We start from the raw sequence: 535,435 nt of genomic DNA on the forward strand, positions 1-535,435 counted from the left end.
CTCTGGATTGGAAAATTGTATATGTCACTCCATGTTTTAAGAACAGCAAGACAAGTAAACTAAGAAATTACAGACCATTAAGCCTAATATTTGTGGTGGGGAAATTGTTGGAGCCTGTAATCAAGGATAGGGTAACTTAACACTTCCCAAAATTTCAGTTCATCAGGATAAACTAACATAGATTCATGCATCATTGAATTTTTGAAGAGGAGATGTCGATGGATATTGTTTATATGGACTTCCAGAAGACATTTAATAAAAGTCTCATATAAGAGGTTATTAACTGAAGTAAAAGCCTATGGAATTGAAAACAGATGAGGGGAGTTGGTTGAATGGCAGCCACCAGAAAGTAGGGATAATGGGTAGTATGCAAATTGGAGAAAATAACTAATGGTATCCTACAGGAATCTATGGTAAGGCCTTAATTATTCACATTATCTATCTAATCTATCAACACCTTGGAGAGTGGCATAGAAAGTCGTAGGTTCAAATTTACTGATGACACAAAGTTATGATGTGGAGGTCCTGGTGTTGAACTGGGATGAACAAAGTTAAAAATCACACAACACCAGGTTATAGTCCAACAGGTTTATTTGGAAGCACTAGCTTTTGAAGTGCGGCTACCTGATGATAGAGTAGCACTCTGAAAGCTAGTACTTCCAAATAAACCTGTTGGACTAAACCTGGTGTTGTGTAATTTTTGACTTTGACACAAAGTTAGGCAGCATTGTCGATTTGTAATTTTTATGTACTAAGTGATATCGATAGATTAGGTGAATGACCAGAACTATGGCAGATAGATTTCGATGTAAGTGTGAGGTTATCTATTTTGGATGAAAAAAAGGATAGATCAGTCCTTTCTAGATTGTATGAACTTAAATACAGTGGATGTCCAAAGAGACTTGGGAGTTCAGGTGTATAGACCTTTAAAGTGTCATAAAGAAGTGCAGAAAATAATCAAGAAAATTAGTGGAATGCTGGCCTTTGTCTCAAGGAGTGGAACACAAGAACGTATAAATTATGCTGCAGTTATACAAAACATGTTGGAATTCACTTGGAGCATTGTGAGTAGATCTGAGCACTGCTTAGGAAGGATATATTGGCCTTACAGGGAGTACAATGTAGGTTTACTAGGATGACTTTAAAAAATCCAAAGAACTACAGTTGCTGGAAATCAGAAACAAAAAGAGAACTTGTTTGAAAACTCAGCAGCTCTGTCGGCATTCTTCAGAACTGAAGAAGGGTCATTGGACCCAAACGGATAACCTGCTTTCTCTCCACAGATGTTGCTAGACATGCTGAGTCTTTCCAGCATTTTTTTGATTTGTTACAATAACAATAGTCTAATGCCTGAAGTTCAATTATGAAGCGATATTATAGGCATGCTCTCTCCAGAATTTAAAAGGTTAAGGTGTGATCTGATCAAATTCTTCAAGGAAATGATGGAGTAGCTAAAGACAACTATTTCTGTTGGTTGGAGATTTTAGATCTACGGGGCATAGTCTAAACGTTAAGGCCACACCATTTTAGGAGCAACGCTAGGAAGAACTTCTATGCTCACAGAGTAATAAAGGTTTGGAACTCTTCCACAAATAACAGTGGATGTGGGATCAGTTGTTAATATTAAATCAGAAAATGATAAAATTTTGTTTAGCAAAGTTATTCAGGGATTTGGGCTAATAGCAGATGTATAGAGTTAGCCCACAGATCAGCCATGATCTTATTAAATGGTGGAACAGGTTTGAGTACCTGAGTGGCCTGCTCCTGTTCTCATGTTCCAGATGTTATCTTGCTGAGAGACTTTGAATTGAAACACAAAATGCGGGTGAATTTGGGACTCGTTACCTTTAGATATCCCATTCACTCCTGAGAAAAAACTGAGATATGTCAATTTTTACTATAAATACATTATAACAGCATGTTGAGTCTTAATTACCTCTAAGCAAACTCTCTGGCACTGAAAAAAGGAACTTTAATATGCTAGATTTTTTAGAGATTATTTAGAGATACTTTTACAAAGTCTTTTTTGCTGTTTAACACCTTTGTTTTGGAATCTCATCATTGTCCTCCTCTCTTTAAATGCAAATTAATTTACAATCTTTCAGCAGGCATTCTTGTTGACTGATATAATAAAGCCAATTAATGTAAACTATTACAAAGGGTAATTTTGAGACCACATCCTGGACTTACTCAGTTCTCCTCTTTACACAATTACCCACACATTTCTCTACATTAAACAGCACTGTACTTGCATTAAAATAGAACCTGACAAAATGTCACCCACTCTAGCACCCTGGATGTGATCATTTTAAAAAAAGCTATAAAGTTAATTTACTCCTTCACGCTGGAGGGACTTTTTGTGATTTTTCTGTGAAATGAAATAGACTTACATTTTTTGTTGCGGTTGACACCCTCTGCCAAAATAACAGCTGAACCTGGGGATGTGTTAATGAAACTTCTATGTGATTTGGATGGGCGATCTTTTTAAACTTTACAAGGGGAAGCTGAGTTAACATGATGCCATTTGGTTCAATTCAGAAGTCACTTTGTGCCACAGTAAATAAAAGATATGAGTAAAGAATTATGAAACTAGGCAAATTCTATTTCCAAAAAATTGATGAACATTAAGCACTAGCTCCTTTCAGTCGTCGTGGTAATTTGTGTTGTGAGTAATAGTGAGGTTATCATAGTAATTTATCAAACAGAAACCTTCGGTTCCCACATCAGGAGTTACTCTCTGATTATGCTCTGCTCTTGCACTTTTCTCTTTAATGAGAATTAACCAAAATATATAACATTAAAACATGACGGACATATTGAGATATTTACCCACTGGCTACCTGGATATACTATGCCTAATAATCTGTAGCATGTTTCCACCTCACTCGGGGCCTCTGTCCTTAGCGACTTGCAGAGGCTGTTCTTCAGTTTGAACAGTTGAAGCAACTATATGCTACTCCTAATTGATATTTTATATACGAGTATATCCATCATCTTCCATCTGACACGTGCTACAGATCTTTTATCAGATCTCTGAAGAAGGGTCACTGGACACGGAACCTTGATTCTAATTTCGCTCCATAGATTCTGCTAGATCTGCTGAGATTTTTTGACAATTTCAGTTTTTGTTTGTTTTATCAGATTTGCTTTTTATTTGCTATAAATCTTCAAAAACACTGACCTGCTTATTTACGCAAGAACTCAATTTAAAATAAATGAACATTTTGAGGTTTTCATTGTTGTAAATATTAATATTATATGTTTTCACATAATTAAGGCGCAAATCTTGATATCTACATATTGTTTTTGCTCTGAGTGGCAGTTATGTAAGGTTTGGCGAAAATGCATTAACTTTAAATCGCACAGTTGGACGTGAATGCTATTCTCAGTACCCGAGTCAACATTCATTCTTCACAGAATCCACTGAATTTTTACAGTGACAAAGGAAACCATTCAGGTTATCATTCCTGTACTACTCTTCACATTTGTCTAATTACCCTAATTCATCTATCTTCAATCAAAATTATAGACAAAAAGCATTACCTAGTTATTAGGACACTGCTGTTTGTGAAATCTTGCTGTGTACACAACACACCTGCCACATTTCCGACTTAACAACATTTCAAACACTTTAACAATTCAAAAACTACTCTATTTGTGATAAGTAGAGGCATCCAGCAGTTGCAGAGGATGATAAATAAATAGTCTTTTTTTTTCCTCTCTAGATGGAGGATAAATAAAACTGATAAATGTTCATCATTTTACTTTATTCAATTACAGTTGATTAGTTTTTTATCACACTTATTAGATAGCCTATTTCAATAACATTTAATGTATACAATCTTATGTTTCTATCTCCTGAAACATATGTTGAAAGATCTGGGAAACATGAGACTTTCCATTAGAAAGAAAATCTCTGAATAATTGTCGTTGCCTACCCCGCCAAATCTGAAATCCCTGAAGAATGCTATCTATTTCAATGCCTACATCTTTTGATAATGATCTTGATGCCTGCTGTCATGTTGGTTTCTTCTATCACAGGTGGCAAGGTGGCTCAGTGGTTAGCACTGCTGCATCTCAGCACCAGGGTCCCAGTTTCGATTCCAGCCTTGTGTAGAGTTTGCACATTCTCCCTGTGTCTGTGTGGGTTTCCTCTGGGTGCTCCGGTTTCCTCCCACAGTCCAAAGATATGCAGGTCAGGTGAATTTGGCCATGTTAAATTGCCTTAGTGCTAGGTGCATTAATCAATCCGAGGGAAATGGGTCTGTGTGGGTTACTCTTCGGAGGGTCGGTGTGGACTGGTTGGGCCGAAGCACCTGTTTCCACACTGTAGGGAATCTAATCTACTTGACTCCACTCCTGTAGATAAAGTGATTGTACGATGTACATGAATGTTAAGGAGATCAGAAAGTTAACCTGAAATAATACTTTAAATTACACTACAAAAGAAGAATAAAAGAATACAGATTAAAATGTAATTTTATGATGATTTCACAAACTTCTGTACCCAGGTTACTGAAAGTAGAGTTTAATCCTTTCAGAAACAATTGGATACTCTAGTGAAAGATGTCTAGAATCTCTCTAGATTGGCTGAGTGAAGTCTCTCATTGATTATTATCTTCTGACTCAGATTAAATTGCTACCAACTGGGCTGAGTTGATTATTTTTACACAAATTTGAAACCACTGTAGTACAATGACAAAACTGTATTTGATGTTATACGAAATCTCTGTTTTGTAGAAGCTCATTATTATCTGAAGTCAATGTTCTATCCATTTAGCTTTATCTTCTTTAGTGGTGCTGTATGCCGTGCTGAGAGTGTGCACTAATTTTTTTCTCTTGTCTTCTTCCCTGGGGACAGTTTATTTTAAATTGCTACTGCTTATTCTAAATGCCCAACCTCATTGCACTTGCCTCAATTACATGCTTGTCACCTGTGATTTAAACTTCATCTATTAAAAATCCCTTTGTATTTAGTATTTTTTTCATATTATATATAACATCCCCACCTACTATTACATATTTTCATCAAGCTGTATTGCCTTTTCCATTTCTAAATGATTCCATACAGTTTAAATTTCTGAACAGTGACCAGAGTTTGCCTGTTTATCCCTCCCAAGATCACCACCCCATCTCCAAACCATAATTCCTTCTAGCCTGAGGCATCCATTGTGAACCTTTCCACCCCCTAATCACTAATGCTGCAATTGTCCCCTCTTCTGAAATGTCTGAAAAATTCAAACTTCCAGTCTCCAACCTTCCTGCCATTTTTAGCAAAAGCCTCACTTGATGTATCAATTTTTCCAAATGAACCTCTTACTCCCCTCTTCATTTAGTCCACCTCCTTCCTACTCAACAGATTGCCCTCTAATCAACTCTGTCTGATAACTGAACCTTAATTACCACCCACTCCCCCAATCGGTCGTTTGTACTCCCACGCTCTGATTGAACACCCTCTTCTCCTTCCCAATTAAACTATTCCCATCAATCTCTCACCTGATCGATCACCCCTGCCCTCATTCTCTGTTTGGCAGGGATTTCAACCAATCCTCCTGCACGGATTTACCTCCTGCTGTGACTGACTTGTTGAAATGATTGGAAGCCAGCTATCAATCGGGATGGCTTCAGAAAGAGGATCCAATCAATAACATCCATGACACACTACTGAGATAAACCTCTATATTTTGTGAAAAAAATCCAAAATTGTGAGTTTGCCAAGATTTTTTTGACCAGCTCAATCCCTGGTAATCAGATGAATAAAGACTCTCTCCTCCTTGTTCTGTATTGCTACTAGTTCCCATTCCTTTATCTTTTAGGACGCTCTGTAACAACTTTCCAAGACTGTTTCTAAACACAATTTTAACAGGTAGTACATTAAAACAAGGTCAAAGTCCTTCACAGCAACATTCACTGCAGCACTATGATGCAGAAAATATTTTATTTTAAATTTGATTTTTGGATAAATTTTGGTTCAGTTATCAGAGTTGATTAGAGGGCAATCTGTTGAGTAGGAAGGAGGTGGGCTAAATAGAGAGGGGAGTAAGAGGTTCATTTGGAAAAATTGATACATCAAGTGAGGCTATTGCCAAAAATGGCAGGAAGGTTGGAGACTGGAAGTTAGAATTTTTCAGACATTTCAGAAGAGGGGACAATTGCAGCATTAGTGATTTAGGGGGTGGGAAGATTCACAATGGGATGCCTCAGGCTAGAAGGAATTATGGTTTGGAGATGGGGTGGTGATCTTGGGAGGGATAAGTGGAGATCTGAAATAAAAACAAAGTGCTGGACAAACTCAGCAGGTCTGGTAGCATTTGTATAGAGGAAAAGATAGTTAATGTTCCCAGCCCAAAATGATTTTTCTTTAGCACCTTTTTATTAACTATTTACATAACGTACAGGAGGTAGAAGACAGCATTCTTAGAACTGACAGGTTTGGTTCTGTGTCTCAATGTAAACAGACATAATTGATGACGTGTAATATTATAGAACATAACAGCACAGTACAGGCCTTTCGGCCCTTGATAATGTGCTGACCTGTGAAACCAATCTGAAGCTCTACACTATTCCATTTTTATCCATATGTTTATCCAATCACCATTTAAATGCCTTTAAATTTGGTGAGTCAACTACTGTTGCAGACAGAACATTCCACGTCCCTACTATTTTCTGAGTAAAGAAACTACCTCTGACATCTGTCCTTTATCTATAACCCCTCAATTTAAAGTTATGTCCCCTCATGCTAGCCATCACTATCCAAGGAAAAAGGCTCTCACTATCCACCCTATCTAATCCTCTGATTATCTTGTGTCTCAATTAAGTCAATTCTCAATCTTCTCTCCAACGAAAACAACCTCAAGTCCCTCAGCCTTTCCTCGTAAGACCTTCCCTCCATACCAGGCAATATCCTAGTAAATCTTCTCTGAACCTTTCCCGTGCTTCCACATCCTTCCTATAATGCGGTGACCAGAACTGTATGCTATTCTCCAAGTGCGGCTACAACTAGAGTTTTGTACAGCTGCAACACAACCTCATGGCCCCAAAACTCAGTCCCTCTACCAATGAAAGCTAACCCATTGTATGCCTTCTTAACAACCCTATCAAACTGGGTGGCAACTTTTGGGGAGCTAGGTATATGGATACTGAGGTGTCCCTGCTCACCTACACTATTAAGAATCTTACCATTAGCTCAGTACTCTCTATACCTGTTGCTCCTTCCAAAGTGAATCACCTCACACTTTTCTGCATTAAACTCCATTTGCCGCCTCTCAGCCCAGCTCTGCAGCTTATATATGTCCCTCTGAACACTGCAACATCCTTTGGCACTATCCACAACTCCATGACCTTAGTGACATCTGTAAATTTACTAACCCATCCTTCTACATCCTCATCTAGGTCATTTATAAAAATGACAAACAGCAGTGGCCCCAAAACAGACCCTTGCAGTTATACTAGTAACTGAACTCCAGGATGAATATTTCCCATCAACCACCTCCCTCTGTCTTCTTTCAGCTAGCCAATTTCTGATCCAAACTGCTAAATCACCCTCGATCCCAAGCCTCCATATTTTGTGCAATAGCCCATCATGGGGAACCTTATCAAACAGCTTACTGAAATCCTTATACACCACTTCAACCACTTTACCCTCATCTACCTGTTTGGTCACATACTCAAAGAACTCAATAAGGTTTGTGAGGCATGACCTACCCTTCACAAAGCCATGTTGACTATCCCTAATCACTTTATTCCTTTCTAGATGATTATAAATCCTATCTCTTGTAACCGTTTCCACCACTTTACCCACAACTTAAATAAGGCTCACTGGCCTATAATTACCAAGGTTGTCTCTACTCCTCCTCTTGGTTGAGGAATGAATAGCAACCTGAACACTGATAGAATACTCACTTTCCAATAGTGCCCATGAGATCTTTTCTATCTGCAAAATTCCAGCTTGACATTCCAGCACAGATGGGATTTTAAACGGAGACCCTATTTGCCCACTCAACTTAATATAAAAGATGCTAAAGCATTAATTTGAAGAAAGCAAGGAAATCATCTCCAATGTCTTATACAATCTTTATCCTTCAGTCAATATCACTTAATGAAATAATTATTTGGTCAGTACTGTACTATAGCTTATAGGAGGATGCTGTGCGCAAATTGGTCTTCTAAATTTTCTCTCTTAAAAAATGACTTTCCATGATGATCCTCTTCTGTGAGGATTCAGCTGGATTGAGTGTACGCTGAACATTTGTAGAGTTTACTGCATCAGAACTCCAAGGCCTTGTATGTCATGGCATCACAAATGCACATACAAATATCTCTTCAATGTTGTGAAGCTGTCTGCCTCTATCACCCTTACAGACAGTGAGCTCCAGAATCCCAACACCCTCTGGATGAAAACATTTGTCCTCATATCTCCTCTAAACTTTCTTCCACTTACCCAGGGGTTCTAATGGTGTGTGATAGTGTTCCTACTCTGAACCAGGAGACCTGTGTTTGATTCTCCTTTTCTAGAGGTATGTAATAACATCTCTGAACAGGGTAGATAAGAGATTATGTCCCATGAAGAAAAGCAACATGTAAAGCTAGCATTTTAAGATATGAGCATGTGAAAAGGAATATTTGCACAGTAGACTTTAGTCTTGACTGTGTTAGCGTGGATGAAATGATATCAGTCAGAGTGCGGTTCAAAAATCGGTAACGTTTATTGATACAGTAACACTGGCGGAGACCAACCGAGGTCCGAATCTTGGCTGTTCTGCTGTTCCCGTGCGCTGCTACACATTATATACCTTTCTTTGTCAGGATGTGAGGATTTTGAGTATGAATGGGATGATAGTTCCCCATCATCGCTGGAGTAGGTGCAAATGGTGGGTTTCCTGCCGTCCCAGAAGAGTTGCAGTGTACACACAGTAGGGTGCTCATTGGATTATGGAAACGGGTCCAGGTACTATCTGCTTGTCTCTCTCTGTGGGGGCTGGAGGCTAGCACCCCCCTTTGTTCCCTTGGGGTGCTGGTGTGTATTAGTCTGTTCGTTCCTGTCTGGTGGAAGCCTGTCCTTTGTGTCAGGATGGTTCTGTATTGATGAATATGGGTGTGTTTCAGTCAGTCTCTTGCTTTGATTAGGAGATGGGTCTCCATATTAATTAGCTTCGGAGTTTCGGTCTATGAGTCATGGTTAGTGTCTGAGGTAAAAACAATGACTGCAAATGCTGGAAAGTGGATTAGTGGTGCTGGAAGAGCACAGCAGTTCAGGCAGCATCTAACGAGCAGCGAAATCGACGTTTCAGGCAAAAGCCCTTCATCAGGAATAAAGGCAGTGAGCCTGAAGCATGGAGAGATAAACTAGAGGAGGGTGGGGGTGGGGAGAGAGTAGCATAGAGTACAATGGGTGAGTGGGGGAGGAGATGAAGGTGATAGGTCAAGGAGGAGAGGGTGGAGTGGATAGGTGGAAAAGAAGATCGGCAGGTTCAACAAGTCCGGACAAGTCAAGGAGTCAGTGCTGAGCTGGAAGTTTGAATCTAGGATGAGGTGGGGGAAGGGGAAATGAGGAAGCTGTTGAAGTCCACATTGATGCCCTGGGGTTGAAGTGTTCCGAGGCGGAAGATGAGGCGTTCTTCCTCCAGGCGTCTGGTGGTGAGGGAGCGGCGGTGAAGGAGGCCCAGGACCTCCATGTCCTCGGCAGAGCGGGAGGGGGAGTTGAAATGTTGGGCCTCGGGGCGGTTTGGTTGATTGGTGCGGGTGTCCCGGAGATGTTCCCTAAAGTGCTCTGCTAGGAGGCGCCCAGTCTCCCCAATGTAGAGGAGACCACATCGGGAGCAACGGATACAATAAATGATATTAGTGGATGTGCAGGTTAGTGTCTGGCCTAGTGTGGATTTGATCTGTCCTCTGGCTCCCATCTCCCAGTCACGTGGGCGGACTGGCAGCTGCTGGGTTTAAGCTGCGGCTGCTTTTTATAACACAAAATTAATTCCTTTGGTTTTACCGATGTAGGCATAGTCCCGTGGCAAATGCGGGGCGGCTCTGATGCCTGCTTGCAGTCCCCCTTTTCGGCAAGGGGTTGGACACGTCCACACCCCCGATGCCGATACCTTGAAAGTCAGTTCCCCACCTGGTACATTCCGCCGGCCGTCATGCTGCAGTTATGGGGCCTTTGGATAGTCCCGGGAGATGGTTACATTAACTCGAGCCCTGTGAGCTCGTGGTGCCTGATCGCCCGCCAGGAGTCTATGGCATGGAGCATGGTCTTTCTGGCCTTTCGTTTCTTGTGCTGACGGCATGAGTGACATGCCACCAGAAGCCAGGCCAGAGCCAGCAGTAACTGTATGCCTGCAATGGTGTGCGAGATGATACGGATCCATGGATGTATGTTTACATTTAGGCCCCAATCCCACACCCTCTGTGCCTACCCCTGGGACTGCAGAGCTGTGCTGTGCAATAGTCTGGTACCCGGATGCCCGATATATTGACCAGCACAGGTACGACCTCGTGTTGGACGTTGTCATAAAGGGCCTCTCCCTCATCCCACAATACCAGTCCCCCCACAGGCCCCGGTCCCAGAGAGGGGTATGGCAATATCTCGGGAGTCGTGGTCGGGGGTGGTGTGGTTGGGGCGGGTGGAAAGCATAAATACAAGGAGATTACCGCGGCATTGGTGGGCTCATAATACCCGTAAACAGACAGATCCCGTAAAGTAAAAGCATCAAAGGCCGGGGCAGAGACGAGGTCCTCCGGCATGGCACACATTGTCCCGAACATGCAACCCCCCAAGTCCATCGCCTCAGCACGCCGGAGGCAGGTCGGCCGCGGGTCGCACTCCGACGTGCAGAATAAACAGAGTGTTTGTACGCCCGGGAGGACCTCCAGCCAGGCATTGTAGAACGCGTCGATCTCGTCGGGCTTGTCCCTTGCAGGAATACAGATGGCGTCGGACGAGTTGAAGGCAACCCCGTGGCGGTAGAAGTTGTCATGTATCTCGGGGAAAGAAGGCATCAGTTGTAGGGCGAAGAGGAGAGAAGGGAGGAGAGCGGTGCACTGGTGAAGCATGATCTGTGGGAAGAGAGGGAGAGAGAGAGAGGCACCCTTACCAAGGATGTAGGGTTAGTGTGTGTAGGAGCAGGTCTCCCCGGACCAGTCCGCCCGTCGCGCTGTAAGGAGAAAAAGGAGGCGGTTAGAGTCAAGTCAAAAGGGGGGGGTGTCTGTCCGATCGGGCCTTAAGGGAAGGCTTTAAGCTGGGACTAGTGTTTCCATCTGCCCTTTCCTTTCATGTCGACACAGGTGCAAGTGTCGCTGGTGAGGATGATTTTGTGTGGTCCCAGCCACCGGAGGGGGGCGAAGCCGGGCCGGTCGGGGGCAGCCCTGACCAGGACTTTGTCCCCAACGCCGGGAAGGGCTCGGGCAGGCAGATGCGGTTGCAGTTTTGTCTGGTCCCTAATGTCCTGCTGGTCGCGCGCAGTTTGTCTAAGGGACCGCAGCTGCGCGTCCAGCTGCCCGATATAACGCGTCATCCTGTCCCTCAGGGGGGCCATGTCTTTCCCCCCCCCACCCAACCATGACGTCTCTGGTAGTCGCATGGCCCTCCCCGTCATGAGCTCGAAGGGGGTGAGGCCAGTGGAGCGGCCTGGGGTGGCCCTTAAGCGCATCAGTATGCAGGGCAGAACGTCCACCCAGCCCTGCCCTGTTTCGGCGATCGCCGCCTTGAGGGTCCGATTCATGCGCTCAACCATCCCGAAGCTCTGGGGACGGAACGGGACGTGGAAGCGCTGTCTGATGCCTAGGAGGCGGCAGGCCAGTTTCATTGCGCGCCCGGTGAAGTGCGTGCCCTGGTCCGAGTCAATCTGGAGGGGGACCCCCCAGCGCGGGAAGACGTCGAAGGCCAGCACCCTGGCCACGGTGGCGGATGTACAGTCCCGTGTAGGGAAGGCTTCTACCCAGCACGTGAAGTGGTCAACGATCACCAGGCAATACTTCTTGCCATGGCTGGAGGGTAGGGGGCCTGTGAAATCGACCTGGAGGTTCTCCCAGGGCCCCTTGGGCCGTGGCTGGTGCGCCAGGGGAATGCGCAGGGGCCGCCCCGGGTTGTGCTGGGCGCAGACAACGCATTGGATAAGGTCGGTAAAATCGTACAGGCAGCAAGTGCCTGGGCTTCTAGGTGCTCTGTGGCCTGCTTTATCTTGTCTTGGACATAAAGCTGAACCTTGCCAACAAGCCTAACGTGTGCCTGTAGCACTAGGATGCAAGCTTTCTCGTACCTATCTTTCTTCTGGCGGGCCCACCACTCGCGCTGTACATCCAGTGGGTCAGCGGGCCGCCAGCCTGAGCGAAGCATAGCCTTAATAACTTTTTTATTCTCGTCGGCTATAAAATGGGTAAGGGAACCCTCCGGCCCCCAATCTATGTCTTCAGCCACGCTTCCACCCATGGTAGGGGCGCAGCGGGTGTAACTTGCCAGAAGCTAAACCACAGTAAAGCTAGCAGGCTTGCTACGGGATGTCGCTGGCACTAGCTTATTAATCTCCCAGTCGGGGAGCCCACTCCGTTAGTCAAACCCTAGCCCCGCGGGTCAACCTGGGCAGGGGTGGGGATAGTTACAGACGGGGCGCGTGCCGATTCCTGAGCGCGCGACCCTGGGTTTCCGTGAGTCTTTCTCTCACCGCCTGATGTTCACCGGCCGTGTGTACCCCGCGAACACTGGGCGTGAATCAGGGGCCCGAGTGCAAGGGGGGGGGGCGTGAACGCAGACCTAACCGCGCCTGATCCTGCAGAGACCAACACCTCGGGACCGTGAAGTCAATGGGCAGAGTGCGTAACCATCGCTTGGCCCAGAGGCTCCGCGTCTCGGACTGGTTTGGAGGACTTCCCTTCTTGTAGTGCGCGTAGACCTCCCAGCCTCTACCGCGTACACAAGGAAGGCGCTAAAACCGGGCTCAACATACAATGGGGTCCCCTATCTCCCACTGCAGAGGTCAACCAGGAAGGCTTGTTTGGTTGGTTTTTAAACGGGGGGGGGGTCAATCTGTTGGGGTCTCGTACCTAAAGTCGTTGGTCCAAGGATAGTCCGTCAGTCACAGTAGCACATGAGCAATAAACGACAATAATAATAATCACGCACACATTTACTAGTGTTCTGCGACCCCAATCGCCCACCCGCAAAGAATCACTCACACACACTTTTAAAGAGTACTCTTCAGTTTCACGACTGCCGGACTCACTCTGTTCACAGATTCAGATAACGGCCGGCAGTGAAGTCCCTCGCGGGGCACTGGGAGACTTTTACATGAGAAGTATAAGAGTAAAGATACTCAGCCAGTGCCGTCGCAGGGATCCAGCAGCCGTCGTTAACTAGGACGAAGCCCCCAATTGTTAGCGCGGATGAAATGATATCACTCTGAGCCCAGAGTGCGGTTCAACAATCGGTAACGTTTATTGATACAGTAACACTGGCGGAGACCAACCGAGGTCCGAATCTCGGCTGTTCTGCTGTTCCCGTGCGCTGCTACACATTATATACCTTTCTTTGTCAGGATGTGAGGATTTTGAGTATGAATGGGATGATAGTTCCCCATCATCGCTGGAGTAGGTGCAAATGGTGGGTTTCCTGCCGTCCCAGGTGAGTTGCAGTGTACACACAGTAGGGTGCTCATTGGATTATGTAAACGGGTCCGGGTACTCTCTGCTTGTCTCTCTGTGAAGGCTGGGGGCTAGCACCCCCTTTTGTTCCCTTGGGGTGCTGGTGTGTATGAGTCTGTTCGTTCCTGTCTGGTGGAAGCCTGTCCTTTGTGTCAGGATGGTTCTGTATTGATGAATATGGGTGTGTTTCAGTCAGTCTCTTGATTTGATTAGGAGATGGGTCTCCATATTAATAAGCTCCGGAGTTTCGGTCTATGAGTCATGGTTAGTGTCTGGCCTAGTGTGGATTTGATCTGTCCTCTGGCTCCCATCTCCTGGTCACGTGGGCGGACCGGCAGCTGCTGAGTTCTGTGGGTTTAAGCTGCGGCTGCCGTTTAAAACACAAAATGAATTCCTATAGTTTTACCGATGTAGAGATAGTCCTGTGGCAAATGTGGGACGGCTCTGATGCCCACTTGCAACTGCTTCTGTGCTAGGGCTTGTAGGACATTGAATAGTGTGAAAGGAAGGTGTGGTGTACTGTTGTGTGTGAGATCTCCTGTGAAGATCCATTCACTGACCCTGGCCATCACTGAGGCCATCTTGGGGCACTGCTTTAGGTCCTTAGGTCCAGATTCTGAGAGTTGGTGTCCATGGCACTCCTTCTGACTAGTGCTTGTAGATCCATAGCATCTCTCCTTTGGATCATCTGCAGTGCAAAGCATCTGGCACCACATCATCCTCCAGGAACACCAGTTGTCACCCTCCTCCTGTGTTCATACTGCCATCATTTAAATTACAGCAATCCAGCTTGTGCTCTCTTGAGGAGGATAGTCTGCCATTAACAAGGTAACCACCCTGACCTTAAATTTACCTGGACTATCTCTGACACCTTGCTCCCCTTCCTGGACCTCTCCATCTCCATTAGTGACGACCGACTTGACACTGACATTTTTTACAAACCCACTGACTCCCATAGCTACCTGGATTACACCTCTTCCCACCCTATCTCTTGCAAAAATGCCACCCCGTATTCCCAATTTCTCCGCCTCCGCCGTATCTGCTCCCAGGAGGACAAGTTCCACCATAGGACACACCAGATGGCCTCCTTTAGAGACCGCAATTTCCCTTCCCACGTGGTTAAAGATGCCCTCCAACGCATCTCGTCCACATCCCGCACCTCCGCCCTCAGACCCCACCCCTCCAACCGTAACAAGGACAGAACGCCCCTGGTGCTCACCTTCCACCCTACAAACCTTCGCATCAACCAAATCATCCGCCGACATTTCCGCCACCTCCAAAAAGACCCCACCACCAGGGATATATTTCCCTCCCCACCCCTTTCCGCCTTCCGCAAAGACCGTTCCCTCCGTGACTACCTGGTCAGGTCCACACCCCCCTACGACCCACCCTCCCATTCTGGCACTTTCCCCTGCCACCACAGGAACTGTAAAACCTGTGCCCACACCTCCTCCCTCACCTCTATCCAAGGCCCTAAAGGAGCCTTCCACATCCATCAAAGTTTCACCTGCACATCCACCAATATCATTTTATTGTATCCGTTGCTCCCGATGTGGTCTCCTCTACATTGGGGAGACTGGGCGCCTCCTAGCAGAGCGCTTTAGGGAACATCTCCGAGACACCCGCACCAATCAACCAAACCGCCCCGTGGCCCAACATTTCAACTCCCCCTCCCACTCTGCCGAGGACATGGAGGTCCTGGGCCTCCTTCACCGCCGCTCCCTCACCACCCGACGCCTGGAGGAAGAACGCCTCATCTTCCGCCTCGGAACACTTCAACCCCAGGGCATCAATGTGGACTTCAACAGCTTCCTCATTTCCCCTTCCCCCACCTCATCCTAGTTTCAAACTTGCAGCTCAGTTACTGTCTCCTTGACTTGTCCGACCTGCCTATCTTCTTTTCCACCTATTCACTCCACCCTCTCCTCCTTGACCTATCACCTTCATCTCCTCCCCCACTCACCCATTGTACTCTATGCTACTCTCTCCCCACCCCCACCCTCCTCTAGCTTATCTCTCCATGCTTCAGGCTCACTGCCTTTATTCCTGATGAAGGGCTTTTGCCCGAAACGTTGATTTCGCTGCTCGTTGGATGCTGCCTGAACTGCTGTGCTCTTCCAGCACCACTAATCCAGTATGCCATTAACAAGGCCATGTGCTTCTGAACAGCAAACCCCCTGTACGCATATGCAGCAGGATGGTACAATCAGGATGAGGTGGGTGCATTGCACGGTGCCACTTTAATTGAAGATGTGAAGGGAGCTCACCAGTCGTAACTACGCTCCCAGCCTAAAGGTTGGAGTATGCCAACTACTATCCTAAAGTATATATTTTTGACCTTGTACATGCATTCTCAAGTCTCTTTAAAACTGTATCCTTTGATTTATGTTGCTTCTCCTTATACTTTTTAATAAGTTGAATCTTTCTGACTTGTTGAATCTGAAACATTTAAGGTATTTCTCTGTGCAGAGATCCTGCCAGACCTGAAGAATATTTCCAGAATTTTCTGTTTTGTTTCATCGTCTAGCTGACTGCCCATTCCAGCTGTCTATGTCCTCTTGAAGTCTGTTTTTATACTCCCCATTTCCAATTTTTTGCCAGCTGCATTCTCAGAGATTATGCGTGGTATCTGCAAGTTGGATCATTAAAATACAGTCAAAAATAGCAGCCATCCTACTTCTGATTCATGGGAAGATAACTCCATATTTCTGTCTTGTTTGAAAAAAAAACAACCGTTCAGAACTTCTCTCTGAATCCTGTCCTTTTAGATATTCTGCCACTGTCTTTTTAATCCCATATGCTTTAATTTGTTTCCTCCAAATTTCCCTGTCTCCCTAGCCAGACTTTCTGAAATCTATTCTCAGGATATAGGTGTCTCTAACAAAGCCTCACTTACTGATCATGCCTAATTGCTCTTGAGAAGCTGACAGTGAACTGCCTTTGTAAGCTCCTTCAGTCACTGTGGAAGACAACTCGACAACATGGATGGAGTTCCACGATTTTGATATTATGTGAAAATAGTGATATATGTCCAAGTTGGGCTTGTTTGCGACTGTTAGTATTAATCTTCAGGCTGGTGGAAGTTTCATCAGCATGGGATATACTTTTGCTAAAGGTACGATTGCATTTTAATGTATTTTAAATCATCGCCATGTCCTCAGTCCCTTATATAACACCATTAAACATGCTTCCATTAAAAAGCAAGCTCTCAATGACTGCAATTATGACTCAGATTTGGCATAAACTCAGTACAAGAATCTAATGATAGTTTCCAACTACAAGTATATTCACAAAATGCTGTTGCTTAAATAGATTACAAGTAAATAATCTTTTGAGATAAAGTTGAACTCTGTACTCGTTTTGAATAGCAATCAACACAGGCTCCTTGTCCTTAGAGTTATGTGTCTGAACTGACCTTCTAAAGATTAAATATCTGATGAATATTAATATTTCTTAGCAACATTGTGACTACCACAGTTGTATATACCTTAAATCATCTTTGATATGCTTTGGGTCCAACTTTAACAGTTTAAAGTTCGGTCAATTTAATTTGTGTAAAATAGATTGCTGTACACGAGGAGTTAGTATTACCATACTGACAATTACAATGACATAAAATGTCATCTGCAGTTACTGACTATTGCAGAGAGGAGCAGACAGTGAGTGAGTAATTCAACCTGAGCAGGGATGTAAAACCAGTAGTAGCACATCTGCCCACCAATTATATGTTCTCCCCAGGGTTCAATTCCATTAAAGTCCAAAATAAATATTGGGCAGGATGATTCATATATTTGGGCTATAACACTGGAGGCTGTGATTCCACAAGTGAACATCTAAATACAGCTTAAAGATGGCTTAAGGCGACAGTTCACTATCAGCTTCTGAGGGACAATTAGACATGATCAATAAGTGTTTTTGACACAAACACCCTTTGAGACAGGGAGGTCCAGACTCCCACCACAATCTGGGTGAAAAATATTCTCCTCAACTCTCCTCTTAGTGCTCCACCTCAAATCTATGCCCCTTGTTATTGACCCTGATACTACTGAGAAAAGTGCCTTCCTATCCACCCTGTCTATGCCCTTTGTAATCTTTAACAGCCCTTTTAAGTCCTCTCTCAAACTTTGTAACTCCAAGGAAAGCAAACCCCGTGTATCCAAAACAGAAATTGATGGAAAACCTCAGCTATTCTGGCAGCATCTGAAGAGAGAAAGAAGAGTTAACTTTTCAGGTCCAGTGACCCTTCTTCAGAGTTCCTCTTGAGCTGCTCCCACCATCTCAGTCTGTTTCTGGGACCTCTCCACACTCCTTTTATCCTCACCCAGCCACCCCCAAGTTCCACTCAGTTCCACGACTGGCCCATCTATGTCTGGGGGCCCTCTGCAATCGTTGCTTCTTTAAATATCACTGTCACCAATCCTGAGTCCCTCACAGAGCTGCTGCAGCTCTATTTACTTCTGGGTTGTAATCTTACTGATTCCTCTTTTTTTTTCTCTGGGATCATTTTAATGCAATTATATCATATCACATTATTTAGATTAAATGTTTAATATTACTGAAGGAATATGGTACACTATCCTTTTAAATTATATGCATTAAAAAACCTTTGCAGAACTTGTACTAACTTTCTGTTCTGAGCATCTTGTTGGAAGCCTGGTAGCTACCAGGTAATAATTAAAACAAATAGAGGATTTACTCATGCTGTTTATCTATCAACAAAAATGTAGCTTCTACAGCAAAAAAAATTCATGTCATCTATTCAGAATACAGCACTCCTCTATATCTAGAATTTAACTTACATCTTTTGGCAATCATCAGTTCTTCCCTATATGTTAGTTATTACAGCATAAAAGGTATACGCTAGTATTTCATTCAAAAATTCAAGACATGATTGGGGTGGTACCGAGAAAAAAAAAAGAAAACTCAAGACAATTTATACGTGTGAAGAGAAAGCTTAACTCTTACCTTAATTTGCAGAAATTGCTGACTTTCAGTAAAATTGGTAAAGACACAAAGTTTAGAACCTTAGTAAGTTTCCTGGTCAGTTTAAACTGTGTAATGTAGATTATTGTATATGAGGAGTTGGTGCACTACTTTGTATTACCATACTGTCACAGAAATCTGTACAGTGGCTTAAACTATATTTCCATCCTACAGGTCAAAAGAAACGTTGGCATAGACTTCTGCTTATAACAACCGAGGAATATCATTTAGAAAATCTGAACTGGATCGATAGCAGCTTCCAGTTTTTTAGCCAAACAGAACACTCTTACGTATTATTCATTGAAAGGTTGATGGATTAATTGATGTTTTCCATCTGAAAGCATCCATTCTATAACTGAATAGATGACAACATTCTGAAATGTGAAAAAGCAATTTTGTGGACCACCATCTGTTGTGATCATCATGTTAATTATGAGTCAAATAATACAAAGGTGGTGTAAATAATTTTCCTGGTTGCTTTGAGCCCTGGTCAGATAGAATACTTTTGAAGATTGCTATAGTTATCCAACATGAGCTGCGGCCAATTTAGATTACCAGCTTTTTCAGGGTTCATTATAAGTCCAGCTGTGCCTGCACTGGGGATGTCTGAGTTTTGCTGCCTGACAAATTGTGGTCTAGTCGATCTCTATCCTTTATTTTTTGGAGTGTTCACAACCATGCATTGAAAATAAAAGTCAGGAATGTCAATTCTATGAATAACAACTCAGAAAGCTGGCCACGTCAGGGCATAGAACATGTTTGGGCACAAAACATGCGACTGAATTGCAGGCTCGGAAGTGTATTGGGTAAGTGAATCTAGGCAAGTGGTGCAGTATTGATGAGGAGACAGAATGGACAGCTAGATGGAGGATTGGGTTCTAGAAGTGGAGACATGGGCTATGTTTAGACAAACTTCCTTTGAAGCAAAGACCACAAAAATAAAGGGCCTAATGCCTGCTTGAGGCATGAGAAAACTGCAGGACCTTTTTTGTTGTTGTTTTGTAATATTCATATACCCATCCAGATGCCTTTTAAATACACCTTAGCTCTTTACTCCATCTAGGCCCCTCATGATTTTATAAATCTCGATAAGGTCACCCCTCAGCCTCCAACACTTCAGGGAAAATAGCCCCAGTTTACTCAGCACTCTCCCTCTACTCAATCCCTCCAACCCCAGCAACATCCTTGTAAATATTTGCTGAACTCTTTCATGTTTAACAACATCTCTCCTATAGCAGGGAGACCAGAACTAAACACAGTATTCCAGCCATGATATTGGAACCTTCACATATAGCTTTGTGCTCAAAAGAGTTACTACATGGCCAGATTTACACACAGGAGAAAGTGAGAACTGCAGATGCTGGAGATCAGAGTTGAAAATGTGTTGCTGGAAAAACACAGCAGGTCAGACAGCATCCAAGGAGCAGGAGAATCGACGTTTCGGGCATGAGCCCTTCTTCAGGAATGAGGAGAGTGTGCCAAGCAGGCTAAGATAAAAGGTAGGGAAGAGAGACTTGGGGGAGGGGCATTGGAAATGCGTTAGGTGGAAGGAGGTTAAGGTGAGGGTGATGGGCCGGAGTGGGGGTGGGGGGAGGAGAGGTCAGGAAGAAGATTGCAGGTTAGGAAGGTGGTGCTGAGTTCGAGGGTTCCACCACCTTCCTAACCTGCAATCATCTTCCTGACCTCTCCGCCCCCACCCCCACTCCGGCCTATCACCCTCACTTTAATCTCCTTCCACCTATCGCATTTCCAACGCCCCTCCCCCAAGTCCCTCCTCCCTACCTTTTATCTTAGCCAGCTTGGCACACATTCCTCATTCCTGAAGAAGGGCTCATGCCCGAAACGTCGATTCTCCTGCTCCTTGGATGCTGCCTGACCTGCTGCGCTTTTCCAGATTTATACACAGGATAGTGAAGAAGGTGTTTTACTGGTCAGAGTATTGAGTACAGGAGTTGGGAGGTCATGTTGCGGCTGTACAGGACACTGGTTAGGCCACTGTTGGAATATTGCACGCAATTCTGGTCTCCTTCCTATGGGAAAGATGTTGTGAAACTTGAAAGGGTTCAGAAAAGATTTACAAGGATGTTGCCAGGGTTGGAGGATCTGAGCTACAGGGAGAGGCTGAACAGGCTGGGGCTGTTTTCCCTGGAGCGTTGGAGGCTGAGGGGTGACCTTATAGGTTTACAAAATTATGAGAGACATGGATAGGATAACTAGACAAACTCTTTTCCCTGGGGTTGAGGAGTCCAGAGCTAGAGGGCATAGGTTTAGGGTGAGAGGGGCAAGATATAAAAGAGACCTAAGGGGCAACTTTTTCACGCAGAGGGTGGTACGTGTATGGAATGAGCTGCCAGAGGATGTGGTGGAGGCGAGTACAATTGCAACATTTAAGAGGCATTTGGATGGGTATATGAATAGGAAGGGTTTGGAGGGATATGGGCTGGGCGCTGGCAGGTGGGACTAGATTGGGGTGTCTGGTCGGCATGTTTGGGTTGGACTGAAGGGTCTGTTTCCATGCTGTACATCTCTATGACTCTATGACTCTTTGGTATTAACTGTTAAATTGCATCTTGACTAATATTTTGAACATGTTTTTTGTAAATACTGAGCAGGAAAGTCCAATTCATTTGTTACACTTCTGAATTTTAATTGGAATAGTTATCAGGCATTAACTCAGAATTATACACATCTCCATCTTTAAATCTTGCTTATGCAACTCACGAAACTATTCAGTTCATGCAACTGGAGAATTTTTTTCAGCAGAAATAAACTCTTGTGCAATTTAGTTGCACAATCTTAGTTACAAAATCATAGGGTTCAATTGAAGTCACAAAGTTTATACAGATTTTCAGCATGGAAACAGACCCTTCAGTCCAACTTATCCATGCTGACCAGATATCCCAAATTAATCAAGTCCCATTTGCCAACATTTGGCCCATACCCTTCTCAAACCTTTCTATTCACATATTTAAATGTGATAATTGTATCAGCCTCCATTTCCTCCTCTGGCAGGTCATTCCATACACAGACCACTCTGTGTGGAAAAAGTTGTCCCTTAGGTCCCTTTTACATTTTTCCCCTCTCACCTTAAACCTATACCCTCTAGTTTTGGACTTGTCCATCCTAAGAAAGATACCTTAACTATTCACTGGATTAGTGGTGCTGGAAGAGCACAGCAGTTCAGGCAGCATCCAACGAGCAGCGAAATCAACGTTTCGGGCAAAAGCCCTTCATCAGGCTTTCCTGATGAAGGGCTTTTGCCCGAAACGTTGATTTCGCTGCTCGTTGGATGCTGCCTGAACTGCTGTGCTCTTCCAGCACCACTAATCCAGTATTTGGTTTTCAGCATCTGCAGTCATTGTTTTTACCTTAACTATTCACCCTATCCATGTCCCCCATGATTTTATGAACCTCTAAAAGCCTCCAACACTCCAGGGAAAAACACCCAGCATATTCAGCCTCTCCCTCTACTCAAACCCTCCAACCCCAGCAATATCATTATAAATATTTTCTGAACCTTTTCAAGTTTAACAACACCTTTCCTATGAGAGGGAGATCAGAACTAAACACTGGCTAGACCACTTTTGGAATACAATGTCCTGTACAGCAGTAACATGACATCCCAATGCACTGACCAATAAAGCAAAGCATACCAAATGCCTTTTTCACTACACCGTCTATCTGTGACTCTACTTTCAAGGAACTATGAACCTGCACCCCAAGGTCTCTTTGTTCAGCAACACTACCCAGGACTCTACCATTAAGTGTATAAGTCCTGCCCTGATTCACCTTTCCAAAATAGAACACCGTGCATTTACCTAAATTAAACTCCATCTGCCACTCCTTGGCTCATTGGCCATCTGTTCAAGGACCCGTTGTGCTCTGAGGTAACCTTTTGTTGTTTACTAAACCTCCAATTTTGGTGTCATCTGCACACTTATGAACCATACCTCCTATATTCACATCCAACTTATTTTAGAATGATGGAATACAACGGACCCAGATCCAATCCTTGCAGCACACAGCTGGGCACAGGCCTCCACCACTACCTTCTGTCTCCTACCTTCAAGCCAATTTTGTATCGAAATGTTCTTCCTTTATTTCATGTGATCTAACTTTGCTAACCAGTCTGCCATATGGAACCTTTTCCAATGCCCTGCTGAAGTTCATATAGACAACGTCCACTGTTCTGCCTTCATCAATCGTCTTTGTCACTTCTTCAAAATACTCAACCAAGTTCATGAGATACAATTTCCCATGCTAAAACCATGTTGACTATCCCTAATCAGTCTTTGCCTTTCCAAATACATGTAAATCCTGTCCCTCAGAATCCAAGATGATAAAGTTGTTCTAATAACTTTTGAACGAAGCACTGAGAATGGTCAGTAGCAGCAGTGTGTACTATCTATATGACAAACAGCAGAAATTCATCAAAGATCCTCAGATAGAAACTTCCAAACCCTCAACAACTTCCACCAAGAAGAAAGGCAGCAGTTACATGGGAACGTCAACTGGATTTCCCTCCCTAAAGGCATCATGAGTTGACCTCCAGCAGATGGACTGCAGCGGTTCAAGAAGGCAGCTCACCATCATCTTCTCAAGGGTGACTCGGGACAGGCAATAAATGCCGGCCAGCCAGCAAGGTCCACATCTCCCAAATGAATTTAACATTAAACTACCTTCCTGTCAGCACTGTCGGTTTTCCTATACCTGAAGAACAACATTGGTTCAAAAAGGCAGTTCACTACCGCGTTTCCAAGAGAAACTAGGGATGAGCGATAAAAGCTGGTCAGTTATGCCCATGTCCCATGAATGTTACAAAGTAAAAAAAAGCCTACTTTGTGCTCAGACCATGATATTAGTGCATTTACCAACAGCTTATCATAGGATCCAAAGAATCACGTTTAGTGTGGAAACTGAAAAGGAGATTGTACTATTTCACTCATTTGTCATGTAGACAAGCAATGGCAAGACAAAAGATGAGATAGATGCCACAGAATTCCTTACCTCTGACCTGCTGTGACTTTCAACTCAGGAATTGGTGCCATTTAGTTTCTCACTGGTACATGGGTGAATCGTGAACCGTATACAAAAGAGGCAAGACTGAGTTATCATTGATGTTAATGGATGCAAATAGGACTCTCACTAAGAAATTCTCACCTGGCTGCTGAAATTTCAAAGAGAAAATCTAATATTTTTCTCCTTCATGACAGGAGTCTAGTTTCTCATTCTTGCCTTATTCTCCTAATTTTCTCATGATTTCCTGCATCTTTCAGATACTGGGAAAACTCTACCCACCCATAATCTATGGAAAAGAAAGGATGACTTGGTAGGTTAGTTTTCAAAAGCTCATGCTGGATATTGATTGATGTGACAAACAACATTTAAAAACATGCTCGTAACTCTTCCTTAGCAAGTAAATATGCTACTAGATCTGGCTCACACCTGGACAGGCTAGACCATTCTTGATTCAATGTATGTTGGCATGAAGAGCACTAAGATTGACCTCCATGCTTGTGGGACAAAGAGAGACAAAAGCAGCTAAGCTTCCTTTTCTGCATCACTGCTCAGAAGGTTCTGCTATAAAATATGGTGATGCCAAATGAGGTATGTTTGGGATGAACTGTGATATGTTTATATGTGAGCAGCTAATGCCTGTTATCGTCCAGACCTATCAATGGTTATTTTGATGAACTTCAGAAAGAGTCTGTTGGATCCAACTTTAGAGTGAGTGTCTGAGTCATTGACTGGAGAAATGCATAAAATTAGAGGAGGAAAGGTGGTGACAAAAACAAAGTTTGGACTTTTTTTTTAAGAACGCCATTTTGAAACATGAACTTTTGTATACCATCGGTTTAAGTTAATGTTTGTAACCTATGAGTATTCTATTAGTACAGATTCTGAAAGTCAACTTACTACTTGATATTTAGAGAAGTAACCAGCCATATCACTAATATTTCCCTGGAGTCCAAACAGTGAGTTGAGACTGATTGATCATTTTTTATTTATAGCCAGGAGTCAAAGGTTGTCAGAATAAGTTGTAATTTGCATATTTTTTCATTAATATTGCATGCTTGGACTTGCTTGACAGAACAGAATTAATAAACCATTTAATAGCAGTATTTTGAATAGTTTACTATTGAAAATACCAAGCAGCATAACATATTTTCAGATGCAAAACAATCAGTTAGTGGGTGATAAAGACAGTAAATCTTCATCACTTGAAGTAATAAAATTATCTTAATTAACTTATATAATCAGGCCATGTTATGCAAAGACAAGTTTTATGCATAAGATGAAGATAAATATATTGTGTTTTAAATCTTAGAACATTCAGGTCACCTGCTCCGATTGGAAACTATAACTGTTCTGTCAAAGGCAGCGAGCCCTGGAAGAGTTCTTTGATATTTCAAAAAGAATTAGATTCAATAAGATGGTGTACTTAGTGCATTGCATATCCATATGGGTACATTTTGAAAGAGAGTGCCTGCCACTTCAACAACCACCGTATTCCCATGCCAACGGAGGCCTGCTGCAGTGTTCCAGTGAGTCTCCACACAAGCTGGAAGAATAGCATCTCATTCTCCACTTGGCAACCCTGCAGTCTCTAGGACTCAATGTTAGTTCAACAACTTCACAGCATGATTCCATCTTTTTTTTTACCCACCCCTACACCCAGTTTTGTTATGACATGCTGCTTTAAGCCAATTATCATACTACATGCTTTGCTTTCAGCACATTCTACTCATGCTAGAAAAAACTGAAAGGCCTGAAGGTGGATAAATCACCTGGACCAGATAGATTACACCCCAGAGCTCTAAGGGAGATCGCTGAAGAGATAGTGGGGCATAAGTGGTAAATTTTCAGGAATTGCTAGAATCAGGGAGGGTCCCATAGGATGGAAAATTGCTATTGTGACATCCCTATTTAAAAAGGGAGTAAGGTAAAAGACAGGAAATTACAGACTGATTAGCCTAACCTCAGTTGTGGGTAAGATTGTGGAATCCTGGCTGAGATTTCTGAATACTTGGAAGTGTATGGTAAAATAGGGTAAAGTCAGCATGGTTTCATCAAGGGGAGGTCATACCTGATAAATCTGCTAGAATTCTTTGAGGATGTAATGAGCAGGTTAGATCAAGGAGAGCCAATGGATGTTATCTGCCTGGACTTCCAGAAGACCTTTGACAAGGTACTCCACAGGAGGCCACTGAGTAAGATAAGGGCCCATGGTCTTGGAGGCAAGGTGCAAGCATGGATAGAAGCTTGGCTGTCTTGCAAAAAGCAGAGAGTGGGGATAAAAGAGTCCTTCTCAGGATGGTAGTCAATGACAAGTGGTGCTCCATAAAGGTTAGTGTTGGGACCACAACTTTCCACTTTATAAATTAACGATCTGGATGAAGGAACTTAGGGTATTCTGGCTAAGTTTGCAGGCAATACAAAAAGAGGGAGAGGGATAGGTAGCATTGAGGTGGTGGGGAGACTGCAGACTGATTTGGACAGGCTAAGAAAGTGGGCAAAGAAGTTGTAGATGGAGTACAATGTGGGAAAGTATGAGGTCATGCACTTTGGTAGGAAGAATAGAAGCATGGACTGTTTTCTAAATGGGGAGAAAATTCAGAAGTCTGAAGTGCAGAGAGACTTGGGAATTCTAGTCCAGGATTTTCTCAAGGCAAGCTTGCAGGTTGAGTCAGTAGTTAGGAAGGCAAACACAATGATGGCATTTATTTCCGAGGTACTTCTGAGGCTCTAGAAGGCTCTGGTCAGACCACATTTGGAGTATTGTGTGTGGTGTTGGGTCCATATCTCAGGAAGGATGTACTGGCCCTGTAGCGGGTTCAGAGGAAGTTGATGACGATGGTCACAGGAATGAAAAACTTATGAGGAACTCTGGGTTTATACTCAATGGAGTTTAGAAGAATGAAGGGGTATCTAATTGAAACATACAGAGTACTGAATGGTCTGGACAGAGTAGATGTTGGGAAGATGTTTCCATTGGTAGGAGAGACTAGGACCTGAGGGCACACCTTAGAGTAAAGGGAAGATCTTTTAGATCAGAGATAAAGAGAAACTTCTTCAGCCAGAGAGTGGTGAATCTATGGAATTTATTGCCACAGAAGGTCGTTGAATATATTTAAGACAGAGATAGATAGGTTCTTGCATATCAAGGGTTATGGGGAGAAAGCGGGAGAATGAGGATGAGAAACATATCAATCATGATTGAATGGTGGAGTAGACTTGATGGGCTTAATGGCCTAATTTCTGCTCCTATGTCTTATACCTTCACTACTACCCCCAGCTTTCACGATCACTTATTCAACTTTTCTTCTGTCCTGGATTACCATCCATAATACCCTTGTTTACCGAGGCCTTTCACATCTCTCTCTGGTCCTCCATCACCCTGAGCTCCATCTCCAATATCCATCACCTCTTCTTCCACAAACTCCCCTCCTCCAACATCATCTTTAACATAAATACCAATCGTTCCTAGCTGTTATCAATTCTGATGAAAAGTCACTAGACTTGAAATGTTAACTCTGCTTTCTTCCCACAGATGCTGCCAGACCTGCTGAGTTTCACCAGCAATTTCTGTTTTTGTTTCACACTGACACTCACCAGATCTTGAAATACAAACAGAAAGTGCTGGAGAGTTTTTTGCTTGTTCAATGCCCCTGCTCCTCCTTTGGGAACTGAAGAGAGCAGGAAAATGATGTCTGTTCTCCTATTGACAAAAAGGGACTAGTGAGTGGAACAGATGCTAACCGTACCCAGAGCAAAAGACAAAGAGAGCAATAAAAGAAAAAAAAAAGGTGATAATAATAGGTGGGAATAGAGTTAAAAAAATTAGCTTCCACAAATAAGATATGGATTGGGGTGGATATTCAATCAAAATAAAGAACTTGCTCTGAAGTTGTGGAACTCAATGTTGAGTCCTAGACACTATAAAGTCTCTAAGTAGAAAAGGAAGTGTTTTTCCAGCTTGAATTTGACATCATTGGAAAATTACAGCAGGCCTAGGAATAAAATGTTAGCATCAGAGGAAGATGATGTGTTGAAATGGTGAGCAACTATCTGGGACATTCTTATAGGCAGGATAAAGGTTTTCTGCACAACAGTCACCCAGTCTGCATTTGGTCCTGCCAATGTGTAGGACACCATATTGTGAAAAATGACCACAGTAGACTCAATTTGAAAGAAGTACAAGTGAAACTCTGCATCTGCTGAAAGATGTGTTTGGGGCCTCGGACAATGAGGAAGGAAGAATAGAAGAGCATGCATTACACTTTCTTCAATTTTACTGACATCGGGGGAATTAAAAGTCTTATCCAGTTAAATCATAATTGTGATAGAGGCAAGCTCAGTAAGTTGCTCTGTTCGAGGTCGTCACAGCCTGCAAGATGTTACTTCTCAACACCTCCCACATACCAAATTAGTTTCTCTCCCAGCACCCCCAACCCCCTCTGGATACCCTCTCTAATCCATCCCTCTACTATCTGACACATCCTCATGTCTGTCAAACACCAGCTTCATACCCACTTGGTGGGGCGTGTCACCTTGACACCTGGCAACACTACCAAACATGTATAAAATTCTAATCCAGCGCAGTTTGCCTCAGTCTCGATTGCAGTACTGGCAGCAGCTATCATTGCTGGTGGTGCTGCCGGTACTGGAATGCTGTTGGTCTCTGATAAAATGGCAGCTCTCTGAGGCAGTACCTCCTGCCTCTGGAGTGGCAGAAGTATCATCTCAGTCTATTAAAACCCAATCTGCCTATAAATGGCTGGAATGCAGGCACTCTGTACCTTGTCAAGCTCCACTCTGACTCTAAATCTGAGCTTGGGGGCATAGGTACAGCTCAAAATCTAGCCCAATGTTTCTATTGCTCTACGATGGTCATCACATTAATTAGTGAATAGCAGGATGAAAGGTCTACTCACTTGTAACTGGCTATTAGCTTTCTAAGAGACTGGGAATTATTGATTGCCCTACTGCTCTATAGTAACTGAACAAGATTTTATTCTGAGCAATGGTTTGCCTGTAACCCAGGAGTATCAATGATACTTTTGCTTAACTGCAATTATTTTTATCAACCTCATATAAAATCTAAAATGTTTCCTAGAAAATTAGAATGACTTCAGCAACAATGGCCAAGGACCTACATTAACATTCAGAAGTGCTGGATAGAAAAAAATCTAGCCAGTCCAGATGTCCTGTCCCACACAATTTTAATCACATCAAGAAATTCCAACATGCTACATAATCTGGTGGAAAAGGCCCAAGGTCGATTGGAACAGCAAACCATGATTATACTCTAGATTATAATCTAGAAGATGAATGATGTCTTGAAAGGATAGTTTTCAATGTCTTAAAGTCACTTGAGATCTCAAGAATCAGTTGATGTAAATGTTACAAAACTTCAATGTGACATAGAAAGCATAGAATCTCAGGATAATGACAGGAGGCCACTCGTGATAATGAGTCCCAAAGGATCAGTGCAGTAGGATACAAGATATATCACATTCATCTTATAACAATCCTGAACAGCAACCTTCTTCAGATTGGTTAGATTCAGCCCAGGCACAGAATGCCATTAGTAATATCCATGTGAATGAGAAACACCTTTATAGAATGATCTTTGTAGCTTAAATTGTCATAAAACTAGTGTATGATACCTAACACACAGTCTACGCAAATGCGTGAAAATACAATGATTCGTTTAACTATCCATAATATCTAATTGACTAAAAGAGAGAAAACAGGGGTTAGGTATAGATGGGCATTTCTCAAATTTGTGTCCATTTGTAAGTGGTGTTCCCCAGGACTTGGTGTTGGGACCGTTGCTGTTTATGATTTACAGAAACAATTTGAAAATGGGTGCTGAGGGCAACGTCTCTAAATTTGCAGATGATACTGAGCTAGGGAGAATAGTGAATTGTGAAGATGGTGCTGAGCAACTACAGAACAGCATTGATACATTGACCAAATGGGCAGACACCTGCCAGACAAAATTCAGTGCAGAGAAATGTGAGGTAATGTGTTTTGGTAGAAGAAACACAGGCAATACAGGGTCATAGTACAATTTGAAGGGAGTACAGGAGCAGAGGGACCTCAAGGTTCACATGCATGATTCTCTGAAGGTGGCCAGACAAGTTGAAACAGTTGTTAAGTAGGCTGATAGGATCCTTGAGTTTATAAATAGAGGCATAAAGTGTAAAGAAAATCCTTGGTCAGACCACATTTGGAGTGTTCTGTTCAATTCTGGGCAATTTATTTAGGAAAGAATGTTAAATCCCTAGAAAGAGTTCAAAGGAGATTTACAGGAATGAGGGATTTTAGATACAAGGAGAGAGGAGAGAAATTGGACTTATTCTCTCTGGAACAGAGAAGATTAACAGATGATCTTACTGAGATGCTTAAAATTATGAATAATTTGAAAGAGTAAAGAAGGATATTCTGTTTCCAGTGGTTGGTATGTTAGTAACTAGGGGTCACAATTTCAAGGTTGTCAGCAAGAGAGCTAGGAATGAGATGAAGAGAAATGTCTTTGCTCAAAGAGTTGTTAGGATTTGGAATGCACAGCCTTGGAGAATGATGGAGGTGCTTTCCATGGGAAGTTTCAAAAGAGAGCTGTACATATATTTATAAGAGGGCTACAGAGACTGGTCTGGAGAATGGGACTAGCTGAGAGCCAGTACAGACACAATGGGTTGAATGGCTTCCTATTGTACCGTACAATTCTATGATTCAATCTACATTGTGGAATATTCATTGGAATGTTTGATATACTGTCTATAAACTTGGCAATGATGGTATCTTAGCATCTAAGCCGATCTACACTGGAATTCATCTTCCAAATCAGAGAGATTTTAAACTAGACTTCGCCCATAACAGCCTCAGCAAGCAGAGACAAATGTTCTCGGATGATTTCCAGTGGAGTACTCACATCCAAATGATTACCTCCCTCCATTCTCACTGTGCTATCGATGAGGTGACTGGTAAGTGGACATCCAGTGGCATATTCACACCTGATGATATCATTCTATGACAATACTACGGCTTTAAGAGGTGTATTTTGTCTGACTTTTTTTCAAATGAAGAGAGGTTACGACAGAGGTACCAGTGGTAGCAAGCCAATAAAGTAAACAGCTTTTGAGGCTTTGGGTTTTTTTAAAGTTGGAACAATGGAAGCAGCATCAACGATTTTAATTCATCTTTCAGTAGATGCTGGGGTTTTGTAGCTACGATAGAAGCTACCTTTCTCTCTATTACAGCTAAAAGCTGGAGTTCTCTCTGCCAGAATTTTCTCAATGTTATTTCCTCCTGCACTGGAGATGCATTGCACACGAGACAATCTATTTTATTGAATTTACCTTTGGATGTTACTATGTTGGAACAGTTGCTGTTTAGTAATGAAACAATCTATTATTATGTTAAGTTTTCCAATAGAGGTAAGTCCATTCCCATTCTTCTTTCTTTTATTTGTATTTTAACCATAGGGTAAGGATAGAGTGTGTTTTGCTTAAAGCCAAGTTGTTTAACCAATTTAATTACATCTGGACCACGGCACTTGCCTTTAAATAAGTTAGGGTCTAGGCCATCTCTTTACTATATTTGAAGGGGCTTGGGTTGGTCCATAACACTCCAAAACCCTCCTTCTCCAATCAACCACACAGTTCCAGTGACCATGAGAGCAATGATCTGATGTTTGAATACTGAATTAATACCCACTTCACTCCTCTGAGAGATGAGTAGTTGCTTCCAGTCTATTTCCCTAATCAGGCGAGGGGGTTGACCCAATGGGAGACAAACCAAAGAATATCTGCTTGATTTAAATGTAATGGAAGAATTAAATTACATCTTGTGCCTGTAACTTTGAAAGGGATGGGAAAGAGGTCTTGCAAGCTTAGTCCTCTCTTATTTCTCAACTACATACTGCTCCACACCAACATCATCTAGGAACATATCACATTTCATGTAAAATCTGATTATGAAACCCAGTTCTACATTTTGATTCCTTTACCATCTTGAAATGATCAGATTGCTTGTCTGATATTCAATATTGGAAAAGCAGAGACTTCTTATGACTAAACATTGAGAAGTTAGAAATCATTGCCTTTTGGTTCATGTCACAAGTTCTATTTCCCATTTCTTGAACCCTTCTACCTTGCTGAAAACTGAGGCCAAACCAAACCATATGCAACTTTGTCAAAGTGTTGAACAACTAACCACATATCTGTTCCACTACCAAGAGCCCCTATACTTCAGCTCATTAAATTGCTCAATTCTATTTCTGCCTAATCACATGCACTGCTGAAGCTCTGAACCTTGCATTTGTTACCTCCTAAGTTTCACAAATCCCTAGTCTACAGGTTATTTTGCCATCTTCCGCACTGAATAAACTTGAGGTAATCTAAAGTCCTACTGTTCCACATTCTCTAATTCACATCAAGGCCTATTCATCTAAACTAAGGGTACTGTCCAGCAATGTCTCAATTCTAAAAATCTTATTCTTGTTTTCAAATCCTTCATAAACCTAAGCCCTTCCTATATCTGTAACCTCTTCCAATCTCAAAACCTTCACCTGGAGGGAGATCTCTGTTGAAAAGTGTGTGCTGGAAAAGCACAACCGATCAGGCAGTATCCAAAGAGTAGGAGAGTCGACATTTCGAGCGTAAACTCTTCATCAGGAATGAGGGGGTGGCCCAAGGGGGCTGAGAGATAAATGGGAGGGGTGGTTGGGGCTGGGGGTAAGGTATCTGGGAATAGGATAGGTAGATGGAGGTCGGGGATGATGGTGATAGGTCAGAAAGGAGGGTGGAGCAGGTGGCTGTGAAGGAAGATGGACACTTAGGACACTTCAAGAGGGCAGTGTCAATTTGGAAGGTTGGATCTGGAATAAGATCTCTGTTCTCTCTAAATCTGGCTTCATGGGCAACCACCATTATAATAGCATCACCACTTGCTCTTGTTGCTGCCAAGGCTCCAAACTGTCAATTTCCCTCCCTAAACCACTCTGTACCTCCACCCCTCTTCCTTCAAGATGCTCCTGAGAACCTGCCTCTTTGATTAACTTTTAGTCACCCATTCTAACAAGTAGTTCAATGCCAATTTTTGGTTCATGGTGTTCCTGTATAGTCTCTTTGGGTCATTTTATTACTGTGCTGTGATCTATGTTATATAAAAGCACGTTGCTGATGTGATTTAAGGAGCTAATCGATGAGTAAACACACAGCAAGGATTTGATGATAACATTTACTCTGTGAAGATTCAATAGTGACTGAGTATACTTAGTAAAAACTTAATGGTGATCAAAACTTTGTGAATACCTCAGCATCTATTTTCACTACGGTCATGCACAGTATGGAGGATGAGAAGCTATTGCACATTTTAAAGCTGTATTTTTAAAATATGGGCATGAAAGAAGTCTGGCAATTTATTGTATAACTGGCACTATCAGCTTCAAACAGTGCTGAATCAGAAACAAATACAACAATTAAGGTATGCACAATCACAGCCTTGACCATAGATACAAACTCGCACAGGCCTCTCAGCCTGTCAAGCCTGCTCCACCTCTCAATTAGACCATGGATTATCTGATCACTCTACATTCTCATCTATCCTGACGATCTTTCACCCTCTTGTTTATGAATGGTTGATCTATTTATGCATTCCAAATATTCACTACCTTTTGAGAAAGAGAATTATAAAGACTCAAAACAAAAATTATGTTCTTTTCTCTCTTAAGTGACCCTTACTTGCAGATTCTCTCAAGAGGAAACATCTGTACCACATTCACCTTATCAAGACCTCCCATGATCTTATGTTTCAATAATGTCTTCTAAACTCCAGTTGGTATAGGCCTAGCCTATCCAACAATTTCTCATAAGCAACTCATTCCACATGTTAATCCGGTAATCCTTCTCTGAGCTGCTTCCAATGTATTTACATCCTTTTTTAAATGTAGAGACCAATGTTATACATAGCACTCCAGAGTTGGTCTCACCAGTGAACTGTATTACTGAAGCATCAGCTCCTTACTTTTGTAGTAAATCTTCTCCGCAATAACTGATGACATTCAATTAGCTTTCCTAATTTCTTGCTTAATAACCGTTGTATTATGCCTCATGACATGTATGTCATTATATGTCACTATAAAAATGAAAAAAATCAAGAGGAGAACAGCAAATGCATTAAAAAAGTAAACTCTGCAGCCTATTTAAAACACAAGTAAAGACAAGAAAAGGGAACGCAAGGTGACGCACTGACTAAACTGGAACTGTTCAAACAATGAATGCATTTCATTTCACAGATTAAGTCACAGGTGATCGTAAGAAAAGGGCTCCAGCCATTTGCTTGCCATTGGCAAGGAGAGACTTTGTACAATTAACACAACCAACCAGTCTTTCCATGGACCAGCAGAAACATCTGGAACATTCTCAAAGACCAACTCAAAGTAAGAATTAACTTCAAGAATTAACAAACTTTAAACTCAATCATGCAGACAAAAGCCCCAACTGAACAGTTTAACAGAGGATGCCACAACAAAGGCACGAGTGTGATGATGAGGAGTCAGCAAAGAGGCTCATTGAATTAATCATCACCTCAACACAAATTAAGACCTTTCAGAAAGGATCTTCTGGGCAGGGGAAAAGAAACAAATCATTCGTAAGTCATGCAAAATATGAAAACTATCATGGCAGGCCAACAACAGTTAATATGCTGTAAGTCAGCAAGTCACACCACAGCAATAAAATCTATACCAGAAATAAAATCAAACTGTTGGAGAAACTCAGGATGTTTGACAGCATTTGTGGAGAGAGAAACAGAGTTAATGTCTTCTGGCCAAAGCCTCTTCGGAACTGAAGAAGAGTCATCTCAGAATTGAAATATTAACTGTTTCTTGCTCCACAGATGGTTCAAGGCTCCACAGATGGTGCCAGGCCCCCTGCGTTTCACCAAAACTTTGTGTTTACTTCAAATTTTGCAGTATTTTGCTATTACAAATCGATAACGGATGCAATTTATTGCACTTTTCCAAAAGCTGTCCAGCTTTTCTTGATATCAATAAAGCACATGGCAATAAGGAACATTAAGCACGCATGCGGGAAATATGGTTCCAAAGGCCAAGCCAGTCCTAGAACAAAACACGGATAATCAAAAAGAGAGTACAACACTATAACACTGACAAGAAGGAAAGTGTAACGATGGTGCGCAAATGTAAGTATAATGAAGTTCAGAGTCAATCAAGCAAAAGACAAACTTCAGCAGATACCAAGGTTTCCCTGTTGTTAACCACTCCCACTTTGTCAACAATGTAAGGCAATCATTAACTTTAACAACTATCCATATGTGCTGAGTCAGGGCATCTGCATGCTTTTGATGTTAACTTGTTCTCTAAAGTCAGCACATATGATCTGGTTGTTAACTCATATGTGCTGAGTTCAGACAGGAAGTGAACTTCAAAAGCATTATATCAAGATATCACGCCCATGTTATATGTAGAGACATGGGTATTGAAAGTTCAAGGCAGTTAGCATGTGAATCTCAAGGTTTCAATATCATGGTCAACATCAAGATATTCAACAACTCATGTTTAGTATACCTCACACACTCACATAAACCCCACAGCGAGTGTAACCTCTCTGTCCACACAATGTGGCATCCACTCCTTGGGGGGGAAAAAAAGGAGCAACAAACCTATTTGTGTGCAGGGGAGAGATTATATCCTTGTGATGGATTGCTTATGTAAATTCATCATTGTTCGATAACATAGCAACACAATGACTGTGATTTGACAGACATGATGACTGGTATCTTCAGGTTATTCGAATTTCTAAAACAGATAGAGTGGAAGAAAGGACTGCAGTTTACTGCTAAGCACTTTTAAAGTATATGTAACAAGGGCACAGTGAGCCATACCATCACCCCACTATCCATGTTCAAACAGTCTAGCCAATGAGCATTAAATATTGAGCAGCCATTTAAATTTTCACATTGCACTGCTACATTTTCATGGAACACCAATGGAGAAGGAATGAGCATCTCCAACACATGATGACTGAACAAGTAGAGAACTGCTAAACTGGTCAGAGAGTGAGTTAGAAATTCAAATACCAATACTTGGATGTCAGCAAAATATTTCTAGAATATGCAACCAGCCCAGTACAAATTTTATGTAATGTTACATTGCAAAAGATCAGAAGCCCGCTCAAGCCAATGTAGAGCACACCAATCATGCTCAAAGAATGTGAGAAAGAAACCTTCAATGATGCTGACTGTTGATATTGAATGAGAAAAACCAATAATAAGACAACCAGGTTTTCAAACATCTGCAGCAGAGAACAAAGTGAACCTGTCCAGGTCATGGTAAGGTGTCAAACATCCAAAGCATTGCATTGACATGTGAATTCTTAATCTTCTAAATCTAGAATAGCTGTTTGTATAATCAAAGAATTGACAACATATGCCTATTAGAACTATTTTTAATTTTATCTGTTTGGGATATGTTCAGAAACATGCTTACCACTGTATCATATGCCATCTCACCACAGAATCACTTGAAGCAAGACATACTACAGGAATCATGCTAATGTGGGTAATTTAGAAATTTACTATAAGCACAGACACTTAGGTGTTTAAGAAAGTAATGTTTGTATAAAACACTGTACTTAATACAAGTCTTGTATTCTCCAATACTGCAGTACCTACACCTTAATTTCTTATGTTATGAGCACTAACACAATCATTGCCACATTATGTAAAAGACCCTGCTGGAAACAAAACACACACAACAAAGCTTTCAAGCATTAGGACTGCATGATCCTTCTGCAGCTCTGAATTCTGCAATCTTCTCATCATTTAGATACTTATTTCATTCTTCCTATCAAAATGGGCAATTTCATTTTCCCACATTGCTCTCCATTTGCCAGATTTTTGCCCATTCACTCTATCTATATCCCTTTGTAGCCTCCTTGTGTCCTCTTCACAGCTTAATTTTATTTTTAAGCTGTTGTGTCATCAGCAAATTTAACAGCCATATCGTCAGTCATTTATGTATGTATTGTAAAAAAAGGTTGAAGCCTCAGCACTGGTCCCTGTGGCACACCACTTGTTACATCTTGCTGGCCAGAAAATGATCCAATGTGAGGAGTGTTAAGAGAGCCAGCAAACAATCCCGAGTTACAGATTATTTAAGAGAAGGGTGCCTGTCCCTGTGTGTAAAGTATCCTTGCAATAGCACTCCAATGATTGGTATGCTCAAAAGTGCAGCATTGAAGTATACAGTAATTGGATTGGAGATGTGCCAGTATCAGATAAAAAGGCTGATATCTGTCAGATACACGTGTCTGTGGAACTCGGGTGCACGTAGCCACTGCTTATGGAGTGTGCCATGAGACATTGGTGTCCAAGGTGGAAATATGGAGGAGCAAGCACTGAGCTGGAGTCACCAGCTCTCTGCTCTACCTTTCATGTTGGGAATTCTCAATACAGAGAAACCTCAGTTATCTAGCATTTGATTAACTGAATTTCGGAATATCTAAACAAGATCATAAGGTTCTGATGCTTGGCTAACTATGTTATCCAGCATTCGATTAACTGAACGAAATTCACCCGCCTGTGTCCTTCAGGTAATCTAAGTTCCTCTGTCTTTCATTTCCATCTGACAGGGGCCACCTAATGGAATAAGTGGAAGTGAAATATGATCCAGCATATTAATGAGCTGAGATTAGTTCATAGTGAGAGAGATAAAGAACAATAATTCTCCTCAACATAGGCCTCTCACTACTCATTAGCAAAAAAATTCAACTCACTGCCCAGAACTTAGTTGTGAAACACAACTTATTTCTCCCGCTGCTGAGACAGTCTCCACTCAACTTCCTATGTGATTTTCCCAAAATTCTCACATAGTCCACATCATTCATGGCGTGGGAAGATCCCATTCAATGTCTTTTTCAAAAAGGCAGTCAAAAGAGTAATTTCAATTGAATGGATCTGCATGGGTCCAATGTACCTCCTTGTTTCTAAAAGAATTGTAACAGATATGGTGGTTGAGTCAGCAGTAGATTGTCACCTGATTAGAATATCTGCTGCTATCATTTTTTAAAATCAGAAACACCATCTGAAAAGCTATTAAACCAGCTGCAAGACATCTACACAGTCAAGAAGTCTTGGAGCTTACTGAGAATTCTTGGCTTTAAACAACTTCAAGGAGAAAATGAGGACTGCAGAAGTTTAAACTACTTCCACTCTATCTAAAATATCAATTCTTCCAAGAATCTACAGTCCTACTACAAAACAGACTGAAATAATTGCTAAGTGTTATTATGTTGCTTTTTTCATCACTTGCATCTAGTCTTTGTGTATGATTTCACATTAAAACTTTTGGGATAAGTGCTTGATAAAAAATAATCTTTTTCTTTAAATTCACAAATTTTATTGTTGGAATCACTTAAATTAGGAAATCACCCTGAAGGCCAGAAATACACACGCCTCACACATATGAAACACATTGATCTTAGATAATAATAAAACACACACATTCTATTTAGATGTAGCCTGATTAGTGAAGATCTAATTGTTACTGAATGTACTGCTAGGATTAAACTCAAGATTAAAGTGGTGCTGGAAAAGCACAGCAGGTCAGGCAGCAAGCAGAGAGCAGGAAAATCGACATTTCATATGAAGGGCTTTTGCCTAAAACGTCAATTTTCCTGCTCCTCGGATGCTGCCTGACCTGCTGTGCTTTTCCAGCACCACTCTAATCTTGACTCTAAACTCCAGCATCTGTAGTACCCACTGCAGATGAAACATTGTGAATAAATAATGGCACTAATTACATGGTGAGGATTTAATCCACTGAATGTAGTTAAGACCTTATGTTGCCTGGATACACTACAAATATCTAATAATGACAAGCATAGCATGAAGATCTAATTTTCTTACATCTCAAAAAGGACTGTAAAGAAGCAGCCAGAATTATACATGTCTGACTTTAATATATTCTGGATGGCTCATTCTGGTTAACTTTGAATTTTTGACAATTGAAGGTTCAATAACAATGTTATGTTCCAGAGCTGTGACCGCTTCATGGAATATACTTAATGCAGTAAATTAATCCTCATCAAATTAAAGTGCTGAAATGGAGAAACGTGCTGTATGAACTCTAGGTTAGATTGGTTTAAACATGTTTAATGCTCGTTGATGATAAAATATCAGCTTGCAGGAAAATGAATTAGTCCTTCACGTTTGATATTAAATGCGATCTTTTAAATAGAAAATAATAGTAAAATATCAGCAGAATAAACAGGAAAAGCATTCTCATTTGTTACAATTTATATTTATAATGTTACCACCTCTCTAATTCTCTCAAGCACCTTCAATATTGTATGTAAGCTGCTGTTTACCCTTGGTCTTTACCTTGGATTTTCTAGTCTGATGGACACCATCTGTTGGGTTTTGGAGTGATTCTTTCCCTTGTTGCTTATATCTTGAAGCTCAACTTTGCAACTTGGGTGAATTATTTATTATTGCTTTGAAATGTTGAAAACATTTGTTGGGAATTGGTTCAACATATTTGTAGACTTGAAAAGATAGAGCATTGCACAAATTGTTAGGCAATTATTTTCAGCAAAATATCATAAAAAAACCATTCAGTTGAAGAACAGCCTTGGAAAATGTTGGACTAATCAACCCTGTCAAATGCTGCAGACAGGTTGAGGAAGACAAGGATTGAAAGTTTATCTTTGTCATGGATACAAATTACATTATTTTTGACTTAGAAAAGAGCAGTTCATTATTGCAACATGGCTGGAAGTCTGATTGGAGGGATTTCATCATGGAGATCCCGGAAATATGGGGACGGATTTGGAATAGACAACAAAGTCAAGGGGTTTGATCAGAGATGAAAGGTTGGAGATGAAATGATGATTTGCATGGATTGATCTGTGCAACTGTTTACAACATTGTCCAAAATTGATAACTAGATCAAATCAGTTCTATTTCATCGACTAGCAGAACAAGCTTCTACTCTTACTATTATTTCTCATGTCCTTGTTTTCTGATGTTTACCAACATTATTTTATAGTCTGGGATGAGGTAAGATAGGTCTTGGAGCAGAAACAAACTATTCTGTGAAACACTGGCACAAACCTTTAGGGCTGAATGGCCAGTTAGTGTACTTTAAGCACCATATAATGCAATGTTTAATCTCACAAAATATACCAGTTATTGTGGCTTCCTTTGATGACATTACTTTTTAAAAGTATTTTTATTGAAAAGTTCTTCTTTCCAAAACTAGCAAGTTTAAAAAATATGAAAATATAGCATCATAACATCAAAAACAACAATAAACAATAAACCAGCTACTATACTACTCTACCAAAGAAATCAAAACTACACTCACTACAAGTCAATAAATAAATAAGTAACACTGCTCAGTGCAACAAGACCATAGTTCTCAGCCTTAGGGAGCATCAAATATTAAACCCACATTTGTTCGAAATTCTTCCTCTCGTGGCCTTCGGCTTATCAGACCAAACCATCATGGCTGGACAAAAGCCCTAGTTAAAGTGGTGGACAGATCTGCTTCCAAATCATTCAAAAAGGGCTGCCATGTCTTATTAAGGTTGTCCACTTTTTGGTGCACCATATTTGGAAGAAAGTCTCAATGAATGTGTTCTATAATTATCCTATGCTACCCAACAATCCTGGAGGGTTCTCAGACCTAGCACATCAGAATGTTCTTCCTCGCACAAAAAGAGAGAATATTGAAAAGCATTTTCCCATGTACAGCTAAGCGAGGTAAAGTCGGCAAACCCAGGGGAAAAGAGACCGGGTCCACCTTGACTTTGGTCCCCAAGACTCTCTCTGTTACTCCAGTCACAGCGCTCCAATATGCACGGAGCTTGTGGCAGGACCACAGACAATGAGTGAGGGTACTGTATTTACTTTACATTTAGGGCACATTGAAAATGCTCCCTACTTAAATTTTGCAAGATGAGAGCCAGATGAGCACTATGAAGAATCTTTAACTGCATAGTATGGATCCTATTACATGTCAAAATCTCCCTCGCATTTTCACAAATGTCCTCCCGAAGTGATCTCGACTCCTGACTCTCTCTCCCAGATCTCACCTAGACACTCGGTGTCACCCAAAGAACCTCCTCCACAACAAATCATACAGAGTACTCACTAAATGTCTGAGATGTCTACAAGTCAATAAATAAGTAACACTGCTCAGTGCAACAAGACCATTGTTCTCAGCCTTAGGGAGCATCAAATATTAAACCCGACAATGTCCGAGACGTCCACTCTCCCCAATCGCTGGGGCAATTGTGGTTTCGCAAGCTTAATAAGGGGCCGCTTATAGCTCCAAATAAAAGAACTAAACAAGCCATTCAATTTCTGAAATTTTTGCCTAAGAAAGAACAAAGGGAGCATCTGCAAAGTGTACAAAAGCGAAGAAGAACATTCATTTTGACAAGAGCGACTTGACCCAACTATGATATTGGAAGGGACCTCTTCTTTGAAGATCTTGTTTAACCTTGTCAAACAAATGAACAAAATTAGCCTTGAATAACTGATCACAAGCTAGGGGTAACAGGGAGCCCAGGTAAAGAAAACCTCCCTGTGCTCACTTAAAGGGGAACCCACCTTTAGCATCAGATACTCCCCTAAGACCTTCCATTGGCATAGACTCTGACTTTGAAAAATTCATCGTGTAACCTGAGAAAGAACCAAATGAATGAATACACCGTATCAAACACGACACTGAGACTGCCAGACTTGAAAGAAAAATAAGAACATCTTGCGCATAGAGTGTAATCTTATGCACCTTCAACCCCACTTTTGGGGCAGCTATATTAGGGTCCCCATGAATGGCCTACACCAACGGCTCAATCACCAACTTAAAAAGCAAAGATGAAAGGGGACAGCCTTGCCAACTGCCCCTATCAATGTTAAAATTAGCAGACCTTATGCATTGGTGAGAACCCCCGCCAAAGAAATACTGTAAAGAACCCTTACCCATCTAGTAGACACTTCACCCAGGCCAAACCAGTTCAGGGTATAAAAAAGATACGGCCATTATAAGGTGATCAAATGCCTTCTCTGCATCCCAAGAGACCACCAGCCCTTGAATCGATCGCTGCTGGCACACTTGAATCATGTTAATCAACCTCCTAACATTATAAGAGGATCTACAACCCTTTATTAAGCCTGTCTGATCTTCTTTAACAATAGGGGGCAACACCCCTTCCAACCTCAATGCCAAAGTCTCAGACAAAATTTTATTATCAGAATTTAAGAGTGAGATAAGTCTATAAGAAGCACAGTCCTCCAGGGCATTCCCTTTTGTGGAGGATAAGAGAGATATTAGCCTCTCTCAAGGATAGTGGGAGGCAATCAGGACTATATGAATAGTTATACATGTCTTGTATTGGCCCTGACAGTATGTTTACAAATTCTTTATAAAGCTCACTGGGAAGACCATCAGGGCTGAGCGCCTTTCCACTTTGAAGTTGCCTCACCACCTCTTGTATCTCTTGTGCTGTTAATAGAACACTAAGGAGAGTTGCCCTGCTCAGCAGACACTCCCAGAAGATCCAAATTCCTAAGAAAAGACTCCATTTTATCCGGTCTATCCTCACAACATTCAGACTGATACAGTTCAGAATAGAACCTCTAAAACGCTGCATTGATCTTTTGAGCTTTACGAGTAAGAGTCCCATTTCCTCCCCTAATAGAAGGAATAATTTGGGAAGATTTCTTCTTCTTAACCAGATATGCTAAATATTTACCTGCTTATCACCATACTCAAACAACCTTTGCTTTGCAAATGGAAGTTCCTTCCTGGCTGTATGCATATGCATGGAATTTAAGGTGGATTGAAGGGCTTTGATCTGCTGCAGCTTAATCACTGACAGCCTATTGTAATGTGCAATCTCAACTGCCCTCAATCATGCCTTGATCAGACGCTGCTGCTCTCCTTTCTGTCACTCTGACTGGCCGAGTATGAGATACTTATCTCTCTAGCATAGGCCTTCGCAGCCTCCCAATGAATGGAGATTACTGGCTGTACCCGGGTTGGTGGCCAAAAATGCTTCAAATTCCCCAAAAAAGTACTCAACAAACTTCCTGTCCTTGAGGATGAAGGGATCCACTCAGCAGTACCATGAGCTCATTGCATTACCTTTAATCGTGACCACTAAATATACTGCTGCATGATCAGAGATGGCAATATTCTCAATTAAACAAGATGCCATTGAATCTTGAAGAGCCGTGAGAGTTAGAAAAAAAATCAATTCTCGTATGACACTTATGAGGATTATGTTAAGTCCCTGCCCATTGGGTGAAGACATCTCCAAACGTCTACCAACACGAGTTCCACACATAGATCACCTCACTGTTAAGATTGTGGAGAAAGCCTTGAAGGGCCTTTGGGCATTCTATCCAGCACAGGATCCATAAGGCAATTAAAGTCCCTTCCTATAATAATATGCCATGACACAAAGGCCATCAGCTTAGATGGTGCGTCAGTCAAAAATTTAACGGGTTGGGCCGGAGGACAATAGACATTCAAAATATCATATTCCTTACCATGTATTGGGGCCTTAAGGATATCAAACCAACCATAGTCATCATTCACACAATCTATTAAATTAAATAGAAGATTATTTCGGATAAGTATGGCCTACCCTCTGCTCTTAGTGTTAAAGGATGAGAAAAACACCCAATCAAACCCGCCCTGCTGTAACTTCAAGTGTTCCTTGTCATTAAGGTGAGTCTCCTGCATTAGGGCAACATCCATCCTCTCCTTTTTAAGGCTCGACAACACCTTTTTCCTTTTAACTGGTGAATTGATCCCTCTGATATCCCAGGTGTACCATTTAAGAACACTGCTAGCCATGATCTTTTACAACCACCTTTGACCTGCCAAGAGGAAGAATTTGACTTACAGCACGCTGGGCATATTCAAAAGAAGACTTGTACAGTCTATTTACGAAAAACCGAAACACTAAACTGACTACAAAACATTAAAGGCACTTGATGGCAGATTCTACCCCTTGCCCAGAGAGGTTGCTTACACCTCCCACACATATCTCCATTCCCCCTTCCAGCTCGAGCTGCACCCCAGACCCAAACAATAGAAAGAAACAGACAAAATAATGAGCACTCTGCCCACCCCCAACTATATACCAACACCAATTCTAATCAGAGAAAGAAAACACACACCAACAGCAGTTTCTTTAAGAAAAGGGGAACATTACAAGAAACATAGCAAAAGAAAAAAAATAAACATTATTGTCCAGGATATAAATCCATCCGAATTATTTTAAAGGATCCAAGAAATTTTTCACTTGTTCCGAGGAGTAAAATGACCGCACCATCTTCTCATGAGTAATATGAAGCACTGCTGGGTATCTCATCGATTATTGAATACCAAGGTCCCTTCATTTTCTGTTCTCCTCAAATGATTTCCTTTTATGGATCACCACCGCAGAAAAGTCCTGGAAAAACATTATCTTAGCTCCCTGATAAGTCAAGGCCTATGGATCTTTCCCCATCCTTCTAGAAGATTCCAGGACTACCTGTCGCTTTGAGATTGTACCAGGACCAGGTGGGGGTACCGATTTGAACCGGGTGGGGGCACCGATCCAGACCGGATCTGCACACTGCAACCTGGTGAGTTCTGTCAACCTCCATTCCGTTCACCTCAGCATCCCAGCCAAGAAACTGTGGCAGCCAGTCTTCAAAGTAGCTTGCTAGCTGTCCCCCTTCCAGTACCTCTGGTAGCCCAACGACCAGGATATTTTCCCTCCTACCTCGAATTTCCAGATAATTGACCTGTTCAGTCAAGGATCTGCCCACCGAGGAATCCCCCTCGGTCTCCGATGCTGCGGTTGCAGCTCGACCTCTTCAACTAGTTTCCTGAGCCCTTCCAAATCCTTCTCACGCTTTTGTAGCATGACCAAAATCAGCTCCAGCCGAGTACAATTGTCTTCCATCAACTCCTTGATCATCCCTCAGATCGCCACGAGTTCTTCAGCAACGTTCTGCTGCGCAGGTACCTCTTTCTCGCATCCACAGTCACGGTTGCGGGCATACCCGATGCCTTCGGTGAATGTTCATTTGTGTTGGGGCTTGGCTCTATGCTTTCCTTTCATCATCCTCGCTCACTCAAAAAGGATTTACAGTAGAACCTCTACTCTCTTAACATCAACCAATCCAAATCCAACACAAGGTTTCAAAGCCCTGCAAAACCTCACCAGGCAACCCAGCGTTCAGATATTAGTTCAATGACATTATGGCTTGTATTGCCAGATAACTGAAAGATGTTCGATAACCGGCACTCAATCAGCTGTTGGCTAACTGGCACCAGAGATGTGAATTGTTGGATAATCAAGACACACTCGGACAACTGGCACTCATGGATTACTGCGTGTTTCTGAACACCCTGCCCATCTTGCTCAAACAATCGAGGCTCCACTGAAAATGGATTTAAAAGGTTTCACAACCATTTAATATCAACTTTCTGCGAAGAAAGGTAAGGTAGGGGAGGGTAAAAATATCACTACTGCTGGGCAGGGGTGCAGAGCTTAGCAAGGCAGATCTACTCATCACCACCATCCTGGATCGCCCCCCCCTCCCAATCCGATGACATTATTTGAAGGATATTCATCTGGATACTGGGGTCTCTTTCGCCATTCTCCACATCCCACTGAACAACCTTGGAACAGGCAAAAGAGATTGGAGTTCAATGATTTTCCCAAAGTAATAAAGGGGTAAGTTAGTACTTAATTGGATCATCCAGTTCTGAAAACCTGCTCAAATTTTCTACAACTTCCTATTTCAGACAGCAGGCTTACTAACAAGTGAGCCAAGCTGACACTTAGTCTACAGGCGGTATTTTCTGACTTAGCTCTCCCAGTGGATGTCTTGTCTGGTTGGAATACACACCATCCATTTGGGCGGAAGAATGGCATATCTGAAATCTGTACTTCTAGTGACTAGGAGTTTTAAGTTAAATAAATAATTCCTAAACCTATAATATTTATACAGTTCACAAATTGGCTATCTGCATTGGAGAAGCGTTTCATTAAGATACTACTTTGAGAAAGAAATTACAACTTCTGATAGACTTCAAGTTTATAAAGAATGCACACTGAAGCTTGCAATGTGTGAAATTAAATCACCTTGTTCTTTTCCAATCTCTGTTGGAGGTATATCCTTGTACCGTGATCATTCTTCCCTTCAGTAAATTTATGCAGTTTCGTAATTTATTGCTTTAACAATAAGATAAAAGAATTTTACCTAAGATCAGTGGAAGATATTTCATTTCAATAAGATCCTTCTACACTCTTAACTCTCATGTAAACTCACTGTAGATTTTACTTACCCATTTATCATGACTGTAGAACACTGCTGATGTGTAATAATTGTCTCACTAACTAATGTTTCTCAGATGCCCTTTCTGGAATTTGCTGATATCAGCAGTTTTCTTGGAAAACAGTGCTTGCTACCAGTAAACCGCCAATTTCTGGATCGAACTCCACAGGGTTCCTCTATTCCATCACCCTGATTTTCATTAATTTGTTAATAAAAGAAAAGTAGATGTTATTATGCTGAGTGGCTTTATTTCTAAAGATTTATGGCTCTGTAAAAAGTGATTGCTTTCTGTTGGCGTCGTCACATTTACAAAGACTTAAGTTGAATTACTCTGCATGAGCCTTTTTCACTGCACTGCAACAGACCTGAGTTGAAGAACTAAATCAGACAAAAAGTCCCCAAAGTGATGACAGCATTCTTAAGTCCCATTGTAATCCTCAAAGTCAAATCCTAGAGTAGTATAATGCCAATGTTCGTTCAGGATTGCAGAATTCTATATTGTTCAAATAATGTTCTGCAAATTTAACTCCATTGCCTGGCATTTTCCAAAGGTGTTTCCCAATCTACATAAATTGCTAGAAAACAATTCATTTATAACCCACTTATGAACACACCAATGAATTACACTAACGCTATAGAACAGAATGAGCAGAAAAACTGGAGTTTTGGGGCCTTGATTAGTCATTCGTAGGTGCTCTGCCGAAGACGGGCACTTGGTTCTTTGTCTGTGGATATTTCACCCTAAGCTGTTTACTTGGCAGTTTGGTGGTTTACTGCTGCCTGGCAACCTCAGGGGTAGGATGAGGAAATAGGCCCTAAGACTATATGAGATGGACTGGGATTTGAACACACACTTTGGCTTCATTCTAAACCTCATGTTAGCCATCTAGTCAACAGGGTTGTCCAGCCCCTCTGTAATTATTAATAAAGTGACAAGCATAAGGTGAGAAGCAATATGGTATATCCGCTATAATGTTGAACCACACCCCCATTAGACTATCATTGTGAACAGGAGATATTGGAATGGCTACAAATTTCCCTCTGTGTCATGCACCTTGTCATGCCCTCTTTGACTTCTTCAATTCTAAACTTGATAGTTTCCATAATCTTCCTGTCTACATAATATCTGCAGGTTTACCCTTCATACAATATTGGTGATTCTCCTCTAAATGCAATTTTCTGCTATTTGCTCTGCAATAACAATCTATTCTCTCTCACTCCTCAGTGGTGACCCAATGAGGAATTGTGATCCATGATCCTAAATCACCCCAAACACATCATGTAGCTGCTGGGGAGAAAACTTTGGCAATTTGGTGACAGTGAGTCATGTGCGGAGGTAGACATGTTACTCTGTTGCTGACTTCCCAAAAGGTGAATCCAGTTCCCTTTGCCTCTCACTTTGCCAGCATGGGAGTTACCCATATTGGACTTAGAGGTATACAAAAGGATGAGTTAGCAATTAGATATAGCAATAAAGGTTCATCTTGCAAAGTATGATTATAATTAAGTTTGATATTAGATTTGTGAAAGAAAGAAGAGCCACAAACTAAATTTTCAAATTTATGTAAGACAAACATCCAAGCAATGAGAAATAAGTTTATTGGGAAATGAAAACTCCTAATAAGTAGTGTCACAAGCAAACAAGGAGGATATTGAAAGTAGTACCTTGGGCAATAGAATACTAGTGTGAATCTTGAAAGGCAAAGTCATCACTTGCCTAAATAAGAAATCATTGTCGACAAGTTATTTCAAGACAGTATCATGTAGATAATTGAATAAGGAAAGTGTAAATCTCATGAACAGGAGAGTTTAACAAACAACAAAATGCAAAAAGGGAAGGCATAAAAGAGATGCCAAGTTGATGCCCATGGCCTAGAGCTGTCTAAACTCTGTGGTTTCCTCATGCTGCCAGGTCAAAAGCCCTGGAGAGCTTTCTCAATGTGCATTGGAAAGCAATGCCACTCCCCCAAATTCCCTGCCTCCCACACACTGTTCATACCTTTGCCATAAGTGCTGGAATCTTTTTCATGTTGAGAGAATTTATGCTGTACATTCAATTAATATTTTTAAGCCTTCAAAGTGCAATTACTTTGGTATAGATTTGCATGTCTTCTTGATGGAGAATGAAGTTACTACATATGTAGTGGCCTAAATGATTAAGGCTATTTTATAGTCACCTGTTGCCATATCTTTCATATTGTTGTCAGCATTTGTTGCTCATCTCCAACTGTCATTGAAAAGGCAATGTTAAGTCATCTTCTTGAATCGCTGCAGTCCCCCGGTCATTGCAACAGTTTTCATTCGACTATGGCTCACTAGGCCATTTCAGAGAGAAATGAACCCAGGAGCCACATTTAGGCAGGCCAGAAGGACAACAGATTTCCTTCCTTGAAGGACATTGGTGAACCTCATGAGTTTTTTGACAATGATACTTTCATGACCACCACTAAAATCAGCTTTCAAATCCAGATTTACTAATTAATTGAATTTATTAATTAAACTTACATTCCATCAACAGTCATGATAGAATTTGAACCCAGGTTCACAGACCGATAGCCTGGGCTTCAGGATTGCAAGTCAGAAACATCAAGAGTGTACCATCATTTTCCCCATTCTCATCTGCTAACTTCTTAGGAACAAAGAAAGGAAAAATACACACCGAATATCAGGGTTTTCCAAATGGTGGATTACGATACACAGTGTTATCACCGGTCAATCCCTTGGGGGTCACAAAGCCCAAGGCAGCAATGATGACTGTTGAGTGAAGATTGCCTGGGAGGTGAAGATTTCTCCTACAAGAATACCGGGTGCAATTCTGGTCTTCGTGCTATAGGAAGGATGTTGTGAAAAGATTTACAAGGATATTGCCAGGGTTGGAGGTTTGAGTTATAGGGAGAGGCTGAATAAAATGGGGCTGTTTCCCCTGGAGTGAGGAAGGCTGAGGGGTGATATCATAGAGATTTATAACATTATGAGGATAGGGTAGATAGATGAGGCTTTTTTTTTCCCTCAGATGGGGGGGTGGGGGAGTTGAAAACTAGAGGGCATAGGTTTAAGGTGAGAGGGGAAAGACTTAAAAGGGGCCTAAGAGGTAATTTTTTAATGCAAAGGGTAGTGCATGTATGGAATGAATTGCCCCAGAAAATGGTGGAGGCTGGTACAATTACAACATTTAAAAGGTATCTGGATATATTTGAATAGGAAGAATTTAGAAGAATATGGGCCAAATGCTAGCAAATGGGATTGAATTAATTCAGGATATCTGGTCTGCTTCTGAACTGCACGTGTCTACAACTCTAAATGGTTTGTCAATGGGACATTTCTCAACAGTGATTGGTCATTCCTGGAGTGCCTGATTAGCTGACTGGATCCTTAAACTAAATAGCCAAACAGGGACTTCTTTGGATGAAGGAAGAGGTATATTGAATGGGAGCTGAGGCAAGTATCAGGAGAATGCTTGGATTGGCACTGAGAGTCTGTTACATGAGTGCACATGAATCCTGAAAGAATCAGACTATTGTCGACAATAACATTTTGCCATGCTCAACAACTGTTCTGTCACATCTCCCAACAACTCCATACCCACTCAAAGAAAACCTCCTACAAGCATTGAAATAGGGTCACATTGAGAACAATTTGGAAAACACTCATCTAATATTGTCCTGTTCTTCCCAGGTAACCTCAACATGTCTCATTCTTACATAACCCATCAAGATCAGAAAATTTTCATATAGGTCATGTTGGGCACAAAGCCCACATCCGGGCTCAATAACAACCACATATCCTGACTCAGCAAAATAAATCTTGATTACATTTTTTAGAAACTATTTTAGACAGTAGATTCACTGAGTATAGCAGAGGGTTGCCAAGAAACACTACACTCAGAAAACCTTAACGATTGACACATGACTAATGTTTTGCTTACAGTATTCTATTTAACTGGATTTGTTTTCCTAAAGTTCGATCACAAGATTGAGTATCAGTGGTTTATAGTAATTCAAGTCTACTGGTTGCTGTTTGTACTATGAGCAACATTCAATATGTTCCATAACATAAACCAAACAATTCATCAGAAACATATTAACTAAGAGGTTGAATTGAAGGCAAGCAAGGCATGCCCACTAATGGTGAAATGAAGAAAATTGGTGATAAGCAAGAGGCTAAAATTACATGAGTATAGGTATCTCAGAGGAGTGACAGAGACAGTGAAGAGTGGGGCTATGAAAGGACCTGAACACTAGGATAAGAATTTTACTTTAATTACTTTCAGCACAGCCAACCCCTTTCAATTACTCATAGTTCCCATTATCACCGATCTAGGGGCTCTTCTTCCTTGGTTTATCATCAGCAACCCTTTGCCTGCTTCCTTTGTTTTTCTCTCTCTCTTCACCTCCCCTCCCTCTCCCCCACCCCCACCACTACTCCCGGGCTTCATCTCCACATATCTGCACACTCCTCTTCTCTACAATCCACCGTCCGTCATCAGCATAGATATTGCCTTTTCCAAGCTCTTCTACTTCTGAAGAAGGGTCGCTGGACTCAAAATGTTAACTGTTTTGTCTCCACAGATGCTATCGGACTTGCTAAATTTTTCCAGCAATTGCTGATTTTGTTTTTAAAGAATAAGACAGTGTTATTTTCTGGGTCTGTAGATTGTGAAGGAGCAAAAGTGGCCTTTGTAGTGATATGTACTTCTTGTCAGATGTGGGAGATTAAAGAGAGTTTAAGGGTTACTGCGGATTATATCAGCCATAAATGCTGTTGGATGCGAATCTTATCAGATCGAGTTGATCGGTTGGAAAGACAGATAGAAGCGATGAGGAATTTGCAACAGCAACAGTATGTGATGGATGGCAGTTATAGGAAGGGGGAAAGATCTCAGATACAGTCACATAGATGGGTTAACTCCAGGAAGGGTGAAAGAGGTCGGCACCTAGGGCAGGAGACTTTTGTGGATATACCCATTTCAAACAGGTATGCTGTTTTGGAAAATGTAGGGGGTGATGGATTCTCAGGGGAACGTAGCACGAACAGCTAAGTTTCTGGTATTGAGACTGGCTCTAATGCAACGAGGGGTACGTCAGCTTCCAAGAGATCAATTGTGTTAGGGGATTCTCTAGTCAGAGGTAAAGACAGACGTTTCTGTGGCCACCAGAGAAAAAGCAGAATGGTGTGTTGTTTCCCTGGTGCCAGGATCAAGGATGTCTCAGAGAGGGTGCAGAATGTTCTCACGGGGGAGAGGGGCCAGCAGGAGGTCATTGTCCACATTGGAACCAACGACATTGGAAGGGAAAAGGTTGAGACTCTGAAGGGAGATTACAGAGAGTTAGGCAAAAATTTAAAAAGGAGGTCCTCAAGGGTAGTAATATCTGGATTACTCCCAGTGCTACGAGCTAGTGAGGGTATGAATAGGAGGATAGAGCAGATGAATGCACGGCTGAGGAGCTGGTGTATGGGAGAAGGATTCACATTTTTGGATCATTGGAAGCTGTTTTGGGGTAGAAGGGACCTGTACAAGAAGGACTGATTGCACCTAAATTGGAAGGGGACTAATATACTGGCAGGGACATTTGCTAGAACTGCTTGGGAGGATTTAAACTAGTAAGGTGGGGAGGTGGGACCCAGGGAGATTGTGAGGACAGAGATCAATCTGAGAGGGGTACAGCTGAGAACAGAAGTGAGTCAAACAGTCAGGGCAGGCAGGAACAAGGTAGGACTAATAAATTAAACTGCATTTATTTCAATGCAAGGGGCCTAACAGGGAAGGCAGATGAACTCAGGGCACAATTAGGAACATGGGACTGGGATATCATAGCAATTATGGAAACATAGCTCAGGGATGGGCAGGACTGGCAGCTGAATGTTCCAGGATACAAATGCTACAGGAAGGATAGAAAGAGAGGCCAGAGAGGAGGGGGAGTGGCATTTTTGATAAGGGAGAGCATTACAGCTGTGCTGAGGGAGGATATCCCTTGAAATATATCCAGGGAAGTTATTTGGGTGGAGCTGAGAAATAAGAAAGGCATGATCGCCTTATTGCGGTTGTATTATAGACCCCCGAATAGTCAGAGGGAAATTGAGAAACAAATTTGTAAGGAGATCTCAGCTATCTGTAAGAATAATAGGGTAGTTATGGTAGGGGATTTTAACTTTCCAAACATCGACTGGGACTGCCATAGTGTTAAAGGTTTAGATGGAGAGGAATTTCTTAAGTGTGTGCAAGACAATTTTCTGATTCAGTGTGGATGTACCTACTAGAGAAGGTGCAAAACTTGATCTACTCTTGGGAAATAAGGCAGGGCAGGTAACTGAGGTGTCAGTGGGGGAGCACTTTGGGGCCAGCGACCATAATTCTATTTGTTTTAAAATAGTGATGGAAAAGGATAGACCAGATCTAAAAGTTGAAGTTCGAAATTGGAGAAAGGCTAATTTTGACGGTATTAGGCAAAAAACTTTCGAAAGCTGATTGAGGCAGATGTTCGCAGGTAAAGGGACGGCTGGAAAATGGGAAACCTTCAGAAATGAGATAACAAGAATCCAGAGAAAGTATATTCCTGTCAGGGTGAAAGGGAAGGCTGATGGGTGTAGGGAATGCTGGATAACTAAAGAAATCGAGGATTTGGTTAAGAAAAAGATGGAAGATTATGTCAGGTATACACAGCAGAGATCAAGTGAATGCTTAGAAGAGTATAAAGAAAGTATTGAGTATACTTAAGAGGGAAATCAGGAGGGCAAAACAGGGACATGAGATAGCTTTGGCAAATAGAATTAAGGAGAATCCAAAGGGTTTTTACAAATATATTAAGGACAAAAGGGTAACTAGGGAGAGACTAGGGCCCCTCAAAGATCAGCAAGGCGGCCTTTATGTGGAGCCACAGAAAATGGGGGAGATACTAAATGAATATTTTGCATCAGTATTTACTGTGGAAAAGAATATGGAAGATATAGACTGTAGGGAAATAGATGGTGACATCTTGCAAAATGTCCAGATTACTGAGGAGGAAGTGCTGGATGTCTTGAAACAGTTAAAAGTGGATAAATCCCCAGGACCTGATCAGGTGTACCCGAGAATTCTGTGGGAAGCTAGAGAAGTGATTGCTGGGCCTCTTGCTAAGATATTTGTATCATCGATAGTCACAGGTGAGGTGCCAGAAGACTGGAGGTTGGCTAACATGGTGCCACTGTTTAAGAAGGGTGGTAAGGACAAGCCAGGGAACTATAGACCAGTGAGCCTGACCTCAGTGGTGTGCAAGTTGTTGGAGGGAATCCTGAGGGACAGGATGTACATGTATTTGAAAAGGCAAGGACTGATTCAGGATAGTCAACATGGCTTTGTGCGTGGGAAATCATGTCTCACAAACTTGATTGAGATTTTTGAGGAAGTAACAAAGAAGATTGATGAGGGCAGAGCAGTAGACGTGATCCATATGGACTTCAATAAGGTGTTCGACAAGGTTCCCTATGGGAGACTGATTAGCAAGGTTAGATCTCATGGAATACAGGCAGAACTAGCCATTTGGATTCAGAACTGGCTCAAAAGGTAGAAGACAGAGGGTGGTAGTGGAGGGTTGTTTTTCAGACTGGAGGCCTGTGACCAGTGGAGTGCCACAAGGATCAGTGCTGTGTCCACTACTTTTTGTCATTTACATAAATGATTTGGATGTGAGCATAAGAGGTATAGTTAGTAAGTTTGCAGATGACACCAAAATTGGAGGTGTAGTGGACAGCGAAGAGGGTTACCTCAGATTACAACAGGATCTGGACCAGATGGGCCAATGGGCTGAGAAGTGGCAGATGTAGTTTAATTCAAATAAATGCGAGGTGCTGCATTTTGGGAAAGCAAATCTTAGCAGGACTTATACACTTAATGGTAAGGTCCTAGGGAGTGTTGCTGAACAAAGAGACCTTGGAGTGCAGGTTCATAACTCCTTGAAAGTGGAGTCACAGGTAGATAGGATAGTGAAGAAGGTGTTTGATATGCTTTCCTTTATTGGCCAGAGTATTGAGTACAGAAGTTGGGAGGTCATGTTGCAGCTGTACAAGACATTGGTTAGGCCATTGTTGGAATATTGCATGCAATTCTGGTCTCCTTCCTATCGGAAAGTTGTTGTGAAACTTGAAACGGTTCAGAAAAGATTTATAAGGATGTTGCCAGGGTTGGAGGATCTGAGCTATAGGGAGAGGCTGAACAAGCTGAGGCTGTTTTCTCTGGAGCGTCGGAGACTGAGGGGGTGACCTTATAGAGGTTTACAAAATTATGAGGAGCATGGATAGGATAAATAGTCAAAGTCTTTTCCCTCGGGTCAGGGAGTCCAGAACTAGAGGGCATAGGTTTAGGGTGAGAGGGGAAAAATATAAAAGAGACCTAAGGGGCAACTTTTTCACGCAGAGGGTGGTATGTGTATGGAATGAGCTGCCAGAGGATTTGGTGGAGGCTGATACAATTGCAATGTTTGAGAGGCATTTGGATGAGTATATGAATTGGAAGGGTTTGGAGGGATATGGGCTGGGTGCTGGCATGTGGGACTAGATTGGGTTGGGATATCTGGTCAGCATGGACAGGTTGGACCGAAGGGTCTGTTTCCATGCTGTACATCTCTATGACTCTATAATTGAGGAATTGGCAAACCAAGATTTCTGGCAGGTCTTCGATAATCGCACAGAAAGCCATAGACTCAAATTTGCTGATGATGCAAAGTTTGGCAGCAATGTAGATGTAGACATACACTGTAGATGATAGCATAAAATTATGAAGGGATAATGATAGGCTATGTAAATGGGCAAACTGTGGCATATGGACTCAATTGTAAGCAAGAAGGGGCTATCCAGTTTGGAGTGAAAATGGATAGATCAGAGTATTTTCTAGGTGCTGTGAAATTAAATATAATGGATATCTAAAGAGACTTGGGGGTTTAGATCCACAGATCTTTAAAATACCACAAAATCAATTAATGGAATGCTATCTTTTATATCTAAACAGTCAGAGTATAAGGATATTGAAGTCATGCTTCAGTTGTCCAAAATCTCATTGGAATACTGTGAGCAGATCTGGGCAGCACACCTTAGGAAGGATATACTGCTCTTAGAGGTTTGTACAATGTCGATTTACAAGAATAATAATTTAACCCCTGAAAGTATATGGAGAGATTATATGAATTAGACCTGTCTTCTCAAGAATTTAGAGGGTTGAGTGGTGATATGGTAAAGTTTTCAAGATATTAACAGGAAAAGACAGGGTAGACAAAGACAACTATTTCCACTGGTTGGATATTCAAGAACTAGGGGGTATAGTTCAAAATTTTGAGCCAAACCATTCAGGAGAGATGTTAGGAAGCATTGCTACACATAAAGGGTGTAAAAACACCAGCTGATGGTTCTTAGGAAGGGTCACTCAACCCGAAACGTTAACTCTTATTTCTTTTCACAGATGCTGCCAGAGCTGAAAGTGAAGTCACAGGTAGATAGGACCGCAGGGTCTGTTTCCATGCTGTACATCTCTATGACTCTAAACCCTGCTGAGCTTTTCCATCAGTTTCTGTTTTTGTTCCTGATTTACAGCATCTGCAATTCTTTCGGTTTTTACCAAAATAGATTGTTAGGCTTTTATGAGGTGTCTCATATCTCAAGTGAATGGAAGCAAGGTGATGAGAGCAGGGTGGGAGATGCAGCTTTTCTCAGCTGGGGAAAGAAAACTTGAGTGTTGGGAGCAATTAGAGAAGCAGATACTTTGGAGCAGCAGCTCAGTGGGAAATGTACTCAGCCCCACCAGCTATGTCATGCATAAATGGAGAGGGATACAAGGAGTCCAGCTCAAACATGAGTGTCAAAGCTGTCTCCGGCCTTCATGCTAATGTCAAAATTGAGGGAAGGAGGGTTCACCTGCATGGACCATCAGCTGCAGCAATTCACTGAGTCCACGCTGGTCCTGACCCATGATCTGCATACTTGGTCTCAGCATGCCACAGATGGAGAGAGATAGCTCCAATGATTATTCAGAGCCTCACCGTAGTGTGGCACACTGCTCTCCAGCTTTTAGGTTGGTTCAGAAGCATAGGTGTAATAAAGCTAAAGGATATGAGATGGATACAAGAAATTAAGTTGTAATTTAGTAAAAAACATGTCAAAGCTTTTTATCTTGCTTTCATGAGGGTAGAATTGCAAGACCCAAATTACAAAGAAAATAAATTATACTGCATAGGGAGAAGATGTGGATTAATTGGCAATTCTGATTGATACTGGTGTTGCTATGGAGAATATACCAGGAAATAGTTAAGCTTTGATTAAACTCAAACCAGCTAAGCTGAGTCGATTGGTGAAAGTATTGCCACAGGAACCTATTGGGAAAAGCTGCCCACAAGTTTTTGTTCAGATATAAAAGGTGCAATACATGGACGTTTTTTTGAGTCATAGAGTCATACAGCATGGAAACAGATCCTTCAGTCCAGCCAGTCTATGCTGAAAAAAATTCCCAAACTAAACTAGTCCCACCTGCCTGCTCCTGGTTCATATCCCTCTGAACCTTTCCTATTCATGTACTTACATAAGTGTCTTTTAAAAGTTATAACTGTGCCCACATCTACCACTTCTCAGGAAGTTCATTCCACACGTGAACGACCCTCTGTGTAAAAAGAATTGCCCCATGTAGTTTTCTATCTCTTTCCTCTCACCTTAAAAATAAAGTTCAGGGCTGTACTTTATGGAGAGGCATTCTGCACTGGAAGATAGCCAACATGTCTGAGGGAGGTCATAACTCGCACACTGTGGGTGGGTTGGAGTAGGAGTGGGAGTGAGACAAGATGCATTGCTCCAAACATAGAAACAACCAGGCACAATGGTCAATTCCCTTCACAACAATGTGTAATTGCTGGTTAATATTACACATGTCTGAAAGCTACTACTGAGTTTTGAGATGATTTGTAGCTCAGTTGAGGTTCTGGATATGGGTTTGCTCGCTGAGTTGGAACCGAAACCGAAACCTATCCTTCCAGCTCAGTGAGCAAACCTACATCCTGAAAGCTACCACCCTGGGGCTACTTGCGATGACAATTAAGAGAAGGGTACAAATCTAGTTCTGATAAGTGAAAACCACAAGGTGATAAGGAACTCTAGGCCCCAAGTTTTATTATCTTATTCGACACAGTACCATGACAAACAGATTTACCACCAGGAGAAAGAGCTAGAGGATGTGGCCATTCAGCCCTTCAGACCTGCCCTCATACCTGCCCCACCATTCTTGAAGGTGATGGCTGATCTGCCCTAGACCTCAACTCCCCTTTCATGCCAGCTCCTCATAGCACCCAACTCTGATATTTTAAAAATCTACCTCCACTTTCAATATTTTTCGTGATCTAGCCTCCATGACTCAGTGGGGTAGAGAAGAAATTCTTTCATATCTCAATTTTTAATGAGGATCCCTGATTCTGTAATAACATCCTCTATTTTGAAACTCTGTCACATGTGGAAACATCTTCTAACATCTACCTTGACTGTTGCCCAGATCTAGCTTTCCAGAATAAATTCAGAAATATTTTTGTTTGGAAATTGAAAGGGTGACCTACAATGGAAAGACCTTCTCACATAACATGCTGACTGCTCTTGTAGACTCGACTGTGGAGTGAGCCAGATCCAGCCAGTTCAAAGCAGTGGGAGAATGGGGTTCTGCAGACCCAAAGCCCACAGCTTGAAATATATTGTCAGGAACTGAAACAAAAAATGGTGTCAGCACAGGGAAAGGATCTGATTGAGCATTTCTAAAGCATTCAATCCACTGTGGCAGGATTTGCTGATCTTACAGGGGCTGACTGATATGGAACACCCTCTTCATTTTGTCATGGATCCACAAGCAAGCAGGACTGTGGGCCTATACGATGGAGGGTTGGGGATGGGGAAGGTACGGGTAATAACTAGTGTGTGCAATGTCCTTGCAATGCTGGCTGCCAATTGTCTTCGCAAACTCTTGCAGTTGGTTGAAGACCTTGCTCTGGCAGCACTGTGTGGTAGTTGTAAGAAGAAGGAACAACAGTAGGTCATTCAAACCTTTGAGCCTGATCCACCATAAGATTACGGCTGATCTGATTTTAACATCAATCTAGCATAGCTCCCATGCTTTCATCCCATAAGCTTGTTAACTTGCTCACGAAGCTGGTACGTTTGTTCACAAATGTTTCATCAGCATTCTAGGAAAGATCATCAGTGCAGCTCCAATGAAGCATTGGTGTTCTGTCCCACTTGCTATTTGTGTGTGTCTGGATCTGCTGGGGTTGCTGGTGTCATTACCAATTTTGTTGCTGGTTCTGTTTCTTCGTGTTTAGTGTATGGGATCCAACTTTACAGGTTTATTACTGGAGTTCCGGGTTGAATGCCAGGCTTCGAAGGATTCCTGTGCATGTCTCTGTTTGGCTTGTCCTAGGATGGATACATTATCCCAGTCAAATTGGTATCCTTCGTTATATACAAAATACCATATAAAGACTGCCAGAAGAATTACATAGGACAAACAGGAAGGAAATTAGCCACCATAGTACACAAACACCAACTAGCCACCGAGAGACATGACCAGTTATCACTTGTCCCCATACACACGGACAATGAAGGACACCAATTTGAAGCAGTACAGAACAAGTGTCAATGCATATACCTCAAACTAGAAGCAACAGATGAGGCCAAAAAGAAATTCTACTCCAGCTTTGATGACTTGTTGTCCTGTGTCTCAGAGAGAGACGAATTGATTCACCTTGGTGATTTCAGTGCCAGATTTGGGAGTGACTCAAACCTCTGGAAAGGCGTGATGGGAAGGAACGTGTAGGGCAAGAAAACCAATGAGTCCTTCTCCTGATGAAATGGTCTGGTCATGACAAATGCTTATTTCATCAGAGAGACAAATATAAAAGTTCTTGTGAACACCTTCACTCCAAACACTAGCACCTGCTGACTATGTCATTGTCTGAGTGAAGGAGTGTAAGGATGTTCATGTCACCCCAAGCCATGACAGGAGTTGACAACTGCTTGACTCGATCCAGTCTACTATCTCTATCAGATTGGTCCAAAACTAGCAGTTACAGCAGAAGTGCTGCCACGGCAAAATCAATATTGTCAGATTGTGGACTCTGTGATAAAGGAACTACTCAGTCATAGAGTCATACAGCATGAAAGCAAACCCTTCAGTCCAACTTGTCCATGCCGTCTAGGATTACCAAACTAAACTAGTCCCATCTGCCAAAGTTTGGCCTTTATCTCTTTAAATCCTTCCTATTAATGTATCTGTCCAAATGTCTTTTAAATGTTGTAACCATACCTGGATCTACCACTTCCTCTGGCAGTTCATTCCACATGAAAACCACCCTCTGTGTGAAAAAGTTGCCGTTCAGGTCTCTCATAAATCTTTCTCCTCTCACCGAAAAAATATGCCCCTTAGATTTGGACTCTCATACCTTAGGGAAAAAAAAACTTTTGCTATTCACCTTATTTATGCCCCTCATGATTTTTAAAATTCTATAGGTTCACCCCTCAACCTTCTATGCTCCAGGGGAAAAACATGCCAGGCTATCCAGTCTCTCATTATAACTCCAACACTCCAGTCTCGGTAACATCCTTGTAAATTTTTTCTGCACCCTTTCCAATTTAACAATATCCTTCCTACAGCAACGTGACCAGAGCTGTACACAATACTCCAAAAGTGGCCATAACAACAACCTGTACAGCTGCAAAATGATGTCCCAACTCCTATCTGCAATGCTCTGACCAATAAAGGCAAGCATACCAAACACCTTCTTCACCACTGACTACTTCTGACACCACTTTCAAAGAACTACGTACCTGAACCCTTAGGTCTCTCTGTTTGACAACACTCCCCAAGGCCTTACCATTAACTGTGTATGTCCTGCCCTAGTTTGCCTTCTAAAATGCAACACCTGGCATTTATCTAAATAAAATTCCATCTGCCACTCCTTGGCCCTTTGCCCAGTTGATCAAGATCCCATTGTACTCTTATATAACCTTCTTCACTGTCTACTATACCATCAATTTTGGTGTCATCCACAAACTTACTCACAGTGCTTCCTATATTCTTATCCAAATCATTTATGTAGATCACAAGCAACAGTGGACCCAGCACTGATTCCTTCAGGACCTCACTGGTCACAGGCCTCCAGTCCGAAGAACAACCTTCTACTACCACCCTCTGTCTCCTACTGTCAAGGCAATTCTCTATCCAATTGGCAAGCTCTCCCTGGATCCCATGTGATCTATCTTTGCTAAGCAGTCTACGATGTGGAGCCTTGCTAAAGTCCATGTAGACAACATCTACCCACTCTACCCTCATCTATCTTTTTGGTCACATTGTTAAAAAACTCAATCAAGTTTTGCAAGTCATGATTTCCCCATTCAAAGCTATGCTGACTATCGTTAATCAGTCCTTGCCTCTCTAAATGCACGTAAGTCCTGTCTCTTAGAATTCCCTCCAACAACTTACCCAGCACTGACATCAAATTTACCAGTCTATAGTACTTAGGCTTCTCCTTGCAGTCTTTCTTAAGTAAAGACACAACATTAACCACATTCCAGTTCTCTGGTCCCTTACCTGTGACTAGCGACGAGACAAATATCTCTGCTAGGTACCTCGCAATTTCTTCCCTAGCTTTTCACAATGTCTTGGTAGGTGCTGGAGATTTATTTACCTTTAGGTGTTTATGATCTCTAGCACCTCATCTTCTGCAAAGTAGACTGTTTGCAAGAACATCAATATTTATTTCCCTGAGTGCCCTATCTTCCATGTCTTTCTCCACAGTAAATACTGACGTGAAATATTTATTTAGTATCTCTCTCCTCTCCTGTGGTTCTACATGTAGACTCACAACCAATCTGGTGAGACTCAACAAATAGGATCCCAGAATATCCACAAGCAGCTGGTCTGCTCTTAATATTAATCAGAAATAAGACTTGTGAGGACAGTCTAGATCTCTTTATCAAGCAACATCAAGACTGATTTGATGAGAATGACCAGGAGATCCAGGAGCTACTAACTCAAGTCCAATGCATTCCTGATTTGGAAACACTGCTAACACTCAAGGGGAAGAAAGCAGGTCAACAGAAGATCAAGGTTGAGAGTGTAGTGCTGGAAAAGCACAGCAGGTCAGGCAGCATCTGAGGAGCAGGAGAACCAACGTTTCGGGTATAAGCCTTTCATTCTCCTGCTCCTCGGATGCTACCTGACTTGCTGTGCTTTTCCAGCACCACATTCTTGACTCTGAGCTCCAGCATCTGCAGTCCTCACTTTCCCTACAGAAGGCCAAGGCCCAAAAAGAAAAAAAAATGTAACCTAAAGAACATGTGGTGGGTGGAATGATTGCAGGAAATTCAGCAACTCACTGGCAACCACAATGTCAGTGGATTCTTCAGCACAATCCAGACCATCAACAGCTCGAGTACCTACGCCAAGGACCTACACCACTGGTGATAAGAACTGAGGGGCACTCCTCAAGGACAGAGAGGAGGTACGTGCTCATCGGAAGAAGCCTCTCAAGGGTCTTTTCAACCAAGACTCAGTGTTGCCCCTGGGTGCTCTTGACCAGAAGAGCTTGTTTCCATGCTGTGTCACTCAATGATCCCAATCTTGATCATTGAGCTGCAATACTAACCTGTTTCATCAGCTGTGCAACATTTCCCCTAACTATCAAGACCCACATGACAATACTGATCAATTCTCCCATATTTGGGAGCCTTCTTTCAATGTGGGCAGTCACCAATAAAGAAACTTAATGTCACTACCAACATGCCAGCACAGTCTTTGGCCAAATAAGGAATACAGGGTTTGATGGCAAAGAACTCAAACCAGACATTAAGCTCATGGTTTACAGGGCATCAATGTTACCATACTCTCTCTATATGTCAGCAACACAGAGAATGTACAATACCTCAAATCCCTTGAGAAATATTGCCAACAATGCCCCCATAAACTCCTGTAAATCCAGTGGTAGGATAGGTGGTCCAGTATCAATGTCCTCTCTCATGGCAACATGGTCTGAATTAAGACACTGGTTATAGCTGCATTGGACAGGCCAGGTCACCCCATGTCTGACACAAGACATGTGAAACAAGCACTCTGCTCTGAGATTCTTCATCACAACTGGTTATCAGAAGGATACAGAAAATGTTTCAAGGACATCCTGAAAGACTCCCTGAAATAAAAGAGCAATATCGTCATCGACACATGGGAATCTTGGGCATGGGATTCCCCAAAGTGGAAAAGAACATCCTGAATGTCTGTGACAAGCCCTGCTGGAAGCCAAGCACAAATATAGCATTTGGCTGTTTAGTTACCTCAGCACCCAGAACTCTGGAGGAGAAATAAGTCATTCTTTGAACGGACAGAATGGCTGAGAAGTAAATGACTCAGACTTGCTAAGCATCTGATCATTCTGACTGAGTTGAGAAATGCAGATAAGCATGACCCTAGCAAACATAACAACCAATGTTAGGATAGGCGTTCCAATATCAGTGTCCTCACTCTTGGCAAATTATTAATACATTTGTGTATCAGTAGATTTTAAAATGCTACAAATATTACTTGCAAGTCTCTGTGAAGAGACAGAGGCAAATAAATTAAACATAGTGACAGCCACTGCCACTATGTGCTCATCCAGACCACTTGGCAGATCTCTTTTGAGAGAATCTGCAAATAGTGGCCATTCCTAAGCTCAATGTTTTATAACAGAAAGATTTGAGCACATGGTTGTCCCAAAGATCATGCAGCAGTGTCCTTACTTCATTGGTATCAGGTCTTTACAAACATGGAGGGAAATTAAACCTGGACTAGCAAACATGGAAATAAGCCAATATTTCACATCATTTTGAGGTTTGACTGTCTCTCCATGTACACACTATGTCTCCTTCTGGCAGAGGAGGATGGTCCACTAAACCCTTTGAGCTTCCTGTTCCATGCCCTCCTTCACTATTACCACCTGCTGGCAGAGGCCCTATTGTTTTTTTCCACCAACTTGTCCCATTACCACCTCCTTTCACACTAACATCCTTCTTTGTCATTTCATTTCTGCATGAGAGTTGCTTAAAACCTATAACTTAGATATATCTGCAATTTTTTCCTCCTGGGTTACGGGTGCTCAGCCACAGATAAATAAGTATCCTCCACCCGTGTACCCTGTGCAAAGTTACCAACTCCTCCAAGCTGGAGATTTGAGAAGGTGTTCTTTGAAAGTGGAAACCCAGGTAGACAGGAAGTGAAGAAGGGGTTTGGTATGCTTGCCTTTATTGGTCAGTGCATTGAGTATAGGAATTGGGAGGTCACGTTGAGACTGTATAGGATGTTGATTCTGGAAAGAAAATTGCTAATACAGCTCCTTCAATGCCTCAGGGGAGAAGAACCAAGCTAAAGGAGCAGAACAGAAGCTCCTGTTCTGATCTGATACCTGTATCTCAGTTAATATAAACCTTGAGCAGAAACAATCTCCAAGTCACCGTTAACACAACTAAAGAACACTCTCAGCATTAGTCATGTAGACAAAAGTCTTTTGAGAAAGATAAGGGAAAGGCGTGCACTCTCAATATTTAAAACATTGCTTTCTTTCCCAATGCTGCTGTCTTCCTACTTCCTCTCCCTGGCAAGCTTTATGTAGCCCAGAAACCTGTGCACACATGCTGAGGAATCAGAATTCAGGTTAGAGAAACAGACAATTAGCACTTTACATCTTTAACCTGGCCCCTAGAGTTTTCTTGCGCATTAAAGAACGTGGTCAGGTCAAAGGCGGAGATTTGGTGGTTTCTTGCCGGTTTCCTTATTTCAGCACTTTCAATCTGTTTTCTCACAAACCCACGCACCTTGTCAGGTGTGAATTCCCCTCAATGTTTCAGACCAGCGACCTTTCTTTGGAACTGGAAAATGTTGCAAATATAACAGGTAGGAGGCAGGAGAAACTAAACGACAAGAAGTGATGATGATGCAAAAGTGGGTGGTAGTGGGATAAGCTGAGAAACTAAAGATAGGTCCAACCAAGATGTAAAATCAGCAGCGACTTCTGATGTCTGAGAGAATATTTGAGACTGAGTGTGAGACTGAGTCATAGAGATGTACAGCATGGAAACAAACCCTTCGGTCCAACTCATCCATGCTGACCAGATATCCTAAATTAACCTAGTCCCATTTGCCAGCATTTGTCCCATATCCCTCTAAACCTTTTCTATTCACACACCCATCCAGATGCATGTTAAATGTTGTAATTGTACCAGCCTCCACCACTTCATCTGGCAGCTCATTCCATACACGCACCACCCTCAGCATAAAAATGTTGTCTCTTAGGATCTTTTAGATCTTATCACTCTCACCTTAAATCTATGCTCTCTAGTTTTGCACTGTGCTACCTGGGGGAAAGGTCCTTGTCTATTTACCCTATCCGTGCCCGTCATGATTTTATAAACCTCTGTAAGGTCACCCTTTAGCTTCTGATGCTACAGGAAAATAGCTTCAGCCTATTCAACCTCTCCATATAGCTCAAACCCTCCAACCCTGGCAACATCCTTGTAAATCTTTTCTGAACCCTTTCAAGTTCCACAACATCCTTCCTATATAGTGAGACCAGAATTGAATATGGTATTCCAAAAGTAGCCTAACCAATGTCCCATGTCCAATGTCCTCTACAGTCTCAATATGACCTCTCAATTCCTATACTCAATGCACTGACAAATAAAGGCAAGCATACTAAACACCTTCTTCACTGTCCTGTCTACCTGGGACTCTACTTTCAATGAACCTGCATTCCAAGGTCTCTTTGTTCAACAAAACTCCCCAAGACCTTACCATTAAGTGTATAAGTACTGATTTGCTTTTTCAAAATGCAGCACCTCACATGTAACTAAATTAAACTCCATCACCAATCCTTGGCTCATTGGCCCATCTGATCAAGGTCCTGTGATGCTCTGAGGTAATCTTCTTCACTATCTACTACACCACCAATTTTGGTGTCATCTGCAAACTTACCAACCATACTTCTTTTGTTCACATCTAAATCATTTATTTGAATGATAGTGATACTTGAATTAAAGACTCCACAAATGCAAAAGGCAAAATATCAGGAAATCTTCATCAAGTATTCAGAACTTGATAATTCATATTTTTGTTTGAAACTTTACTTGACACATTATTGAAATGTGTTTGTTTAAAAGTATGTCATCCCAAAAGGGATTTGCGAAGATACCACGCAAGATAAGAATACACTTGGTAAATGTGGGGTGAAATTACCATGGCTAGAGATTTGGTTAACAGACAAGAACCAGAGGATAAGATATTTCTGGGGAGAGGTGGGTTAATGCTATTACTGCAAGAATATTAATCCAGAGACCCAGTTAATGTTCTGGGGAGCTGAAATTCTGGCAAATGGTGGAAAATTCTGGCAAATTCAGTAAAAATCTGTAATTCTGAAGAAGGGTGACTGGACTCGAAATATTAAGTCTGTTTTTCTCTCCACTGATGCTGCCAGAGCTGCTGAGTTTCTCCAGCAATTTTCATGTTTGTCTCAGATTTCCTGCATCTTCAGTTCTTTGTTTTATATTGAGAGTAAAGCACTTATGATCTTTGGCGTAATAAAAGTATTGAGAAAAACAGCAGGGAGGTTAAGCTGAAACTTTCTAAAGCTATGCTTAGGTCCCACTTGGAATATTGTGTGCAATTCTTCTTGTTATACTTCAAAAGATATAAAGGTGCTCAAGAGGGTGTTCAGGAGATTTTTCAGAACATTTCCAAGAATGAGAGGATTTAGTTACAACATTAAAGAAATTGGGGTGGAGGATCTTTTTTGGATCAAAGTAGGAGAGTGAGGAGAGATTTGATCGATGTATATAAGATTATGACAAGCTTAGATAAGGTAGACAAAGAAAGGTGCTTTCCTTTGCTGATGGTACAAGGACGAGGAGTTGCAAATTTAAGGTTTTGCACAAGTAATAGCAGGGAAAATATGAGAAACAACTTTACACAGCAAGGTCCTGGATCCTGCTGTCTATGAGGGTGGAAATGGAAACAATCACTGATTTCAAAAGGAACTTGGATGAACACTTGAAGAGAATAAACATAAAGAACTTTAGGGATCAAGAATTGAATGGACTGCTCCTCAGGGAGCCAGTGTTGTCTCAATGGACCAAATGCATCCTTCTACGTTGTAAAGACTTTATAAATGACAGGCGGCACGGTGGCACAGTGGTTAGCACTGTTGCCTCACAGCGCCAGAGATCTGGGTTCAATTCCCGCCTCAGGTGACTAACTGTGTGGAGTTTGCACGTTCTCCCCGTGTCTGCGTGGGTTTCCTCCAGGTGCTCCGGTTTCCTCCCACAGTCCAAAGATGTGCAGGTTAGGTGAATTGGCCATGCTAAATTGCCCGTAGTGTTAGGTAAGGGGTAAATGTAGGGGTATGCATGGGTTGTGCTTCGGCGGGGCGGTGTGGACTTGTTGGGCTGAAGGGCCTGTTTCCACACTGTAAGTAATCTAATCTAATCTAATGACTCAACTTTATAGTTTATTCAGAGTTATCCCCAATTTTGAAAGAAAAGCAGAGTGCCAAATTTGCAAAGGAATCACTCTTTGTAAACCAATAACATTCAAAATGGAAACTGTTACTTAGTATGAGGGGAATACTGTACTGTTAACACATGCAAATATACAGTGCAGTACTCTGTCCACTTCTCTGGTTAAGCTTTTTTCTGTGCAGCAATATTTCATTCTTGTCCAGTAACCCTCTGACAGAACATATCTTTTTACCATCTCACATGTTTTCTTTGCATTTTCATTTTGTCAGGAAATATCTAAAAGAGCAGGTCTAAGTTATTGTTGTTGCACATCACTGGAGCAAGTGGGACTTGAATGCGGGTCTCCTGGGCCAGAGGTAGGGATACCACCATAGCACCACAAGAGCCCTTAGACCACCACTTTTTTTTTATTGTCCAGAAGTGCTAATACATACAACTAAACAGCATTTTCCACCACCAAATCACCTATGGTACTTCTACCATCAATAATCACTACCATCAATAATCACTATGTTTTCAATTAATCAATTTTGCAAAGCCCAGTTGGCAATGCAAACCATCAAAGGGGAGAGAAAAAATAGGGATAAAGGGAGCGAATTAAATCAAAATTGAGTTGGAGGGGGCAACAAGGTCTCCACCCACTGCAGTGCTCACCTTTCTCGAAAAGCATCAAGAGTGCTCCCTCTCCATTGACGTCTGGGCACAAAGGTAGCTGTGACCCCCTCCACTGCCTGGACTCATAAATGGTTCATCCAGCCAGGCTCAGGAACAGATCCATGAGGAGGTGCCCACACTTCTCCACAACAGATGCCCAAAGGTCAGGAGGGTGGGGCCAATGTACAGCCAGAATATAACAAAAGGTTTTTCAAATAACAAAGGGGGTGTAATCGCCAACAGCCAATATATATATGGACCATGGACTTCACATCATCACAGAATAAACCATTGGGCTGGGAGTCCATGAACCATTGCAATTTGCAGTCACATGAGATTGCAGTGTACAACATCTTCCTCCCTGATCAAAAGAGGGAGGCTTCCTGCATGGAGACCCCTCCATTGGGGATCTTCACCACCCAATGGTAAAAACAGTATGCGCAAATGAGTAGAAGTGAATGGTGTGCAATAGCAGACCAAACAGGGTACCCCTCCACATCAAACAAAAAAACACATAGGACCTTCCCTCAAGTGAATTTTCAGGTTCCTGAGGGAAGTGTTTGAACCTGGGGCCAGTGCAGAATTCTGTCTGAAGAGGGGTATGTGAGGGAGGGAATCTCACCACAGATCTTCAATTGGTGAGCACCACTGTCTTCAGGCGATAGTTGCAAGCTGGACGTACAGTGCTACCCTGCTGGTCAGTTCCTGCAGCAATATTCAGTCCAGGAAATTCAGAGAATCTGAGCCTTTAGGAACACCACTAGTGCATTACAATATCCTTTCTACTGGTAATGTGGTTGACACTATTTTGAAATACCAGACATTTTCTCATCAACTTGTTTAGAGATATTATGGTACACCTCTGGAGCAAGTGTAAACCAGAGATAGGGACATTACCACTGCACCCCAGAGCTCTTAGACTGTGGCTGTTTATTCAGCTTAGTTACCCTAATATATTTCTCCTTATTACGTGGAGGTGCCAGTGTTGGACTGGAGTGGACTGAGTTAAAAATCACACAACATCAGGTGAGAGCCCAACAGGTTTATTCAGAAGTATTAGCATCAGGTATCTGTGGAGGGGGATCATAAGACAGAATTTATAGCTATAAACATTCTGTGTCTTTTGCTCCTACTCCACAGCTACCTGATGAAGGTACAGCACTCCAAAAGCTGGTACTTCCAAATTAACCTGTTGGACTGTAACCTGGTGTTGTGTGATTTTTTTTAACTTAGTTCTTATTAGATTCAGGTCTCCATTACTGACCAATATCGCCACCTGGAGGCCTCAAGTATATCACATTCTATTGCAAATATTTTAACATTGGATAAAATAATCATCTGTCAGAAAACGAGTGGTGCCCCAAAAAACAGAAAAATCATATTGTTTGAACTGGTTTGAACCTAATTGTGAATATGTGAAAATGTGTGTTGGTATGAGGAGGGGAAATGAAGTTCTCTGCTCTCATGTTCACACAGAGGGTGGTACGTGTATGGAATGAGCTGCCAGAGGAAGTGGTGGAGGCTGGTACAATTGCAACATTTAAAAGGCATTTGGACGGGTATATGAATAGGAAGGATTTAGAGGGATATGGGCCGGGTGCTGGCAGGTGGGACTAGATTGGGTTGGGATATCTAGTTGGCACGGACGGGTTGGACCGAAGGGTCTGTTTCCATGCTGTATATCTCTATGATTCTATGAACCCCTTTCAGCTCCCATCATTCCCAACAATGTAGATTTCATACAATTTCAGATTTTTCCCTTGTTGGCAAACTGAAGAAAACTGGATTCAGAACACAAGATTATTTTGTCAAAATGACTGCAAGACTATTTAAACTTTCTGTTACTTACGTGCAAACTTCAGGAGGGGAAAAGATATTCAGTTAAACTCTGAAATGGAAAGTTGCTCTCCAAGTTGCACTATTCCATCGTGAGAATGGCAATACAGTGTTTACCTTAGCATTGATAGACAGTAAATAGCTATTTTGTGAAGTAGGTAGAAAGTCCAAATGCTGTCTATTCAGCCATTTTAATGCCATGATACATAACTCACCTTTGTCATTCTGGCAACTACTTCAATGACCTATTACAAGCATAGTCTCATCCATTCAGGTTCTCGTTGCTGTTGCATATTTTAACCGTACCAACATTGCAAATAAAACATTTATCTTCTTTTTTTCTCTCTTTGAACATATTTTGGCATTGAATTCTCCACCGTAATTTGTACTTCCTAATTCTCAGTCCTTATGCTGTTATTTTCACAATTAGTGTCATAGAGGTCTACACCATGGATACAGGCCATTTGGCCCATCTTTCCCATGCCACCCAGTTTTCACAATTAAAGTAGTCCCATTTTCCTGTATTTGATACACATCCTTCCATACCTAGCCCATCCATGCAGCCTTCTAAATGTTTCTTAAATGACATCACTGGACTCACTTCCACCACTACCTCTGGCAGCAAGGTCCAGACACTCACCACCCTCTGTGTTAAATAAATTGCCCTTTTGGACTCTTGTATCACTTGCCTCTCATCTTAAATCTATGCCCTCAAGTTTTAGACTCCCCTATCATGGCGAAAAGCTGTTGGCTATCTATCTTAGCTATGCCTCTCATGATTTTATGGACCTCTATAAGATCACCTTTCAGTCTCTTACACTTCAGGAAAAAAAAAGTCACAGCCTAACCAACCTCTTTATAACTTAAACCTTCCAGTCCAGGTAGCATCTTAGTAAATCTTTTCTGCATTCTTTCTAGTCTAATCATATCCTCTCTGTGGTAGGGTGACCAGAACTGCATGCAGTAATCCACACGTGGCCTTACCAACATCTTGTACAACTGCAACAAGATGTCCCAACTCCTATACTTAATGCTCTGATTGATGAAAGCAAGCTTGTTGAAAACCTTTTTCGTCATCCTGTAACTCCTCTTTCAAGGAGCTACAACACTGTACCCCTCGATCTCTTTCTCCTATAAAACTCCCCAGGGCCCTACCATCAACTAAGTAAGTTCTCCCCTGATTTAACCCATCAAATACAATACCTTGCATTTATCTAAATTAAACTCTATCTGCCATTCCTCAGCCCACTGGCCCAGTTGATCAAAATCTCACTTCATTCCCAGATAACCTTGTTCACTGTCCACTGAACCGCCAATCTTGGTGTCATACACAAACTTACCAATCATACCTCCTAAATTCTCATCCAAATCATTTATATAAATGACAAATATCCAGCACTGATCCCTGTGGCATACCACTGGTTACAGGCCTCCAGTTTGAATAACAATGCTAACTCACCACCCTCTTTCTTTTACCTTCAAGCCAATTTTGAATCCAGTTGGCTAGCTCTCCCTGGATCCTGTGAGATTTAACCTTACTCACAACCTACCATGCGGTTCCTTGCCAAAAGTTTTGCTAGAGTCCATGTAGATGACATCTACCACACTGCCTTCATTCACTTTCTTGGTCCCCCCTCAAAAAACTCAATCAAATTCGTGAGACCTGATATCCCACGCACAAAGTCATACTGACTATCCCAGACGAGTCTCTGCCTCTTCAAATGCTGGTAAATCCTATCACTCAGAATCCTGTCTAACAATGTATCTACTACAGACATTAGGCTCACCAGTCTGTAGTTCCCAGGCATTTCCCTGCAGCCTTTCTCAAACAATATTAGCCACCTCCAATCTTCAGGCACTTCACCCGGGGATGTCAATGATACAAATATCTCTGCTAGCGGCCCTGCAATTTTCTCCCACAAAGTCTTGGGTTATATTGCATCTGGTCCCAGGGATTTACCTAACTTAATGTGTTTTAAGACTTGCAGCATCTCCTTTTCTGTATCATGGACTCTTTTTAAGACATTACTATTTATTTCCCCAAATTCCCTTAGCATCCATGTCTTTCTCAATGGTAAATACTTCTTTAATTTGATTGGGTAAGGTTTACTGATCATATAGTTCCCAGATTCACTATTTGATTTTCAGCTCACATTCAGTAATTTGCTGCATAAATTTTAAACAAATCTATATTTGCGAGGGCCTATCTAAATAAAGGCAGATGCTTTGAATCAACTGGAGGACCTTTCTGTATATTCATACTGAAGCAGATTACTACAGATAAAAGAAATTGGAAATTAAAAAAAAACACTAGAAACATTCAGCAGGCCCAGCAGCATTTTTTAATATGTTTTAATTCTTGTCTCCAGTTTTCTCAAGAACAGAAAATATGATAAAGTATCTGTGCGTTTCTTTTGAGCCTAACCAAAGGAGGGATATTTAGAAATTGAAGGGCACGTGAAAAAGTTTTTGTACGAAAATGTAATTTCCAAGCACATTGGCACCTCTACTGTTTGTAATATTGGTTAGGATCAATAGTAGGGTGTCAATGTACACCACTGTAAAAAAAGCTGTTTATTTTCCATATCTTGGCCCTCTTCTCGCAGAATGGCAAGGGGCACTAGAAGATTTGCATGATGCTTAACAGCTTGTTGAACAGCATCATGAGCGCCCCTCCCATGAATAATAAGCCCTGGAATGCAACTTGAAACCAAGCTTTTAACTTCAGAGACAGGAACTCAAAGTCAACATTGAAATTTACATTTTTAGTGATTATGTTCTATTTTTAAAAATTCAAAAACATGGTTGTTATAAATGTATATTCTTATGTTTCTAAAATAGTTATAGAAAGGATACAAGAAAGGTTTCTTGCTGTAAAGGTTTCTGTTGTTAATCTATAAAATGTGGCTAATTCAATATTTTACTATTATTTAGATCAGATGAAATGAAAAATAACGTATCTGCCTTTCAATCAACTCATGCAGTTAATCACAGTCCAGTCTGATAGTGTCCTTTCCAAATTGCTAAACACAAGTTCAGAGGCAGGAGCATTGATGATAAATGTACCCATGCACCCCAAATGTGGAAGGCCTCAGAGGCTTAAACTCTATAAGATGCTAAATGCAACCCTACCACAACATTTTCATGGCAAGCCAGTAAGGCATGAAGATTTTTATTTGACAAGTGCTGTTGGTGACACTTCATTAGGATACAGGCTCACATAGTGCAACTGGCACCCTGTCAATGGAGGCTGTCAAGGCTTTGGAAACCACGCAGTGCAAGAAAGGCAGATGACTCTAGAAATGAAGTGCATTTACAGCTCTCCTTGTAAGCCTGATGGAACTGTAATACTCTCTCCAGTCCATCAAGTAAACCTTAAGGCTTCATTCTGCCAATTACCAAATTTCTCTCTTCCTCCCCTGCAATCAGTAGCCAATGCTCCACTCTCCAATCTGTATTCGCTCCTGTCCTTGACCCCACTGAGATCACAGCCAGTTCATATCTTGACCACCTTCTGATTGCCAGGGACTATTCCAAAGGAATACCAGCTGCAGATTTCTCACCCAGCTGCCAGGCAGCTCATCTATTGGACTGGTTACAAAGTTGGAAATGGAGGAATAATTATAATGTTTAATTACAATATAATAATTAGTTTCAAATCCAGCTAACACCCTGTGTCCCCTTCCATGTTAGCTATTTCATTATTTGCTGTCTCCTCCACTCCCTCCTGACTCCCTGCAAACATCTATGCAATATTCCCAGGCAAAGACTTTTTTTTCATTTTTACTTGGTCTTTTAGAGCTGTAGAACAAACACAGCAGTTTGTTTACAGAAGCCAAGTACTGAAAGGACTGGAAATCTGAAATAGAACCAGAAGTTACTGGAAATATCTAGCAAGACCGGCAGCAACTGTGGAGAGAGCAACAGAAAGGTTGGCATTGACGCTAGAGCCTGTAGATTCGTGGGGAGCTCTGGAGGATCAGATAGATCCTCTGGCTGGAGAATCTTACTGGCAATGGAATCAGAAAACTTACACGCACCAAGGAGGTTGGTGGCAAAATCAAACATGTAAAGGCCATATTAAAGACTATTTTACCAAACTGTTGCCTTTTTCCCATGAAGCTCCCTGACACTAGCTTCCTGGCTAGGGTGGATAGCTTTCGAAAGCCATAGAAAGGGCTGCAGGCAAGGAATGCAGCATGTGTGGTCCCATCGATTTCCTTGAGAGGTTACCCTTTCATCAGTGGCTTTTCAGAATTTTTATTTTAATTCTTCTGCAAACGCCTGAGATCATAGCTGGGACTCAGCAGCCTCCACAACATCCCAGTGGCAATGCTGAGGCTTCTGGCTCCGTGATGGATCTCAACATTTTGGGTACCATAAAAGGTGGTAGGTGTAAGGAAATCGTAGATATTCCTGAAATTCTAGGATATGCTCGGTTTCCCATTGTAGTGCAAGGAACCACCCTCTGAAATGCAGCATGAACTGCTTTCACTGCTACTGGCATCCTTTTCTGCTTGAAAATGTGTTGCTGGAAAAGCGCAGCAGGTCAGGCAGCAACCAAGGAACAGGAGAATCGACGTTTCGGGCATCAGCCCTTGCTGATGCCCGAAACATCGATTCTCCTGTTCCTTGGATGCTGCCTGACCTGCTGCGCTTTTCCAGCAACACATTTTCAACTCTGATCTCCAGCATCTTCAGTCCTCACTTTCTCCTCCATCTGCTGCTTCTATGGATTTCCTGGTGAAGTTGTGGCCAAAGACCATGGAAAATGTTTGCAGAATTTCAAGAATACATTTTCTGTTGTGGGGTAGACCCTAGTATTCAAAGGCGACAAAACTTCAGTGGGTTCATCCTCTTGATTCCGCTCCCTAGGATTCTTTTCCTCCTCTGCCGGTCTCCCTGAATCCAATATAAACCTAAGCCATTTCCCCGAGGAATGAGTATCAGTCATATGGTGAGATCACAGCAAGATTCCCACTTCCAAGAGGAAGTTGCTCAGTCGCAGTGTATAAAATCTCAGACGTGCTACAGTGAGGATATTTCAGTAGCAAAGTGTTTGATGGCAGACTAGACAGAGGAAGCTACCTCAATTTTCATTGTCCCCCTAAAAAAACACAAGTCCTTTAGCATGGTTTATTGAGGCTTCATTTTATATGGCGATCCTGGGAAGTGGTGTTAAATAGGGATGGGAGGGAAATCTCACATATTTCTATTTCTATGTAACAGCATTCCTGATTGAGCAATGTTAAAAATCACACAACACCAGGTTATAGTCCAACAGGCTTATTTGGAAGTACTAGCTTTCAGAGCTCTGCTCCATCGTGAGCGATGGCTGTAGATTTGATCTTGATAAGGGAAGCGGGTGAAGTGTAGTCAAGTACCTGCCTTTTCTCTTTTTCACTTGCAAGTTTCAGGCAAGAGTATGGAAAAAAAAATCATCAATTTTTAATATTAAGAAATAGCCTGGTTTTGTATTGAAACTTTGTTAAGAAGAATCTAGTTACTTTGGAGTAATGAGATATATTTTTTGAAAAACCGCTTATGACTATATCTTTTTCACTGTATCATGAAAAACAAATGCAACAAAAAAAACGAACACTTTTAATATTGTAAAGTATGGGGGAATTTTGCTAAGGGACTGCCACACATTCATTCTCTCCACCAATGATAAACAGGAACAGTATCAATTACAAAACATATTGCAGTAACTCACCAAGGTTCCTTCGACAGTCTAAACCCATGACTTCTGCCACCTAGAAGGGCAAGGGTAATGGATGTGTGGAGACACAGTCACTTCCAAGCCACAGCCCATCCTGAATTGGAATTTATCACTGTTCCTTCATCAGTCAAAAACCTGGAACACCCTCCCCCTAACAACACGAGTCTCTCTGCAACTCAAATCCAGGGTTTCAAAGTAGACATTAGCAAAGCCTTTCACAAAGTTCTGTATGGTAGATTCAGGATGAGATTGCCAATTGGATACAAAGTTGGCTTGACAGTAGGAGACAGAGGGTGATGATGGAGGGTTGTTTTTTAGACTGGAGCCCTATGAATAGCAGGGTTTCATAGGGAACATGCTGAGTCCACTCTTGTTTGTCATTTACATAAATGATTTGTGTGAGAATATGGGAGGCATGGTTAGTAAGTTGGTGGATGACACCAAAGTTGGTGATATAGTGGATAATGAAGAAGGTTATCTACGATTACAAAGAGATTTTCATCAATTGGTTTAATGGGCTGAGGAGTGGCAGATTTAATTTGGATAAATGTGAGGTATTGCATTTTGGTAAAATAAACAAGGGCAGAACTTATACAATTAATGGTGGGGCCCTGTGTAGAATTGTAGAACAGAGAGTCCTAGAGGTTCAGTTACATAGTTCTTTGAAACTTGTGTCACAGGTAGATCGGGTGATTAAGAAGGTGTTTAGCTTTCATTGCTCATACCTTTGAATATAGGGGTTGGGACATAATGCTGAGGTTGTACAGGACATTGTTGAGGTTTTTCTGGAGTGTTGTGTTGAGTTCTGGTTGGCTCTTTTGTAGGAAGGATATTATTAAATTGGAGAGGATTCAGAAAAGATTTCATGGAATATTGCCATGTTTGGAAGGTTTGAGTTATAAAAATAGGCTGGATACGCTGGGACTTGATTCACTAGAGTATAGGAGGCTGAGCAGTGACCTTATAGAGGTTTATAAAATCATGGAGGACATAAATAAGATGAATAGCTAAAGTCTTTTCCCTATGTTGGGGGAGTTCAAAACTAGTGGGCATATTTTTAAGGTGAGTGAAGAAATAATTAAAAAGGATGTGAGAGACAACCTTTTTATATAGAGTGGTTCTTGCGTGGAATGAACTGCCAGAGAAAGTGATAGGTGCAGGTACAGTTACAATGTTTAAAAGACATTTGGACAGGTACATCAGTAGGAAATGTTTGGCATGAATTGGGCCAAACAGGTGGGACTAGTTCAGTTTGGGAATGTGATTCGCATAGACTTAGTTGGACTGAAAGGTCTGTTTCCATGCTGTATGACTCTGAGGCAGCTTCACACCACCATCTCAAAGACAGTTAGGAATGGGCAATAAATCAAAGTTTTGCTAGCAACCCCCACATAAATGATTAAAAGTAAATAAAAAACTCAAAGGAAAAATAGGCAGTAAGTCAGTTGATGAGACATTACTCAAAGAGATTCAATTTAAGTAGAGAGGGAGTCCACAGGTTCTAGGAGACAACGCAAGACAGCGCAAGCAGACTGGCATTGGAGTGCTCCAGCTAGTGACATTACATCTATGGAGAAGGTGGCATTGGTATAGCCAGGCTGGCAACTCATTAGGAAGTTGGTGATGGTGGGCTGGGAAACAGGCTATCTCCTTCCATCCAACCACCATAATAGAAATGGAGCACCCTTCTCTTCAGTTTATTCCATTCCCATATGTAAGCCCTCAGGACCTACAGTTGCTCTGCAGAAATGCTGTCAACAGAGGAGAACATTCTTTAACAAATTCTCAGTCCTCTCGCAGAATCAGTCAAGAATGAGCAACTTCAGAACACCAGTATAATATTGACAGCCTCAGAACGCCAATATAATGTTGGCATCCCCTTTGAGAAGGAAGATATATTTCAAGGCACCACCATCACATGAGACAAACAAATTCTTCACCAATGCAGGAGTACACATCGTGTCTGGAGTTTCACGTCAGTTTACGATGGGTGGCACAGGGTAAGTAACACCTCACATCTACAAGGCAGACCAACACAGATGAGTGCAGTGCTCTTCAGCAGATGGAGGACAGACACAGATATGTTCAACTTGGAGCTGAATCAAAATCTCAGGCTTAACCCAGACGGCATGTCTTTCTGAAGCAGTAGTGGGAGATGTGTGCTCAAATGTAGGAGTTCTCTGAACTGTAGGAAGCCATTGGCAGAGAATGGAGGAGTCCAACTATAAGATTTCTTTCACTATGATACACATACATGAGCTTATTTACTGAGAGTGAGGCAACCTCACGGAGAGCTGTAGGAGCGGCTAGAGCTGAGTGTGTTGAGATACACTGATGTAAGCCAAATTCTCATTGAGTATTGACTGTTCAATGGCACTGATGGCACAAAGTCCCATGGAGTACCTGCTAATTTTACATGAGTTGGTGACTCTCTCAGCTGTTTACATGCTTCACTAAAGGATTTGGGCAGACAAGAATGAAGTTAGGGCACCATGAGCTGCCCCTTGGCTTCTTTAACTGAGAAACCATTTGCATAGCAAGCCCGAAGCTGCCTTGCATCAACTTGGATGGGGCATTCTACAGAGATACCGGCACCACAAAACCAGGGACAGCATCACAAACATTACAGCCACACATAGATTCACATATGAACAACTTACCTCTACTTTAGTCACAATCTCAAGAAGAGCAATCTCAAAGGGGTAGCTAGCAGAACGTGTCATGTTGATAGTCCCACTCGTGTCACACTTGAGTGACTTGTGCTATGTTGTTTTTATTACTTATTACTGAATGTAGTTAAATGGATCTTGAATGAACCCAAACTCCCATGATTCTGATGTTTTAATGGAATTAAAGCACTAGAATGAAATGGATGTTTGGGACCACTGTGTGACTAGATGTGACTTGACTTTCAGGCACTGTTGCAGAAAAGGGAATATCTCATCATCTCCACCATGGAAATGCTGGATCGTTGTGGGAAAGATGAGGTTGTGATCCATATGGAGTTAAGAAGGGAGGTGTCCTCATGAGGAGTCTGCCACTATTACTGCAGCTTGGGATGTCCTGTCATCCCAGTCAAGGAATTAACCCATTGGAAGGTGATGCAGGAACATCTTGTTCCATCATTTTGTCCTTTGCCTCCAGAGTGTTTCATTGACTACATCGCGCCCCCTCCAAAGTAACATTGTTGTGGAGGGCTATGCTGTGATGAATGCACACCATCCTGTGAATAACCCTTGGGGTTTCTTCACAACTGCTTCAAACACTAGAACTACATTTTCAGGAGTCTGATGGCTTGCTCTCTAGTATTCACTATGCTGAGATAACAGCTAATTAATGTATCTGTTATAGGTTTGTGCATTGGTGTTAACATCCATTTCTTCAACAGTTCATCTTCATCCTTTAGCAATGATCCATATATTCCCAATAGCCTCAAGATGGAAGTCATGAAACCAGATAGGAAATTGTGTATACCTCCATAAAATATTTGTGGTAGTCACACACCACTACTGGACAATGAGGGAACAGAAGCTCTGGTTGCTCCATTCAGATTGATGGCCACATGGGTGCAGTTGCTAAACCCCTGCACCTGTGAAAATGCCGCCATGGAGGTAAAGTCCACAGTCTGTGCAGTCCCTGCAGTTTGGAACTCTTTATACTCAGTACCATCTCATTAGACACCCATCACTTTACTGTTGCCATGGTCAGTGGCTACTTGTGAGTTGCCACATGGAACCACCTCCACTCCTTCAAACAACATAGGACAAAGAAGTTCAAGACTACATAATTGCTGGCAATGTGTGAACACGCAACTGGTGAGACTTAAGCTCCACTTTCATAATGGTACATGAATCATCAATAACCTTGCCTGGCCCAGCATCTGATGCTACTACACTTCCAATATGTTCAGCAGAGTCTAAAGCTGGTAGACTTTATTGGGAGTATATTCTCTCCCTTCTCCTTGTGCATCACCTCAGTGTCCTTAAGTACAAGCTCTGTGTTACTGAGCCCATAACTAGAGATGGGCACCTTGTCATCAGTTGCATTGCCTGGGTACACCTCCTATGAACCACTATTCCCTCTCAGTAAATTCCCTCACAATTTATCCAGTGTTTGCCATTAAAATGCTCAGTGACCCCTGTTCATGGATTTGCCACCATGTCTCAACAAATGAGCTGCTCTGTTCTTCATTCTCTTTCTAATCAACATTAGGAAAAGCTCCAGTGTCCATGACTGACTCCTTGCTGCGGTGTTCCTTCCTCTTCAGAGACGTCCTCGTGACCCTGAATATTTCTTGTGCTTCCTTTTCAAAATCTTCATCTGAACTTCAACAAGCTCTGCAATTGGCCTGATTGCATGTTCCATTAATCATCTGCCATTTTTGGGCAGGTTGCCACTATCTGCCCCTCCACCAGAAATGCTGAGAAGCAGAAACTGCAGATGGAAGCTATCACACTGCTTTGTAATCCAATTTTGCCAACACGCCCGCCTCCGATCCTGCCACCAACTGTTACAAAAATTCAGTCCATTAATCACAGGAGACGATATTTTATTCCCTGTTTGACTTAAAATTCTTTGGTTAGTTATTGCCATTTTCTGATTACCTTTCCTCATCTTTCAGTTCAAAATAGGTAAATGATGTGATTTATACTAAACCTCCTGTTGCAAACTACTACAGTTGTTTTGAAAGAAACATTCTCACACCGACCTGCACAAATTTTCAGAGATCACACATTGCTTCATTGTGTGTTCTTCAGTCCCAACAAATTCCAATACTGGAATGCTAAATAAATGGCAGTAACATTGCCATCACTGTAACACTGAAAAGGAACATTCACAAACAGTTATAGCTCTGAGACAAATGAGCAAAATGCCACAAATGTTCCAAGTTTAATAAATATTAAAAATAAAGGTTCTAACTCTTATATACAAATAATGTACAAAAGAGACTCTTTAGTGGAACTGCTGTAGAAATTGTAAGTGTAATTGGGGCAGGTGATGTTATTCATACATACAGGAATTAGCCCAGTAGAGCTGCTACTTAATGAAGAAAAATACACATGCCATGAAGCAAGATTAAAGCATTGGAACAAAACTTATAAACCAACTTTACATTTTAAAGTAGAATGTCTGCATTCAATATGTAATAAAACAAATGTCATAAAATAAAGTGAAGCACACATTTTGTCACACATGTTCTTAATTGGGAATAACAAACCCAGTCTAGGGTTATGAAAAATATTACAAAGTATGTAATTTGTAAAGTAGTCAGAATGAGAACTTTGTGAAATTGGAAGCACCACTTGATTGGACTAATGGATTTCAGGGGCTGAATATTTTCAATGTTAGGTGATATCTGTAACTTGGAACTGAAATGTTCTGTTTTTCCAGAGGATTCTGAAATTCTTGTTGTTTTAAGACAACAGAAAACCATTAAGTCCATACCTGACCATCATGCTGTAACTGCACATATCAACCAGTATCTGAAGGAAAAAATAGGCTTACATTTCAAAGGGGTGTAGTGATTTAGAATCTGAATTTAGAATCCCACCTGAATCACTGGACCACATATTTTGAGAAATCAGGACATCATCACCTAATCATAAAATCACTGCCTGGGTGTGTCTGATTGATCAATAGAAGCAGACAAGATTTCTGGTGATTTTGTGATATTAGCTTAGCTTTAGCTTTTCAGAATTTGATGGACCGATGTTCACCACTTCTATATTGTTAAAACATTTACCTTGAGAGAATAATGTAGGACCAAGTAATCATAATTTCTGTTGAACGATACATAACATTAGTTTCACTGATATATGTGTTGAACGCAGGAACAAGGAACCTATGATTGCATGATTTGCTATTTCTTTATTACTATCATTATTATTTTATTGTTCTGAACTTAGAGGAGGGATTAAACAGAATTAAGATGACCAGGACAGATATCATATGACAATAATGGAAGGTATGGCAAATTAGATCACCCAAATGGTTGACTTAAACAGGCGAGAAAGTGTTCTGGAGTACAGCTGTTAGAAACATTCACTATAATATATGAAAGGTACAAAACAAATACTGTGATAGGTCTAACACATTAAGCACTGAAGATTAATTTCCTTTCAAAGTTAAAATAACTTAAGTGGTTATCTCTATGAAGCCAAATCCAATGGCAGAAGAAATAAATCTGACAAATGAAGATGTTTCTGGGTCAATTCAAATTTGAAGTTTAGCATTATATAGAAACATATTAACTATGCAAATCACAATGGGTGTGTCCTCCAGCCGCCATACTTCATTCTAGATGTTTTAGGTTGCGACAGGAATTCCTTTACTTTCTTAACGATTGTAGAATTAGGCTTTGGTAACAAGAAGAACAGGTTTGTAAAAGTGTTATTTTGTAAAAGTAAATAGTGCAAATTAATTATTCTGTGGTTCTATCCTTGTGTAAACGTAAAAGATATTTTTGCAGATTTTACTTGACCTGCAATTTCTTCAGATTGAGGATTATCTACAGGAACTTCAGCACCATATTTTCCCAAATCTTAAAGATTCTAAGAACACAGCTTCAAAAGCAAAACCTGCATAACATGCTGGCAATGTTTGACTGTTTACAACATTGCAAGTAATCTTTATTTTCAACACAATCTCTCAGTCAGGAGCTGAACTAGAACCTGAGGAGATTATGTCCCTGTTAGGTACAATAAGGCCCTAAGAGGAATAAATCATATGTGCCATTAATACAGTACATTGGTATTTTGGGAATGTTCAGCACCAATCTTTCAGGAAATTTACTGCAATTTACAAAGAAATTATTTTGGTGCAAATGCTACATTAAGTGCAATTATAGTGCAGCAACGAGCTATATGGAGGAAGTCAAAGGGAATCCTTGGTTGGTAACACCAAACCACTCACAATGAAGGTGTATGTGTGTATCTATATGCGTCTGAGAGAAGCCTGGCAAAGCTGAGAGACATAAGCTCCATGCTGACTTTTTATAAGGTAGATTACTAAAGTTAAAGTGTTTGCATTATAACTGTGTTAACACTGCTAAAATAAATCATGCCATTCATTTCTAGTCCAGTTTCTGTCATATGGCGAGTGAAGCATTTTATAACATTCTTCTTTGGCTTTCTGTTGACAGATGTTCCACACTCATATCTTTCGGTGAGGTAAACGGTTATTCTTTACAGAAGAAACTGTTTTTTCTGAGGAATTGTTCAGCATCTCTTTTATCTTCTGATCAAGCAGGAACTGGAGTCTGTGGTTGCTGACTATATTTGGCCGTGTTGGAATTATAAATTTATGTTGTTTTTTTTTACTATTACCTTTTTCTCTCTTGTGTGCCTGTCCAACTGCATTTTTCTGAACACTCTCTTTTGTTCCATTTACTTTGTGAGAGGTAACAACCCTTGGCTTCTTTGTGGTCTCAGGTAGTATGGTTGGTTTAATCTGCTTCTGGGATTCAGTGTCATTGGTCTTGTTTGAAAGCTGTTGAGATAGTGAATTGCAGTACTTGCAACAGAGCTTGTGGTAGCCAGGAATAGAGCAATATCTGGAAAGTACTTCCATACGGCAGAAGATTGACTTGTCCCCATGACAAATTGCTTCTGCGAAGATATTAAGGTGAAAAGAAAATTAGAACTGGAAAGAATATATTGCCATCAATTAACAGGTTAAAGCTTTTTTTTTGTAGCTGATTTGGACAACGTATGCTCACTGATACAGTTTCTTGATATTTAATAAAGAGATAGGTGTTTTAATAGTGAGATAATGAGTCCAATTAATCAAGAAAGTAAATGAAAATGTTCTAGTTAGCCATGTTATAACTGTTAAAACGAATCTTCAAGTTCTGCAGTCATAGATCTGAACCATTCCGAAGATCTTGCTTGCATTTTTATCAGATAAACTGGTTTAAAATTTATAAATTGCAAAATACACTTGTTTTGAAGTTTATTCACTGAATTCACATGAGGCTTGATCTTCTCTCAAGAAGAACTGAAACTGACTGCATCCTTTGGTTACTGATTGGTGAGCTGCTTCAGTCAGACAATAGCATAATATTTTCTTTTAAGATTGATGCTTTTCTTTTGGCTCTTTCTACCCAGATTTCCAAGTTTGTACAAAGTGAAAACTACAGGCTTTATTCGCAAATATTTTGTTTCCTCAGAGGCCAAACTAAATACAACAGTCCCCATTTGCTTAGAAAAATGCCTTTTTAATCCAGAATATTTGTACTAGAATCTTTTCTGTAATGCCTGGAACTGAGCTCAGATGATAAATGCTGTTGGGGACTTATAATGAATAAGTCCAATTGAATGTCTGTAGTCAAGGTTGGAATAATTACTAAGTTACTAAGCACAAGGGAAAGGTTGTTCAACATTGAATGCAAAAAAAAGGGAAAAGAGTAAAAATACTGGAATTTTCCAATGATTACCTGATACCTCTCTTTTGTTTAAAAAAAATCAAAATATAGACAATGTTTTATTTCTTGACATAAGTTATTGTTTATTTGCAGAAACTAATGACAAACTGGAGGAACACAAGTCCCCAGATCTCCATCGGTAAGAAAATGCATCTGAATGTACAAGATCACAGTTAACTTGGTAAACACTGTCACCAATCTTACAAAAAAATCTAGAAGTGAACGCTGAAAACTGAAATGGTACATCCTCACAGTTTTGTTAAATGTTTACTAAATATCAATAAATTATCCCTGAAAAAACAAAGTGCATACAGATGTAGTACACATTACTGAGTACCATATTGCACTGTCTGGAGCCATTGAACATGGTTAATTTAATCGTTCTGACTTTAAAAGAATTAACAGTCGAGTGCATTTGTACAAACACCAATTATGTAACATATAACACTTTTCAGTGCAATAGCTGTAGCTCATCAGTTCTCCTTGTTCATAAGATTTAGCACACATCCTAAAAATTCCACAAAAATACTTACAACAAAAGCTGATTATGTGATCACATAACAATGACATGGTCAAAGTGTTTTCACTTTTTCCTCTCAAACTAACATTTTCATTGGTTAAAGGTTCTTTTTTGTACTTACATGTTAACATTCATTTTCCAAACTATAATAAGTAAAATGTTGCACTTTTAAATTTAATCTTGCAGAATATTTTCTATATCCCTAGCATTGGTTCTTGTTTGCATCTGCGGCCAGACATGGCAGTGATTATTGTTATCGTGTAGTGTATTGGTAAAGAAGGGCTTAGGCTTAGTATACATGATGTCTCCTGTTTTATTTCCTGTTGCTTGCAGTAACAAAAGCTATTACATTCATCCTTAAATAAGGCATTTTTCTAAACAAAATAAAATTTATGAGGTACTGTTTGTAATTACACACACACACACACACACACACACACAATGAAAATGGAACCATGCACCTGCTACCAATAGAGCATAAGCCCTTAATCCTCACTCCACATAGTGAAATGCAACAGCACAATGGCAAGCAGTAGAAATTTATCTCGGAAAGCAACAAATGAGACAAAGAAAGGAAGTTATTTCAGGCTGCTATTCATCCAGGTCATAGCATAAACTACTCTAAGAAATTCTAACAAAGTATAGGAGATTTACAGAGAAGGAAATATTAGCACAAGAAGATGTTATTGTGATGTGATCACATTCACAATAAATTTCTCAGTTTCCGTCAAACTGAGGCTACGTTTTATTAGAGCCTGTTATCAAGCAAATCAAACAGTAAGCAAGCTGGAGACAGCTCCCGTTCAGAGGCCTGCATCATACTGTGGAATTCCTCCAGTGAAGTATGAAGTCACCCCTTTGGACCTCCATCTCTAGTACTGCACAAGCTCTAGAGAAGATACAGGCTGTGCACCCAGGGCCCAGTAGAAGTATTAGAACCATAATGCAGTTGCTAATCAGAGAAATGCACCATGAAGAGAAAAGGACAAAAGAAAGGGTAAAATCCACATGAGAAACTGCATGCATTTAAAGCCAGGACCAGAGTTATAATATGATTTACTTTTCGAAATTTTCTGAATGGGATATGCTGGATCTGGACGTGACAGCCATTGGATTAAAGACTTTCCTTTGGAGGAAGTGAGTGATGTTTGCTGAGAAGAGTTTTCTGGAAAAAAATGGAACATATCACATCAGAATCAATCAATCAATCAATCAATCAATCTCCTAAACAGAACTAATGAAATCAAACACTGTGTATGCACATTTCAGTATTTAAGTAGTGTTAATCACAATATTATAACTTATTTCTTCTTAAATCAAAACCATTTGTTTTTTCAATTTACATTGCATCTACAGAAATATTCATGAAAAAAACTCTGCAATTGGGCGGCACGGTGGCACAGTGGTTAGCATTGCTGCCTCACAGCGCCAGAGACCCGGGTTCAATTCCTGCCTCAGGCGACTGACTGTGTGGAGTTTGCACGTTCTCCCCGTGTCTGCGTGGGTTTCCTCCGGGTGCTCCGGTTTCCTCCCACAGTCCAAAGATGTGCAGGCCAGGTGAATTGGCCATGCTAAATTGCCCGTAGTGTTAGGTAAGGGGTAGGGGTATGGGTGGGTTGCGCTTCGGCGGGTCGGTGTGGACTTGTTGGGCCGAAGGGCCTGTTTCCACACTGTAAGTAATCTAATCTAATCTAATGGTATATTTTCAACAATATTTTTAATAGTATTGTTCTTATCACATTCTAAACATTCATAAACTTCTGCAAACACATAAACTTTTGTGTATTTGATGGAACAAGGTAAAGACTAATGTCCTTGATCAACTTTTGTGTATTTGATGGAACAAGGTAAAGACTAATGTCCTTGATCACCTGTTCCCAAATGGAAGGAAGCATTGATCCAAAATAGAGCCAGAACACTGTAGCCTCAATTCTCTGATTGATGCTCTCCCTCTGAGTATGAACCTGATTGAAACCGTGGAGTTTGCCCTCATTATTAGTGCAAAATAATTCAACAATAACTTTCAAAGGAATGTAAAATATTGAAAGCTCACTGTAACTTGAATCCAGGATATTATAGAGTCACTTACTGGGGGGACATGCAGGCATTCTGCATATGCGGATGTGGTCTGGCTTTTCCTCTTCACAGTGACCAACCATATTGTCCCTTGTTCGGCACACAACCTGTCTCTCCTGTGTTCCATTTCTACAGGTTACAGAACACTAACAAAACAACAAATTATATTTTTGAGAAAGAAAGTAGTAATGTAGTAACATGTATATATGACTACTGCTATATGAGGAGATAGTACCAAGACATGAACAGTTGCATGTTGAAACATTGGATTGTCAGAAAGAGAATATGAAGTTTGGTCAATGTGATAATGCAATGGCTTTAAGATGTTATTTTGTTTTTTTTTCAAAAGAGGATAGATTGAACGAGAGGTACCAAGCTATCTGTAAAAGGTGTAAACAGCTTGTGTGGCCTTAGGGTTTTTTAAAAGTTGGAACAATGGAAGCAGCTAGGCCGGGGTGGCCAGCTCTCACAGACCTGGCTTTCTAGTATTTCTTAGATTTTCGGCTAGATTTGTGCACTTGAATACATAGAAGCTATTTCTCCCTCTCTCGATTACAGCTAGAAATTGGGGTTTTTCTCTGTTACTGGGTTACCCGTGAGACAAATCTATTTTTCTGGAGCTGCCTTTTTACCAAGGGGTGTATTTATGGGATGTTACTACATTGGGATAGTTGATTAGCAATCGTTACTGTATCTATTATTCTGTTAAGTCTTCCATTAGAGTCAGGATATTCTAAATTCTTCTTTCTTTGGTTGTATTTTAACTATAGTGTTTAAATAAATTCTGTTTTACTTAACATTGAGTAGTTTGACCAGTTGCATTGCATCTGGATCACAACACTTTACATTTGCCTTTAAAATAAGAAAATGCCAGGCTCAAGGCTACTTTCTTAAAATATTTTGAGGGGGTCTGGTCTGGTCCATAACATCAGACATTTCTAATAAAGAGTGATGTTTATGATGGTGGGGCATTGACAGAAGCAAAATGGGAATGAGCTCAGTTATCAGACTGGAAGTTTATGGTGATTCTGGAACAAGTAAGTCCATAAAATTGTTGTGACTTCTTGTCAGTTGACAGATTTTTCGAAGCAGTATGTATGCACTCTGCTGAAACGGAGCAAAACCTAGGCTAGCAATATTGCCTTTAGGGCTACAGCTGGCCTAATAGCCAATTTAATTCGGTGTACTCAGCTGTGAAGTATTGATCCAAAAGTGCAGGATTGCTGGCTATTCACTTCTAAGTTAAAAAAAACATTGAAATCAAATAATTCCAGGAAGCAACCAGTAGGCCCAGCTGGCGACGTCTAGATCCAAAGAAATAATTTCAAATAATAGTCTGCAGATCGATACCCATTTCAGTGGGTATTAACTTATCCAAATGTCTTTTAAATGTTGTAACTGTTCCTGTATCCACTTCCTCTGGAAATTCATTCCACACAAGAACTACTCTGTGTAAAAAATGCTGCCCCTCATGTTCTTTTTAAAGAGCGCACGTTGAAAATGATGGTTAAAATCAGGATCATGAATGACATCTCTCAAACATATGGGTGGCACGGTGGCTCAGTGGTTAGCACTGCTGCCTCACAGCACCAGGGTCCCAGGTTTGATTCCAGTCTCGGGCGACTGTCTGTGTGGAGTTTGCACATTCTCCCAGTGTCTGCGTGGGTTTCCTCCGGGTGCTCCGATTTCCTCCCACAGTCCAAAGACGTGCAGGTCAGGCGAATTGGCCATTCTAAATTGCCCATAGTGTTTGGTGCATTAAGTTAGAGAGAGATGGGTCTGGGTGGGTTACTCTTTGGAGGGTTGGCATGGACTGGTTGGGCCGAAGGGCCTGTTTCCAAGCGGTAGGGAATCTAATCTAATATGGCCAAGAAATACAATAATCCTTGATTTACCTGTGACCAAGGTCCTGTCCTCCACTCTGCAGGGCAGAGTTCTCGATTACATGGTTTTCTGGTCTCAGGCCGATCCTCGTTGCAGTATTTGCTGTGTGCTGAACGGTTGGTGCCATCGTGGAGTGGCTGAATGCATCGGACACTTCGGATTTGATATCCAGATTTGCCACAAGTTCTGGTGCATGGCTCCCATTCCCCAGTAACCCATCTGCAAAGTACGTAGCCAAAAAGTATAAGACTTTAGAGTACTTGTGTGGTGGAATTCTAAATTGTTATTGTGTTATGCTCGGTACTATTTTTAAGACTTTAGGGAAGTAGGAATTTTAAGCAAATACATCAAACGATAAGCTAAAACAACATTCAAAGAATGCCATATAGTCATACAAAGTTTGGGAGAAGATTTGTAGCTCGGGTGCTCGTTGTTGTGGTTCTGTTCGCCGAGCTGGGAATTTGTCTTGCAAACGTTTTGTCCTCTGTCTAGGTGACATCCTCAGTGCTTGGGAGCCTCCTGTGAAACGCTTCTGAGATGTTTCCTCCAGCAGTTATAGTGGCCTGTCTCTGCCGCTTCCGGTTGTCAGTTTGAGCTGTCCGCTGTAGTGGCCGGTATATTGGGTCCAGGTCGATGTGTTTGTTGATAGAGTCTGTGGATGAGTGCCATGCCTCATGTTTTTAATTATTACAACATGTTTTTAATTATTACAAAGGTGTCATCCACGTATCTGACCCAGAGTTTGGGTTGAATTTGTGGTAATTACACCTTTGTAATAATTAAAAACACAGAAATAGAGAACACACACCAGATCATCAACGCCACACTCACAGGAATCCGATTCACTAGAGAGGAAGAAAAGGACAACCAACTCCCATTCCTAGACGTGATGGTACAGAGAACACCGAACGGAGAATTCACCACAAAGGTTTACAGGAAAGCCACACACACAGACCAAGTCCTAAACTATGAAAGCAACCACCCCAACACACACAAACGAAGTTGCATCAGGACACTATTCAAAAGGGCCACAACACACTGCAGCACACCAGAACTACAAAAAGAGGAAGAGGAACACCTATACAAGGTATTCGCCAAAAACGGATACCCTCGCAATTTCATCAACAGATGCCTAAGGGAGAGACAACGGAACGAGGACATGCCGCAACCCAAAGGACTAGCCACACTACCATACATCAGGAGCATTTCTGAACTGACAGCCAGACTACTGCGACCACTAGGACTCATAACAGCACACAAACCAACAGCCACTCTCAGACAACAACTCACCAGAACGAAGGACCCGATACCCAACATGAGCAAAACTAATGTAGTGTACAAAATCCCATGCAAGGACTGTACAAAACACTACATAGGACAAACAGGAAGACAGTTAACGATCCGTATACACGAACACCAACTAGCCACAAACCGACATGACCGGCTATCCTTAGTAGCCACACACACAGACGACAAGCAACGTGAATTCGACTGGGACAACACTACCATTATAGGGCAAGCCAAACAGAGAACAGCCAGGGAATTCCTAGAGGCATGGCACTCATCCACAGACTCTATCAACAAACACATCGACCTGGACTCAATATACCGGCCACTACAGCGGACAGCTCGAACTGACAACCGGAAGTGGCAGAGACAGGCCACTAAAAATCCGGAGGAAACAGCACAGAAGCGCTTCACAGGAGGCTCCCAAGCACTGAGGATGTCACCTAGACAGGGGACGAAATGTTTGCAAGACAGATTCCCAGCTTGGCGAACAGAACCACAACATACAGCAAGGAAAGAGACCCTTTGGTCCAACTAGTCCATGTCAACCAAAATCCCAAACTAAACTAGTCCAACTATCCCTCCAACGTTTCTTATTCATGCACAGTACTTATCCAAATGTCTTTTAAATGTTGTAACTGTTCCTGCATCCACCACTTCCTCTGGAAATTCATTCGACACATGAACCACCCTGTATAAAAAAAAAGTTGCCCCCATGTTCTTTTTAAATCTTTCTCCTCTCATCTTAAAAATATGCTCCCTAGTATTAAAATCCTGACTCATAGGGCAAAATTGTTACATTCACCTTATCCATACACATCTTTAATTTAAAAACATCAACAAGGTCGCCTCTCAATCTCCTATGATCCAGTGAAAAAAATCCCAGCTTATCCAGCATCTCCCCATAACTCAAACCCTCTGTTCCTGGAACATCCTGATAAATCTTTTCTGAATCTTCTCCAGTTTTATAATATCCTTCCTATAACAGGGCAACCAGAAATGGACACAGTACCCCAGAAGAAGTCTCACCAATGTCCTGTCCCCGAACATTAGGGAGGCACAGTGGCTCAGTGGTTAGCACTGCTGCCTCAATGTGCCAGGGACCTGGGTTCAATTCCAGTCTTGGGTGACCGTCTGTGTGGAGTTTGCACATTTGCCCTGTGTCTGCGTGGGTTTCCTACGGGTGCTCTGGTTCCCCCCCCCACAGTCCAAAGATGTGCAGGTTAGGTGAATTGGCCATGCTAAATTGTCCATAGTGTTCAGGGATGAGTAGGTTAGGCACATTAGTCAGGGGAAATGGAGGGGAATGGGTCTGCATGGGATGCTCTTCGGAAGGTCAGTGTGGGACAAATGGCCTGTTTCCACACTGTAGGGATTCTATGATTATTCACACAAAGTTAGAGTCATAGAGTCATAGAGATGTACATGGAAACAGACCCTTCAATCCAACTCATCCATGCTGACCAGATATCCCAACCCAATCTCGTTCCATCTGCCAGCACCTGACCCATATCCCTCCAAACCGTTCCTATTCATATACCCATCAGATGCCTTTTAAATGTTGCAATTGTACTCGCCTCCACCACTTCCTCTGGTAGCTCATTCCATACACGTACCACCCTCTGTGTGAAAAGGTTGCTCCTTAGGTCTCTTTTATATCTTTCCCCTCTCACCCTAAACCTATGCCCTCTAGTTCTGGACTCACCCACCCCAGGGAAAGGACTTTGTCTATTTATCCTCTCCATGCCCCTCATGATTTTATAAACCACTATAAGGTCACCCCTCAGCCTCCGACATTCCATGGAAAACAGTCCTAGCCTATTCAACCTCTCCCTAAAGCTCAAATCCTCCAACCCTGGCAACATCCTTGTAAATCTTTTCTAAATTCTTTCAAGTTTCACAACATCTTTCCGATAGGAAGGAGACCAGAACTGCACGCAATATTCCAACAGTGGTCTAACTAATGTCCTGTACAGCCGCAACATGACCTCCCTACTGCTATACTCAATGCTCTGACCAATAAAGGAAACCTTCTTCACTATCCTATCTACCTGCGACTCCACTTTCAAGGAACCTGCACTTCAAGATCTCTTTGTTCAGCAACACTCCCTAGGACCTTACCATTAAGTGTATAAGTCCTGCTAAGGTTTGCTTTCCCAAAATGCAGCACCTCAATTATCTAAATTAACCTCCATGCGTCACTTCTCAGCCCATTGGCCCATCTGATCAAGATTCCGTTGTGATCTGAGGTAACCTTCTTCGCTGTCCACTACACCTCCAATTTTGGTGTCAGCTTTCAAGTTACAGGTTTCAAAACTGTAAAACAACACTAATTTTAACTAATGCAAACACACCAGAATATTTTACAGGATCTAAATTATGCTTTTGAGTGTTAACTATTCATGAGGTGATCCTGAAAGTAAATGACTTAAAAATGATTTTTTTTTCTTATTTCTAATAGCATTACATAATTCTCGCATTCCTGAATTGACAAGTGGTCACCAACATTACCTTACAGAATAAAATCAAAATACTTCATTTGAACAAAGAAGATTTTTCATATATACAGTGTATATCATAAGCACAGCACAGTATTTCACAACTAACAAACTAATTAAGTAATTTTGAAATGTAGTCCTGTTGTAATGTAGGAAAAAACAGCAGCCAACAGCAAGATCCCACGAACAGCAATGAGATACTGACCAGATAATCTACATGATAGGCAGAAATAAACAATTTTTGGAGCATTATCTTCTTCTTAAAGCCTGCCTCATTTGCAGTATCAGGAGTCCAACAAAATGGAGCACTGGCTTCATCAAAAGGATTTTTGACAGATTTTTTCCATTAAGTGCTCAGAATGAATAGCTATTTTAACGAATTAACCTTGCCTCAGCAATGGCATTTAGATCAGCAATTTGAGAGTGTAAAGTCCATTCCAGAAGCACAAATAATCCAGGTTGACACTTCAGTACAACAAAGGCTGTACTCTGAAAGTTCCTTTCCTTTGTACTACACATTCATTCGAGACAGGCCCACGCTGGTGGATGTAAAAGATCCCACGACATTATTGGAAGGAAGTTAGTGGACCTTCCTAGTCAGTGTTTGAAATACAAGTTCATCAAACAGATTGGTTCCAGAGTTGATTGACAGTAAGTAATGCTGAATACACTTTGTGTTAGAGCTGGGTTCTGACCACGATTGATGTGGCAGTGGGAATTAAAGCCATTTTTGTTCTGAGTGATAACACTTTTGGATATAAGATAAGAAAAGCTGGCTTCTTTAAGATAGCCATCAACTGGAAGCAGGTGTGGGATTTGGAACAGGTCGTAATTCTCGACTACCTACGTCACTTTCATAGCTACATTTGTACACTAGGAGAGCTCTTGGAGAGGAGCACAGTGTCCAACCACAACCTGAGAAGCTTTTAGACAGAAGTGGGCACTGTGGGCCTGGAGTTGTTATCTTCTTCTCAGAGTACAACGGGATCTTGATCGGATGGGCCAATGGGCGAAGAAGTGGTAGATGGAGTTTAATTTAGATAAATGTGAGGTGCTGCATTTTGGGATAGCAAATCTTAGCAGGACTCATACACTTAACAGTAAGGTCCTCAGGAGTGTTGCTGAACAAAGAGACCTTGGAGTGCAGGTTCATAGCTCCTTGAAAGTGGAGTCGCAGGTAGATAGGATAGTGAAGAAGGCAATTAGTATGCTTTCCTTTATTGGTCAGAGTATTGAGTACAGGGGTTGGGAGGTCATGTTGCGGCTGTACAGGACATTGGTTAGGCCACTGTTGGGATATTGCATGCAATTCTGGTCTCCTACCTATTGGAAAGATATTGTGAAACCTGATAGGGTTCAGAAAAGATTTACAAAGATGTTGCCAGGGTTAGGGAATTTGAGCTATAGGGAGAGGTTGAATAGGCTAGGGCTGTTTTCCATGGAGCATCAGAGGCTGAGGGGTGACTTTATAGAGGTTTATAAAATCATGACGGGCATGGCTAGGATAAGTAGACAAAGTCCTTTCCCTGGGGTGGGTGAGTCCAGAACTAGAGGGCATAGGTTTAGGGTGAGAGGGGAAGGATATAAAAGAGACCTAAGGGGCAACCTTTTCACGCAGAGGGTGGTACGTGTATGGAATGAGCTGCCAGAGGAAGTGGTGGAGGCGAGTACAATTGCAACATTTAAAAGGCATCTGATGGATATATGAATAGGAACTGTTTGGAGGGATATGGGTCAGGTGCTGGCAGGTGGAATTAGATTGGGTTGGGATATCTGGTCAACATGGAATGAAGTGTCTGTTTCTGTACTGTACATCTCTATGACTCTATGAAACTACTTTGCCTTGGATTCCTCCCTTGTTTTGCCCACTGTTTAGTCTTTTGTTGTTGTGACACGGGCCTTGATGGTTTGTGCTTGTTAATTGTTGATTTAATCAATGAGTTAATTTGATAATCTGATTGTTAGTCTTTCAGGAAACAAGAGGGTCCTTTAAGGTAGCCACCAACAGGTCCGGGCCTGATTGCCTGTCTCTCTTCTGCAACCACATTCACACCTTGGTGTCCTTGGAAAGGAAGCATGCAGTGTCTACAAACACTTTTGACACTTTGAGACAGAGGTAGGCACACTGGGTGTGGGTAGAGTGCATTTTTTCCTCCTACTGTACTAGTTGGATTTAGTTCTCTTCTTGGGTAGTGCATTTAATTGGGTTAAATTGATTATGGGTTTCAAAAATAAAGAAAACTGCATTCTTAAGAGTCTTGTGGTTTAATGGGAGTGTCCCTCCACTGGACCAGATTTAAATTCCACCTGCCACGGAACTGTATCATAACATATTGGAACAGTTTGCTTAAGACAACAAGAGCTGAGTTCTGAGGTGATTGATTTATTTGATGGTTGGGTATTAAAAAAAACTTGGTTCTTCTCCAGTGGAGAATTGGTTTCTGGACAGGGAAAGGGTTCAGAAGGGAAAGATGGAAACTGTTATTGGAGTTAAAACATTTGAAAATCTCTGAAAGTTTTGTTGCTTCCTAATTCAACATGTGGATATTAGTTTGTGAAACAATTCTGACCTCCATCACCAAAACGAATTACCTGGCCTTTTGTAAATTGCTGTTTGGGAGACCATCTACTCACAAAGTGGTGTCTGTGTTTTCCCTCCAGGGATACAGTAGCCACAGATCCATTAGTTGGCTGTGAAACACGGTGGATTCTCCTGAGCTAGTCAAACAAGTCTCTTTCTGTGCTGTTAGTCAGTGTGAATAAGAGCATGTTGTGGTATTGGTATGATTGATGGAGGACAGTATTCCTAATCGCTGCTATAGGATCAGAGCAAGAATTTCACCAATCCCATTATAACCTGGTTTACATTTCCTGGATCATGGGTCATTACATATTGACTGAATGCTTTTGCAAGGTCATTTCTAAAGAAGCAGGAGTTCACCAGTGGCTTCTAGGAAAGTTAAGACACTGGACAGTGAAATAGCTACTGAATCCAAGCAAACAAACATTAAAAACTTCTCAGTAAAGTTAAAAAAAACCATACAATCCAGTTCACTGAAGACAGGAGGGAATTATCCCATGAATAGGGAATGATTTTACGGAGTCAACATTCCCCAGAACTTTGGAGAATGAAACACAACTGATTGAAACATAACATTCTTGAAGAGTTTGTAATTGTAGATGTTGGAAGGATGTTTCCTGTCACTGGGATCTAGAACTGGAGGTTGTGGATGCAAAATATGGAATTGGCAATTTTGAGCTGAACTGGGGAGAAATATATTCAATCAAAAGACTATGAACCTTTCTGAATTATCTACCCAAGTGCACACCCTAATCAAAGTAAGACAGATATTTGGATACTTAAGAGAATAAATGTATATGGAGATAAAGTAGGAAGATAGGGTTGAGATAGAGAGGGGAATCTTGTTGAGGTGGTAGGGGTCTCGGCTGTCAACCAGAAATCTAGTGAGAGAGCAACATTGCTTCTGGCAGACAAGGCTGCCAAACCATACGCCAATCAGACAGTGACAAGGCCAACCTTGGGCCTTTGCCCAGAATTAAGAACTGGGGTGGATGGCCAGCCCAACAAGAGCTGCTGGTCCTGAGCTCAGCTGTGCCCCTGAAGAGGTTGTGGCTGCTGTCATATAACGGATAAGGTGAGTGGGTGGTTGGTGGGGAGGGGATATGTGACAAGCGGGGATTCTAAGGTTGGAGGTCGCATGGGGAGGGAATAGGGAGGTCAGAAGCAAAGGCTTCAACAGCTCTAAAATCCTACATCCAATCTCTTGGTTGCCTTTATTACAGGCCAAGTGGACCCTCCCCCAGGACACACCCACCCACACAGTGCTTGTAAAAGTACTACTCACAGATGGGTCAATTCCAGCAATGGTGGGGCGAGACACTTGTGGTGCATGTTTAAGGGCTTCAGTTAGCACTGGCAAGAAGCTTGACCATGGCACCTTCTCCAGGATGTCATGCAGGCAGTGGTTAGAGGACAGCAGGCTTTCTGGCGTTTCATCACCCAGTCTAATTAAACAATCTTTCTGTATCCAAGCTTTCTACCATCACAAACAGAAGAGATTACCCACAGAATCAACCATGACAGAGGGGCAATGAAGAGCTGAACGGCCTACTCCTCTGCTTTCTCATGTTGTTGGCTTCCTATGTAAGTTATCAGTTGAAACAAAGAGGAGTCAAGAGAGGACTGGAATAGTCAACATCAGCCTGTATTTGCACAGTAACAAAAACTTGTACTTCCATAGTGATTTTGACACAATAAAATGTCCCAAAACATTTCACAGGAGTGTTATGAGTTTAGGCCCAGGCAGCTAAATAGAAGAGGCAGCCACCAACTGAGGAGTCACAAAAATTGGAAATGCCCAACAGGGTGGAATTAGAGGAGCACAGATATTTCAGAGGGTTAGGAGCTGAAGGAAATCATGGAAATAGGAAGGTTCAAGTGGTTCGCTGACCTAGAGATGGAAAAACCCATAAGAAATTTGAAACCAAAGATGAGAATTTAAAGTTTGGGGCACTGCTTAACTTGGACACAATATTAGTTAGCAAACACAGAGGGTTAAGTGATTGGACCTGAAACAAGTTAGGAAATGGGGAACAGAGTATTGAATGATCTCATGTTTACTCATGATAGAATATGGGAAATTGGTGGGAAGTTCACTAACCTAGTTAACTCGAGAGCTAATAAGCCTATGGATATGGGTTTCAGGAGAAGATAAACAATGGGAATGGGGTTCGGTGATAATATGAAACTGGAAATAGACAAAGTTAGCAATGAGCTCAGGGTCAATGATGAAAAGCATAGGATGCTAATGGTTATCAGACCCATCTTGTCATCATCGGCCCTCCAAATGAGTTTGCAAATGGCTTGATTTGCGAGGGAGGTGAAAGGAATCAATGGGAGTGGAGCTGATTTTGTGGCATGATATGAAGAAAATGGTTTCCAAATGTATACCTTGGAGGAAAGTTCACATTTAATACAAAACTTTGAGAAAGGGACATGACAATGACAATTTAGAAACATCAAAGGAGTCAAGAGAGGCTAGAGAGCACAATGAGCTAGAGCTAGGTGTCATCAATGTACATGTGGAAAATGGCTGTGTTTTCCAATTCTGCTGCCATACGGCAACAAGAAGAATTAAGAATAAGAAAGGATCAAGAATAAATTCCTTGTAGGAACACTAGAAGCAATGATCTGAGGCTGAAAGAGAAGCTATTGCAGGTGATTCTGTGGCTGCAGTGAAGTAGATAAGGAGGGTTGCAATATAAGAAAAAAAAAGGCCAAACGAGTGCAGTTCCATCTGAGTGGAGAATGGTTAGAAATGGAACCAATCAATTCTGAGGGAAACGAAAGCAAGAAAAGGTCCCAGTTTCAGATAGGCTGAAGTGGATTGGAGAAAGGCAAAACATGGAGTAGATGGTCATTGTGATGGAGAGGAACTGGGATCAGAAAGTTAATTTAGGATGAAAATAAATTCCAAATTTGCAAGCAGCTTGCTTCAGCCCAAGTGAGTGACAAGAAAAAAGTACAGGTAGTTCTCCTATAATGTGCATTTCGTCAACGCGATTAGGCTGTAACGCAATTGGTGAATTAGGGAACAATGTTTTTTAAAATGCAAACTCTCCTGGGCTATGACATGATTCCATCCCCGCTTTCCTTAAGCCCACTCTAGGTGTTTACTTTAGGTCAAGCAAATGAGATCGGATGATGGGGCAAATTTTTACTGATCGTATTGTTTCATGTTTTTGAGGGTGTTTTCAGAAATTACTGCAGAAGAAAAGATCTGGATTTCAAGATTCGCCTCATTCTGGACAATGCAGCAAGCCATCCTCCCACCATTGGTGAGCTTTCCGAAAGCATCAAAGTGCTATTTGCACCTCTGAACACAACCTCTCTCATTCAACCCATGGACCAGGGTGCAATAGCAGCTTTTAAACCTTATTATTTAAGGCACACATTCAGGAAGTTGAGACAGATAATGAGGACAGTGTTCTTCAATTTTGGAAGAGCTTTAACATAAAGAATGCTATAGAAATCATTGTGGAGGCCTATCCTGAGGGAAGCTGAGAAGTGGTTGCAGCTCTTTGAAGACTGACTACAGAATACAGCAGGATAGCAGTTTGTGGCATAAAGTCTTATCTGATACCCTGTGAACAGCTTCCTCATGAAAGAAGAAATACGACAAAGCAGCAAATACTAAATGCCTTTTTTAAGCCAACTCCCAAGAAACAATCTGAGGACGATGAACCAAAGCCATCCACTTCTGGATTAAATATTTTCTTTTGTCATAACCCTGTACCCAGCACTGCACCTGAAAGTAATGATAATACTGATGATGACCCTCAGCCCCTATCTTAATAGTACTGTAACTCAGCAAACTCAGAAACCCCTTAAAGTGTTAACATTATTGTATTATTTCATTGAAATATATGATTTTAACATTTACTTAGATTGTGCTATCTTTTGTGTTATGCTAACACTATTTTTGTTTTGATTTTTACTGAAATTGTTAGTGGTCTGCCCCAAACCCTGTTTTTCCCATAGGCCCCACTACTTCTATTGCGCAATTTTCTACATCACGAGGTTACACAAGAACACAACTTCTGCGCAATAGCAGAACAGACTGTACGAACCAAAGGAATTAATAAACAAATGTTAATAAAGACCATCTGAACAAATGCAAATACTATGGATACTGGAAACCTGAAACAAAAATAGCAAGTGCTGGGTAACATCTGTGGAGAGACTAACAGATTTAATGTTTCAAGTCCAATATAACCCTTCTTCAGAATCATCTTCCTGGACTCTGGATTCTCTACCTGGATGGGCTGAAGAACAGTCATTTGGGACATGGAACATTAACTCTGCTGTCTCTCCACAGATGCTGCCAGGTCTGCTGAGTTTCTCCAGAACTTTTTTTCTTATTATTAAAGTTTTAAAGATCAGCCAGTTCGATACAATTATAATGGAGTTTGAATCACAGCAATCTATAATGGATCAATTAATCCACAATTATTTAGAAATGGCTCAAGAAATACCCCAACCTGGTTAAAATATTTAAGTTATTCACATAGTAACATAGGTGCAGGAGTACACTCTCCAGCCCTTTGAGCCAGTTCTGACATTCCAGCCCCTGGCTGATCATACACCTCAATGCCATACTTCCATGTGGTTCCATATCCTTTAACGTCATTAGTGACTAGACATCTACCAATTTGTGTCTTGAACTGCCTAATGACTGAGCTTTCAACCAGTCTCTGGGATACAGATCAAGCATTCATCACCCTCTGAATGAAGAGGGTTCTCCTCATCCTCGTCATAAATCACCTACCTTTCATTCTGAGGCTGCCTCTGAGTTCTGAGACCCACCAGCAGGGAAAACAGCCTTTCTGCATATACTCAGAATGTTCTTAAGGATACAGACAATGTTTCTAAGATATTCTAAGATCACCTAACCCAAACATTTTTTGTAGAGTTAATGTTCATTTCACTAATGTTTTCACATAACGTTGCTGCTGGAAAGCGTGTAGTTAATAAACAGAATAACCTACTGCACTTTCTTGTTCACTTACATAGGCTGAGAGCACGCGTGTAAGTTGCACATTCGACGGATGGGTTTCGGTTTTTTACTTGCATCACAGTAGCTGCGAGGAATCATCTTGGCATCAGCCTTCCTACGACAACCATATCTTGTAAACTGATTACCTTAACAAAATCAATCATCCCTGTCAGAGTAGGTCTTAAATACTTTATTTACATAGAATGTTCCTAGAATTTTCTTGTTGTTTACATCAAATATTGAAACAACTTAAGTGACATTACAAATATAATTTTAGGATCTGTGAAATTAGCTATTGTTAAGATTGAATAATTATTGATCAAATATTAGAATATTATTTTGTCTTGACATAGGAGGATTATGACAATAAGTGAATATTACTATGATCAAATGTATTCAAGTTCACGGACATTTCATAAGCTTATGGTCCACATAATAATGAAAAGTCATATTCATTTGAATATCAGATCCGGATTTGAAGGGGCTATAGTTTATGTTTTTTGCTGCTAAGCTATTATGCAATTCAAATTATTAAAGTTCTCCCCGCATAAAATAAGCCACTGTTTATAAGGTTATGCAACAATTCTTTTCTATTTGCAGCACTTTAAATTATTTATGTATTCAATGACCCTGTATACTAAACAGCATGGTCCCTTTCAAAAGGTCAAAAAATCACTAATAAATAAAAATTAATCCAATGTTAGTTTTGATATTGTAGCAAAACCACATCTCCTTTCCAACTAATAAATTTTTGTTAATTATGAACAATTGTCTGTTTGTGACACCAGAGACATTGAATAATCATCCACTATTCATTGCTGAAACATCAATGAGTGAAGTCATGGGAATCTTATGGTGCCTAAATGATGTGAGTTACGGCAAGATTTATGGCAGAATCAGATGAGAAGTCCAGTGAAGCCATATGTTCTGCACAGTTGGAGAAGGCAATGAGGCAATATGGTTGACTTTAAGGAAATGAGGAACAGCATCAGTCTTCTGAGGAGGATGAGGACACTGAGGTCACTTGTCCAAGGGCTCAGTGGCCTTTCAGAGATGGCATGGGCACAATAGATGCCAGTCTTACAACAGACATCAACCGAGTGGCTTGTTGTTCTGGGTACAGCGTGTTGAATGATGTGGTCAGATCGGACATGACAGAGGCTATCGGGATGATGTTGTTAGTTAGCGTTCAATATAGTACAATATGGTGAGAGAACTCATTAGGCCTCAGGGTGAAATACCTCTACAAAGCTCAACACAACTTGGACTTAGCCCCCAGAAATATTGTTTAGCCCGTAGTGTCTTGAGGTAGAATCTAGTGTAGCCCCTGGGCAAACAGCAGAAGTACATCATTATGTGGGAGGGCTCCAGACAATGGCATGAAAGTTGGGAATTAAGTTGGCAATAGATTAAGGCAGATCCTAGTTCCCAACAGCAAATGGCAGGAACTTATTCTAAATGCATTATCAGGTTATGTACACTTATTAAAACCATTGTATAAACAATAAGTTAGTTACCTATGAAAGAATAAATTATCCCCTCATAATGAAGTCAGCAACCAATAACAAAAACACACACCTTCAGATTCACAACTGATGAAAGATGACATTCACCAGGTAAGATAACTTTCCAGATGGATATTGGGTAACTAGGAGCTGCTTTTCTTGTATAGGAACTTGCTCTGGAGATGGGAAAAAGGTCTTGGTTGGTGACTATGCACTGATACTGGGGCATGGCTATTGAGAGAGTGAGGTTTGGTGGTGTCAGACCTCATAGAAGACAAAGAGAAGGTTAATATCTATCAAGAACAGGTCAAGATTGATTGAAGGGAGATCAAGAGTGATTGAAAACAGACCAATGGTGAGGCTGGGTGGTCCTTCAATTTTATACCATTAGAAACTACTTTTCTCTAACTAAACCTGTCATATAATCTTGTACATTTCCAAATCTTTCTTAAATGTCCATGAACCAACTTAACCTTGTAGTTAAAAGCCCCATTCCCTGGGATTGTTCTGTTCTATCCCCTCTGCGCCCTCTCATGGACCCTCAAATTCTTCTGAATGTTTGATGACTAGAACTCTACTTGTAGCCTAACCAGAATTTTAACTTTCTTGCATTGGTAATAAAAATGCAAATCAGATTCTTCCATTAAACCCATTCTTCCCAAGCTTCATGATTGTTAAGTTGTCCCCACTATATATTTTGGTCACATGCATTTTTAGATGAAACATATACATTGAGTTTTTAAACTACATTCAAATGAAATGATGGAATTTGAAATCATTTTCTGTCTATTACTAGCCTAGTATCATAACCATTGGGAAAAAAGGGACATTTTGACTCAGTGCATGTTTTTAAAATTCACTCATAGGACATGGGTGTCGCTGGCTGGCTAGCACTTTTTGCACATTTCTAGTTGCCCTTAAGAAAATGGTGGTCTGCTACCTACTTGAGCCACTGCAGTTCATGTGCTGTAGTGGATGCAGTGTCAACCAAGTGGATTGCTTTGGCCTGGATGATGTTAACCTTCTTGAGTGTTGTTGGAGCTGTACCCATTCAGGCAAGTGGGAAGTATTCCAACACACTCCTGACTTGTGACTTGTAGATGGCGGACAGGCTTTGGGTAGTCAGGAGGAGAGTTACTATAAAGTTGAGTTTCTGGTCAGTGGTAATCCCAGGACATTGATAGTGGGGGATTCAGTGGTGGAAATGGCATTGAATGTCAGTGACAGTGGTTAGGTTCTCTCTTATTGGGAATGAGTCATTGCCTGGCTAAAGACTGACATCTGAGATGCTGGGGAGCGCTGGAGGAGGCCAAGATGGTCTCTGACTGAAGATTGTTGTGAATGCTTCAACCTAATCTTTTGCACTTATGTACTGGGTTCATCCATCATGAAGGATGGGGTTAACCATGGAGCCTCCTCCTCCAGTGAGTTGTTTAATTGTCTATCACTATTCACTGGAAGTGGCTGCAGGACTGCAGAGTTTAGATCTGATCTGTTGGTTGTGGGATCGTGTAACTGTGCCTATTGCTGCTTTTCCTGTCTGGCATGCAAGTAGCCCTGTCTGGTAGCTTCACCAGGATGATACCCTCATTTTTAGGTATGTCTAGTGGTGCTCTTGGCACACTGTCCTGCACAGTCTTATAAACCTGGACTAATCCCCTGGCTTGATGGTAATGGTTAAGTGGGGGATATACCAGGCTATGAGATTGCAGATTGTGCTGGAGTACAATGCTACTACTGTTGATGGTCCACAATGATTCAGATGGCCAAACCTGATTTGCTGGATCGGTTTCAATTTTGTCCCATTTAGCACGGTGATAATGCCACACAACATGATAGAGGTTATTCTCAAAGTGAAGACCGAACATTGTCTCTCCAAGAACTGTGTGATGTCATGGACAGATACATTTGCAGCCAGCTGATTGATAAGGGTAAGGATGACATCAAGTACATTTTTCCCTCTTGTTGGTTCTCGCACTACCTGCTGCAGACCCAATCTAGGAGCTATGTGTTTTTGAACCAGACCAGCTCGACCAGTAGTACTGCTGCCAAGCCACTGTTGGTGGTGGACATTGAAATCTCTCACCCAGAGTACATTTTGTTCCTTTTCAGTGCTCCTTCCAAGTGTTGGTCAACATGGAGAAGTACTGATTCATCAGCCAAGGGAGAACAGTATCAGGTAAGCAACAGTATTGGGTTTCTTTGCCCATGTTTAACCTAGTGCCATGAGACTTCTGCTAGGTCTATCCTGCCGGTAGGACAGGACATATCTAGGGATGGCCAAGGTGACGTCTGGGACATTGACACTCTCCCAATTTTTGCACTAGGCCACATATGTTAATAAGGAAGACTTTTCAGCATTGCCACAGCTGGTTTTGCCATTGTTGTTTCTTAGGTTGGTGCCACTTCTTTGTTGAGATTTCAGTAAATTAGTATGTTTTCTAAAATAGGTTGGTGCCACTTCTTTGTTGAGATTTCAGTAAATTAGTATGTTTTCTAAAATAGGGACAGGTTTGTGTGAAAAGGGAATTAACCATGAAGGACTCTGTCCTCAACTCCTCCTGTCACCTGTGGCATGGTGACCCTCAGGTTAAACCACCACCAGTTCTCTCTCTCTCTCTCTAATGAAAGAGATGCCCCATAGTCTGGTAGGGTTATGGCTACTTCACCTTTTTAAACTATGTGCTCACTGATGGCAACCAAAATTAATTGGGATTAGGCACTGAGCTGCAGCTCTCTTCTAATATTTATGTAAGTAAGCATTTTTATGACTTATTAATCTTCACCAATTTTCAAATCACAGAAGCTAAGCACTGATTAGAGCTCTATTTAAAAATTACCTCCTCCACATTGTTTGGAGCACTGAGACCACCTCTTCAAAGCCCACTCAAACGTAGCCATATCTTCCTGTAAAACTTCATTCGTCATAGTGGCCAAGTGGTCTTCATGAATTGTGTACTTATAACTCAGGGAGCATTTTGTATCATCATTTGGCATCATCTGTTGTTTAACAAAAGGCACAAATAAATATTATGATCAAATATTCATTAAGTCTATTGCTTCAATATCCACACTTACAATGTAACAGGCAGTAGACAAACACAAGAAAAAATACATGAGAAAATGAATTGACAAAGGCATGGAGGAATTATGCATTGGAACGCCAACACACAACATAAACTCCGCTTGGTTCCTGGTCGGAACATGGAACAGGCTGATTGTAGTTGAGATCTCTCTAAGGAAGGACAGACTCTCATGACGTTTCTGAAAGTTTAGTACTGATGGGCAATCATTAATAATGAAATATCACTGCAACTGTACATAAAGGAACAAGAACTTCATAAACAGCATAAGAATGGTTCAGCCAAAGAAGACATTTTAGTCCATTTGAATTATTCCCTCCAGAAAGGATGATCAAATAATTTCACCTTTGCAAACTTTAACTGCTTTAAAATGACTCAGTCACTTGACCAAAAATAGCCTTCCTGGCAATCAGTTTCATCAATTAATTCTCTCTGTATAATCACAAAAGCACAAGGCCTAAAACCTCTGATACAGGAGAATGAATCCATGAAGAAATCAGCCAAAAATTTAATCAGAACCAAAGCAATATTAGGACAAGAAGACAGGATCATACTTCTTCATGAATCATCAGTTGGCAAAGGTGGTGGTGGGATAATGATTTGAAAGGAATATGCACAAATCGAAACTATTTGAATTCTGTCATGTCCCACTTTCTTTTTTTATAGCCGTCCACAGAATGTGATAATTCTGTTTGCAGCAAACTAAGCAATAGCAGCATTAGCTTCAAAAACTTGCTCAAAAGCTCGCACTTCAATCTTGACGTTTATCATCTTTCCTTGATTTTCTTTCAATTCCTGTTCAAAATCCACATAAGCACTCTCTAATCAAATGCCATGAGAAACTTCATAGTGTTGATGCATACAAGTTTAATTTGTGTTCATACTGGTAGTAACTAGAGTGTAATCTTACCAACACTACTATTCCTTCACGGAGGGGTCCAATGGTTTGTAGAGATTCCTTGTCATCATTATTGGTATATTCCCACAATAATCCCATATCAATGAAAGTTTTAGTATCAGGCAGGTCATCTTCTCCATTCAAAATGAAATTCCCTGTAGCTTGGTTCTTGATTACTTGGTAAATAAAAGAAATCTCACAGTCCATGTTCAGTAAACATTACAGTTAAGTTTGTTTCAAACTACAAAGCTGTAACTTTTGAACAACAGTTAAATTTTAAAGTCAACTTTCACTAAAAACACATTTGAAACATTAAACACAAGACACACTGTAAATATCTCCCTCGTACACTTTGCACCCTAAAGAAAAGTATGTCTTGATGTTGTGAATAGCTAAACGTTTGAATTTAAGTTCATATATTTTACGAAGACCCATTACATATATAGCTTGTGAGAATTATGTTTAAATGATGAGGTCAATTCAAATCATCACTTCAAGATTCATTTCAGGGGAGACTTACCAATGAAATGAGGAGATGCACTTAATTCTTGTACAGAGAGATGTCTAGCTCCAGCCGGAATTTCAAACATCTTCAGGTAGCCTTTCAGAACAGAGAAAATTGGTGACAAAATTATGATGTTATTAAGTATGGAACACATTTTAACTGAAGTGGATACTAAATCAAAGCAAAATACCTTAAATACTGAAAATCTGAAACTAAAGAAAAGGCTGCTAGGAGAAACTTGGCAAAAGTGAGGACCGCAGATGCTGGAGATCAGAGTCTAGATTAGAGTGGTACTGGAAAAGCACAGCATCCAAGGAGCAGGAAAATCAAGGTTTCAGGCAAAAGCCGTTCATCAGAAACGAAGGCAGGGAGCCTCCTGGGTGGAGAGATTTTCCTGCTCCTTGGATGCTACCTGACCTGCTGTGCTTTTCCAGCACCACTCTAATCTAGACTCTGCTAGAGAAACTTAGCAGGTCAGAAGAAGGTCACACTGGACTCCAAACATTAACTCGGTTTCTCTTTCCACTACTGCCAACAGACATGGTGAATTTCTCAAGTAGTTTCTGTTTTATTAATTAAACTGGCTTTGTGTTGACATGAGGTGGTAAATTAATTGCCAATAACTTGGATTAACTTTCTTCCAAGATATGGATGAAAAATTATCCTTAAAACTTCCCTTCGGCTTCAGTAAGGTTGTTGTTTAAAATGATGGATCTGAAAGAGTTCACGTTAAAGTTGCCTTAGCTCCACCCAAACTGATGATTTCACATAATCTTTAGGTGAAGAATCAATTAGTCTTGCATGAGATCCTAATTGAGACAATTATAATCTCTGAGAGTTGTAATTGTGTCTTGCTGTTGTGCAATAATAAATTAAGACCTTTGCCTGTTCTTGTGAAGACTCTCCAGTGGTTTATTCTCTACCAGTGATAATTAGACTGGCCCTCAGATGCAGCATGAAAAAAGAAAAGCTGATGACAATGAAATAGCCCAGCCACAAGCCACTAGTGGTTGATGCTCACAGTCCAATATGGCATGGTGATCAGCAGTGTACCTCACTGCTGAAATACCTGAAGGTAACAATGGTGGACGGAAACAATTCAACTAAAAAGAAACATTTTCAGAGGATAAATGAGTTTCCCATTTTAAAAACATGACATCTTTAGGAAGCCAGTCGGTCAGAAACTGAAATGCGAAACCTAACAAAAAGTCAGGAGCAATCATGAGAATAGAGTGAAAGTAGCACTCTTCAGGGCTGGTAAGAGGTGCAGGGGTATCAGTATGAGGAATGAAAACAGTCAAAGTTAGCTTTTTTTTTTAAATGACAGATCTTCGAGCAAGAAGGTTCTATGGATGCAACTAGGAACTCTGGCAGCAAAGTTCAAGATCCCAGAGGACAAAGAGAAAGCAAATATTTACAATAATGGCACAAAGACCATGAGATGAAAGAAAGAAGCTAAGTGGACCATTTGGATTCTAGCATCCGCAATTTTTTTTGTTATATCATAGAATCTCTACAGTGTGGAAACAGGCCCTTCAGCCCAAAAAGTCCACACAGAGACTCTCTTCTTTCAACAGCAAATTCAGTGGGTGAAGGCTCTGAATGGAAATCAGGAATGGGAAGTTTGGCTGTTCCCATCCTGAGCTGAGGCAGCTTTGTACTCAATCAAATAACCTATCACTAATTACCCAATTTGCTCTGAAATTAATGCAGTGAATGCTGTCTTTATTCGCTAAGTGATAGAGACACTATGTTCCATTATTATGATTGCAATTTTTGATGGTGTAAATAATAAACAAACATTCAAACCTGCTTTTTTTGGTGCTCTGGAAAATGTCCCTTTGATCACTTTGCAGTGGGAATTGTCACCACCGCACACCCCACATTTGTCCTCCTTTTTAACAGAGCCCAGTACTTTGTCACAGCCCACTTTCTGAAAAATGAAAAGAAAAGTAAATTTCACATTTTAGGAAATTTATGAGTATCATTAATAGGATCTTGTTGAAGACAAGCATTATTATTTAAGAAAACCATTAATGTCAAAGACATACCCCACTGAGATATTGTTACACAGTGTTAGTCCAACAATAGAAGATGCTAAAACTAGGTAATCACTTCCTAATGAACTCCATATTCATGGACTCCTATGTCACTCACAGGATTCTCCTATTTTACACAATGTAGCCTTAAACATAGGGTAGATGAATATCCTCAGATATATCCTGTTATCCAGTATAAGTGAATATTTTCCAGATATATTCAAACATATCCGTAAAGCATGACATGTGTACTATTACCTTTATAAACAGTTATATAATTTTAAAATTTGTCAGGGACAAGTCAAAAGTAATCACATGTCCAAATTCTCTGCCAGTTAGTGGATACAGTCTACACAGATTCCCCAACTTTAACGATAAAATCACTGTCTCCGAAAATTGGACAATTTGCCAATCAAATATGTGCAGACGGTTCCAGGGAGCAAACTGAAGGCACACAAAAAAATGTGTTGAAGCTTCAAGCATCAATATTTTAGCAGTATTACTATTAGTATTCCTATTATTCAATCATCTTTCAGTTGTTAGTCACTATGAAACCTTGAGAGTTTAATTTACCAAAGGAAATATCAGCAATTCCTTATTTTGTGCTTTGTTTAATTGTGAAATCAAGACTCAATTGAGATTAGTTCATCTCTACATTTCCAAATCCTTAAGAAAAAATGTAAAAGTATTTCACAGGCATACTGCAACAAGAACTTAACTAGTCCATTTTATAGCCTTATTGATAAAAAGAGTAAGCGATTGTAATTGTACACCAGCCATTTTGCATTTATATGTGATAGCATTAAGCCAGTATTTCCATTATAAAAATAAAACAAGAACATTTCAATGGAGTTGAATGAACACAATCTATCAGAAAATAAGGAGATTTGGAAAAAATATTCTTTGAATATATTTTGAAATGCAAGCTTGTTCTCAGACCTTTTCTGGAATTGACAAAGTGACCTATTGTGGCTTTGTCTAGTCTTAACATGCTATCACCTCTTTGCAATGTGGTTCAAGTTGTTAAAATAAGTAAAAAACTACACAAAAAAATCAAAATGAAATGGCTATCATTGTGTGCTTTTCCTCCTTATATCCTCTAGCTACCTCCCCTTTAGAAGTAAGCGTGCACAAATCATGAACCATCAACCTAAAGTGGGGCATCATGAGGTAGGCAAAGGTTTGTGTTATGCTTCTATCTAGTGTGTAATACTGTGTAAAGTATACCAGGTTAGTTAGATGTCCAATCTGTGTAAACAATGCAGGTATATGCCTAAAACAGAAATCAAAACTGTATTAAAAGGCAACAGTCCCTTTAACTATGTTAATTAGTGCTAGATATAGTTATATATAAAAATAAGCCTAATGCATGTGTAAGACCCCTTCATAAAATTAATTATTGACACCAAGGTGTGAAGGTGATGGTGTTGGACTGGGGTGGACAAAGTTTAAAATCACACAACACCAGGCTATAGTTCAACAGGTTTATTTGGAAGTACAAGCTTTCAGAGTGGTGCTCCTTCGCCAGCTAGCTAGTGGAGTAGGATGACAGGACACAGAATTTAAAGCAAAAAGATGCTCACACACACTCACGCTCACGCTCCCCCACCCCCACATGCATGAGCGCACACACACACACACATATAAGTCTATGGGATGAATTTGCATTTGTGGCATTATATTTGCAGATACATTCTATTTTGTTCATAAATCACACAATCTGTAGGCAGTTTTTTTTTATAATCCATGTGACATTTTATAAGTTCTTGCTTTGGAAATAGAACTAGTCTGATTCAAGATTGGAATACATACAGACTCTAACCTCATACCTTTAATGCATTGTCTGAGCTGAAATATCACTTTTTTAAATAAAACAATAAGTTATCTCATAAACGTAACTTGAAAGAAGTTCTGGGATTTACATACGAATGAAACAAAAATTTTAACCCATTCTAAAAGATGAAAAATGTAACAAATCTAGGTTTGTTCAATATATCGCATCAGTGTAAGACACTATGATCTTTTGCTATAAGTTCTGTGTCCTATGATTCTCGTCCATTAGCTATCTGACAAAGGAGTATCACTCCAAAAGCTTGTACTCCCAAATAAACCTGTTGGACTATAACCTGGTGTCTTGTGATTTTTAACATTGACAACAAGGGCATTGGATTCTGGGTAATCCAAGATGGATCACGGGAAAAATTTCTGGCTGTAACAGCTGCTCCTTTTTTGAGTTATTTTAGGTGCTGGAAGTGATTTCCTTGAATTCCAGGAGCAGCAATTACTATTTTATATGCTGTTGCATTGTTTTGGAACTTTGGAATAAAAAATCAAAACAACAGCAGTTTTAAAAGGGAGAAGAATAAAGGAAGCACATGGTGAGGTCAGTGCAGGAGAGAGAGAAAAAAAGAAACCGACACTGCCTTTGCTCTTTGAATTCATGTATTGCTGGACATTGGGGTGCATCTGGGTAAATTAATAAACAGTGACATTCACAACTGATCTTGGAGGAACTGTTGGGCGAAGTTCACAGCACAGAAGCAGATAAGTGTATTGTTGTTTTAAGTGTGACTTACAGAAAGTCTGCAGTAGTGAGTAGAGTGGGTTCTTCTTGATTATGTGTTTTTGGAAATTTGTGTCTTGATTAAATTTAAAATATAAGCCATAACTATTAATTTAACCTGGGACAATGTTTGTAGAGGAATAAGACAGTGTTATTTTCTGGGTCTGTAGATTGTGAAGGAGCAAAAATGGCCTATAGTAGAGTGATATGCACTTCTTCTCAGATGTGGGAGTTTAAAGAGAGTTTAAGGGTTACAGCAAATTATATCTGCCATAAATGCAGTTGGTCGCGAATCTTATCAGATCGAATGGATCGGTTAGAAAGACAGCTAGAGGCAATGAGGAATTTGCAACAGCAACAGTATGCAATGGATGGCAGTTATAGGAAGGGAGGAAAGTCTCATATACAGTCACATAGACGAGTTAACTCCAGGGAAGGTAAGAGAGGTAGGCAGCTAGTGCAGGAATCTTTTGTGGATATATCCATTTGAAACAAGTATGCTGTTTTGGAAAATGTAAGGCGGGGGGATGGATTCTCAGGGGAACATAGCATGAACAGCCAAGTTTCTGGTGTTGAGAGTGGCTCTAATGCAACGAAGGGTACATTGGGTTCCAAGAGATCAATTGTGTTAGGGGATTCTGTAGTCCAAGGAATAGACTGATGTTTCTGTGGCCAGCAGTGAAAAATCAGAATGGTGTGTTGCTTTCCTGGTGCCAGGATCAAGGATGTCTCAGAGAGAGTGCAGAATGTTCTCACGGGGGAGAGGGGCCAGCAGGAGGTCATTGTCCACATTGGAACCAACGACATTGGAAAGGAAAAGGTTGAGAGTCTGAAGGGAGATTACAGAGAGTTAGGCAGGAATTTAAAAAGGAAGTCCTCGAGTGTAGTAATATCTGGATTACTCCTGGTGCTACGTGCTAGTGAGGGCAGGGATAGGAGGATAGAGCAGATGAATGCATGACTGAGGAGCTGGTGTATGGGAGAAGGATTCACATTTTTGGATCATTGGAATCTCTTTTGGGGTAGAAGTGACTTGTACAAGAAGGACAGTTTGCACCTAAATTGGAAGGGGACTAGTATACTGGCAGGGAAATTTGCTCGAACTGCTCGGGAGGATTTAAACTAATAAGGTGGGGGGTTGGGACCCAGGGAGATAGTGAGGAAAGAGATCAATCTGAAACTGATACAGTTGAGAATAGAAGCGACTCAGACAGTCAGGGCAGGCAGGGACAAGGTAGAACTTATAAATTAAACTGCAGTTATTTCAATGCAAGGGGCCTAACAGGGAAGGCAGATTAATTCAGGGCATGGTTAGGAACATGGGATTGGGATATCATAGCATTTACAGAAACATGACTCAGGGATGGGCAGGACTGGCAGCTTAATGTTCCAGGATACAAATGCTACAGGAAGGATAGAAAGGGAGGCAAGAGAGGAGGGGGAGTGGCATTTTTGATAAGGGATAGCATTACAGCTGTGCTGAGGGAGGATGTTCCTGGAAATACTTCCAGGGAAGTTATTTGGGTGGAGCTGAGAAATAAGAATGGGATGATCACCTTATTTTGATTGTATTATAGACCCCCTAATAGTCAGAGGGAAATTGAGAAACAAACTTGTAAGGAGATCTCAGCTATCTGTAAGAATAATAGGGTGGTTATGGTAGGGGATTTTAACTTTCCAAACATAGACTGCAACTGTCATAGTGAAATAGAGGTTTAGATAGAGAGGAATTTCTTCAGTGTGTACAAGACAATTTTCTGATTCAGTATGTGGATGTACCTACTAGAGAAGGTGCAAAACTTGATCTACCCTTGGAAAATGAGGCAGGGCAGGTGACTGAGGTGTCAATGGGGGAGCACTTTGGGGCCAGCTATCATAATTCTATTAGATTTAAAATAGTGATGGAAAAGGATAACCAGATCTAAAAGTTGAAGTTCTAAATTGGAGAAAGGCCAATTTTGACGATATGAGGCAAGAACATTCGAAAGCTGATTGGGGGCAGATGTTCGCAGGTAAAGTGACGGCTGAAAAATAGGAAGTCTTTAGAAATGAGGTAACGAGAATCCAGAGACAATATATTCCTGTCAGGGTGAAAGGAAAGGCTGGTAGGTATAGGGAATGCTGGATGACTAAAGAAATTGAGGGTTTGATTAAGAAAAAGAAGGAAGCATATGTCAGGTATAGACAGGATAGATCAAGTGAATCCTTAGAAGAGTATAAAGGCAGTAGGAGTATACTTAAGAGGGAAAGCAGGCAGGCAAAAAGGGGACATGAGAGAGCTTTGGCAAATAGAATTAAGGAGAATCCAAAGGGTTTTTACAAATACGTTAAGGACAAAAGGGTAACAAGGGAGAAAATAGGGCCCCTCAAAGATCAACAAGGTGGCCTTTGTGTGGAGCCGCAGAAAATGGGGGACATACTGAACAAGTATTTTGCATCAGTATTTACTGTGGAAAAGGATGTGAAAGATGTAGACTGTAGGGAAATAGATGGTGAGACCTTGCAAAATGTCCATATTTGAGAGGAGGAAGAGCTGGATGTCTTGAAATGCATGAAGGTGGATAAATCCCCAGGACCTGATCAGGTGTACCGTAGAATTCTGTGGGAAGCTAGAGAAGTGATTGCTGGGCCACTTGCTGAGATATTTGTATCATTGATAGTCACACATGAGGTGCCGGAAGACCGGAGGTTGGCTAACATGGTGCCACTCTTTAAGAAGGTGGTAAGGACAAGCCAGGGAACTATAGACCATTGAGCTTGACATCCATGGTAGGCCAGTTGTTGGAGGGAATCCTGAGGGACAGGATGTACATGTATTTGGAAAGGCAAGAACTGATTAGGGATAGTCAACATGGCTTTGTCCGTGGGAAATCATGTCTCACAAACTTGATTGAGTTTTTTGAGGAAGCATCAAAGAGGATTGATGAGGGCAAAGTGGTAGATGTGATCTATATGGACTTCAGTAAGGTTTTCGACAAGATTCCCTATGGGAGACTGATTAGCAAGGTTAGATCTCATGGAATACAGGAAGAACTATCCATTTGGATACAGAACTGGCTCAAAAGGTAGAAGACAGAGGGTGGTGATGGAGGGTTGTTTTTCAGATTGGAGGCCTGTGACCAGTGGAGTGCCACAAGGATCGGTGCTGGATCCTCTACTTTTTGTCATTTACATAAATGATTTGGATGTGAGCATAACAGGTACAGTTAGTAAGTTTGCAGATGACACCAAAATTGGAGGTGTAGTGGACAGCGAAGAGGGTTACCTCAGATTACAACAGGATTTTGACCCATGGGCTGAGAAGTGGCAGATGGGCCATTGGGCTGAAAAATGGTAGATGGAGTTTAATTCAGATAAATGCAAGGTGCTGCATTTTGGGAAAGCAAATCTTAGCAGGACTTATAGACTTAATGGTAAGGTCCTAGGGAGTGTTGCTGAACAAAGAGACCTTGGAGTGCAGGTTCGTAGCTCCTTGAAAGTGGAGTCACAGGTAGATAGGATAGTGAAGAAGGCGTTTGGTATGCTTTCTTTTATTGGTCAGAGTATTGAATACAGGCGTTCGGAGGTCATGTTGCGGCTGTACAGGACATTGGTTAGGCCACTGTTGGAATATTGCATGCAATTCTGGTCTCCTTCCTATCGGAAAGATGTTGTGAAACTTGAAAGGGTTCAGAAAAGATTTACAAGGATGTTGTCAGGGTTGGAGGATCTGAGCTATAGGGAGAGGCTGATTAGGCTGGGGCTGTTTTCCCTGGAGCATCGGAGGCTGAGGGGTGATCTTATGGAGGTTTACAAAATTATGAGGGGCATGGATAGGGTAAATAGGCAAAGTCTTTTCCCTGGGTTCAAGGAGTCCAGAACTAGAGGGCCTAGGTTTAGGGTGAGAGTGGAAAGATATAAAAGAGACCTAAGGAGCAACTTTTTCACAGAGAGGGTGGTATGTGTATGGAATGAGTTGCCAGAGGAAGTGGTGGAGGCGAGTACAATTGCAACACTTAACACGCATTTGGATGGGTATGTGAATGGGAAGGGTTTGGAGGGATATGGGCCGGGTGCTGGCAGGTGGGACTACATTGGGTTGGGATATCTGGTCGGCATGGACAGGTTAGACTGAAGGATCTGTTTCCATGCTGTACATCTCTATGACTCTCTGACTGATGTTAGGAATATTTCACTTAGAATTGTTCAATAATTACCTCAGATGCCACAAAGAGTTGTATGTTAAGTGCATTTAAAAAATAATTTCTGCGGATGACAAGCGCTGACTGGAAATCAGCCTCTCCTGCTATTACCTCAATCCTACCCTCCTCCTGGATCATACCTGAGAGCTGTTGCCAAACAGTCAGATTCATAGTTGGTATATTCTTATGGGACCAGCTTTATGTGGAGTCAGGACAGGCACAACTCTACCAGAGATATATGTGAGGACTGAATATCCCCTGACATTATCTCTGTTTAGGCTGTGAGTGGCCAAGGTAATAACCCTGAGAAATTTTGAAAAAGCAATATTTTTAGATGAAAATCTATTTTAAACTCTACCTGGATTTTATTCGATTAAATCTAATGTTCAAAAGGAAACAGAATTTTTGCTGGAGTTAATGGAATTATTTTGCTCCAATATTTGTTAACTAAAGATGATGTGGTTTTTCTCTTTTACTAAAATACCTCTTCTTAGATCCTGTTCTTTAGTTATTTTAGTTTAAAACTAGCAATGTCTAACAAGCAGACTGCTTACAATATGGTGTGCATATATTATAGAGCTATATATAGAGGTTACACTTTATTTTAGTTAATTACATTTTATCACTATGACTAAACAATACATATTGGCTGCTTTGCAATGCTCAAAAATGCTAACTTTAGTTGAGTGAAGTTCTGCCGATTTCTATAAAAATGGAATTATTTAAATAACTACATGTATTTTGTCCATAGGAATTGGTTAAACAGGAATTATTTTAAAGCAGGAGAAAAACAGATATAATCCAAGAAAGCTGGTATTTCTGATTAATCTAGAAATTTAAATTCTACGGTCGAGACAGCCTGGGGCTCTAGCAAAGCCTCCCCAGCATAAGCTGAACAGATGTGAGGACCCTCCTCATGTCTGCCACACTACAGAGGTTTAAAATTCTACACTTAATGATTTTCTGTCAATCTAGTGACCATCTTGAAAAATTCAATCAGTTTGATAGGAAATGCCCATCTACTCAAGAGTCTGTCAGAACCCTTTCTTTTGTAGTGGTGAGAAGTGAGTCCTGTTAACAATTTCCATTTAATTGAGAGCAGGGCAATGGTTCTATTATTGAGCCAAAGAGGCAAGTACTTTCAATGTTGTTTACTCAAGTTCTTTATATTTCATCATTATATGAACAGCCAAGCCAGTGAGACAGTAGCCACTGAAGTAGTATACTAGGGTTTTTAAAATGGAAAAGTTCTTGTTTGTGCAAAAGACACATATAATTAATTAAATGGAATGCCTTAAAAAATTCATCTTCCGTAAAGTCTTATTTGTGAAATACAATTTTAAAAGATCGTTCTATTAATTACAGTGGAACCCATTCTAGTTATTAAGCTTATCTTGGGCTAAATAAAATGCACACTTGACAGAATTCAAAACAAAATTGTCACTTCTATCATCTACGTTAAGCAAAACATTACATTACTCACCACACAATCACCTCGAACGCAAATGTCATGTCGGTCACTATATGAACATCGTGTTCCATCATGGACTATCCGCTTCATGTAAACAATTTCCCTGGTTTCTTTTGATTCACAGGTCAGGAAGCACCTTTGTTCAGCTGTTGAGAGATGTTGAGAGATATTAATTACATTACAGACAAATTAACTTTGTCATTTGATAAAGTAACTCAACTTTTTATGTCTATGAAAATTCCTTTCTTATTATAAGTGCAACTTAAATGATGATCACTTTAGTATCTTAGCAATCTATCATTGCTGCACCTACTTCAGATCAGCTTGAGTGGTCCCTTGACAAAGAAGGCAATCATCTCTGATCCCAAGGTTAAGTAGTGTGCCCCTTGTTTGCTTTTACATTTTGTTCTATGCAAAGTTGCACAAATGAAATTGTTACTGTCACATGTAGGAAAAGCAATTTTAAAAAAATCTGTAAGCACACTGGAGATGCCAACAGTGAAGCACATTGCTCCACAAGTGAAAAATCATGCGACTCTGTACACACCCTTGCACCTCTCGTGACACCAACAGCATGGATCAGTTAGAAAATCATTCCACTAATTGCTTCAATTAAAGGGCTGAAGATCTTAAGCTGGAATGAGGAATGATCTGTCAGCCAAACCATGACTTGTTTATGTCCATTATATGACCCAGTATGAACATTTCCATCTTCCACTTCAGAATATTTATCCTTATTCATAAACGGCAATATGAAAATTGTTGGTTTTGTCATCTTGTTATTGGATGATGCACCAGGGATTGAGTTGCTGAGTAGTCATGGCAATCAATTTCTAGCAAACAACATACCCAGAAAAGAGAGGAGCAGAAGCTGCCATTGTTCATTCCATACATGCTACAGTAACCATGTACCATGTCTTAAATGATTCTAACATTTTTCTGAGTATTGATATATTGTACAATGTCAAATGCAAAGGCATTGCCTACTTTTATTTCAATATGATTCAGTTGTGAATGGGATTTATTTCACACATGATGCAGAATTACAAAGTTTGTAATTTACAGTATTTGATACCTACCACTTTTATTTATTTCCAATGATGGAGTTCATTAAGGTAACTGTCTCAATAGTGATTTAAAGAACTTAAAAATAATTCTGCAATGTGCCAGCATAGTTCACATGTTGCAGACACATCTAGAATTAGAAACACACATTACAAGCTGAAGTACCCATGGCATTTTGGTTCTTCTGGGCCCCCTGCCATTTCTTGGATTTTTTTTACTGACTTCCTGAGATGCAGGGCATTCATTTACTCCTTAACAAGGGCCCTACAATAGGATATCCTGTTTCCCTGGGGACAGTGTAGCATTGGAGATGATTGTATAGAGATGGTTAAGTAGGCCTTACTTGGTTTGGGTGGTGGCAGCAGGGGTGTGCCATCTAACACCTTCAAAATCTGAGGTCAGCTTTACTGAATTGCAGAATCATACAATTAGCAACATTCTCCATCATGTTTACTGTTTTTGTTTGATGACATAAGCTAAGTGGGCATGTAAAATGCAGAAATGCTGACATCTAACAATCCCTTGCAAATTATGTCCCTGACTATTTATGTGATTGTTGCTGACCAGCATTATTGGATACGATTGAAATTGCAGGTTTTTCAGTTCTACTTAACATCCAATTTTATACAATTATTTTAATACATGTAATGCTATACTTAGTTCTGTTTATTATAAGCTGCAAAAGCTTTTTTTCTCCTTAACTTTGTGCACCTGCTAACTCACAACTTTTCAGGAACATTGAAAAAATGAAAATGCCACAGACAAGAACAATTAAAACATTCTTACGATCGCGATGTTCATATGGCAACCACTGATGCATGCTGTTGTTATATTCAAAGTTGTTATTCCACTGCCTGCATTGCTGTTCTCTAAAGTCTTCAAAATGCTCTGGACAGTCTTCTGTGTTACAAAGCTCATACTCATAGCTCTGTCCAGAGCACTCTCGCCCACCATTGGAAGGTCTAGGGGAGGAAAATGAGCAATTTGACAGTCAAGACATTTAAGGCTAGCTTACTGAGCTCTATCTGTAAAATATTACCTGCATCTTCAAACTTTTAAGATAAATGATCACAGAATTATTTTTATAAATCACATTTTTATACATGCTACCTAAAGTGCACTGACGCACAAGTCATCAACTTGTGGAAATTCAAAAGGCAAACATACTTTAAAGTTCCTGCAGTGTGATATACAATGGGATGTTCTACTTTGGTTAAATAGTCAATCACTTACTGGGTATGAGAGGCCATTATTGATTGGGAATATATTTTTAACCCAATCATAAAATCCAACTGATTTTTAAAAGTTTTTAAATTGCAAGGTCTGAATGAAAGCCTTTCAGTCCTTTCAAAACTAGGCAGTGCAATTGTTCCAAGCTTCAAGCTCTATTGACAAGTAATTGCCAGCTTAGTGTTTGAAAGTTCGTTTTCGAGTTCAGAAGCAATGGGAATGCGAGTTTCAGGAAATCAACAAAGTGAAAGGATATGGTAGATGAATGGTATGATCAAGGAGGCAGGGAGGAGATAGCAATGACGTTTCGATGTGAAAGTCAAGTAAGAGAAATGATATTAGGGATGACTTTTTGTTGTATTTTATTGCTCTTTAACTAATCACCCCAAAGACTACTTGTGCCGAAGACCGGATGCCAGCTCATGGCCAAAACAGATCCATACATGTATCCCACCTGCCTGCCCCAGCTCATACAGCCAACCGAACAATAACTTCACATCCCACTGAGAAATGAGAATGCAGAAAATGTCTGACTAAAAAGAAACCCAGAAGAGATGGCAAAGAAAAGAAACTAATTCTGACGAAGGGTCATTTGACTCAAAATCTTAATTCTGTTTCTTTCTCCACAGATGCTGCTGAGTTTCTCCAGCACTTGCTCTTTCTGTTTATTCCAGATCTTCACCAATTATAGTTATTTGTTTTGTTTAAATAATTAAGGTTCTATGATCAGGAAAAATAAATTCTTAAAGACATAAAGAGGACCAGAAGAGTAAAGGGTCACAATCAGATTCTACACTAATAATGCAATTTTGTTCTGTCTGCATTATTCCGATTGGTTGGAGAGCTGAGCTGGTGTATAAGACTGGTGTGTGAAGGCACAAGATGCATGTGTGCCTGCCATAGGATGGTTTTGGCAGTGGCAGTGTGGGTTGATAGAGGCAAAAGAAGGTAGCAAAGGTCCCTGTTAGGGATTGAAGATAGGAATGGGTGCAGCAGGGAAGACAGTATGGGAGTGGGACAGGAATGCATGGGAATAGGTATGGAAGGAATTGAGCGAGGAAGTTGGATGACACAGCAAAAAAGGCTGGTTGTGAGCTGGGATGGAGTTGATAAGACTTGCACAAAATGAATGGGATGGGCATGTCTTGAAAGGGGTGGCATGGGAAGGATTGTATGAATAAAAATAGAATGGAGAGGAGAGAATGGCATGGAAGAAATGAGATAGTGGGGATGGTGGAGAGGTGCCCTGGGAAGAATGAAATGATATAGGACGGTCAGTATGACATTGAAGGGACAACGTAGGAAGGAAGACTGACTTCGGAGGAACGACTTGGGAGGAAGGGTGACAATGTGGAATTTGTGAAGTACATTAATTTCACCACAAATATTTTGCAGGTCTCTACTGGTGCAAAGATCATACAAAGATGTCAGATTGATACCATATACATTTAATGACTCTGAATAATGCCACACATGATCCAATGGTCTGTTCTGGATCTGCATTAAATTTCTTAAAAAAAAATCACTTCCTCCTAAACCCTTCCCTTCACTTCCAAATCTTGAAATACTTCTATTACAATGCTAAACTCCAGTGTAAACCATCTCACAGTTGTTAAAATATATTAAAAGTATATATTCAGCATACAATCTCAATAAGACTCAATGCTGATATTCAGCCACGCCTGCACATTATGACTCAATTTTCATTTCCAGGTTGTTTGTGAGAGATGAGAGAAATCATAACTCCACAAATCTAATATTTAAATGTATCTGCCTGCACTTTTCGATTTTGGTGTGCGGTAGGAGATTTGAAGAGACTGCTAGTTCAGTGGAGTGGTTAGTGGGTGGGGAGATTGGGTAAAAAGCCTGTCTTGGGTCTTCAGCACTGTAGCCAAGACTAAAATAAAATTGTCAAATATTCCTTCATTCCTCATCCCTCACATTTCCCTTAATCCCCCTCAACCCCACAGAGTCCCCATGCACTATCAATTCCACTGGCGCCACCTAAAGGCCTCTATCCATCCCCATAGCTCTCACCAGCCAATCTCAATTCATCTAAAAAAAATAACTCACTGATCTGGTCTGGTCTTGGCACACCTAGACAGTGCTCTCAGGTCATAATATTCCTCAAAGCCGAATAGGTCCTGACAGCTCTTGATAAGGTGGACAGTTCCAAGAGCTTTGTGCAACTTTTCGACACACTCTTCTCCAGAGTTAACAATCCTGAAGGGCAGATGAGCCCTACCCCAGCCCCCAAAGATCTGTGATCCCCATCCCCAGAGAATTACCTGACCTCTGTTAAAGAAAGCCTGACCCACAACCCAAAGTGTTCTGGGATTATATCCACAGAGATAACTGAGCTCTCGAAAACGGTAGCCTGGCATTACAAAAGAATCGACTGAGGACAGACTAGCTTTGACTTGGCGTAGTCTCCACACTCTGGGTTCCAGACATTAGGGAGTGCAAAGTCCATTTTAAGTGAAAGCAACTCCTATTTAATTGTCCAGGTGCCTTATGAAGTGAGCATGTGTAAACTATGAACCATCTGAAATCCTACCCCTGTGCAAACTGGATAAGCTGGATTTGAGTGAAATTTAGGATTCTCTATATGGTTATAATCTGAGCCTGTATCTGTGCACTCAGTCTTAATGTGATTTTCCTGAGGGAACTCTTCAAGCTCTGACTGGCATTTTTAAGATAACTAGAGTTCTTACCAATACACTTCATAACAGCACACCCTTACAGTTCTTTTTGACACAATCTTTTCCAATGTTTATGCCATCTTGCACCACTCAACAAATCCCATATCCTTCCAATAATTTCTAAATCTGCACTTACAAAAAGCAGTCTGTGCCTCCAATCTTGGGAAAAGACCTAGGTGATAACCTTGGGTTGTCAGTAATACACTGGTATTACAGCCTTGAATGGGTTCCTCTCCCTGACCAAAGTGCCATACATCAAGAAAATGTAGTCTTTATAGGATTCATTGCAGATACCACACCAAGGTATGGCTACAGCCTGTGACTGGTCTCCTGTCTGTTGCATTCCAACCAAAAGAACAATTGATGGAAGGATGAGCCAGGCAGAAATCAGAGAAGATGTAAAAAGGAGACCACCCAAATAAAATCGTGGGCGGCACGGTGGCACAGTGGTTAGCACTGCTGCCTCACAGCACCAGAGATCCGGGTTCAATTCCCGCCTCAGGCGACTGACTGTGTGGAGTTTGCACGTTCTCCCCGTGTCTGCGTGGGTTTCCTCCGGGTGCTCCGGTTTCCTCTCACAGTCCAAAGATGTGCAGGTCAGGTGAATTGGCCATGCTAAATTGCCGGTAGTGTTAGGTAAGGCGTAGATGTAGATGTAGGGGGTATGGGTGGGTTATGCTTCGGCGGGGCAGTGTGGACTTGTTGGGCCGAAGGGCCTGTTACCACACTGTAAGTAATCTAAAACAGCAACAGAGAAGCTGAAGAAAAGGTGAATGAAAGAGCAGTAAAACAAGATCAACTGAGATAAGTGTAGGGAGGGACTAGAGGAGTGATTACAATTTCGGCATATTCAATGAGCTAAGTTTATAAATTGAATCTTTTGCTCAAGTTTCTGCACAACTTATCTATACATTGCTACATTAAGTCTTGCTAAGAGGAGGGCAATCGAGTAGCATTTTAGAATATATTTAAAGAAAGAAAATTATATATATATTTATATATTTCAGAGCAGGAACACAGCTTCATTAACACAGCTGGAAATGCTTTCACCACAAACAAAGCATAAACATTTTCACTCAAAACATTCACATGTGAGTAACCTGATTTTAAAAGATCTTAAATAAACAAAACATTTTTAAAAGCCTTATTGTCAGTTACTCATTTTTTCAAAAGTTAAGAGCTCTTAAAAGATGCAATGTCCATGTACCTAAAGAACAGCAGCTTAACTGATTAAAGACCTGCAAGTGAACACATTTAGCTGAAATTCGAAGTGTAAGTTAATTGGATCGAGGGCCTGCGCTATTTTCTGGATAGGATGGGGAGGGATGAAGGCGCCCTTTACAACATGGTATTATTTAAATTAGCACAAAAATTGCACCAACTCAATTTGTGCTGAATCTATTATGAATTAGAATTTGCACTGATTTGGAAGTCTTTGTGTGAATTTAGCGAGATAAGCTACATGGAAACTCCAAGCACTATATTCTTGATTTATCGTGACCCAAACAAAGAAGATAATTAAATTATTTTGTAATAAGGACAGGCTCAGTTCATAGTCCATTCTCCTGCTCCTTGGATGCTGCCTGACCTGCTGCACTTTTCCAGCAACACATTTTTCAGCTTTGGGCTCAGTTCACAGCTAATTTTATTCTGTTTTCAGATTCTGCCTTTTGCATTGTGCTCTTTTCTTACTGAAGGACATCAAAATTCTATGATTAAATCAAATGATTTTAACAGTAAAGAAACACATTCTTTTATTTTATTCACTGCAGCATAATCTAAAGTTTATGCAAGACCAGATTATTTTACATTATAGCAAGATTTTGATTTTACAGTAACAATATAACTGTCAGTGCTCACCATTTTTACTCCTTTGTACCTCACTGCGATTTTTAGATTCTGTATGTTCTCAATTAAATATGGAATTCAGAACCTGCTGTCAGCCTCACAATGCCAGGGACCCGGGTTCGATTCCAGCCTCAGGTGACTGTCTGTGTAGAGTTTACACATTCTCCCAGTGTCTGCGTGGGTTTCCTCCATGTGATCCGGTTTCCTCCCAGTCCAAAGATGTGCAGTTTAGGTGAATTGGCCATGCTAAATTGTCCATAGTGTTCAGGGATATGTAGGTTAGGTGCATTAGTCTGTGGTAAATGTAGAGTAGTAGGGGAATGGATCTGGTTGGGTTACTCTTTGTTGGACTGAAGTGCCTGTTTCCACACTGTAGGGATTCTATGATTCACTTCGATGCGGCATTGTGTATGCCGTTGAAACCTCCACAGTATGCAAGTAATTATAAATCTAATGACAGAACTTGCCCTTTTATTCTAAGAAAGCAGTGTTAAAAAACATGTAATGTTATAAATTCTAGCTTGGTTTTGTCAATGGTGAATAATTTTGTAACTACCATTGAAGACTCTCTCCGACCCTGCAAAACTAATTTTAAATTGATTAATTTCCTGATGAAAAATCCAAGCTAATTTTCTGTAGTCTTATGCTGGACTCCTTATTTATTTCTTTTGTTTCCTTCCGATGAGAATTTGTATTGAAGAATATGTACCAAGGTATCTTGGTATTTAAAGTGGTGCCAGAAGTGGCAATTGTAGACCTTTTACACTACTTATGGTATGCTGGACTTTATTGCTCAGTGCATTGAGTACAGGAGTTGGGAAGTCATGTTGCGGCTGTAAAGGAAATTGGTTAGGCCACTATTGGAATACTCTGTGCAATTTTGGTCTCCCTGCTGTAGGAAGGATGTTGTGAAGCTTGCAAGGGTTCAGAAAAGATTTACAAGGATGTTTCCAGGGTTGGAAGGTTTAATCTCTAGGGAGAGGCTGAATAGCCTGGAGTATCAGAGGCTGAGGGGTGACCTTATAGAGGTTTATAAAATCATGAGGGGAATGTATGCAGTAACAGTTCCCTGGAGTGGAGGAATCTGGAACGAGAGGGCTTGGTACAAAGTGAGAGGGGAAAGATTTAGAAGAGACCTAAGGGGCAACGTTTTCACGCAGCAGGTGACGTACCTATGGAATGAGCTGCCAGAGGAAGTTGTGGAGGCTGGCACAACTACAACATTTAAAAGGCATCTGGATGGTATATGAATAGGACGGGTTTAGAGAGATATGGGCCAAGTGCTGGCGAATGGGACTAGATTTATTTAGGATTTCTGGTCGACATGTATGAATTGGACCACATATACATCTCTATGATTCTATGTGAGTACATGTGACAATAAAACTAATTCTAATTTCAATACAACTTTTTTGGCTTAATCAATTATTTCACTCCTTATAAAATTATAAAATGTAAAGGAAAATATGTGCTTTTGCTTTCTAGCCTGTTTGCTGTGTGTGTGTATTATACTGTGATTGGCTGTTTACCCTTCTTGATGATGCTAAAGTTAGGAAAGATGAAATCAGTGCCACAGAAATAGCTGGGTTTTTATGGGCAGCTTCCTTCATGGTCAAAGGCAAGTGTTATCACTTTGTTGCCAACTGCAAAAATCAGGGAAAATTAATGAATCATTGAGTAGTTTTTCTCTGTAGAATGGAAATAGTATCACAAATCATGTAAGATAACTAAAAAAAAATTCAGTTATCTATTTCATGTAACAATTTCTATTGCAAGTAGTTTTTGAGCTGGATCAAAAAATGGCATTGGTGACTTCTACACAGAGGAGAAGTAGGTTTTATTGTAAATCAATAATTTCAATTTTGCATCAATCACACTCAATGATAAAATGTAACTAATTGTTTATATCAAAACCTACTTACAATGGGTTATCACACTGGCGTGTCCGGAAACGTACACCAGTTCCACAAGTTCGAGAGCAAGATCCAAACTTGCTCCATGTCCCCCAGTTTCCATCATGTCTTAATATGTCAGGAGTCAGCCAGATGCAGTGCCCTTTAAAGCAATGCTAGAAAGCAAAATGAAGTTACACAATTTAGCCATAACTTTTAATTTCCTCCCTTCAGAATATCACATTTTTAAATGAACTCGACACCCTGGATGTGAATAACAACAATATCTGCTGCTAGCAAAATAAAGAGGTCAATAGTAATAATAAAGTGAAACTATAACATACTACATAAACTCAAAGTACTTCATAAAAAAAAATTAACAGTAAACAGCAGTCATTTTAAGTAATTTCACCTCAGGGTATTAGCTACAAACTTGAAGGCTTGCTATCACTCACAGAACTCGAGCATGTTCGTGTCATGAAATTACTTTCCTACTCTCAGCATAATCTCACTGAATTATGTTAGCGATGAAGATCATAGAAATCTGTTCTGACATTGCATTCTTGAGTTAAGATGCGTCATTCTTACTGCATTACACAGCAATGAAATTGCCCATATCTACTGTAAAAACTGAAAGAAATAGTGCGAATGTGTTGTTTGAACATTGGCCACAGCTATTCCCTGTTTCTTGTTATCTTGTCACTTGTTATGATCATGTATTCATCACACTCAGTTTGAATTCAAAGTTACATTTTCCAAACAGAATATCTGAAATAACTCCTTAGAAATTGCAAAATGTCTGCTGCTGTCTCAGAAAACTAAATAGGACCATATATAAAAGAAAAAAGTAGAGCTAGGTTAATACGACTGGATATATGACTTTACCTTGCCAGGAGTACACATTGTCCCATCCAATGGAGGACCTTTTTTGGTTTTGCAGAAGTATGGATTGTCAGGATGACTACACCACAGCTGCTTGCAGGGATCAAAGGTACGAAACTGAAACCACAAATGGAAGAGTGCTTAGGATGCTAATACATTTCTGTTAAATGTTGCTACATAATATAAAATTGCACATTAAAAAAAATTGAAGATGGTTTCATGACTTTTATAATGTACTTAACTATGAGTGATAATTTTTCTTTGGTAATCTAAGGATGCAAACTTCCATGCGCATTTTTTCTGAAAGTAAAAGACGGTATAATATTGCAAAAGACATTGACTGAAGGACTTTCATGTAACAGAAATAAAAATCTGCACAATTTTTAGATATTTAACATATACATTCAGGATAATGTCATGGTGGATTTACTCAGCAGGTCATTCAAAACTTGCTAAATTATAGTCCTTAATTTATATTCTATCTATCATCAAATACGCTGTAACAATGGTCACTAATTGCAAGTTCATAGAGGAATTTAAATACTGCTTCAACAGGAGTAAAAAATGGACAATCAAATCTTAACTTTCTTCATCTAATTGTTATACCTGTTTTGTGGACCGATAGGTTTTTTAAAAAGGATTACACAGGGATCTAAAAAGGCTGCAACGGTCACCTGATCAGACACTGAGGCAAGATTCATAAGGCTCATGTTGAAAACTATCTACAAAAATTACAATTTTGATCCAAAGCCATCAATACCAAAGTGACTGAGTTAATGTCAAATAGGCAGCACAGTGACTAGCACTGCTGCCTCACAGCACCAGGGACCCAGGTTCAATTCCTGAAGAAGGGCTCCTGCCCGAAACGTCAATTTTCCTGCTCTTCGGATGCTGCCTGACCTGCTGATCTTTTCCAGCACCACTGTAATCTTAGCCCGGGTTCAATGCCAACCTCTGGCAACTGTCTGTGTGGCGTTTGCATATTTTCCCCATGTCTGCATGGGTTTCCTCCGGTGCTCTGGTTTCCTCCCACAATCCAAAGATGTGCAGGTTCGGTGACTTGGCCATGCTAACTTGCCCATAGACTTCAGGGATGTGTAGGTTAGGTGCATTAGTCAGGGGTAAATATAGGATAATAGAGTAGAGGAATGGGTCTGGGTAGGTTACTCGTCGGAGGGATGGTGTGGATTTGGTGGGCCAAAAGGCCTGTTTCCACACTGTGAGGATTCTATGATTCAAATGTATATTCCCTGTTTTATTCACACTCATATCATAATTTAATATATTGGGAAAGGAAATGCTGGGCAGTTGGTTGGCTGCTTGGAAGTATAATGAAGTTAGACTCATAAATACACCCTGAATTATATCTGAACAGCTACCTTTGAGAAATAGAATAGAGTAAAGAAACCATGGATTTGTAAGCAAGAACTGAGAATTACGTTCTCTTTCTCTTTCAGGAATCACTAGAGTCTGGGAGGGTCCCACAGACTGAAAAATGACTGAAGTAACACTTCTATTTAAGGAGGGAGGGAGGCAGAAGACAAGGACACTACCGGCCAGTTAGCCTGCCCTTGGTCATTGATGAGATTTGAGTCCATTATTCAGGATGAAATTGCAGAATACTTGGAAAGGCATGGTTAAAAATAGGGCTGAGTAACTGCGGCAAGGTACTGACATGGATAGGGGATTGGCTGACTGACAGAAGGCAGAGAATAGGGATAAAAGGATCTTTTTTCAAATGACAGCTGGTGACTACTGGAATGGACTGAGTGGAGAAGCATGGCTAAGAGAAGGAGATCGAGTCCCTGTAGGAAGTCCAGTCCCAGTGTGGCTAAGCACTTCTGAAAACCTGTGATGTTTGACCTTTACCTTTATTTCTTTACTTTTCTACTTACTGTTAAGAATTACTGTAATGTTACAGCGCAGTACAGGCCCTGCGAAACCTGTGAAATTAATCTGATGGCCATCTAACCCACACCATTCCATTATTATACATATGTATGTCCAATGCTCATTTAAATGCCCTTAACTTTGGCGAGTCTACTAGTGTTGCAGACAGGCCATTCCATACCCTTACTACTCTGAGTAAAGAAACTAACCCTGATATCTGTCCTAAATCTATCACCCCTCAATTTAAAGCTATGTCCCCTCGTATTAACCTTCATCATCAGAGGATAAAAGGCTCTCACTGTCCATCCTATCTAACCCTCTGATTATTTCCTACGTCTCGATTAAGTCACTTCCCAAACTTCTTCTCTCCAATGAAACTAGTCTCAGTTCCATCAGCTTTTCCTCATAAGACCTTCCTTCCATATCAGGCGCATCCTAGTAAATCTCCTCTGAACCCTGTACAAAGTTTCTACAGCCTTCCTACAATGCAGTGACCAGAACTATAAGCAATACTCCAGGAGTGGCCTTACCAGTGTCTTGTACAGCTGCAGCATGACCTCGTGGCTCCGAAATTCAATCGCCCTACCAATAAACGTCAACACACCATATGCCTTCTTAACAACCATATCAACCTGGGTGGTAACTTTCAGGGATTTATGCACCTGAACACAGAGATCTCTCTATTTATCTACTCTGCCAAGAATTTGAACATTAGCCCAGTACTCTGCATTCCTGTTACTTCTTCTGAAGTGAACTACCTTTCACTTTTCCACATTAAACTCCATTTGCCATTTCTCAGCCCAGCTCTGCATGTTATCTATGTCCCTCTGTAACCCACAACATCCTTTGGCACTATTTACAACTCTGCCTACCTTAGTGTCATCAGAAAATTTATTAACCCATCCTTCCAAACCCAACATCCAGATCATTTATAAAAATGACAAACAGCACCAGCCCCAAAACAGATCTTTGCAGCATACCACAGGTAATGGAGCTCCAGGATGAACATTTCCCATCAACCATTACCCTCTATCTTCTTTCAGCTAGCCAATTTCTGATCTAAACCGCTAAATCACCTTCAATCCCGAAACTCTGTATTTTGTACAATAGCTTACCGTGTCGAACCTTATCAAACGCCTTATTAAAGTCCACGTAAACCACATCAACCACTTTACCTTCATCCACCTGTTTTGTCACCTTCTCAAAGAACTCAATAAGGTTAGTTAGGCACAACCTACCCTTCACAAAACCATGTTGACTATCCCTAATCAAATTGTTACTTTCCAGGTGATTATAAATCCTATCTCTTATCACCTTTTCCAACACCTTACCCACAAACAAAGTAAGGGTCCTAACTCTCCATCTTAAACAAGGGAATAACATTTGCTATCCTCCAATCTTCTGGCACTAATCCTGTTAACAATGATGACATAAATATCAAAGTTAAAGGCTCTTTAACTTTGTTCTTTCTTTCTCCCTTGCTCTTATGATTCTGTACCTAAGATGGTGCCATTATGGTGACATTATTCACTTTCCACTGTACTTTTGCATGAGTACATGTGACAATAAAAAAAATCTAAATCTAAATCTAGTGGAGTTACACAGGCATCTGCTTTGGTATTCTATTCATGTTATACATTAACATGAATAAACAAAGGTTTTTAAACATTAAAATTTCTAGACAAAGGAACTGAGGGATTGTTGCTAGGTTTGCAGATGACACAAAGATAGGTGTAAGGGCAGATAGTGCTTAGAAAGTGGGGAGGCTGCTGAATGATTTGGACAGGCTTGGAGACTGGGCAGGGAAGGGGCAGATGAAATACAATGTAGGAAAGTGTGAGGTAATGCATTTTGATACAAAGAATAGAGGTAGAGACTATATTCTAAATGGGGAAAGGCTTCAGAAATCTCAAGCACAAAGGGACTTGGGAGCCCTAGTTCAAGATTCTCTTTAGGATAACATGCAGGTTCAGTTGGCAGTTAGGAAGGCAAATGCAATGTTAGCATCCAGTTCAACAGTGCTAAAATGCAAGAGTATGGATATACTGTTGAGACTTATTAAGACACTGGTCAAAGTGCATTTAGAATATTATCATAGAATCCCACCAGTGCAGAAAACGGCCATTCAGCCCATCAAGTCTGCACCAACCCTCTGAAGAGCATCCCACCCTAATCCACCCTATTGGTGTAACCCCTAATTTACCAAGGTTAATCCACCTGACTTGCATATCCCTGAATACTATGGGCAGTTCAGCATGGCCAATCCACCTAACCTGCACATCTTTGGACTGTAGGAGGAAACCGGAGCACCCAAAGGAAACCCATGTAGACACTGGGAGAATGTGCAAACTCAACATAGACGGTCATCTGAGGCTGGAATCAAACCTGGGCTCCTGGTGATGTGAGGCAGTGGTGCTTCCCCTGAGCAGACATGAACAGTTTTGGGCACTGTATAAGAACATAGGAATTAGAAACAGGACTAAACAATTCAGCCCTTTGAGTCCTCTCCGCCATTTAACATGATCATGGCTGATCTTATCATGGTCTCAAATCCACTTTCCTGCCTGCAGCACATAGCCCTTTCACTTGCTTTTCATCAGAAACATATCTATTTCTTTATTGAACCTGTTGATTCATTCTACCTCCACTTTACTATGGGACACTGAATTCCACAGATTCCTCTGAGGGAGTAGATTCTCCTCATCTCAGTGTTGAACCGATCTTCTCTCACTCTATGTCTATGATCTGTGGTTTGAGACTGTTCCACAAGGGGGAACAGCTGTTCAACATCCATCTTATCGAACCTCTTTAGCATTTTATATACATCAATCAGATACCCCCTCATTCTTCTCAACTCTAGTGAGTACGAGCCCAAACTATTCAACCGCTCCTCGTAAGACAGCCCTTTCATTCCTTGAATCAACCTGGTGAACCTCCTAAGGATGGACATTCTGGCCTTTTGAGGGGCTCACGAGAAGGTTTACAAAAATGATCCTGTGAATGAGGGGCTTGTCATATGATGAATGGTTGAGGACTCTGGGTATATACTCAAGGGGGAATGAAGGAGAATTACAGATTATTCAGAGGTCTGGATAGATGGACAGAGAGAAGATGTTTCCACTAGTCACTAGTAAGAAAGACTAAGACCAGAGGGGACAGCCTCAGAGTGAAGGGACAACCTTTTAGAACTGAGACGAGGATAATTTCTTTCAGTCAGAGCGTGGTTAATCTATGGAACTCATTGCCACAGATGGCTATGTAGGCCAAGTCATTGAGTGTAAATAAGGCAGAGATAAAAAGGTTCTGGATTGGTAAGGGAATCATAGGTTGGGGGTGGGGGGTGGGGGGGTGGGGGAAGGCAAGGGAGTGGGGTTGAGAAACATATCAGCCATAATTGAAAGGTGGAGCAGTGCCAATGGGCTGAATGGCCTAATTCTAATTCTGTTCCTCTATCTTACAGTCTTATGGTTCACTTATTATCACGGAAAACAACACTCAGGTAAAATGTATATTGGGGAAACAATTATTCATCGAGAACTCGAATTTATTTACAATATTTGCCACTGCTAAGAATATCAGTCATCAATTAAACAGCAGTGCACTCAGATTCTAATGCTTTAAGGGTTTCAAAGATTTTTAAACTGCATAACTTTTATTCTTTCTGTCCATAATCTTCTTTTAAAACTTTTTAAAAATTGTTGAGGGGAAATGACATTCACAAGGTTGTGGGCGGCACGGTGGCACAGTGGTTAGCACTGCTGCCTCACAGCGCCAGAGATCTGGGTTCAATTCCCGCCTCAGGCGACTAACTGTGTGGAGTTTGCACGTTCTCCTCGTGTCTGCGTGGTTTTCCTCCGGGTGCTCCGGTTTCCTCCCACAGTCCAAAGATGTGCAGGTCAGGTGAATTGGCCATGCTAAATTGCCTGTAGTGTTAGGTAAGGGGTAAATGTAGGGGCATGGGTGGGTTGCGCTTCGGCGTGGCGGTGTGGACTTGTTGGGCCGAAGGGCCTGTTTCCACACTGTAAGTAATCTAAAGTAATCTAATCTAATGCACTGGCAAAGGCAACACTTATTATCCATCCTTGAAAGCCCTAGAGAGAGCAGTTAAGAATCAATCACACTGTGGTGGGTATGGAGTTACCTGTAGGCCAGACCAGGTAAGGATTGCAGATTTCCTTCCCTAAAGGACATGAGCGATTCAGGTGAGATTTCTCAACCGTACTTGCCATGGTCACCATTACTGAGAGTATTTGTTTATACGTTTGACATCATGATTTTATTATTTTTCAAAGGGGTTTGGGAATTTGCTGTTTCATTTTCTAGCCACTCATTTATGTGTGATAGCTGTTTCTCAAAAAATTTAAAATATTTGTTGCAAATGATCATGTTGACTTCCTCTCTTCATCTGGTCATAACAATATCAAATACTTTTAATGTTAGCATTTTATAAAATTGACAGGCATAATTTGAACTTTCTCCCAAAATGAGCCACAGCAGTATCCTCACATCAAAACAACGCAAGGTTTTGAAGAATTGGATAATTATATAATAATGGCTTTTAATTATAGTCAGTTCATTAAGCTTATGCACAGAATCATTTATGCTCATTTAAAATGTGTGCAGATAGAAAATTGCTGGAGGATATTGATGTCAAAAAATAACCCAGCTCACAATTATACAGACTACACTTTGCTGAATTTTGTTCAAAATGAATTTTATATTGTATACAAGTTTGTAATGAAGAGTCATCACAGTTATAGTCTTGTCAGAAATGCATACTTATAACAGTATAACTTGACAGTTTTGAAGTGAAATGAATTTGTTCCTTGTGACTTGTGTAGATTCATTGCAGTTTTGTACTTTCTTGGTGCTGTTCCATTAAAGGCTTCTATCCAGAAAGGCAATAGTGACTGGCTCACAATGTATACTCTTCAGGAAAGTATGCACAAGTTAGGAACAATCTAGAGCACACTTGGTATTCTGGCCCCATTGTAGTTCTACTTCTTAATGGGACATAGCGTAATGCAGGTGCAATTTGAGTTCTTCTTATAGTTAATCTATCTTCACAAATAATTGAATGATAAAGTACTGACATCTCAAAGTCAGGCTCTTTGGTTTTCTTCAAAATGTACTGCACTGATACAAAAGCACTGTGCATGCTTAGCAGTTCTGTTATGTTTTTCAGAAAGCAGGATGTAACCTTAGAAAAAGAATCAGCACTCGAATCTTGAGACAAGGCTGCCAACTGGACCAGAACCGTATTATTTGTTTAGATTTGCTAAACTATGAAGGAAATTTGATTATTTTCAACTCTATACTGAAAAAATTAATGCAATGATCTTTTTTATGAAATGTGCTGCAAAACATTTATGTTCTCATAATTAGAAACTGGAGTGCCATTGCCTAAAATTTATTAGTCTAGGAACCTCTCCAATTAATCACTCAACCAACTGCATGCTATTATCCAAGACTATCCACTGCCCTAATAGATTTAGCCACAAAATATTCTAACGTGAATTTCACTGTCAATATGGTTTCAAATCTTGTATCTTTTCAGACAGACCTTGACTGAGAAAGGAAACTGAAGTTTTCAGTTTCTAAGAAAACTAATTGAAACGGATATGGAAGCAGGATTTCTGGGGAGACCGAAGCTTGTTGAAACCATACTTAAGAACATAAAACGATCAGAGCTCACGTGATGATCCCAGTTTGTGGGACAGGGAGGCTGAAGAAGACGAACCTAGATCTGGCAGCTATGAAGTGGCAAGTATTGTGTTGCTGAAGTTGTCTCCAGTATATGAAAATAATATTCACTATCTAGACAATCATGAACAGAGTTGAGGAGATTTAGCAGACATGTGCTTCTTTTTTGGTTAAAACTCTATCCATGTTTTGATTGGTTGTGGGCTGCTGTCGACGAAGGATCAGACAAAAATTTACAAGGAACTGAAATTCTTTATGAGTAAGATATGTTTGAAGGACTTTGTGGCTGAGATTAATAATACATGTGTTGAATGGGCTTCCTCGGCAATTTGTAAGATCTGTCTTAGTTGTACCTACCATTTAATGTGGGATTTAACGTTTATAATTGACTATAATTTGCTTGTAAATTCAGGCTTGTTGTTAATTCTGGGTTTTATAGAATAGGTGGTTACCCAAGTTAATATATATGGTTTGTTTTGTTTGACTCTCATACAGTAAACTATATTTTGTGTCAACCCATGATACCTTGTGACTTCATTCTTGAAGTAAATAACTAGGATTTCAGATGCTTTTACGTTACTGATCTCAACTGAGATCACAACATTATAAATAAATTTTAGGCAAGGTTTTGAATGTGAGCAACAACTTGCCAATAAAATCAAACCATACTACAGTTTTTAACATTGTATATTCAGAAAATACTATCCACCAATTTGCGTGATGCCTCATATTTCAAACATTTTATTCTGTTTGGTGCAAGAAATTTCAAAGTTTTTGCAAATCTTAAGTGGAGAACTATGATAGATTGAAATGCTCCCTAGGTTCTCCATATATTGCCAATTTTATCGGGCCTGTCAATGGAGGAAAATTTCAAGAAACTGGGTCAAATAGTATTTGGATACAACTACAATTTTACTGATTTAAACACACTGACTAGAACAAGATAACATAAATAACAGTAAGAACTGGCAAGATTTTCAAAATGCTTTAGTTTGTTTATCCTAATTTGAAGCCTTGGATTATTTTACAATTTCATGCAGGTGTGTTTATAAATGGTATATACAGACATTGATAAGTTTATAGAACTTTCAGAGTGGTTTCCTTCAATCTTTTGTTAGCAATAGATCATTGAGGGTTCTGTATAAGTTGCAGAAAGAAAGTAGTGTCCACAGAAACTCTACCCTAAATATGGAATGTATCTGATGCATGCGGTGTAGGTCTGAAAGAGCTTTGATCACACTTACTGCTGTGCACATCATATAGCCCTGTCCAAAGTCAAAGCGACATTGTTCATTCATAGAGTAGTTAATGCCTGGAAGTTGTGGCAACAATGGCCAGTCATGTTCAAATGGATCATCACGTAGACAGTCATATGAACTGCAAAGAAAAAATATTTTCAAACAATTTATTTTCAAAGTCATTCTCAGCCAAAAGATATGAACTATCCATTTTATGATTTATACCCTGAGCAGTAATGATAGTATGGCCAGGATTCTCCACATCCTGCCCTTCCCCACTGTTAGCCTGGGTTATCACATGTACAATGCCAGCTCCCAGGACGATCTTACTTGCCCGTACAAGTCAGTGATTGCAATTAAGGCAGATTTCAGTGGAGCTACAGAGGTTTACAGGCTTTGAGAACCTGAACTGCATATTTCTTTTATGCCTTAGTAGGGATATGTGATTTAATGAGAAAGGTATTCCAACTGTCCTGGCCCTACCTTAGTGGTTCCTGTCACTCCTCTTCACTGAGCAGGCCAAAACAATAGCTCAACATCCCACATTCGAGGCAGGAGAATTGAGGATGCTGCCTGACCTGCTGTGCTTTTCCAGTGTCACACTTTTCGACTCTGATCTCCAACATCTGCAGTCCTCACTTCCTTCTAATAAACAAGGTAAGGCTTGCACTTTCCGTGATAGCATTAAGAAATGTAACAGGCTGCAATGTCTACGATGTCAATAGTATAATGTAATTTCTTCAAAAGGTGTACACTTACAATGGTTTTATATTAAAGTGGAGTCTTTTTGTCTTGATAGTCAAATTTGGGACTAAGTGGAAGAACCCAATGTTGGCTAAGGATCTTGATCAACAGATATTAACCCAATGATCAGGCTGTCCAAAGGTTTACATTGTTCATCTCAATTTTAAATTCTCATTCTTGTTTTCAAATTGTACTATGGCCTCAGATTGCCAGAAATTTGTAACCATCACCTCCAATATCTCAGCACTGCACCAAGCCTGGCCTGTTATGCCTCTGAACATTGGTTTCACCACTATCAGTGGTCACACTTTCACCATTAGCCTCTAACATCCAGAATTCTGTCCTTGAACCTCTTGGCCTCTCTATCTTCTCCTCACTTAAGTCATTCCTTGAAACTGGTCTCTGACCAAAGTTCGGATCATGTGCCTTTTATGCTATTGTATGGCTTTTGAGCTCCCCATAAACCATCACTGTTCTTCAGCCTATACTGCTCCACAAAACATTAAATAGGCAATTACAGGGTATGGTCCAACCAGTCAGGAAGGAACAGTAGCTGAATGCTTGTGAAAGCTTCTTTTTTTGTATTATTTTCCTTTCTCTCTATGATATCTTTCTGGGAACACAATTAAAAAGACAAAACATAAAATCAGATGCTTGCACTTGTTTCTCTGCCAGAAGGTAACATTGTTACGAAGGTAATGATAAAGAACAGGAAAGCAATACTAACTGTAAAGAAAATCTCTCTGAAATATTTTTGATCAGGAAAATGCATAACATTTGTTTCAAAAAGAACATTATAAGTAATGCTGGGCTAGATTTCCTGAACTCTCTGTATTCGACTGGAGAAAGGTCATACATATGCTACTTTATCCATTTTGAGACCACAACAATCTCCCACTTACTGCAAATATCGGCTCAGCTCCTGTTGACTACAACGAGACCAATGGAAACGATGGAATGCAGCTTGAACCAATGGTGCCATGATACTTCCCATTTTGATCTCATCACCACAGTGATTGCCTTGGCCATCATGTTCCATGCCTAACCTAGTAGTTTGAAAACACAGATAATTAAGTGATTGCTACAATAGAATAGAAGTTGAGCTTGTACCATTGTTTTTAATTCTCCCAGTAGAAGAGCTCTTCACAGTGGCAAAAATGGCCAAAAAAATCCAAAATCACAAGTCCCTCCCCGAAACACACCAATTCCTAATTTTGCAGGCGTGGGAAAGCAGTCAGGATGAGTTATACACCTGTACATTTCACGGACATGGCAAGCATTAAAAAGGATCATCTGTCATCTTTTAAATTCCATTTTAGTAACCCAGTTGTAAGGAACTCAAAGTACACAGGACAGACCAATTAAGAACAAGGTATATCTTTTGGAGAGCTAGAGTACTGCTTTGGAGAGGTATGCTACCCAACCCCCATGGACATGGTCCCAGGACACCTTCGGGGGTGGGGACAGGCATCCTTTGGAGAGGACCCAGGTCCTCTTTTGTGTATTGGGAACACTGGAAAAAAGTATCCTTTGTTGGGAGAGGGTTGTGAGGGGAGGCAGTGGAGGCAGACCTGACAAACGTGTTAAAACAGAAGTGACAATATTTTTACAAACCTATCAAGAGCTGTCAAACCTGTCAAGGCCCATCAAGATCCTGTTATGATCTGTAAGTGTCCAGTAGCCTCAAGATCTGTCAAAATCTGATTGAATGTGCTTATCCCAACTAAGTGCAGTCTATGATAATGAACTTTATTTTTTCTCATGTATGAATGGGAATTTTTGGCTACCAGATGAGTTGGCACAGTAGGTGCACAGGATGGGTGCCTGGGCTGGAGTAGGCATGAAGCTGATGTAGGAATCTAAGGGCCATGAGATATGGGAAGATGGGCATAGGAGGACTATGGGGCCATAGAGGATAAGTAGAGGACATTAAATGGCATGGATGGAGCATGGGAAGTGTTTGGGGTTTGGGATTGAGGAATGATTTATAGTGTATTCTTTTATTCTAATTACTGGATTGTGCTGGCCTGAAGCTGGTTTTGCAGCCAGCCTGCCATGGTAAATGGCAGCCTCTGCAGTTCTTCCTGGGCAGCTCTGGCCTAGTTCTGAATGCAGTCTGCATCCCCGCAACCACCCACCAGCCCAACTGAAAGGGGGGGGGGGTGGTGCAAGCAACCCCTTTTAAACGTCAGGTTTGTGCAGCTGGAAATTCTTTAATCTTGGTGCTCCCAATCTAGGATTTAAAAATGGGGCTTATGTGTTTAATCATGAGGCAAAGCTAAGTACCCATCATTAAAACAGTCACTGCAAAATTGAAATGATAAAAATGATCGCCTGCATCTTGTTTTTTTTTGACTAAGTGTGAGTCGCATTCAACTTTCTGGAGGGATTCTAACAGTGAGACCTAATGGGATTTCTCACCCTATCACAGGAAACGCACATCATTAACTACCTAACCATCCCTTAAGGCACTTCTCATGCCTGACTCCATTCCCATCCTACTATTCCCAGAGCAACAGGTATCTGTCCTTTACATGTGCAAAGAGAAAGCCTAATGCTTGTCTGAAACACCTTCTTGAAAGTGGGATACTTGCCTATGTTGGTTCTGACTAGCTGTTATCAAATGGCCACTGGAATCACCAAATGAAAGAAAATACTTAATATGAGGGCCTAGAAGATCTTTTCACAGCAATCCTGAATATCATTGCTGACCGTTCATCCATGCACAATCTTCTCCTAATTAACCCCTTCCTCAAGATTGCCTCCCCGATTCCCAAGATCTACTAGGGTGTGCTGCCAGGCAGACAGGTAGCTCACCTTTTTCCTCATGGAGACAACAAGAGTCTCTGGATTCTCCTTTGTATTAGCCCAGCTTAATGATACCATTCTCACCTCCGAGGCAGGAATCCATGGATTAAAACCCTACCCGAGACACTTAAATATATAAACCAGAGTGATACTTCAGTGTTGTACTGAGGGAACGCTGTTGGACACGCCAAATTACAGGCCAGTTGTTAAAGCAAAACCCTGCCTGTCCTCACAGGGGAATGAGAACAATCTCATGGCGTGATTCAAAGACAGGAGTTTTCCAATGTCTAAGTCAACTAAAATTATTAAACTGACAGGTCATCATCTGATTGCTGTTTGTAGGACTTTGCTATGTGCAAGTTGAAGGTTACATTTTCCCTAAACATCAGAAATATTCTGATGTACTCGGAGTTTGGCCTGAAGTAATAATTCTGCTTTCTCTCTTTATAGATGCTGCTTTCCTGTGCCTGTTCACTTAATTCGCTGTCAAGTGTTTTAGGACATCCTGAGTGATACTATATAAAAGTTAGTCATTTCCTTCAAGCAACTGTAACGTGGGAGATGAGATAGAGTGCGAAATTTACTGATCCAAGCAACAGTTTGATCTATATGTGAGGTCCATGTTAACTGATACTTTAACCTCAGCCAGAATCAGCAACAAGTGTAACAGTTGGTATGTTGTAATTTGGCTGCAAGTGTACTAGCTGCAGATGGCAAAACTCTACTACCAGCATCCTGCTGACCCACAGGAAGCCGAACCAGTTGAACTTGGTACTGCAAAGGGGTACTGCAAACACTGAAAAATACATAGCTTCCATCACATCATGTACTTGCATTTCAATACAGCTTACTGACTTACTTAAATGAAATTGTTGGAGACAAAGAAACCTATACAAATACTAACATACTGGGCTTTCAAATATTTCTGCATGCAACCTAATGGGGTCTTGCCAGTGAGTTTCAACAAGTCTTGGAACCGGACATCAAAGGCTGATGGGTTCTGGATCACGGGCACTGGCACCAGTATTGGGGAAAGTGGGATCTGTACTGATGGGGCAAACTCCACCTGAACTGATAACTAGGGAAGTAGACAGGATTTTCAACGAAATAATGGGACAAGTGATCAAATCTGAGAGATGAAATAAATGAAATAGTGGAGTCAAGGCCAAAGAAACAGGTAGTAAAAGTGTAAACAGCCTCCTGTCAATGCAGGCAGACATCAAAAATAATATTTATCATCACTTCTACTGTGTCAGCACAACCTTTGGTTGCCTTTAAAACTGCAAATTTGATGACAAAGACTTTAAACCTGGAACTAAGTGTATGGTCTATTGGGGGGTAGATCTATCTGCCCTTCTTGTGTGGGAGATATGGAAAATGTACTGTAGTCACCTCAAATCCCTAAATAAATATCACCAGGATGTTTCTGCAAAATCCTTGAAAATCCAATGTCAGATTAGTTACATCAATATCAATGTCCTTTCTCAGGCCACTATCTTCAAATAGTAAGGCAATGATTAGTGTCGTCAGTTGCGTAGGACAGGTCACATCACCCACGGGCCTGAAACTTCCTAAAGAAGCTTTCTACACCAAGCCTCATCAGGGCAAATAGTTTCCAGGAAGGCAGTGCAAAAATGTCAAGGATATCCTCAAAGCCTCCTAAAAAATGTAATATCTTCATTAACTCAGGGAATCTCTTGCCCCAAAACCCTCAAACTAGAGTAGAAGCATCCATAAAGGAGCTAACAATCTCATGCCCCTGGTGGAGGTCTAGCACAAACAGCAGAAGGAGTGTGCAGAAACCAAGCTTCTCGTCAAACACCATCTACCCCATCTGTGTGGATCCAACCTTGGATTACTGTAATTAGTCATCTTATGACCTATAACACCAGAGTGGAGGAAAATCCCCCTCTCTTCTGAGGGGCTGCCTAAAATGAATACGACAACAATAGATTAGAATTTTGCATCCACCTTAGCAGTGTTATGCACCTTCTCCATCAACCCTACCCTCCACCACTGCTGCTGAAATCTTTATCTATTGCCCTGACATCTCTGCACTCACATTTTCAATAATGTCCTACAAGCTGTCCATGCTTCCAAACTTCTTATAATCCCACTGCTTATATCCTGACTAGCATCCAGTCCTACTTGCTCATCACTCCCTGCCTGGCTTTCTGTTCATGATAAAGTTAATGATTTACATTTTAATGTATTTCCAAATCAAGTTTTGCAACGTCTTTCAGCCTTGCTTCTTCCTTCACCTTGGGTAGTCCCCTGGTTCTTGCCTTTTATACGATCCCAACCCTTGATTGTGACAACTGATGAAAGAATCTGTAGCTCAGTCCCAATTTTTGCACCTACACACAAACCCTCTCTGATTCTCTAAACATTCCCATCCATCTTTAAGATTTATCAAAATTTTGTTTATTCAGTCAGTTATTCATCCTTTCTTTCTTTTTGTCTTTCATTCTTTCTTTCTTTCTTCTTTCCCAACTCTCCCTTCATGACTCAAGATCAGTTCCTTTACATTTCTTTCCATGATAAAGTACCATTCAATGTCTGTCTGCATAGAAGTTGCTGCGTGATGCCTAATATTCTAATATTTAACACAATGTTCTTCTTGATGGTATCATATGTTTGTTTTTGAACCATTAGATTTGACACTTACACATGACCAGTTTCATGAGCAACTACAAATGCAGATGAAAAGCCATCTTCATGGTTCAGGGTGCAACTTCGGACTGGATGGCACATACCTGTAACTGGGGCATAACCTGCAAAAGACAGAAAATAATCAGAGAAGAATGCATTTAAACAACATATAATCAATATTGAAAAACATCAATTGTTTTTTTTCTTACTTCAGCATTGATAAATAAGACATTACTCCTAAACTTATACACAGAAATGTGTGCATTAACATAGTTATCACCACTAGATGTGCAAGTTATATTGTCTAAAGACCAAAGATACATGATTCTATTTTAATCTGTAAAATGATACATCTAACCTAAGAAGATTTTTGCCAAAGCAAAACTAAAAACTAACACAAGCAAAACCCATTATTTTAAATCCCATTGGTAAACCAGGTGTTCTGGACAGCTTAAAATTTATAAGACAACAATAATGTATATTTTGCTTATAAGTTGAGAAAACACTAAATATTAAAATCTAGCATCTTAATTCTAAAGTTAGAAAATTACTATGAATAAAAAAATGCTAAAATTTCATGAACTAATTCCATTTTTATCATTTATATCCATTGTGTTGCATTTTTAAGAAACATAAATGGCCTTATGTATTATACCAACTACTGTTCTGCACTACTAGACAGTGATTTAGTATCTGGAATGGTTAAGCACTTAGCCAATAGTAATGTATAGCGATAAAGTGGACATCAAAGTGTCCAACATGATGGTTGACTTGCAAGCACATATTTAGAGATGGAAATCACCATCTTCGAATAATCTAGAATAAGATCATGAAATTTATGTTACAATCTGGTTAGGGACCAATAACGTTTTGCTTAAATTTGGTGAAGTTTGAGGTGTCATGCACATCTGAACAGAATAAGGTTGTATGACCTCAGTTTTGAACAAACAAAATAAAACTGACTGTACAAGTTGGCATAATAAGATAATCTATGAATTAATACAATTTATACTCTAACATCCAGAATGAATGTGAGGCAGACAAACCAAAGCTGAATATCGCAGAGAACACATCAAATTGCAGATGTGGTCAAGAGTTCTCAGCAACACTCCAAGACTTTATGGAAACTGTCACCAAATCTCATTCAAACTTTCACAAGAGTGCCAACATTTCATTTAAGATCTAGCGTTGGAACTCATTCAACAACAACTGCTCACTTCCCGATAGATTTATGTTTCTTCCAAGACTTCATTCCCAAAATTCCTGAGACTGCTTGCCAGTGCATAATTACTGGTACCATTTCAGCTTTTTATGAGCTTTCATCAAGCTGGTGCTCACCTGATATTTCCTGAGCTCCCAGCACCCGCAGTCCTCTTTTCCAGCTGAACGGACTTCAAGGATGTATCGCAATAGACTTCACAAGACTATGCTTCAGCATCTAACCACTGGTATAATTCCAGTGCTCTTAGCTGTCCTGAGTGACATTACTGCCTATTGGCTATCATTTGCTCCATCAACAGGCTATCATCAGCAGTTAGCTCCATGGAACCAACTTCTCGGACTTCCTTTCACTGACTGACAGACTGAGCCAACTGCTGATCACTGACCTTTGAACTGATTTGAGTGACCTATTGAAACACACTCAGCGATTTCTGCCCTTAGTACTGGGCAAAATCAAATGTGGCAACTGGTGGAACATCCTTTGTTTGTGTTAGAATTTATGCAGACTGCTGGCTGTTGCCATATCGATACAGCCACTAAAAGACACATCTGTCCCTTTGCATTTTTAATGCCTGCTTTACAAATCGGTTTGCCCTGAATACATCTGGCTGCAATTAGGAAGATAAGATCCATATGTGGCCTAACCAGTGGATGCCATCGAAAAAAGCAAGTTTAAAGAAAACTTAGTGAAGTGTTGAGTCAAGAAACGCATGACAACATTATTACAATTGACTGCTGACCACTGCTAACCAATGCCCTCTTAATCATTGTCCTGCCCTCACCCTTCCCTCAATCTCCCTCCAAGCACAATCTCAATTCCACTTTTCCTGATTGCCTCTACTCCTGACTGCCTTCCTCTCCTAGTTGCCCATTGCACCCTCCCAAATCGGCCTCTCCTCTTGTACAGTGCACCGTCAATAGCCCAAATGCATAATAGTTTTTGTGGGCAAGTCGTTGTGGATACTCAGCATGTAACTACAGCTCACCATTCTGAAATAAGTGAGATGTGGGGCCCAATGTTCATTGGATCCACCTGGGGAAGCATTTCCCCATACCACCCTGTACTTTTAAAACATCAGACTTGAAAATAGCATGCCATAGACTATGAAATATGTTCCCTCAATCATTTATCAATAAGTATGCTTAAGAACAGGATAAAACTATGCACCCAATCTGAATGGAATACAGTACCTTGCATTCCTGATGGTCCAAAGTCCTGCCTTGTCAGAAAGATGGCATGATCATGATATTCTGCATGGCTTGTATCAGACTTCTGCTGGGAGTAAGCCCATCGGCACACATTCTCCAAACTTTGTGAGGGGTTCCCAATTTCAATTAAGGTAACGGACTAAGAAAGAAAACAATTCTCTTTAAATTTATGTGCAATTTCAACTGACTACAATGTAAAGGTTAGAACATGCTTCAAGGTAGAGATTGTTGAATATGTGGCAATATTTCGCACTACTTTCTGAACTAATAGCAATTTGGCTTCCATTTTTACTGAGTATTTTTTGATTGAATTTAAAAACGCTTTGTATATTTATTATTTCCCATGGTAACATTCACACACAAAATTTTTCTTTAATTGTGTGCCTTCCTTTGTGTGATTGCAAATCTGTTTGCCTCCCACTTTCCATCACTTGCTGTCTTCTGTCTGGCACTGATTAGTGTTCCAGTCTGCCTGTCGCTTTCTCACTCTCGGTATGGCTCTCATACATTTTGGCACTGAAATGACTCAGTGGAATAGTTGAATTAGATTACTGAAGTATTTTTCTGAATTTTGTTCCCGTTTCCCTGGAGGCTTTAAACCACTTTAAAAAAGTGGGGTTAATTTTTGTCTTCACTTGCTTGGGCATTCATTTGGAGAGGCAGATGCCTGCCCATGTAGAGTTGATCCAATTTTCAGTTCATTAAAATTACACTCCTGATTTGGAATCTCACATGCCAGATGTGATTTTTTTTTAAAAACTATCCAATTATTTAACTGTAACATTCACACACATTGCATGCCTGAATCTCTCATATGCAATTCTCAGCAAAACTTCCACTTCTAGATTAGAGTTAGAAAATTTCGTTTGAATCTTTAACGTTTTAAGAACTGCTTTAAATTTGGAGTTGAAAGAAGCTCTGTGACTTTTTTGTAAAAAGCAGCCTCTGCAGCACAAGTGGTTTTTACACTGGGGCCACCCAGAGTGTTGTGGTGGGATAGGGGCGGAGTGTTTTGGTGGCAGGATGGAAGGAAGCCACAAACAGAGAGCCCACGTAAACAGTTGGGCTGTGAGCATATTTGGATGCTTGTACCTGGCAGAGGAGGCTGGCAAAATGTCAAAAACCTGTAAGTTTGTAGAAAGGGCATTTCCTTGGCTTTTTTATTGAGCCATGGCATTAGAATGCCACTTTTCTGACCAATTGGAGCAGTAGCCCTGCTCAAAGCCAAACCTGGATTCTTGGAGCTTTGGTGTTTAAAGGGATCCCGATGAGAGACAAAACATAACCTTTCTACTATTAGGAAGTGAGAGACAGCAACTTGAACAATGGAATCTCAATGCAGGAAGGACACTTGCTCCTCCTCTACACATCCCATACTGCAGGCTGTAAGAGTCCACAGGGGAAATTTATTTCTGGTGAGCTGGTTAAGTAGTATGCCTCAGAGGCATAGCTGCAGGTGAGCAGTAGCTTCTTACTCTAGCGTTAGAGTCTTATGACTATACCACAGAGTTTCAATAACCTCACCAAGGAATGCTCTGACATCACCAGCTTTCTCCTCAGCATTCCTCAGACCAACACAGCTTGCAACTCAGCTTTGACAAAGGGTCAGTTAGATTCGAAACATCAGCTCTTTTCTCTCCTTACAGATGCTGCCAGACCTGCTGAGATTTTCCAGCATTTTCTCTCTTGGTTACACCTTGCAACTCCATCCATTCGTCTTTCTCAAGGCACCTCCTCACATGCCCATCTGATCCATTACCATTAGACACTCATCTTCTTCTCATTGCCCTTTCACACCCATCCCTCAAAGTGAGTGACACCCCACAACTGTCAGTCTATTCATTCAAAGCATTTCATTTCTTACACCCTCGCCTCTCCTTTCTTGCCATGCAGAATCTCTACCTCGCAAAACACCAGGGAAAGACAAAGAATCTGGAGTGTTGCTCTAATCAGAGTTAACCTGATCATTTTGGATGGAGATGTACTGAAAATGAGCAGAGCTTTTGTGTCTATGAGATGAAGGGGTGGGGAACATGGAGTTCTTATGGTTGACAGGATTATACTTCATGGCCACTTGACAACACTCATTCATGCTGGCTTGAAACTAACAGCCATTGAAATATGATGATATTCAAAATGTTGTTTTCAAACCCTTTGTCTGTCCTAATTCATGTCATGGAGTCATCAAGTTGTACAGCACGGAAATAGATCTTTCAATCCAACTCATCCATACTGACCAAGTGTCCCAAACTAAAGTAATCCCACTTGCCTGTGTTTGGCCCATATCCTTATCAACCTTTCCTCTTCATGTATCTGACCAATACAGTTAAATATTATAACTGTACCTGTATCCACACTTCCTCTGGTGGTTCATTCCACATACAAACCACATTCTGTGTGAAAAAAATTGCCCCTCAAGTCCCTATTAAACCTTTCCCTCTCACCCCCTTGTTTTGAACTCCACCACCCGAGGGAAAAGATCTTAGCTATTCACCTTTATCAATACCCCTCATGATTTTCTAAATCTCTATAAGGTCACCTCTCAACCTCCTATGCCTCGTGAAAAAAGTCCCAACCTATCCAGCCTATTTTTATAACTCAAACTCTCCATTCCCGGCAACATCCTGGTAAATATTTTCTGAATCTTTGCCAATTTAATAATATCCTTCTTATAGCAGAGGGACCAGAACTGTACAATGTAACTATACAATGTACTCCAAAAGTAGCATATCCCTGTCTACCTGCAATGCAACTTTCAAAGAACTATGTACCTGAATCCTTAGGTTTCTCTGTTCAAAAACATAACCCAGGACTGTATAAGGTCTGCTCTTGTTCATTTTACCAAAATGCAATACCTCACATTTGTCCAAATTAAACTCTATCTGCCATTTCTCAGTCCACTGGCCCAACTGATGAAGATCCCTTTATAATCTTAGATGACCTTCTTCATACTATGCCATCAATTTTTGTGTCATCTGCAGACTTACTAACCATGCATCCTAACTTTTCATTCAAATCATTTCTATAAATTACAAACAATAGTAGACCCAGCACTGATTCCTGCAGAACACCACTGGTCTCAGGCCTCCAGTCTAAAAACAATTCTCCACGACTACCCTCTGTCTCCTATGTAAATCCAGTTTTGTATCCAATTGGCTAGATCTCCCTGAATCCCAAGTGACCTAACCTTACTCATCAGTCTACCATGTGGAACCTTATCGAAGTCTATATAAACAATTCCCTCATCAATCTCTTTGATTACATTCTGAAAAAAACTCAATCAAATTTGTGAGATGGGACTTTCCAGTGTGCAAAGCTATGTTGACTGTTCCTAATCAGTTCTTGTCTCTCCAAATGCATGTAAATTTTAGATGCCAGAATCCTCTCCAACAAATTACCCACCACTGATGTCAGATTCACTGCAGATACTTCAGGAATTACTCAAGAGCTGACATTGGAGCAACATTTTACAGATGAGGCACTGTCACGTGACTCACCAAGAATTTCCATCAACTTAAATCAATACACATTGTTGAAGCCTTGAAGATAAGTAGCTGTGTCACAAATGGGCCATAGCAGATAGTGGAGATAGGGGCAATAGTGGAGAGCCCCCATCATATACAATGCTCTGCTCAGCTGGCCAAAGGTCCTCAGCCAAAAAGAGGACAAATCTGCTGCAGCAGCAGAAAATACAGACAGTTCCATCCAATGGCACTGCACATGACTGGAGAGAAACTGGAGAGATCTGAATCTAACACGAGTACTATTTCACCTTAGGTCTTCGCATTGATGTCCACCTCTTGGATAATCCATCTTGGGTTATCAGCAGGTAACTTGGGAGATGCACTTGTGTGCAGCAGATATACAAATCTAAAGATATCACTGGCAGATCCCTGGGTGGAGGTGGAGGTGAAGAACTCAGAGCTGTGGTGTTATTGATGGCCATTGGGAATTAATTCCCATTGCATTAACTTGGCATGAAGGCATCTTCCTAGAAGCTGCAGATATTAGCAACAACCTGACATGAGAATCTCCTGACGTGCCCTGTCCAGAACAATGATGGTCTCACTTGAACCCCTATGCTCCTGTTAGCCAGAATCCTGTGTGCATCTGCTCTGTCCACTGGAGCAGTAACCAACCAAGGAGAAGGCTCCTGTTGCTGTCAATGTTGTTCCTCCAGTTCTAATCATTAGAGATCTAAGGCAGAGCCGCATGAGCTGTTCCCAGGATGATCTGATGGCTAAGAGCATAGGTGTCTACATCAAAGGCAGAACACTCCAAGGTAATAGAAATGACCTTCCAATCAGTGAAAGAACACTGTCAGAACAAATCTTGTGAACAAAAACCTCTCATCTAGGCAAATTGGCAAGTAACTATATTATCAGCCTGTTACTTAGATCATCCTGGAGAGGTTATGATGCCTGGGAACCTCTTGTCATGACAGTTAAATCCAGAATCCATGATTAAACATACAGTGATCTGATTCTTAGCATAGGTTAATCAACTGATTTTTTTTTTGGTGGTTTTAAATTCAGAAGACTGTAATATCCATCTACTCTGGCAGGGTTATGCATCCCCTCTCTATCTAGTTCAGACAGGGATGCTGATAAAGTATGTATATTTTATAACAGGTTACATATTTCTCATTAAATCCCAGCTCTTTATATATAATCTTAAACTGATGAGGTATTGACAATGTAGAAAAAAACTAAAACTAAAATGTCCATTATCAATGTACACTCTTAATAGAATCTCTACCCATATTCTGTGCTCAGTACCATACCACTCTTTACCATCAGTACTTGATTTCAGATAAGCAACAGCTTAGCCTTGATCTGGCGTTCTGCTTTTACTCATTGATCTTGGTTTCCAGCTTGAAGCTACAAATAACCCGTGGCTTGCATCAGCAGTCTCCCACATCCCCATGTCAGGATCTGCCTCAGGCTTCAGATCCTGCTTTGGCTGACCTTCACAGCAAATAACTCACTCTGAGAAGCATGTTGGATTGTTAAGGTGGATCTTGGCTGGAGGTTGAATAGGAACATCACTGAGGGAGCAAGTGCCAAGTCTGAGAATTCCTGTGATGGGAGTGAGCAGTGCTGTCTGATTGTTTATTTCTCAGACATTTCTGCCAGTAGATGTTTGTTTATGTGGTGATTATTTATGTTTCGCCAAAACGCCTTGGATATTGGCTGTGTAAGCAACAGCCACACCTATTTGAATTTTGGGATTGAGCTGACATTGTTGCTGTATTTAAGAAACATGTTAAGAAAGTGATTTGACAAGTTTGTGATGTCTGAGAGTTGTTCATGTTCAGATGTATACAGTGAGCTGGATGAAGAACAATCATGTCTGCTGCATGTCAGACAGTTTATACTTTAATTAGTTTGTTGGTCTTTGCTTTGCGCTGGTGGAAAAGACATTTCTTTTGCTGCAATATGTTCAGAGGGGAAAATAAACATTTGGAAGACAGTTTTCTGCAATATTGTTAATAAAACAATAAAATTTGAAAAGAACCAACTGGGAACAGAAACACCACTTCAAGAACAACAGGTACCTGATAAGCACAGTCCGCCGATTCCGGCACAACAGACCTAAACAAGATGACACAATATTCCCAGAGACTCTAGCCACCCTGCCATAAAGACAGTTCGGAGATGATGACCAGACTACTCCTGCCCCTAGGCATCATGGTAGCCCACAAACATACCACCACACTGAAACAGTTCCTGATGAATTTAAAGACCCCATACCAACAACTAGCAGAACGAATGTCAGCAAGTTTGTAGCTCAGGTTAAGGTTCTGGATGTAAGCTTGCTCACTGAGCTGGAACACCATACTAGGCAACATCAGTGAGCCTCCAGGTGAAACTTCACCGGAAGCTCACTGATGATGTTACCTAGTAGGGTGACAAAATGTCTGAAAATAAACCTTCCAGCTCAGCAAACAAACTTACGTCCAGAATGAATGTCATATACAAAATACCCTGCAAGGACTGCAACAAACCTTACATTGGGCAGGGAACTGGCCACCAGGATACAGGAGCGCCAACAAGCCACCAAAAGACATGACCAACTATCACTGGTATACATACACACAGACAAAGAGGGACACCAGTTCGACTGGGACAATATATCCATCCTGGGGCAGGCTAAACAAAGACACACACGGGAATTCTAGAGGCCTGGCATTCAAACCGGAACTCCATTAACAAACATATCGATTTGGGTCCCATTTACCAACCTCTCAGAAACAGAACTGGAAGTGATATCACCCACCACAACAACCGAGACAGATAAATTGCAAGCAGGACAGAACACCCGCGATTCATCAGAGGCTCACTAATGATGTTACCACATGGTGACAAAATGTGTGAGAACAAATCTACCAGCTCAGTGAGCAAATTTACAACCTGAGCTACAAATCTTCTCCAAAATCGCAAATACCACTTCACTGATGACAAGGAAGAACATGGGAAAAAGTGAAGAAGAAAATAAGATGTGTTTTACAGGCATAAATAGTTTTTATTACTCAATCTGATCAATATTATAATCCAACCTGAATTAAGTATGACCATCCGAAAATCTGTGAGCAGTAATTCTGCTGGTTAAATTGGAGTCTTGTCTCCAATGTTGACCCCAGCAGAGTCCAGACCCAGGGTTAGTGGGAAATGGGACACAGTCACTATGGCAGATCTCATGCCTGACTACTCCATCACCTCCCACCAAGCTGTCACCGGAAGTCTAGCAGACCTCTGTCATTTCACCTTCAAGCTTTGGGTGATGGAGGCAAGTCAGGTTTTACTTGGGGCAAGTATATCAAGGGCTATAGAAGCAAGGCACGTAAGGTGGATAGCTAAAGCTGATCCAGATCAGTCATGTTCGTCTTTAAATGATGAAACAGTTTCAAATGATTGAATGAATTATTCTAACATGTTCAATTTTTTTTCTTTTAACTTCGGTTGGATTTCCCAATGGAGTCAAATATATCCAACTTCATTCGACATCACAACCTGTAGTCCTGTACTGGACTCTGACTGAGCAGGAGAGGGAACTCTCAATGCAAGGTGACGGTACTCGAGAAATATCCGTTGCATAGCACTGGGATTGTAAGGGGTGGCTTCCACTCCTCTTACAAGGACCACCAGAAAATACCAGAAACACTGAGAATCCCAGGGCATCTTGTTCTTGCACAGGATTTCCAATGGCACCCTGCCAGTGTTTTGTTGGAGTCTGGCAGAGCTCTGTAGGAAACTTGGGAGACACGTCTTCTGGAGCCACTGACAAATAACTTTTACGCTACAGCCAACACTGTGGGCTGAAGGCTTTTATAAATTTATCTCTCCAAATATTTATTGCTTAATTACTGCCAAGCCATCTATATTCCTCATAAAGCCAAACCAACTGTGTTTTATCCACGTGTAAGACCCATAAATAACAAAAAAAACACTTAAAAGTCAATGTTCAAATGTGCACTTCTGCTACACATCATTGTCCAAAGCAGGGCTTTACTAAAGGAGTAATTCTGAATTTACTTTGGAGATGCAATATAACAGGAAGGCTATTGAAGTAACTGGCTAAGACTTCTGTAATTATGGTGTATAGAAGCTACAATTTGGCATTGGCAAAATAGCAACAGGGCCAGGGCTAGGTGAACCACCCGAAACCTCCACCATCACAGTGTAAAATGAAAAACAAGTCAGAATGGTCTCAGAGATGACAGGCTGCACTTTGTCCCCTGTTCAAATATTCCAGTAGAAATGCGTAATATTGAGCCCAAAAGGTCACATCCCACCATGCGCTGACCTTCGTCCTTGCAGAATGGATGTTGCTCAATAGCGAGTATCAGGAAAATCTGGATGGACAAGAGGGTTAGAATGAGTGGGAGGGGGAAGCAGTAAAGGGAGTGGGTGAAGAGTGGGAAGCAGCACAGGGAGTGGGTGAAGGGGGGAAGCAGTAAAGGGAATGAGTGAAGAGGGGTAGCAGTGAAGGGAGTGAGTGAAGAGGAGGAAGCAGTTAAGGGAGTGTGTGAGGATGAAGCAGTGAAGGGAGTGAGTGAAATGGGGGAAGTAGTAAAGGGAGACGGTGAAGAGGGGGAAGTAGTGAAGGGAGTGGGTGAAGAGGGGGAAGCAGTAAAGGAAGTGGGTGAAGAGGGGGAAGCTGTGAAGGGAGTGAGTGAAGCAGGGGAAGCAGTTAAGGAGTGGGTGAAGAGGGGAAGTAGTGAAGGCAGTGGGTGAAGCATGGAAGCAGTAAAAGGTATGGTAAAGGGGGGAAGCAATGAAGGGATTACAGGAAGACTGTGAAGCAATGAAGGGATTGGGGGAAAGGAATGGGTGAAGAGGGGGAAACAATGAAGAGAATGAGTGAAGAGGGGGAAGCAATGAAGGGAATGGGTGAAGAGGTGGAAGCAATGAAGGGAATGGGTAAAGAGGGGGAAGCAATGAAGGGAATGGGTGAAGAGGGAGTAGCAATGAAGGGAGTTGGTGAAGAGGGAAATCCTTTTTGCCCAAGCTGGCAATCTAATAAATAGCATGATTGGTCGATGGCAGAATGTCAGTGAGTTACCCCACTGGCACGTTCCCACTTCCAAATTGCATGAAGTTTTTGTGCCATCAAGAGACTTATATGTGGCATCTGCCATGATTAACAATCCTGGCCACCATATTTCCTGTCAAATATGCGAAAGTTCCTCAGTATTGCACCACATAGTTGTATCCCTACTTCTATATAGGCATAAAAATTTGAAAAGCTTTGGAAGTTAAATAAGAGATGTCTTTAGTTTATTTATTTTCAATGTTTGTTACCGTCACTTAATTCAGTGGGTGGCATTCTTGATTCTGATTCTTTTGGTTTATTTTGCTTTTGATTATTCACTCATGGGACATAGGAGTTGCTGACTTGCCAGCATTTATTGCCCATTCCCAGTTGTCCTTGAGAAGGAGCTGCCTTCTTGAACTGCTACAGACCCTGTGTTGTAGGTTGACCCATAATGCCTTTAGAGAGGGAATTCTTGGATTTTTGTCACAATGACAGAAAAGGAATGATGATATATTCCCAAATTAGGATGGTGAGTGGTTTGGAGGAGAACTTGCAAATTGTGGTGTCCCCATGTATCTGCTGCCTTGTCCTTCTATATGGAAGTGGTTGTGCATCTGAAAGGTTCTGTCTGAGGATCTTTGGTGAATTTCTGCATTGCATCTTGTAGATAGTTCACACTGCTGCTATTAAGGCGAAGGGAGTGAATGATTGTGATGTGACGCCAATCAAGCAGCTGCTTTGTCCTGGATGAGCTGCAACCATCCAGGCAACCAGGGAGTATTCCATCATACTGCTGACTTTGTGCCAATGGCACTGTTTTGTGAAAAAGGGATTCATCAAATGACTTTTTTTTTAAAATTACCTGGTCATTACCACAATGTTAATTGTGAAAACCTGTTCTGTGCAAATCGTCTGCCATACATTTCCCATGTTACCATAGTGACTTCACTACAAACGTACTTAATTGACTGTAAAGCACATTGGGATATCCTGTGCCCTAAAACACACTATATATAACTTTTTTTAAATCATTAGCAGTTTACCATGTTGTATTTTATGCATTTTGTTCACATTCTTCAAATTTTCAATAGAAATCTTTCAGTTGGAGATAAACAGACACTTTGTACACTTACCAACAGTTGGAATACTTTGAAATCATTTCTAACTTCTTTTGTTACCATCCGTACACTCAAGTACAAAGGCAGACCTAGCAGTTTCGATTGACAGCTCATACAGAACAAGTGATGAAAAATTCAGCAAGTTCTTGTAACTCTTTTTCAACAGTATCAGAACCTTTGTCAACATCAGCCTAAAAAAAATGTGTGTGTGTGAATGGAAATAATATATTTCTCTTTTGCTCTCATCTTTCCAATGTGGATGCTTAAGATGGGTTCCCAACTTAAAAAAGCAAGAACTGAGGGGGCAAAACTTTGTTGTGCTTCTCTGGAGAAATGTTTGTTCTCAATTCATAACCAGATTGATGTCGGGGCCTCAAACTGCACAACACTTAATTCATTTCTCAAAACTTGATTTATTCCTGAAATGTAGCTCATTTTGTGGTGAAATGTAGTGAAGAACAATAGGCTCCCTAATTTATACAACAGTAAAACGGATCGGACAATAGAAATCTGAAAAGAAAGCATAAGACCATAAGACCATAAGACATAGGAGTGGAAGTAAGGCCATTCGGCCCATCGAGTCCACTCCGCCATTCAATCATGGCTGATGCGCATTTCAGCTCCACTTGCCAGCGTTCTCCCCGTAGCCCTTAATTCCTCTAGACAACAAGAACCTATCAATCTCGGCCTTGAAGACACTTAGCGTCCCGGCTTCCACTGCACTCCGTGGCAATGAATTCCACAGGCCCACCACTCTCTGGCTGAAGAAATGTCTCCGCATTTCTGTTCTGAAATGACCCCCTCTAATTCTAAGGCTGTGTCCACGGGTCCTAGTCTCCTCGCCTAACAGAAACAATTTTCTAGCATCCACCTTTTCAAAGCCATGTATTATTTTGTACGTCTCTATTAGATCTCCCCTTAATCTTCTAAACTCCAACGAATACAATCCCAGTATCCTCAGCCGTTCCTCATATGCTAGACCTGTCATTCCAGGGATCATCCGTGTGAATCTCCGCTGGACACGTTCCAGTGCCAGTATGTCCTTCCTGAGGTGTGGGGACCAAAACTGGACACAGTACTCCAAATGGGGCCTAACCAGAGCTTTATAAAGTCTTAGTAGTACATCTCTGCTTTTATATTCCAACCCTCTTGAGATAAGAGACAACATTGCATTCGCTTTCTTAATCACAGACTCAACCTGCATGTTTACCTTTAGAGAATCCTCGACTAGCACTCCCAGATCCCTTTGTGCTTTGGCTTTATTAAGTTTCTCACCATTTAGAAAGTAGTCCATGCTTTTATTCTTTTTGCCAAAGTGCAAGACCTCGCACTTGCTCACGTTAAATTCCATCAGCCATTTCCTGGACCACTCTCCCAACCTGTCTAGATCCTTCTGTAGTCTCCCCACTTCCTCAGTACTACCTGCCTGTCCACCTAACTTCGTATCATCGGCAAACTTCGCTAGAATGCCCCCGGTTCCCTCATCCAAATCATTAATATATAATGCGAACAGCTGTGGCCCCAGCACCGAACCCTGCGGGACACCGCTCGTCACCGGCTGCCATTCTGAAAAAGAACCTTTTATCCCAACTCTCTGCAAAACGGCTGGAGAAACTCAGCAGTCCTGGCAACATCTGTGGAGAGAGAAACAGAGTTAATGTTTTGAGTCCATTATGACTCTTCCCCAGAACTGAATGCAGAAGTGGATAAGTAACAGGTGTAATACTGTAAAGGAAGGTGGGGAGGAACAAGTGGAGTAGAAAACAAGGTCAGGGGATGGTTAGAGAGCAAGTGAGATTAGGGATCACAGTTGGCACAGAAGGCAAACAGTGTGGTGATGGTATTTGAGATAGGTCCAGAGGAAGCATTAATAGCAGAACATAAAATAATAATAGCTGATTAACAAAATCCAATACTGGACAGAGAGGGGCAAGGAAAACAGTGGGAACAAAATGGATGACCATGTTCATGGTCTGAGATTATTAAATTCAATGTTGAGCCCAGAATGCTGCAAAGTGCCAAAACGGAAAATAAAGTGCCGCCAAGTTTCTCTATCACTTCATGTTTTTTTAATTCAGATTTTCCAGACAAATTGGTACAAATCTGAAATCTGCCTGGCCTACCTCAGTTGTAAAACAATTTGGTAAAATATGCCTACGTTTGGTCAGCATTCAGCCAGCACTGTTTGTAATTCACAGGATCGTATTCACAATTACTGAAATGATGATGGGATATGATGGAAAAGTCCCTGCTGCAAGATTTGGTAAACTTCTTTTACAGAAATAAAATGAATGGAACCTGCACTTGTAACAGGTACACGATTCAAGGCAACAGATTTTGAAGTTGCAGATATAGATATTATTGGCTTAACAAGAGAAACATTGGGCTGAATTTTATTGAGATGGTACTACCACAGAGTGAAAGCGAGAAGCAACCATGCAACCACCTGAGTGCATACTGTTGATGGGCACACTCCTGGCAGAGCTGCATTCCAGTTAAGGAGGGTGATTTGAGGGCAGTTAAGAATCAGCCATATTGTTTTGGATTCTGAATTACACTTAGACCAGACAGAATAGTGATTCAGATGGATTGTTTTCTGATAGTCTAGTAGTTGTGTGAATGCTAATACTAGCTTTCATTTCATGTTTATTTAATATTTTCAGTTATTGTGATAGAAGTTGAACTCATTCCTTTTTATTTCCAATTTGACCTATTTTTCTATCCAACTTGTCCAGAGATCTTTTTACACACTTTTGGTTGAGGGCGACTTGAACTCAGGTCTCTCAGTCCACACTGCCACTGCACCACAAGAGCCCCAGAATATTCATCCAAGATTGCTAAAATGTTTGACTAGAAACACAATTATGAAGCAATCATTACTTTTTAATCAACTTTTTAAGCTTGCTTTGCAATTTGCCACATACCTCACAAAGACAAAGCTGCTGGTGCAAAGTCAAAGTTGTGCAAGGAGTCAGCTTAATTACTCATATGATTTAACTTCACAAAGCTTTACCCAAGCAGCCAATAATGCTCAGCAGAGATTTTGTCAAATTCTACTTTCCAAAATTTGGCAAGTGCCACGCAGCATCCTTAGGTACATGTACAAAATGAGAATACAGGATTTTACAAGAACAGATACCTTTGCTTAAGTATGTTTGATTAATTTGAACCAGTCTTAATATGTAGATATTAAAAGGTTTTATTTAGAAGTGGCACAAAACTGATCTTGGAATACCAATTCCAATTTTATTACTTGCAATAGAGTTAAAAAGCACACTGTGATGGTATCATTACATTTTGTATTCCTTTAGAAATTTCAACTAAAAAGAAATAGATGTTAGAAAAATAAATTAACATTTGATCAGTATGTGCCAAAAAAAAAGGCATATAGCACCTGAGTTTAATAGCCTGTGTAAACTCAAATTCTGGCAAGGGTTGGAAATGTCAGATCTTTATCAAATCCTAATTAGCCTGGAACAGACCGAAACTTCTTCTTCCTCAAAATTGACCAATTATACTAGAGGCATGGCACCAGGAGATTGGTTTCTAGAATTTCTTTAAACTTGGCCATAATACTACCCAGCTAACTGGAGATCAAGTATGTGTATAGTTCTGTTCAGTAACCTGAAAGGGTTGGTGGTTCAGAAAATTCTGGCCTCAATGTGCGTAAACAACTCTTTGACTTGTTGAAATGTTAACAGTTGTGCATACTTTGTTAGGGTCTCTGCACACACCCAGACAACAAATACATTTTCCATTACCTTTTCATAACCCAACATGATAATTCGTACCAACACAACGTTGACATGGGCTCCCAGAGACTCATCATGGTAAATCTCATTAACCTGCAGAAAAATAGAAATAAATTTTGACAGGATGTATTAGATAGTAGTAACATCCTTATAAGAAAACATAACAAAACTAACTTGGCTCCAACATTATAAATTACCAACAAACAGATATTTTTGTACAATTATTCCTTTTGGACCCATAAACAGGATACAATTTAAAGCAGAGGGCTACGGAGTCAGCTTGGAATTCTCAAGGGAAATTATAAAATATAAATTATGTGGTTCAATGGCAATAATACACCCATTGTGATCAACAGGCAGTATCTGCAAATTCATTAAATGGAACTTTGGTAAATAATGTGCTTACAAGCAAATAAATTAATCCAAAAGAAATCTCATTAACAGTTATCCTCATTGTAATGAGGATTTATCTAAGTATCCTGAGATCCACCAGTACTGACAACAATCACAGCCGAACAATACTATTATTATTTAGTGTTGCTTTCCATAAAGTAGAAACAAATGAAGCTCAAAATGCATTATTGTTGCGAACCATAAGTAGCCTTAAGATCCTAGCATTAAAGAACTGACAAAATATGTAAAAGTAACTGTCACCTTTCTGATAAGCCTAAGATTCATAGTGCAATCGTGACAACAGTGATGAGGTGCTTGTAATAATGCAAAAAGCCATGTGTAGTTCAAAATGTTCTAGCATCTCTTAATTCTAATTAAGAGGATTTTTGCAAAGTAAGACAAAGCAGGATTTTACCCTTTATGTGCTTATCATTTTTAATTTTTTTTAAATGTCAGGAATTTGAAGGGACATTTTAAATTAATATACGCCATAGTGGAGTCTAGCATGCTGAACTGATTTATTATGCGATCCACAACTACATTGCACTGGATTATCTAAGGACTTAAAACAACAGCCAATTTTGATTAAATAGCAATACCAGTTGGAAAAAAGAATTATGCAACGTTATGATCAAAACATCAAACTAAGATTTCTTTTATCCTTGTGCTTAAATAACAGCCCTATCTATTATCAAAATCATGGCATAAACAAACTCAGACCAAACTCTCAGTTTAATGAGAAAATAGCTATGATCTTTGCAAACACTCTTTAACTCAATTATTTCCCATGCAAAAAGTTCTTAAATAATATATTTTTAAAAGATTGTTGTCGGTTCATGGTTGATTCTCTAGTCAAACGAACCAAATTTGAACCAGAATGGATTAATTCATGGATATGTGAGGTTGATTTGCTCTTTGCAAAAGAATCTCTTGGGTTAGAATTGAAGAGATGGTTTATTGGACGTTTGAATCATACTGAGTGATAGTCACTCTCTGCTAAATTCTTCAGAATGTGAGAACTAACGATATCACCATCAGATCAAGAAAGATGTGGTTTCAGACAGAGGCAAGATCTTTTGTGGGATATGGGAAGTGCTGTCAATCACTGTATTTATTGCCCTTGAATTTAGAGCTCAGCCAGTCAATTTAAGGGATAAATCATTCATGGATCTGGTCACACGTACAGCAGAATAGGTAAGGATGGCAGACAGACTTCTCTAAAGGATATTAATGAACTCAATGGGTTTTTACAACAGTTGAGTTCACCATTACAGAGACTCCAGTTTTTTTTAAACTGAACTTAAATTCCACCATCTGGCATGGAGAAATTTAAACCCATGTCTTTTGTAAATTAGTAGTCCAGTCACATTATTACTGCACTGTCTCCAATGCAGCATGAACATGCATTAAAAGAAAAATCAGACTTTAATCAATCCCAGTCACATTTAACAAACATTGCTATATCATACAGGAGTCGGATTAAAATGCAAAACCTTTGAGAATTTTGCTTCACAAAGACCAACAACAAAACAAATACCAACATAGTGCTAGAATTTATTTTTCAAATCCTTACAATCTGATTACACTCTTCTGTTTAATGTAAATGCACCAATCATAACAAGGATTGCTGAAAGAATAATGTAGATTCTTTATTTGAAGGTAGGATTTAATATAAATAACATTGCCTGACTCGTGTCATCTGCTACTTTAGATAAAGTACAAGTCTTGGGGTTACTGTCAGGGTGAGAGGGACTGACAGCAGTTTATGGTATGTTCTTCTGAGAAGAATGTTAACAGGATATCATTACAAACCTTACCCAGATCAAGAAAGGAAAAGGTCTCACAGTGCTAAAAGTCAACGTGGCAACATTGGAAATAATCACAATTTTTATGAAGCCTCATTTCAAAACTATGTTGCACTCTCATGTAACCATGCCAACAACCTACTTCATCACATACTTCAATTATCAAAATGTTTATTGCTGCCATGACCAAACAACAGTAAAGCAATGCAATAAATCATAGAAACCTTACAGTGTGGAAGCAGGCCATTCAGCTCATCGAATCCACACTGAAGAGCATCCTACCCAGACCCAACCCCCTACCCTATCCCTGTCACTCCACATCAGGCAGCTCCCTGATAACTGCTTGCTGTGACAGAGCTCAGAGTAGGGAGCTTGTTTTGGAAGTCTTGTGGCAGACAATGTGACCCACCCAACACAGCTGCTTTATTGTAACTATTGCTTCAGTATTGGAATATGATGGCCTGAGGGAGGACCCGAATATTACAGTCTAGATTACAGTGGTACTGGAAAAGCACAGCTGGTCAGGCAGCATCTGAGGTGCAGGAAAATTGATGTTTTGGGCAAAAGCCCTTCATCAGCTTCAGTTAGGATTGTATTCACTGGAGTTTAGAAGAATTTACAGGTGTTTCATACCAACCTGAAAGATTCTAGCAGGGACAGAGAGGGTAGGAGCAGGAAGGACGTTCTCATTGGTGGAGGAGTGCAGAACCAAAGTCATAGTGGAAGGAATAAGGTTAAAGCATTTAGGACTGAGGTAAAGAGAATTTTTTTCACCCAGAGATTGGTGAGCCAGTGGAATTCACTGCTACAGAAAGCAGTCAAAATCAAAACATTATGTGATTTCAAGAAGGAATTGGATATAGAACTTGAAGCTTAAAGGGATCAAAGGATATGGAGGAAAAGCAGGAAACAACTACTGATTTGGTTGATTAGCCGTGATCATAAAAAATGGTGCAGCAGGCTGAAAGGGCTAAATAATTTACTCCTGCTCTCATTTTCCAGTTTCCACATTTTTCTAGACAGAGGGGCAAGGTGACACTACTGCTTTGTAGGTCATGAGCTTTGTATTAGGTTTGAGATTTTTGTCATCCAATACTCTGTTCTTCAGATTGCCAAAAGCTGCAATGTCACACTGGAGGCAATGCTCAATTACATCATTGGTAACAGAAGGCTCTCATGGTGTTCAAATTGATCCACCTTATCCAGTGGCTCATTGTGGATCTTAATCATTAAGGGACAGTGTTGTGTGATGGGAGCAGACAGTAGGGGCCGATGGATATTTAGTTTAGGGTACATGACTTCGTGAACTATGTGCCAATGCCTGGAGTGAGTGTTAGCATAAAATCCTGTATTTGTGTTTCTGACAAAATATTTGTTAAGACTAGACAATGTTCTGTGCATTTTATCAGGAGTAGGGCTGTATTAGTATTCCTTATGTTTTCCTTATCAATCACATCTTTCCAGAGGTTTGTATCCCTCTCAACCCTGGCATTGAAATCATTGAGGAAAACCAGCTTTTCTCCCGATTGAACATGGGACAACAAGTGATTGAGGCTGGAGTAGAATCTCTGTTTGGCCTCATGTCGTTTCTAGGATTGGGGCGCATGCACTAAATTACTGTGATGTACTACTTCTGGATTAGGATGAACAGAAGGGTCATGAAGCTTTTGTTCATCTCCAGAGGGACTTGCTGAAGCAGTCAACTCTTTATTGTTTTACAGTGAAATAAATCCCATGCTTCTCCCTCAGAAGTACCTTTCCAGAAGGCAGTGTATTTTGAAGTGAATTACTCCCACCTATGGTGTTTCACTTGGGGCGGTGATGTCAGTGTGATAGCACTGACATTCCTGAGCTATAGTAGCGCTGTGACATTCAGGTCTGGTCTCTGCTGGAGGGTCCTGATGTTGCAAGCTCCAAACTTCATCACAATGGGCAAGAAGCCACCTGGGCATGGGTTTTTTTTAATGTGGAGAGGCTAACAGACACTAACTACCACATTGTCCTTTTGCAGTAAGGTCTTCAGTTGGTAACAAAGGTATTCTGAGTGTGCACTTTTAATTCCTGACACCATGTTTCAACTCTGAACTTTAAGCCTCCTGTCTCCTGTTGCTTTAACTAAATGGGTTCCCCTCTCCTCACACTTTCATTGAAACAAATACTCATCTGCTTCCCTGTAATGTCCCACCATGATTTCATTCCTCATGGTGATGGAAATTTTTATTGCTGGTCTTGCCCTTACCCACTATCCCCCTGTCTACCGTGCTAATTACACCCTGAAACAACTCTGACTGATTTTTCAATAATAATTTCCTTTTCATAAATCTGCTTTGCCTTGGTCTGTATTGTGACCTTCTAAGTACTAAGTTCTAATTATCACATCCTGACCAACAGATTATAGCGTTTTCCCTATTACTGATAGAGGCTTAATTGGCCTACAGTCTTCCAGTTTATTTATCTCTCTTTTCTCAGAGCAGCCTCACCAGGGCCAAGCAGAGAGACACTTGAGAAAGGGAGAGCTAATCTGGAACCTGGTATTGGATGGGGATTAGAGGTAGAGTTCAAACAAGTGGGATCAAATGTGGAGTGGGGGAAGGGCAGTGTCCCAGGGCATAGAGTGTCCCAACATGAGGGACACCTCAAGCCCACAGCCAAATCGCCACAGGTAGAGGAAAGATGCCCTTAATTGGCCATTAATCGGCCATGTAAGACATTAGTTGGCCCAAGATCCTGACATCGACACTGCAATTCGTATAATTTTAACTGAGATGAGTGAGCAGAGGCACAGGACCCCTTGCTATCCCAAACAAGGTTACATATTTACTCACCCCACCAACTTACTCTGGGCCTATCAACCTTCTGATAACTTGCACATTTAGTTCACTATCCTACTGCAAATATTTAACGTATTCTGATTTGTCACCTTCACTTTTGACATTTTACTATTTTCCATAATATGGCTATTGTAACTATTGTTCTGTTTCCATCATTCAACTTCTGGTCCTGTCCTGATACAGTTGATTGCTCCTCTGCCTTAATCATTCTCTTGCTGCTCATAATACTAACTTTACCTGAATCTTCCCTCTCCCCTATTAGTTTAAAGCCTTTCCCTCTAGACTTTGGTACTTTATAAATACAATTCCTATTAACTAATCAGAGACTCATGAAAATGCCATCATCCATTGTCAAATTATCATCAATTCCACTGTGCAGTTTTTGCAAAAAGACCTTCATTCAATAATCTTTTAACTTAAGACCAACCTTCAATGTAAATTTATATTCAAGCCCACTGTGAATTCTTCTGACCTTTCTGTGTCCTTTCACTGTTATTCTCCTGAGGTTTTCAGTCCCAATCTAGGTCAATGCCAATTTTACTTTTTTTTTGCTATTGAACATTCACCTAAAGACAAAGGGTGGTGAAGGTTACACCTCTTGTTTATTCCTCTTTCTTACTCTTTTTTCCTATCCAAACTCAAAAACTGTACAAACACTTTTTTTACACTAGTTTTTAATCTGCACTTTAATGTCAGTACAACAATAATAATATTCAGTTGACTGGTTGATTGAAGAGTCGAGAGTGTGGTGCTGGAAAAGCACAGCAGGTCAGGCAGCATCCGAGCAGGAGAATGATGTTTCAAGTATAAGCTCTTCATCAGGATGCAGAGCTTATGCTCGAAACATTGATTCTCCTGCTCCTCGGATGCTTCCTGACCTGCTGTGCTTTTCTAGCACCACACTCTCAACTCTGATCTCCAACATCTACAGTCCTCACTCTCTCCCTGGATGATTGAAGAGGTGTGCCTGATGCTGGTTTTGTTTTGTGGGCAATGCCTGGGGCACAAGGAAGAATGCAGCATACAACATATGCATGGCTGGTGACATTACCAGAGTGGGGTTTTGGTGGGGAACAGAACTGGCAGAAGTCAATGGAAGACAAATAACTAATTTACCCAGACCAGAGAGAGACTGTTTCTGCAAGGAACATAGACCAACTGATGGGAGGTATGAGAATGGTAAAAGTCAGGGTGGCAATGGCAGGGAGGATGGAAGAAAAGGCATGGGCTTGGCATGAGAGGGGATAACATGGGAAAGATGGAATGACATAGGAGGAAAAATAACAGGACCAATTATTTGATACAACATACTTTTCCACAGCTATTCTTTTGCTAAAATGAGATTGAAACATAAACGTTTTAGAAAAGCATCACATGAACTAAAAGAACATATCAGTATGGACTCCACAGATGATGATCAAATCGGTTCACATTCATTGAAGTTTGTTTATGTAGCTACAATGAACATGCTATTGGACAAATGTAACTCCAGGGAGCAGCAGTTATAACATTTTGCATGTAAGTTTGCTTGCTGGGCTGGAAGGTTCGTTTTCAGACATTTCATCACCATACTAGGTATCATCAGTGAGCGTCCAGTGAAGCACTGGTGGTATGGCTTGCTTTTTATTTATGTAGTTAGGTGTCTTTGGGTTGGTGATGTCATTTCCTGTGGTGATGCCATTTCCTATTCTTTTTCTAGGGGGTGGTAAATGAGATCCAAATCAAGTGTTTGTTGATAGAGTTCCAGTTGGAGTGCCGTTCTTCTAGGAATTCTCACATGTGTCTCTGTTTGGCTTGTCCCAAGATGGATGTGTTGTCCCAGTCAAAGTGGTGTCCTTCCTCATCCGTATGTAAAGATACTAGTGAGAGTGAGTCATATCTTTTTGTGGCTAGTTGATGTTCATGTATCCTGGTGGATAGTTTTCTGCTTGTCTGTCCAATGTAATGTTTGTTACAGTTCTTGCAAGGTATTTTGTAAATTACATTAGTTTTGCTTGTTGTCTGTATAGGGTCTTTCAAGTTCGTTACCTGCTGTTTTAGTGTGTTGGTGGGTTTGTGGGCTACCACGAAGCCAAGAGATCCGATTAGGCTGGCAGTCATTTCCAAGATGTCTTTGATGCAGGGGAGAGTGGCTCGGATTTCTGGTTGCGTTTTGTCTACTTGTTTGGGTTTGTTGCTGAGAAATCAGTGGCCTGTAATACAGCCACACATGCAGACCAAATACTGAACTACAGAAGCAATCATCCCAACACCCATAAATGGAGCTGCATTAGAACATTATTTCAATGAGCCACCACACACTGCAGCACAGAGGAACTACGAAGAGCAGAGGAAAATCACCTATACAGTGTATTAAAAAAGAATAGCCTTCCACTCCATCAACCCCCTGAGAAAAAGAACAGGAAATGACATCACCAACCCAAGGAAACCTAAACACATGAATAAAAAGTGGGCTGTGCCACCAGCGTTTCACCAGAGGCTAAATGATGACGTTACCTAGTATGGTGACGAAACGTCTGAAAATGAACATTCCAGCTCAGCGAGCAAACTTACACCCAGAACCTCAACCTGAGCTACAAACCTTCTCAAAACTCACTAATTATAACATTTGCCACAGAAGTCAAAACCTAAGCAGGGAATTTATCGTGGAACAAAATTGGTGCTTAGGATGCTGATTGATATTGAAATTACAGGCAGATTTCATGAAAAATTGGCCAGAAATTTAATGACATAAACATGGGTCCTGACAGCATAGAAAGGGTGGCTCAGTGGTTAGCACTGCTGCATCACAGTGCCAGGGACCTGGATTTGATTCCACCCTTGTGGCAACTGTCTGTGTGGAGTTTGCACATTCTCCGTGTCTGCATGGGTTTCCTTTCGGTGCTCTGATTTCCTTCCACAGTCCAAAGATATATAGGTGAGAGGAATTGGCCATGTTAAATGGCCCATAATGTCCAGCAATGTGCAGGCTATGTGGATTAATCATGGGAAATGCAGGGATGGGATAGGATTGGGTGGAATGCTCCTTGGAGAAGTGGTGAGATCTTGATAATGATGGCCTGCTACCATATTGTAGGGATTATATGATTCTAAAAGTAGGCCATTTGGCCCCACAGGCCTGCTATGCCACTCAATGAGATCATAGCTGATATGCTTGAGTTTTGAATTCCACATTCCCATCCACCCTTTCTGAACTGTTATGAGACAATTCGTCAAACACAGTAATTGAGTGAGATGAAAGTGGTTGGAAAAGCCATAAGTGGTGCAGGAGCAGGAAATGCTGTGAGGTTCCCCAGTGACAGAGTAGGAAGCGCAGGTTTGGGAGGATGACGTGGCTGTCAGCTAGTGAATGAGGATGCTTCACGTAGCAATGAGAGTGGGAGGTCATCATTCCTTGGTGAGAGGCGTGGACAATGGCAGAGTTGGAATGAGTGTGAAATTCCAGGGTGAAAATGGTGGAACGAACCCTTGTGAACCACAGAAGGTCATTAGTCTTCCTATGGCACCGCTGCACTTCCCTCCAAACCACTGATACCAATACAAACCCAGGTGGTTACCTCCAACTAGACTGGCATAATCAGGTGTCATGGACTCCACTGGCAACCCTGCCAGAAAAGAATAGTCTTCCACTTCATCCAGAACCTTCAAGTCCCTGTCACCAAAGCAGTGTGCCAATTTTTCTGGCTCTCTTTCTCATAATGCAGTGTAGCAACAGATTTGAAACTGTAATTCCTGGCCGGCAGCATTTGAAGTGGTGTGCAGCTGGGGTATAAATAGGGCACTCACGGCATCTATGTCGGAAGGTCCCGGCAGCAGCAAGCAAGACTGCCTTTGCAAGCACATGGTTTGACAAGATGTGTGCTGTGGGGGCTGATTGCATAGCTAATGTGATGAGCAGAGAGGATAGCATGAGAAAAGTGGCCAGAACTCAGGGAGGGAAATGTTGCAGGAAACTCCACAGAATTAACACTTGGCCAAAATATGGGAAGATTCAGGCCATAATCTCAGTTTTCTGACTGCCAAGCATCTTTTAGGTCTGTCCGTTACCCTGGCCCCAACAGCACATTATTTTCTTCTACGCAATTATCTTGTCAAATACCTTCAGTAATTCAACAATAGTTTGCAGTAAGGCTTTCCCTGATCGAAGCATATGTTACTCCTTCAAAACACTCCAATAAATTGGTTAAATGTGAATTCTCTTTTATAAAACCAGACTAACTCTTCCCAATTACCTTGAACTTTTTTCCAACATGCCGATTACGTTGAATTTTTTTCTGTAAGCTTCTTTTTTTATATAGATATTTTTATTAGAAAGTTAACATTTTTACAAGTTTACAAAAATAAACAACTCTCATATACAAACATTGATATACAATTAAATCAAATATACAATAGCCAAAATTTAACAAAGGAAAAAACAACCGAAAAAGAAAGAAAAAAAAACAAAACTCAACTTTCTACTAATCTAACCTACAACTAACCAGAGTGTATATTTAAGTCTCTTACATGCTCAGAATGTGTTAACATCAAATGTAATAAAACCCGTATTCGTGCGGGATACCTCTCCTAAGGGGCCCCGGACCAGCCAGGTTTGTAATCTCAATTAAATAAAAGCCCTCGTTAGGATAGCCGAATTTTCTATATTTATGTAATTCAAGAAGTGCTGCCATATTTTATAAAATAATTCGGTCTTTCGGTGCACCATATTTGTAAGGAAGTCAAGGGGAATACATTCCATAATTAATCTGTACCAATTTGAAAGTCCAGGGGGGGCCGTCAGCCACCCAGTTCACCAAAATATTATTCCTTGCACAGAAAGAGAGAATAGAAAATAGTCTCTTCCTGTACATGTCCAGGGAGGGAAAGTTCGAAAAGCCCAAAAGGAGAGATACAGGGTCCACTTTAATTTCCGTTCCTAAAATTTCTGTCAGGGTACTTGCTACTTTAGTCCAATATCTACGGATCTTATGACAGGTCCATAGGCAATGTACAAGAGTGCCCACCTCTATTTTGCATTTGGGACACATTGGAGATGCTCCTGCCTTAAATTTTGCCAATTGAACTAGTGCTATATGGGCCCTATGAAGTATCTTCAGCTGGATAGCCTGGGTTCGGTTACAGATAGTAATTCTTCTAGCATTTTCCCAAATATCATTCCACGTTTCTATAGAGATTTCTAGTCCCAAATCCTGATCCCATGTTTTAAGCAGATTGTCCATATCTCCCGATACTTCATCATGTAGTAGATGATAAATAGTGCTGACGGAAGATGCCCTCACTGGTCGTAGAACATTACATTCTCTATCTGATTTATAAAAACTATCTAATAACGTAGTCTTCTTCTGTATATAATCTCGAATTTGGAAGTATCGAAAGAGGTCTCCATTAGGTAATCCGAATTTCTGACGCAGCTGTTCAAAAGACATCAAGACCCCATCTTTAAATAGGTCCCCTAGACATGAGATACCCCTGGATCTCCAGAGTTTAAAAGTGGCATCTGTAAGCCCCAGTTGGAATCCCCATGCTCCCACTATCGGTGCATAGGGGGATGTTTTATGTGAATTACCCTCATTTTGCCGCATTATATTCCAAGCCTTAATTGTGTTTATTATTATAGGGTTTTTACAGTGATCTGTAATGATTTTCCTCTTGTCTGAAAATAAGAGGTTAATAAGTGGGTATTTCACTTGAGAAGCCTCGATGTCCAACCAGATTGATTGTGGATCAGACAAGACCCAATCAGCTGTGTAACTTAATAGGGAACTTAACTGATATTTCCTAAAATCTGGGAAGTCCAGTCCTCCCCTTGTCTGTGGAAGCTGTAGCTTCTTCAGCTTAATGAAGGGCCGTCTATGATTTCAGATAAAGGAACCTAGCCAGTCATATAACTTACGTAGAGCCATCCTCGGCAGCATCACCGGAAGTATTCTCATAGGATATAGGAGACAGGGCAGAACATTCATTTTAATTAGGGCTATTCTACCCAACCAGGAAATTGTAAGGTCTCCCCATCCCTGGAGGTCCTGCATTATCCTTTCCAGTAAATGCACAAAATTAGCCTTATACAACTGACCAAATACTGGAGTAATAAAAATACCTAAATATAAGAAGCCCTCCAGGGACCAACGAAAGGGAGAAAGGGATCCGTCCACTAAGTGGGGTGTCATAGCAAGGCCACCCATTGGCATAGCCTCCGATTTTGAAAAATTAATTTTATAACCTGAGAATGCACTAAATGTATTAATAACTTGGATTAGGCGAGGTACGGACATCAGAGGATTACTGAGGAATAGAAGAACATCATCTGCATACAGGGTAATTTTATGTTTACCTGTACCAATCCTCGGGGCCGCTATATTAGGATCAGCTCATAAAGCTTCTGCTAGTGGTTCAATTATTAGCATAAATAACAAATGCGAGAGAGGACATCCCTGACGGCAGCCCCTACCCACACTGAAGCTATCCGAACCTAATCCATTGGTAACCACAACTGCTTTGGGATCACTATACAATGTTGAGATCCATTTGGTAAACACCTGTCCAACGCCAAACCTTTCCAATGTGTAAAATAAATATGACCATTTCTGTAACTTTCTTAATGATTTGCTATGACCTTCCTCATGAAAGAATTTGTGCTAACTGGCTCCAATTTCCTGCTTTCTGCCGCTCTCCCTTTTTGAATAGACAAGTAGTTCCCAACTGGCAGAACCTGCCCAGAATCAAGCATATTTTTAAAAATTGACATAGCTCCTACCCCATTAGCCACCTGTTTTAAGACCTGAGGATGGAGTGCATCAGGACTTGGGGACTTACTAGCCCTCTGCTCCAGCAGTTTGGTCAGTACCATTTCCCTTGTTATTGTAATTTTAACAAGTTCCTCTTTTCCTTTCAGCTCTTCATTTATAGCTATTATTGGAATGTATCTTGTATCAACTAGGAGAAAGTGAGGACTGCAGATGCTGGAGATCAGAGCTTAAAAATATGTTGCTGGAAAAGCGCAGCAGGTCAGGCAGCATCAAAGGTGCAGGAGAATCGACATTTCAGGCATAAGCCCTTCTTCAGGAACGAGGAGGGTGTGCCAAGCAGGCTAAGATAAAAGGTAGGGAGGAGGGATTTGGGGGAGGGGCGTTGGGAATATGATAGGTGGAAGGAGGTCAAGGTGAGGGTGATAGGCCGGAGAGGTCGGGAAGAAGATTGCGGGTCAAGAAGACAGTGCTGAGTCTGAAGATTGGGACTGAGAAAAGATGGGGGGAGGGGAAATGAGAAAGCTGGAGGAATCTGGAGGATTCCTAGATGGAAGATGAGGCGCTCTTCCTCCAGGCGTCGTGTTGCTATGGTCTGGTGATGGAGGAGTCCAAGGACCTGCATGTCCTTGGCGGAGTGAGAGGGGGAGTTAAAGTGTTCAGCCATGGGGCAGTTGGGTTGGTTGGTGCGGGTGTCCCAGAGGTGTTCTCTGAAATGTTCCGCAAGTAGGTGGATTGGTCCTCACCTACCACCCCACCAACCTTCAGATACATCATATCATCCTTCGTCATTTCTGCCATCTCCAAACTGACCCCACCACCAAGGATATATTTCTCTCCCCACACCTATCAGCATTCCGGAAAGACCACTCCCTCCGCGACTCCCTCCTCCCTCGTCAAATCCACCCCCCCCCCCCCCCACCAACCCAACCTCCGCTCCCAGCACCCTCCCCTGCAACCGCAAGAAATGCAAAACTTGCGCCCACACCTCCCCCCTCACTTCCCTCCAAGGCCCCAAGGGATCCTTCCATATCCGTCAGAAATTCACCTGAACCTCCACACACACCATTTACTGCATCCGCTGCACCTGATGTAGCCTCCTATACATTGGGGAGACAGGCCACCTACTTGCGGAAAGTTTCAGAGAACACCTCTGGGACACCCGCACCAACCAACCCAACCGCCCCGTGGCTGAACACTTTAACTCCCCCTCCCCCCACTCCGCCAAGGACATGCAGGTCCTTGGACTCCTCCATCGCCAGACCATAGCAACACGACGCCTGGAGGAAGAGCGCCTCATCTTCCGCCTAGGAACCCTCCAACCACAAGGGATGAATGCAGATTTCTCCAGCTTTCTCATTTCCCCTCCCCCCATCTTTTTTCAGTCCCAACCCTCAGACTCAGCACTGCCTTCTTGACCTGCAACCTTCTTCCTGACCTCTCCGGCCTATCACCCTCACCTTAACCTCCTTCCACCTATCGTATTCCAATGCCCCTCCCCCAAGTTCCTCCTCCCTACCTTTTATCTTAGCCTGCTTGGCACACCCTCCTCATTCCTGAAGAAGGGCTTATGCCCGAAATGTCAATTCTCCTGCTCCTTTGATGCTGCCTGACCTGCTGCGCTTTTCCAGCAACACATTTTTAAGCATGTATCTTGTATCCCCTACATGAATGAGGACAGAACAGAAGAAAGAGATTTGTGAATTTCATCCGCCATTCACTATTAACTCCATATTTTCACTTTCCAGAGGAAAAGTACCCACTTTATTTTGTCTTTTTTTGACATACCTGTAGAAACTCCTGCTGTCTATTTTGTAATCCTCTAGCTAGCTTTCTCTCATTTTCTAAAGGTTTCCTCCAGATTAACCTTTTAGTCATTCTCCACTGTTATATGTATTCTGATGAATCATCTGACCTGCAACTTTGTATATTTGTCTGCTTTTTCATTAAGTTTCATACTTTTCTTAATTTTTTAATAAATGTTTTTTCATTAACCATGGATGATGGGTCCTCCCCTTGAAAAGTTTCTTTGTGAATTGAATTGAATTAGGTTTATTGTCACATGTACTCACATAAGTGCAATGAAAAGTTTGCAAAGTCACCATTTATGGTACCATTTTAGATACAGTGGTACCTAGGTCCAGGATCTTAGGAATAGTAGGAATATACTTGCTCTAAGATTTCTGAAATATTCTTTTAAGTGTCTGCCACTGTTTCTCTGTTGATTTACTTGCTTGCCAAGAATCCTAATTCACTTCTGTTAGCCCAGCTTCATGTCCACATAATTCTCATTATTTAAATTAAAACTTTGGACCTGCTCTTCTCTCTTTCAAATTGGGTGTAATATTCAATCATATTGCAGTCTCTGCTGTCCAGAAGTACCTTTACTATGAGGACATTAATGCAAATTGAATACACATTAATACATTTTCAATGAGAAGTCCAATATAATCTGCTCTCTGTTTGGATTACTCCAAAAAAAAATCAAAAGCATTCTATGAACTCCTTATTTAGGCACCCATTGCCTGACTTTTCTAATTTATCTGTAGATTGAACTCACTCATGATATTGTCACCCCCTTATCACAAAAATCCAGTATCTCTTCTTGGACACTTCATCATAAATTGTGGTTATTGTTCGAGGGCTGTAAATTATTTCCACTTGTCACTTCCTTCCTGTTCTATTCCCCATTTCCACCCAAACCAATGTTACATCCTGATTTTCTGAAGCAAGATCCTTTCTAACTATTGCACCAATGACATCTTTAACTAAAAGATTCACCCCTTCAAGGTTTCTCTAGCTTCCTATTCCTCTTGAATGTCTAAACAAAAAAAAAAGTCAGCATGGCTTCATGAAAAGGAAATTGTATCTAACTTATGAAATGCTTTTTCAAGGAAATCTCAACCAGTGTAGAGAGTGGGGAACCAGTAGATTTGTTGTATTTGGACTTCTAGAAGGCATTTGATAAAGTACTTCACAAAAGGTTAAGTTGCAAGAGTCCACGGCAGTATATTGGCATAGATAGAGAGTTGCATCATGGACAGGAAATAACGAATGGGGATAAGGGGGAATTTTTCAGGTTGGTGATTCGTGACCAGTGAAGCCTGACAGGGATTAGTGCTGGGATCACTCCATTTACAACATATGTTACTGATTTAGGTGAAGGAAGTGAATGTAACTGCAGCCAAATTTGCAGACGACACTAAACTAGGTGGACAGGCAGGTTGCAAGAGGGATGCAAACAATTTACAGAGAGATATTAATAGGTTACATAAGTTGCAAAAGGTTGGCAAATGGGGTATCATTTGGGAAAATGTGAAGTTGTGCATTTTGGAAGGGACAACAAAGAACAGCATTATTTAAATCGAGAGAAACTGCAGAAAGCTGCAACGCAAAGGAACTTGGGGATACTTGTGCACAAAACACAGGAAGCTAGTATACAGGTGCAGCAGGTAATTGGGCAGGCTAATGGACTGTAGGCTGTTATTTTGAGAGGATTGGAGTATAAAAGTAGGGAAGTCTTACTGAAACTGTATAAGGTGCTGTTGGGATCACATCTGGAGTACCGTGAGCGGTTTTGGTCCCCTTATTTAAGGAAATACATCATTTCATTGCAGGCAGTTCAGAGAGGGCTCATTGGAATGATCCCTGAGATGGAAGGATTGCCTTATGAGCAAAGGCTAAGCAAGCTGGGAGTCCACTCACTTCAGTTTAGAAACATGAGAGGTTATCTCATTGAAACATATAGGATTCTTAAGGGGCTTGATTGGGTAAATGCTGAGAGGATGCTTCCACTGATGGAAGAGTTGAGGACCAGAGGGAATAGTCTCAGAATGTAGGGGTGCCAAAAAAAGAGTAAGATGAAGAGGAATTTCCTCTCTCAGAGAGTTGGGAGTTTTTGGATCTCCTTGCCACAGAGAGCTGTGGGGACAGAGACCTTTTGTATAATTAAGGCTATGATACACTGATTCTTGATCAGGAGGGAAATTAACGGTTAAGGAGAAAAGGCAGGAAAGTGGACATGAGGAATGTCATATCAGCCATGATCCTATTGAATGGTGAAGCAGGCTCAGTGTAGGGTGGGTGCAAACAGCCTACTCCTGTTGCTATTTCTTATGGTCTGATGGTCATATATCACAAAATATGTAGGACCCAACTGTGTAATTCTGCAACTTCTGCATTGGCTATCAGATCATATTTATTTACTTCAACTAATGTGCATTCAGATAGAGATGCACAGACACAGTGCCTTTAGCTTTATGTTTTTATTATCATTGTAACACCTTGTATTGACCGTTGAAGTATTCTCAGATCTACGTTACCGACTTGGAGGTGGTTAATAACTTTAGGCCAGTTACCCCAGATTAATGAATGTTCTGCGACATGGGTTTGAATCCCAACATGGCAAATGGCAGAATTAGAGCTCAATAAAAATCTGGAATAAAAAGTGAGCTGATAGAAACTATTGTTAACTGTTGTAAAATCCATCTGGATCAGTGGTGCTGGAAGAGCACAGCAGTTCAGGCAGCATCCAAGTAGCTTCGAAATCGACGTTTCAGGCAAAAGCATCTGCAATCATTGTTTTTACCTCGTTGATTAAAATCCATCTGGTCCACTGATGTCCTTTAGAGAAGAAAATCTGCCATGTTTATCTGGTCTGGCCTACATGTGACTCCAGATCTACAGCAATGTGGTCAACTCTTAAGTGGCTAATTAGGGGTGGACAATAAATGCTGGCCTAGTCAGTGACACAGATATCTCAAGAACAAATAAAAAAGCACACACTTCCTAACAGCAGTCAGTCAGAACCCAATCAGCCCACTACTTTCCTGTGATTTCACTAATTTCTTATTTCCCAATCAGTTGTTGTCTGGAAACTGCAGATGGTAAACCTTGCCTTCTCTCTTGCTGCTGGGCCCGAGCCTGGGCTGCAATTAATCTGCTGATGCCTCCTGTCTTGAAGCTAACACTTGGTACTAAAGGAGTTGAAAACCCACCTGGACAGTAGGACCACAGCGTATCACTTTACCAGTAGTGATCAATCAGAAGGCTGGCAGCTGTGCAACTTTAGCAGTGCAACGAATTGGAGCACTTTCAAATTTGGATAAACATTATATTCAGCTATCATGCCAGAAGGGCCTCAGCAATTGAAGAGGTGAAGCATTCAATGGTAGACCAGGAAAACAGTGATGGCCCTGTACACTCGAAAAAGGAAAGAGCCCCACTCGCTCCCCAGGACATGAACAAAAGGCTAGCTGGGTAAAGCCAGTGCACTCACATGTGGCTGGTCATTCCAAGGCAGGTAACATCCCAGTGGTGTCATAAAACATTCCTGCCTTTGAAAATATTCTGCGATGCCAGGAATGCACTGGTCTTCCCTTGTAGCACCTTTCATCATCATTCCGACATTGACCAAAAACTGAACTGGACTAGCCACATAAACAGTGTGGCTACAAGATCAGGTCAGAGGCTTGGAATCCTGTAGCAATTAACTCACGTCTGGTCTCCCCAAAGCCTGTCCATTGCCTTCAAGGTGCAAGTCAGGAGTGTGATGGAGTACTCTCCACTTATCTGGATGAATGCAGCTCCAACAACAGGCTATAAACTGACATCTAGGACAAAGCAGCATGCTTGATTGGCACCACATCCACAAGCATCCATTCCCTCCACTGCTGACACTCAGCAGTAGTGTGTACTATCTTAAAAAAAACTTCAGAGATTCACCAAGATTCCTTTGACAGCACACTCCTAACTCCCAACCACTTCCATCTAGAAAGACAAGGACAGCAGGTATTTGGGAATGCCACTACTTGCAAATTCACTTCCAAACCTCTCACCATACTGGAAAATAATGTTTATGTATATTTCTCAATTAGGCTCCCTCATTCTATGACTATAAACGAGTTCAAGGCCAAACTCCACAAAATGCTTGTTACAAGACCTGTTTGTACATGTGGTCAGCTTTAAGTAATATTTTTCAGAATGTGAAGCATTGATTCAATTATAGATTTTGGTGAAAGATTAAAACGGATTCCACATTGATGCTTGCCAGTCTCTGATACAACTTGTTTCCATCTTGCTATCAAGCCATTTTTTATATGAAGTTATAATTCTTCGTTTTCCAGTGGCAGATGTTAGCTATTGGCTGGAGCTGTGGTTTTATTAGATCCCAAAGGAAATGCACTGCCAACTGTCTAAGTGGAGCTCTAGTGCAAACAGTACCATCGACAGAAACTGAGTGATACTTCTGGTTTATGAATAAGGAAATCGCTTCTCTTTATTTCAGAAGTTAGTCATCTTTGAAGATATATTTTGATGAAATTTAGGTTTTCACTTTTAATTTCATGTTTACATCAGAATGATATAAAAAGATCTATCTTGTCAAATTATAGAGTTATTCTCTGATTCTGGTACTAAATAGACAAAATTGAATTACAATAAACTTGAAAACTAATTGCCGTCTCGACATACTCTTGCTGTAACCCATTCAAAGTAAACCAACTAACCTGCACATTACATTCATTCGTTAATTAATGAATCATGTGATAAAAAGACTAGAATTCCAGTATTAATTCATCAGAGGCAGTTTCATAAATCATTATTTTTGCTCAGCAAGACCTTTGACATGTTAAGCTTTCAATTCTAGATGAGCATGAAAAGGGAATGGGAATGCAGTCACTTTGCACAGTCTCAAGTCATCTGAAAAACAAATCAGTCAGAGTTTGCTTTGATCAGTTTGACAACTTCAGCTCAATCACAACTTCAGAAGAGAAATCAATACAGCATAGGTACATAATGCACATTCAACAAATAACCTTATTCTCTGTCAAACAATATTGTTAAAGTAGCTCTGTCAATCATTTTATGGTATCGCTTTATATGCAGTGAGTTAAAGATACAGGACTATGTCAACAATTTCCTCCATTGCATTTTCTTATCAGACTATTATGATGAGCTCAGCATTTCCCTTGATGGAGGGAGGGAAAGTTTCTGTGTCTTTCTCAGTAGCTGTCAAACATCTCTCGTCTGTCAGTTATCCAGCAAAGTTGGCTGCAATCTGGAGACAGGTGGCCAAATGACTTTCAGCTGGAATTCCAGCACCACTGAGAAAATGTGATTACCTCACTAGAGCTGCCAAGGTAAAACTCGATTCCACATAACTCCAACTGTCTGCATACTCTTGCACTGCTCAATTTCAGCACTACCAACCCTGTACATTAACATCTGCAAATATCTCACTGGCTCATATTTATATTCATTTTCAAATACTTGTATGCATGTACCGTTAATCCAATCAATGTATTTTCATATTTAAAGGTCAAATTTAGGAACTCCAGTTTGAATAATAATGTGATTCCATGACAAAATTGCCTTTAGCTGACATTCTATTAGCCAAGCAACTGGAGGCCCAAGTGAATCAGTTGTTGAGGTGAAACTCATGAATGCTTATGTCAAATTCAATTACAGTTCAACCAAATTCAGTAAGATGATAATTTTTGAAATCTTGTCCAAAGTCTAGTCTGTGTGCTAAGAATTATATATTCAGACAGTTATGAGCTTTTGTGTTTGCTGATTGCTTTTCCATCACCTGACAGGCTAACTTTGAACAGAAACCCCCTGTCTACCATTGGTGAAATGTTCCACATTTCTGTACAAGTTGCACCAGGTTATGAGAATGGAAAATGAGTTAAACCAACCAATGCTCCAGTGCACTCATTGACATAGTGATATTCAATTAACCAAATACTACTACTTAGTTCATTCGCCAGTTCTAATGCATTCATTACATAACTTTGCACAGTATGTACATGGATGAAAGGCTCCTATCAAAAAGCAATGCAGGACATCCATTCAAGTTAAAGACCTTTGTGAGTCTTTCTCATATTGAACATAGCTTCAAAATATATATGACAGTGGGTATAAGATTCTAACACTCTAAGTCTTGACATAAAGTTGAAGGTGTGTACTGTACCTTTAAGAGAGAGTGAAATCATTTTTACACAGAGCTTGCAGGCACCTGTCATGTGACCGACTAGCAGCCTCAGAGTATACTGAAGAATTGAAAATACGTAACATTTGGATGTGAAACAAATATCTGAGTTTTGGTTGCTACGTTGACTACCATTTGAATTTAACCAGTTTAGCTTATGCCCCAGGATACTAAAACCGAATTGAGTTTGAATTTACTGTTTTGCCAACATCGAACCAATGAGACAATCTGATGTTTGGGGTATAAAGAAACAGGCATTTTGAGAGTTAGCCAGACAGAGAGAGAGAGAGAGACCACTTCCTAATATCAGAGTAACTGCAAAGGTACCTTTTTCATATGAAACATCTTTGCAGCAAAAGACCAAAGATGACCCAGGGAGATCTACAGCCAGAGGAAGACAGACACTGGAATGGCAGCTGCTTGTGGTTTGAAATTAAGTTGATGTAATTTTAATATGGGTAGTTAAATGAACAATATATTATTATAGAGTTGGAGGCAGATAACAAGCAGTTAAGAGAAAAGGAGGCATAGAGTTGTAAATAGTTGTTGCTTAGTGTTCATCTTTTGAGTTAAAGAATAAATTGATTTTTTTTCTTTAAAAGTGGAATTTGGGAGTTCTCGGTCACTCACATTTTAATAGATTACGAGGCGAGATGAACTTTTCTGGGTGTTTGGTTTAATTAGCAGAGGGGTTTACCGTCGTGTCGTAACAATATTCAAACAGTTATGAGCTTCTGTGTTTGCAGATTGTTTTTCAATCACCTGGGAGGCTAATTTTGAATAGATAACCCCTGTCTGCCGGAATGTTCCACATTTCCACACAAGTTGCACCATGATTCTGAGAATGGAAAAGGAGTTAAACCAACCAATGCTCCAGTGTACTCATTGACATACATGCAAGAGTAGTGATATTCAATGCAGTGCATCCAATCAAGTTAAAGACATTCGCGAGTTTTTCTCATATTGAACGTAGCTTCAAAATATATTTGACAGTGGATATAAGGTCCTAAGCCAAGTCACAGAAGATGACAGCGAGCTATCAAATGTCTTTCTTCATATTGTTGATACAGATTGCACAAAGCAACAACCACAACACAGTCTCTACAATTCCACCGGTACTCTGCTTCCCACAAAGAACCTTCTGAATATGTAAATGCTATCAGTTCCTACGCAGCCCAAAAAAGTCTGCCCATCAATCTCACAGGACTCAACTTTCCTTAATGGGCTTTCGTACAGCACTTTCCATCAAAGACTTTTTGAAAGCTCAGATGTATACTGTCAGTTGAGCTTCTATTACCTGTCAGCATTGTAACTTTTTTAAAATATTTTTTTAAATTAGTGAGAGAGAGCCCTCTTTTCTCGAATCCATGCTGTGATTCTCTAATAACTCCTCTTTCAAGGCGATAGCACAGTGTATATGTAATAATCTCTAGCAACGTTTTTGCAGGATCGATGAATAGTAGGCACAGGATTTTCTGAAGGTACTTAATAAGATTAATTAGAAGAAAATTATACAGAAGCAAACTAAGCAGCAACAACTCACAACCCACCACTTTTATACAGTTTTTTATAAACTCTGGGCAACTTCTCTTTGCTTTAACAGGCAACAATTAATCATAACTCTTTCTCAAATCCGTTCTGTGAACAAATAAAAGCCAAATGCCAAAGCATGTTTTTGCACCTTCTTGGATTTGCAGTCACAAGTGATATCGCCCAGAGATCAGTAAGAGGATCCCAGATTTTCACTACATAAATCAGAATACAGTTAGATATTCCAATATTAGCAAGAAGAGTGAAGATGAAATAGAAATACATGCTGATTAAGCAAGTTGGAAAACAAGTGTAGATGTACTTTCAGGTATTAAAATATGAGGTAACAATTTGACTTCTAGCATAGAAGATGGAAGTGTAAGAAAAGAAGCATAGAAGATTCTTATTGAACAAAATAATATTGTGACTCAGGCACACAAGCTAATAAAAATGTACACAGCATTTAGAAAATCAGGGTCATTGCAATGGTTGACACCCTGTACATAATCCCCCAAAATAATTAAGCTACAAACGTTCTCCAGAATAAAACTGAAGCACATGCGCAACATACAGTTATTGAGTGACATATACTGCACTTGCTGTAGGGAGTGCCCAGTTTATGTTTTGCCTGCATGTCTGGACCTTACCAAGGTCAACTAAGGACAACTAGATTGCCTTCTCTTCAGTATTTTAGCAAGCGAATTCAAAGTGCTCTGCCTAGTTGCTTCTCTGACTGCTCCTCAAAAATCTAAAATAAATCAGTGATCCATAGATAACTAACATATTTTAACTGGCTGCTAGTACTCCAGAATTCTGGCCCTGACTGCCAAGGTTTCCAGCTCATTGTAATCTGTGCACTGGGAGCATTAGTAAACAGGTTCCCTCACCGCACGGAGGAATAAGCAGGTGGAACAATATCAAGATCATGTAACCCGATTACATTTCCATTTTGAGCAACCCACTTTAAGGAGCATAAGACACCATGGAAAAGTGCAGTAACAATTCACCAGAAGGGATCGCGGATAAAATATCTAATTATGATGAGAGTCTCAGTAAAGTAGGATGACATTTCTGCAGAAAAAAAAGATTAAGGCTGATTTGATTGAGTTTTTTTAATACAATGCAGAGAACTGGAAACGTACTAAAGGAATGAATCTCTTTTGGAAAAATAATGCAGAATTAAAGACTGCTGACTATTAATTCAAGCTGTTCTGGTTAAAAGAGAATTTTAAAAGTCTACTTCAAACAAAAAGCTGTGAGAATATGGAAAAGCAACAAATCTAAAATAATCTAAGATGCTTAAACAGAAAGTAGGTACTCAGGACATAAAGGTAAAAGGGTGGGTGGGGAATGAGTGGTGGCTGCAAGCACAAAAATTGGATTAAACATGTTGTGCTGCCATGCCTAATGAGATGGCAGAGCAAACACAATGAACTAAAAAGTACTCTTGAATTCATGACAATCCACTGCACATTACAACAGAAAATACCAATATCTATGATTGTGGATGAATACTTTCTGTGACATTTTCCTGGCTGCTATTTCAGTAAAAACTAAAATGAAGGAGTCAAAGCATCAGACAGAAGTATATTGTATAATAACTTAAAACTTAGCAGCAACATTAACAATCCCTGTTAAGCAATTGTTGATAACAGTGAATAACATCTAGGCTATTACAATTGACACGATTTGGTACAAGAGACGGAATATTCAACAGCATTAGCTGAAGTGATTGATCTGAAGTATTTGGTAATGTAAAGTATATTATGTTAATACTCAATATTGAAGTGTATCTAAATAAAGAGGCATGGCCCTCGAGTATAATGTCATGTATCTGAAAATCAACCTCGGTACTACTCTAGGTGTTTAAATCCTACAGTAAACCTTGTGAAGCTTGGCTTAGAGTACTATAATTTAACATTTGCAAGGGTGTAGAGCAAATAAATATTAAAATTCCTGGGCACAAAATAGAAGCATTGTCCATAGAAAGTGGCAGACCTGGGGTAAAAAAAAGTGATGGGCTTTCACTTTATAATACAGCCCAAAAATCTGAATGCAGTGTTGGATATGGGAAGGAAACCATTGTACAGATCTGTTTTTCTCCAGTGTGTCTGGGTATGTTCACAGGCTGCCCGAGAGAGTTCACCAGTTATTCCATTCCTAGGTTCACATTATTGACATCGGCTAAGAGTAGATATGCCTCTGTAGTGAGCCACAGGCTTGACACACTGTCATATTACAGTACAAGCCACAGGGAAACATGATACATTTTTGCATTTCTTCTTTCATCTGTGGTGGGGCATCTGTAGTTACACCAGCGGGGTGCTCCTTTAAATTGCATACACTACCTTGGGGCAGTTTTCTCTACTGTTCCTTTACAGACCAGCTACCTTGATTATTAAAATCAGACCATGCATGAAAATTAGGAGAGGCCAAGGGTGTTTTTGACAGAGTCCTGTATGTGCCCTCTGCTACAATTCTGGCAGCATGGCAGGGGTCAGTAATTAATTACACATTTCCTTTTGGTGAAGCTGTGTCCTTTGCACCCACACCACACTCGACGAAGTGACTTGCAGACTTGCCCTACAATTTCTCACAGAATGAGCTTGCAACATACCGTGGGAGGATGAGGAAGAATTTGATGAATGAGTAAACTCTGAAAACCTCAAAAAAATCTGCTGGGAAGTAGCTTTGAGATTAGACTGGAAATTGGTTAGTTCCCACTCACACTACCAGAAAATGATATGGTGGGCTGTTGAGGGCAGATGGGGGCAGGGATGTTGTCACTGAAATAGAGGAAACAAAACTTTCAAATTGTAACTTAAAAGAAGTGAATGAGGACCATATTCAACACTGCTTCTTTTAAAAATAATAGCAATTCAATATTGAATGGCATACAAAATGCTTTCCTTAACTGAATGGGATATAGAATAAAATTCAGGGATTGAATAGTGGATCGGCAGAAAATACTGATTAGGCCACTTTAGCATTTTGAGTCTAGTGTGATGAAGGGTACATATTTTATATGTCTTAATATCATTCTTGGATTTTGGATTTCAAAATAGAATCAGATGGATGTTGCTTAGTTCTGTGAAGGGTTGTCTTTTAAAAGCAAAAAGTCAGAGTCCTTTCAGAAAAGTGACTGAATTTAATATTGTGTCAGAAAGCAGGTGTCTGCAGACCAACATGGTGTTAATGGGAAGATCTTTATGCAGGGAAGGTAAACATATAAACAGCCATTAGTTTTGTTTTCAGTTTAGAAGAATTTGGGATTGAACAAGTTTGTATCCAAATTCAGCTCAGAATACACCAGTTTTGAGTTTAGAAAGAGGTTTAGCTTCTCCACAACTAGTAGTTCAGGGAACAAGTTACCTCACTGTAACAGTTTACAGGGGAACCTTGATTATTCGGAATTCGATTAACCAAACAAAATACTCCCACCCGTGTCCTTTGGATAATCAAGGTTCCTCTGTTGTTGGTTACATGTTGAAACCAAGAGAGTTTGGTCAGAAATCTGCAAGTAATTAGAAGGAAGAAAGTTTAGGCTTTGAAAATGTCACATTGACATATTTTGAAAGGACTAATGGAGTTGTCTCCACAGTATATGACAAAAATATTGAAAGAGTCAGTTAAGTAGAAACTTATGAGTTGAGATAGAGATATATTTCTCTGGACTTCAGTCTCTGTAATGTAAGAGATTGATAAGAATTTTGCCAGAGTTTGAAATGACAGCTATGATGAAAGACTTGCTTTGATTTGATTTATTGTCACATGTACCGAAGTACAGTGAAATGCTTTGCTAGCAGTACAAGCAGATCAGAGTAAGTAGGAAGTACAGATCATCAGGTGAAAAAACAACTTGGACAGAGTACGGCATTCAGATTACACCACACAGACATGTGCTAGGCAAGATCAGCATTATTTGAAGTTAAAGTGTCCAAATCTAATCTAAATGCAAGGAAGAAGCTGTTCTTGCATTTATTCAAGCTTCTTTCTGACGGAAGGGGTTGGAGGAAAGCATTGGTTAGGCTGGAGTGGTTTAGAATGAAGGAATCTGAACAGTGACTTAATGTCTACAAAATTATGAGGGGCCTAGTTACAGTAGACAGAAAAGAGCTGCTTCCACATGGGGAGAAATCAATTATCGGGGCACAGATTTATGATGATTGATAAAAGGATTAACGGATCAGGAGAAAAATCTTTTTCACCCAGAGAATAATGGGTGCTGACATTCGCTGCCTGGTTTTGTGGTAGAAGTAGAAATTCTCAACTCGTTGAAAAAGTACCTGAGGTACAGTAACGTGCAAGACTAGAGACCTGATCCTGGAGGTGGCAGCAGAACGGGGAGCTAGTTTCGTTCTTTTTCTTTAAGCATGAGACAGGATGGGCTGAATGGCCTCTTGCAGTATTATAACTTCTCAATGCTTCTATAGTCTGATACCACATAAATTTGCTCACACACTTTTAATTGCTCTCATTGTTAAAATATGAAAGTTCTCATGTTTAGAGAATGATTACCAAAAAAAACCACACTTACTATATTCATTAGGGTCAGAAGATACTTCTGCACATGGTCCAAGCCATGAAAGTACACCACTGTGTCATCAACTCCAAGAAGAACTTCTATATTATAGTCATTGTTTCTGCTATTTCTTCGTACTCTCCTGATTTTCTTGATCTGCTCTTCAATGGCTTTGTGTCTGGCTTCTAGATCATGCAGTCCACTCAAATCGGGTTCTGCCAGAAAGAAGTTAATTTGTTAGTCAAACTTAAAAGTGTAACATCAAGGTAAAATTAATTTGTTTATTTCTTTTAACATAATTTTAAAAAGCAATCGCTTTATGTTCTTTTTTCATAATAATAGCATCAATTCATCTGATCAAAAGGTATCTTTTTCTTCAGTTTTCACTTTTTGCAAATTTTGAGCTCAATAAAGTGAAGGTTGCCGGTACGATTATTTTTTTCTGGATACCCATGGATAAGCTTTCCTGAGTCCATCCAACAAGATTGGGGTAGATTACTGCCTACTTTCCCAACCACATCTGATGCCAGCACAAGATCTTGAGGAAGAAAGGTGCTGTCGAAAATTAAAGGTGTCGGAGGCAATTTCAGATTACAGGAATTCCTGCTGCTACTCAAGGCCTGCAAACACTTCCTACTTAGCAAAAGAAATTCAACTTTGTGCTAATATGGTTTAGGCCCAAATTCCAGAATTGAATTCACCAATGTAACATGTTTCCATTTCCATTGCTATGACCCTTTTCAATAAAAAAAACTGTATAATTTACTACTCATTTAAGAGTGGCTTGTGCTATAACCTAGGAGAAGGTGCAGACTGCAGATGCTGGAGATCAGTCAGAGCATGGTGCTGGTAAAGCACAGCCAGTCAAGCAGCATCCGAGGAGCAGGAAAGTTGATGTTTCGAGTATAAGCCCTTCATCAAGAACGCCTTAATCAGGAATGTGCTATAACCTCACAACAACTCGGAGTGGCACAAAACATTTCCCAACACAGCCTTATTGCCAGAAAATAATAGGCTTTTGGTTTAACCAGGTCAACTATTTCTACAGAACAGGAAGGATGATCCCTTGCAGCACGTTTGAGTCACACCATCCTCCTTGCTATTGTTGAAACAATGAAATGAGAAATTCAGAAAATTCAGGAAAGGAGCTTGAAGTTTTATCACATCTTTCGGGAAAATAGACTGCCTCCTTTTGTGATACATACGAACATGTAGGGTACAAAATCAGTTGCATTTATTTCTTATGGAGGAATCAAAATGACTGCAAATCACATCAGACGCCATTTTGCCGAGCACAGATCCGGCTAACATCCTCCAGAAGGATAAAAAGCAGAGCAATAGAGTTAGTCAGCATGTGGCATTGAATGGAAGCCATTGATGTCATTTTGGAATTCAATGCTCTTCTTAATGCAATCTCTTAACCTCACACAGCTGAACACACATCAGGCAGTAGTCAGAAGTTCAAGTGCGCAGCTACTTGTCACACAGACTCAGTTTCATTAGTCAGCTGAACTGTTAGTGGAGAAGAACTCAAAGACAAATGTTTCCAGGTGGATGAGCAAGAGGTTGGAGCAAATTTGAACCAAATACATTCTGACATTACAATGTTAAAACACCAGCAGGTTATCAGCCAAAGAGCAGGTATTATAACAATCATAAAAACAACAATCTGCTTTCCCGATTAGACAAAACATAGTATAGTTTGGGGAGAGAAAATAGGAGTCACTGACAGAAAATTAGTGAGTGTGCATAATATATATATATCTTAAGTTTTTATTCTTGCAATGAAATGTTACTCAGGTTATAAATAGCAGGAAAATATTAATTAATTTGATTGTTTTTCATCACCAAAATAGATTTTTCCCCTCTACAAAAACAACACAATGAAAGATGATATTATTTTATTCATTCAGGGGATGTGAGCCTGCTTGCTAGGTCAGTATTTATTGTCCATCCCTACCTGTATGAAGGATGATAGTGAGCTGTCCTTTTGGACCACTATAGATCCTAGGTGAGAATACACTCAAAATTGCTGTAAGGAAGTTGTTGTATGAAAAGGGTTAATACTGAGGCAAGCCATTAAAACCATCAAATAAGATGATATCCTGTGGGCAGACTTGGATCTTAGATTTGGGATCTTGACGGAGTGGGACATAACATCTGATCTCCTTTAAAGTCTCTGTAACAATGTTTATCAAAGCAAATCATATCATTCAAGAGAATCAGGAGTCAGAGGTGACTGTAGTGGCCATCACGAAGGCAAAGGTGCTGGGAAGTTGAAGTCTGAAAGTGGATAAATAATCCGGACCAGATGGACTACACTCCAGAGTTCTGAAGGAGGTAGCGGAGAAGATTGTAGTGGCATTGGTGGTGATCCTTCAGGAATCACTGGAGTCATGGAGGGTCCCAGAGGACTGGAAAATAGTTAATGTAACACTACTGTTTAAGAAGGGACGTAGACAGAAGATGGAATACTATAGGCCAGTTCGCCTGACATCAGTCTTGGTAAGATTTTAGCGTCCATTATGAAGGATGAGATTGTGGAGTACTTGGAAGTGCAATGTAAAATTGGGCTGTGTCAAGGGGAGATAATGCCTGACAAATCTGGTAGATTGCTTTGAGGATGTAACAAATAAGTTAGGGGTCTTTTTCAAGATGGTAGCCAGTGATTGGTAAAGTTCAGTAGGGGTCAGTCTTAGGACCACAGCTATATATGAATGATCTGGAGAAATGTTGCTCAGTTTACAGAGGACACAAAGATGGAGGGACAGGAAGTGTTGAGGGCGTGGGAAGCTGCAGAAGGGCTTCAATGGGCTTTGAGAGTGGGCAAAGAAGTGGCAGATAGAATACAATGTAGGAAAGTGTGAGGTTATACTCTTTGGTATGAAGAACAAAGACACAGACTATTTTCTAAATGGAGAAAGGCTTTGGAAATCTGAAGCACAAGGGGCCTTAGGAGCTCTAGTTCAGATTGTCTTCAGGTTAATATATAGATTCAGTTGGTGGTTAGTAAGGCCAATGCAATGTTAGCGTTCATTTCAAGAGGGCTAGAATACATGTGCAGGGATATACTGCTGAGGCTGTTTAAGGCTGTGGTCAAACTGCATTTGGAATATTGTGAGCAGTTTATCTAAAGGAGGATGTGCTATCATTGGAGGGTGTCCATTACAAGAGTGATCCTGGTGATGAAGGGCTTGTCATACGAGGATTGGTTAAGGACCTGGGCCGTACTTAATGGAGTTTGGAAGGAGGAGGGGGAAACTGATTGAAACTAACAGAATTCTGAGAGGCCTGGATAGAGTGGACATGGAGAAGATGTTGCCACTATAGGAGAGATGAGGATTAGAAGACACAGCTTCAGTATACAGGGATGATCCTTTAGAATTCAGAAGACAAGGAATTTAGTCAGCCAGAATGGCATATCTGTGGAACTCCTTGTCATAGAAGGCTATAGAGGCCAAATCATTTAGTCTTATATCAAAGTAACATCTAATTCATTGCTAACATGCAATAAACTGTACTTTGCTAACACAAAAGACTTCTCTAGTTAGACCAAGAAGAAATTTTCCTCTATATCACTAGACCAAGCAGGCCCTGAAGCTTCCTACATTTAAGAAGGATAGTGACAGCAACTTTCATCATGAGCAGAACAGAGCATGCCCAACACCAGGACAGCATTCCAGGATTGTGCCAGTGAAGCTGGAATTCCAAGTCAGATGGTGTGTGGTTTGGACCGGAACCTTCAGATAGCGATTCTGTAATGCATCAGATGTCCTTTCCCTTCTGGATGCTCGCGGTCATGGATTTGGAATGTACTGTTAGAGGAATCTTGGCAAGTTACTGCAGTATAACTTTTAGATGGTACAACTGTGCTTTGTGGTGAAGGGAATGAATGTTGAAGATGGTCAAGTAAAATTCATGCGAAAGTCTAAATGAAAAATTAACAATTAGAATTGTTCAAGTCTTTAAACTGTAGAGCAAAATCTTTGTTAAATGGTCTCCAGGACAGCTTGACAAACTGATCATTCATCCTCTGTACTCATTAGACCTTACGAGAAAATAACATTCTGTTGGAAAAAGTCTCTCAATAAAAAGAAAAATGAACAATTATTATAATCACTGCTGGATGCTGCACAGTAAGATTGCTCTCCTGTAGATGTGAATATATTCCAGTATTTTTAAATGTAGTATTAAAGCTTACATATGAATTTCAGGATTTTCCTCAGAGCTACTTCCACAGCACAATTATTAATTCACCAGAAGTATGGGTGGACACAAGGTTACAATGGTGGTTGTGATGTGGCTGTAACTTTCAGGAAACTCTCAGCATTGTCTGGAAGTCTTTTAGTTCATGTAAACACATCTCCTTTTTTAATACAGACATAATTTATCATCAAGGTGTTGATTACATCTTACAATGTTCCTTTTCGGAAGCCATGGGTCATGTTTCCCCACCTGCTCCTGTCCTTAATTGTGTCGTAAAGTGTGGCATTGGAAAAGCACAGCAGGTCAGGCAGCATCCGAGGAGCAGGAGAATCGATGTTTTTTGGACATGAGCCCTTCATCTAGAATTGAGTCAGGAATGGGTAAAATCAGGTGTGAGAGACTGGATATTCAAATTTACCTCACATTCCAGACTATCTACCCTGGTTGGGAAATGTGTCAGTTGTGATTTCTCCAATTCTTCAGTGATGTCAGGATTTCCAGCAAAGGCTGAGGAGTAGGTTGAAATTTATCTTCATGCTTTTGTCATTTAAATTCCCGTGGGAACAGCAAGAGCTAAGTCAGTCATGCTGAGGACTCAGAAAGCAGTTTTACAGCTAAGTTTTGTAACTAAGGCTGATGTTGTAAGAAAATTTAAATCAGCTGTCGATATCCCCTCATATTCCTCCTTCCTGTGCTGTCATATCCCTATGCATTCTCAGACTCCCTACTGTCCCCTCCTGGGCGGCACGGTGGCACAATGGTTAGCACTGCTGCCTCACAGCGCCAGAGACCCGGGTTCAATTCCCTCCTCAGGCGACTGACTGTGTGGAGTTTGCACGTTCTCCCACTGTCTGCATGGGTTTCCTCCAGGTGCTCCAGTTTCTTCCCATAGTCCAAAAATGGGCAGGTTAAGTGAATTGGCCATGCTAAATTGCCCGTAGTGTTGGGTGAAGGGGTAAATATAGGGGAATGGGTCTGGGTGGGTTGCTCTTCGGTGGGTCGGTGTGGACTTGTTGGGCCGAAGAGCCTGTTTCCACACAGTAAGTAATCTCACCTTTGAAATTCTCCTCTGCAAAAGCAGCTGCTTTTACACCTTCAAAGTGCCAATCAACCAGTCATTCACAGTATTAGTTAATAAATCTTTAATCCTCTTAGGCCTTTTTAATCTTGTCCAAAGAAAACATACATTGAAGAAAAAGAAGATTATAATAACTTCAGGAAAATGTCAATCAAACAAAGCCTGTATCCCTGTTAAACAATGTAAAACTTGAGCCCATTACTCAGTTTTGGAATTTGGCCAAGGAATCATAATGAGACCATTTCAACAAACATAACACTGAACAGATGACCAAAGACATCTTTTTTAGTTTCCTAATGACCTCTTTGTGAATGCTTGGCCGAGTTACAAGATTAAGCACAGCTTAAAGGAGAGTCCTAGCTTCGTTTTATTGACAGCTTTATGAAGTCACAATAAGTTATTCTTTATTTTTGTTTATTTGGGCAGGATTATAAATGAAAAAGGACTAATGCTTTGGAAAGGGCATGGAAATATGGGGACACATGGTGTAGCATTGAGTGAGGGTTACAGAACCTAACAATCATGTACAAGGTTGGAACAAAAATAATTAACTTCATCAACAATCAAAATTTTCAGTACATTTCTTTATTTACTGATCAAATTCTGAGGCAAAAACATTTATTTACGAAAAAATGGAGATTTTACTCTAGCCTAATTTTCACACCAAATTTAGGCATGTGGAGGTAGTGAGATCTGAATCAATGATCTGTAGGCATTGGTCCTCAGGATTCATCTACAATTTTGAGGCAATCTGCACAAGCAGCTCATTCAGTGGGAAAACACTTATAAGTAAATGCCGGCAAGAATGGTTAGGCTAGGCTATGAGGAGAAAAACCTTGATGTGATGGTTACAGAGTTAGTGAAGTTCTGCTACTCCCTTTGAATCCACAGGAAGACTTTAGATTTGGAGTAAATTATGGGCTGCTGCCTCACAGCGCTAGAGACCCGGGTTCAATTCCCGCCTCAGGCAACTGTCTGTGTGGAGTTTGCACATTCTCCCCGTGTCTGCGTGGGTTTCCTCCAGGGGCTCAGATTTCCTCCCACAGTCCAGAGATGTGCAGGTCAGGTGAATTGGCCATGCTAAATTGCCCGTAGTGTTAGGTGAAGGGGTAAATGTAGGGGAATGATTCTGGGTGGGTTGCTCTTTGGAGGGTTGGTGTGAACTTGTTGGGCTGAAGGGCCTGTTTCCATACTGTAAGTAATCTAATCTAAAAAAAAACCTTTCTATAAATGAGCAAAGGCTGATGAAGCATTCTGAGCACTGTCATGTAAGATGTATCATATATCTTATTTTAATTGTTTATAAAGAAATTGAATTTTCTTTATACACAAATCAATGTGTTTGTTGACAGGGTTCTGGCTGGAATGCCATGATTCTAGGAATTTTTGTGTGTGTCTCTGTTAGGCTTGTCCTAGGATGGATGAATTGCCCCAGTCAAAGTGATGTCCTTCCTCCACTGTATGTAAGGAAATTGGTGAAAGACCAACTTGTTTAAACCAAGGAAAAATATATCAAGTCAGTTTTTAGTCTGGGATCTGCCTTGCCCAATAATTGCATTAGCTGGGATAAAACAGCACAAATGATGCAACACTGGGTCCACAAATCCTAAACTACATTCAATAAAGAGTCAGTCCATTTGACTGCCAGAGAAATGGCTAATGAATGGGTCCAATAAACTTATCTGGGGCAGAACACCTATATTGAATATATAAGGTCATTTTTCTGTAAAATTGATGTGTACATGTTTAATGCCCAAAATATAATGCAATGCATGTCCAATTCTATTCTGTGATTCAAAGAATTAAGGAGTTCTATTCACCACTGAAAACTACAGAGTTTATGCCTTTATTATTATCAAGCATGTGTTAGATATTTCTAATTTTTTCACTGTACACATAACTATTAAAATCTTTCACTAAAAATATGCACATTTTAAAATTCTTTTTGAGAAAACTGAGTATTATATTACAGCACTGAAAGCTCACTTACTTGCCAGTGTTAATCATCCGTTAGAGCAAGCTGGAAACAAACAGTAGCTTGCTGAAAAAAAGTAGACTATTTGTGTAGATTTACAACCATCTCACATCCTACTCCCAAGGCAGCAGCTTTCAACATTTCACACATAGCACAATATTTTCTTCACAACTCAGCAGGATAAAAACATTTGTCTTATTCTTTGTTCATTTCTCAGAGCTTCTTCCTCAAGAGGATACCAATGATATAAGGCTTCTTCCAAAACCAATTCCAGCCACATTCAGCAAGCTCCTTTTTACAAGAAACAGTAATCAATAGTTGTATTTTTTATATTCAGCATCATTAACTGCACATGTCACTGGGTAGGATAATTATTTCATGGCCAGGTGTAGGATACTCTAGTTACTGAGAATATAACTATAGAAATTGCAACCTGTTCAAAAGGTAAATGAGTGCTAATTGGAAATGTTGAAGAGATCCAAAGACCAGGAGACAGGAGGAAGATAAAAAGAACATATTCCCTCAAATATATTAACATGCTAGGCATATGATGCGATTTTCACCAGATAATGTAAAGATTTATTGTTAACCAGTTCATAAATGGTAAAAAAAATTAGGCAAGTGTAGTGATCACACAGTCATCTCAGAAAATAAAATAGACCAAGAAAAGTGTTTTTGGCAAAATTGACAAGCAGTTCAATTGTGGCAAAACGAAGCTGTGACCAAAAAGATAACTTTTTATTACTGCAAAACTGATTCAAAGTTTAGATATTTATTACTTTTGCTTAATGAACAATTAGGATGCAGGGGACATGGCAGTGTTATAGCTATGTCACTAGATTAGTTTCCAGAGGCCTAGACTAATGTTTGGGAACGAAAGTTAAAATCCTATTGTGGCAGCTAGTGAAATTTAAGTTCAATTAATAAATGTGAAATATGGCTATTAACAATAATGACTGGTATAGAAACTCTTCTTACTCACTACAGAGCTTTAGGAAAGGACATAACCTTACCTAATATGGCCTGTGACCCCAGATCCAATATGGCTGACTCTTAATTGTCCTTCAAAATGGTTTAACAAGTCAGTCAGTTCAAGGATAATTAGGGATGAACAACAATTGCTCAGGTGATGAACACATTCCTGTGAAACATAAATAAATTGACCTGCAAAAGGTAGATATACTTTTGCTACAGAGATTTTCTGCTGTCAGAAAGCTGAGAGAGGAAAATAAACCTGATGTGCATGGTAAAAGGATTGACATTTCTTTGGTGCATCTTGTGACTGGTAACTGAAGACAGTTGAATCCTGCACTGCTTTAACCTCAAAGGAGCGTGGCTGAGTTTCTCAAGTTACAGTGCAGTGGTGAAAGTTAACTGACCTCATCAACGCTGACCTTAAAAAAGCAGCAAAGTTTAAAGAAAGATTGATAATTCAGCAGTACTAACAGGAAGACTGATTTATATAATATTTGTCATTATCACTTGTGAAATTCATCAGAGTTTAGGTCAACCTGTGGTTACCAGTTTACCCATTCTCAACAGAATCTAGGAGTTGTTGAAAAAAATCTCAATTAAAAATAACTTGATTAAAGCCCATGTTCAATGTTTACAGCATGTGCACTTCCAAATAACTCCCTGATGCATTTTCATTTGAAAGTGGGATGAGTAATAGCATATAATATGGCAAATACATTCATGGTGGACTTGAAGTCATATAACAACTGAAAAAGTCATAATGAACACATCAACTAAAGGTACCTTAGTAACAGTTATTAGGATTCTTTGACATTTGCTGTTTGATACAGCTTCACATTGACTCATTCCAGAGTCAACCAATTGCACCTTGCATGGCTCAGTAATCTGAGAATGCAGTGTGTAACATTAGTGTAATTTTTGAACAGGCTTGTTTTTGGTACTCAAATTATAAAACTAATAATTTGAACACAATACAACAATGAGGAGTGCTAACGAGTAAACTGCCCATTCCTATCACTTCGATCAAATCTCACTCCAGCAGCTGATGGATAAGAAAGGCTCATTCACGACCTGATGAAATAGTTTGAGTGTCAATGTATAATGTATGACAATGGCAGGCAGTAAGAGCACCAAGACATTTCTGGTTAGGCATGTGATTGAAAGAGATTGCAGCCTCTGCTATCACTAACCAAAGAATTTTCTAAGGAGGTAAGGAGAATTGAAAATTCCTTATTTTTAAAGACCAAAATGTCTGGAGTAAAATAAAATTCCTCAACATTTCATTGCTGGCAAAAGCTTGAGGGTTTCTATTACTGGTAAATAATTATTTCACAACCATCCGTTATCACAATAGGGTGCCTGACATTTCAGAGTTTAATTGCCAGCCGAAGCCCTTTTGGATATTCTGAAATGTTATCAATTCATTAAGAAAAATAAAATTACACTATGGCTTAAATAGTGGTTGTTTGAAGATGTTAATATACAAAGGGATCTCGGTGTCCTTGTGCATTAGTTACTAAGCACATGCAGGTGCAGCAAGCAATTAGAGAGTCAAGTAATATATTGGCTCTCATCGCAAGATGGTTTGAGTACAGGAGCAAGGAATTTTTATTGCAACTATACAGGGCCTTAGTGAAAACATAGCTGGAGTCATCATCATCAGCAACCATTTGCTCATGAGCATGCTTGTCTAGCTAGGAAATTCCATGTTGCTCACTTGTCATGGATTCTGTAGGGCCTTGTATGACTGATGAGCCTGAATGTGGAGCTGCATCTCTGACCACACATTAAGCAAATGCTTCTGGGAGGTGGAAATGCTCCTTGACCTGGAGATCGTCATTCCTTTCTCCAGTTTCTTTTCCGTACTTCCTCTTGTCACAGAGTGTTCTCAAAGAATTGTGCCCTTTCATAAGGAGTTTCCTCCAAATCAATTTCTTCTTAATGAGAATCTCCCATTTGTTGGCATTGATGCTGCATTTCTTAAATTAAGCCTTTAAGGAGTGTTTGACACACTTAGAGTCATAGAGATGTACAGCACAGAAACAGACCCTTCGGTCCAACTTGTCCATGCCCACCAGATATCCCATCCCAATCTAGTCCTACCTGCCAGCACCTGGCTCATATCCCTCCAAACCCCTCCTATTTATATACCCATCCAGTTGCCTTTTAAATGTTGCAATTGTACCAGCCTCCATCACTTCCTCTGGCAGCTCATTCCATACATGTACCACCCTATGTGAGAAAAAGTTGCCCCTTAGGTCTTTTTTATATTTTTCCCCTCTCACCCTAAACCTTTGCTCTCTAGTTCTGGACTCCCCCACCCCAGGGAAAATACCTTGTCTATTTACCCTATCCATGCCCCTCATGATTTTATAAACTTCTATAAGGTCACCCCTCAGCTTCTGACACTCCAGGGAAAAGAGCCCCAGCCTGTTCAACCTCTCCCTACAGCTCAGATCCTCCAACCCTGGCAACATCCTTGTAAACCTTTTCTGAACCGTTTCAAGTTTCACAACATTTTTCCAATAGGAAGGAGACCAGTATTACATGCAAAATTCCAAAAGTGGCCTTACCAATGCCCTGTACAACCGCAAAATGACCTCCAACTCCTGTATTCAATTCTCTGACCAATAAAGGAAAGCATACCAAATGCCTTCTTCACTATCCTATCTACCTGTGACTCCACTTACAAGGAGCTATGAACCTGCACTCCAAGGTCTCTTTGCTCAGCAACACTCACTAGGACCTTACCATTAAGTGTATGAGTCCTGTTAAGATTTGCTTTCCCAAAATGGAGCACCTCACATTTATCTAAATTAAACTCCATCTGTTACTTCTCAGCCCATTGGCCCATCTGATCAAGATCCCATTGTAATCTGAGGTAACATTCTTTGCTGTCCACGACATCTCCAATTTTGGTGTCACCTGCAAACCTACTAACTATGCCTCTTATGCTCACATCCAAATCATTTATGTAAATGATAAAAAGTAGTGGACTCAGCACCGATCCTCGTGGCACTCCACTGGTCACAGACCTCCTGTCTGAAAAAACAACCCTCCACAACCATCCTCTGTCTTCTACCTTTGAGCCAGATCTGTATCCAAAATGGCTAGTTCTCCCTGTATTCCACTTCCTATATCCTCCCTAATTTGAGTGTCTTCCTTAAGTTGGGTGAAGTCGACCTATTTTTGTAATTGGAACTCAAGCATCTGAAGTGCATGGCCAGCCCAATGGAGTTAGCTTCAGATGATTACATCCTCCATGCTGTTGCTGTTAGCTGCTTCAAGGACAGTGATGTTAGTATGCTTGTCCTCCCAGCTGACATCGAGAATCTATCTCAAGTGACATTGATGGTATTTCTCAAGGGTTTTGAGGTGACATCTACATGTACTCCAGATTTCAGAGCTTTTTCGAAGAGTTGGAAGGATGACTGTCTTATACACAAGGATCTTGCTTTCAGCATGATGTCATGATTTTCAAAGGCTCCTTAGACTTCGAAGGCAGTGCTCGCAGACTAGGATGCTATGTTGAATCTCTGCATCGATGTCAGCCTCAAATGCTTCCCAGGTAAAGGAAATATTCCATCTTTGGAAGGATTTTCCCATTCAACTTAATGGAGGGATGAGCCAGAACTTGACCTGGGGTTGGAGTTGAGTAAACGATTGGAGTCATCTTGAGTTTGAGGCTGAGAGTAATTCTATGGTATGTTTTTGTGAAAGTATTAATCAAAGCTCGAATATTCTCCTCCAAGACAGCAGAGATGACATTGTTATCTGCACAATGAAGTTCCACCATCAAGGCCAGTGTCGTTTTCTTCTTGGTTTTAAACAAGTTGAGTGTGAAATGTTTTCTATCCACAGCACCGAGAAGCTTATTGCTGGCAAAATGATGGAGAAAAGGGTGGGGGTGATAACGGCCCATATCTGCTTGACTCCCATCTTGACCCTTAGAGAATTCCATATTACAGTCAGTTAGGAAATTCGCCAACATCTTCTCATGGAGGAGACGGAGGATGTTGATGAATTTCACTGGACAATCAGCCTTTGGCAGGGTCTTCCATAGCACTTCCAACTGACTGAACAATGAAGACTATGGAGAGTAGTTGGCATTCCTCTTGGGGATGGCGAGCAGGAAAACTCAGGTCTGTGATTCCATAGTTTGGTCAGACACCACACTGGCTTATCAGGAAGGATTTCCTCTCAGCTTGGGAGAAATCGCTTAGCGAGGATTTTGGCAATGATCTTCCCGGAGATGGAATGTGGGGAGATTTCTCGGTAGCTCCCACTGTCCACCTTGTCTCCTCTTGAAGATGATCGTGATGGCAGTATCCTCAAATAGGCAGGGACTTCCTCTTTGTTTGAAATTTTCAGGAACCATTGATGAAGATATTGGGTAAGCTCTGCTCCTCCAAGTTCGAAAGCTCCAATGGAATCTCACCTACTCCGTTTTCCACTCTTTATGTATCTAATGGAGGCTTCCCACACCAGGTGGAAGTCAAAGATCATCTTTGATGGGGAGTTGGGGAATTTCCTCAAACATGTCCTCATTGATGACTGTATCATTGCTTCAGAGTTCTTTGAAGCATTCTCTCCATTGGAGGTTGATGTTTTCTCTGTCTCTCAAAAGGGTTCAGTCCTTTCTTCACACTTTATCAGCAGATATTGGGTCATATTGCATTGGTGGCACTGCAGAAACCTCAGGTTTCGGGCCCATCAAAGAATTGCAGTTCCTTTAACTTTCTTAGTCCACCATTGGTTCATGATTTCCTCAGTTGTTCTTAAGAACTCCACCTTTGCTGTTTGATGAGTCATGTCTACCTGGAATTTGTGTGCAGTTCTGCTCCTCCTACCGACAAAAAAGATATATTTGCCACAGAGGCAGTGACACAAAACTTCACCAGCCTATTCCTGGGATGGCCATATTTTTATATAAGGAGAGATTGGGTTGACTAGGTCTGTATTTAGAGCTGAAAATGTGTTGCTGGAAAAGCGCAGCAGGTCAGGCAGCATCCAAGGAGCAGGAGAATCGACATTTCGGGCATGAGCCCTTCTTCAGGAAGGCCCTGTTTCCTGAAGCAGGGCTCATGCCCGAAACGTCGATTCTCCTGCTCCTTGGATGCTGCCTGACCTGCTGTGCTATTCCAGCAACACATTTTCAGCTCTGATCTCCAGTATCGGGATGCAGGGACAATGTTTCCCCAGCTGAGGTTCCAGAAAACAGAGCCATGGTTTCAGGACATACAATAGGCTGTTGAGGACTGAGATGAGGAGAACCTGCAGAACTCTCATGGAAGGTGATGGAGACCAGGTCATTAAATGTGTTTAAGAAAGAAACATAAATTCCACCAAGTGTCAAAGAAGTATTGGATGAAAGCAGGAGCAGGAGTTGAGATAGAAGATCAGCCATGATCACACCAAATAGCCTACTCTTGCTCACATTGTCCATGTTCTATGTGGAAGGTGGAGGCTGCCATGTGTTTTCTGCGTTTTCTTTCAGGGATGTCCCAGCTGGGTCAGTTCACCAGGCTGGCCTTCCACCCAGCTCACCTCCCCATAAGGGCAGCCTCTGCTCTATTTCCAGGTTTACCTGGACAGAGTTCCAATTAGCTCACCCACCAGACCAGGTGTCTTTTTACAAGTCAGGTCCATGGAGCCAGGAATTTTCCCGTCTCTGCTCCCCAACCTCACAATTGGAAACCAGAGCCTTGACTCTCACTCTCAGGCTAGGGAGGTAATAAGAATGATAAGAGCAATGACTGCAGATGCTGGAAACCAGATTCTGGATTAGTGGTGCTGGAAAAGCACAGCAGTTCAGGCAGCATCCGAGGAGCAGGAAAATCAATGTTTCGGGCAAAAGCCCTTCATCAGGAATACCACTAATTCAGAACCAGGTAATAAGAATGTCAGGGCTCATTACTGGTTAATACTTTAATCTATCTATTTGTTATAGAATAAATCTGGGGGTATAGAGGATAACTGATTTACATTTCAACCTGAATGCAAAGCCATAGGCTTCTAATTACCATGCAGATGGGGATTTGAGAGCAGTAGGCATTGAAAGCCATTGTAGGATCGGTCAGCTGGTTTTCTTAAAAATCTCACTGATCTTCACAAATGGTCAGTCTGTGAGAATTCAAGATGGAGGAAGTGTGTGTGTGTGTGTGTGTGTGTGTGTGTGTGTGTGTGTGTGAAAGAGAGAGAGAGATAGAGAGACAGCGAGAGAAAGAGAAAGACAGCACAAGATGAAGTGGGAGAGCGTAAGGGGGGAGAGAGGGACAGAATGAATAAGAATAAAGAGATACCCACATAAGCTCACACTCAGATTGAAGAGACTGACTTCATCAATGTTTAACCAAAGCTGAGAAATGTGGCTGGCTGATTTCCAATCCAAGTTCCCCATGAAAGTCAGTTTGACAACTCAAAGTCAACCAGTAGGAAAGGGAGCTGAGAACAGCTTTGATTTGGCTTCTGGAGGACTACGTATCTACTTCAGAGAAAGTCAAGTCTAACCATAGCAGAGTGGTGGTCAATCATGGTAAACGTTGAATGGGGAATCTTTTCTACAGGTGAGAGTATAAGTTTCAAACTGAAGTGTCAATATAGCTTTTAGTTTGTTTGTTCCAGCAAAAGCCGTACAATGTGAAATCTTGGATTTCTTTAAATTCATTCGTGGGACATGGGCATTGCTGGCAGGACCAGCATTTATTGCCTGCTCTTAGTTGCCCTTGAAAAGGTGGTGGTGAGCTGTAGGAGCTACAGTCGATGTGCTGTAGGTAGCTGCAGAATGCCATAAGGAATGGAGATCCAGGATATTGACCCAGCAACAGTGAAGGAATGGCAATAGATTTCCAAATCAGCATGGTGAGTCTGATCATTTCAGTCATTCATTAGAAATTTTGATTTGGTTTTCAAAGTTATCAGTCCCCTGAGATCATAACATTCAAATATACACCTGTAATAGGGTTCACAAAAAGTTCTTGGGTATTTTCCTGATTGATGCCACTAATGTTAGTAAAATATCAATGGAAACTCCAGGTATGTTGTACATCTGCAATTTCCAATAATCACCAGTCAAAGTGACAGCACCCAATTGTAAAATGAAATTCCTGGTGAGAGTTTTCCCTTTATTATTTAATTTAATTAGAAAGGTTTTCATTGCTTCCTCAATAACTCATACTCAACAGAAATGTGTCTGCCATGCTCATTAAGAAAATTGGAATGTGATATCCTATACATTGCATTGTATTTGTTTGAACTGAATGGGTAGGATTTCCTGCTGTCAGCTAGAACAGGGAGTCAGAAGTGGAAAAATATGTGGAAAAAAACAGTAACTCATCTTTTACCAGATTGGCCAATTAGTGATCAGACAGGCAGGCTGCCACCCAGTGAGATACATACGCAGACGCTTGAAGCTAAAAGGCCAATAGGATGACTTTCACCCTGAAGACAACAACAGGATGTCATGGGCAGCTAAAGTTCAGGAGAAGTTGCCCCAAATGAAGGGAGTTATTTTAATTGACCCGTTTGGACATGGTATGAAACACCTCTGGGGCAAACAGGAGCCCTGTCCTGGACATAAACACTCCACCACTCCCTGCAAGACTGCTCCAAAATGAACGTACCCATTCGATAATTCCTGTCAATTCGAAGTTTTACACTGCTAGGTCATCACTGGTTGAGGTTGGGGGTGGTAACTACTCCCCAGAGAAACAGGGAAGCCTGCAGCTAATGCTGCTTCAAGAGATGTTAATGAGTAGAGTTAGATATTAGAGATGCATTAATGACTTGCTTCCTCATCTTTGTTGTAAGAGTTCAACCCTTTGAAGTTGTAGGTGACAGGAACATCCTGCAAGAGGCATGTGTCTTGTCTTGAAATTCAAGGGAATTGTGATATGAACCAACCACAACAAAAGTATTTGAGTCTCGCAAGGACTTGTACTTTAACAAGAGTTGCAAGACAAAAAATATCAAAGAGATTAAACCTTCTGCTGGTAAAGGAGGAAAAATGGGAATCAGGAAGACAAACCAGGAACAATACAAGATTATCCTTTAGAGCTCAGCACTCATAATGGCTATAGGTTAGTAGGTCCAATATGAAGTAATATTCCCAGCCTAACCCAAGGCTGAAAAGTTTTAACTACTCTCCTTGATTCCACAGTCCGAGGAATTTTAATCATGTTTAAGTGCACTGCCAATGTGAAATGAATGCAGATGCATGCTCCCCATATTGGGTTTGCACTGGCTGACTTGCTCCTGATAAATAGACGCCTTCCAATTGAATTCCTAGGCCATTACTTTTTTTAAAAATGTGTTAATCCACAAAATAATTTTCAGGTTCGCCTCTATCATTTGCCTTAATTGTGTGCTATATTGCACAGTATTCTTGATTTGCTTTAAATAATAGGGCAGCACAATATGGCCTAATCACTTTCTTCTTGTTTACTGTTTGGATAGATGACCTTAATGTCCTCTGAAATCGATATACAATTGACTCCGTTCAGGAAATGAGAGTATTATGTAAGTTTATATGTGCAAATATCAGCTGGAGAGATACTTTGTGCCACATAGCTAAAGTGGTTAGGAAGTGGTTAATTCAGCTATGCAAGGTTTCAATACTTTAAATTATTTTCTTCAGAAGGCAGATTTAACAAGTGTAACATTTTAACAATAAGTTAATGCTTGGATAAAATTGCAATTCTATTCACGTTCAAAATTACAATGATTCATGCCAAGTTAGCAGACTTTAAAGATTTTATTATAAGATAGGTAACAAGAAGAGTATTTTCAGTTAACTCTTACATCATTATTTTGGGCCACAGCAATTTCATAGTTCTAAGTTAATTCAACCACCTTTTAATCATTCAGACTTTTGGCCAACATTATTGACCAAACCGAAATACTGTCCATGTTGGTTCCTGAGCTTTTGGGATGTGAGGATGGCTAACCATGGGAAACAAATCATGAAGCATGCAGCATAATCTTATTAACATCCAGGGATAAGTCTAGGTAAGGGAAAGGAGTGAAACTGTCATATAATGCTGACAAAGGAGGTGCAGTTGTATATGGAACCTAAATCTGCCCAGTTTCTGGTCTTCACAACCTCTTCAGGGTTTTATCCTGTGAGTTTGTGCATTTTCTTCTAATTCCCATTTGGTGGAAACTTCCTGGTCTCCCCAGGGAGGCGGGCTTGAAGGCGAGACAGGGAGGAAATTCACAAATCACAATATTGGATCGTGGGCTGGATAGGTTACCATTTCAAGGTAATTCTGTCAGATAACAGATTTTTTCCCTTTTTCTTAACCCCCACACCACCGCCTAACTGCGGTAGTGCTTATATTTTCTCCAGCACCCATGTTGTGTGTGTACAGGTGTGAGACACTGAGAGACACAAGGTGCACAAATCTTTATTCAATTTCCACCACCAGGAAGAAAGGAAACACCCGGGTGGTCAGTGACAAGCAATGCCCTTCTCAGAGGGCAATGCTGCGTGATCAAACAGTGAGGAGGAGGCATTAAATCAAAATAGAGCTGGAGGGGGAAATAATACACTCCACTCCCTGCACTGCCCACCTTTCCCTGAAAATCCTGAGGGTGTTGGTGGACACCACGTGCTCCGCTTCTCTAGGGACACCCAGGCTCTGACATACCCGCAGGAGAGGGGCAGGCAATCGGCCATAATGACCCCCTCCACGGCCCGCTGCCTAGACCTGCAGATAACAGTTATCACTGACAAGGCCAGCCACACAGCACTGGCCGCCAGGCAATAAGAAGATTATCCATCTATTTGTGGGCTTGTTGGAGAGGCTGCCAGAATCCACCTGGGAGCAGTTCCGCCCAGCACAGCCTCCCATCTATCCTCAAGACAAAGTCCAGCAGGTACCTGATGGAGGCATGTCAGCACATCTTACCCCTCATAGCCTGGATCATCAGACTGCAGCTTTGGCCATTCTCTCTCCAAACATGGCTGGCCTGGCAGCTTGCAGACAGAGATGGCTTTTCAAAAATCATATACTCTTGTGAGGGTTTATCTCAATATAGAGATGGTCTTACAGGCTCCATCCTACAGAGGCAGAAGCAATCAGTGCCAGTGGAACTATTGTCCTTTCAAGGCTGTTGGTCTTTTGACGTAGCTACATTCACCAGAACATTGTCCTTAAGTACACAGCAAACCATACGGACACAGAGCTAGATGGTTTCAATAGCTGCCTACAAAGTAAGTTACATCAGGACCTGGCAACGAACCCACCCCTCAATTATTTTTAATTGGGAAAGATTCTGTCTGAGATAGCTAAAGATAGATTTGGTGACTGTGTTTGAGGCCGTTCCCCAGGATTACCTGGGAGATCTGTCCATTTCTGCTGAGTGGCCAAGTAAGAATTAAATCAGTTAAAAAACAGTTTTAGGTTTTAAGAGGCCCCAGGAAAAAATATGGCAAAGGTAAACTATCTCAGAGGGACTGCTTATCTTTCTTTTGTAAAACAAATTGCCCTTTATCCTCTGGAAAGAAATATAAAAATTGCAGCCTATTTTTCATCGGTCTTCTCAGGTCCCAATGTACCTTTCTCCCTTGACAGCTGTGGAATATTTGAATGATATTAACTCATTCGTGGGATAAGGTCAATTGCTGGCTAGAATAGAGGCAAAGTGACCACTCTTCCCCACCTCGATCTCCTTAATCATTACCATAAAAACCATACAGGCTGCACAACTACTTCACCACAATCATTATTTTAAAAGTCTGCATACATGTTTTCGAAAATCAAACATTACAGCATAATGAATTTGACTGCTGATCAGTGTCCAGGTATCTTCCTTACTACAAAACAACCTTAGGGTAGAGATTACATTCCTTTATAAAGTTCTACAGCAAAGCATTACATTTCATTTAAGCATTAATGTCTTTCCTATTTTCTGGCCTTTTTAACGAATCCTGCAATGACTTGCTAAGTAAATGAAATACATTAAGAGTTATCACACTTATTGTAATGCACATTCTGTCAGTACTACTTACAATTTGGAAAATCCATCAATTAACTTTTTTTCTGAGAGTTTCACTGTGGATTATGACAAAGTCCTTGAAATATTCCACTGAAAAAAAAGTTGTATATATCGTCTCCAATCATCAGCTGATACAGGGCTGTGAAATTAAACAATATGTCCTTTTGTTTATACAATATTTGAAAGCTAACCACACTGGATGAAACTAGTTATATTCAGTATCTATCAGAATCAAAACTCAAGACTCTCTGTATATCCATCTGGGAGTAAATACTGCAGCATAGCAAAGAAAGTTCTAGCTTAAAGGATTCAACAGCCACTTATCTGGCACAAATAATTTCAGTGTTACTTAAAATGAAAACATTTATTATTGATGCTATAATTCACTCATACATCAACATTAAGTCACAAACATTTCTTTTAAGGTCTTCGAGAATTAGCGTGAAACAATTTAGGATTAATTAACATTAACATTTACAATAAGAAACATTTTCCATTAACGCTTAAAATAACAAGAATCTGGATTCATTTAATCAGGCACACATCAGCTGCACTAGCTTTGTGAAACTGTAACTTTACCAGGAGAGGCCCCGTTGGGTGGAACCGCAGCAGAGGCCAATACTCACAACTATCTCTGTCATGAGCCATTTCTTTCTGTGTAAAGGGAGGCACGTCTGATGCATAGTTGGGACTGTTTCCAACAATCTGCTGCAATTGCTGATCTGCTGTTTAAGAATTTTTGGTGAAATAACTCAGAGAAATCAGTTATAGAACTGGACAGCAGGTTTCACTGGCAGATTGTTTCAGTCCTTTGCCTGCCAGACAGGCCTTTCTCAGAGCTGTCAGCCACCATGCAAAGCAACCTAGATTTGTTGACAAATAATGGTTCCAAGTCTACAGGTCAATACATAAATAGGTGTGGAAGACTGGTCAGAATCAATCATTTACAAAAAGATTTGTATTAATTGTTACTCCAATCAGTTTTAGCCCTTTGAGAATGAAAGAAATAGGAGAAGTCCTTCATACCATAGCTGATCAGATTGTGACAGTAATTCCATTTTATTGCCTGTCCCATTAACGTTTGCTGCCCCTGTAGATAAAAAGCTCTCTAACTCTACTTTGAATGTTTCTATTTCCCAGCATCTATTTTTCTCAGAGTTAGGGAATTCCAAAGATATAAAGGAGAACAGCAAGCTTCTCCAGCAGGCTTCTAAACATTCCTCTGATAGAGGAAATTCCTCCTTAACTCCATTTTAAGTGCAGACCTATTATTTAGAAAGGGTGGTCCTGGTTGTGGACTCCACATGAGGAACCATCCTCTCAGAATGAACCCTCTCTGGTAACCTCCAAATCAGAAAGCTCCGATCTCAGGATCAGAACTGGAGTTGGAGCAGACACTACCTACAGCATTTCAAGCAGAGATCGGACCTTCTCTCTAAAGAAGCTTTAGAACTTTCCTGGTAAAGCCTCAGCTAGTGGGGAAGTGCAACTACACTCCAAAACATCGATACTCTCCACCCTCACTGTGGCATTCCCCACGCCACCCAAACACACCTTACCGTCACCCCGTACCTCCCCATCCTCACCACAATACTCCTGACCTACGCCCCAGATGACCTCACCCACACCCCCACCTCAACTCTCTCCACCCTCACCCTGACCCTCCTCAGCCACACTCTGACACTTCTCACCCTCATACTGACCCTCCTTACCCAATCCCGACACTCCTCACCTTTACGCTGAACTTCCCTGCCCACACCCTGACACTCCTCATCCTCACGCTGACCCTCCTCACCCAAACCTTGACCCTTTCCCTGACCCACCACACACACACACACCCTGACACTCCTCACCCTCACACTGACCCTCCTCGGCCACACCCGGATAGTCCTCACCCAACCCCGACATGCCTCACCCTCATGCTAACCCTCCCTGTCCACACCCCGACACTCCTCAACCTCATGCTGAGCCTCTTCACTCAAACCTTGACCCTCCCCCTGACTCTCTCCATTCACACCAGACACTCCCCACCCTCACACTGACCTTCTCTGTCCACACCCAACACTTCCCACCCTCATGCTGACCCTCCTCAGCCACACCTGGATACTCCTCATCCTCACGCTGACCCTCTCTACCCTAACCCCAACCGTCCCCCACACCGTCATCATGACCCTTCCCAACCTGTCCACCACACTCTCTACCCTCACCCCTTATCCCACCCTTCCCCTCACAGTCCTCAGCACCCGTCATCTCCTATTCCCACACACTGCTCCCCAGAGGTTTGTTTGCTGCTGTCAGAATTGCTGAGAAGAAATCATTATGATCTGATCCAGATGTGGTCAGGGACTAGTCCACATCTGCCAGTCTGGAGTAGATAGTATATTTACACAGGCCCTCTGGCCACTTCTGTCCTCACAGGGCTCTTCCTGCAATGCAAATATAGTTCTGATATTCTTGGCTGTGGTAAAAAGGCCAGCACCAGCCTGCATATCTTCCTGTGAATTCACTTCTTCCTGACTTGTCAGAGCTTTGAGCCGCTGGGACAGATGTTGGTCTGCAATGGGGCAAGCTGCAGAGGGAGTCCTGCCTGGTCTCCAGAGCTTCTCTGCAGCTGGCTGTGGTGGTGGCCAGGTCAACATGCTCCATCAATTGGCTTGCCAGATTGTTAAAGTCCAACCTATAACATTGACAAATGGAGTGGAATGTATGCTGTTGGAGCTAATGCCAAGTCTATGAATATCAGAACAGTGAGCAAGTGACACACCTTCAGACAGGGTTGTGGGACTGTACAAGTCTGTTCTTACTGCAGCCTTACTACCGTTCTTACTACATTAGAATAATATTAGCCTTCCAGATTAGTCAGAGAATGAAGAAAAAAGGGAATCAATGGGATATAGAACTAGTCTGGGTAATTAGATGAAAGTCCAGATAAATAGATCACAATAATGTGGTGGGTGAAGGAAGAAATACCAACAAGTGCCCACACCCTTACCCATCACAACCTGCCACTTTATTTCCTGTTCTGCAAACAGGTACCCTGATGAATTAGAGTCATCAAGATGTACAGCACAGAAACAGACCCTTCGGTCCAACCCATCCATGCCGACCCAATATCCCAACCCAACCTAGTCCCACCTGCCAGCACCCGGCCCATATCCCTCCAAACCCTTCCTATTCATATACCCATCCAGATGCCTTTCTAAATGTTGCAAGTGTACCAGCCTCCACCACATCCTCTGGCAGCTCATTCCATACACGTACCACCCTCTGTGAAAAGGTTGCTCCTTAGGTCTCTTTTATATCGTATTCTAGCAGCATGAGAATTATTTCAAGAAGGAACTTTCCCCTGGCAATGAAAAGTCCACTGTGATTAACCGTAGAGGTCTCATTTATTTTCTCAAGAGTTGGGTTCCATTAGAGGAAGGTGGTGTTTGAGGTTTCTCCTCCGTCTTCAGTGATGATTACATGATACAGTTACAATTACAAATAATTTGGCTCCCTAAATTGCTCAATAGATAAATACGCATGACCTCTATAGAAAAGGAAGACCATAGAATTAACCAGTGGTCTCAGTTATAAACATCATACATCATAAACTTCCGGGAGGGAACGAGAAATAGGGAGAAAAGTAAAAGAAAACAAAAACAGATGTTGATGGATTTTTATATAACGCTTTGCCAAGATTTCCTGCACATACAGAATATCTAAAACAAATGCTAACCATATGTCTTTTATATATTTCTATTTTATAATATATCGCCTACTTCCTGCTGGTTTAACTTCATAGCTGTGATCATTTTTGCACATTAGAAAGCAATTAATACTGTTCAATCAATATTTCAAAGCTCAATAGTTTCCATCCTGTATTCAGATAGGCAACTCAAGAATAAAAGTACAGGTGCCGTTGTGACACAATTTCTATAGTGGTGCCTAATTAATTTCTGACCCTTACTAAACAAACAGATTCCTAAGGATTGCCGTCCCCAAAGCTTTATCTGAAGCACGGAGCCTTGCAGTGTTTCCCATATGTCTCTGCTATGCCATTGAGAATCAATTATTTATTTAAGAAACAACTTGCTTTAGCTTCATTTTGCCGTGAGGCTGCAAAAGAAAGTGGTATCATGTGGCATTGCATCAGTTCCTGTGAAAATGTATAGTATTTCACTAAGATTTCACAGAGTCAGACTTAACCCCTTATACTGCATCTCCCCCCAAGTCTCTGTTTCTCCCCACTACATTACATGTGGATTTGAAGATAGCTTAGAAGTCCAAGTTGGATGTTGTTGTTCTTCATAGGCAATGTTTTCATTGTACATACTCCTGTTTCAGCTTCAGAGTTAGCTTGAGGGGATCATGGGATAAGCTGGTAACATGGATGATACCATCAAAACCTTAAAGTACTTAGGTCCACTGTCTGTGATTGCAAAGTCTGGGATTCTGTGTATTACAAAAATCTATTTCAGCAATCTAATCACTACTTTAGATATAGTGATAGTCATAGTCATAGTCATAGAGATGTACATCACAGAAGCAGACCCTTCAGTCCAACTCGTCCAAACCAACAAATATCCGAAATTAATCTAAGCCTGTGTGTCAGCATTTGGCCCATATCCCTTGAAACCTCTAAAAGATGTGCCTCATCTCCACCTGGAGTAGCCATGTACTGCAAACAAGAACATTTTACCTCTGGTGTTCAATTAGGTTCATCCCAAGATACTCTTATGTTCTTAATGGAAGGAAAGGTGACAGCAGTAGATAGATATGTCCTGATATTTACTAGCACAAGTAATACAATTTGATATGTTTTTAAGAAGGGTCATTGGACTTGAACTCTGTTTGCTCTCCACCAATGGTGCTAGACCCGCTGGATTTCTCTGGCATTTCTGGCTTTATTTCAGATGTCCAGCGTCCACAGTTTCTTGTTTTATAAACAGAATATCTTGTTCTGGCTCAACATTTTGTTACCCAGATCCCTTGGTGCAACTGTTGCACTATGTTGAGTTTCAGAATGACCAACCTCTGATCATAAATATACAAAACACCTTCTACACTGATGTGTTCTCAGACAGAGAGTCAGGGTTGTGTGGAATGGAAGCTAGTCACCTTTTGGCACAGTTTTCTCTGGCCTGAGCAATTCTTCACCAGATTTCTGTGCACCTCTGGTTTCAGTTAGTTGCTGAGTTGTTGCTGGTAGAATTGAGGTTCTTATCAATGTCACAGTTTCCACTCATTCACCAAAAGCTGCATCACTGTGTTCATCCCTTGCCTTGGAACACAAGATAAAACAGTTACTGTAGCTGCCTTTTTTTCTTGGCACATACTCTGCTTTTATATCAAAACCGCATCATCCTCGCTTTGAATTGTTGTTCTATGGATACATTTTTGCTAATGCTTTAGAATTTAAGCATGTCACTAAGGGTTTATGGCATGTTTCTCCCTTGAAGTAAAGACCAAGAGCAGTCTTCACAGCTTTCAAAAGCCCATACAGCACCTAACACATCTTCCTTGATCATTACATAAATCAGTCAGTCTCAGTCAGCGAACAGGATGTGCATACTAGGTGACTTGTCCATCCATCAGTATCTGAAAGATTACAGCTCATCTGGTAGAAGAGCCAGTACTGATATTATATAGCCCTTGGTCATAGTGAGCTAAAATATCAGAGGAATCAACATTGCTTTGATTTTATCAAAAGTCCCCTCTGTTGTGCATCCTTGCAGCATCACATATTGTCTTGTAACAGCCAATGAAGAGGCTTATTGTTGGGCTGCAATTTTCTGACTTGGTTTACCTTAACTTTGAATCTCTGAAGTACAGACACTTTGAGAGATTGATCCTTTCTTCTTTGGACCAAATCGGACACCACTGGATGCATCAACAATGTGCCCAAGAAACTGAAGAGTCAGCTTCAAGAATTCACATTGGTCGTCAATTCTGAAGTCTCACTTCCTGGAGGTACAGTGCACACTTTACTGTTATGTTGGCCCTAAGTCAATCCATGGATTACAGCAATATCCATGTGGCATGTAACATCATCCATTTCTTTTTGAATAATTCACATTATCTGCTGGAAGATTGCTGACATTATTGTGATTCTGCGGGGTAATCTGTTGGAACAGAACCTTCCAATCACATATTGAAAGACAAATCTACACATTTCATAGAGGGATGGTTACCAACACCATCCTACTTCATGAAGATTGAACTCTTTCTGAAGTTTGTAAAGCTATCACCCACAGATCACATCTCATGAGCTTCCCATTCAACTGCTTTGTTTGGCTGCACAAAAGCAACAGAGATTCTGATAAATCCATTAGCTTTTGGCATTGCAAACATCACCAAGCATCAGTGTGATGGATACATCACAGACAAATAACCCCTCACTTTGAAATAGATTCAATTTTCATTGTTGTATCAGTGGCAAGAGTGGATGAGGCAGTGTCAACAGAAGATTCATGACCTTCTGCACTCTCCAAGGGTAGGTGCCACTACCTCTGCTTCCTCATTCTCATAATTCCACTGCCATTGCCTAATGACATCAACAAGGTTACAACTCTCATCATTGTAATGACTGTGTCCTTTTTTATAATTAATTCATGGAATGTACCTGTCACTGTCATTTATTACCTGGCCCCAGTTGCCATTGTGAAGGTGGAGCTGAGCTATCATCTTGAACTACCGCAGTCCACATGCTGTAGGTAGACAATGCTATTCTAGAAGAAATTCCAGGATTTTCAACCAAAGACAGTGACGGAATGGTGACATATTTCTAAGTCACGACAGTGAGTGGTTTGGAGTTGAACTTGCAGATGGTGGTGTTCCCATGTATCTGCTGCCTTTGTCCTTCTAGAAGGCAGTAGTTGTGAGTTTCAAAGGTGTTGTATAAGGAGCCTTTATGAATTTCTGCATTGCATCTTAACACAATGCTGTTACTGAGCAGCAATGGTAGAGGGAGTGGATGTTTGTAGAGGGACTGCAGAAGTTGTGAATGTGGTGCTAATCAAGAGGGCTGCTTTATCCTGATGGTGTCAAGGTTTGTGACAATGGTTTCGTGCTTAGTATGTTCAGCAGCTGCCAATAAGCTGCTTGGTACTGTACTCCATTGTTTTAGTCATTGTTGTTCATCAGTGACAAGCTCAGAGGAGGATGAGGGACATGGATCTCATCCCTGTTGCCCCTTTGTCTCAAGAGACAGGGTGATGCCTATTCCAGGGTCACTGCCAGAAGTTCCCACCTCAGGAAACTCTCGAGGTGCCAGGCTGCTCCAACTCTACCCAGCCTGTGATGCCCATTCCTGTAGAGTTTGCAGCAGAGGAGGATGAGAGCCCACACCTGTGTTGGATTCTCTCAGCAATTCTAGGTGGTGTAGCCAAAAACATCAGAGGACCATCCACCTAAGCTTTCCAGACCAACACGGTCCATTTGGGTAGATCTTTGATTCTCTAGCTCTCTGTCGATATAATGTTTTGCACCACAGTTGAAGAGAAACGTTTCTCTAACATACGATTTAGCATCAGAAAGAACAGAGACTTTTCCATTGGTCTCTTATTTAAAGTACTTCTCATTCCCCCTTACCAGGATATCAGTATGCCAGTAAAACTTCTGCTTGATTCTTGGATCTTTCAGAGGAAGAGCATCCCTACCTCATTGATTCCTTCCATTTTACCTTAGCTGAGGTGGTTAATGGATGTTCTTCCTGCCTGCTCTACTCCCAATACAATCACCTTTGGTTTTAAATTGAGCATAATCCATTCAATCATTTCTGGAATATAGTTCTCTCTTTCACCCCAAAGTTTGCTTCCTGACTTCAGCTTGCCTGCTGCATTGAATTGCTTTCATTAACATCAAGTCATCTCTCAAATGCAATTGAGAAGACAATGCTTTATTTAAGATTCCAACGAGAATTCTGTTCACGATAAGTTCCTTTTCAAGATGCTACGCTCTCAGTTCTCTGTGGGTCTGTACAAATCATCAATAAAGTATGCTTTTCCTTTGTTTCTGAGTACACTTATTAAATATAACTTGCTTGACAATGGTATTTTTTTCCACAGATTGGAAAAAGTGTTGAGTGCTTTTATAACTTCCTCATATGTAGAATTATGTTCACTGATCCCTTGCCTGACCAGCATATCATCTGCACAGACACCATTTGGAAACTGCGCTGTACTGATCTGCTCACTGTGCAGCTTAGCAGCAACATCTGATGCAGTGCAAACCTGATAAATCATTCATGCCAATTGATCACCCAACTGGGACCCCAGACTCACGTTAGACTTTCTGGTAACAGTAGCTGTTTTCCCAACGATGCTTTCACTCTCTGCTACCATATATATTTGTTGGTGTCGTGAAAGGATTTTTGCAATGGGAGCTGCTTGGGATGGAGGGGAATGTAAAGGTAGAGATCGTAAGATGTTAGTTGGAGAAAGGGTAATCTGATGGCTACAGGGGTCCTTGCCCAGCCACCAGCCTCATCTTTGGCTCCTACAGCCCTCTCCAGAACTTATATTCCAATTGTGGCAGAAGGAGGTCCCTCAGTGTGTTAACTGGTTACTTAAGGAGCTCAATTGGCCCATTGTGGGGTGGGAGGAGAAGGGGCTTCCAATGCCATGGATAAGATTATGGTTTTTCCTCTGATACCACTAAATCTCACCTGTGCTATAGTGTAAGTCACTCGAGCAGTTTAGCATCACACCAAGAAAACACCCCAAGAAAATGTTACAAGCCAGATTTGTATGCAATGTAACTGTACTTGGCACAGTTACAGAATGAAACATTGTTTAATATGGACTATGAAGAAAGGTGAAGCATTGACCTCTCCCTGCAGAGTTGATGGTTGGACATAGGTCAGAAACTGGGATTACTTTGCAATTTAACACCATGTCCCTGTCATGGGATTGTTTGTAAAGATCCTATCTAAAGTAATTAGCATTCACTGATTGAATTTACTAATTGTTTAACTAGTTACATTATTTCTATAAAAACGAAAAGCATTAAATCTGAGGCAATTTCCATTTTGTGTCAATTACAGCAATCATAATCCAACTGAAGTCTTTCTTCATATTAACCCAACTTGTAAAAACCTTAATAAACATTTCCATTGGGACAAAGCAACCAATTCTAAATGTTGTCAGTTTCATCATCCCTAAAAAGAATCTTCTAAAATAAAACCACTAATCTCAGGACTCTCTCACATCTAACATTCTAACCAACAGAAGCTCAACTAATTATGAACAGTTGACAATATTTTACATAGAATCTGGGAGAAAGTCCAAACACTGATGAGCTGCTTCTGACTATTTAGCCCAAAGTATTGATAACTCAGAACAGCTTCAGGATTTTTGCTTTTATTCACTAGAACGTTTGCAAATGGTTTTAAGATCATGTAATTCAGCCTGTTTTTCTAGGAAAATTAAACCCACGTTGGACCATTTGACCTTCTGTGCTTCTGGGGATCTTTTGAGGAATCATCTCACTTTATAAATGATTAAGTTCTCACATATTTTAATAGTACCAGAGATTATGATGGTCCTGCTTTCTTTAGAACGAGTAGCCTCTGCATCCTCTAATCATCTACCAAAAGGGTCCCAACATATCTTGATGTAGTTACTTGTGAATGGGATTACAGCACCTCTACTGCAGCCTGACTTAGATTACCTGTTTTCATCCCAATGACCTTTTACACAGAGTCATAGAATATTAAATCACGGATAAATATCATTCAACCCATCATGTCAGTGCTGGTTACAAAGCCACTCTAATCCCATTTTGCAGCATCTGGCCCATAATGTTGTATGCTATGGCCTTCCAGGTGTGCTTCTAAATACTTTTTAATTGTTGTAATAGTGTCTCCCTCTACCAATCTTTCTGAGAGTGAGTTACAGATAGCCACCACCCTCTGCGTGAAACAATTTCTCCTGAAATCTCTTCTAAACCTCCTGCCCTTACCTCAAGTCTCTGCTTCCTGGTCCCTTTCCAAATGAAAAATATTTAATCCTGTTGACCTTATCTATGCTCGTCATTTTTGTGTACCACAATCAGGTCCCCTCTCAAACTTCTCTGCTCAATATAAAGCAACTGTAGCCATGCAGTCTCTCTTCATAGCTGATCGCAACAGCCCAGGTAACATTCTAGTGAATCGCCTCAGCACCCTCTTTAATGCAATCACATCCTTCCTATACTGAGGCGAGCAGAACTGTATACAATACTTCAGCTTGGCCTAACTTGCATCCTATTACAGCGCCACTATCACCTCCCAGCTCTTGTAGTCATGCTTTAACTAATAAAAAGTAAGTATCCTATATGCCTTCTATACCATCCCCACCATGCCTTCAAAAGATCTACATTCATGCATTCCAAGGTCCAAGTGATCTTCAGTGGCAACACAGAGTTCCTACATTCGTTGCATTTTCCCTTGTCTTATTGTGTTTATTATTATGTAGACAGGCCAACAATGGGTGATGCCATGTTGGATTTGGTACTGGGGAATGAACCCAGCCAGGTGTTAGATTTGGAGGTAGGTGAGCACTTTGGCAATAGTGACCACAATTCAGTTATGTTTACAATAACAAGGGCAGGGATAGGTATAACTGGGGGAAAAGGCAATTATGTTGTGATTAGGTAAGATTTAGGATGCATAGGATGGGGAAGGAAACTGCAGTGGATGGACACACTTGAAATGTGGAACTTATTTGAGGAACAGCTACTGCAAATCATTGATAAGTATATATCTATCAGGGAGGGAGATAGTTGTCGCGAGATGGAGCTATGGTTTACTAAAGAAGTTGAAGCTCTTGTCAAGAGAAAGAAGAAGGCTTATGTGAGGATGAGGCGTGAAGGCTCAGTTAGGGGGCTTGAGAGTTATAAGTTAGCCAGAAAAGATCGAAAGAGGGGGCTAAGAAGAGCCAAGAGGGAAGACATGAGAAGTTGTTGGTGGATAGGATCCTCCAAATATGGTAGTGCTGGGGAAAGTGAGTGGAGTTACAGTGGAACAGAAGTCCTGCTCATTTACCACTTCAAATTTTACACCAGTTGAACAGCCAGCAGATATCAGATGACAGAATTATACACAATTACAGAGATTTACACAGTAAAACAATAAGATAAGCCCTTTGAACAGGATTACAATGAGTTGTGAAATAAAAAGCAAACTTTATTCAAAACTTTGCTGTATACATGAAGTTCAGTGTACACAAGTATTTACAATTTAAAATCCTTTTAAAAACTGGCAATAACTTGCCTTCATTATTATTTTGGGAAACCTTAATGTATTTTGACATTGCTCCGATCAGATTTGTCCAGAAACACAGTTTCCTCATTACTGGTACAGGAAACAGAAGGTTTCCCCCTGCATTGAACAAACTAAATTAACACTGACATGGGAAGATAATCTCAATAAACAATTTTATCATTTGAAAGCAAAACTGAATTTTCAATAGAAATCAGCATCATGGAATTCAATTCTTTGATGTGAACACAGTTTAATATGAGTTGACTACGCAACCATTGATGTTCACTTTCCAAGCTTCTTCTCTTCACTAACATTGGTCTTAGGCTTATTCTATAGCTTCAGGGAAAAGCAAACAGGACTTTAAAAAAAATGATATCCTTAAAATCCAACACATTTCATCTATCCTAATCAATGAGTCTTAAAGCCGATTCCAGAGAATAGGGCCCATTGCAGAGTGCGCCCGACAGCTGCAAAGGGATAAAGTTAATGTTTTGTCAATATTTGAATGAGAGTAGGTGGGGTAGAATCTTTTCCACATCTCCATGGTACCCAAGTGCACAGTCCAAACTACCTGCATAGTCTTTCTGGAGATGGTTGTTGTCTGTGTACCTTGTCTTTAAGAATATTCACCTTTAAGCATTCCATACGGTATGTACGTATAAAATATTGCAACTGTTCCATGTAGTTAGTCTGCTATGTGTCTGCAAGCACAGACACAGAGGGTAGCTGGTTTGCTTTAACTTCTGCTTCATAATGGGTTTTACTGTTCTAAATAAACTGATTCACAAAGTTAATCAATCCCAGATGAGAAATTGATTCTTAGACCATTATCTTTAACGAGACAGTGGCCAGGTTGACAACAGCCAATCAAAACATCTGGGATTGTGGGCAGTTACCGGTCAATGTAGGTGATAGATGAGGAGATTTTTAAATGCTTGAAAGTGCACTGTGGCCATGGTTACCACAAGCAACAATGTGAGGGGGACCCCCCCATACAGGTTTGCCTATTAATTTAGATATGGCTCTCCGGTACTCACAGCTCCAGTAGACAGGGATTTTGAAGGAGTTTGTGCTAGCTTCCAGATTGATGCTGGGAGGCTACCTTAACACAACTGCTATGCTTTGGCTTCATAAAATAGCCATCCAACTACCTCTAAGACCCTGGTGGTATTACCACTTCACTCTAAAGTGGGTCCCTAATGATCTTAATCCAATACTTGTGACTGTCAACAGGGGTGCTGCTATCTCTAGCAAGATTGCTTGGTAACAAAGATGGGTCAGGTACATAACTCCATGAACACGTTTCTACACTGCCATCTCTGTAAACACTAAAGTTTGCCACATCTAATGAAACTACCAGTAAAGCATGAAAAAAAAAAGCACTGCAAAATGAAACTGCATGATGAGTGTACAACCTTCTCCATATTCATCATCAGCATGGAATTCCCAAGTAGAAAACCCCCCGCCCACCCCCAAATAACGAGATTTGTCACCGGCCACTGTTTAATCCAATGGTGACTGGATGAGGCTGCTCTTAAAAGTATCCACTTTAGGTTCTCATTTGGATTCCAAGACAGAGAGAAGTGGAAATGCAACAAGCTTTCCTAGAAGTACCCTCCTGCCTGATCACACAGCCCTCACCCTAAACTCACCCTGGTGGCACATTGGTTTGGAGATCATTAAGTTCTGTCTGCTGTCAGCTTTCTAGCATGGCTGACCAACAGCAATTGCACACTGCAATTCTGTCAATATCCTGGCATAATTATTGTGCTTATTCATGGGAAAATCAAAGCAAAATTCCACGAGTGCCTTTGAATATCTTAAAATACACACAACATGAATTCAAATATTGTGAAATACATGCATGAAACTAATAACTTTGTCATGCTCAATTGAGAAACTTATTTTTATTTTTAAAACTTGTTGAGTGTTCCAATAGGTGGAGATATGAGAGTTGGATATAAAATATTGACTTCCAGTTGAAGGATAGGTTTGATGAGATGAACTGGCAGACTACAAGTCTGTCAAATTGTGTCAAAGTACCAGCACTCCAGAGTTTCTACTTTAGCAGATGTATAACCACACAGTGATTCCAGTCAGTTACTGTGGTTTTTACTGTGTCCCATGAATGAAAGCAGTTTGAGATCATCAAATCAGAACGTATATAAAGGCCCCACAGCAAAATACTTTATGTAATCACTAACAGTCTATGAAAGCTTTTGTTACTCGTGTTGTACACATTATGCTGCCCAGGCAAGCAACACTCAAATGTCAGCACAAGGTTTAGAAAATAGTTTTGGCCAAGGCCAGAACACAAACATTACACAGTATGATGGTCTATCCACTGGGGAATTATGCAAGCAAAATCAAAACATGCTGTGCAACTTGATGTTGCAAAAAGAGAAAAAGAAATTATGATAAAAAAATTATGAAACTAGCCTTCAAGAATGTGTAATTCCAGGCAGTATTGTAAGAACCACTGGTCTCACAGAAAGCATTCACGATACATTCCATTATCTACAATGGCTTAAACAACATACAGAAGTAACAAGGCAGGTTTTCAAAGATATTGAGACAGAAGAACAGGCAAGTAAATTATCTACAACCAAGTACAGTGTGGGCAAAGTTAAGGAAAGAAGGATGATGACCTTTATTTTGACATAAGCATCTCTTTCTCCCGGTCACCCCCACCCCCAAACTTCCTTCTATTATTCATCAGAAATATGAAATTATACAATTTTGCTGGCCATTCTGAAAATTACAAAATTCTCTTCTTCAATTCCCAAAATCACCCTCTATCCTATAAGTATCATGATGAATTGCCAAACATATTTTAAAGAACTAATTGCGGAAGCTTTAAACTATATGAAAAATTCCTAACGTTCAGGAATCCCTCAGTGGTATTCTCGCCATGTCTCGAAAGCTTACATTCTTGAAATGATACTGTTCCCCAAACAAAGTATTCCAAGTAGACTCTGGAATGAGGAGATAAGCAGTCAAACAGCTTTTGAATCACTTTCACTTCTGTAAACTATTAAACCTCTTGGAATCTTCTCTTCAATTTTTGCTTAACTTTGAAGTATGCATTTCCTGGCAAAGAATGTACTCAAAAGTGACAGTAACGAGCCTGTATTTGAATAAATACGGTGTATTTTTCACAACAGAAAGTGATGATGATTGGTCATGGAGGATGCAGTTTAACATGTAACGGTGGTTGCAGGGAAGCTGTTATCTAAGACATGAGCAGCCTGGTAATGGGATCAACAGGTTAGATTGACACTGCCACCATCTAAAGACAAAAGTTTCCCATTTTGTAACTGATATTTCTTCACAGATTGGTATTTCCATGCCACATGTATGATCTACAGAACAACAGCTGTGTTAGCATTGATCAGACTGAGAAGAAGGAGGAGGCTGAAGAGAAAGAAAGAGCAATGACTATAGAATCAGAAACAAAAGGTTTGGGGTTGCAGTTGTGGGAGAACAAGGTATCCAGCATTGTTAAGTAGTCTACTGAGAAAGGATGTACTGAATATGTTCCAGTTATCTGCAAATGTGTGAGTGGCAGTGCCATGTTTACATGGCAAGAACAACACATCACTTACATCTGCCACTTGTCACAAGCAGATCTTCAGCCATATGGCTTGGCAGTAAATACTATGCCAGTGGAACTGACAATTACAGCTGCATTGAACCTCCTTGCCACCAGCTCTTTTCACATTTCAACTGACGACCTGTGCGATATTTCTCAACCAGCAACCCACAGGTAAAGTCAGGACTTCACCAATGCCCTTTACAGGAGAGGAATTCAGCTTGTGCAGTTCACCATTGACGCAGAAACTAAGATGCCCGAGTAATCAGATTTGCACTCAGGATTTCCTCAGGTATAAGAGGCCACTGGCAACTGCATGATTATGACGCTCAGACCGGATAGAATTGAAGGTGAATTACTTTTCATGAATAATTTTGACACAGACATTCCTGACCTTCAGGGACTGCTAGTTTTGTAACAGCAAAAAGTTAACACACTGTTTATCATAAACTGTAAATTAATACTGAAGCAACTCATGCTCACATTCTGCAAGATCTGGACAACATGTCAGCTGGCAAGTAGTATTCATTCCACGCAAATGTTAGGCAATGATCATCCCAAACAAAACAGAATCTAACAGAATCCCTTGACATTCAACAGCACCACCATTACTAAATCCCTCGTGGATAACATCCTGGGAGTTACCATTGACCACAAACTGAAATGAACCTGCCATAAAGATACTATAGCTACAACAGCAGACTCCCCAAAGCTTGGGCACCATCTACAAGGCATAAGTCAGGAATATGATGGAATACCATTCCCATCCGACTTGCCTGGAAGCTTGCATCTCTTACATCACCCAAGAAGCTCATCATCATCCAGGACAAAACAGCCACTGGACTGGCACCATGTTCAGCACCTTCAACATTCAATCCATTCAACACTGACACACAATGACAGTGTGCACCATTTATGAGATACACTGCATTAACTCACCAAGTGTCCTCTGACAGCACCTTCCAAACACTCTACCAAATAAAAGGTCAAGGGCATCAGATGCATGTGGATACCTCCACCTGCAAGTTCCCCTCCAAACTGCACTCCATCTTAAGTTGGAAATATGTGATTATTCTTTCACTGGTCATTAGGTCAATATCCTGGAACACTCTGCCCAATAGCATCGTGGTTGTATTTACATCCCAAGCTGTTAAAGAAGGCAGCTAATCACCACCTTCATAAGGGTGAATAGGGATAGGCAATATTAATGGCTTCTCAACAGAAACCCACATCCCATGAATAAATTTAAAACACCCATTTCTACCAATAACCTCCCTTTTAGTTTCTTGGCCACAGCTGAAGTTTGAAGCTCTACGGGCTTACATTGGGCTGTGTTTATATAATGTAAAGCCTTAGCTGCCAATGTTAACTCACAGGAAGTATTGAGTAGACAGGCACTTACATTGGCAGTACACAAGTGATCATTCATCCTCACTTGGCATTGTATCCAATCTCCTGTCTGACTCCCATGAGAGGTGACGCCTACAGTCACCATGGCCCAGACTGCTTTGGTGACTTGGGAGTTACCTCTTGTTACCACCAGTTGAGAACAGCCCACATTTCTCTCAGGGATGCCGACAAGAGCACTCTATGGAGGCATTACTGAAGGATAGGGCATTCTTCAGACATGTATCAGACATCTCCAGGGACAGGTGGAAGGTGGGTGATGTCCACTCATGACCATGGGTTGCAGAAGATGAGGTGCTGTCAAGCTGCCTTTTAAATATGGCCACCAAAATTTGAAGCCAGGAATGCCTGCCACTATAATTTGATGTTTTACCTGTATGCAAATATGTTATGAGCAGAGTCACATGAGAAAAACCTGTCCTAAACCCAAGCAGAAGTCCCTCTCACTTTTCCAGCCCTCCCCACCCTTAGCCTCCGAAATGAAAATGGATAGGAATGTTATTGTGCCATTTTAGTTTTGGCAATACATTATTCAGTGTTTTCTATGACACAGCAAAGGTGGATACATAAGGCATTTGTTTAAGCCTGGAATCCAGTGCTATCCTGGTAGAAAAGGAGATATTTTTAAATTTTAGTGACCAACCAGCCTTTGCAAGCAATTGAGTTGGCAACTATTTGAATTGGCTCAGTCGCTATATTTTAAAATGTGTTTCATTTTAACTGCTGCTGCTGCTTACCAAACTCTTTGTCACAGCCAATTTCTGTCAATCTCGCCCCAGCAGAGGTGGAAAAAAAAAATGCCTGAAAAATGCCAACAGCAGCAAGACCAGCAATGAACTGGAGTGACAGGCAAATCCTTGCAGTGACTAGAGTTTTGCCCTGGCTAAAACAGATCAGATTACAGTTAAACCTTGAAAATCTGTCAGTTTCTTTAAATGGGGTGCTTAAAGTTTGTAAAATGGATTTACTTATTCAAATGTACATTAAAGTTGGACATGACTGGATTCATTGGACCACAAATAACTTGCGGCTTTAGTCAAATTGAGACATCAAAAAGAAATGAAAAGGCCTTTTGTCAAATAAAATTTAAAACATATTGTTGTCAATGTCAAATATTTATATAATTCCTAGGGGTCGTATGTGTCTTTTGGAGATTCAATTAGTGGAGAAAGCTGGCTGGCTGTCCACAAAGCCCACGGCAAGGGTATATCAGGGCTCAGTAACTGGGCCTGGAGTCTTCTCCAGGAGGTTGTCTGTGCTTGGGCCAAGGCTGGGGCTGCCGTGCTTGGGTGGATAGCCAGAGGCCCAGATCCAGAGGAGCACCATGCCCTGTGACTTTTCTCCCTGCCCTTGGCTGCTCATTCAGTTGAAAATGGAGTTTGGCTGATTGAAGTCTACAGGTCAAGCCTGGTCAGACATCAGCAAGGTAAGCTGTGGGAAAGGGGAGATGGGTCCTATCATATAATGTGAAGAGCAGAGAGTCTCATCAACCCAAGTTATTCATGAAAATCTTGATGCAGCATTGCTTCCTGATACTCCTGTTTTAACCTCGCTGTTTGAAATATGTGACTGACAGTTCCATTCATAAATAGCAAGCAACCTCCTATAAATGTCATAGAAGTCCAAATTCCAATTTAAAAAGGACTAGCCACCTGAGACAGGCAGGCATTCTGACCTCTGGAGATAGGGCCCCAATCAGAATGAAACCATCTGTATCATTCGTGTTAATGGAACCTACTCACTGACATGGTTAAGGTCTCGAAAAGCAAAGTGGAAGCAGTAAAAATGAACCTCACGAGTACCTAATGGGAGACTGTCATCATTTCTGCAAGTTTGAAAGACAAGTGGCTGAATCTTACCAAAAATCAGCGAAGTGTCAGCTCTGGGGAGTTTTATGGAGGGTTGTACTCAAGAGTGTTTTTGCATGCTCCCAAACTCGCCTCATTGTCTATGCACCAAAGCCCTGCTTTTTGCATTGCCCACGCACTAGAGACAGAAGTACTGGTCAATTCTGGGACCTCCCGAGTTTCCTGGTGTTGGTGCCATCTCTAAAGCCCAGCACAGCCATTCTGAAAAGGTTTGTTTTATTTTCTCCAAGCACATTTGCCAAAGCATAACTGGTAGCCCACTTTGTCTGCCGGGACCTGGTCCTGCTGAATGAATAAATGGCGGGGGGGGTGGGGGGGGGAAGGTTAAGTACATGCATTCACTCACATCTCAGGGCATGCTCCATGCTCAATGGATGAAGGAGCAGGGAGTGAGCTAGAGTTGCCAGATTACAGCCTTACCTTTCATGTCGAGATTATTACCATTTACTTAGAGTCAGAGTCCTACAGCACGGAGACAGGCCCTTTGACTCAAACTGGTCCTTGCAAACCAAAAATGTCATTCACGCTAAACCCATTCCCCTGCACTTGGTCCATATCCTCTCATCCTTCCCTATCCATGTATTTGTCCAAATGCCTTTGAAATGTTGATAATGTACCCGCCTCAGCCCGCTGGCAGCTAGTTCATTCCATATGCATACCACCCCCTGTGCAAGTCGCCCCTCACATTCCCTTTTATTGTTTCCTCTCTAATCCTTGATTCCTCAACCCTGGGAAAAAGGCTGAGTGCATTCACCCTATCCATGCCTCTCATGATCTTATACACTTCTCTAAGGTCCCCCCACAGTCTCTTATGCTCTAAAGAAAAATGTCCTAGTTCATCCAACCTCTCCCGATAACTCAGACCATTGAGTCCAGGCAACATCCTTGTAAATTTCTTTTGCGCTCTTTCCAGTTTAATTAACATCTTTCCTATAACAAGGTGATCAAAACTGAACACAATACTCCAAGTGTGGTCTCACCAACATCACTTCCCAACTTCTATACTTAATGCCCTGACTGATGAAGGCCAGTGTGCCAAAAGCCTTCTTCACTGCCTGGTCTACCTATGACTCCACTTTCAGAGAACCGTGCACCTGAACTCCAAGATCCCTCTGTTCCACTGCACTCCTTAAGGCCCTACCATTCACCACGAAACTCCTACCTTGATTTGACTGCAGGGCCTCACACTTATCTATATTAAACTCCATTTGCCATATCTCGGCCCACTTTCCCAGCTGATCAAGGTCCTGCTGCAATTTCTGACCACCTTTCTCACTGTCCATGATACTGCCTATTTTAGTGTCATCGGCAAACTTACTAATCATGCCTTGTACATTTGCAACCAAATCATTAATACAGAAACAAACCGTATTGGGCCCAGCACCGACTCCTGAGGCACTCCACTGGTCACAGGCCTCCGCATCAAGCCAATTTTGTATCCAATTTCCCAGCTCACCCTGGATTCCACGCGATCCAACCATCCAGAGCACCCTACTATGTGAAACCTAATCAAAGGCCTTACTGAAATCCATACAGACTACTTCCACCACCCTGCCCTCATCAACCTTCCTGGTCACTTCATCAAAGAACCTACTCACAAAGCCATGCTGGCTACTCCTGATCAAACCCTGTCTTTCCAAATGCATGTACATCTTATCCCTCAGAATCTTCTCAAGTAACTTACCCACCACAGATGTTAAGTTTACTGGTCTATAGTTCCCAGGCTTTTCTTTGCAGCCCTTCTTGAATAATGGCACAATATTCACTACCCTCTAGTCCTCCAGGACCTCACCTGTGGCTAACAATGATGCAAAAATCTCAGCCACAACTTCTCTAGCCTCTTGCAATGTTCTTGGATATATCTGGTCAGAACCAGGAGTTTATCCACCTCATACATTCTAATACATCCAACACCTCCTCTACTGTGAAATGGACTGTCCCCAAGATATCATCACTAACTTCTCCAAGTTCCCAAGTCCTCATGTCATTCTCCATGATAAGCACAGAGGAGAAATACTCATTGCGAACCTAGCCCATCTCCTGCGATCCTACACATATATGTCCACTTTGGTCCTTGAGGGGCCCTATACACTCTCTAGTTATTCTTTTTCCTTTAATATATTTAAAGTGTCTCATTGGATTCACCCTAATCTTCTCAGCCAAGGTTGTCTCATGCCCCCTTTTCACCTGCCTGATTTCCTTCTTCAGTTAACTCCTGTAATCCCTGTATACCTCCAGAGATTCCCTTGATCCCAGCTGCCTGTACCTGAGCCATACCTTTTCTTTTAATTGGTCAAAGCCTCAACATCTCGTCATCCAGGGTTCCCTATTCCTGCCAACCTTGCCCTTCACCCTCACAGGAACATACAGACCTTGAACTCTAGCTATCTCACTTTTAAAGACTTCCCATTTGCCAGAGGTCTCTTTGCCTGCAAACTACGTTCATCAATCCCTGCGAGCTCCTTCCTAATTGCCTCAATTTAGAACTTGAGCCTGTGAATCAGTTATGTCACTCTCCATAACTATTTCAAAATTAATAGAACTATGGTCACTAGACCCAAAGTGCTCCCCCACTGTCACCTCCATCACCTGTCCTGCCCTATTTCCCATGAGTAGGTTGAGTTTTGCCCCTTCCCAAGTATGACCCTCTATATACTGCCTGAGGAAACTTTCCTGAATTCACTTAATAGATTCCACCCTATCTAAGCACTTAATGCTCTGGCAATCCCAGTCTATGTTAGGAAAATTAAAATCCCCGAACAAGACAACCCTATTGCAAGTCTCCCCAGTCTCTCTGCATATTTCTTCCTCTAATACCCGTTCCCTGTTTGGGGGCCTAGCGTACCACCAAATTACATCACCATCCCCTTCTTATTTCTCAGCTCTACTTCCTTGGGAAACTGCACATCAATGAGGCAAGAGGAAAATGAAGATGTTAATACATGCAGATAGGCTCCTCACCACTCACGAGAAAGAACCTCATCCCTCCATCCGCACTTGGGTTAGAAACTGAAACTTCACACTCCTAACAACGAGAAGCTCCCCACTACCACTCTTACACAAATCACCCAACTTCCTGGGCATTGCCCACCTTATTCAGGGGCTGGGAATGTTCCGCCCAAGATTTTCCAAGTGACACTGCAATGTTTACAATGAACAGTATAGTCAATGGGGCTTGGGGGTTAAAATGTGAAAATTTCATGTCATGATCTTTGAAGCAATAGATATGTGCATGATTGGTACAAAAAGCAAACATCTTTGTTCTATTTTAGCTTCTTGCTGGATTTGTCAAGTGAGGGTATGATAGGTTGTAAAACTGACCAGACAAGCAGACTGTCTGAGAAGAATCTGCAGCTTTATCTCTGGACTGGTGTCATTTTATAGATTTATAATTCTATAATTCATGACTGGACAAAGAAAACTGTCACTTACCTAATACACTGTGGAGCTGCTTTGGCAGGAGTTTTTCTCCCCCAGGTCAATGTACAATATTGAATGCTTGTTCCAGCTGAATATATTTGCCAGAAAATGTGTACTTTTTTAAAGTTGAACCTCAAAGTCAACCTTCTGTTTAAGTTAGAAACTTCCCACATTAGTCATATTCAAAAGAAAATCTCTCAGATTCTTCAATTTGTAGAATTCCTTTGAGTATATTGAACCTAATTTGTTTGGTTTAAAACAGATTTTGCAAGACAGATCTATCCTCTTGAAAAAGGAAAAGTTCATATTTATTTGATACAGTAATGCACTCAGCAATATATATGGCAAAGAAAATATTTTATTGTGTTTATTCTTGAATATATAAACCATCAAGAGAATCAAATGTAGCCATGTATAACTAGTTTGCTATTATTTAGTAGAAATAAATTAGCAAGATCCATTTTCTTGTTTTCTAAGATTATGCTGCATTTTATAAGTATTTGGAGGAAGTCCCATGTTGATCTAATTGAACAACACTATTCTAACTTGGTTTCAGGCACAAAATCATTTTTTCCTCTTGTCCTGCCAATCCACAGAGGCCACTTTTGTCTTGACCTGTAGCCTGGAAGTAATTTGCTGGTGGAACAATTTGTCTACGTGGTTCATTTCAAGCTTGCCAAATAAAGCAATCCCACATTATAACTACAAGCTCTTATTTACAACCAGTAACCTGCTGGCCCCTTAAGGTTTCTACAATATTACAAATCATTTACTGTTAAGCAACAAACTGTAACTTTCTGATACAACCCGACCCTCATTCTTTAAATACTATTGTCAAATTAGTTTTGGATCAACATTTTAATCGGAAGTGTAAATGTCCTAATCCACAACAAGGGTCGGAATTCTAACTCAATAGGACCATATGTTGAATGGAATTCAATCCAGGCAAGGGGCTTTCCTTTATGCTGGATGAGTAGCGAGCACACAAAGTTCCAGGTTCACAGACCCCAGGGGTAGACATTTCAAACCCCTAGTGATGCCAACCAGATACAGGTAGCTTTTCAAAGCAGGCAGCACCAGTGAGAGCAGTGGCTGGCGCCAGTATTAGACCCAGGGAGAGGCCTCAGATTGGCAACATCCACAGGCCACGAGTGGGCGACAGCTGAATAGGGTTAGACTAGAGGGCCATAGAGAGAGGAATCAGCAGCAAATGTAGAGTGCATCTTTCAGCAGTGTCTCCACCATTTCCCAATAGCGGATCCTTTAGATCAGGCTGGTCTGGCCTGTCCCTGGTTGAATACAAACTGCAGCACAGTGAGGTCTTATATCCATGTTAATCAATCATTTAAGGGCCCCAATGGTGGTGAGGCAATTCAGAAGGTTGCCAGCTCAAAATAATTTGAGCAGAGGCCGGAAGGCAATGAAGACCCCACCTGGAGTCCTGCCTCCTGATTAAATAGCTCCAGCCTTCAAACTCGCCTCAAGAGAAGGTATTGAATTCCACTCAGTTTCTTCAATTATCTAATGATATTTAATATTTAGCAACTTCTTTCTGCTGAAGAGGTTTCAACTGTTGAGTTCTCTATTAATTACTAAAACACATGGGGAAGGCTGGAATTTTTCTTCTCTCTGCCTTTACTGTGTTTTCACTTATTTCCTTCATATTATTTTACTTTTTCTTATATTTCCACATTTTGGGAATGTGAACATGTACAAAATACAAATAAAATGTGCTAAACATGACCATCATGGGGAAGGAAAAATTGAGAAAAGAAATGAATATTACAACAAAGAGGTGATTTGAGAACACAAAATAATGTAAGAAATAAAGTCTAGAGAAGCCCCTGTTCGAAAAGGAGAGATAAAAGAGAGAGAGAGCAGAATAAAGCGATAGAATTCACTTACAGAAAATGGTGAGATGCCCATCTGGCTGTTTAAAGGGATGAGAAAATTGAGATGAGTAATAACATGGTATTAAGAATTGAAGTGTCTGAATAGGGCCAGATGGAAATCATTCATGAACACTAAAGAAAATAAGCATCAGAGTAAGGAAAGCATTGTGGCTGTATTTTTCACAGCTTGTACAGGAGTGGTACAAGAAAAATCAATAATTTACTAATGATATCATTTTTTTCAAAAGTGTTAAGTTATTAGTCCAGTATTTGGTGACCTGCCAACTTGCCATACATTGTTAGGAATACATTGGAATCAAATGTATAGCACAAAAATCCGTAACACCCAAACATGGGCATCTAATGGAGCAATTTTGTAAATATTTCCTTAATTTGATTTCTTGTTCATTCCCTATTACTAGAACCATTAGCAAATTCTCTCAGTGTATTTTGTACATATTGGATTATGAAGGAGTCCTTTATATATGTATAGGAACAACAGGCAAAACCTTTCCTTCTCTGGAGCTGACGAGAGAGATGGGGATGAAAGGGCAATAATTGGGCCTGCTGGACCTGGAGAGAAACTTACTCCCACTTCTTGTCATTCACCCAGGAAGTGCTTGGTGAGAAGGCGCATTGAGGACTCTCAATTCTCCAGCATTTAAGGATCAAAGTTATCATTTTTTTCAAAATCATAGGGCGTGGGCATCATTGACTGGGCCAGCATTTACGGCCACCCTTATATACCCTAGAGATTATGGTAGTTACCTGCCTCCATGAACCATTGTAGTCTATTTGGTTCAGGCAGATCCACAATGTTGTTACCGATGGAGTTCCAGGATTTTGATCCAACAACAATGAATGGATCATGATCAGATTCTCTTCTGTTGGAGACAGTCATTTCCTGGTATTTGGGTAAAGCAAATATTATTCGCTAATTTTCTATCCAAATTTGGATATTGTGCAAGTCTTGCTGTATTTGGACCTGACCTGTTTCAGTAACTGAGGAGCCATGAATTGTGCTGACCACTGGACAATAATCAGCGAATATCCACACTTCTGAGCTTAAGATGAAGGGAGGGTCATTGATGGGACAGCTGAAGATGGTTGGGCCTAGGACACTACGCTAAAGAACATCCTCAGAGAGTCCTGAAACTGAGATGACTGACCTCCAACAACCATAATCCCTGTGGGAAGTTTTCCCACTGTTTCCCAATGACTCTGGTTTTGTTAGGGATCCTTGAGATCACATTCCACCTCATGTGGCTTTGATGGTAAGGGCAGTCACTCTCACCATACCTCTAGAATTTAGTATTTCGTAAAACAGGAGTTGGTTAGCTCAGTTGGCTGGACAGATAGTTTGTGATACAGAGTGATTCCAACAGTGTGAATACAATTCCCACACCAACTGAGGTTAACACGAACGTCCACTTTCTCTCAGCAGATATGTGGTGACCCTCAGGTTAAACCACCACCATTCACCTCTCTCTAATGAGAGCGCAGAACATTAATTGGCAGGTATGATTTGTTCTAATTCTCAAGAACAGGACGTACCTTAGGATTAAGTTTTGTTGTCACATGTACTCAAGAACAGGGATAGAGGAATACAAGTCGTTCTGCTATAACACGTGTTTCATTAATGCAAATTCACTATAACAGTTGACAAATTGGAGACACTGCTTCTAAAGTGCAAATTTAAGAGTGGATGCTGGCTGTAATGCAATTACATCACAAGCACTTTAAATGCTGTTTCAAAAGTGCGATCTTTCTATCATGTGGGGTTGCACAAAAGCACAACCATCAGGTTACAGGACTACCTGTACAGTGAAAAGTGTCAGAAGTCACTATTCCCAGCACCTTCTGAGAAATATAAGTACCAAGGTACAAAATCTTAGATACAAAGTAGAAAAATAAAGAAATAAGTTAAAAGTTTGATATGACAATCTTGCTTTATCTATGGACGTTCAGACACTCCACACTGGGCTTTCCTCACAAGGACTCGTACTCCCCACGAGGGCTCAATCTCTACCTCACACTAGGCACACTTTCCTGTGCACAGGGCTTGATCACTCCCATGCTGAGCTCAAACTCCCCTGCATTGGCTCAATCTCCCTGTGGTGCCATCTCGCCGACCACCAGAGTCCCACCAGGGTTTGCCACTGTCAACTGCCTCCTGGGTTCAAGCAGCCACCCTGCCGCCCACCGCTCCAGACCCCGATGCCATCGCCTCCAAGATTTAGCTCTCTCCAAAAGGTGAGTTAAAAAAAACTAAAAAAGCTAAAAAGAAAGAAAGAAAAAAAAACAAGAAAAGAATTTTCCACATAGTCAAGGCCCAAAGCCTTTGCTGAATCCAGTTATTAAAGACCCTGTGGGAAGAATCTGCTTGACTCTATGGAAACAAGATTGAAGACTGACAACAAATATGGAAATGAAGGTATCAAGTCAGATGATCTTGTCATCCGGCAGTAGCAAGTAGACAATTAAATTTTTAGGTGGCTATTTCTGGGTTAACTGGGGACACCACCAGAATCTCCCCAGACGTTTGAGTCCTTTGATGAAGAAAAGCCAACAGTTCCTTGCAGATAGTTAGCACTGCTGCCTCACAGCGCCAGAGACCCGGGTCTGATTCCACCTTTGGGTGATTGTGGGTGTGGACTTTGCACGTTCTCTCAGTGTTCTGCTTGGATTTTTTCCAGGTGCTCGGGTTACCTCCCACAGTCCAAAGATGTGCAGGTTATGTAGATTAGGTCATGCTAAATTGCCCATGTGCAGGCTAGATGGGTTAGCCATGGTAAATGCAAGGTTACAGGGGTAGAATTGGGGAGTGGATCTGGGTAGGATCTTCTTCAGAGGTTAAGTCGAGACTTACTGGACTAAATGGCCTGCTTCCATTCTGTAAGGATTCTATAATTAGCCAACAATTGACAGGGCATGCCCCTAGACACCATGCAAGCCAAAAACATATCCCATTCCCTGTCAGCGCCACATTTGTATAGGATAGTCACTCAAGCCATCTTCGACTTCAGCTGGAAGACAAAGATGGACCATGCTCACATGAACACCATGTACTAAGCTCTGGAAAGGTGGTGGTGATGATGGGGAGGGGGTGGAAGTGGGGGTGGAAAGGTGGAGAATAGACCAAATGCGGCCCTCATCCTGATGGCTATTTTTGTGTTTTGCTGCATCAGGTTGTGCATAGACCCTCAGTAGACAAACACCAAGTGTCACCACGTTGAGGTTCCACCTGTCTCTGGTGTTGCAAAGGATGGGGCTAGCCTTAGCACCATGGAATGCTCCAAGTAGTTGGACTGTTCCATATCACTGGTTATTCGTGGAAAAATTGGGTGAAGGAAATCAGGAAATGGTCAGTCCACGTCATCCTTGAGACCCTGTGGGAAAAGGAGAGGGTGGATCCTGTCAGATGGTTCCCTGAGCAGACGGTCAAAGTCATTTGGCAGAATGCCTCATCTCCAGAACTTTCTGATAACGACCAAGACGCACCTTGGCTGGTGGTGAGAAGGGCACTTTCACGCTTTCACACATGATCTCTATGCACCACCACACACTGCCCTTAAAATGGCCGCAGGGGGAAAGAGACTGTCACATATCTCCTTCTGGAATGTGCCTTTGTAAAGAAGGTCTGGAGAGAGATGCAATAGACTTTGATGAAGTTTCTCCTGAGGCCAGCTAGCTGCCTGCCTACCAGCACGTACAGACGCAGTCTCTTTATTTGCCATTCCAGTGAGACCCCACAGGCTGGTGATCAATAACCACCAGAGTAGTGTGTATAGGAACCTCGAAAATCCAAATATCAATTATCCAAATTTCGGATGACCCAAAGAAGATCCCAAAATCCCAGTACAAACATTACAAAAAGGTGTTTCGCGTCTTTTGTTTACAATGATTAAAAACAAACTCGGCTTACTGAAATGCTGCCGAGAACAGTCCTGGACATTGATGGGAGTCTAGGCGCCATCTCCAAATGACTGACCTCCCGCGCTCTCTCTCTCCCTGGAGTTCTACACAAGGATGTACCCTAAACCACCCCCCCCTTCCCCAGATAATCTCTCCAACATTGTCCTGTCAAAAAGGTGCAGTAAAATGGTGTGTGTGTGTGTGTTATTTTGAGACTCACCTCCCCAAAGGCAGCAGCAGTCTTGTTATCCAGGCTGGCTGCCCCAGAGAGGTGGTGAGGCGCGGACAGGATGGGGGGCAGTGTTGGATGTGGATATGTGGGGGGGGGGGGGGGGGGGTGGCGGGTGGAGGCATGGACAGTGGGTGGGGAAGGAAGGGGCCTCACAGTGGTGGGGGCGGACAGGGCGGCAAAGGAAGACAGGGTTGGGGGGGTGGGGCGGACACGGACGGGGTTGTGGGGACAGATGAGGCAGACAGGGTTGGGGGTGAATGGGAGTGCAGGGGCGGCTCGTGCGTGGTATGCTGCTGCCTAATCTCCTGAATGGGGAGCAGTCTGAGCAAGTGCTTGCGTGTCAATCCCATTGAACTGATTGGAGAGGTGGAGGGCTTCAGCAATGTTGCGGGTCCCTTACATACAAGTGTGTATCTGCTCAGAAACCAACCCTGAGACAGAGAGAGGGATCAAGGCAGGCAGAGCGAGGAAAGGGGAAACTTCAGAAAACTCTGAGCCCCAGAGGAGAGGCATTGCGTCAATTAACCGAATAACCAATCATCTGAATGAAATAGTCCCCACCCAGCTCGTTCGGATACTTGAGATTCCTCTGTATATTCCCTTTTGGTCTCAACCTCAGAGAGTCCTCAAAGGCCGTAAGAGCCTTCTGATTTTTAGTGACTCTCTCTGTTCATTTTTAACCACTTATTCACACCCTATTAGATAATTTAAATAATATAAAAGACCTGAGAGTTTAATTGCTACAATGTGCTTACTCCAATCAATGTATTGAGTTAATATTACCTGAATACCATTCATGTCATTAATGACTGTTCAGAAAATGAAGAACAACTTAGAATTTTACAAAACAATAAAGAGGTTGAGGTGAGGTAAATACTATTCAATTAAGAAAGTATTGGGTGCTGTTGATCTCTTCCCAAATCCCGTGCTGTAAATGCCGTTAATGAAATTCTGTAGAATACATTTTAACAGGTTGCTTAGCAACAATTTTCACATTTCCACAACATACCTCTTTTGTTAGATGCAAGGTCAAAGCAAACAGATACTAAACACTGCTGTACGATTTTTCTCCTAAATTATACAAGTGTTCCCGTCTTGGGTGGATAAGATTGGACATCTGGTCGGACACCCATTCTACCAGATACTTGTCCATTCTTTGTCAGTACATTCTGGTCCAATCGCCTGCAGACACCAAGATGTGAATTTTGCAGGCCCTCGAGAGACAGGTTAGAAAGAAGGGGGTAGTTATAAAATGGTGAAGGGAGGCAGTGCCTGTTACTTTCCTGGTGCCTTGCAGTTTTATCATCAGTGTGGAACGTGGAGAATGGCCCCTCACATTTAAAGACCACAGGACCTCTTCCTGACAGGGCTGCTTCTTTACCTGCACTGGTCAGTCCCAACATTTAAAAGTGAATGGCATTCCTTAGGGCTGAGTGGGAGTTTAGAAGTAGGGCCCACTCTTAAGACACTTGAAGGCTCACAGGTTACCCCCACAAAAGAACCCCGCTGTTGCTGTCATCAAGAGCTTCCCAGCCCTCATCCTGTTTACTTTTTCCATTTTTGATGACCAAGGTCCCAACAATATGTATCATTCCTGTTGCTACTAAAAAGGTGACTGAAGAACTGCCTGCCTTCCACTTAGCAGTAGCTTTTCTCTTAAAGAAACACAAGGCCCATGGCAAATAAATGCAGCCAGTAGTCCCCTGAACCTGTCAGGGAAACAGATTGTAACATCAGATCACTTATGGACATGCTGAAATTTTAAGTCCACATGTGTTTATTAAAAGAATAGTTAAAATATAACTGCAGATGTATATTTGATGGATGTCTAGAGAGGAACTCTGGAATGTCACGCCTGAAGGTGTTTAAAAAACTTCAAAGTAAGAAATGTATCAAAACTGTAAGCAGCATCAGTCAGCATTTTTACTGGTCATAGCTCCCCAGGGATGAAGCGAGCTTTTGCAGAACTTGCCATACCTGCCGGATTATAGGAAAACCCAACCAGCACCAATGATTCCTGGGTCGGCTTTTGGCAGCCATTCAGAGAGATACTTTTGGACTGTGTGGGACCCCTACACAAAACAAAAAGGGTCTACCATTTGCAAAGGTTGCATGGATGGAGAAATCTTACACTGTTTTTCAAAAGCCAAAGACCATGGTACTAGGAGAGTCTATGTTTGCAGTTCCAAACCTCAACAAAGTATTTGAAGTACTCATTGATTTGAGTGACATTGGGAGAGGGGCTGTTCTCCTTCATGAAGGCAAATTCAGAATAGAGTGACCAATCAGGTACTTCTCCAGAAATATAAACAAGCATCAGAGATGGGATTCCACAGCAACAAAAGAAACCCTCAGTTTATTACTGGCTCTCAAACACTGAGATATATTTGAAGTGGGGTCAGACCATAATCCATTAAATTTTATAGTAATGTTACAGTCTCAAAATGCTACATTCTACCTTTGTAGTTTGTTTCTTCAAACAGAGATGCTTCAAAGGAAGGTATACACTATAATCTCAATTTTGATCTCTTGTAAGTATCTCAGACTGTGAACATGATAGGAAAAAAGTAAGACATTTGTGCAATTGACACATCTACATTTTCAACTTTAACACAAGGCAAGCAGATAAAAGTGAGATTGAACCCAGATTTGTGCGCGCTGTGGGATGAGACACTTGTGTCCACTGGTGAGTTGAGGTACTCATGTGTACTAGCCAAGGGTGGAGCACTAGTCTGCTGTGAAAGTTACAGTCAACATAGCATTCACTAGTCAAACCATCATTGTAGGTAAAATTAATTTCTTGCTCTGAATGTTGGAAGCTAGATAACAAATCAGTTCAGAAACAGTACAAACAAATTTCAGCTAAAGTACAAGGCTAAGAATCTCAAAAATCAACTACTCAACTATTAACGTTCAGACTCTACTCATCACAAATGACCGAGAGACTGAATCATATCTTTTTATTTGATTTTTTTTATTGGACCTTCTCCTTATTTCTAATCTGTTTGTATATATGTCATGTTATTATTCCTTGTTGTGTCTAGTAACTAATAAACTCACTCTTCTGTTATCCCAAGAAGCCCTCGTTAAATTGTCTCTTTTTAAAACTTAAGTTAAAAGTGGGTCTGGAGGAAAGATATTCACAAGGGAACTGATCTTGCTTTAAATTAATTTTGTCGAACAGCCAAGGGAAGGGTGAATAAAGAAAGGGCGCCAGTTCATCCCTTCTCACCCTGAAGCTCAATGGTTTGGAGTTTCCTGTGTGGCGCTGTAATGACTTGAGGAACCTTACCCAGGGACTGGCGATAACCACTGCTGGGTTTGTCTTGTCTTTCTATTGCGATGTGCTGTCAAAATTAAATCTCAGGAGCGTCTATTCAAAATCAGATAGAATATTCCAAGTAAATATAATAGCAGAACAACATTTTAACTTTTTTTAAACCTTAACAGTATTGTGCAAGAACAATTCTGAACAAGAGTCCAGCATTATACAGCATCAGTGGAATTACAAAATTTAAAATTAACAGATGATTAATCATTTTCTATTCATCAAAAAGCAAATCTACTAATCAGTAAATTATGCTATTTTAAAAGAGAAATAAAACACTGTCAAAACTACCTCAGCCTTTAAGCTGCTATAGGCATTAATTAATTAATTCCTGCACCTCTTCCCTTCCAGTCAGTAACTCCTGAGCACCTGAGAATCTGCTGAAAGGCAAACTAGTATCAAACTTAGAAATCTAATCAAAGTTAGCAGTGATTCATATGAGCAACCCAGTCACATCATACTTCTGGTTATATTGCTGGCAGAGTGCATAAACTCAGTTATTATTTGTCTATGCTTGTATAACTATAGTTACTTTAATATAGTTTATGTTGGGGTTAGGCCCTTACTTCAGGGCAGCCAGATCACAGCACACTGCGGGGGTCTTGCACTTGCCAGTAATTTCAAACATAATTTACCAGCTTTTGCAAAGTACCACCAGCAAGGGTCATGGGCTTGGCGAGTCCAGCACAAGATTCACACTCAAGAAATGGCTCATTCAGAAGAAACATTAAAAGTATGTGGTCCTGATATTGCATAATAGATATGGTAAAGCCATTAAAAAAATATAAAGTTAGTGATCTGCAAACAGGAAACTCTTGATATTCATTTACTGATACAAGACTCAAAGTATCAAACCGTAATCACTGACAATTCTGCACAGACCAAAATCATTTCGAATTCAAGCTTTAGTGTACGAGCCTTAGTGTGTCAAACCTTGAAGGGGTAAAGCATCAGTTAACAGTGAAAATGATCTTTTGGAACCCTATTACTTATAAAAAAATGTCCATAGTTTTACAAAGTATCTAGTTGCTGGGAGAAGCAAAATAATGACAATTGTTTGAGCCATTATTCAGTGCCCTATATTCATGACTTTCTCATGTTCTACCTTTTTGAAAGAATCAGAATATATTTATGAAATTTGACTACCCTCACAGAATCTGTCTAACCCTATCACACCAATCATTTCACTTTCTAAGTCCTTTGTCTGACAACTTGTGATCGTGATTTTAAATTCATGCTGCAGCTTTACGATAAAATATTAGCAAACATTTTTATTTATTAATCATCCCACTGCACTCTACATATCAGAACAAGATGATTTCTGCCCTGTTGGCAAAAGAACTAACGTGCCATCTCTATGGTCAGATTCTTAAAATGCAACAAGAAACACAGACAGCAGCCCCATGACACCAGAAAATCTTTACATACATTAGGTATTTATGACAGAAAAATCAATTGATTCTTTCAGTTTAGATTAATTACCCCTACTTCTAAACTCCTCACAAGGAACTCAAGTTTTCTTTTAAATTTCCCAACATTCCACCCACTTATTTTCTTCAAAAGCAAAATCAAATGGTAAAGTGTTTTTCAAACCCAGCCTTAAGAGGAGTTGCTATTTTTTTTCCCACAGACTAACAGCACTTTGAAGGAGTGGGTGTCCCCAATGATAAATTCATGTGTAATTAACATAATTTTCTTGGATATTAGATGATAATTACAAAAGGTGTCAGATGTTCCTGTCAGAACCTAGACTGGTTTATTTAACGGTAGAGAACTCTTCACATGGACCATGAAGGAATTTCCATGTGCAGTTATGCAGAAAAATACTAGAAATGATTTAATATTCAGGTGCATTTTATGTCTGCCATTTCCATCTAAATAATTTAAACTGTTGATACATATTAAACACTTATTGATATTTACTATTCTGATAATATAAAATTTCTCAAATGGTATACCTGTGTTAGTCTAAACCTCACCGTCACCTCCTTAACAAATCACCCTTGACTGTTTCCACTCCAAACTCCTTGAATGTATTGTCACCTCCAAAGTCCATGCCATCCGTCCCCTTTTCTGAAATTTCTGTCTCTCTAATCAGGTCTCCGCACTGTCACAGGACCAAAATAACTCTTATCAAAGCCATAAATAAAACAGTGTGTGATGTGACAGAACTAAACTATTCCACTGGTCCTTCTAGATCTGTCTGCAGCTTTTTACAGGGATGAGCACGACTCCTGCTCTAATCTCTATCAATTGTTGTGAAGCTAACTGTACCCAACTGATAGTAATCTTATCTAATCGTAGCCAAAAAATGACTTATCATCCTGCTCCTGCATCGCTGTTTCTGGGATGCCTGAAAGATGTTTGATGATTAGATTAGATTACTTACAGTGTGGAAACAGGCCCTTCAGCCCAACAAGTCTACACCGCCCCGCCGAAGCGCGACCCACCCATACCCCTACATCTACCCCTTACCTAACACTACGGGCAATTTAGCATGGCCAATCCACCTGACCTGCACATCTTTGGACTGTGGGAGGAAACCGGAGCACCCGGAGGAAACCCACGCAGACACGGGGAGAACGTGCAAACTCCACACAGTCAGTCGCCTGAGGCAGGAATTGAACCCGGGTCTCTGGCGTTGTGAGGCAGCAGTGCTAACCACTGTGCCACCGTGCCGCCCACAAAGACTACTCCTGAATTCCTGAAGAAGGGCGCATGCCCGAAATGTCGATTCTCCTGCTCCTTGGATGCTGCCTGACCTGCTGCGCTTTTCCAGCAACACATTTTCAGCACTGTTCCTCACAGTACCATCCTTATTCTATATTTTTCCCTTCTTGAGAACCTTGCAACCTTCTGGACTCAATATGCCAAGACTACTCATTTCTCAATTACAAACTAGCTCATGATCCAAAAACACAATTGGCCAGATTCTGATTCATACAAAACTCACCCACTTACAGAATTAAATTCATGACCAAGTTCAGTTTCCACATGTATGCTGACAACACCCAACTCTACTTCATCAACACCTCATGGACCCCCCATTTTCTCTACATTGACTGTCTGTTTGACATCCAGTACCAGATGAGCAGACCTGCCTTCAAATCAAGTACTGGGAACCGTTGTCTTGAATCTCTGCCACAAACTCTGCTATCTAGCTATCAACTCTGTCTTTCTATCTGGCAAATGTCTGAACCTGAGCCAAATGACTGGAAGCTTAGGATGGAACCTAATAAAGGTGTGCGTAATGTGGTCTATGGCAATACATATGGCAGAATCAAGCAGCATGTGCACTAGGAGAAAGTGAGGACTGCATCTCGTCACTGAGAACATCTCTTGCCATCTTTTAGGCTTTGCACAAGCAGTATTGAAGGCTGCTTGTCATAGTTATCACTGTAATGGTGTAGCAAGGACACGGTATTCCCAGGGACCCACACACCCAGCTCATGGACTGGATCAGGCTGCATCTTGGATTTCTTAGCTTCTTGTGATAGCTTCACTCGCTTTAAACCCACTGGATGCTTGTAGCATCCAAACCTTGTATTGCCTTGTGCTGTCTTGTCTCTTTGCAATTTGTTCCCTCAGGGAGTGACATGTGGTTCATATTATTACCATCTTGCCTTGCCATTTTGCACAGACATAAAGGAAAAAAAAGCTTGTCCTGTTTTTACCAGACTTCAGTCAAGATAAAGGGATAGCCTTCCTCAGGAGGTCCCAACATAAGTAAGTAAAGAGCAGCCTCTGATACTATCCAGCAACTTGGAAATAGTGAGTCAGCTACTATAGGTAGTCTGAGTCAGGATCTTCTCCACATAATGACAAGGAGCCAAATGTCAGACAGCATATGCCCATCTTGACTCTTCTTGCCCTATGTGGGCTGCTTTCCTCTAGGGGTAGGAGAGGGGCGGGTATTAAGGAAGGTGAAAATGGGTGGCATAGCTGTTCGTGTTGGTGGGGAAATTTCCCAAGAGTACTCCTTTGGGTTGTGAAGAGTTCTGGATTACTTTTCCTCAATCCACTTTTTATCAAAAAAGTGAGTTGAATCTCCAAGAATGCCAACAGATAAACAAGACTCCAGGCTAATATCTAAGCCTGCCTCAAGTCCAAATAAACCTTGAAACCTAGTCCCAAAAGAAACCTTGTTTTTAAAGTGAAAACTGGATTTAAAAGTCTTTTTGCAAGGTTTGTGAAGGTTTGTAGCTCAGGTTGAGGTTTAGGGTGTAGGTTTGCTTGCTGAGCTGTAAGTTTGATATCTAGACGTTTCATTACCTGGCTAGGTAACATCATCAGTGGCGACCTCCAAGTGAAGCAAAGCTGTTGTCTCCTGCTTTCTATTTATATCTCTCTCCTGGATGGGGTTCCTGGGGCTTGTTTCCTGTTCGTTTTTTGAGGGGTTGTCTCGGAATCCTAGTAGCACACAAACCCACCAACACTCTCAAACAAAAACTAACAAACTTAAAAGACCCAGTACAACCCATGGACAAAACCAACGTCATCTACAAAATTCCATGCAAGGACTGCCACAAGTACTACGCAGGACAAATAGGAAGAAAGTTAGCCACCAGGATACACGAACACCAGCTAGCCACAAAAAGATATGACCCTGTCTCCCTCACAGCCCTACACATGGATGAAAAAAAACACCATTTTGACTGGGACAACACATCTATCCTGGGACAGGCTAGGCAAAGACATGCCAGAGAATTCCTAGAGGCCTGGCACTCCAACCACAATGCCATAAACAAACACATAGATCTAGATGCCATCTATCAACCCCTCAAAAAAAACAGGAAATGACATCACCACAAACCCCAGGAACCCCATCCAGGAGAAAGATATAAATAGAAAACAGGAGACAACAGCTTCGCTTCACTTGGAGGTCGCCACTGATGATGTTACCTAGCCAGGTAATGAAACGTCTGGATATCAAACCTACAGCTCAGCGAGCAAACCTACACCCTAAATTTAAAAGTCTCTATTTGTCATCTGTGTATTGCTGCACGTTTGAAAACTTTAAGAAATTGTGCAACTCCTTTCTCAGCTAATTGAACCTGCCCATATATCAAATTTGTTCAGCAAAGAACCCTCGCTGTACGTTAACGTTTTGAACTCTGCCAATCATGTGAATTAATATTTGCATCTTTGGGATTTTACATTTTCTTGATTATAAACATTTTCCTTTCCCTATTTTCTTCCTTGTATACATGTGTGCACATGCATTGGTGATAATCACCCACCAAGTTTGAATGCATGAATAAATCATATTTCTGATTTAACCCTAAACAGAATTTGCCGTGGCTCAGTGCATCCAGATTGGTCACTGCAGCCAGCCAAGGATGTGTGACAGACGTTGCCCCCTGGCATTTACAAATATGTCAAACACTCCTTCCCAGAAACTCTTGGATAAAAACTAGACAAAGCACAGAATGATTAAAATGATTCTATAATAACTACAAGAATGTGTGCTCAGTACATTCTGACCTCAATAACTGAAGATTGTGGGTTTATGCACCACTCCCATCTCAACCATATAATTTACCTGTACATAAACAGCCAAAACCAGAGAGTACTGTTCAACACTGGTAGCCTGAACCCCATTTTACAGTCAGTCAATCAGATACAGCAAATATCACGGAAGTGAAAAGCAAGCATCACGGAAGTGAAAAGCAAGCATATTATCTGGTGTCCTGGCCTAAAATTATTTCTTATTCAACAACACCAGCATATGTAGGCTAGCTGATAAGTTATCTCATTATTATTTATTGCAGTTCACTGATTGAAAATTGGCTGCATTATCCAATATTGTAACAACAATGACAATAGCTCATTAATATTAGAATGTTCTGGGGCATCCTGAGGAATTGAAATACACATTTGATGTTCCTTTCTCTTTTGTTCTGTACATGGTTATAGAAACTGTATGTCAGCAAGCAACGTCACTTTCAATCACAATGGCAATTGAGATAAATAATGATATTTGCAAAATATTTTGATTAAGGGTTCTTAGCACTTGTCTGTGCTGGGACAATACTTTGAGATGACTCACTGCTGACTCGGTCCATGAGTGGCATATATTTCACAAATTGTCCATTATAAATCAATGATATTTATCTTCCACGTGCCCCCCGCCCCCCCATAGGTCTATTTCCCATTACATCTATCAAGCTAAATAACATTATATTGCATTGATCCAGGTTTATTGGGTGCTGGAGGTAAAATTTACATCTGCTTTCTATTTTCACAGTGGTATTGTCAAAAGGCCTCTATGGTTGCATATAAAATCACTGCTTTGATGTGCTGCTTTACAACTTTACAGTCAACAAGTTTAACTCATTTTCCTGCCTATTATGAAGAGCTAAGCACTCAATTGTTGCTTTAGTATCTATTAACTAATTAAAAGCAAGGCCTTTCATCCTTCTGGGAAAATGTATGTGGAAAAGACTATACACACACAATTCTTTAACAGTAGATCTTTAATACTTCAAAGTAAAAGAAGGCTGCAATAGAATCAATCACAATGGGCAATTTTGCCATCAGGCAAATAGCTGAGCTTAATATTATCATACATATAAAAAGAGAACACTAAAAACTACAATAAGTAGCCTAGATTCATTTCAAGTCCAACGGGTTAATGAAAAGATTTACAAGGATGTTGCCAGGTTTGGAGCTACAGGGAGAGGCTGAATAGGCTGGGGCTATTTTCCCTGGCCATTGGAGGCTGAGATGTGACCTTATAGAGGTTTATAAAATGATGAGGGGCATGGATAGGGTAAATAGACAAGGTATTTTCCCTGGGGTGGGGCAGTCCAAAACTAGAGAGCATAGATTTAAGTGAGATGGGAAGGATTTAAAACGGACCAAAGGGGCAATTCTTTTCACCCAGAGGGTGGTGCGTGTATGGAATGAGTTGCTGGAGGAAGTGGTGGAGGCTGGTATAATTACAATATTTAAAAGACATTTGGATGAGTATATGAATAGGAAGGGTTTAGAGGCATATGGGCTAAATGCTGGCAGATAGGACTGGATTCATTTAGGACATCTTGTCGGCATGGACGAGTTGGACCGAAGGATCTGTTTCTGTGCTGTACATCTCTATGACTCTATTTGATACAATGGACTGAAACTCAACTCACTTATTTCTAAAAGTTAAATGGATGCTCCGAGATCTTGTGTGATTTGTCTGCAAAATACAAGTGACCAGCAATAACATAGCCATGTCAAACCCCAGACTTAGTTATCAGTCCTAGTCTGTTCCTGTGATCCACAGACAGAATCTTGAAAAAAGCCTTAACCACAGCATGAACCAGACTAACACAAAAATAAAAACATCACCAACACCTGAAGTAAAAAGCAACAAATACTGGAAAGAAATGCAGACCAGGCAGATTTCTGGGGAGCAAATGGGAGCAATTTTATCTAAATAGTATTTGTTTTATCGCTGATATTAGCTGTGGGTCTTTAGTTCAGCTATAACTTGGGTTATAAATCAGTCACAGAGGTGAGTAAAGGAATGGCTTCTATTTAAACAGGCATTGGGAAGGGGTCAGAATGACTGAACTGTACACGGATTCCTGATACCTCAGCATCCACCCATAACCTGTCCTGAAATCCATTATTTCCACCACCCCATCTTGGAAATAGCATGGTCAGGCACTGCCAGGCCAGAAACAAGATTGAAACATCAAGAAATCTCCTGACTCCTGATTTCCACTTCAAAGGGGAAAGCCTGACCCATGAACAATTTGCAACAAATGAAGACTGCTGACTTTGACCAATGATCTCCTGGCATATTTACTTCAGGAATAGGGAAATAGCGTGGCAACCCATGCAATCCACTGTTTCAATGTCATCAGTTTTCAAATATGTGGGTGTACTGTATTACCAGGCAAAGTTGCTTTGCAGACACCCCCACAAACAATATCTCTTCTGATTGGCATAAACATCAGCAATTATCAAGGTCACCTTGAACCACTTTGTCATGCAGGACCTAACTGTTGTGTGTTTATTTTACTATGTTGGACTATTGCTTTAAGAGTCTGATCACATGACATCAAGATGACATCATCAGTTGTTTTGGTGGGAAACTGTTTGGTCTAACTTGCTGCCTTGTAGAGTGAACACTTTCTGAAACACTGTGGCCCAAGTCATTCTTGAAATGTAACAGAAGAAGAAAACTGGCAACAAGGATAAAAACTGCTTCAAGATCCACCAAGGCAATCTATTGATTCATCGAAAAAAATTGTGGATATCAGAGATCTAAGAGGCATTTCATAAAAGAAAAAGAGTCAGCATGGATAAAAAAAAAGAATTTCACCCCAGGGAAGAGATGAACAGTGCAGAAGAAGCTCACCATGTGCTGCATCCTGAAGGAACACTGAGTAATGAATGCCCGACACGTAAGGAAATGTCTGGAGCTGAGGGTGTAGACTCAAAAGAAACAGGCAGCCTCAGGAATACGTTGTTCGAGATGGGATAAAGCAAAATAGAGCTAAAATGTTTGTGGTAAATCATGCTACATAGGTTCTTTCAATTTTTAAAGAAAAAAAATTAAAATGGCAGGCATGTCGACAATCATAGATCATAGAATCCCTACAGTATGGAAACTGGCCCTTCGGCCCAACAAGTCCACACTGACCCTCTGAAGAATAACCGACCCAGACCCATTCCCCTACCTCAGCACTCTACATTTCCCTTGACTAACAGATTTATCCTACACATCCCTGAATACTATGGGCAATTTAGCATGGCCAATTCACCTAACTGCACATCTTTGGATTGTGGGAGGAAACCCACACAGCCAGGGGGAGAATGTGCGAACTCCACAAAGACAGCCATCCGAGGCTGGAATCAAACCTTGGTCCCTGATACAGTAAGGCAACAGTGCTAACTAGTGACCCACTGTGATGAAATTACAGAACTGGAACTCCTGCACAATGAGATTCCATTGTTTTGTTCAAACTCATGAATTTGAAGCAGATATAGTCATTCCTGTGTTCCTGAATATTATGGGGGCAAAAATCTTTTAATTTCCCCGAGGAGGCTGGTCCAGCATGAGAAGCCGTATTCTAACACTTACAAAGAAACAGTAGGAATCCTACAGAATCATTTTTCACAAAAACCGTTAGAGCTTGCTAAAAGGTTCAAATTCCACAAACACAGCAAGCATGATGGTGAATCTATCTCACTGTCTGCAGCAATTTTAAAGACGTGAGCAAAATTTTGTGCATTTGTAGGCAACCTCAATGATGCCACCAGAGACAGATTGGTATGTAGCTTAAGATGTGAAGCAAGCCAGAAAAAACAAACTACTGACAGAAAGAACCTAGACTTAAAAGAAGCACTGTAGATAGTAGCCTCTGTGAAACAAGCAGCCAATGAAGCTCAACAATTAAGGTCAAGCGTGCGAGCTCAACAAAACGATGGCTGAGAGAGGTGGACCAACTCAAAACTGTTACTGGTTTGGGAAAATAGGTCACAGAGCAACAGATTGATAGCATAACGTAGCTGTATGCAGACACTGCGGCAAAAAAAAAGGGGCATGTTGACTAGATGTGGTTTGAGGAAGAAACATGAACCACATGCAGCAAAAGTACAGAAACCGGAAGAGTAGGAAGAAAATCTACACAAAAAGGACAAGAGAAAAGCCCAGCTTCTCAGTCCAAAAAAGAGCTACCATAGGGTCATAGAGATGTACAGCACAGAAACAGACCTTTTGGTCCAACTCGTCCATGCCAGATATCCTAACTAATCTGGTCCCATTTACCAGCACTTGACCCATATCCCCTTAAAACCCTTCATATTCATATACCCATCCAGATGTCTTTTAAATATTGTAATTGTACCAGTCTCCACCACTTCCTCTGGCACTCATTCCATACACGCACCACCTTCTGCATGAAAACGGTGCCCCTTAGGTCCCTTTTAATTTTTTCCCCCTTACCCTAAATCTATGCCCTCTAGTTCTGAATTCCCTCACCCCAGGGAAAATACCTTGTCTATTTCCCCTATCCCGTAACCCTCATGATTTTATAAACCTCTGTAAGGCTACCCCTCAGCCTCTGACGCTCCAAGGCAAAACAGGCCCAGCCTAATCAGCATCCCCCTATAGCTCTAACCCTGGCAAAATCCTTGTCAATCTTTTCTGAACAGTTTCAAGTTTCATTAACCTACTGGCTATAGCTAGCCACACCAACCAGTAAGGAGTCACTTCCTTACTCAATGGCAAACTGTTAAGAATGGAGGTGGAGACCAGAGCGGCTGTTTCATTGTACCTCAAACTGTGTTTCAGAAGCAGCTGAGCCGCACTACACTGCAACCCTCAAAATGGAGTGAAGAATGTACACCGGTGAAGTGGCACCTTTAAAGGGGTTGTATCGTTGGCAATGTTTCTATAATTGAATGGCCTGAAAATGTTTCCTTACACATTTTCAAAGGAAATTTTCCAGCTTTACTGAGAAGTGTAAAATGGTTAGAGAAAATCAAACAGCAAATTGTCAGTCTCTGAGATGGATCTATCACAAATTCTAAAGAAACATGCCATTGTTTTCAATGGGGATCTGGGAAGCATAGAAAAGATCTCTGTTAAATTGAAAAATGAGGATGAAAATCAAGCAAAATTTTGCAAAGTTGGATTTGTGCCTTATGCAATCAAACCAAAGGTCAAGGCAAAAATCAAACCAAACAAGGTGTATGAATTGAACCATGATAGCACTTAAGTCTTACAAAGAATCTGTTCAGATCAACTGACAGGGACCACTACACCTGTAGCACTGGTAATACACAATCAAGGCCTCAGATGACATTTGTAGACTTGCCTATGAACTTCAAGCAAAATCTTAAACAAAAACATCACTTTTATTTAGGTCGTGTACTGGAAAGCGAAGTGTTTTTCCAGCATGTAATAGACCATACATGTTACTTGAATCAGGAACCACATCATCCTTTTACCAGATAGAATTAACCTTGGGCTTCGATACTTCACACTTCAGGGTAGTCATTCCTCTCTCTTCCCCAAAAATACCATCACCTGAATCATGGGGATATCGTCCTATATCTTCTTGTTTCAGATTGCAGATTGACAGTTCAGCAATAGAACCCACTTTCTTTACTTCACATTTATCACTGGGATAAAATACCACAGTCCTCTTTCTCCACTCTATAGAAGCATCAGGGTTAGTAAGCTCACAGTGATGCTACCTTTAGCAGCTTCTTTGTTCTGAAAAGTATTGAAAGGGCATTAACTTTCAATGAAACAATGGTTTATTGGTCTCTAGTGTTGCAAGTGTATCCTCTGATTATTATTCTCTGGTTTAAGTTTGTAAATTACCAGCTCAATGATGGATCCTTTTTGCTTTATTTCATAATTGGCATTAGTTGCATCCTCTTGAGAAACGCCAAAGAGACAAATAAACTTACTGGCTGAGATGTACCATCAGCCTCACTGGAATTGACCTCTCCTAGAACATCTTCCTTACTGACTGTTGTACATAGGTTTGTAAATCGTGTAAATGTTTTTATTGCAGGAACCTCTGATGTAAATGGGGAGGATGTTGTGTATTTGTGTATGTTCAACTATCACTTTAAGAGCCCACTTTAAGAGGTGGAACAGCAGTAATTTAGTACATCCAGCAGCAAGTTACATGTAAATGGTTCCCTCCATTGCTCCAAATGTAATTGCCAAGCAAAACAAAATAACTCTACATTTACCTAATGCATTTCATTGCTTCAGGGTGTCCCAAAGCACCTTTGCGCCAATGAAGCACTTTTTGGAGTGTGGTCATTGTTCTAATGTCACTGGACTGTAATCAATCAAGCGGAACATGTACTTAACATGTATTGATTAGTTCCACCTAAAGTCTGATTTCCTATTGGACTGTTCCTTGGCTAAGAAACAGACAATTTATTTTAAATTTCAAATGGCAAAGAGCCAGACTGCAGCAGACTTGTTACGATAGTCACCAAGTGCATTTCAGATGAGCTGAGACAAATAGCCAGCACAAAAGCAGAATCAAAGGGTGAAGGTTTCTTTAAAACACAAATGTACTGCTTTGACAGTAAACAGCAATAGATAAGAGTTTGATGGATTGCGCTCACTAAATCAGAATTGCCTGGAAAATATCCCTAGCAGCACCATAACTGTTGTCATTATTGTAATTGTGATGGATTCTCACTGCTCAAATTGTAAATTGGAGATATGATGTACAGTATGGTTTGCAAATCATATTAATTCAACTTCAGCAGGAGCCTACAGATTGTTTCAACCAACAGCACAGATTGTTCCATTCATAGATCAGCATCAGGGCTATACGACCAATTTAAACCTAGTTCAAAAATCATGTCTTTGGACCATAAATGTGGTTTCCACAAGCAAACAGGGGCAAAGAAAATAAAATTTTATTAAAATAATTTGTATTCCCAAAGACATAGAAAATATGAATAGATGGTAAATAGCTTATGGAAACAGAAAACATTCTGTAAGGTTGACTTTTGTGAAGAAAGCAGATGTGTAGCATTAACTCAGAATTTGTGGCATGCATAACAGTGAGGCTCTAGAGTCAGTGGTTGAAAAGTAAATTGGAGAGCAACTTCTGTGCAGCTAATCACAGGAATTGTTCCAGCATCTGTACTGTGACAATACCATTGGAAAACAGTGGGAGCAGTTATCACATTCAACAGGAGATGGGATTTGGTTATGTTACAAAGAATGAAATCCTCTCAAAGTGATATTGGGTGAGGATGCTAACTTCTATGTTTTACCCTTGCAGGAAAGTGAGAAATTTCTTCGAGGCGTCTGGCAGGTAATCAGATTGTACATGCAGACAATTAAATGTCCTTTTACTCTGCATTCTGACTTTAACAAATAGCAAAGAGTTATGACTATTTTTTAAAAGCATTAACCCATCCACAGGTACTAATGACTCAAGCTCAATGCAGGTAAGGGTGAATGTTGTAATTTTGTTTTATGCTCACCATGGAAAAGTATGTTAATACTTTGTGACAGGCGTCCAATGTTAGTATTTGCTTGTACCTAGCACCAGATCAGGCAAAGGATGTTGGGATACAGTTCCCTCTAAACTGCTCAAGTCATGTTGTATGAAGGCTGTCCACATAGCAGAGGGAAGCTTTCAGCTGGGACTTTGAACTTGGACCACTGAGATGAATGGCTAGTGTACAATGCACATCAGTACCTAGTTCTCGGAGATGTTTAACTACAAATATAAACTAATTAAACTCCAAAATGACAAGCCATGAAGAATGGCTTCTCCATCTGTAATCATGCTCGAAGTGATGAACTTTCAACCTGATCTTCTACTGTATCCACCAGTCTTCTCCTTATGAGTAATATGAAACCATGAGAAACTGATGAATGACAAAAGGACTTTCAGTCAATAAGTCAATTTCTGGAAATTACTATGTGTAATTTTTCTTGTGCTTAGAATTCCATAGTTAGCAACTGATTGGCTAAAACTGGAAATACAGATTTCACTTAATTGGGCCAAAATATTGATGCGCTCTCTACATAGTCTCTGGCACCTGTTGTGAACAGATCAGTTATATCCCCATAAACAACTGGAATCAGTTTACCAGGATCTGAATTATCGGTGTATGTTAGAGTAGTAAATACAATATCAACTAGGTACAGAAAATGTAAATGCAGAAAGGTTGTTTCCCCATGTGGGAGAGAGTTTAGGCTGCAGACATAATGTCAGAATAAGGGATTGCAGATTCAAGCCACAGAGGATGGTTGAGGTTGGGTTGCTAAGTATATTCAAGGTTGAAATAGAAATTTTTATTATAAAGGATTATGAGAAAAAGGCTGGAAAAGTAGAGTTGAGGATTCTCGGGTCAGCATTGATTAGAGAAGCAGACTTGATGGGCTGAAAGACTTACTTCTGCCCCTATGTCTTCCAGTCTTGTAAATGTTTTCTAAACTCCCTTTAAATCTTTTTGGGAGAATCTTTCATATAGTTACCATCCTATTTATAGATCAAGCCAATCAATATTTACCTGACAATATGCCTTCATAACCTATAACATCTCTATCAAGCTCACCATTTAGCATTTAAAGATCAAATGAAAAAATTGCTTAGCTGCTTGACTCTTTGCTTGTAACTGTGCCCTTAATTTTGGGAACATCCTAGTGAGTCAATATTACACATTTTGTATTTCTTTTTTATACCCAATGGGGTGCCCAATACTCCAACTGTACTCTAACTATGCTTCTATACAAGTTGAATATTACCTCCTTGATTTTATACTCCCTTCCTCCAGTTTGAACATACAGATATGACAAGCAGGATAAGACCAGCATTCCCATCAAGACGGTGTTATTTTTATGATGTCCAATGCATCATGAGTGTACACTTCCTACCAACACCCCTGTCCCCTGTAACACACCCCCCTCCTCCACCCTCTCCCTCCCTCCCAGCCATGCAACCATGAAATGACAGAAAGAAACCCAGGGATAAAGTAAATCTGGGAAACACTCAAGCAATCAAGACAAGACCATGAGATTACATTGTTTATATTAAATATTTAATCATTTGCCTTTTTATATAAAAGCAATGATTTCACTTCCTTGTGTTATGCCCCTCACTATTTTCACAGCGGAGGTGAGGGGGGGGGGGGGGGGGGGTGAGGAGGAGGAACATGGTGATGGAGAATCTAACAAGCTAAAGGAATGAGAGTGGGTTCATAATCTGAAGGTGTTGAACGCAATATTAAGTCCAGAAGGTTGTGAGGTCTGAGGATGAGATATTGTTTCTCCAGTTTGTGCTGTGGCTCACTGGAGCATTGCAGCATGCTGAGGACAGACAAGTGGGCCTTCCTTTGTCCTCAGTAAGAACTGCTCCTTTTTGATTTTCACACATGGCTTTTTGATTAAAAAGCACAGTGAATTTGCTCGCACATATTGTAGGTCTGATGTAGTATGAAACTGAACAGTAACATTCCATCCTCCTTGCCTGTTCAGTGCTCTGTGCCATGATAAACTGCTGCCTCTAAAGAATGCAATTTAGAGAGACTAGCAGCCTTCAAGTGAGTGCAAGGTTATTGAGCAGTAAGAAATTAAGCTAAGAGCCATAAGATGCTTGCTGCCTTGATGTATGCGATATGTGTGCATCCCTGCATGCAAAACAAACTGGTAGAAGTATGTAAGTCATACTGAAATTATGTGAGAGTTGGTCTGAAGGAAGACATGCTGATTTGGTGAGACTGCTGACTTGGTTTGATGACTTGCTCGGATGAGCTCGCAGGGGCATTGTGGTGAAGTCAGGGTTGGACAAAGACTCAGAAAAATCGAGCTGCTGCCATCAAGTAAGCACACTGACTCCCAGGCCAGGAACTGGCGTCATCGAGTTTTCCAGGGAAGGATAGAATTGAAAACTGCATTGTAATGAGGTGAGGTGAGCTAATAACGAGATGGAAATGGGGTAGTTGCTATTCGTTTGCAGGCTTTTAAATCCAAGCAGAAAACGGAATCGTTCTTTGAGTATGAAGAAGGTGACGTTTTCATTTTCACCAAGTTTTCCCAACTTCCTGTTCATCAGCTGTAACACTCAAGCGAGTGGAAAATTCCACACCCAAGGTTCTGCTCAATCATTGCAACTCTATTATTCAAGATTTGATTCTTCTCCCTGTTCTAACTAAATCTCTTACGTTTACCAGGCTAGCACTTTTGACCACCCCAACAGGCAGAAACAGAAGCTTCCATCATTCAGTCATATTTCAAGAATTCAAGGCAGCAGTAAGAAATGCTAAGCAGTCAGAAAATAGCATCTTGCAGACTTCACTAAATCGAAGGTCTGTCCAAAAGATGCTGTGGAACTACTTTAAGTGGAATACAGAAGCTTTCCTGACATTTGGTTCATATATATTCCTCAATCAATTATAGCAATCTTTGGAGCCAATTATTGCAATATTTGGTTGCTGCATTTTCCTTCTGTGAGTAATGAAGTCTGATAGAATCAAATTAACACAAAATAATTAGAATTTAAGTACAAACTTATTTCAAATAATGCTGTTTAGTGATGGATGGGATTTATCTGTGCAGCCAAACTGTTTGTTTCTAAATATGGTACAATAAGATTATTTTTTTCTGCAGAAATGATATGTAATCATCATAAAACATGCTCACAAACAGCAAAGAAGTGGCTTAGTCACCCAGTAGAACTTGAGCCAGCCACTGAAATCAATCAGATGACTTATCCACTAATCAAGGCTTGCATTTTCAGGATAGAGGTGGTGTTTTGGTTTCCTCAATCCCAGATTATACAAAAATTCTGAATATGCCTGGTTACCATGGTGACAGAACCTTATCCTTTCACTGAATTAATGACATTTTCTCAGACAAGTAGTTGGTCTCATGTCACAGTGTCCAGAATTGAATTTTCCCCTCAGAGCTGTGCCAGTACATATTCAGTATTCAAAATAAAGCTCAAGTCATATCACCCGTGTCACGAAAATGTCCATGCATTCTGGACACAATTCAAATATTTAAGAAGAATTTTGAAATGGAGCATCTTAAATCATAAAAATGTTTTAACCATAATTAAACAGCCATTTTCATAATGCCATTATGTTCATTACAGATGTCACTCATGCAATCTTCTTAGCCCTATTCAGAACAAGTGGTTTGGGAAAATAATTCATATAGTCTGAAATGCCTTAGGCAAATTGAGAGAATTATCTTAGCACTTCTGAAGCCGAAATTGCCCTCAAATCGATTTTTGAGAGATGGTTCATAACCCATGCTGAATATGAGATATGCTTTAAATTCCAACCAAATATAAATGAGCTATTGGGAATAGATGCAATAATCCAAAACTCTATTTTATAAAAAAAAATTTACTAATAAGCCAGGCAATGTCTCACAGAAGTGCTGAAAGATCAATGGGCTGAACTCGAGGCCATCTCTAACATAAGTTTAGCACAATACCTTGGCCTGATAACATCAATTGTTAACCTGTCCTTTGTTTTGTTTTTGTTATGTACATTGGCCTCTTGTACATTTCTAGCTTTTCACATTTTGTTTTATATTTCCAGTACACACACTCGTGTGCAACATAATTCAAATTAACAATCTTCTGAAACCTTCAGATGTAGGAAATTGGAAGAATGCTTGCAGGCATAATGAGGATTAGGGTTAGACTTTGACCCCCTCACTATACTGCATGGATACCTCCCATCTACATTCATGGGGTGAGGCAGCTGTTCCTAACTGCAAGATCCTAACAACTCGAAATTCTTAGATAACAGAGACCATGTCCTTCCAGTTCAGTGAAATCATCATCTACATTTGCTCAACCCAGCGCTGCTGATACCTTTGCTACCTCCTGGTTACCCAACCACAATCCCCAAGCATTCCTTTCCCAACTTCCACACTTATAAATGTCAACTCATCCAGAACTACATTGCTAAGATTCCAACTCACTGTTCAAGCCCCATTCACTTACAGTCCTTAATTTTATGTTGAGGGGTGGCAGTGACAGAGTGGTAATGGCAGTAGTAATCGACAAACCCAAGTTAAGATTCTGGGGACATGGGTTCAAATCCCACCATGGCAGATGGTGAACTTGGAATTAATTGACAAAAACGTTACCAAATGGCAACCATGTAACCAGTGTTTATAGTCGTACAAAACCTAGTTGGTTCACAAAGCCCTTTAGGGAAGGCAATCTGCCATCATTACCTGATCTGGTCTACCTGTGAGTGCAGACCCACAGCCATGTACTTGTCTCTTAACTACCCTTGGAGTGAGTTGTTGGCCATTTTAATTGTATCAACTATCTACAATGTCTAAACAAAGGAAAGGAACCAGCCAGACCCTCTGGCTTCAGCATTGGCATCAGAAACAACAATGGCAAACATAGCCTTGTCAACCCTGCAAAATATTCCGATCCATCATTTGGGTGTTTGATTATCAAATTTGAGAGAGACTAGTCTCTCCAATCTCTAGTCAAGCTGACAGTCATACTCATAAAAACATACCTTACGGACAATATTCCAGACACCACCATCATTATCCCTGGTTATGTCTTGTCCCTGTTGCTAGAAAGAACCACCACAACCAGCAGTACTTTGGTGTATAGTTAGGAGTTGCCTAAAGGGCTTTGTGAACCAGATGGGTTTTATATGACTATGAACAGTGATTAAATGGTTGCCATTTGACGAGCTTTCAATTGAATTATTTTTTCAATTACTTCAAGGCGTTGCCCTGGGAATCCTCAACATTTATTTCAAACCCCATCAAGTAAAACATGGCCAAGGAAACCTCCGACTGATAACACCTACAACTAACCTAATCCCCACAACACCTTCACTAATGAATCAGTATTCATCCATGCAGAAGAACACTGAGCTCTAAGGGAGACAAGGGTACACAATATCATCTAATGGGGAATTTCAATATCCATCACCAAAATTGGCTCAGTGGCATGGTAAAAACAATGACTGCAGATGCTGAAAACCAAATACTGGAATAGTGGTGCTGGAAGAGCACAGCAGTTCAGGCAGCATCCAAGGAGCAGCGAAATCGATGTTTCAGGCAAAAGCCCTTCATCAGTGGCACCACTACTGACTGAAATGGCTAAGTCCTATAGGACATGCCTGCTGGAACAGGTTTACAGCAGGTGGCGAAGGAACCGACTGCACAATATTCAGCAGAATTTGTGACTCCTCAGATACTGAGACAGTCTATGTGCCGACACAGCAAGACCTGGATAATATGCAGATTTCGGTTGACAAGTGTCAAGTAGCCTTCACACCATAAAAGTGGGAGGCAGTGACAATTTCCAATAAAAGAGACTCTAACCATCAGCAGTTGGCATTCAATGGCATTACCACAACTGAATCAACCATTAACATCTAACCAGAAACCGAACTGAACCAGCCATATGTAACTCATTGCATGCCTGTACATTATCTTCAAGGTAAAAGTCAGGAGTTTGATTGAATACGCTACTTGCCTGAAAGGTACAGCTCCAACAACACTCAAGAGGTTTGACACAGCTCAGGACAAAACAGCTTGCATGATTGGTACCCCATCCACCATCTTCAACATTCAATTCCATCACCACCAAAACACAGTGACAGCACTGTGTACCATCTTCAATAGGGCTTCCGAGAGTAGGGCTCAGGACCCAAAATGGGATCAGAAGCTGAAATTTCAGGGTCACAAGCTCCACAGCAGCAATGCTGGCCAATTGATCTGACAGAGCTATAACAGCTTTGCTTCCAGCCTAACAGATAGATAGACAGTGCCCAGCCCCAGCCACCCATTCATTTTAACAGGTTTCCTTCCACTTCAATATTTTCCTCACCGAGTCTCGAAATTTATTGCAACCACTAAGTGGGATCATAATGAAAAAGTTTGGCAAGTATTAATCAACAAATGAATTGCAAGAACTTACCAAAGCTCCTCCAACTACATCTTCCAAACATGTGACCATCCTGAAGGACAAAAGCAGCAGATACATGGGGATACCTCTATCTGTATGTTCCCCTCCACGCCACTCACTGGAATGACTTGGAAATATATCACTATTCCTTCATTGTCACAGGATCAAATTCTGGAATCCCCTTCCCCACAGCAATATGGTTGTACATACCCGCCAAGGGATTCAGTGGTTCAAGAAGCCAACTCCCTTCCACTTTCTCCAGGGCAACTGGGGATGGACAAGAAATACTGGCCTAGTGTGCGACACCCACATCCCAGAAATAAATTTGAAAAATACACTGAATGCCAGACTCTCAATATCTCAAAATATGTCTCAATCCCTCCAGTAGCCCTGTATTTGTAACCTCCACCAGCAAAATAAACCCCAAAATATTTCATTTCACTCCTGCACATCTTTGTATTCCTCTCATTCCCATCATTAATGTTGGTGGCATCAACTGTCCAGACTTCACATGCTGAAACTCCTTCTCCAAATCGCAGTTTGGCCAAGCATATCCTTCTCTGGTTGAGGGATGTGAGTATGCAGCAGACAGTTTATCCTGCCCATCCTTTCTCTCTTTCAGAACATTTTGGGAAGGTTATCAATCACCCCCATGAATTCCATTAGATGCACCTCAATAACAGCCAATGTTACACACACCTATTGAGAGCAGTCATACTTGGCACTACATAAGGGGCTGAACAACAGTAAATTGCCATTTTTAGCTTCACCACCACACCCCAAATCCCATTCTGGTCAGTGAATACCCCTGAAATGTCACCACGGTATAGACATTTCCCCAGAAAATGTAAAGCTCATCCCATAATTTGCAAAGAAGATACAAGGAGTTAGCTGTTAGCTTATTTTCTTCAATTTTCTGGGACCTTGCTGTCACAGCAGTCTGTAAACCAAAAACGATTGTAGTTCAAAAGGTAATTCATTGGTTATTTTCAAGATACATAGATTTTTTTTTCTTTACACAAACAGAAATGTTTTAAACCTTTGCACTTCCTTCCAGGATTTACAAATGTTCTGATGTTCACCATTGCCAAAAAAAGGAAATGTTACCAATCATCTCACATTTCCATTCATTTCAAAAATTGGTGAAATCATGGAACAAGCTAAAATCAAGGAATAAATTATTTTAAACAGAATCTATTCTACAATAAAAAAAACTCAGCTTCATTGGAAGTTGTACAATTGAAATGAATGCTGACCAAATGTTATATCTGTGTATAAAACATAAAGATATGAAATATAGGTTATGATTTTCCTTTTCTGTTCTAAATGTAGAGGCAAACATCTTTCAGCAAGGAAACCACCACCAGCAGCAGCAAGAAAGCTCACCATATCAAATGCTAGTCAGGTATTTAGGTGCTGGCCAGTGGGCTTTACAGCCTATCAGAGATCATGGCCAAGCAGTCCACCTTGCCTGAAGCTATCAGCTGATTGGAGGGCAGCAGCCTTCGGTTACGAGCTGCAGGCCAAGCAAACCAGGACTAAATGCGAAGGTTTTTTAGTTCAGAGAGGAAAATACGCACATTGAAGGTGTACAATGAGAGGGAGAAAGGATGGGTTGGGCTTTGAATTAAGAGCAGGAGGCTCAATTCGCCACCCCTCACCTCCTTCCTTCATTCATGGCCCTAGTTATCCCAGGGTCAGGATAAAATGGCCCTGTATGCTCCACCCCACTCCCCATCACTCCCACCCAAGATAACAGGCTACCCTGGTTTAGCCAGGAAGGTAACCATTCATCTCATCTGCCGGGAGAGCAGGTAAATAGGCTTGTGGCAGTTTGAGGTCCTTAAATTGTAGATAACTGACCAGAAAAGGGCTGTACTTGATGACAAGTCAGGAAGGAACGTACAGACTGTCCTATGTGTGACTCCTTCCACAGCGGTGTGCTAGATTCTTAACTGCCCTGGGCAATTCGTGATAGCAATAAATGCTGACCAGTCAGTGATGCCCACAATCCATGAGTGAAATTAAAACAGCTGCCTGCCAAGAATCCAAGAATTCAATTGTAAATGTGGTTATCTTCCTCATTCTCTTCCAGGGAGATAAATATCTCACCCATTATTATTCACTTTTGTTAAGGATCACCCGAATATAGTGTTTTCAGAAATAAATGATTTGGGTTCTAAGCATTAAGAGTTTTGTGGACCTGAAGGCTTATACAGAATTGCTTGATAATCAGTAGGATTAATCTATGTGCATTTTAAAGAACAGAAGAGTCAGAAATCTATGTTTTTTTCTTTATTACTTCCATTTCATTGCAATATTTAACGAAGAACCAACATGTAGGTTCTAATGAAATCCAAAAATTACATTTTATCGTTTTTCAATAGAAAGCTTCTTAAATGGAATTTCCACCTTAGTTTCATTCAAGCTCTTCCAAAAGTGACGAGTTTTTGAATCTATGAAAACAGTCACATGCTTACTGACCTTCTGAATGGACATCACTCATTGACGCAGGATGTGATCTCTTGGAAGCTGACCTCCGGTAGACCACGTGGACTCTCCCACTTTCTTCTTCCTCATCTACTTTGTCTTTTTCCAGTGGTTCAATAAAGAACTCATCCTTGTCTGTCCGAATCATGCCAGCCTGAGTGACAGAACCAGAGATAAGACAGTCTTAAATACAAGAAAACTGCTCATGCAGCTATTACGCAGTTCCACTGGACAGGGGAAGCTTGCTTTCAGACACTCAAATACCCACAGGACTTCCATCATTTTAGAATAACTGAACAAGTTAAATACTTTATGAGGAATAATGCAGCAGTCATTCCTTGGACTGACATTAAAAGCAAAAACACATTTTATCATACAGGTCAACCCTATAAGACTTGGAAGAGTTGATAGACAACTGCAATAAAGCTGACTACTCAGAAAAAAAACTACAACCAAACACCAGTGCTGAGTAGGCCCTTGACCATAATCATTGTTTCAAGGTGACTGACGTTGTCATTGAATTCCTGGGTTTCAGGATTTTTATTACTGGTAGAGTATCACATTCTGCAATTCGATTTGTCTTGCTATGAAAACTGAAACCCACTGGCCTCATAATGACGTACAAAGTAGTTATATAGGGAGTTCACTGGAGCACAATCATGTCATGATTTAAGCTGTGGTTACGCCCAATATTACATCAGTGTTATTACCAGGAAAAGTGAATAACACATTTTTGCAGTGATGGCCCAAAATATTTTAAAGGAGTCAGTGCTGATGCTACTAAAAATTTACTTACCAGGGATTAACATGTTCTGAAAGAAATTTTGGATTTTGGGCAAATTTTTGTTGCGTTTTCCAGCCCCCTCCCAACCACCCTTCTAACTTGCTTCAAATGCATAATATGAATGGGAATTCCTGCTGCAGGACTCATTAAAAATGACAAACTCAAATTGCAGTTTACTGTGTCTTGCTGAGCTATCTATAAATGTAATATTGAATATTATGAATGGAGAAAACTATACGCCCATTCAAGCCTTGAGTATAGGAGTTGGGGGGTCATATTGTGATTGTACAGGACATTGGTTCAACTGCTTCTGGAATACTCTGTGCAATTCTGGTCTCCTATAGGAAGGGTGTTGTGAAACATGAAAGGGTTCAGAAAAGATTTACAAGGATGTTGCCAGGGTTAGAGGATTTGAGCTGTAGGGAGAGGCTCAATAGGCTGGGGTTGTTTTTCCTGAGCTTCGGCAGCTGAGCGGTGACCTCGTAGAGGTTTACGAAATCTTGAGGGGCATGGATAGGATAAACAGACAAGGTCTTTTCACTGGGGTGGGGGAGTCTAGAACTCAGAGGCATAGGTTCAGGATGAGAGGGGATAGATATAAAAGGGACCTAAGGGACAACTTTTTCACACAGAGGGTGGTACTTGTATGGAATAAGCTGCCAGAAGTAGTGGTGGAGGCTGGTACAATTACAACATTTAAAAGGCATCTGGATATGAATAGGAAGGGTTTAGACAGATATGGGCCAAGTGTTGGCAAATGGGATGAGATTAGGTCAGGATATCTGGTCAGCATGGATGAGTTGGGCCAAAGGGTCTGTTTCCATGCTGTAAAATCTATGACTCTGTGTTAATTGACATTTGAATTATGTTCAGCGACCTGGAAAGAAAGCTGCTCAAAATGGGATGGACAGGTATTGTATTCCACCTACCTTACCTATCACAGGGCTACAAATCATCAATGGGAGGGAGGGCGATAACAAGGCAATTGGCAAGAGAAAGGTCTAAATCACTATTCGGTCTCTCTGAATCAGTTGCCATTCACTTCAGTGTGGGGCAAAGAATGAAATATTTCCAAAAAATGAGGAATTCAAAATCTGACAGGAAGATGATGGAACATTTTTATTGCTCAGGAAGATAGAAAATATTATTGATGGCATTTAGTGAATGAACATGCTACATTGGTCACATGAATATTTTTTAAACACACTATTAAAAGGTGTTAATCTATGCAAAAGAAATTAAACAATAGATTGTGGAATATTAATGATGTAAAAGATTGTCTACTGATATCATAGGCACTTCTAAGCTTTATTTCAAAGGATATTAACCAAGAGGTGGACTCTCTCGATTTTATTTACACAAGACTGCTTCAATCATCTGTTTCTTATAACTAGCAAAAGATTATAATGATTTTGGTAAAAAATTTCTATAAACTTGGGTCTAACAAAGCAAACAGACAAGAACAATCCCATGCCGAGAGACGGGAAGTCAGATTGACTCTATGACACGGGTATAATCCTTTGCACAGCCTGTGCCTGATTTTCCACCAGGTGCTCTAATTTGACATTTACTTATATCATGCAAAAAAATGTTTACGACACAGAGTTCATAACATTCAACAGGACACCTGATCACCTAACCAACAGTGTTTCTTAGTCCATATTTTTAAATATTAGTCACATGACATGTAAAACGTTTCTGAAGTGAGATGAAGAGTAGAATGTACTTCTAGACCAGTGCGTTCTTGCTTAAAAAGAAACAGAAACAGTTATCATCAGTTAATGGATGTTGGTTTGACAGATCATTCTTTTAATCACAAAACACATTTGGAATTCCATGAAAATAACAGCTACTGCCTTTTGCTTAATGCAAATAAGATAAACAAGGCACTTTCACTTCATGATATATTCACCTGCAACAATCTTAGCAAATTTAATACTGACACTAGCATGTATCATAGAACTGTACTCATTTACTGAATGTTCAACTGCTTTATTATGAATCACTTTCTTCATTATAACTGTAAAGTTTACCTGAATGTTCAGGGTTAGAGTAGATTTGAGGGGTAGTCTTGAGGCTATTGTAACCAGACCTAAAAATAACTACTTCTGTCAGTATATGCTATTACAATATAAAACAAGAGGTTGCAATGCAGGCTATATTTTCCAGTGCTAAAAAGAAAGTTCCATAAATATTTACAATGTCAAAATTTATGCATGGAATTTTGTCCTATGTAAAGTCTATATCTTTTTATTTTACTTTTGTTTATTTACTTTCATTTTGATTGGGAAAAGGACTGTTGTACTTCAAAAGGACTGAGAAAGGAATAGCTATACCTTTAAAAATAAGTAAGTTACTGAAACTCATTGAGGGTCATGATTACATCATTTGCAAACAGTGGGAGAAAGTGTAAGAGATGGCAGCACAGTACTTGGCTTTAATTGGAGTGACATTCAGCCAGTAACAGGTTGCTGATTGGTCTGTGGAATTGTGACCAATTCTAGATTGACAAGTTCACGAGCCTGCCAACAACTATCTAAGTGGATCCTGGGCAGTTTTTGGGTGTGAACAATATAGTGAGAAGTCCTTGAATCTCTGGAAGGGGTGGTGGTGTGTTTTCTCTCTCTCTCTCTCACTCTCTCTCTCCCCCCCCCACCTCCCCCATCTTTCTCCAGAAAATACTTGAAGCTAAAAGAAAGCTATTTATTTTCTCCCACCAGTTGCTGCAAGCTGTTGTTTTTATTATGAAGGTGTAGATGTGTACTGTACCTTTAAGAGTGTGTGGAAGCTGGCACGGACCTAGAGAGATACAGTGTGCTGAAAATTTTAAAAATGTAACATTTGGTTGTAACAAATAGCTGGAGCTGTGTTACCACAGTACAAAACCCCGGGTTCAATTCCCACCTCAGGCGACTGACTGTGTGGAGTTTGCACATTCTCCCAGTGTCTGCGGGGGTTTCATCCGGGTGCTCCAGTTTCCTCTCTTATTCCAAAGATGTGAAGGTTAGGTGAATTGGCCGTGCTAAAATTGCCCTTAGGTGTTAGGTGAAGGGGTAAATGTAGGGGAATAGGTCTGAATGGGTTGCGCTTCAGCGGGTCGGTGTGGACTTATTGGGCCGAAGGGCCTGTTTCCACACTAAGTAATCTAAGCAAAACAAATTCAAATTCGGCCAATCAGTTTGAATTAAGCCCCAGATACCAAAATCAATCAAATTTGAATTTTACTGTTTTGGATGACATCAAACCAATGAAATGATCCAATGTTTTGGGGTATAAAAATCAGACATTTTGAACAGTTGGGGGAAAACAGCAAAGAGCTGCCAGGCACCAATATAACAGCCAGCTGAATAGCTCACTGAAAGGTACCTTCCCTAAGAAATGTGTGCAGCCGAAGACCAAAGAAATCATCCTCAAGAAATCTACGAGAAAGTTCGACATTCGAAGACGACAACTGGCTTTGAAATGGAGTTGCCATAAAATTAAGTGGGAATTTATCAGACCAGTACTGTAGAGTGGGAGTCGAAATAGGTTTAAGAGAAAGGGGTTATAAATAGTTGTTGTTTATTGTTCTCTTTAGGACTTAAAGAATAAAATTGTTAATTTTTTCTTTAAATAATGAGATCTGGAATAGTTCCTTGCCCCTCAAAATTTAACAGATTATGGTGCGAGTCAAGCTTCTCTGTGGGTCGGGTTTAAATTAGCAGAGGGGTTTATCCCGGGTCGTAACAATTTCAACCAATAAGTCAGAGACTTATAACTTGTGAGCCTGTTGCTGCCTGTCTTCTGAAATAATGAAAGTGAAAGAACCTGAAGGAGGCAGTTCAGAGAAAGTTCACCTTATTGATTCCTGGGATAAAGGGGTTGCTGAACAAGGATGGTATTCAGGAGAATGAGAGCTGTTCACTACTTTGTCGTTTGATGGGGACGGGATTTAAAGATGCTGTCTGGGACAATCAAGGACGAGGGGGCAGAGTTTCAAAATAAAAAGTGTCTCACTTAAGATGGAGATGAGGAATTTCTTGAGGATTGTTAATGTTTGGAATTCTCTTTCCGGGTGAGCAGTGGAGACTGTCATTGAATATATTCGAGGCGGAGTTAGATTTTTGCTCGGGCATTAAGGGTTATTAATGCCAAGTTATGGGGGGGCAGGCAGGAAGGCAGAGTCGACACCTCAGTCAGATCTGTCAAAATTTTATTTAATGGCCTTTTCCAATTGTGTTCCAGCTATAGAAACATGTATCATAACTCCTGGTTGAAACAAGCTGCCAGTGGCAGAGGCTAGAACAATTGCAACATTTAAAAGGCATTTGGATGGGTATATGAATGCAAACGGTTTGGAGGGATATGGGCTGGGTGCTGGCAGGTGAGATTAGATTGTGTTGGGATATCTGGTCCGCATGGACAGGTTGGACCGAAGGGTCTGTTTCTGTGCTGTACACCTTTATGACTCTATGACACTATGACTAGGGGAAACAAAAGAAGCCCCTCATCAATTCTTATTGACAGATACCATGGAAGTGTGTGTGTGTGTGTGTGTGTGTGTGTGTACGCACTAGAGGGGGGATTACAGCTTTAATTAGTACATTATGTGTCAACAGTTCACAGTTGTTTACCTGTGGTTAGAATCTATTTATGTGTAATACAGAGGAACCTTGATTATCCAAAGGACACGGGCGGGCAGTATTTCACTCAAGCCAAGCAGAACCTTGCGATCTTGCCTGATAATCTGATAATTGAGATTCCTGTAGTTCTTGTTCAGTAAAGAAACCTGGTCTGTACATTCTGTTAATCTGAGCCTGACAGGTAAATTGGGGACAAAAATAGAAATTACTGGAAAAGCTCAGCAGATCTGGCAACATCTATAAACAGAAATCACAATTGTCATTTCGGGTTGAGTGACTCTTCCACAGAACCAGGTAAAGTAGGGCTTTTGCATACTTTAATAAAATCTTATTAAATTTTGTGATGACTTTGGCAATAGGGAGGGCTTGATTTCCAGTGAGCTATTCTAATGAGGTGTAACATCTGTACCTTTTGGGCTCTACAGCAATATTCAGCCTATTGTCATGTGGTGATCCAATTCACTTGCTATCTATCACAGGACATACTACTAATGATTCAAGCTCTAAACCATACCTCTTGTCAATTGTCCAAGTGGTCAGCTGTACAAAGATACAAAATTCATGTCCAAGGCTCATGTGTATTAGTTTTTTTTAAGATGTATCGGGCAACAATTTCTTTGATAGGGCATGTAACATAATTTTACTGCCCAAATAACTCAAACTAATTTTACTCACTATTACTTGCCTGACAATTGTATAACCACCTCAGGCAACAAGCAGATAAACAGTTAAATGCCAACATTAAAAGTTGCTGCTGCTGTTCTGAGCTTGATAAAAGTGGCACCCTGCTTCATCATCAACACATAGTGAATGTTAAAGTTCTATATTTCCTCAGCAGATGCAAACTAAACACTACAGAAAATTAATTCCCGTCTTTTGAAGGATTAATACCCTTTTAGTGACATTTTGTTAATAACTGTCAATTAATCTCAGGCACTGAATTAATTATTACAAGTATAAATTTCCACCCATTCAGGCATTGATTGTTGTTGAAATTTAAAAATATCAACATTTATTATTTATTATTTTCCTTTTACCCCTCTCCTTATCTTTCTTTCTGACCTGACATTAAATATCATCCCCTCAAAGTTACACCTCGTTCTCAGTCCTTGCACTGCTTGAATCAGATTTAAGGAGATGCATTCTGATTCACCTGTTTATCCAAATTCTCGACGTGCAGCTTCCTTTGGTGTGAAGTTAGCAGCTCACACCCTCAGCAACTTAAATGGCAAGGCATGGTTTGAACTGTAGGATGCAGGGCAAGTCAAACTAACAAATACACCTTTGATCGTATGAATCAAAAATAAAATCAGGCATGATACATAAGCCAGAAGAAAGTGAGGACTGCAGATGCTGGAGATCAGAATCCAAAAGTGTGGTACAGGAAAAGCACAGCTGGTCAGGCAGCATCCAAGGAACAGGAGAGTCGATGTCTCGAGCTCGAAATGTTGACTCCTGCTCCTCGGATGCTGCCTGACTGGCTGTGCTTTTCCATTGCCACACTTTTTGAATCTTAAAAAGCCACATATTACAATGTAAATGTTTTGTAAACTTTTTGGAACTTATGCTGAAATCCAGTTCAAGCTGCAATCCACCAGTAATTAAACATTTGATAATTCACCAACTCTACAATTTGTTCATTACACTGCTTATTGCAGCTAACTGGTAAATTTAATTATTCACTAACCTGGTTTTTGGAGTTGGTTTCTTAAAGATAAATAGCCCCTTTCAGTGATTTGCGGCTGCTCTTTTTACAAACTAACTTAATCTGAATTTTCATTAGCACTACACTTTTCATTATGCACGACTTTCCATTTTGCAAGACTGTTAATAACATCTGCTTTTCTCACTGTTTAGCATTCTTCTGCTATTTCACTTGCTGCTAACAAATTTGGCACAGGGAGAATTATTTTGCAGTTATCAATGTCACTCTCAGACTCTGGAGTTCATATGGTTCTAACTCATTTTGGTCCACAATTGACAGGTTTCTCTTACAGACCCTTAGTGACTAAAGAGTGCACATGTCAATAGCTGAGTCCTCTACACAGCTTCACTGCAGTGAGTCAATTATTGCGAAAATCACATTGTGCAAGTTGGATAACTAATGACCGTACCAAAATCAAATTGGACTATCCTCTGATCATTACATTTTAAAACTGATAAGAGTTATTAGAAAGGCAGGCCAAAGATGACAAGTCACCACGACCAGATGAGATGCATCCATGGATACTTAAGAAAGCAAAGGTTGAAATTTTTGGAGGAACGGACTATAACCTTCCAATCATCATAGGGTACACGGTACACCAGAAGGTGAGGGAATTGCAAATGTGGTTCCAAAAAGTATGTAAGACAAGCCCAGCAACTGCAGGCTGATCAGTTTAACCATAGCAATAAAGAAAATTTGTGGAGACAATAATGAAGGGCAAAACTAACAAGTCAACTGGATAAACATGACTTCTTTCAGGAAAGCTAGCACAGATGTTTAAAGACAAATCATGCTTAACAAAATCAAGTATTTGATGCAGCAACAGATAAAGTTGATGATGGAAATGTGTTAATGCTGTGTATATGAACTTTAAAAGGCATTTGATAAATTGTCCGGTAACAAGCATGTCAGTAAGGCACAAGGCCATGAAATGAAAAGGACAGTGGTAGCAAGGATATAAGATCAGTCAAGTGACAATATACAGTGAATAATGGTGAACCATTGTCTTTCAAACTGGAGAAGTATTTATAAATGGGGCTCTTAGGACCTGGTGCATAGGCTGAGACTTTGATGTGCAGAGTATAACTTTATAATTAACACATGAAAAAAAAAAATTTTTTTAAATGACAACATGTGGAATGCATTGCACGGGATCATAATTGGACGATCATAATTGGATCATGCCTTTTCAAAAGGGAATTGGATAATTATCTGAAGGGGGGAAAGATTACAGTACCAAAGAACAAGAACAGGGGAATGGGATTAGCTGGGTTGCTCTTGCAGACTGTCAGCACAGACAGCAAGCCATGCTGTGACCTTTTTAAAGGCTATACCTTTCATTTTATTTATTTTAGATTCCGGACCAAAATGGGAAAAGGACCAACTTGAACTAAGGACTATGAAAGGAAGTACTGTGAGCTGTGCTTATATAGTTGCTTTGTTTGAACATGAAGTGGTTGGTGGAGGGCGATGAGAGATCTAAGACACCACAGCACTGGGGCTGTGCACACAGAATGAGCTTTGGCCAGCGACAGATTGCGTTGTAGAATCGGGACGAGTTGTGGATACCAGAAGGCATTAGCATAATGACTGATATACGATATTAACTCAATCAGATAAGCTGTTTTATTATTGTTAACTCTGGTTATCTGCCCAGGAAACCAAACAATTTGTGTCATAATGTGGGAATACAAGAAAACAGCTTTTCTGATTGAGTTAAAAACAGCTTTTCTGATTGAGTTAATATCGTATATCAGTTAAATTAGTTTCTGCTGCTAATAGGGTTACATGACAAACAGAGTGTTGAACAGCCTATTTAAACACATACACATGCTACCACAACTGAACCTAACCAGTGTCACAAGGGTTCAAGTCAAGTGATTTACTGACAGAACGTCATGTTGTAATTGGCTTATTGTGTAGCTAAGGCTTGAAAATGAAATATAAGTAAGATAAAGCTATTAGTGTCTTAATGTCTAAAAATGTAAGATGAAGTTAGAATTGGTGCAGCTTCACACTTCTTTTCAGCAACCTGAATGTAACTGTCACTGCTTCTGAATAACAATTCTCAAACTTTTACCTATTGAAACTGGTTATTCTAAGAAGAAAAAGAGAGAGTATCCAACAACTACACCACAGAGACCAAAGCCTCCAGACTGGAGAAAAGGCAAGGCCTCTTTCTCTCTATGTAAAGTAACTAAAGCATTGAAGACAGAGATATTCTCTCCCACCTGCAAAGAATTGGAAACTATCTGGAAACAAGGTATCAAAGAACAGAAGATCTCAAAACAATAAGGACACCTCACCGAATCTTGTGGACTGCTGCGTCTATTTCCTTCAAACATAACACCCATCTTTGTTTGGCTGTGTCTGTATTCATGTCCAGGGATTAAAGAAATTGGGGAGCAGAGTGATGTTGATAATTAATATTTTTGTCTGACTATGATTACAATTAATGAAATTTATTATAAGTAGCAGTTCTTATTAAGTAGATAAATCTGTTTTTTTTACTGTTAACGGGGACCAATCAGACAGGTAATTAGAGACTTTTGAATATTTTGATTAAAGTTTTAACCTTTCTGATGACCCTGGATCTAGTGGGATTTGAATATCAGCACACTTTCCCAAATGGGTCATGACACTATTCTGAGAGTCTGTATAGCCATCCATCTCATTTTCAATTATTTCAACGGAAATGCAAACAGAATTTCTGTGGCCAATCTTTGTATTGATTCTGATTGATGACAACCAGTTGCACCATCGTGTGTGATTTCGAAAAAAAAAATCAAACATTAGAAGTCCTCTTTAAATTCCAGCTGAATAAAAACTGTACCAAACAATAAACATTTTATACTCCCTATGACTTAGCTTACACCAAACACGCATGCTCACCAAATCACTAGATTAATGCTTCCCTACCACATTTATGCCAAATTGCAGCTTTATTTTTAATATATCAGAGTTCCTGAACAGGCTCTTTTCATAAAAGAGCAGTAAGCCTAAAATATAGAGCTAGAAAAGACCTTGTATCACAAAAAGTGACTCACCATGATATTGTGCAGCCAAACAATTATAATCAAACTGCTGTCCAGCTCCAAACATTTTTGGCTGCTTTCCAAAAATAAATCTAAACCAAACTCCAAAAACTAAGCCAGTAAAGACTGATGTTTTGCCAAATGAAACATATGGTTTATATGAAGAAACTTCTTTCAGGCCACATTATATGCTACAAAGAATTTCACAGCGAGGAGGAAAACAGAGAAAATAAGACTGTCACTGGCGCTCATTGTATATATGCGTGGCCTAAAGAACTTCAGCTTGTGGCTTGTCACATGCAGCAAAGGGAGTCAGTTGGCCACCGTCATGTCAAGCACTACCAAATCCCACAATGCAAACAAATGCTGAACTGCTCATGGAAAGAGATACCAAAAAGAAATTTCAAAGGGAACATGATGATAAGAAACACATTAGTTATTTCTAACATATTCATGAACAAATAGAACTGTAAAGATGCATTAATTCATATAGACATCCCAAATCACAGCAAAAAAAAATTTTTTTAATGTTGCCAAGTACTTTCATCACCAAATTTTCTTGTTTTATGATGAAAGACTTTTTCAGTTGTGCTATTTTCAAAGTATTTGTCAACCAAAAGACGGCATTGATTATGTTACACGTCACACAAAAAAATAGCAGTCTAACAGGAAACCAGAAGAGCCAGATCCTTTGGCCACTGGGCAGAACAAACAAGATCGCCGACAACGCGCAAAAAGTTAAACATTGCCAGAGCTCAGATGCCCAATATTATGGAAAATTTAGAGATTATCTGATCAGGTGGTTGGTTCAAATTTCATGTAATTTATTGCTGTTTTAAGAACTGAAAATTTAGCATTGCATCAATGGAAAAACATTAAGTGTCAAGTGCAAAAGGTGAGAGATGCTTTTAACTGCAACTGGTGTGTTATAACTCATTGTATCATTTACAAGAGAAAGCCTGAATTAGGTTTTCGACTGCAAACTTAAATTGATAAAAAAAACCATTACTAGGAAATACAACCTTTATACTTTACATCATACACGACGTAATTCTTTTATGTGGTCAGCAAAACGGGCATTTAGTTTGACAACTGCATCCTGTTAGTGAAGAATACCATTCATGTTGCCACGGCATTGCAGCAGTGTACAACTATCAGCTTTATCTGTTACTGTAACTATAATCACCATTGTTAGGGCAATAAGTTAAGACAGAATCATGTTATTATCCACTGCTTTATTTATTTGCCAGTCATTACTGTAAAAATTCTCAAAAACATGTTTTAATCATTTCATGGGAGGTGGGTATCACTGGCATTTATTGGCCACCATCATTGCCACTCTACTGAGTGAACTGCTGGGCCATTTCAGACATCACTGAAATCACATGCAAACCAGATTAGGTAAAGACAGATGCTCTTTCCTGAAAGGGCACGAATGAACCAGATACATTTTTAAAACAGTTGATGATAGTTTCATTGTCAATGTCAGGAGACTAATCTTCAATTCTAGATTTGTTAATTGCATTTACATTCCATCAGATTCTACACTGGGATATGGATCCAACTTCTAGATTACTGGTTCAGTGGGAGTGATGTTATCAACCTCTCTCCATCTTTTAGCCTTTTTTGTTGTATCGTTTTGCAGACGTTATTTAAAAAGACTTTGAAATGCATCAAACCTATATACTGTTCAATTTTGCACCATTTATTAATGTTTGTTGTTTGCTACAAATTAATAAAATCCTCCCTGTTCTCCCAGGAAGCGCTCTGTGCTCTCGATAATTCTTGGGCCAGTGACAGAGGCTTTTAATCACCATAATTGTTCAGTGTTTTGAATAAAAACTAAAAATAAATACATTGAAGAATCATCACCTATTGAAGAGCTCGAGACAATAACTTCAGAGCCCCATTAGCTGTCAAGTGTGCTGGCCGCACATGCAGAGTCAGACTTCCGTACTACTGATGCTCTTACCACCAGCCAGAAAGGTACCATTGTACTTGCACTGGTTGCCACAGTGTGAGCTGAGTACCTACGCACAATTATTCCTGCCACTATTCTGGTAAGCAGCAGTTACAATGTTAAGATTATCAATTAGAAAATCAATAATCAGTAAACAGCCAGGAACAAGAAAGAAGAAATGAAACTATTTAACCTATTTTCTAAATATCTTTTCAGCCATCATCCTATGTATCCATCATCCTTCGTGGATTTGGGAGTTTGAGAATTCTGGTAAAATCTCAAGCTTCTGAGGAAGACATTTATAAGAAGCCATTTTAAACACAAAAAGAGAACTACAGTGGCATAATAATCTGACATTGAATTATCCAACATGTTATAAACTCAATCTCAGCCTAGCAGAAATTTCAACAACATTAAACTATGCTTGGCAGGAACATAGGGGTGGTTTTCAAATTATGCTCCCAGCTTTAGTCATTGGGAGCATTCATCACAATTCTGGGTATGCGCCATAATTTTCTGAACATCAATTTTCACCTCGAGATGAGATTTCTCAAAGAAGTGCAATGTCAGATTATTATGCCACTGTAGTTCTCTATTGTGTTCAAAATGGCTTCTTATAAATGCCTTTCTCAGACGTTTGAGATTTTACCAGAATTCTCAAGCTCCCAAATCCACGAAGGAAAAGGCTCAGCTATCTGGCTGGCTCCACCATTCTATACATGTAATAATATCATGTTTCTGATGAAGGACTTGTGCCCAAAACGTCAACTCTCCTGCTCCTCAGATGATGCCTGCTGTGCTTTCTAAAGTGCCATACTTCCGACTGACTCTCCAGCATCTGCAGTCCTCTCTTTCTCCCAATAGTTTACTTTGAGCCAAGCTAAAGAAGTTCAGCACTTTGGAATACTGTATTTTATTACAATGCAAGTCACAGAGATTGGAAAGTACAAATTCTGATTACAAGATGAATGTTAATATACAGAATATGGCTGAGAGAAAGGGTTGAGTAGCCTTCTAAAACTATTCTGCTGTGAGAGTTGGTAACTAATACACAAATATTATGTTTGATTGCAGAGTCCAAGGATATCAAATTAATTTCATATAATCAACAGTTTTAATTAACTGCATTAGAATAAGTCTTAGTCCACATATGACTAAAGCAGTATTAGTTATTCAAAGGAAATCTTAAGGCAGGAACAACAGTGACCTGTGGCTTTAAGTTATGCCATTTCAAAGATAATTTCAAGTCTCTTTTAATCTATGATTTTTTGTGGTAAAGCGTAGATTAAGTGGTCAATTTTTGAATGTTCAGCACTTTAAATAGAAGAGAATACAAAAATATGAAGCCACCAACTAATGTCAAGCACATTCATTGAACTTAATAACCGAACAAGCTGACACGTCATGCTGGGAACACTACTGATGAGAAAGGCATTCTTCAGGACAGTAGAGTGAGCAATAGGTTCTTCCCCAAATTCATGGCATCGGTACCGGAGCCATTTTAAATATTAAACGGTAACATAGATCAGAACAGGAGTAGAAGATATGGGTCTTTTGCCTGCTCTTCTATTCAATACAATCATGTCTGATCTTTGGCCTCAACTCCACCTCCAGCCTTTTCTGCAAAGTCCTTAAATTTCTATGAAATCTAGAATTTAGCCATTAATCCCAGCCTTGAATGTACTCAACAATGGGGCAACCACAATTCAAAGCAAATATTAACAACACTTTAAAGACATTTCTCCCCCTCTCAGTCACTGACCTGAAATGTTGGACCTTTGACTACCAGCTCTCCCTCTAGGCAAGAGGGCCAGCAAAACGGGGAGGGAAGGCAGGGGAGGTGTTAGACCCACCATCTTTGAGGGGAATAGGGAAGAGAAAGTGAAGGATAGCATTTCCATCCAGTGACTAATTAAATCACTCCAGCAACAATTAAAGGTCTTTCTTCTGCCATTGTGGATGCTCTCTGCCAGGTGGACAAAACACCAGGTAAATCCTGGTAATCTGGGAGGCGGGGCATTTTTGATAATCTATCTGGTCACTCTTTGATGGAGGAGGTTCTGTTAACAACAGCTATCCCTTGGCACCTCCTCCTTCCTCCCTCATTCATGTCATCCAATCCCCACTAACTGACTGGACTTAGAATTGGAAGGATGACATGCTTACACCACATTATCTTCTGGATGTTATCCAAACTTTGGTCATCATTCCCAGTGACAGTCAAATGGCAACTCACTAGTTGCAGGCTTCTAAGAAAGGTGACCAAGTGCTCTGGCAACAGTCAAGGCCTAGTCACTCTCTGCAACGGGAGCCCTGCCAATGGGAAAGTTCTATTACCCACTACTTCTCTCTTCACTAATGCTGCTTGACCTGCTCTGCATTTCCAGCACGTTCTATTTTATTTCAGAATTTCTACATCTGCATATTTAATTTCCTTTATTCTGAGAATCTTCCCCTGCAGATTCTCCAGCCAAAGAAATATGTCAAGTCATTTCAAAATCTTGTATGTTTCAATTAACTCTCATTATTCTCAACTCCGTGGAGTTTAGGCCCAGTTTACACAGATTCTCATCATAGGGCAGACCTCTCATCCCAGTAATGAATCTATTGAAGCTTCGCTATCCCACCACAAAGCAAGTACAAGTAAACAATCCTTTACCCAAAATTCCGAAATCCGAAAAGCTCCAAAGTCCAAAGGTTTTGTTGTTCAGTGTTTCTCTCATTAACAAGGTTGCTTGGCCTGCAGTTAACCCAAGTTGACACCCATTCGATGCATGTTACTCAGATGCGACGTGGTGGGGGGTGGGGCGTGGCCCATCACTGGCAGGCCTCAATTCTGTCTTAAGGCCTCTTTTACTCAGTGAGTCTGCTCCTTCGATAAGATTTTTAAAAGTTTCACCATTACACTGTCACTTATTCTGAAATTTAAAAATTTCTGAATCCTGAAAACCAGCTGGTCCTGAACATTTCAGATAAAGGATTGTGCACCTATCTTTTATTCAATATTGAAAACAGAACTGTACACAGTACTCTAGGTGCGGTTTCACCACACACTACCCACTACACAAAGCCCTACGTTCTTTCATGGGATGTGAACATCATGAGCAAGACCTGGACTTGTTGTCAAGTCCAATTGCCTTGAGAAGATGATGGTGAGCCATCTTCCCAAACCACTGTGATTCGCATAGCAGTTGCAGTTGATCTGGTCATCCAATGGCTACCCACATTCTTATCCTACACTGGTCCAAATTGATGATAAACAAGAACAAGGGAAGGAATCTGCTAATGGGGTACCACCTACCATTTTGAAAAGGCTTCCATACTCAGCCTGACTGACAAAGATCCAGGCTTACAATCAGATGTTCCACAGCTCTGGCAGCATTTGTGGAGAGAAAACAGTGTAGTCACTGGACCCGAAATGTTAACTCTGTTTCTTCCGCAGATGCTGCTAGACCTAGAATCGTACAAAACCCTTACACAGTGTTGAAGCAGGCCATTCAGCCCTCCAAAGAGATCCCATCCAGACTCATCCCATCCTTTTAACCCTGAATTTTCCATGGCTAACTCACACGTCCCTGGACACGATGTGGCAATTTAGCATGGCCAATCCATTTAGCCTGCACATCTTTGGACTGTGGGAGGAAACCAGAACACCCAAAGGAAATCCACGCAGACACAGGGAGAATGTGCACACGTCACACACTCGGTCACCCAAGGCTGGAATCGAGCCCAGTTCTCTGGGGCTTCGAGGCAGCAGTGCTAACCACTAAGGCACTGAAAAACCATGCCAGACCTGCTGAGATTCTCCAGCAATTTCTGGTTTTGTTTCAGAGTCCAGTCTGACAGCCACATTTTCTAACCATCTCATAAGATCCTTTAAATTAAAGTCTCATCCATGCAGAAAGAGGCCACCCTTTTTGAAGAGAATATCCTGGCAAAAATGGGAAGGGTCACTTTGGGAAAGAAGGCCAGAAATGCCATGCGAGTTTCTTCATATCTGATCACCTTTGTCTCTACTGCCTTCTGATATCTCACCCTAAGCACTTTTCACGACAAACTGAAGATACTTGTCAAAGCTGCTTTCTCCTCCCCAGTCACCCGATTGTCAGCTACATTTTGTTCATGGAGCTAAGAACCCATTTAGTAATTGAAAACTGCAAAAAATGTCAAATTTCCAGCAAAATAAAACTCCTTTAAAAAGTCACTGGGCTCGAAACATTCACTCTTTTTCTCTCCCCACAGATGCTACCAAAGCTGCTGAGTGTCTCAAGCACTTTGTTTTTATTGCAGATCCTCAGCATCTGCAAAAATAAATTGCAGATGCTGAGGATCTGCAATATCAGGTAATTCTAATTAGTCTTTGCAATATCTTAACCCTTTCACACGCACTCAGAAACAGACATACAAATCATCTACCACATCTTGCAAGGCAAATTCCTTTCTATAAATGTATATTGGAGGCAACATTCTAATATATGTCTATTCTGCTACTGTACACCACACAGTACAGTGCCAGTGACCCAGAGATAGCCAATCTTTCAAAGAACCTTACAGCACTTTAATCAATGTTTCCAAGCATCAACACCTTTATATATATCCTGGGAATTGTGAACAATGACCCTATGGGACAATATGCGGTTTGCAAAGTAAGATGCAACTACCAGTACCAGTATGGGGACCACAAATGATCCTTCATTCTTCAAATATACAGCATAGTAGAACAGAAATAATTTCCCCATCTCCTTATTTCCCATGCTTCTTTTTTTAAGGGTTGGGAGATGAAACAGTTAACCCTGAAACAGCTACTTATTTGATACAGAGAAGCATAGAATCCCAACAGTGCAGGGAGAGGCCAGTTACCCCAGCGTCTGCACCGACCCTCCAAAACACATCCTACCCTATTCCCATAGCCCCACATTTACCATAGTTAATCCACCTAACCTGCATATCCCTGGACACTATGGGGCAATTTAGTATGGCCAAGCCACGCCAACTCACCTCCACATCTTTGAACTCTGAGAGGAAACCAGAGCACCCAGAGGAAGCCCACACAGACAAGGGGAGAATGTGCAAACTCTACACAGACAGTTGCTAGAGGCTGGAATCAAACCCGGGTCCCTGGCACCATAAGGCAGCAGTGCTAACCACTGTGCCACCTCCATTCATGCATAGCAAGCTGTTACGTAGGGTGATTGTTATCCAAAAAGGAAGCAGAGGAAAAAAAGGTTGAGGGAGGAGATAGCCTTGGTTCTTATTGCCACTCCTATGTTGCAGGTTTGCATTAGCTCTCTAACTGCATCACTGTAGAACTGATGGCTTAAGAAGCAGTTCTCAGCTAGTTCATATCACGCAGGTTTATCTTGACCATCAGGTACAGTTGCTGGAGCATTGTCACAGTCACTCCTTGGTGTTTTCAGATTTCCCCTCACGTCCTTTGACCTTTGTCATCCATTTATGAAGCCCACAGTCACAGTACTTTGAAAGCAGTATTCAAGGCAGATTAAACTTGCCAGTGAAGCTTAAAGTGATCATCTTCCAAACAGTGATATTCTATTGGACTTTAAGATCCATTAAACTCTAGGGGTAAGTCAGAAATGCAGCAGAAGATGAAGCACTGCATCTTATTAAATGGATTGAAAGTTTGTGCAGGATCTGCTTCCACTGCGCTGCTGGCTGGCTGCCAATTGTACTCCCAGAACAAATCCAAGGATTGGGGCAATTAAACACTTCAGGCAGTTTCTGATGCCACTGAGTACACTAATCTTGCCTCTGCTCCACTGGGAGAAAATGGAATCCAGTCCCTCCTTAGGGGAAATAAAGATGTTAAATTTAGCCAAACAATTTACTGATAGGTCAGTTTCTCTAATTCAATCCAGAGTTCTGTGTTGAGCAAACAGACCTGTTAAAGTTAAAATTTTCCAAAACCATTCGGAAAGATGGATATCAAAAAAGTACAGAACATTATCCAGCATTCCTATGTCACAAGTAAGATGGCCTGTCACTTAATACTCTGTCCTATTATTATCTAATATCCACACAAAAAGGAGATCCACCTCTGGAGTAAATAACATGTTTGAAAATACTTAAAAGTCAACAACAAAAAAAAGAGTTCAGATCCTAATCAGACTTTGCCTGCAAAGATTATGTCAGCTGCATGTCAATTTGAGGGAGGATATTCCAACTGATGTGAAAATGAAAGTCTTGAAGCATGTGAGAGAAGGTAAGTATTGTTGACAGGAAAACACAAGCAAAATCTGTTAAGCGCGTGACATAAACTGGTGAGTTTTGGGTCATGCTGTTTTCTGGCTCCTGCTCATCCAGTGCCTGATGCCAAAAATTCACTTTCAGTGGCCAGAATTCTTACCCTGCTGAGACTAACAAAGTTGTCAAGATCAGAAACTAGAAGACAGCTGGAAAAGACAAATAAAAAGGTCAGACATGAAGCAGAGAACCCTTTTAATGTCTCCTTTTAAATGAAATGCGTACATAAATTTTTAAAATGTGCAACCGTAACTGTACACAGTCCCCAGTATCTGCAAGGGATAGAGTATGAGCTTTCCATGGGATAACAGAATTATGGAGACCAATCCAATATACCGTAAAGGATCACACCATGTGTACTGAGGGCAATGGGATAAAGATGGGTTTGGGGCTGAGCTCACAATTACATAGACTTGCAGGTAACAAAGCAGCAGACAACAAGGAACTGAGTGTAGTTCATTGCATCAAAGCGAGGCACAGAAATTCCAGCTTTGCATTGAAGATCAGCTTTGGTATTTAGCATCTCAGAAGCAATGCTCAAAATACAGGGTGGCAGCCAGAGAAAAATCATCCCATGAATAAAATCAAAAGAAATAGTGAGCAGCTGCTGTTCTCCTCACAGGCTGGTTCTTGTTCACTTCCATGTTTGCTGTTGACAAAAACGTGGGACAAAAACAGCAAGTCAGCACTGACAGCGAGTGAGATGCTGGGAGTAAACCAGAAGCTGAGTTTTGGGAGCCGAGAGATGGCAAAGGTGGGCTTGTCAGAGAGCTACCTCCAGCCAGGTTAGGGGCTTTTTACCAAGGCTGCAAGGGCCTTTGTCACCTATCTGGGAGGTCCATTTGATGGGTGTATAGTAGGGGTCAGCTGAGGGAGGACAATCGGCAAGATAAAAGGCAGTTCAAGTGGGATGTGGTGGAGGGTTGTGAGGAAGAGTCAACAAGGAGACTTCAAAAGAGGTGTGGAGGAAGAAAAGGTGGCTATAAAAGGTGTGGGGGTGGGAAAGAAGCGGAGGAAAGGAGGTAGCATTAAGATAGGTGAGATGGAAAAGGGGCTGCAAGAGAGGTATGTGAAGGAGGAGGCTGCAAGATAGGAATGAGAGAGAGGGCAGTTACAAATTTGGGTACGGGCAAAGAGGAAAGAAACAAAGGAACGATAGCAGTTTTAAACTTATCAATACAGGAATGCTCAGTTAACTGTGATCCAATAAAACTTTAAATCACCGAGGTAATACAACTAATGTGGAATTTCTTGTGTAAGGCTGCAAAACATCAGGTGGTACTCTATTTGGAATTACATTTTAGAAATTAATGCTATCCTAGCATTGTGGCTTGCAGGTTAGGGGACAGTTGACCTTATTGATCAATAATTCCATTTCTGCTTCAGAATCCAAATATCCAAAACATTAAGAGAAAACAGCATCATGCAATAAATGAGTTAATGAGAATGAAATTTAGTCACCCAAATCCAAAATGTAGCCTTTGAGAAAGAAAAACTATCTTGAGCCCTGCTCAGAATGGTCAAGAATTGAGATTGTGATGCAGAAGAGTATGTATTGCCATTCGACAGAACCAACATCAGAAGCTGGAGTCCAGGGATTTTCTCATGTATTCAATTGTTATCAGTTACTTGAGTCACACAGCATACATGGTGAAAACAAATTGCCGAAATCAAAATAATGCATAAACATCTAACTCAAAGTACAAGTACTTTCTTTATTTAAATAAACAAAAATACTAAACTGGAAGAATCTCAAAAGAAGAGGGAGTGCAATCTCAGCAGACCACACAGCTTTGAAACAAGCAAATAAAGGAAGCAATATAGTGACCATAGATTACAATTGCGCCATTTCTTCATTTTCATTTCAAGAACAGTAATTTATTTAGATGAATTCTAGATGGACTTTAAGATTTTAGTTCAATATCTCTAATATGATAAAGTACCAGTTTAATTTGTTCGAGGAAAAAAATCTACTTGAACTACAAGAGTACTAGTAATAATCGCTAGTAAACCAGAATCAGAGGCTTTCATAGGTTCAAATGCCACCGTGGTAGATGGTGAAATCTGGATTTGAATAAAATACCCAGAAAAGGAGGTTTAGCCTAATGGAACCATATAACTGTTGTTGATTGCTATACAAACCCATCTGGTTCACTATTGTCCTGCTGTCTATTTGCCAATCTGGCCTACATGTGAGTCCAGACCCAACTAATATGGTTGACTCTTAGCTGTGCCCTGGACAATTAGAGATGGTAAAAAATGCTGGTCTAGTCAGTGATGCCCATGTCCCATGAATAGTAAATAAAGTTAACTATCTAGGTCTTCATCAAGGTGAGGATTGGTGTATACATACACACAAAAACAAAACCTTTTCACTTCAGCAATTATGTCCGTATCAAGCGGTCTTAGATCACTCTTCAATGGACCTGATCTTTAATCTTAGAAATATTCCCCGAATGAAAAAAGATGAAGTGGGTTAGAATCCCTATTTCTGACCTACATCAGACAAGAAGTTACTAACTTACTTTTGAAAGAGTTCCCCAGCCAAACCTCCAGCCAGAAGCCTTCCCAGCCAAAGCAACACAATCTAGTTCAGAAATCCATGTAGGTGTGCTGAATCCACGCTCCTGTTCTCCTAAAGTATTCTGTGGTTTATGATGAATCCTCGCCAGTACTGATGAACTATCTGGCCTACTGGTCACCATCAGGTAGATTTGCTGTACTAATCTCCTTGTAGATTAGGATTTACATGGCCTACTTGGTCCATTGCCTGATTGCGGATGCCACAGGGTCCTCTCCTGCCTGGGTCTCTCTGGCAGTGCCATTGAGTGCCAGCGGTGTCGGTGTTTCTTCCTTGGTCAGCCCTGGTGCAGTCATTGAGAGACGCTCAGCAGATTACGTGCTCACACGTTTTCAATGATGACAGTCCCCGAGGAGTCAGTACCTGCTTGAATTTGGGGGTTGGGGGAGGGGGGGGGGGCATGGGGGAGGAGGGGGGGATTGTGGAGAAGGTGAGACTGCAGGAGACAGCCTTGTCAATGCTTCCCCTGAGGCTTTGATACTCTTATCCTCAGGAGGTTCAGGATGTTGATTCTGGGTGTTTCTCCACTAATGCTGTGGATGATGCTGAGTGTGGGAGGGTGGCCGGGTGAAATGGAGTAAAAGTAACATGATGTAGGCAATGGTGAGAATGACAGAGCATGAGTCTTGGAGGGAGGGATATGCAGTAGCAGAGATAGACTGAGAGAGAGAGATCTGGCAAATAATATGGCACTTACCTGGCACAATGGGGTAAGTTATTGACCTAGTTATAGCATTGCTTGTTGTTCCTCTGCACTGTGGAGGTGATACTGACCCATGTGACGACCTGGGACCAGCCTGCCAGGCTTGGTTTCCTCTGCTGATCCTCCAGGAAGAGGACCCCCCTCTCCTCTGCACAACCCCCTCAACCCAAACCTCCAGGTCCCTGTCAGAGAATTTTAGTGCCATCTTCCCTTCTCTGACATGTGCAGATTCTGTGCATCAATGAGCAGGGCAGTTTCAAAACCCCAATGCTTGTCGAGGTGCACAGCAGCCTTTCAAAGATAGTGCGTTCAATGGACGACTGTCTTTTGATGGAGATCCACTAATGGAGAGTTGTATCAGGAACAATGTGTGGTAACATGGGACTGAAATCGAACAGAAGATATGACATGGGGCATGGTAAGTAATTAACATGGCACTTTTGGTAAGAATTACTGAGAAAACCATTCTGCTTTGTAGTGAAAAACTCTTTCAAAACCCTCAATACCACTTGAACTAGATTCAGCCTAGTGTTTACACAATAGTATTGTTTCTCTTTTGCTATAGTAAAGTCTGAAAAGTTGACAATATTTTGCACTTCAAGCCACTAAATGCAAGTTCAGATCTTTTTAAGCGTTACTGCAAGTCCCACTGAGGATTGTAACACTTCCACATTCTACCTTGCAGAAGTCGGAGGTCAGCCAAAACTCTGCTACTCATGGCTTTTCTTGGACTGAGTTCCATTCCTCCAGCAAGACTGTGCTCACTGGCCAATACTGGCTCCTAGTTAGGTAGAGTCTCCATTTAAAAAGTTCTCAGCCTGGTGAGTAAGTTTTTCTACAACTTCACCACTCCCCAGCTCTAATCTCCTTTGCCCCACAACTGCCATCATATCTGTGTACTTCTAATTCACTTTTAGTCACTCCAACATTGTGGGCTGTGCCTTAAATTGCCTAAGCTCCTAGCTCTGAAATACCCTCTCTGCCTTGTTTTCCTGGTTTTAGAGAGATCTTTAAAAGCTACACTGTGCAAACTTTTACTCACCTGACTTTTGTAATAGCTCGAGGTGTCTTACCTTTATTTTATAATCCTGAGAAGTACCTTGAGGTGTCTCATTATATTAAAGGCAATATACAAGTTTTTGATGTGGACTTAGGACACAGTTTCCAATTGCTTTAAATTTCACAGAACATAGAATGTGTGACACTGGTGAGAACCATGTTGAAAGAGGGAAGACTAGAGGTATACAAAGGGTTCAGCAGCTGGACGGTTGTGATAGGATAGAAACAGATCATTATTTCTACCTCCTTTTGCAAACACAAGGTAAAGAAGAAAGAAAAGTGTCAGGTGCATGATCAAACACACAGTTCAGAAACAAAATGAATATAGAAGCTTCAGAAAGGAAGTGAGAAAGCATAACAGAGAAGCAAGGATGGATGAGAAAGGCTGGTGACCAAAATAAAAGGGCCAAAGCCAATGTTATTTATAAGCACTTAAATTGTTAAAAAAGGAAGTGTAAAAGGATCAGGGCTGATTAGAGACAAAAGGGGGAATTTATAGATAGAGGAATAGGCATGGCTCAGATATTAAATGAACAATTTCATCTGTCTTTACCAAAAAGATAGATGCTACTGAGGCCACGAGGACGGTGAAGAAAACTCTACTACTAGAAGGTATTAAAATTGTTGAGGAAGTGTTAGATCAGCTGACAGCATTTAAAGTTGACAAGGTGAGATGCATCATGAGGATATTGAAGGAAAGGAGAATAGAAATTGCAGGGGTACTCATCATAATCGTTTTCAGTCTTCCCTAGATTGAGGGTAAATCTCAGAAAATTGGAGACTTGCAAACATTATGTCATTGTTCAATAAAAAAGGATTGTGAGGATGAACCCAGCAACTGCAGACCAGACAGTTTAGTTTCAGAGGTGGGAAATTTTGAAATTAGTGGATGAATCAAAACTTGGAAGCATTGTACACTATGAAAAGGACAGTGTATTGTATTACTCAAAAAAGAACACAGGCACATTGCTGAGGTGGGCAGATAGGTGATGATAAAAAGTTCAATATACAGACATGAGAGATGATGCACTTAGGTAGGAAAAACATGGAAAGACAGCATAACATATAGGGCAGAATTCTTAACAGGAGTGCAGGAGCAAAGGGACCTACTCACTTGCTCAACTTAAGAACAAAGAACTTTACAATACCGAACAGGCCCTTCAGCTCTCCAAGCCTGTGTCAATCCAGATCCTTTATCTAAACCTGTCACCTATTTTCTAAGGATTGGTATCCATCTGTTCCCTGCCCATTCATGTATCTGTCTCAACACATCTTAAATGACACTATTGTGCCTGTCCCTACCACATCCACTGACAATGTGTTCCAGCCATCCACCATTCTCTGCGTAAAGAACCATATCTCCCCTAAAACTTTTCCCCTCTCACTTTGAACTCATGAACCCAAAGTCATTGAGTCCCCCACTCTGGGAAAAAGCTTCTTGCTATCCATCCTGTCTATACCTCTCATGATTTTGTAGACCTCAGTCGAGTCCCCTCTCAACCTCTGTCTTTCTAATGAAAATAATCCTAACTTACTCAACCTCTCTTCATAGCTAGTGCCTTCCAAACCAGGCGAACCTCCTCTGCACCCTCTCCAAAGCATCCACATCCTTCTGTTAATGTGGCAACCAGAACTATACACAGTTTTCCAACGTAGCTGAACCAAAGTGCTATACAACTGTAACATATCCTGTGAACTCTTGTATTCAATACCCTGTCCAATGCCATATGCTTTCTTGACCACTCTATCGACCTGTGTTGCCACCTTCAGGATACAGTTGACCCAAACACTCAGTTCTCCCTGTACATCAATTTTCCCCAGGGAGTTTCCATTTGCTGTATAGCTCACTCTTGAATTGGATCTTCCAAAATGCACCACCTCACATTTGCACAGATTGAACTCCATTTGCCATTTCTCTGTCCAACTCTCCAATCTATCTATATTCTGCTGCATTCTCTGACAGCCCCTTTCACTATCTGTCAGTCCACCAATCTGAACGTCATCTGCAAACTTGCACCTTTACCTTCCTCCAGATCATTTATATATATCACAAACAACAGTGGTCCCAACATGGATCCCTGTGGAACACCACTAGTTATGATTCTCCATTTTGAGAAACTCTCTTCCACTACTACTCTGTCTCCTGCTGCCCAGCGTTCTCTATCCATCCAGCTAGTACACTCTGGACCCTATGCAACTTCACTTTCTCAATCAGCCTACCGTTAGGAACCTTATCAAATGCCTTACTGAAATCCATGTATATGACAGCTACAGGCCTTCCCTCATCAATCAACCTTGCCACTTCTTCAAAGAATTCTATTAAGTTAGCAAGCCATAACCTTCCCCGCAAAAACCATGTTGCCTATCACTGATAAGCCAATTTTCTTCCAAATGGGAATAGATCCTATCCCTCAGTATCTTCTCCAGCAGCTTCACTACCAGTGACATCAGGCACACTGGTCTATAATTACCTGGATTATCCCTTTTACCCTTTTTAAACAAGGGGACGACTCTCGCAATTCACCAGCCCTCCGGGACCTCACCCATGTTCAAGGATGCTGCAAAGATATCTTTTAAGGCCGTAGCTATTTCCTCTCTATACATTCAGAAACCTGGGATAGATCCCATCTAGACCTGGGGACTTGACCATCTTAATGCCTTTTAGAATACCCAATACTTCCTCCCTCCTTATGCCAACTTGACCAAGAGTAATCAAACATCTATCTCTAACCTCAACATTCATCATGTCCCTCTCCTTGGTGAATACTGATGCAAAGTACTCATTAAGAGTCTCACCCATTTTCTCTGACTCCACCCATAAAATTCCTCTTTTGTCCTTGACCCCCTTCTCTAGTTATTCACTTGCTCCTTACATCTGAATAAAAGGCTTTGGGATTTTTTTTAGGTCTACTTTCCTGATATTATTCCAAACCTTCATCTTTTTTCAGTTGCCTAAACCTTATGTATGCTTCCCTTTTTCTCTTAGCTAGTCTCAAAATTTCACCTGCCATCCACGGTTCCCTAACATTGCCATTCTTATATTAATTTTCACAGGGACATATAACATCCCTGCACTCTAATCAACCTCTCTTTAAAAGGCTCCTACATATCTAATATAGATTTATCTTTAAATAGCTGCTCCCAATCCACATTCTCCAGCTCCAGCTGAATTTTCCTACAGTTGGCCTTCCCCCAATTTAGTACGGTTCCTTTAGGACCACTCTCATTTTTGTCCATGAGCATTCTAAAACTTATAGAATTGTGATCACTATTCCCAAAGTAATTCCGTACAGAAACTTTAACCACCTGGCCGGGCTCATCCTCAACACCAGGTCCAATAACGTCCCTTCCCAAGTTGGACTATTTGCATATTGCCGGTGGCTCAGTGGTTAGCACTGCTGCGTCACAGCGCCAGGGTCCCAGGTTAGATTCCAGCTCGGGCAACTCTCTGTGTGGAGTTTGCACATTTGCCTCGTGTCTGTATGGGTTTCCTCCGGGTGCTCCAGTTTCCTCTCACAGTCCAAAGATGTGCAGGTCAGGTGAATTGGCTATGCTAAACTGCCCATAGTGTTAGGTGCATTAGTCAGAGGGAAATGGGTCTGGGTGGGTTACTCTTCAGAGGGTCAGTGTGGACCAGTTAGGCCGAAAGGCCTGTTTCCACACTGTAGGGAATCAAACCCTCCTGGATGCTCCTTACAGATTCTTCTCCAGCTAGACCTCTAATACTAAGTGAATCACAGTTAATGTTGGGAAAATTAAGATCTCCCATCTGCACCACCACCTTGTTGCTTCTACATCTTTCCATAACCTCCTCACATATTTGTACCTCTATCTCACGCTCACTGCTGAGAGGCCTGTAGTACAACATTGTTACCACACCCTTCCTAATTCCAAGTTCCGCCCATATTGCCTCACTGCTCGAGTCCTCCAATAGTGCCCTCTTTCAACACAGATGCGATGTCCTATAAAGCAACTCCTCCAACCCTTTTACCTCCCTCTCTATCCCACCTGAAGCATTTATATCCTAGAATATTTAGTTGCCAATCATGCCCTTCCCTCAAACAAGTCTCAGTATTAGCAATAACATCATACTCCCAGGTACTAATCTAAGCCATAAGTTCATCTGCCTTACCTACTACATTTCTTGCATTAAAACAAATGCATCTCAGATCACCTGTCCCTTTGCATTCATCATCTGCTCCCTCCCTACTCTTAGTCATGCTGGCTTCATTATCTAATTCCTTACAGGTTTTAGTTCCTACCTCCTGACTGTCCACTAACCTACTCATTTGGTTCCCATCCCCCTGCTACATTAGTTTATACCCTCCCCAGCGTTAGCAAAAGCACCCCCGAGGAAATTGGTTCTAGTCCAGCCCAGGTGTAGGCCATCCAATTTGTAATAATCCCACCTCCCCCAGAACTGGTGCCAAAGTCACAAATATCTGAACCCCTCCCTCCCTCCTGCACCATCTCTCAAACCATGCATTCATCCTGCCTATTCTTTCATTTCTACTCTGACTATCACGTGGCACTGGTAGCAATCCCGAAATCACTACCTTTGAGGTCCTACTTTTTAAACTTTGCTCCTAACTCCCTAAATTCTGCTTATAGGACCTCATCTCATTTTTGTGCCTAAATCATTGGTGCCTATATGCACCATGATGTTAAAAACAAAGACTGCCAATGCTGGAAACCAGAGTCTAGATTAGAGTGGTGCTGGAAAAGCACAACAGGTCAGGCAGCATCCGAAGAGCAGGAAAATTGACGTTTCGGCAAAAGCCCTTCAAGGACACCCGCCGCCGCCCCCCCCACCCGCAAAATGCATCACGACAGCTAAAGTATTTTGCGCCATCCTGGACCCCATACTACAGGAAACATTGTGAATGCATCGGAGAGACCACAGAAGAGATTTGCAAGAATGGAATGGTCTTCAATCTTGGAACCAAAGAGGAGTTCGTGTTCCAAAATGCCACAGATCAGATGGCTGCAAATTTATAAGAAATGCACACATAAACAAATATTTAATGGACTTCCACCAAAATTAAAAGGAAATACAGGCATTTATCTTTGTTTACTTAATAGATTTTCCTTCCAAAATGTTTATTAATTTTCTTCAAAATGTTTTAAATATTACAACTGTTAATATCAAGAGCATTAGCTAATATGAACAAAAATCTACAATATAAATGGAGACTAGAAGGCAATATAATAACAACTATAAACAATAAGTATTTCACATGTCCTGAAATTATTTGGCACAATATTTATAACAAACATATTAATGCTTCACAGGAAATTTTATATTTTAACCAAGGCATTATTATCCTTTGTCCTTTTGTTTCAGCATGAAAAATCAATGCATAATAGACTATTAAACAAGACAGTATTACCTTTTTAGTTTTTATTTCATTTTGAAATAAACATTATTATTGGTTTCAATTATAAATTTCAAGAGGGTAATTTATCATTTGGCAGGTGTTAATATCCTTTATTTGTCTGCATATGTGTTTTCCACCAAAAAGCTACTGTTTAACATTAGCAGTAAATTAGGGCACCCATTCAGCACTCTGCTCTACCATCACACTTTAATGAGCAAGAAATTGCACGTTTAACTCATGTAATACATCAGGCTACTAGAATCTTTACATGCATTTCAGAAAGTTGGACAAATGGAACAGAGATCAAAACTGAGATGTTTTTGCAGAAGACAATTTTGGTACAAAACTACATCTCTTGCCCACCAGCCTCACCTCAGTCTGCAAGGAATCTAAGAGGAACCTCGATTATCCGAAGGACTTGGGCCGGGAGTATTTTGTTCGGTTAATCAAATCCCGTATAATGGAATGCTGGGTAACGTTGTTTAGCAAGCATCGGGACCTTGTGATCTTGCCAAATAATCCGATATTCGGATAATCGAATGCTGGATAAATCAAGGTTCTTCTGCATACACAAATGAATAGAATTTACAGAAATTGCCAAATTAAGGCGGCCAAGGGGATTCTGCAGTAGCAACTCAAAATTGTAATTAACAAATCAAAGCTGAACAGAATTCATACAGATGAGTATAAAATACCATGTGCACAAATATGAAAATTAGCAACATGTATACCCAAAAATTATACCGAAATAAAACGTATGAAGCTCAAAGAACGAAATTAGTGAGGGGTAAGTCCAAGAATAAATTGCATGAAGACCTTAGGGTCTTTGTTTTCTGAATGGGTAAACCAAGATTGACCCACAAATGAAATAGCAGATCAAAGTTGCGCATGCTGCTACATACAATCAAGGGTAATGGTGGACAATTAAGCAACTAACTGGAGAAGGAGTTTTGAACATTCCCAACTGAATGATGTTGGAGCTCAGGATGTCAGTGCAACTGCAAGGGCAAAATATGTGCTCCGGCCAGAATTGCCAAGTGGATAATCCATTGTGGCCTTCTCCCAGGCTTTCCAGTATCAAGAAGCAAGACTTCAATGCATTCAATTCACTCCGTGTAATTTCAAGAAATAGCTAAAGGCACTGAGTCCGGTAAGAGGTTGTGGACCCCAATAAAAAAAAAATCTGCTACAGTACAGAAGAACATCCGAAACCTATGCCTTCACTGTATAGCAAAACAAGAAGCGCAAGTACGTAGTAACCAGCACCACAAAGTTCCCTTCAAGTCATCCATCTCGTTCTTTGGAAATACAATGTTGCTCTATATTGCTGTTGGGTTAAAATCCTGGAACTTGTTTGTTAGCCACAGTGTGAGGGTACATTCACCACTCAGTGCTTCAAGGATCATCACCACCTTCTGAAAAACAATGAAGAATGGACAATATGTGTAGGCCTTGCCAGTGGTGCCCACATCCATTGAACAAAAAATAGTGAATGGTTTTCCACGATTATCTTGTGATTACAGCATTTTAAACACCAGAATCTGAAATAACAATGTGGTTGACCATTATTTAAGTTGATAGGTGGATTTAGCAGTAAGACAAGAAAAATGTTCATATAAAGATTCAGGTGGAGCATGATTTTTCAGATTGCAGAGCTCCAAGAAAGTAATCACACCCTTGCTCATCATGGTCACCCCATAGCTGTATAAGGCTCTGGAGAGATGAAGTGCCTAGAGGACAACCTTCCTCCTCTGTCTGGTGATATCTGAAAGAGCGACTATTCCCAGCAGAGTCACTGGGATACCTGGGTTTTCACTAGTCTCTTACCATCTTCTGCTGACATAAAATTTGTGGCCAGGTAAGAAGCAGTCCTTAAGTGACAATGACAAGTCAGAGAGGCAGCTGGATTTGTAACTGCAAAGTCTCACTCCTGCCTGCAAATGATCCCGTAGGTGACCAATATATTTTACCCAAAAGTAAGATAATGCCCAGTAAATAGGTAACTAGCCCAAGGTGCAATACAAATTGAAAATAATCACACCTGTTTTAACAAAAGCTGTACAATAGCTTTGCCCCAACACTCTAATGACCTGTATAGGATTACCTCGGTAATCAAATCTAATACACTTATTTGCGTCCAGACATTAATGTCATAATCCACTTGCCTAATGAAATTGGCAGATGCTATTTACTATCAATGCAGCTTAAGAGATTTAAGGATATGCCACCTGCTGGTCAGTAAAATGGAGAATGTAGCATTTCATTCAACTTTGACCCCTATTATCATTCATTCATTTAACCAATTATGATGCATCATGACAAAAGATTGCAAAAATATTAAGCTGGATGCACATAAGAGGGCATATATACTTGCGACACAAACAAATAACAGGTTTTGGTCTTAAGTTGTCACATTATATTTCACTTTTATAATCTTTCCCATCCAGAGAGCGTCCCAAGACACATCAATGGCAATAAATTACTTTAAAAGTATTGGCGCTCCTGTTATAATAAGCAAGCAGGACAGCCAGTTTGCACACAGCTGGGTCCTATGAACAGGACTGTGATAATGAGCACTTCATCTGTTTTTGATGTGATGATTGAAAAATATTGGTCATAACACCAGAACTCTTCCTCTGCTCTCTCAGATCCAGGAATCCTTTACATCTTCTTTAACAGGCTGATAAAGCTTCCAGTTGAAGTTTCATAGAGCAGTGGCCACTCTGACAATGAAGCAATCGCAACTTTATGACTGCAATAAAATGCCAGCCTGGAATCCCAGAAGGGTTCATAAACTTCTGGTTCAGATGCATGAGTACAAGCACTGAGCTAAAAGAAATCACTCAAAAAATTTAACAGTGTAGATACTAGGAGGACGTTTCCTCTTTTAGAAGAGGCTGGGACTAGGTGAGACAGTTTAAGAATAAGGAATCCCACTTTTAAAACAGAGACAAGGAGAATTTTGTTTTACAAACTTTCGCCTGGTCAAGAGTATGTGAAATCTTCTTCCCCAGAAACGAGTGAACATTGAATCACTGAATTTATTCAAGGCCAAGTCAGATAGAATTTAAATTAAACAAGAAAAATTTTACTGACTTTTACTGAAATATGCCAAGTACGCAATGCTGTAAGTGTAATATATACCAAAGAGGAACAAGTGACAAGGTGATATGCTGTCAACTTCAGTAGTGGTATAAAATTACATTTAGCTTTTCCAAGGATAAACATCTCTTTACACCATAGATTCACATACAATGTCTGTGTAACAATAAGAAAAAGCTTTCAGGGATTGTTTGAGCAGAAAACATGACACTTACAAATCTCCTACTCAATAGCATGAGTCAAAAAAAAACATTGCAGATGCTGGAACCCAAAAGTTGACAAGCAGAAGGCTGGAAGAACATAGCAAGCGAGGTAGCATCAGGAGGTGGAGAAATCGACATTTCGGGTATAACCTTTACGCGGGAATTGAGGTGGAGGTCGACAGAGCTGCAGGTAAAGATAAGTGGGGAGGGGGCAGAGCGATGACGTGATGATAGGCGAGTACAGGTGGTAAGTACAACTTGGTAGGTCGATAGGAGGAATGAATCTGATTGGTAGCAGGAAGGAGGGGTAAGACTGAGGGATGGAAGGGAGGAGGAGGGGCTGGAAAGGGAGTCGTGGATGGGTGGGAAGACTATTGAAATTGGAGGACCATTGCCTTCGCCAGTCCTTGGTTCCCCACCAATTCTCCCAAATTCCCTGGTTCCTTCCCCTGCAACCATAAAAGATGCAAAACCTGCCAGCACACAACCTCCCTCAGCTCCACCCAGGGCCCTAAATAGTCCTTCCAGGTGAGACACAGGTCCACCTGCCTCTCCTCCAACCTAGTTTACTGTATCCAGTGCTCCTGATGTGGTCTTGTCTACATCAGTGAGATCCAACATAAACTAAGGGCACATTTCCCCAAACATCTCAGTCGGGCCCACAGCAGCTAACCCGACCCCACAGTCACCAACCATTTTAATTCCCCTTCCCACTCCCTCTTTGGCATTTCTATTCTTGGTCTCCTCCATTGCCACAATGAACCAAACCGCAAATTGGAGAAACAACACCTCATCTTCCACCTGGACAGCCTTCAGCCCGGAGAACTCAACATTGAGTTCTCCAATTTCAAATACTTTTCCCACCCATCCTCTGACTCCAATTCCAGTCCCACCTCCTCCCTTCCATTCCACCTACTGACTCTTCCTTCCAGCTACCAACTAGATTCATTCCTCCTATCGACCAACCAGGTCGTACCTACCACATGTACTCACCTATCACTACCTCACCACTCTGCCCTTTTCCCCACCCAAAATACTCCTCCCCACTCTATCTGCAGCTCCCCTTAACCCCACCTTCATTCCTGAAGGGTTATGCCCAAAATGTTGACTTCACCTCCTGATGCTGCCTGGCTTGCTGTGCTCTTCTAGCTTCCTGTTTGTCTACTACTCAATAGCATAGATTTACAAAAATCTCCACATTCACCTCAAGTTGGTTCCATCAAGTGAATGAAATTGATTGGATATTACAGCCAATAATTGCAATGCATTCTGCAGCTTCCTTTGTATAACGTTCTGATGAACGGTCTGCAGAAGAGTTGAGTGTGTGGTGCTGGAAAAGCACAGCAGGTCAATCGTCGATTCTCCTGTTCCTTGGTTGCTGCCTGACCTGCTGTGCTTTTCCAGCACCACACTCTCAACTGTTATCTCCAGCATCTGCAGCCCTCACTTTCTCCCGATCTGCAGATGAAACCTGCTCTGATCACATGTACTGCCTGACCTGTTGTTTAATTTCCAGTTGAGCAGTGTTTTTGTTTCAGATTTCTGGAATCTACAGTTTGTTTTTCCAAACTATTTTCCACAGTTACTGAGCTAGGTATGAACAGACTGAATATTTTGTTGACAACTTAAAGCAAAGAAATCCTCTTATATTTACAGAAACACTGGAGAAATGACATTGATCCTCATCAACTTTGCTGTTGTGGCATTTTCAGAATGAAGTATTTGGTTTCAACAATTTTCCAAGGAGATGGCCAATGCTGGTAAGGCTACCATTTGGTTTCCAATCTTAGCTGCCTTTGAGAATACATTCGTGACCAGACATCTTGAACCACTATGGTCCATGTATATACACTACAAGCATTATTCAATTTTTCTTTAATGGGATTTAGAGTCATTGAGATATACAGCATGGATTCAGACCCTTCAGTCCAACTCATCCATGCCAACCAGATATCCTAAAAATAAATCTCATACCAGCATGTGGCCCACATCCCTCTAAACCCTTCGTATTCATATACCCATCCAGAAGTCTTTTAAACGTTGTAACTTTACCACAAATTCCTCTGGTAGTTCATTCCATACATAGAACATAGAACATAGAACATAGAACAATACAGCACAGAACAGGCCCTTCGGCCCACGATGTTGTGCCGAACTTCTATCCTAGATTAAGCACCCATCCATGTACCTATCCAAATGCCGCTTAAAGGTCGCCAATGATTCTGACTCTACCACTCCCACGGGCAGCGCATTCCATGCCCCCACCACTCTCTGGGTAAAGAACCCACCCCTGACATCTCCCCTATACCTTCCACCCTTCACCTTAAATTTATGTCCCCATGCACCACCCTCTGCGTGAAAAAGTTGCCCCTTAGATCCCTTTTAAATCTTCCCCTTCTCACCTTAAACTATGCCCTCTAGTTTTGGACACCCACACCCCAGGGAAAAGACCTTTTCTATTTATCCTATCCATGCCCCTCATTATTTTATAAACCTCTATAAAGATCACTCCCTCAGCCTCCGATGCTCCAGGGAAAGCATCCTCAGCCTATTCAGCCTCTCCCTATAGCTCAAGTCCTCCAATCCTGGCAATATCCTTGAAAATCTTTTCTGAACCCTTTCCAGTTTGACAACATTCTCACAATAGCAGGGAGAAGATCACGTAATGGAAGTGTCATTTAAACTAATAGGGCCAAAATTGCATTATAGCCAATACAGGTAAGGAAAGTTCGCATGCTACAAATAATGACCTAAATTCTTCAATTGCATCACAGCCAATTCGCAGTGAAGAAACACACATTATAGCAAAATTGACTGTACAGCCACAACATGACCTCCCAACTCCTATACACAATGCACCAACCAATAAAGGAAAGCATGCCAAATGCTTTCTTCATTATCCTATCTACCTGCAACTCTGCTTTCATTGAGCTATGAACCTGCACTCCAAGGTTTCTTTGTTCAGCAACACTCCACAGGACCTTCCCATTATGTGTATAAATCCTCCTCTGATTTGCCTTTCCAAAATGTAGCACCTCCCATTTATCTATATCAAACTCCATCTGCCACTCCTCAGCCCATTGGCCCATCTGATCAAGATCCCATCGTACTCTGAGGTAACCTTCTTCACTATCCACTATACCTCCAATTTTGATGTCATCTGCAAACTGACTAGCTATACCTTCTATGTTCACATCCAAATCATTTATATAAAATGACGAAAAGCAGTGACCCAGCACCAATTGGTCACAGGCCTCCAGTCTGAAAAAACACAATCTTTCACCACCACCCTCTGTGTTCTACCTTTGAGCTAGTTCTCCCTGTATTCTGTGTGATCTAACATTACTAAGCAGTCTATCATAAGAAATCTTGTCAAACACCTTACTGAAGTCCATGTAGATCACATCCACCACTCTGACCTCATCAATCCTCTGTTACTTCTTCAAATAAAAAACTCAAATCAAGTTAGTGAGACAATTTCCCACATAATAAACCATGCTGGCTAACCCTAATCAGTCCTTGCCTTTCCAAATACATGTAAATCCTGTCACTCAGGATTCCCTCCACCAACTTGGCCACCACCGATGTCAGGCTCACCGGTCTAACATTCTCTGGCTTTTCTTTACCATCTTGCTTAAACAGTGACATCACATTAGCCAACCTCCAAGTCTTCTAGCACCTCACCTATGACTACTGATGATACAAATAGCTCAGCAAGGGCCCAGCAAACTCTTCCCTTACTTCTCACAGAGCTCTAGAGTACACCTGATCAGGTGCCAGGAATTTATCCACCTTTATAAGTTTTAAGACACCCAGCACCTTCTCCTTTGTAATATGAACATCTTTCAAGATGTCAGCATCTATCTCCCACATTCTATATCTTCCATATCTTTCTCCACAGTAACCACTGATGCAAAATACTCATTTAGTATCTCCCCATCCCCTGCAGTTCCATATATAGAAGCCTTGCTGATCATTAAGGGGCCCTATTCTCTCCCTAGTTCCCCTTTTGACTTGAATCCCTTTGGCAAATAGGGTTAAGGAGAATCCAAAGCTAACTCATGTCCCCTTTTTGTCCTCCTGATTTCCCTCTTAAGTATACCTGTAATGCTTTTATACTCTAAGGATTCACTCAAACTCTGCTGTCTATACCTGGCATATCTTTCCTTCTTATTCTTGATCAAAACCTCAATTTCTCTAGTCATCCAGCATTCCCTACATCTATGAGCCTTGCCCTTTGCCCTAACGGAACATACTGTCTCTGGACTCTCATTATCTCACTTTTCCAAGATGTCAGGTCCCTTTACCTGGGAATATCTGCCCCCGATCAGGTTTTGAAAATTTTTGCCTGGTACCATCAAAATTAGCCTTCCTCCAATTTAGAGCTTTAACTTTTAGATCCGGTTTATCTTTTTCTATCATTATTTTAAATCTAATAGAATTATGATCGCTGGCCCCAAATTGCTCCGCCATTGACACCTCAGTCACCTGCCCTGCCTTATTTCCCAAGAGTAGGACAAGTTTTGCACCTTCTCTAGCAGGAACATCCATATACTGAATCAGAAAATTTTCTTGTACACACTTAACAATTCCTCTCCATCTAAACCCTTAACACTATGGCAGTCCCAGTCTATGTTTGAAAACTTAAAATTCCCTGCCATAACCACTCTATTATTCTCATGGATAACCGAAATCTCCATCCAAATTTGTTTCTCAATTTCCCACTGACTATTTGTGTGTTTATAGTACAAGAGTGTGGTGCTGGAATAGCACAGTCCGCCAGGCAGCATCCGAGGAGCAAGAGAATCGACGTTTCAGGCATAAGTCCTTCATCAAGATGATGAATGGCTTATGCCCGAAATGTCGATTCTCCTGCTCCTCAGATGCTGCCTGACCTGCTGTGCTTTTCCAACACCACACTCTTGACACTGATCTCCAGCATCTGCAGTCCTCACTTTCTCCCTGTTTATAATACAATCCCAATAAGGTGATCGTCCCTTTCTCATTTCTTAGTTCCATCCAAATAACTTCCCTGGATGTATTCCCAGGAATACTCTCCCTAAATACAGCCATAATGTTATCCCTAATCAAAAATGCCGCTCTCTCTCCTCTCTTGCCTCCCCCCCCCCCCCCCCCCTTCCCATGGCATCTACACCCTGGAACATTAAACTGCCAGTCCTGACTATCCCTGATCCACATCTCTGTAATTGCTATGATATTCCAGACCTTTGTTCCCAATTGTAGATACATTTCGGTTGATGATTTGTTCGGCCATCCAGAAGGCAGTTTAGAGTTAATCACCTTGCTATGGTTGGAACTCATATGTAAGCCAGATCAAGTCAGATTGTGTATCCTGAAGGATATTACTGAATCAGATGAGTAATTTCATAGTTACCACTATATAAACTAGCTTTTCATTCTAGGATTTATTAAATTTAAATTCCATCAACTGCCAAGGTGGAACCTGAACTCATCTTCAGTACTTTAGTCTAAGCCCCTAGATTACTTATATGTTTATTTTGCCATTACACTACTGATCCCATAACTTACTGCTGCAAGAGTTTTGACCCATATTTGGCTTCTGATGAAGGCACCTTAGAATTATATACAAGATGATTCAATTTGACCAGAGAAAATTATTAGTGTGACTGTATTTTAAATGTAAAAGATATCAATGCATTGTACATTATTGTAAGTAGTAGACAACACATTGAGTTCACGCTGGCTCTGTATGGGGCTACCCAATTGATCTTGTTCCCTTGTTCTATTCCATAGGGGTGAAAATTTATTTTCTTGAAATGTCCAATCCATCTGTTTTCAAATTATTGGTCATCTCAGCTACCAGAACCCCAACACTACCATCACCTTTGGCATGAGTTCCAAGTCATTACCACTCATTGCAAAACAAAGTTCTTCCTCTCATCTCACCCAAAACCATAAACCTCCGAGTGTCTCCTAGTTCTTTTCTCAGCAACTAATGGAATTTTCTTTTCTTTCTGTCTACCTTATGCAAAATGGTTATAATCTCGTACAGCTCTATCAAATCTCCCCTCAATCCTATTCGATCCAAAGGGAAAAGGCCCAGGAAAACTGGGCATTTCCTCTGCTGCAAATTAAATAATATTGGCCATTTAGTTATTGGAATTCTATTGTACTGATTCTCTGTGCTCCATGACAATTATAGCAAGGATGGTTCTTGCAATTACTGTTATCATTTGACAAGTCTTCATGAGCACTCAAAACAGCATCTAATATTGTTCAGGTGTATAGCCATACTTTGCATCATTTATCTAATGGGTACATAGTGATATGCTATGATAAGGTGCAAAGCACAAGCCACAGCATGTGCACCTTCCCACTGATCAGTCAGTTTAAAAGGTGAGATGGTGGCAATTAGTGAGAAAAATCACTCATCTGGTATTTCAGAGGTCCAGGCTAATCCTCTGGGAAGGAGGCAGAAATAGAAATTGCTGGAAAAACTCAGCAGGTCTGGTAACATCAGATCTGAAGAAGGGTCACTGGACCTGAAACATGAACTCTGCTTTTTCTCCATAAATGCTGCCAAACCAATATTTTCTAGCAATTTTTGTTGATTTCAAATATCTGCAATTCTTTGATTTTTTTTAACTCCCTCTGGGAGCAGAGCTTCAAACATGTTAGTTGGTGGACTGAGTTGGTCTCATAGTCTCAATAATAGTGACTATCATTGTTTGTTGTAAAACATCTGTCCCACAAATGTCCTTTAGGGAAGGAAATCTGCCACCCTTTTCTGTTCTGACTTATATGCGATTCCAGACCCACTTATGGTCAACACTTCCGGCTAAAAATGTTTTTAAATGTTCAAGGCAATTAACAATGGGCAAAATGTGGTGGCCTTGTCAGTGATGTCTACATTTCATGAACTAATTTTTGTTGCGAGTTTGTGCACAGTTTATAGCTTGCAGTATTAACTACTGCACCCCTTCCTCCACAATTATCTACATTGATGGTACAACTGAGGTTTATATATTTATTATATTTTGAGATTGCACCTTTAGGGTAAATCATTGTGTGACCTGTTCTGCAGTTTGCCACTAAGCCTGGGTGATGTAGTTGTTAAAAAAAACTAAGGCCTCCTTTCATCTTTAAGCAAGTGGATGTTACATATGATTGAGAACAATGGCAGCAGTTTCTAAGTTTACATTGGAAGACTTTGTGTTTACACAAAGTCCCAGAAAGTGGTTACTGGTATCAGATCATAATCAGTTGTGTTATAGATTATTTACTCCCATGGATGAAGGGGAGTTGAAATTAAAGGCAGCTAATTAACCTTGTATCTGAGTGAAAAGTGTTACTTTGTTTCACATTGCTAATGGGGAAAGAGCAGTGGAAGTTTTTTTTTGGTAAAATCAGATTACAGGCTTCCCTACAATTCAAAAGATTATGAGAGACAGAAAATTGAGATTCTGCATGTCTAGCAGATAGGGAAAGCAACTCTATTTTGCAAAGTACCACAACCAGATGAGGAGAAGGATGGTCTCTAGTCAAAGAGATGGATCCTGCAGTCTTCTATAAAAGGAGGCAATTTATGCTGGCAGGCTAAAGGAGGAGTACAGTAAATGAAACAGGCTTCACTGCCAGCAGTGAGTTCAAGGAATTCTTCAAAAGAAAAACTGAGGAAGGGACTGGCCTGAAAATAGTTACCTGAATTCACTCTAATGAAGTAAGGATGTGACAACCCATTGGAAACAGACAGCAACTGTGGACTCTTTACTGTACGGACTGTAATTCCCTGGTGTGAGAGATATGTGGTAAGATTAAAAGGTGAATGTTCAGTTCTGTAGTTTAAATTACAAAGCCACAAAAAGAAGTGCATAGTTTTAGAATCTTGTGGCCATTTTGTAGAGTAAAATGTTTAAAACATTACATTTTCTCAGCTAATAATGTTTAAATTTCTTTTAAATATTAGTTTCTATGGAATTTCTAATAATGATTTGACAGCATATAACAAAATTAGCGTGGAAACAGCATATAGATGGCACCTTCCTGATATTACTCAATTACTATACAGAAAATGTCTTCAAAACCAATCATATTAAGCATTACTTTTTTCATGTAAGCTGCTTAGCCACAAAAAAGTTTTAATGGTAGGGCAGCTTTCACACGTATATATTTTGTATAAACCAAGGAGATTCATAATAATTACACATTATGCACTGCATATAGTGGATGGGTTTTTTCGTTCAGCATAAATGTGTGCTTATGAAAATTGGTTTTGCGAGAACATCTTTTCAATGGCATTTTATTCAATTAATGTTGGTCAGAGTATCCAAATACTGAAGAGATATTTCTCTGCAAGGTCCTTTGAAAAGAACTCCTTTTTTAATTCTGTGCATTTATAAATACAAAAGATGTTCAAACCAGTACCTTAGGTGACCTTGAATTTAAAATATTTCCTGAACACTGTCAAACTTGTTCTGACTTTTTTGTGTTGATTTTAACATTTATTATTTTCTCTTCAGTGTTTCACAAAGACAATAAATTACATTAAACTGTCAGAAATATTGCCTGTATGTCTTCAGGGACAAACAGCTAATTTTAGGAAAATTGCATGACTCCCAGAATCTGGATATTATAACCAATTTAAGTCTGCTAGGAAACCTTATCAGATAGCATTTTATTAAATTACAATGTGGGCAACAATTTCAGATAACAAAATAAGTCTCTTGGACACATTCACACTCTTGTCTATGGCATCTTAATGTAAATTGGTTCAGAGTTTGATTCATTCACTCCTATTTCAATCTTCTGCAGACCATTTCTATCCACATGTCTAGATAGTCTGGGAGCAGATGACAGTATGAGCTGCACTGCCATTTCTGTTGTCATTGTCACTTCCTTTAGACTTGAGTATATGATGTTGGCAATTTTAGTTTTCTTATTTATTCTGCACCCTGTGTACACAATGCACAATACTCTACAGTTTGACAGCTCCAACCCTGACCTGACGAAATAGACCTCAACCCATTACCCCTCAGCAAGAGTCGGATGGGGAGTTCAACCAACTGCCGAGATGTAAAGTGAAGACAGAAAATATTGCACAACTGCTCCATTCTGATGATGATGTGTTCGTGGCCCACACAAACTCAGCTACAAAAGATTAGTGTGTTGTCTCTCCTTGACCTGTAAATTGTTATTGTTGCAAATTGCATTCAAGTAAACTCAATCCATATCTGCAATAAAGGCAAAAGGCCAAATTCGTTGTGGAGAAAGGAGCAAACAATGGGAGTGCTGGACACAGCTTTGCTTACTCTGAAAAAATGGTTTACATATTGTATCAAGAGAGAATGAAAGAAACTTGCAAATGTATGTTGTTCTCATACATAACATCAGGAGCATTTTATATTTTTATGATGGGACGTGGGCATCGCTGGTTGCTCAGCATTTATTGCCCATTCCCATAAGAAGATGGTGGTGAACTGTCTTCCTGAACGACTGCAGTCCATGTGCTGTAGGTTCACGCTCCACAACCTATCAACAATAAAAAGGAGGCAAAGTAGGCAGAAAAGGTAACCGCAAAGGCACACCAAGAAGCTGTAAATACTACCTGCTTAACCTAATGGAGGTGAGATCTTCTTTAAATGTAATGCTACAAATTGCTTGTTAGGTGATCCTGCAATCTTTTACTAAGAGCTCCTAAGGATGAATGAGTGAGGCTTTATCACAGACTAACATTTGAGAAGGCTCCTAAAGCAAGCCTTTCTTATACATTCGAAATGGCACCTGTGCTTTTAATCACCCAAGCTAATACAGCGCCTGTGAACGTCGGCTGCCATGTGCATCCAGTCCAATTTTGGGAATAGTTTCCTTCATTTTACACCTGATAATAAAAGTTAATGAGGTTGATGTTACTAGCACAAGGATGTAGAGTTGCCTTAACCCTTCAGGGACTAGGAGAAATTGATGAAAGGCTTTTGCCCAAAACGCCGATTCTTCTGTTCCTTGGATGCTGCCTGAACTGCTGTACTTTTCCAGTGCCATTCTTTTTGACTCTTCATCAACTTCAGACCAGCCAACAGGGTGAAAGCACAAGTGCCCACAGGTAGCCTGCTAACTCCAGACCACCATAATTTCTGAGACCCAGCACAGGGAGAGTCAGAGCAGCAACAGCTTAGGCTAGTTTTGTGTATGGAATGGCTCTGAGTGGCACTTTAAATTGGACCTAGCACCTGATTAAATAGGTCAGACTAGTCACTGAGTGAAATAGCCCATTAAGCACTCACAGCAGGAATAGATTGGTGAATTATGTGCCAAATATAGTAGGATACTAATGCCTGGTTTCTGCTGGGTGGACGATCTGAAAATTCAGCTCATGGTGTTACATGGAGTCAGGCAACCAGCCTCCACTCACCTTCCTCATCCAATTCAGTGAATATCTGCATAATCACAGAATGCTTACACAGCAGAAGCAGGCCAGTCGGCCAATCAAACCTGCACTGACCCTCGGAAGATCATCCCAGCCAGACCCAGGCCCCTACCCTTAACACTAGCCCCACATTTCCCATGGCTAACCCACACAGACACAGGGATATTTTGCAAACTCCGCACAGACTGTCACCAAATGCTGGAATTGAATCCAGGTCCCTGGTACTGTGTAGCAACAGAGGTAACCACGTGTACTCTCTACTTGCTTGTCTACATATTTATCCAGCTTTCCTTCCAATGCAGTCAAATTAACTGCCTCAACTACACCCCACTGTAGCAATTTCTACAATTTTAAATCATTCTCTGGGTAAATAAGTTTCTTCTGAATTCCCAAAGATTTCTTAGTGAATATCTTCTATTGATGGCCTCTAATTTTGCTCATCCCTCCAAGTAGAAACATTCTCACTCTATCCTCAATGTCATAATGTTTCAGAAACATAAAACCCTTTGTTGAACTTAACATCTCTGCAATAAAGGTTAAAATCTGCTCATCTAACCTTTCCATTAATCATTTCAGATGAAAAGTTGACCATTATTTGTTCCACTAGAATTGATGTACTAGCCTCTAAGAAATAAATAGTTGATCTTTTGATATTAACCTTCCAAATATGAATTCCTCTAATAGATGGCACTTACACCATTGCAGGACTCCAGCAGTGATGTCAGAGCTGCAAAGCTGTGCTGTACTATGTGGTAGAGACTCTGGAATGGGACTTGAACCCATGACCTGCTAAAATCAGTTACAAGAGTGCAAGACCAGAGAATTATAGCGCAGGCTGCAAATCACTCTGCCTGCTGACAATGCATGCCCAGCAATTATTTTATAATGTCAGCTAAGACTATCCTAAACCAGATTCCTCACGTCTTGCCTCTAGCATGCTAAATGGGCCAGATCATCACCTGATTCCTGAGTAAGGAGAAGCAGAGTTTGCAGCTCAAAAAGAAAGCTATTTGATCCACACTAGCTCTTCAACTGGGGTTGGCCACGTTAAAACAACTGAGTTAAACATTATACATAATATCCATAAATATTTCAAATTTGTGTTTCAAATAGGGAAAGATTCCTCCCAGCAAGCGCCTCAAAATACTCCCATTACTGAGCTTAAAATATACACTCATCTAAATTGCTTCGCCTTTTTTGATAAAATATTTTTTAAAAAACTTAGCTTTCAACACAGATCCACTGCACTGTAACTAGTTATCAGCTCAAGGTACAAGGCCCATTTTTTTCACTTATTTAACTGGAAACAACACACCACACTCTTCAGCGAAACCTAACAAAGTTACGGCCAACAAGATTAATGGAGCAACGTCTGGAGTAGAGTGCTCACAAGGTTAAACATCCAATCTCTAATGGCTATACTTGATGTAATTTGAATACCACCATTAATAGAGGCAGTCCAATCAAGTTTCATCTGCAATAATGATGGATTCAGATTAAGAAGCACTGAGACTATTAAGGTCTTAAATGAATGTATCTTATCACCTTAGTGTTTACCCTGAATTCCAGCAATGAAATTCACAAATTAGTAATTAAAACTATCCATTCATCCAATTATCATAGTTATTAATTATTATTTAACTCCAATTGATAACTAAATGTGCATCTGCAAAATTTGTAGAACTGTTTTGCAGCAAATAGTGAACAAACTTAATATTGAATTGATTGATTACAAGCATTGCAATGTTGTTGTTCTGGGTGCTTTTCTCCATGGCAGAAATAACCCTGTCCAGGTGTGTTCATGTTTGTATAATGCCAATATTCGTGGAGAATGACTAGGTGCATGAGGGTAACCAGCAAGGGATTCAAAATGCTGATTTCAGTTACCACATGGTATCCATACTTCATGTTGACTTTGTTAAAGTTGAAAAGTCAAAGTTCTGTCATTATGCATGCTGTTTACCTTTAATAAACCTACTAGAACCATTCCTGAAGGGTTATAACCGAAACGTCAGTTTCTCTAGCTCCTGGCTTACTGTGTCCTTTCAGCCTTCTGCTTGTCTACTTTGGATTCCAGCATCTGCAAGTTCTTTTTTTTTCGTCTAGATCCATTTGCTCAACATTTATGAGCCCTTGACAATTTCCCTTTAAATCTCTGATTTTTAAAAGCTCTGGGCATTCTTTTAATTGAAAACAGGTCTTTATGTGGATGCTATGCTAATTATGCAAGGTTTAATTTTATAAGCGTTTTTAATTATCTTGTTTGGATATGTTATGGCACACCTCTGCCCCAGTGATAGAGGTGCTCCCATTACACCACATGAAGTTCTGAAAAAATGGAAAGGCACAAGTAGCAGCTGGAGTAGTGAGAGCAAGGACCAGGGGGCTGCTGGGAAGGTATAGTTCCCTCCAAAAGGACTTACCTCGAGAGTTAGTGGCCTCTATTTGCAGTAGCTGCAGGAGTGGGGAGAGCAAGGAGCTGAGTGGGAGCAGTCAAATTGCACTCTGGAAAGGTGAGTGATCTGATATATTTGGGTAACGGCTGAACCTGAGACACTACACGCATAGTGTCTCCCACCTGCCCTCCTCCTCAAACTAAAAAAAAGACTGTAGTGTGTTGATAAGGTAAGGCTTTTATATTTCTTTTTTATTATGTGATTGGTAAAAATAAATTCTTTTTTCATTTATCTATTATTTGATTATTTGAAAAGACGAGCATAACAGAGAAGTATGAGAGATTAATTAACTCAAATTTATATATATTAATAAAGTAATTAAATAAGTAAAGATGGCTGGGCATGTGATGTGCTGTAGCGATATGATGTGGGAGCTGGCTGATCCCATTGTGAACTGCAGTGACCACTTCTGCAGCAAGTGTTAGTTGCTGGAGGAACTCCCGCTCGGAGTTGATGATCTGGAATCTGAACTTCAAACACTGCGGCACATCCGGGAGGGGGTGCGTTATCTGGACGCTTTGTTTCAGGAGGCAGTCACACCTGGTAGATCAAGTAATTCAAATTCAGTTAGTGATCAGGTACAACAGGGTGTGATTGCAAGTGAGGCAGGTAGGGGGATGCGGAGTTCAGGAATGGAGGAGACTTAGCTTTTGACCTGATTCAGCAGGTATGAGATTCTTGCTCCCAGTGTGGATGAGGAAAAGGGTTGTGGGAGGATGAACCAGCTGACCATGGCACCTTGGTGCAGAAGGCCATTATAGGGGATTCTATAATTAGGAGGATAGATAGTATTCATTGCAAGCTGGATCGGGACTCCCACATGATGTGTTGCCTGCCCAGTGCCAGGGTGCAGAACATCTCTGACTTGGATATTGGAGCGGGGGGGGGGGGGGGGAGGATCCAGCTGTTGTGGTCCACATTGAGACAAACAACATAGGCAAGGCTAGGAAGGAGGCTCTGTTTGGGGATTATCAAGCACTAGGAACGAAATTGAAGAACAGGTCTTCAAGGGTCATAATCTCCGGATTACTAACCGAGCCACATGCAAATTAGCTTAGGGATACAAAAGTTAGAGAAGTAAACATGTGGCTAAGGGAGTGGTGTGGGAAAGAGGGGTTCCGTTTCATGGGGCATTGGCATCAGTTTCAGAACCAGAGGGATCTGTACCAATGGGACAGTTTCCACCTGAACTGATCTGGAACCAGTGTTCTAGCGAAAAGGATAAATAGGGCGGTCACTCGGAATTTAAACTAGTGAGTCGGGGGAAGGGAAAGGGAAATCGAAAGGAAGTATGATGTTACATAAAAAGGTAAGCAGCAGGTTAGCATGTGTGGAGGAGGGTTCACATATAAGGCAGACTATGAAAGAAGGGCAGCCCAGTGGCTCACTGGTTAGCACTGCTGCCTCACAGCACCGGGGACCTGGGTTCAATTCCAGCCTCGAGCAACTGTCTGTATGGAGTTTACACATTCTCCCCGTATCTGCGTGGGTTTCCTCCGGGTGCTCCAGTATCCTCCAACAATCACAAAGATGTGCAGGTCAGGTGAATTAGCCGTGTTAAATTGCCCGTAGTGGTCAGGGATGTGTAAGCTAGGTGCATTAGTCAGGGGTAAATATAGGGTAGGGAATGGGTCTGGATGGGTTACTCTTTGGAGGGTCGGTGTGGACTTGTTGGGCCAAAGGGCCTGTTTCCACATGGTAGGAATTCTAGTTCTAAAAGTAAAAAGGAAGGATGACTCAGGAGATATTATTAGAGATGTTGGAAATCATGAGGGTATGAAAACTACATAAAGGCACAAATCATCGCGAATGAATATGATTTAGTAGCCATTACAGACACATGGTTACAGGACAGTCACAACTGGGAATTAAATATCCCGCGGTTTCAGACTACTCGGAAGGACAGAAAGGAAGGTAAGGAAGGTGGTGTAGCTCTGATATTCAAGGACGACATCAGTGCAGTGCTGAGAGAAGATATAGCTTTGATGGAGAATAAGGTCGAATGCATTTGAGTGGGAATTAGAAATTCTAAAGAAGAAAAAGTGATGGGCGTAGTCGATAGGCCACCAAATAATAACATCACACTGGGGTGGGTAATAGACAAAGACATAACTAATGCCTGTAAAAATAGTATGGCAGTTATCATGGGGGATTTTAATCTACATGTCAAATGGTTGAACCAGCTCGATCAGGGTAGCCTTGAGGATGAGTTTGTTGAGTGGAGCCGTGATGGTTTTCTTGAACAGTATGTAATGGAAATAACAAGGGATCAAGCTATCCTAGATCTGGTCCTGTGTGATGAGACAGGAATAATTAATGACCTCATAATTAGGGGACCTTTTGGAAGATATGATCACAGTATGGTTCGATTTAGAATACAGATGGAGAGTGTGAAGATAAAATCCAATACCACGGTCCTGTGCTTAAACAAGGGAGACTTTAATAGAACAAGGGAGGAGTTGGCTAAAGTAGACTGGAAACAAAGATTTTATGGTGGAACAGTTTACGAGCAGTGGAGGACTTTCAAAACAATTTTCCAAAGTGCTGAACAAAAGTATGTTCCAGTGAAAAGGAAGGACTGTAAGAAAAGGGGTAATCTGCCATGGGTGCCTAAGGAAATAAGGGAGGCTATCAACTTGAAAGAGAAGCATACAAAGTGGCCAAGAACAGCAGGAAATTAGAAAATTGGGAAAGCTTTAAAAGGTTAACTGAAAGCCACAAAAAGAGCTATAAAGAAAAGTAAGATAGAACATGAGAAAAAAACTAGCATGGAACAGTAAGACAAATAGCAAAAGTTTCTATAAATATATGAAACGAAAGAGTGGCTAAAGTAAACATCGGTCCTTTTGACGATGAGAAGGGATATTTAGTTATGGGATATGATGAAATGGCTGAGGCATTGAATAGGTATTTTGTATCTATCTTCACAGTGGAGGACACTAATAACATGCCAGGAATTGACAAAGAGACGAAGGTAGGTGAGGACCTGGAAACAATTATTATTATGGAAGAGGTAGTGTTGGGCAAGCTAACGGAGCTAAGGATAGACAAGTCTCCTGGCCCTGATGAGATGCATCCCAGAGTACTAAAAGGATGGTGGGAGAAATTCGCTGGACTCTGGGGCAGTTCCAGCAGATTGGAAAATACCAAATGTGACACCACTGTTTAAAAAAGGGAGGTAGACAAAGATGAGCAATTATAGACCAGTTAGCTTAAGTTCTGTGGTGGGGAAGATGCTTGAATCTACTATCAAGGAAGAACTAGCAAGGCATCTCAATAGAAATTGTCTCATTGGGCAGATGCAGCATGGCTTCATGAAGGGCAGGTCATGCTTAACAAACATTTGGAATTCTATGAAGACATTACGAGCAAGGTAGAAATGGGGACCCAGTGGATGTGGTGTTCCTAGTTTTCCAAACTGCCTTTGACAAGGTGCTGTACAAGAGGCTGCTGCATAACAAAGTGGCATGCTGTTACAAGTATTAGAGGAGAAAGTAAGGACTGCAGATGCTGGAGATCAGAGATGAAAGTGTGTTGCTGGAAAAGCGCAGCAGGTCAGGCAGCATCCAAGGAATAGGAGAATCGATGTTTCAGGCATCAGCCCTTCTTCAGGACTCCTGAAGTATTAGCATGGATAGAGGATTGGTTGATTAACAGGATACAAAGAGTGGGGATAAGTGAGTGCTATTTTGGTTGGCAATCAGTAACTCGTGGCGTGCCTCAGGGATCAGTGTTGAAACAGCAATTATTCACAATTTATATAGATGATTTGGAGTTGGGGATCCCATTCAGTGTGTCAAAGTTTGCAGATGACATTCAGATGAGGGGCATAGCAAAGTGTACAGAAATCTGTGAAACTTTGCAGAGGAACATAGATACCTTAAGTGAGTAGGCAAAGGTCTGGCAGATGGAATATAATGTTAATAAATGTAAGTCATCCATTTTGGTAGGAGTAATAGAAAAAAGGATTATTACTTGAATGGTAAAAAGTTGCAGCATGCTGCTGTGCAGAGGGACCTGGGTGTCCTTGTGCATGAATCATAGAAGGTTGGTCTGCAGGAACAACAGGTAATTAGGAAGGAAAATGGAATTTTGTCCTTCTTTGCTAAAGGAGTTGAGTTTAAAAGCAGGGAGATTATGTTGCATCTGTACAAGGTACTGGTGAGGCCACAACTGGAGCACTGCATGCAGTTTTAGTCTCTATACTTGAGAAAGGATGTACTGGCACTAGTGGGGGTACAGAGGAGGTTCACTAAGTTGATTCTGGAGTTGAACAGGTTGGCTTATGAGGAGAGACGGAGTAGATTGGGATTATATTCATTGGAATTTAGAAGATTGGGGGGGTGGGGGGTATCTTTTAGAAACATATAAAATTATGAAAAGAATACATAGGATAGAAGTAGAGAGGAGGTTTCCATTGGCAAGTGAAACTAGGACAAGACAGCATAGCCTCAAGATTAGGGAAAGCAGATTTAGGACTGAATTGAGAAGGAACTTCTTTACCCAGAGGGTTGTAAATCTATGGAATTCCCTGCCCAGTGAAGTAGTTGACGCTACTTCAGTAAATGCTTTTAAAGCTAACAATGAAGGGATTAATGGATAGGGTGAGATGGTGAGTATGTGGAGCTGAGGCCAGGAAAAGATCAGCCACGATCTTACTGAATGGCAGAGCAGGCTCAAAGGGCCAGGTGGTTTACTCCTGCTCAGAGTTCTTATGTTCACTTTTAAGATTCAAACTCAAAAATGTTGTTTGCTGGACAGGTGCTTCAGCCAAATAAGCCATGGTGCCATGCAAGCATTTGGCAAAATGTCTGTTTGGCTTTAGCATGCAATGGGGCAGCACAGTGGCTCAGTGGTTAGCACTGCAGCCTCACAGAGCCAGGGACCCAGGTTCAATTCCAGCCTCAGATGACTGTGCGTGAAATTTGAACTTTCTTCCCCTGTGTGCATGGGTTTCTTCTGGGTGCTCTGGTTTTCCCCCACAATCCAACAATGTGCAGGTCAGGTGGACTGGCCATGCTAAACTGCCCATAGTGTTAGGTGCATTAGTCAGAGGGAATTGGATCTGGGTGGGTTACTCTTCAGAGGGTTGGTGTGGACTTGGTGGGCCAAATGGCCTGCTTTCACACGGTAGGTAATCTAATCTGAACATAGCCTAACTTAATCAAATTTGGTCCTAAATATTGATTACTTAATTTGAATAAAACAAAAGATCTGTGGATGCTGGAGATCTGAAACCAACAAAAACAAATTGCTGGGAAGCTCAGATCTGGCAGCATCTGTGGATAAACAAACAGAGTTAACATTTCAAGTCGTGAGCTGTTCCCTCGGAACAGGGGCTGATAGATGTGCTGCGTTTCACCAGTAATTTCTGTTTTTGTTATATGGCTTGAACTTGTTCACTGTTCACAATGCAGTCTCCTTTATATTGGAAAAACCAAATGCTAACTGGATGACTGCTTTGCCTTGTTCATCAGAATGACCCTGACCTACTATTTGCCTGCCATTTAAATAAGCCATCTTGCCCGCATATGGACACTTCTGCCTTGGTTTTGCTGTAATATTCCAATTTACACAAGTTCAAAGAATAAAACCTCAGTTTCCGCTCAGACACTTTACAACCTTGAGACCGCAATACTGAATTCTATCACTTCAGAAACTGACCATATGATAAAAACCAGAAGTACTACAGATACAGTCATAGAGTCATGAGTTGTCTAGCATGGAAACAGACCCTTCGGTCCAACTTGTCCATGCCGACCATGTTGTAAGTCAGAAATTGCTTGAAATGTTCAGTAGGTCTGGCAGCATCTGTGAAGAGAAATCAGGGTTAAATATTTCAGGCTGAGGGACCCTCCTCCGAACACTGATTACTAAGACTGGCCATATGATGTTTGTTGAAAATGTGTTGCTGGAAAAGCGCAGCAGGTCAGACAGCATCCAAGGAGCAGGAGAATCGACATTTCGGGCATGAGCCCTTCTTCAGGAATGAGGAGAGAGAGTGTGCCAAGCAGGTGAAGATAAAAGGTAGGGAGGAGGGACTTGGGGGTGGGGCGTTGGAAATGCGATAGATGGAAGGAGGTTAAGGTGAGGGTGATAGGCCGGAGTAGGGGTGGGGGCGGAGAGGTCAGGAAGAAGATTGCTGGTTAGGAAGGTGGTGCTGAGTTCGAGGGTTGGGACTGAGACAAGGTGGGGGGAGGGGAAATGAGGAAACTGGAGAAATCTGAGTTCATCCCTTGTGGTTGGAGGGTTCCTAGGCGGGAGATGAGGCGCTCTTCCTCCAGCCGTCGTGTTGCTATGGTCTGGCGATGTAGGAGTCTAAGGACCTGCATGTCCTTGGTGGAGTGGGAGGGGGAGTTGAAATGTTGAGCCACGGGGTGGTTGGGTTGGTTGGTCCGGGTGTCCCAGAGGTGTTCTCTGAAATATTCCGCAAGTAGGCGGCCTGTCTCCCCAGTGTAGAGGAGGCCACATCGGGTGCAGCGGATACAGTAAATGATGTGTGTGGAGTTGCAGGTGAATTTGTGGTGGATATGGAAGGATCCCTTGAGGCCTTGGAAGGAAGTAAGGGGGGAGATGTGGGCGCAAGTTTTGCATTTCTTGTGGTTGCAGGGGAAGGTGCCAGGAGTGGAGGTTGGGTTGGTGGGGTGTGTGAACCTGACAAAGGAGTCAAGGAGGGATTGGTCTTTTCAGAACGCTGATAGGGGAGGGGAGGGGAGGGAAATATATCCCTGGTGGTGGGGTCCATTTGGAGGTGGCGGAAATGACAACGGATGATATGATGTATATGGAGGTTGGTGGACCAGTTGGGGTTCTGTCCTGGTGGCGATTGGAGGGATGGGGCTGAAGGGCGGAGGAGCGGGCAGTGGAGGAGATGCAGTGGAGAGCATCATCGATCACGTCTGGGAGGAAATTGCGGTCTTTGAAGAAGGAGGCCATCTGGGTTGTTCGGTATTGGAACTGGTCCTCCTGGGAGCAGATGCAGTGGAGACGAAGGAATTGGGAATATGGGCGGCTGGAGGAAGAGCGCCTCATCTTCAGCCTAGGAACCCTCCAACCACAAGAGATGAACTCAGATTTCTCCAGTTTCCTCATTTCACCTCCCCCCACCTTGTCTCAGTCCCAACCCTCAAACTCAGCACCACCTTCCTAACCAGCAATCTTCTTCCTGACCTCTCCAACCCACCCCACTCTGGCCTATCACCCTCACCTTCACCTCCTTCCACCTATCGCATTTCCAACGCCCCTCCCCAAAGTCCCTCCTCCCTACCTTTTATCTTAGCCTGCTTGGCACACTCTCCTCATTCCTGAAGGGCTCATGCCTGAAACATCGATCCTCCTGTTCCTTGGATGCTGCCTGACCTGCTGCGCTTTTCCAGCAACACATTTTCAGCTCTGATCTCCAGCATCTGCAGTCCTCACTTTCTCCTATATGATGTTTGTTGTCTATTTTTCTTGTATTCTACCCCCACAGTGTAGTGTTTGTGTCTTTACTTTGCTCTCAGTAAACAGGTCCCTCCTTTTCAAACTTTAATTCACACCCATTTTGCACCTCATCTTCTCCTTTGCCACTATTAACAACTCCTTTGTGTTTCACCCTGGGTCTTTCTACCAAGTGCCCTCTTGCTTCTGCTCTACCTGTCAAAAGTATAGGAAGCAAAATTTCAAACACCTTTCAGTTCTGAAGAGTCAGACTAGACTCAAAACGTTAACTCTTATCCTCTCTCCACAGATGGTGTCAGACCTGCTGAATTGAGAAGGCAGAGGTTTGGAGGTGCAGCACTGGACGTCCTGCTGGTGGAGGGATGTTCTGTACCCACCAGGCAAAGCAGCACATCTCTTGCTTCCCTCCTCCTTCCAGAAAATGGTATCACACTGCCTGCTCTCCTGTCCTTCTCACATTCCTTCTGCAAAGTTAGGGGAAATCAATAGCAAGATATCCATGACCAAATATCTCTTTCTCTAGATGACTCTATGCTGTCCAAGAGCACAGTATTTAACCTTTAGATTATGTCCTCCAATAATTTCCAGAATATCAAAACATATTCAGCGCTATTAACATTCAAACTGTCCTGGAAACTCGGATATGTTTCATCGGACAGGGCCACTGAGCTCCAATTAATGTCACAACATTGTGTCTCTGATATTCATCTCTGTTGTCCATGTTTGGAACAATGAGTGACTGCGCTTGGTATCAAAGCAGACTTTGAAGGGTTGTGGCATCAAGGAGTCTTAGTAAAATTGGAATCATTGGGAAAGCTCCGGGGGTTGGCATTACAGCTGGCACAAAAGGAAAATGGTTAAGTTTGTTGGCAATCAATCGCCTCAGTCCCAGGACATCACTGTAGGAGTTCCAAAGATAATATCCAAGGTCCAAACAAGCTGCTTGAAGAGATCTTTCCTCCATTCAAAAAAGGTCTGACCTGGGGATCTTTGACCCGTTTGAAGTGTTCAGTTGTATCTACAATTCCTCAGATACTACAGCAGACCACTGTCATGAATCAAGGCCTGATCTATATGCACTCTTGGGCTTCAATGTAAAATTCTGCCACACCAGCATCAGGCAGTTACCACTTCCAACAAGAGAGAGGATAAACGTCTCCCCTTGACTTTCATTGAAATTATGATGTTAAATCCCCTATTGATGTCTGGGGCAATGATAACCAGAAACTGAACTGGATCTATAAATACTGTGGCAAAAATGAGGACTGCAGATGCTGGAAATCAGAGTCTAGATTAGAGCGATGCTGAAAAAGCACAGCCGGTCAGGCAGCAGAGGAGCAGGAAAAATCTACGTTTCGGGCAAAAGCCCTTCATTAGGACTCTATAAATACTGTGGCCAATAAAACGCTAGGAATTTTGCAGCAAGAAAGTGTACCTCCTGAACTGCAAATGCCTGTCATCATCTACAAGGTACAAAACAGAATTGCGATGTATTGCCGTCCAGTTTCCTGGATGGGTGCAGCTGCTACTCTTGACAAGCTCATGACAAATAAACCAATTTAACTGGCATCTCACTTTCAACACTCACGCTCTTCTTCATGATACACGGTGGTAGTCTACAAGTTACACTCACAGCAAGTCACGAAGGCTGCTTTGATGCACCTTCTTAAACCTATCATTCAGAGGAATAAAGGCAGCAGTGTCATGGAATCAATCATCACTTACAAGTGCCTATGCAAGCCACATATCAACCAGGCATGAATCTATATTGCTGGGCCAATATTCTCTAATGACACTGTGGGTATCACTAAACCAGATGAACTTCAATGGTTCAAGATGGCAGCTCACCGCAGCTTGCTCCAGGATAATTAGAAATGGGCATTTCATGTTGGCCAGGATAACAAATCCTCAAGAATTAATAAAAAGCAAGTCCACTTCAAAGCTCCAGCAGTGAAATGACCATTGATTGGTGATACAAATAGCTTTGTTAAATAATCTGTTCAGTGCCAAACAGCTCATTAACAGGTTAGGAGAACACAATAGGGAGAAGTGCCCACCGCCAAACTGTCTTGCACATTCTTTAATAAATACCAAGAGGAAATTTTCGCATCAATTAGCCCCTTAACAAGTCTCTGGACAGTAGCTCCAGCACAAGCTGGTGAAATGCACAAAGCACAAGAAAATCTGGCTTTTTAACTCAATGCTCTAACTTGATCACCTTGGAGGCTATTGAGCTCGGAGGTAAAAAGCATGCTCCTTTTGTGTCTGAAAGCATATTAACATATTGAAAGTATCAAGAGAAGCTGTAATGAGGTTTGAAACCATAAATGCTGTAGATTCTATTTAGAAGGATAATAATGGCACAAATTTGCAAAATGTATTCTATGTATCATTGCTGATCACATCACTCATACCCCCAAGCAACAAGAGCACCAGACAGCTCTCACCTTGACCATTATCACACTGCCTCTTTCCTCTCTGAAAGTATGAAGAAGATTTCTTTAAAGCTGTTTTGTTCTTACTATCTCTTAAATAGGTGTATGCAGTAACTTCAAACGCAGGCTAATATAAAACCAAAGTCGAGAGTGTGCTGCTGGAAAAGGACAGCAGGTCAGGCAGCATCCGAGGAGCAGAAGAATTGACATTTCAGGCAAGAACCCTTCATCAGGAATAATACAAAACCAAATCTACTCCACGACCCCTTGATAGTTTTCAAAATATTTTCAAGCATGAGATTATGTAGGATTTTTAATCAATATATGCATACAAGTACACATAAAATCAGGTTATAGGATCAAACCACCAAGAAATTGTACTATACTAGTTACATGCAATAATATTTCAAATTTCCATCACAATTTTATCTGTAGAAAATCTAAAATAATTCAATTCATTGGACCACACTCAGTCATCATACTTATTCGGTACAACTTCAGAGTTTCAGTAATTAATTCCACTTTCAGGACTTTTCCAATCCATTTTATTGCAAGTGAATAACTGACAGAACATAACAACATAGTACAGGCCCTTCGGCCCTCTCTGTTGTGCCAACCCGTGGAACCAATCTGAAGCCTATCTAATGCACACTATTCCATTTTCATCCAAATGATTATCTAACAACCATTTAATGCCCTTAAATTGTTGGTCTACAACTGTGCAGGCAGGGTGTTCCATGCTCCTACTACTTTCTGAGTAAAGAAACTACCTCTGACATCTGTCCTATATCTATCACCCCTCAATTTAAAGCTATGTCCCCTCATGCTAGCTATCACCATCCAAGCAAAAAGGCTCTCACTATCTACCCTATTTAATGTCTCAATTAAGACACCTCAATCTTCTTCTCTCTAATGAAAACAGCCTCACGTCCCTCAGCCTTTCCTCATAAGACCTTCCCTCCATACCAGGCAACATCCTAGTAAATCTCCTCTGAATCCTCTCCCATGCTTTCACATCCTTCCTATAATGTGGTGACCAGAACTGTATGTAATACTCCAAATGCGGCCATACCAGAGTTTTGTACAGCTGCAACATGACCTCATGGCTCCGAAACTCAATCCCTCTACCAATAAAACCTAACACACTGTATGCCTTCTTAACAAATCTGGGTGGCAACCTTCAGGGATTTATGTACATGAACACCAAGATCTCTCGGTTCATCTACACTACCAACACTCTTACCATTAGCCCAGAACTCTGCACTGCTGTTGCTCCTTGCAAAGTAAATCACCACACACTTTTCTGCATTAAACTCCACTTGCCACTTCTCATTCCAGCTCTGCAGCTTACCTATGTCCATCTGTAACCTGCAACATCCTCCCACACTATCCACAACTCCACCAACCTTAGCGTCATCTGCAAATTTACTAACCCATCCTTCTATTCCCTCGTCCAGGTCATTTATAAAAGTGACAAACAGCAGTGGCCCCAAAAAGATCCTTGCTGTACACCACTAGTAACTGAACTCCAGAATGAACATTTGCCATCAACCACCAATCTATGTCTTCTTTCAGCTACCCAATTTCTGGTCCAAACTGCTAAATCACCCTCAATCCCATGCCTCCGCATTTTGTGACACAGTTTACCATCGGGAACTTTATCAAGCACCTTACTGAAATCCTTATACACCACATCAACCGCTTCACCCTCATCCACCTGTTTGGTCACCTTCTCAAAGAACTCAATAAGGTTTGTGAGGCACAACCTACCTTTCACAAAACCGTGTTGACTATCCCTAATCAAATTATTCCTTTCCAGATGATTATAAATCCTATCTCTTATAACCTTTTCCAACACTTTACCCACAACCGAAGTAAGGCTCACTGGTCTATAATTAACAGGATTGTCTCTATTCCCCTTCTTGATCAAGGGGACAACATTTGCTATCCTCCAGTCTTCTGGCACTATTCCTGTAGACAATGACGACATAAAGATCAAAGCCAAAGGCTCTGCAATCTCCTCCCAGAGAATCCTAGGAAAAATCCAATCCAGCTCAAGGGACTTAGCTATTTTCACACTTTCCAAAATTGGAAACACCTCCTCCTTGTGAACCTCAATCCTGTCTGGTCTCGTAAAGATGGTAGACAATAACGCAGAACCCAGAATGATGTGGAGTTTGGTTAGCAAGGACCACGGAGTGCAATACAACAGCATCGACACTGAAACTCACAGGCACCTGTAAAATGCCATTCTGCCCTGCCATCGGGCCTAACAAAATCAGGAGAACCAGGGCCAAAGATTAAAACAGTGCATGAAAAGTAGCAGCTGCAACTATTGGGAGAATGCAATATGCATAGCACAGAGGATAAATCTCAAGTGACATTATAGTCAGCATAATGTGTGGAGAAATGCGAGTAACTTAAAGTATATAGTTTATTGATTTTTGTTTGATGGTTTATGCAACTATTTAGTTTTCAGAAGTGTGCTTTACATGGTTAGTTAGATTTTTAGTGTTTGACTTTACAGGGAAAGAACATTAAAGCTAAAAAATGACTTAACTGTTAACCAAACAGTTAAACATTTGAAGGAAAACAATCACAAGACAATGAGGAATAAGTTGGAAGGTAGGGTTAAGTTGACTAGTTCTACTAAAGAGCTTCAGAATTGTTGAGCTTGAGGGGCCATAGGAATCACTGCTCTACAGGCCAACTGGGAGTTTCACAGATAGCATGTTTCAAGAGGGAGTCACCCCACAGTGACAGAAAATTCACGATTTGAGACCAACAGGTAAACTAGGAGGAAGACAAAGATAGTGCAGAATGTCTCAGGATCATGGCACTCAATCGAGAACTGTACTCTACGGAGGATAATGATTACAACCAGAAGTAAATCCACAGTACTATGGGAGGCACAGATGAACAATGGGGAGATGGCACAGATAAGAGGAGAATTAAATGTTTCTACAAACCACTGACGTGAATTTCAAGTGGTGTGCTGTGCTTCACTAGGAAGTCATCATTACAAAGTGAAAGGACAGTCTGCATGAGGAAGGGTAATAGCCAGAGGTTGACTTACATCTTGGAATTAAAAGATGTGTGTTTGGAGAAATGTAATTGTACCTTTAGTGTACTGGCTGGCTAGCTATAATCTTGTGATTGCTGCATAAACTGTGGCAGCCATTATATACGTAAATGTGTCAGAATGGAGTAGTAATGGCTGATAATATTCTGGCAATAGTACTGAAGACATGCTCAAAAATGTTCCCTGTCCCTAGCCAAGCTGCTCCAGTACAGCTACAACACAGGCATCTACCTGAAAATGCAGAAAGTTGCCCGGATATGTCCTATACACAAAAAGCAAGACAAATCCAACCCAACCATTTATCACTCATCAGTCTACTCTCAATCCTCAGTAAAGTGAGGGAAGTTATCATCTACAGGGCTAACAAGCAGCTCCTGCTCAGCAACAGCCTGATCATATTCTAATAACTTTGACTATTACATGTGATGTGTAATTAAGAAATTAAGGAACTAAATATATATGTTAGAAATATATATTTCTATATATATTTATAGAATATATAGCTAAGTTAGCTAAGAATTAACTGAGGAATCAATAAGGATACTTAGCATCCCTACAGTATAGAATAGAATCTCTACAGTGTGAAAATAGGCCCTTCAGCCCCACAAGTCCACACCGACCCTCCAGACAGTAACTCACCTAGACCCATTTTCCCTAGCCTATATTTACCCCTGACTAATGCAACTAACCTATACATCTGTGAACAGTATGGACCAATCTTCACATCTTAACTGTGGGAGGAAACCGGAGTACCCAGAGGAAACCCATGCAGACATGGAGAGAATGTGCAAACTCCACATGGACTGTCACCCAAGGCTGGAATCGAACCCGGGTCCCTGGCACTGTGAGGCATCAGTGCTAACCACTGAGCCTTCCTTCTCAAACAAGGGACTACTGTAAATTGGGATCCTCTTTAGAGCAGAGCTTTTTCAAGTGCTTCATATTGTCTGTGTAGCCTGAGTGTTACAGCAGTAACTAGCTTTTGGCAAATATAAACAGATCTCTAGTAACAAAAACTATGGAAAGATTGTAAGGATTGCGAAGGTCCTGACTCATGTTAAAAGATTTATCAGATACCACACTACCCCATTATAAATGCGGTGTTTTATAAAACCAAAATTTTAATTCTTAGAGGGAATGAAAACTAAGCTTTAATTGGAGGTGGGCAAGGAAACAATGGTCATCCTAGCATCATGAGTAGCTATCCGTGGTTATTAGCCAAGTGTGTTGAGACAGGTGATTGATACAGCATCAAAGGCTGGGTCCCAGAGTAAGGTATATCAACAGTGATAGATGGGGTGAGATGCTTATGAGCAGGAGGATCCTGGGAAACAAGTTACCAACTTTTGGGGAGAAGATTATGAGTTTTCCCTCCACAGACTTGAGGGAAGATCAAAGGCAACATAGATAAAGGGACCACATCAAAATCAACGCCCCTACTCTTCCATTTTACAGGACAACCATGGGATCAATGAGGCATTCTTATCTGTCAGTCATAGTCACCTGCTTTTTATTAATTGACATATCATATCTAACCACTGCTTCTTAACAAATTCAATAAGCTATTAAACAAATGGGAAAAGTTGTGGACTGCCTATGTTGTGTTTGTTAATTGTGATCAAGAGCCCCTCAAAATCAATAATAAGCTTGGCAAAAGTACAAGTGCAGATTTAAATTTGAGATTATGATATTAATGGATATGCAGGAGACCTTGGTTAAGCATGGGTAAGAACAATACTTAAATATTCCGGGCAAGAATGTATTCAGGAGGGCAGGAAGGGAGATGGTGATGTTGACAGCATTAAACAAGAATAGTATTACAGTTCCACAGGTGAATTATATATTGGAGTTCAAAGACTTAATCTATTTAACTAGAGTTAAGGAACAAAAATTGAGCTGTTATATTGCTCTATGTCTGCTGTAGACTTCCAAATAGTGAGACAGAGATGGAGTTGAAAATCTGTTGGCCAATATCAGTGAAATGTAACAAACACCAAGGGAATACAAAACTTCAAATTACCCACACAGTGAGAAGAGAATGTAAAATGAAAAGATGATGAAGAGTTTCAAAAAATATATACAGGAGAACTTTCTTAAATCAACATGTCTGTACCTTAATTGTTGGATCTTGACATGGGGAGAATGTGCAAACTCCACACAGACAGTTGAGGCGGGAAGGAGTTTGCACATTCTCCCCGTGTCTGCATAGGTTTCCTCCGGGTACTCCGGTTTCCTCCCACAGCCCAAAAATGTGCAGGTTAGGTGAACTGGCCACGCTAAATTGCCCGTAGTGTTAGGTGAAGGGGAATGGGTCTGGGTGGATTGCTCTTTGGAGGGTCGGTTTTAGATTAGATTACCGACAGTGTGGAAACAGGCCCTTCGGCCCAACAAGTCCACACCGCCCCGCCGAAGCGCAACCCACCCATACCCCTACATCTACCCCTTACCCCTTATGGTGTGGACTTGTTGGGCCAAAGGGCCTGTTTCCACACTTAGATAATCTAATCTAATCTAATCTAATCTAATCTAAAATCTCATTCTGAGAAATGGAGGAGGGAAAGTGAAGTCGTCCAGTTGGAAACATCTGATAATACGTTGAAAGTAGATAGGGAAAGGGAACAAAGAAAATTACTGTTAAAAATATCTAACTGGAAGACAGTCAGTTTCAGCGATCAGAGGAGGGATCTATTTCATCTGTGTTGAAAACAAAGTTTGAAAGGCACCGTTCCCGTTGGTTGTTTCAATGGCATCAGGTCATAACAAAGCAGGTAAACACCTTTGTACCATCTGGTAATGGTATTCACAGTAAATGTGGGATTTTGGCAGAAAGCAAAGCACTCAAATAAAGAAGAAAGAAGTTGAAGTTGAATGATTTATTGTCACTTGTATTTTACTGTGAACACCGTGAAAAGCTTCAACTGTCACCACAATCTGGTGCCATTTAGAATATTTAAATAAAAAAGGTATAACTGAAAGAGAGTCACTAGTCCTGATCCAGCTCACCAGTGACATCTGTGTTGCCCTCTCATCTTCACCATCTTGGCACCTGCACTGGACCCACCAATGTAGTGATTGCCACTCTTCAGGTGCCATCTGTGCCGCTCAGCCCACTTCACCACCACCACCACCATGCTGGGCCTCATGCTAAACACACACACTTGCCCTGCAACAAGGAGTCATCAGTACTGTTGCTGCCCTGACAATACCAGGAGTACCCCGCTCCAGGCGTACCACACTGCCACCACTATCCCACCAATTGCAACACTCCTTCTGCAACCAAGAGTCCCTGGTTCTGCTACCAGGCAAGGCTGCTACCTCACCAAGAGTCCTGCTCCAACTGCCCTTCTGAAATGTTACCTTGTCAATGCCACCACTTTGAAAAGTCCACCACCAGTCGCTGAAGAAGCTTTGCCATCATTGGCCCCAAATGCCAGCTGCCGACTAACCCCCTACAAAAGGCTCCAAAGAAGGAAAAAAAAGAAGTAAAAAGAAAAAAAAATGAAAGAAAACAGACGGAGTTGTTGAGGTAGATGTCCAAAGCAAGAACTCACGGCCTAATGAAGAATACAGATCTTAAAAAACAGAAAAACCTTTGACAAACGTCTGGACCAGAATACAGTTGGAAGTCAGGCAAGATACAGAGTGTAAGGAAAAAGTGAAAAAGGATACAAGGAGATTAGAAGATTTTTAAAAATGGTTTTAGATTAGCTTAGAAGATTTAGGTATGTCCTACACCCAAAAGGAATGATGAGACAGACCAAAAACAAAACACCTGCCCTGGTGGAGGCAGAAAGGATGACAGATGTGCTGAAATGAATACTTTGGTATTCACAATAAAGTAAGGATTAAGGCTCTGTTGCAGAAAACCATTTTGTTTTAGGAAAGGATAGCAGAGCCTGGACAGGATGAAATTAGATAGAAAGAAAGTTTGATAAAGGCAATGAAGTAGATGTTTAACATGGATTATCAAAGGGCATTTCATATAATGTACCACATCACAGGCTTTGGGGAGAGGCAATTTTCATGCATAATTGGCCAGGTAATAATAAAAAGAGTAGTGATGAACATTTATTTTATTTTTCAGATTGAAGATCTCCCGCCCCCACCCCCCAAGTGGAATTCACTCAAGAATCAATGTGAAGATCACAGTTTTTCTGGTTATATATACACAGACTTACATGTGTACATATAAAGTGCAATTTAGAAATATGCATATGTTACAAGATTTAGCAACATGGTAGGATATTAATAAATTTTAGGAACATAAAATTATGAAATGGTAGCTAAGCAGCAGATGGGATTTAATGTGAATAATCTGGTGCCATTTAGAATATTTAAATAAAAAAGGTATAACTGAAAGAGAGTCACTAGTCCTGATCCAGCTCACCAGTGACACCTGCGTTGCCCTCTCATCTTCACCATCTTGGCACCTGCACTGGACCCACCAATGTGATGCACATTGGGTGAACCAACATGGATAGCTGGTCTGGGTACTATCATGGAGGAATTACAAGAACAGAAGGAACATGGCAGTGGAGATACAAATCCTTGAAGTTGGCAGGGCACATTGACAAGGCAATTACTAAAGTGTTTGGAACACTTAACATTTTCAATAGGGCAGCTAAGTACAAAACAAAGAAGTTAATGAAGGGCGCAAGAGGACATGCCAGGAGCTCCACTAGGCATACCTAAAACAAAGCTGGCAACCTGGTAAAGCTGCATGCCAAACAGCATAAGCAGCAAGTGATAGACAGAATTAAGCGCTCCCACAATCAACAGATCAGACCGGAGCTCTGCAGTCCTGTCACACCCAGTCACGAATGGTGATGAGGAATCAAACCACTCACTGGAGTAGGAGGCTTTACAAATATCCCCATCTTCAATGATGGAAGAGACTAGTACATCAGTGCAAAAGACAAGGTGGAAGCATTTGCAACAATCTTCAGCCAGAAGTGCCTAGTGGATGATCCATCTCAGATTCCTCTACAGATTCCCTGCATCACAGATGTCGGTGCTCAATCAATTCAACTTACTCCATTGATTCCTGATGAAGGGCTCTTGCCCGAAACACCAATTCTCCTGTTCCTCGCATGTTGTCTGACCTGCTGTGCTTTTCCAGCACCACACTCTCGGCTCTAATCTCCAGCATCTGTAGTCCTCACTTTTGCCTTACTCCATGTGATGTCAAGACACAATTGGATGTGTTGGGTACTGCATTGGCTATGGGCCCTGACAACATTCTGGCAATAATACTGAAGACCAGTGCTCCAGCAACTTCCATAGCCATAATGTCCAACACAGCTACAACACCTCACCTAGCTGACAATGTCCAAAAACAGCAGGATAAATCCAACCCGACCAATTACTGCCAAAGTCTCATCCAAATCATCAGTAAAGTGAAAGAAGATGTCATCAACAGTGCTACCAGGCAGCATCTGCTCAGCAATAACTTGCTCAGTGACGCCCAGTTTGGGTTCCGCCAGGGCTACTCAGCTCCTGACCTCATTACAGCCTTGGTTCAAACATGGACAAAAGAGCTGAATTCCAGAGGAGAGGTGAGAGAGACAGCCCTCGACATCAGGGCAGCATTTGTCTGAGTGTAGCATCAACGAGCCCTCGAAAACAGGAACCAATAGGAATTAGTGGGTGAGGGAGGGAAAATCTCTCTCTTCCGCGCTCACCCCGGCCCGGACGGAATTTCACATTGGCCCCAAGGTCCCGTACTTCCCGCGGGAGCCTGTGCCCCACAACCTGAGCCGCCTCCGAAATTTTAGTTTTGTTCCTTTCAAAGATATAAAAAGGAGGGCCCTGTATCGACTGCTGCTGCACACCGTCCACCTCTTCTCCCTCATCCACCGTCCGGACACGCCTTGGCGTGCCCATTTGCCACCGGGCGGCGGAGATCCCCAGTGGAGGGCTCTCTACGCGGGAGTCCTCCCCCTTTCTCTCGGGGATCTGGGGTGGAGGGTGCTGCACGCAGCAGTCCCCTGCAACCGCAGGTTGCGGTGGTTCACGGACTCCCAGCCCAACTGCTTGTTCTGTGGCGCTGTGGAGTCCGTGGACCATGTATATATTGGGTGTGGGCGTTTGCACTCCCTTTTTGATTTCCTCAAAAACCTTCTCCTCTGTTTCTGGCTGCACTTCAGTCCCACGCTCCTGATCTTCGGGCACCCGGTACGGAGGAGGGAGGGCAGGTCCGAGGACCTCCTCGTGGGTCTGCTCCTGGGCCTGGCCAAACTGGCCATCAACAGGTCCAGGCAGCGGGCCGTGGAGGGGGTCGTTAGGGCCGACTGCCTGCCCCTCTTCCGGGGTTATGTTAGAGCCCGGGTGTCGTTGGAGAAGGAGCACGCGGTGTCCACCGACACCCTGGAGTCGTTCAGGGAGAGGTGGGCGCCGCAGGGAGTGGAGTGCATCATTTCTCCCTCCAACTCTATTTTGATTTAGTCCCTACCCTCCCCTTCACTGTTTTGATCACACAGCATTGCCCTGTGGTTTGAAGGGCAGTGCTTGTCACTGGCCACTCGGGTGTTTTTTCTATCTTCCTGGTGGTGGAAATTGAATAAAGATTTGTGCACTTTGTGTCTTTTCACTGTGTCTCACACCTGCACACGTACACCATGGGTACTGGAGAAAAAATATAAGCACTACCGCAGTTAGGCGGTAGTGTGGGGAAAAGAGGAAAAAAGAATAACAATGATTAAGGGCACTGCTTGTCACTGGCCACTCGGGTGTTTTCCCTTTTGAGAGTTGGATCAGTGTGAGTGTGAGAGTGTGCAAAGAAAAAAAAACAGACTCTCTTCAGAGGTGCTGTTCACTCTGAGAGCTGGCTCTTGAAAAAAAGTCTCACACGCGGTGTCCACCAACACCCTGGAGTTGTTCAGGGAGAGGTGGGCGCCGCAGGGGGTGGAGGGTATTATTTCCCCCTCCAACTCTATTTTAATTTAGACCCTATCCTCCACTTCACTGTTTTGATCACACAGCACTGCCCTTTGATTAAAAAAAGAAAATCTCTCTGTTGCTTGGAGTCATACCCAGCACAAAAGAAGATGGTTGTGGCTTTTAGAGATCAGTTGATTCAACTCCAGGAGTTCATCAGGATAGTGTCCTAGGCCCAACCATCTTGAGCTGCTTCAATGCCCTTCTTTCCATTTTAAAGTCAGAAGTGAGGATGTTCACTGAATGTTGCATAATGTTCAGCACCAGCTACTGAAGCAGTCTGTCTCTAAATGCATCAAGGCCTAGACTATTTCCATAATTTATTAATTAATTCATTCATTCATTCATTAATGAGAGCCCAACCAGGAACACCAATGTCCCATGAGTGAATAAAAAAACAAAGCACTGTTTAGGGCTCTGCTGGAATATGGTGTATAAATTTTGAGCTCTATGTTTTCTGAAGAATGCCAAGATTATGGATAACATAGACAAAGTTTAATCTGGATGTTGCTAGGGGCATTAGATTTCATTTATGAACTCATCATATCAACCACTTCCAGTCTGTTCAGGACCATCAATAATCAAAAACAAAATTTTGTCAGTTTTACACCTTGATGCAGGTCAGAACCTATTTGAATTAAAGAATGTGATTTTTTTTTTAAGAATACTAGCTTGACAGCTAAATACTTCTCAAATCATGCTCACGGCTATTCAATGGACAATTCGTTATGCCTTAAAACTGAATGACATTCTTACCTGTGCACATTGACCTGGGGCTCTTATATCTTTCTATGAGTTCACAACTACTAGGTGTTGACAGAAGTTGACATGTGTGCATGTTTACATTGGGAGTGGCAGACAGGAACTTTAGAATTAACCATCAACTTGAATAGGTTCAGCTATGAGACAGAAGCTGAAGTTTGCATAATTCTAAGCAGTCAAATGACCATTATAAGTCGTGATTTTATTCCTTACATTGTCTAGGATACATAAAGCTATTGTATCATGGGTTAAATTATGAAAACCACCCTTTCAAATCATGTGACAGGTGTAGAATTCTGCGCTGTCTCTGCAGGAAAGGGGTTAATGTGTTGGAGTGAGTGTTGCTTACCAGTCCATCACAGTTACTGATGGCGACTAAAGTCCCCGGTACATCAGTGATATCTCCGGAGTAGACGCAGTCCCCGTGGAGAGGCTCCCTGTGAGTGCCGTTCGAGTCCTGCCATTCTACCGTGGCTCCAGGTGCCACCAGCCTGGAGTTGAGTTTCAGCCGGAGGTGAAACTGCTGCCCGAACACCGTCACATTGTAATACAAGCGCTCGTCAGCTGCAGCTTGCTGGAAACTCCCAGTGTCCCTCTTAGAGCGTCTTTTTCCAGCTGCTGACACAGCATGGGACAGAAATCTCCCCTGTCCATCTGTGCTGCTCGGAGTCATCAGCTCATAGTTGGTTAATTTGTCCAGAAGTGCATCTGCAACGGATAGAGATGCAGCGGTGAACTTTCAAAACGATCTGTGCCATTAACACTATCGGGAGGAGTTCGCTTGAGTTATTTACATTCTGTGGCTTTGAAGTTCGTAACCGCAAGCTTAATTAGCATCGTATTTGTAAAGCAGGCAATTTCATGGCAAGATTGTATCAATACTGTGCATTTGGCTGTAACAAACTGAACACAACTTAAGATCCCTACTCCCCACCCCCCACCCCCCCCCACCCAAAAAAAGCAGCGGATTCTCGCCATCCTAAAAGTATTGCAGTTTAAACAGGAGTGCGAGTGGAGACGCCCAAATATTACCTGTATGCTGAGCGAGGTACAGGCCGTCTGCGCCGAGCAGGGCTAACAAGACAAAGTACAGCGTTCCGCTGAAGTTATCCATTGCACGCTTTCAAAGTCGTGTCAGAAACTTGTTTGGGGGGGTTCTGGCTTTAAACTTGAGCGCCCACTGAAGACCGCGGCTCGGTGCAGTGCCAAAGCATCGGGCTACCAGAGGGGGGCACGGTGCCGGCAGCGCTGCTGGAACCCTCTCCCTCAGCCAGCCCTTAACTCGGTCTCACTGGAGCGGAGGCCGGGAGGTTGGGAAAAATATTGAAAGCACGGGACGTATCTCATGAAGTCACTGTGATTGACAGATTGCGGCCATGCACTGCAACGGAGAACAATTTGGGATTGGAGGCAGTTTTGGCTCCACCACGTGTACATCTAGACCCTGTGAAGAAGTGGAAGATTTGAAATGATCTGATGATAGAAGTTACGAATTCCGTTTCCCTTGTACTCTCTCACTGCTGAGCAAGGGCTCCCTCTAGGTTGCAGTGGCCGGTCACCTAAAAGCCACGAAAGAAATGCCGACAGCCGCACAAGTCTGACTTCTACACCAGCCTGTCAAATCTGCATCTGAAACATCCCCAAATCTATCACTCACACTCCGAAACCGTTCACCTTTAGAAGCAGGGAAACCAAATGCTAGAACTTGAAAAAAACAATCACGATCTTTAAATCTAGTCTCGCCTGCACTGAGTTGCTTTAAGACAGAGTTTATTTTCAAACCCGATGGTTATCTCAATTAGACAACAAAAAAAACCCCTCAAGATTACTGGGAAAGTTGCCGTTCGTTTCAGTCTGGCCACAGAAGGGTAAACAAGGTCTTGGAAAAAAAACTGCAATAGCATGTCATCCTCATCTGCCTCCATTATTACTTCGCATTGTAATTGGTAACTGTTGTATTTGAACGCGGCAGTCCGAGAGAGTGTTCCTGTGCTACCTGTGAGATTTCCAAAGCAGAAGAAATGACGCGCTAGCCAATATCTATCTCCACCTCTCCTTTACTCTCTTCCCCTCCGTCCCCACCCCCGGTCCTCAGCTTTTCCTAGCTATACTCTGTTCTGAAGAAGAGTCATTGGACCCGAAACGTTAACTCTGATTTCTCTCCCCAGACCGTCCGAGTTTGTCCAACAATTTCTGTTTTTGCCTGCGAAGCTACTTTTTAAGATGCAGATTATCATTACCAGCTTTTGTGCTGCTGGCAGATAATGAGCGTCTTCACAAGCAACCCTGTGGTATTACAGAGGAAATAACTATCGAGCTGTACTTCTCCGACACAGTGCTAGACACTCCCAGCATCCTCCTGATTTCCATTTTTCTATAAAATTTCAAACTATAATATACTGAACAGGTCTATCTCTGGAATCTCCAGTTACAGTACGATTCAATATCAGCTCTGTTGAGGGTAACAATATCCGTTACAGAGATTCAGATCCAGAGAAATTATAAATTATATCTCAACTCTTTAGGCTTCTACTTAGCTGACCCACAATAGTGTCTTTGAATTATCACCACAGTCCAAGACTATCAGTCTTTTCCAAATCTGCCAACATGAAGCTTTCCATAAATTTGAGAGCCTAGATTTTCTCAGTTCTGATAATCTGCAAATTTCTAATCAAACACTCATTGTTTGAAAATTCCATATACTAAACCCTTTGAAATAACACATTCCCAGGATTGCCTTATATCCTTCAAGGAGAGAAACGAAACTTCCCTCTAAACTCAACACTGGTATCTTTTGAACAGATTTTTTTTATAAAAGATTGCTCATCCTAGATTCTTCTGAACTGAAAATGTGAACCTGAAAACAAATGATTTTGTAATTACCCTACCAGTTGTATAAACACAGGAGTCTCCAGTCACCTAATTTTTGATGAAATGTTGGATTTAATCATTCTTATGGACATTCTTGTGGACCATTTTATCAAAGAAAACCTTCACAGACATCCATCTACCTCAATTTTTATAAATCCAAAATTCAAAAATGATATTAATATTTGTAAATTAAATATCTTTCAATACACATGCAAGCACAAAATATGTAGTTGCAGCAAGAAAAGCTAAATGTCTTTCGGGACTTGCCTCACAATTCTGTTGTTGAGATTAAAACCCTTTTCCCCAGAGTTAACTGTCAAATTCAGTGAGTTCTCAGCCTTGCCACTAAAAGAACAAACTTGCATTTATATAGCACCAGGTATTTTGATATGAGGATGGTCATTGGAGCAGTGTAGACTGAAGTTGCACAATGAGACCCTACCGAATTGCTGATGTAGCTGGCAATCATCCAGGAAATTAAAAATTTCAGTGAGCAATGCTCCTGCATCTGGACCCAAATGGGTAATTATTAAACTAAACCTCCAACTCACCACTGATCCATCAGCCCCGACACTACACAACCACCCCAAGCTGATATCCCTGGACCTATGCCCCACTGCATGTCTCAGTATCTAGATCCCTGATCCAACCCAATGCTGCTGAACCTGAAGCCCATGCTGACCTAATGAAACATCACCCCCTCTTACCACACATCACAGCTACCTCTGCTGCAAACTAAATGACCCCCAGTTTAAGCTGACATCAACCCTCCCCAACCTGATATCCTCTCCACAGCCACCACCCTACTTGATTCTACACCCCCAACTCAACCAAACCAAATACATAGGCCCCATTCCATTCCCCTGTATTGACACAACTCAACCTTTCCTCATCCACCAATTCCTCACCCGAAGCCAGATCCATCACCTTGTCAACCAACCTAACACTCCCCAACTCGAGCTAACATCTGATCCCAAAATCAACTCCCACCCCCACTCCTGCCCTTATCCCAACCTCCTGAGCCTAACCCAACACTCCCTCAACCTCAACTTCCCACGCATGCCCCACTTGAAAAAAACTATCCAAATTGTTCCACCAACATAACATCCCCGTAAACCAAACCATTCCTCCCCACTACCACTGGACCTAACCTAAACATTATTCTTTCCCTAACACACTCTACCTATCTGGAACTGTACCCACCTGGCATCCTGCCCACTCCATTCACCAAACTGGCAACCTAACTCCCCCATTTACCTTACATCATTAACCTGTCATAGTATCTATTGTATATGTAAACTATAGAATATGACATTCAATACTGTAAAAAATGGTATGCTTTCAATGATGATTTTCTACATTATTAGGTTTGAGGATTCCTGGATAGGTGTAAAACAGGAAGCCCCTGTTCAGGACTCTTCATTGTGCAAGTTATCCAACAGTAGGTAGTGTATTTTAAACAACCCACAATCAGGGGTGTAAATATGGTTTCCAACTCTAACTGGAATATATAGGCCATACTGTCTCATCACATTCTAAAGCAACTAATAGCCCATAGATTACTTCTGAAACCTAGGCATTGATAGGAAAAATGGAAAGTTTTGTTTTGCCACAGTAAAACTGTATAAACAGCAAATAAGTGAGTGGCCAGTTAATCTGTTTTGATTAGAGAAATATTAGACAGGGTGGTTTTAGAGTTCAATATTCTTCTTTAAATGCTGTCATAGAATTCTTACATTCATCTGAATATGCAGAAGGGGTCACTATTTAAAATCTCAACTCTGCACCTCTGTCAGTGGAGTAATACTCTTTCAGTACGATACCACAATTTCAATCAAGAATGTATGTTAATATTCATAGTAGAGATTAAATCCACAGTCACTAACTCAGAGGTTAAGTGTGCAAAAAGCAGATAAGTGATGACCTTTAAAATGACATTGATTAGGAAGCCTTGTAATGGCAAAGCATCTTTCTTGATAACATGGACAACTCCCATGTATTTAATATACTTCTTTTCTACAGAAGCATATAGAGAAAGTTAGATATGTGATAGCTACTTCAAAATTCTGAAAGGTTTTGCTAAGCTGCACAGAAAAAGATTATTTGCTCTGGTTTGGGAACCAGCGACAAAGAAGTCATCAATTTAAAGTTACCATTAGACTGAGGAGAGCGGTAAGGAGAAACTTATTTTATGCAGAGCTTGTTGGAATATAGAATACTTTGTCATGTAGAGCAGATGAGTCAGGGAATATTTCATATTCATGGGGTGAATTTAAAACAAAACACTTGAACTAGATGAAGGACCATGGGACTCAAATTCTTTTTGATTTGCTTTAGAATGAACATTGTACGCAATGTAACTTCATCCTGTACTGTAATAGTTGTGCCGTTCATCATGAGCTCCAAGTTGAATGTAGCAATAATGTTGAAATTTTAACAGCATACTTAATTACTGTCAAAAAGCCTTATTAGCTCAGAAAGTGCTAACTTCCAAATTTCTTCATTATGATATTTTAATTGTTTAAATTTCATTTCTAATATTCTAGCTTGCATCTTAATCCCTTGTATACACCATATTTTCTTCATTATCTATAGCGTTTAAAAACTAACAGTGAAGTAAATTCAATTGGCTATACTTCCTGGTTTGTTATTTGTGCGAATGCTTTGGTGTGATTAGCTGCTCATTCCATGTGGTGATGATGCCCCAGAGATAGTGGAGACTCCCTTGACTTGGCACCATAATCAAAAGGTATTGGGTAAAAGAAAGACTGTGCCACAGAGACTACTAGATCTTCGTCAGTTATTTTCTTCAAGGACAGCCGTGAGCAGCAGTGTTGCTTTGCCAATGATTGTGAAATCTATCTCAATGTATAAATATGGAATTGTTTACCTCCAAAAAAGCAATCAAAGATTCTACAGCAGCAAGAAAATTGATATTTCTGTTCATTTTTTTTAGGAATGAAGAATGTTGATTTGATTTTTAGAGTTATTTTAGATGATGGTACAAAATACTTTGAGCAGAATCATAATATTTATGGAACATTGGTCTTTATGGTTTCATTCCTTACCAAATGCCTTATGTAACATTGAATTGGTATTGTCTTAGAAAGAAATCATAGGAATCTTAACTAAAAAAAATTTCTACTGGACTAATCATGAGCCTAAGATACTTCAGTTTTTATTAAATACTTTGTTGGAAGCAATTACAATAACAGGGCATCAGCATGCACCACTATTTTTTAAAACCATGTGCATTACACAAGTACAAAACAAGTGCATTCTACAGCATTTAGTTTGAAGTGCAAGAGCCTTGGTTAATGATGTAAAAACCTGAACATATTTAGCACCAGAATGTATAGTCTGGCAAAAATGTAGTCCTTTATATAATGGCAGCAATTATGAAGTGTCTTTCAAGTAGAATTCAATTTTTTTCAAATAAGGGTTCATTAAATTCAGATTTAATTTACTAATGAGACATTACATGACAAAAATAGTGTAAGGACATAGCAAAGTAAGAGGACTCAAATATTCCCAATATATAATCACTTTTAGTAATTGCAGTTTGGAATTGTCACACCCTGACTAGGAACTCAATTACACATTTTCAGTCTACAATGTTAGAAGTTATTCCTCAAATAGATGCTTGTGTTCTAAAACTTGAACTCCAATCAATGCAGATTATGTGAAAGGATAGTTGCCACTCAGTCGATTGGATTATACAATGACAGCAGGCCCTCTGCAAACTTATCAAGGCTCCTTTGACAACACCTTTCAACCCCAACCTCAACCATCTAGAAGGGCAAGGGCAGCAGATACATGGGAACACCACCACCTGCAAAATCCTGTCCAAGCCATTTACTATACTAACTTGGAAGTATGTTGTAACTATTTCACTCTTGCTATGTCAAAATGCTGCTACCCCCTCCCTAACACCATTGTGGATGAGAATGCTGAACAAGGGCTGAAGCAATTCAAGAGGACCGCCCTTCTCAATGTCAATTAGGGATGGACAATAAATGCTGGTGTAGCCAGTAACACCCATATTCCAAGAACGTTCAGGTGTAAGCCACATCCGTTTGCTCATCCCATGCCATTCCAGCATCAGTGATCACTGCCAATCTCATAGGAATCCTCAGAGAAAGAGGAACAGAAAGGAAGTAAATCTCACTGGGACTGGGTTGGCAAGACCCTGGATTGGAGAAGCATGAGGAGAGCGCAAGTGTTGCAGAGTGGCTGTGGGGAGGCAAAACTCTGGGGAGGGCCTTGAACTAACATATGAGGGCCAAGAAGGAGGCAAACTCTTTGATTGACCAGCAACCCAGAGAGTTTAATCTGCAGGGCTATATGTTGGACATAGGCCGCTCCTGCTGCTCATTAAATCAATGAAGTATAAGGACAAGGCCTGTAATTGGGTATTGTTGGCAATTTAAGGACTTCATTTGGGTAACAAATGGGTGGCACACATGCACTTTCCCTGCTATTCATAAAATCATGAAGGGCTTATGCCAGAAGTGTAAAATCTCCTGCCCCTCAGATGCTGCCTGACCTGCTGTGTTTTTCCAGCTCCTCACTTTTGATTCATAAAATCATAGTGGGAGAGCCAGTGTTGGGCATGGCTCAGCATTTATTTAAGTTGCACCTGCCTGGTTTTCTAACTGCAGAAAATCCATAGAGCTCTGCCCTATATGTCATTTAGAAAAGTCAATAAATAATTCTCTTAGATGAATATTTCTTTGTGTCCAACTTAATAGATCTGCTGTTAACAAAAAAAAGTTTTATTTCACTTTGGGCAGAAGGGTAGGGCTATTTTTGCTCCTTCAAAGCTGTAAAAGGAAAGTTCTGAATCATTATAATGTTGAAACTATAATTTAAAACTCTTAGCCATATGTCTTTGCTGCCAATTTTACTTTAACAAATCACTTCTACACTGCCTTACTTTCGCTACTTCCAAGTTAATGGCTCTGACTATTTGACTTGCAGATTGGACATAGGCCAAGAGTAGTAATAGTGAAGAAACTTCAAACATTGACAGTGTGCTAAAATATACATGATATAATTTTGCTCAGTGAGGACAATGTGATCTGTATGATATATTTTTCATTGAACTCAGTCACCCACATTAGAAAGTCTTAATCGAAGTAACATTCTGAAAACACAACAATCAAATGAATAACTATTTATGAATTAGACTAAGTTCAGCTTTTCTTAATTATCAACAATGGTTGTGACAAGGCGCTATTTGGAGCTTTTTTTAAAAAAAACTGTGATTCAGCGATCTCTGCCTTTTCCCTTTTGTTTTGGCGCTTATCTTTGCTGATTATTTGAACTAAGTCTGAGTGACATTGATATGAAGGAATGAAAGATGTGTATATGTCTAGTACCTTTCTGGATGTCCAAAAGGACTCTGAAGTATAGCAACCAATTTTTGAAGAGTAAATCCACATAAAAAGCAATGAAATAAATAATCTGATCTCTTTCAGGTGTTGGTTGAGGATTCATATCAAAAAACCTCTAATAAGAAAACATGTTCATCAGGGACAGTTTATATATGATAGTAACAAGTTTTTCCTTCAGACCTTCATGCCGTCTTTTACTACACAATATTGTTAAATTTTATGTTTGTAATGTATTATGTTACATTACAATTAATAGGAAATATCAGCATCATTTTAAAAAATAATATTTATAGTAAAGTGTAAAATTGTATGTAATTACTATGCAATGTAATAATTATGTAATAAAAGCACTAACAGCGTTCAAAACAATAATTATCAGTAATCTCTTCCAACTACTTGTCAAACTTGAAGGAATCTACTTTGCTTTTATTTCTACACAGGACAAATCCAATCAAATTAGAGAATAAGCAGATGTCAGCAAATCTATGAACCATCTTTAAACTAAGCTCCATTCACAGCATTCTTAATAATTATGTAACAATTATATTGTTGTCAAACATTGAGGTAAATAATGCAGATGAATTGCAAACCTCATTTCCTCAGTTCACTGTGTTCCAAAGAAATTGTGCTTGCAATGATATTTCATTAGAATTCAACTCTGTTGTCTGTGGGGCTTGAGCTGCTCCACAAGCTACCAAAGTGCACATACACTAGATCCTCACCTGTAAACCTTTAATGCAATTGTAAACTGGTTAAATTAAATTATTTAAATAGGAATTTATTCTCTGGAAGATTTTAATCCATGTATTCTCAAGTGCTTACAGATTACCTAAGTGTTTACACCTCAAAACCAGATAAAACAGAATCAGAAAGGAAGCTAAAAAGCTGAAGTAACTTATAATATGCAGAATGAGATGCTCAGGCTTAATCATATCACACGAAAAGGACACCTACCTGAAATGTGTTGTCAGGAGTTTGACTCTTGAGCCTGGAGACTGCATTATATCAGTGCTAAGGGAGGAAACTACAGTGTCAGTGGAAAGAGCCAATGGTCTGCTGTGTTTAATGCTGATCTAAGGATTCCTACTAGTCCAAAAATGGATTAACTTTAGACAAATGTAAGAGGGAGAAATCAATTCAGACTGTGATAAAATAATTAATGACTTAGAAAATTGAGGGGTGTTAAAAATGTTAAGAATGTTTGGACGCAGTAGATATGATGAAACCATTTCTTGTAATAAAGAAATCAAGGAAAAAGGGATAAAATCTTAAATTTAAAGATTGACCATTCGGGAGCAAAATCAATAAGCACTTTTTTGACATAAATGCTATTGGAAATCTAGAACTCTATCTTCTCCAAAAAGCTGTCAACACTCAGACAAATGGATCTCTCAAGACTGAAATAGAAATATTTTTGTTAGGTAAGGGTACTAATATATATGGTATAAAGACTGTAAACAGCATTGAGCTCTGGATCAGCTATAATCTAAAAGATATGGCACAGCAGGTTTGAAAGGCTGAATGCTTGATTCTGTTCCTGGCATTGAGTATGTTTCTATTTTTATAGCATTCAAAAAGTGAATATCTTACTCATCATTGAGTCTAAAATTGGTAATCCTAACCAAACTAAGCAATTATTGTGAGATTATTGAGCTAGCACGTGAATCTTTTTTTTCAAAAAATTGTCATCTTTCTTCCTTGCAATTAACTTTTAACTGAAGTTTAGTCTTACTTTCAGATGTGATCAAAAGTAAGCAAGCTCTATACTGGAGAGCAGGTGAAATTAGTTATTACCTGACCCACAAGCGAATAGGCAAATAGCAAATCTTTCAGAAAGTTGCATAATCCATGGCTAAAAATGAAAGTTAAGGATAATATGAAATTGAAAGAATCATCATATCAATCTGCAAAGATGGCTAGTATGTCAGAGGACTTCATAAACTTTATTAATGAATTAAAATATACCAAAGAGGAAGCAAGATCTGAGGGAAAGCTAGCTAGTAATATAAAAAGAGAATGAATTTCCACAAGAATTTAACTAAGAAATTAGGAACTAAAGCTTCCTTTAGGCCTTTAAGAAGGGGTCAGGGGAATTGATAATGACAAACATAGATATGGCAGAGGCTTTGAGCAGCTATTTGTTCCTGTATTCTTAGTAGAAAATGTCCCAAAGATTATTGAAAATTGAGTCTAGTGCAGATGGATGAAGTTAAAATAATCACAATATCTATCACCAGGCAAAAGGCACTAGGAAAACAAATCAAATCTAAATTCTGACAAGTCCCCAGGACCTGATAACCTGCCTAAAAGAAGTGACGGCTCAGTTAGTGAATATACTGGTTATGACCTTGTCAAATTTCTCAAGTACTGGAAGGATTCCCATAAATTGAAAACTGGCAAATGTAAATCTCTTACTCAAGAAAAGGGGGAGATAGAAATCAGGAAACTATAGGCCAGTCAGCCTAACATCTGTTTTAAGGAACATGTAAGAATCCAATTACAGGGAAGTTCGAGCAAGGTACTTAGAAAATTACAGTGTTATTGGGCATAGCCAGCATGCCTTTGTGATGCGAAAATTGTATTTAACTAATCTATTAGAGTTTTTTAAATCAATGAATATTCATGGTGTTTTGAAGGGAATTAGTAGATGTGATGCACTTGGATTTCCAGAAGTGTTTCATAAAGTCTCACATCAAATGTTGTTGCAGTAGATTACGTGGTATGGGTTAACATATTAACAGGGATACAGGATTACCTAGCTAACAGAAGAAGAGTAGGAATAAAGGAGTACTTTTATGTTGGCAAGCTGTAACTAGAGAAGTGCCACAGGAATCAGCACTGAGTCTCACAATCTACATCAATGACTTGGATGACAGGTTTGAATGTACGATAGTTACATTTGCCAATAACACATAGAAAGGTAGGAGAGTAAGCTGTCAAGAGGAAGTAGGGAGTCTGTAAATGATATCTTCAGATGAAACAAGCAAAAAATTGGCAGATGTCCTATAATTTGAATATATTTGAACTGGTCCATTTTGGGCAAGAAGCAGTATTGTATTTAAGTGAAGAGAGATTGCAGAATTTGGTGGTATGCAGGGATCAGGGAGTCCAGTATATGAATTACCTAAAGTTAGCATGCAGCTGCAAGTCAGCAAGTGGTTCCAAAGATGAATGGAATGCATATCAAGGAGAATGGAATATGAAAATAAGGAAGTTTTACTGCATCTGTACAGGGTACTGGTGAGACCATGTCTGGGTTACTGTGAAAAGGTTTGCTCTCCCAATTTGGAAAAAAAAGATTGCTTTAGAATTAATTTAGAGAATGTTCCCTCTATTCATTCTTAGTATGGAGGGGCTTTATTTAAAAATTTGAACAGGTTAGGACTTGTAACCATTAGAGTTTAGAAGAATCAGATATGTTCTTATTCGAAGATAAGGTCTTGAGGGGACTGAACTGGATGGATTTTGAAAGAATGTTTCCTCTTGTGCGGAAAATAAAAAATGGGGAACATGCTTTAAGATTAAGAGATCTCCATCTTAAGACTGTAATGAGGAGAATTTTGTTCTCTTAGAGTGATTAGAATGTGAAACTCTTCCTCAAAAGGCAGTGGAGGCTGGTTCTTTAAATTTATTAAGGCTGAGTTAGATTTTTGATGGATCAGGGAGCCAAAGTCTAAGGAGTACAGATCAGAAAGTGGAACTAAAACCACAACTAGATCAGCCAAGATTTTATCAAATGGTAGAACAGGCTTAAAAGGCTGAATGATCTATTCCTGCTCCTGAGTCCTATCAACCATCAAAACTGGAAGTAAATGAATAGTGCTTGCATTGGTGTGGTGCTTTTAATATCACACAGCACTTCATAGGTGTACAACCAGACAAAATTGTAACATATTACAAGTTATATTTTCAAAAGGGCCTAAAAGAAGAGTGGGAAGAGCATCTGTGGATAAGCTGTAGGGAGGTAATTCCAGATCTTAGGATCAAGTTGGTGAAAGATGTGGCACCAAAGATACAATGAAAAGAGAAGAAAATGTGAAATTAGCCCATGGTGAAGGAACACAGAATTCTCAAAGGCTTGTTGGGCTGGAGGGATGTGGGAGATAAAGAAAGGAGAGGTCACAAAGGAATTTAGAGATGGAAGTCAATGTAGTGCAATGGGTGAGTAGATATATGCAGCATCCCAGAGTAAGAGACAGAAATTTGGTGAGTTGAAGTTTATGGTTGAAAGAGGTTGGGAGCCAGCCAGGAAAGGATTGACATAGTGCAGCTAGAAAAGGACAGTCTCATTCAGCTTGACAATGATTGGCTGCATTAGAGGAGAAGGGCATGGTTGCTTGTGTAAAAGGCTGTATGAAGGTCGGGAGAACTGAGGAGGGATGGTTCACATTAATAACAACAGTTTCTAGGGATGCCTGATAAGTTTGGTGACAATATATTCAAGACAAAAGGTAAGTTATACATGACATGCAAGGACAAGGGTCAAAAGTAGCATATTTGAGGAGAGTGGAATTGATGGCAGGTTTCAAAGGGGACATGTTAATATCAAAATAAAGGAACATGTTTACAATCTCAATCGATACTGGGGACAGGAGGGAAAGTTGAATGGTCAACAGTTTAGTAGGAACACAGTCAAGACAGCAAAGGTGAATCTAACAGACTAGATGAAATCAGAAATGGTATAAGCTGGAAAAAGATGGAATCAGCTTTTTATTAGAAAGCATGAATATAATGGTTGTTAATATATAGTGGTGCAGGAGCACATGAATTTTAAGCATATAAAAAATATGTTTTGCATGACTCTCAGCTGTCAATACAAATTTCAGTGAAGGTCACCATTCTCATCCACAGTAATACCTCAGGTTCTTTCAAGTGCCTCTCTTGGATTTAACAGGAATTAATCATTTCTATGTGTTTGTTTCTTGTGTGATATTTGTTTCTCTGTGCTAGTTATGGATGTATTCTGCTACAAAATCTTTTTAAAAGGCAATTATTAATTAGTAATTGCAATGCATGATCCATTTATTAATATAGGTAGAAATGTGGCCAATTCTAGATGAAAAAAAAATAAGAATTTGCATTTACTGTTTCAAAAAGATTTGAGTTTCATAAAGAGTTGGATGTTATAATGACTGAAATATTCTTATCACTTTAACAATGTAGTAATTGTGCATCAGGAAAGATATAAATTTCAGAAATAATTATAGCAGTTGATGCATTCTCTTGTGTGTTAACAATATGTAGAGTTTGCTTGCAATCTGAAGATAACAGCAGTGCTTGCATTCGTTAGGGTAAGAGTTGAACTTGCCTTGCTGTTCACAGAATCATAGAATTGGTACGATGCAGAAAGAGACTATTCTGCCCATCATGCCTGCATTGGATCTTCATTATCTAATGCCAGTCTGCTTTATCCCCATATCCCTGCACTCTGCCTTTATTCAATTAACAATGTAATTCCTCTTGAATGCTTCAATTGAATCTGCCTCCACCATATTTCCAGGCCAGACATTCTATGCCTAACTACTTGCTGAATAAAAAAAATTGCACTCACATCACCCCTTATTGTTTTACATTTCTCTGACTTCTCACAGCTGATGTTCACATTCAGTCAATGTTGGACAATAGACAGTTTTTTGGGCATTTTGCTGTATGCAACCTTAATGTGGGTGGTGTTGCTGTGGGCAACTGGAGCATAAAGTGATTAGGAAACAATACTGTGTTTACTGAATGTTAAAGCCAGGAAGCTGGTGGAAGTGGGGATCTCTGGTTAGCTATTCTAAGCAGGAAATTAACAGCTAGAATCTACCTTGAAACTTTTAAAACTGGACAAGAAATAGCAAGCTCATTTAGATACCCAGGGCAGAGCTTCATATGGGACTGAATGTTGTGGGTTATAGTGAGAAATATGGGAGAATTCTGTGAGAAATCCAGGAGCTATAGACCTGGAGACAAGGGGGCATCAGAATGGAGAAGAGAGGCCACTCTGTGTGAAGGAGGGGGTATGATGGAGCATTGATGTGCACAGAGATATATGGGAGGACATTTTATTTGCAAGCAATAGCATTATGGTTGGCCTAAGGTGGACAGAATATGATCACACCTGACATGGAACTGGGCAGAACGTTGGGCAGGTGAAGGCCAAAGCAGACAGGTTGGATGTGAGCTGGCGAGGTGCGAAACCTATGTGGTAGACTGGAGGGGCTTCCTGCAAGGGATTATTGATGTCGGGGGGCTCACCAATCTGTAGAAGGTACCTGGAAATCACAGTGAAGTGATGCTTTCACATACTACTCTACTAATCACAAGTATGCAATGGCACAGAAACTGGCCACGGCCACTCCCAGTGGGGGGTGGGGTAAGTGCCTTGACCTGTGAAGACGTTTCTCACACAAGGCCTTCATGCAAGACCAACACCTTTACGCACTGAGCCCTGTGAGACAATAGCAATGTCCACCTGGAGAAATGGTGCCTGAATAGAACAGTATGCTGGCTTCAGTGGTTGGCAGTTAATGTAATGGCTATGCAGAAATTCAAACAGAGATTATGTGGAATAGTGCATAGTATGTGAGTGTTAATATACAGTTCAATGTCACCCATGTTGCCAATGGGCCATCCAAAAGTCATCTTCTTTACCTCCCTCCACTACATCTCAGTGCAGTCCTGAGTTCCAGGGCTGGAGTGGAGGAAGGCAACCCTACATTGCAGCACGTTGACCTCAAAGCTTTGGTTGGGTGACATTAGCGGCATTGTAGTGGTAGGGTTAAATATGATACCTTCAAACCAGATCACTAAGGGTTAATCGCTAAGGGCTAATTGGACATAACAATGAGGAATTAAAATAAAGTGGAAAATTACGTGTGAAATAGGCCGAATGCGAAAGCAGCTTACTCTGACTGATGAATGACAGTGTGATATTCCACTGTTATGAGAGTTATTCTGTTTGGCCATCACAGGGAGCCATTTGGAGGTATTTTTCTGTAGAATGGAATGACTGGGAAAATACTGAATGTACCACGGAATGATGATCTGGCATGTCATCTTAGATTTAGATTAGTATTAATCTTGGGGACTTTGCCCTATTCAGGTGACTTCTCCCTGGACCAGGATTGCAAATGATGCCAGGAACCCTGGGTTCTCCATACCAGCCATTGTAAAGCAAAGTCCCTGATGAGCAGGAGGCAATAAGGCTTGTTACTGAACATGCCTAAAGTAGTTTCAGCACTCACTAGTGTGCATGTGTTTCTAATATATCTAAAGTAGGTCACTGTTTAATATATATTTACTACTATATATTCATATTTACTTCTTAAATACATATAAATAATCTCAATATATTAATATGTATAAAACCACCAATACATTTGTTGCTAGTATCACTTAACTAATGGAGTATTTTGAAAAATCCCACTGAACTCACTATTGAACCATAACAGGCATTTGTGTCTTGAGAACCCAGATATTTTGAATGGCAAACCATACCCTCTGCTTTATTTCTAGAGAGATAGAATTGTCAAGGATGAAAGTTATACTAAACCTGTATTGAATAATGGTGAGATTGCATTTGAGTACTGTACATAGTTCTGGTTGGCATATTATTAAAAAAGGAAACATAAGTATTGTAGAGGATGCAGAGAAGATTTGAAAGGATGATGCCTATTATGCTTGAAGATGCCTATCAGAAAAGACAAGTTCTGTCAAGCTGGCTTTCCTCTCTTTGAAAAATAACACTGAGGCATTACTTAATTGGGATCTTTCAAATTACAAAATATTTTGATCGTGGATCCAGAGAGAATGTTTCATTTTGTGGGTAAGAGCACAGCTAATGAGTACCCATATAACATAATCACGTAGACATCCAAGACAGAATTCAGAAAAAAAACTTAATCGAAAGAGTGGTAAGAATGTGGAATTTGTTACCACAGAGATTGGTTGAAGCAAATAATATAGTAACATTTAAATAAGGCAGACATGAGGGAAAGAATTAGAGGGTTCTGATCATAGAATTAGTTGCAAAATGATGGGTGGAAGTGTGAATGCAGCATAAGCATTGACGTAGATTGGTTAGACTGAGTGGTCTGTTCCTGAACCATCATTCAGTTTAAATTTGTTGTTCGTCCAAAGGCCAGCCAGCAAATGGAACTTTATTTTCTGTTCATTCTTTGCTTCCCTGTTGTTCAATTAACGTTATGATCAACTTCTTGAAAAGTTTGCAACATAAACAATTACAAGATATCAGTCATGCTGCATGTTAGGGAAAGAGCAACACTCACTTTGACAGGGTTTACCTTTGTACAGCAGTGCATGGATAGCCTGTCTAGCTTGATTCATGTTGCTACGGTTACTGTTACAGTTGACCAGGCAGGTGATGATGTAAAGTAGCAATACCTATACAAATGTGGCCTATTTCCAATGAAGCACCATCTCTCAGAAGTCTTTCTGTTGTTTCCTCCCACTATGTGTATTGTGAAGGCTATTCCTCGCTGACAGCATTTGATCTGGTGCACAGCTGGGCATTAAGTATAGTACTAGCGATTGTAATCTAGGTAGCAATGACAAGTATGTCTGCTGCTGGTCCATACATGTTAGTATGAGTGTGGTGCTCTACAGCATATGGTGTATGCATAATCGGGCAAGCTGTGGAGAGTTGCATGAGAACTCTACAGAGCTCACAAAGAGAGACTCCGTGAAATTGACACATGACCGATTTTTGGATAAAATTTAATCTGAAATAAATATTGCACATAGCCATGGAGATTGCAAAGAAGCAAGCTAATTCATCCTCCTCACTTAATTGCATTTTTGTTGGAATTTACCAGTTAAACCACTTCTCAGCTGTTCACCTTGTTGCCAGACAGTGTTCTGCAGCTTGAAGTCTTGAAAGAATGGGGCTGGGGGTGGTGCAAATGTCATCAAATTAAGTTTCTGCACTCAAATTACACCAGTATTGCACCAAGAATATTTAAATTAACCAACCCCATGAAATTGGTGTGGAATTTCTTCTACTGCAGAGTAATGACATGTTCCAGTAATACTGACACTGAGAACATTCAGAGCCATTGTAAACATGACACGTATGATTACTAACTTTTAAAAACAGTCTTCCAATTTGATCTATATTTGTAATTTGTTCTATTTTTAAAATGAAGGGCATCTGCTGGACTCATTTGCATTATCATAAGAAGCATCAACCCCAAGCTTTTGACTATTGTTCACTCTATTTTCTCCATAACCGCATCACTGTACACCAGCAGCCCAGCACATTCCCAACACTCATCCACATGTACACACAAAGATGAGGTTACACCAATCAAAAGAGATTCACTTTTCAGATCTTTACAATTTATGGATTTCCTCCTCAAAGAGAATTAGGGATGGGCAAAACGGATCTGGCAATACCCACATCATGTGAAGTGATTATGAGAATTTCATTGTTTCTTTACTTGTTGAACTCTAATCTTTTTCTGTCATGGATTTGTTTTGGTAAAGCAACAATTAATTTCTGTGGAAGAAATACACACTGAATCAAATTCAGGTATCATCTTTGAAAGTATTATACAATGAATGTTGGATTTCCTCGCAGGAGCATTTGATGAGGTCCATTAAGATTCCAAACCTGTCCATGTTGTCAGTGCATCCTCAAGCACAGCCTTTCAGTAGGTAGGTAGACTATTAATGATGTCAAGCGTATCAGATGGCACAGCAGGGTGGCCTTCCCACTGGGAGGAGTATGTACTGCCTAGGCAGGCAAGATGTGGCAGTGGCACCTCAAAATGGAGGTATTGACTGGAAGTGACCCAAAGCTGGTGGGGTCAACAGAACAGGAAAATGTCTCCATAAGCCTGACCACAGACCAGGCTGTGTTCTGTGGAGTAGCCTCTAACTCAAATGGCCCATTAACCTGCTGTTGGCTGGATTGCTCTGATAGAGCTGGTGGTCTCAACATAGATTGAGAATGGTGCTTATGTCAGTGAAATACTGGTAAAGGTTGAAAAAGGGCCACTGTGTGGGGCTGAATTGGATTAACAGGAAGAAAGGCTCCTGATAAAGGGCTCCTGCCCGAAACATCAATTTTCCAGCTGCTCGGATTCTGCCTGACCTGCTGTGCTTTATCAGCACCACTCTAATGTTGACTCTAATCTCCAGCATCTGCAGTCCTCACTTTCGCTTAATAGGCTATCTGCCTATGTAAAGTTCGCAGTCAGCTCAGACCCCAGACCTTTTCCCCGAAGGCAGTAAAGTGTCAGCAAAATGCATGGCCACTGCTCCAATCCTATTTTCCCACCTTCCTCTAACCTTGTATTTATATGACCCAGAAATTCTAGTGCTGAAAATGCGTTGCTGGAAAAGCGCAGCAGGTCAGGCAGCATCCAAGGAGCAGGAGAATTGATGTTTCGGGCATGAGCCCTTCCTGAAGAAGGGCTCATGCCCGAAACATCGATTCTCCTGCTCCTTGGATGCTGCCTGACCTGCTGCGCTTTTCCAGCAACACATTTTCAGCTCTGATCTCCAGCATCTGCAGTCCTCACTTTGTCCCAGAAATTCTAGTGCTTGGCAAATTTCGTGATTGGCCAATTCAGCAGAGCCATTCACAGTCGTTGAAATTGCATGTTTGAAATATGAAGGTAATGTCCACACACCAGTGTGCAACTTTTTGTTCTGGTATTTTTCATTCATTTCTACAAATATGCTAACTGGTGAAAAATAAATTGGTTAACCCTCCAGTTGAATATTCTCTTACTCAAAGCATCATTTTATGGCCAGTACTTCTTAAACCTCCAGCACCTTCTACAACACGCTCCCACTTTCCATTTGCATATGTTGAAAGGATTTACAAGTTGATATGCAACCTATTTGATCATGTAATGAATGCACCTTTTTTGGCCAACAAGTGACTTGAACCCAGAGCTTCTGATTCTGAGGCAGAGAATCTACTCATTGCAACGTAAGAACTGACCTGAGAACTGGTTAACCAATGGAAAAAGTCAACAACTTTGCTGGTCATGTTTACAGCTTGGAATTGAACGTCATTATTTACAATAACTCCAGTATTTGTTCTTCCCCTGCTGCCAAGATTAGGCTAAATTATGCCTTTCCAGCCGTTGGTGTGCATTAACCTAGTAGTCTGGTCCTGAGCCCGAGTTGACTTGCCCTAGTAGGGTCTTGCACACAATCAAGGTGCAGCTTTAGGGTTCAGATGACACTAAATCTCAAATCTTGAAAATGTGGTATCCAATTTTGCTTCAAAATTCCTCTATGAGGCATAGTTGAAGCATTTTACTACTTTAAAAGTGTTAAATCAAAGTTCTCATTGCTGGTTCCCTCAGACAAAATTTGATGCTTGGTTTTCACACTCTCTCTGTTTTGTATCTGGTTTCCTCAGGCCTTGTAGTTTGATGGAGACAATAGATGCCCTTCACCTATACTTCCCTCTTCCTTAGCCATGGTGGGATTCTATCATAAGGTGAGGAACAGCTTACTAGGGTGTCACTATAAACATGTGCCTTTGAAGTGGAGGGGAAACAGAAAGATTGTTGTATGTGTTGCAATTCTCAGACACACCACAGAACTAGTTCATAATTTCAAATGCATTGCTTCTAAAAGGAAAAAATCTTCATGCCTGACCAGATGCTGCCCATTTAGCTGACAAAGGTATGATAATAACATTCTTACATTCACTGCAGTTAGTCACCATACAAATACATTACTGCATGGTGACGAAATCCCATATTAAACCAAATATTAACGAAGACATCTGATAAAAAATATAGCACCTAAGAGATTTGTGGAATTTTGTTTGTGATGCATGTAGCTTGAGGCATTTTCAGAGCAATTAACAATAATCTCCAAGCTGCAAAAGAAATCCCGAAACATTAGGCTGCCATTAGTTATTTTAAAAATCTATGAATGCTTATTATCATTGAGTATGATGCAATTGTTATCATTTTTTGCAATCACAAATGTATGTTTTTTAAGATGGTAATTAAAATGACATTGCATAGTTGGCTTAAAAGGCAAGTGAGAAACACGATGAAATCCAAAATAATTGCTCTAATAAATTATGTCAGTGACTTGCCTGACATAAGGCAAGCTACTATTTCACATATCAAAAAGAAGTAATGGTTTGTGATATAATGAGGGGAAACATGACCAAGCTCCTGAATAGTGAAGAGGTTGTGCAAAGAATTTAACTTCTTGAATTGTTAGACCAATCTTCTTGAGTTCAAACAAAGGTATTTAGTAATGGATATTATTTATATTTGTTTTAATGGAAATACATGTTTATATTTAAGGACTATATGAAAAACTGGAAGATATGGAACTGTTTTGACATTTTCTTAATTAATGAGGGTTTAATATACTTGCTTCTAATAAAGCAAGCAGTTTAATGTGTGCTGTTGTTTTCAGAAAGTCAAATTGGAAAGAACAAAAAACAAAGAAAATTTACAGCCCAGGAACAGGCCCTTCGGCCCTCCAAGCCTGAACCGATCCAAATGTACTGTCTAAACCTGTCGGTCAATTCCTAAGCATCTGTATCCCTCTGCTCCCCACCAACTCATGCATCTGTCCAGATGCATCTTAAATGAATCTACCGTGCCTGCCTCTACCATCTCTACTGGCAATGTGTTCCAGACGCCCACCACCCTCTGTGCCACATGTATCCCCCTTAAACTTTCTACCTCTCATCTTGAAAGTGTGACCTCTTGTTAATGAATCCTTCACCCTGGGAAAAAGCTTATCTCTATCCACCCTGTCTATATGCTTCATGATTTTGTAAACTTCAATCAGGTCACCCCTCAATCTCCTTTTTTCTAATGAAAATAAATCTAACCTACTTAACCTCTCTTCATAGCTAGCACCTTCCATAACACGCAACATCCTCATAAACCTTCTCTGCACCCTCTCCAAAACGACCACATCCTTTTGGTAATGTGGCGACCAGAACTGTACACAGTGTTCCAAATGCGGCCGAACCAACATCCTGTACAATTTTAACATGACTTGCCAGCTCTTATACTGTCCAATGAAGGCAAGCATGCTATATGCCTTCTTGACAACTCTATCCACCTGTGCAGCAACCTTCAGGGTACAATGGACCTGCACTCCCAGATCTCTCTGCCCATCAACCTTTTCCCAAGGCTCTTCTGTTCATTGTATAATTCACTCTAGAATTAGTCTTGCCTAAATGCATCACCTCACATTTGTCTGGATTGAAATCCATCTGCCACTTTTCTGCCCAATTCTCCAGTCTATCTATATCCTTCTGTATTCTTTGACAGTCCCTTATGCTTTCTTCTACTCCACCGATCTTCATGTCATCTGCAAACTTGCTGATCATACCAACAGTGCCCTCTTCCAGATCATTTATGTATATTACAAACAACAGTGGCCCCAACACTGACCCCTGTGGAACACCACTGGTCACCTTTCTCCATTTTGAGAAACTCCCTTCAACTACTACTCTCTGTCTCCTGTTTCTCAACCAGTTCTTTATCCACCTAGCTAGAACACCCGGCACACCATGTGACTTCACTTTCTCCATTAGCCTACCATGGGGAACCTTATCAAATGCCTTACTAAAGTCCACCTTTATGACATCAACAGCCCTTCCTTCATCTATCAAATTGGTCACTTCCTCGAAGAACTCTATTAAGTTGGTAAGGCACGATCTCCCCCACACAAAACCATGTTGCCTATCACTGATAAGCCCATTCTTTTCTAAATATAAATAGATCCTATCCCTCAGTACCCTCTCCAGCAACTTTCCCATCACCGTCAGGCTCACTAGTCTGTAGTTCTCTGAAATATCCCTACTACCCTTCTTGTACAGGGGGACAACATGAGCAACCTTCCAGTCCTCCAGCACCTCACCTATATTTAAGGATGCCACAAAGATATCTGTCAGGGCCCCAGCTTTACATTGGAGAAAAGCCAAGCAAGGCTTTTAAGGCGATAAGAGATGAATTTTATAGTCCTTTACAACTAGAAAAACTAGTTTTTAAAGACTATAGGGTATCTATGCTACTGGATGCTTGGTAACTTTTTCTGGATTTGGTCTTTTTTTTACAGAAAGGGATCAATAAGGAAGAAACTGCAGAATATGCATTTCTCTGTTTCTGGGAACCTGATAAAGTTTCCAAACACCAATATATCTGACTAGCATGTAAACTCCAAAAAAACTGAACTGACCACTTTCTAAAAACTCAGATCCAGCTTGATTTCAATCTGAACTGAAAATCTTTCATCAGTCTACAACTGTCAGCAATTTCATCTACAAGAAATCTGGTAGACCAGAAACAATCATCAAATTCCCTGTTCTCCCTTCACCTAAGGAGTGCTTTTTTTTATCTTGCCCCTTTTTGGAAAAAAGTTCTGTAGTGACTATCGTCTTTAGGGTTGCGTGCATAAGTCTGTGGGACTAATGGAATATTGTTCAAATTTTGGATTATAGTTTAGAAAATAACAAATATTTGCCATTGTCTAAAGAGCAAAATTGATGTTATAATAAATGCAGTATTATAGGAACTTAGGAACAGGAATAGGCCATTTGGGCCTTCCACCTTCTTCTGCTATTCGCTGATATCCTAGCTGATCTGTGGCCTAACTCCACAAATCTGCCTTTGGCTCATATTCCTTAAAACCAAAGAAAATCTGTTGCAGAATTAAAATTAACAACATTCTAGCATCAACTGCCATTTGCGGAAGAGAGTGCCAAACATGTACCATCCTTTTTGTGTAGAAGTGCTCCTAACATCTCTCCTGAATGGTCTGGTCCTAATTTTAAATAATGCCCCGAATTCTAGAATTGCCAAACAGTGGAAATAGTTTGCTTTCATTTACCTTATGTTTTCCTGTTAATGTCGTGCTCACCCCTTAATCTTCTAAATTCTAGAGAAAACAGGCTTAATTTGTATAATCTCTCCTCGTAACAACCCCTGAAGTCCAGGTATCATTATTGTAAGCAAATTATTTTGATTTAATTATAGGATCTTGTAAAAGACCCTTTTATCATCGATAGTATAAAAGGGAATCAGCTAGGCAGTTTTGGTGATTAAATTAACACACTTATTCTAATGTGTGACTAATGGAGTAATGAAGCTTGATTATCAATACATTCCTCCCACCACATTTGTAACAATTATACAAGCAGCATAATAAAGATGCAAATCCTACAAATCGGAAATGAGGCAGAAGCTGATTTTGATGAATGTGCCCACATTCAAAACATCCTTATAGGTATGATGAATCCATTGTGTCTTGCAAATATTTTCTGCTTTTATCTGTAATTAGTTTTAATAAGCAAATAATTCAAATCCTGAAAGTGCATTACACCATTGGTAAAAGGCAGGACACAACATGGAACAAATACTTTGATATGGGGCAGTCCTGGCCAGAAGTTTGAAATGATCAAAGATTCGCCACGCACTATACATCAGTTGCCATGCAATAGCTGTATCAGGTGCCAGAATGGGAACTCAATCTGCCAAGCATCTGAATTGCAGGACATTGTAGGGAGGAAGAGAAACTGCCACTGAGAGACAAAGTTCGGTAGCAGAGAGTGATATTAAACCCACATCTGGAGCTCTGCAGGGACTGCATGCCAAGACAACTCAAAACTTGCAAGTCTGATATTGTTAATACCGCAGGAATCAGAAAGTGAATGCCTTGTGGAGAAAGATAATATGGAAATTTTCCAGGAATCCTCCTGTGTTACAGAAAACTTTATGAAGATATCATCAGAACAGCAAAAGTAATTTTGATCTATGACCCTTCTCTGTACTCAATTTGCATATATTTCTATGTGAATGTATCTAAATATCAGTGACACTCTCAATAATAACTTTCACAATCATGATCATCAGAACTCTGCAGAAAGTGCTTCCTGAAGATTAATTCACCCACTCAGAGCATCATCCATTAACATTTATCTTAAATGCCAATGTCGAGCTGCGCAGATCTTAACACCGATCAGAAATTGATGGGGGTCACAGAGACTTTCAGAAAAAGGCACACTAATATCTCGTTATCAAAGAAGCCGTTCACCTTGATAACAGAAGTTGCAGACTACTAAGAAAGAGGACCTTCAGCTATTAGGCAATTGCCATGCAGAGTTGCAGACTTTGTTATTTTCATTTATTTGGAGATATAGGTATCATTAGCAAGTATAGCATTTATTACCCATTCCTAATGGCCCTTGAGAAAGTGTCTTCAATTCTTTATTCATTCACAGGATGAGGGCATCACTGGCTAAGCAGCATTTATTATCCATCCCTAACTGCCCAGAAGATGGTTAAGAGTCAAACACATTGCTGTGGGCCTGGAGTCACATATAGACCAGACCAGGTAAGGATGGCAGTTTCCTTTCCTAAAGGACATTAGTGAGCCAGATGGGTTTTTCAAACAATGGTCATAATGTTATTCTTAATTCTAGATATTTAATATATTCAAATTCCACCATCTTCGAACCCGGGGGCCGGAACATTACCTGGATCTCTGGATCTACAATTCGGCAATAATGCCACGAGGTCTCCCCTTATGTTAGTGAGCCACTTTGAACTGCTGTAGTCCATCTAGTGCAGGGATACCCACAATTCTGTTCAATTAAGAAATCCAGGAGCTTAATCCAATATTGTTCAGAGTCAAGATCATGTGTGACTTCCAGAGCAATTTGGAGATGGTGGCATTTCCAATGTTGTCCTTCTTTATGAGTGACAGAGATTATGGGTTTATTAGCTTCTCTTTAAGATGCCTTGGCAATTTTCTACTTCATTCTGGATTAGTGGTGCTGGAAGAGCACAACAGTTCAGGCAGCATCCAAGGAGCAGCGAAATCGACGTTTCGGGCAAAGCCCGAGGAATAAAGGCAGAGATCCTGAAGTGTGGAGAGATAAGCTAGAGGAGGGTGGAGGTGGGGAGAAAGTAGCATAGAGTACAATAGGTGAGTGGGGGAGGAGATGAAGGTGATAGGTCAGGGAGGAGAGGGTGGAGTGGATAGGTGGAAAAGGAGCTAGGCAGGTTGGACAAGTCCGGACAAGTCATGGGGACAGTTACTGAGTTGGAAGTTTGGAACTAGGATAAGGTGGGGGAAGGGGAAATGAGGAAAATGTTGAAGTCCACATTGATGCCCTGGGGTTGAAGTGTTCCGAGACGGAAGATGAGGTGTTCTTCCTCCAGGCGTCTGGTGGTGAGGGAGCGGCGGTGAAGGAAGCCCAGGACCTCCATGTCCTCGGCAGAGTGGGAGGGGGAGTTGAAATGTTGGGCCACGGGGCGGTGTGGTTGATTGGTGCGGGTGTCCCGGAGATGTTCCCTAAAGCGCTCTGCTAGGAGGCGCCCAGTCTCCCCAATGTAGAGGAGACCGCATCGGGAGCAACAGATACAATAAATTATATTGGTGGATGTGCAGGTGAAACTTTGATGGATGTGGAAGGCTCCTTTAGGGCCTTGGATAGAGGTGAGGGAGGAGGTGTGGGCACAGGTTTTACAGTTCCTGCGATGGCAGGGGAAGGTGCCAGGATGGGACGGTGGGTTGTAGGGGGGCGTGGACCTGACCAGGTAGTCACAGAGGGAACGGGCTTTGCGGAAGGCGGAAATGGGTGGGGAGGGAAATATATCCCTGGTGGTGGGGTCTTTTTGGAGGTGGTGGAAATGTCGGCAGATGATTTGGTTTATGCGAAGGTTGGTAGGGAGGAAGGTGAGCACCAGGGACGTTCTGTCCTTGTTACGGTTGGAGGGGTGGGGTCTGAGGGCAGAGGTGCGGGATGTGGACGAGATGCGTTGGAGGGCATCTTTAACCATGTGGGAAGGGAAATTGCGGTCTCTAAAGAAGGAGGCCATCTGGTGTGTTCTGTAGTGGAACTGGTCCTCCTGGGAGCAGATACGGCAGAGGCGAAGGAATTGGGAATACGGGATGGCATTTTTGCAAGAGGTAGTTTGGAAAGTGGCGTAATCCAGGTGGCTGTGGGAGTCGGTGAGTTTGTAAAAAATGTCAGTGTCAAGTCGGTCATCATCAATGGAGATGGAGAGGTCCAGGAAGGGGAGGGAGGTGTCAGAGATGGTCCAGGTAAATTTAAGGTCAGGGTGGAATGTGTTGGTAAAGTTGATGAATTGCTCAACCTTCTCGCGGGAGCACGAGGTGGCGCCAATGCAGTCATCAATGTAGCGGAGGAAGAGATGGGGAGTGGTTTTTTTGTTTAGATTACTTACAGTGTGGAAACAGGCCCTTCGGCCCAACAAGTCCACACCGACCCACCCATTCCCCTACATTTACTCCTTTAGCTAACACTACGGGCAATTTAGCATGGCCAATTCACCTGAACTGCACATGTTTAGACTGTGGGAGGAAACTGGAGCACCCGGAGGAAACCCACGCAGACACAGGGAGAATGTGCAAACTCCACACAGTCAATCGCCTGAGTCGGGAATTGAACCCGGGTCATGGCACTGTAAGGCAGCAGTGCTAACCACTGTGCCACTGTGCCGCCCTAATTACGGAAGATCAACTGTTCTACGTAGCCAACAAAGAGACAAGCATAGCTGGGGCCCATACATGTGCCCATGGCTACCCCTTTGGTCTGGAGGAAGTGGGAGGATTCGAAGGAGAAATTTTTAAGGGTGAGGACCAGTTCGGCCAAACGAATGAGAGTATCGGTAGAAGGATACTGTTGGGGACATCTGGAGAGGAAAAAACAGAGGGTTTGGAGGCCCTGGTCATGGCGGATGGAGGTGTAGAGGGATTGGGTATCCATGGTGAAGATGAGGCATTGGGAGCCAGGGAAACGGAAGTCTTGGAGGAGGTGGAGGGCGTGGGTGGTATCTTGAACGTATGTGGGGAGTTCCTGGACTGGGGGGATAGGACAGTGTCGAGGTAGATAGAGATGAGTTCAGTGGGGCAGGAGCATACTGAGACAATGGGTCGGCCAGACTTGTGGATCTTGGGAAGGAGGAAGAACCGGGCAGTGCGGGGTTCCCGGACTCTGAGGTTGGAAGCTGTGGGTGGGAGATCTCCTGAGGTGATGAGATTCTGTATGGTCTGGGAGATGATGGTTTGGTGATGGGGGGGTGGGGTCATGGTCGAGGGGGCAGTAGGAAGAGGTGTCCTCGAGTTGGTGTTTGGCTTCAGCGGTGTAGATGTCAGTGCGCCAGACTACAACTGCACCCCCTTTATCCACTGGCTTGATGGTGAGGTTGGGATTGGAGCAGAGGGATTGGAGGGCCGCGCGTTGTGAGGGTGAGAGGTTGGAGTGGGGGAGGGGTGTAGACAGGTTGAGGCGGTTAATGTCCTGGCGGCAGTTGGAAATGAAGAGGTCGAGGGCAGGTAATAGGCCAGCACGGGGTGTCCAGGTGGATGCAGTGTATTGGAGGTGGGCGAAGGGGTCCTCGGAAGGTGGGCGGGAGTCCTGATTGTGAAAGTAAGCTCGGAGGCGGAGACGACAGAAGAATTGTTCAACGTCACGGTGTGTATTAAATTCATTGATGCGTGGACGGAGGGGGATGAAGGTGAGTCCTTTGCTGAGGACTGATCGTTCTTCCTCAGTGAGGAGGAGGTCTGGAGGGATGGTGAAAACTCGGCAGGGCTGGGAGCTGGGATCTGGTGTGGGTGTGGAGCTGGGAGTTCGGGTGGAACCTGTAACTAGAGTGGATGTGGTAGTGGGGGGAATGGGGGTGGAGTCATGAGCAGGGGTAGTGTTCCCCTCGGGGTTCTGGGGGGTGGGGATAGTGACAGTGGGGTCTATGGGGGGGCGTGTCAGCAGAATGCAGGTGTTTAGTGGTGCTGGTGGGGGCAGAAGTGGTGGCAGACACGGCAGTAGGGGTGGCGGAAGTCACTGAGCATGTGGCATCAGTGATGATGTGAGGGGCGGAAGGATGTTTGCTTTCATGGTCCCAAGATAAAGGATATCTTGTGGCAACTGGAGAGGTATTTGGAAAGGAAGGGGGACAATTCAATTGTTGTGGTTCATGTTGGAACTAATAATATAGATAGCAACAGGGAAATGGCTGAAAATGTGTTGCTGGAAAAGCACAGCAGGTCAGGCAGCATCCAAGGAGCAGGAGAATCGACGTTTTGGGCATGAGCCCTTCTTCAGGAATGAGGAAAGTGTGTCCAGCAGGCTAAGATAAAAGGTTGGGAGGAGGGACTTGGGGGAGGGGCGTTGGAAATGCAATAGGTGGAAGGAGGCTAAGGTGAGGGTGATAGGCCTGAGTGGGAGTGGGGGTGGGAGCGGAGAGGTCAGGAAGAAGATTGCAGGTTAGGAAGGTGGTGCTGAGTTCGAGAGTTGGGACTGAGACAAGGTGGGGGGAGGGGAAATGAGGAAACTGGAGAAACCTGAGTTCATCCCTTGTGGTTGGAGGGTTCCTAGGCAACAGGAAAATGTCCTGTTCACAGAGTATCAGATATTATGAACTTAATTCAGAAGCAGGACTTTGAAAGTAATAATCTTTGGATTACTGCTCAAACCACATGCAAAATAGCATAAACACTGAATGGTTTATGAGAGTTATCACATGGTAAAAATGTGGGCTGGAAAGATGGACACTCATACTGGGACAAGAAAGTGCTGTGCCAATGGGAAGAGTTCCAAATGATCTTTTACAGAGCTAGTTTTTGAGAGGAGTGACAAATATAATGGCACTGCTGGCTGTTTCAGCAAGAAAGTCTGACTTGCATATGCAACAACAATGGATAGGTAGGGATAGTAGGTCAATAACAGCCAGCCTATTCATAGTCTACCTCGCATTGTCATACACAGTGATGTGATAACATCAATGTCCTGTGTGGGAGAAAGATCTGCTACGTGCATATCTATAGCATGACCACATAAGAAACACAGAAGCAGGCCTGAAAAACACAGAGATCAAGACTGCCAACACACAGAACACACCCACAATGCCTGAGTCTTGGCCAAATGGGCTAACAAAGAAACCAGACTGGCCAAGCAACTCCTAAACCAGAGAGTACACTTCCCAAACAGCCTTCACTGTAAACTCCCAACTCCCAGTCCAAAGATGTGCAGGTCAGGTGAATTGGCTATGCTAAATTGCCCGTAGTGTTAGGTAAGGGGTAGATGTAGGGGTATGGGTGGGTTGCGCTTCGGCAGGGCGGCGTGGATTTATTGGGCCGAACGGCCTGTTTCCACACTGTAAGTAATCTAATCTAATCCTATTCGCACTGTAGTCCCAATACCCTAAGGGCAGGCCCGTTCCCCATTGAAACCAATATTGTATAAACAAAGAGGCAGACCAAGAGGCCTGGAAGACTTCACTCACAGAAGGAGCACAACAGACAGACCTGGATTCCTGGATTCATTTGCACATATTCACGCAGACGGGAAATACAATGAAGAATCCTCTAGAAGATATTCTCACCTACTCATGGAGATGGATGGACTCTCCTCTGTCAATTACAAATGAATTGCTGCTGCCGGATGCTTGATTAATTTCCATTCAGTTTATTCTTATTTTAATCGCTCTACAATTATCACCACTGGGTAAAAACAATGACTGCAGATGCTGGAAACCAGATTCTGGATTAGAGTGGTGTTGGAAAAGCACAGAAGTTCAGACAGCATCCAAGGAGCAGGAAAATCGACGTTTCGGGCAAAAGCCCTTCATCTGTACCCTGATGAAGGGCTTTTGCCTGAAACATTGATTTTCCTGCTGTTTGGATGCTGTCTGAACTTCTGTGCTTTTCCAACACCACTCTAATCCAATTATCACCATTGTACTGTAACTGCTTTATAATTATCAGCTTTGTGTTGTATTCGTATAAAACCTCCCAGCACCTTCTACTCAGGGAAGTGAATCCTTGCCATCTGTGCAGTGAATCAGTTCTGTGTCAGCCTGGTCAATTTCTCTTCCACGATACCACTTTGTTTAACAAACCACTTGTCAGTTTCACTGCGATCCTCATTTGTGGTCTCTGATACATTGGGCAGAATTTCTCTGACATCCTTACATAGTTAACTGGGCCAGTCTGAAGAGGACCACTTAGGGGTTATCTCACAACTTTATCCAACTGCTACTTGTATTCAACCAGGACTGGGTCAAGAAATCCAGTGGCTCATCAATTGAGAAGCAGTAGGCAGTAATAGTGGGGTGAGATGTTCCATATTAAACAGCAGTAACATCCCTGCTTCTCGTGGTCCCACAAACCCCAATAACCCTTCCACTACAAAATGTTCAAGGCTATCTTCGAGTCAGCCTTTAGCATTCCCTGAAGGACTGCTGATTATTCTGTTCCCTGCTCATTACAAATGTTTGTTCTTGAACTTGAATATTATAAAAGGGATACGATACCTGATTTGGATTAAGTTGCAGACAAACATAACTCCTTTCTAATTCAGCCTGCAGTTCTGGAGACCCATTTACATGATCCTGTGAAAATGTAATAATTGTGTTGAGCTCTAGAGAAGCAGCCACAATTTCTCTGCTATTTTCATATGGGAAAACTCTTGTTAATAGAACGAATGTATTAACCATGGCATTAACTTTCCCAGACGGCTTCAATTACCATGGAATCATTTTCAAAATGAGTCTTATAATTTTGTTACTGACTTTCTCAAGCTCTTTTTGCAGCACTGGCAGATCTTCCATAAGTTGCCAACTGCAAACCTGCAAATAGAACTGTCCATGCAACTTGGGGCTAACATGTGAATCATTTATTTATACTGGCTACATAAGTAAATTCATCCTTATTAAATAGCCTCCTTCAATTTTTACCTAAGCTTTGGAGATTGTAATTGATATTTCTTTACTTTTATATTTGATTATTACCAAATAAAGCTAAGAGTACAATGAAGGTGGCATACCAAGAGGAGCTAAGATGTATTGGGAATGGAACTCTGTTGCCATTCTCATTCTTGTTAACCTTAACTTCAGTGGAATGCAGAGAGAAACCAGAATTCCGATGGGGTCCTCAAACACTAAGCAAAACCAACCACAAGTCCTTCCACTCAGCCATCTTAGGGATGAAGCTTAATGACATAAACTGGGGCCAGGATGAGAAGAGTGTGCAGGAAGTCCTAGTTATGTCACCCTGCTTTAATGCCATGTTTGATTTAAGGATTTGTTTCTTTGAATTACATTTTAATTACTAAGATAATATAGTTTTGCTTTTATTATGCATTTTTATTATTATGAGTAATCTGACGTTGGAACTCAATTGGCACCATGTTGCGAAGGATGGTGGGCAGCACGGTGGTGCACTGCTGCCTCACAACGCTAGAGACCCAGGTTCAATTCCCACCTCAGGCAACTGACTGTGTGGAGTTTGCACATTCTCCGTGTCTGCGTGGGTTTCCTCCGGGTGTTCCGGTTTCCCCCCACAGTCCAAAAATGTGGAGGTTAGGTGAATTGGCCATGCTAAATTGCCCGTAGTGTTAGGTGAAGGGGTAAATGTAGGGGGGTGGGTTGCACTTCAGCGGGTCGGTGTGGACTTGTTGGGCCGAAGGGCCTGTTTCCACACTGTAAGTAATCTAATCTAAAGTGTTGCAGAATTTTATAAAGGTCTGACTGCTGTGGGCTAAGATGAAATGTGTGGCAGAATAGGGTGAGGTGGATCTTGACATTGAGAGCATTTCACTCCAACATTTAGGCTTTTCACAAGTGATACATGAGATTTTCACCTGGCAGCAGCGAGATGCCAATTGACAGTGATTAACACTTACTGAAGTCCTTGTTAATGGCCTACCTCAATTTACTAATGTCCATGGCAAAAGTGAGGACTGCAAATGCTGGAGATTAGAATCAAGATTAGAGTGGTGCTGGAAATACACATCAAGTCAAGCAGCATCCGAGGAGCAGGAAAAGCAATGTTTCAGGCAGGAACCTGATGAAGGACATCAAAGGACACAGGCACTGGCCAAACCCCACATCCATGGATATTGGTATCCAATCTGTGTCAGCCTCTTAAGCAGCTTCATGGCACATTTCCACTCATCAAGCTCTTCTATCTGGCCCAAAGAGTCTGCAAAGAATGTTACTTTGATTGTAAATATCACCTGGACATGATATACAAACAAGAGGAACAGATACTCACTGCCAGTATGCTGCTGAGAGCAGGGCTTCCTGTGAAGAAAGTTGAGGATGTCTGAGTAGAGTGTGAAAACTTCCAGATGTAATGAGAAGCAACAGCTCATCATAATTTGGAAGTAATCAACCCAGCAGAAACATTGAATCTGAAAGACAAGCATCTTGCTCAAGTCAAGTAAGCAACACAAGTGAAAACTCTCCATGTGTTCCAGTAAGTAATGATGAAAAAATGGCAACACTTGTTGCAATGAGATATCGAGCATGTAGAGATGAAGTGAAAGCCAAGAAGGCACTTGTACAAAAGAAATTTATGACCAGCCTTCTCAGAAGTAACTTTGAGTATGTGGGAAGATAACAATTCCATCCTCTAGCATGAAATAAAGAGCTTATAACTGTTTGTGGCTACTTTAATCCAGATCCTAAAAATACAATTTCAGGTTATAAAATGACCCAAAAACTTAGTAGACTCATCTCATGCTGTCAGACTATCCTGAGTTGGAAGAGGCCAAATACCCTCTCTTAAAAAGCCTACTTATTTAATAGATCACATAGATTATACACTGTCATGGACTGAAGCCAATAGATATCAATATCTTGAGGAAGGTGATGCAGTCAGGAGGTTAACATCCTGAGGAAGGCTAACATTCCAGAAGATTAAGAATTAAGATTCCAAAATATTGTTCCAGTATTACACATTTTATTCTTCAAATTCAATCCATTATCTTTCACTGATAACATGTCCACAATCGCAAAAGCACAGGAACTGTAATATGTCATTGGAACATTTGATTTTATAAGGAAAACATTTCACTCGCTCGAGCAGGTGAAAATAGGAGAACAAGTGCTCTTGAAACCTCTCCCTGTCCAGCCATGTCATCTTGAAAGGAGCCCGTCACTACTTAGCCTGCACACTCTGTATCAGTGGACCCTTTTAATATAGAAATCAAAGTGCTGGTGTGTAAAGAATGCCCATTACTATTACAAATAATAGATCGTTCAAAATCCAGTCAGTTAATATGAAGGTGCTGAATTAGAAATTAGTAACAACAACTTTAACATTATTTTCCAAAGAAACTCTGTTTCTCTCTCTGCAGATGCTGTTGAGTTTCTCTGACACTTCTCTATTTTTATTTCTGATCTCCAGCACCTGCAGTACTTTGGTTTTATTTGAATTATTTTCATTGGATTCAGGAAGAAAGGAATGCAATGTAGTTAGCTGGAGAGAGGTTGTGTGGGGCTGGTTTCCTTGAACTTGATGATTTTCTTGAGTCTGATAATGTATTTCACTACTTCCTTGGTGAGTCTTAGATCACAGCAATTATTCCAAACAACTGTAAGTCAGCCTTCCAGAGACACAGACAAAGCTCAATACGATTGCCATTGATTAATACCATCCTATATAGTGGTGTACAAAAATTAATTATACCAGCAAATCCAACAGTTATTTTTATAATTTAAGAAGTCAAACCTCAGTAATATATCATTTGCTGTGTCACATTACACGGATCTCTTCATTTTATTTTAATGAGTGCTTCTTTTACTACTTTGCTTAGGTCATTGTCCTTCTTCTAAGAATGAGAATACATCACCTAATGACCCAGTGTTTTGGTATTGGGTATTCAGTACCTCTCCTTCTTCCTCAGTCTTACTATCACTGTCATCCTCCACTAATCCTGATATCTGACATAATTTCTATTTCTTATTTTCTTCTCCACAATGATATTACTTGTGTAACATAATCAATTCTTCTTCCATGATCTAGAGTATCTGCTTGCCCTCTTAACTACTTTGTATGGAGCACAGAACAGCATTTTCAAAGGTTCACCTTCTAAAGTTAATAAAGAAGGTCTCCTGTTTAAGACCTTGCAGTTGTAGCTGATTTTTTTTGTCCATTCTTTCATCTTTGCTTGCAGAATTTTCTAATGCTCACATGCTATTTTGCGTGGTCCTGCAAGTCTCTCTAGAAACAATCAATTTTAATGGACCTCTTATCTCATGATCAGAGATCAATTTGAATGGATGAAACCCAATACAAGTAGATTCATTCAGCAAATCTCTGATAGTAGGTAACAAAAGATCAAATCCTTTGTCCCAATCCTGTAGGTACTTATCACTATACATATTAATTATTGTTTGAGATCTCGTGGCATCTCTTCAAGACTTTAGGATAACATACTAGGTACTTTAATTGTTTGATGCCCAAATTACTTAAATTTTCTGAAAAAATGTACACATTGATTTGGAAACATGGTCCAACTTTATTTCTGTTGCTAGTCCATAACAAGTAAAAAACTGTGTTAATTTTTCCACTACTATTCTAACTTTGTGTTCAAATGAATAACTCCTGGAAATCAAGTATCATAACTGCAAAGAAATACTAGTGTCCCGCTTTTGGTAAAGTTCCATATCATCTACTAACACTCCACTGAATGGTTCTTCAAAAACTAGTACGTCTATTAAAGACGTTTATTTGATTATATGTTGAGGTTTCTCCACTAACTGACATATATGGCTTGTGTTATAGAACAGCGCTATATCGTTGTGAAGTTGGTATTTACCTTCAGTCTCATCGTTGTAGTTAATTCTCTAATTTAATCCACTGTATTTTTCTTTTCAATATCACTCTTATGAACCCCAGTTTGCCCAATCGACTTCCTTCACAAGTTATTCACTTTGTTACAACAGAAGCACTTCAGCCTTCCATTTCAATTTCCACATGCAGCACCTTCCTTTCTGGGCTGAGGAAGAGATCTCAGGACATTCCCAGCTGTCTATTCTTTACCATGGCTCCTCACCTTTTCTCACAACTTCTATACTTTTCAAGATCATAAGGTGTTGGAGAAAAAAAGATTTAGTTTAATAGGTTGATTCATTACCATCAGCCATTCCTGCTGCTTGTCTTATAATCGCAACCCTCTGGCGTATGGCATTGATTCTAATTACTAAATGTAATAGGTTTTTAAATTCTTCTCCATGAAAAACATTTAAAGCCAGCCTTCAAAGCCAATCTAATTTTTTTTCCCTTCTCTCTTGTGTCCCTCTTCTCTGTCCCTGTACAATTCAAATTCCAATCTCTTAAATTCTCTCACTTTATCTTTCTTTACAAGCTCAAGTCTTTTCATCCTCATCTTCACCATTTTTTTTAAAATTCCAATGTTCTTTCCTTCTCTATTTCAAGCTGACACATTTCTATGTCATAGTCAAGCTGCTTCATTCTAACTTACTTACAACTCAACTGTAACTTAATTTTGCGTAAAAGTCACATCTATTTCCTTTATCTTCCTGATAATTTTACTTATTTTCAATAGCATTTTCTTTTATCTGTGACCAAATCATTTTACTAGAATTTCAATTTCTCATTGTCCACAATCAGAGATTCTGCAACTTGCCCCATACATTTATTACAATAAGGGTGAGTATGTGACCATTAATTTGAAATATGATCAATCAATTAATCAGAAGGTTGATGCCTAACAGTGACCACTATCTAAATTCAAATAAACCATGTTTTGTCAATGAACAAGAAACAAAACTTACTTATTATAACAAAATTATCCTGTTACAGGTATAAGAACGTTTTTAATTAACCATATGCAAATTTAAACTATACCTCCTCTAAATCCGAACTTGAATTCATTTATTCACAACCAGATCAAATAAGAAAGACAAGATAAACAGTTTTGTTTTCAGCAATACCGTGGAGTAGAAAATGTAAGCAAAATGACACAAATTTAAGATTCAAATTTAAATTTGAATTTAAATTTAAATTTAAACCACACAAATTTGTGGTTTAAGATTCCAAACACAAGGCAAAACAAAGTGATTTTTCTCATGGTTCTTTTTTAGGTTTTTGTTGATGAAATTACATTGTTGTCATCTGTGACAATCCTCAGTTTGGTAGCTAGCCAGTTGGACCTAGATTTTGGCTTGAGCTAGCAATTTTTCTTCTTTTTGCAGAATCATCAAGTCGTGTTCCTTTTCTCTTCTCAAAGGAAAAGAGCAAGGCAATCTGGCATGCTTGGCATTCTGAGTCCAAACTGCCTCTCAGGTCTGTGACAAACTGTACTTAAACCAATCTACAGGCTATTGTTGGGCAGTTCTTTTTATTAATCAAAAGAGACACCTGGTACCAGCATGCTTCACAAAAATAGCAAATCTAGTTCTAGTAAAAGTTACGTGCTCTTGTGTAACTAATGAATGAACATCACACAGTACCATTTTTGCTTCCAGTTAAGAAAATAACTGATTCTTTCTCTGCAACAAAGTAATCCAAGCTTCATTATTCAGTTTTTATTTCAAAACAAAATATATGTAGACCTTACACTTATATGTGGTATGCACTGTTGTCACTTAAAGAAGGATTGAAAGTATAAGGTGGTAGATGGCATACCAATCAAGTGGGCTTTTTTTTCCCCTGTATAGTATCAGCTTCTTGATTGTTGTTGGAGCGGCACAGTTGCTAAGTGACAATTTATTGTACTTTTTAAAAATCTATGTATTCATTTTTTCTTACCAGACCTTAGCCCCCTTATAAATAAATAGTTTAAGAGAAGTGCATTCAGATTAGGATTCAATCTGCTGTCATCTGCTTGCTTGGAATGAAGCATATCTGAGTTGATCAAATTGGGTTAATTTTAACCAAGCAAAAAAAAATTGATACAAACAGAATTTATGTAAATGGAAACCATTAAACTTGTGCAAGATTTAATTTAACTGTTTTGATTCAAATTACAGTTCTAGCTTTATTACTATGGTTTGAAAGTAACAATGATTAATTGATCAGATTCAAAACAGTATTATGATCCGAGTATACTGTGTGGGTAAATTGAAAATAATGGATGAGGGATAATATTTTTTGAAGTTTTATTTCTACGAGAAAATAGGTCAGATAACTCCCAATCTTCAGACAGGATTTATAGAGATTATAAAGGAAGTCAAATCTTGCACTTAGCATTATTTCATGACCACTCCGCAAAAGCAAAATTGAAATTCTATTCAAGTCACGTTTCTGATTAATTAGTTTAGCTACATATACATAATGGATGGGTGCAGCAAACTTTTAAAAAGGAAAGGGTTTGGGTGTAATTACCAACCATTCACTCAAAGTATCCTCTAAATGTAAAGCTGTCATCAGCACTAATAATCAAATCCTGCATTATATTTCAATTGCAATAGACGATAAATCTGAACCAATTATTTTTAACCTTGAATGAGTCAATATCCAGAATGCTTTGCGCAAGTTGGATCACCTATCATCAAAAGTAGACATGGGGATTGAGCTTCATAATGTAAGTTGCCACACTTGAATAATTTTTTTAACATTTGTTATCTACAGGCAGCACTTTGGTGACATTACCCAAAAGCACAGTGATGGTTTTTATGTGTATGCCGATGACATTAAGCTCTAACTTATCACCAACTCTCTCAGTTCCTCTTCTGTTGCTAAATTATCACACTGACTATTGAGTATTCTGTACTAGATATGCTGAAATTTAATCCAATTAAATTGGGAAGAGCGAAGCAATTATTTTTGGTCCCTGCTCCAAATTCTGTTCGGTAGCTATCAACCCAACCTTTCCTTGGTAACAGTCTTGGATCAAGCTGTTGATCGTGATGTTACATTTAATGTTGCAATGACTTTCCAACCTCATTTTTGTGTCATTTGTGCCACTGCACAAGATACAGCTGCTGGCACCTGATTGACTGGCCTCACTCAAAGGTGGGATTTCTGCCTTGAGGGTACCTGTAGAAGGCATACTGCTGCTGCATTGAGTGCCTGGTTTGCACTTTCATTTGGTGGGCCTTCCTAACAGGAGATGATGGAGGGCTCACGCTGGCTTTCCAGCCATTGGGCAAGATTCTCATCACAACCATTAAATACCACCCATTACCTAATTATGAGCTCACTGTCGTCTGTTAGTATTTTCTGTGTGCTTATTGAGTGATGTATTTATACTTCTACAACTACATTTTAACAGTATTTCATTGGCTACAAAGTACTTTGGGGAGCCCATATAGTAGCAATATGTTATGTAAAAATAATGTATTTTTCCTTCTTTTTCTCACCAATATGTCATCTACAAGAATTTTCTCCTTAGGTCCGAATGCATGTCAATTTTGGAACTTTAAGGCTACTCATAACACCTGAAACAAGAGCATAAATGACCACAATTTCTCACTATTTATTTATGAGACCATCTAGTAACATCTCCTAATGTCCTAATGATTGAATGTAATTTAAGTCACAGTAAGAGAGATAACAGAAGCTTTTATCTAACCTATTTCTTTTGGAAAGTCTTGCACATTGAGACTTTATGGAAGAAAGATAGACAGTCATCCATTCAATTCAACTCATTGTTCCAATTTCAATTTGGATTTAAATTTGGTATATTAAAAACAAATTTTATTCATAAAGAAAACATGAAGTAGATTGGCTTATTGACATCTTTGTCTCATATTTTTTTCTGAAGTTATTGTTCCCTTGTCTGAGTGCCATGGAAAGCTTGGGATCTTGTCTGCATGTAGACTCTTGATCATGAGCTTAGGCAGTAACTGCAGGCTATTTGAACAGTAGAGCATATGATAGCTGAGAACAATTCTGGACCTGAAAAACCTGCAGCAGTTTCCTGGAATCAAAACCAGACAAGCACGAAAGTTGATAGTAGGAACTCTTCTCTATACTCCAGAACCTGCTGCTCCCCAAGCCAAACTCTTCCTATACAGTTAGCAGTATTGACACCTAGCCAACGGTGTGGGAAATTGCCCAGGTATGTCACCCAAAAGGCAGGATAAATCCAACCAGACCAATCACGGCCCCATCAGTCTACTCTCAATCATCAGTAAAGTGATGAAAGGTGTCATCAACAGTGCTAACAAGCAGCACCTGCTTAGCAATAAAAACAAAGACAGAAATTGTTGGAAAATCTCTGAAGTTCTAAAGAACTTGACCCAAAACGTTAACTCTGATTTCTCTCCACAGATGCTGCCAATCTGGCTGAATTTTTCTAGCAATTTCTGCTTTTGTTTCTGATTTCCAAAATCCACAGCTCCTTCAGTTACCTGCTCAGCAATAACCTGCTCAATGATGCCCAATTTGGGTTCAATTAGGGCCTCTCAGTTCCTGACTTATTACAGCCTTGGTTCAAACATGGACAAAAGAGCTGAGTTCTGGAGGTGAGGTGGGAGTGAGAGCTTTTCACATTAAGGCTGCATTCGACCAGGTGTAGCATCAAGGAGCCTTAGTAAAATTGGAATCATTAAGAATCAGGGGCAAACTCTCCACTGATTGGAGCTGTACCTGGCACATAGGAAGATTATTGCATTTGTTGGAGGTTAGCCATCTCAGCTCAGGACATCTCTGCAGGAGTTGCTCAGGATAATGTCTGAGGCCCAACCATCTTCAGTTGCTTCATCGATGACCTTCCCTCCAACATTAAGTCAGAAGTGGGGATGTTCGCTGATGATTGCACAATGTTGAGCACCATTCATGACTCTTCAAATACTGAAGCAGTCCATGTTAAATGTAACAAGATCTGGACAATATTCAAGCTTGGCTGACAAGTGGTATGTAACATTTGTGGCACACAAATGACCATCTCCAATAAGAGACAACTTAATCACCGTCCCTTGACATTCAGTGGCATTACCATCACTGAATTCCCCACTATCAACATCCTTGGGTTACCATTAACCAGAAATTCAACTGGAATCATCACATAAACACAGTGGCAACAAGAGCAGATCAGATGTTAGGAATCCTGCAGCAACTAACTAACCTTCTGACTTCCCAATGTCTGTTCACCATCTACAAAGCACAGGTTGGGAGCATGATGCAAAACTCCCCAGTTGCCTGGATGAGTCCAGCTGCAACAACATTTGAAGCTTGACACCATCCAGATAAAGCAGCCTGCTTGTCTGGCACTGCATCCCCAAGCATCCACTCCCTCCACCACCAATGCTAAGTAGCAGCAGTTTGTAGATGACACACTGCAGAAATTCACCAAAGATCTTTAGACAACACATTCCAGACCCACAACCACTTATAGAACATAGAACATAGAAAAATACAGCGCAGTACAGGCCCTTTGGCCCTCGATGTTGCGCCGATCCAAGCCCACCTAACCTACACTAGCCCACTATCCTCCATATGCCTATCCAATGCCTGTTTAAATGCCCATAAAGAGGGAGAGTCCACCACTGCTACTGGCAGGGCATTCCATGAACTCACGACTCGCTGAGTAAAGAATCTACCCCTAACATCTATCCTATACCTACCACCCCTTAATTTAAAGCTATGCCCCCTCGTAATAGCTGACTCCAAACGTGGAAAAAGGTTCTCATGGTCAACCCTATCTAAACCCCTAATCATCTTGTACACCTCTATCAAGTCACCCCTAAACCTTCTTTTCTCCAATGAAAACAGCCCCAAGTGCCTCAGCCTTTCCTCATACGATCTTCCTACCATACCAGGCAACATCCTGGTAAACCTCCTCTGCACCCGTTCCAGTGCCTCCACATCCTTCCTATAGTATGGCGACCAAAACTGCACACAATACTCCAGATGCAGCCGCACCAGAGTCTTATACAACTGCAACACGACCTCAGGACTCCGGAACTCAATTCCTCTACCAATAAAAGCCAGTACGCCATATGCCTTCTTCACTGCACTATTTACCTGGGTGGCAACTTTCAGAGATCTGTGTACATGGACACCAAGATCCCTCTGCTCTTCCACACTACCAAGTATCTGACCATTAGTCCAGTACCCCATCTTCTTGTTACTCATACCAAAGTGAATCACCTCACACTTACCCACATTGAACTCCATTTGCCACCCTTCTGCCCAGCTCTGCAGCTTATCTATATCCCGCTGTAACCTGACACATCCTTCCTCACTGTCAACAACTCCACCGACTTTCTTATCATCCGCAAACTTGCTCACCCAACCTTCTAGCCCCTCCTCCAGGTCACTTATAAAAATGACAAACAGCAATGGTCCCAAAACAGATCCTTGCGGAACACCACTAGTAACTGCACTCCAAGATGAACCTTTACCATCAACTACTACCCTCTGTCTTCTTCCAGCCAGCCAATTCCTAATCCAAACCTCCAACTCACCCTCAATGCCATACCTCTGTATTTTTTGCAGTAGCCTACCATGGGGGACCTTATCAAATGCCTTACTAAAATCCATATGCACCACATCTACCGCTTTACCCTTGTCCACCTCCTTAGTCACCTTCTCAAACAATTCAATAAGGTTTGTGAGGCACGATCTGCCCTTCACAAAACCATGCTGACTATCCTTGATCACATTATTCTTATCCAGATGTTCATAAATCCTATCCCTTACAATTCTCTCTAAGACTTTGCCCACAACAGAAGTGAGGCTTACCGGCCTATAGTTACTAGGGTTATCCCTATTCCCCTTCTTGAACAAGGGAACCACATTTGCTATCCTCCAGTCTTCTGGCACTATTCCTGTAGACAACGAGGACATAAAAATCAAGGCCAATGGCTCTGCAATCACCTCCCTTGCTTCCCAGAGAATCCTAAGATAAGTGCCATCAGGCCCAGGGGACTTATCTATTTTCACCCTTTCCAGAATTTCCAACACCTCTTCCCTACATACCTCAAAGCCGTCCATTCTAATTAATTGTGACTCAGTATTCACATCAGCAACAATGTCCTGTTCCTGAGTGAATACTGACGAAAAGTATTCATTCAGTGTCTCCCCAATCTCTTCAGCCTCCACACGCAACTTCCCACTACTATCCTTGACTGGACCTATTCCTACCCTAGTCATTCTTTTATTCCTGACATACCAATAAAAAGCCTTTGGGTTTTCCCTAATTCTACCAACTAGGACTTTTCATGTCCCCTCCTTGCTGCTCTTAGCTCTCTCTTCAGATCCTTTCTGGCTACCTTATAACTCTCAATCACACCAATTGAACCTTCACGCCTCATCTTTACATAGGCCGCCCTCTTCCCTTTAACAAGGGATTCCAATTCCTTATTAAACCATGGCTCCCTCACACGACCCTTTCCTCCCTGCTTGACAGGTACATACTTATCAAGGACACTCAATAGTTGCTCCTTGAACAAGCTCCACATATCAATTGCGCCCTTGCCTTGAAGCCTACTTTCCAAGCCATGCATCCTAAGTCGTGCCTCACCGCTTCATAATTTCCCTGCCCCCAGCTATAACTCTTGCCCTGCAGTGCACACTTATCCTTCTCCATCACTAGAGTAAAAGTCACCGAATTGTGGTCACTGTCCCCAAAGTGCTCACCTACCGCCAATTCTAACACCTGGCCTGGTTCATTACCCAGAACCAAATCCAGTATGTCCTCACCTCTTGTTGGCCTGTCTACATATTGTGTCAGGAAACCCTCCTGCACACATTGGACAAACACCGACCCATCTAACGAACTCGAGCTATAGTTTTCCCAGCCAATATCAGGAAAGTTAAAGTCCCCCGTAACAACCACCCTATTACTTTCACTCTTCTCCTGAATCATCCTCGCAATCCTTTCTTCTACATCTCTCGGACTATTAGGATGCCTGTAGAAAACTCCTAACAGGGTGACCTCACCTTTCCTATTCCTAACCTCAGCCCAAACTACCTCAGATGGCGAGTCTTCATCCATCGTCCTTTCTACCGCTGTAATACACCTTTGACAAGCAATGACACACCTCCCCCTCTTTTACCCCCACCTCTGACCCTACTAAAACACTTGAACCCTGGAACCTGCAACAGCCAATCCTGTCCCTGTTCTACCCATGTCTCCATAATAGCCACAACATCGAAATTCCAGGTACCAACCCACGCTGCAAGTTCACCTACCTTATTTCGTATACTTCTTGCATTGAAGTGTACACACTTCAAGCCACTTTCCTGTTTACAGGCACCCTCCTTTGAGATTGATGCCATGTTCCTAACCTCCCTACACTTCAGGTCCTGCACCCTAAAGCTACAGTCTAGGTTCCCATGCCCCTGCAGAGTTAGTTTAAACCCCTCCCAAGAGCACTAGCAAACCTCCTCCCAAGGATACTGGTGCCCCTCAGGTTCAGGTGTAGACCATCCTGTTTATAGAGGTCCCACCTTCCCCAGAAAGAACCCCAGTTATCCAGATACCGGAATCCCTCCCTCCTGCACCATCCCTGTAGCCACGCATTTAACTGTTCTCTCTCCCTATTCCTCGACTCTCTATCACGTGGCATGGGTAACAAACCAGAGACAACAACTCTGTTTGTTCTAACTCTGAGCTTCCAACCTAGCTCCCTGAAAGCCTGCCTAACATCCTCAGCCCTCCTCCTACCTATGTCGTTGGTGCCAATATGGACCACGACTTCGGGCTGCTCCCCCTCTCCCTTAAGGACTCGGAAAACACGATCAGAGACGTCACGTACCCTTGCACCTGGGAGGCAACATAGCAAACGTGAGTCTCTCTCGCCCCCACAAAACCGCCTATCTGTGCCCCGAACTATCGAGTCCCCAATAACTATTGCTCTGCTCTTCTCCACCCTTCCCTTCTGAGTAACGGGCACAGGCTCCGTGCCAGAGGCCTAAACCCCATTGCTTACCCCTGGTAAGTCGTCCCCCCCACAAGTATCCAAAACGGTATACTTGTTCTTGAGGGGAACGGCCGCAGGGGGTCCCTGCACTGGCTGCTTCCTCCCAGTCCCCCTCACTGTCACCCATCTGTCTGCAATCTTTGGAGTCACTACTTCCATTTAGAAGAACAAGGACTACAGAAACATGGGAACCCCACCACCTGCAAGGTCTGCTCTAAACCACGCACCATCCTAACTTGGAACTATATCACTGTTTCTTCACTGTTGCTGGGTCAATTTCTTCTGTAAGGGCATTGTGGGTCAATCTACAGCAGGTGGATTGCAACAGATCAAGAAGGCAGCTCACCACCATCCTCTCAAAGGCAGCTAGGGACAGACATTAAGTGCTGGCCATGAGTGAATTAAAAAAAATCTTTGGTCCATTCTGCCAAATCATTGTCCAGATGATGATGTTGCAAATCATCCCACATTAATATTTATTCAAATAGTGGATTAAGGAATCATACAAAAATTGATTATGTATTCACATTTAAATATTATAAAATACACTCTAACCTACAACAGAAAATTTGCAATAAAATTATAAATGTGTTAAAAATAACTAAGAGCAAACTGATTCACAAAGGTTAATAATTGAAAATCACTTTCTACAAGCATGGAATTTAACTAACTCAGTACTGAGAAGTTCAAATAGAAGCAAGATACAGGATCCAGCTACACCCTCCATACTGCAAAAGGATAAGAAAAGGTGAGCTAGACAGTGTGACAAAAAGCAAATCAAGCTTTAATGGAACCCAAACTAAATCATGTGGATTGTTATAAGATAACACTTTGGGATTAAAATCAAGAACCTGGAATGCTTACAGTAACTGAAACTTGGATGTGCAGCAAATTCCATCTGTGCAAAGTAAAGGAATAACATTCTCCGAATTTAAGAGACAAAAAAAAACCAAAATATTCACCCAACTTAATATTTTTGAACGAGAGAAGAAAGTGAGGTTAAAAGAAGTAATTAGTAGCTAATTACCAATATTGATACCATTTTATAGTAGCCAAATTACAATATTTTTAATGAATTATATTTGCAGCTACTGGACAATAGAAAACATGGACATTTTAATGTCCAAATATTTAATACAAAAAGATTCAAGAAATTCAATACTGACAGTTGAAGCATATTTTATCCCATCTTTAAAGACAATGGAACATGAAATATTTATCATATTATAGAATGTGGTTAGATTATGGCTCTGAGTTTTAATGACAAGTCATTCAATTTGGTCTTAAAGTAAGATTCCCTAGAGCATTTGATCTGTTATATGTCACCTACAAAGTGTCTTGTTGCATATAGTGAGTGTAACAGAGCTCATTGCGGGTTAGACAGATCATTAAAACTGCATTAATTAAGGCCATAGGTAGCATAGAGGAAAGGGAACTAAGACTGAAGAAAGACATGGAGCTAGCAGAGCTGCACTGCAGAAGTTTGAGTGGTTACAAAGGGTCACCATCTTTATTTGAAAATCTTTGCAAACCATGTCAGGTATTTTGGAGGGGGAAGAGTCAGAACTATCATTATTTATCATTTTGGCATGTGACTCAACACATTTGAAATACTGCATATATTACTGTTACATTTGCAAGTAGACAGCATTCTGATAAATCTCTTTTGTGTGAACAGTGTTACTTTAAATGTCTCTTACTATCAAAATTTATTCCTATAGGATTGCTTAACTGTGATTTGTTTGAAAAATTGCTTCTGCATTCCAGGCTTTGTAACTGTCATTGCATATTTCAAGTCAACAGAAAGAATGATCAAGGAAATGCTAAACTGCATGCTATAGGGTCATAGAGTCATAGAGATGTACAGCTTGGAAACACACCCTTTGGTCCAACTCGTTCATGATGACCAGATATCCCAACCCAATCTAGTTCCACCTGCCAGCACCCGGCCCATATCCTTCCAAACCCTTCCAATTCATATACCCATCCAAATGCCTTTTTAATGTTGCAATTGTACCAGCCTCCACCATTTCCTCTGGCAGCTCATTCCATACTCGTACCACCCTCTGCGTGAAAAAGTTGCCTCTTAGGTGTCTTTTGCATCTTTCACCTCTCACCCTATGGTCTCTAGTTCTGGACTCCCCCACCCCCAGGGAAGAGACTTTGTCTAATCGAGCATACAATGTGTCATATTTACAAAAAATGTAATTAAAGAATTCACAATTATTATAATCATTGACTCCAAAAGTCTATCACACCCAATTGTTGTTGCATTCCAAATGTAGCGCTTCCCACTGATGATACAACGTAAACCAACTCCACTGTAAACCATGGGGTCAAATAATTTGAAAGCACACGGGTGTTAGCTGATGGCAACTCTTGTGCTGCAGAAGAGGACAGCACAGTGGGGAATGGAAATCATTGGTCATGGTCCTGGTTCACCAACTGCAATCTTCAGCCATATCGGCATTTTTGTGGGGAATGTTTATGATGGGGACGACAGGAGAATTCCAAAATTCAGAACATGCACGTGCAAGATGAAGATATCCTCGTTAATCGTCCTTAAATCTGCATAATGAAGCTGTAAATCACTGAACTTGAGAGGCATCTTGATAAATTGTATCGTATTTAGGTCAGGAAGAATCTTTTGGACCAAATTCTACATAGCATAGAGAAGCCTGAATGTAACAGTGAAAGCTGACAGACGGTTATAAGAAACAGGAAGTGATGGAATCTACTCAAGACGCAGGCAGAGAGTATTAACAGCCAACTTCTTTTTGGTATTTGAATGCAATGAGTTGTTTATGCATTAATTTATAAAGGCTGTTTCTCAGGGAAAGCAGAAAATTACTAGCAACAATGTGAACCATGAAAATGTGAAGCATGGCACTACCTGTGGTTCCCATAAGTGTAAGAAAACAAACTTTAATTGTAGCAGGTTAAAAATCTGAAGATATGCAGGTTCTTCCGTAACTAAGTTTTGCATGTTGAAGTTAGGGTATGTGAACTTTAAGGAGAATTGGGTGAGCAATTAATGGTCATCATTCATGTCTCAATTAACAATGTTGCAATAGCCAAGGGAGCGAATATAAGATGATAAGAACAAAACTACAATTTAGCATTTCAGGTCTAATATTTTGGTTTTGTTGCTGTATTGGAACCTTGTGCTAAGTAAAACATGTGGATGACAATGATGTCCTGAGCATGCACACAGATGCGTAATGTAAAATAGACTGATTAAACCATGTGAAGCTTTGGGAATAGTTTTGGAATAGAAAATAGTTGTACAAGAGAATTGGGCTGTGCCTCAACTAGTCCAGTGACAATGTCCTGATGAAAAGTCATTAACCTGAAATGTTGACTCTGTTTTCCCTACCATAGATGCTGCCTGACCTGGTGAGTATTTTCAGCATTTTCTGTTTTTATGGATCTGAGTTTATCTCCAGGGCATAGGATTGAAGGTGTGGAAATGATTATGCAGTGAAGGGAATACTAAGAAAATTGCAGAAAGGAGAAGTGTCAAAGGCTACGTGAGACATGGATAAATTGTCTACCGTCAAATGTGGGGTGCATTAGGAATAAAACCAGGAAGCTATGAGCATTAATTACTGCAGCAAGGTATTATATTGCTTTGATAGAATATTGGCACAGGGCATGGAAGGATTAGCTGCAAAAAATTCAGAAGAAATAAGTCAAATAGCAAAGAAAGTGGTGGACATTACTAACCAAAAACACAAATACAACATTAAAACAAAAATGATATTACTGAAAATGACGTTTGAATGAGTTTCTGTATTGCACTGAGAAATAGTTTGGTATAGCTCTCTGTAATGATTTTTCAATCCGTACCAAATAATTTTGGGTTGGCACAATTCAAAGGTACAGTTGGTGGTGAAGTTTAGATATAAGTCCACTGCTTTATTTGTCTAGATTACAGTCAAATGAAACACTTGTGCAGAAAACTTGGCTTGTAGCTCATGAGGTTGGGGAAAATCCAATGCGTGAACAGCTACTAGCTATTTAAGGGGAAGCTATGAAGGTGACAGAAAAATTCACAATTACACAGCAAAGGCAAGTAGGCAACATAGTTTAATGCCAAAAATTTTGAGAATCTTAGCAGAAGGTGCTACCAAAAGATGATGCCTTTGTTGAGACTGGAAGTTGCAGTCATTGCCAATTATCCAATGCTATTCCCTAACTCTCTATAACTGCTTGTAAAATAACAGCCTTAGTCCAACTATTTGTAGCAGGGTCATACTGCTCCAGTTTGCTCACAGTCCTGGTGTGGAATTAACATCAATGTCACGGTACTAAATTAGTAACTCCTGTCACTTGCTCACTGCTGTCTCCACACTGCAAATCCCCTTCTTCTCCATAAAAAGAGATTTCAAGTATTCCACACTGCCATTATATTTTCAATATGTTCTTTCCTCATACCTAAGTTACAGACCTAACTTTTCATTAAGATTAAGGTGCACCCAGTTAGATACTGAGAAAAGGCCTTAACTTAAAGGTTTAAAATGGGGTTAGTCACATGACACATGTGACTCTCCAAACTATTCGCCATCCAGTTTTCCTTTTCAGCCAATTATTGCAATCACTGTTGAGTCTATACAGTAAAGTATAATAATAGCCACGTGCAAGTCTGCATTTTTGTATACCTGATAACTTCTATAAACTATGCAGGTACGTGGGTCACTTTCCTGATACGCGTTGGCAATCCGCCTAATCAGAAGCAAGAAAGAATGTTGTGCCTTGAATGCTTCATAATGTGATACCCTGCACTCCTAAAGACAAGCCAGTGATTATATCACTTTTAGGTTGCGAGTTAAGATAGAAAATAAATATTGGAGTCTAAAACAAAGTTTTTCAATTAAAACAGAGTACATCTTTGTGGACTGAAAGGGAACACAGGCGAGCTCAACTGGATGCAAAATGTTGCATTTGTCCTTAAATAGGGCACAGTTAAAAATTCTTAATGCTTCAATGAAAGAAAGTTTTGGTTTCAAGGATACATAAGTAAATTATGAATAAAGTCTATAGGTACGTGTTAAGGCAGATAATACAGAAGGAACCAAGAGAAATGCCACAGGAACAAATCCAAAAAAGGAAATGGAATAAAGAAAGGTTGGTTGGCAACAAAACACAACAGGAGCAAAAGCTAAAGGTAAGATTGTGCAAAACACAAGGTCAGCTTCAAACCCAGGTTTAATATAGAAGCAAAGGGATTCACATAGATGTTGAATATATTTATTTATCGCTTATTTATTGAAAAAGGTAAATTAAGGATTTAGGCGTACCAGCTGTGAAGCTCAAGCAATAGCTAACAGATTTATAAATAACAAAAACGAACCCATAATAAAAGTGCTGCTGGAACTTATAGTTGTTTAGGTCCCTCGCTTAGATGATGCATTTTCCTAAAAAGTGACAAAATAGTGTTGGTTATTGATGAAATAGCAGAAGTATTGACCATGTCAAAGAGTCAAAGGATAAAAAAGTATATTACCATTCAAACATGGGTAAAGGCAGATAACAAAACAGGTCAGGAGTAGGAAAACTACAATACATCTTTGGCTAACATTATATGACGCTTAGAATGATAATGGCTAATTAGGGATGATTGGCATGGAACTTAAAAAGCAAAGCATGCTTTACTGATTTAATTAGGTTCATTAAGGAAATCGCAGTAAAGAATGTAATAAATACGTTGTAGTTGGATTTTTATAGTGCCATTTAAAAGATTTATAACAAAGATCAAAGCTCATAACATTAAGGCCAAGAGCTGTCAGTGATATAGGACAGAAAATGGGAAGGAGAAAGAGTAACAAAGAAACTCCTGTCTGAATTAAAGTTAAAAATCACACAACACCAGGTTACAGTCCAATAGGTTTAATTGGAAGCACTAGCTTTCGGAGCGCTGCTCCTTCATCAGGTGGTTGTGGAGTACACAATTGGAAGACACAGAATTTATAGCAAAAGTTTACAGTGTGATGTAAGTGAAATTATACATTGAAAAATACCTTGATTGTTTAAGTCTCTCATCTGTTAGAATGACCATGTTAGCTTCACTTCTTTCGTATGTAAATCACAAAACTTTTTTTAACAAGTTACATTCTCAGGTTAACTTTAACAATTGGTGTCAGCCAGATAGTATGTTGAAGGTGTTAGTTTGTGTGCTGTTGTCTATGCCATAATGTTTAGACTGATTCTAATCTAAAAAATGAGTTAACAGAGTCTTACATGGATTCATGCAGTTTTTGAGCAAAGGACAATGTAAGTCTGCAAGAATAAATTCACCCACACACACTCCTACAGACACACACACTCCCACATTCACACATGCACCCTCTCACAGATTCAGACCCCTTTACACTCATACACACATGTACACTCTCTCTCACAGACACTCACAACCCCCCACCCCAGACACACACACACAAACCCACGTACACACCTACACATATACGTTTGTGGAGTGAATTTGTTCTTGCAGAGTTACATTGTACTTTGCTCAAAAACTGCATGAATCCATGTAAGACTCTGTTAACTCATTTTTTAGGTTAGAATCAGTCTTAACATTATGGAACAGACAATAGCACACAGGGGGCAAACACCTTCAACACACTACCTGGGCTGACACAAATTATTAAAGTTAACTTGAGAATGTAACTTTTAAAACAAGTTTTGTGATTTATATATGAAAGAAGTGAAACTAACATGGTCATTCTAACAGATGAGAGACTTAACAAACAATCAAGGTATTTTTCAATGTATAATTTCAGTTATATCACCTGGTGTTGTGTGATTTTTAGCTTGGTATACTCCAGCCCAACACCAGCATCTCCAAATCCTTTCTGTATCAACAGGGCATCTCAATCACCAACAGAAATAGCTAAGGTTTAGCCTTCACGTAGACAAGAACAGCTAATATAGCCATTCAACTTTAACTCCTATTCTCCTAATTTCTGCCTAACTAATTGAGAAAAGAAAAATCCTCTTATAGATTAAGCATTTATATATTCCATACCTTAATTTCAGCTGATAATACAAAAGATTGCTGCATAATATGATTCCAGAAAATTTAATATCAGTTCATTTACACATTGTGATTTTCTAGGGTCCTGCTCATTCTTCCAAAATGCATTAAAGTTTTTGCCAACTAATATGTGCAGAAAAAGTGTATAAAATACCGAAAAGCACACTTGGAGTTCAAAGAGTTAACATTTCATCAGGATCAGGTTTATCGGAGAAACAGTACAGGAAGAAGAAATGCACTCTTGTGTCAAACCAGTAATCACAGCAAGCTGGGAATTGGAAACCCCTTGCCTTGAAAAAACAGATGGTCTGCAGGGCTCCTCAGAAATCTCTGGTACAGCACTCACTTATTGGTACCAGAACAAAATTTACTTTAACTTCCAGTGCAGATGACAAAATTAATTAAACATTGGTTGTCATCACCACTGACCTTTTTTTTCAGATATAATTAATAAACGAATTGTTATATGTTATGCTTTGAAAATAAATCCAGGAAAGCCTTTCAGTTCAAGTTAATATTTTCAGTACAATTGGCAATTTGAGCATTGTATGTGGCAAATAGGGTAAAGATTCAAATGAGTTTTAACTTTGTAGAACATATAAGATCAGCAATTATATCACCATCAGCATATTTTACTGCAATGATTAGATGGGAACTGTCCTGGAGTGAGTCCAAGTGGATGTCGTTTTTTTAGGCATACAGATTTTTTTTATATAGTAAATGAATGTTTAAAATTATGAACAGTCATCCTCTCCTCCTATTTATTTTTGCTTATTGTACTTTTGAAAGATAGAAATGAAAAAAAATATTTCAGCAATTATGCATCACTCAACGCAACAATGTGCAGGGATTTGTATGTGCTTTAAAGGCCATAAACTTAAACTAAACTCATATGCGTATGCGTGTGAAGTCCAACGTAATGAAGAGCTTTTGAGCGTTGTTGCATCAGTGACTCTGATCCTTGATCTCGTTTCAAAATCAAGATAATTGGAAAAGATTGTGCCTTCATCACACAGAAAGACTGGAAGTCAATCAAAGAAGACATTCACATTTCTTTGCCTGGACAAAAGAAGAAACAATCCATCATAAATAAAAATAATTAATCGCAGTAATTAATTTCATTTAAAGTAACAAAAAAACCCGATAATAAACTTGAATCAGCAAAGTTCAGAAGCAACGTGTCTCCTAATTTTCCTCCGGGTTTTGGAGTTATGATGGGAGATCAATAGAACCCGCACTGGATCTTGAAATCAGTTTAAAATAAAGCAATAAATTTGTAATTAAATTGAAAACAGACCCCTTAAGTCAAAACATATGCATTAACCACACAAGCTGTACATGTTTAGATTGAGAAAGATTGTTCCATAATCATGATTCCATGTCATGTAAAGGTTAAATAATACATAGATAGAGGAAATCAGTGCGATATATCTGATACTGACGTCACATCAACAAAGGCAAATAAATAACCTCATAGTGCAGTGCGATTACAGTGTAAAGACCAAATCTTTTTAGTTTATTTTTTATTGTGTGCTGAATTGCTAAAAGGAGTGATTTAAAACAAAGAACTGAGAAAGGAATGTCGTACTTTTAAAAAGCAAATTGCGAAAGCTTTTCGTAAATCATGTTTACATTCGTAAATCATGTTTACACTGCTGTTTTGTTCAAGCAGTGGGGGAAGTTGTTTATAATCAGGCCAGCACCGAGGTGTCCACAAAGTGAGATTCAGCCAGCAGCAAGCAGCTGATTGTTTTGTGTCCATGTGGCCAGTCGTGGCTAAGCAATCAGCCTGACAACAACTCTCTGATTGGCTCGTGAGTAACTGCAAAGCTTGTGGGTGTGAACAATGCAGAGAGAAGTCTTCAATTCTCTGAAAGTGAAGTAAAAATACCTGAAATCAAAAGAAAGCCAGTTAGTTTTTTTTCCCCACTCATTGCTGTCAGCTCTGGTTTTATTCAGTAAAGAAGAGACTTTATAATTAGTGTCACAACTGGCTGTGCCTCCTGCTAGGAAGTGAAAAGAGATTGAAGAAAAGAAAACAGATTGAAGGTCGCGGCAAGCGAAAGGATCAGCTCAGCAATCACTGTGGACTGGTGCCATTGAACTGTGGTTTCCTTACACCCATATCACCAATTTTTATTTGTCTGTCTCTCTCCTCCTGCATGTGTCGAGAGTGTAGTGCTGGAAAAGCACAGCAGGTCAGGCAGCGTCCGAGGTGCAGGAGAATCGACATTTCAGGCATAAGCCCTTCATCAGGACACCTGTATGTGTCTACAGGGCAGTTTTAGAGTGGGGTTAGAGTGTTAACTGGTAGAGTGATATGTTGACTATTAACAAAAACATCAAAGAACTGCAGAAACAGAAACAGAAACAGAAATTGCTGGAAAACCTCAGCAGGTCTGGCAACATCTGTGGAGAGAAAGCAGAATTAACATTTCGGGTCCAGTGATCCTTTTTCCAGAACTGATTGAAGCTGAGGAAAGATTGGTATGTATTCCTATGTGGTGGAGGGAAGGAAGAGGGACAAATGATAGGTTGAGATGGCTATTAAATAAAAACTGAAAGAACTGCAGATGCTGTTCTGAGGAAGGATCACCAGACCTGAAACATTAACTCCGATTTCTCTTCACAGATGCTGCCAGTCCTGCTGAGCTTTTCCAGCAGCTTCTGTTTCTGTTACTGAGGTTGAGATGGAGCCCAGAGAGAAAGAGAGAGAACAATGATTGGACAGACAAAGGAATGGGAAAAGGTCAGCCTGGGAGAATGAATAACTGCTAATGGGGACCATCAGTAACTGACAATGGGTTGTTTGTGGTAGCAGCCCATGTGATGGCAAGGCCTGGTGTATGGGGGTTAGGGTGAGGACATGGAAGAAGGTGCTCAAGCTCTAAGTTTGTTGAACCCGATATTGAGTGCAGAAGGCTGCAGTGTCCTCAAGCGGAAAATGAGATGCTGTTCTTCCAGCTTGCACTGAACTTTGCTGGAGCACTGCGACCTGAGACAGAGATGTTGGCCAGGGAACAGGATGGTGTGTTAAAGTACTGGATTAGTGGTGCTGGAAGAGCACAGCAGCTGCCTGAACTGCTGTGCTCTTCCAGCACCACTAATCCAGTATTTGGTTTTCAGCATCTGCAGTCATTGTTTTTACCTTGGTGTGTTAAAGTGGCAGGCATCAGGAAGCCTCAGGATTCATATAATGATTCATTTTTGCAGACAGAACATAAGTGTTCTGCAAAGCAGTCACTTAGTCTGCACTTTGTCCAGTGTAGAGGAGAACATGTGGTTAGCAGCAAATAAGGCAAACTAGATTTTGTGAAGTGCTGATAAATCACAGATTCACCTGGGAGGTGTGTCTGGGATCTTGGAAAGTGAGGAGGGAGGGAAAAAACAGGCAGGTATTACACATTCTGTGATTGCAAGGGAAGGTGCTGTCGGGATGTAGGAACATGGAGTAGTGTTAGGAGTGGAAGAGGAGTGGCCCATGTTGTCCCAGATGGAACAATCCCCTGCAGAAGGCTGACAAGAGAGGGGAGGGGAATATGCCTGGTGGTGGTGTCCTGCTGGCGGTGGTGGAAATGGTGGCTAATGATGGTTTGGATATGGATGCTGATAGGATGATAGATGAGGACAAGGGGGATCCTTTTGTTATTGTGGGAGGGAAGAGTAGGGGTGAGGGCTGAAGTGCAGGAGATGGGTCAGACCCAGTCGAGCACTCTTGTCAACTTCCTCCCTCCTGACTAGCCAAGGTCCCAGACACCGTCCAGTGAAGCATTGATTTACCTGCACTTCAATCAAGATAGTCTACTGTATTCACTGTTCATAACCTGGTCTTCTCTACACTGGAGAGACAAAGTTCAGACTGGGTGACCACTTTGCAGAATACTTACATTCTGTCTGCAAAAATGACCCAGAAGCTTCCTATTGCCTGTCACTTTAACACATCACCCTGTTCCCTGGCCAACATCTCTGTCTCAGGCTTAATGCAGTGCTCCAGCAAAGCTCAGCGCAAGCTGGAAGAACAGTATCTCATTTCTCATTTAGGAACTCTGAAGCCTTCAGGTTTCAGTAGCAATTTCAACAATTTTAGGACTTGAACTCCTTCTCCCATGGTCTTACCCAAAATTCCCCACACACCAGTCTTGTCATCACATGGGTTGCTGCCACAAACAACCCATTGTCAGCTGCTAATAATCCCCATTAGCAGCGATTCATTCTCCCAGGCTGACTTTTACACATTCCTTTCTCTGCTCAACTGTATTTCTCTCTCTCTGAGCTCCATCTCCACCTATTCTTTATTTCTCCCCTCCCTCACCCCATTTTAATATATATATATATATTTTTAAAAACTGTTCCCTAGCTATGATCAACTCTGAAGAAGAGTCACTGGACCTGAAATGTTAAGTCTTCTTTCTCTCCACAGATACAGTCAGACCTACTGAGTTTTTCCAGCAATTTCTGTTTACATTATTATACTGTATATGTTGGGAGTCCATAGTTCCCTACCTGTAGTCAGAATCTCTTTATTTGTAACCACTGAGCAACTGTGCCACCCTAAAGTTAATTAAGTTCTTCAGAAATAGGGTGGAGAGAGTGTCTGAAGATGTAGCAGTGAACATTTGTTTGTCTCCTCTATTTGAGGAAGGTGTGGTTATATTCCCAGTTGACTAATAGACATTTGTACAGTTACTGGTAGAATCAGCTCTTCTTTTCATGAATATTTGAAGTCCAGGGCCTCAGAAGTTGAAATTGAGCCAAATCCTGAACACAGCAAAATTCTCATCCCTAGAGCCCAGTGATCTGGTATTTTAATTACCAAGATTTTCTTCTTAAGACTTGATGCAAATACAAAAATTTAATTTAAAATAAATTTTACCTTGAATTTTTAACATTCCCAACAAAATTGTTTCTGTCATGCTCTTACATGGAAGTGATCGTGGATGCTGAAAAACAGCAATTCCTGATTGATATATCATTACCTTTGACACAACCCATACCATGTAACATTCAAGTTTCCTACTTGCACACTTAGGTCACAATATCTAAGCTGCTACTGGAAGTCAAGTGTGCACGATTCAGTAATACGAACCACTGACCTTGAACTTCACATTCATGATGAATCATTAGGTTTTTCCACTGGCATGTTCAATACTTTCAAGTTAGCTCTGCTGTAAGTGAGTGAAACCCCTCCCATCACATTTCAAATCTATGGTTAAATTTCTAGATGCCAAGCCAAGCTCTGCCCTTCCTCACAAAAATGGGCAGCTTCTCCAGGAAACAGATCTGGTTTAGGAAATTCTGTCAAGGAAAGTAGAGTTTTCATAAAGATTGGCTTTTGTTATTGCAGCTTTGGTGACAGGCATATTCTGTGAAAGCCTCTGATTTGCTCCCATTGACTGTGCATAGAACCATAGACCACCGCTGGAAATGCAATGAGGTAAGCTACAAAATCAAAGCAATGTTTTGTGCTGAGGGTGCAGACAATTGGTAGAGGAAACAGATAATGGATAGGGGCCAGACTTGCTTGAAGGAGCATTAGGAATGCAAGCAAAAATGTTAAACTTACTCTTTTCTGCTGCCATGTCTGAGAGACTGCACGGACAAATCCCACAATCATGTCACAGGCTTTCACTTTTGTGTCGGGCACGCAATTTTTCATTTCAAAATGATCTTACCTCCTCCACTACACTGTCTGCATGAGGACCTGCAAAGACTAACAAACATCTCTTTCAACATCAGTTTTATTTGTAAAACCACCCATGATCTATTATAAATACTTTTGCTGCAGTTTTAACGGAATACAGCTAGGAAGACATAATACAGCAAAGAGATAGACTGCTGGGTGGCGTGGTGTAAAGATAACAATCTCTCTCATTGTCACCAAAATGAAACAGCTAGTTGTCAATTTCAGGAAGCAAATTGAAGGGCACACCCCTGTCTACATCACTAATGCTGAGGTGGGGATGGTCGTGAGCATCAAGTTCCTAGGAGTGATGATCATCAACAATCTGTCCTGGTCCAACCACATTAATGTTATGGTCAAGAAAGCACAACGCCTCTACTTCCTCATGACACAAAGAAAATTCAGCATGTCCATAAAGATTGTTACCAATAGAAAGCATTCTATCCAGATGCATCATAGCTTGGTATGGCAACTGCTCTGTCCAGGACTATAAGAAATTACAGAGAGTTGTCAACATAGCCCAGTCCATTATGCAAGCCAACCTTCCATCCATTGACTCCAACTATAATTCGCACTTCCTCGGGAAGGCAGCCAACATCATCAAAGACCCCTCCCACCCTGGTTATAATCTCTTCCAAACTTTTTCATTGGGCAGAAGATACAAAAAGTTAAATACATACACCAACAGATTCAAGAACAGCTTCTTCACTGCTTTTAATAGACTTCTGAATGGACCTCTCAAATTTTATTTTCTTTTATATAAATATTTATTGAAAAAACATTTTGAATTTTTAAATAAAATTACTACAAAATAGTATAACAATCTTATAGTATAACAACAATAACAATAAATGAACTACTACTCTACTCCACAAATAGCTTAAAAGAAAAAAACGTATAAAAGAAACTACCCGTACTACAATTCAATAATTAAACAAAATAAACTAAACTAAATTTGGTTAAATCAAGGTAAATTAAATTAAATTAAATCACAGCACTCAGTGCAACCCCACCAAAGGGAGCATCATTTGCCATACCCATATTAATTCAGGATTCTTCCTCTCAGGGACACCCAGCCCGCCACCATGGCTACACAAAGGCCCTAATCAATATAGCCGACTAGTCTGCATTGATATAGTTCAAAAAGGGCCACCACATCCTATAAAAATGTTCCATTTTCTGGTGCACCATACTTGTAAACAAGTCTAAGGGGATATGCTCCATAACTTACCTATGCCACCCCGAAAGTCCTGGGGATTTTTCAATATCCAGCTCATCAGAGTGTTCTTCCTCACACAATATGAGAGAATATTATACAGTTTCTTCCCATGCTCATCCAAAGAGGGCAGATTCAGCACGCCCGAGGAGGGACACTGGATCTACCTTGACCTCAGAACCCAAGACCCTTTCCAAAACACTCGCTATAGCGCCCCAATACCTATGAAGTTTGTGGCTTGACCACAAGCAATGAGTAAGAGAACCAATATCTGTTTTACATTTGGGACACATCAGAGACGCTCCTTTCTTAAATTTCACAAGCTGCTCTGGTGCCAAATAAGCTCTGTAGAGAATCTTCAATTGCATAGCTTGCGTGCTATTGCAAATCAAAATCTTCCTTACGTCCTTCCAAATATCCTCCCACGCCTCTGACAAGATCTCCACCCCCAATTCCTGAGTCCAGATCCCGCACAGCCACTCAATATCCTTTGAGATATTACCTCCTAATAAATGGTAGAGGGTACTGATCGAGAGAGTACCTATGGACCAAAGTACTCTCCTCTCCGCATCAGACTTATAGGGATTAACCAGTAATGTAGTCTTTTCTGCATAACATTCCTAATCTGAAAATAACAAAAGAGGTCCCCAATAGGCAGTTCATATTTCTGGCTCAGCTGATTGAAAGACATCGTGACCTTCCCCTCTAATAAATCTCCCAAACCGGAAACTCATCTGGACTCCAAGAACCTAAAGCCAGAATCCATCGATCCTGGCCGAAATCCTGGCATTCCTACTATGGGAGTAAAAAGGAAAGTTTTATGAAAATTGCCCTTGCTTTGTTGTATCATTCTTCATACTTCAACCGTGTTAAGGACAATCAGATTTCTGCAATTCTCCATAACAGTCCTCATCTTGTTCATAAGCAACAAATTAATGAGGGGGCATTCTGCCTGGGAGGCCTCGATGTCCAGCCAAATTGGCAAGCCCAGTCAGTCACATAGGATAATAGGGAAGTTAATTGATATTTTGTAAAATCTGGAAAGTCCACACTACACCCCCCTCTCCCCCTCCACCCTTTGGTGACGTCAGATGAAAGAACCAAGCCCAACTGTTAAGCCTCTGTAGCACTTGCCTTGGTAGTGTCAAAGGAAGCATTCACATGGAATATAATAAACAAGGAAGAACATTCATTTTAACCAGAGCTATTCTACCCAACCAGGATATCGGAAGATCCTCCCAGGGCTGGAGGTCCTGCCTTATCTTGTCTAGCTACTGCACAAAATTAGCTTTATATAGAACATAGAACATATCAGCGCAGTACAGGCCGTTCGGCCCTCGATGTTGCGCCGCACTGTCATAGTAATCTGAAGCCCATCCCACCTACACTATTGCATGTACATCCATATGACTGTCCAATGATGACTTAAATGCACTTAAATTTGGTGAATCTACTATCGTTGCAGGCAAAGCATTCCATACCCTTACTACTCTCTGAGTAAAGAAACTACCTCTGACATCTGTCTTGTACCTATCTCCCCTCACTTTAAAGTTGTGTCCCCTCATGTTTGCCATCCCCATACTTGGAAAAAGGTTCTCCCTGTCCACCCTATCTAATCCTCTGATTATCTTGTATGTCGCTATTAAGTCATCTCTCAATCTTCTTCTCTCTAATGAGAACAGCCTCAAGGCCTTCAGCCTTTCCTCGTAAGATATTCCTTCCATACCAGGCAACATCCCAGTAAATCTCCTCTGCACCCTTTCCAAAGCTTCCACATCCTTCTTATAATGCGGTGACCAGAACTGTACACAATACTCCAAGTGTGGCCGTATCAGAGCTTTGTACAGCTGCAGCATAACCTCCTGGTTCCGGAACTCAATCCCTCTATTAATAAAGACCAAAATACTGTATGCCTTCTTAACCCTGTCAATATGGGGTGGCAACTTTCAGGGATTTGTGTACATGGACACTGAGATCTCTCTGCTCATCTGCACTCCCAAGAATCTTACCATTAGCCCAGTACTCTGCATTCCAATTACTCCGTCCAAAGTGTATCACCTCACACTTGTCCACATTAAACTCCATTTGCTACCTCTCAGCCCAGCTCTGCATCCTATCCATGTCTCTCTGCAACCTACTACATCCTTCGTCACTAACCACAACTCCACCGACCTTAGTGTCGTTCGCAAATTTACTAACCCACCCTTTCTAAGCCCTTATCCAGGTCATTTATAAAAATGATGAACAGCAGTGGACCCAACACCGACCCTTGCGGTACACCACTGGTAACTGGACACCAAGATGAACATGTTCCATCAACGACAACGCTCTGTTTTCTTTCAACAAGCCAATTACTGATCCAAACTGCTTTGTCTCCCACAATCGCATTCCTCCGCATTTTGTATAATAGCCTACTGTGGGGAACCTTATCAAATGCCTTGCTGAAATCCATATACACCTCATCAACCGGTTTACTCTCATCTACCTGTTTGGTCATTTTGTCAAAAAACTCAATAAGATTCATTAGGCACGACCTATCCTTCATAAAACCATGCTGACTGTCCCTGATCAGATTATTCTTTTCTAGATGGTCATAAATCCTATCTCTTATAACCTTTTCCAACACTTTACCAACAACTGAAGTGAGACTCACTGGTCTGTAATTACCAGGGTTGTTTCTACTACCCTTTTTGAACAAGGGAACCACATTTGCTATCCTCCAGTCCTCAGGCACTATTCCTGTGGACAATGATGATTTAAAGATCAATGCCAAAGGCTCGGCAATCTCTTCCTTTGCTTCCCAGAGGATCCTAGGATAGATCCCATCTGGCCCAGGGGACTTGTCTATTTTCACACTCTGCAGTATTTCTAATATCTCTTCCTTGTGAACCTTAATCTCTTCTAGACTAGATGCAAGTATCTCTGTATCTTCCTTGCCAACATTTTCATTTTCTATAGTGAACACTGTCGAAAAATATTTATTTAGTGCTTCCCCTATCTCCTCTGACTCCACACACAACTTCCCACTATTATCCTTGATTGGCCCTAATTTAACTCTCGTCATTCTTTTATTCCTGACATACCTATGGAAAACTTTAGGGTTAACCCTGATCCTATCCGCCAATAACTTCTCATGTCTCCTGGCTCTTCTGAGGTCTCTTTTTAGGTCTTTCCTGACTTCCTTGTAACCCTCAAGTACCCTAACTGAGTTTTCACATTTTGTCCTAACATAAGCCTTGATATAACTGATCAAAGGCCGGGGTGATAAAAATGCCTAAATAGAGGAAACCTCCCTGTAAGCACCTGAAAGGCAATCGGATTCCACCCCCAAGATTGGGTACTCTACCAAGAATCCCCACAGGCATGGCCTCCGACTTCAAAAATTTGATTTTATACCCCGAGAAAGAATCAAATAAATTAATCACTTGTATTAAACGAGGCACAGATATTGTTGGGCTACTTACAAAAAGAAGAACGTCATCTGCATAAAGGATGATGTTATGCCCCTCTGATCCTACTTCCAGGGCAATTATATTGGGGTCCATCTGGAGAGCCTCTGCCAACAGCTCAATCACAAACATAAACAGCAGCGGTGAAAGAGGGCACCCTTGCTGGCTGCCCCTACCAATATTAAAATCATCAGACCTTACACCATTAGTGAGAACCGCTGCTTTAGGGTCACTAGATAATACTGCCACCCACTTGGTGAGGACCCCTCCAAGACCAAACCGTTCCAGGACATAGAAGAGGTACGGCCACTCCACCCAATCAAATGCTTTCTCTGCATCCAGGGAGACTACCAAGCCCTAGAATCGACCCTTGCTGGCATACCTGTACCATATTCAGTACTCTTTTAATGTTGTTAGAAGATTTGCAACCCTTAATAAAACCTGTCTGGTCCTCTTACAATGGAAGGCAGTACCTTCTCCAACCTCAACGGCAGCATTTTTGACAAAATTTTGAAAAGTTTAATATGGGTCTGTATGACGGCTTTCCCTTTGTTGAGAATAAGGGAGATATTAGCTTCTCTCAGAGAGGATGGGAGGCAGTCCTGACTATATGAATAATTGTACATGTCCAACATTGGCCCGGCCAAGATGTTTATAAACTCCTTATAAAACTCCCCCTGAAGCCCATCTGGGCCAAGCGCTTTACCGCTCTGGAGTTGCCTCACCACCTCCTGTATCTCTTGGATTATCAGAGGGGCATTCAGATGCCTGCCCCAAAGTTACACCTGGGAGGTCCAAGGTCTTAAGAAAGGGCTCCATTTTCACCAATCTGTCCTCACAGTCCTCCGACTGGTACAACTCAGAACTGAGTTTCTGAAATGCTGCGTTAATCTTTTTGGAATCGCAAGTGAGAGTACCAGCACGGTCTCTGATGGATTTGATAGATTGGGGGGCACTCTTCATTCTGTACAGATATACTAGGTATCTACCCAGCTTTCACCATACTTGAATAACTTCTGTTTCACCAAGGAGATCTCCCTCTTTGCTGTTAGGATGAGCACAGAGTTCAGTGTAGCCCCGAGGGCTGTAATCCACTACAACTTGGTCACAGACAGTCTGTCAAAGTATGATGTCACGGCTGCCTTCAGCCAGACCGCGAACACACGCTGCTGCTCTCCCCTTTGCCGCCTCCGGGTCGGCGAATAAAAAATAATCAAACCCTTGCATAGGTCTTGGCAGTCTCCTAGAACACAGACAGGTAATTGGCCGTACCCAAATTAATACCTCAAAAAATTTTAAATTCCCATGAAAAATACTCAGTAAACTTACTATCCTTCAGGCGGAAAGGATCCATGCACCAATACTGCAAGCCTGCCCATTGCCTCTGGCCTTAACGTCCAGATACACTGCTGCATGATCAGAAATCGTTATGTTTCTAATTCTACAGGACAGCACCGAATCCAAAAAGGCATGTGGAGCAAAAAACACGTCAATCCTAGTGTGGCACTTGTGTGGGTTAGAGAAGGTAAAGTGCCTACCCTCAGGATGAAAATATCTCCACATGTTCACCAGCCCCAACTCCCCATTCAGGTCCACCAGTTGTCTGGATTGCAGGGATAGGCCCGTGCTACCCCTGGGCATCCTGTCTACCTCAGAGTCCATCAGACAATTAAAGTCTCTGCCTATAATCATATGGTGCATTCCAAGGGCCATCATCCTTCAAAGTGCATCCATTAAAAATTTGAGGGGGTGTGCCGGGAGCAATATACATTCAAAATCCCGCATTCCTTTCCATGTATTAAAGCTTTAAGGATCACAAACCGCCCATATGCATCCTTAATTTGGTCTACCAGCTGGAATGGAAGATTCTTCTGGATAAGTATAGCAACTCCTCTGCTTTTAGAATTAAAGGATGAGAAAAACACCAGGCTGAACCCTCCCTGTTGTAATTTTAAGTGCTCCTTATCATCTAAATGTGTCTCTTGCAGCATCAACCCATTCCTGTCTAAGGCTCGAAAGTATCTTCTTTCTCTTAATCAGTGAATGAACCCCCTTAATATTCCAGGTGCACCATTTAAATGAACTATTAGCCATAGTTGTCAAAGACAGCCTGCAACCCCCCGGGAGGAAGAACCCTGCTCATAACGCACCGATTGAAACAGTAAAAGATTCATATAAACCAGAAAATACAACTGAAAAATCTACCAAATCAAAACTTCTAACAACTATTTCTACAATGAACCAACATATAAAAAACAAGAGGAGACTTTCACCCTTGCTCATTGCAGGCACTCACACAACCCGCTAACCCCTCCACTGCTCCTTCAAGCTGAAGCCGTGTCCCAAACCCAGGCAAAACAAAGTAAAAGAAACATGTATATTATAGCAAGAAAATTACAAGTGGACATACAACCCATCCCACCTGTACTTTGACGCCAGTCAGTACTAATAAAAAAAATGCCATCCCAGACCTAGAAAGAGAAAAGAAAAGGGAATAATAGAAAAGAAGACAATGGGACAGGAGAAAGAAGAAAGAAAGAAAGGCCCCCGACATATTAAAAGAGCAAAACGAGGTAAACAAGGGAAACCACAGAGAAAACAAAGAAAGCACTGTTGTCCGTATTATGTGAGCCAGCCAGTCTATTTTAAAGTGTCCAGGAAGTCCTTTGCCTTTTCTGATGAGTCAAAATTATACACAGACCCTCCGTGGCTGAAACGTAACACTGCTGGATATCTTACAGAGTACTGAATATTCAAGTCTCTCAGCCTCTTCTTTACCTCATCAAAGGCCTTCCTCTTACAGATTACACCATAGAAAAGTCCTGAAAAAACAGAATTTTTGATCCCTTGTATATCAGGGCCTACTCTGGAAGCTTTGAACACCATTTACTTATCTCTATAATGCTGGAGTTGCACTAGGACCAGAGGGGGCGCTGGTCTGATCCAGGCCTGTGCATTGCAACCCGGTGAGCTTGCTCGACTCGCACCCAGCCCACCTTGACCTCCAGCCCCAAGAACTGTGGGAGCCATTGCTCCATAAAGCTGACTAGCTGACCTCCTTCCTCCCATTCTGTTAGCCCGATCAGACAGATGTTCTTCCAACGGCCTCAATTTTCGTGGTCATCCGCCTGCTCCGCTAAGACCCATACCTGCTTCTCCAGGGCCTGAACTCGATCCGCTGAGGATTCTGCCACAGTCTCCAAAGCCACAGTCCATTGCTTCACCTCCTCCACGCGCTGTCCCAGACACTGGGTCTCCTGCTGAGATCAGTTCCAGCCTGGTCTGGGTCTCCTTCATCACTGATTCAATCTTCTCTCAGAGTTTCATGAACTCTGAGATCAGGCTCTGCTGCGCAGGTAAATCCATAGGAACGTTCGCGGAGGCCGATGCTGTGGCTGTGGGCATGTCTGTTGCTACAGGGGAGTGCCCTGCTTGTTGCGATCCACGCAGGCCTTTTCCCTTCGTCATCTTCCCTGATCAACAAAACCAAAATACAGCAATTCTGGGGACCCAAGACTGTTGATTTTTGCCACAATACATTAAAAAGGCAGGGTAAATGCATCACCTTGCCTGGGTTATGGGGCAGAGCTCAGCAGGGCAGACCTACTAGATCGCCACCATCTTGAATCTCCGTCAAATTTTAAATTTACATTGATCTCACTCTTTGTGCATGTTCTCTGCAGCTTCCTCTGTTCCATTACCCTAATACACTTTGTATGTTGTGATCTGCCTGTATTGTACTGCATGCAAAACAAAATGTTTCACTGTACCTAGGTACATGTGACAATAATAACTTAAATCAAAAAAGTCTTGAATTATTAAAAGAAAAGTTCTGAAAAAATCCAAATATGTGTAAATTGACCTTAATCAATGATTGCAGGGGCAAGGTGAAGATAAGTTTTTATCGTACCTTGCTTCAGAATAATGTAGGTCATATTAATATACTGAAGACACAAGATATTCTTTTATATTTTAAAAATGTCATGATTCATCTTTTTATCGCCTGAAGCCCATTGTAATATCAGATCTCAGGAATGTAGCACTCCTTATACCCATTGTTGCTTTTGCACAAATAATAGGGAAATACATCACACAACTTAGCTTCATCATCTGAGTCCTATTGGAATAGAGCGACCTACATTTATGCAAATTTATTAAGTGGTTGATTTTGTATAGCCAGTATCACATTTGACAGTAAATCTCAGCATTGGCATTGAGTGGCAGGGAGACAGAGGAATGGCTTTTCTGCTGATTCTGCCCATGTCACCCACCTAGGATTTGCCATATTTACTGGAATAACTACACAGGAAAATCAGCCTACCCTGTCTCTAAAATGACCTTTATTCTCTGTGCCTATTTCATGAATGCTATTATACAGGCTTTTTATTTTACTGTTTGAATTTTGAAACACAGTTCTAAAGCCCAGTGCAATTGCAAATTCACAAATACAAACATACATCGCACATCCTAATTCCTTTTATATTTCCGGTCTGAGCACTAAATAGTTTTAAAACTTTGCAAATAAAAAAGCTGTAATTGACTAGTATATGCAGAAAGAGGAAATTATCTTGCATTTATAATGTGTTGTCTTGCTCTCTGTGCCCTAAAGCACTTGACAGCCAACAAATTAATTTTGAAGTGTAATCATGGCTGGCTTTCTTCTGCCAAGAAGGTATGAAAAAAACTGTACAATGAGATACCAACAGATGAAACACAAAAATGATTTTGTTTGGAATTTGCATCATACAAATATCATGCCCCTCATATTCCTGGGTCCTTGATGAATTGCCAGAATTGTAGCAGGGCAGGATTTGAGTCTGCCTTAGGAGGCTGACCCCATCAGATATCCCAGAGTCAGTTCATTTCCATAATGTTGGTATGACAAGGGCATGTGCTCTCTGTTTGCCCGAGGACAGATACACTGGGAGGGAGGCATGGGGAATCAGGAAAAGGGGCAGAACAAGGGCACAGCGTCCTCATATAACAGCTTATAAGCAGATCAACAATGATTAGGCTCCTGCATAAGGCAAGGTAATGGCAGCTGCAGCAAGGGGAATCATTCACTGTTGATAAACTGCTGTCACAAGTTAGAGAAAGGAAAGAAGCAATTTTGGAATAGCTGGCAAGAAGTCATCAATTGCAGCAGTAACAGCTCACATGTAAGACAGAGCCTATGGTTCTAAAGGACACCTTAACTCCAAGGACTTGCTTACAGAGGTGAGAAAGACTTAATGACCTCAAAGGTCAGAAAAGACAAGTGTAGTCTCAGATGAATAACAAGGCAGCTTACTGAAACAGTGCAGCAAATTAATATTTCCTGGCGCAATAGTTAAACTGTATCTTTGTGGGGAATTGAATTCTCACCCCACAATTAATGTAGCTAGGCAACGTCATGTCAGTTGCTGTATTCATCGTGTACTACTTGGTTGTTAATGCCAGTACTGCCATCCACACTATTGACTTTGGCAGATCATCACTGCAGGAGCTGGAAGCTGGCAACCAAAGCATTCCTCCTGTAGAAGATTGTGCACAAAGCCAGGGAACAGCAGAAGTGTGTGAACAAGTATTCAGATTAACTCGGGATGAACAGAAAACACTGGGCAAATATAGATTCAACTTTGAGCTGGTGGTTGAAAATGGAAAAGTGGAAATCATTGTGGCTTCGCAAATGCTTATGTTTTACACTAATGACATGTTAATTTCAGTTCAGACTGGATCTTGTTTATAAAAGGATTAATGAATTGGCTTAATCTTTGGTTGGGTTTTCACTGAGGCCAATTTAAGATAGTGTTTTTCCCTTTTTAATGTACGTTAACTGTATAGTGCTAGTTTAGGAGGTTCCACTGTTTACACCCCCATGGCAGAACTGGAATATATAAATGAGCCCCCTCTATGTGATTGAAAAAATTGAACATGTATCATCATGACGGGCTGTTGCGATGCAGGAGTATGTATGGATCAAGCGTTAGGAAGCAGGATGAGGTCCACTCTGCAGCAATTCAAAGGGGCTTTTAACATTTTGATGCACATACAAAATTAGTGGAAGCTTTGTGATGAGTTGTTGGAGGATTCATAGAATCATACAGTGCAGAAAAGGCTCTTCAGACCATCAAATCTGCACCAACTCAAGTTTGGCCAATTTTGCTGACCACAGAAAGACAAAAAATAATTTCAGCTCTCAAAGATAGATAAAGGCAGGAGTTCCAATGCCACATGAAAGGTAACATGACCCTGCCATACAGACGAGAAGGAGAGAGGGGATACACTGCAAAGAAGGAGAACAAGGAAGTCTTTCCTGAGAAGTCCTACCCGAAGTGGATCTTCTGGCAGCATCAGTCTTTCAGTGGGATGAGTCAGGAACAGACTTGTCAGAAGGCAGTCAGGAGGCCTTGTTTCACTGAGGCGGTACAGTAGGTAGGAACTTCTGCTACTTTTGTCACAATAACCTGGAACCTCAAACCAAGACAACAATGCCCCTCCTCAGTGGATGTAAAGCTCACCATTATCCTTTATTTCTACACAACAGGATCCTTCCATGTTGGAAGTCGTCAGATCAGCAATGTTTCACCCTCTACAGTCATTGCTCGGAAGTTGTGTTAGGTACACTCTATAGAAGGAGAGGTGAGTTTATCCTCTTCTCCCTGACAAGGGAAAACCAGGATGAGAGTGGTCATGGCTTCAAAATAGTATGCTTCTTTACACATTGCAGGGCACAGCCTACTATACACATCAGAAGGCTTCCGACCATACTGAGGAGACGTAACAACTCACAAGAGCTATCATCCTATCAGTAGAAGGTTTATGAGAAGGGAAACACACAAACATATGCATGTTTGAGGAGCGTACAATTTGACCCGTTAAGCATGTCCCATCCTTTAAAATGTTCATGGCTGATCAGATTGTGACCTCATCTCCACATGTATGCCAACCTCAATAACCTTTGACTCCCTTATTAGTGAAGGATCTGTCTAGCTCTGCCTTGAAAATATGCAGTAATCTCTGGGTAAGAGAGTTCCAAAACCTCATGACTTTCTGAGAAAAAAATTCTGACCTTCATCTTAAATGAGAGGCCCTTAATTTTAAACTGTTATTCCTAGTCCCCACATGGGAAGCCCCCCTCACCCCCACCCCACATTATCAAATCCCTTCAGGAACTTAAGTGTCTTAGTAAGATTACATCCCATTTGTCTAGACTCCAATGGTTATAGGCCTAGCCTTCCAAACTATCCTTATACAATATAGCCTCTGCACCCCTCTACAAGCGCATGCAAGATATCAGCCAATGGAACCTTCTGTAAGCTGCTTCTAACACATAACTACCCCTTCTTTAAAATGTCAAGCACTAAAACAAAAGAGTTAAGAATATCTTTGGATTGATTCCCAGAGAAAGAAATGTCAAAGAGGTGTCACTTAAGGGATAGCAGAAACGATTACTGCAAGAGGGGCATAGTCAATTATTTTAAAAATTAAATGAAGAATGTTCTTTGTAGTTTAGATCACAAGTTGCCCACAGAAAATGTTTAGTCAATATTGATTTCAGTTGGTTAATTACAGTAAAAGTCATTAAACTTGAAATCTTGTGCAAGTCTTTCAGCCATTAATTATACGTTCAAATTTACTTTCAAAAGTTGTCAGCCTCTACACGATTTGTCAAAGATGAATACCTTTGCACACATTTGAAACAACTGCACAGAGGCAGGTATCCCATCGCCAAGTAACCCTTTATTTACATGAGGAGAGCTTGTGACACTGATCCAGCTCCCTCAGAGCCAGCTCTCAAAGTAAACAGAATATCTGACACTCCTGTTCTTATCTGTCAGCCAGGGCTCCCTGATTGGACCAGATTAACAGACCCACTCAGGGAACTCATATTCTGAGGTCCACCTGGCTGATATCATTACAATCTGTACAACACTGGCTTGTCATTGACCTGTAATGAGAACTTCAGATATGCTTTGCTGTCTGACATAAACATATGCAAATTAAGGCTCTTGCCATTAACGTATTATACAGTACATGGCAACAGAAATGAAATATTAGGATTTGAAAAGATTTCGATACTGTTTAGATTGAGGTATGCCAGTTGTAAGGCACAACAGATGTGCAAAACATCAGAGGATGATTATACCTTGTGGAATTCATGCAGAGAAAGCTTTAGAGCAATTTTGAACAGACGTTTGACCTGCTAGGGCCTGGCCATGCTCTTGGGATCAGCAGAATTAGCATGTTAAGAAACTATGGTTTCTATCTGTTGTCCATATCTGCATTCTATTATGGTCCCACTTCATGTTACAATCATGGATGAGATCACCAAATTGCATTTGGATTTCAGATCAGACTGCTGCCTATATTGTTATAATCTTGTTGTGGAATCAGTAACTTTTATTTTTAAAGTGGACAAAAGGTGAAATCCAGGGGACTTATAAAGAGAACAAAGCCACAGATTTCTGAGTGGTAGACAAAGAATAAAAACTTACAAGTTAAAACAGTAACCTGATCTAAAAAATGTTACAATGTATTTCTGACACCCAGAATTAACAAGTGGATATCATGACCAATATACTGTGATCAAACATTCCACAGAACTCATCAAATATTAAACGCGAGCAAGACAGACACATAAGCTGGAAAAATCAGATATGTAATAGTGTCCTTGATCAGGAGTTCATATAATTTTTTTGAGAAAGTTTCTTGCAGCAGCACATTCTGAAAACAAACTCAGAGTAGACGACCAAACTTGGTATTGTGTAATGTGACAAGTAATTAATGATCTCAGAGTATGAGATATGAGAGGAATGATTTCAATAAATAATTGTTTTTTACATCCATTTGCAAGGGAGAAGAGTCAGTCTAAGGAAGGTATTTTAAACTTTAAAAAAAAGAGCAACAACGTGAGAATGAAGGCTGAGAGAGCTGAAGCATTTTGGACTATCATTCTGGAGATAGATCAGTAGAGAAGCAATGGCAGTGAATATTCTAGCAGTCTCAGAATAAGTACATTCCTACTATTAAGAACAATTTGACAGGGAGGACCCATCATCCATGATTAACAAAAAAAAAGTTGGAGGTTAGATGGGTATTCAGAATATATTGAATGGCAAAGAATGGTGAAAAGATTAGTCGGGACAAATAAATCTGACCATGAAAGGAAGCTAGCAATAAATGTAATGTCCTCTAAATGAACTGGAGAACAGTATGCATGACTGCAGTGACAGTTTGCATAGCTTATAGTAAAAGTCTAAGCCTGCCTGTCAACAGCGCAGGATCTCATGACCTCTAGCTGAGCTGAAGTGGAAACTTAGTAAGCAGGCAGCGATCGCTTCATCATGGTCTGCAATACTCCAAATGCCGGCTGCTGCAGTTTAGCCAGACTTCTCCTTGCTTTCTTACCTTGGTCAATGATTATTCCTGACAGATGAAGGTCCAGAATCTCAACTGACCGTCGTCAGTGGTTGTGAAAATCTTTTAAAGAAAATGTTTTCCATGCACAGATGCCCAGATAGTCATCTCCAAAAATAAGCCATAGTTTCCCAATGAGAACCTCCAATCCCTTTGCAATATCATATGGACTTCTCCATTATAAAGCTCACCGAGTTATCCAGACACCAATAGTATAGCACAGAGATGATACATACTACAGCAAAACTTCCAGAGAACAGAAAATAAGATACGTTTTAACCTAAATTTACTCAACTACCACTTCACAAAGTTACAGAACAGCTTCACCCAACACCAATTGTTGATTGGCCAAAGACCAACTTCCCTCTCTTTCCCAGGCACTAACATCAGGGTATCAGAATGCAGTACAGGTACAACAGAGTGAGGGTTGTTCCAAGACAGACAAAGCTTGCACCTTTGACCATGAACACAGGGCTTATGACCTGCCCATATTGGAAACAGGCACAGCTCCCCCTACCCCCACCCATAAGATGTGGTTCATGGATCCACAATGTGCAGACACTACCCTTACATGCAGCGAGTTCCAGGTTCCCAGGTTTCCTTCTGAGTACACGTTTTCCTCACATCCCCTCTAAACCTCCTGCCCCTTACCTTAAATCTATGCCCTTGATCCCTCCCCAAAGGGAAAGTTTTTTTATGTCTGCCCTCTCTATATAACTCATCATTTTATCCATCTCATATCCCCCTCAGTCTCCTGTGCTCAAAGGAAAACAATCCCAGCTTGTGCAATCTCCCTTCATAACTAGAACCCTCCTGGCCAAGGATCAACTTGGTAAATTTCCTCTGCACTGTCTCCAGTGCTGTCACATCCTTATTATAATGTGGACTCCAGAATTGCACACAATACTCTTAATTGCAGCCTCATCAACATTTTGCACAGTTATGGCATTACCTCCCTGCTCTTAAAATCTATGCCTTGGCTAATAAAGGCAAGTATCCAGTATGACATCTTAACCACTTTATCTTAAGGGACTGGAGGATATGCACACCAATTCCCCTCTGATCCTTGGTACTTCCCATAGATCTACAGTTCATCATGTATTCTCTTGCCTTGTTTATCCTTACCAAATGCATCACCTCACACTCATGCACTGACTCCAAAATCTCAAAGGAACTCCATACTCATTGAGGGAAATTGGTGAATCCACTCTGCAAACCTGCAGACTTACCTTATAAATCACAAAGATTTTGGGAGTTGGGGCTGGGGTGAGAAAGGAGGTTATTATGAAGCCAAGGAGATATGGGAAATAGCGTAGATAGTCGATGAGAATATGACTATTCCTTGTCTGTAGGGAGCCATGACATCACGGAACCCTGTCTGTAAGGTTCCAGAAGATATATTCTCTTAACCTCTGTTTTATATATAGTTATATTTAATAAAGCTTGTTAATATTCACTTACGAGAGAATAGACTTAGTCTTACCTCAAGCGGTTTTTGTAATTCTTTAATGCAGAAGTCTTATAGGAATGGAAATGAACTCTTGTGTGATAGTGTGAAGCAAAACCAAATAGTACTAGAGTAACTCAACAGGTACAGCAGCACCTGTATAGAGAGAAGCAGAGTTAACACTTTGAGTTCAGTGACTCTTCGTCAGAGCACTCATTAAAGTTCTGAAGAAGGATCACAAAACTCGAAACGTCAACCCTGTTTTTTTCTCTATAAGATGGTCCTAGACCTGCAAAGTTTCTCCAACACTTTCTGTGCTTGCTTTTAGATTTCCAGCATCCACTGTTCTTTGTTTTTGTGTGTTTGATTTCAAGAACACAATCTCTGGGCTATTCTCCAGTATGAACTAAATGACTTACCACTATTTGATCGAACATATTTGAACCATAAGGCATTACTTCCCACCCACTGAGCCTATAATGCATTGTGTAACCATGCCTAACAGCAAATGCATTTCTCCTTGTCATTCTGAATAAATTCTAAGTCATTCAAATTGGACCTTTCCTGCTGATCTAATCAACTTCAAAGGGAACCATCAAGATTGCCTGGCATTTATATTTGATTTTGGGAATTATATCAAAATATTTTCAGAAGACTGCATTATTTACCCAGCATATTTAAAAGTGCTTGAGTAATAAGCCAATCTAGAGTGCAGGCTGTTTACTGAAGTGCTTCCCATGACTGTCAGCACATGAGAATTGTAAATAATTGTCTCTGGCTGAAATATAGTTAACAAAAGTAAGCAAAGTATAATCACATTGTCATATAGAAGTGTTAGTTGTATATTACTAATAGATTTATTCCTTTAATACTTGTTGACTACAAGTCAGTGACCACAAAATTCAGTTCCAAGATACTATTGAGAGCTACAGAAGATATGGTTGAGATTAAAAGTGAAAAGAGTGTTAAGGCATTCCACATCAATTATAGTGTGGCTTGGGTCTATCACCATATTGTAGCAGGCAACAAGTGCTCCGTACACAAGGCAGAAGTATGCAAAGAGGCTATATCATATTGGTGAGTATCTCAAGCCAAATAAAAATAAAAAAAACTGGGGATGCAGTAAATCAGAAACAAAAACAGAAATAATTGGATATAATTAGCAGATCTAACAACATCTGCGGAGAGAAAGCTGAGGCAATGTCCAGAGACCCTTCTTCAGAGGTCTGGTATCTGGACTGCTTGTCAGCTGAGAGGGCTTAAGAAGCCCTAGAAAACACCCTGGAGTAGGTATCCCAATTCATGGAGGTCTGCTGCATTCTTCACAATCTGGCTATCAGGAAGGAGAAGTCCCTTCCACCAGTGATCCTCAATGGAGGAGGAAAGGTGGCAGCTAGCACTTTCACATTCCAGTCAGAGTCTCTGTCGGCACATCATTCAATTATTATTCTCCCGAAGAGATCCCAGATTTCATTTCCATCATACCATCCATTTATTCTGGACCAGGTTTGTCCAGCAGGTAGCCCATGAAGGGATTTGTGGAAGTTTTAGTCTCTTTATCTGAGGAATGATGTTCTTGCTATAGAGGAATGCAGCAAAGATTTACCAAACTGATTTCTAAAATGGCAGGACTGACGTATTAGGAGAGATTGAGCCACTTAGGATTGTATTCACTGGAGTGTAAAAGAATGAGTGAGGGGGGACAGAGGAAGCTCATAGAAAACTATAAAATTCTAACAAGACTGGACAAGATAAATGCAGAAAGGATCTTCCCAATAGTGAGGGAGTCCACAACTAGGAATCGTTGTTTTAGGATAAGAGATGAACTCTTCAGGACTGAGATGAGGAGAAATTTCTTCACCCAGAGCACAGAAAGTGGTTGAGGCCAAAATATTGTGATTTCCAGAAGGAGACAGATATAGCTCTTATGTCTGAAGGGATCAAGAGATATAGAGGCATGATGTGACCTTGATGATCAACATGATTATATTAAATGGTGGAGCAAGCTCGAGGGGTCAAATAGCCTACTCCTGTTCCTTTCTTCTATGTTTCTAGGATCCAGACTGTCATCAGGATGTGTATGCAGGAAGTACAATTGGAAGACTCTACAGGGAACTGGTCCTCCAATCAGAGGTTGCTCTGACTTCCACTCTCTGGGCAGATGTAAGTGATAGAGACTCCAAACCAGACAGTGGGTCAAGGCTGAGGGAGACTGTCTCTTTTCTTCACATGTGTGAACTACTATGGAGGGAAGGTCTTATGAGGAAAGGCTGATGCACTTGTAGCTGTTTTTATTAGAGAGAAGAAGGTTGAGAGATGAATTAATTGAGACATATAAAATAATCAGAGGGTTAGATAGGGTGGACAGTGAGAGCCTTTTTACTCGGATGGTGATGGCTAGAATGAGAGGACATAGCTTTAAATTGAGGGGTGATAGATATAGGATGGATGTCAGAGGTGGTTTCTTTACTCAGAGAGGAGAAGGAGCGTGCAACGCCCTGCCTGCAACTGTAGTAAGAAGAAGCAAACTTTAAGGGCATTTAAATGATCATTGGATAAATATATGGATGAAAATGGAATAGTGTAGGATAGATAGGCTTCAGATTGGTTCCACAGGTTGGTGCAATATTGAGGGCCGAAGGGCCTATACTGCACTGTAATGTTCTATGTTCTATAAATCAAGAAGGTGGAGCAAGTTTCTGAGGGCATGAGTGAGGAATTAGAATCCCTACAGAATTAGAATTAGAATTAGGATTAGGATTAGGATTAGAATTAGAATTAGAATCCCTACAGTGTGGAAACAGGCATTTCGGAGCAACAAGTCCACGCCAACCCTCCGAAGAGTATCCCACCAGACACATTGCCCTACATTTTCCCCTGACTAATGCATCTAACCTACACATCCCTGAATACATGGGCAATTTAGTTTGGCCAATTTACCTGATCTGCACATCTTTGGATTGTGGGAGGAAACCGGGGAACCCAGAGGAAACCTATGCAGACACAGAGAGAATGTGCAAACTCCACAGACAGTCACCTGAGGCACTGTGAGGTACCAGTGCTAACCACTGTGAGGGGAAGCTGAGTGAGAGAGAAAATGCGAGAGAGGGAGAGTGTGTCACTAAAAAGTATAGTGTGATTGAGTGAGAGTGAGGTAAGCAGTGTGTGAGGGAAGAAGAAAGTGAGCAGAAGGCAGTAAAAGAGTGAGTATGACTGAGGCAGAGAGCCTCTCAGCAGCGGAGAAGAGGGAGTGTAAGCATGAGAAAGGAAAAGTGCAAGTTGTGGAAAGGCAGGGATGAGTTTGAGGGAGGAAGAGAGAGTGTTAAGATAAAGGAATGGAAGAGTGAGTTTAAGGGGGGGAGTGGGAGAATGTCTGAGAGAGGAAGAGAATGTGTGATGGAGGGGAGTGCGTATAAGATAAGGTGGATAAGTGTGAATGTGAGGTAAGGAAGATGTCTGAGGGAAGAAGGGAGGGTGTCTGTGGGATGAAGCCAGAGGATTTCTGTGGGATGCAGGAATGCAGACAGCATTGTGCCAAAAATTTCCTTGCTGAAATTTGCTCCCGACACACCCTGGGCTCCAGGCCAAAGGAGAGACAAATCAAAATGTAAGCCCTATGTAATAAAGTTGAATGATAGAACATCACAGCATTCTCTTGGGAACATCCTTTTAATAAAAGGTACCACACAAAAAAAAACTATTAGATCAATTTTATCTAACAAACAGTCTGATATTATATACAATACTCAATTATTCACCCTTCTGTGGGCTGACTAAGCACGTCTCTTGTTCTGTTGACTGATGCTCTCCTTGTTCTGTCTTCTCATTACATCCAATGACCATCCAAAGCCTATTAACCCTTGCTAGCCACTAGCTCTGTGCATGGTCAGAGGCATCCTGAACTCTGACTGGTTTGCCAGTGCATGACACTAATCAACAGTTTTCACTGTAGTTTGTAACAAAGTACATATGACAATAAATCAATCAAATCAACACATGACCAATCTCAGATTGGCTTGGCAGTGTGTGCCCAGTTCATGAGTGGTTTCTCAATAGTGATAGTCATCTTCCTGACATCACATTTACAATTACCTAAACTGTAATTCATTTGGAAAGGTTAAGCCTCCTTTTACAGAGTCTTTCACCAGAGTTACAGATCTATATGGTTTACAAGAATTCTCATTAGACCATAGCAAGGTGGCACAGTGGTTAGCACTTTTGCCTCCCAGTGCCAGGGATCTGGGTTCAATTCCAACCTGGTTCCATTCCAGGTGACTGTCTATGCAGAGTTTGTTTGTTCTCCCCACGTTTCCTCCTGATGAACCGGTTTCCTGCCACAGTCCAAAGGTGCGCAGATTGGATGGATTGGCATTGGATAAATTGCATTGGAGTATGCAGCCTAGGTGGGTTAACTATGGTAAATGTGGGGTTATGGGTTAAAGTATGAGGATGCTTTTCAGAGCGTCGATGCAGACTCAATGGGCTGAATGGCCTCTGCCTGCACTGTAGGGATTCTATGATTCAGATCAAATCTTATCACTATCTAAATTAAAAAAACAAAATACCATAGAAAGACACAGCAAAATATATTTCATTAATGTAAAAATGCTTAAAATAGCCATAAGTAATAAACTAATTGCCGAAATTACTGTTTTACAGTACTGTTAAAATGCAAAACTCTGTCATTGAGTAAAAGATTTTTTTATTTCAAGCATCTTCACATTTGTTCGCCTGGACCATAAAAAGCAAGTTCCAGCATTTGCTTATTTTGACTTAATCAATGGACACTATATTTAATACATATTTATGCATTCAAGGACAAACAGCTACATATCTTTGACGAGCCTATCTTTAATGAACCGCTATTGAGCAGAATATGATATTAAAATGTTTGAACATTATAAAACTACAACGCTTTATTAAAAAATAAACTCAATCCATCAAAGTGATATGGTTGTTATAGTTGAATAGGTGGCATTGTTTGTGCGCTGTGCAATGGGCGTGTGAAGTTTGCAGCAATGTAAGGTATGAGGGTCAGGTATGGCTGTGAAGGTTTTACAATATTCTACAAGCTATCCTTGTTATTAGATGAATGAAGGGAGTGAAGTTAATGGAGTAGGTAATGGAGTATGGTTAACGACTTATCTTTAAGTGTGTGGTATTTTACGATGAATTCCTTTTGTTTCATTTACCTCTTTCTTATACATCTGTGGAGGAGCCAGCAATCTATGAATTGTAACATTTGTGTAAGAGATAGTTCTAAGAGCTTGCTACATTTGGTTGTAGAGTTGATAAATTCAACCCTGTCCAGCAGTGGGGACGGGACTTGTGAGATTTTCAATAAGTCATTCAGAACAGCTCAAGGAATAATAAAGAGTCAATTTTAAGCAATTGGACTGAGATAGTCAGAGGAAAAGGTCACTACCTTCAGACTGCTAGTCAGCCGGGTATTTGGGGATAGGGAAAGGTGCTGCTATTGCAAGCTCCAAGCAGTTAAGATTCAGGAGGAATCTAGGGAACCAGGAGTCACAGCTATACGTTATATAAACCCCTGTGAGCTGCCATTAATAGTTCAGTACTAGCTGAGAGCAAGGATGAAGGAAGGCTAGAAAAGTATTTGCTTTGAGTAGCTAAGCAAGATTAAAGCTTGGAGAAACATCAAGAGGCAACACCAGATCAGTGAATCTAGCTGCCTGTGGTCAAGCTGAAGTTGTGCTTGTGAGTAGGTGCTGGAACACAATTGCCAAGGTCCAGGGGAGAACAGTCCTGATTGGGAGAATTGAAAATTGCATAACATCAGGTTATAGTCCAACAGATTTATTTGGAAGTACTAGCTTTCAGAGCACTGCTCCTTAATCAGGTAACTGATTGGGAGAGTGTACCACCAAACTGTTAGCAATCATTGAGACAGTCCTTTTGAGGGAAGTCCAAAGCTAGGTCTTCAACAATGAAGAATTGGAATCCCTTGTAAAGCTTAGATGATATTTGGTGATCCAAAGCATTACCAACATCTGTGGGCATGTTGAGAAATCCATGAGATTAGGTTTGGCTGCATTTACATTTTGATATTCTCTGTAGGTTATTTGACCACAGTGCATCCATTATCTGTATTTACCTCAGGTTAAATCCACTTGGATATTTGAATAAAAGTTATATCCAGAGTAGATTATATTAATGTACTAACTTTATATTAAAATATAATGTTGTCTGTAACTTTTAAACCTTGTGGTTTTATTCTATTAATTAGTGCCTGGGCTCTCACACCTTGTATCTTTTTTTAAAAAGGTTTCTGATGGCTAGCTAAATCATAACATAAATGGAGGTCTGGTCTGGGATCATGACAACTTTAAAATACATTCCATCATCTTGATGAATTGTGAGGTTATTAGATTTCTTCCCGCCCTGCATCCAGGCACTCAGAGCTAGAATATTGGCTTTGACCATGTATCTGTTGCCTTCTTAATGGATTTCCAAGCTCAATGCAAAAAACTGAGCTCTCGTACAGTACACCTCCAAGATTAAGACCTCCAGTATCAAGGCGTCCAGAGCTGTATCAAAAAACCTTGAAGAATGCTTTCTGGCTTAATACTCTCTACTTTACACTAATACATTTTGACTTTAAGATACGAAGGTTGTCTTTCTGATGTGCAGGTTGGTTTTAAGCAGGACAGATGGATCAGTTTTAAAAGATGCTAGTCTCACATAAACCTGAAATGAGGAATGCAAGTCACTCAGCACTATTAGATTAGATTACTTACAGTGTGGAAACAGGCCCTTCGGCCCAACAAGTCCACACCGCCCCGCCGAAGCGTACCCACCCATATCCCTACATCTACATCAACCCCTTACCTCACACTACGGGCAATTTCGCACGGCAAATTCACCTGACCTGCACATCTTTGGACTGTGGGAGGAAACCGGAGCACCCGGAGGAAACCCACGCAGACACGGGGAGAACGTGCAAACTCCACACAGTCAGTCGCCTGAGGCGGGAATTGAACCCGGGTCTCCAGCGCTGTGAGGTAGCAGTGCTACCCACTGTGCCACCGTGCCGCCCACTATGCTTCACTGTAGAATGCACATCTCTATCATTTAAATGATCACTCCAAATGATCACTCGCATTGGAATCCTTACTCTCATTTTCTAGTCTAATCTAATCCTTCCACCAAAGAACTCTAGCGTTTTGCAGTGCTGAGAAAAATGAGTTAGAATAGTGTGTTGAGTCTTACTTTCAACACAATGATTAAGCCAAAAAGAACAGAGAATGTGAACACTGTGTTGAATTGTATACTTGTAATTTTGGAGCATTATGAGTGTTACTCCATAATTCATAATGGATCATTATGCTGATAGTAACAAATATCAAATGTCAGTCATGTGATTTGAACTAGTAATGAAATAATGTTATAAATAAACTTAGAAGTTAAGATTGAACACTGACATTGTGAAAAAATATTTTATCAAATAATCTGGCAGAATTTTGTAAATATGCTATTGAATGGTATTTGCTTTTTTAAGTGAGTCAAATAAATTATTCTCATGAAAAATATGAAAGCACAAATGATAATGCACTGCACAAATGCATTTCTTAACTATAATGTAAGTTTCTCACCAAAAACAAAACATTCTAGAAAAACATGTAATCTGAAACCTTCAATCCTACACCACCATCTACAATGCTGCACATTAATGAATCTACTTTGTCTTATACAAACCTACACACTACATGGCACAGAAGCTAATATTGGGATTACCATGTTTGGTGTCTTGCTTTAAAGCTTTGATTATAACTCCTCGTGCTTATTACTCTACATCTTCCAATGTCATTGACTCTGTTGTGGACCATGACATCTACTTGCAAGGTTTACTCTACCTGTTCAATAATGTCCCCTTACCCTGACAAAAAAAAGACACATTGTTCAAGGCACATTGATTCCCCCACATCAATGACCATCATTTCCAAGTACATGCTATATATTTCTCTGAGATATTTTCAGAGTGATTTTCCCCAAAAGAATTGTTTATGGCCAGAGATTTAGAAAGTTCATGTAAAATCTTTTAAATGACTCCACCCTAACCTTCCTCACCACATAAACAATGTATGTCAGAGAAGCTGTAATCGTTGATTCTTACCTATGCTTTATCTCCCACAAGTTACGTTTCTTCATACCAACCAAAAAATACTAAAAGGGAATTTTGTTAAATTCACATCAAATTGAAACTACTTCATCATCTTGAACTATTACCTTAATCAACATACATCTCATGCTAAAGTTATACAGCAATCAGCAAATTAAATAGCAAACTGATTGATTGCTTACCTTTTTTTTCCAATGGATATGTTCAAATGGTAAGATAGATTTTCTACAGGCTAAAGTGTTCTAGTATTACTCTATAGTGCTGAGTAATATGTTTGTAATATAATTGCTTCCACTTATTGCTAGCTCTGCTAGGGTCACCTACTTTCTTGTCACATTTGTTCAAAGGGCCAATTCATTTACTTGATCACCATTGAATCTTTCCCATGCAACAACTTTCTGTCAATTTGTCCTACTAACATTTTACTGTACTGTTTTCATCTACACAAAAATGCTGTTGCTGCTGTTTAAAATTACAGCAGCTAGATTCAAATCTTAAGTAACTGCAATAGATAGAATTGCTACCAAATCATAAGCAGCTGACACAAAAGATGGCTAACTTAGTTTCAAGCAAAATTTGCTTTATTGCAAGAAATCTCACATCAGCGCTGTTTTGGATCACTAAATAATGAAACACTATCTCTCCCATTTGGTACTCACTGTTGTTTATCAGCTTGTCAGTCAGCGTACTGCAATTGAGAACAACAGGAATCTTTCATGTACATTTCTTTCTATTCTTGTAGCAGTATTCTTCCACCAACCAGTAAAACTATTCACCAGCACTTTATCACAGCAATAAGAATTCTCTCTAAGAGCCAGTGTTCTACAATTGCGATGCATTGAAGCACATATCATCAATAAAACTGTGCCATTTAGATCAGAGCTCTAAAATTTAAAGTTCAAAGGAGAAGTGCAAACATCACTGGGATAAGTAACTCATACATCATTTGTCATTATAATAAAGAAGTCAATATAAATTTGCATTTTGCCAGTGACACTCATGTCCTTCATTGATTAAATGCTAAAATTATAACTGCACAATAAACATGCATACAATTACTCTGCTTTTTATCTAAAATGTCAACTGCCTGAAAAATAAATGCGTCTTTATATCGCACAAATAAATAATGAGTGGAAAAATATTTTCTAGCTACGAGAGCCATATCTGCATCTTTCCCAATGCTCAGTTGAAAATTGTCAAGGTGACCAAAGCCTTGAACGTCTATGTTACTGTGCATCCTATTAAGCAACAGTTTAGGGGATAAACTTCACAACCATCAGTGCATGAAAGCATTGTAAAAGTGGCAGATGGATTGTTTTATGGGGGGATTTTCATTATCTATATTCTCATGGGGAGTAACCAGCATCATGAGAATGCACTTTTCTATAATGTGGTTGTTTTGCAAAGTGCAGAGCATTATTGATAGCTTATGTAGAGGCAATTTGTCCCTACTAAGGATACCACTGGTTACAAGAATGGAAAAGGGAGTTGAAAGAGATTCAAGTCCATTAATGTGGACCTAGGCACACCCACATCTGGAGGGGGAGACCCATCGATCAGGAAGGCCCAGATATTTGGATATTTGGTTCAACATTAAAAAAGCTCAATACCATCCAAGATAAAGAAATTTGATTGATTGGCACCTCAAGTGCCACCACTGCACAATGCCACAAAGTACCATCAAGAAGATCCACTAAAGTAACTCACCAAGGCACCTTCAACAGTAGAATAGGAAAGAATAGAATAGAAACCCTCCAGTGTGGAAACAGGCTATTCAGCCCAACAAGTCCACACCAACCCCCCAAAGATCCTCCCACCCAGATCTATCTCCCTACCCTATCTCATAACCCTGCATTTCCTATGGCTAACCTACATATTCCTGAACTTAGCATGGCCAATCCTCCTAGTTTCCTCCTCCTCTTTGGACTATGGGAGGAAACTAGAGCACCCAGCAGAAACCCAAGTACATTCCAAATCCATGGTCTCACTGCCTAGAAAGACATGCATCTGTTGCCCTAGAAAGACAAGGGCAACAGATGCATGGGAACAGTACCATCTGCAAGTTCCCCTCTGAGCCACAAGCAATCCTGACTTGGAAATATATCACAATTACTTCATAATTGCTGGGACTCATTTCCTAACAGCACTATGGGTGTACAGACACCCCAGAGACTGCAGTGATTCCAGAAGGCAGCTCACTGCCACCTTCTCCAGGGGAGTTAGCAATGGAAAATAAATATTGACCCAGCTACCCATGCGCACAGCCCATGAAGAAATTTTAGAAATTTTTATGTTTACTTACATACAACATACTACTTTTTACAAGCCCAAAGGGTGTCTAATCTCTCCCAAGGGGTCCTGGGAACAGATCCAAATTGTTACCGTGTGGTACTTTCCAGTAAAATAGAAATCATGCATTGAGATGATCAAGTAAATTAGTTAGGATTTCTGTTACTAGAAATTCCATTAAAAATAGACCTGTAATGCACTCTGGCAGTCATTGCACAGTTCTGTGCAGTTCACTTCGGTGTTAATTGCGTAAATTCCATTTTCACCACCATTTCTCTATTCAATAACCTTTCAAAATCTAACTTCTCTCGTGGTTTGGTGAATCATCTTAAACTTAGGTCTGTAGTTATCAATTCATCAAGAAATAGAAAAGTATTCATTCATTTAGCTTATGAAAAACCATCATAGCTTTGAATATCTCTATCAGACCACTTTTTGCATTTCTTAATTTTGCATTTTTTAAAGGATTCCTATATTTTCTGACACTAAACCATAATTAAAACTTCTTATGGCATCATCTTAGTACATGTCTTCAAAATCAACTTAATGGTCAACCAATAGAGCGCACAAAATTAGACATAATATTCTAATAAGTGGAGAGAACACTCACTGGATCACATACCTTTGTGTCAACCGAATATTATCACAATTATTTAATTCTTAGTTGAGCCTTTTCATAGCCTGCTTTGAATGCTTTCTACCTTCAATGAACCTTTTTACTGAGAGCTTCTATCTCACTGAGGAGACTTCAGGGCAATCTACAATGGATTACCTGCTCTGAAAACGCTGTTCACATTTTGACAGCTCAGACGAATTCTAGCACAGCAGCTGAGACAATCCGCAACATTGTAAAACTATCAACAACATTCAAAATCAAACATCCCACAACATTCTATGAAAATGTGTCAATTTGCCCTTTCTCCTAATGTTAATAGATTCTTTTTAAAAATCCAGGATCTGAATCTACACCTTTACCAAAGACTTCGTGGGCATAACCTATCTCTGTTTTTCTTTTAAGTCTTGTTGAAATCCAACCATTAGTTGTGGAGACATGAATAGACTAGCAAGCAGTGGCAGAGGGAATTATGGCTTAAACAATTATTTGAATATGGTTAGCACTAACTCTTTGATTTTGTATCCTATTATAAAATCTGTTATCTCATCTGTTTTATTTCACAGGTTTATCAATAGGTTTTCCCATGTTTTATGTACCTGAACTCCTAAGCATCTTCACTGTTTTATACCTTTTGGAATTTTACCATTAAATGTATATTCTCTTAAATTTCTATTACATACTTTCCTCACTTTTCTCCAATGATTTGAAAACAGACCATTAAGGAACACACTTTTTAAGCTATTGCATTCTGAAAACCATTCTTTAACCATTGTAAAATTCAATCTATTATGCTGCTGCAATTCGATATATTTTTACATGTCAATGAGCGTCTGAGAAGGAGAATAAATAATAAAGGAATTGTGGAAGCAAGTTAGTGGGATCTTTAACCTTAACTATTCCCACCAGACCCAAAATTTCTTGGAATTAGTTTATGAGCATGATCTATCAATATATGAACCTTTTTTTGTGGAGAAGGAAATCACTTTATTCATTATTTCCTACATTTATTTTCTTTTCAAATACTGTTAATTAAAAATTAAATTGGAAACACACAAATCAGTTTCAATTGCAAACAATTGTTCCTTTAGAATTGCTGATCGACAACCAGCCAATTTTGTGGACTCCACATGTGCCCTATGGAAATTATTCAAAGGAACTGACCTCACAGAATGACATGAGTACACACACTTTGTGCACCACACAATATGTTTGGCAGTCTCACAGCATTTCAACAGGGCCACATAATCAGCATAAATATCCCCATTTGGGAATTAATTAAATCAAGCTTGCTTCATTATAGATCTATAATTCTGGCTCAAATCAACTCACCATTCACCAATTTTCAAATAAATGACTGTAAATCTGGAATTTTCAACATCACACTGATGGGCTTTTCAGTTTCTGATGTGTTATTCTGTTTCACTACTTTGAATGATCTCCACCAAGCCATATGCTATACTTGAAGTACTATTTTGACATTACTGAGCGCAATCTATTTTAACAGATTGACAGGATAAAATTAGAGATCACATGGAACAATATAGCACATCCATACTAATAAAATGTGAAGCAGATGAGAATGCTTATGCTCAAAATGGGGGCAAATATGAATTTCATGGAAGGACCTGCTCTGAGCTATCTTCCATATGCATTTCTGATTTAACTTTGAGACTGCCCATAATACATCGCTGCCAGAAGAGAAGGATAGTAATGTTACAGTGGAAGATGCATGCTGGTGTTATTCAGTTAAAAGTATCATGTGAGACAAAAAAAATCAAGAAAATATTTCAGGAACCGTAAATCAGAAGTGGTGTATGTCCCTGCCTAGCATACCCTAGATAATTGGTGACCTTTTGGACATGGAGTTGAAGAGAAGCTGTTTTTGTGCTACATGGTGATAGATCTGCATGCAGCTTCCTGTCACAATTATTATTCTGGACATGGGAGATGAAAATGTGTTTTCCTCGTCTCTGTTCTTAATGTATTCTCCACCACATCTATAATATTTGCAATGTCTAGTGTTTTTAGTATCATGTGTATTTATGTCAATTTGAAGGTGAATTCACCATGACTTCTTTAGTAGCACTCAAACAAAACCCATCAGATTCAAAGAAAAATTGTAACAGAATATAAATTCTCAAACTCTAGGTATAGCCAGAATATGAACAGAAAAAGGAAATAACAAAATCAATGCATAATGTAGTTTTATTGCATATTACATATGCTTTCTGAATCAGAATATACACTCGCAATCATCACTACCTTAAACCCTTTCCTGTAGATGCAAGTTATTAATTTCATCAGCCACAAATAAAGGGGAGGATAACTGAAGTGAGAATGCTTTATTGTTTAAAGCCTCAGAGCACATAAAGCACATTGGTATTGCCTTTGTGACTCATTCTGTATTTTAAGTCAAATTACCATACGGGGAGAAAAACTGCTTAATGTGTCTCACACTGTAGAGAAACATGTCATGATGCATTGATGTGGAAAGTAGGATTTCGTTATAAAAGGGTTTCATGATATCAGCAGTAAAATAACATCCTAGGTACACATACATAATTTGTGTTTAAAAAGTAACTAGATCTATCGTAGAAACAATTAAAAGAAAAACCTACAGACAGTTTATACTTGGTGGTGCGTTTTCTCTATCAAAGTGAAAAAAATCAAAGTTGGCCCATGCAGTCACTGCTATCTTACTTCTATGACCTGAACTTCCCGTCATTGCTCTGCCAAGGTCAACCCTGTTCTTTTCTTCCTGAGCTGCCAATCACAAATGTCAATGTCAAGGCAGGGCCCAGGTCCATGTCTATTTCCCCATTTACCCGATTCCAACATCTCCCTGAGACCACTAAATGCACATGGCAATATGCTCAAACTAATGATGATTTAGTTCCCAATGGAGGGAGAGGAGATTGTGCCAGCCTTCTTTCCAACCAGCTCTCTGCAATCTCTTATTTGATGAAAGCCATGGGCTGGGCAGGGGGTCAGGAGATAGTATGATCCAGTAGTGAGACCTCTGGATCAGTGGTCTCTTCTGCAGCATCTTTGACAATTCACTCAGACATCAGTTTAAGCGTGGTTCAAATGAAGCCTGTCCCAACTGAACAGACATCCCCTTCCACAGTACTGATGCCAGTGCCCCATGAATCAGAACCCTTTTCTCACAAATATTTAAAAATTCATTTGGAGGATGTGGGTGTTGCTTGCCAGGCCAGTATTCATTGCCCATCCCTAATTGCCAAGAGGGCAACTGAAAATGCACTACTTTGCTGTGAGTCTGGAGTCACATGTAGCGTGATCAGATAAGGACGGCATTCTTTTTCCCGAAAGGTTATTAGTGAACCAGATTTTTTTTTCCCAATAGTCGACAACAATTTCATGGTCATAGACTGTTAATTCCAAACTGTTATAATTCAAATTTACAGCACAATTCTGGTCACCCTGCTATAGGAAGGATGTTATTGAACTGGAAAGAGTTTACAACGATGTTACTGAGACTGGTAGGTTTGAGGTATAGGGAGAGGCTGGAGAGGCTGGGACTTTATTCTCTGGAGTGCAGGAGGCTGAGGGGTGACTTTATAGGGACTTATAAAAAATCAGGAGGAGCAAAAATAAGGTATTTTTGCCAGGGTAGGGAAGTCCAAAACTAGAGGGCATAGGCTAAAAGTAAGAAGGGAAAGATTTAAAAGAGACCTGAAGGCAATTTTCTTGGGGTGGTACTTGTATGGAATGAGCTTCCAGAAGAAGTGGTAGAGGCAGTACAATTACAACATTTAAAAAATGTTTGGACAAGTACATAGATCAGAAAGGTTTAGAGGGATATGGGCCAAACACAGGAAATTGGACTAGTTCAGTTTAGGAAACCTAGTTGGCATGGATGAATTGAGCCAAAGTGCTTGTTTTTCTGCTGTATGGCTCTTTGACTCTACCAGTTGCTGTGGTGAGATTCGACCGGTAGTCCCCACAACATTATCTGGATCTCTGGATTAAAAGTTTAGCAATAATATCACCAGGCCATTACCTCACACAGCAATCTTTACCCTTTGAAATTTGCACATGGTTCAAGTATTAATCCAGTGATTATTATCTTTGTATTCTGCTTTTTCATTTAACTCCAAGCTGTTTGGATCCCTCAGCAGGACCTTTGTCCAAGTCTGACCTGCATCGATGGTAGCAATGTGAATCGTGACAACTGGATCCTTCTCCCCTCACTCCAAGTTCCTCTCCAGCCCAGAAGAGAAGTCCTGAACCTTGGATAGTCCTTCAAATGAACAAGTGTTTCCCACCAATTTTTTAACATATTCAGATACATTTGCTTTACGATAGCAAGCATTATGTGTAAACTGCTGACAACTGCATTATTCTCACTAATGTGTGATTACCTCATCTGCAGAAAATACTAAAATGTAAATGATTAAACAAGACAGGGAAAGAAGAGTGGAAACTTGCTAAAGGCTCAGTAACCGCTTGTTAACAGTTGGAATATTTTAGTTGAATGCATTTGGATCACAACAGTTGGAACTTTCCTCCTGTGAATTTCCATCAGAAACAAGAGAATATTTTTCTCACATCAATCCTGCCATATGTTGCAAAGCTCTAACAGTCCAAATCTCAGCAGCATGTTGCCCCAGGTTCAGGGCGGGTGGTGGGTATGATGGGCAGAAGCCAAATAACTGAGGGATGTGGGGACTTTGTGGACTGTAATGGCGAGGTCTCTCTTGAATAAAATCATTCAGACTCCAGTAATAGTTGACTCAAATTCAATCCTGTTCACATATTAGTTGCTCTGGGTGAAGGAGGTGAAGTCAACCCAAGAGTCCATTGAATTTAATAACAAGGATGGTTGTGTAAGAGAAGAAAGTTAGCAGCAGTGATGGAGGAGTCTCTGTGGCTAACATGTCCTGATTTTGAAGTCAAAGGGAACCATTAGGCACCTCTATATTCTAGTTCAGGGAAATGCATTTTAAAATCTTACCTGCCAGTTGCAGTCTAACATAAAAGTGGGCTGTTTAATGATGACATGTTTTGCCATATGTAGGTCTTTTTTCCCAAATGCAGCAATAGCTGAGAGTTGGAAGAGGAAGTTTCAAACAGGAATTTAACCTCTTATTAATGTGCAACATATAGGCCCTGGTATTAAGCTTTCCTGTAACAGTAACATGAGTGCCAAACCTCTGGTATGTAATTCATGTGCATAGGTTTCGGAGACAGTTTGGTGTCTGAGAAGTCAACACTTTGCTGTCTATTTTGTAGTCCTGCTGGATATTTTTATGGCAATTATCCCAAGCTCTCATACCTTTGATAGCTTCACAAATCTTGAATAAATCTCATGTGTGTAATAATTTCATAATAATAAGGACAATTTCTTAATAATAAAGTCAGTAGATCACATTTGGTATTTTTACCTTGCAAAGTTAAGATAACCTTTATCTTTTATATAGGGCCATTCAAATTTGCAAGCCAATGTTGACATCTAAAACATGCCTTAAATTTACACAATACCCACCACACCCCTCCCACCTCTCTGCTCAACATTACTACTAAACTTGTACTGTATATACAGCAATATACTTCCACTGACACCATTGTCTTATGTATCTCTTATCAGTTCTCATTCTTCCTGCACAAATAAACGTTAGCACCTTCAATGGTTTGTAACAAAGAACAAAAATTCTGCCCTTGAGCTGAAGCCAATTGAACCAGCCCCTCTGCCAGTAACATCCCAGCTGAGTTCAATTAATTTAGTAAAGAAGAGAACTGAAATCTGGAGAATAATTCCATAATTTGGTGTCATACCCCTATTCGGGCCAGTGTTCGTTTTAGAAGCATAGGATCACCAAGTCATCTATTATTCAGAATAATTTACTTTTTAATGAAACTAAAAAATTAATTCTTTAATATGGATTACATAACCAAAATGGCCCGTCCTTAGTTAAAAACAACATTGATTTCTATAATACTTTCTTCCCCAATACAGCGCAAAATTAGTTACAAATAGACTTGAAAACATTAAAAGCTCCATCGAACAATAGTTATGTTAACCTAGTGTTAGTATTGAAGACTGCAAACTTTAAATTGCAATCTGAAAGTCATTTAACAATTATGCTTGCTTTGATTTGATTTTTTTATTGTTTTATTAGTTTTATTATTTAACTCTTTGATCTTTGGTTCACATGGAACGTATAAGAGACTGAAGGAAGAGAACTGAAATCATATACAATTGATTCAATAAATCATTTCTTATGTTATTAATGGAAATACATTTCATTTTCTGGATATTTCTATTTAGGTTTGTGCCAAAATACATACATGTATAGAAAAACAAAAGTGGGAAACCCATTCTGCTGCAATAATTGTATTGTTTCCAGGAGTTACTATTATAATCTATAAAGTACTTTAATTCCTAAACTTTGAAATGCTGATATAATTTCCCATATAGTGAGCAGAATTTAATACCCTCCTGAGGCAGTGGTGTTTTATTGGATTGGAAGGTGTTAGGTGGATATCCCACCATTCTGCAGACTCTGCTCCAATTAAATCTGGGTGGGGAAGATCTTGGCTTGCTTTCCTGCTCACTGACAATGGAGCCCCCATAGGAATAGTTAATACCCCATTAAGGGCTTCATCTCACTGTCACAGGTATTCAACTTGTTGCAAGTGGAACAGTGCCCATGTGAGAAGCTCAAACATTCACACCCGGTCAGTATTGTTTGCAGGCTCCTAGGCAGGTCACTTGTTCAGGAATCAAGCCTTGGCAAGACAGGTGATCTGCTGAGAGACTACCCCCTACTATTACTCTGGCAATGGAGTGAGAGCAACAAAGATTTATCAGACTGATTCCTGGGAAGGCAGGACTGACGTATGAAGAAACATTGGATTGGTTAAGACAACATTGACAGGAGTTTCGAAGAATGTCAAGAAATCTTAGAGGAACATATAAAATTTGAGACAAGGTAAACAGAGGAAGGATGTTCCTGATCACAAGAGAGTCCAGAAGCAGGGATCACAGTTTAAGAATGGGGTAGACCATTTTGAGCCGAGATGATGAGGGATTTCTTCACTCAAAAAGTGGTAGGCCTGTGGTATTGTCTGTCATTAGAGAATGATTGAGGTCAAAATCTGGAATACTTTCAACAAGGAGTTACATACCGCTCCTAGCATTACATGGATCAAGGAGTATGGGGATAAAGCAAGGACAAGGTACTGTACAAAAAGTTGCTCAGGCCACAGTTAGAGTATTGTACATAGTTCTCGAATCCATATTATAGGAGGAATGTGATAGCACTGGAGAGGGTGCAGAGGAGACTTACCTGGATGTTGCCTTGGTTGGAATGTTCTAGGAAAGATTGGATTGACTGGGGTAGGTTTTCTTGGAGCTGAGGACACTGAGGCAGAGACATGACTGAGATGTATAACATTATGAGGAGCATAGACAGGGTAGACAGGAAGGAACTCTTCCCTTGGTGGAGGGCTCAATAACAAGGGGGCAAAGATTTAAGGTAAGGGCAAGGAGGTTTAGAGAGTATGTGGGGAATATGTTTTTCACCCAGAGGGGAGAACTCACTACCTGTAAAGATGATAGAGGCAGAAACATAACACTTAGAAAGTATTTAGATGTGCACTTGTGACACCAAAGCGTACAAGGCAATGGGCCACATGGTGGAAAATGGAATTAGAATAGTTAGATAGTTGTTTTTGACCGGTACAGACTCAGTGGGTTGAAGGGCCTTTTTCTGGTTGTAAACCTCTATAGATTTAAGAGTTGGATGAGTAGCCATGTTCACATTAAACGATGGAGCAGGCTCAAATGGTCACTCCTGCCCCTAGTTTGAATGTTTCTATGAATGATGTTACAGAGAACAGTGGTAACTCTGTTGTTGTTTTCACAAATGTATTAACCACATCTGTTTGATTGATTAAATTATTCTATTTGCCTGCCTTGTTAGTTAGTGGACTGTGATGGGAATTCTAATGTCAAATGTCTGCCAATGATGCTGCCACATCTTTTCCTGAAAAATAATTAATTTTGAGAAACAGAAAATTTATATGCAGAAATTTGGAAATAGAAACTGACTGTTGCTGGGGAATGCAGCACTGGCAGGAATATAAGGATGCAAATAGCTCAGCATGAGGTTTGGAATAGTTGACTGGTTGGAACATTATTCAGGGTGATGATCAATTGCTGCTTGGATTCTGTTCTCCAGGGTCCCTCCTTGAGAACTAGATCTTGGTCTTTCAAGTCTGTCAGATCCTAGAAACTCAAGATTACAACAGATTAATAGCCCCTCCAATGCTGTTAAAGTCTCTTATCAGTCCTGCTGATCCCGAGGATGGTATTCCTTAAAATAACCTACGCTTCACAACTCACCATCCCATCAGTGTTCTGAAGAAGGGTCATTGGACCCGAAATGTTTACTCTGATTTCTCTACAAAAAATGCTGTCAGACCTGCTGAGATTTTCCAGTAATTTCTGTTTTGTGTCAGATTTCCAGCTTTGCAGTTCTTTTGTTTTTTTTGTCACATCCCTCTCCACTCTAATCACACTCCCTGTTTAAGGTGCTCACCACAAAATACATTTCTAGTTCATACCAATCCTAGAAGAATTCCAACTCATATTTATTTGCTCCTCATTGCTCTCAACTTTGGTCTTGGAAACCAGAATTTGCCCCATGTTCCTAAATGATCCCTTGTCAACTCACTTGAAACCCTGGGATTGCAAAGGCGCTATCCTCAAACTGAGAATCCCATCAAGATATTGCAGTATCCTGAAACCCCATCACAAAACTGTCAATTCTAAGAATCATTTATCATTATTCCCATATGTTGAAATCATATTAAATCAGCATTCACATTACTTAGAATAACATTTGTGGTTCTCATAAACCTTCAGTTGAAGTGAGTATCACTGAAGGAATGTGGTATTTCTGCTCACATGGGGATGTTTACTCAGGTATCATAGCACAGAATCATACTTTACTGTTTTCTTATAATCCAATTACTACAAAAGGATAATGAAAAGTCAGATCAAACCACTTCTCAGAGAAGATTTAGAATTTAGGAAAACAAGTAATCTTGAATGACCAGTAAAGAAAATTCATGAATCAATAAAAGGAAAATTTATTTAATCAGAGGTTCAGGTGCAAAATTCTTTGAAGTTTGCATCACATACAGACAGGGCGGTTAAAAAGATGTTTAGCACACTTGCTTTCATTGCTCAGTCGTTTGATTATGGGCATTAGGAAGTCACATTGAGGTTGTACAGGACATCGGTGAGACCTCTTCTGGAGTACTGTGTCTAGTTCTGGTCACCCTGTTATAGGAAGGATATTATTAAGCTAGGGAGGGTTCAGAAAAGATTTACCAGGATGTTGCTGGGAATGGAAAGTTTGAGTTATAAGGATGGATAGGCTCGGACTTTTTTCACTGAAGTGAAGGAGGTTGAGAGGTGACCTAAGTTTATAAAATCAGGAGGGGTATAAATAGAGTGAAAGGTAGGTGCCTTCTCCCTAAGATAGGGTATTTCAAGACTAGGGGGCAAAATTTTAAGCTGAGAGGAGATACATTTGTAAAAGACATGAGGGGCAAAGTTTTTACACAGAGGTAATGTGGTACACAGAGGTACCACAGAGGTAATAAACTTCCTGAGGAAGTGGTGGATGCATGCACAGTTACAACATTTAAAAGGTGCTTAGTTAAGTACATGAATAGGAAAAGTTTGGAGGAATGTGGGCCAGCAGCAGGCAGGTGGGACTAGTTTAGTTTGGGAATATGTTTGGCATGGATTGATTGGACCGAAGAGTCAGTTTCTATTCAAAGTTTGTGAGAAGATTTGTAGCTCGGTGCTTGTTGTTGAGACACTGTTCAAAAGGGCCACAACTCACTGCAGGACACCAGAACTGCAAAAAGAGGAAGAACAAAACATATACAATGTATTTTCCAAAAACGGATACCCCCGCAATTTCATCAACAGATGCCTAAGGGAAAGGCAACAGAACGAGGACATGCCGCAACCCAAAGGACTAGCCACACTACCATACATCAAGAGCATTTCCGAACTGACAGCCAGATTACTGCGACCACTAGGACTCATAACAGCACACAAACCAACAGCCACGCTCAGACCACAACTCACCAGAACTCACCAATACTCAGCATGAGCAAAACCAATGTAGTGTACAAAATCCCATGCAAGGACTGCACAAAACACTACATAGGACAAACAGGAAGACAGTTAACGATCCGTATACACGAACACCAACTAGCCACGAAACGACATGACCAGCTATCCTTAGTAGCCACACATGCAACATGAGTTTGACTGGGACAACACTGCTATTATAGGACAAGCCAAACAGAGAACAGCCATGGAATTCCTAGAGGCGTGGCACTCATCCACTGATTCAGTCAATGAGCACGTCGACCTGGACCCAATATACCGGCCACTGCAACGGACAGCTGGAACTGACAACCGGAAGCGGCAGATTCAAACCACTATAAATGTCGGAGGAAAGATCACAGAAGCGCTTCACAGGAGGCTCCCAAGCACTGAGGATGTCACCTAGACAGGGAACAAAACGTCTGCAACACAAATTCCCAGCTCGGCGAACAGAACCACAACAGTCAATTTCTATGCTGTATGACTCTATGACACAGAACATTTTCTGTAAAATAAAATACATTTCGCTACCAGTTTGGAGTATGTGAGCAAAAGTTTCCAAAATAATACATAATTCAGATTTCACAAGAGCCTGATTAAATTTTCCTTTAAAATTTCTTTTAATGTGTTTGATTACTTCACTAAAATGTTATGCACAATAATTTAAAGCCATTTTCAAAAACATTTAGTTTCAAATGACTATTTTGACTCAGGACATAAAGAGAGTGCGGGTTTGTGGTGTTAAAATTGCAAAAATGCCAACAGGTCCAGATGCTGTCTCCAGGGCACTGTTTGCAGACCTCCTCAGTCACATCGAACCATACCTTCTTCATTACAATAGAGATAGAAAATGAAGCAGAGAGAGAGAGAGAGAAAGAACAGAGAAGTAGACAGCAGGGCTAATTTGCCTTCCTTTGGCTTGGGGGATGGCGGGGGTGGGGTGGGGGGGGTCGTGTGTGGTGTTGGGGTTTGGGGGTTGGGGGTGTGGGGGAGTGTGGGATGGTGAATGAAATGGTGTGAGATATAAATAGAGAAAGGAGATAAGTTAGTAAGGGGAAATTGAAATAGATCTCCAGTTATATTGCAACACCAGACCCAGTATCATTTCCTGAACAATTTCAAACCCTCCAAACTTCCAACAAGTCTTTAAGGCTGGTCATAGAAACATATCCCATATCCTGACAGAGAGTCCCTTGTCGAGACTCCCTTCCCAGGGAAAAACATCCTCCCTGTACCTAGTCTGTACAGCCTTGTTAGAATTTTATGTGTTTCAGATTGGCTCTCAAGTTCTAAACTCTAGTGAATACAGGTCCAGTCAAACCAATCTGTCCTCATACAACAGTCCTGTCATCCCCAGTATCAGCCTCGTGAACCTTTGCTGAATTCCCTCTTTGGCATGTATATTCTTTCTTAGTAAGGGAGATCAATACTGCGCACAGTACTTCAGGTGTGGTCTCACCAAGGCCCTGCATAACTGCAGTAAAATATCCTTACTTCTGACTTCAAACATTTAAATATTTAGTAAGATTAATATCTTATAGGATTGTTAGTCAAATGCTGTGTGGATTTTCTCTGGGGTGGTCCAGTTTCCTCCTATCATCCAAAGATGTGCAGGTTACGTGGAACGGCCATACTAAATTGCCCATAGTGTCCAGGAATGTGTAGGGCAAACGGATTAGCCATGAGAAATGCAAGGTTACAGGGATAGGATGAGGGGATGCAGGTCAGCATGATCTTCGGAGGGTCGTGTGGACTCAATGGGCTGAATGGCCTGCTTCCACACTGTAGGGATTCAATGATTCTATATATTAAAGAGAAAAATGGTGTTTGTTGACAAGATAACAGAAAGGGATAGGGACTGGGCTATGGACACCAGCTTGTTTCCTAACTGACAATGGGGTCACGTCTACCATTGATTAATTTGTAGACATGTGGCAAAATATGAATATTATAGTAATGAACATACCAGTGGAAAGTCCTTTAGATAATGGAGTTTGTGAAAGAAGTCACGCAATAATAAAGAAGATGCTCCATGAAATATTAGCAGATCAACCAAGTTGTAAACTAACATCTGACCTGGCTTGGGCAGAATGTGCAAAGAAATCACTGTAAATGTTTGGTCTACAATTGTTTTCTTTGATAGAAATCCAAAAATTCCTTTGGTATTGAGTGACCATCCCCTACCTTGGGACCTGCAATTAGCTCCCATTTTCTTCTGAATCCTGAATGCCCTGCATGCAGGAAGAAGGGGAGTATTTAAGGATGACCTTTCAGAGAAAAAAAATCAGTGAGATTCACAGCATCATTTGAGACCATCAGAAACCAATATAAATCAAATGGACATAGTATATTATAAAAGAGAAGGGCAAAAATAGTGTAAAATTCCAAATAAGGTGTGATGGAAGAATGATAGTTTTACAACATGGCAATCAAACTGTTAGAATTTATTCGTCAAGGTTAATTGGCATGGATTGCACATTTACAAAATCTGAGCAAGTCATAGACAGTGATGAGGCTCATTGCACTTTGCATATATGTATTAAACAATTATGAAGAGCAAGTTATGACGGAAAAAGGGTTCAGTGATTCTGAAGAGCAGGATAAGACTATTTGCCTTAGAGCACAATGACTAAAGTTGGCAATTAAGCCAGAAGAAGGGGTATTCCTGCCAATGCATTGTGGAAAGTCACCATTTCAGGGGGAGCAAGTCAAGCCAGAAGCAATTACACCAGTGTTTACAATTTCACGATGAAGAGAAAAGGCAAGATCCTTGGATTGTAAAAGATGTGAAAGGCTAGAAAGTAAATCAAATTCATCTCTGGGTTAAATAGTGCATCAGAAGTTTGGTATTTCTTAGTTAGGTCTATCTTGTTGAAAGCAAGATGTTAAAAGTAGTTAAAAGTAAATCCAGCAATGTTCTATTGGTATTAGAAGAAACTAGTAGGTTACTTTCTGATGCTCGATGATGATGTTCTGTGATGTAGTTCTGCAAAATTCAAGCAATGTGTGATAGATAAAAGAAAAATTGATAGTCAAGTTTCAGAGGCCTTTAGTTTCGTTATTAAGCATAACAAGTCAAGAGTGATGTTGGTTTACTAATATTATTGTGAGCAACATTTATTTTTGTACAGGACACGAGAATCACTGGCAAGGTAAACATTTATTGCTCATCTTTAATTACCCTTGAATTGAGTGATTTGCTTGGCTGTTTTGGAAAAGGTGGTTAAGAATCAACCACATTGCTGTGATCTGGAGTCACCTGTAGGCCAGACCAGGTAAGGACAGCAGATTTCTTCCTTAAACAATGTTAGTAAATCAGTTGAATTTTTACAGCACCCACTGATAGTTCCATGGTCACCATCACTGAGACTCGCTTTCAATTCCAGATCTTACTCAGTACTCAAACACCATGATTCAATCCATCAATCACATACCAGTCAATAGAAAGAGGATTCTGCATCCAAGGTAGGAACAGAGAAATTAAGAAGCTTGATTGGTCAATTGAACTGGTTGTGCACTTAAATGAGACCCAGTACCAATTGTGATCCACTGGAACTGAGTACCATGTCAAAACACGCTGCATTTGAGACGTTTTTGAGGCAATCAAAACTTATACGGTACTTTGCACGTTTTAGGCCAATGAAATGCAGTTGAAGCATGATTACTGTTTTTTTCCATTCAATCATGGCACCTGTGAGTCGCTGCCTGGCCAGCATTTATTACCCATACCTAGCTGACCTTGAGAAGGTGATGGTGAGCTGCCTCTTGAATCACTGCAATCTATATGCTGTAGGTAGACCCAGAATGCCCATAGGGAGGAAATTCCATGATTTTGACCCAACAACAGTATAAGTCAGGATGGTAAGTGGCTTGGAGGGAAAATTGCAGGTGGTGGTCTTCCCTTGTCTTTCAGATGGAAGTTGAATTGAATTGAATTGAATTTACTGTCACGTGTAGTGAGGCACAGTGAAAAGCTTTGTCTTGCGAGCAATACAAGCAGATCACATAGTTAAGTAGCATAGGTAGTATATATTAGGTAAACAGCGGCAAAAACAAAAACACAGGTACAGGCAAATGTTCAGAGTTTGTGAGTCCATTCAGTATTCTAACAACAGTGGGTTAGAAACTGTGTCGAAACCAGCTGGTGCATGTGTACTTTGTCCCTGATGGTTAAGTTGTAGAAAAACAGCCAGGGTGGGATGGATCTTTGAACATGCTGGCAGCCTTTCCTTGACAGTGGGCCTGGTAGATGCATTCTATAGATAGGAGATTGGCCTTTGTGATTGTTCGGGCCAGGTTCACCACTCTCTATAACTGTCTCTAATCTTGAGTTGTCATCAGTTTGGAAATTTCAGTCTTAGGATCATTGATAAATTTCTGAAGTGCATCTTGTAGATGGTACACATTACTACTACTGAACGTTGGCGATGGAGGGTGTGGATTTTTTTGTGGGTGTGGTGCCAGTCAAGTGAGCTGTTTTGTCTAGATGGTGTCTTGCGTACCCCTGAGTATTACATGTGTAATATTTTGGAGGAAATATTAACAAGGGCTGATCTGTGGCAGGTTTGCTCAAAAGGATATTATTTGTTTTATTCATTCATAGGATGTGTGCATTGCTGGGTGAGCTGGCATTTATTGCCCATCCATAATTACCCAGATGCAGTTAAGAATCAACCACATGGCTCTGTGTCTGGGATCACACACAGACCAGACCAGGTAAGGATGGCAGATTTCCTGCCTGAGAGGATATTAGTAAACCAGACATATATTTTTATGTCAATCAACAGTGATCTTCAGTCATATGGTCACCATTCAGCTTGCTTTTCTTAGTCCAAACTTTTATTAGATTAAAATTTTTAGCATCTGCATGATGATAATCAAACCCATGTGCCCAGAATATTAGCCTGAGGTTCTGATTTACTAGTCCAGTGACATTACCAATACAACACTGCCTTTCCTAAATAATCATTCTCTTTGGGACAATATTCATTTGACAAAGGATGCCACAGAGAAAAGGTTGAGATTTAACCTTATCAGTGCAAAGAAAATGGTAGGAATAACAGGAATTTCTAAACAAAGAAGGAACTGATACGGCACCAGTTGTAAGACTTATACAAAGAGAATGCTTGATCTGAAAAATCATTAGATATCCTCAAAAAGGGACATTTTATGTTATGGTAAGTACATAGAATCTTGAAATGAGAACAGGAATATTGTCCAATAAGAATTTTTTTTTATTTAACCGCTTTGAAATGATTATACATGTGAAGAAATTGAAGAATAAGAGTATGGATCTGGTAGCGGTTGGTTGGATTATAAGGTATGACATGGAAGATAAAAAAGATTATTTGACTAATCTTTGAAAAATTATCAAATGTTTGAATTTAAAGAAAAGAGGGGCATTTCTGGTTTATCGTATTAAGCTTGGTAATGCCTTTTATTAAAATTCAATTCAAGTGGAAAAAGGCTTTGGCTATTAATTATCTGAGCAAGTATTGCTCAGTAGACAGCAATGAACTCTCTCTGAAAAAGAAACAAAATCAAAAGATGTGCTTTCAAACTTCACAACTGGCTTGAAGTCCAGTAACATCTTACTCACCCCCATTGTTGCAATACTCCCATCAAGTTCCCTTTTCCCTGAATCTAGCCTATGTTTCCTTTCTAGTCTTTCACTGCATCATTTGTAGGTGTGCCTTCAGGAACCTAAACCATATTTCCTCTCCACATACCCACTTTGGTCACATTTCCAAATAGCACCCTCACTGTCATGACATCAATTGTTTGTAGCTCCGAGGTGAACTGAATGGAAATGTTAAAAACCATTCATTAATTCTAGTTGGATGTTAAAACATTGATTTGTGTTACAACCCAATGAGGAGGGGTGAATCAGCTTCCTCCTTTCCAATTGCCCAGGTTAATTGCAATAAAGATTTAAGTTCTTTTTAGAATGAGGCTATACCTCTCTCCAATTAAAATATAGTTAATTAATTTTCACCCTAGCATTCAGGAGCCAATTGAGTGAAAGGGAAATTTTAGTACTAGCTGAGCCCAAGATAAATAATAAAGGCATGTCATCAAACATATACAAGTACAAAGTTATAAAGGGTTCATGTCCAATACAAAAGGAAGGTGAAATTAATGTGAAGGTTAAATTTCTTAAAAGGTCCTTGAGGCAAAAACCTCAGAACACAGTAGTTTAATTCCTGTCTTCAATCATCAAAGGCAGCAACTTTTTTGGACAAGTTATCCCTTTAGTTCTTGGTGTTCTGATTTTTTTTTTAAACCATGTTGTCACTGGACTTTTTTTTCTTTTCAGGAGTCAGAGAACAAGCTTGCTCAGCTGGTTTCAATTCGACAGTCAGAAATCAATCTTCTGTCTCTGCCAAAAAGCAGCTTCTTAAATAAAAGCTTATTTGTGTATTTCCATGTCTGAATTCATTGTCTCCAAATTGTTAATTGCAAATGTTGTTTCAATCTCCAACATGCAAACTTTCTCGTCAAGGTGTAAAATAAAAACATGAGATGAAGTTATTTTCACACTCTTCCCAGGGATGCTTGTAATGGGGCTGCTTTACAATCTTACCATTGGATAAAATGTTAATTCTAGTTCAGCTATCTGTTGTCTACTCCTTGTTATAACTTGGCCACTTCTGGATAGCTGATGCCTGTGGCTATTTTGGTCAGTGTTTTGGATCCTTTTTTTAAAACAATTTAATCTATGGAGTTCTCATGTATTAAATTGGGGCATGAAATGTGAAAATCAACAGCCAATATTTTGTGTTATCATAACATTAATAACTCTACTTTTGCCTGAATTTCCAACTTGGCAGACCTGCCTTGGTTTATATTATTTCATAGTGACTTGAATATGATTTTCTACAATTGTGATTTTTAATTTCAGGGTACATTCATAAATAAAAGGTGCTTCTCAGCCTGAAGGGAGCAGAGCATCTCCACGCACACTTTTATAGCCTTTTTCCTTAAATGTGTCCTATTAATGGAAAAAACTAATTTCTGTAAATTTCCTGTACGTTAGATTATTTTCCTTCAAGCTCCCAATATTCTTTTGCAATTATATGGCTTTTCTATGCAAGTCTTATTCACACATTTTATTTAGCAAGGAACAGGTCAGTTTCACCTTAGAGCATGTCCACTCATTGTTAGTATTGAGAGATTTGCTCTCTCACTTCTGTCTCTGAGTATTTGTTTAAACAGGTGCTCAGAAGAGTAATGAAGTGAGTGGGAAAGAAATCCCTATAAAATCAAAGTGACGGGTTCCATATCATGGGAATACAAATACTTTAGGAAGTAATTATATGGAAGTGATTTCAGGCTAAGTGCTTAGCTTCTTTAAGTCTACATTTTCCTGTATTCGACAAGGCCTTAATGAGAACACATTAAGATAAAGTATCTGTTTATTGAATGTTTCTCAAGGTAGCTGTAAAAGGCGTGTGCATTACTTATCAAACCAGGTGTAGAGAATAAGATTACTAAAAAGACTGAAAAGAGATGCAGCTAGAATGCTGAAAAAGTAAAAACCAGTCCCAGGCATCAGATTAAAATAAAATGTAAGTGATGCTGGCAATAGCTTGAAGCAGAACTGTCAGAATCCTGAAAAGGCCATGATTAAAATAGTGGAAGCACATTACTATTCGCAGTGGAATCCATGTGCTTGCAGAAAAGGACCTTGATTCTGATAAAGAGCACAACACTTTCCAAGGTGTAAAGTTATAGAAGAACAGCAATTTTTGATACTTGCCCTATCCAACTCCAAATGTAAAGTTGCAACAAAGAACTGTGAATGTTTGAAATAAAAAACAAAAGTTCCTGAAATGTACAACAGCTTAATCATTCTAAATAAAGATAAATTGATCCTTTGAATAACATCCTTCATCAAAAGATAGAGTATAAAGACAACATATATATATGGCTCCTTTAACATACTGAAACCATTCTGAGGCCACATTGCAGTAAAAATGGTTACCTATCAGAACATTTCTCATTTAGATGATGATCAAAACGCACTTCCAAGTTTTTCTGGTTGTTTTTAACAATTACTTATTTTTCAAACTATATAATTTGGATTAAACTAATTTATATGTTGAGCAACAATTTCAATTACTTCACCACTATGGCTATAAATTATCTGTTGTCTGCACTTGTTAAAAATTGTTTATTCATGGGATGTGGGCATTGCTGGCTAGGTTAGCATTTATTGTCCATCTCATTCCCTAAAGGGCAGAGGACATTTAACTACCAACATTGTTGTTAGTTTGGAGCCACATGTAAACCAGAACAGATAAACATGGTACATTTTCTTCCCAAAAGAACCAGATCGATTTTTATAGCAATGGCCAGTGATTATGTAGTTGCTTTTGAACTGTATTTTTAATTCCAATTTTTGTTAATTTCAGTACCTGTGGGACTTAAACACTCATCTCCAGAACGTGAACCTGGGGTTCTGGATTACCAGCCCAGCTGTTATCTTGATAAAATGTTTAAATGATAATCTGGAGAGAAACAAGGTGCATGCAACCTTCACATAATCAGGTTGCACTCAAATGTTAACACCACAGCAATCGTTATCCAGAAGCAAAGTATTTGGATTATTCATTTCCAAGAAAAAATAATCCACTGAAATAGCTTTATGTAAACAATCTGCAGCTCTCCTATACCTAGACGCAATTAAAGAAATTAAAGTCTGTAATTGTTCCTATAACAAAGTGCACATCACGATTATGCACCCTGTAATACATTTTTTAAAAGCTTATGCAAATTTTCATTCAAATTCCCAGTGTATTTTGAAAATCAAGAAAATACCAGAGCATCAAGATTTAGCTGATACTTAGAGTGAATAACGATTAAAAGTCCATGCGGCTTTACAACAATCCAATTTCTATATGTTTATTTACATAAAGGAAGGAAGAAGCTGATGTTGGGTTTGTGCCAAAAAAATAAAAATAATTCACAAGTGGCTCCACTGTGCACCAGCTGTGCAAATCATGAGCTAAACTCTATTCTTTTACATGCCCAGCACATAGCACAGAACATGTCCTTGGTGCATGATAAATATTTTATTTCCCAATGCAGCTCACTGTGCTTCAATGCACATACAGCAACTAATTGTACATGACTTATATAATTGAGTAGCAATTAAATTTAATGTGTCTAATGATGCATGGAGTGAAATAAAGGTAAATCTGTTAGTTTAATTCACCGCAAGGTAAGATTAAAAATGTCAGGCTCTTGCTCTCAATGGTACAATGGGAAAATACGCCAGATTCTATGGTACTAAAACAGACAAAATCGGAAGTTTCTCTGGTTTGATCCCTGACCTATGCTGAAGTACTGGGCCTCGTAGGTGCCTTATAGGTTGGTTCAATTGGCCTCAGTTCCAGGTTCTAAGGAGGGGAAGAATCACATCCAAGATTCCAGGATGTTGTACAGTTTAAGAATTTTCCACCTTCCAGAGTTTTTTTTAAAGTGGTTAAAGTCTACACGATGTGGTTGGTGCGAAACACCTACGTCTTGAATTCAAAGATTCAACACAAACCGGTCGCTCACAGAGCACAGTTATTTGTATTCCCCTTGGAATAAGCAATGGTGACAAAGAGTGGCATAAGTATTAGAAGAGAAATAATCACAGATTACAGAAAAAACACAGGAAAGTGAATGCAAGCAATATTAGATCAGCCATGATCTTATTGAATAGCAGAGTAGCTCGAGGGGCTGAATAGTCTCCTCCTGTTCCTGTTTCTTATGGTCTCTAAACTGGAAGTCGTACTCACTCAGAATGTTTATAAAGAAATTCTCCTTCCTCAGCAAATGAGGGATCACCGAACTAAAACAGAAATTGCTGGAAAAATTCAGTCGGTCTGGCAACATCTGTGAAGAGAAGACAGACCTGCTAAAGTTTTCCAGCAATTTCAGTTTTTGTTTCTGACTCCCAGGATCCACAGTTCTTTGGGTTTTTTTTTGTAAGGCATCACTGGAGCTATGTGCTTCAAAGCAGTTCAATGATTTCAATGTCTCTCAGCAGGCAGAGTGGGCACACAGCTGCATGAGGATAGAGGGCTTGCCTTTTGCACACAGTGCAATTGACTGTATGGACATTGCGGGCATCACATGACACCTTTCAGTTGCACGGCAATTGAAATGGATTCTACTCTGTGAACGTCCAGCTTATGTGCAACATTACGGAGAACCAAGCAGGGCATTGAACAGTATCTCAGCAGTAGGCACTATGTTTTCATATTGTGACAGTCCACTGTGCAATCTGCAAATGTATCTCATCAAGACATACTAACTAAAAAGTGTATCCACGAGCAACATGGCTTGTAAATCCAGTGTACAACCCACGGTACATGTGTGCAGCCTGTTTACAATAGAATCCATGTGGCGATACAACGTATCATACAGCAGACTACTGGAATGCCAGCAAAAATCTCCCAGAATTAGTACTGCTCTGAAAGAATCCTGAAGTCCTTATTTCATGTCATGATTCATGGTGCTCTGTTGCATACTGAACTATCGTGAGAATGCAGCCCTTGTGATCTGCTATTTGATCACCAGATGAGGAGAATAAAGAGGAGGAGAAGGAAGGAAGCAGATCATTTATGTTGTACCTTACAGCCTGGGATGTCCATAATTGACTTAACAGTGTTTGACATCAGGAAATACAACCAGTTGCTTAAATCTCCAAAAGTCCTATCAATTCTTTCATCTTCTTTCGAATAGAAAATTAACCTGCTCAAACATTCTATTTGGTTTCTAACATAACATTCCTTCCCTGGTTTTCATAGCATCATCTGTTTTGTTTCTTGCTCTAAGTTTCAACAAGAAGCTTTCCAATTATGAAAATTGTTCATTTGGTGTCTGCGTTTCTCCTCCACAGCAACCAGACTATGTAAAGTTCTGGAATTCTCTGTCTTAAACATTTTAAAACATATCTGTAAATCCAGTGTTTGTAACAATGGTAATAGAGAAAGAGGAAACTGTGCCATTGTGACAGCTTCCATTGCAGCATTACTGCTTTAAGAACTGAGTATGCACTAACATGATGAAAGAGGAGGTGATGGCATAATGGTAACATCGCTGGACCAATGATCTACAACACCAGGCTTGGGGACTTGGGTTCAAATGTCACTATGACAAATAGTTAAAATCTGAAAATAAAAATCTACTCTCATCTGGTTTCTTAATGGTCTTTAGGGACCTGGTCTGGTCTCCCTGTGAGTCCAGAGCCACAAAAATGTGGTGAATTCTGAGGTGGTCTTGTAAGTTGCTCAGCTACATCAAAAATGCTATGAAGCCTAAAGAAAAGACTTAATTGTCCTGACCAGATGGCATCGCTGTGGCATTGGAAATGACAATTGTTAACCTAGCCCTATTGACCTTCTTCTAAGTCCCCTTTATTAACATTTTGAGTGTTTATGCCAATATTGGCATGTCCTACAGAGTAATGCATGTTGATGGAATTACACATTACAGCTGATGCCCCAGAGGCTACCATCAATATCCTTCGTTGTTTTCTATCCCACTCGCAGGACAGATCCACCAGTCAGTAAAGTGATACACAGTTGGGAGGAAATCATCCTGTCAGTCTCAACATTGAATCTAGTCCTGGTGAAGTCTGACGGCATCAGATCATGGGCAAGGAAATCTCATGTGATTACCATTTAGCCCCATCTCAACTTCTGAATCAGTCTTCAGAATTTCACAGGAAGCTCCAGGAATTTGAACCAATAACAGTGCAATACAATTCCATGTATGGATGGTAAGTGGCTTGGAGAGGTGTTCTCAGGTGACCGTGCTGGCACGTATCTGCAGCTCTTGGTCTTCTAGGTGGTAGTGGTCATGTATTTGGAAATGCTTTATCAGGAGTCTTGGTGGATTTTTGCAGTGTATGTTCTAGATGGTCCTCATTGCTGCTACTGAGGGTTGGTGGTGGATAGAGTCAATATTTGCAGCCAAGCAAGCGGGCTGCTTCATCCTGATGGTGTCAAACTTCTTAAGTGTTATTGGAGCTGCACCCAACCAGGCAAGCGGAGTGTATTCCATCACACTCCTGACTTGTGCTTTGTAGATGCTGGACAAGCTTTGGGGAGCCAGAAGGTGAGTTAATCGCTGCAAAATTTCTAGCCTAAGACCTACTGTTGTAATCACAATCCTTACAACGCTAGTCTAGCTTAGGTTCTGGTCAATGGTAACTAGCAGGATATTGATAGTGGACGATTCAGTGATAATGATGCAATTGGATGTCCATGAGCACTAGTTAGATTTGGTTTTGTTGGAAATGGTCATTTCCTGGCACTTTTAGTGCAAATGTAACTTGCCGCTTGATAGCCCAAACCTGGATATTGTCCAGATCTTGCTGCATTTGGGCAGAGGCTGCTTTAGTATCTGAGGAGTCTGAATTCTGCTGAACATTTTGCAGTCATCAGCAAACATCGCCACTTCTGATCTGATGAAAGACATTACCCTGAGAAATATTTGCGGAGATCAAGAGAGTCAAGAGGCATAAACGAGTGTAGTGGCCACCACTAAGGAAAAGGTGAAAGCTCTTGTTGATAAGCTTTTAGAGTCCATTATTAAGGGTGAGATTGCCAATTACTGGGAAGTTCATGGTAAAATTAGGGCTGAGTCAGCACAGCTTCATCAAGGAGAGGTCATGCCTGAAAAATCAGTTAGAATTCTTTGAGGAGGTCACAAGCAAGTTAGACAATGGAGAACCTGGAATGTCATCAATTGGATTTCTAGAAGATCTTTGACAAGGTGTCACACAAGAGGCTGCTAAATAAAATATGAGCCCATAGTGTTAGTGACAAGGATAGAGGATTGGCTGACTGGCAGAAAGCAGAGAGTGAGAATAAAGTGCTCTTTATTGGGATTTCAGCTGGCAACTAGGGGGGTTCCACAGGAGTCAGTGTTGCGATCACAACTATTTATGATGCACATTAATGATGTGGACGAAGAAACTGAGGGCAATGTTGCAAAGTTTGCAGTTGACGCAAAAACAGGTGGAGGCACAGCTAGTGTTGAGGAAGTGTGGAGGCTGCAGAAGAACTTGGACAAGATAGGAAAGTGGGCAAAGAAACGGCAGATAAAATACAATGTGGGTTGTAAAGAAGAAGAGGTGTAGACTATTTTCTAAATAGGAAAAGTCTTCAGAAAACTGAAGCACAAAGGGACTTAGGAGTCCTCACTCTCTTAAGGTTAACATGTAAGTTCAGTTGGCAGTTAGGTAGGCAATACAACGTTAGTATTAATTTTGAGAAAGCTAGAATACAAAGCAATACTGCTGATCCTGCATAAGGCTCTGGTCAGACTGTATTTGGAATATGGAGAAAATGAGGACTGCAGATCCTGGAGATCAGAGTCAAAATGTGTGGCACTGGAAAAGCGCAGCAAGTCAGGCAGCATCTGAGGAGCAGGAGAGTCAATGTTTTGAGCATAAGCTCTTCATTCCTGATGAACAGCTTGTGCTCGAAATGTCGACTTTCCTGCTCCTCAGATGCTGCCTGGCCAGCTATGTTTTTCCAATGCCACACTTTTTGACTCTACATTTGGAATATTAGGAGCATTTTTGGGCCCTGTACCCATGGAAGGATCTGAGGGTATTGGAAGGGGTTCAGAGGAGGTTTACAAGAATGATCCCAAGGATGAAGGACTTGTCAGTTCAGGAATAGTTGAGGACTTTGTCTCTGTACCCAATGGAGTTTTGAAGGATAAAGGGGGATCTCACTGAAGTTTAGAGAACACTGAAAGGCCTGGATACATTGGACATGGAGAAGATGTTTTCACTCATAGGAGAGACTAGGACCTGAGGGCACAGCTTCAGAGTGAAAAGATGACACTTTAGAACTGGGATGAGGAGTAATTTCTTCAGGTAGAAGGTTATAAATCAATGGAGCTAATGCCACAGAAGACCTTGGAAGCCAAGTCATTGAGTTTCTTCAAGACAAAGATACGTTTTTGATTAGGAAGGAGATCAAAGGTTACAAGGAGAAGGCAGAAGAATGGGTTTGCAAATCATATCACCCATGATCAAATAAAGGAGGAGACTCAATGGGCTAAATGGTCTAATTCTGCTCTTATATGTTACAGTCTCATGAAATGTCCTGGAGCTGAGATGATTGTCAAGGTTGAAAAGTGTGACACTGGAAAAACGTAAGTGGTCAGGTAGCATTAGACTAGGACAGTCGATGTTTCAGGCATAAGCCCTTCATTAGAAAATGTTGTCTCTCCTGCTCTTCAGATGCTGCCTAACCTACTGTGCTTTTCGAGCCCCACACTTTGACACTGACTCTCCAGCATCCGCAGTCCTTGCTTTTTACTAGTTGCCGAGATGCTCTCTTCTTTAGTGCCATGTATACAATTAAAAGACATTGGATAAGTACATGAACTGGAAAGGTTTGGAGGGATATGGGCCAGGAGTAGGTAGATGGAACCAGTTTAGTTTGGGATTATGCACTGGTTGGAACAAAGGGACTGTTTCTGTGCTGTATGACTCTATGACCCATGACTCTATCATTTCAACTAGCATTGAGTTTCCCCTGGTTCCATTAACTCCAATGTTGTTTGTGGTCTTTGACGTTACTCTCAGTCAAATGCTGCCTTGATATCAAGTACATTTTGTATCCTTGTCACTCTCAGTGCTTTCTCCAAGTCATGTTCAACAGGGAGAAGTACCGATTCATCACCGACATAATTCAGATTTTTTTTTCCCTGTTTGAAACAAGGTTGTAATGAGGTAGGGAGGCAGAGTGACCCTGGTGGAACCTGAACTGGGCATCACTGAGCAGGTTGTTGCTGAGCAGATGCTGCTTATTAGTTCTATTGATGACAACTTCTAACACTTTACTGATGGTCAAGAGTAGACTGATAGGGCTGTGGTCATCTGGGCTAGATTTTTCTTGCTTTGTGTACACAGAACATACTTATCAGTGTTGTAGCTGTTCAGCAACAGCTTGTCTAGGATTGTGGCTGGTTTTAGAGCACATGTCTTCAGTACTATTGCAGGAATGTTGTCAGGACCTATAACCTTTGCAATATCCAGTGTCTCCAACTATATAATGGTATCATGTGGAGTGAATCAAAGTGGCTGAAGACGTACATCTGTGATACTTGGTACCTGTGAATGAGGCTTAGATTGCTCTTCCGCTCGGCATTTCTGGCTGAAGATTGTTGCTAATTCTTCAGGCATATCTTTTCCACTGGTGTGCTGGGGACCCCATAATTGAGGGCAGGATAGTTGTGGGGCTTTCTCGTTCAATAAGTTGTTTAATTGTCCACCACCATTCATGACAGGATGTGGCAGGATTGCAGAGCTTAGATCTGATCCATTGGTCGTGGGATCACTTAGCTCTGCCTATCACTTGCTGCTTATGTTGTTTGGTGTGCAAGTGATCCTGTTTGATAGCTTCACAAGGTTGCCATTTCATTTTTTGGCATGTCTGGTGCTGATTCTCCATTGAACCAAGGTTGATCCCCTGGTTTAATGGTAATGGTTGAATGGGGGATATGCCAGGCCATGAGGTTGCAGATTGTGTTGGAGTACAATTCTGTTGCTGTTGATGGCCCACAATGACTCAGATGGATGGCCAGTCTTGAGTTGCTAGATCTGTCCCACTTAGCACAGTGAGAATACCACAAAATAGGATGGAGTGAGAATACTACACAATAGGTGGGACTGCATCTCCACGAGAACTGTGCAGTGGTCACTCTTACTGATACTGTCATAGATGGATGCATCTGCAGCCAGCAGATTGGTAGGAATCTAGTCAAGTATGCTTTTCCCTCCTGTTGGTTTCCCCACCACCTGCCACAGACCCAATCTAGCAGTTATGTCCTTTAGGACCTGACCAGTTCAATCAGTAGTGTTTCTGCTGAGCCACTCTTGGTTATGGACATTGAATCCCTCCACTTAGAGTACATTTTGTATCCTTGTCACTCTCAGTGCTTTCTCCAAGTGGTGTTCAAAAGGGCAAAGGACTGATTCATCAGCTGAGAGGTACTAACTCATAATAATCAGTAAGAGGTTTCCTTGTCTATGTCTGACCTGCATCCATAAGACTTTATAGAGTCTGGAGTTAATATTGAGTATTTTTTGGGCAACTCCCTCCTCACTGTATACCACTGCACCACCACCTTTGCTGTGTCTGTCCTGCTGGTGGGACAGGACACGTCCAGGGATGGTGATGGCCAAATAGGGATGTTGTGTGTGATGTATAATACCATGAGTATGACAAAATAAGGTTGTTGCTCCAATAGCCTATGAGACTATCCTCCCAATTAGCTCCCCCCATGCAAATGTTAGAAAGGAGGAATCTGCAGGGTTGACTGGGCTGTTTTTGCCATTGTCCAGTGCTCTAGTCAGTGCCCGGTGGTCCATCCAGTTTACCTCCTTACCCTCCTAGCAGTTGATACAACTGAATGACACACTAGATCATTTCAGAGGGCAGCACAGTGGCTCAGTGGTTAGCACTGCTGCCTCACAGCACCAGGCTTCCAGGTTTGATCCCCAGCCTTGGGTCACTGTCTGTGTGGAGTTTGCACGTTCTCCCGTGTCTGCGTGGATTTCCTTCGGGTGCTCTGGTTTCCTCCCACACTCCAAAGATGTGCAGGTCAGGTGAATTGGCCATGCTAAATTGCCCGTAGTGTTAGGTAAGGGGTAGATGTAGATGTAGATGTAGATGTAGGGGTATGGGTGGGTTACGCTTCGGCGGGGCGGTGCGGACTTGTTGGGCCGGAGGGCCTGTTTCCACACTGTAAGTAATCTAATCTAATCTAAATTGCCCATAGTGCCCAACTAGTGCTTGGTGCATTAGTTAGAGGGAAATGGGTCTGGGTGAGTTACTCTTTGGAGGGTTGGTGTGGACTTATTGGGCCAAAGGGCCTGTTTCCGCACTGTAGGGAATCTAATCTAAATCAGATTGCTATGGGTCTAGAGTCACATGTAAGCCAGACTGGGTAAGAAAAGCAGATTTCCTGCCCCAAGGGATTTTAGTGAAGCAGGTAGAGTTTTTTGAGGAGGAAATGGAAAGTCTTGATAAGGCTAAAACAATTGATTTGGCATACATGGGAAGCATTTGATACAGTGCCATTCAACAGACTGATGCAGAAAGTTATATGTCATGGTTTGAAAGGGGCAGTAGCAACATGGATACAAAATTGGCTGAGTAATATGAAACAGTAATGGTCAATGGAGATTTTTCAGGCTGGCGGAAGCTTTGTATTGGGGTTCCCCAGGGGTTGGTGTTAGGATCCTTCCTTTTCCTGCTCTGGATCTTGGTGTACAAGGGACAATTTCAAAGTTTGCAAATTCCACAAAACTTTGAAGAATTGTAAGCTGTAAGAGGAATTGTGTGGAATATAATAAGGATATTAAGAAGTTTGTGGAGTAGGTCTATCGGTACCAGATGAGATTCAATGCAGAGAAATATGAGGTGGTGCATTTTGATAAGAAGAATAATTCAAAGAAAAGTGCAGGAGCAGAGGGACCTGACTTTATAAGCGCACAGATCTTTGAGGGTGGCAGAACAGTTGAAGAGAGTAGTTAATAAAGCATATAATGTTCTCAGCTTTATTAATAGGGACATTGAGTACAAAATTAAGAAGGTGATGTTGAACTTGTTTAAACCACTTGCTAGAATCAGCTGAGTATTGTGTACAGTTGTGAATGCCACATTATTGAAAAGATGTAAATGTATTGAAGAGAGTGCTGCAGTGATTAACAAGAATGGTTCTAAGAATGAGAAATTTCAGTTATGAGAACATATTGAGAAAATTAGACTGTTCTCCTTGGAGACAATAAGGCAGGGAGGAGATTTGATAGAGGTTTTCAAAATCATGAGCAGGCTGGATAAAGTAGTTTGGGAGAAGTTGTTCCCACTTGTAAAGGGACACAAAGCCGTGGATTTAAAGTGAATTGCAAAAGAAGTAAGGATAGCATGAGAAAAAAGTCTTTTCCCTCAGTGAGTAATTAGGATGTGAAGTGCCTGCCTGGAAATGTGGTGGAGGCAGGTTCAATTGAGCCATTCAAGAGGGCACTGGATGATTATTTGAACAGCAAATGGTGAGCAAGGGTATGGAAAAAGGCAGGATAGTGGCACTGGGTAATGATGCTCATTTGAAGAGCCAGTGCTGGCATGATGGGTCAAATGGCCTCCTCTGTGCTGTAACAGTTCTGTGCTTCTGAGACTTACAGGAAACATAATGAAAAAGAAAAGCTTATCAAAACTCAACATGGTCAAATTGAAATACCATATGACCAAACAGTCACCTTCAGAAAGCCTTTCTTCTTCATTCTTTCTTGTAAGCAACTGAGATATTCCTCATTTTTTCGAGACCGCTAATCAAGTGAGGTTGAATTGTCTTCACAGATCTTCACATACAGTGATGTTGCTACTTTTGAGCGAGGCCTTTCATTACTTCAAAACAAATATAGATGATGTTATAATGAGGACTTTGTTTATTTGTCCGTGGCAAAATAATTAGCAATCTTGAGCTGTGCAGAATGAAGATCACTCCTCTATTATCCAATGAACAAGTCTTACCAAATCTTACAACAATTTAATAGCATTAAAACTCTGAACCTAACATGATATAATTCAATTCTAATTTCTTCCTGTCATAAATGTCACGCTAGATTGGAAGAGCAAAGACCTCATGAGCAAACTGGTACTTTCAAAAATTATTTTTTTAAATGCTGCAGCACCTAACTACCTAACACACCCCAGGGACCAATTTTCACACCAAAATATTTAAAACATTAGCATGAGGTTTCCACCTAGTGGTTGTTGACTGTGAAGTAATTTCACTTTCTCACATTAAGGCATCTTAACAGATGTCAATATAAGGTTCCAATTCAAGTGACATTAAATGTATCCACTATATATTTTCGACAGTCAAAGATCCAATTACATTTGAATATAAATACATAGTATCTCACCCGATGAAAGGCCCTTCAAATCCATTTTTGAATGAACAACATAATCATGCTGTTAAAAAAACAAAATGCTGGTTTGTAAAACTGAACCAGACAGGAAGATGTAACGTTCACACCTTGGCCAAGATTGCTCTTTCATTCTATCATTATGTTTGTGCCAGGTATGTTCCCAAACTAAACCTTGATTGTTTATAACTATCATTAAGTAACTGATGTCAGTTGAACACCAGCTGTTTCACTTTGCCCTCAGTTCCCTTTATTCCTGATGAAAGTCAAGTGTGATGTTCATTGAGTAGAACATATCACTCAATTCTGGTGCTACAATGAACATACAGCCTACGAATGTTCAAGGACCACTCAGAACCAAAGGGTACCTGTGTGTCTATATCACAATGTGAGTAAGCACCTTCTTAAGAGAAAAGAAAAATTGCGGGTGGAACTTCACCAAAAGCAAACCAAATTAGAAACTTTAAATGCTATGGATTGATCAGAATTCCAGTACTAGATTCCCAAATGGTAGTCACCAACCCCATTGTGTTGCAGATAGAGTCACCTAGCAATAATGCCTTTCCCAAATTAGCCAAATAGTGGACAGAGGGTGGACTCATAATTCAATTAAGAACAGTCGGAAATCTCTCAAAATGGAAGGGGGACTAAGAGGTCCTCCCATCTTGGAGGAAGCTTCAGCCTATAGTTCAAGCAATGAGTAGAGAAGATACCTCCATATTGAGGTGCACTGTCTCAAATATTTTACACTTACTGTTTAAAGAATGTGCCATTTTGGGATACCCACACTTTTTTTGTATTTCTTTCAGTTATACTGGCGAAGAGACATCAGGAGAATAGCTGCATTGGTTAACCAGGAATCTCAAATAAAGTTGCTATTTTACAATAAAAATATGTATTACTACCACATATGTGGTATTTGACCACAAAAAATGTACAATAGCATTAAAATTCTAAACCTTGAATATTTTGACTCAATATGCTTCCTTGTATTGGAAATAGGAAATTATAACTAGGTTTCTCAATTAGCAATAATGATCCTTGGAAGAATGATAGGCTGATCAGAAACCAGCCGTTGTGAGCTACATCTGTTTTAAATGAAGTATTTTGCGCTACCATATACTTAAAAGCAGCCTGTTAAACCAAACAAAGCACATCACGTGCCTTCTTAATTATACCTTATTGGGTAAAGCATCTACATTACAATTTCTACATAATTGGTTTCCAAAATTATAGCTTCAACCACATACTGCTTAGGTTTCTCCCATCGTGGCCCTTGATCTGACTGTTGTTGATATGAAGCACAAGTTAGTTTAAGATTTCCATAGCGTATTATACTACTGGATTTTATGGAAATGCTGAAAGTAGTTTCAAAACTAGGAACAAATTGTCATTAGAAACACATCAACACAAACGGCTCAGTGGATAGACATCATGTTTCTTTGGGTTGAAATGTAATCATATACAAATGTCCTTCTTGTATGCTGTAGCCATATGACCTCTACCAGCAGGCTTACTCATTGCAGGCAGCCACTTCAATGAAGAATTCATTCTGACTAGACTACTGTCAGTTTTACCTGGAATGTGGTGTCAGAAGTGGAGCAAAGATTGATTGTGTAAACAAGGATAGCTATTGGGAATGTTCATAGCTGTGAAAGCAGTCATAATGAAATGCACTAAAATACAGCAAAGGAACAGGATGGACCATAAACATAGGTAAGAGAAAATAGCTACTGCTTTTCCTCATCCAGCTCTGGTTGAAATGAAAGGTGACATGAAGCAAAACTGATAATTCTTTCCACATGCAATGGCAATGTATAAATCAGCAACAGATTTGTTTCACATGCCAGAGACTGTAGGCATTGCTACACATTATTATTGGGAACGGACAGTTTCAAAATGTATTTCATCCCAAATCTCTCCAAAGAACATAAAGTACAAACTGCAGAAATTTTGAAATCTCTGATGATATTTATGTGAATCTTTTGAATTGGCACAATTAAAAGATGATCCAATTAGACACAGGATAGTGTTAAGTACAAGAGATCCTGCATTGAGAGCACATCTACTGAGAGAGGAGAAGATCACTCTCAGAAAAGCAATTCATATATACAGAAGTGCCAATGTTACAAGTTAGCAGCTAGAATACATTTCATTGTGGGAAAAGCTGTGTTGTCACTGCAATAAACATTTTGTACATAAATGTACAGTTAGAAGAAAGTACACAAATCACGCAGGGATATCCACTGGTGAGGTATTAGCTGAATATTCCGATCATCATTTTGCACCATACGGCAGATGGGTTGAGTCAGGTCAAAGATGATCAATGGCTGTGACTGTTGGAAAGTGACTGCTGAAGGAAAATGTCAGATTAGTATAAAGTGTCAGATGGACATCAGTGTATTATCCAAAGTTATTACTTTCACAGACCTGTGTGAATTGGCTCAACAAGGCAATTCAAAAATAAAGCCTTTGAAAGTAAGGTTGAGGCTGTATGATACTACAATACTCGTGCCAAGAGGACAGGTTAACAGTGTGCCCATTGGAACAGCATGAACAAAGATCCAGAGTTCCAGATCATAGACTGCAAGCAAGAGCTACTTATCCCAGCTGGACAAAGATTAAGGCTTGCGTTGGTAATTCTTAAGGTGTCAAAAAAGATTTACAGTGTGTTGCAGCACACTAAACACTTGACTGTGAAAACCATTTTAGATGTGTGTACAACAATGTCTTCAGGAGAATATTATCTCAAATTAGTTGAGAAGGTAAGATTTGTTGTCTACCAAAGTGTAAAGTAACTGTAGCCCTCATGAACTATCATGGCATCAGGTCAGACATGGGTAAGATAAACTCCTGCTGATTATCACATGCCATGCTCCCTCAGCCAATGCATCAATGCATGTGCACTCCTTAAAAGGAATGAGGAAGCAGTGAGGGTGGAAAAGACACAGATAGTGCTCTGGATGGATGACTTTAATGTAACATCATGACCAACTGAACTGGTCAAGTCCTAAAGGACATTGCTGATAGACTGGGTCAGTGGCAGATAAGAAGGCCAAAGAAGGCCAAAAAAGGAAAAGTATACTTGATCTCATCCTTACAAATCTGCCTGCCTCAGTCATATCTGGCCTTGAATGGATTGATGAGAATCGCCACTTTACACTGCTTGGTGGAAACAAAATGCCACCTTCACAATGACAGCACCTCTGTGGCACTATCAAAGTGATAAATAGCATTGACTTCAAACAGATGTAGCAACTCAAGCTGGAAGAACAGCATCTCATTTTCCACTTGGGGACCCTGCAGACTTCAGAACTCAATATCAAGTTTAGTGTGCTCCATGTCCTTACCCTAACCCCACAGCAAAGGTCGTCTCATCACATGGGCTGCTTTCAACACAGCCAACACATGGTTCCCATTGTCAGCTATTCTCCTTCCCTGCCCTACCATTATCCATTTCTTTGTCCAACTATTTCTCTCTCCCTCTAGCCTCTGTCTGTGCCTATCCTTACATTCATTTACCCCTAGCCCCCATCTTCAGCATTTTCACCTTGATGACTCACTGGACTCAAAACATTAATTCTGGTTTCTCTCCACAAATATTGTCAGATCTTTGAGTTTCTTCAGTAACTTCCATTTTCATAGAAACTCTAAACTGGACATCTATGAGGCAGTGAGGGCCATCCACAGCAAAGGAACTGTACTCCAATATAATCTCATTACCAGCAAGCCAGTTGACCAATGCTGATTCAATGAAGAATACAGGAGGGCATGCAAGGAGCAACACCAGGCATACCTAAACATGAAGTACCAACTTGATGAAGCTATTAAACAGGACTACTTGCATGCAAAACAGCATAAGCCACAAGAGGTAGACAGAATGAAGCATCTCCCCAAGCAATAGATTAGATCTAAATTCTGCAGTCCTGCCACAGCCAGGCATGAACGTTAGTGAACAATTAAACTCACTCAAGGAGGAGTCTCTATAGTATCCCCGTCCTCAATGATGGATGAGCCCAGAACATCAGTAAAAATATAAGGCCAAAGCATTCGTAATGATCTTCAACCTGAAGTGCAGTGTGGATAATCCATCTCAGCGTTCTCTAGTGATCCTCAGCATCACATAGAGTAATGCAGTTTTACAACACAGAAAGAGGTCCATCAACCCATTGTGCCTGCTCCCATCATCAAGAACCTATCTATTCTAATTGCATTTTTCAGCACTTGAATCACTTATGGTTCTGCAAATGCTCATCTAAATACTTACTGTGATGCTTCCCACCTCTACCATCTTTTCAGACAGTGAATTTCAGATATCCAAAACCTTCTGTACGAAAAAAACTTCCTTAAATCTCCTTTAAAACTTTTGCCCCATGCCTTACATCTGTGGCCTCTGGTTATTCATCCTTCCACTAAGAGGAAATGTTTCTGACTATCCACACTATCTTTGCTCCTCATAATTTTGCACAACTCAATAGGTTTCCACTCGGCCTTGCCTGCTCCAAAGTAAACGACCCCAGTTTATCTAATCTCTCTTCATAGCTGACCACACATGCCTGTTCTCAGCCAATTTGATTCACTTCACATGATATCAAGGAACAATTGGAGGCACTGGATAAGGCAAAGGCTATGGGCTTTGACAACATTCCAGCAATAGTCCTGAAGACTGTGGTCCAGAACTTGCTGCTCCCTGAACCAAACTGTTCCAGTACAGTTACAACACTGGCATCTACCCGACAGTGTGGAAAATTGCCCAGGTATATCCTATGCCCAAAAATCAAGATTAACGTGGCCAATTACTGCCCTATCAGTAAAGTGATGGAAAGTATCATCAACTGTGCTATCAAGCAGCATGCCCAGCAATAATCTGCTCAGTTACACCCAGTTTGAGTTGTGCCAGGGTCACTCAGTTCCTGGCCTCATTACAACCTTGGTTTGAGCCTAGAAAAAAAGGGCGTTTCAAGGAGCTATAGCAAAACTAGAGTCAATGGGGACTGGGGAAATCTCTCCACTGTTTGGATTCATACCTAGCACAAAAGAAGATGACTGTAGTTGTTTAAGGTCAATCATTTCAGTTCCAAGACATCTCTGCAGGTGATTTTGATTGGGGTCACATTTTTACGATAAGGGTAACAGAATTAAACAGAGATGAGAAGAAATTATTTCTCTTAAATGATTGTGGCTCTATAGAATTCAGAGTGCAGTGAATGCTGGGACATGGAATAAATTTAAAGAGAGGATAGACAGATTTTTAATTAACAATGAATGGTTATGGAGAGCAGGCAGGAAAGTGGAGTTGAGGCTGAGATGAGATCAGCCATAATCATATTAAATGGTGGACTAGGCTCGAGGGGCTAAATTGCCTACTCATACTCCTAGTTCTTATGTTCTTTGTTATAAACAATGGGTGCTACTGGGAGATAGCTCCCATTTTTGGAAATTAGAAACAGATTTGCACTTACATGGCACTTTGCACAACTATAGACATTTCATTTTGGGCAGTTGAAATCCTATTGAAGCATAGTCATTGTTTTCCTCATTCACTCATGGAACATGGGCATCAGCCGGGCCAGCATTTATTGCCCTTCCCTAGTTGTCCTTGAGAAGGTGATGGTGAGCTACCTTCTTGAGCCACTGCAGTCCATGTTCTGTAGATAGGCCCACAATGTCCTTAAGGAGGGAATTCCAGGATTTTAACCCAGTGTCAGTGAAAGAACGGTGATGTATTTCCAAGTAGGGATATTGATAGGTTTGGAGGCGAACTTGCAGGTGGTGATTTTCCCATGTAGCTGCAGCCCTTGTCCTTCTAAATGGAAGTGGCTGTGGGATTGGAAGGTGCTGTCTGAGGATCTTTAGTGAGTTTCTGCAGTGCGTCTTGTAGGTAGTACACACTGTTGTTACTGAGCATCAGTGGAGAAGGGAGTGGATGCTTGTGGATGTAGTGCCAGTCAAATGGGCTGCTTTGTCCTGAATGGTGTCAAGTTCTTGAATGTTGTTGGAGCTGCACCCATCCATGCAAATGGGGAATATTCCATTACACCCCTGATTTGTGGTTTTTAGATGGTGGACAGGCTTTGGGAAATCAGAAGGTGACTTACTCACCACAGTATTCCTAAGTCTTTGATTTTCTCTTATATCCACTGTGTTTATGTGGTGAGTCCTGTTGAGTTGCTGGTCAATGGTAACCCCCAGGATGTTGATAACGGGGGATTCAGTGATGGTAACATCATTGAATGTCAAGGGACGGTGGTTAGATTGTCTCTTATTGGAGATAGTCATTGACTGACATTAGTGTGGTGTGAATATTAGTTGCCATTTGTCAGCCCAAGCCCATCAACAAGGTGGGTCCCGCCATGAAGAGATGACTCCTGAAGAGCAGCAACTCCAATGTGTAAGCTACCGACATAACCACAAGTCAAGAACTTGTAAACGTGATAAGTCTAAATGTCAGGAAGGTAATCAAATATGGCATACGGAGTTCAATTTGAATAAATGTGAGATATTGCATTTTGGTACAACAAACAGTGGCTGGACTTATACAATTAATGGTAGGGCCTTGAGCAGTGTTGTAGAACTGAGGGACCTATGGGTTTAGGTACATAAATCTTTGAAGATTGTGTCACACAGGACACTGGTGAGGCCTCTTCTGGAGTACTATATACAGTTCTGGTCGCTCTGTTATAGAAGGGATATTGTTAAGCCAATGAGGATTCAGAAGAGATTTACCAAGACGTTGCTGGATATGGAAGGTTGAGTCATAAAGAAAGGCATGATAGGTTGGGACATTTTTGACTGGAGCATAGAAGATTGAGAGGTCACCTTATAGAGGTGTATAAAATCATGAGAATATAGACAGGGTTAATGGTAGTTGTCTTTTCCCTAAAATGGGGGGTTCCAGACAAAAGGGCAAATTTTTAAATTGAGAGATGAGAGATTTAAAAAATACAGGAGGGGCAATTTTCTTCAACAGAAGATGGATCTGGTGTAGGAAGAGCTTCTCGAGGAAATGGTGGATATGCGTACAGTGACAATGTTTAAAAATAATTAGTTAAGTACATGAATAGAAAGGTTTGGAGGGATACGAGCCAGGAACAGGCGGTAAGACTAGTTTATGGGATTATGGTCGGCACAGACTGGTTGGACCGAAGGGTCTGTTTCCGTGCTGTATGACTCTATGACTCTATGACTGTATGAGATTTGGATAGATTGTTAAACCACTGAGGCGTTACAGAGTCTCCCCAACTCTTATATTCTTCTATTCTTAAAATCAGAGGTTTTTTTTTTGTCTAAATTGTTTTAACAATTAACCTAATGTACACATTTTCACTCTTAATGTATGTTATGCAGGAAAGAAGGGATTACATTATTCTTTGAGAGGGATTATAAATGAGCAAGTAACCAGGATGTAGAGCATATGACCAGCAGCCTTTTATTGAGTTTAGCTTGCAATGTGTAGTGTATCAGAGTTACAGCCATTCTTGCCTGTAACAATAGTTGCTGCACCTTTATATTTAACCTACCTGCTGAGCCATCCTGTAATATATCTTCAAATAAACAATCATCAGTCATGGTGTGAGATTGCTAAGTTTATATTTAGCAAAGGTGGAACAACAACAGGGACCAATACATGTCTAGGCATGCCTCTGGGAAGTCAATAAAATGTCAACAACAGTTTGGAGATATTCCATTGAAGGTTCATGAGATTGCAATACATTATCTGTGGACTTAGCAGCTGCTATTGGCTAAATGTCTACCAGAATTGAGATAAAACAATCGTGCAGTTTTGCTCTCTGCAAGTTGAAATTTCACATAAAGAAAATCACTACCCAAAAGACACTGCAAGTGGCTGACATTCACTCCCTATTGAATGACAACAGCTTAGCCTATCAAACCAGGTGTGTGGACAATGGCTTTCCCAATTCATGGATACATGATAGAAACTGGCTCGTAGGAAGGACCTTGTCCATTCCGAAGTACAGCCCAGGTTAGCTAATTTAGGATAACAACCTGAGAGGAAAGGGAGGTCACCCAGAAAAGAACCACTAGCCAAGAGGTAGGGCTGTTCTTTACCTACAGGTTATATTTGCTCCACTTTCTCTTCAACTTCTGCTTCAAAAGCTAGAAACCTGGTGTTGCATGGAGTAAGCCTGTGCAAGTTTATCGTGAGGAATTTCCAATTTCCATCGTCTTCAGTGACCCAAGAGAGGGTGCACAGGCCTGCAAAGTTTCCAGCAACCATTTCGAGAACGGAAAGTCACATTGAGCTGAAGCACATGTTTTTATTTTGTCTAAATGCCAGTTATGTCAAAGTTCTTTGGAGGGTTTCTTGTTTCCCCACCATATCTTACCAAACTCACCTCATTAACATACAACACATCCCTCCAATGACATCCCTTATGTCCAGTTCAAGCCCCATTCTACCATGTACTTTTCATGGAACAACTTGCCTCTCACTAGATATCCACTAACAGACCGTATTTGAAAGTTACCTGGAGAAGCACTGGCATTCTGAAGCTGCCCTACTTCCACAGATTCTTAACATATCAGAGGAGTCAGTGAACTGGTCCATATTCAAGCAGGTAAAAACAATAACTGCAGAGGCTGGAAACCAGATTCTGGATTAGTGGTGGTGGAAGAGCACAGCAGTTCAGGCAGCATCCAAGGAGCAGCAAAATCGACCTTTCGGGCAAAAGCCCTTCATCAGGAATAAAGGCAGTGAGCCTGAAGCGTGGAGAGATAAGCTAGAGGAGGGTGGGGGTGGGGAGAGAGTAGTATAGAGTACAATGGGTGAGTGGGGGAGGAGATGAAGGTGATAGGTCAGGGAGGAGAGGGTGGAGTGGATAGGTGGAAAAGGAGCTAGGCAGGTCAGACAAGTCTGGACAAGTCAAGGGGACAGTGCTGAACTGGAAGTTTGAAACTAGGATGAGGTGGGGGAAGGAGAAATGAGGAAGCTGTTTAAGTCCACATTGATGCCCTGGGGTTGAAGTGTTCTGAGGCGGAAGATGAGGCGTTCTTCCTCCAGGCGTCTGGTGGTGAGGGAGCGGCGGTGAAGGAGGCCCAGGGAGAGTTGAAATGTTGGGCCACGGGGCGGTGTGGTTGATTGGTGTGGGTGTCTCGGAGATGTTCCCTAAAGCGCTCTGCTAGGAGGCGCCCAGTCTCCCCAATGTAGAGGAGACCACATCGGGAGCAACGGATACAATAAATGATATTAGTGGATGTGCAGGTAAAACTTTGATGGATGTGGAAGGCTCCTTTAGGGCCTTGGATAGAGGTGAGGCAGGAGGTGTGGGCGCAGGTTTTACAGTTCCTGTGGTGGCAGGGGAAAGTGCGGGATGTGGCCTCCGCCCTCAGACCCCACCCCTCCAACCGTAACAAGGACAGAACGCCCCTGGTGCTCACCTTCCACCCTACAAACCTTCACATAAACCAAATCATCTGCTGACATTTCCGCCACCTCCAAAAAGACCCCACCACCAGGGATATATTTCCCTCCCAACCCCTTTCCGCCTTCCGCAAAGACCGTTCCCTCCGTGACTACCTGGTCAGGTCCACGCCCCCCTACGCCCACCCTCCCATCCTGGCACCTCTATCCAAGGCCCTAAAGGAGCCTTCCACATCCATCAAAGTTTTACCTGCACATCCACTAATATCATTTATTGTATCCGTTGCTCCCGATGTGGTCTCCTCTACATTGGGGAGACTGGGCGCCTCCTAGCAGAGCGCTTTAGGGAACATCTCTGAGACACCCGCACCATTCAACCAAACCACCCTGTGGCCCAACATTTCAACTCCTCCTCCCACTCTGCTGAGGACATGGAGGTCCTGAGCCTCCTTCACCGCTGCTACCTCACCACCAGACGCCTGGAGGAAGAACGCCTCATCTTCCGCCTCGGAACACTTCAACCCCAGGGCATCAATGTGGACTTAAACAGCTTCCTCATTTCCCCTTCCCCCACCTCATCCTAGTTTCAAACCTCCAGCTCAGCACTGTCCCCTTGACTTGTCCGGACTTGTCCGACCTGCCTAGCTCCTTTTCCACCTATCCACTCCACCCTCTCCTCCCTGACCTATCACCTTCATCTCCTCCCCCACTCACCCATTGTACTCTATGCTACTCTCTCCCCACCCCCAGCCTCCTCTAGCTTATCTCTCCACGCTTCAGGCTCTCTGCCTTTATTCCTGATGAAGGGCTTTTGCCCGAAACGTCGATTTTGCTGGTCCATATTCAAGACTTCAGAGGCCAACCTTAATGACTATGCCACTACCGTCACAGACTTCATCAGTATGTGTGCAGACAATTGCATGCTAAAAAAGATAATCTGAGTTTTCCCCAGCCGTGAAGGAACTGGAAGATCCACCCCTACTGAAGTCTAGGTCTGAGGCTAACAAATTGAGTGACCCTGACCTATTCAGGAAATCTAGGTTCGTAAAGCCATCAGAGACACCAAGGGATAATACCAAACTAAACTAGAGTCCCAGGCTTGCCACAAGAACACGTCGACTGTGGGAAGGCTTGCAGTTCTTTTGTCTCTACAAGATATAATAAGCGAATTGAATCACTGACAACAGTGCATTCCTCCCTGATGAGCTCAATGCATTCTAATCTTGCTTTGAACAGAAGGTCAGTGAAATAATGTTGCCTGCCACCACTGCTATGAGTGCACCCGTACCCACAGTCACTGCCACAGACACCAGATAGGCCTTCCTGAGGGTGAACCGATGGAAAGCAAGAGGCTCAGATGGAATCCTCAGATCCTGTGCAGACCAGCTGGCGGGAGTATTTGCAGATATCTTTAACCTCTCCTTAGTCTGTTGTGAGGTTCCCATCTGCTTCAAGAAGACCACTATCATCCCAGTGCCAAAGACAAATCAGACAACGTACCTTAATGACTACTGCCCGCTGACTCTGACATCCACCATTATGGAGTGTTGCAAGAGGTTCATAATGGCACACATCAACTCCAGCCTCCCAGATTGCCTTAATCCATTATAAATTGCCTACCGTCACAATAGGTCCACGGCAGATGCCATCTCACTGGCCCTACACTCATCCTTGGAACATCTGGATACAAGTTCACCTGCATGAGACTCCTATTTATTGACTTCAATTCTGCCTTCAACACCATAATTTGGGCAAAACTCATCTCTAAACTCCAAGACCTAGGATTCTGCTCCTCCCTCTTCAATTGGATCCTTGACTTCCTGACCTGTGACTGCAATCAGTAATTATAGGTGACCATACCTCCCCACAATAATCCTCAATACCAGTGCCCCACAAAGCTGCATACTCAGTCTCTTACTATGCTCCTTATACACTCATGATTCTGCGACCAAATTCAGCTCCAACTCCATTTACAAGTTTACTGATGACACCACTGTGGTAGGCTGGATCTCAAACAGCGATGAGACAGAGTACTGGAAGGCAACAGACAGCTTAATAGCATGGTGCAAAGGCAACAATGTCTCTCTCAATATCAGCAAAATGAAGGAGTTGATCATCAACATCAGCAAATGAAGTGGAGGACCTGCCCTTGTCTGTATCAATGGTGCTGAGAAGGAAGTGGTCAAGAGCTTCAAGTTCCTAACAGTAAATATCACCAATGATTTATCCTTATCCATCCACATCAACATTACAGTCAAGAAAGTTATCCAACATCTCTACTTCTTCAAAAGCCTGACAAAATTTGGCATGCCTACAATGACTCTTACCAATTTATATAGATGTATAGGTTTATACAGCTTGGTATGGAAATTGCTTTGTCCAAGACAGCAAGAAATTACAGAGAGTTGTGAACATAGCTCAGTCCATCACAAACACCAGTCTTCCTTCCATTGACTCCGTCTACATTTCCCACTGTCTCGGGAAAGCAGCCAAAATAATCAAAGACCCCTCCCACCCTCGGTATATTCTCTTCCACCCTCTTCCATCAGGCAGAAGATGCAAAAGTTTGAAAACACGTACCAACAGAATTAAAAATATCTTCTTCCCTGCTCTTATCAGACTTATGAATGTACCTTTCGTTTATTAGAGTTGATCTTTCTCTGTAGCTGTATCATTATATTCCACATTCTATTCTAGCACCCTGACATACATAAGTAAGGTTTGATTTGTCTGGTTAGCATGCAAAGCAATACTTTTCACTGTATCTTGGTAAGTGTGATATTTATAAATCAAATCAAATCAAATTAAATAAGGGGAAGATGGTGCTGTGATTATCCACCAGGCACTTGGAGGTCCTGGTGAAGAGGGTAGTACCAAAGAGGGGCTTTCTCATCCCGGAGGAATGACAGAGGAAGTCATGCCACCAAACTCTGGCAACCTGATCCAAGGTCGCTACCTGGGTCAGTGCTGCCTCTGCAGTCTGGAGGAACAGCCAGCAGTGCCACAAGGAGGTCGATGCTCCACCAAGCTAAGTGCCACTCTCTGCCAGCTCCCACTCACTCTATATCTGCTAGTGCATACACCTCCCACCATCTGCCACTCTCGCTATTGCCTGAAATATCTTCCCTCACCCGTACCCCACAGTGATCGACATCACAAACTCTGCAAGGCCTCTTCGCTGCCTATTCACTCCCCAGAACACCTCACCACCTCTCCCCCAACTGCACCGGCACTAACAACACTGCCACCCATGTTCAACTCACTCAATGCCTCCCTTTCTTTCATTATCAGTGAAGACGGTCCATTGTAGCAAGGACCTAGATGAGTGGCATTAGTGCCTGCTATTTAATTCTTCAGCTCCTATACCATTGTAGAAGAAGACTAGGACTGCCTCTGCAGGAAAGCTAAAAACCCATGTCCCAGTAACTGGAAAGTACCTCTCTTCATTCTACTGTAACTCTCACAGTTACCCCATTGTCAGTTTCATCACTGTAAATCACTGGCTGTGCTTCTCTCACTCCCTTTGTCTTGCAGGATGTCTAAAGCCTTGGCAGAGAAACAGTCAGCTCCCCCAGAGGTCATATCCTCAACCTCTGAGAACAAGAGAACTGCGGCTTCAAAGGAAACATATGAAGCTGTTTCCTGCAGTAACCCCCCAGCAACCCCCCATCCACAGCCTCTCCAGCCTTATCCAGATGCTGACATCTCAGTGGGGATAATAGCTTTAGCAAGTTTGAAGCATAATCTGGTGAGCTCTGCAGCTGGCAGAGGAAGAAACCCCACGGGGCAATGGCACTTGAAGGATTGCCAGAGACCAGATACCTGCTCAATGCCAGGCAGGAGAGGAGTCTATGGTGTCACCAATCTGGGACTTCATCCATAAACACAGGGAGGAGCACAGGCAGCAGACAGGGATGTGGAAGGCAAAAGAACAGCTCTTATGATTATCTTGCTACCTCCATGGACAGGTTGGCAGTTGCTGTGGAAAGCCAGGCCCATCACCTTCAAGATCTGCTGGAGAGGCAGACATGCCTACTCTCCACCATCCCAGCCATTGGTCCTCAGGACTGAAAGGATGCCAATAGGGAGATGGGAAACCTGGCACACATTCTGTGTGCCTGTTCCTCACCAAGGCTCAGGGCAGTGCCAGAGCCTATCCAGCTAGAGGAGGAGCCTCATGCAGGCCTCTCAGAAGTCTCCTGTCAGAACACTGCAGAGGTAGCTGGGGCCTTCATGTTGGCCTGATCCTTCAATTCTTGGAGGTTTCATGGATGATGTCCACTTGCATGAAGACCATCAGCATATCTGGACCATCTAGACACAACTACCCTTAGGAGTCTCCTGACCATAACTCCAGGATCAATGGGCTTCACAACAGAGCAAATTCCCTCCGCCCCAGCTGTGGAACCTGGGACAATGCTGAGATGTAGTGGTAGGGGAGAGGTTGATGAAAGTCCTTCCAGGGCACTTTGGTGGCATGTATGAAATGGAACTGTATATGAAGGATATAAATATCATAATTTTGGCACTACACTTGTTTGAATATCTATGTAGTCCTAAGTGTAATTGTGCCAGCATAATGCCTAACCTCACAGGGTGATGAGAGCCTACTCTAGTGTGTGGAAGCAAGATGAACAAGCTATATCTTGAGCTATAAGTTGTGCTGACCATTGTCTCTTTTCCCTAGCCACTGTGTCCTCTGTTGTTGTGAATGAGGTGCTCAGTGATATCTGGGGCAGGGTGGTGTGTGGCACTCAGGAAGAAAATGCATTGGGCTGATCAGAGATTAGGGATTCCACAGGTCTGTGTCCTGTACAGAGCATGGGCCTGTGTGTAGTGTTGCTTCGCTTTAAGGTTCTTCACATCAGTGGGTCCTCCAGTTCCCCACCCATTCCGGGTGTTGTTGCAGCCATAGTTTTAATCAAGCCTGTGGCTTCCAGCCTCTGCCTCTTTTTATCAGTGAGCCCCCAAACATCCAAACCCCCTTCCGAATTGCCCTTCCTGAAAACCCCACAGGATTCACACCTCCCCAGGATCCCTTCTCCCAAATGCAGAACGATGGAAATTGTCCACCATCTCTGCTTTGATTTAAACAACTCTCTTAGGGTTTGATGGCTCTACTAAAGGATGATGCTTAGGACTGAAATCAACACACCAGGTAAAGATGAACCAAGCTTTATAAGGAATTAGCAAAATAACCACGAGTGGTTTTGTTTCTATTGATAAGTTCAAGAATTCCAAATGACTTTCAGTAGGCTTGCAAACATGAAGTGACAACTTTCACCTTCAAAGATAAATGCAGTTTTCTGTTCCTGCACATTCTTTAAAATGATATCTTTTGGCTTAAATTGTCACTCCTCATGCTTCATATCAAAATGTATCCCAACTGTATTAAAGTTCATATCCCATTTGTCTTTCCATTGTACCAGTCCACATCCTCCTGAAATTGGTTACTACATTTTCAGGTTTTCATTCATCTACAGACTTTGAAATTATGCCTTTTATACTCAAGTCCAACTCATTACTTAAAGACAGGCACAAACATAAAGTTATAGTCAGTCGATTAGTCATTTAAAGGCATAGGCTAATAGTTTGCGGACATGGATTCAACTCCTGCCATGGCTGAAGATTGGATTTAAAGTAAATTTTAAATCTGTAATTGAAAGCTAGTCTGAATGATGGTATCCATGAAACTATCAATTGTGATTAAAAATAAATCCATCTGAATCACTAATGTCCTTTAGGGAAGAGAATCTGTTTGTCTCTACCTAGTCTGGTCGCAATGTTGCTTCATTCCCAAAGTTACACCCTCTGAAATGACCCAGAAAGCCAGTCATTTCAAGGTCAATCAAGTGCATTGGAACAGAAGAAGGCCATTCATCCCATCGACCCTGCTTCACCACTTAATGTGATCATGTCTGTTCAAAACTGACAATGCTTTAACCAATGCTATCCCCATAAGCATCTTACGTTATTGGTACTCAAACTCAATCAACTCAAAGATTGAATTTCCAAAGCTCTCTGGGATAGAGAATTCCAAAGATTCACAAACCTTCAAGAGAAAGAATCTCAGACCTAAGCAGCTCCCCCAAGCTACATACTATGAAAATGCACAAAGATGATGAGTTCATATTTGTTTATAGAATTGGATGCATTGCTGGATGAATATGTTCTAGCAAGGCTTGTATTCATGGATGTTTATTGTACATAGGAATTTGAACAAGAAGAAAAACTAATGGGATGTTAGAAAAGAATTGGAAAGCGAGGAATAGTGATGAAGGGATGACATCTTCAGCAAACTAGAGTCTCACTCAATACTCTAAGATAGTCCATCTGGAATGCAGAGGACGTGCATGCTTAACTCTTTTCTTTCACCGCCTCTTCTAAAATTTGTTTCTGGATGCCTACTGGTAAACGCTGAATCTTCAAAATTGTGATGTTGTTGAGGATGCAGCAGACTATGACAAACTAGGAGCCATATGTCAGGCTACCTTTGAGCAACCTTGAGCTGCACAAAAACTCCATTGTCTATTCCAGGATGTTTCTGATGACTGCATGACTCTTATTAATGTTCTCATGTGGTCAAGTAGCAGACCAGTTCAGTAGCCATGTCTAGACAGAGTATCTCCTGTCTCCAAGCAGCTAGCCATTAGTTCTTATTCTGAACTGCAGACTGACTCAGGATGAAGTTTACCTCTCTGTTACCAGGACAGCAGCATTCACTGACATGATGATTTGGATATGATCGTACACTAACCGCACATTGATGGCGTTACCCGCAAAAGTACTTCACAGACAAAAAACAGGGAGTCAATTCAGACTTTAAATAAACAAACACTTCTTTACTTAACTCTTTAGCTACCAATACTCAACATAAAACACATTCATTGGAATATTTACTTGTTACTTCATCTAACTTCAAATTTAACTCACTTAATTTTTTTAAATTTTATTTTAACTTAATTCACATTTAACACTAACTTTAACTCTATAATTTTGGCTTGAAACAAATACCACCCCAAAGCAGCCAACATTTGCTTCTGGTGTAGATCTTGCTTCGTGGTTCTTTCTCTCTCTCTCTCTCTCTCTCGCTGAAGATGCTTTCAGGACACGTGCTTCTTAAATGTTGGTCTCAAGGGCTCACTCCTGCAAAATCCTTTGTACCAGTAACTTTTATCCCAAAGTGTACTCATTTTCCAGAAACTTCACTGACACGCAACCAATGAATTGGTCAAGCCCTGATCACAATGTTCAATCCCAGCCAATGAAATTTACTGGTAAATAACTCCCATAATCTTATACGAAGTAATAAACAGATACATACAATGCTCCATGTAAAGTAATAGGAGTGCTAATGTGTCTAGCAGACCACTAATACACTTCCCTTATTTGGCCAACACAGGAAACTGCAGGTCACAGCTTAATGGACAAGTCCCAACAGGCCTGGCTACATTTTAACCTCAGTCAGAACTCAAACTAGATTGACCAATGTTCCCAGCTTGCTTGATAGTAACTATTTACCAGTCTCATAGCCATTTCTGCTGCTGGCCACCTGGCCACAATGGAGTGGGATCCTTTCCAATTCCTATGGCTCTTCCTGTTTTGATTTGGTAGCTGCAAAGCCATTAGCCTGTGCTCAATTCTTTTCTGCACCATTGGGAATCCTGTTATGCTGGCAAAACACCATGCTTCTGTTTTGAAAAAAAACCTAATGTATAAAGGATTGGAGTGGCAAAGTTCTTTTATGGTCACTGAGTGCTGAGCTCATCTGAAGTAAGACTGCAGACCCTGTTGAAGGAAATGGTACAGTTTTGTGATTTACTCCTCAGTGAGTCTCAGATGTATCAGACAATACTTCTGGCTAAGTGGAACTTGGAAAACTGATCCTTTAAAACTCTATAGTGAGGAGGTCCCACTGCAGAGAACCCTCCATTATCTGCAGTCTCTATTCCATTTTTCTGTAGTTTTACAGGCTCAGAGGCATCGTAATAATAGCCCCAGATCTGGTGCCGTCTTTGCTTGCACGGTTACACAGGTTTTCTGACCACCCTCTAAGAATTCAGCAACACATTTCACCAAATCCAGCAACTCAATTGCGCTCTGCCACCAAAAACCGTCCAGAGTACTTCCACAAATGTTGTAAGAGCAGGAGTCAAAAGTATCCCATTTGGAAATGGTTGCCTGTCCTTCCTCTTCCAATAGCGTGAAATGGGAGGTTTCCTTGCAAAACTGAATACTTGTTATTAGTATAGAGGTTCAGTGTACCTGCTTGTACAATTTTCAAAATTGGGCATTGAATCAACTGGAATATCTTCTCAATATCGTAAATTGTGAGCACTGAGCATAGAATGCATCTATCTTAGTGCCTACACCAGTGTGGGGTCCTCTACAGAACACTCTGGTCAAACTATTGAGCATGTCATTTTCTGATATCAAATTTTCATCAGCTCAATTTCGCAGTTTAAATCCCAGGTTCACTAATATTTTAGTGAATGGAACTCAATTCAAATAACTTAACTATTGCAACTGCAGTACAAATCCTTCATTTGAACACCATATTAAGGTTTTTGACATCTTAGCAATTCTCTGACAATTAGATGGAAGGATGGTTATATATATTTTTCAAAGAAACCTCAGTTCTTATGAAAGCAATGCGTGCAAACACTTTTATAATGGAACAGTGAATGAAAATCAATTATGTTTCATTACATCCTACTTCATAATAACAACTCAAAGATGAATAACAGCTATTAAACGTTTACTCAGTGCAATAAACTGTTAGAATCACAGAATCCTTACTCTATGGGAGCATGCTGTTCAGCCCATCAAGTCCACATTGACTCTCCAAAGAGCATCCCACCAGGACCCACACCCTACGCTATCCTAGTAGCCCTGCATTTCCTTTGGCTAATCCACCTAGCCTGTACATCCTGGACATTGAGCGCAATTTAACATGGCCAATCCACCTAACCTGCCCATCTTTGGGCTGGGGTGGGGAGAAACCGGAGCACCCAGAGGAAACCCATGTAGATCTGGGGAGAATGCGCAAACTCCACACAGGTAGTCACTCGAGCCGGCAATCGAACCTGGGTTCATGGCGATGTGAGGCAGCAGTGATAACCACTGAGCCACAGTGCCATCCCATTGTTGATTTAATTGCTTTGTTGCATAATTAGAGTGAAACTATGGTGAGTGAAGTTTCACTTCACCATGATGAAACTATCATTTTGCTCATGATGCTGTTTCCATCAAGTTTAACAATCAAATGTAACCACATATCAGAAAATTCTCCTTTCCCCTTAGTTTTGATTATAATGCAATTCCTTTGTACCGTTGATATTATTAGTTCTCCAATGTCAACCATTTAAAAAATGTGATTTTAAAAAAGCTGGTTGCTTCTAACCTTCTTGCTTTTGTGTTTAGGCATAAGAGAACATTCTACAAAAATAAATAGCAACTGAGGCAATAATAGATGACTTTGGAAAATGAGATTTGAGGATTTTTTTTAAAAGTCCTATATTCTACAACAGCTTACCTTAGTAAATTCTTTGTCAAGCTGGCCAAAGTATGGGTGAAGATTCAATCCGAAATCTATGGGCATCATATTACAAAGCTCCATTCAATGTAGCTCCAAAGAGCAAATGTAACTAAAGCTATGAATCCAGCAGGAACATCTGATGAGATTTAATTTAAACCAGTTGTTGAACTGAATGACTTTATACCCTATTGCACAACATATACAGCCTGGGCTCTATCAGGTTTGAGCAGTTTGACATTTGCAATTGGTAGCTTCTCCTTGACTCTTGCACTTTAACAACTGTATAAGTTTGTATAAAATTTGAGTTTCTGTGACCAAATTTATATTTCTGAGAGGTTCAAATCCAACCTCTCCCATCACCTTGCTACCTATCTACATCCGCTCACTGCAGAGTTGCCAGGTCGGAAACAGATTCTGACAACCCAACCTAAAACTAATGCAGGAGTATGTTTATTATTCTGTGTAGATACAAATAGATGAACACATGAATGTGTAAGTATGGAATGAAGCGAGTTTGACTAAAGTTCCGAATGGATGGGTTTTTTTTATTAATATTTGGAGGTCAGTTTATATGAGATCAGTTATTACTTGAGGTATACACAAAGCTTTTTTCTATCATTTCTGTTTTTCAAATCCAGGCTGGAATCTTGGAAGTAATTGCTGGCACAATTAATCTTTCCACCCAGGAATCCTGCAACATTTGCCTTCCCTGTAATGCTTTAGCTCCAAACAAGTGGAAATTCCCAGATGGCCCTAATTCTCCTCTCTCAAAACTTGAGTAATATTTATCATAAGATCAGAAAAATTTTGATATGGGAAATTACCTTACCTGACAAAAACTAAGGTAAAACTCAAATGACCTCTGGATGAGTGCTGCCCTACCTGGGTTAAATATCTTAGAAGGTGCCTTCTCAACATAATCTTCGCAGAGTTTGTTCACAGACAAGATACAAAATCTAACTCTGTCCAACAAACATTCTTTTGCATTTTGTTAAACATGCATGAGGAATTAGCTAACTAGTAATGGAGAACATATTGCTTAACAAAAATTTCATTTCATGGATACCATAACAGCTGGAATTTCCTCTGAGAAAATTCCCGACTGTAAAGAACATAGCTTTTCTCCCTTAGAATGTTAAGTTTTCAAGCTTCTTGGATTTGAACACATAATGTAACCTGATGTTCTAATGTAGTAGTCAGAGACAGCATGCTTCAAATGAGATATTAAACAAAGACTCTTTCTATCAGTTCCAGTGAATGGGAAAATCCCATTGCCAAAACTGGAGTTCCACTTTCCTCCCTGAACTAAACCATAATTAATGATTCTTTTCATTAGCCTAGTATTAATATTACGCATTAATCCTGTATGCTGCATATTGTATTATGATGAATATGTCTCTCTCTCAACTGGGAACTGAATATATCTTTATGAAATATAACTGAAGTTACTGTAATGCTCTTCGATATGAAATCCTCAACTTATTCATATTTCTTCTAACAGACAGGAAAGGACATGCTAAAGGTTTAATAAATGACCAAAAGTGTTGCTTTGCATTGATGAAACATAAAACTTAAAATGACATAGTAATTGGATGATTGTTATACCTCCTGTGTGATTGAACCCATTTGAAGTGTCACACATTCTGAAATGTCAACTTTATGAATTACACAAGCTAAAAGTTGGACAAAGGTAAGCAGCCCATTGTAGATTTAAGCTGAAATATTTAAAATGTTACTTTATATTATGTTGCAGCTCCATCACCACAACATTGTCAATGTATTCGGCATCATTTACTTTTTAGGACAATGCTTTAAGAATGACTCACCATTGTACATCCCCTCCCCCACTCACCCATTGTACATCACACCCACTCCAGTTACAGGTTCCGCCCCCACTCCCAGCTCCACACCCACACCAGATCCCAGCTCCCAGCCCTGCCGAGTTTTCACCATCCCCCCAGACCTCCCCCTCACTGAGGACGAACGATCAGTCCTCAGCAAAGGACTCACCTTCATCCCCCTCCATCCACGCATCAATGAATTTAATACACGCCGTGATGTCAAACAATTCTTCCGTCACCTCTGCCTCCGAGCTTACTTTCACAATCAGGACTCCCGCCCACCTTCCGAGGACCCCTTCACCCACCTCCAACACACTGCATCAACCTGGACACCCCGCGCTGGCCTATTACCTGCCCTCGACCTCTTCATTTCCAACTGCCGCCGGGACATTAACCGCCTCAACCTGTCTACCTCCCTCCCCCACTCCAACCTCTCACCCTCACAACGCGCAGCCCTCCAATCCCTCTGCTCCAATCCCAACCTCACCATCAAGCCAGCGGATAAAGGGGGCGCAGTGGTAGTCTGGTGCACTGACCTCTACATTGCTGAAGCCAAACGTCAACTTGAGGACACCTCTTCCTACTGCCCCCTCGACCATGACCCCACCCCCCATCACCAAACCATCATCTCCCAGACCATACAGAACCTCATCACCTCAGGAGATCTCCCACCCACAGCCTTCCAACCTCATAGTCCGGGAACCCCGCACTGCCCGGTTCTACCTCCTTCCCAAGATCCACAAGCCTGACCACCCTGGCCGACCCATTGTCTCAGCATGCTCCTGCCCCACTGAACTCATCTCTACCTATCTCGACACTGTCCTATCCCCCCTAGTCCAGGAACTCCCCACATATGTTCGAGACACCACCCACGTCCTCCACCTCCTCCAAGACTTTCGTTTCCCTGGCCCCCAACGCCTCATCTTCACCATGGATATCCAATCCCTCTACACCTCCATCCGCCATGATCAGGGCCTCCAAGCCCTCCGTGTTTTCCTCTCCAGACGTCCCCAACAGTACCCTTCCACCGACACTCTCATTCGTTTGGCCGAACTGGTCCTCACCCTTAACAATTTCTCCTTTGAATCCTCCCACTTCCTCCAGACCAAAGGGGTAGCTATGGGCACACGTATGGGCCCCAACTATGCCTGTCTCTTTATGGCTACATAGAGCAGTTGATGTTCCGTAACTACACCGGCACCACTCCCCACTTCTTCCTCCGCTACATTGATGACTGCATTGGCGTCACCTCGTGCTCCCGCAAGGAGATTGAGCAATTCATCAACTATACCAACACATTCCACCCTGACCTTAAATTTACCTGGACCATCTCTGACACCTCCCTCCCCTTCCAGGACCTCTCCATCTCCATTAATGACGACCGATTTGACACTGACATTTTTTACAAACCTACCGACTCCCACAGCTACCTGGATTACATCTCTTCCCACCCCACCTCTTGCAAAAATGCCATCCCGTATTCCCAATTCCTCTGCCTCCGCCGGATCTGCTCCCAGGAGGACCAGTTCTACCACAGAATACACCAGATGGCCTCCTTCTTTAGAGACCGCAATTTCCCTTCCCACGTGGTTAAAGATGCCCTCCAACGCATCTCGTCTACATCCCACACCTCCGCCCTCAGACCCCACCCCTCCAACCGTAACAAGGACAGAACGCCCCTGGTGCTCACCTTCCACCCTACCAACCTTCGCATAAACCAAATCATCCGCCGACATTTCCGCATCTCCAAAAAGACCCCACCACCAGGGATATATTTCCCTCCCCACCCCTTTCCGCCTTCTGCAAAGACTGTTCCCTCCATGACTACCTGGTCAGGTCCACGCCCCCAAACAACCAACCCTCCCATTCTGGCACTTTCCCCTGCCACCGCAGGAACTGTAAAACCTGCGCCCACATCTCCTCCCTCACCTCTATCCAAAGCCCTAAAGGAGCCTTCCACATCCATCAAAGTTTTACTTGCACATCCACTAATATCATTTATTGTATCCGTTGCTCCCGATGTGGTCTCCTCTACATTGGGGAGACTGGGCTCCTCCTAGCAGAGCGCTTTAAGGAACATCTCTGAGACACCCGCACCATTCAACCAAACCGCCCCGTGGCCCAACATTTCAACTCCTCCTCCCACTCTGCTGAGGACATGGAGGTCCTGGGCCTCCTTCACCACCGCTCCCTCGCCACCAGACGCCTGGAGGAAGAACACCTCATCTTCCGCCTCGGAACACTTCAACCCCAGGGCATCAATGTGGACTTCAACAGTTTCCTCATTTCGCCTTCCCCCACCTCATCCTAGTTCTAAACTTCCAGCTTAGTAACTGTCCCCATAACTTGTCCGGACTTGTCCTACCTGCCTGTCTTCTTTTCCACCTATCCACTCCACCCTCTCCTCCTTGACCTATACCTTCATCCCCTCCCCCACTCACCCATTGTACTCTATGCTACTCTCTCCCCACCCCCACCCTCCTCTAGCTTATCTCTCCATGCTTCAGGCTCACTGCCTTTATTCCTGATGAAGGGCTTTTGCCCGAAACGTTGATTTCGAAGCTACCTGGATGCTGCCTGAACTGCTGTGCTCTTCCAGCACCACTAATCCAGAATGCTTTAAGAATGTCAAGAACTTGGTGATCCATGGCAAATATTAATTTTCCTGAAAGATGTACACCTACAAAGCCATTTTATAAATGGATTTGCATTTGACAGAATGCCTGTGCTGCATTAGACAGGAAAGTCTCTGCATTTAACCACAAAATTCCCAGAACCTGATCAGGTGTACCCTAGAACTCTGTGGGAAGATAGGGAAGTGATTGCTGGGCCCTTGCTGAGATATTTGCATAATTAATAATCACAGGTAAGGTGCTGGAAGATTGGCCAACGTGATACCACGATTTAAGAAAGGTGGTAAGGAAAGCCAGAGAGCTATAGACCGGTGAGTCTGACATTGGTGGTGGACAAGTTGTTGGATGGAATCCTGAGGGACAGGATGTCCATATATTTGGAAAGGCAAGGACTGATTAGGGATAGTCAGCATGCCTTTGTGTGTGGAAAATCATGTCTCACAAACTTGATTGAGTTTTTTGAAGAAGTAACGAAGAGGATTGATGAGGGCAGAGCAGTGGACATGATCGATATGGACTTCAGTAAGGCGTTCCCTGTGGGAGACAGGTTAGCCAGGTTAGATCTCATGGAATACAGGAAGAACTAGCCAGTTGGATACACAAAGATATCAAAGGTAGAAAGCAGAGGGTGGTGGTGGAGGGTTGCTTTTCAGACTGGAGGCCTGTGACTAGTGGTGTGCCACAAGGATCGGTATTGAGTCCACTACTTTTTGTCATTTATATAAATGATTTGGATGTGAAATGTAGGAAGTACAGTTAGTAAGTTTGCAGATGATACCTAAATTGAAGGCATAGTGTACAGTGAAGAAGGTTACCTCAGAATACAACAGTTCGGTGGTCGGTGTGGACTTGGTGGGCCGAAGGGCCTGTTTCCATACTGTAGGGAATCTAATCTAATCCAAAATGGGCCAATAGGTTGATGAGTGGTAGGTGGAGTTTAATTTAGATAAATGTGAGTTGCTGTATTTTGGAAAAGCAAATCTTAACAGGACTTATACACTTAACGGTAAGGTAAAAACAAGGGCTGCAGATGCTGGAAACCAGAGTCTAGATTAGAGCGATGCTGGAAAAGCACAGCAGGTCAGGTAGCATCTGATGAGCAGGAAAATTGACACTTCAGGCAAATGCACTTCATCAGGAATAGAGGCAGGGTGCCTGCAGAGTGGAGAGATAAATGAGAGGGGGGTGGGGGTGGGGAGAAAGTAGCATAGAGTACAATAGGTGATTAGGGGTCAGAGAGGAGGGTGGGGGAAGGTAGCAAAGAGTACCTGAGGGTTGCAATGACAGAGAGACTCACTAAGATTCTTGTAGAGAGAGGCGGAAAACTTCTTCAAGGCAGGCATCCTTGAAAGAGGATTTGCAGTAGGATTAAAATCAACTAGGCAAAAACAAGGAGTGCAGATGCTGGAAACCAGAGTCTAGATCAGAGTGGTGCTGGAAAAGCACAGCAGGTCAGGCAGCATCCGAGGAGCAGGAAAATCGACATTTCGGGCAAATAGGAAAATCAACATTTCTGGCTTTTCCAGCACTACTCTAATCTAGACTTAATAGTAAGGTCTTAGGGAGTGTTGCTAAACAAAGAGACCTTAGAGTGCAGGTTCATAGTTCCTTGAAAGTAGAGCCATAGGTAGATAGGATAGTAAAGAAGGTGTTTGGTATACTTTCCTTTATTGGTCAGAGTATTGAGCATAGGAATTGGGAGGTCTCGTTATCTTATTTTTGAAGGCTTCCCATTTTCCAGCCGTCCCTTTACCTGTAAATATCTGCCCCCAATCAGCTTTTGAAAGTCCTTGCCTAATACTGTCAAAATTAGCCTTCCTCCAATTTAGAACTTCAACATTTAGATCCAGTCTATCCTTTTCCATCACTATTTTAAAACTAATAGAATTATGGTCACTGGCCCCCAGGTGCTCCCGCATTGGCACCTCAGTCACCTGCCCTGCCTTATTTTCCAAGATAGATCAAGGTTTGCACCTTCTCTAGTGGGTATATCCACATGCTGAATCAGAAAGGTTTCTTGTACACACTTAACAAATTCCTTTCCATCTAAAACCTTAACACTATGGCAGTCTCAGTCTATGTTTGGAAAGTTAAAATCCCCTACCATAATCACCCTATTATTCTAACAGATAACTGAGATCTCCTGACAAATTTGTTGCTCAATTTCCTGCTGACTATTAGGGGGTTTATAATACAATCCTAATGAGGTGATCACCTCTTTCTTACTTCTCAGTTCTACCCAAATAACTTTGCTGGATGTATTTCCGTGATTATCCTCCCTAAGTACAACTGTAATGCTATCCCTTATCAAAAATGCTACTCTGCTTCCTCTCTTGCCTCCCTTTCTTTCCTTCCTACAGCATCTGTATCGTAGAACATTAAGCTGCCACTCCTGTCCAGTCCCATGTTCTTACCTGCTCATAAATGATCTCAGCACAATATACATGTTATGTGTAGTAAAACAACTAAGACAAACTGCTTATTTAGATCACGTTAATTGTTAGCACAGTTCTAAATGTTTTTTGTAATTTTATTTAATTGATATTGTAATTGTTACCTGGTAGTTTCTGTTAAGGTTTCTATATCTTAATGTCTGAATTAGTACTCCCCCCTCCCACTCTCAGCCCACCGCCCAAACTTTAACTGGATGATTTTCACATCATCAGGAATCCTGATTATTACAACCTAAAGAACCACATGAAAACATGGAAAATAGGATCAGGAGCAAGCCATTCAATCCCTTGGATTCATTCTACCACTCAATACGAACATCCATTTTCCATTATCGGTGAAAAATGTGTCTTAATTAAGCTTTAAATATGTTCAATGACCTAATTTCCACAATGGAGTGGGTGTGGAATTTCAAAACTAACATTCCTGAGAGAAAGAAAATCTTCATCAACTCCATTATAACTGAAGATCCCTTACCCCCACCTCTAGATTTCCCATTGGGGAAACATTCTGCATTGACCCTGCCAGGACCTCTCTGAATCTGAATGTTTCAATCAGCTCACCTCTCATCTTCTGAACTCAGTAGGCCAACCCTGCTCAGTCTTTCCTCACAAGATAACCTCTTCATCTCAAGAATCAATCTAGTGAACCTTTTTGAAACTCAACTTGTCAGCTTCAGTCCTTTTGGAAAATGTACCTGTCAAGGCTGGTGACTTTATAGCAACCTAGACTTCTCCTTTGTTTTGGGTATTAATGGACTAGAGGATGGAGGCATGTACAAGGAAAGCCAAAACACTCTGAAAATTGTCACAAAGACTTTACAAGAGGCATTGTCACTAAACTTATCTCCTCACTATACACCAAAAAAAATCTCAATTGAAATGTATATGACAAAACAGTTTGTGAAAGATTAGATATTACAATTTTGTAAGGAAAATCGTAACGGATTTTCATATTTATTTGAATACATTGTCCAAGACTGATTTTCAGGGGAACTAACGCCTATGAAAGAGGGATCGCAAATCTCCAGAACTTAGCAACAATTTGAGCCATTACTATTGCAACTGGTTGTCAACCTGTTGGAGATTTGCAAGAAATTTCTGTATTTGCAAGTTGATTCTAATTAAAATAATCACAGAAGATAAGGACTATTGCTTCATAGCATAAGGATCTTGTTAATAGCGTGATTTGTATTTCCAATGGCTTTCGATTTTGCAAACAAATAATTAATTATTACTGTTTTGCCCATGCAACATTAAGCATTTAGTCAACATATAAGTAAAACTAGACAATGATGAAAGGAAGTAAAGGAAAATACAACCAAATGATTGAAGTGCAAGAAAACAAAGAGTGGAAAGACAAATTGGAAAATGTTTTACAGGAAATGATTGTTGCTGACTGAGAATAACTGGCAAATCGAGAAGTTTTTCTGACCAGCAAAGATGGAGTTTATTAAATTTGATCTGTTGCAAATTTTCTAAGAAATTGAGATCTTTCATGTATTTCCCTTAATTCCTGAATTTATAAAAAAACACTTGAAACCTGAGGCACGAAGCTGCTTTATTCAAATGGGTTATGTTCGAGAGGCTTCTGAATCAGGATATCTTAATGCACTTTCTTTACATAATCAGATGTCCAAGCTTCAGCTTTGATAATCATTCGAATTCTCAAATTTAAGGAAACAGAATGGTCTTGACACTTAGCTACTTTCTTCATACCCTTTTGACCACATCACTCTGTTATCAACTCTATTTACAGCAATTTGTAGCATAAACTTAATAGGAAGTGAGAGGTGAGGAAAACATTCCAACTCTCAGAACTTATAAAATCCTTGGCCATTACTTTCAAAAAGGCTTTCTTTCAACATTCCTATACAGTATACAACTTCAGCAAATCTCGTGCTGAATGCAGCACAAAGTGAAATCACTCAATGTAAACCACATAACATGTTCCAGAATTGTTGACTTGCCAATTAATTCCACATGTCAATGTTTCACAATATTGCCAAAATTGGAAAAGCACATTAGATTGAAAGAAGCGTTGCCATTATAATTTTGATGCATGTAAAAAGAAAATATAATGAATCTGTAATAATTAGTTCTTAGAAAATTGCTTTGACTGACAGCTAACCAAGTCTACAAGAAGAAAATGTTTCCATATTGAGCATCTTTTTGTGGTTTATTAACTTCCCTGACTTGATTACATAATAAAAACACATTGAAATAGAATAGGATAGGCGGGTATTGATTTAATGGGAGCTTCAACCTTTTATTGAAAACTTAACCTCTGCTGGATTTCATGTTTTCAGATTGCATCCTTCATTTTGATGTCTCAAGCTATAAAAGCTTTTTGATAATGAATAGTTAGGTCATAATTATTGCAAAAGGTTACTTCATTTCCAGTAGGACCAAAATGCACCACCACTGGATAATGACTCAAACAAAATGCTGTCATTAATAATTCTAAGCCCTGCATCAGTTTTGCACAAAGGCCAACAATTTATCTTTTTCATGTGTGAATTGAGAAAAAGCCATAAATGATCTAAGAAATAACAATCAGAAATTAGTTACTCAGAGGAGACTCCCCTATCCTCCAGAAATTCTCCCTGCCTGTTTTCCAAAAGATTTCTCAGCAGAGAGAATCCCCTCAGGTTACTTAAATAATAACAGAAATAAGTGTAAGAAAAGGCAATTTAAAAAGAACAGATGCAGAAGCTAAATTAAAAAGGGATAACAGGATAGTTTTAAGTTGTTTTCTATCGATAGAATTAAATGTTAGGCCAGAAACCTGTCTTCCATCTTAGACAGCTTTTTGAGGGATCCATAAGCAAAGGTACACACTTGCCAGGAATGTGTCTGTTTCAATCCCGGTCCATCAATATCAAATGGAGCTCTAAGGGACCCACTACGCCCAATCATAGAATGATGGGAGTTATTGAGGAAAGGGAGAGGTGGGAAAATAGAGTGTTTCTCTTCTCTGTAATACAAAACACATTCCCCAGCGATAGTCAAATGTGAAGACAAGATTGCACTCAAGTGTGGAATTCCCTGAGCGCAGTCAAAAAGCTGCCAATTCACTACCTCAGCTGCAATCTAACAACAACTGCTTGGATACAGTACTGGAATCTACATTACAGCACAAGTAGGAGTCACTACCTTTCAAAGATGAGGGGTTTGATGTGACTTCAAACACCATGTCATACCTCTGATTTTGTGTTTTATGTTTGTCAGATGGAAAGTTTAATGCACAGCTCAGTTTACCAATGTACTCAGAATGTCTCAGCTGTCCTTATTTGGCAACCCTGGTGTTTTGAATTACATATGCTGACATTTGCATCAAGATTACACATAAAAGTATAAAATTATTATTACATAGTGAGAATAGGCACAGATATCAAGCTAAACAATTTGCTGTGAAATTATAACAAAATGTAACCTACTGGGATGTCCATCCATCACAGACATGCACTACTGACCCTGCCTATACTTACAGTGTCAAGTTTATTTCGTATATGTGCTGGACCCCCTGACCTCCACTGGAGATTCACTTGGATGGAGTCCAGAACTTGACTAGACTCACAGCCTGGCAACCTACCAACAGTGTAACGTGGCTAGGCAGCTGTGTGCTGGAGCTGAAGATCTCTCTTTAATATTTAAATAAAATTAAACCAAAACATAAGAAAACAAGATCATTGCGGTCAATTGCAATGGACCTTCCAGACATTAAATGTTAAAAGCTCTGCTCCTGTGCTCCCAAAATTCACACTGATCACTAAAATCAAGCAAGCATTTGAAAAATCCAGTCCTTGCATCGTGTAGATTGTGGAACAAACTTCAGAAGTCATTTTTCTGTCATTTTAGTATCTTGTGTTAGTGGATGTATTGTACATTAATCAGCATTTCAGTGAAAAATGGAAGAAATGCAAAAATAGTACTGATTGTTAAAGTATTGCAACAATTATTTTCCACTCAACAGCATGATTTGCTATTTGCTATTGTGTGACAGTAACCTGTACACTTTTGCACCACCCAGTGGCATGTTTTATGACACAAACATAACCTTGTTACTGAAAAACTGGTGGAAAGATCATGACTTTTTTTCACTGATACAACCACTGTCAAGTACGCCATCCAGGAAGCCATTCCTGATATGCAAAAGTAAGCAATACATTTTGGAATATTAGGACTAATTAACTAAGCTGATCAGCATGCTACATCACTTCACTTCTATAACACACTTTGAAAAGAAATGGGATTACACCACACTCTATTGCAACTGCTCTTGGTCAAAACAGCTGTTGCACTGAATACTCCACCACTAATACTTACCACCAATAAAGCAACCTGATCCTGAACCACAAAAGGTCACTATGTTAATTTGCATACATACAGACTTACTGGGCTAAAATGTTAGGTCTCAATCAGGCTAGGGATTAGAGGGGACAGACTGGGAATTTTGCACCCCTTTGCCAGTGTGCCAGTTCCCTGGCTCCACCCCACCCTGGGCCATTTTCCTACAGGCAGAAACGTAGGGCTGGCACATGCACCCACCTCCAATCAGCAGGATACCAGCCATGTTGAAGGTCAATCATTATTGATTTTCAGACGTTGATGGAAATTTTCCAGTCAGTCTCCAGGACCTCAGAGACTTTGGTAAACAACATGGTTGACAAGAGGCAGCGTCCCAGTGGTAGACCGGGGAGCCACTAGTCTAATGGGGCTGACTGGCCCTTCCTGCCTGCCTGGCAACAGCTGGGGGTTCCTCTCTAGAATGCTGGTCTAGCTCCTGAGAGCATTTTTCAATTTGAAAATTAAGAGATGGCACCTTTGATTGGTCCTCCACCTCTATGTTCCCTAATGGGAACCTCAATTCAATGATAAATCTGCCTTTGTGGAATTCCCTGATTCAGGGAAAATCTCAGCTCTAAAGTATAGGTTTCTGATGCTCGTTTGATATCCCAGTGGTAGAGTCATGAAACCCACAGGAAAAATCCTGTCCACTATATCACAATTGGTCAGTGGTTAATACTGCTGCCTCACAGTGCCAGGGACCAGGTTCAATTCCAGTCTTGGGTGACCTATCTGTGTGGAGTTTGCACATTCTCCCCAAGCCTGTGAGGGTTTCCTCCAGGTGCTCTGGTTTCCTCCCACAGTCCAAAGATGTGCAGGACAGGTGAATTGGCCATGCTAAATTGCCCATAGTGTTAGGTGCATTAGTCAGAGGGAAATGGGTCTGGGTGGGTTGCTTCTTGGAGGATGGGTGTGGACCTTTTGGGCCAAAGGGCCTGTTTCCACACTGTAGGGAATCTAATCTAATCTATCAGTACACTCTCCTATAAGTTATGTACGTGCAAAATATAAACTTGTGCCAATATGAAAAAATGAAATTAAAGTGACTTCCACAGTTATAGCAACTCCAAAATAGATACCACAATGTCTTATCCAAACACATCAACCTATGTTCCTGTTAATTTGCTTCAAAACAGATTTTTATAAATTATCATTTTACTTCCTTTTGTTGAAGCAAATCATTTTGATATAGTCCTGTTATCAAAAATAAAACATGACAATGCAGCTTTCAAATGAACTCAGTGGCATAGCACTATATGTTAATAGGCTTGTAGCTTCCCCTTGCAATGCAACTCCTCTGTAAAAGGTGCTTTGCTGAGTGGAGATTGGAACCTGTCCCATTATATGGCTGTGTTCTTTCTTGAGGAAAAAGTGAGGACTGCAGATGCTGGAGTACCAGAGTTGAAAAATGTGGTGCTGGAAAACCACAGCAGGCCAGGCAGCATCCGAGGAGCAGGAGAATTGACATTTCAGGCATGAGCCCTTCTTCAGGAATGAGGCTGGTGTACCAAGCGAGTTGAGATAAAAGGTAAAGGGGAGGGAATTTGGGGAAGGGGCGCTGGGAATACGATAGGTTGAAGGAGGTGACGATGAGGGTGATAGGCCGGAGAGGGGGTGGGGGCGGAGAGGTCGGGAAGAAAATTGCAGGTCAAGAGGGCAGTGTTGAATCCGAGGGTTGGGACCCTCGCCCTCACTCCTTCCACCTATCGTATTCCCAGCACCCCTCCCCCAAATTCCCTCCCCCCTACCTTTTATCTCAGCCCACTTGGCACACCAGCCTCATTCCTGAAGAAGGGCTTATGCCCGAAACGTCGATTCTCCTGCTCCTCGGATGCTGCCTGGCCTGCTGTGTTTTTCCAGCACCACATTTTTCAACTCTGCGTTCTTCCTTGAGCCTTGTTTAAGAGTCTCAAGTGAAAAAAAAACTCTATCCTCTTGGCCAGAAACTTCTTTTGGACGGAAAGGAGAAAATTAATTCATTAATTCATGCACTCTAATTCAAATAGCTCTACCATTTGAAGTCTTCAGCTGTGGTTTTGGGAGCAATACCGGATAAATAAAATTATATAATATATTTTTAAAGATTAAGTATTTTATTCACATTTTCATTATGCTCAGTTTTCAATTTGGCTTTGTTTGTCTCTTTAATAAGAAACAAAAATGCAGCAATCATTTTTATAAAAACAACTGAATGAAAACCAATTGGAAAATAAATTACTCAAATCTCTAACACAGACCCACATAGCTGCCCCAATCTCATTTCTGCTTCAGTGTTATTACTCAAGTATCCATTTGACAATAAAAGACTTCCATTTTTAAATCAACAATCCTTAACTTATTTTTTTTAAAAGATACATGCTTTCCTAACTATCTTTACAGTTGGACTTATTTTGTTAGGTGAATAGATTAGAATAGGAATCATGTTGAAATTTAAAGCCAAATTTAATTTCTCATGCGATGTATAAAATTCATAGCTCTCACTGAATTTAGTAGAAGCTTAAATCTACCAGAATAACTCAGTGATTTCAAATCAATAGACAAGCCATAAGACAAACAGAAGAGGACCATTTAGCCCATGGAGTCTGCTCCATCATTAAATTAGATCACAGATGATCTAACACTCCTCAACTCCACCTTCTTGCCTTAGTCCCATAATCCTTGATCCCTGTGTTGATTAAACATCTATCTGTTTTAGCCTTGAACATATAATGACCCAACTTCAAAAGCACTGGTAAAGAATTCCAGATTTTCACTATCCTCTAACAGAAGAAATTCTTCCTCATCTCTGTTTTCAGTTCGTGACCCCATAGTCTGAGATTATCTCCTTTGCTCCTAGACTTTCCCACAGGGGGAAACAACCTCCCTGTATCTACCCTGTCAAGCCCCCTAAGCATTTTCTCTGAATTCCAATATGTACAAGTCCAAGATTCGTGAATCTTCATAGAATCCCTACAGTGAGTAAACAGGCCCTTCAGCACAACAAGTCCATGCCGACCCTCCGAAGAGTAACCCAATCCGACCCATTCCCCTACCATCCCATATTTACCCTTGATTAAAGCACCTAACCTACACATCCCTGAACACTATGGGCAATTTAGTATGGCCATTTCACCTAACCTGCACGTCTTTGGCTTTTGGGAGAAAACCAGAGCACCTGGAGGAAACCAACGCAGACATGGAGTGAATGTGCAAACTCCACACAGACTTGCCCGAGGCTGGAATTGAACCTGAGTCCCTGGCGCTATGAAGAAACCATGCTAATCACTGAGTCACCATACCCGCATGTCTTTCCTTAGACAAGTGGACAAAACTATTCACTGTTTACTCTTTTATAGTTTTAGAAATACCTCCCTAATTCTATAATCCATTTCCTTTGAAATAAAGGCCAACTTTTCATTCACCTTCCCTATTACCCATTGAACCTGTAGGCTAGTTTTTTGATTCATGCACATCAACCAACAAGTCTCTCTGTGCTACAGCTTTCTACAGTCTGTCTCCATTTAAATAAAGTTCAGGTCTTCTATTCTCCTTGCAAAAATATATAAATTCACACACTGCTCAATTATCTTCCACTCGCCAAATTTTTACCCACTTCGTCAACCTGTCTCTATCTCTGTGTAGACTCCTTGTGTCATCCTCGCTACTTGTCTTCAATCTATTATTGTGTCATCTGTGAATTTGGCAATAATACATTTGCTTCTCTCATCCAAAGCGTTAATGTATATTATAAAAGATTGTGAACCCAACACTAATTCCTGTGGCACTCCACGAGTTACAGGCTGCCATCTTAGGAATGCCCCCATTCTCTGTCTCTGTCTACAATTAGTTATTCTGATGAAGGGCTTATGCCTGAAACGTTGACTGTCCTGCTCCTTGGATGCTGCCTGACCTGCTGTGCTTTTCCAGTGCCACACTTTTCAACTCCCACATCTTTAGTTAGTTAGCCAGTCTTCTATCCATGGTAATATGTTACTCCCAACACCATGCTCTGTTATCCTATTACGTAGCCTTGCATATGGTACCTTAAAAAACAACTTCTGGAAATCCAAAAAATTACAACCACAGATTCCCCTTGATTTATCCTGCTGGTTACTCTTCAAAGAACTCTGATAAAATTATCTGTCATGATTTCTCCTTCTTGAAGCCATGCTGACTGTGCAGGAATATATTATAGGAACATAAAACAGAAGTAAACCATTCAGCCTGTCAAGTATGTTCTGCCATTCAGCTACATCATGGCTGATTCATGACCTAACTCCATATATCTGCCTTTGGCCCATATCCCTTAATAGCCTTGCTTAACAAAAATTTATCTAGTTCAGAGTTAGAACTAGCAACTGATCTAGCATTCAATTCTGATTGCGAGTGCATCTACCACTCTTTGTGTAGCGAAGTTCTTCCTAATACCTTAGAAGGAGAGGCTGGATAAGCTGGAACAGTTTTCACTGGAATGTAGAAGGTTGAGTGATGACCTTATTGAGGTTTACAAAACCTGGAGAATTATGGATAAGGTAAATGGCGGATGTCTTTTCCCCCAGGGTGGAAGCTTTCAAGTCTTGAAAGATTACGATCAGCTCATCCACTATCGACAGAGCTCCTTTCAAATCTATGTTTGTAACGCCAGGGGACTTATCAGCCTTTACCTCCATTAGTTCCCCTACGAACCTAGAACAGAAGTGAGTCAACAGTCAGGGTGGGCAGGGACAAGGTAGGACTAACAAATGAAACTACATTTATTTCAATGCAAGGGGCTTAACAGGGAAGGCAGATGAACTCAGGGCATGGTTAGGAACATGGGACTGGGATATCCTGGCAATTACAGAAACATGGTGCAGGGATGATCATCTTATTGCGATTGTATTATAGACCCCCTAATAGTCAGAGGGAAATTGAGAAACAAATTTGTAAGGAGATCTCAGCTGTAAGAATAATAGGGTGGTTATGGTAGGGGATTTTAACTTTCCAAACATAGACTGGGACTGTCGTAGTGTTCAGGGTTTAGATGGAGAAGAATTTGTTAAGTGTGTACCAGATAATTTTCTGATTCAGTATGTGGATGTACCTACTAGAGAAGGTGCAAAACCTGACCTACTCTTGGGAAATGAGGCAGGGCAGGTGACTGAGGTGTCAGTGGGGGAGCACTTTGGGGCCAGCAATCATAACTCTATTAGTTTTAAAAGAGTGATGGAAAAGGATGGACCAGATCTAAAAGTTGAAGTTCTAAATTAGAGAAAGGCCAATTTTGACGGTATTAGGCAAGAACTTACGAAAGCTGATTGGGGGCAGATGTTTGCAGATAAAGGGATGGCTGGAAAATGGGAAGTCTTCAGAAATGAAATAATGAGAATCCAGAGAAAGTATATTCCTGTTAGGGTGAAAGGAAAGGCTGGTAGGTATAGGGAATGCTGGATGACTAAAGAAATTGAGGATTTGGTTAAGAAAAAAGAAGGAAGCATATGTCGGGTATAGACAGGGGAGATTGAGTGAATCCTTATAAAAATATAAAGGCAGTAGGAGTAAACTTAAGAGAGAAATCAGGAGGGCAAAACGGGGACATGAGATAGCTTTGGCAAATAGAATTAAGGAGAATCCAAAGGGTTTTTACAAATACATTAAGGAGAAAAGGCTAACTAGGGAGTGAATAGGGCCCCTCAAAGATCAAGAAGGCAGCCTTTGTGTGGAGCCACAGAAAGTGGGGGAGATATTAAATGAGTATTTTGTATCAGTATTTACTGTGAAAAAGGAGATGGAAGATATAGACTGTAGGGAAATAGTTGGTGACATCTTGAAAAATGTCCATATTACAGAGGAGGAAGTGCTAGATGTCTTGAAAACGCATAAAAGTCGATAAATTCCCAGGACCTAGAACTCTGTGGGAAGCTAGAGAAGTGACTGCTGGGCCTCTTGCAGAGATATTTGTATCATCGATAGTCACAGGTGAGGTGCCGGAAGACTGAAGGCTGGCTAACATGGTGCCACTCTTTAAGAAGGGTGATAAGAACAAGCCAGGGAACTATAGACCAGTAAGCTTGACGTCGGTTGTGGCCAAGTTGTTGAGGGAATCCTGAGGGACAGGATGTCCATGTATTTGAAAAGGCAAGGACTGATTAAGGATAGTCAACATGGCTTTGTGTGTGGGAAATCGTGTCTCACAAACCTGACTGAGTTTTTTGAAGAAGTAACAAAGAAGATTGATGAGGGCAGAGCGGTAGATGTGATCTATATGGACATTAGTAAGGCTTTCAACATGGTTCCCCATGGGAGACTGGTTAGCAAGGTTAGATCCCACAGAATACAGGGAGAACTAGCCATTTTGGTACAGAACTGGCTCAAAGGTAGAGGGTGGTGGTGGAGGGTTGTTTTTCAGACTGGAGGCCTGTGACCAGTGGAGTGCCAGAGGATCGGTGCTGGATCCTCTACCTTTCATCATTTATATAAATGATTTGGATGTGAGAATAAGAGGTATAGTTAGTAAGTTTGCAGAAGACACCAAAATTGGAGGTATAGTGGACAGCGACGAAGGTTACCTCAGATTACAACAGGATCTTGATCAGATGGGCCTATTGGCTGAGAAGTGGCAGATGGAATTTAATTCAGATAAATGTGAGGTGCTGCATTTTGGGAAAGCAAATCTTAGCAAAACTTATACACTTAATGGTATAGTCCTAGGGAGTGTTGCTGAACAAAGAGACCTTGGAGTGCAGGTTCATAGCTCCTTGAAAGTGGAGTCACAGGTAGATAGGATAGTGAAGAAGGTGTTTGGAATGCTTTCCTTTATTGGTCAGAGTATTGAGTACAGGAGTTGGGAGGTCATGTTGCAGGACATTGGTTAGGCCACTGTTGGAATATCGCATGCAATTCTGCTCTTCCTATCAGAAAGATGTTGTGAAACTTGAAAGAGTTCAGAAAAGATTTACAAGGAAGTTGCCAGGGTTGGAGGATTTGAGTTATAGGGAAAGGCTGAACAGGCTGGGGCTGTTTTCCCTGGAGCGTCAGAGGCTGTGGGGTGACCTTATAGAGGTTTATAAAATTATGAGGGGCATGAATAGGGTAAATAGACAAAGTCTTTTCCCTGGGGTGGGGGAGTCTAGAACTAGAGGGCATAGCTTTAGGGTGAGAAGGGAAAGATATAAAAGAGACCTATTTTCACGCAGAGGGTGGTACATGTATGGAATGACCTGCTAAAGAAAGTGGTGGAGGCTAGTACAATTGCAACATTTAAAAGGCATTTGGATGGGTATATGAATAGGAAGGGTTTGGAGGGATATGTGCTGGCAGGTGGGACTAGATTGGGTTTGGATATCTGGTTGGCACAGACGGTTTGGACCAAAGGGTCTGTTTCCGTGCTGTACATCTCTATGACTGTCTGATAGTTATTATATGTATTTCCTCCACCTCTTTAACCTTTCAATTATTTAATTTTCTTTGAAATGCTATGTATACAGAACACATACACAAAAAAAGATTTTTTTTTCATAAAACAATTTACTTATTTCAGCCTCAGAATAATTTAGATGAGTAAAATTTCTTACTTAGGGCTTGTGATTCTTCAGTTCTTGAAGATTTTTAATACAGAGATTGACTGATGTTTGGATACTCAAGGGAATCAAGAGATGTGGGGATAATGCAGAAAAATGGTCTACTCTTGTTTTGAACACTTATGTTCCTATGCAGCAATACTACCACTTGTCTGCAGAGGGCATTGACTTCACAGGGAATCCAGCAACTTCAAATATTGCTGCAGTTTATAATTTACTTACAACACAGTCGTTCGCCAAATGTTGTAAACGTTCAGCCACTGTGTAGGGAGAAACCCAGTTGGGCACTTTCAGGAAAGGGAACTACTGTTTGTTGATTCACTGCATTCTGGGCTCGAAACCACATCGCAAGATGTGTACAACCTTCATTTAACTTTGCAGTCAGGGAGTAAACATTGATATTTTCATTTCAACATGTTAAATATTCTAAGCTTTCCCTCCCTGTTTTGTCCTTCTCCAACGTCCAGATGATTTACTGGTTTCCTTCAATACTGTTGCTGCAATTGTCTATTATATGGGAAGGTCCATATGATTGATATAATCTTGAAACAGCAATCAGGGGAATAGTGTTACCTCGAGCAGTGTGCTGGTAAATCTTTCTTTTATGAGACGATGGAACAGAATTGTTCATCATCAGTGGCAGTGAAACTGGCCTCCAGAGTGCCAGCATCAGCATTATTACAGAAGCCAAAGCTGAAATAAAGTGAGCTGGAACATTTCCAGGCATTTCTGGAGTAGCCTGCATGCTGCATACTACACCCATCTGTCAGGCTGTTACCATGGAGAATGGGTAGCTCATGACATCAAATTAATGCTGATTTCATGCCTGGGCTATAATTTTGGACTATGCAGGTCCAGTTAACACCCTCTCATAATCACTTCCAGCTCCACCACGTCCCCTCCACTATGGCTAATTAAAAGGCTAATCTTCCAACATTCAGCGGAGTTACTTTTGAGTTGCTTCTGCAATTGCAAAGTCAGTAGAAATGCACATAATGTTATTGCAAATGATTTGCTGACTTTTTTGCCAACTTATCAAGAGGGCAATGCTGGATTGTGATGAGAGGTCAGGAGGTGTGAAAGATTTTGGAAGAGAAAGTGCACTTCACCAATGGATCCTATTTAGATGCAGTGCCTCTTGGACTGCAACAGGCAATGGAAATGTAGCACAGGCAGGAATGACAGGGGGCGCTGTGAGCTGAGGAAGGAGCATGGCCCCAATGGAAGATCTCAACCCTATGACTTTCTTTGGATGTTAAATTGTACTGCTGTACTTCCCACTTTGCATAGGGCAGTCACAGCAAGCAGCCATCTTACAAACAGATCCAATAAAGACAGGAGAAGATATTTTGTATGTTCTGAGGTCGGGGTGGAGTTAGGATTGAAAGTTGAAGAGCTGTACCAGAAGCACAGCTACTTGAAGAGGAATGCAGAAACATTCAGAACTGCTGAAAGCCGTTAACAGGTCAAATAACCAAACAATGAGCTGCATTATAGGGCGAGTCATACAATGGTTATAAACTTTTCTCTCTGACTCCAGTCATAATGAAAGGCAATATGAAACAGAAATGGTAGATTTTCCACTTGTAACAGCAAAACTATATGATTTAATTAACAAGCCACATGAGCTATCAATGCATACATTTATATCAATAATGGGAAGAGACTGTTACAAAAGTGCATTTCATGGCAATTCTCGCCAGAGAACTGAAAAAAAAACAAAGTGCAGATATTTTGAAAGCATGCTTTGAATCCCGGAATGAAACTTCTGAATGGTGCATATTGATTATTAGGGTTCAGGATGAAATAAAAGAATCCATTGATCAACCTATAACAACATTAACATCGCTCACAGAATTCTGTGAATTCAGGCACCTGAAGGATAATCATGTAATGAAAAACAACAAGTATCCACTGATAGGCCAACAGAAAGATCAATGCCAAAGGGCAAGTTATAAAACAAAAGAAAGCATGACCAACATGGGAAATACAGGGTTTTAATTCCAAGGAGGTAAAGCACTTTGAATTCAAAGTTAGTAAGATCTCTGATATCTAAAGTAATCCTTAGATATGATCATGCAACTCCTTAATGGGACAAATCTGACATTCAGACAACTCATAATCATTGGCCAAAGCTCTGAACTTATAAATCAACCACTACAGCACATAGAATTTAGAATTTATTTATTGTCATATGTATTTTTTACAAGAAAAAAATACAATGAAAAGTTGCCTAACCACGGTGCCTATATTTATGACAGAAGTCAAAATAAAATCATAAGCTACAAAAAGTTAATATAAGATAAAGTTCATCAAGATCCATTTAAAGGCTCCTGGTCTTGAAGAAATCTGATCAAGAGACGATTGAACAACATCCACAACGAGAATGACACAATGTGACAAAAACTGAAACGCTGGGACAACACTCCATTGGGCCGAAAGCCTCTGAAGAAAAGTCGTTGTCAAGAACGCCATCTTAAGAAAGACTGGGCTGTCGGATCACTGGATGGGCTGAAACCATCACCCATGATGAAAACGACACGCTAAGATGGCAGAACACCGAGCCAAAGATTAAAATTGAGCCAGACCACCATCTAGATCACAAACCGGGAGAAGCTGCTCCATCAGAGACTAGTCCGCAGGCTGCGACCAACACACTGGGAAACATCACCACTTGGGACCACCAGAAGCAATCGCAACTTAGGAGCAGCTCATAGCTGAAGCTTTAAAATGAGGTACAATGAATTGGATGTTATCTATACTATCTATACTAATTTAAAATGTTAAAAACAGAAAAAGAAAAATAGTAAAGGCATACAGAGTAGATAACCAACAAGCTTTTGGGCTGAGGAGCCCACATGACATGCTCTGCTGCTCCACTGCCGTCAACTTGGAGAACAGGCAAGGCTATTGACGATGTTGAGAAACAGCCTGGACCCGTGCATGATTTTGATAGACAGCTCAGTCCTATCCACTGTCAAAAACCAGTTGAGACCTTTCATATGTAATAATGTAATGAAAAACAACAAGTATCCTATTCTGTTGATAGGCCAACAGAAAGATCAATGCCGAAGGGCAAGTTATAAAACAAAAGAAAGCATGACCAACATGGGAAATACAGGGTTTTAATTCCAAGGAGGTAAAGCACTTTGAATGCAAATGTTTATCTAGGAAGAAGACAACATGTTTATAAAATGGGCAGAGATGATTGTTGCTATAGAGACATTGGACTATGATCCTGGCAAATCAAGTGTCAGTAGTAGAAGTATATGGGATATTTCAATCTATACCTTAGACATTGACAATGTCTAAAGAAGGAAAATGGTTTGTAACTATTGCAGAGTAATAGTATCAAATGAAGTACCAGATTACATTGGTGCTTCCTGCAACATCATGAGGTTGACATACCTGTGCAAAGTTATACCAGACAGTGATCCAATAGTGCAACTCTTGAAGGTAAACAGGACAAGTTACTCTGAGAGCAAAATGCAAAGGCAAGATTGAACATCTGGAAATTCTAGACATTAAATACAATGCTGAAGCCATTCATTTCTGCAGTAAAATTTCAAAAGCTTAGACTAGTAATCCTAAACATGCTGGAATAGATTTATAGCGCTCAATCTTATGGTTATCTTATGGTTAAAACAACACAAAGAACTGTGGATGCTGGAAACCAAAACAAAACAGAAATTGCTGGAAAAACTCAGCAAGTCTGGCAACGTCTGTGGATAGAAAACAGAGTCAATGTTTCAGGTCTGCAGAATGGATGGTAGCTAGGAAAATGGAGTATATATCCTGAAGACAGGCTGTATACATACTGAAGGATGTTATATATGTTGAAGACAGAGCGTACACATGCTGAAAGGCATATATATGCTCAAGGTAGAGTGTATGTGTGCTGACAGGGGTATATATGCTGAAGACAGACTTATCTTTGAGGTGAAGCAGCGATTTACTGGCTCTTCACTCTATCTAGTCTCACAATATGGTCTCTTCTACATTGGGGAGATGAAGCACAGATTGGGAGACTGCTTTATGGAACACCGAAGTTCTGTCCTCAGTGATGACCCTGAGCCTCCAGTTGCCTGCTGCTTCAACACATATCAACATCTCTATCTCAGACTTGCTGCAGTTCTCCAACGAGGCTCAGCTCAACTAGAAGAAAAACGGGGCAAAAGTGAGAACTGCAGATGCTGGAGATCAGAGTCAAGATTAGAGTGGTGCTGGAAAAGCACAGCAGGTCAGGCAGCATCCGAGGAACAGGAAAATTGATGTTTCAGGCAAAAGCCCTTCACCAGGAATGCCCAAATAATCAATTTTCCTGCTCCTCGGATGCTGCTTGACCTGCTGTGCTTTTCCAGCACCACTCTAATCTTGACTCTGGAAGAAAAATACCTCATTTTCCACTTGGGAACCCTGTAGCCTTCAGGACTCAATATTGAGTACAATAATATTATGACCTGAACACTTTCTTCCATGCCATTTACCCATCCCCACACCCCTAGCTCTGTCTTCACATAGGCTGCTTTCATCACAGCCAACCCATTTTCACCTACTCACGGTCCCTATTACCAGCTTCTCTTTCTCCCTAGCTCACCATTATCTATCCCTTTGTCTGCCCCACTGCTGTTCTCTCATTCTGGGCTCCATCTCCACCCCTCACAAACTCCTTTCTGCCACCCGCACCAAACCCTTCCCATTTTCAGCATACATACCACCTTTCATCAGTTCTGAAGAAGGGTCACCAAATCTGAGACCTTAACACTACTTTCTCTCCGCAGATGCTGCCAGACTTTCTGAATTTCTCCAGCCATTTCTGTTTTTGAATCTTATGGGGTTTTTTGGCTAACTCTGAGTGGCACTGAGTTTTTTGAAGAGTTTTTCAATGTGAGTCCGAGCGTATTTTCTCACCCTGTTTTACCAAACACACCTCATTTATTACCTTGCATACCCCTATGGAGTCTCAGATGTCTGATTACCACCCAGCTTACCACACGCCATTCCCACAACTGACCAGTGTGGTTCTGCTTTAACATCTCTTTGATGAGCGTGTACTGCAGTTCTATCCCCAACAGGTCAGCTCAGGTCATTTCACCAACCCACTTTTTGAGCTCAAGACTGATGAAAGGAGACAGTGAAATTGAATTTGCCACTGGTCCCTCTGAAAGTCTCTATTTAAATGGGAGACTTTAGACAGTTCCAATCAAATGAGGTAAAATATTTACTCACAAAGAGTTCAATGATTAAATACATAATTAACCTCTGAGTAGCTATTAACCAGACCCCACAATTACAGTTAGGAATTTCTTGTAAACTGTATGGACAACAGTAACGTGTGCAGGAGTGGATGAGCAAACTGACAGCAGCACCTTTGTACAGGGAGCCAATCAAGTGGGGACAGAAAATAAGAATATAGTAGAGTGGAGGACAGTATAATTAAGGACACAATTAAAGACTGTTCTCTGCAACCAAAAATGAGTAAGGCCCAAAAGTTGCATTGTTCACCCGGTGCCAGGGTTAAGGACGTCTCCTTGGGACTGGAGAAGAACTTGGAGAAGTAGGGGAGGGATCCAGTAGTTGTCATCCAGGTTGAGAACAATGACATTGGTAGAAATAGCAAAGAGATTCTGCTGAAAGATTTTGAACAGTTAGGAGCTAAACTGAAAAGCAGAACCTCCAAGATTCCCAGAATCTCAGGATCACTACCTGAGCTACAGGCAAACTGGCAAAGCTAAATAAAGGCAACAAACTCAATGGCTCAAAGAACAGTGTGGGTGGAATGGGTTTCAGTTCAGGGAGCACTGACACTGGCCTGCAAGGTAGCTGTTGAGAATGGCTTCACCTGATATGTGGTGGGGCCAGTGTCCTAAGTAGACAAGCAGCATCAGGAGGCGGAGAAGTTGACATATTGGGTGTAACCCTTCTTCAGGACTGGGCGGGTGTAGTGAAAGCTGTAGATAAAGGGGGTGGTGGGGGCAGGGTGGTGAAGTGGGGATGGGTGAAGACAGGTAGAGGGTACGACCTGTTTGGTCAATGGGAAGAATGAATCCGGTAGATGTCTCGGAGGGGTGGAAGGGAAGCGGAGGGGCTGGGAAGGGAGTCGAGGGAAGGGAAGGAAGGTTATTTGAAATTGGAGAACTGAATGTTGAGTCCTCTGGGCTATAGGCTGCCCAGGTGGAAGATGAGGTGTTGGTCCTCCAATTTGTGGTTTGATTCATTGTGGAAATGGAGGAGGCCAAGGATGGTCATGTCAGAAAGGGAGTGGGAAGGGGAATTGAAATGGCCAGTGACTGGGAGGTCTAGTTGGCCCCTGTGGGCCTGGCTGAGATGTTTAGCGAACCATTCCATAAGTTTACGCTCGGTCTTCCCAATGTAGAGAAGACCACGTCGGGAGCACCTGATGCAGCAAACTAGGTTGGAGGAGATGCAGGTGAATCTCTGTCTCACCTGGAAGGACAGTTTGGGACCCTGGATGGAGGTGAAAGGGGTGGTATATCAGCAGGTTTTGCATCTTTTCCAGTTGCAGGGGAAGGTACCTTGGTTTCAGGGGCGTTGGTGAGGGGAGTGGCACAAACCAAGGACTGTCAATGGGAATGGTCCTTGTAGATGGCAGCAAAGGATGGGGAGAGGAAGATGTTCTTGGTGGTGGGGTCTAGTTGGAGTTGGCAGAAGTATGTAAGGGTGATGCTTTGGATGTGGAGGCTGGTGGGGTGGTAGGTGAGGACAAAGGGGACTCTGTCTTTATTGCATTTGGAGGGATGGGGTTTAGAGCAGTGGAACAGGGAATGGAGGCATTGAGGTGGAAGGCTGTCTCGATGACAAAAGGGGGCAAAGCACTTTGTTCAAAATAGGTGGACATCTAGGAAACTTGGGAGTGGAATGTCTCCTCGTCTGAGCAGATGCAGTGGAGGCAGGAATTGGGAGAACAGGATGGTGTTCTTGCAGGATACTGAGTGGGAGGAGGTATAGCCCAGGTAGTTATGGGAGTCTGTAGGTTTGTGGTAAACGTCTGTCTGGGGACTGTCACTAAAGGTGGAAATAGAAAGGTCAAGAAAGGGGATGGTGGTGTCCAAGATGGACCAAGTGAATTTGAGGGCAGGGTGGAAGCTGCAAGTGAAGTCAATGAACTGCTCCAGTTCAACCTGGGTGCAGAATGCTGCACCAATGCAGTCATTGTTGTAACAGCGGAAGAATTGGGGCCCAGTGTCTGCGTAGATACTGTTTGACATAGCCGACAAAGAGGCAGGGGTAGCTGGGGCCCATCCAGGTGCCCATGGCCACCCCCTGGATTTGGAGGAAATGGAAGAAGTTAAAGGAGAAGCTATTCAGGGTGATGGCCAGTTCAGCTAGGCAGAGGAGGGTATTGGTGGAGGGGGAATGGATGGGTCTGTTGGAGAGGAAGAAATTGAGGACCTGGAGGCCATCCTTTATAAGGACTGCATTTCCATAGTGAAGATAAAGCGCTGGGGGCTAGGGAACTGGAATTTACTGAAGAGATGGAGAGTGTGGTTGGTGTCATGAATGTAGGTGGAAAGTGCCTGAACCGAGGGGGAGAGAATAAAGTCGAGATAGAACGAGATGAGTTCGGTGGGGCAGAAGCATGTCAAGACAATGGGTCAGCTGGGGTAGCTGAGCCTGTGGATCTTGGGTGACAAGCAGGAGGCTGGAAAAACACAGCAAGCTAGGCAGCATCAGGATGTTGGGGAAGTTGACGTTTCGGGTGGAACCCTTCTTCAGGATGCCCTGGACCAGTGTCCTGGCAAAACCAAATAAGTAGGGCTGTAGAACGGACTTTAAACTAAATAAGTGAGTGGAAAGCTCTGGGGAGCACATGTGTAGGCAGTATTACAGAGTAGCTATTTAGATTATGAGGACCTCATGGTTTCCTACAGAAATCTCTCCCCTCCCTGGACTCCTGCATCACATCAGAAAACTTGGAAACCTTATCTCTGGCTTATTGCTCAAACTTTTGTTTTCCCTTTCATCCAGCACACAGTCTGGCAGCTTCTGTAACAAAACTACTGTTCCTTACTGTATGTTGTGCGAGCTTTTAAAAGTAAACAGTTATGTATAACAATCTGTCACTGTATGTGAAGGGTCAGCCTTTCTCAAGTTCCTTCATGTGAAACCAGGAGGGACAATGAAATCTCATCCTATGAGTTTGGATTGCAGAATCCCAATTTGAATTATCTCAAGGTCTCGTCAAATCTGATAAATACAATATTACCGTATGCAGGCCTGAGATTGCCTAAAGAGAAAAGCAGCTATATATATAAATCCAATCACAATCATACACACTATGCACAGGCTGACTGAAATTCCCAAAACAATCTGTAGCATGAGAGGACAACTGAAAGAACATAAACCCAACAAAAGCCGTAATTTATATTTAGCTGTTAATTAAAATGTACAATATTTAGTATTACCAGGGAAACACACATTTCAGGAAGAGTATGGATTCATCTTCAATTACTATTTGTTTCAGGTGGAGATTTCCCATCAGAATCACTCTAAGCTGAACAAAAGAAGTTTCTCTTTCTTCAAGTTGCCAGCAGAAAGTCGAATGCTGAATAACAATCAAGGCAGGAGCCAATCTGTTACAATAACAGACTGGAAAGAAAAGAAAGCTGTAATTACGACCTTACTGAAGCATGTCATTATCGAGCAACTGAATTTTACACACAAATTAACAGTCAGGTGACATTCATGTCAGGCACTGCAGAAAAATGCCAAGTCTGTCAAAAATGTATTGTGACAGAGGCTCTATTGAACAGCGAACCAATGTTCAATGCAATTCAACCAGAAGGAAAATAAACAGCTTTTTGAAATATAATTTCTTTTGTGTAAAGCATGTTAGCTTTCATCACCATTCTGACCTCCAGGGTCTACTTAAGAGATGCCTTGTTCATGAGATCTTCGAAGATCAGGCTCCAGGCTGGCTGATACCTTTCAGTTCCAGCTGGAGCCTGTATCATTATCTCTTCCAACTGGCATATGTCTCACAGGGAGTGCTGTATTCTTCTGAATGACAGTAAGTCACATGTTACTCTCTAATAGGTACAAAAGTGCATTTAACTTATGTCCTTTATGGCCTCAGATGGTTGAATGCAATATTGGGACGAGAATGTATTCAGAGTCAAGATTAGAGTGGTGCTGGAAAAGCGCAGCAGGTCAGACAGCATCCAAGGAGTAGGAAAATCCCAAAACGTCAATTTTCCTGCTCCTGAGATACTGCCTGCCCTGCTGTGCTTTTCTAGCACCACTCTAATCTTGACTCTGATCTCCAGCATCTGTAGTCCTCACTTTCCCAAGAATGTATTCATTCTACTTTCTAATCATACAAGATTTTCCCAAATTTCTTTGTGAGATTGGTTGAGAAGAGCAGGGTTAGCAGGATGCTTGATTTTGTTAAATGCTGGTAGTGTTAAGGGGTACAAAATATATCAGGATGTCCAGTACTGCATACATGATACCAGTTACATCGCCTTTGGTTATCCGTCTGAAGGCAAGTCCAACCTCTAGAGCCACAGTATCTACCGTAGGTAGAACAAGGAGTCAGGCTGCAATTCCACAGCAACAGGAATGGGAATAGAACCCTGTGCTGTTAGCATCAATCTGAGCCATAAGAGCCAATCAGCTAACTGAGCCAACTGACTGTCCAAGGGTCTGTGTTGTTGTGACAACATGTTGTAACCTGGAGCTGTGGGTGGCGATGTTGAATCCTCATGTTGTATACAAGGTCACTAGCGATATCCTTGTTTCACCATTAAAACCTTTCACCCTGACATCAAGAATCTAATTTTTCCAATCTCGCCATATTTTCCCAATTCGCTCACCATTACCCACATTGTTCAGGAGCTGGGAAAATTCAGTCCAAAATGTTACATTTCTGTTATTTTCTCATTCTTCACTTTAAAATGAAGAGACACAAGTTCAAATACCACCACAGCAGCTGGGGGATTTAAAATGAGTCATTTTAATAGATGTGAAATAAAAAGTTAGTACAACCCTCATAATTCACTATTGTTCTCCAGAGGAAATAATCTTGTCATCCTTACCTGGTTAGCATGGGAGACAATCCAGGTCTACAGCACTGTGGTTGACTCTCAAATGCCTTTGAAGGGCCTAGCCCATGTTACTCATTTGTCAAGAAGGCAGCTCACCATCATCTACTCAAGATCAGTGATGCCTATATCTTGTGAATTAATAGAAAATGCATATATTCTGCTTCTCAATTATGAGCTCCATCTGTGTTAGAAGTCAGTGGGATGTTTGCCTGTGTATGTATTGTACTGCATCACTGGTCAGTCATTACAAATAGTAATTGTTTTGAGAGCAATTGATTTCTGATCCTGAATACGTTCTCATATATGTCTTAATTATTCTACTGCGACAGTTAATGCTTGTGGCTGGTACTACACCCTGAAGGATATCTTCATCACTAACACCACCAGCCACTTCTGTATTGAAGGACGTTATTTCACTGAGGCTAAGAGATGTGTGTTGAAGCAAATTATTGGGATCAATGAGATTATTTGAGCCCTGCATTAGCTAGTTCCCTAACAAAGACTGGTATGTCTTGGAGCTCAACATTTCTGGAACGTGACCAAATCAACACAATAGGCTAATTTTGAGCTTTGGAGTTTGGCCAGGATCCTGCAATGATTCAACTCTTTATGGTCACGAGTAGCTTGGTCTGATGACCAAGTAACACCACTCAGGAACAAATTGTAGATTCCAGAGAGACTGGAGACTGGGACTGGATCCTTTAGGACTATATTCACTGGAGTTTAGAAAAATGGGAGGCTTAGAGGTCTCATAAAACCTATAAATTTCGAACAGGATTAGTCATGATATATGCAAAAAGGGCATTCCCAATGATTGGAGAATCACAACTAGGTCGCAGTTTAAGGATATGGAGTAAGCCATTTAGGACAGATATAAGGGGACATTTCTTCATCCAGAGAGCCTTGGAATTCTTTGCCATAGAAAGCAGTTGAGATCAAGTGATTGCATGTTTTCATAAAGGACTTAGATAATAATTCTTAGAGCCAAAGGGATCAGAGAGTATGTCAAGAAAGCAGGAGCACAGGACTGAGTTGAATGATCAGCCGTGATCATATTCAGTGTCAGAACAGGCTCAAAGGGCCAAATAGCCTACTCCTGCTCCTATTTTCTACGTTTATTATTGATGGCCAAACCTACGTGGGCTTGATTGGATTTTGGCTTGAAAATGTCCCTACTTTGTTGTAAGCTGACAGCATCATTCAAGGCCTGAGAATCAATGGAGATCAATCCTCTGGCCTTATCTGCTTACTTGCCAAAAACTGCCACTCCTGGTTCCCCCTCTATAGGCAGCTTGTGCTGGTGGCAATGTCAATGCCTTGGCATCAGCAAAGCCCTCAAGGCTTGGGGTTAGAGTTGGTTACAGAGAAGGAGAGGAGACAGTCAGCTCCACAGGTCCAGCTTAATAACAACTGATTGATTACCTTTCATTGATGGTAGTTGAAGCCACGGGCAATTCTGGAAGTCCCAGTGCAGTCTTAGCGCACCCTGTGTCAGCAGAGAATTATTAAACATGGTGCCAATTTAGTTACATTAATCTCCATCAGCTCTGAGCATTGCAAACACAACAAAAGAAAAACTGTCAGTACAACAAATTTATACATGTTGTCCGCATTAATAATTTTCCATCATGAACTATAGAGTAACTATGAATTTGGTGGTGAAATGTTCTTGCATTTGTCTTGTTATTCTAAATCTAACCAGCAGAGGGCAAGAGCATTCAAGTTTGAAATAATTCAAAAACCAAGAATTTTTGCCAAGTCGACAATAATCCACTGACTCGTCATAGAGATTAAGAGCATGGAAACAGACCAGTTGGTCCAACTCATCCATGCTGACCAGATATCCTAAATTAATTTAGTCCCATTTGCCAGCATTTGGCCTAAATCCTTTCAAACCCTTCCTATTCATATACCCATCCAAATGCCCTTTAAATGTTGTAATTGTACCATCCTCCACAAGTTCCCCAGAAGCTCATTCCATACTCACACCACATTCTGCATGAAAACGTTATCCTTTAGGTCCCTTTTAAATCTTTCCTCTCTCACCTTAAACTTGTGCCCTCTAGTTTTAGACTCCCCCACCCTGGGAAAAGGACCATGGCTATTCACCTTATCCATGCCCCTCATGATTTTACAAACCTCTATAAGGTCACCCCTCAGCCTTTGACACTTTAGGGAAAATAGCTCCAGCCTATTTAGCCTCTTCCTATAGCTCAAACCCTCCAACTCTGGCAATATCCCTGCAAATCTTTTCTGAGCCCTTTCAAGGAACGATGAATTTGCACTCCAAGATCTTTGTTCAGCAACACTACCCAGGACCTTACCATTACATGTATTGGTCCTGCCCTGATTTGCTTTACCAAAATGCAACATTTCACATTTATCTAAATTTAACTCCATCGGCCACTCCTTGGCCCATCAGCCCACCTGATCAAGATCCTGTTGTACTCTTCACTATCCGTCCCCTTAAAGATCAACATGGCTGTGCATGTGGGGAACCACAGGAGATGGATGGGACACTAAATGAGTATTTTGCATCAATATTTACTGTAGAGAGGGTATGAAGAACTTGGATCAATAAGTAGTGATATATTTAAAATTGTCCACATTACAGAGGAGGAGGTGCTGGACTTCTTAAAATGCATAAAGTGGATAAATCGCCGAGACCTGATCATGTGCTTCCAGAACTTTGTGGGAAGCTAGGGAAATGATTCATGGGCCCCTTGCTGAGATATTGTGTCATTGATAGCCACAGCTGAGGTGCTAGAAGACTGGATGGTGGCTAATGTGGTGCCATTATTTAAGAAACGTGGTAAGGAAAAGCCAGGTGAGCCTGACATCAGTGGAGAGCAAGTTGTTAGAGGGAATCCTGAGGGACAGGATTTATATGTATTTGGAAAGGCAAGGTTTGATTAGGGATAGTCAACATGGCTCTGTGTGTGGGTAATTGTGTCTCACTAACTTGATTAAATTTTTTGATGTGTCAAAGAGGATTGATGAGGGCAGAATGGTGGATGTGATCTATATGGACTTCAGTAAGGCATTCTCCAAGGTTCCACACTAAAGACTAATTAGCAAGGTTAGATTACATGGAATACAGGGAGAGCTATCCTTTTGGATACAAAATTAGCTTGAAGGTAGGAGACAGAAGGTAGTGGTGGAGGATTGTTTTTGGACTGAAGGCCTATGACCAGCAGTGTGCCGCAAGGATCGGTGCTGGGTCCACTGCTCTTTGTGATTGATATAAATGATTCAGATGTGAGCATAGGAAATATGGTTAATGGGTTTGCTGATGACACCAAGATAACTTTAAAAGGTTTCAGCCCACCACTTCTGCCACACCCATAATACTCTGCACTTCTTCTGAAGACCATCCACTCTCCACAGGAGCTGTCTGCTCTCTCATACAGAACCTCACAGAGTCATTACTCCTAATATCTGAATTACATGTGGGCTATTCAACCCTGAATTGCATCACAGCCCAGCCTGATCATATTCTCACAGCGTTTTAATTTTATTAGCTTATTGGGATGTAGCTAAGGTAGCTTAGGATGCCTGGGCCCATTACAATATTGTCAACCACTGAACCAGCCGAAGACAGCATAGCCCAACAATTAAACATATTAAAAATGTATTTTTTCACAGAACATGGTGTTGCTAGCTAGACCCAGTATTGCTTGACCATCTCAAATTGACCTTAAGAAAGTAGTAGTGTGTTACCTTACAAACCACACTCCCACAGTGCTGTTTATGTTGCATAAGGAATGGTTCTGAAAGAGTTAATCTGGCAGGCTGCATTAAGTTCCACACAATCTGAAGTTGCCATACAGGCTTGGATGAAGAATCAGGAACCTGTGTGGAACCTGATGGAGTTTGATGTGTCATTCCTGGCTCCTGATAATCTTAGCTATTATTTTTAATTCACTAGTGTCACTTGTACCTATTGCTTTCTTGCAACTAACTACCTCATGAATATTGCTGAAAATAAAGATCCATTTTGTCAAAGTTTTGCATCTTGTGCTCATCGGGATAATTCACAAAAATAATCAAAGACGAAAAGTGAGGAAACAGGAGAATAGCTGACACCAGTTTTGGCTGATGCAGGAGGAAGAGGAAATCTCGTGTCTGCACCGATTTGTCCAGTAGGAACTCCAGGTCACAGCAAATGTCTGGGACAGTGCAGGGCAGCTGCAGACTGACACATCATGTCCAGGGACACAGTGGGCTTTATAAAACTAAATGAGGAGTGTAAGTGATGTTGGTCTTCCAGCAGACAGTGCAACAGTGTCAAGTCAGTCTGGGCACGGTACACGGTACGCTGAGGTTGGAATCAAAGGAAAGGGACACCAGTGCACCGGTTAGGAAATTGATGTGGTGACTCTGGCCAGATAAAGCAAGAAATCGTACTAGGTCCCACAGCAAGAACCTCCATTAGAAACCCAGGGAACTCAGCCAAAAATATAAGATTTAGCCAATTGGTACAATACCTTTAATATTGATGCATTTAACATTAATAATAAATCTAATATGTTACTTTGTCAAATACCTTTTCAAAATACAGATACATAACATCAACTATATCAGCCTCACCAACTTCGTCTCAAAAAACTTGGATTGAATCAAACAAAATTGGGCTTTCTTAAGTTGTTGATGGCTTTCAATTTTTAGCTCATCAATATCAAAATACCAATATATTTTGTACTTTATTCGTAGAAAGTTCCCAACTTCCAAGATTAGGTGTCTCTTTGGTAGCAGGTAAGAGAAAGTGAGGACTGCAGATGCTGGAGATCAGAGTCGAGAGTGTGGTGCTGGAAAAACACAGCAAGTCAAGCAGCATCTGAGAAGGAGGAGAATCAGCGTTTCGGGCAAAAGTCCTTCAGCAGGAATCAGGTAGCAGGTAATGCTGCCAGCTAATGTTGGCAAATTTAACTCAAGCTGTTCTACACGGTCCAGTGTTTGAGAGCCATGAATCAGTTTAGTGTCAGATCTTAAGGTTAGAACAAAATCCTGTTATGCCTGAGAGTTTGGCCATTGTCTCAGTCCCTAATGCCTGAAAGCCGAAAACAGTTTTTTAAAATATAACTTATCCCTCAGCCATAAATATTTTTACACTTCTAAATATCTGAGGAGGAAGATAGTGCAAGAATGTGAGGAGAGGGCTGGGGGGAGGGACAGTATGTGAATTGCTCTTTACAAGGGCTAACAGGACCACATTGGGTTGAATGGCCTTCATCTATACTGTAATCACAGGATTCTATTCTGTGACCTGAGTAAATGTGTGCATATATCATTGAAGGTGGAAAGTCAGGTTAAGAGAACAATTAACAAGAGAATATTTAATAGCATCCTAGACTTTATCAACAGGGTCATAGAGTACAAGAGCAAAAAGGTTAGATTGAGATTGCATAAAACTCTATTTGACATCAGCTGGAGTCTGGTGTCCAATTCTGAACATAATGCTTTCAGAAAGATGCAAAGGTTTTAATGCAGAAAAGATTCGTGAGAATTAATCCAGGGCTGAGCAACTTGAGTGACATGGAATGTTGGGAGAAATTGATGATGCTTGCCCTTCAGAAGGGAAGGCTGAGAGGAAATTTGTTAAAGATGTTCAAAACGATGAGAAATCTGAACAGAATGGGTAGGGAGAAGCTGTTCTCAGTGATGGAAGGATTGAGAATATGACTGCACAGATTTAAAGTAAGTGGTAAAAGATGCAATGGAGGCATGAGGAGAAATATTTTCATGCTCTGAGTCATTGGGAATCTGAAATATACAACTTGGACTCAGGTTCAATCCAGACATTGAAAAGGAAATTGGATTATTATCTGAAATGGAAAAAACATTGGTTATTTGCAGAGCTCATGTAGACATGAAGGGCTGAATAGTCGTCTTCTGTATTCTAACCATTCCACGATCCCTGGGATTTCAAAACATTGTGCAGAAAGCAGCTTAACCATTTCAGGGTTCAGGGATTCCATGGTTATCCAGTGAGAAACGAAAAATACTGCCGATGCTGGAATCCAAGTTAGACAAGCAGCAAGCCAGGCAGCACCGAGAGGTGGAGAAGTCAATGGTTCGGGTGTAATCCTTCTTCAGGACGGGGGAGTGGGTGTAAGAGGAGCTGCAGATAAAGGGGGTGGCAGGATGGGGTGGTGAGGTGGGGATAGGTGAAGACAGGTAGAGGGTACAAAACTTGGTTGGTCAATGGGAGGGATGAATCCAGTTTGTAGCTAGAATGAAGGGTTGATGAGAGGCATGGAAGACAGGGGGAGGGGCTGGGGAGGGGGTCAGGGGTTGGGAAGGACGGTATTTGAAATTGGAGAACTCAATTCGCGTTTACAGAGAGAAAAGCAGGAATCTTTATACTTAAAACATACCAATAGCTATCAATAACTATCATTAGAGGTTAGTCATCCATTAGACTGGTACATTGAACTATGATCTGTGTTAATATATCAGAGGTTTATCATCTGGTGCCACATACATCATCTCATAGTCTCACCCTTGTTGGGGACTCAAATGATTTTGTGGAATGTCTTTATTTGGACTTAGTATCCCCGAATTTATGTGGAACCAGCTTGATCAAGCTCTGCCAAGGTCTACCAAGATTAAAGAATTTATGTGGACTCAGCCTACATCAAATCCTGCTGAAGTCAGCAATATTTTGACCTTTGTTATAGTCTTTTTCTTATGATGTGTCAGAAAGCTCTGGGGTCATACAAAGGACAGTCAAAGTGTATGTTACAACCCAAGGGTTGGCCAGTTTTTCCATCATGCAACTATCCGTTTCACACAATTCCACAGCCTAGCTTGCTGTGTTACTCCAACTTCCTGTTTGTCTACCGTGGTTTTCCACTGAAGCAGTAAGACAGTCCATTGATATCTGGAGTGAGGAGAAATCTTATAATGGAATTGCAAATGAGCACTGTCACAACAGTTGATTGACACCTAGTTTAGACTCTTCTCACGTCTGACATTTATCTGTGGTGTTTGTCAAACAGTCTGATTCTCAGGCAGCAACACGTACAGGGAAGAGTTAGAGCACTTTTAAATCATAGTGGTGTGTGATTAAACCCCTACTTACAAATGGCAGTCTTTTATTTTCATTAAAACCCTTAATTTTATTTCAACTACATGAAGGGTCACAAAGTAGTGTTCCATTGAAATTTCTGCTTTCTTTGGCTACTTTTGGCTACTCTTTGACTGCTTTTGAATTTTAAACCATTTGTGAACTGTGTCAGCTGCTGCAAGATCTGCAGTTTAAAGCACTTGCTTTCTGAATGCTCGAAAACTGAGCAATGTTGAGCCACCAAATGCAACTAATTCTGTGCAGATTCAGACCTGGATTTAGTAATCTCAAGTTGTCATCCAGTCTAGGGAAAGGACTTCTAACATATTTCTGATCCTCCTGTAAATAAGTCTGGGATGTATGGTCATAGTTTATTGTAATAAGTTTAGATCAGTGAAGAAGTAATCAGGCTACATCTTGTATTGCATTATGGGTATGTTTTTGCAGCATGGTTCCAGCTATTACTGCAAAACCTTTGCAAATTCTCAAGTCTTCTGTTGTTAGTAGTAGCTTAGCTATTATATGTACTTCTGTACAATTTTTTCATATTGAACTTCTGTTAACTGTTAGACAATTATAAGCACTTTACACATTTTAACAGTATGTATATGTCATGTATGGGATATATTCACAAGACTTCATCAGTGCTGACATTGTTGAGTGTACTAGCTTAAGCATTCTCATGAAATTTTTGAAGCCAGAATCAATGTGCTTATCATGGTCTCTTGTACTAGCTGCATTAAAACTGTAAATAATGTTCCCATCATTAATTTACTACATTGCAAATTTTAAGGATGATCATTTTCCATGCCAACATTAATGTCAACATGGCAGCAGCTTGCATTTTCAGTGTCTTTAATGTAGAAAAGGTTAGCTGCAAAGCTAATAGGTTTAATCAGGCATCAATGTTTGGGTTTACTTAGCAAAATAGAACCTCAGTTCTTAAATCCAGTGATGCTATTTAGCTCAACAAATTAGTTACAAAACTGTTTTTGCAGCATGCACATAAGGATAATGTTTTCAAGGCTTGAAGCACAAATGCAGATATTTTCTTTGCTCTATAATGGCATGTAACTTGGAGCCCTGTCAGTCCTTGCTCTGACCATCTTTGGGAGAATTTCTCAAACATGTTCATATATAATTCGAAGAGAATGACTTAATTATACCAGGTAACAATTGTACAAGTCTGCAACTCTATTAAAGCTTTGCCATCTATTTCTATCTCTCCACAGAAAGGTCGGGGGTTCATCTTTTTAAACTGAAACTCTACTTTTACTGATCTAAACATTACCTTTCTTTTCTGCTTATTGGTGTCTTGAGGTTTCGGAATTTGAAATGACTACACTTTCAGATGAAAATACTGGAGCTTCATCTACTGCACACCTTGCAGCTGATCGATTAATGCACATTTAAGTGGTACCCTGAGTGTATCTGTGAGTGACATCCTGGATTTGTTTATGTGTATGCATGTCCACAACAATATAGTTCTTAATTCTATTCCAATGATGTAACAATATAACATCCCTACTTTTTGAGAAATAAAATAATGCCTTTATATATCAATATAACCCAATATGTCTCAACCATTTCTGACTTTGTATTATGTCTAAATCAAAGATTAACAAACATTTTTTTATAATTGGACTGAATATCTTAGACAGTTATTGCATGTTTTCTTTTCTCAATACATTATTATGGCAATGCTGAGGTGGTAGGGTGTTGCACTTTCAGGTTGTGCATTTGGTAATCATCACTCCCAATGATGAGCTGGCAATCTGCACTAGTGCTGTGGTACACCCTGCTCCTGGTGCTGTCAGAGTTGTGTTTGCTGTTGCTGCTTATTGTTGTTGTATCACTTGCTGGTGATTCCATTGATGTTGTCTCACTTAATAATGATGCTGATGACCTATCTGCTTTTCCAGGTCAGATGCAGGTTAAATATAGATTCTGCTCCTTTTCTTCTGCTTACCCATTCCAGTCTCAGTGATGTTTGAGCTTGGAGTATCAGTTTCACCAACATTGTTTGCTGGATTTGTGACTTTCAAAGTTAGGTTTAGTAGGCAGACAATTTGCCCTTTCAACAACTCAACCAAGATTTTGGAATGTTTGATGGAGCATAGACTTCCTTCTACCTGCGCATGTGGGTTGAAAGTTTTACTTCCTTCAGGAATCTTGGGCTATTATTGTAAAGTAAACTCACTTTGGAGAGTGTATCTGGCTTGTCAGAGTTGATTTGTACTTTCTTCTATTGATAGCCATGTCAGGATCAAGATGTGTAGCCCAGAGGGACAAACAGGTAAGATCCTTCCATTGCCTCTTCACATTTCATATACATTCTCTGGACAATTCTTTCTAGAATAGATGATGTGATGAGGATGATGTTTCACTGTCATGATGATAGATCAGAATCCCAAAATATTTATGTGGAACTTTTAATTACAACAAGTGTATTTTCTTTCACAAAAAGAGTTAACAATCAAATGATGACTGCCATCAGTGGCTTGCTGGAGAGGAACCCTGAGAAGATTGCTGTAGCTTTCAAATCTCTCAATTTCCTCATAAACTAGAACATTGAGTAGTAGTCAGCCCTCTGAAACACTAATCTTGATTTTGTGTGAATAAAAGTCTGGGTGGCATTTCACGAGTTAGCATCGCATTTGGCTGTGTGCTTATATGCTTCTTTCATATACTGAATAAATATACCATTATTTTGATATCTTTGGTCCAGTGGTTACACTTCTCCATTGCAATGTGGCCTTTATGTATCTTCTGAAGATGTCCTCTCTGCATTGTTTTGGATTCAATGATTCTGGATCCAGCCAGTGGAACACAATCTTCTATAAGACCTTAACACACAGGAGTAGAAATTAGGCTATTCAGCCCATCAAGTCTACTCCACCATTCAACCACAGCTGATAAGTTTCTCAACCCCATTCTCCCATCATCTCCCTGTAACACTTGATACCCTTGACAATCAAGAACCTATCTATTTTGGTTTTAAATACACTCAATAACCTGGCCTCCACAGCCTTATGTGGCAGTGAATTCCATAGATTCACCACTCTCTGGATGAAGAAGTTTCTCCTTATCTCCATTCTAAAAGATCTTCCCTTTACTCTAAGGCTGTGCCCTTGGGTCCTAGTCTCTCCTTCCAATGGAAATGTCTTCCCAAGTCTACTCTGTCCAGGCCACTCAGTATTCTGTAAGTTTCAATTAGATCCCCTCTCATCTTTCTAAACTCCATTAAGCACAGGCCCAGAGTCCTCAAACATTCCTCATAAGTTAAGCTTTTCATTCCTGGGACCATTCTCATGAACCTCCTCTGAACATAGTCCAGGGCCAGTAAATCCTTCCTGAGATATGAGGTTAAAACTGCACACAGTACTCCAAATGTGATCTGACCAGAGCCATATAGAGTCTCAGAGGTACATCCCTGCTTTTATATTCAAGTCCTCACAAAATAAATGCCACCATTGCATTTGTCTTCCTAAATACTGACTCAACCTGCAGGTTTACCTTGAGAGGATCCTGGACTAGAACTTCCAAGTTGCTTTGCATTTCAGACTTCTGAATCTTCTCCATATTTAGAAAATAGTGTAACCTTTGCAGTCTTGTTGGACATCATCACAAATTTCTCTTGTTGATCTGGATGAATACTCAATATTGCTCACTCTCCACTATTAACTTTCTGTCATAACTATATGCATGTGTGATATAAACCATGTGATTTATGTATCCACATATACTTTAATGTCATTTATTTTAAGTTTGGAATTTAGATTTTGAATTAGTTACATTTGGGTTTTCTGCGTGTCTGAATTAACTTGCAAATATTTCTATAGCCATGGTAATTTCTTTTACCAACATTCGTGAAAATTTCTTTGATATCATCAATAGGCTTTTGTTTGTCCTAGAATGCTTTATGACTTAGCAAGATAAGTCATTGTGCTTTAATGTCCGTTAAAATTTTGAAAATGAGATTTTATTTAGTCATAGGGCAAACAGCATTACCTTGGAGAGAGAAATGGTTTTCAGTTGTACTTTGTTTTAAGTAGTTCAGTGAAGTCCTTGGATGGAAATGGTTGCATGAAGCAGTGTTCCTGAGAAGGAGAGAATATTACCTTAGAGTAACGAATTAATGGTCCCTAACCAGAAGTTTGCGATAAAACCCTGAAGAGATTACTTGAGGCTGAGTATATTTAAGATTAATGAGGTAAAAACAATGACTGTAGATACTGGAAAGCAAATACTGGACTAGTGGTGCTGGAAGAGCACAGCAGTTCAGGCAGCATCCAACGAGCAGCGAAATCTATGTTTCGGGCAAAAGCCCTTCATCAGGAATAAACTTTATTCCTGATGAAGGGCTTTTGCCCGAAACGTCGATTTCGCTGCTCGTTGGATGCTGCCTGAACTGCTGTGCTCTTCCAGCACCACTAATCCAGTATATATTTAAGATTAGATACATGAAAGCTCCAGGAAGATGCTATCAGTGTTTCTAGTTGAGGAATTAAAGTCACAGTTGTCTTAAATCTATTGAGATATTAGGAAAAGAATTTTTTTTTCACTTATATGAATGTTGTACAAGGAGATATGTAGTTAAATGCATTTTTTGGAATTTGTAAGGGGGCGCTGTGGGATTAATGTGATTATACTTTTACTGTGCTTTAAAAAATGGAATTTGTGCTATAAGTAAATAATTTGGTTTATTCCATTTTATTTTCATTTCCTTTAATTAACCTTTGTATTACTGTTAAACAAAACCTGCAACATTGTGTACATGTGTTTCTGTGGGAGACCACCTATTATACTAATACAAGACAACATAATGATTTATCAAGCCAGATTTTAGTCTGAGACCTAAAGTGCCTAGTAGTAACATCAGCTGGATCTGCTCACATCCATATATGACTGCTAAACTTCTTTCTATCTTGGCATACCTAGTCTCAGCTGATGTTTGAACCTTGATTCTGAATGATATTGGTTTTTCCATTTTGTACTAGGGATCATCCTATTGCTTTTGTAAAATCATCTACCTGCAGAGTGACAAATTTCTCTCTGTCATAGGACAATAGCTTCATCGCCTTGCGTACACTTCCTTGAATTTGTAGAAACTCTTCTCATGTGACTTTGAGCATGGATAGTCAACATCTTCTTGCATTAGTTCTCACAGTTCTGAAGAAGGTTAATGGACCCAAAACATTGACTTTGCTTTCTTTCCACAGATGCTGCCAGACTTGCTGAGTTTCTCCAGCTATTTCTATTTTTGTTCCAGTCTTCCAGTCCTTTATTTTTTGATGAGCTCTCATAGGTTTGCTGGATAACCTGAGATCAGGTGTGGATAGCTAATTTACTGGATAAGGTCAAGAAGACTTCTCCACACATTTGTATCTGTTGGAGCTTCCATCTTGGAGATGGTCATGTCTATTTCAGCCCTCAGCTTGACTGATTGTGTACAATGTTCTAAAACACAGCATTCAATCACCCTCGCAATGTGTTTGTTAGTGGTTAATTTCATAGTCATAGAGCCACAGTGTTGTGCAGCACGGAAACAGAGCCTTCAGTCCAACCAGTCCATGCTGAACATAATCCCAAATTAAACTACTTCCACCTGCCTGCTCATCTCAGCTTTCATGAGTTTACTTTTAACTTCACTATAGTTTTGGATGTTATAGTTATGCTCACTGAACCTTTGCATCCATTGTGTTCATGTCTAACTTCTGCTGGAATATATCTTGGCTCACTTTCAGGTCAGAGGATGAACACAGGAATTTGTATGGTCAAAGACCATATGGAAAAGTGAAAATTACTCATCAAGCTGCACATCACAGTACTCATTTCTGTGCTTGAGTTTGCTGTAAACATTGCATCTGCCTATGCTAGTGTGATCTCTTCCAAAGTGGAATAGGACAGTAATTCCAATTTATTGCTTGACTAAGATCTTTAAGATCCAGGAAAATTCATAACCGGCCATTTTCTTCTCCCCTACACTGTTGGAATTTACCCAATCTGTTAGCTCAGTGACTCCAGCAATCAATTCCAACCACTTGAAGCTCATTTTAAAGTTTTCCCTTTCTATAAGTACTTTACATAGAGATAAATCACTATTTTATTTTCTGGATCAGTGTTGAGATACTCAACTTCTCAAAGTATCTATTTAATCAAAACAATTTGGTTATACTTGGACTGGATCGGAAGGTACTTTTCAATGAATGTATACCTTTGAACCCTCAGTACTGCCTCCTTTATCACGTGATTTACTGAGATTAGCTGCAGCTCTTTGCAATTGTTCAAGTTCAGGACAGGAGGCCCACGTATTTGTTGCTCAGGTTTGGATCATCCTTCGCTGCCAAATGTCAGACCCATTGTAACTCAACATTGTGATGTTTCTTGGTTTTAAAGCATCTTTCTTTGAGTAATCATTTTCTTTCAACTTTTCAAGGCAATCTGAGCAGGACCATGTTGCTCTGTATTTTGATATTAAGTTTCTGGTTTAAATTTATGGGTCATAGACCTATCTCTCACCTTCTTTCTAATCTGAATGCTTGTGTGAATTTCCTTTCTTTGGGAATTGTTGCATTCAGACTCTTCATGTAGTTGGAGACTTTCTACATCTTTTCTATCCTTAAACTCATTGTGATTCTTCCAGAATTGATTATTGGCCATTTGGAGCAGACATGCTAAACTATTCATTTAAAATATCGAGTTTTTTCTCACATGCTGCCACAATGTTTTCTCTTGTGGTTCCCAGAAGTTTAAAATTATCACACGTTGCCAAAACGACTGGGTTTCATCAACTGTATTTCTTACAATGCTTTGGTAAACTGATACATTGTTGTTTGGTACCCGGTCTGTAGTGTAGTGTACTGTAGTGGCTCCCCCATTTATAAACATCCAACTTATGAACACTTGTACTTTTAAAAGTGATCCTATGTAGAGATGTAATGTTAAAAATGTGGCACATGAATGTTTACCGTACTTACGAATAGCTATTTTATATTGCCGTGATTGTGTTCCAACTTGCGTTCAAATAATTTTGCAAATCAACTCAAGAATGGAACTCATTCACAACCCAGGGACTGCCTGTTCTGCTTGATGTGGTTCACCAGATATGTACATATGCATGAGCATAAAGTTTGTAACTTTTCATGAACAATATAACAATTATTTACTCAACATTGGCCTACATGAAAAACTTAATTTTCACAAAAGCTTTTACTCAAACTACATTAAAATTGCTTAAATCAATTTTATTTCATAGGGACAAAAGACCATAGAATCCATAGGCTTGACAATCCCACCTGTTCTTTCAGATTCAGTCATTTTATTTGATAGTTTCTGTGTTAAGCTTGCACTCTATAGACAGTGACATTGGAGCTGAAAATAATGAAGTTATGAGACTTGATGAGCACAATCAAAATCCAGAGTTATCTGAGAACTTTCGGCTACTACTTTAGCCAACTATTAATGAACCTTCTCCCCCATGACTGAGTGAAAGCATGGGGCCACATTTTCCAGGGAGTGGCAATCTTACAAAATTCTTTTTTGTAAAAACAAAGGGAAGTTCATATTTCCGAGTGGAGGTTCTGCTCAGGGCTCAATCAGAAATGTGGAACTGTACTTTCATTCTGACTGTCCTTCCATAGTGCAAAAGGGTCAGTGGATGACAAGGCACACACACATTTAACAGCAGTCAGCTGCCTTATTCCGATATTAAAAGGTCCCTATAGCCAGAACAAGTGTGATGTTAACGTGCTATGAAGGTTGGGCCAGCTGGTAGGCAGGATTGGACAGGGAGTTGGGGGGAACGTGTGGGGGATCTAATCCGATGCCAGTGGTTGGTCCAGCAGTGGAAGCCCTGTCATGTCTGAGGGCGAGGGGTGTCAGGTCCCAGGAGGGTGGAGCTGTTTCCCATGGCAGGGATATCAGATACTAGGGGCAGTCAGCTTAGGATCAGGGGGGCTCAAGGTGTCAGGGGATGGTCTAGCTGTGGGGGTGCAAGGAAAGTAAGGGATCAGTTTAATAGTTACTCAGATATGTATTTCTGAATAACTATTTTATTTAATTTCGTCAGAACCCAACAAAGTCTGTTTTTTTATGGAGACTTTCAGAAGGTTCCAAGTGTAAAGGAATTGCTCAGCACGATGTTTAAGTTTCCGGACAATCCTTTCAGAGACTGCCAGGATGAAGTTTCTGCGGGGCTCCTCCCCTACGCACAACTCCAATGTATGTAGAAATAACAATTGCCTGGCCAACAGAAAATCTACTCCGTGGAGTGGAAGATAGCAGATGTTTCAGAAACTGGAAGGATAAAACAATGGGTGAAAAGGATACAATTTGTGTAAAATAATCTTGCGAGCTTCATTCAATGAATTTGATGGGTGGCACAGTGGTCAGGACTACAGCCTCAGAGCACCAGGGACCTGGGTTCGATCCCTAGCCTCGGGTGACTGTCTGAGCGGAGTTTGCAAATTCTTTCAATTCCTGCTCGGTGCTCTGGTTTCCTCCCACTGTCCATGGATTGGCCGTGGTAAATTATGCCTTAGTGTCTTGGGATGTGCAGGGTGCGTGAGATACCGAATGGAAACGAGGGGTTACGGGGGTAGTGGGGTCTGGATGAGATACTCTTCGGAGGTTAGTGCAGATTTGATCATCTGAAAGGCCTCTAACTGCATGGTAGGGATTCCATGAATTGTCGTCATATTGAAGCCTCTGAGAATTAGTAATACTCAATGAATCTGTTGTGACCGAAGGCAATGTTCTGAACTGCGCTACTTTGGAATTTGCAGAGTTTCTGGCATGTCCTATTTCCCCTTGGCAAAACACAGCGGGATCACTTATACAAATAATATGGGTTCTGGAAAATTATCCATATATCACATTTCCCACCCTTTCCTTACATTAATCCGATTCAGACATTCACTTTTACAAAGAACTCCATCAGTATTAAACTTACTAGACTTAAATTGCAAGAATTATTTATAACTAGGGGTTTGTACATGAGGTTGATACCAGTAAATATGCCAAATTTGTGGCTCTCAGACATTGCCTTCTGAACGTCTGCTTTAGTTGTGCCTCCTGGTGCTGATGCTACATATTTACATATTCTGCTTCTGGTTTGGAATTGTGTTGCAAACCTCTCCCAAATACCTTGCAACAGGATTTCCATTCTTTTCTCATCAAACTAATAACCATTTTACAGAAAATGCACAAATGAAATATCTACACCAGATCTCGCTTTACATAACGATAAAATTAAAAATTAGGTTTTGATTGTCTTTTTGGCTGCTGCAACATTGAGATCAGTCTCTCAATATCAACTGAAATTTACAAACTAGTGAGTGAAAGTCCAAGTAATCAGTCAATGGGGTTTATTTATTACATTATCCCCAACCTGAGGTGGCTTTAACAAACCACATCAATGTTTTTGTACATTCCATATTTTTGGTGCTGCAATGTCAATAACAATATGGATACCAAACATTTTTCCCCTAATGGTCTTTTTGTATTGACTATGATCCATGTTTCATTACCTGACAATTTTCTTTATCTGTTTTCTGTGGCTCTATCAGCTAGATGGCTGGTGTTCAATGCAGAGTGATGCCATCAGCATGGGTATAATTCCTGCATGGGCTGAGGTTAATATAAAGGACCCTCCTTCTCAACCTCTCACCTCCCCTGAGAGATGGTGGCCCTCAGCTTAGACCAGCACCAGTCATTGCTATCTAACGAGGGAGGAGCCCTATGGCTCACTGGGACTATTGCAACTTTAATTTTGCCAATATGCTGATTGGTGACCAAATATCCTCAAATTTCCAGTCTCTGTATGGGTGTTTGTATTCACACTGGTTGACAGTGCAGATCTGCCCAAATTTCCCTTTCCATCATTTGCTGTGTTATCTTCTTTTTAAAATCATTCATTCCCAGGAATGTGAACATTTCTGGCAAAGTTAGCAATCATTGCCCATTCCAGTTGCAATGTTGGTGAAGTTCCAATATATTTCCAAACAATAATGCTGAAGGGCTTGAAGGGAACTCGAAGGTATCTGTTGTCCTCATTCTGCTCGGTATTGGAAATACTGCCAAAGAAGCTGTATGCTGTGGATGTTACACACACTGTAACTACAATACAGTAGTGATGTAGTGAATGGATGTATAGTCTAGTAGATGAGGCATCCATCTTTTGGAGACGTTTCCTACATGGTGTCAAACGTAGAGTATTGTTGTAAATGCATTCATCCAGGTTAAGTGAAAGGCATTTCATTACAGTGCTAAACAGGAGTGTTTAATGTGACAAACATTTGGAGTCAGGAAGTTATTATCTACAGATTACCTAATATCTGAACTGCTTTTTAAAGGGTCGAATCCAATTTGAGGTTAATAGTGACCCCAGCATACTAATTTCTTCATTCTCCCCAGCATTGAAGCTGAATTTGTCCCTCTAACAGAATAAACTGTCTGGAGGCACAAAGGGATTAACCAAGATAAATAAGGAGATATTAGGATAGATGGCCAAATCCTTAGTCAGAGAGGTAGATTTTAGAAAGGGACTTAAAGCAGGTGAGAAAGGCAGAGTTATTGAGGGAAGGAATTTAGAGCTTTTGGTCTTGGCAACTGGAGGGATGCCACACCCTCCAATCAAATCTGGGATGCAAATCAGGCCAAAATTGGAGGAATGCAGGAATGTCCTGCATAAGTCTCAATAATGAGGTTAGAGAGATAGGCTAAATGCCTCCAAATGTCTAGTGGAAATGATTGCATTTTCTCTGTTGGAGTTAGTCATCTAGCTCCTCAGAATATTAGTATTCGTATATACAAATCTGTATCCAACTCCATCACACCAAAATAATTTAGCATCCAATTCTCACTGATGTTGGATAGAATCCCTACAGTGCAGAAGAGGCCTTTCAGCCCATTGAGTCTGCACTAACCCTCTGAAGAGCGTCCCACCCAGATCCCACATTTCCCATCGTTAATTCATCTAACCTGCACATCCCTGGACACTAAGCAATTTAGCATGGCTCATCTACCTAACCTGCGTATCTCTGGACTATGGGAGGAAACTGGACCATGTGGAGGAAACCCATGCAGACACAGGATGTGCAAACTCCACAAATACAGTTGATGGAGATTGAGATTGAAACTGGGTCCATGGTGCTGTGAGACAGCAGCGCTAACTACTGAGCCACCATGCTGCCCTTATGATGATTCAAGATGTAATAAACGTGTCAGGCATTTTATATAAAAGTTCGGGGAAACTTCTTCAGGGACAAATAATTACATTTACTGGATATCAGATCAAAGCAACAGCTCAAAAAATCTACCTCTGACCACTCAAAAGCAAGTGAAATACAAGTGGATGACTTCATCTGAGCGTAGTAATGGTTAGAGTGCTTGGTTACATTTCATTAGAAGATGGCTTTTAAAAATGTCAATTATCAGTAACTGCCATGAAATTATAAATAACTGGTATTTATAAATCTGTTTACTGCATGACGAGAAACTCCCAGCTGTGCAAGTCTCAGCTGATTTGTTTCTAATATTGAAGAGTATACACATTACTGTCTGGTATGCAAACTGTGGCTTCGAAAGCAGATGGTCACTATAGTCTGGACAGATGACATAATTGCAGAGTACTCATAGCTGACAGACTTGCTTTACACTGCCTACTTGAAGGAGATAGGGCCTTCTAAGTTGCAGACTGTAATCACATCAGCGGACTATGACATTGAGCTTGGTTTTATCCTGGAAATTAATGACAGATATCAGATAGGTTTCTGAGGAGACAGGCAGTGCTGTAACATCCAGCTGATGGATGGCTCTGCCACTGGGAATTGCTAATTCTATGAAGAAATGCCACTGACCTCCCCTGGTTCTTCCATTCCATTCATGCCACCATCTACAGCTCATATGAAACTGGATTCAGAGAAACTCTGTGGTGATTAGGTGCAACCTCATGCTCAATTAAAAGATAGAATTGGTGTCAGTCTGGACGTAGCATTATTGTAAAGTTAATGAGGACTTGCAATTTTTACTATTTCTGTAAACAGAAAAGTGACATCATACATTTCATGATCAAGTGAAATCTGTTGCATTGATTTTTCTGCTGTTGCCTACTCTATGAATCTGACTTGTAGTTTACAGTTTAAATTTCAGCATCTGATACTACCCTGTGCTTATTTATACCTGAAAACCAGGAAAGCATTAGAAAAATCAGTGAACCATTTACAATGATAGGTACTTCTCCGCAGGTTTCACACCTCAGTGATGCATATTTACTAATACCATGCATATCACGGCATGCTCCAATTCGTGGGGATTGAGGGGTCACTGACCGAACAAATAGACAGCATAATCTTTCAAATATATCAAAAATAATAGGACATTTATTTTTAAATGTGGTGACTGCACTTCAAATGTACCTTATCCTCTATGTTCCAAGATTAAGACACGTAAGCAGTGTACAGAGAGCCACGTGTCCTTTTAAATCAGAGGTGTTCAGCTTAGTTCTTCACTATTTTATCTTACAGTGTTCACTGCTCATTTTCCAAGGTAGGTGTTAGTTATTTAATTAGCTATATATCAACCACAATTCCATTAATGAGTCTCACTACTGTCATTTGCTTCCTAAAAACCATTTGTTTCTTCATTTAATTTTTGTTTAATCACAAAGAAATATTTGCTATTATATTATGCATTTGGAACTGATATCGAAGTAACCAGGCCAGAATTTTGATAAGTCAGTTTGATTCTGTCCCGGCCCAGGAAAGGGAAAGAGGGAAGGGAAGGAGCAGGAATCCAGAATTCAGCAGGGCGTTTGAACCTTAGAACATCTGTTATGTCAACAATAGCTTTGACAATAAAACTTCTCTGGACTCAGAAGTTTTGACATAAATGGGTAGGACTGATAACAGCATTATTAATAAAAAAAGCCTTTATCATTGTGTCAGAAATGCTTTCAAGTTATGCTTCATTAGTTGCCTGCAGATATAGTAATTACAAAAGCCCAAACACACTACTTTCATTGTCACACCCTGCTGCCATTTGATAGCCTGGCTAAGAATTCTTTGATTACAAACTCAGTGCACCTATTTCATTGAGGCTACGACTGCTAAGTTACTTTCAGTGACAGCATGTGCACATATGTCTGGTTTGGGACATGCCAGATGCCAATTTGGTAAGGGCATGAGTGCACATACAGGGAGCATTCATAAGTATGAATGGTCAATTATGACAACCAACATTGCCAGTTTGAAGCTCAATGCTCCAGCTAACACCATCTATGAAGGCTACATTTTCTGCCACTGAAACTGCAGCAGGGGGGTGCTTAATGAATATGCCAGTGCCTATAAACTAGATGTCAATATTGCAACAAATAACAAATGACACTGTTTTGGAAGCTTACTGCTCCTGGCTGCAGCCCTTACAGCCCCGTTCACCAACACCCCCATCCCCACACTTGCTGGTTTTTTTGGTTGACCCACTTGCTGCCCCACTCCTCATCATTAAACCCCTGCTGCCTCATTTGCCCCTGGCTCCATGTGTAAGGCAGCAAAGGGGCAGGGAGCGAACACAGAGCTGGGGAAGTGGAGCACCAAGGGAGTTAGTGAGTGAGAAGTACCTGGGGGAGGGGGTGTGGTGTTGAGTGAAATGGTAAACATGACAGTCAGTGAGATGCAGCAAGAAATGTAGGATGTCAGCAGAACCTGTTCCACAATCATGGCACACAGCAACAATGCCAGTAGCACTGGGCTGCCACTCCTGTGCAGTGACAGAGGCTGTAGTCTTTTAAACAGCTGGTCAAGCATTCAACTACTGGAAAGCCACTTTCTAGTAGCTTTCAAAGGTATCACCAATTACTTGCAGTTTAGTTGCTGACTGATTCCTTTGATTATTGTAATAAATGTAGCAGCATTTCATGGTTTATACTTGAATGTTGCTGAAGGGTACAGCAAGTGCTGGAGGGTTTTCTCCAGATACCAAGGACTGCATGAAGCTGGATGAACTATAGTAGCAAGGGGAGAATCCGCAGAGGTGACACAAGCTGCTGAAACTGTGAGGAGGACTCTTAAAGGAAATAGTGTCCTCCATTGATGTTTAGTAATTCTCTCATCTGAACATCAGTGTTAAAACTGCCTAATGCTGCAAGCCACAACTGAAACCTCAGAGCATTACCAGTGCCAACTGCCAGTGACTGTGAACAATTACTGCATTTGGCTTAAGACTGAAACACACAGTATTTCCAGTATCTCTCAGTTTGTTACTCACTGAGACTCTGTACTCCAAGACACCTCAATACATTTAGCTCGCTCTTGTCAGAGAGAAATAGTTAAAAGCCAATCCACAGCTTCGAGAGCCTGCAGGCTTCCCCTTGTGCCACTGACCACATGCATGGTATTTTTCAGGCACTGCACACAGACTCTGAAATGTATCACATCCAAAGGCATCTCAGTCAGTCCCCCTCATATGCTGCTCATCAGTGAACACAATGTCCAATATCCTAACAACATTCATGCTTTCATTCTGTGGCAATCCACTGCCCCATATGCATCTGAGCCACCTCAACTAATCATACGGTAACTACTTGCTGATGAAGGACTATCTAACAATGACAACATTCCTGACTGTGCAAACCATGCTGCCTTGTGCCTTAGGTCTGCCACATTCTGTCCTCACAAGAATACAGCCTTCACCGGGAAGCAGTGGGAGGAGTAGGGATCGTATCTTTTTGACTGAGCTGTTTGCGACTAATTCATCCGGCTGCAATTGCACGACATCAAGTACAACTCCAATTCCCCATTAACCCACTAATCTCTCGTCTTAACGGCTATTTCGTTCTGACCATCACAGAATCCAACTAAAAATAAAAGCCACCACAAAATAAACATGTTGAAACAAATTGCATGCAAAAGTCAAGAATCACTCTTCCACATTCCCCTCATGCCTGTCCTATGTGTGTCTGCGCTGCCCTTGAGTTCATAGCACAACAGCTGAAACATGGCTGATACAATGCCCCTGATCAGTGGGAGAGTCTATAAATAGCTTTGGGAGACACCCAGGAGCAGCAATGGTCCAGGAGGAACAACCTCAGAATAACCAATCTTGGCATGATGGTGGCAATCTGGAATGGCTGAGTAACAGGCAACGGCAAGGCCACTTACAGAGCAAGAGAGGTGGGAGCATGAAGGCTGTCATGCAGACAGGGAACAGCAGCTACGTCCTCTACAACATCAGTTCCACTCTCCCAGTGAGGCACCTCTACAGTTCTAGTAGTGCGTTGGTGGGCAGATTACTGTCCGACTAAAAAAAATCCAACAAGCCCCACTGAACACTGGTATCTGCCACTGCAACAATACAGGGTGAGCTTGTAGGAGAGCAATCTGATCTCATGTGGCTTCGGTTTATCTTGCAATGGAAGCTGAGACATCAGTCATCAGATGCTGCATCATGGTTGTGTGCAATGCACAAATGGAGTTAGCTACCACTTCCATACAAGGCAGAACGAGTTATGTTCTGAACTTCAGTATGCTCCTTAGCATTGACTACAGGTTTTCCAGCAGGCCTGCTAATGCAGCAAATACTTCACAGTGCATTTGGTTAGCCCACTTCTCTATTCTGAATCATTGAAGACCTTGTCTCAGTTCTCTGCAGCAACACCACCACACAGCACATGGGCAACCTTGCTTCAGGATACTCATGCCCGGGTCTGACCACATAACAGATTCACCACTAACAGTACAGTCTAAGCTAGTGGCTGCAAGTGTGAGAATAAATAATAGTGAGGTGTTTTCATTTCCATCTCTCTGCTACTGTTTTGCCAGGAAAGGGTGGGGCAGGGATGTGCGTGGGGAGTGAGTAAGAGGTGCATGTTTATACTATCTGTAATTGGTAAATTGAAATTGTGGAGCAAGAGGGACGTGAGTGGTGAACAGGAGGGATTAATATGTACAAATTGTCACCTTTTACGGTTTCAGCCTCATCGCTGTCCACAGTCTCTATCAGGCCTGCACTAATGATGCTAAGAACAAAATGCTCCATGGGAGGGAGGGCATGCAGCTAGTTAAGTGCTGCTGCCTTCCTTCTGCAACATCTTGTCTTGCAAGAGTAGGTGATGTGGCTGTTGTGGTTGAATTGTTGTGACTGATGGGAGATGTGGGCATGAAGCTTCAACACTGATAACAGTGTGAGGTGATATGATGAATATTAGATATATTACATGATTGCTAGAGATTGCAATATAGTGATAAGACTGTCATGATTCAAACAGGGGTCTGCAGTGATTTAAACAGGGGACTGTGGTGATAGGAGTAGGGACTGTGTTAATTTGAACAGTAGCTGTGGTGATTTGATGAAGAATTTGTTCAGTCGATGGGATACTGCAATTGTACATACATTAATCTTGCCCGCTCACATGGCACCGTTAAACCTCACTGCATTACATCAGGACCTTGGGCTGGTCTCCTAGAACTGCCAGAGTTATATGATCCTGCTGCCAACATATGCTTGTCAGCAGGGCGTTCTGTTGATAGATCTCCCGGTCTCTCCACCTCCTGCACCAAGCCCTCACCATACAGTATTCGAAAATCCCCAACCCCACTCTCTGGAAAGTTGTCCCATTCTTGCATCTTTCTCAGGTCAAACTCACTTTTACAAGATTTCAAGCACTTCTTCCAGTCAAAATGCTCCTACCCTTAGAGGTGCAGTAATGTTTGAACTCATGTCAGCCTCTCAGAATTTTACATTCCTGCTCAGGCAAGCAGCCAGTCAATCCTGTGGTTGGCATCAGCTGCACGCTGCACTGTATTCCATTAGCAGCCTGAACAAAGTTTACCTGCTTCCTATATCAGAAAGAACTTGCTCTTGTTCATTACATATTGTGATTCCCCAGGCTCAATTTCAGGGTTAATCAGATTTCACATCCTCTAGTTGTACGAGTCCAGATGAGTTTGTAACTCAAGGCTTGGATTCAAACAGTCAATTCCTTTATCTGAACTTAAATACTTCCTTCCTGGAACAAATTGTAAAAACAACAGATGGAGTTCGACAGACTAGAGTTTGTAAAAACTGAAAGTTTTGGATATTGGAAGTGCCCATATAAGAGGAGCACTTTTATAACCTGTACATAGTTCAGACTGCAACCATAAGATGAGTAAACAAACTGCGGAAAAGAACCTAAAGAATCAATACCACTTAAGGAAGCTTACTCAAAATAGCTCCGAATAACTTGACGTGTTATGTTGTCAAATAGAAAGCAAACTATTTTCTCCAGCACGGGAATACAAATTTGTCACATTGAGATGTGAAAGTAGATTTGACTACGCAAATAAGAATATGTTTAAATAAATGCCTTAAGTGTAAATAAATATTTATGCCATTCCATATCCTCAAATTGGGTGGCTCCATGTTTAGCACTGCTGCCTCACAGTGCCAGAGACTCTGGTTCAATTCCAGCCTTGGGCAAATGTCTGTGTGGGTTTTCTCCAGGTGCTCTGGTTTTCTCCCCAAATCCGAAGATGTGCAGGTTAGATGAATTGGCCAAGCTAAATTGTCCATAGTGTTCAGGGACGTGTAGGCAAGTACGTTTACCCCTGACTAATGCACGAGTAATAGGGTAAGGTAAGAGGTCTGGGTGAGTTACTCTTCAGAGGGTCAGTGTGGACTTGTTGGGCCAAATGGCCTGTTTCCGCACATAGGGATTCTATGATTCTAAGTGCACTAGTCAATTTTGTCCTTCCTGCAGTTAACTCTTTACTGTCATGCCAATAGGCAAACTTTAAACTGAAAGAAAAAACTTAATTGACAATAAAGAGAATCTTGTTTGATGCAATCCAGAGGTTACAGTACCTCCCAGAAATATCAGCAACTGTTACAAGTTTTTTTTTGGAAACAGTTGAACATTCAAGCTAAAACATGCCTAGCTTCTTATGCAGTACGTTGCAATCCATGCCCCAAACCTCCCATAGACTTAGCTGAATATCTTCCTCAGATAAATCTAAAATAGATGGAATGTCATTTTCTGGTATAGATAAAGCTTTCACGTATTGTGAAAACACCTCAATTTTCAAATTCTGTCAGGGCCGTATGTAATCACAGTTTGAAGATTACATTGATTTAAATGGGAGACAAATAGAATAATCCTTGTTTTTTGACAGGCTTATTTCATTGTCTAACTAGCCGCTACCAGCATTGAACCTGGCCCATTAACTGGGCAATGTTGCTCACTAGAGGCATTGGCGTGGCACATACCAATGCATGGATGCTGCAGAATCACAAAACAAAGAGCAACTTATGATTCATTATGTTGCTGTACACTTTTCTAGAACTTGGGGTCTCCTTGCTAAACATAATTGGATCATAATTAGCCTTTCCCCCACTAAATCAATGATGTCTGCAATTCTCCTGAATACTCTACTCTCAAATAGACTGAAAGGTGATGACGCCAGTGGCCTGGCTGTGGCATCACTTATTGATTTTCATTGCTTGCTTATAAGTGATGTACTAAATACATTTGTTGATTGGGTTATATCATTACTGGCCAGTTACTTAACATATTTACAAATCCTGTTCAACTTAAGATCTGCCTTCCTTAAAAATCCAAAGTTTTGTTAGTTCAGTTGATTGGACAGCTGGTTTGCAATGCAGAGCCACCCCAACAGGGCTGGCTCAATTCCACCAGAGGTCAGCATGCAGGTCCTATCTTGTCAACCTTGCCCCTTGCCTGAGATGTGGTGACCCTCAAGTAAATCCACTGCTAGTTGTTTCTCTAATGAGAGTAGCAGCCCTCTTGGACAATGGTGACTTTCATCTTGTTCATAGTTGCTTATTTGGGATTAGAATTGTAATAAATAGTAATCCTTGTTAAGAGAAAATAACTACAGTTTTCTGTTAACTTGGCTCCATCAGAGGGGTAAATCAGGGACATTGATTTAAATCAAAGTACACATTGATTCTTTTCATGACCAGGGTAGTGGGAATTTAAGGATCAGGTTTATGAAGAGCCCAGGAAGAGGCTAGTAGATTCTTCAGACAGAGAGTGAAAGTTAAATTACACCTATAGAGAGTAATTTGACTTGGAACATTAACTGTGTTTCTGTCTCCATATATGGTATGAAACCTGATCTCTAGCATTTTTTGTTTGTATCACAAAAACACAGTATTACGTTGTGTGTAAATTGGCTGCCACGTTCTCTGTAAAGTGAACATGCTTCAAAACCTCTTCAATGGACTGTAAAATGTCAGATGAAGTTCATGCCTGGATAAATGCGAGGTATTTTGGTATGACCATAAGAGATAGGAGTGGAAGTAAGGCCATTCGGCCCATCGAGTCCACTCCGCCATTCAATCATGGCTGATGGGCATTTCAACTCCACTTACCCGCATTCTCCCTGTAGCCCTTAATTCCTCGAGACAACAAGAATCTATCAATCTCTGCCTTGAAGATATTTAGCGTCCCGGCCTCCACTGCACTCTGCGGCAATGCATTCCACAGGCCCACCACTCTCTGGCTGAAGAAATGTCTCCGCATTTCTGTTCTGAATTGACCCCCTCTAATTTTAAGGCTGTGTCCACAGGTCCGAGTCTCCTCACCTAACGGAAACAATTTCCTAGCGTCCACCCTTTCCAAGCCATGTATTATCTTGTACGTCTCCATTAAGTCTCCCCTTAATCTTCTAAACTCCAATGAATACAATCCCAGGATCCTCAGCCATTCCTCATATGTTAGACTAACCATTCCAGGGATCATCCGTGTGAATCTCCGCTGGACACGTTCCAGTGCCAGTATGTCCTTCCTGAGGTGTGGGGACCAAAACTGGACACAGTACTCCAAATGGGGCCTAACCAGAGCTTTATAAAGTCTCAGTAGCACAACGGTGCTTTTATATTCCAACCCTCTTGAGATAAGTGACACCATTGCGTTCGCTTTCTTAATCACGGACTCAACCTGCATGTTGACCTTTAGAGAATCCTCGACTAGCACTCCCAGATCCCTTTGTACTTTGGCTTTACGAATTTTCTCACCGTTTAGAAAGTAGTCTGTGCTTTTATTCTTTTTGCCAAAGTGCAAGGGTAGTGCCAACAAACAAGGGTAGCGCTTACACCATTAATAGTAGAGCCTTGGGTAGTTTCGTAGAAGAGGGACTGAGGGGAGTAGTTACATAATTCTTTTAAATTTGTATCACATATAGACAAGGTGGCTAAAAAAGTATTTAGCGTGCTTGCATTCATTGTGAATAAAGGAGTTAGGAAGTCATGTTGAGGTTATACACAGAACATTGGTGAGACCTCTTCTGGAATACTATGTCTAGTTATAGGAAGATCATCATGCTGCTGGAAAGAATTCAGGTTTACCAGGATGCTGCCAGGTATGGAAGGTTTGAGTTATAAAGATAGGCTGGTTGGCTGGGACTTTTTTTCATTGGAGCATAGGAGATTGAGAGGCAATCTGATAGAAGATTATAAAATAAGGAGGTATAGATAGAGTTAATGGTCGTGGCTTTTCCTAAAATGGGAGATTTCAAGATAGGGGGCATATTTTTAAAAAGGTGAGAGGAGAGAAATTTAAAGACATGAAGCAAATTTTTGACAAAGCAGGTGGGCTTCCCATGTGGAATGAACTTCCTGAGAAAGTGGTGGATGTGGGTACAATTACAACATTTCAAAGACATTTGGATAAGCACGTGAATAGAAAGTTTTGGAGGGATATGAGCCAGGAGCAGGCAAGTAGGACTAGTTTGGGATTATGTTCAACATGGACTGGTTGGACCGAAGGATCTGTTTCAGTGTTCTATGACTATGAACTATAAAAGGTTTTCTTTTGCTTCAAACATTAGTTTTGCAATATGAATAAAAAAGTATATGCGTTTTCCAATGCTGCTATTTAATACTGAGATTCAACTTTAATTCTTTGACTGGCATTAGATCAGGCTGACAAATGTTTATAAAAAAAAATTTACCAATCCAATTTAACAGGATGCAGATAATAGGATTAAAATCTGAATTATGTGTGTTGGCATCAAGCACAGCTGTGTGTTTGATCAAGGAACCCCATTAATGAGAAGGAATGAGCAACTGAACTATTAACTGTCAAGAATCGATTCGCCAAGCCATGAAGTTGATAGCATCAAAAGAAACAGCAGTGAGTTTATGACAAACAAGTTGCCTTTGTAACAATAGTGACCATTTTCCTAAAGGAACTTCATTGATAGTAATGCACTCTAGGATATTCTGTAGTTATTAAAGATGTTAAGTAAATGTAAGTTTGTTTTTCTTTATTTACAGTTTGTGCATAAATGTAGTTTACATAAGAGTATCAGTTACAAGGAGATAATAATGTAGCATCCTTACTGAGGTCAGCAGTCAAATTACTATCATAAAGAAACTTCCAGAATTAACAGGAGAATCAATACATCACCCATTGCCCCTGCTGTTGCTGATTCACAGCAAAGCCCACTGCAGCATATTATAGTTAGAACTGCTAGAGAAGATAGGGTGAATTTTGAATGATTAAAATCAACACACCAGATACAGCTAGTCATCATTCTTATTGCTGCAAGATGATAATGGGCTACTGGATTCTTTACAGTCAGATAAAAACTTATAAAGTCAGTAAAATGGAATTAAAGACCAAGTCAACACTTTATCTGGAAACCATTAATCCAAACTTGTAACCAAAGACAAATTTACAAGATCTCCTGCAGAAAAGCAGCATGAAATAACAAGCACCAATTCAGTCATCCCTTCCCCAACTGTAAATCAGTGAATGTACAAAGTATTACACTTCCATTACTGAAGACATCAGCTTCACAACTTTTCAGAATAATTTCTCCTCAATAAACAAAAATGTTTCTGTCAAGAGAACAGTCCTCTTCATCCAGGAGAGAGCTTAAATATCCATTTCAAATTGAGCATCATCAGCTAGAAATTGAAAACAAGAGAAGATTAGTTGTTTGCTCTCGGTCTGAAGTCAGCCCTCAAGTCTTTAGCATCATTTGAATGGTTCAAAGACTTAAAAATGACAATTTCAAATGACAAAATAGGGGGCTGCATGAAATTGCTCAACTTTATGTTTTTTTTTTCCAAATGAAAGCTTCATTCACTTTGCTTAATCTTCCAAACATCATATTTGGGGAGCACAGACTTCCCAAACTGCATTTCCACAAATGGCATTTCCAGCTCAAAATTTTCACTTTGGTTCAGGTCAGATCATGTCTCCATCTCTGTAAATGGATAAATTTAACCTCAGAAATTCAAATACTGAATCTTAATTTTATTTTTATAGAATATCTTGTTTGAACAAAACCCTAAATGCTGGACATTGGATAGCACATTCTATTCCAAGCAATGCTCAAGCAGCTGATTTCAGCTCTGCTTAAATGAAACCTCTACAGCACATGAAACAACATGTTTTCTTTGGTTGATAAAGATAAGCAGTAGCATCATGTCCTCAGTTAAAATAGCAACTGTCAACAGCTTATATTTCATCAGCAGATTATTGGAAACCAAAATGAAAAACACTCAGCACATGCAAAAGCTTTGGGAACATCTTAAAGTGTACAAAGAGAAAACAACTGCTTTGCACATAGGTTTATCTTAATTGCACTAACATAAGCAAATGAAAATCACTGGCTGCAAGTTATTAGCTTTTGATTAGTTGGCAGGTTAAGAATTAAATGCATCACAGCAGTATTTAAGCCTGCATTGGTTGTGGTCACCCCAATATATTAGTGGTGTTTTCTTTAGAAAACAATGTTTTACATGCATGTGCATCAATTCTCTTTCACCTCTCCCTTCCCCACTCTGTTGGGTTTAGTGCACTGGAATTAATCATCCTCTGGTATCTCCTCCCACAAGTTGTTCTTCTTACTGAAACTTAACATTAAAGGCAGGAGATTTTCAAGGTCCTTGCACCTCTTAGGATGATCACTACATCACCATTAGGAAACCAGCCTAATTTCCGACCTACCTTTCTGATCATCATTCCAATCACACTGTAGTTTTTTTTTGAACCCGAGTGTTTTCCTCTATGACTAATTTGGAAACTATCCTGGAAGCGTCCTAGCCTCACTGAATACCGTTCTGGGTTGCAGGTATTTTTCACTAATCTGTTCAGGTATGTTTGGTGCAGGTAGGACTTGAATCTGAAACTTACTACTCTGGGTAGGGGCAGTCCAAGAGACTTTCATTCTGGATTGCACACTTGTCTTTTGAACCAGAGCACAAATTACAGCAATGATAAAATAATTACATTGATACTTTAGTTTTTATAATGACTTGGATACATTTAGTATGAGTACATTTTTAAAAAAAGTTCTTTTGCACAACAAATTGTTGAGACCTGTACTTTCTAGAAAGAAATTCCTGTCATAGAGATGTACAGCACAGAAACAGACCCTTCGGTCCAAGCCGTCCAGATATCCCAAACCAATCTAGTCCCACCTGCCAGTACCCAACCCATATCCCTCCAAACCCTTCCTATTCATATACCCATCCAAATGCCTTTTAAAATGTTGCAATACCAGCCTCCACCACATCTTCTGGCAGCCCATTCCACCACCCTCTGCCTGAAAAAATTGCTCCTTTGGTCCCTTTTACATCTTTCCCCTCTCACCCTAAACCTATGTCCCCTAGTTCTGAACTCCCCCACCCCAGGGAAAAGACTTTGTCTATTTATCCTATCCATGCCCCTCAATTTTGTAAACCTCTATAAGGTCACCCCTCAGCCTCCAACACTCCAGGGAAAACAGCCCCAGCCTGTTCAGCCTCTCTCTATAGCACAAATCCTCCGACCCTGGCAACATCTTTGTAAATCTTTTCTGAACCCTTTCAAGTTTCACAACATCTTTCCGATAGGAAGGAGACCAGAACTGCACGCAATAATCCAACAGTGGCCTAACCAATGTCCTGCACAGCCGTAACATGACCTCCCAACTCCTGTACTCAATACTCTGACCGATAAAGCCTTCTTCACTATCCTATCTATCTGCGACTCCACTTTCAAGGAGTTATGAATCTGTAATCCAAAGTCTCTTTTTTTCAGCAACAATCCCTCAGACCTTACCATTAAGTGTATAACTCCTGCTAAGATTTGCTAAACGGGAGAAAGTGTAATGAAGGACATAAATTTAATTTCTAGAGACATATGATGCTTACAAAAATCTGAACATGTTCTGTAATTTACTGAACAAAACAGCAAATGTTTTAGACGGTGACCAGGAATACTATAGTCAGATGCCAACAGGTGCTAATTAAAGCAATTCTGTTGTCTTCCTGACCATGCTCATCCTTCTTGGAACTTCATGTCTGAATCCTTCATTTCGGCTTTTGCCCATCACAGCACTGAGAATGTTCTGAGCAAAGCCACATAAACTTGAGTAAAAGAGTACCTCTTCAACCTTCCTGGACTGTCTGCAGCTTTTAATAGTGCTGACCACTCCATTCCATTCTAATGCCTGTCCACTGACTTCCAACTATGTGGGATAGCACTTACCTATTCTATTCTTATCTGTCTTGTAACAGGGAACTGGCTGCAAAGGCTTCTCTTCCCATGTCTGCACCATAACCTCTGGTGACCCCGAGGATTTGTCTTTGGAAACTCCCTATTTTTGATCTACATAATGTCCCTCAGTAATATCATTCTAAAACATAGCAGCAGTTTCCACGTGACCACTGACAACACCCTGTTTCACCTTAAATCCACCTCTCTTGACCCTTTCACTATCATTAAACTGTCACACTGATGGTCCAACATCCAATACTGGATAAACTGAAACTTCTGCAAAGGCACTCATGGCTGCTTTTCCAAGATCTACTCTCCATAAACTCAAGGTCATCCAAAACTGTAGTCTGCATCCTGCAGGTCTTTTCACCCCTAACCCCTAAGCTTGCTGACCTGCATTGGTTAAGCAACATTTCAATTTTTAAATTCACTTATAAATCCTTGCATGGTTTTGGCACACCCTATTGCTGGAGTGTCCATCAGCCTGACAACCTGTCAAGATATTTCTGCAAAACCAAAAGTACTGTGGTTGCCGAAAATCAGAAACAAAAGCAGAAGTTGCTGGATAAGCTCAGCAGGTCTGGCAGCATCTGTGAAAAGAAATCAGAGTTAAAAGTTTCAGGTGCAGTGATCCTTCCTTAGAACAGAATTTCTGCAATTCTGGTTTCTTAAGTGTTACTGATTTTCATCATTCCATCATTGGTGGCTGTGTCTTCAGCTACCAAAGCCCGAAAATGCTGTAAGTTCCTCCAGTCCAAACCCTACAAATTTGCTGCACTCCTCTACTTCGGACTTCTTGGGCATCCTGATTTTAATCGGATCATTATTTGTGGCTTGTCTTCAGCTGCAAAAGACTTGTGCTTATCAATCATCTCCACCTCTCTTTCCTTATTTAAGATGCTACTTCAAACCTAATTCTTTGACTAAATCTTTGGCCAACTGCACCAATATTTTCCTCAGTAGAATAGCATCAAACTTTGTTTTATAATGTTCCTGTGAAGTGCTTTGGGTCATTTTACAATGCTAAGGTGATATACAAGTACAAGTTGTTGTTGCTGTTGCTGTTCTTCTTGCATCAACATCCCATTTGAAGCAAAATGACCAGCTGTAGAATGAAAGTAGCAATATTAAAACCTTGATTGACTGTAATAAATCTGTTAAATTTTAACTGTAGTTGAGGTACAACGATCAGTTCTGAAATGTTTACTGCACAGGCTGCAGCTCACACACCCACTATAAATATCAACTTGCAGACTTTAACCTTTCCCCATGACTCTGTTAATCAAGCACTTCAAAACAAGGTTCCAAGTCATATGAAATCATTTGATACATGTGACTATCATGAGTGTAAAAACTACAAACAACCAATGATATGAATGAAATATGCCAGAGTATTAAAAAATTATCAATCTTAAAAACATATTTTATGTTTTAAGAACTTTCTGCACAAAACAGAATAGTGCAAAAGGAAAACTTTTCTTGTACAGCATTTCACTACCACTGGACTAAACTTACTCCAAGTCAGGCTGATCTCATAGCCCTGAACTCTCTTTTTTTTTTAAGTTTGTCTCCCACAGCCCACACTCCATACCAAGTCTTCATCAAGTTAATCTTTTCCATTAAACTGTGTTTCCTCAACCATTTTCCCACTAATCTGCTGGTCACATAGCTTTTTGTGATGTATGTTAGCTGATACTGTTAATGATTATCTCCCCTCAGGTACTGTAGTCATCTCCTTTAAACCTGCTATCAGCTTTCCATTCTTCAAAAACTCAAACCCTCAACTCCTTCGTTTTTGTACATTACTGCTCTCTCCCAGCCTCCCTCTCCTTTCTAAAGTCCACGATAGATGTGGTGTTATGGGGATAGAGTGAGGGATGTGGCTCTGGGTGGGATGCTCTTTGGAGGGTTCGTGCAGACTTCATGGGCCAAATGGCCTCTACCTACATGTTGTAGCCTCATAAATCCTTTGCCATCTTTCCTGGATCTTATCTAAATTCCTTCATTCAGATTTCCATCCTGTCAGAGTGGAAAATGCAGGTCTTGCCAAAGCACTAACGACAGCCCCAACAGGATTCAGACAAAGATGAAGTCTCTCCCTCTCCTTACTGTTCACAATGACCTTTGACCATCCTTCACCAATACCTCTTGACTTGCTGTCTTACTGGCTGAGACTCCTCTAACCAGCATTACGAACAATATCCACCGTTACCTCAGAGGACCCCCAAGGATTTGGTGGCACAGTAGCACAGAGTTTAGCACCGCTATCTCACAGCACCAAGGACCCAGGTTCAAAGGCTGAATCTGACTATAACCATATTTGATTCAGAGATGAGCTTCTGACCACAATGCATACCAAAATAATTGTTTTCTCATTCCTCAATTGCCTCGCCCCTCCCGAAGTCCGTATTGCCTGCAAGCCCCTGAACCGTCTCACGTATCTGCCCTCTAATTTTGGTCCTTCAACATTCCAATTTTAATCACTGCACCATGTTAAGTGCTTAAGGTTTGGAATTCCCTCCCTAAATCTCTCCACTTCTCTTGCTCTACAACAGTCCTTCAAATTTACTTCCCTTTCAAATTATGATCAGTGTTAAATTTAGTTTTAAAATGCTCCTGTGAGGCACCTTTGAATATTTTATTACACTTAAGGTGCTGCATAAATAAGTTTGGTTATTATTGAGTGGACTGAAATCTATTTGGGATCAGAGGCTTAGTTTACATTTATATTCCCCACATCCTTAAGATTCTAAATCTGCATCATAGTGCAGCCAAATTCTCTACATGTGACAACATTAAACCATGCAGAGGTTTGTTTGTTCTGGCAGAAGTCCATCCCACTAATTTTTTTTTTAATGTACTCCCATTCAGATTTTAAGTGGGTTGGGGGTCTGGGGTCAGCTATGCCAAGGCATGTTGGAGCTATGCTCAGAGCAAGTTTTGGTGTGGATTTTTTTTTCAGACATATTTTCATCCACAAACCGTTCCTCCTCTCACCATCCTCTGACTCTTCACAGAACAATCAAGCAAGCAACAGGATCTTTGGAGCAATCAGAGAATCAAGGATCACTTCACTGTGAATCCTTTTGGAGAGGTATGGTTGTAATTGTAAATTATATTTCTGTCTTTATGTCTCAGGTATAACTTTATGCACATAAATCATTCAAAACTAAATCACTGTCTTGTTTAGGTGATTTAGTTATTTACATGTAGACCCCTCAGATATTAATCATATTATGTAAGATTACAAGGAGGTTGATTTTAGCTTTTATTAATAGAGGAATCAAGTTCTGGAACCATGAGGTTATGCTACAGCTGTACAAAACTCTAATGCGGCCGCACTTGGAGTATTGTGTACAGTTCTGGTCACCGCATTATAAAGGAGTATGTGGAAGCTTTGGAGAGGGTGCAGAAGAGATTTACTAGGATGTTGCCTGGTATGGAGGGAAGGTCTTACGAGGAAAGGCTGAGGGACTTGAGGCTGTTTTAGTTAGAAAGAAGGTGGTTGAGAGGTGACTTAATAGAGACATATAAGATAATCAGAGGGTTAGATAGGGTGGACAGGGAGAGCCTTTTTCCAAGATTGGTGACGGCGAGCATGAGGGGGCATAGATTTAAATTGAAGGGTGATAGATATAGGACAGATGTCAGAGGTAGTTTCTTTACTCAGAGAGTAGTAAGGGTATGGAATGCTTTGCCTGCAACGGTAGGAGATTCGCCAACTTTAAGTCCATTTAAGTCGTCAATGGACAAGCATATGGACGTACATGGAATAGTATAGGTTAGATGGGCTTCAGATTGGTATGACAGGTCGGTGCAACATCGAGGGCCGAAGGGCCTGTACTGTGCTGTACTGTTCTTTGTTCTATGATTGAGTGGGCCAATAGGCTGAGGAGTGGCGGTTGGAGTTTAATTTGGATAAATGTGAGCAAGCATTACATTTTGGTAAAACAAACAGGGACAGGACTCATACAATTAAAAATATGGCCTTGGGTATGTTGTGGAACAGAGAGACCTTGGAGTTCAGGTACATAATACTTTGAAGTTTGCGTCACATATAGACAAGCTGAATAAGGCGGTGTTTGGCATGCTTGCTTTCATTGCTCAGACCTTATCAAGCTGGAGAGGGTTCAGAAAAGCTTTACCAGGATGTTGTTGGGAATGAAAGGTTTGAGTTATAGGGAGAGGCTCGAATGCTGGGACTTTTTCACTGGTACGTAGGTGTGTGAAAGGTGACCTTATAGAGGCTTTTAAAGTCATGAGGGGTATAGATAAGGTGTCTTTTGCCTATGGTCGGGGAATTCAAGACTAGGGGACATATTTTTAAGGTGAGGGCAGAAAGATTTAAAAAAGAAAGGAAGGGCAACTTTTTAAATACAGAAAGTGGTTCATGGTAGAATGAATTTTCAGAGGAAGTGGTAGATGCAGGCACAGTTACAACTTTTAAAAGGTATTTGCGTAAGTACATGAATGAGAGATTTGGAAGGATATGGGACAAGTTTAGTTTGGGATTATGGTCAGCATGGACTGGTTTGACCAAAGAGTCTGTTTCCGTGCCATATGACTAGTATTAAGGGTTTAGATGTAAAGGAATTTGTTAAGTGATACAAGAAATCTTTCTGATTCAGTATGTGGATATAGCTACGAGAGAAGGTGCGAAACTTGAGCTACTCTGAGGAAATAAGGCAGCGCAAGTGACTGAAGTTTCAGCTGGGAAGCACTTTGGGACCAGTGACCATAATTCTATTAGTTTTCAAATAGTGATGGAAAAGGATAGACAGGATCTGAAAGTTAAAGTTCTAAATTGGAGGGAGGCCAATTTTGATGGTATTAGGCAAAAATTTTGAAAAGTTGATTGGGTGCAGATGTTCGCGGGAAAAAGGATGGTTTAAAAAAGAGAAGTCTTCAAAAATGAGATAATGAGAGTCCAGAGACAGTATGTTCCTGTTGGGGCGAAAGGCAAGGCTGGTAGGGAATGCTGGATGACTAAAGAAATTGAGGTTTTGGTCAAGAAAAAGGAGGAAGCATATGTCAGGTATAGACAGCAGAGATCAAGGGGATCCTTAGAAGAGTGTAAAGGCAGTAAGAGTATACTTCAGAGGGATATCAGGAGGGCAAAAGGGGACATGAGACAGCTTTGATAAATAGGGTTAAGGTGAATCCAAAAGGGACTTTATTAATACATTAAGGACAAAAGTGTGACGAGGGAGGTAATTAGACCCCTCAAAGATCAGCAAGACAGCTTATGTGTGGAACTGCAGAAGGGAGAGATACTAAACGGGTATTTTTCAGCAGTTTACACTGTGGAGAAGGACATGGAAGATATAGAATGTGGGGAAATATAATGCAACATTGGTTATCCGAACACCAATTATCCAAAAAAGATCTCAATGTCGCGATGTTTGGGTAAACTAAGCAAGGGAACTACAGACCGGTGAGCCTGACATCACTGATGGACAAGTTGCTGAAGGGAATCCTGAGGGACAGGATTTACATGTATCTGGATAGGCAAGACAAGACTAATTAGGGATAGAGTTTGAGTTTTTGAAGAAATAACGAAGAGGATTGATGAGGCAGAGCAGTGGACGTGATCTAAATGAACTTCAGGAAGGCATTTAACAAGGTTCCTCATGGAATACTGGTTAGCAAGGTTAGATCATGACAAACACAGGGAGAACGAGCTATTCGAATAGAGAACTGGCTCGAAGATAGAAGACAGAGGGTGGTAGTGGAGGGTGGGTTTTCAGACTAGAGGCCTGTGACCAGTGGTGTGCCACAAGACACACTAGTTTGGTGTGGCCACAAGGTGCTGGGTCCACAGTATTTCATCATTTATATACAATGACATGGATGCGAATATAGGAGGTTATAGTTAGTAAGTTTGCAGATGACACCAAAATTGGAGGTGTAGTGGACAGTGAAGAAGGTTACCTCAGTACAATGGGATCTTGATCAGTTGGGTCAATGGGCTGAGAAGTGGAAAGTTAGAAAAGATGCGAGGTGCTGCATTTTGGAAAGGCAAATCAGAACAGGACTGATACACTTAATGCTAAAGGTCCTGGGTAGAGTTGCTGAACAGAGACCTTGGACTGCAGATTCAAAGTTCTTTCAAAGTAAAGTATCATGTAGATAGGACAGTGAAGAACGCATTTAGTATGCTTTCCTTTATTAGTCAGAGCATTGAGTATAGGAATTGGGAGGTCATGTTTCAGCTGTACAGGACATTGGTTAGGCCATTTTTAAAATAGTGCACGCAACTCTGGTCTACCTTCTCTAGGAAGGATATTGTGAAACTTGAAAGCATTCAGAAAAGATTTACAAGGATATTGCCAGGGCTGGAGGGTTTGAGTTTAATCGGGAGAGGCTGAATAGGCTGAAGCGTCAGAGGCTGAGGGATGACCTTAGAGGTTTATGAAATCATGAGTAGCATGGACAGGGTAAATAGACACGGTCTTCTCCCTTGATTGGAGGGAGTCCAGAACTTGACAGCATAGGTTTAGGGTGAGGGGGCAAAGATTTAAAAGGCTCCTAAGGGGCAACTTTTTCACAGTGGGCAGTATGTGTATGGAATGAGCTGCAACAACAGGCTCTGAAATGTGATTAATTTGGAGCTATTTTTGGATGATAGTCAGCGGCTTACTCTTTTAAAGGAATTGGAATGCAATTTGAAGTTTAGAGTCACATCTACTGAGTGGGCAGCCCAGTAAAAATACCATCCAACTTCGTAGAATACCAATTTAATTGATAACTCATACATGTTTAATATTTGTCTGACAATTCACAGTTTATACTGGTTTTTAAAAGTTTGATTTTGTTTTCTCCACAGGGATCTTAAGAGTGGAGAAAACAGCAAGGAGACAGGTCACGAAAATGAACTTAAGGGAAACATAAGCTAGGATTTTTCATACTCATGAAGAGAAGATTCAGGAAGAATCTTAAGATGGATACTAAACAGGATCAAAACAAACTCAACATAGACTTCCAAATTTGCTGAGATGTCAAGACATGATGACGTCAATTCTTGGTTGTGAAGTGCACAATTAAGACAAATCACAGGAAGCATTTGTTACAGACTAATTAGTAGCCACAACAGATTGCCAGGAAGACCTTCTCGAGATGATAACATTAGATTTAAATCAAAACTTAGCTAGATACTAGGTAGATAATAAGGCCGATATCTAACAAGACTGAAGTCAAATTGAGTGAAGAATGGTCATTTTATCTTGTAAAGGAAGGATCCAGTTATAGATTGCCTGGATGTGTAGATGACGTTAGATTTTACCATTTGTTGTTTTATACCATTCATCACTTCGTTTTTCTTTTGATAACCTTCAATAAGATTTCTTTTTCATTATAATTGAAGAAATAATAAGGTAAAATATTCTCTAAAGTTAATTGTGGCAAGAGTTTCAAAAAAATATTCTCCTACTGTTTGCCTCTAAACTCAAAAAGTTGATTTTAAGTTTTCTAAAGCCTTTTAAGAGATTCATTCTCACCTGGAGTTTCTTTCTCGGTCTCTGTTTCAAGTTCTTGGAGTTCTTCAACTTTGGCTAGAGTTGAATGCTGTGGCATAGTTACACCTGGGATCTGAGGAAGATAGGATGGTGGTGTCCGAGCAAGTGGAGAATTTCTGCATTCCATCAAGAATTTGCGACCATAGATAATCCGTGTACCTGGCATTAAACAGTGAAAATATTTAGTTTATTTTTTCTTTCATATTTGCTCACTTATTGAAATATTCTTCATGACATGGACAATCATACACCTTGAGAGATATACTTATTACCACAACTTTCCTGACTACGTATTCAATGGCAAAGGAGTCATTTCTTTAAAATCCGTAAACCTTGATTATGTGAAGCAACTCCTACAGATTATTTCATTCTTGCATCATTCAAAGACGCTGACACTAATAGCAAAGAGATGACTTTCAATGATGTCACAGCTTTTACAATGTCAAATTGGCCTAATGCCACTAAATTACTTCTTTAATTGCAGTATGTTATAGTAGCCGGCAAAATAGGAGGGGAGAAATAAATAACTACTTAGTCTGTTTCTGGTGTTGGCTGAGGGATGGATGTTCACTGGACAGGGGAAAGACTTGGCTCTCCTTAACAATGGTGCCAAAGATCTGGGGTCTTTGTTTAGTAGCTCAATAAAAAAAAAGCAACAAATCCAAAAATATAGCCGCTCCTACGTACTGTACTGAAAAATCAGTTTAGATTATTTCTTTCAGCACCAGAGACACTTGGACCCACATCTTTCTCATTCTGAAACTAATACTGAGCCACATTGATTCAAATAACCAAATAGTAGCCTCGATTTAGGTTTGAAATACAGAACAAGTATTGACCTTGAAACTTTCCAAGTCTATACATTCACGTCCTAACTATTAATTAAATTGAGAGACTGACTGGGCTTGCAAATATTGCAAAAAGAAACCTTAATGGATATAGTAGCTGTACATAATGTATCAAGTTTTGTATGTTCTTATTCAGAATTGAGAAGAAAGGTTTATGTAGTTTTTGGCTGGCATGCTGAAAGATGGTCCTTTTTCTTATTGCGTACAGTTGCAGTAGTTGTAGCAGAAAGACATGACAATGCACTGTATGCAAAAGCAATTATCCATAACTATATAAAACTGAAGAATATATCAAAAGGATTAGCAGTTGGGTGATTATCTAACAAATGAAATGCGCTTACAAATGCCAATTAGCTCAAGTATTGAGTATGGGTTCCAGCATATTTAGACAGTCCTGCTCCTGCACATGGTTGAACTTATACAATAGTTATAGCACAGAAGAGGGGTATTTGACCTATTGAGCCATGTCAGTTCTCTGGAAAGACAGCATAGCTGCCCCATTTCTGGTAGCTCTGAATTTGTTTTCCTTATCCAATTTCCTTTGAAAGCTAGGATTGAATCATCTTCAACATCCTCTCAAGTATTCCAACCCAACATGATTTGGTGCTTTTCAATCCTGTAAAATCACCTCAATTATGTCCTTTGGTTTTCAGCACTTCTAAAGGCAATAATCTGCCTTTCTGCTCTGTCTAAATCCCTAATGGTTATAAACACCTTTATCAAGTGTCTTCTCAAACGTCTTGTTTCCAAATGAAACAAACCCAGTTCATCCAATCAACTTACATAAATTACTAAACAATCACAAGCTGTACAAATGTGCATTAAAAACTAAAGCTCTGTGTTCCTTTTCTGTCTTCACTTTCAAGTTGCAATCAATATCAAAAGCTGCATATTAGAAAATGGGAGCATTGAACTGGAATACTTATATAGCTCTACAAAATGACAAGTTCAGCATACTGGCTGAAAGTGATGCGGAATGGAATATCAAACGTTATCACTGTCATGACATTTAAAAAGATTCCTTTGGGTGGTTCGGAGTGATATTTTAATTTAAATTACTTTTTTTAAATAATTGGACACAGTGTATTATAATGCACTGTTTTTGTGGGGACAAAATAGGAAAGAAGTAATAAGAGACTACTTAGCATGGTTCTGGTGTTGGCTAAGGGATGAACAGGAGGAAGATTTGAATTTCCTTAAAAAGGATGCCAAGGATTTGCAGTTTTTGTTTTGTAGGTCAATCAATAAAACAGCATACACAAAAATGTACAACTGCACAAAAAGGAATTTTATCAGAATTTCTTTCCCATTTCAGAACCAAAGGAACTGTGCACAACTTTGTCAATCACAAGTCACAATTATACTTTGATGCTGGTCTAAAACATTGGACCTTATACTTGGGAAAACTGTGCATTTTATATACAGGTTACCAGAAAATAATGCTCTTTAAAAATTTCACTGAGAAGCTTTTGTTTCTTGAAGATCACAAAATCTAAAATGCAATTGCGGGCCAACATCTGAAATGACTGAACTATCAAATGGCATGAAAACATTTATTGCCTTGTATTATTTCCTACCACATAACAATTTGCTTTTAAAGAAAGCTACTTTAGGTTACGACTATTAAGTGAACACATGCATATTCACTCACAAAAAGATGGAAAGAACAATCTCTTTCGTAAGAGTTTTTAAAAGATTCAATTTAATTTGATTAACTTTAAAAAATATGACATAAAACATGTTACAAATGCCTTGCTTGACGATGAGCCACCTTGTTGTTAACTGTCAGAAACAAGTAATGCAATTTATTTTCACTCCATTTAATAGGAAGGAAAAGCAACGAAAAGTGCTTGCATCATCCACATAGCTCATGAGATATGCCTTATCAGCACACATAAGAAAGACAAAGCCATGCATTTTAAATAGGGTGTTCCTACAGTCACATATATAATTCATGCCCTGAGTAAAAGAATGAACAACACAGGAGGATTAACAACCCAACATGGAACTGAACATTGCTCAAAACTGTCTGGCATTGTATGTTAAGTAGTCTGACCTCTCATAACATCATCTATCTTTTCATAAACTGTACAGTTTTTGCACAGAGTAATTGTGCAATGCCAGTGAGAACACAAAGTAAATGTTCTTTTTATTTTCACAGGCATTTCAGTGCCCTGACAGTCATGAACAGTAGAGTACACTGTAACCACAAGCTTGCAATTCCCAATAGCTGATAACTCAGTAGGTACACTTGCACATGAACAAGTTTCAGTTAACCCCAACTCATAAACTGAAAGTTAGGGAATATTATATTCTAGGAGTTAGAGCCATAAAACTTTAGCAGGTAACATGCCTTACATCAGAATACAACAATTGTCCTGACTTAATAGCATCAGTCACTACTAGACAAGAAAAAGAGAAAACTGCTTAACAATACCTAACACTTACAATTATAGCCACTTGATGATTTTACACTATCAATCTTTACAATAGACTTCCAAATACCAGTGACAACTGACAATTTTCAAATATTTCAAAAGTAAAATAAACCATTTGTGCCGTCATAAAAACAGCATTCAGTAAATACAATGAGGAGAACATCTGTTATTTAGTCTACCAAGAAAGCTTTAAAAAACTGCACTGGAAAATCAGATGTGAACAACTTCCAAGAAAGTGGGCACGGATACTTCCTCTAAAAACTTAGGTTTTAAAAACGAGTGATCAAAAAAAGTAACCTTTACATTGTATGTTTTATATAAATTTGATATTGGCATAGTTTTAGGACCCTCTTTTGCACATGTATTTAGAAACTAAATTATCTTGTCATAATTTCAATGTTTAGCAGGCTTGTGCTGTGTGCATTATTGATTAAAACATGGCACACATTGGAAAAACACAACTCGCTACCGAATTACTCCAATACGGACATTTTAAAAAAAATCAATTCTTTATCCTGCTGTAAGATGGGGTGGTAGTTGGAATAATGCTCAATTTGAGGTTTGATCTATATTCACTTAAATGATAATTACAAGTTACAATTTTCTGTGGTTATAAATTTCTATCTTTATTGTGGTTTGTGTCGGTTTTCTGTTTTTTTTTGCTTTAGGTTGAAGCAGTTAATCTTGTATTTCAATAATACTTATAAGTCTGAGAAAGTTAGTTTCTTCCTGCTTAATCTACCTAAAAGTCAGAACAATTCCTATTTCTTACTGCTGTGAAATAATAGGTCTCAAACTCAGACTAAGCAGAAATGTGGCCTGTAACTACAAACAGAATGCAATCCAAATGTTTATGTATAACAAAGATTGCATGGAGACAAAGTTACAGGGTACCGCACTGCAAAAAATTGTGGGTAACTTAAAATGTTTTGAAGTGAACTGCAAAATTGTACATTAAAATGCATTACCTGCTATAGCATATTATTCAGGTTCAATTACCAATAAGCAAATTCACATTGTGAAGAGAAAAATATTAACATCAACCTGAAACAACTATGTTGTGCCCACTGTCATTTTTCCTACGTTACACCATAGACTAGAATTCAAGAGCAATTCATCGTAGTTAATGAGTCTTTGGGGCATCCTAAAGATGTGCACGGTGCTAAATACACGCAAGGTTTTTTTTGCTATTATTCCTCACTTACATGTAACAGTTGTAAAAAAAGAGAAGTTTCAACTTATGTTATATTAACACAGAAACAAATAGAAACAGCTGAAAATTATGACATTGAATAAGAACATATGCCAATCAAGTGGGCTGCTTTGTTCTGGATGGTGTTAAGCTTGAGTGTTGTTGGAGCAGCATTCATCCAGCCAACTGGGGAGTATTCCATCACACTCCTGACTGGGGCCTGGTGGTTGGCTGTCAGGTTTTGGGAAACCAGGAGGAGAGTTACTGCAGAATTCCTACCCTCTGACTTGCTCTTGTAGCCACAGTATTTGCTTTGTCTACTCCAGTTCAGGTTCTGGTCAATGGTACTCCCCAGGACATTGATTTTTTTTGGGGGGGGAGTGGGGGGTAGCTTCAGTGATTGTAATACAGATTTTCTCTTGTTGGAGATGAAGATTTATAAATGTAAATATTTACCCCTTAATCTGCAATCTATCTTGATCAAATGAAAAAAGTTTAACATTTTTGTATTTTATTTATGTAAACCTGCATTTTAGCCTCTCAAAATCTCAACAGCCTTCTTATAGTATATTAACATAACACATTTTGCCCCAGTATGTGTGTGCACTACAACTTCAAACCCAATAAACAGGAACATGTTATTTCCTGCTCATTTCATTTTCCTTTGGTTCCCATTTGGACAAGTGGGTTGTTCACAAGAATCTAACAAATCCAAAAATAATATAAACTTGAATGGCCTGTTTCAAATTATTCAAAATGCAATAGTTAGAATAAGAGCGAAATTTAATATTGTAATCTAATTCTCATTATCTACATTCCTAGGGAACATGATGATGATATTGTGCTTTGTCCCAGACATTTTCCTGCATGACTCTAACTCGCACCATCAAGCAGTCATTACAACATATGGATCCAAAACAACTCCATTTGTAAAGTTTGCACAAGTTACAACAAGGTTTTCAAATACTCCTGAATTCACTCTGAATAAGACAGTATAGTGATATTACTATACTGCAATTCCACTTATTGTGCATGAGAGATCCAGTAACATAAATTTTGTCCAGGATCTTGCCAAGCTTCTTGAGTATTGTTGGAGCTGCACTCATCCAGGCAAGTGGGGAGTATTCCATCATTTTGGTGACTTGCGCCTTATGGAAAGGGAGCCAGGCGAGTTACTCACTGCAGCATTCCTAGTTTTTGGCCTGCTCTTGTAGCCACAGTACATGTATGTCTAGTCCAGGTCAGCTTCTGGTCAATGATAAACTCCAGATGTTGATAGTGGGGATTCAGTGAAGTGGTAATGCCATTGAAAATCAAGGGGTAATAGTTAGATTCTCTCGGTAAAAATACATTTACATATGCAACCATTTGTATCACCTTAATCTGCCTTCATTACGTTCCACGGTAATGGTTTCGAAATAAAGCTCACATTAAAATTCTCCTCTGCGCTTCCAGCCTGTTTAGCATAAAGCCTGTTGATCAAAGTTCGATCCGATCTCCTGAACTAACTTCACTCCAGCACTGAACAAAATAATTGCTACTCTAATTTTATTTAGATGTTTACACACGACCACCGGAATATCACTCGTTCTAATACTGCAGCTCCAAAAACTAGCTGATTGGAAGTGTACAAAAAGTGAATCGACTTCCCTTCCAATGTTCACTAATTTTTTTTCCTGAATTTTTCCTAGCTTCGAATAATTCAGTATTCAGGTACGGGATAGTAGCACTGAAAGAAAAAGACATTTATTTTCTACCGAAGAAGATGCTCCTTATCGTGTTTAAATGCAATGAGAAAAGGCTTTTCAGTTCGAGTTACAGACCTACTCTCAAAAAAACAAAGTTTGCATCATGCTTGAAAATGTTTACGCGCTGACTGATCTGACATGTGATACGGCGCGACGCATGGCAATGGGCGAGGAGAGCTCGAACTTACCAACACTGCACAAGTCACACAAATCCTGAATTTAACTAATTAATTTTAGCTAAACTGCACAGATTTAAGCTACACCAGAAGCACGGCAAGTGCAAGATCGATTGAACTTTTATTTCGTCCTTTTCTCGCACCAGGTTAGAGTAAGGATGGCAAGATTAAATAGAAACTCACGTCTTAAAACACTCGTTTCAAACCCTGGTGAACATTTACTCAATCGGCAACAACAGATAACAAATGCCCGTCTAGCAGCAGACTGTCCGTGCCGCTGCCGTATCACTTTGCTACATTACCTCCGGGGGTGGTGGAGAACAAGGTGCCGCCCGGTGTACTGCTGTACAAGTCAGGCAGTTGGGACAAATCCTTAACCAGAACTTTGGTGGGGATCGGGCAGCTTTTGCTTGCATGGCAATTTGTAGACATGGCAACCTTTTTTTTGGATGGTTTTTCCCCTGGGGAAAAAAAAAGTCACAAAAATAAAAATAACACTGCCAAAAGTTAGGAGAGACGCACAGCTAAAGACGTGCACAACAGCATAACCTACAGAGTTCTGGTTTCGTCTGCTGCGGTCTAACCACGTGTGGCTCGGTTCAGTGTCGATAAACGACGGACATGACGCCAATTGACAGACAGCAGCTTACAGTGTGTGCAAAAACAGTTCCGAGAAAGGCCTTCAACTGATCACATGATGCGCCGAGCCTCTCCCATATTAAATGCATAAATATTTACCAAAACACTTTTGTGCGAACTTGAGATTCAACACCAATGGCACATTACAGGCAAGGTCTCCTTTAAAAGCGCTTATATTAAATCAGTATTAGTATAATTTGCAAATGGAAGGAATGCAGACGTGCACTCATTTGGGATCGCAGGGTCATTTGAAATCCTATCCCTGCCCTGAGTTGTCACAGCAAAGGGTGCCACGCTCCGTTTTACAAGCCGTGGATTAAGTCAACAAACAAACAAGTAAAAAATCTTTTGGCCAGAGTACTGGTGTTTGCTTCTAACAAATGAGGAAGGCAGTAGGAAACAATCACATATACTCTTAATTATATTGTTTTTCCTCTTGAAAACTGAGTGGTTTCTTAGAAACAAAAGACGACCTCCGTCAAGCTCAGACGGTCTCCAACTTCAAACTACTGTCACCTGCGTTATGAAGAGTTTTATAAAGATTTGAATCTCTAAACTAACATTGTCATTATATGTTGAAGGGATTGGCAAAATCAACATTGGTTGCTCATCTCTAGTTCATCTAGAAAAGAGTGGATGTCCTGCCACCTTAAATTATTGCAAACAGTGGCGCTTCGATGCATCTGCTGTGTTGCCCTTCCACGTGGTACAGGTTGTTGGAGCTGCATTTATACAGGGAGCTGGAGATATTTCATCACATGCCTGCTCTGAAGAGTCAGGTTGCAAGTTACTGCAGAATGTCCAGCCTCCGACCTGCTCGTACAGCCACGATATTTTCAGAATGGTTCCAATTCAGTTTCTGTTGAAGGGTACACCGGAGGTCGTTGATAGTTGGAGATTTGGTAATGAACAAAATAAGAGGTGGCCACTGCCTGGCATGAGTAGCAAGAAACGTTCATGCTATACGTTAGAATGGACATGGACTGCTTCAGCATTTAAAGGATCAGTAATGGCACTGAACATCCTGAGCACTGACTGGATGAGGTTTCATTGATGAAACAGCCTTACAACTTTGAATCAAGGATACTATGCTGAAGACTGGAAATCATGGTACAGTGACACTGCCCCTACTTCTGAACCAGAAAGCCTGGGCTAAAATCGCACCTGCTCCATGTGTACATAACTTATATGAACAGGTTGATTAAAAATATTCATCCTGAAGAACTCCTGCAACAGTGTTCAAATGACTGACCTTCAGAACTAGGGGCAGCACGGTGGCTCAGTGGTTAGCACTGCTGCCCCTCAGCACCCGGGTCCCAGGTTCGATTCCAGCCTTGGGTGACTGTGGAGTTTGCACATTCTCCCAGTATCTGCGTAGGTTTTCTCCAGGTGCTCCGGTTTCCTCCCACAGTACAAAGATGCGCAGGCCAGGTGAACTGGCCATGCTAAATTTTGCATAGTGATAGGTGTATTAGTCAGAGGGAAGTGAGTCTGGGTGGGTTAGTCTTCGGAGGGCTGGTGTGGACTGGTTGGGCTGAAGGGCCTGTTTCCACGCTGTAGGGAATCTAATCTAACCAGAAACCATTTTCCCTCGCACATTTTCCCTCGCGAACTGCTGCAGTACACCTGTGGGTTGACCCAAAATGCTACTAGGGAGGGAATTCCCAGGATTTTGTTCCAGTGAGTGAAGGAACAGTGATACGTTTCCAAGTCAGGCTGGTGAGTGGCTTGGAGGGGAACTTGAAGGTGATGATGCACCCATATATCTGCTGCCCTTGTCCTTCTTGCTTGATGGAAGCAGTCATGGGTTTGTAAAGTGCTGCCTGAGGATCTTTGGTGAACTGCTGCAGTGCATTTGTAAATACTACACCATGCTGCTACTGAGCATTGCTGGTGGAGAGAGTGGGTGCTTGTGGATGTAGTGCCAATCAAGCAGGCTACTTGGTCCAAGATGGTGTCAAGCTTCTTCAGTGTTGTTGCAACCATCCAAGCAAGTAGGAAATATTTCATCACATGCCTGACTTGTACCTTGCAGAGCTAAAAAAATGTGTTGCTGGAAAAGCGCAGCAGGTCAGGCAGCAAAGGAGCAGGAGAATCGACGTTTTGGGCATAAGCTCTTCTTCAGCAATATACCTTGCAGATAATGGATAGGCTTTTGGGAGTCAGGTGGTGAGCTACTCGCCACAATATTCCTAGCCTCTGACCTGCTCTTCTAGCCAGTCTTTATGTGGTGAGTCCAGTTAGGTTTCTGATCAATGATAACCAGGATGTTAATAGTGGCAGATTCAGTGATGGTAACAGCATGACATTTGTCCAAGTCATCACGAATATTGCTGAACATTGGCAAACACCCCACTCTGACTTAATGATGGAGGGAAGGTTATTGATGAAACAGCGAAAGATGGTTGGGCTAGGACACTACCCTGAGGAATTCCTGCAGAGATGTCCTGGAGCTGACATGACTGACCAACAACCATGACCATCTTTCTGTGCGCCAGGTATGACTAACTACTGGGGAGTTTGCCAATACTGATTCCAGTTTTGCCTGGGCTCCTTAATGCCACACACAGTCAAATGCAGCCTCGATGTCAAGTGCGGTCACCCTCAACTCACCTCTGAAATTCAGCTCTTTTGTCCATTTTTGAACCAAGGCTGTAAGGAGGTCAAGAGTTGAGTGGCCCTGGCAGAAGCCAAACTGGGCATCACTGACCAGGTTATTGCTGAGCAGGTGCTGCTTGATAGCTTCCATTATTTTGGATTGGATTGGATTTGTTCTGCTTTTTAAATATTTAGGACATACTTGGGCGATTTTCCACATTTGGCTAGGGGAGTGGCAAATTCTGGAGCACAAATCTTCAGTACTATTGCTGGAATGTTGTCAGGGTCTGTAGCATTTGTAGTAGCCAGTGCCTCCGACTGTTTCTTGATATTACGTGGAGTGAATCGAATTGGCTGAAAACTAGTATCTGTAATGCTAGGGACTACTAGAGTAGGCAGAGATGTATCATTCACTCAGCACTACTAGCTGAAGATTGCTGCAAAAGCTTCAGCCTTATTTTTTTCCACTGGTGTGCTGGGGTCTTCCAAGTTTGGGGATGGGAATACTTGTGGAGGTACGTCCTTCGGTGAGTTGTTTAATCATCCATCACCATTCTTGACGGTAGTAGGACTGCAGAGCTTAGATGTTTTCCATTTGTTGTGGAATTGCTTAGCTGTCTTTCATTTGCTACTTATGCTGTTTGGCACACAAGTAGTCCCGTTTGGTGCCTTCGAGGTTGACACCTCATCTTCAGGTATGCCTGGTGCTGCTCCTGGCATGCCCTCCTGCACTCTGCATTGAACCAGGGTTGACCTCCTGGCTTGGTAGTAATGGTTGAATGGCAGATAAGCTGGGCCAGGTTGTGCTGGAGTACAATTCTGCTGTTGATGACCTACAGTGCCTCAGATGCCCAGTCATGAGTTGGATAGAATTGGATCAACTGTAGACTAGAACCGAAGGTCAAAGAGGTTGAAATAGATCAATTTTTCATCGCTGGCTGAAGGTATAGCACATAACTTCAGTCTCGTATTTTGCACAGATGTACTGAGATTCGCATTAGCTTTCTTTTCGGCAGGGGAGTGGAGGAGGAGGAGACGGAGACGGAGAGGGAGGAGAGACAGACCAGAAACAGTTTCTGGGGGGAGAAGAGGTGAGCTGCTGTTATCAGCATTTTTCACGCACTTCTGGCAGTGTCTGTCCCTGTTACTCAGAAAGGAAGGGGGAAGAGGAGCAGAGCATTAGTCACTGGGGACTCCATAGTTAGGGAGAGATAGGAGGTTCTGTGGAAATGAGAGAGACACTCAGTTGGTGCATTGCCTCCCAAATATCAGGGTTCGTGATGTCTCTGATAGTTTTCTTGGGATCTGAAGGGAAGGGGGAGCAGACCCAAGTTGTCATCCACATTGGCACCAATGACATAGATAGGAAGAGAGATGGGAATTTAAATGCAGAAATTCAGGGAGCTAGGGTGGAAGCTTAGAGCTAGGACAAACAGTTGTTATCTCTGGTTAGTTGCCCACGCCACATGCTAGTGAGACGGAGAATAGGGGGAAAGAGAGAGAGGAGTTGAACACATGGCTACATGAATAGTGCAGGAGAGGGTTTTGGATTCCTGGATAATTGGGGGTCTTTCTGGGGTAGGTGCGATCTCTACAAACAGGACTGTCTTCACCTGAATCAGAGGTTGGGGGGGGGGGGGGTTTGCTAATGCTCTCTGGGTGGGTTTAAACTAATTCAGAGGAGGTGGGGCGGTGTTGAGAACCCAAATTGTAGTTACAGTATACAGGAGGTTGAGTGTAGCAAGGTCCGAAGTAAGGTTTCAAGGTCACAAGAGGGCATGGCAAGCAAGAAATTGGTTTGCAGTGTGTCTACTTCAACACCAGGAGCATCAGAATAAGGTGGGTGAACTTGCAGCATGGGTTGGTACCCGGGACTTCGATGTTGTGGCCATTTTGGAGACATGGGTACAATAGGGACAGGAATGGTTGTTGCAGGTTCTGGGATTTAGGCGTTACAATAAGAACAAAGAAAATGGTGAAAGACAGGGAGAGTGTGGCATTATTAGTCAAGAACAGTATTACAGTTGCAGAAAGGACATTTGAAGACTCGTCTATTGACTAGTATCGGCTAAGGTTAGAGACAGGATAGGAGAGGTCACCCTGTTGGGAGTTCTCTATAGGCCTCCAAATAGATTAGATTAGATTCCGTGTGGAAACAGGCCATTCGGCCCAACAAGTCCACACTAACCCTCCGAAGAGTAACTATCCAGACCCATTTCTCTGACAAATGCACCTAACACTATGGGCAATTTAGCATGGCTAATCCACCTGACCTGCACATCTTTGGATTAGTTCCAGAGATGTTGAGGAAAGGATAGCAAAGATGATACGTGATAGGAGCAAGCGTGACGGTGTAGCTGTTATGGGTAACTTTAATTTTCCAAATATTGATTGGGAATACTATAGTTAAAGTACTTTAGATGGGTCAGTTTTTGTCCAGTGTGTGCAGGAGAGTTTCCTGACACAGTATGTAGATAGGCCAACAAGGGGAGAGGCTACATTAGATTTGGTACTGGGTAATCAACCTGACCAGGTTTTAGATTTGGAGCTAGATGAGCACTTGGGTGATCACAATTCGGTTATGTTGACTCTAGTGATGGAAAGGGATAGGTATATACCACAGGGCAAGAGTTATAGCTGGGGGAAGGCAATTAAGATGCGATTAGGCAAGATTTAGAATGCAAAAGGATGGGAAAGAAACTGCAGGGAATGGGCACAATTGAAATGTGGAGCTTATTCAAGGAACAGGTACTGTGGGTCTTTGATAAGTACGTACCTGTCAGGCAGGCAGCAAGTTGTCGAGTGTGGAAGCTGTGGTTTACTAAGGAAGTCGAATCTCTTGTCAAGACGAAGGCAGCGGCTTATGTTAGGATGAGATGTGAAGGCTCAATTAGGGCACTTGAGTGTTACAGGTTCGCTAGGAAAGAGCTAAAGAAAGAGTTCAGTGCAGCAAGGAGGGGACATGAGAAGTCATTGGCAGAAAGGAAGACCCTAAAGCTTTCTATAGATATATTAGGAATAAAAAGAATGACGTGAGTAAGAATAGAGCCAATCAAAGATAGTAGTGGGAAGTTGTGTGTGGAGTCAGAGGAGATAGGGGAAGTGCTAAGTGAATATTGTGTCAGTATTCACATTAGAAAAAAACAATGTTGCCAAGGAGAATATGGAGATACAGGCTACTAGATTAGATCAGACGGAGGTTCACAAGGTGGCGGTGTTAGGAATTCCGGAAAGTGTAAAATAGATAAGTCCCCTGGGCTGGATGGGATTTATCCTCATGCTCTGGGATACCAGGGAGGAGATTGCTGAGCCTTTGGCTTTGATCTTTATGTTGTCATTGTCTACATTACATTGCCAAAAAACTGGAGGATAGCAAACGTTGTCCCCTTGTGCAAGAAGGGGAGTAGACACTGGTAATTATAGACCAGTGAGCCTTACTTTGATTGTAGGTAAAGTGTTGGAAAAGGTTGTAAGAGATAGGATTTATCATCTAGAAAGGAATAAGTTGATAAGGGATGGTCAACATGGTTGCATGAAAGGTTTGTAATGCCTCACAAACCTTACTGAATTCTTTGAAAAAGTGACCAAACAGATGCATGAGGGTAAAGCAGTTGCCACTCGGTAGGCTACTACAGAAAATACGGAGGCATGGAATTGAGGGTTTGAAAGCAGTTTGGATCAGAAATTGGCTAGCTGAAAGACAGGGCTGTGGTTGATGGGAAATGTTCATCCTGGAGTTCAATTACTAGTAGTGTACTGCAAGGATCTGTTTTGTGTCCACTGCTGTTTGTCATTTTTATAAATGACCTGGAATGAGGGCATAGAAGGATGGTTAAAATTTGCGGATGACACGAAGGTTGGTAAAAGTTGTGGGTAGTGCAGAAGGATGTTGTACGTTACAGAGGGATATGGATAAACTGCAGAGCTGGTTCTGAGGGGGGGGGGGGGGGGGGAAATGGAGTTTAAATGTGGAAAAGTGTGAGGTAGTTCACTTTGGAAGGAGCAACAGGAATGCAGAGTACTGTGCAAATGGTAAGGTTCTTGGTAGTGTAGATGAGCAGGGGGATCTCTGTGTCCATGTTCATAGATCTCTGAAAGCTGCCACCCAGGTTGTTAAGGCAGCATATGGTGTGTAAGCTTTTATTAGTAGAAGGATTGAGTTTTGAAACCACGAGGTCATGCTGCAGCTGTACAAAACATTTGGAGTATTGCATACAGCTCTGGTCACCGCATTATAGGAAGGATGTGGAAGCTTTGGAAAAGGGTTCAGAAGAGATTTACTAGGATGTTGCCTGGTATGGATGAAAGACTGAGGTACTTGAGGCTGTTTTCATCAGAGGGGAGGAGGTTGAGGGGTAACTTAATTGATAAATAAGATAATCACAGGGTTAGATAGGGTGGACAATGACAGCCTTTTTTCTTTCGATGGTGATGGCTAGCACGAGGGGGCATAGCTTTAAATTGAGGGGTGATGCATGGAACACATTGCCTGCAACAGTCGACTCACCAACTTTAAGGACAGTTTAAATGGTCATTGGATAGACATACGGAAGAAAATGGAATAGTGTAGGATAGATGGGCTTCAGATTGGTTTCACAGGTCGGCATAACATCAAGGGCCTGTATTGCGCTGTAATGTTGTATGTTGTGTTGGGAAATTGTCCTGAGTGGAGAAGCAAGCTCCAGTGTGGGAGATGTCAGAAAGGAAAACCTCCTATAAAAGGTTGAAAACATGACTTTAAGGAACACACATTATGCAAAAATAGTGAGCTGAGTTTGCTGCATATTTTAAGGGTCTTGGGAAACGACATGTACAGACATGCACAATCTCCACAGGATTGCAGCCTTCATAGTAAATTGTCACAGCCACTCCTGCCTTCCAATGCATTCACATCTCCTGCTTGAGAGTTGTAACATCAACTGAGTGCTGAAAGGTGCTTTCCCTCAGTTTTTGGAGGATTTCAAAACCAATTATACCAGATTAAGGCCGACTCCAGCAATTTCTTTTAGTTCCAACAGGGTAAATCTTTCAGAAGCTTTTGACTGCCCCTCTATCTATGTTAGCTGAATTACAACTTTCCCCACTCCTCTGACCAAAGCAGCTGTACCCTTTTGTCTCAGACTCATTTCTCTCATTCAGTCCAAACACAAAATCAAAAGACTGTCCCGGTTTCGGCTTGTTTCCAGGTGCAAACATCTTCATGTTTCCCCCCCCCCCAACTCCGAGTTAGGCTCAACCCACGCCATTCTCCAGCGGTAAACAAGCACACTCCCACCAGGCCCGTTGTCTGGCAGAATTTAAAAATTACATGAACTCCTTCATTCTTCCATTCAAACTTGAATTCAAGGTGCCAAAATCATCATCTTGGAAAGCTTTGCATTCACAATGCTGCATTTTCAATATGCTCCAGCTTTGATTTAGTAACAGGGGTTCAAGGGCTACTTGAGATTTCAACACAACTCAATGATAAGGTAATGCTGCATTGTCAATTGCGCCATGAGGTGTTTAATCACTCAAGTTGAGGCAAAAGATCCCAAGTTACTATTTGATATATAAAGGAGGGTTTTTAGTATCTTGGCCAATATTTATCTCAAATTATCTGAAAAAACAAACAGTTGGCTATTTATTTCATTACTGCTTGTGAGATGTTAATGCATACAAACTCTATACCTCCCTTCCTATAAGTAACCCTGCATCGGAAAAATATTTCTTCGGCTTCAAAATATTTTTGTATATCCTCAGGTCTTGGAAGGAATTCTATAAACAACAGCTTTTTTCTTTTACATGATAAACTTAGTTCCTTGAAAGTGGAGTTGCAGGTGGATCGGATAGTGAAGGCAGTGTTTGGTATGCTTTCCTTTATTGGACAGAGTATTGAGTACAGGAACTGGGAGGTCATGTGTTGCAGAACATTGGTTAGGCCACTTTTGGAATATTGCGTACAATTCTGGTCTTTCTCCTATTGGAAGGATGTTGCAAAGTTTGAAAAAGGGTTCAGAAAAGATTTAAGGATGTTACCAGGGTTGGAGGATTTGAGCTACAAGGAGAGGCTGTTTTCCCTGCAGCATTGGAGGCTGAGGGGTGACCTTATAGAGGTTTATAAAATCATGAGGGGCATGGATAGGGTAAATAGCCAAGGTTTTTTCCCCTGGGATCAGGAGAGTCCAGAACTAGAGGGAATAGGTTTAGGATGAGAGGGGAAGGTTTTAAAAGAGACCGAAGGAGCAACCTTTTCACGCAGACGGTGATGTATGTATGGAATGAGCTGCTTGAGGAAGTGGTGAAGGCTGGTACCATTACAATATTTAAAAGGCATCCAGATGGGTATATAATAGGAAGGGTTGAGGGGGATATGGGCCAATTGCTGACAAATGGGACTGGACTAATTTAGGATATCTGGTTGGCATGGATGAGTTGCACTGAAGGGTCTGTTTCCATGCTATACATCTCTATGACTCTATATGTTTGAAAATCTAAAAGCAGCCTGAATGTGGAGTCAGAATTTGGTTTAATATTTCAGGGAAGTGAGCACCCTGAAAAGTTTCTCAATTCCTTATGAAATCTAAGTTTCAGTTAGACCGAAGAACTGATCTACACATTATCAATATAGCACAGGTGCTAAATTTGGAATGGAAATATACCTTTCAGAAATTTACAAAGGCTAACAAAAACATTCAATAAAATTCAATATTTCAAAAAGCAGAAAATAAGCTCAACACTTTCCTGTACTTCAATCGATAGCGATATAGAATCCCTACAGAGTGGAAACAGGCCCTTTGGACCAACAGGTCCACACCAACTCTCTGAAGGGTATCCACCCAGACACATTCCCCTATCCTACTACTCAACATTTATTCCTTACTAATGCACCTAATGTACACACCTCTGAACACTATGGGCAATTCAGTATGGCCAATTCACATATAAATACATATCTTTGGACTGTGGGGGGAACCGGAACACCCGGAGGAAACCCATGCAGAAATGGGGAGAAGGTGCAAACTCCACACCAGAGGCTGGAATCGAACCTGGATCCCTGGCGCTGAGAGTCACCGTGCTGCCTTTTTAATAAATTGTGGACCACCCCTCCATCCCATATATGACCGACTCCTTTTCCTACATATTACAAATACCTTCTACCCAAGTTTCTGAACTTAATGAATTCAATCGCTTCCAGATCTTCCCAAATGTTATGAAGGATTGAAAGCTATATTTTGCAAGTTTTAGAGATTCAAACAATAAAGAATGTAGTCTGAACAAAGTTATTTTACATACCTTCTAAAATTGGACTGGAAGACCTGCAAATTCTTCAGATGGAGTCGGTACATCATGCTGTTCACTCTACTACTGAGGATCTAGGAAACTACGGTTAGAAATATAAATCATGGTCTACTTCAATTATCAACTTCATTAATGTTTATCTCAATCTCAAAATTATCTTGTGATTTTCAATTCAAAAATCCAGTTTTACTCTGACATTGCATACTCCAGTCACCAAGGAGGCAACAGGTATGTTAAAATTGCTAAACTTTTTTTTATATAAACAAGACTCTCACCCCATTAAAAGTATCCACAAACATGATGTCTCGTGTAATCCTGCTCAAGCCTAAAGATGATAACCAAGAAATTGAAGAACATTTCCCACTTTTTACTTGAACTGGGTGTGCATATTTAGTCAAAGTCTACGTGGGTGTTAATTCAAACAGATAAAAACAGAAACATTTTTCTGATTTCTTTCCCCTTGATACAAATAACCAATTGTAACAATTACATTTATATGTCCACAGAAGACCATATCTGCTATTCTGATCTTGCTTTCTTTTAAGCTTTTATGAATCTTGGAAGCACAAATAGGACATGGTTCTAACTGTTACAGAGAGTGAATTGTTAAAGAACATATACATTCCTCAGGTTTTATGCACAGGGTTTTAAAAATCCAGTATATATTCATAAGGGCACTCTAAAAATCAAGCTTACTGGATGAAAAACTGACTTCCGACATTAAGAGAATACTGATGTTAGTTTCCAAAATCTGGCTACTTAAAGAAATGCAACTGAATGAAAGACTGCAGCATTGTTCCACAATAACTTTTTTTTAAAAAATGAGCTAAGTTTAGATGTCACATACTTATCCAGCTCAGCATACTGTATCATGAAGTAGAACACCACAGTATTTCTTGCTTCAAATGTGTAAAGATGTGAAA

General features: G+C 40.9%; 2 protein-coding genes across 3 annotated transcripts; both read right to left on the reverse strand.

The window, feature by feature from the left end:
• Nucleotides 1-79,700: 79,700 nt before the first annotated feature.
• LOC140492085 (A disintegrin and metalloproteinase with thrombospondin motifs 2-like) lies at nucleotides 79,701-319,977 on the reverse strand. Its single transcript, XM_072590792.1, has 22 exons — nucleotides 319,497-319,977; nucleotides 318,814-319,172; nucleotides 253,550-253,709; nucleotides 181,568-181,767; nucleotides 155,748-155,831; nucleotides 142,313-142,469; nucleotides 139,917-140,022; nucleotides 135,343-135,486; nucleotides 133,703-133,835; nucleotides 124,869-124,982; nucleotides 124,014-124,159; nucleotides 117,098-117,273; nucleotides 115,259-115,392; nucleotides 106,802-106,925; nucleotides 105,008-105,088; nucleotides 104,500-104,663; nucleotides 103,347-103,506; nucleotides 99,015-99,147; nucleotides 87,651-87,858; nucleotides 85,769-85,901; nucleotides 84,740-84,844; nucleotides 79,701-82,344 (listed from the first exon to the last, which is right to left on the reverse strand). The coding sequence occupies exons 1-22, from the start codon at nucleotides 319,576-319,578 to the stop codon at nucleotides 81,890-81,892; spliced, it is 3,558 nt and encodes a 1,185-aa protein (XP_072446893.1). The 5' UTR covers nucleotides 319,579-319,977; the 3' UTR covers nucleotides 79,701-81,889.
• Nucleotides 319,978-506,830: 186,853 nt separating this feature from the next.
• On the reverse strand, nucleotides 506,831-524,671 carry LOC140492086 (eukaryotic translation initiation factor 4E-binding protein 3-like). Of its 2 annotated transcripts, XM_072590794.1 has the most exons (4): nucleotides 524,548-524,671; nucleotides 524,297-524,455; nucleotides 517,575-517,751; nucleotides 506,831-507,497 (listed from the first exon to the last, which is right to left on the reverse strand). In XM_072590794.1, exons 2-4 carry the CDS (start codon nucleotides 524,424-524,426, stop codon nucleotides 507,466-507,468), a joined length of 339 nt encoding a protein of 112 aa, XP_072446895.1. In that variant the 5' UTR covers nucleotides 524,427-524,455; nucleotides 524,548-524,671; the 3' UTR covers nucleotides 506,831-507,465. The 2 variants fall into 2 exon arrangements, with proteins under 2 accessions (XP_072446895.1, XP_072446894.1); XM_072590793.1 differs by lacking the exon at nucleotides 524,548-524,671 and having other exon boundaries at nucleotides 524,297-524,541.
• Nucleotides 524,672-535,435: the final 10,764 nt, after the last annotated feature.

Source organism: Chiloscyllium punctatum, chromosome 20 (assembly GCF_047496795.1).
Source record: "Chiloscyllium punctatum isolate Juve2018m chromosome 20, sChiPun1.3, whole genome shotgun sequence".
Taxonomy (NCBI): Eukaryota; Metazoa; Chordata; class Chondrichthyes; order Orectolobiformes; family Hemiscylliidae; genus Chiloscyllium; species Chiloscyllium punctatum.

Bases quoted from the DNA above. Each gene is read 5' to 3' on its own strand.
- LOC140492085 (XM_072590792.1), bottom strand. From the start codon at position 319,578: ATGGATAACTTCAGCGGAACGCTGTACTTTGTCTTGTTAGCCCTGCTC. The intron at 181,768-253,549 runs GTCAGTAAGCAT...TCTTTCTGGCAG, and splicing joins GAGTGATGTCCATTCAGAAG to AACCCGATTTGAGTGGACTG. The intron at 85,902-87,650 runs GTAAATCAAGGA...TTGTTTTGTTAG, and splicing joins GGACAGGACCTTGGTCACAG to TGTTCTGTAACCTGTAGAAA.
- LOC140492086 (XM_072590794.1), bottom strand. From the start codon at position 524,426: ATGTCTACAAATTGCCATGCAAGCAAAAGCTGCCCGATCCCCACCAAA. The intron at 517,752-524,296 runs GTAATGTAGCAA...GTTTAATGCCAG, and splicing joins GTTCTCCACCACCCCCGGAG to GTACACGGATTATCTATGGT. The intron at 507,498-517,574 runs GTGAGAATGAAT...TTCAATTTCTAG, and splicing joins GACCGAGAAAGAAACTCCAG to CTGATGATGCTCAATTTGAA.